General features: G+C 39.6%; 2 protein-coding genes across 9 annotated transcripts; one reads left to right on the plus strand and one right to left on the minus strand.

Moving 5' to 3' along the window:
• Positions 1-112,627: 112,627 nt before the first annotated feature.
• On the minus strand, positions 112,628-376,606 carry LOC127411501 (estrogen-related receptor gamma). 8 transcript variants are annotated; one of them, XM_051647133.1, is made up of 8 exons: positions 376,479-376,606; positions 204,161-204,289; positions 187,539-187,954; positions 183,778-183,894; positions 154,245-154,355; positions 149,715-149,897; positions 122,031-122,300; positions 112,628-116,411 (listed from the first exon to the last, which is right to left on the minus strand). In XM_051647133.1, exons 2-8 carry the CDS (start codon positions 204,286-204,288, stop codon positions 116,167-116,169), a joined length of 1,470 nt encoding a protein of 489 aa, XP_051503093.1. In that variant the 5' UTR covers position 204,289; positions 376,479-376,606; the 3' UTR covers positions 112,628-116,166. The 8 variants fall into 8 exon arrangements, with proteins under 8 accessions (XP_051503093.1, XP_051503091.1, XP_051503090.1 ...); XM_051647131.1 differs by lacking the exon at positions 376,479-376,606 and adding an exon at positions 214,690-214,916 and having other exon boundaries at positions 149,715-149,876; XM_051647130.1 differs by lacking the exon at positions 376,479-376,606 and adding an exon at positions 214,690-214,915.
• Positions 376,607-507,121: 130,515 nt separating this feature from the next.
• Positions 507,122-558,233, plus strand: LOC127411503 (spermatogenesis-associated protein 17-like). The gene is made up of 10 exons (XM_051647138.1): positions 507,122-507,189; positions 507,451-507,540; positions 510,520-510,601; positions 511,563-511,613; positions 513,927-514,030; positions 519,570-519,693; positions 526,375-526,551; positions 531,818-531,966; positions 537,770-537,905; positions 556,751-558,233. Exons 1-10 carry the CDS (start codon positions 507,122-507,124, stop codon positions 556,829-556,831), a joined length of 1,062 nt encoding a protein of 353 aa, XP_051503098.1. The 3' UTR covers positions 556,832-558,233.
• Positions 558,234-576,716: the final 18,483 nt, after the last annotated feature.

Genomic DNA, 576,716 nt, shown 5'->3' on the forward strand with positions numbered 1-576,716 from the left:
CCTATTTTGCATTCTTCGTATTTGTCAGGAATCAGCAGGACCGAAACGCAGAGAGAGAAAAGGAATTTATTTAACCAAAAACAGAATCAAACATAAACAACCCCACAGGGGAAAAATAATCCAGGCAGACACCCTCTAAAACTGGGCTGGGGCAGAGGCACAGGAACAGGAATGACCAGAACCAACAGGACTGAAACAGGAACTAGGGAAAACCAAACCGACATACACACGAAACAAAATGAACTGGCACTGGACAGCACACACAAGGAGACTAAAATAGGGAGAGAAATCAAACAGGTTAACAGACAGGGCAAGTGTGACTAAAAACTAATAATAGGCAAACAAGGAGGCTAGCTATGGCGCAAGACTGAGAGACACGTGGCAACACAGAAACAAAACAAAGCCACATGCTTTCACAAGACACAGACACTCAAATGGCACGAGCGCATTTCGCAAAGACAATAAGGCAACATGCGCTCATGCCAACCTACGGATAAGATGAGAGACTGCACGGCAATGCTAACAAAGCAAAGCCATACATTCTCACACTAGACAAAGCCTGAGTGTACATTGCGAGGCAAACACCACGTGATGCACGCAACAGGTGACAAAATGAGATAGGACACCTGTGCGAGAGTTCAGACACAACTAAACCCGACACCTCAGACTGAACCTCAGCACAATATGAAGACCAGGCATGCCGAGCAAAGCGAGAGACAGACACAAATTATTGAGTGTATGCCGCCAAGATGACATAAGCGCAATGCATTCACACCAATAAAAGACAAGACATGGATATGAGTGTCCGGACCCCGACACCAAAACTGAAACTGAACCAGACCGGGAAGTCAGGATCCAGATACCATGTTCCAGACATGAAACAATACTGACCGAAGAGCATACGGCAGGGAAACCACAACCGAAGCCATGTACTCACACAAAGACAGAAGACAAAACAAAAGACAGACACAGAACAAGGATGTCATGATCCTGTCACACAAAAACCCAGACTGACAGAGTGATAGGACCGTGACAGTATTTAATACATTCATTATCCATTATAAATTGTACGAATAATAATTAAAGTAAAAATGTAAATCGAAAAATAAACATGCACTCCAGCTTGGAATCCACAAGTTTGTGCTAAACCTGATTATCCATGTTATCCCATTTTTGAGAATGTTCCAATATGCATCTTGTTTGCTTCAGTGGAAGAAAATATATTTGATCATATGGAGTGTTAAAGTGGTCAATATCACAAATCTGCCTATTTGATTACTGACCTATAAAGTGGTTACAGACTTTTGGACCCTACTGTATCACAAGTAGGAATATTATAGGGCACTCTAAAAAACATCATTTGTTAACATCATTAATACCTGTGGTATTATGTGTACAGTTGTCACACACCCCTCCACCCCAACGGAAGTGCTCTCCAGGCTGAGGATCCAGGCTGCTGTTGTTGGGCAGGAAGAGGCGTGGCCGTAGAACTGGCATGGGAGGCAGTTGTACGCCTGTACCTGATCTCCAGCTCTGAAGGGCTTGTCATTGAAGAGAGAAGAGCAGTGCTCACACTGCAGGACGAAGTGAGAGATCAGAGCACATCTACATACGTTTACATTTGATTCCCTATCTGTCACTCACTCGACGTTGTGTCGATGTAGTGACACTAGGGGTCACTCTTGGGAGCCCGAGACACCTCTGGTCTTTGATAAAAGACCAATGAAAATTGGCGAGTGGTATTTGCATGCCACTTCCCCGGACATACGGGTATAAAAGGAGCTGGTATGCAACCACTCATTCAGATTTTCTCTTCAGAGCTGAACGGTCATGCTCACTGAGCTGAATTCCCACGACTGTTCAATAACCTCTGCTGGATATGACAGCGTATTTCAGCAGCTTCTCCCTTCTCTGCACTGGTGCACTGCAGAGAATGCCCCTGGGCACTTCGGCAGAAATAAAAGAGTATATTTCTCTAAAAGAGCATCACACACAGAACGTCTTTTTAAAGACGCGTCTTTTTAAAGATGCCTTTCCTTTGTGTGTTATTCCTGGTTGCGCTCGTTATCTCTCGCCTTCTGACGGCCACGATCACTGTCTTTCGTGTCTGGGCACTGCTCACGCGGAGACAGCATTCATGGATGGGTCATGTACTCATTGCGAGAACATGTCCATGGCAACGATGCGGTCGCGGCTTACCTTTGTAAGAAAACAAGCCACCCAAGAGGCTCCCCACCTCAGTCCTTCTACCTACTGGTATGAGGCCAGCGCGGCTAGCACTGGGGGCGATTTGGGGACCCCAATGGGACCTCCTCCGCCGGGTATTCCCCCGCGGACCTCCCATTCCCCAGCACGCTTGTCTGCCCCGATCGGGCTTCCGGATGAGTCCGCCGGCTCATCTCAAGGCGAGTTCGACCTCTAATTCTGAGCCCGCAAAAGTGATGAGCTCTTGAGCGCAGCATTGGAGAGTGGGCTCATCCAGTCGGACGCAGAAGCCTCAGCTGGGCTCCTCCCTTCAGGTGCGGTCGCCCAGTCACAGGCTGACGTGGAGATGATGACATGCTTTCCCGGGCAGCCGCTCAAAGCCACACACTGCCCCCGTTCCTTTCTTCCTGGAAGTGCATGAAGAGCTGACAAGGTCGTGGGAGGCACTTTTTACAGCCCGGTCCTGATCTTTCAGCTTCCCCACCCACACTACCCTCGATGGTGGGGTGGCCAAGGGCTATTCGGCAATCCCCCCGGTGGATAAAGGTGCTCGCGGTGCACCTATGCCCGCAGAGCGCTGCCACCTGGCACGGGCACCCAAAGCTCCCATCCAAGGCCTGTAGGTTTATGTTGTCTCTGACGGGCAAGGCCTGTGGTGCCGCTGGACAAGCCACCTCTGCCCTGCACGCCACGGCTCTCCTGCATATCTGCCAAGGCCCTAAAGGAACTGCACAAGGGTAGTTCCGCCCCATGATTGATGCAGGAGCTGCGCTCAGCGACCAACATCTCTCTCCGGGTGACGAAGGTCACGGCGCGGACTCTCGGGTGGGTGATGTCCACCTTGGTGGTCCAGGAGCGCCACCTTTGGCTCAACCTGGTCAAGATGGGAGAGGCCGACAAGGCACAGTTCCTTGCTGACCCCATTTCCCAAGTTGGCCAGTCCGGCGACACCGAGGACTTTGCCCAGCAGTTCTCAGTGGTTAAGCAGTAGACGGAGGTTATCTGGCACATCCTGCCCCGGCGCGGCTCAAGACCCCGCACCCCGTCTGCTCGTCACCAAGGGCGTCCCCCTGCGGTGACTGCACTGGCTCTGCAGCAGCCCGCCCCTGTGGCCCGGCCCCTGTGTGGAGCCCACCGCAGGAAGCAGACGGCACCCGTCTCGTGGCCGCCAAGAACCCGCGAAAGGCTTCAAAGCGCCCCTGAGACGGGCGACCCAGGGATGACGAAACCCGCTGCTCTGGAGCTGGTAAGCAGACCATTCCATCCCCCAGTCGAGGGCCGGGAGGAGAATCTTTTGTTACCTTTGCATTTAATTGGCTGCAGTACCCAAGAGTTCAGCAAGAGCGGTTTCCTTGTTCCCTGGGTCACAGATCCGGTGTGCACGGCCGTCATCATGACCACCGTCCACCACTCTATTTGGCAGGTTTGGCGCTCCAGCGGCGGTCTCCCCACCCCTGAGCGCCAAGCTGTGGCACAAATCCACCCCCGATGTGACAGTCTCCATGGGTCATGAGGACAGGCCTCTTCCTCCCCTGTCCCAGGCTGTTCTGGGGGTGGTCACAAGGAGCCAGGTAAGTACTTCGATGTTCCTGAACTCAGCACGGCCACAATACGGTGTGGCACCTCAGGCTCCGCCCCACTGCGAGGTCCCACCCGCCGGTACATCTGACAAGATTGTCCCTCTGGCCGAGATGAAGAAGGGGTTTTACAGCCCCTACTTCATTGTACTGAAAAAAGGCGGTGGGTTGCGGCAAATCTTGGACCTGTGAGTACTGAACCGGGCTTTACACAGACTCCCGTCCTAGATGCTGACACAAAGATGCACTCTAGCGAGCGTCCGTCATCAAGATTGGTTCGCGGAGGTAGACCTGAAGGACGCGTACTGCCACGTCTCAATTCTACCTCGACACACTCCCTTCCTGCGGTTTGCATTCGAGGGTCGGGCATATCAGTACAAGGTCCTCCCTTCCGGTCTGTCCTTGTTCCCTCGTGTCTTCATGAAGGTCGCAGAGGCAGCCCTTGCCCCGCTAAGGGAAGTGGGTATTCGCATCCTCAACTATCCCGATGGTTGGCTAATCCCAGTTCGCTCTCGGGTTGTGTGGTGTGCACACAGGGACCTGGTACTCTCGCACCTCAGCCAACTAGGGCTTCGGGTCAACTGAGAAAAGAGCAAGCTCCTCCCGGTTCAGAGAATCTCTTTTCTCAGTTTGGAGTTGGACTCAGTCTCATTGACGGCGTGCCTCATGAATGAGTGCGCACAGTTGGTGCTGACCTGTTTGAAGGTGTTCAAACAGAAAACAGCGGTTCCACTGAAACTCTTTCAGAGGCTCCTGGGGCATATGGAATCCTCAGGGGTGGCCACCCCGCTTGGGATGATGCATATGAGACCGCTTCAGCACTGGCTTCAGACTCGAGTCCCGAGATGGGCATGGCGCTGCGGGACACATCGCGTGGTCATCACGCCGGTCTGTCACCGCCTCTTCAGCCCTTGGACCGACCTCACGTTTCTACGGGCAGGCGTTCCCCTAGAACAGGTCTCCAGGCGCGTCGTGGTCACGACAGATGCCTCCAAAATGGGCTGGGGTGCTGTTTGCAATGGGCACGCAGCCGCCGGCTTATGGACTGACCTGTGGCTGCGTTGGCACATCAGCTTCCTAGAGTTGCTGGCAATTCTGCTCGCCCTACGGAGGTTCTGGCTGTTGATCCAGGGCAAGCACGTGTTAGTTCGGACAGACAACACGGCAACGGTAGCATATGTCAACTGCCAAGGTGGTCTGCATTCTCGTTGTATGTCACAACTCGCCCGCCGTCTCCTCCTCTGGAGTCAGCAGCACCTGAAGTCATTGCGAGCCACTCACATCCTGGGCGACATCAACACTGCAGCGGACGCGCTGTCATGGCAGGTTACCCTCAGGGGAGAGTGGAGACTCCACCCTCAGGTGGTCCATCTGATCTGGAGTCAATTTGGACAGGCACAGGTAGATCTGTTCGCCTCCCAAGAATCCTCCCACTGCCCGATCTGGTATGCCCTGACCAAGGTACCTCTCTGCATAGACATGCTGGCACACAGCTGCCCCCCTGGCCTGCGCAAATATGTGTTTCCCCCAGTGAGCCTACTTGCACAGACTCTGTGCAAGGTCAGGGAGGATGAGGAGCAGGTCATCCTGGTAGCACCCTACTGGCCCACACAGATGTGATTCTCGGACCTCAAGCTCCTCGCGACAGCCCCCCGGCAAATTTCCCCTGAGGAAGGACCTTCTTTCTCAGGGACGGGGCACCATCTGGTACCCGTGACCAGACCTCTAGAATCTCCATGCCTGCGACGCAGAAAACTTAAACAGTCTATCACCCGTGGTGGTAGACACGATCACTCAGGCTAGGGCCCCCTCTACGAGGTGCCTGTATGCCTTTAAGTGGCGTCTGTTCGCTAAGTGGTGTTCTTCCCGACGGGAAGACCCCCAGAGATGCGCAGTCAGATCGGTGCTTTCCTTCTTGCAGGAGAGGTTGGAAGGGCGGCTGTCCCCTTCCACCTTGAAGGTATACGTTGCTGCTATAGCAGCACACCATGACACAGTGGACAGTAAGTCCTTAGGGAAGCACGACCTGATCATCAGGTTCTTGAGAGGTGCCAGGAGGCTGAACCCCTCCAGACCGTGCCTTGTTCCCTCATGGGACCTCTCTGTATTTCTTCAGGGTCTACAGAGAGCCCCCTTTGAGCCTTTGCAGTCATCTGAGCTTAAGGCACTCTCCTTGAAGACTGCCCACCTGACTGCACTCACTTCCATCAAGAGGTTAGGAGACCTGCAAGCGTTCTCTGTCAGCAAAACGTGCCTGGAGTTCAGTCCGGGCAACTCTCACGTGATCTTGAGATCCCAACCGGGCTATGTGCCAAGGTTCCCATGACCCCTTTTAGGGACCAGGTGGTGAACCTGCGAGCGCTGCACCAGGAGGAGGCAGACGCAGCCCTGTCGTTGCTGTGTCCGGTACATGCTTTACGCATCTATTTGGATCGCATGCAGAGCTTTAGGACCTCTGAGCAGCTCTTTGTCTGCTTTGGTGCACAGCAGAAAGGAAGCACTGTCTCCAAGCAGAGGATCACCCACTGGCTCATTGACGCCATAGCTATGGCATATCACGCCCAGGACATGCCACCCCTGGTAGGGCTACGAGCCCATTCTACTAGGGGTGTAGCGGCCTCCTGGGCCCTGGCCAGGGGTGCCTCTCTAACAGACATTTGCAGAGCAGTGGGCTGGGCAACAACCAACACCATTGCAAGGTTCTTCAACCTCCGGGTGAAACTGGTTTCGTCCCAGGTAGTGGCACGCAATTCAAGCGGATAAGCCCGGGATAGCCGGCCGGGTGTATCACTTGCACATAGTGCCTTTCACCTCCTCTGAGCTGATGACGTGCGCCATTAATTCCCAGTAGTGTTCACAAACTTTGTTCCCTGGTTGACTTCCTCCGAGCCCTGTGGCAGTCGAGTTTTCAGAGAGACTCACTGCCAGACCAATACATGTGCTAACTAAGAGTCCTGTTCTGGTGTAGGTGCTCCGCATGTAGCGGTTCCCTGTAAGGTAACCCCATGTGATGTATATCTTCTGCTAATTCGTTTCCCTCCATGTTTGTAGTAACTCCTCCCCTGTTGGGTAGGATCTAACATGAGACTTCTCCACATGATCAGCAAGACCATGTGACATTTTTTCCACTTAAATATCCCTCCCCTCTCTCTGGGCGAGGTGTGGTCTCCGCAGTGTCCTCCCCTTGGGAGGGACACACCCCGACTAGACCTATACCCAGTCGGATAATCCCCCTTTTTTTTTAGGGAGTGAAAAAAAGAAGGGGAAATGAGGCCATGACTGGGCTAGCCTGTTTCTATCTTTTGGGTAGTCGACTTGTCCCCAAAGGGCCGTTCGACACTCATAACTATGTTGGGGGAGGTTACGTGTTGGCCTGGTGCGCTGGCTACAAGGCACACAGTTGTCTGCCCGTCACACACCACCAGTTCACGTAACACAGTTCAGCCAGTTGCAGCGTTTTGTATAGGGACCCCTAGTGTCACTACATCGACACAACGTCGAGTGAGTGACAGATAGGAGGGAACGAGACGTTGTGTCCCTCCTGCCACAACGCTGAACTACCTGCTGAAATGGCCGGAACTTGTCTCGGCTCCTCAGCATAAAACCTGAATGAGTGGTTGCATACCAGCTCCTTTTATACCCGTATGTCCGGGGGAGTGGCATGCAAATACCACTCGCCAATTTTCATTGGCCTTTTATCAAAGACCAGAGGTGTCTCAGGCTCCCAAGAGTGACCCCTTAGTGTCACTACATCGACACAATGTCTCATTCTCTCCATCAGAGAACGGAGGTTACGCAAGTAACCATGACGTTTTTCAGTCATGAACAGTCATTACAAATTACAAAAAACAAGGGAGGCATCCAATGAAATGATTAAAAATATATTTTAAAAAGCAAAGGATTCTCCAGTGACTGCTCAAACTGTGGCAGAGTCTCCCTGTGTTGACAGGCCACTGTTTGGGCAGCCGTTGTGGGCCGTGAGCCCGGATGGAATTGCTAATTCAGCAGGCTGGATGCTAGAGGAGCCAAACAGAGACCACCCACCACTACAACCCTTTATGCCAGTCAGGGGTCTGACCAGACGTTCCGTGGACCTTCGGATAATAATTTATTTCGTTTTCGTCTTCAAAGCAGAATAACAAACCAACCGACTGTTTGCTTGTTTTTCATGAGCAAAATTGAGAAAAAGCTTTTTTTAAGAAATAAAAAAACAAGAATTCAGCTCGATTTCTTATTTTTTTCATTCAAGTGCATAAAATGAGCGTACGACTTGATTATTTGATTTGCACAGGTGGATGGATGTGACGCCTATTCATCTGCTCTTCCTCATTCCTTTTCTTCAGAATAAAAGCCTTTTTATACAGGACATGGCAAGTGCTAAATCACCACAAGTTTATCGCTTAGCCTACATTTAGTTTTTTGTTTTTGTTTTTTACAGTCAATGCAGTGCTCGTGTTGTGGTTTCATGTGCGCATGTTGCCATGGCTACAGTCGGAAAGGACTTGATTTTGCCCGACTTGTCTATATGGGGGAGTAAATTTGTGTCATTATTCTTGTTAAACAGAGCAGAATGAACCTTACATTTTTAATGTCTAAAAATTGTTTTCATTTATATTTAGGATACAACAACTAACCATAAATTGATTGAATAAAATGACACCCTTAACCATTATTTAGTTGTATGTATCTCTTTAAAATCTGGGCTATATTACCTGCATAAAGACAAGATTTTACCTTCACTATATGCGTTCAACCATTACACAATAAAATATTATATTTTATGGACAGTGAATGTGTTTAAAATTTAATGGGAATTAAGTGAAATAATTGTTGTACATAATTAAGGCTCTTCTAGCCACAGTTTGATTATGGTATTTAATATTATTGCCTAATTTGAATAGCCTTCCTTTTTAAGGCTTATACCCCATGTGAGTGCCTTGGATTTTTGGCTTGATGTACCAGCAACGTGATTCAATTTGGATGAACTAGGCTACACTTTTAACACACTTTGGTGTTATACATTTACCTTTTTGATACAAAAAAGTTTAAAACAGATGAACAAATACTCATATGATCAATAAATTAATTACAGGTATTCATGATTTGAGAGCGAGGGGCCATTTTCGGGTACAAAATTCAAATCTTATTTATTTATTTTTTTTTATTAACAAAGCAAAATGCAACTGCATGTCAGCCAAAGTAAATCAGGAACAGGGCGCATTTGGTTGCATTTTATTTCATGAATTCAATGGAATGGCGAGTGGGCCTCGGACAGGCGGTAAGTGAAGAACTGCACGTGACTCGTGCCCCAACAATGAATTTAACACTTGTCGAATAATTACTAGAAAGCAAAAGCTTTTAATACGAATGAATGAAAAAACAAAAACAAAGAATAAAATAGATAATATTACATGAACATTTAGGGCTGAGCCCTTACCCTAAAAAAATCCTAAAGGTCCTAATATTTTGTATCCTCACTCAAAACCATGACGATGACCTGCGAGGCTTATTCACATCCAATAAACATATATGTTTTCCCTTATGTTTCCCCTGCAATTATTGGCCTGTTTTAATTATCATTAATAATAATAATAACAACAACAGTAATGACCAGATAACAAAGTCTATTTAGTTCCAGTTAGGTCTGTGCACAGCATCCCAATTCATAATTGTGCTAATTTTCCTTTTGAGAAAAAGCACTGCCAGCCCATTCTGCGGTGACAAAAGAGTCCATGCATTCAATGGTTGTCGTATCCAGGTGTCCATTGCTTGATGAGACTGCAATAAACGTGCAGCAGTCAGAAGTTTTTCTAAGAAATATTAATGTTCTTCATTAAAATGATTAGAATCTATCAGCAAAAACAATTTGCAAACTTTAACTCTGTTGAACTCTTATTCTATGGATGGGTTAAGCAAGAATAGATGATGGTGCGTGTTGACCAATCAATGGAAATAGGGGTGTCAGGCCTGCCCACATGTGCAAAACAAATATTCAAGTTATAAACTTGGTTTATAAGTATGAATGAAAAATGTGTTTTCTTGTTTTTGGCTATTTTTTTATAAATTGAAAAACAAGCGGATACAATGTAAATTGTTGTGATGTGATAAAGAGAGATAATGGGAAATGTGATATATAAGCGGTTTGTTGGTTATGTTTGTTTTAAAGACAAAAATGAGAAAACAAATTATCCGAAGGTACACGGACCCCAGACACTACAGGGATTTAGATATTTATACCGAACATAGTGAAATATACAGTAGTTTTATATCACACAAATAGCTACAACTGCTTTGGCATACTAAAGGTCTCCCCTTTAATGTAATTCACCATGTCACAGTAGCCTATATAGAGTCTTAATCTGATTAGCTGGGAAGCTCGTTAGAATCATGATTGTTCATTCTTACTGGGTTAAACAATTTTTTTTCCAATAAGACTATAATCTGGTTGGGACAATCTCTCTAAAAACATGTAATGTAACACAAGTGTTTCAGGATCATATTAGTTGTACTGTATCATAACAATACTTTAGCGATTTCTACAAACACAAGACCTCAATGTAATCAATATTTTAGTCATTAGTTTACAAATCAAACATGTGTAGCAAAGCATAGAAAAAAATCAATATGTTTTGACAGTGTTGAAGCCATGGCCTAGCGGTTAGCATACATGCTCAAGACACATTGAGCCGTGGTGCTCATGAGGTAGATGCAGGTTTGAGTCCTGGTAAAATCCACCTTCTAATTTCAGGCTATTAATGAAGCTATTTGGCTATTAATAGAAGGCCAAAATATAATTAAAAAAAATATCTGTTGGTGATATCACTGAATGTCATATCAACTTATAAGCATAATAAGACTTTTATTGTATTGTTTTCTTTTGTTCTTCATTCTAATAATACAGGGTGACTTGCTATAGTAATTGCCATTAATGTGGTTTTTCCCTCTTTCAAGTTGCTTTGGTGTGAAAGTGTCTGCCAAGAACATAAATGTAGATGTAAATAAACTATAAGAACTAGCTCTAACCGGACAGTTTATTTAGTGGTCCTAAGCTGATCAATATGGCAAATTTAATTAAGTCGCAACAGAGTAAATCTAAATGCAGGATCTCTGTAGGAAAGAGAACATCTCCACAGTAAACCCAGGAATGTTGTGTTTTGTATTCACCTCCAGTCTGTGAGGTGGAGAAGAGCCGGGCTCTAGTGGGAGCCTGTCTGAAAGGCCTCTGTGAATGCAATGGCTAATTTCACACTCTCGCAGGAAAGGTCTGCGTGTGGCTGCACCAGGAGAGAGCCTACAGTTAACATTTACCCTGTTCGAAAACACAAGGTTTTAGCAATGCATGGCCAAAAATGTCCTTCTTCATTTGTATTCATTGTAGACAAGACCACAGAAATACAGACAGAAACAACCACAAATACAAACTGAGAAGCTGATATTAAATTAAAACTTTAAATCTATAGTGGATGGGGAAGTACAATATCCAGATTCTTAACTCTTATAAATTTGATCAAATAATTTGAAAAAGTATGTCTGATATTGAAAGTTATTTTTGGCTGAATTTTTTTACCACAGGTGACACACCAGGTTTCAGTGTGGACATGTTTAAATGATAGGGGGGATTTTCTGCAAATAATCACTTAAACATCTTTTCCGCACACAAAGCTATTGTATGGCTTCAGAAGACTTTCTAATACAGTGCACAAATTGTACTTTTATGGTGCATTTTTGTCTGTTTGTTTTCAAGCTCAGCTCCAGTTCCCATTCACTTCCATTGTATAGAAAAGAACGGCCAGGACATTGTGCAAAATATTTCCTTTGCTGCCAGTAACTCTCAGCGACACATACAGGTATACACTGTCTGATTCTAGTATAATAAGAGCCGAGTGGCTTCCAGCAATACAAGCAACAGCGACTACTGGCAACAAGAAGTGAGTGTGTCCAGTGAAAATTACAAAGATGAAAAGTTTAACTTCATGCAAATGAGGAGTAATATTCAGGAGCAACTACAAATGAGAGTGAAGACATTGGAGCTCAGTTCATCCATTTCCTGTAAGATGCTAGTCGAGTGCAGGCAAGACAAAGTTAGCACTTTTACTGTATTATTCGTCTGTAACCAAATACATACTGTTATGAACATCTAGGGTCAGGTCACAACATAAAATTGCTGTGAGACAGAAATAGAAATATACAAAATTAATTTTAAGAAATTAAGGAAATTCTGGGGTTAAGCTTCAGAAGCAGACCAGGCCAAAATAATAAGCAAAAACCCAAGTTCCCCTTCTTCTTACTAACCTGATCAAACAATAAGTAAAAGAAAAGACAATTAAACTACCCTAACTCCCTAAACAATAATGCATGGAAAATGGGAATCATTGAATGAGTTTGAATCATATATTGAGAGATTGTTAATCCTGTTAATTTTATTTTATATGATATTTTCAGTATACAGTATGTATAACATTCTCCTCTACAGCATATTAATTTTTAGCCATAAGAAAACTGATTCCTTATCTAATTAGAATTATATCCTATTTTTACAGGCAATCTATCTAATCTGTGATCAGATTTCCAAAAGCTTTGGCCAGCTGTGCAGTCCTCAAATAACATTAGAGCAACCAGAAGTAGGAATGTCCATTAGTAGCAGACAGTACAGGGGCTGGCGATCTCAAGTGACAAAGACACTGGCAGTGTGAACTGTCCTTTAGATTATAGATTCCTTTATAGATTTTCTTTCATTTATTACAATTTATATATTGTCTTGCAAATTAGAAAATGAAATTACAATTTTACAGGATTCTGTTATATGAGTTGATCCAAAGACTCAAACAATAAAGTTGCAGCAGAGGACCTTCTATTCTGGTAATTAGCTTCCGGCCTCTGTGGCCTAAGAGAGACACACATACACACTCCTGCATAAATACAGAGGACACAGAGAAGCACAGATTTGTTAATAGATATTATCTGAATGCCTGCTGAGCGCTGACTGCTGTGGAATGTGGCTGAGGCATTAATAGGAGGCATGGCAGTAAGCAGAGAAACACAGTCTCTGCCAACACAAAGGAATGTGAATGACGAAAATGAAAAAAGTAAATAAAATAAATCAGAATTCCAGAGCCACACATCATAGATGAAGTGTGACCTGTAACATTCCCTTTCCCACTGAGTGACAATCAGTTTAGTCAATGTGCACTGAAGAACAGAAACAAGACACCGGAGCGCTTTCACTTGCTCATGGCGTGATATTACGAGTGTAACGTAATCTTTCAATAACAATCGCTGGAGTGGAACAAACACTGGAGTAGAACTAACAATAAAGATGAACATCACAATCTAGTAATGCAATGTTACTCTTCAACATAACGTAACACTTCAAGAACTGACAAAGGAATTAACTAAACAGGAGGGTAAATATACAAACAATGACTGATGATGGAATGGAGAACAGGTGAGGAGGATTGGAAACAGATGGAAGTGATGAGGGCAGTGGATTCTGGGAGATGTAGTCCAGAGGAACACTTCAAAATAAGAGTCCTTGAAGAACATGAGGGAGACAGAGGCTGTGTCTCTTAAGGGACTTTGTTCCCTTCTCACTCAAAGCGCTGGCACTTGTTAAAGAGTGGCGTGCTGTCATAGCAACCATGTTATGTTACGTTTCCATTTGTCCTACGAAGGCTGTCTCATTTAAACAAGACTTGTTTAAAGGAGGACACTCAGTATACTGCAGCCTTCAAAGGACGCGTCCTACCTAGCATGCAGCCTTCCAAACGAGACACAGCCAGACTGTGACAATGAGGAAGTATACACTAGCAGGGGCCAGTTTGAGATCCGTATGCCTCGGTTAGTAAGCAAACACAGCGGATAGCTCCAGGGCAGGTGGCAATCCCTCCTCGAAGCCAGGTGTTTGGGTCTAGGGGCGTTTAGGGCAGTGAGACAACTCATATTTATCATATTTACACACACACACACACACACACACACACACACACACACACACTTTTCAGCATCTACGTGTTAGATGTGTCCTTTGTTTGTTTCAGTGAAAACAACAACAGTAGCAGCAGAAGAGAGAGTGTGCTGTGTCTGGACCTGAATAATGCATGACATCTGGTGAATAATTTAAATCACCAAACATCAGGTTTAAAAGTTTAATCCAGGGACTTGCTCCCAATGTTCAGAATTATAAGCAGCGATCTGGACAGTGCACCGACTGTTAATAGGAAGTATAGTGAGAGGAGAACAAGAAGTTGATAAAATGAAATATGATCAAATATTTGAAATTTTGAAATATGCGACAAATATTGGAAAGACTATGGGCTTATACATTTTTGCCAACAATACAGTAGTTCCTCAATTACAATTTTAACATGAAATGGTGTTCGGCAACTGATTTTACTTTTCAAAATGTTACATTTCCAGTTGAAATGAGAAAAATAAATGTTGTGTGGAACTTGAATGATTTGTGAAAAGTGGTGTCTACTGTATATGAGGTGGTTGGAATGAGAGGGCTAAAAAATTGAAAGGGGTTTGAAAAAAAAAACATGTTTTTGAAGTGAATGAAACAAACTGGTTTTGTGAACTGGATCAACTAACTCATTGCAGATCTTAAAGGAATAATTTGTCCAAGAATTTGATATCACTACTTCTCTCATAAACTTTAATTAAATTTAAACAACCAAAATGGTGCTTTTATCTTGACAGTCCCAGTCCACATTTAACTTCATCATATGCAAATTAGAGGCCAGGATGTTGTTCAAAAATGCACCTTTGTATTCCATGAAAGACAAAAAAAGAAAATTATACAGCTTTGCAACAACATAAGGATGAGTAAATAGTGACAGGATTTCCATTTTTGGGTGAAAACTTGCTATAAGAAGGGTTAATTTTGATTTCATGCTGACTTTAATCATCAAGGCATTTTTTTATACTGTAGTTCAACCTGAAATGAAAATTCTGTCATCCTTTACTCATGCTCATGTTGTTCCAAACTAGTAAGATTTTCTTTCTTCAGTGGAACATAAAAGGAGAAGTTAGGCTGAATGTTTGGGTCTGACAGCCTCACTAATCATTCACTTTCATTTTAAAGGGATAGTTCGCACAAAAATTAAAATTCTCTCATCATATATATACCCTCATGTCATCCCAGATGTGTTGACTTTCTTCTGCAGAACACAAATGAAGAATTTTTGAAGAATATCTCAGCTCTGTTGGCCATACAATTCAGGTGAATAGTGATCAGCTCTCAGAAAGTCCAAAATGACATAAACAAGGCATAAAAGTAATCCATGTGACTCTAGAGGTTAAATCCATGTCTTCAGAAGCGATATGATAGGTGTGGGTGATAAACAGATCAATATTTAAGTCCTTTTTCCCTATCAATCTCCACAACCATTAGGTGGCTGAATGTGAAAGTGAAAGTCACTTCCACTGTAGATTTACAGTTAAAAAAGCACTTAAATATTGTTCTATTTCTCACCCACACCTATCATATTGCTTAAAAAGATATGGATTTAACCACTGGAGCATTATGAGTTATTTTTATACTGCCTTTTGGGCCTTCAAAGTTCTGGTCACCATTCACTTGCATTGTGTGGACCAACAGAGCTGAAATATTATTATTTTTATTTTTTTTTGTGGGATGAACTGAGACCTTTCAGCAATTTTACTTTGATCTGTGTGTGTATGTGTGTGTGGTGTGTGAATTATGGCATACATGAAAGTGTGAGTATTGGAAGCTTGTGTCATCAGAGCTCTCCCTGAGATATAACTACCTATGCTGGACTCATCAGTAAGACACCCAGGGGCTGATGGGACAGGACGATTAGAGCATTGCTGACCACAAAACCACTTCCTTCTCTGCTTCCCCTTTCTTTTTTCTCTTTTTTTTTTTAGCTCTTTTCTTCAGGAAACTGGAGATGTTGGTGAATGATCTCTCTGTATCTTGTTTTTCCTTTCCCTTTTCCCTCCCTCTTTCTCTCATTACCCCCCACCCCCGGCATTCCATTAAGGCCTATTTTTGAGTGTGCTGTTCATTAAAGAGAACTCTTGCACGTCATTAAAAGGGAAGTAGTTAATTAAAAGGGGGGCTCCCCTGTGGGACTCACATTAGCTCCAAGTGTGTGGCTCTCTGGGAGGCAGGCGCAGCGGTACTGGCTCACGCTAGGGTCACAGCTGTCTGCATGGCAATGCCTATCACACCTAAGGGGACAAAGACACACAATTAGAACCCACAACCTTCTGGAGAATCTCTATTGCTTCTGCTATCACACATCTAATGGAACTGGTTCCCAAGGTAAAACAGGAATCTGGATTCACATAAGCAATAGAGTTTCACATACTGCTTGAATGCATAGGGAAGCAGGTATTTGGTGAGATCGATAAATTGGCTCAGGGAACAGGAAATGATCATAAGGGGACGTTCACACTGAACAAACTGTCTCACCTCCTTTTTGGTCTTGGGCAGGCTGCGATTGCTGCGGTTTTATCAATTTGAGGTCACACCTGCCTGTGACCCAAGTAGAACCCCAGAGACCGTACCTCCACCCGTCCAATTGCTCACTTCTTTGGGTTTTCTGTGAGCCCCGCTCATCGCAGCAACCTCAGAACCACCCTCAGATGCTGCATATGTCACTGCCAATCATTACTGTAAAAAATTATTTCATCCAAATAAGCAGCGGCATACGCAGCGTGTGGTCTGAGGACTCGGACCATAAGAAGCTGAAACGTAGCTGGGGCCCCAAATAAACCAAACGGAAGGGTCACAAATTGGCGTAATCCAAACGGTGTGGAGAAGTCGGCATTAAGGGGGATCTGCCAATACCCCTTTGTCAAATCCAGTGTCGGATAAAAGCGAGCGGAGCCCAACCAATTGAGCAGTACATCAATACAAGTTATTGGATAAGCATCAAATTTTGTTACCACATTGACCTTTAATAATTCAAATGGGGAAAACCCAGTGGAGGCTTGCGTTACCTCTTGTACTGCAAATAACAGGGGTTTGAGCCACCTATCCCAATTCCGAGCATCTTCGTGCATCACATTTCGACACTGGATTGACCTTTCAATAATCCACACAGAACCGGACAGAGCCACCGGTCTTAGGTACCAGAACCACCGGGCTGGCCCAATCACTGTAGGATTCTTCTATTATGCCCATATCGAGCATGGCCTGTAATTCTTCCCGTACTACTTGTTTCTTGTGTTCGGGTAAGCGGTAGGGACAACTACGTACCACTACCCCTGGGGTTGTCTCGATGTGGTGTTTTATGAGATTAATGTGGCTGGGGAGAGGCGAGAAACATCAGAGAAATTATTTTGCAACCTGGCAACCTCCGTACATTGTGATGGCGAGAGGTGGTCTCCGCAAGGGACCAGGGAGAACTGATTGGCTTTTACACTCACCTCCGGGCCGAGCTCTTCCCTCTCCAGAACTACTGTCACCAAGGATACGGGGACTGCCTCTCTCCATGGTTTTAGTAGGTTGAGTTGGTAAATTTGACAAGCCCCGCCCCTATCCGTACGCACTACCTCATTATCGATTTCTCCAACTCGCCGTGTGACCTCAAAGGGCCCTTGCCACATCGGGGGATTGTTGCACCGTTTCCGGGGAAACGGGATAGGTCGGAAAGAAGGAGGGGTGGGACGACAGGGAGAGAGAGAGGGGCTCGCCAGCCCCGGGTACACCGCTAAATGGTCCTCCGCAAACTGCACTGCTTCATCCAGCAATGCTGGTTGGTGGCACTGGACCCACTTCGGAGTTCCTTTCGGTAGTTTGGCAACGAATTGTTCCAGTACCACAAGATCGATGACATCCCCAACGTCACTGGGCTCCTCGGCAGAGCTGTTGAACAAAGGCAAACGGGCGGCCAACTTTGCTCAGCGTCAGGGTTCGGAACTGTCAGCAATGCTCTTTGGGACTGCGGCCGACCTGCTGCAGGATGGCTTTCTTCAGCTCAGGGTACCTCAGGAGGTTGTTGACCAGGAGTTGTTGGGCCGCGAGTTGGGCTTCCCTGGTCAGCAGCGGAAGGAGGTGGACTGCCCAATGCGCATGCGGCCATTCCAGAGCTTGGGCCGTGTGCTCGAAGAGCTCCAGAAAGGCCTCCGGCTCATCTTGCGCCCCCATCTTCACCAGAGTCACATGGGGGTTCACTGCTGCCGGGGTCGTGGCGTACCCCCGGGGTACTAAGCTCCGCAACACCCGTCGGTCTTCCTCTTGGCCTCGAAGGAGTGGCTCGAAGCGCTGTTGCTGCTCCACCTGCAGATCAATGAGGGCCTGGTGTTGCACCTGGTGGATGCTGGCGAGGGATCGAAACACTTCCTCCAGTGGCGAAGATGACTCCATAGCAGCGTACCTCCCTCCTTATCCCAGTTTTCAGGACCAGTGTAACAAAGGTTCGTGTTGGGCAGATAAAGGAGGAAGCGGGAACTGATTTCCACAGTTCATGTGAATCCGTTTTATTCACAAATAACCAACAATCGCTGTACAGCTTCGCTCAAAACACAAGATGGCTTTTTAGCATCACTCAAATAAACAGTCTGCTTTTCAGCTCCACACAGCACAAGGCTCTTTCTCTCTCTCAGGGGACAGACATGAAGACTCTAGTCTATCTGTCTCTCTTTCTCTCTCTGTGAACTGGCCATCTTTTTATCTCCCCGACTCTCACTGTGAACATAGAGATGGTAGTTAGTTACAATTCATCTCAGGTGGATGTCCATACCGCTTTCTCTCTCCCCAGAAGGGTGCTCGACCACGCCCTCACCGCCACACATACCCCCAAAGATATTTCACAATAAGACCAGGAACATGTATTAAGATATATATATATGGAGGTGGGGACGTGAAACGGGTCCCCGACACTCCACAGGCCGCCCCCGATCAAGCTGGGATGTACCAAATACTATTGGGGGGGGGGGTACATACCAAGCCTTGGTGGATTCAGGTTGTAACCAAACCTCTATTCATCAATGCTTGGATCAAAATGGGGCATTGGATTCACAGCTGTATATTTATATACTGTGTGTATATTCTAGATATATAAATTCTAGAATTTATATAGTTATCCTAAACAAATACCGAAATCCTAAACAATTTTTTTTTTTTTTTTTTGACCCAGTCTGTTCATAATTTGTTAGATTTCAGGCAAAAGCTTTCATTTTGATAAATAATACCTGTTGGAAATACATAGCAGGTTTCAACAAAGAAACAGGGTCAGAAGGATCAAAATCTAAGCCACTCTCTTTTTTTTCTCATTCTCTCAATCTTTCTGTTCGTGTTTCATTCCTTCATTCTCTCTGTGCATGGTTAATAGGACTTACGCATTCAACATTTATAAATGCCAGTGGAAATATCAACGGTGTGTTGTAATGTACAACAGCAGACCTGACAGGTCTCCATCAGACGGAACACGCACCTGCAGGTCACCGCTTTAATTATTCATTCTCAAGGGCCCTTATACTGCATTATCATCCACCCGTCTTTACACAGCTCCCTCTAAAAGAAGCACCCTTCACCTCCGTTACTCAAACAATCAGCATAACAAGCAAACAAGAGAGTAGAAAAGAAAGAGGGCTGTCATTACTGCTGGAGGTTTTTACTGTATGAGCATTAAATAGACACTAATGCTCCCAGACACAGCTTGACACCCTGACAGAATACCTCAAAGGCAGAATGTACCCACATTTTAGTCCCCAAACGCACATACATCCTCTCGCAGCCTCTCACGGGTTTGAACTGTCACTCTCCCTGGGGGGGGGGGGGGGGGGGGGTCCACTACTGTTTACTCTCCGCTTTTGTTCCACTAGCGAAGCTGTTGCGGTGCCTTAGAAGAGCACAGAAAGCAAAAGAGGATAGAAAGACGAGCCATATGGGGAAAAAAAGAAAGCGGAAAGGAGGGGAGGGTGGGGGACACCTCTGAATGTTAGAGGATGATGAGATTTCACAGTCTCTAAATCTCGATTTCATCTGTGCCAGTTTAACTAGCTCTTAATTAAAGCTGCCTTTTCTATCTCTCGTTCAGACAGACTCGCAGAGCGAGAGCGAGCCATGTTACAGCTGCCTGCATAATAACATAATTACCATAGTCGCAAGAACAGTGGCTGTTTAATGACTGAAAGTATACATGGATATAACACCATGTCTCGACTTCTGAAGAGACAAAAGAACAGATTCAACATCCTTGAGAGACGCACAAGAACATTTGAGACTGATTAGCAACTGTACTTCCCTGAAACCTTTGAGAAAGAGAATTCAAGTTCTTGTTACATTTCACTGCCAGGACTGTAAAAATCATTTTCTTAAGTATTTATGTCTTATTTTCCAGTAGAAAAATCTAAACATCCTTAAAACAAAATACATTCAATCGAGAAGCAAAACTGCATACGACAATAAGACTTGTTTTCAGAGACTATATCTTGAATAAAGTTTATTTTACTTACAACATTGGCAAATTGATTTTTTCCTTGTTTAAAGCATAATTCTAACCAAATTTAGAGACTGGTTTATGCTTAAAACAAGAAAAAAATTATTTGCCAATTAGGTAAGAAAAATAGAGTTAAAGATACATTTTCTGGAGAAATAAATATTTAATCTTACGCAATTTTGCTTCTCATGTAAATTAACTTTGTTTTAAGGATGATTTACAGGAATATAACTGACAATACTGATTAAGATATTTATTTATTTTTTTTAAAATTATGACCAAAACTGTGCTTAACATGGCATAACTTTATGTGGCTAATACAGACATGTAATACAGTAGATCACCCAGTAATGTCAAACCACCAAACATAATTTATCTGCTGTCTCATGTTGGTCTTGAACCTGAGAGTGCTTTGCCATACCAAAGTCTGAATTATCCTGCCATATCAGCCTGCTAATTTTCCCATCAAATACAGAAATCCAATCAAATTAAAGCAAAGTCTACAAATGTATGTCAAATTGTGTTACTGGGAGTGTTAATCAAGGGGCAAAGCAGGCAATTATGTCAGCTGACTATTGATTTTGGTTGACAGGTGATGAGGTGCCACTGGTCTCGAACCTGCCACTGATGGAGATTTCGTCCACAGCATAGTAGTGGTGGTGGAAAGGAACCACACCCTCTTGAGTGTGGTACTGGCAGTGCAGGTGGATTCTCACGTGTGTGGCTCTTACAAACTCCTGCAGGGCGGCGCTGTTGTAGAAGTCACTGTAGCCCAGACACAGGTTCGGCTGGGGGGTCAGCATGCTGAAGGTGATATTTCCACGGAGTAAGGCATATCACTGATGATATCACAGACAAAAGACAGCGTATAAAGACACAGAAAAAAAAAAAAAACTGTTTTTAAAGTGTATTAATCACTTTCACACAAATCACAAGTACAATGGTTGATTGTGACTTTATAAACACTTATTTTTTTGTTCTATTACTTACACACTGCTATGTTATTGTCACGTAAAGGGGTGTTTGAAGGAAGGACCCAAGTGTAGATGGCATCAATGAGATTTTATTTTAAATAAAAAACACACATAACATATACTCTCTCAAGGGAGAAAAGAACACCAACAAAACCAACTGAAATAAATACACAATGAACTGAACAGACAGGGATGAAATCCAACCAACGAATGAAGACAGTCCAGCAAAGGACAGCACACATGAGGAGCTAATAAAGGGAGAGAAATCAAACAGGTAAACGAGGGACAGATGAAACCAATAAATTAATAATGAGCAGAGAAGGAGGCGGGGTGTGAAGCAAGACTGAGAGACACGTGGCAATACAGAAACTAAATAAAGCCATGCGTTCTCACAGACACAACACCCAAATGACACAATAACACAGAGAAAAAGACAACATGCGCTAATGCCAAACGACAGACAAGACGGGACATTTGTCCGAGGGCTTAGCCACAGATAAACAGGCACCAAGACAGAAGCAGCCGAACCCCAGCACAACATGACAATGGATCGTGACCCGGATGTGCAGCAACAAACACAAACACAAAACAATTGACACCAGTGCATGCCACAAGGATGACATAAGAGCAATGCACTCATGCCAATAACCAACAAGACAAGAGAATGCATGACAACACCAAAAGAGCGAGCCACGCATTCTCACATAGACTAGACAAAACACTAAACAGGGGTGTCAAAGCTCAGCCACAAAGACAACCAAAAACACAACCAACTTAAGTGGCTGAACTCTGACATGTTATGATATTGAAACACTTTTACTCCAGTGCATCATTTGAGAAACAGTACATTTATACGCATGTATTACAGAACCACCTACATTTACACACTTATTCTAATGTGCTTAGCTTGTACAGCACCTCAACTCATTGTGTTAGACTTGGAACTAGGAAGACTGAGTTCAAGTTGGGCCAAGGATGCAAGCTGACACATGAGATAAAAGTGTTTTAGAAACAACACGAAATTATGTGGTTGCTTCAGAAAACGTGCTTTTCATTTTGCATTTCCTTTTAGAACACAGTTCAGAATCAGTTAGGTTTAGGTGATAGTTTAGGGCAAGGATGTCTGTTTTGTTTACATCTCATTTGCTTTTAGTACACTATTGATTAGGGTTACGTTGAAGTTTTTGGTTAGGGAGGTTGGTTTTGCTCGTTAACAACTCAACAACTCAACATTTAGTTTTGAAAACTTTTCTGATTACGACACCATTTCATTCGCTTTTGGCAACCCCCCCAATTTTGTTTAGCAAATATGTTGCCACGATAACATAATTTTCATGAGACCAGGCTGGAAAAAAAACTAAAATGCATGTACAAAAACGCAGTCATAATAGAAGTCTACAGGGCAACAGTTAGTGTATGTTTGCCACATGGACTTTGCATAACTGTCATTGTGCTTTGTTTTTGTTTATATATATATATATATATATATATATATATATATATATATATATATATATATATGTGTATTTATTTTTTACACACTGAATGCTGATTCCAAATTATTTTCTGTGGTAATTGAAAGCAAGCCACGGATATTGTTTATAGAGTTTACCTGGTATTTAATCCGGAACATTTCTTTAAATGAAAAAGTGTGTTCCCTTTAGTGTTACAAATCGAAACTGTGACATGCATTATTCGACCGAATAAAAAAAAAAATATATATATATATATATTCCTGTGTCTGACGCTTTGAGTGATTAAGACAAATAAATTGACATTTTGACACTGCAGGGTAACATTTTGTGAGGTTATAACTGCAACATGTCACAACCTACTGAAATGAACAAACATCAAAGGAATTGGAAAAGCAAAGATCTATTCTTTGCAACTCACAACTACAGATAGGAAATTTCACAATAGCAGGTATAAAAGCTTTAAAATCAAATTTGTTTAATTTTATGGGGTTTGAAAGGGTGATATCTCAGAAGACAGGAATAAATGGGGTGAATAAGGGAGTGATTCAGGTTTTTGTGGGGGATAGGACAGGCATAGCCCCTACTGCATTATTCACTCTCAAGAACGATACAGAGAGCACTTCTGCATGTTTCAGTCCTAACACTGGTAGACTTATCCAGGATAGAACTGTGTAAAGAAAGTCTGTGTTGTCTTCTGTCTCTGTCTATCTCTCTCTCTAAATGCACAACCTTATACCATTGGGTCTATGCTCTTGTTTTGTATACTGAAATATTCTGACAGGTCTTAAAACATCTGGCCAGTATGGTTTTGCTCGAAGTAGGACCAAACTTCACAGGATGTACTGTATAGCCTATATTTTAAGCATATTCGTGACCCAAGTTAAAATGTACTGTGGTGTGGCATAACCTATATATCTGCACTTTTAAAAAATGTGCTTTAATGGGATTCTGTGGATGACAAATGGCTCTAGGTAGAACTATTAGCACTTTTAAGAACCCTCTGTAAGCACATTTCTCAAAGAATCAGCTCCTACAGAAGGTCTGCAGTCTGAGCAACCAAATTTGAAACTCCATGGTACATTGGTTTGCACCCTGTGGCAGCGGGGGCGTGGTCAAGCATCTCTCCGGAGAGAGAGAAAGCGGTAAGGGCGCTTACACCTGAGCTAAATTATGTCTAACACCTGTCTCTAATTTCAGTGAGCACGGGGAGATCGGCATAAATAGAACCAGACCGCAGGTAGACGAGAGAGAGCCTGGGCACCAGAGACTCTATTGTGAAGCCAAGAGTTTATTATTGCGAAGCGGTGAGTTTATTTTTATGAAATAGCTTGTTTATTTTTAGAGTGAATTATTGAACACCGTGAAAGACCTGAAAGAGTGTATTTGCAGCAGTGAGGAGAATAAAACACTTACCTGAACCGGGAAATCTGCTTCTCGCCTCCTCCTTTCACTGAGAAGTGTTACACTGGTGCTGAAACCCGGGAAAAGGTTTGAAGATGGACGGAAGTTGCCCCGTAGAGTCCTACCAGTTGGCTGAGATCCTCCAAGTCCTCGTTGGCTTACATCGGAGCCACCAGCAATCCCTGCTTGAGCTCCGGCAAGATCAAGACCGCCGGTTTGTGGAGCTCATGCACGCTCAAGCAGAGGACCGACAGGTGATCCGGAGCCTCCTCCTCAGCCAGGAGGCATCCCCAGCCGCGACCCCGGACACCCACACGCCGTTACCCCCGCCTGCTTTACAGAAGATGGGGGCGGCGGACGACCCAGAGGCGTTCCTGGATCTCTTCGAACGCACTGCCGAGATCTGAGACTGGCCGCTCGGCCAGTTGGCAGCCCGACTCATCTCGCTACTGTCCGGGGAAGCCCAGCTCACAGCTCAACAACTGCCAGCGATGAGCCTCCTGGCCTACGGAGACTTAAAGAAAGCCATCCTGCAATGGGTTGGTCGGAGTCCGGAAGAAAGTCGTCAACTCTTCCGGAGCCTGAAGCTGGAGAGCTCCGACCGCCCGTTTGCCTTCGCCCAACGGCTCCGCGACGCCTGCCGAAGATGGTTGCTAGCAGGGGACTGCGGCGTCGACGGGATCATCGACCAGGTGGTACTGGAGCAATTAATACATCGACTGCCAAAGGGGACGGCGGAGTGGGTCCAGTGCCACCGCCCGGCGTCGCTGGAGGAAGCCATCCGGCTTGCGAAGGACCACATGGCGGTGATCCCAAGGGCGGAAGAGCCCTCCCACTCTCTCTATCTTCCCCCTGTCTCATTCCCCTCCCCTATCTCCTCTCGTTCTGCTCTCTCTCCAGGTCCCGTTCCTGCCCCACGCAGATGAGGAGGACTTCAGCCACTGAGACCAGTTCCCCGGGTGTGGGAGCCGACACCTTCCCCTATCCAGATGCCCCGCTGCTCTCCCCCTCGGGGCCAATGCAAGTGCGGGCGTAGCGCCTGGGCCAGCCTGCTGGAGGTGTGGGGACCCAGAACACTTCCGGGATCAGTGTCCTCTGATGGAGCTGGGGACGGTGGTGCAGGTCTCTGACCTCCTGCAGGCTGGCCCCGACCGGGCCGGAGCGTACCGGATACCGGTAAGTGTCAAGGGGGGTACTCACCAAGCGTTGGTGGACACCGGGTGTAATCAAACCACTATCCACCAATGCTTGGTTCAACCCGAGGCATTGGGCACAACTAAAACGGTGAGGGTGAAATGTGTGCATGGGGATATTCACAAGTATCCAGTGGTGACCCTGACGATTAAATTCTGGGGGAAAAAGTATAGAGTGCAGGCCGTGGTTAGTTCCCGCCTCACCCATCCGCTGATTTTGGGGACTGATTGGCCTGATTTTAGAGTTTTATTAAAGGGAATTTGCATGAATGGGTCCTGTATGAAGTTAGGGAGATGTGCAATGTGCGATGCTCTGGCAAGGGAGGCGGAGCCGGGGCCGTCCTCGACAGTTCCTCATCATAATGACGAAAGAGGGGGAGAGGCTGCAGCCCCTCCCCTTCTCAGGGAATTCCCTGAGGGGGATTTCCCTTTTGAGCAGTCACGAGACGAAACCCTCAAACACGCCTTCGACCAAGTGAGAGTCATCGATGGTCAACGACTCCAGCTGGACATCGCCCTTTCATACCCCTATTTTGTGATTATAACTGAGCGTTTGTATAGAGTGACACAGGAAGCTCAGACTAAAGAGGATACAACCCAACTTTTGATTCCACGGAGCCGTCGGGAAATGGTATTCCAGGCTGCTCATTATAATCCCATGGCGGGTCACTTAGGAGAAAGGAAAACACTGAACCGCCTAATAGCCCATTTCTATTGGACGGGCATTGGCGGCGATGTCCGCAGGTGGTGTGTGGCATGCCACGAATGCCAGCTGGTTAACCCACCGGCCACCCCAAAAGCACCATTGTGCTGTCTTCCTTTGATCGAGGTCCCCTTTGAGAGAATTGGAATGGACCTCGTCGGGCCATTAGAACGGTCAGCACGTGGACATCGCTTTGTATTGGTCCTAGTGGACTATGCAACGCGATATCCAGAAGCAGTGCCTCTTCGCAACATCTCAGCATGCAGTGTTGCGGAGGCACTCTTCAAAATAATCTCCCGGGTGGGGATTCCGAAAGAAATCCTCACCGATCAGGGCACAATGTTTATGTCAAGGACACTACGTGAGCTGTATGAGTTGTTGAGTATTAAATCGATTCGCACCAACGTATACCATCCTCAAACGGATGGCCTGGTGGAACGATTTAATAAAACCCTCAAAAACATGATTCGTAAGTTCGTGCACGACGATGCTAGAAACTGGGATAAAATGGCTCAACCCCCTGTTATTTGCAGCACGAGAGGTCCCGCAAGCCTCCACTGGCTTCTCCCCATTCGAGCTGCTGTATGTGCGATGCCCACGTGGTGTGCTTGATGTATTGTGAGAGGCCTGGGAGGAGGGACCTTCAAAAAGCAAAAATGAAATTCAATACGTTCTTGATCATAGAGCAAAACTCCACACTTTGGGCCAGCTAACACAGGAGAATTTGCCTCAAGCTCAAGAACGACAGTGCCGACTGTATGACAGGGGAACTCAGCTAAGGGAATTTGCACCGGGAGATAAAGTGCTTGTATTGCTTCCCACATCGAGCTCTAAATTACTCACCAAGTGGCAAGGACCCTTTGTTGTCACACGACAAGTGGGAGATCTCGATTATGAGGTTAAACGAACTGATAGAGGGGGCGCACGTCAAATATACCACCTCAATCTCCTGAAATTGTGGAGGGAGGCGGTTCCCGTGACATTGGCTACGGTAGTTCCCGAGAAGGTGGAGCTCGGACCGGAGATGAGTTCAAAACATAAACAGTTCACCCCGGTCACTTGCGGAGACCACCTCTCACCGAGTCAACTCGCGGAGGTTGCTAGGTTGCAACAGGAGTTTGCGGATGTGTTCTCCCCTCTACCGGGATGTACAAACCTCATCCATCACCACATCGAGACCGAGCTGGGGGTTGTGGTACGTAGCCGCCCCTATCGATTACCCGAACACAAGAAGAAAATCGTTCGGGAAGAATTGGATGCAATGCTCGATATGGGGGTAATAGAAGAATCCCACAGCGATTGGTCCAGCCCAGTTGTTCTAGTGCCTAAGAGCGACAGGTCTGTACGGTTCTGTGTGGATTATAGGAAAGTCAATGCGGTGTCTAAATTTGATGCGTATCCAATGCCTCGCGTTGATGAGTTGCTCGATCGGTTGGGCACTGCTCGATTTTATTTGACATTGAATTTGACGAAGGGTTATTGGCAGAGCCCCTTGACACCAATTTCCCGTGAAAAATTGCCTTCTCCACACCGTTTGGATTACACCAATTTGTGACATTCCGTTCGGTTTGTTTGGAGCCCCGGCTACGTTTCAGCGTCTCATGGACCAAATCCTCAGACCGCATTCAGCTTACGCTGCTGCCTATTTAGATGACATCATCATTTATAGCAATGATTGGCAGCGGCACATGCAACATCTGAGGGCAGTTCTGAGATCGCTGCGCCAAGCGGGACTCACAGCGAACCCAAAGAAGTGCGCAATTGGGCGGGTGGAGGTACCGTATCTGGGGTTCCACTTGGGCCACGGGCAGGTGCGTCCCCAAATTGACTAGACAGCGGCGATTGCGACTTGCCCGAGGCCCAAGACCAAAAAGGGGGTGAGACAGTTCCTGGGGCAGGCTGGCTATTATAGAAGTTTTGTGCCTAATTATTCGTACATCACCAGCCCACTGACTGCTCTCACTAAAAAGGGAGCTCCAGACCCGGTCCAGTGGACGGAGCAGTGTCAGTGGACGTTCACGCAAGTTAAAGCCGCACTTTGCTAGGGGCCGCTTTTACATTCACCTGACTTCTCTCTCCCTTTTGTTTTACAGACAGATGCTTCAGACAGGGGGCTGGGGGCCATACTCTCGCAGGTGGTGGAGGGGGAGGAGCGCCCGGTGCTGTACATTAGCCATAAGCTCTCGTTGAGGGAAACTAAGTACAGCACCGTGGAAAACTCTCCGATACTACCTGTTGGGGCAGGCCTTCACCCTCTGTTCCAATCATGCCCCGTTCCAGTGGCTCCACTGCATGAAAAAGACCAATGCCCGGATCACCCGTTGGTATCTGGCTCTTCAGCCGTTTAAGTTCAAGGTGGTCCACAGACCGGGAGCGCAGATGGCTGTCGCCGACTTCCTTTCCAGGAATGGGGGGGGAGTGGTAGGCAGGCCGGATGCTGCCCTGGCCTGAATCGGGCGGTGGGGATATTTGGCAGCGGGGGAGTGGTCAAGCATCTCTCCGGAGAGAAAGAAAGCGGTAAGGGCACTTACACCTGAGCTAAATTATGTCTAACACCTGTCTCTAATTTCAGTGAGCACGGGGAGATCGGCATAAATAGAGCCAGACCGCAAGTAGACGAGAGAGAGCCTGGGCACCAGAGACCCTATTGTGAAGCCAAGAGTTTATTATTGCGAAGCTGAGAGTTTACTTTTGTGAAATAGCTTGTTATTTTTAGAGTGAATTATTGAACACCGCGAAAGCCCTGAAAGAGTGTATTTGTGGCAGTGAGGAGAATAAAACACTTACCTGAACCAGGAAATCTGCTTCTCACCCCCTCCTTTCACTGAGAAGTGTTACACACCCTTATTTGGTGGCTCCAATACATCTGTTTTCAAGATTTTGCTGAATTTTTCCCCTGATTTGAAATGTTAAACTTACAAAACATTTTAGGCTGAAGAGGAATATGCTCTATAGCTTCCACAAATGCTTTAGAAATGGTTGTCTTCTATGTTTTATGTTTCTTGTAATCATTTTAATGTTCAGCACCTTGGTCTACTGTGTGGTTTAAAAGGGTTTTATAAATAAATGAGACTTGAGACTTTAAAAAATGATATACTCAGTGGTAAATGGGTGATTTTAACAAGATTATTTTTTCAACATTGTGGTAATGAGAATATCATAATGTCATCATGTTTCGCATTACGGCAATGAAAATTGGAGAGAAGGAGGGGGGAAACAATATGTGCATAAACATCATGAAAATAATTTGACTAGTTATGTATAAAGTACAGATACTTCGATACCAAGTCGGTACTAAAATAGAAATGTCATGATACCAGCATTTCTGCAGTAGTACCGAGCACCGACTCAGTTCGATACCCACATGCTGTCTGACTGACACATGACTGCTTCCAAAGCCTCACACACAAATTTGACAAATTTGGGGGGGAAAAGAATGCACACTTAATCAAATTAAAATCGAATTGTGATTATTAAACTGTGAAAGACTACAATCTTAGTATGCATGATTTATGTGCTTGAATATGTGAAACAGACCACTCATAACTCCAAACTCCACAGAACCATGCGCGCTGTGTGTTATGAGATGACAGAGCACTCATCCACTGTGAAGTGTGCAGAACATACAAACTATTGTAATGTTGGTGTCTAGGAGTGGAAGAGAGGAGGCACAGGAGTGGGATCTTTAAATCCTTTATAAATGCTAGAGTGGAACAAATGATAGAGCTAACTTCACTAAATAGCAAGGAAACACTTTATCATATACTCAACGCAACACTTCAAGGACTGACCAATGACTGAACAAAACTAGAGGGTATTTATACACAGAAAACTAATGAGGGAATGGAAGGCAGGTGATAATGACGATGAACAGATGGAAGTCATTAGGGCAGTGAATTCTTGGAAACGTAGTGCAGGGGAAAACTTCAAAATAAGAGTCCTTGAAGAAAATGAGGGAGACAGACTGTGACAACTATACTGTATATTTTTATAATTAAATCACAGCATTTGCATTTTAATGATCACACTGGGCCATGTAGTGAACTGTTTATCCCAAGGGCTTATCAAGGGCTTATCTGGACAGCTTCCGTCAAAATCACACATCAAAATAAAAGCTTGATTTAAAATAAAAGCTAGATGCTTGGAATTGAAAAATTTATGACAGAAATATATTACAACTCTTTAATAAAGTGTAATATTTACTGTAGTAATAATTATAAATAATAAGAATAATTTATAAGAATAACTAAGCAATATATCACAAGCAAGAGTCCTGTTGTACTGAATAAAAGTTTGTTCAAAAAATGCAATGATATGTTGAAAAGTTATTGTTCTATATTCATCATTTGTTAAAAGTTTTAGGAATTAATTTGATTAAACTATTTTTATGATGAAATTAGATAAAATTTTAAAATATGGAATTCTAAAACATAAAATAAAATGGGAAACAGGATTTGGGGAAAAAATTCCGTGAGGCCCTATTTAAAAACACTTAAGCAATGCACACTTCATAAAAATAAATAAATAAATAAATAAATAAATAAATAAATAAATAAAATAAAAAATGACACATGCTTTTTTATTTTTTTATTTTATTTTATTATTTTATTTATTTATTTATTTATTTTTATTTAGTATTAACATTAAAATGTTTTTTTTTAAATAGGCTAAGTGATTGTGTTCAATAACACATTTCCGTACTAGCATATTTTTGCTTTGGTATCGATATTGGTATCGAGCACCTGTTACAATTTATTTTTCTGTCAAAAATACATAAACTTACAATAACCCTCTCAGCCAAAACTTATTTTAAAAATCTAAAAAAAAAAAACTAAAAAAAAAACTGTGTTGTATACATGTGAAGCCAGGTCCTTGTGTGGTCCATAAGAATAAGTAGCTCTGCTGTCTTGATTTTGGCCACGGACAGCAGAGAAAAGATCTGAGCAGCCTGGACTGTAGCCAAGAGCAGCATATTCCTCCCCATTCTCCACTTAGATCCTCCAAAAGCTCCTAGAGTCCCACTAAACTACAATCCACTGCTTTTATCAAAGAAGGAACTTGTCTCAACTCACTTTGATGCAGCTTAGCTGGCAGGAATCATTTGTTGAAGGACTGTTATCAGAGTCAAAAGCCCCTGTGGATGGACTAACACACATCCAAGTGTCTATGTGTGTGTGTGTGTGTGTGTATATAGTACCTGAGCAACTGTAGACAGTTAACAGAGTCTGGACAATCCAAATGCCCGTTATCGTCCATCCTAAAGTAGCTGCAGTTTTTGGCCAGGAACTGCCAGTCTTTCCATTCCGAGCTCCCGATCGTCTTCTTTTGAATGTGAACCGCTTCAGGCTGAGCATTGAGGAATTGGAGAATCACGTAGAAAACCTGTAAAGGAAGCATGCAAAATTGACAGAGGAGGAAAATGTGCATGAAATACTAAACAGCAATGGATAATCTATTATCTGCACAGCAACAGTCAATGCTCCGGTGCCTCCTAAAGCACACTGGCGCTTTGAAGAACAGCTTGAAGCCCTGCTTTACTCTCCTCTCTCTCCCTCTGTGGCTTCATTTTGAGGGGTTTGTCGAGAAACTGGTCGCAGCTTTGACTAAGTGGACACTTCAAAGTCTGTGTGGTGGCATGTTTTATCTGCCATTGAGAGGAGAGACTGAGGCAGAGCTGGATAAATCCTCTGTTGCTTTACAGCTGGACTCTCTGTTCGGCTTGGCTTAGGCATATGGATGAATGGATGACACACACACACACACACACACACATATAAGACTTTAGGTCGGCTTTAGTGTATTCAAATGGAAAAGATGCTACTCAGTGTCTGGTTTCCAAAGTGAAAGCACCACACAAATAGAACACTTCAGGATGTTAACATTGGAGCTTACTTTAAACCTTATATAGGGGCTTTACTGTCAACAAATGTTTTACACATGCATGGCAATAAAAATAAAATGCCCATTAGTCAACTAATATTACCCTAAACTAATTGCTAACCCAGTGCTACATCCAGATCTACAAGAAATCGGCACACCAATTGTGTGGAAAAAGAATTATGTGGAAAGTATATGCTTTAATGTATCAAACAGAGGTTAGGGTCCTATCAAGTTTGCCATAACTTTTATTTAAACTTATAAGACTTAAAATGCAATTTGAATGAGGAAAATCGCATAAACATACAAGGAGCAGGGGATACAATACTTTAGTTTTTTTATATAAAAAAATAAAAATAAATAAAAATAAAAAAAAGTTTACTTAATTATCTTTTAACAGTAAAACCAATAAATTTAGCTTTAGGAAAAATGAAAAACTTCCCACACCCTAATATCGACTCCTGAATAGCAAGTAGCAAATTATGGTTCAAGCTGTGGCCTAAAATAAACGGTATTAAAAAAAGGGGGGATGGAGGGCCTTCAATATGTCCTGCCCCAACTTCCTGTTTCAGATATATGAACATGCAAAAGAAAACTATGTTTATCAAGTAATTTCATGGGGTCTTTAATGTTATTAAGCATATCTATCTCTGGTCTGGGAATTGTACAGTAGAGTGGTGGAAGTGTACCTGGTACTGTCCATTCTCTAGGTCTATGGTGATGGTAATACCTTTATCCAGCAACTCTAAACTATGTAAGACAGAGGAGATCCAGGTGGTTCCAATGTCATTGTCATTAATGTACTGCAGCAGGTGAGCATCCTGGTTCAGTCTGAGCACTTTGTTCTGGGTAGTGTCATTGGCTGCATTGGGGATGCAGTACCTCTTGCATGACCAAATCTTTCTTACTAAATCAACCTGCAAAAGTACTAGTACTGAACTCTCTATTTTAGAACAGTTGCTGAAACAACCTCTGCTGCTATGTTTGATGTTAATGCCCAGAGACATTATGGTTACCTGTTGGTTAATGTCTTTGGATAAAATCTAAAATCTTGCATCCTTCCAATGAATTGATTTGTCCCTGGGGAGAAAATGAAAAGAAAGTCAATGGCCGCTATTGAAGACAGTCTGTAGAATCCATAGCATCTTGTGGATTACCTTATCTGTGTCTTTATTTGAGTTAAAGAGACACTTGCTGCATGGTGGGATCTGTTATGCTTATTTACAGTCCTCTGTTAGTGGTAATCCCATCGGCAGAATGGGAGGCATAGATCCAAGCCTAAACGTGCAGGTCCATCTACATCACCAGATAAGACATAATCACTAATATAGAGAACCCTGATTGAGATGTCATGGATGTTTGCCCTGAAATCATTTCATCTATGGGTGCTGAGTCTGTTTTATAATCTAATAGTGATGGGACATCATTGCATTGTTTAAATAGTGTCTTTCATTCATAAAAACGCACATTATAGTTTATATGCATGCTAAAAAAACAAGAGAAAGGACAAAGAAAAATATATGCCTAATAATGTGTTTCATACAAACAACTATTCTGAACAATCAAACTTATATAATCACTGCTATAATATGCCTGTGTTGTCATTTTAGTATTTCTGTGAAAGGGTTTCCCAGACTTTCAGAAATATGCATTGGTCAAGCTCATGCACCTAACCTTTATTAATTAAAACATTTTTATTTTTTTATTTTTTTGGAAATTATAATAGTACCATACTAGCTTCTGTATTTTTATCTAACAGGATAGAATGTTTTAAAGTGAGACAAACCAACTAATATTACAAAACATCACAGAATCCATCAAATCCATTGATAATACATATACATGTTAAATATAATTTTTTTTTATTGGACTTCTGATGGGACTGGAATCTTTATCTCATGTGAGTGTACATAATTTCCAATATATTTCTAAAAAATTCTATTCATGTCTTTATGTGTAAAGCTTTTTTTATGAGCAAAAACTTTTTAAAGTGCACCTTTAAAGGGATATAAAAAATAAATAAATAAATAAATAAAAAACTGGATGAAAAGTGAAATTGATGACAAAAAAAATGAAATTTTTTTGTTTAGCATTTAAAACAATATTGCCAAGAAAACATGATTTATATATTATGAAATTTTTGACAGAGACATGAAAATTTACTGCATAACAGGTAGGACCCAATTGTTGGAGCGGAACATTGGGGCTTGTCCTTTAAATAAAATTGCCAATTGCCTTCAGTTTACACCACAACTATGAACATGATTTGCTACTTGCTATTTTCTAGTCAGAAGTAGGTGGTATTACTGTAAGTGCAGGGACATTCTAGAGAGCATTTGATCGGACAAAATTAGTGAGTGCAGCATGAGTCATCAATCAGTGTATTTGTCAGTTGTTTGGTCCAGAGAAAGATGTGAAAATGTGTATATCTATGTGAATTGTGTCAACATTTAGGACTACACTAACTATAGATGACCTCAAAGCTAATGAACATGAAAAAAAGCCCAAAACTGACATTTTTATTTCATGGAGCTGTTTTGTTAAGCAATGTGAAATGAGCACATATTACTTCATGTTAACAGCAGGGATTTATTCACATAACAAATTTATTTACATAATCAAACACATATTGAGATGTTTATTTTATGCTCTAGTATTTTATAATCTTGTAAGAACAACCTCCACTTTGTCCACATGAGTGCTGTGCGAATCAAACAAGGATTTCAGACCCTTGGGCTTTAGATGTTGAGTTTGAAATGTGTGCAAAATGGATAACACACTTGAACTATCATGTGAAGCTTTTCAGTGCATCTATGTTGCCTTCTGATTGACAGTAAATGAGGCATGCACTCTGTAAAGACTATAAAGAAAAGATTGCTTCCTTGCTCTTCTGTGTAGCAAACAAGCAAAAATAGCATAAATGTTAACCAATACTGTGCCCTATGAGTTTCTGTGTTATATTTTAGCAGAATAATTGTTGTTTTCTTAACTACAGGCATAGGGATGTTGAGCTAAGATTAGCATGACAGCAGGGTAAACTTAAGGAAACTTAGGCAAATGCATGGCATTTGTGAATGCATTCAAAATGTGTGTGTGCGTGTGTGTGTGTGTGTGTGTGTGTGTGTGTGAATGTACAGTATGTCTGTTCTTCCCTGGGGGCATTAAAGAAATCCCATTTTATCTAATTTATGAGAAGATTATTTGTAGCCATATGGTGACCTATATAAACTCCACTTAAGTTTAGTTGCTAGCTTAAGAATATTTCTATCATGGAAAAATTTAACACTTTTAAAATGTAGTGTGTCCATTTCCTCTAGCAATACAAGTAAGAGAATGCCATGTCATTCTGAGGAGAAATACAGCAAAGTTAGGTGATGAGAGCTGTAGCCTTTAAAAGACAGCCACATAAATCAGCAAATTCAATCAAATATATACAGTAAGTTCACCTAATAAAAACTGATTTGGGAGTACAGAAATCATTACTGTTTGAACTCCTGATCCACAGAGCACTCTCTGAGGTGATGTCATCAACCAGGCCTGCCAGGGTTTGTGTGTCAAGCGCTGTGCCACCTTCCTCTTGGCCATTCAGGAACAAGCTCACACTTGTGCTATGTATCTGTGGGTTAATCAAAAATATTGCAATGGATGAGATGCAAAATGCAAGGTTCCATCCATTGTTATTGATCCCCATTTAATCTTTTATCTCATTTCCAGTTAACCATTCAAGCACCATTTCATTACAATTTTATTGCTTTTCCTTAAATATATAGTACTTGTACAAAATAATATTATATTGCTAGATTTCACATATGAAATACTTTTCCATGACATTTCTATTTATTTGAGATTACTGGACAAGGAAATATTAATTCAGATCGATTTGACTGAATAATAAATCATTCAGAATGATTTGTGAACCTCTGATATTTGTGATTTTCTGATATTTCCAGGTTTTCTATGACCATGGTAACCCTGAATATAAAATAAACAAATATTTAATCAATATTTATGCTTCTATGGCCGATGATTGTGGGTACTTTTCTTAGATAATGCCCCTTCATCACATTCATATTTGCATGTTCCTTCACAGTTTCCTTTAAAAAAATAAAAAAAGATGCATGGACAAAGTCAAGAAAAAAATTCCATAAGGATGAAGGCAGTGGTGGACTGGAGGATCCTTAAGCTGCTCTCTTTCATGGCAGCTGATTGAAGACTTTAGAGAGGCTATTCTTGAAATCTCTAACCGGCCAATGACTTGCTGCTTGAGATCTGAAGCGACGTCACAGTGATGTAAATGAATCCTGAAGTGCTTCATCTCATTTACCAACCCCGCAGACTCTTGAAAGGGCTCCGGTGCTCCCATTGTTGCTTTCCCAGCATTTCTTTCCTCTCCTCCTTCCATTGTGGTTCCCATGTGGTAAACTGTTTTGTTTTGTCAAAATTATTACAGTGAATACACTAGAATATTTGGATATTTGTTGGTGTAGACACAATATTACTGCATGTTTTACAGTTTAAAGCAATTAGGGGCCATTCACAAGGAACAGTTTTTGTGTCCTTTGCACCACATCTTGCTGTTTTTTTCAGCATCTCATGCAAGAGCTCCCCATTTTTTAGATGTCATTGTGAAGTTAAAAAGAACTTAAACTTTTAAAAATGAGTCTTGAGACCTGCGTTCTGTTCTATTCATTGAGATAAAATACCTTTTATTTGTCAAACAATTAAATCACTGGATTAAAACCATTACTCTAAAATAAGTGATATTGATAAAAGATTTTGGTTATACCACCCAACTAGTTTATCCTAATTTTCAAACCCTAGTCTCAGGATGTGCTAGAATGCACTTACTGCAAGTAAGTTTGTGTATGTGTGTGTGTTTGTAGTGTGGGACTAGTTTGACCTGTCTGGAATGCTGTCGTATGAGATCAAACCAGAGTGGAGGTGGTTTCAGTCTGCAGCAGAATAATAACAAGCTGTTCTGTGGAGCTCTTAGTAATGTACTAATCAGCAGGTGCTGATATGTTAAAAGCTGCTCTCAGCTTTCAAAATGAAAAAGGGATCTGCACAGGGATTTACCAGAATGTGCAACAAATTTATTCAATTATTTATGCAACAATGACTATTTAGCAATGGTCCAGCCAGCAGTAGAGAGAAAACTACTCCTGAAACTTTGAGATATCAAACAATTATCTATTCCTGTAATATTTCAAATTTACATGAAATAGCCACAAAAACATCTCATTGTGCTGATTAAAAAAAATAAATAAAATGAAAATCATCTAAATATTTTTTGTCAGTGTAACAAGCTGCATTAGTGCAGAAAAAAAAAAAAAAAAAAACCTTATCATGTCAATTTGCCATGTCTTAGCCTTAAAAGGTCTAAAAACATTGAGCCAAAGGCGTAACTTAATCACTAGCTGATTTTAAGAAACAGAAATTCCATCTAGCTGCTAAAGGTCTATTGTCCATTGGTCTTGTCCAAGTGAATATTGAACATTTATTAGCTAGTCTTGAAACTTCTGTTATCTCTATCAACCCAAAAGCTTCTTTTAAGAACTTCATAAGATGTAAAATAAAATTTTCCTTGATCTTTCTAAATAAATGTTTAAAAGGCAAATAAGGTCTGAGCAGATCTTCTAATGTAGTCTTTTGAGGATTACGTCTTTCAGATGCCTAAAATAGCACATCTTAACAATTTTAGCTTGTTTCCCCAAAATGAATAGCAATTTAGAGGTGTGCCACCAGATGTGCAAAATAAAGGGTGGTGTCGATGCAAAAGAATTAAATCGCACCTGCAAAGTGATTTATCAAGCCAGAAAGTAATTTCAGATACGGAAACTGCGAGAGCAAATTCATATGAATGAAAGGCAGGTATTAATCTGATTCGTGCTGTGCATCATGTTGCCATCGTGCCAAAACAGAGACTTTGAGAACTGAGAATACATAGAACACCCATTGATGACAAATATTAATGTGAAATTAAATGATTTATCATGAAAAAATAAAATAAAATAAAATATTTGGTTATTTTAGAACTCGAAATCATAACTGATAACATACTGATGATCAAGCAACTCTTATAAGAAATATAACTCTTTCTAAGATAAACAAAAATTGCCTATACTAACAAATTATGCCCACATTATGTATTTCAATGTTTCAAATGTTGTTTTTAACTTGAACATTTTGTGAGATATTTTAAGCTGCAGTTCCTTCCAGTGCTCGAAGTGAGCCTGCCAGTACACGGTACGCTGAACAGGTGTGTGTTGCTCTGGCGAAACAAGGTTCTTTTCCATGCACCGTCCCATGTCTCACGGGAGTGCAGCTAACTTGACCATGGTCAAGAGAATTGCGGTTTGAAATTCTGATTTTGATGGCTTAGCATATACTGTACATTGTTTTCTTCTTTGTGAATTATGAATTGAGGTGATTTCGTCCTCCACTCCACCTCAGCTTGAGTGTCACACACATGTATTCTCAGGGCTCGACTTGAGGGAGGATGCCATCCCCTTTGTTGTAAGAAATTATACATCATGATGGCGCCGCGGATGGCCACCTCAGTGTGGAGCGCTTCTATTGTTTTGTTATTTTTGTTTGTTTGTCCTGTGTTTAGTAATCTTTTTTCAGTCAGTTTTACCAGAGACGAACTGCTGAACATTCGACAGCATACACCAGTCAATCTTTTCCCGGATTTTGAATATTCGGACATTTTGTCGGACATTTTAGTCGGAGGCGCGGTTGTGTTTTTTAAACACGTTATGAGACGCAGGCGAGGGAGACGAGCAGGCGCGCTGGTCAAACTCCGTCGGCGGGGCTTTCGAACAACGCTGCCGAGCATTCATCTAGCGAATATCTGCTCTCTCCCTAACAAAACGGACGAACTACATCTCCTCACCCGCACAAACAAGGACTTTTCAAACACTGCTGCCTTGTGCTTCACAGAAATCTGGCTGAGTGAAGACATTCCAGACAGTGCGTAACATCTGCCGGGCTTTCAGCTGTTCAGAGCTGATTGCATCGCGGAGTTAACGGGGAAAACGAGAGGTGGTGGAACATGCTTTTTACATCAATGAAAGTTGGTGTACAGATGTAACAACGTTAAAGAAGATGTGCTGTCCTAATTTGGAAGCGCTCTTTATTAACTGTAAGCCTTTCTACTCACCGTGGGAGTTTTCCTCGTTTACTCTGGTGAGTGTGTATATCATGCCAAATGCGTGTTTGAATGCCGCGCTGCAACAGCTGGCTGATCAAATCACAGACACAGAACAACAATATCCGGACTCAGTTATTATTATTCTTAGGGATTTTAACAAAGCAAACCTCACACATGAACTGCCCAAATACAAACAGCACATTACATGCCCAACCAGAGACAGAAATATACTGGATCATTGCTACACAACAATAAAGGATGCATATCGCTCTGTCCCTAGAGCAGCTTTGGGACTCTCTGATCACTGTCTGGTTCATCTTCTTCCAACCTACAGACAGAAATTAAAATCTGCTAAGCCTGTATTAAGGACTGTAAAGAGATGGACCAACGAAGCAGAGCTGGAACTACAAGCCTGCTTTGACTGCACTGAGATTGGAGTGTTTTTGAGGCTGCAGACACCAATCTGGACGAGCTCACAGATACTGTTACATCATATATCAGTTTTTGTGAGGATATGTGCATTCCTACTAGGACTTATTTAACATTTAACAATGACAAACCATGGTTTACAGTGGAACTCAGGCAACTTCGTCAGGCCAAAGAAGATGCTTACAGAGTTGGGGATAAAGTATTGTACAATCAGGCCAGGAACACACTGAAAAAGGGAACCAGAGTGGCTAAAATAAGATATTCTGAGAAGCTGAAAAACAAGTTTTCATCTAACGACCCTGCATCAGTGTGGAGTGGCATGAAACAACTTACGAATTACAGGACTCCTGCCCCCAACCCTGTGGTGGACCAACAACTGGCTGACGACCTGAATGTGTTCTACTGTAGATTTGAAAGGCCCAATCTCACACCCCACACCCACTCTGACCTTCACTTCACACAAACACCAACACCTCCTGCAACCCCCCTACTCCCCCCTCCTGATACTCAACCTGCACTTAAGATCTGTGAAGATGTTGTGAGCCGCATCTTTCGACAATAAAGGATAAGGAAATCACAGGGCCCAGATGGCGTTTCACCTGCATGTCTTAGATCCTGTGCTAACCAGCTGGCCCCCATCTTCACACAGATCTTCAATAGATCACTGGAGCAGTGTGAAGTCCCATGCTGCTTCAAACGTTCCACTATCATCCCCATCCCAAAGAAACCAAAAATCACAGGACTTAATGACTACAGACCTGTTGCCCTGACGTCTGTGGTCATGAAATCATTTGAGAGACTGGTGTTGACCCACCTGAAGAACATCACTGGACCCTTTCTAGATCCCCTTCAATTTGCTTATCGAGCAAACAGGTCTGTAGATGATGCAGTCAACGTGGGATTTCATCATATCCTGCAACATCTGGACAGACCAGGGACATATGCAAGGATCCTTTTTGTGGACTTCAGTTCAGCTTTCAACACCATCATCCCAGCTATACTCCAAAATAAATTACACCAACTCTCTGTTCCCATGTCTATCTGTCAGTGGATTACCAACTTTCTGACGGACAGGCAGCAGCTTGTGAGACAGGGGAAACTCACTTCAAGCACCTGTACAATCAGCACTGGTGCCCCCCAGGGATGTGTGCTCTCACCACTACTCTTCTCCCTCTACACCAATGACTGCATCGCCAAGGACCCTTCTGTCAAGCTCCTGAAGTTTGCAGATGACACCACTATCATCGGCCTCATCTGAGATGATGATGAGTCTGCATACAGAAGGGAGGTTAAACGGCTGGCTGTCTGGTGCAGTCAAAACAAACTGGAGCTCAACACGCTCAAAACGGTGGAGATGATTGTGGACTTTAGGAGGAACGCCCCAACACTGACCCCGCTCACCATTCTAAACAGCACTGTGGCAGCAGTGGAGTCATTCAGGTTCCCACATTGACTCCATTGTGAAAAAGGCCCAGCAGAGGTTGTACTTCCTTTGCCAGCTGAGGAAATTCAACCTGCCACAGGTGCTGATGATACAGTTCTACTCAGCAGTCATTGAGTCTGTCCTCTGCACTTCAGTAACTGTCTGGTTTGGTTCAGCTACGAAATCAGACATCAGAAGACTACAAAGGACAGTTTGGACTGCTGAGAGGATTACTGGTTGCCCCCTGCCCCCCTTCAAGAACTATACACTTCCAAAGTGAGGAAAAAGGCTGGAAAAATCACTCTGGACCCCACTCAACCTGCCCACTACCTTTTTGAACTGTAGCCTTCTGGCCGATGCTTCAGAGTTCTGAGCACCAGAACCGTCAGGCACAGGAACAGTTTTTTCCCTCAGGCTATCCATCTCATGAACAGTTAAATTGCCCCATTGAGAAATAACTATGTTCAATACACAGTTTAGTCTTTCTTATATTTATCCAACACATCCAACCTCTTCTGCCATTTAATTCCTCTGAAAAAAAGAAGAAAAAAAAAAATTTGCACTGTACATAACAGATTGTATTAGATTTGCACTACCCATGTGTATGTGTGTATGCAAGTATGTGTGTGTCTGTACGTATGTGTATAATTATTTTTTATTTTTTATTATTATCTATGTCTTGCTGCTGTTTTTGTATTGTTTTTGTATAGTTGTACACTGGAAGCTCCTGTCACCAAGACAAATTCCTTGTATGTGTAAGCATACTTGGCAATAAAGCTCATTCTGATTCTGATTCTGAAATACCACCAACCATCCTCCTTGTAAAACCACCATCCCCCCTTACCATCCCCTTTAGATCAACTGTGTATTACTTAGAACTAATCATGCAAGTAAAATATTTAATGTGCTACCTTAGATAAATTAAAGACTTTAAATCCCCCAATCAGATCTTTGACATGTTCACAGTTTGGGAATATTCTGCCAGTGTGACACTTAAGTTGTGCAATCTGGCAACCTTGAGAGAGCAAGTTCTCTCTACACTGCAAAATGGCGCCGGTTATGAAAACACCGGTGTGGCAGCTCTCTGCCTTCCCTAAGGAGGAAGCGGGAGCCGGGTGAACTATTGACGCAAGACTTTAATGACAGACAGTTTCACATAGTCACAACACGAAGAGTGCTTTCCAGCACATGATCCCTGGCACACACGTACACAGCTCCGTATGTCTCTCACACTGTTGACCTTCCTGGCCCAATGCAGAATGCACACATTAGATGGCTGCATGCATCTCTCTCTCTATCTCTCTCTCTCTCTCTCTCTCTCTCTCGAACTGGCGTCTCCGGCTCCTTTTTATCCCTCTCCCGGCTGATAGGGTAATTCGGCGCCAGGCGTCCAACCTTACAGCCCGGCCACGCCCTCCTCGTCACAACCGGCAAAAAAGGTACAGTATGTCGGAGTTTAGCGATGGGTTGACTTGTCCTTTCTAGTGTACAGAAAGGTAATGCAAGTTTTCAAAAATGGCCAAGAGAACAGTTCAAGGATATCTTTTGTCTTTCTTTAAAAAAAGAGATAACCAAAAGTAAGATATTGCTATGACAAGTGTACAGTTACAGTATGTACATGTTTTTAACTCAAACAATTTTCAGGGCTTTGCCCATAAAACACTTTTGTGTATAAGCTTCCTTCAAAGAAACAGCCCAAACTTCCATTAGTTTGGTTACTGGTGTAGAAAAATTGCATGTGTGACAGTGAGCGAACAATCTAGAGCAAACCGTTTTCATAATGTGGATTCTTTCACAAAAAGCATCATAAAATGCAATAACAGAGGGTAACAGGTTCATATTATGGCCATGCGTAAGGGTCAATGACATTTTTTTTTAATTTATTTTTTTTTGTCCAGATTCATCAAAGTAAAAATACATTAAAAAAATGCAATACACTCAAAACATTTAGCCTACTTAAATGCACCTCTTCTATGATGAGCACATTTTAAAGTTCTAAGTTTCAATTCATATTGATATTTTTTTTTTCTGGGGCTTAAAGTAAAAAAAAAAAAATTCTCATTAAAAGCTGAAATTCTTGAAAAAATAAATGTTGGCATGAATAGTGCAGAATAATCTTTTGTTGTTTTTTTTTTTTTGTTGTTGTTGTTGTTTTTTTTTTTTTTTTTTTTTTTTTTTTTAATAAGCAGTGAAACATTTGTTTTTTAAAATATGATTAATATTTAAAAATACTTTTGTCCACCAAATCAAAATCATGTTGTGTAACCAACAAGTAGGTTGCCATTTTGTGGTTTATGTTGACAAAAAAACACAAAACAGATAAAACATCTTGATATTTTTGACTCAAAAAATAATATATAAAAAAATTGATTAAAAAAAAAAAAAAAAATGCACCTTGAAAAATGTGTTTGAATTTTTGTCTAAAATTAATGATTAAGTTGTTTATACTCTTATGAATTCAAGGTGCATGGAAATTATTATATAATTAATGGTTACACCACATGACATTTTTAAAGTTTATTTTTTGTTGTAGAAAATGTTATATAGGTTTAAAAAAAGTTATAAACCAAATTGGACACAAAGATTACATTTCTAAGAACTTGACATAAGTGTTTTAAACTTGATTTTTAACACCTCAGACAACATTTGCCAATGACTCTAAAGCATTAGTGAAATGAGGAAAGTGTACATACAAGTGTTAAAATCACAGCAGCAAAAAAGCTTGCTTATGGGTCAGAGAGAGTGTGGAAAATGATAGTCAAATTAATCAAATCGTGACTGTTTTTAGTGCAAGAAACCTTGACTAACATTATCAGTGAACCTCAAGAAAAAAACTAAAATTTTTTGAAAAAAAAAAAAAAAAAAAGACATGATATGACTGCAAAATACATGAAAACCCTTTTCATGTGTAACAGACAAAAAATTGGCCTAAGATTTTGCTTTAAGACAACAACAGTGTGCAATCTTTCTAAAGACAAAACAGAAGGGGGCTTTTTATATTACAGATTTCATAATTCAAACCTAAAACAATGTTGTGATCTGTTGGCTTGGAACATAAAGCAGGGCGCAGATACAAGCTTAACCTGAAGCCAAGCCGTCTTCTGTAGCAATGAGTGACAAACCATTCCATGATAAAAACCCTTTCCATTTCAGCACTGGAGGAGCTGTCAGGGTCCCTAGAAATATTCTGGATGAGGGTATCAGCGTGAACAATCCTCCTCTTTTACTGCTGATACCTTCCCGAGCCCTGCTCTTGTATCTGAACACACAATCTCTCACTACCTCACAATACAAACTCACACATACATAACTACAAACACTCAAGATACATTATTTATGGCTTATAGCTTGGGTTCAGTGTGATTCTTATCATTTAAATTAAGCAAAATAAATAAATAAATAAATAAATAAATAAAAATCCTATTTGTAATTTGTTTCATTATCACGTTTCATAATGCACAGAGGGCCAGTGCGGTGATGTGACATATAACTCTCACAAGGGAAGTTGCAGCTTTGCTATTGACGAGTTAGAGGCAATGAAGCCTCTCTTCACTGTCCACCATTACAGTGGAAGAAAACTGATGAAAAGCCAATTGTCCCTTTATCACATTAGCGCAGCCACAAGAGAGAAACATTTGTTCTGCTCAAGTACACTAAAGATACAATTACCCATCTCACATATACATGTTTTATATCAGACTTCCTTCTCCTGTTGTGAGGGTGGCAACCATATATTAAGACTAGCATGACAGTTTATTTAAGAAAAGAAAATTGTCTCTGTGGCACTGGAGAAGTCAGAAATATATAAGGTGATGTGTCAGTGTTTTTAATAAAGGTAATAACTCTTGAGAGACTCTGCTTTACAAAAAAGCATATACAGAGATTTTTGTTTTCCTTTTTTTTTCTATTCGCTGTGTCTGAAAGGAACAGGATTTATGTTTACTAACTAGGTTTTCAATACAACCTGTTATTATTATAGTATCCACACAGTTATGAATATGTGTCAGTAAAGAGTGTGCATCGTCATAAATAAAAAGTGTCTTTTCGATGCCAAGGATGCTGTAAAAGCCAAACAGAAACCTTGCAGCAGATCCTTGGAATGCTGTCTTTTTTTAATTTTTATTTTTTTTATTAATTGGCTGTGTTTATTAGCATAAACCTTGTACTTATGAAAACCAATTGTCACACCACAGGATCATTTAAAATGAACTAGTGAATGCAAAAAAGGTGTGTAAAAATTGTGTAAAACTTAAAATAATTGGTGAAGAGTCACAGGGTCCTATTAATGTTTTTTTTTATTTATTTATTTATTTATTTATTTATTTTTTATTTTTTTATCAAATTCTGTGTTACCTGTTTATTTTTTCTAAATTCTCTGTTTTAGTTCAATTAAATTTTGTCATAAAAAATACAACTTTAATCATGAAGGGCTTCTATACAGATCCTCACATCACAATCCAAAACACAACATTGAATAAAAACTTTTATTTAGAACAGCACTCATGTGTATGGGATGCTTAAAACATGCTAATGGTATTGCTTAAATATACTGTAATTTAATTATTATTCCTATATTATTATTATTATTATTATTATTATTATTATTATTATCATTATTATTATAATTATAATTATAATAATTATTATTATTATTATTTATTACTAAATTGAATATTACATACAGTATTTCTGTTGCAAATTCTTCAGTTTTACACGTCTTGTTAAATTGAGTTTTTAAAACCGAATGAAGCAAATTTGTATGTTTTTTGATGACAGCTTCTCACCTAAGCAGAACTCTATACGACTTAATATGTATATTCAACTGCAAAAGGCTTCAATTTAATAATATAAATGTATGGTCTGCATGTGCTGAGCGCACGTGATGCTCAGTGTTTTTTTTTTTTATTTTTATTTTATTTATTAAATCTCAGCCTTTTGTGGTTTAATCATCAGGCTAGGACATATTATTTTAATTTGATTAGTTGTGCATGCTTACATTAATTTGATCCCAAATATGTCAAATTCCATGACATTCAGCATTTTATTAATTTAGTTTTTATGACTACGATGAGAACGATCTGCCCCTCCCTCTCATCATCGTCGTCCTGCCTCTGAGGGCCGTCCTTCAGCCAGGCTCACAACGGGAGTGGGCAGGAGAGAGGAGCAATCTAATAAGCCTCGTTTGGGCAGCAGATGATGAGACACTTGTGAATAAGGCCTCATTGCCACTGACATAAATACGTCGGGCGTGCCTCTCCTAGGGAAACCGGCTTCTATCTCCTTGTGTGCACACACTGGCATCCTCGTAGGTCCAGTAACGGCATGCGTCAACTGACCCGCACCCCGGACCCCCCGGCACAAATTAGAAGTGATGCCAGGGATAAGAGCGTGCATGGCGGCCGCCGGGCCACCCTTCCCCTCACACGCTTTGGCCCCAGGGAAGCCGAGCCACTCAGAGGAAGCCTCCCATTAGACTTGGACCTTACCCTGTTCATTGCCACATTTCCTTCACACAGCAAGCAGCCATATCACCCTGTAGCTCAAGACTGGTTGTCCACTGAAGCTAAGCAGGGTTGAGCCTGGTCAGTACCTGGATGGGAGACCTCCTGGGGAAAACTAAGGTTGCCTCCTGGGGAAAACCCTGTGGTCTGTGTGGGTCCTAATGCCCCAGTATAGTGATGGGGATGCTATACTGTAAAAAGGAACTGTTCTTTGGATTAGATGTTAAACTGTGGTCCTGACTCTCTGTGGTCATTAAAAATCCCAGGACACTTCTCATAAAGAGTAGTGGTGTGTCCTGGTCAAATTTCCCCCATTGGCCCTTATCAATCATGACCTCCTAATAATTCTCATCCATTAACTGGCTCTTTCACTCTACTCTCACCTCTCCACCAACAGCTGGTGAGTGTACTGGTGCACTATGGCTGCTGTTGCATCATCCAGGTGGATGCTGCACACTGGTGGTGGTTGAGGAAAGTCCCCTGATCACTGTGTGAAGTGCTTTGAGTGTAGTGTCAGAAGAAGTGCTATATAAATGTAACATTCATTCATTCACTGTGAGGGTGCCAGATCCCCATTCATTTGGGACATTATTTCCCCATAGACACTTTATTCATTATTTTATGTTCAAAAAGGGAAATAAAGTGTCCATGGGGAAATATTGTCAGAAATAAAGGGAGACCTGGCATCCTCGTGGTGAATGGGCCCACCCCGGCATAATCGATTTTGCGATTCCGTCCATGTCATTTACATTTTAATGTAAAATCTTGATGTTAGAAAAATGTTTTACATGGACCTACCTCTAAATAATTTACACAGCAAATCTAATTAATCATCTCAAACAACTGATTAAACAACAAAAAATAAATTATATGCATTACAGAACAGCGAGCACAATGCAACCCACTGAAACTACGACATGGAAACCGCTGTGTGTGTGAACCTATTGCATAATTGTGTTTACTTGAAGCTGTTTGTTTTTACAGTATCATTAATGGACTTCCTGTTGGAGCAATTATTGATGCTGCATTAAACATGATAAATGTAGCATATAGAAATATGTGGATTTATTCCGAAGCATTTTCTTTTTATGTCAAGATAATTATTTCACGTAGACTGTTACTTAAAAACATGACATTTACAAGGAATGCACAAGTGCAAATGCTCCTAATTGATCCGGTTGTCATAAAGGATATTAATCAAGCATGCCCTCAAATGTGTGAGGAGGGTGAATAGAACTCCTCTGTGAGAATGCAAAGAGTGATGCATAAAGGTGATGTTCCTGTTCTCTCCATTTTCTCTCTCACTTTTGAAAGCACATTGGAGAAACTATGAGAGACACAGCTTCATATCCATCCTTACTGTTAAAACATAAGGTGCTCAAGTTCTACGAAATGCTATGCCTCTGTTAGAAGTGATAATGAAAAGGTAAAGTGTAAAATAATCTACCAACACACCAATAAAAATGCATTTCAAGGTCAACATCACAATTACTATTGCTCTTTCTATTCCTCATCTGAACACTCCTAACCCTATTATACTTCAGTGTATAACTCATCATACACTATTGTGCTAAGGACTTGAATGATACCTCAGATCATGCGACTTGTTGAAGAAAGGAGTGCTATTACATTTCTAAACTATCAGACTTACTGTGCAGTTGTTGGCTGACTTATGATAAAACCAGCAAAACATTTCCCATATACTTACATTGAAAGAGGGTCAAGAGCCATATTTAAAGACTAAAATATCATAAAGACTGGGGAGCGGGGTCTTTTGACCAGTAAGCAACCACAGGAATCACACAGAACATACAATATGGTGACAAGTTTTGCACGAGCAAGAACCAAAACTATTTGTATTCTAAAATGCAGCATGCAGTATAGATCCATGATTATAAGCCCTCCAATATTAGTATGTGATGCTTGAGCAGTATGTTGATATAACCTTTACGGAATTGAAAATCATTCCAAGTAAGCAAGCACATACATCATACACTTGCAGGATTACATGTTCCGAACAACCATCAAAGTGAAATAACCAACCCCATATTTCATGCTGCTTCTCATTATTTATTACCACCAAAGATGAAATATATAATTGAGTCAATGTAGTGCATGTGGGACTTTTTCTGTTTGATGAATTGCCATTTATTTCAAAATGCTGGATATGTTTAACATACCAGCGCATTTTAGCGGCTGACTTATTTATGTAGTGCGCAGAGTGCTGTTCATATGACTTTGCCATACACTTTACAGATTGTGGATGCAGGGGCAACGTGCCACGCACTACCCATCCATCTCCTGACAGGTCTCAGATCCCAGATTGTACACTTCATTTTTTCCTCCACCAATCCCTCTTGCTCCTTTTATTAGCAATAAACACATGCTAACTAGGCAGAAGGGCAGAGGCAGCTAAACAGTGGAGACGTAATCAACTCCACCACATCTGCAAAGAGCCGCGACCCCACAGCTATGACAGATTACAGGACTTCTTTTTCGGTCACACAATGCATTTGATCTGTCTGATCAGCATGGGTGATTTCCGGGATGACTCTCGCTCCACAGCCGTACGCCCGTCTGTCATTGTTACTCACGGCTGGTCTGAGAGACGTAATATACAGTGAAATTTCTCATATCGACTTATGGCCATTACCAGTTTTGAAGGGAGCGTCCGCCACTCAGCATTGCCCCTTTTGATTTATTTCCATCCGCCGCTGATCTCCTTTGACTTTAATCTGAATAGAGACTCCTGAGAAAACTTGCCAAGGAAAGCCCATTTCTGGTTGGACGTTTAATTTCGTCTGACATTGATGTGCTGAAACACATATAAATGGCTCAACGGACCAGATTAAACAATGCTCTGCATGTCATTGTGGGGGTTTCTCAAAAGACCAGTGTATTTCCTCTAATACTTTATTTTAAACCATTATATCAACACAAGAGCGGTCCGGTAAAAGTCAGCTCTAGGAGCTTAAACCTGCAAAGACTTCACTAATTTCCTGTCAACACTTTGGCATGATTTATTCGCCACTGATGGCCTCCAGTGCCCATGGACAGTGAGCTGGGGAAAGGTGGAAGCTCTCCTTGCCTCCATCCACCTTGTTTCACCTTCACTCGCACTGCCAATCAGTCTCCATCACTCTGGATAGCATGAGAAGCTCTGAAAGGTCAGCTGACCCACTGCCAGCTCCCCTGCCAGAGCCAGAGGGCAGCCTGATCGCACTGCTGATGTCTCCTCTGCTAAAGATTTACACTGCACTTCTGCAAAGTTTATTCACAGCACACCTAGTTACACAAACCTTATAAGCATCCGTATTGCATTCTTGTTATTAAAATTTGTAACTCTAAATGTTTATTTTCTATTTAATAAATAGTTCACCCTAAAATGACGTTTCTGCAAAGACTTTCTAGCAAGTCAGTCCACTGGCGGACATTTTTGGAACACTCCTGGGAGGCTATTTACAGTCATGAAAAAGCAGTTCCTATGTACAGTACTAGAATGGGGGAACACTGAAATCAAAATGATCAAAGAACATATTTTAAATCAGCATTAAAATCTGACAACCCTGGTATCATAAATTGTGCTTCTTCACCTTGGATTACGCTAAAACCGCAATTTTCCCAACTTGTATAGCTAATGTGCATGCACATTCTCGAGTTGATTGACAGGCGATGTCTGTATCTAAAAGGTGATTGGCTCTTTTACCTGTAAGGCGGGACTTCCTTTCTACATCCATTGACCATTGGGCGCTTAGAGCTTCTTGGTTGGGTGTTCCAATTTCTCCCATTCATTTTAATAGAAGTGGCCCACCTCTGCTAAATAGACTCTGGATTCTGTCATTATTTACTCACCCTCATGTCGTTCCAAACCAATATGAGTATCTTTTTTCATAGAACACAAAGAGAAATGCAAAAGCACTATAAAAAAGTATCATAAAAGTGGTCCATTTGCGCTTGATATTCCAAGTCTTCTAAAGCCATGCAATAGCTTTGTAAAACTTTTTGCATTCTTTTTGAAGCTCAAAAGCATCAGTTACATTAGAATCCCCATTTATTGTAACTGCATGGAAAAGAACACCCTGTACAATTCTTCAAAATTTCTCCTTTTGTTTTCCATGGAAGAAAGAATCTAGTTTAGGATTATATGAGGGTGAGTAAATAATGACAGAATTTTTCGGTAACACTTTAGATTCCATTTGTTAACATTAGTAAACAACATTATTTAACCTGAACTAACAATACACATTACTTTTACAACATTGATTAATCTTCACAAATTTTTTGTTCATAATATCTAATGAAATAACTAATGTTAAAATTATTTTTTTGGGAGCATTATGCCATTACATACTATTGTTTGCAAATTAAGTGAGAGTTTTTTGGTGTTTTATTGTGAAGTTCAATGAAAAATCAACCTGATTCAATTCACAATTGCAGCTTACTACAACAAGGCACCTTTTGTTCTTTTTGTATTCAGGATTGTATTACTGAATGTACATCATATACTATGAGAGTGAGCTGCCTACAGGCCTTTATTTTACTGCATGACTTTTTTTTCTCACACAGATAGTTGATTCGAGGCAGCCAGCTACCCTTCGCCAACCCCACCACCCCACCCCAGTTTTCGTAGTCCTCTTGCTCAAGGGGCCCTGGGCCACGGGCTGGCTGGCCTACTTATCTTTGGGTGGGATGAAGTTCAGAACCTGAAGCTCAGGGTGATGAGGCATGTGCACATTTGGGTTAAGAGCTTGAGACTCTGCAGCTCTTTGCCAAAACAAATGTCCCCGGAGAATAAGTGTCTGCCACAGTGCAAGCCTGTGCAATCTAAATGGCACAGCCAAGGCCTAGACCCTTGTGGAAGCTCTAATTGTGCGTGAAAATGTTCATTAACTTGTGGGATTCTCCCAAAGTTTGAACAGCCAAAGACAACATATAAACAACTGCAAGAGCACTGTTTCAGAATGTTTCCCCTGGGAGCTGGGGGAAAATATGAATGTATGCCTAGATTTTAGATTAAACAAAGATCAAGGAATATCTGACTGGATGATAACATTTTAAGATTCTTCAGATTGTCTTTGCATTGCAAATAAAGAAAGGTTCAGTGACCTGAAAGTGACACTTACAAAAATTAACTGCAGTACAACTGCATTCTGATTGCAGTATTACTCCAACGTATGTGTGCAGTGTAGTACAATGATGTTGTACTGCACAATGACAAACTGTACTGCACTTACAATGCCTTTTAACTGCAGTACTGATATAGTGCACTGCAATATAATTGCAGGTCAATGTAGTACCACTACAGTTCAGTGAAATATATCTGCATTCCACTCTAGTTTATCTGCAATACATTGCAAAATAATAGCAGTTCAGTGTAGTACAATTTCAAATCAATGCAGTAGAGCTGTAGTTTGTGTAGTTCACCTGCAGTTCAGTGCAGTTTAAAAGCTGCACTGCAGTATAAATGGAGCTGCAATTGCAAATGCAATTTTCACATTGAACAAAACTGCAGTTCTAGTGTCTAAACTAGTGCTGTGGAAATTAATTCATGCGATAAATTTACAATGTTTGACGCATTAATATCTGGCATTCTATTCAGCTATGTGTGAGATCTAAACACTGTGTGACAAGGAGGAAGGTATGGCCAGGCCGTGATGATGCACAGCCGGTGCTGAATCAGCTGATCAGCGGGAGAGTTAGATAAAGGGGAGCCAGAAGCGCCAATTTGAGAGAGAGAGAGATGCACGCGGCCGCGTTGCATGTGTGTCTGTGTTTGTTTATGTTTGTTTTATGTTGAGTTTCTTATTAAACTTTATGTTTACTCTTGAGCCAGTTCCCGCTTCCTCCTTGCCAGTCCTTTAACTGTTATAGTGGTGCCGAAACCCGGAAGGGAGGAGGGATGCGCTGCAGCCGCGGCCATCTGCCTGGGGATGGAGGGGTCTCAGCCGGCCGCTGAGAGCCGGAGGAACCGCTGCCATCTGCCGAAGAAGGGGAGGAATGGTTGAGGACCGGGTGACAGCGCGTCCAGGAGCCGGTGAGCAAGTTCTTCTCTTTCTCCTCTTTCTGTGTGTCACCGCTCACCCTTTCCCTCTCCCCACACCTCCCCTCGTCTCTCCCCCAGGTTCACAGGAGGTGGGGTGGACCACTGGCTGACAGAATGGCCGGAAGGGCAGTGTCTCCCCTACAGAGATGGGGGGGAGTTAGTCAGACCGGTGGCACCACGGCCTGAATCGGGCAGGGGAGGAGTGTGACGAGGAGGGTGTGGCCGGGCCGTGATGGTGCACGGCCAGTGCTGAATCAGCTTATCAGCGGGAGAGAGAGATAAAGGGGAGCCAGAGATGCCCGTTCGAGAGAGACAGATTCACGTGGCCGCATTGCATGTGTGTCTGTGTTTGTGTTTGTTTTATGTTGTTTTAAGTTTGAGTTTTCACATTAAACTTACGTTTACTGTTCAGCCGGTTCCCGCCTCCTTGCCCGTCTGAATACTGTTACTCACTGGTTGCAATAGGTCAGAGCCTTTGCAATGTAACCGGGGGACCTTACACAGAGACGCACATACCACAAACAAACACACAGCAGCAATTCTGAGTTGGTGATCAAAGTGATGGAGAAAGGACCTCTTAACGGTAATTGTTTTTTTTTTTTTTTTTGTTAAAACCAGACGCAGCAAACTAAAGCCCATTTACACTACTCGTTGAAGTGAAGCAGCCAGCGTTTCCTCTGTGCCTTGTTGTGCTTTTATTTTACCGGACTATTCGGATAAAGTTATGTGGGCAGTATTAGCGCTAAAACCAAAGCAAAGCCCTATTCGGACTGTCATTGTTTCTAAGAGTGAAGTCTGTGAAACAAAACGCATGCCTTCAGATGACAATTAATTCACGGTGGAAGAGCGAGTTCAGTCATCCTACGAACCTGGAAATTTGCTTCTCACGTGGTCAGTCGCATGTAATATTTGTAATATTTGGAGTAGGGGGTGTACAGTTAAGTTGACTAGTCAACTAGTTAGTTCTGCCACTAGTCAACATGTTGGGTTTGTGCCTACTAGTCGAGGATCACACGAATTTAGGTGTGCTTGTTCCAAATGGTGACAGAAAGAGGAAAATTCCTCAGTCCACAAACTGCGTTCTGTGTATTTAATAAAATACATTTTCAAATATAGTCTATGCAAATATATTTGGCAATACGCTAAAGTGTAAATAGAGTGAACATGGTGCACTTTACTCATGCTTTCGTTTCTCACGCACTGAGATGAGAGCACATCATCAGTTGTGCGCACACTCTCTCTCTCTCTCTCACTCTCTCCAGCATGCAATCAAACACACACACAAGTGTGTGCAGAGAGAGAGAAAATCTGCACATATACCATGTATAGTAAAGAAAATGTGGAAAATTTTGGGAAAAGTTAGGTTAGCGCAACCTTTTTTGCTATTTTTCTTCTATGTAAGATGTCCCACTCAGTGTGGTGGAGCGGGGACATAACATTATTAATGTGAATATTTTCCAACATTTCTATACAAGCACTTTACCATACATCTTGACAAATAGTATCAATATTGCACTTGGCAGAAATCAAAAAGAGATGTGGATTTGGATGGAAATTACATTACCACACTGTAACAGGTTCGAGGAATGAGGACGCGGGAGACGGCGAATCCAACTCAAAGGTAAATTTCTTCTTCACACACAAAAACATGTTCGCTTGCTGCATAATGGTAAAGCTTCACACCTAAAGCTCAAATGCTATATATAATATTAATGGCAGCAGCCAACACACTCAAAGCTTCAACTGGGCTCATTCTGAGGTCTGGCCCCTTTTATTTCACCCGTCTCTCACTGCAAACAAAGAAACGGCAATTATCAGCAGTTCGTCTCAGGTGAAAACCCTTCCCGCTTCCTCTCACCCCAGATGAACGCCTGACCACGCCCGGCCTGCCCACACTTCTGGAGAGGAAGTCCACGACAGCCATCTGCGCCACCGGCCTGTGGACCACCTCCAATTTAAACGGCTGGAGTGCCAGATACCAACTGGTGATCTCATAGAGAGCTTCCGACTAATGTACAGCACCGGGTGCTCCTCCCCCTCAACCACTTGTGGAGTACCACACCCAGCCCCCTGTCCAATGCATCCGTCTGAACTACAAAAGGGAGAGAGAAGTCAAGGGAATGCAGAAGTGGCCAGCCACAAAGTGCAGCTTTTATCTGCATGAATGCTTGTTGGCATGGCTCCGTCCACTGGGATGGGTCTGGAGCTCCCCTTTTAGTGAAATCAGTCAGTGGGCTAGTGACATCCATATAATTAGGCACAAACCTTCAATAATAGCCGGCCAGCCCCAGGAACTGTGTCAACTCCTTTTTGGTCTTGGGGCTCGAGCAGGTCACAATCGCTGCAGTTTTGTCAATTTGGGGCCACACCTGCCTGTGACCCAAATGGAACCCCAGTTACAATACCTCCACCCATCCAATTGCGTACTTCTTCGGGTTTGCTGTGAGTCCCGCTCGTCACAGTGACCTCAGAACGGCCCCCAGATGCTGCATGTGCCGCTGCCAATCATTACTATAAATACTGATGTCATCCAAATAGGCAGCGGCATATGCAGCGTGCAGTCTGAGGACTCTGTCCATAAGATGCTGAAACATGGCCCCAAAAAACCGAACGGAAGGGTCACAAATTGGTGTAAACCAAACGGTGTGGAGAAGGCTGTTTTTTTTCATGGGACATCAGCGTTAAGGGGATCTGCCAACATCCCTTTGTTAAATCCAATGTTGAATAAAAGTGAGCCATGCCCAACCAATCGAACTGTTTGTCAATTGGATAAGAATCAGTTTTTGACAGCATGTTAATTTTCCTATAATCCACACAGAACCAGACCGAGCCATTGCTTTTAGGTACCAGAACCAACGGGCTGGCACAATCACTGTGGGACTCTTCTCTTACCCCCATAACGAGCATTGCCTTTAATTCTTCCCGTACTACCTGTTTCTTGTGTTCAGGTAAGCGGTAGGGACAACTACATACCACTACCCCTGGGGTTGTCTCGATGTGGTGTTTTATGAGATTAGTGCAGCCAGGTAGAGGCGAGAACACGTCAGATAAATAATTCTGCAGCCTGGCAACCTCCGTACATTGTGACGGCGAGAGGTGGTCTCCATAAGGGTGAACTGACCAGTCCGAGCTCCTCCCTCTCCAGAACTATCATCACCAAGGATACGGGGACCGCCTTTCTTCATGGTTTTATTGGGTTGAGGTGGTAAATCTGACGTGCCCTGCCCCTATCCGTATGCCCTACCTCATATTCGACTTTCCCAACTCACCATGTGACCTCAAATGGCCCTTGCCACTTTGTGAGTATTTTCAAGCTCGATGTGGGCAGCAATACAAGTACTTTATCTCCCTATGCAAACTCTCGTAGGCAAGCTCCCCTGTTATACAGCCGGGACTGACGCTCTTGCACCTGTAGCAAATTCTCTTGTGATAGACGCCTCAATGTGTGGAGATTTGCTCTCAGGTCAATTGAATTTCATTTTTGCTCTGTGAAGGTCCCTCCTCCCAATTTTCCTTCATGACGTCTAACACACCACAGAGCTTACTCCATATAACAATTCAAACAGGAAAACCCTGTGGAGGCTTGCAGGACCTCTCGCACTCACCACTTATCCCAGTTCCAAGCATCTTTGTGCACGAACTTATGAATCATATTTTTTAAGGTCTTATTAAATCGTTCAACCAAGCCGTCCGTTTGTGGATGGTACACGCTTCATCCATACAGCTCGCGTAGTGTATGTGACATAAAAGCCGTGCCCGATCAGTGAGGATTTTTTTCGGAATCCCCACTCTGAGATAATTTTGAAGAGTGCCTCCGCAACACTACATGCTGAGATGTTGCACAGCGTCACTGCTTCCGGATATCGTGTTGCATAATCCACCAAGACTAACGCAAAGCGATGCCCATGTGCTGTCCGTTCTAATGTCCCTACCGGGAATTCCCTAAGGGCGGAGGAGGATGACCGGGAAGCCGGTCTTGGGGGAATGTTCCCCCGTTTCCAGGAAAATGGAACAAGACGGAAGGAAGTGGGGGGAGGACAGGGGAGGAGACATTCAATGGGGGAAGGGCGTGGGGTGCGCCAGCCCCCGGATATGCTGCCAGATGGTCTTCCGCCAGCTGGATTGCTTCCTCCAGTGATGCCGCCAGTGGCACTGGACCCACTCGGCCATCCCCTTTGGCAACCTGGAGACGAACTGCTCCAGCACCACCAGGTTGATGACATCCTCGGCATTGCTGTCCTCCTTGGCCAGCACCCACCGCCGGCAGGCATCATGGAGCTGCAGGATGAAAGCAAACGGGCGGCCAACCTTGCTCAGCATTAAGGAACGGAAATGCTGGCTGTGTTCTTCTGAGCTGTGGCTGACCTGTTGCAAGATGGACTTCTTCAGCACCGATTAGTCCAGGAGGTTGGCGACCGGAAGCTGTTGTGCCACGATCTGGGCTTTCCTGGTCAGCAGCGGCAGAACATGGACCGCCCACTCTTCAGGCGGCCACTTCAGAGCTTCAGCTGTGTGCTCAAAGAGCTCAAGGTAGGCCTCCGGATCTTGAGGCCCCATCTTGGTGAGCAACACATGGGGGTGTGCTGCTGCCATGGACAGGGAGGCTGCCCCCTCCTGGGATACTAATCACCGCAGCACCCGCCGTTCCTCCTCCTGGGCCAGAAGGAGCACCTCAAAATGCTGTTGCTGCTCTATCTGAAGCTCCATGAGGGCCTGGTGTTGGCTCTGGTTGATGCTAGCAAGGGACCAGAAAACTTCCTCCAGTGGTGACAACTCCATGACAGAGTATCCTTCTTCCTCTACTCCTGGGTTTCGGCACCAGTGTAACTGGTTTGAAGAATGGGGAAGCGGGAGGTGGCGAATCCAACTCAAAGGTACATTTATTCTTCACACACAAAACAAGTTTGCTTGCTGCATAAAGGTAAAGCATCACACCTAACACTCAAACACTATATATAATGTGACTGGCAGTGGCCAACACACTCTAAGCTTCAGCTGGGCTCTCTCCCCCTCACTCAGAGGTCTGGCCCTTTTTATTTCCCCCGTCTTACACTGCGAACAAAGAAACAGCAATTATTAGCAATTCATCTAGGTGAAAATCCTTACCGCTTCCTCTCTCCCCAGATGAACGCTTGACCAAGGCCTTGCCTCCACACACATCCTTGGTGTTTGTCAAAAAACAGTAGGTAATTTGGCTGGGAATTTTCTCGCAGGTGGTGGGAGAAAAACACAGACATTTTGGGTTCGGACGGCAATAAAATCACTGACTAGCCCCGGTAAATGCTAGAATTACCTTATATCACCATGTAAAACAATTAGTGTCTGAATAGAGCTCAAGATGCAGAACCTTTTCATATGGAGTTCAAAACAGCGTGAATCATGTGAATGCGACTTCACAATTGCTGAAGCAAAGTGGACAGCCACAGCCTGTCAGACGATTCATATTGTGGAGGATGAGGGTTTAAGAGATTTAATGTACATTGCAATGAATATAGCAACACCTGCAGTGATAAACTTTATTGGACTTTAAAATAAATAACACAAACCAATGCGTTTCGGCACATAGGCCTTCATCAGGGTTACCTGATGTTACCTTAACCCTGATGAAGGCCTATGAGCCGAAACATGTTGGTTTGTGTTATTTATTTTAAGGTCCAATAAAATGTATCACTGCAAGTGTTGCTGGATTCCTCTACTCTATTCCTGTTGTTTCTATCCATGCACCTTGTGAGTGGGTAAAGTAGCACCAGATCTACTTCTACATTGCAATGAATACGCAACCTATGGGGACAAGTGCTTTAAGTTTGTGTACCTACCACTTAGACTCTGTAATTGTTTATGGAACTTGGTGCCTGTGGAGGTGTGGGCGTGGTCAAGCGCCTGTCTGGGGAGAGAGAGAGAGAGAGAGCGGTAACGACATCCACCTGAGATGAATTGTGACTAATTACCATCTCTATGTTCACAGTGAAAGTGGGGGAGATAAAAATATGGCCAGTTCACAGAGAGAGGGAGAGACAGACAGACCAGCGTCTTCGTGTCTGACCCCTGAGAGAGAGAGTCTTGTGTTGTGTGAAGCTGAAAAGTGGACTGTTTATTTGAGTGATGATGAAAAGCTGTCTTATGTTTTGAGTGAAGCTGTACAGTGATTGCTGGTTATTTGTGAATAAAACGGACTCACATGAACTGTGGAAACTGGTTCCTGCTTCCTTCTTTATCTGCCCAACCTGAACCTTTGTTACAGTGCCATTTTAGTGTAATTCTATCTTTATATTGTGAAAGGCTTTGTTTGGAAAAAAATTATAAAACATTGTTGCATATTGTTTTGTTTTTGTTCTTAAGTAGGAACGTCATGGTTACTTGTGTAACCTCCATTCCCTGATGGAGGGAACAAGATGTTGTGTCGATGTAGTGACACTAGGGGTCACTCTTGGGAGCCCGAGACACCTCTGATCTTTGATAAAAGGCCAATGAAAATTGCCGAGTGGTATTTGCATGCCACTGCCCCAGACATACAGGTATAAAAGGAGCTGGTATGCAACCACTCATTCAGGTTTTATGCTGAGGAGCCGATATAAGGTCCAGCCATTTCAGCGGGTAGTTCAGCGCTGTGGCAGGAGGGACACAACATCTCGTTCCCTCAGGGAACGGAGGTTACACAAGTAACCATGACGTTCCCTATCTGTCACTCACTCGACGTTGTGTCTATGTAGTGACACTAGGAGTCCCTATACAAAACGCCACAATTGGCTGAACTGTGTTATGTGAACTGGCAGTGTGTGGTGGGCAGAATACTGTGTGCCTCATAGCCAGCACACCAGGTCAACACGTAACCTCCCCCAACAGAGTTATGAGTGTCGAACGGCCCTTTGGGGACAAGTAGACTACCCAAGAGATAGAAACAGGCTTAACCCAGTCGTGGCCTCTTTTCCCCTTCTCTTTTTTCCACTCCCTAAAAAAGATGGGCGATTATCCGACTGGGACGCCAGGTCTAGTCGGGGGGTGTCCCTCCAAAGGGGAAGACACTACAGAGACCACACCTCGCCCAAAGAGAGGGGGGGGATATTTAAGTGGAAGAATACGTCACATGGTCTTTCCAACCATGTGGAGAGTCTTCAAGGTAGATCCTACCCAATGGGGGAGGAGTTACTATGAACATGGAGACTGGGGCAGAGGGGCTCTGCCCAAGGAAGACGCAGTTTGCCAACAGGGAAACGAATTAGCAGAAGATATACATCACATGGGGTTAGCCTTACAGGGAACCGCCACATGCGGAGCATCTACCCCAGAACAGGACTATTAGTTAGCATGTGTACTGGGCTGGCAGCGAGTCTCTCCGAAAACTCGACTGCCACAGGGCTCGGAGGAAGTCAACCAGGGAACAAAGCTTGTGAACACTACTGGGAATTAATGGTGCACATCTTCATCTCAAAAGGAGGTGGAAGGTGCTATGTGCAAGCAATACATCCGGCTGGCTATCCCGGGCTTATCCACTTGTATTGCGTGCCACTACCTGGGACGAAACCGGTTCCAACCGGAGGTTGTAGAACCTCGCAAAGGTGTTGGGTGTTGCCCAGCCTGCTGCATCGCAAATGTCTGTTAGAGAGGCACCCCTGGCCAGGGCCCAGGAAGCCGCAACACCCCTGGTAGAATGGGCTCATAGCCCTACCGGGGTCGGCATGTCCTGGGAGTGATATGCCATAGTTATGGCATCAATGAGCCAGTGGGCAATCCTCTGCTTGGAGACAGCGCTTCCTTTCCGCTGTGCACCAAAGCAGACAAAGAGCTGCTCAGAGATCCTAAAGCTCTGCGTGCGATCCAAATAGATGCGTAAAGCGCGAACCGGACACAGCAACGACAGGGCTGGGTCTGCCTCCTCCTGGGGCAGCGCTTGCAGGTTCACCACCTGGTCCCTAAAAGGGTGGTGGAAACCTTGGGCACATAGCCCGGTCGGGGTCTCAGGATCACATGAGAGTAACCTGGACCAAACTCCAGGCACGTTTCGCTGACAGAGAACGTTTGCAGGTCTCCTACCGTCTTGATGGAAGTGAGCGCAGTCAGGAGGGCAGTCTTCAAGGAGAGTGCCTTAAGCTCGGATGACTGCAAAAGCTCAAAGGGGGCTCTCTGTAGACCCTGAAGAACTACAGAGAGGTCCCATGAGGGAACGAGGCATGGTCTGGAGGGATTCAGCCTCCTGGTGCCTCTTAGGGACCTGATGATCAGGTTGTGCTTCCCTAAGGACTTACCGTCGACTGCGTCATGGTGTGCTGCTATGGCGGCAACGTACACCTTCAAGGTGGAAGGGGACAGCCGCCCTTCCAACCTCTCCTGCAGGAAGGAAAGCACTGATCCAACTGCGCATCTCTGGGGGTCTTCCCGTCGGGAAGAACACCACTTAGTGATCAGACGCCACTTAAAGGCATACAGGCACCTCGTAGAGGGGGCCCTAGCCTGAGTGATCGTGTCTACCACCGCATGTCTGGTCGCGGGTGCCAGAGGGTGCCCCATCCCTGAGAAAGAAGGTCCTTCCTCAGGGGAATTCACCAGGGTGAGGGGCTGTCGTGAGGAGCGTGAGGTCCGAGAACCATGTATAGGTGGGCCAGTAGGGTGCTACCAGGATGACCTGCTCCTCATCCTCCCTGACCTTGCACAGAGTCTGTGCAAGTAGGCTCACTGGGGGAAACACATATTTGCGTCGGCCAGGGGGCCAGCTGTGTGCCAGCGCATCTATGCCGAGGGGAGCCTCAGTGAGGGCGTACCAGAACGGGCAGTGGGAAGGATTCTTGGGAGGCGAACAGGTCTACCTGTGCCCGTCCGAATCGACTACAAATCAACTGGACCACCTGAGGGTGGAGTCTCCACTCTCCCCTGAGGGTCCCCTGCCATGACAGCGCGTCCGCTGTAGTGTTGAGGTTGCCCGGGATGTGAGTGGCTCGCAGCGACTTGAAGTGCTGCTGACTCCAGAGGAAGAGACGGCGGGCGAGTTGTGACATACAACAAGAGCGCAGACCGCCTTGGTGGTTGACATATGCTACCATTGCCGTGTTGTCTGTCCGAACTATCAAGTGCTTGCCCTGGATCAACGGCCGAAACCTCCGCAGGGCGAGCAGAATTGCCACCATCTCGAGGCAGTTGATATGCCAATGCAGTCGCGGGCCCATCCACAGGCCGGCGGCTGCGTGCCCATTGCAAACAGCACCCCAGCCTGTTTTGGAGACGTCTTTCGTGACCACGACGTGCCTGGAGACCAGTTCTAGAGGAAAACCTGCCCGTAGAAACGAAAGGTTGGTCCAAGGGCTGAAAAGATGGTGACAGACCGGCATGATGACCACGCGATGTGTCCCGTGGCACCATGCCCATCTCGGGACTAAAGTCTGGAGTCAGTGCTGAAGCGGTCTCATATGCATCAACCTGAGCGGAGTGGCTACCGCCGAGGATGCCATATGCCCCATGAGCCTCTGAAAAAGTTTCAGTGGAACCGCTGTTTTCTGTTTGAATGCCTTCAAACAGGCCAGCACTGACTGGATGCGCTCGTTCGTAAGGCGCACCGTCAAAGAAACTGAGTCCAGCTCCAAACCGAGAAAAAAGATGCTCTGAACCGGGAGGAGCTTGCTCTTTTCCCAGTTGACCCGAAGCCCTAGTCGGCTGAGGTGTGAGAGCACCAAGTCCCTGTGTGCGCACAACATGTCTCGAGAGTGAGCTAGGATTAGCCAGTCATCGAGATAGTTGAGAATGCGAATGCCCACCTCCCTTAACGGGGCAAGGGCAGCCTCTGCGACCTTCGTGAAGACATGAGGAGACAGGGACAGGCCGAAAGGGAGGACTTTGTACTGATACGCCTGACCCTCGAATGCAAACCACAGGAAGGTTCTGTGTCGAGGAAGGATCAAAACGTGGAAGTACGCGTCCTTCAGGTCTACCACCACGAACCAATCTTGATGCCGGACGCTTGCCAGAATGCGTTTTTGCATCAGCATCTTGAACGGGAGTCTGTGTAAGGCCCGGTTCAGTACTCGCAAGTCCAATATCGGCCACAACCCACTGCCTTTTTTCGGTACGATGAAGTAGGGGCTGTAAAACCCCTTCTTCATCTTGGCTGGAGGGACAGGTTCTATCGCACCCTTCCATAGGAGGATAGTGATCTCTGTGCGCAAGGTAGCAGCGTTTTCGTTCTTGACCAAGGTGAAGTGAATACCACTGAACCTGGGCAGGCACCTGGCAAACTGAATCGTGTAGCCGAGTCGGACGGTCCGGATCAGCCATCTTGACGGATTGGAAAGTGCAAGCCACGTGTCCAAGTTCCACGCAAGGGGGAACAAGGGGACAATGTCGTCGGACATACCGGCAGGCGGGGCGGAGCTCGAGGTGCCACACCATGTCGTGGCCATGCTGAGTCTAGGGACATCGAAGCACTTACTTGGCTCCTTGTGACCACCCCCAGAACAGCCTGGGATGGGGAGGAAGATGCCTGTTCTCATAAACCGTGGAGACTGCCACATCGGGGGCGGCTGTGTGCCACAGCTGGGCGCTCAAGGGCAGAAAGACCACTGCTGGAGCACCAATCCTGCAAGAAAAAACCCATGGACGGTAGTTGTGATGACAACCGTGCACACTGGGTATGTGACCCAGGGAGGAAGGAAACTGCTCTTTTGCTGAACTGTTGGGTACCGCAGCCACTTGGGCATGCAGCGTAATCAAAAAAAAGGCAACAAAAGATTTTCCACCCGTCTTCTTACCAGCTCCAGGTGAGTGGGTTCCTTCGTCCTTGGGTCGCCCGTCTCAGGGGCGCTTTGACGACCTCTGTGGGTTCTTTGGCGCCGACTGTGAGACGGGTGGCGTCTGCTTCCTGCGGATGGCTCCATGCCGGGGTCTGCAGTCACCCCAGGGGGACGCCTTGGCGACGAGCAGACAGGGTGTGGGATCTTGCCAGATCGCCTCCATCTGCTGCTTCACCGCTGAGAACTGCTGGGCAAAGTGCTCGATGGTGTCGCCGAATAGGCCAGCCTGGGAAATGGGGGCAGCAAGAAACCGTGTCTTGTCGGCCTCACCCATCTTGACCAGGTTGAGCCAAAGGTGGCTCTCCTGGACCACTAATGTGGCCATCGTCCGCCCAAGAGACCGCGCAGTGACCTTCGTCTCTCGGAGAGTGAGGTCGGTCACCGAGCGCAGTTCCTGGATCAAATCTGGGGCGGAACTACCCTCGTGCAGTTCTTTCAATGCCTTGGCTTGGTGGACCTGCAGGAGAGCCATGGCGTGCAGGGCAGAGGTGGCTTGTCCAGCAGCGCTGTAGGCTTTAGCCGTCAGGGACGACGTGAGCCTACTTGGCTTGGACGGGGGCTTAGGGTGTCCACGCCAGGTGGCGGTGCTCTGCGGGCATAGGTGTACCGCGAGCGCCTTATCCACTGGGGGAATCGCCGTATAGCCCCTGGCCGCCCCGCCAAGAGAACTGCGGAATCTTGGCCGGGCAGTAAAAGGTGCCTCCCACGATTTCGTCAGCTCCTCGTTCACTTCCGGGAAGAATGGCACTGGAGTGGGATGTGGCTGCTTTGAGCAGCGCCGCGAGCCCAGGAACCAATCATCAAGCCGCAAGGGTTCAGGGGAGAGTGGAGGGTTCCACTCTAACCCGATGCTTGCGGCCGCCCGGGTAAGCATGTCTGTCATTTTGGCATCAGCCTGTGACTGGGCAATCGTCCCCAAGGGGGGAAGCCCAGCTGAGGCTTCTGCATCCGACTGGACAAGCCCGCTCTCCGATGCTGTGCTCGAGCTCATCATCTTCACAGGTTCAGAACAAGAAGCCAGACTCGCCAAGAGACGAGCCAGCGAACTCATCCGGAAGCCCGACTGGGGCAGACGAACATACTGGGGAATGGGAAGTCCGTGGGGGGATACCCGGCGGAGGCGATCCCATTGGGGTCCCCAAATCACCCCCAGTGCTAGCCGCACTGGCCTCATACATGTAGGTAGAAGGACCGAGGTGAAAGCAAGCCGCGACCGCAACGTTGCCATGGTCATGTTCTCGCAGTGAGAACATGAACCATCCACAAACGCTGCCTCCATGTGGGTCGTGCCCAGACACAAAAGACAGCGATCATGACCATCCGAAGTTGAGAGATAACGAATGCAACCAGAAATAACACACAGTCAGAAAGGCATCTTTAAAAAGACGTGTCTTTAAAAAGACGTTCCGTGTGTGTCGCTCTTTTAGAGGAAAAAGCCGCTGAAATGTGCCGTCAGATCCAGCAGAGGTGAACGAACAGTAGAATTCAGCTCAATGAGCATGACCGTTCGGCTCCGAAGAGAAAATCTGAATGAGTGGTTGCATACCAGCTCCTTTTATACCCGAATGTCCAGGGGAGTGGCATGCAAATACCATTCGCCAATATTCATTGGCCTTTTATCAAAGACCAGAGGTGTCTCGGGCTCCCAAGATTGACCCCTAGTGTCACTACATCGACACAACGTCGAGTGAGTGACAGATAGGGAACTAAATGTATTTTGACAGAAGCATATGTCATATTTCAGCATTTTCAAAATCTAATATTCAAATCATGCGATTAATTGCGATTAAATATTTTATTTGACTGACAGCGCTTATGTCAATACATTTATACATTGCTAATTTTTCATGTTTATTAGGTTGGCTTCTTATATACTATTTAAACTTATTATTATTATTATTATTATTATTATTACTATTATTATTCCGAGACTACATTTCTGACTCTAACTTCTAGAGCTTTTAGGCTACATGCACCAAACTCGCCACAGACCTTCAGACTAATCCCAAATAGTGTGCTGTATCTTTTCAAACTGATCAGAATTATGGTATTCCAGTATCGGACTTCCCTTAAAACTCATCTCTTTTCACTAGGTATACAACCTAGCAACCATTTAACGCACCTTAGCAGCCATTAAGATGGAGCCGGTGTGTGTGCTGTCTGGTGCTCTCCATGTGTGTGTTTGTTTGGATATTTCTGTGTGTCTCTAATTGCTGGTCATTTCTGGTATACGATCGCCAGATGCTCCTGGATATTCAAACCACTTTATTGGATAATTATCAGGCGTATTTGGCAAACTTTATTAATAATCAGATGGAGAACTTTGAATTGGACTTTCCTGATGCAGGCTAGTTACTTATCTAGCCCTGCTTCCTATGCATGGAAGATGGACCATAGCAGCTCTTTTGCATGGTGCCTGCTGTATTTACCCTTCCATTGGCTTTGACATATTCTCCCCAAAATCCTGAAGCGTCCTCCCGAGATCCCTCTCCCCGGATAGGTCTCCACTTCTGTCGGGGTGGAGTAAATCCTGCAAACCTCCGCTCCCTGGATAAAGGCCCAGACTCCTCCAGCGTCATTTCTCCTCCGAAAATGGCTTTGTCAATGCATGATCCTTGGTCAACAAGACCTTTTTACTTAACGACGACTTCTCCACTCACAAGTTGGACTTCATGTTCATTACTGAAACCTGGATAAAGTGGGAGATTTAAGTCCTTTTGCTGATCTGGTTCCTGTAGACTGTAAATTTTTTAATGCCCCCCGACTTACTGGACCTGGGGGTGGGTTAGCGATCATTTTAAAAAACCCTTTTAAGACACTCTGCCAGGCTGTATCTTGTACTGTGTATTCTAGCTTTGAAGCTCAGCTATTACGGCTGGAGTGGAATGGACCGGTGATGCTAGTGGTGGTTTATCGACCTTCACGCTCAGTGAAAGATTTTATACATGAATTCACCAAATTCGTGGGAAATATTACTATAAAATGTGACCGCTTTTTACTGGTTGGTGACTTTAAAATCCATGTGTGCTGTCAGTCAAAACCATTAGTGAAGGAGTTCCTCAGCCTTATTGACACTTTTAATCTAGTCCAGTGGATAAAGGACCCCACACACATTCATGGTCATACTCTAGACTTGGCTCTTTCATATGGTTTGTCTATTGCTGATATAGAAGTCTCAGATACGTTGTTATCCGATCACCTGCCGATATTATTTTATATGTCTCTCCCTATACTCACTCAAAGAGCAACTCAAGATGAAGAACTGGTCCATTATTACTCTCCTCATTTCTGTGAGGACTTCAATCAGTGTTTTAATATGACCAGTACATCACTGTCCCTCAAATCTCCATTACCCAATCTGGATGCTGACCACCACCTCAGGTTGCTAAACTCTGCATGGTCGGATGTTTTAAATGCTACTGCACCACTTAAGCACTGTAAATCGAAATCCAGATCTGAACCATGGCTCAACTTTATTACTCGCTCTTCTAGACAAGCGTGCAGAAGAGCTGAGCAAAAATGGAAAAAAAGGACAAACTTCAGGTTTCTTACGAAATATTAAAAGACTGCTTATTGGCGTATCAGAGAACTGTAAAATCAGCAAAGGCTGCTTACTTTTCTAATTTAATTACAAATAATCACCATCGTACCAAGGTTTTGTTTTCTATTATAACTTCTGTTTTGAACCCCCCTGTTAATGTTATACCTAATCCTTCTGATGTGCTATGTGAAAGTTTCTTGAGATTTTTTGATGAAAAAATTACTAACTTAAGATCACAGTTAATGCCTTGTGCTGAGGATCAATTAAATTCAATGCAGCCACTAGCCTCATGGGATGCCTTTGACCGTATCATGATACACACAGTTATAGAAATAACTGCCAGTCTTAAACCCTCCTTTTGCCCCCATTATATAATTCTTCCTCGGTACTTCAAATAAATAGTAGACTCAGTAGGTCCTGGTCTGGTGTCATTTTTGAATAAATGTCTGTTTACAGGGTCCTCAAAATTGCAGCTGTCACTCCTTTGCTCAAGAAGCCTTCACTAGATGCATCTGTTTTAAATAATTTCCGACCAATCTCTGTCTTACCCTTTATCTCCAAAATAATGGAAAAGATTGTGCTTATGCAGCTTCAGGTATTTCTCAAGAACAACCAAATTTTTGAAACCTTTCAGTCTGGTTTCAAATCTTCACATTGCACAGAATCTGCTCTTCTTAGAGTTTTAAATGACATTTTTGTAGCTACAGATTCAGGTGATACTGTGATTTTAGTTCTTTTAGATCTGACTTCAGCGTTTGATACTGTTGATCATGCTTTACTGCTCTCCAGACTAGAATCGTGTGTGGGCTTAAAAGGGAATGTTCTTAAATGGTTTAAATCCTATTTAACTGATAGAACGTTCTCTGTCAAGCTGGGCACATTTACCTCTTCTAAGGCCCGCCTTACCTGTGGAGTGCCACAGGGCTCTATTCTTGCGCCAGCTCTTTTTTCTCTGTATATGCTCCCTCTGGGTTCCATTATCAGAAAGCATGGTATCTCCTACCACTTCTATGCTGATGACACTCAAATCTACTTACCAGTTAAACGAAATGATCACGTTGCAATACAATCTCTTCTAGCTTGCCTGGAGGAAATAAAAAGGTGGCTAGCCAAAAACTTTTTATTTTTGAATGAAGATAAGACAGAAGTGATTGTGTTTAGTCCTACAGAAAATTTTGATGTCAGTAATGCTGATTGCGGAAATCTCAATGTTTTCCTCTCGCCTCAGGTATGGAACCTGGGTGTCTAGTTTGATAGCCAGCTGAAACTTGATAAACATATTAGTGCTGTCATAGGTTCCAGTTTCTTTCAGCTACGTCTGATAGAAAGTTAAACCCTTTTTGTCGGAGAAAAAGTTAGAGATAGCAGTTCATGCTTTCATCACTTCTCGTCTGGACTACTGAAATACTGTAATATTGTGGAATTTCCAAATCTCTAATTGCTCGACTCTAATTAGTTCAAAATGCAGCAGCAAAATTTCTCAAAGGAGGTCGGAAGTATGATCATGTCACACCTATTTTAAGATCACTTCACTGGATGCTGGTTCAAGCTAGAATTGATTTTAAAATTCTCTTGTTTGTTTACAAATCGTTACACAACCAAGCTCCCAGTTACTTGTCAGAATTACTACATCCTTACAACCCACCTAGAAGTCTGAGATCCGGTGATCAGTATCTAAATCAAAATCAAAATCAAATCACTTTATTGTCACACAGCCATATACACAAGTGCAATGGTGTGTGAAATTATTGGGTGCAGTTCCGATCAACATAGCAGTCGTGACAGTGATGAGACAGTACCAATTTACAATAATATCAAATTAACACAGCACAATTTAAACATCTGATATACACATTATTACACTCAAATATATACAAATAATAACATACACTGTACAGTATACAATACGCACTATATAGATACACATTATTCAATAAAAAAAAAAAAAAAATATATAAAAAAGTATATATAGTAGTATCTATAGAATGTACAGTATTGTACTGTATTGACATTCAGGCTGTCGGTTGATAGTCAGTTGTTAAGAGAGAATATAATATAATAATTTTCTCCTCGATGTCCCACGCTTGAGACTAAAGTGTAGAGGAGGGAGAGCCTTTTCGGTTGTGGGTCCTGTTTTATGGAATAGTTTGCCTATCAGTATCAGATTGTCACCTTCATTATCTGTTTTTTAAATCTTCTCTTAAAACTCATCAATTTCTCTGGCTTTTAATAGTAGGTAATGTTCTGGTCTTGAATCGTTGTGTGTTTTTATAATCTTGTATTGTACGGCACTTTGGTCAGCCTTGATGCTGTTTTTAAATGTGCTATTTAAATAAAAGAACTTGAACTTGAACTTGAACTCATGTCACTTTGACTTCCATTTAAGGTAACTTACCCTAGCAACCATATAGCAAAACACATATCTCTGCACCACAACATCGATTTGTGAGATATCAACTTTGGCTAGTTTGACTCAGACCAGCAAGGAGCCTTTAAATATTATGCTGTAAAATACTTAGCCACACCCTAGCAACCATTTAGTGCACCCTTGCAACCAAAACCATTTGACTTCCATTAAAATGAGCTTAGATGGATATCTCCGGATCAGAATATCATAGAGACTTCATGTTTGGCTCGTAGGACTCAGGCCAGCAATCAGCCTTGTTAGTATCACCCTGGAAACTGCCTAGCAATCAAATGAGCTCACCCTAGCAACCAAGTTACAAAACATATATCTCTGCACCAGAACATCGTAGACACTTCTGGTTTCATTCATTGGACTCAGGGTAGCAAGGAGCCTTTTGAGTATCACACTGGTAACTGCCTAGCAACCATATGGGGTTACCTTAGCAACCAAGTAACAAATCACATATCTTTGCACCAGAACATCGTAGAGACATCTGGTTTCGTTCATTGGACTCAGGGTAGCAAGGAGCCTTTTGAATATAACCTTGGTAACTGCCTAGCAACCAGATAGGGTTAACCTAACAAACAAGTAACAAATCATATATCTCTGCACCAGAACATCGTAGAAACTTCCGGTTTCATTCATTTGACTTAGGGTAGCAAGAAGCCTTTTGAGTATCACTTTGGTAACTGCCTAGAAACCAGATGGTGTTACCCTAGCAACCAAGTAACAAATAACATATCTTTGCACCAGAACATTGTAGAGATATACAGTTTTGTTCATTTGACTAAGGGTAGCAAGGAGCCTTTTCAGTATCACCTTGGTAACTGCCTAGCAACCAGATGGGATTACCCTAGCAACCAAGTAACAAATCACATATCTCTGCACCAGAATATTGTAGAGACTTCGGTTCTGTTCATATTATTCAGAGTAGCAAGGAGCCTTTTGAGTATCACCCTGGTAACTGCCTAGCAACCAAATGAGCTCACCCTAGCATTCAAGTAGAAAAAAAAACATCTATCTATCTATCTATCTATCTGTCACTATGTCTGTCTGCCAACCTAAAGTTTGTCCACAAACTTTTAAATCTAGTTTTATACTTTTATATTTGCTAGTGAATGTTTAATTTAAAATATTGCGTTGCTGATGCTAAGTTGTCTAAATGATCATGAATGTCAATAAATTACTGATTGCTAATAACCTGTATTGTGTTTGCAGACATTGGTCTAGTTTTGAAGAATATAGGAAAATACAGCAAATTTATTATGTGTAATATTGCAGAGTGCAGTTCTAGAGAACGTCTCGGGTTACTTGACTGAAACTCTTGTTCCCTGAAAAAGTGGAACGAGATGCTGTGCTTGATTCAGCCCTTATGGGAGCGTCTTTTGGAATGACCAGCTGTGAATATGTGTGCAACACATCAATGAAATTGACTAGAACCTTTATAGCCTCTGTTGGTGACATCATAATGCGCCAGTACCAGAGGCTATAAATAGATGTGCCATAGGTGCATCGTCAGGTATATTTGTCTGAAGAGCAGTCCTGAGACATCCTCAGTGCGGCAATGAAGTGCAGCATCTTGTTCTGCTTTTTCAGGGAACAAGGGTTACAATCAAGTAACCCGAGACGTTCCCTATCAAAAGCTACACTTAATGCTGCACTTGATTCAGCACTTATGGGAATGAGAATACCCACACCGCCGCACTGTGTGTGTCTGGACCCCTTACAGTTGTGTAGTGTGTGCTCACAAGAACACGAAAGTCTCAGACATGAGCTTGTGATGTTGACTCAAGGACGAGAGCCCGGAGAGGCATGAACATCCAAACTATAAAATCTTATGAATGTGTGCGGAGAGGACCAGCCTGCCGTATTACAAACATGCTGCAGAGGGGCACCCCCCGCCAAAGCTTTAGAAGAAGCGACCCCCCTGGTAGAATGAGCCCTGATGCCTACTGGCGAAACTTGATCGCGTGCCTCATAGGCAAGGGCAATAGCATCCCTCACCCAATGTGACATTGTCTATTTTGTGGTGGCTGCCCCCCTGTTATGGCCCCCATGACAAACAAATAGTTGCCCTGACTTACGCCACCGGCTAGTACGGTGGAATAGGCCCGAAGAGCACGGACTGGACACAGTCTGTAAAGTTTCTCCTGATCCGGCGTTGTGAATGGCGGAGGACAGAAGGCCTCAAGAGTGACCGGCTGTACGGTCGAGAAAGGAACCTTAGGCAGGTAGTCAGGATGAGGATGCAATATCGCTTTCGCCATTCCTGGGGCAAATGCTAAGCAGGATGGCAAGACAGACAGAGCCTGTAAATCCCCAATTCTTTTTAAAGAAGTGATTGCCATAAGAAAAACCATCTTTAGAGTCAGGAGCTTGTCAGACACCGACTCTAGAGGTTCAAAGAGGGTCTCAACCAGTGCCTACTGATAATTTCTCCTGCAGGAAGTCCAGAACTGAAGCAATCTGACAGTTAACTGGATCTGCATTATGTGCAGTGCACCACCTTTCAAAGACACCCCATTTATTGGCATAACGTTTTCTAGTGGAAGGAGCCCTAGCACTCAGAATTGTCTCAGTAACTTCAGGTGAAAACCCAGTGTCCCTCAGTTGGTACCCTTCAAGGGCCAAACATGAAGGTTCCACAGCTCGGGACGGGGATGAAATATTGTCCCCTGCGCTTGAGACAGAAGGTCCCTCCTCTCTGGTATCGCCCAAGGCGAGCTGTCGAGGAGAGATATTATCTCCGAGAACCATACTCTGTTCGGCCAACATGGCGCTATCAGAAAGACGCAAGATCCTTGTTGACAAACTCTGGCTAGAACTCCCGGAAGCAGAGAAACTGGAGGAAATGCATACAGGTGCATTTTGGGCCATGTATGCGCCATCGCGTCCTGACCCAGGGGGGCTGGGTGACTCAGAGAGAAGTAGAGGGGACATTGTGCTGTCTGTTGGGAGGCGAAGAGGTCCACCTCTGCTTCGTAAAATCTTAACCAGATTTGTTTCATTACCTCGGGGTGGAGTTTCCATTCTCCCGTCGTTATTTTCTGTCTGGACAGTAGATCTGCTCCCACATTCAGGCATCCAGGGATATATACTTCTTTGAGTGACAGGAGCTTGCCCTGGGCCCAAAGAAAAATCTGCCGCACTAGTTTGTTTAGCTGGCGTGACCTCAGACCTCCTTGGTGATTTATGTAAGAGACTGCCGCTGTGTTGTCCACCCGCACCAGGACATGGCAGCCTCTCAGATGCTGGAGGAAGTACTTCAGGGCCAGAAATACAGCCATCAACTCGAGACAGTTGATGTGCCAATCGAGCTGATGACCCTCCCATTCCCCTTGAGCTGGATGACCACTTAAGACCGCTCCCCAGCCCGACAGGGAGGCATCTGTCGTTAGCAATCTGTGACGGCAAGAGACACCTAGAGTGGGACCCAAGGTGAGGAACCGGGGTCTGAGCCACATAGAGAGGGTATGTAGCCCGCGGCGTGTAACCCTTATCTGCCTTCGGGGGTTGGCCCTTGGATGAAATCCCCTGGCTTTGAGCCACAACTGAAACGGTCTCATATGCAAAAGGCCCATAGGGATCACAGAGGACGCAGATGCCATGAGACCTAACATTCGTTGATACTGAAGAACAGTATGATCTTGGCCTAGCCTGACTTTGTTCAGGGTATTCTGAATGGTCTCGATTATAGCGGGAGTCAGCTGTGCCCGCATCATGATCGAATTCCATACGATCCCTAAATATGTCGTTCTCTGAGCAGGAGAAAGAACGCTTTTCTTGTCGTTGAGTCTCAACCCCAGAGAAACTAGATGAGCTAAGATGACATTTCTGTGCTGTAATGCCAGTTCTTGCAATTGTGCTAGTATCAGCCAGTCATCTATGTAATTCAAAATGCGGATGCCCTGGAGTTGCAATGGAGCCAGTGCTGCATCCATGCACTTTGTTTATGTGTGAGGTGATAAGGCTAGGCCGAATGGAAGAACCCGATATTGGTAAGCTTCGCCCCTGAAAGCAAATCTCAGGAACTTCCTGTGTTGTGGCAGTATTTCTATGTGAAAGTATGCGTCCATGAGATCGATTGTGACTAACCAATCGCGATGTTGAATTTGTGACACGATCGTCTTGACAGTTAGCATCTTGAACTTGAGTGCCTAGACTGAGCGGTTCAAGCCTCGAAGATCTAAAACCGGACGCAATCCCCCATCCTTCTTGGGAACCAGGAAGTATCTGCTGTAGTAACCTGATTCTCTCTCTGAAAGGGGAACATGTTCTATGGCCCCTTTGACCAGAAGAGATTGCAGCTCTTGTGACAGTAAATGTGCTTGTTCCGTTTTCACGGTAGTGGGGACCACGCCGTTGAAACATGGAGGACGGTGAACGAATTTAATTCTGTAGCCCTTTTCTACTGTCTTTAGGGCCCACATAGAAATACCTGGCAGTAGCTTCCATGCTGCCAGGTTCTCTGAAATGGATACCAATTTTGATACTTCCCGTTGAGGGGATGTTGGATGTTCCATGTCCTGGGCGACAACAGGAAGCATCGGAACACTCAACATTTCACTGGAAACTGCTGCTCCCCGAAACACCAGAGGCGGTGGGGATGGAGAGGTTTCGTGGGGATGTCAGGAAGGAGCGGGTAGATGTTTTGCGTGCCCTGTCCTGAGGGGGGCTACCCCCACAATGCTGGGTGCAAGACCGTCAGGACTTTTTCTTTTTGGAAATAATGGTCCTGAGGTCTTGCTTTGGAGGCTGCTGAGGGCGATGAGCCAGTCCCCAATCTTTACAAGGGGGAGCGCGACTCGCCACACTTTGTTTTTGAGCCTCCCTTCTAGAAGGACCGGGGCGAGGCTGGGTGGCCGGCAGCCCCTCCCCCTGAGTGCGGCGAGGAAGGAATTGCACAAAGGCTTCCTCGTGTTTTTTCACCTCCTGAAACCTGGTGATGACTGTATTCACCGAATCGCCAAACAGGCTGGAGGGTGAGACCGGGGCATCAAGTAGGAATACTCTGTACTTATCCTTGATGCCCGTGAGGTTTAGCCACAGATACCTCTCCATGCTGACCAAAGCAGCCATTGAACGGCCGATAGCGCGAGCCATCTGCTTGGATGCATGGAGAGATAAATCTGTGGCTTGACGAAGCTCTGAGAATGCTTCCTTGTCGATTGTATCACACTCAGGTCCTTCAACAGATCAGCCTGGTATGCCTGTAACACCACCATGATGTGTAGCGCAGCACCAGCCTGACCTGCTGCTTGATAAGCTTTCCCCACAAGCGTTAAGTTGGTTCTACAAGGTTTTGTGGGGAGAGTTGGTCTTTTTAATGATGATGTCGAACCAGGCAAGAGATAGCCCACGAGCGTCTCTTCTACCTGTGGCATCATTGTATACCCCTGTGCCTTAGCACCCACGATAGTCAAATATGTCGACGTCGAAGGCACAAAGATACGGGAAGTATAAGGTTTCCCCCATGAACGAGTCAACTCGTCATGGAGATCTTCAAAGAAGGGGAGAGACTTATTTTGTGTTCCCTTCCCCTGGCCACCAGACAGAAATCTGTCTTCTAGTTTCAATCGTTTGGGGGTCTCTTCTTCGTGTGGCCAGTCTAGCTGTAATCTGGCCACCGCACGAGTAACCACCTCGAGTAATTCCTCAACTGCTTTGTCATCACGTGAGGAATGTTAAGAGGTAGGCAACTCAAAGTCCGCAGACCCAAGAGATTCATCGTCCCCCTCATGAACCGAAGAGGCGCCGGGGCGCACTTCGAGATCACGCAAGGGACAAACTGGATCTGGAGAGAGAGCGAGCGATAGGGACGGACCCGTCCCTCGCTCCTCAGCCAGATCCATACGTGGGCTCCACGATGGAATGGTGGGTACTGGCTCTTGGAAGTAAGCGAGACGAGCGCGCAGCGTCTTCACTGTGAACAGCTCACAATGCTCACACTCACTTCACTCCAACGCAAGAGCAGCGTGCTCTTCCCCCAAACAAACAAAACAAAACTAAACTGGTGTGTGTCCGATTCAGCCATAGGACGTAAGCATGGAAACACACACCGTTTGCTTTGTTGATCACTCATTTTTTCTTTCTTTTTGTATTTTCCACACTTGAATGACAGAGAAAGAGAAAGTTTTCTGCACATTGCCTGACAAATTTAACTCCTATCAGAAGGAAAATAGAGAGCTGAGAAGCTGAGAAGCACAAACACATCACAGAGTGGTCTGAAGACAAAAGACCTGACAATGCACCTGTGGCACATCTATTTATAGCCTCTGGTACTGGTGCATTATGATGTCACCAGCAGAGGCTATAAAGGTTCTAGTCAATTTCATTGACGTGTTGCACACATATTCACAGCTGGTCACTCCTAAAGACATTCCCATAAGCGCTGAATCAAGCGCAGCATTAAGTGTAGCTTTTGACAGGGAACAACAGTAGAACTACAGTACAAGTGTGGTAATTTGGATGCAGTATTCCTGCAGTTTTCAGTACTGCAGTAAAAGTGTGGTAATTTGGATGCAATATTCCTGCAGTTTTCAGTACTGTAGTAATACTGCGTCCAATTTACCACACTTGTACTTTTTGTAAGGGGAGAGCAGACATAATAATGTCTGTGACAAGGATACCACAAAATGGACAAGATGTACAGGTGATATTGTCCACTGATACTACCCAAGAACAGCATCAAAAAATTCCCAACCTTTACGCGAGAGAACAAGGGCTTTTAAACATTTATAAGAGTGAGTTTTGTCAAGCGCATGACATGTATTGATATGATAATTGTGATTTACGTTGAGGATCCTGGAGGGGCTGCTGTAATCACTCTTCCTCCTTGGCATTTACATTTTCAGCTTTCTCTCTTCGATGACTCTTTTCATGTGCCGAGACCAACCATGGCTCGTCAGCTACACTATGATACGGGAAACAGGTTTGAATTGACATGCAAAGAGACGAGAAGAATGTAGTTGTACCTTTCCTCCCTGCTGAGTCTTATGCCACTCGATACTTGCTTGATCTCAATTACAGCCCACATCCTCAGAGAGACAAATTATCCACAATAAGCAAAGCAACAAACAACTGATAGGAGCCTATTGTCGCTTCTCATTGTCATCTGAGCGGGTGGCATAAAAGGGATATCACTCTTCTTCTTCTCTGCAGCTCTCTCTTTCCTCTTAAAAGTAATGACTATGGACAAGCACCTATAGATCAACTCCTCTTTTCTTTTTCCCTGAAGTCTTTCTAAATGCTGTAATGTTGTATTCCGTTTGAGTGTTTCTTTTTTTTTTTTTTTTTCTGCTCTCTTTATCTTAAAGTTTTTTTCTGACTGGAGAGGCCTCATGAACAGACAGTGGGAAGACAGCTACCTGTCAGGGCATTTCATTATTTGGATTAAATCTTTGGATTACTTGATCTTGACAAAACTGTACCGTCAGACAGTAGAGAAGCTAAATTCAACAGATAATCCTAAACTGACCCTAAGGGAATGTGAGTGTAATGTGATATCATTATTGTAGAAAACAATATTCTCCTACCTTCAGTGTGATTAGTTTGGAGAGGGTTTCAGTGTTTTTATAACCATTAAAGGTGAAGTGTGTAATTCTTGTGCCACTAGTATCAATTGATTATTTTCAAACAGGTTTCCAAAACACTTCCTGTCTGCTATTGTTCAGACAAAGAGATAGCCTCTCCCCAAACTCAAGCCATTGGTTGAGCCAGTGTTGGTGTGTTGGGCTGCTCGGGAACAGAGCAATATTTTGAAAGCGACACAGAGCCACAATGTTTACACTTTTTGGGTAAATCAATCTACAAATGTCTTACTTACTTTTTTAAGCTTAAAAATTATTAGCAGCTGTATTTTAAAGGGAAGGTATTTATAGACTTCTTAGATATGGATGCCAAGCTCAGCAATTCAATAACCTTTTATTGCACAAATTATCATAATCCTCACAAAAATGTATAAGTCTTTATAATAGCCATGTTGCAATAACTTTTAGAATGTTAGAGAGACTCTAAATTAATCATCTTTAAGCTACATTGCAACAGCTATCAAAACAACAACAAATTCACCACCTTCAACAACACATTTGAACATAATTATGCATAAAGTTTTAGTTTTTTTTTTTTTTTTTGGTGATAGTTTTAAGCAAAATATGTTACAGTTATATATCCTTTACGTATTTGTTGAATATTTGTCAGTTATACGATTGAATGGCTTAAGTTGGTGTCAGTATTCTCCTTAGAAATACATCTGATCGGTGTCTGGTGCGCATGACACTAAACAGCCTAATTATACAGGGCTTCCTTAAAGGGATAGTCCAGCCAAAAATGAAAACCATTTACCCTCATGTTGTTCCAACCCCTTATTTGAGTTTCTTTTTTTTTTTTTTTTTTAACAGAACACAAATGGGGAATGTTAGCTTTAGTCACCATTGAAAGGTGCAATAAAAATAATTCTGCCTTTTGTGTATGGAAGAAAGTAAGTCATATGAGGTTGTAACAATGTGAGAGTGAGACAATTTTATAATTGACATGATTTTCATTTGTCGGTAAACTATTCCTTTAAGACCAACAAGTCGATTAAAGTGTTCAGGCAACCCACTGACTACTTGATTTTGAAAACATGTAGTTTTGCATATCCCTAGTTAAAAGGTTTTTCTGTCTTTTTAACACAGAAGTACAAAGGGCAGATGCATTAATATTTTTGCTGCAGATTGAAGGATTAGTTTCATGCCTGGAAAAGAAAACTTTGCATGAAACCATTGGTATCCAGATCTTTGCATCAGAACCCTTCACAAGTAGACCACCATGAAGAGTTAAAGGCTGAAAATAGGCTAATTTTGTCCCTGAAATACAGTGGCTGGACTGCATTTAAAGTCCTAATGGACACAGAGAATATATCTTATATAGCCCAAGTCGAGGCTGTCACAGGAAGGGAACATATTACCTCTGAATTTGTGGGAAGGATCTCATTATCATGATAATGTTTTCAGTCCCAGAAGTCAACCTGCTATTCATAATCTGAATGATTGCAATTTAAAGCCATAATAATCACTAATATTGTAAGGTAATACTCTCCTCTGACAGAGCACTCTGTTTCCTGATGATGGCCAAGTTTATCCTCTGCTCTTTCTCTTTTCATTTCCGACACAAGAGATACAGTCAGTCATTCCCAAAGCTTCACAATGCCAGAGAGCCAATACATATGGGGCTGTCCGGTACTTTGTCTACAAGGGCTCCAAAAGCTGAGAATGAAACATGACCCAATAGTTTTTTGTTTTTGTTTGTTTGTTTCACTGCTGCCGTAGTTACTGTGGTTTATTTTTGTAAGGCAGGATGCAGATAAAACTTTGAAAACGTAGCACAGGCAAAAGCAGCCGAATCTGGCAGGAATAAAGCAGGACTGTGACTGCGGGTCTGGTGTGTTTGTGTTGATATGTATTCAGAGCGGGGTGTGTGTGTGGGCCTGACCCACTCTCTTCCCCCTGCCTGTCCTCGCAGCTGCAGGAAAGCAGATGTTTACTACTGTAATTAACGCCTTCTATTCATGCATCTTGTCCAAAGTGGAAATCTGTTGTGACATGGGTTCAGCGAGAACCTGCTGCGGGTTCTCCCGACACAATATTAATATCAATATTTTCCAGCAGCTAATTATCTCAAATATGAATGGAGGGTGATTTAGTGTTGCCAGAACGCATTCAAAATGACACCTGACCAAGCTGGTTACATTACATGACTTCTTCTGCAGTCAGTAAAAAATAATTCATCACTGTTGGCACATCTGCAACATACAGTATACTCCAATATAAAATATGTTCGGATAATCTTGGTTGCAAGCCTCTATAGGCTTTAGGCCTCCAACAAAGCATTGTTTTAAACAAATTATGAAATTAAAAATGACCTCATTTACTTATGTGTACGATTCATCAGTGGTTGTTATTCTGAAAAACAGTTTTGTTTAGTGAAAATGTAATAACTTTTACATGTAGGAATTCGGCAGATGCTTTTATCTACAGCTACAGTGCATTCAAGCTACACATTTATATGTGTGTTCCCTTGATATCAATGACGCTAGCATTGCTAGCAATATGCTCTCACTTCTGTAAACATAGGAAATGAGGAAAGTAATGACTAATAACGAGTAAAATCATAGCTATCCAGTAGTGATCCAATCACATCACTCAATTTCCTGCTGAATATTCACTTAGACTCACATTACAGGAATGTTTTGCGAATGGTGTTTTTATATGACACATATAAATGACCATAAAACGCATAACAATAGAAACATGCTGCCTACCTGTATAACAATGTGTGTCCACTGACCTATGCTAATGTGACCAGCAGTCTCTATGCTTATGGATAGGTTTTGTCTGCTCTGAATGCCGTAGTGGAGCTGAACATCTTCCTCTGAGACAGTCACAAGCAGCACCAGTCTGCCCACAGTGCTCTTTTCCAGGAAAGTCCTATACAGAAATTAAATAAGCATTATTGTTTGGCTGAGATGCAACTCAGGTGCTATTAATGCTTAACACTGACACTGTGTCCACACTGAATAGACAACCTAAAAAGGTAAGCAAAACAGGCTCAAATTTACACAAGATATCAACATTTTGTGTTGCATTGTACATCATCTATATGAAGCTCCATATATTATTTAATATATGATGGTGAAAGACATTAGTAAACAATCAATACACCTTTAAAATATCAGCTATGAAAATCCAACAACCTTCTTTTACTGGGAAATTCCTTGCCATCTAAAATGAACATCACTCTGACATTTATGAATGTTGTATCAATATTTTCCATTTGCCTTTTCTTGTTACTCGAAAACCCCCTCATACACTGTCAAATGAAACACCATTACAGACATTTTACAGGAAACGGCAGCATTTACGAACATAGGCCACCACATCCAATAAATCATAAAGCATTTGTTCTCAGGTTGCGGCTGGCCCCGGAGTCAAAAACATCTCACCTACAGCCAAGCTTTGCTGCGTGCTCCACTTGCAATTAGGCCAGGCTTCTCCTGGGACAGTAACATTTTAGGATTCAATATGTCTAGTAAGGCAAGTGTTCCAAAAAACTAAGTCTGTGTGGTGTATATTTTTATGTCATATTATCAAGGGGCTCTTCTTAGGCATGTATTAAACACGGGCCAATTAATTCACTAAGAACAGAATAAACATGCACGCCTGTTGACTCTGCCTCTCACCACTTCAAGGAGAGAACACAAGGTCCCACACTGGATGAGCCACCTTGACCACGCAGACTTGCTTATTCATTTTTCAACACTACACACTGGTGGCTTTGTCTCTCTTTTCAGTCTCTGCACTTGATATAAAATGCTGAAACAGTTGTTCTTCTGCTGGAGCCTCTCTGACTCCATCCTTTCATCCCCATCACCCACTTTCAACTATATCATTTTCTGTGTGGTGGAAAAACAAAGTGGCCTTTGAGTTGATGCTTTTTTGCCAGAGCTCAGGAAACACTGTGGCAATTTCACTTCATTGATCTAACACTGGCCACAGCTGGTCTTGTCAGAGCAGAGCAAACAGGGCTCACAGCTTTTTCAACTTGGCAGGACTCACAAAATGTGTTCCATGTACCAACATGGTTTCAAAGTGGCAATAACACAGAAAATGTCTGAAAATGGTGTGAGGACAACCAAAAGCTGAGGGGGGATCAACTTCTTGTGTACTTGTAAAAATGTGTAGAAACATTAACAGTAATTCCAGTGAAAATTTTCAGTGAACATTAAGCCAGTTCAATTGGCACATTTATTTTCACATTGTATATGTACCTGGAATTTGGATTCTTTAGTGAATCTCTTTTGTGTTCACTTTATTGTGATTGGATATCACATTACTCAGTCGATTTTAATTATGAGTGCCGCTGTTGGAATTTCACATGGTTAATTTAATATTCTTGAAGCAGCATAATGCTTGCCAGCCCCAGTCAGCTGTGTGCTTTCTACACTGTGAAAGAGTACCCACCACACACACACACACACACAAATACACGCACTTACGCAACACGTTTCAAACTCGCTTCATTTCAAGTGGCCCGCCAGCTCATTTCTGAAACATAGGATGGCAGCGGATCGCAACGTTTCACTGAACAATCAGTTAGCACTTTCGTCGTGAATATAAATTAGCCTTCCCCTGTCATCTGTATGTTTTGGAACGCATTTTTCTCGCTTCAAAAACGGAATGAAACAGCGCTACATGGATCAATTATCAACACAGCTCAATAATGAATAAAGCAGCACAAGGGCAGAGCAGGTGCGGTAATACGTGGACTGGTCTCAGTCAAACAACAGACTATTTTAAATGTGCTGTGAACCAGTGAGATGCGCGGCGGGGATTGCGAAACCTGTTTGAATGTCGTACAGATTTGTCTGTTGCAAAATTCTTACAGTTGAAGTCTGAAGTTTATTTACACTTAGGTTGAAGTCATTAAAACTCATTTTTTAAACCACTCCACAGATTTAATATTAGCAAACAATAGTTTTGGCAAGTAATTTAGGACATTTACTTTTTGCATGACATGAGTAATTTTTCCAACAATTGTTTACAGACAGATTGTTTCACTCTTAATTGACTATATCACAATTACAGTGGGTCAGAAATGTACATACAGTACACTAAGTAACTGTGCCTTTAAGCAGCTTGGAAAATTCCAGAAAATGATGTCAAGCCTTTAGACAATTAGCCAATTAGCTTCTGAGGTGTACTAAATTGGAGGTGTACCTGTGGATGTATTTTAACGCCTACCTTCAAACTCAGTGCCTATTTGCTTGACATCATGGAAAAATCAAAAGAAATCAGCCAAGACCTCAGAAAAAAAATTGTGGACCTCCACAAGTCTGGTTCATCCTTGGGAGTGATTTCCAAACGCCTGAAGGTACCACGTTCATCTGTACAAACAATAGTACGCAAGTATAAACACCATGGGACCACACAGCCATCATCCCGCTCAGGAAGGAGACGCATTCTGTCACCTAGAGATGAATTTAGTTAGGTGCAAAAAGTACAAATCAATCCCAGAACAACAGCAAAGGACCTTGTGAAGATGCTGGAGGAAACAGGAAGACAATTATCTATATCCGTAGTAAAACGAGTCCAATATCGACATAACCTGAAAGGCTGCTCAGCAAGGAAGAAGCCACTGCTCCAAAACCGCCATAAAAAAAAGCCAGAATACAGTTTGCAAGTGCATATGGGGACATAGATCTTACTTTTTGGAGAAATTTCCTCTGGTCTGATGAAACAAAAATTGAACTTTTTGGCCATAATGACCATCATTAGGTTTGGAGGAAAAAGGGTGAGGCTTGCAAGCCAAAGAACACCATCCCAACCGTGAAGCATGGGGGTGGTAGCATCATGTTGTGGGGGTGCTTTGCTGCAGGAGGGACTGGTGCACTTCACAAAATAGATGGCATCATGAGGAAGGAAAATTATGTGGATATATTGAAGCAACAGCTCAAGACATCAGCCATGAAGTTAAAGCTTGGTCGCAAACTGGTCTTCCAAATGGACAATGACCCCAAGCATACCTCCAAAGTTGTGGCAAACTGGCTTAAGGACAACAAAGTATGGTACTGGAGTGGCCATCACAAAGCCCTGACTTCAATCTGATAGAAAATTTGTGGGCAGAACTGAAAAAGCTTGTGCGAGCAAAGAGGCCAACAAACCTGACTCAATTACACCAGTTCTGTCTGGAGGAATGGGCCAAAATTCCAGCAACTTATTGTGAGAAGCTTGTGGACGGCTACCCAAAATATTGTAACAATGTAAAGGCAATGCTAACAAATACTAACAAATTGTATGTAAACTTCTGACCCACTGGGAATGTGATGAAAGAAATAAAAGCTGAAATAAATCATACTCTCTACTATTATTCTGACATTTCAATTTCTTAAAATAAAGTAGTGATCCTAACTGACCTAAGACAGGGAATTTTTTCTACAATTAAATGTCAGGAATTGTGAAAAACTGAGTTTAAATGTATTTGGCTAAGATGTATGTAAACTTCTGACTTCAAATTATGTCTCGTGATGAAACTAGTTTAAAACAAACAGCCCCCACATTCTAAATGGCAGTGACAAAGAAAACAGGAGAAAACATAAATTAGAAGGCTTTTCAATTCTCAGATCACAATGGTTACAAAATTTTACTTTGGATTTACTGCAGTAACACTAACTGTACTGTTTTACCAATGGTAGTTGTGGCATAAAATCTTTCTAAATGTATTTAGACTGCTGTTTTTTCATTACAAAAATGCCGTAGTTCTTTATATAGAAACCATAGTTACTAACCATGGTAGTGAGGAGCTATGCATGGTTTTACCTATGGTTACCATGAACTATTACAAATATCATCATTAAAACTATGGATACTATGGAAGAACTAGGGTGCATTTTCATAATTATGGACCAAGCTATCAGTTTTCCATCTGTGTAAAATCTGTACCCTTTTAATGCTCTCTGAAAATGTACATTATTGTTTACCTTCAGAAATTCCAAGACATGACTGTAGTTTAATTAGTAGGAGCCTGATGAAATGAATCTGTAAAGAAGACCCAACTTATTCACACTGTCAGAATATTTCAATTTAGCCATATATAAATTAGGTGTTCATTTTTTCCACAGATGTTACTGTTGTTAATATCATAATTTTCATCTGCATCCCAACCTCAAAATCAATTCTGTACTGTCAAATGTGCATTTCAATGCACATAACATGTAATATTATTTGCATGGCCATCAAATCATTAAATTGACGTTGATTTATAAGCAGACCAGAATCAACTTGCAAGAATGTACACAAAAGCTTTATTTAACTAAATCATGAACACATAACTAATCTAAACAAACACATACACACAAATCACGCATACAGGGGAAATGGAAAAGTGAAAGTGAATGAAACTGGAACAGAACAGGGGAATGAAGCTATGAAAAGAGTCATTTAACCATCTGAAAGAACCATCAGTTTCTTACTTCAAAGCACCTTTGTTAACAAAGCTTATACTAAACCTCTGTTTTGTTAGTTAATTGTACGATACTTGCAGTGCCTTGGCTATTGAGAGAGAGAGCCTGGATGCAGTCTCAGGAGAAAGTCTTGATGGTTCCTTGAGTCGATGGTTTTGAAGTTGCAATCAATTTTTTCCACATTGAATGAAGAAATGATGATGAACTTGCGGTGTTAGTTTGACTTTTATGGTCGAGGAAGTTACAAATGGCTTGATGTGTTTGAGGCCTGCTGGCCCACGACCTCACAGTCGGACCGGGTGTTTCTGGTCCCACACGAACAGCAAGCAGGAGAAGGAGGGAGAAAGAGAGAGAGAGAAGAGAGAGGGAGGTCACTCCAACAGTGCCCTTTAACTCCCGAGGGAGGTCACTCCTCTCGAGTTTGGCTTGACCAATGAGAAAGGTGCAATTTTCCAGCGGGAAAAGTTCCTTTGTTTGGAAACTGACTCATTTGCATGATTGGAATAAGCTGGCAGTTTGTACCCCTTTATGCTCTGATTAATATAACAAGCATACAATGCATGCTATTAGGGGGTGCTATACTCCAATGTACAGGGTGTCACACAAGGATTAATTTGATAAGAAGCATGATACCAATAATTTTACATTATCTAGTGGTTCTGTCATAAAGCATGCATAAAACGGTATACAGTACAAAAGACACTATACGAGACAGTAATAATCATGCACACAATGTCCTGGGGATATGCATGTTCATTTATAGAACAGTTTGTCTATAAATTAATGAAGAAAAGTCTGTTTATGGGCTTTATGTGTCTTTCCTATGGGGGAATGGAGTGAGTTACTTTCCCCACATTCCTTTGCTTTTGCATGTGGCTACCTTCCCCCACCTGGAATGTCTCTGAGGTCCACTAGTTGCTGGACCAGAGTCAGGGAGGAGTAAAAGGCGATAATGATCAGTGGGAAAGCAGACGTCTCGGAGTCTGCTTGGGCCCACTTGGACCTTTGCTTGTTACGTCTGTTGGATTATTCATTAAATAATGAATAATTGTGTGTCTGATTGGTCCAGATGCTACATGCAACATAAAAAATGCTTTTTCTTCATGTGAGTGTTTCTGCTACAGGATTTTAAAATAATGGTTTCTGTTCAAATTATCTGCCTTTTTTCTCTATAGGCCATAAAAAAGTAAAATAGCATTTTATGCCCTTTTCGGCCAAAATTCCAGTGCATCCCTAGTAAATAAAATCACTGCATGAACCTGAATACATTAGGTTAACAAAACCAATTTTAACAGTTAGATCAGTTAGAAATAGCTCCTTAAGTAACATCTGCAGGTTACCACATTTTCCAGTGTACTACTACATACTCTACTACATACTGTGGCAATTAGTTAACAAACACAAAAAATGCAAACTCAGAGTGATCTAAGCCAATAACTTGTTACATTTCCAAGGATATCCGGACAGATCACTCACAGACATAGACTACAAGGGATTTTGTGTAATGAGATGACTATTGGAACCAAGCTATGCTAGCTTATTCCGTAAAGTTTTTTGTTTAGTTTTTTCAAAAAAAAAAACAAAAAAAAAAACAAACAAAAAAAGAAAAACATTTCCTGACACTGATGTGCCTAGGCTTACTATATGGCTCTACTATTAAGTAAAGGAGCTCATAGCACCATTTAAGTCCAATTAAGATGGTTGAGAAATGTGAGTAAAAATTCACAAAATAGCACCAGGTCCCTGATAATTCCCACCCCTAAGATCAACCACAGAGGAAAAGCTATTCAGAATTAAACTAATTCTGGCAAGGCAAGGGGCCAAGCTAATCCATATCTGGTTTAGATCATACAACAGTGGTCTAACAAGTCATTCTTTTCTTTGAAAAGAGCAGGTTTTGAACCTGATCTGGTTAATTAAGTAAGACATTCCCTCTCTAAGTGACAGAAACACTTGCACTGATCTCTGATCTTCTTAAAGTAAAGTTCTGGACATGTCTACTTACATTACAGTGTCTTGTTCGAGTTTCAGCCACACTGTTAGAGTAAATGAGCTCTCTGGACACAGGTTTAGAGTAGAGGGGTGGAACTGGCCTCTGCACCTGGGTGGTGCCCTTCCAGCAAATGCCCAGGTGGGTGGCGAGGAGATTGGTGTAATCTGGTGTAGAGGAGCTATAGGGACACTCTTTGATGCTGAACTTCTATGTACAAGCGAGAAGATCCTCATGTATCTGGCCGGCTCGGCAGAAAGCACTTCTATCAGGGATGCCACATGTGGCCCTTGTCGGTGTGGTGCTGACAGATTTATATGCCCCTATGTTCTCCAGCCTGGTGAAGTTGCCCTGAGGGGCAACCAGGCTGAGGGAGGCATAAAAGCCTAGGGTGTACAGTAATAACATAACACCTTTGTGCCCAAGGAGCCAATATGTCGTCGGTGGCGAGGGTGCCTCCTGATGTAGTGATCTGAAATAAGAAATGATGGTCATGCCGGCGGTGACATTTTTACAGTCTAGTGCCTTGGGTAAGGCAGAAAAGCTTAATGGCACAATGTCAAAGAGGAGGACAAAGCCTTCACATGATAGCTAGGATTTGGGCCCTCCACAAACCTGAAGAAAGCCAAAGGGAGAAAGAACAAAATCATATGTGAAAACATATTTATGAAAAATATTATACCTTGACACCCTCCCTGAGGCTGTTAGAATACCACTTGATGCAAGAAAAGCTTAACAATTATTTTGCAGGCATATCTGAATTGCACTGAGCATGGCCTTATGTCAACAACATCTACCCTGAATTCAAGTGGCATTGCAAAGATGAGAATTATAATAACCTTGGTAAAGTGATGTAATGCTATGGTGAAGACACAAAATATGTGCACAAGAACAGATACTATATAGGCTATACTAAAACAAATCAGGTAGGTTTACAGTTCCTTTTTAAAAATGCATAAATCCAGAGAAACATAGTCTACGAGACTGATGATTGAGCAAGCTCAGTCGTTTTCAACCTCATTCATGTTACAACCACAGCAGACAATTTGCCAACAAACATTCAACAGGTTGCTGGAGCCTCATCTTACTGACTCTGAAACAGGTATCTGTCAGAATGATGACAAAAAAAAAAAAAAAAAAAAAAAGAACAAGAAAAACCTGTGGGAAATTCTGTCCACTTCAAAGAACAAAAAAACACTGGCTGTTTGTGTTTTGAAGTGTCGCGCCTCAATTAATTTAAGAAATATGTCGCATTAAACTAATTTATTACAAACAAATACCACTGGGAAAAAAAAGGTAAAATAAACATCCAAATGTGAAACTAATAGGAAGAAAAGATACTATACAATATTATATTCTTGCCTTGGTGCATGGTGCATTCAAGGAGTGTGTGGCCACTCTGAGAAAAGCAGATTCTGAGAGTTTCCCATCTGCTTGCGGTTGACACAAAGAACTTGAGCGCGTTCACTCTAAAAAACAATTGACCAAACTGATAAGACATAAAACACACATCCACCTCGAAGTGGTAAGTGACAGAATAACAAGGAAAAACCTGTTGCCATCATTGATCAGAGCTGCTGGACACCTCATTGGTAGATTTGTGACTCGATTGAATAAGTGGATCTCTTGGCTCAGGAATGCCACTCCACGTCACTGCTAAGCAACCCAGCACAGAGTTGCACATTCAGGTGCTGAACTCCGGGAGAGAAATATACAAAAAACTAAAAGGTATTAAACAAAGTTGAAAACGTAAAGAAATGTTGACTAGTAACAGCTCCTAAAATGTAGGTGGCATTTAAATTATATAAACTCAGAATGGGTCCAAAAAAAATAAAAATAAAACATCCAGTGAGTGGCAGATCTGCGGACGGAAACACCATGTTGATGAGAGAGGTCAACAGAGAATGGCCAGACGGGTTTGAGCTGACAGAAAGTCTACGGTCACTCAGAGAACCACTCTGTACAATTGTAGTGAGCAGAATAGCATCTAAGAATGCATAACACATCAAACATTGAGGCGAATGTGCTACAACAGCAGAAGACAACGTTGGGTTCCACTTCTGTCAGCCAAGAACAGAAAGCTGAGGCTGCAGTGGGCACAGGCTTACCAAAACTGGACATTTAAAGAATTGAAAAACATAGCCTGGTCTGATGAATCTTGATTTCTGCTGAGGCACACAGATGGTAGGGTCAGAAATTGAATCCATGGGCCCAACCTGCCTTGTGTTAACAGTCCAGACTGTTGGTGGTGGTGTAATGGTGTGTGGAATGGAATGTTTTCTTGACAATTTACCCATCTTCTAATGGCTACTTCCAGCATGATAATGCACAATGTCACAAAGCAAAAGTTGTCTCGATCTGGTTTCATGAACATGACAATGAGTTAACTGTTCTTCAGTGGCCTTCTCAGTCACCGGATCTGAATCCAATAGAACACATTAGGGATTTGGTAGAACAGGAAATTTGCAGCATGAATGTGCAGCTGACAAACCTGCAGAAATTGCATGAAGCAATCATGTCAATATGGACCAGAATCTAAAAGGAATATATATATATATATATATATATATATATATATATATATATATATATATATATATATATATATATATATATACTGTATATATGTGGTTCAATGACCACAAAATCAAGGTTTTGCCATTGCCATCCCAGTCCCCTGGCCTGAACCCCATAGAAAATTTGTAGGGTGATCTGAAGAGGAGAGTCCACCAGCATGGACCTCTGAATTTGAAGGATCTGTAGAGATTCTGTATGGAGGAATTGTCTAAGATCCCTTGCCAAGTGTTCTCCAACCTCATTAGACATTATAAGAAGAGACTGTTGCAAAAAGTAATGAATAAAAGGGTTCCAATAATTATGGCCAATGCGTTTAGGAGAAAAATATTTATTTAATAATGAGATATTTCCCCTCTCTCAGTTGTTTTACTTCAATTAAAGGTTAGATTTTTTGTGAATTTTTTGAATGAAAGATCAAAAGGATAAACTATGTAGATTTTTTTTTTTTCACAGTCTTTTTTGCTCATATTTACCAAGGGAGCCAGTATTTTTGGCCAAAACTATATATACACTGGCTGCCAAAAGTTTGGAATAATGTACAGATTTTGCTGTTTCGGAAGGTAATTGGTCATTTAATTCACCAATGTGGCATTCAGCTAATAACAAAGTATAGTCAGGACATTACTGATGTAAAAAAAACAGCACCATCACTATTTGAATAAAGTCATTTTTGATCAAATCTAGACAGGCCCTATTTCCAGCAGCCATAACTCCAACACCTTATCCTTGACTAATCATGCTAAATTGCTAATTTGGTACTAGAAAATCACTTGCCATTATATCAAACACAGCAGAAAACGATTTGGTTCGTTAAATGAAGCTTAACATTGCCTTTGTTTTTGAGTTGCCACAGTATGCAATAGACTGGCATGTCGTAAGGTCAATATTAGGTCAAAAATGGCAAAAAAAGAAACAGCTTTCTCTAGAAACTTGTCAGTCAATCATTGTTTTGAGGAATGAAGGCTAGACAATGCTTGAAATTGCCCAAAAATTGAAGATTTCATACAAAGGTGTACACTACAGTCTTCAAAGACAAAGAACAACTGGCTCTAACAAGGACAGAAAGAGATGTGGAAGGCCAGATGTACAACTAAACGAGGATGAGAACATATCTAGTTTGAGAAATAGATGCCTCACATGTCCTCAGCTGACAGCTTCATTGAATTCTACACGCTCAACACCAGTTTCATGTACAACAGTAAGGAAAAGACTCGGGTGCAGGCCTTATTTGAAGAATTGCAAAGAAAATCACTTTTGAAACAGAAAAACAAAAAAGAAAGTTTAGAGTGGGCAAAGAAACACAGACATTGGATAACAGATAACTGGAAAAGAGTGTTATGGATCTTAATCCCATTGAGCTTTTGTGGGATCAGCTAGACTGTAAGGTGCGTGAGAAGTGCACGACAAGACAGCCACATCTATGGCAAGTGCTACAGGAAGCATGGGGTGAAATGTCACCTGAGTTTCTGGACAAACTGACAGCTGGAATGCCAAGGATCTGCAAAGCTGTCATTGCTGCACATGGAGGATTTTTTTGATGAGAACTCTTTGAAGTAGTTTAAGAAGTTCTGAAAAATATCAGTTTCAATATCACTTTTCAAAACCTATTAGGTCAACAGTATTTCTATGCAAGTATTAATTTACTACATTCAATGATGTGGCATTGAGGCTAGAAAACAGCCAGAGACGGATTAACCATCGGGTCGATTGGGCCATTGCCCAGGGGCCTCTAAACCCAAGGGCCCCGAACTTTTAATCAATTATTATTTATTTATTTATTTATGTATTTATTTATTTATTTATTTATGTTGAGATATCTATTATACTGTAAATCCACTTAAATGTCAGCCTTATGTGAAATACCTTTGTCCGGCTGAATGCGTGCTGGACAACAGCAGCGCGAGAACAGGCACTCAAGTGTGCGCTGCGTCTCACAGGTGTAGCGTGTTTATTTGAAGGACTGCAGAGAACAGCGCCTGATTTACAAAACACTCCCAAACACAAAGATTAGGTGCAGTTTACCCTGGTAGTGTACAAAGCTGATGGTTTAAATTTAAAATTCACATTGGATCATAATTTCTTTTTTTTCTAGCAAGACCTTTGATAGTAGGGCAAAAATCGTATTCTTGATAATCATTTTTGTATTGTTTTCCTGTAAAAATATCTAAAAATCCATCAATTTGATTATCTTGTTTTAGAAACAACACTGCATAAGATATTTAGGTTTTTCAGAGAATATATTTTTAACATGTGTATTTTGTCTTACTGTACTGGCAGAGTTTTTATAGTTAAAACAGTGAAAAAAAATCTACCAGTGCTGAAGAAGTAATCCAAACTATTTAGAATACTTTACTGACCTTGAGTAATCTAACTAAATACGTTACAAATTACATTTTACAGCATGTATTCTGTAATCTGTAGTGGAATACATTTCAAAAGTAACCCTCCCAACCCTGTTTGTAACACAACATAGTACGCCTATTCTTATCCGATGTAAAATGCGTAATAATGCCCGGGCAGATTCACTTTCCATGAGGCAGCAAACGCTACGGTTTATACATACATCTCTTCGGGATGCTTTGATTTTAAATGATTTAGCATTTAACTTGTGTAATTATTGTCTGCACATCAGAGCAAAAGGTGAAAATAAACAGTGGCTCACCGTTTATCAAGCGCTGAATTTTTGCCAGGTGAAAAACAATCTGGAATCATGTATAACAGTCAAATTAAGTCCTCTTTCCAACCTGAACTTCATCAGAATGTCGATTTGTGACACCAGTGCTGAAAACAACCCGATCTCATGAACATTCGTACATAATTTGCAAGTTGGCTATTTCGTATGGTCTCGCACGATGTTGTTCGCATAAACTCGTACGACTTCATCATATGCAAATTCCCGGATGTCTAATGCGGAAGTAAGAGCGAGTTCCGTGCATGAGCCGTTAAGGACATACTTATTAATATTATGCCCTTACCAAACCCCTTATCTAAACTTAAACAATCTTAACCAGAATGTTTAAAAATGATAGGAAGCTGTTATGTGTGACAGAAGCAAGTAATTTTTGTGTATTAGATGGAAACGATGTCCAGCGACGTCATTGACTGTAGTGAAAGTCATAGGAATTCAAACGAGTGCAGTCGCACTATATCATAAGAATTAGCCAAATTTAGAAAAGACGTATGAATCCTGACAATTTCGCCTTGAGAGTGTGTTGGCTGAAAAAGCTTAATGCAGCACAACAAATGATGAAACAGAACACAGGTGTCTCGAGATGCGTTTATAATTATTGGAGTTCTTTTTAAGTTAACGGTGTCTAAAAATGTGACGGTCCTGCACAATGAATTGTAAAACAGGTGTCTTGAGATGCATTTATAAATATTAAAGTTCTTTTAAACATGAAAAATTTGACAGTCCTGCGCTGTACGCTGAAAAATTTTGTGGCACAATGATCAAAGATGTAAGCCCAGTGCGTTTTCACATGGCCTCGAAAAACAATTGAAAAACAGTGCAGATGCATGTGTGAACAGCCCGTAACTCGCCCTGTAACCTACTTGGAAAACTGACCTGAACCTGGCCCAAAACCTGTAAGTTTGTCAGGTACCGTCGAACTCAGATCGGATTGAAGACCTTACATGTGCAGAATAACTGAATAGCGATTTTGGTATTTGAATACTGTGCACATCCCTATTAATGACGCATGATTTTGGAACGGTTCATAATTAAAAAGTAGGCTACAGTACATATAATTCCCCATAAGATATTGCTCCAAACTTTTCTTCTGTCAATTTGAAAAATCCAACCAAATCTGCAAAGCATCCTGTACCACATAAAAATGAACGCAGTCACGTCATGGGGGGCTTCTTAGTGCACCGGCCCATGGGACTCTCAGTTCTTAATCCGTCTTTGAAAACAGCAAACCATACAATAGAGTTCAGCATTCATAACATGTTAGCAAAAAGCTCCTTTTATTTGAAACTATTTATTTCCGATGGATAATATTTGAACAGCTGCAATTACAAAATTGTGAGCAAAGTCAGTTCAACCACTTTTTAATTAAGTGCTTCTAATGACCTTTAGCGGCTTGGCACACTTGCCCAACAATCAATAAACTCCATCAGCTTCCTACAGCTGTAGAAAGACTTTCTATTTAAACATGCCAAGGTCTGAGGAGCAAGAGCTCAGGTTTAGCTGATTTCTGCTGGTATTAGAACACATGCTGATCTTTTTCATATAAGGCCTGAAATCAATATTTTATGGGCTTAATGAATTTATGCTCACTATGAAAAGTGTTTTAAGATGCATAAACACACACACACACACACACACACACACACACACACACAAATGTTGGTGCAGCTATCATTATCTCCATAGACATAATGATTTATATACTGTACGAACTATAGATTCTATCCCCTAACCCTAACCCTACCCCTAAACCTAACCCTCACAAAATTTTTTTTTTTTTTTTACATTTTCCAAAAAAACATAATTTAGTATGTTTTTTAAGCGATTTTAATTATGGGGACACTAGAAATGTCCTCATAAACCACATTTATAGTGTAATACCCTTGTAATTACCAGTTTGTAACCTAAAAATAAGTCCTAGTAAACCACCTAATCCCCCCCCTACACACACACATACTGTACATAATGCCCAGTTATTTATTTAATCCCAAGAGAGTCAAATTAAGATCATGGCCAATGAAAGCATTTTCTAACATTGACTACTGTTTCATCATGTTTTCTCTTCCACTGGACTGAAGTAGACATCCGGTTTGGATTTTAATCATATTGATTTTTCTTAAGCCCTCTGTCTTGCAGCCTCTGCTGCACACACAAATGCAGAGAATGTTCAAATGAAGACTGGTATTAGAATTAGACATAGCATTATCTTAGCTTTTCACAGAGATAGCATGCAAATGAGGCTAACACTGCTATCCTCTGCATTCACTCAGGAGAGGAACCCTGGCAGTTTAACCCAGCCGTGCACCCACACTCGTCTGCTAATTAATAAAGCTCAACAACTTCAAACATTATATATTATACTGTTTCCATTAGAATTTCATATTTACCCCTTTCCTATGAAAAATCAGCACTGAACTATATAAAATTGACTCTTTGCCATATTGCCAAATCAAAAAGAAATGTCATAGTCTCCCTGGCTTTACTAAAAGGAATCCACTGGCAAAAAGCACCTTGTGACTGTTAAACTGGCACATGGTTTGTTTTCACAATAAAATATGGTACAAGTTAATGTTATAAATTGCAATTTCATATCTTGAGCTTTATGCTGCTGTTGTGCAGTTCTGTGGTACTTTCCCCCCAGGGTTCCATAGCGAAATCCCTGTCCTGCTGAGATACATATGACTATATCAGCCTCTTATGCCCAGTGCAAGAAGAAAAACCTGCAAAAGTCTGGCAAAGAGGAAAAGATAGAGCACCAGTTGTTTTTGTCAGCACATCTCAGCATTTTGCTTGATACATTTCTGTTTAATACAGTGTGGAGATGGGGGCATGGCCAAGCGACGTCTGTGGAGAGCGAGGCTGGGATAGGAAGAGCAGTAAGAATTGACACCTGTGGGAAATTATCTCTAACAGCTGTTTTGTGTTGCAGTGAGTGCTGGAGAGGGATAAAAGGGCAGTCCAGACCACCAGAGGAGAGAGAGAGAGAGAGTCGAGCATCAAGCTGTGTGTGTGTGTGTGTGTGGGCAGGTTTAAGTGGTTTACAAGGACTTTTTTTTAGGTTACAAACTAGTAATTATAAGGGTATTATGCTTTAAATGTGGTTTATGAGGACATTTCTAGTGTCCCCATAATTTAAATCACTTAAAAAACATACTAAACAATGTTTTATTGAAAATGTAAAAATGCAGAAAGTCTTAATGTTAAAGCTAAAGTATGTAATTTCTGCGCCACTAGCGCCACCAAACAGAATTGTAAAAATACAATTTGTTTTCAAAAAAGCTTTCTGAATATGCCCCTTCTGCTGTTGGTCAAACAAAGAGATAGTTCCTTGATGCTTGAGTAACATTGTTGGGGCGGGTCTCAGCGGGTCGTTCAGAACAAACAGAGCAATTTTCAAAGTGTCATAGAAAGACAGTGCTTACAGTTTTTGAGAAAATTAAACTTGTAGTTGTCTCTGCATATTAAGTAGTATTTTAACACAGAAAAAGTTACAGTAAATACTTAAACTTTAATGCTTTATTAACAGTTTAGCAAATTATAAATGATAAATCATACATTAATTCTAAATTAGGCCAAATTAGGTCAAATGCAGCATGACTGCTGTAGTGCTTGGATTCCCTATTGCTGTCAGATTGCTGTGGTGGTGGTGTAGTGGACTAAAGCACTGAACTGGTAAGTGGAAGGTTGTTGGTTCAATCCCCACAGCCACCACCATTGTGTCCTTGAGCAAGGCACTTAACTCCAGGTTGCTCCAGGGGGATTGTCCCTGTAATCAGGGCACTGTAAGTCGCTTTGGATAAAAGCGTCAGCCAAATGCATAAATGTAAATGTAAAAAGATGGACAGAGGGAGTGTGCCAGTGCATCATCTCTCAGATTGCTCCTCTCCTGTGTAGCGACATGGCTGCATATTGAGTTGTCAGATGTGACACTTCAGACATCCCATGCTGGCTCTGAGTAGGAACTGAAGATCACTTCGAAGTCAAGTTACAAGGGCCTCTGGAGTGTTCTGTTGCCACACACATACACACAGTCACTAAGCTCACTGCGCCTCCACGGGGTGAGATTTCAGCAGACACAAACACCAGCTCTGGGTGAAAACACAGACCGAATTAAAGGGAAATAAAGTCCAGAAGAGTAAATACAGAACAAATCAAGGATTCTACCCGAATACAATTCTGTCATCATAAATACAAAGAATGACCAAAAAAAGCATCACTTGTCCAATAACTGAAAACTGAAAAACAAAAGACTGCTGCCTGCAGTAGTTGGGATAGTTCACCCCAAAATGAAAATTATGAAATTTTTCCAAGCCCATATGACTTTATTTTTTTCCATGGAACACAAAGGAGGTGTTACACTGTAAACCCGAACAGTGTTATTTATTAAAAAAACAAAGTACTGGGGGCCTGGGTAGCTCAGCGAGTAAAGATGCTGACTACCACCCCTGGAGTCGCAAGTTCGAATCCAGGGCGTGCTGAGTGACTCCAGCCAGGTCTCCTAAGCAACAAAATTGGCCCGGTTGCTAGGGAGGGTAGAGTCACATGGGGTAACCTCCTCGTGGTCACTATAATATGGTTCTCACTCTCTGTGGGGTGTGTGGTGATTTGTGCGTACTCTTAAAAAAAAAAGTACTCTTTATTCAAAATGTGTTAAATAGTTCCACAAGCTTAAGTTTTAAAGTCTTCTTAACGTCTAACAAAGATTTAAGTTAGCAGAAATGTTATTTTTTATTTGTTTAAACTAAAATCAAGGTTTTGAGTTAAGCTAACTTTAGGTAACAGATTCAGAAATAATTATATTTTTCAATTTGTAACACACGCCCTCTAGTGGCGGTTTTCCTCTTTAGTGACATCATGACTGGATTCAAAAGGAAGTATTTCATGTTTATTCAGAACTTATGTTGTCATTTTGTTTTGTTTTCTAAATATGTTAAATTACACAAATTAATGTAATTAATGTTTCATAAATATCCCAAACAAGTACTTGTTGTTGGGAGACGATGTGAGTGGCTTGTTTTGGTGATTGAACTAATCATTGCATATACAGTTTACAGAGTTTAACTTAAGTTTAATGACGATATTTGATTGTAAATAGTACCGCAACAGTTATCTGAAGAGCATTTTTGTTGGTTCACAGGATGGTATTTTCATTAACTGATGCAGCGTGGGATTAAGTAGCTCTTTTGGTATCGACATTTTTGAGATAAAAGTTTTAATCAGTTGCTGTTGTGTATATGAACTGCTAACTTATGTTAGTTTTTTCAAATTTTCTTAAGAATATTGAGAGCTCAGAGCACTTGATAGGACACGTTTACCGACCAAGATTAAAAGTTGTAGATGTAGTTTTATTTTCACATGGTACAAGTTCCCGAGGTAAGTAACAAATATACATGTAACTGTATTTTACGATATAGAATAGCCATTGATATATATATATATATTTCTAATATGAGGAACATTGATTCCCCCCAATGTCTGACTGCCAAGCAAGTTTAAGAGATATAATGTCTGAAATGTCAGATGCCTTTATTTGAACTGTTGTGTTGATAAACAAGTTTGATAATTTGAAGGAATGGCTTGGTACTGTAAACTGTGTACAGCCTCATTTCCATCCACAGCACAGTTACTCACGTACTGTCATTTGCAACATAGTCATCATTATTCAAAAGTTAGTCCGATGCCATGTCTAGAAAAGGGATCATTCCCAATACATCTCTAGTGAAAGAGATCCTTGAGCGCTGGCCACCTTTTCGTTTGGAATCGCAGATATTGCCTACTTTTACATTATGTATGAAATTGCAGACTGTATATTCTCAATTTTGTCTTTTCAATCAATTGTGAATGAAATTAGTCTATCTTGTCTCTCCATTTTAGGTCTGTACTGAGTTTCAGGGCATTACAAAACAGAATCTTCCAAACACATTCTATGCAGAACTTGACCACCACAGTCTTCACCTGATGACTTTATATCGTCAGAAGGCATCAAAGACGGGAAAGACTTCTGATGCACTTGCTGAGATTCTCAGGATTCATGACTTGAAGGTATTATGATCTTAGTTGTTTATCATTGCTCCTTAGTTTAACAGGCCTTGCATTCATTTAATAAAGAATAATTTAAGCCTTTCCCATATTGAATGGTGAATGAGCTGAAAAGTTGTATTCACAGTTTAATGTTTCGGTGGGTGGGTTTAGAGAGAGAGAGAAAAAAAAAATCAGCATCTCACTGTTCTTGACATGGAACAGGCTTTGCCTGTGTTCTTTAATATCTCTTAAATGTGATGAAGCCCTTGTGCTAAAGGAATAGTTCATACAAAATGATAATTCTATCATCATTTACTCACCTTATATGCTGTCTCAAACTTGTATTCTTTCTTCTGCAGAACACAAAAGATTTTTGATGTGATACACTCAAAAAAAAAAAAAAAAAAAAAAAAGAATAATAAATAAATAAAAAACATTTGGCCTGTTTTTGATTTACGTATTTCAATTTCATTAAAAAACAAAAAATCGAATTGAGTAATCTTTGACAAATTAAAATGAATAAAACATCCATTTATTAAAGTTTTATTAATGAAATATTACACAGTTAAATTTGATGGAATTTTGTTATGAAATTGAAATGTGAAAATCTGAAAAATAAACTAAAATATTTTTGGGGTATGATATGAATATGATATGAACAAGCTCAGTACGATGATGCTGTGACACACCGCCCCAGACCATGACGGACCCTCCACCTCCAAATCGATCCCGCTCCAGAGTACAGGCCTCAGTGTAACGCTTATTCCTTCGACGATAAACGCGAGTCCGACCATCACCCCTGGTGAAACAAAACCGTGACTCGTCAGTGAAGAGTACTTCTTGCCAGTCCTGTCTGGTCCAGCGAAGGTGGGTTTGTGCCCATAGGCGACATTGTTGCCGGTGATGTCTGGTAAGGACCTGCCTTACAACAGGCCTACAAGCCCTCAGTCCAGCCTCTCTCAGCCTATTGCGGACAGTCTGAGCACTGATGGAGGGATTGTGCATTCCTGGTGTAACTCGGGTTGTTGTTGCCATCCTGTACCTGTCCCGCAGGTGTGATATTCGGATGTACCGATCCTGTGCAGGTGTTGTTTCACGTGGTCTGCCACTGCGAGGACGATCAGCTGTCCTTCCTGTCTCCCTGTAGCACTGTCTTAGGCGTCTCACAGTGTGGACATTGCAATTTATTGGCAACATCTGCAGTCCTCATGCCTCCATGCAGCATGCTAAAGCACATTCACGCAGATGAGTTGGGACCCTGGGCATCTTAAATTTGGTATTTTTCAGAGTCAGTAGAAAGGTCTCTTTAGTGTCCTAAGTTTTTATAACTGTGACCTTAATTGCCTACTGTCACTGTTAGTGTCTTAATGACTGTTCCACAGGTGCATGTTCATTAATTGTTTATGGTTCATTGAACAAGCATGGAAAACATAGTTTAAATCCTTTACAGTAAAGATCTGTAAAGTTATTTGGATTTTTACAAAATCATCTTTAAAATCAGTGTCCTGAACAAAGGGACACTGAGTTTATATATATATATATATACAGTGCATCCGGAAAGTATTCACAGCGCTTCACTTTTTCCACATTTTGTAATGTTACAGCCTTATTCCAAAATGGATTAAATTAATTATTTTCCTCAAAATTCTACAAACAATACCCCATAATGACAACGTGAAAGAAGTTTGTTTGAAATCTTTGCAAATTTATTAAAAATAAAAAACGAAAAAAAAGATCACATGTACATACAGTAAGTATTCACAGCCTTTGCTCAATACCTTGTTGAAGCACCTTTGGCACCAATTACAGCCTCAAGTCTTTTTGAGTATGATGCTACAAGCTTGGCACACCTATTTTTGGGCAGTTTCTCCCATTCTTCTTTGCAGGACCTCTCAAGCTCCATCAGGTTGGATGGGGAGCGTCGGTGCACAGCCATTTTCAGATCTCTCCAGAGATGTTCAATCGGGTTCAAGTCTGGGCTCTGTCTGGGCCACTCAAGGACATTCACAGAGTTGTCCCGGAGCCACTCCTTTGTTATCTTGGCTGTGTGGTTAGGGTCGTTGTCCTGTTGGAAGATGAACCTTCGCCCCATTCTGAGTCCAGAGCGCTCTGGAGCAGGTTTTCATCAAGGATGTCTCTGTACATTGCTGCATTCATCTTTCCCTCAATTCTGACCAGTCTCCCAGTTCCTGCCACTGAAAAACATCCCCACAGCATGATGCTGCCGCCACCATCCCTTCACTGTAGGGATGGTATTGGCCAGGTGATGAGCGGTGCCTGGTTTCCTCCAGACATGACGCTTGCCATTCAGGCCAAAGAGTTCAATCTTTGTTTCTTATGGTCTGAGAGTCCTTCAGGTGCCTTTTGGCAAACACCAGGCAGGCTGTCATGTGCCTTTTACTGAGGAGTGGCTTCCGTCTGGCCACTCTACCATACAGGCCTGATTGGTGGAGTGCTGCAGAGATGGTTGTTCTTCTGGAAGGTTCTCCTCTCTCCACAGAGAAATGCTGGAGCTCTGTCAGAGTGACCATCAGGTTCTTGGTCACCTCTATGACTAAGGCCCTTCTCCCCCGATCGCTCAGTTTGGCCAGGCGGCCAGCTCTAGGAAGAGTCCTGTTGGTTCCAAACTTCTTCCATTTACAGATGATGGAGGCCACTGTGTTCATTGGGACCTTCAATGCTGCAGAAATTTTTCTGTACCCTTCCCCAGATCTGTGCCTCGATACAATCCTGTCTCAGAGGTCTACAGACAATTCCTTGGACTTCATGGCTTGGTTTGTGCTCTGACATGCACTGTTAACTGTGGGACCATATATAGACAGGTGTGTGCCTTTCCAAATCATGTCCAATCAACTGAATTTACCACAGGTGGACTCCAATCAAGTTGTAGAAACATCTCAAGGATGATCAGTGGAAACAGGATGCACCTGAGCTCAATTTTGAGTGTCATGGCAAAGGCTGTGAATACTTATGTATATGTGATTTTCTTTCGTTTTTTATTTTTAATAAATTTGCAAAGATTTCAAACAAACTTCTTTCATGTTGTCATTATGGGGTATTGTTTGTAGAATTTTGAGGAAAATAATGAATTTAATCCATTTTGGAATAAGGCTGTAACATAATAAAATGTGGAAAAAGTGAAGGGCTGTGAATATTTTCCGGATGCACTGTGTATATATATATATATATATATATATATATATATATATATATATATATATATATATATATATATATATATATATATATATATATATATATATATATATATTTTTTTTTTTTTTTTTTTTTTTTTTTTTTTTTTTTTTTTGCCATTTACTCACACTCAAATCGTTCCAAGCCCATAAGACGTTTTTTGAAATGGGGATATTTTAAAGAATGTTGCAATCACTGATTTCCTTACAGTAATAGTTGATAGTGGTTCACTTTAATGCTCAAAGCACCCCAAAGTGTCAAAAGTACTCGATTTGTCTTGTGCATCATACACTAAGTCTCCTGAAGGCATGCACATTGTATCATGAACAGACCAAAATTCATTGTTCACTTTAAATTCAAATAATTGATAAACTCTGTGTACAGTGCCCAGTTCAATTGTGGTAACAGCTTTAATAACATCCAACCTTATTTGTTATTGCTTATCTTGTGGCCCAGTGCCATGATACCAGAACCAATGATGTTTGAAGTTGTTGACATGTCGCCATATTTAATTGTGTTGTGTAAACTTTGAGTTGATCTTTGATTTGAGAAAATTTATTTTATTTACCTCACAAAGTTGAAGTATAGCTTCTGGTTTCAGAAGACTTAAAATACTGCACGAGTAATATTGACTACTTTTACTCTAGTTTTATAATGTGTTTATTTTTAATTCCATTGTGAATCTTGACAGCTGTGAGTCACTTTTCACACATTATATGGTGAAAAGAAATAAAAATAATAAAAAAATAATTAGTTTTTCATGGAGAAATTAAGTCATTTTTGTCAGAAACAATGTGAGGGTGAGTAAATATTGATATGATTTTCATTTCTGTGTGAACTATTCCTTTTAGTGGGCATTATTTAATTTAAATCAGATTTTGCTCAATGGTATTTTGCCACTTTTTTCATTTCTGCATTTAAGGCTTAAGATTCAGAAGAGCCAGATGTTGGTGTTTCAGCTGATGCCCTGCTAGCAGCCATCAGAGAACTCACAGATCCTGCAATTCACTATAATCTGGTCAGAATTTCTGTTGTTCTCAAAAAATGAAGTCATTACCTACCTGCCCAGTCTTTCGGATGGATTTCTGAACTTTTGGACTGATCTGTGCATTGGATCCGAGTTACCCAAAAAAGATGACCAACCTTTTTCAATTTTACTTGTTATGTGTAATTTTAAAAAGAGACTGGAGTGTGAAACAGTTATTCCCCAGCTTCTTATGTAGCAGTTGTTGTATCCAATTAAGTGTAGTACACTTTTGAAATCTTAAATTAGAAGCTGCTAGAGTTTCTAAGACCAGTCATTTTCAGAGTTTAAAGAAATATTCTGGATTCAATACAAATTAAGCTCAGTTGACAGCATTTGTTGCATAACGTTGATTACCATAAAAAATTATTTCAGCTTAGTATAGTAATAAGAATTTTAATATATTTAAAGCCTTCGAAAATTGGACACATTGGCTTCCATTACAAATGCCTCATTGTACCTTAAATTTGTGCAGTTTTTAATAAAAATGAGGGTCAAGTAGAAATATATATATATATATATATATATATATATATATATATATATATATATATATATATATATATATATATATATAAAATTTATTTTTTGTGGTAATCAACATTATGCTATTAATGCTGTTGAGCATAACTTGTATTGAACCCAGAATATTCCTTTAAAGTAAAGTGTAAAAGACAGGTGGTTTTAAAAGGGTTAAAGTTAAAGGAGATGCAAAACCAGTGCAGCTGTATATAATTTATCCTGGTTAACTATACTGCTGCAAAGTTTGAGTTTTTCTGTTTATGACTTGTCTCTTGTCAGCATGCCTTCATGTTACTCTTTAGATATATGACTGAGTTGGTTGCTTGCTTGCCTGTCAAATGTCTAAAATGTTCATGTTGTGCCTCATGTTTTATCAATATTGTACTCCTTGTCTTTTTACATTACATTTTCTGGATATGTTTATTGTATGTAGTTGTCTTTTTTGTTGTAAAATTATTATGTTTAAGTTGCAAAATATAAATTTTTAAGTTAGGGAAACTAAACATTTAAAAAAAAAAACAAAAAAAACAAGGCAATCAGTAACATTACTACCACCTTTTAAGTTACAGAAAATTATATACTTTAAGTATTAAGATAAAATGACTAAATAATTAACTTAATACAAAGTATAGTTATGATTTAAAAACTTTGCAGTACTTTAAACTTTGAGTTGTAGTTAATTAAAATTAATAAATGTGTAAACACATATACTAAAAATAAATTAGAGGCAATCAGTTGCCTCAGATTTGTTGTGTTGGTAGAACTTCTCTGGGTTTACAGTGTAGGTGGAATGTTAGTGACTGACGGCCTCAGTCACCATTCACTTTCATTGCATCTTCTTTCCATACAATGTACAGTAAGTGAATGGTGACTGAGGGTAACATTTTGCCTATTTTTTCTCCTTTTGTATTCCATGGAAAAAATTATAATAATACGGAATTGGAGCAATATGAGGGCGAGTGAATGATGACAAAATGTTCATTTCTGGGTAAACGTTTTGTTTTTAATTAAATGTCAAATTACTTAGTAGGCCTACTATTGCTTTGAACCGGGGAGCGCTTGCTCTTTTCCCATTTGACCTGAAGCCCTAGCCGGCTGAGGTGCCTGAGCACGAGGTCCCTGTGTGTGCACAGCAACTCTTGAGAGTGAGCTAGAATCAGCCTGTCGTCGAGGTAGTTGAGTATGCGGACGCCCACTTCCCTTAACGGGGCAAGAGCTGCCTCTGCGACTTTCGTGAAGACGCAAGGGGACAGGCCGAATGGAGGACCTTGTAATGATACGCCCAGCTGTCGAAAGCAAACCGTAGGAAGGGTCTGTGTCGAGGTAGAACTGAGATGTGAAAGTACACGTCCTTCAGGTCTATCGCCGTGAAACAATCTTGATGCTGAGGGGACCCACGAAGCACTTACCTTGCTCCATGTACCCGGCGTCGGGGAGGTCGGCGATGGGGGAGGAGGGACTTTTCGACCATCCTCGTAGTCCGTCACAACCACCTGGCCATGGGTGTGAGTGTGGTGCGACCGGACGCGCGAAGGCGGGGGGCCCATGTTCGCGGCATCTAAGTTGCAGGTGCTCAGTGCCCGGTTGCTGTGACCCAGGGAGTGAGGAAACTGCTCTTTTATTGAGAATGTGGGTACTGCAGCCAGTTCATAAAAGAAAAGGAATCCAAGGATTTACCGGGGGATGGAGTGGTCTGGTTACCAGCTCCGGGTTTGCAGCAGACATCTCGCTCCCTGGATCGTCCGTCTCAGGGGCGCTTAGGAGCCTCCCGGGTCCTCGTGCCGGCCCGTGAGGCGGGGGGCGTCAGCTTCCTGCGGGGGGCTCTACGCTGGGGACAAGAACTGGGCTTTCACCGCCGCAGGGGGACACCCTCGGCGAGCAGACGGGATATGGGATCTTGAGCTGCACCGGGGCAAGATGTGTTGTATAGCCTTCGTCTGCTTCCTCACCACTGAGAACTGCTGGGCAAAGTCCTCGACGGTGTCGCCGAAGAGGCCGATCTGGGAGATGGGGGTGTTGAGAAAGTGAACCTTGTCTGCATCCCTCATCTCGACCAGAGTCAGCCACAGGTGGCATTCCTGGACCACGAGGGTGGACATCGCCAGCCCGAGTGCTCGCGCCATGACCTTCGTCGCCTGGAGGGTGAGGTCGGTCACCGAGAACAGCTCCTGCATCACATCAGGATCAGGACTACCCACGTGCAGTTCCTTTAGTGCCTTGGCCTTGTGTACTTGCAGGAGGGCCATGGCATGCAGGGCAGAGGCTTTGGCCGTCAGAGACGACATCGTCCTACAGACCTTGGAAGGGAGTGCAGGCAATCCCACCGCAACCACCTTATTAACCTGAGGGACCTCTGTATACCCATGGGCCGCCCCGCCATCGAGGGTAGTGAGAGCGGACGAGCTGGGAGGTCGGTTTCGGGCAGAAAAGGTGCCCTCCACGACCTCGTCATGCACTTCCGGGAAGAAAGAGACCGGGGGGGGGGCGTGGCTGTAAGCGGCACCCTGAACCCAGTAACCAATCATCTAGCCACAAGGGCTCAGGGGAGGGTGGAAGGTTCCATTCCAACTCGACACACGTGGCGGCCCGGGCAAGCATGGCGGTCATCTTGCCGTCAGCCTCAGACTGGGCGGGCCTACTCGAAGGTGGCAGCCCAGTCGAGTCCTCAGCATCTGACATCGCCAGTAACTCTCCGATGCAGCGATCGCGCACTCATCCCGCTCCGGAGCTCCGAAAGGGACACTAAGCTGGCCCTGGGGTGAGCTGGTCTCCTCTCGGAACTCACCGGGGGCAAACAAGCATGCTGGGGAATGGGAGGTCCACGGGGATTTACCCGGCGGAGCCACGCCCATTGAAGCCCTCAAATCGCCTCCAGCGCCAGCCAGGCTGGCATCGTACCCGGAGGTAGAAGGCACAGCACGGGGGATGGCTAGAGTGGCTTTCCCTCGGAAGAAGGAAAGCCGCGACTGCAACGTTGCCATGGTCATATTCTCGCAATGAGAACATGAACCATCCACGAACGCTGCCTCAGTGTGATTACGATCCAGACACGTGAGGTAGCGCCCGTGGCTGTCGGAAGCGGAGAGATAGCGACCGCATCCAGGAATCACACAAAGATGGAAAGGCATCTTGAAAAAGACGCATCTTTAAAAAGACATTCACGTCAATGTGTTTGCTCTAATAGAGATAATATACTCTTTGCAGGAATATAAGCTCTTTTAGCCCTGTCGAAGTGCCCAGGGGCATAATCTGAACAGATCTGTGGAGAAGGAGAGAAAAGCCACTGGAATGCGCCGTATATATCCAACAGCAAACGCTTCTTGGGAGGTGAATGGACCGGTAGTGGAAGACAGCTTGCTGACACACAACCGCTCGGCTCCGAAGAAAAAATCTAAATGAGTGGTTGCGAGCTAGCTCCTTTTATACCCGTATGTCCTGGGGAGCGGCATGCAAATTCTACTCACCAATTCTCATTGGCCTTTTCTCAAAGATCTGAGGTGTTTGGGGCTCCCAAGTGTCACTAGTGTCACTACATCGGCACAACATCGAGTGAGTGACAAAAGGGGAAATTACGTTACGCAACATACTTATACTGTAATGCCTGGCAATGTCTTATAACAAAAATAATACATTTTATTTTTTTCATGATTTGCTTCTACCTTATTAAAATATATAGGTTTTAAGGTATTATTTTAAGTCTAGTGTTGCATATTTGCAAATATGAGAAGCTAAATAAAACTAAATGTTTTCCTTTTGTCATACACTTTTTATCAGTTTACATATAGGTCATTCTGAATGTATGTAAAACATGGAGACTTCCAATGTGCATTATATGGATCTTAGTAGGGGTGGATACCATAATTAGTTTCACACAAAATAAGGCTGTGAGTGAGAGAAGTATACAGTAGAATGTTGAATGGGTTGTATTGTTGCATACCATGGGGTTAATCGTTAAGCTGACAAAACACTGAAATACATCTCCGCCCCCCGCCCCTCCCCCCCCCCAAGAAAAGACAAAAAAGCCTGGATTACATTGGTTGTGAAACTAGGTGTGACCTAAAATAAATAATGTTAAGCTGTACAGCAGAATAATACATCAGGACTGAATGCATTTTCCTCAGTCTCGTTTTCATTTGCGTCAAACTTAATATGGCATCTACTCTAACTAAGTTCCATATACTGTATTTGAATTATGTTTTTCTTCATCCAATGATACGCTTCTCCGAATGCTACAGCACGTGTAAATTGGTCAATACCACAATGCTCTTTTTTGTTACCAAATGTTTGAAGGAGGACCCAAACACAGGAGGCAAGTTGAAGGGCTTTTATTAAAAGAACAAACTACAAACCTCTCACGAGGGAGAGAAATCTAAAACAAAACAGGACTTACCGAAAGACTAGAGGCAGGCAAAAACGTGATAACTCAAAGGCAGGAGCTTTCACGAAGATCACAAAAAATCTGGCAGAGATATGAAGAAAGAGGACACAATATATAGGCAGGTGAAACTAATTAACAATGACTAAACAAGGGAGAGTGATAAGGGAACGAGGAGGTGAAGTCGGGAAAGCACATGGCAACACATAGCCATGTACTAACATACAAGACAAACTGACACGAGTGCACTCACAACACAAGACTGACAGAAGAGTGCATGGCAAAAGAACTGAACCAAACCCGAAGCCATGCGCTCACATAGACAAGACATGGAGCACAAGTGTCCTGATCCCAAACTGAGCTGAAGAGTCAGGACCCAGACACCATGCTCCAAACATGAAAACACAAACACAGAACATGGGTGTCAGGATCCTGTCACAGCAATAAACATGACTGACAAAGTGACAAGATCCTGACTGTACATTAAAAATGCAATTCACACAAAACAATTACTTGAATACAACTGTCCTAATAGTATATATAAACTCAGCAAAAAAAGAAACATCCTCTCACTTTCAACTGCTTTTATTTTCAGCAAACTTAACATGTGTAAATATTTGTATGAACATAAAAAGATTCAACAACTAAGACATAAACTGAACAAGTTTCACAGACATGTGACTAATAGAAATTGAATAATGTGTCCCTGAACAAAGGGGGGGGGGGGGGGGTGGGTCAAAATCAATTCTTATTTGTATAGCGCCTTTCACAACACACATCGTTTCAAAGCAGCAGTCAGTATCTGGTAACAGTCAGTATGGTAACAGTTGTGTAAAAGTAACAGTCAGTATCTGGTGTGGCCACCAGCTGCATTAAGTACTGCAGTGCATCTCCTCTTCATGGACTGCACCAGATTTGCCAGTTCTTGCTGCAAGATGTTACCCCACTCTTCCACCAAGGCACTTGCAAGTTCCTGGATATTTCTGGGGGGAATGGCCCTAGCCCTCACCCTCCGATCCAACAGGTCCCAGACGTGCTCAATGGGACTGAGATCCGGGCTCTTCGCTGGCCATGGCAGAACTCTGACATTCCTGTCTTGCAGGAAATCATGCACAGAACGTGCAGTATGGCTGGTGGCATTGTCATACTGGAGGGTTATGTCAGGATGAGGCTGCAGGAAGGGTACCACATGAGAGAGGAGGATGTCTTCCGTGTAACGCACAGCGTTGAGATTGCCTGCAATGACAACAAGCTCAGTCCGATGATGCTGTGACATATCACCCCAGACCATGACGGACCCTCCACCTCCAGGGTCCGTCAGTGATTCCGCTTCAGAGTACAGGCCCTATAACTCGTTCCTTCAATGAAAAACGCGAGATCGGCCATCATCCCTGGTGAGACAAAACTCATCAGTGAAGAGCACTTTTTGCCAGTCCTGTCTGGTCCAGCGAAGGTGGGTTTGTGCCCATAGGCGATGTTGTTGCCAGTGATGTCTGGTAAGGACCTGCCTTACAACAGGCCTACAAGCCCTCAGTCCTGCCTCTCTCAGCCTATTGCAGACAGTCTGAGCACTGATGAAGTGATTGTGCATTCCTGGTGTAACTTGGGCAGTTGTTGTTGCCATCCTGTACCTGTCCCGCAGGTGTGATATTCGGATGTACCGATCCTGTGCAGGTGTTGTTACACGTGGTCTGCCACTGCGAGGATGATCATCTGTCCTTCCTGTCTCCCTGTAGTGCTGTCTTATGTGTCTCACAGTACGGACATTGCAATTTATTGCCCTGGCCACATCTGCAGTCCTCATGCCTCCATGCAGCATGCCTAAGGTGCGTTCATGCAGATGAGCAGGGACCCTGGGCATCTTTCTTTTGGTGTTTTTCAGAGTCAGTAGAAAGGTCTCTTAAGTGTTGTAAGGTTTTACAACTGTGACCTTAATTGCCTACCGTCTGTAAGCTGTTAGTGTCTCAACGACTGTTCCATAAAGTGCATGTTCATTAATTGTTTATGGTTCATTGAACAGCATGGAAAACATTGTTTAAACCCTTTACAATAAAGATCTGTAAAGTTATTTGAATTTTTACAAAATTATCTTTAAAATACAGTGTCTGAAAAAAGGACATTTCTTTTTTTGCTGAGTTTATATATATATATATATATATATATATATATATATATATATATATATATATATATATATATATATATATATAGTCAATTGGTGTAACCAACCTGCAGGTAGCCATTTTGTTGTCATGTGACAAAAACAACAACAACAAAACACATTAAACAAAGAGGTCTCTTTTAGACCCTCATGACTGTGTGTTAAGTTTTTTTTTTTAAATATCAGATTTCTGGACTATATTTGATATATTGATTTTTATGAAAAGGTGCATTTTGTTCAAGTCAAATGGAGTAACCCCAAGAAAACATTTCATATTTCTGACTCAAAAATGCATAATATTTATATAAAAACTTTTTTTTACACCTTAATATATTTCAAACTTATTAAACTAAACTAATGATGAAGCTGTGTACACTTTTCAATGAGCAAGGCAAGTATTATAATACCTTTTAGTCTATGGTTACATTTATGAAACCAACATGGGCACAAAGATGACATTTCTACAAACCTGACGTGTTTTAAACTAGATTTTAAAAATATTTCACATTTTTATTATCTCGATCAAACTTTTACTCATTTGTCTACCTAAGTAATCCTGGTATTTTCACTTTACTGTTCTGCATGTGTGGTCATTTAATGTACTTACAAAATGACATTATCAAAAGTTTGGACTCTGATATTATCATTGGCTTAACCGTCCCTTGAACTTTCTCATAAGGCCCAGGACTCAGGAAAGCAGAGGGTAGGGAGGACAGCAGTAACCTTCTGCTTCCATAGGTAAACAAGGTCTCCAAAGGGTCAAGCCCAGAGTTGCCTTCTTTGCACATTGTCAAGAATCTGATCTACACACTTCCTTCTCTCCTTCTACACACACATATCGGGACCGGGTGATGTCTCTCGCAGAGACATAACTGGTGTCAGGGGAGCATGAGATGTGTGAAAGGCCATTACCACAGTGTAGTCCAGTCCAACATGTTTAATCATTTTCACAACTAAAGCATGCAATTTGTGCCTTTAAAGCCCTAAACAATGTTATGGGACACCTGAGGACCCATTCACACCAAACTCATTTTTGCTTTTCTTCACACTTTTTTTTAAAATTATTATTGTTTTTCTATGTAAACATGCACAAGATTGACCGTTGTCCTGCATCTTACTGTTTTTTTTTTTTTTTTTTTTTTTTTTTAGCATCTCATGCAGGAGTGCCCTGTATTTGAGATACCATATAAAGCTAAAAAGAACAGCAATTTTTAAAAAAGTGTCTCAAGCTTTTTGTAGCACAAGAGTGTGTTCCATTTGTGGAAGGTGCAAAATATACTCGATTCAGCTCTTCAAAAACCTGCAGGTGAGCAAAATTAAATGAGTTTGGTTTAAGGGAGAGCAATATAAGGCCCGATAGACTGCCATATGACTTGGCCACTTTTTTTATGTCAGTTCATACGGGTAACAGAAACCATTAAACAGATGTGAGAAGGATAGAGGTCATTTCAAACAGACTTATCAAGATCAGCAGTTTAACTAATATGTCTAGAATAGATCAATTAATTTAAAATTAACTTAAATTTGAACTAAAGCTTTATGGGGAACATCAAAATTCCCAGTTGGACTATAAGACAATTTCCTGCTCAGGTTCCAAATTGCACCGATGGGATGATCCATAAACTGACACAATGGAGAAATACAAATAGTCTGGCTTTTCCCCATATATAACTTTAGCTTTCTGGGCCTACTCTGAGGGTCCAACCACAGTGAAAACCCACTTATAGCAGCTCTCCATTGCAGTCATTTAACATGAGAGAGTGGAAAGAGTTAAAAGAGCCATTACAAATGCCATGGAGCACTTTTAGCGTCTCGCAAGGTTAATGATAACGGTACTTGGCAGCTGAAATGCTCAAGTAGCTTTTATTGTATCATAATAATGAATCAATGGCATAAAGATAAAATAAAATAAATGAACTCCGAAGAATGTATGTGCCGTAGCGCAAATAATAAAATAAAAAAAAGTGGGGGAAAAATCCTCCAGCAATGGGACCCTCTTTAAGTAACATCTTATGATGTCATCTTCTTGAAAAATATTTGCCTGCAGGTCACTGCTCTCTGTTTTAAAGCCTTAAACGCTTTTGCTACAGAACATTAAATGTCTCCCCACATTATATGGTACATATTAGCCCCAGATGATTTTACACACAATGCTATCTACATTTTTCTTTTTTTCAACCCTATATACAGGAAACAACCAAGAATAGCCAATGCTATTTTGTCTACTTTGATAGGTTGTCAAAAGGTTTTCTATTTGTTTATTCTAAGTGCATTCCCCTTGTTGGTATTTGTATCTTTTGCTTCTAATTTGGCCCTCTGTGTGTAATAGGAGAGACAGAGTGGATTTGGGCAGAGCATGAGGCAGTTCTGATGTTAGGAACATTCTCTTACATCAATGTGTCTGCTCTAAAGCATCAGGGCATAGTGGCTGATTACCCTCTGAGTGGACATACCTCAAACGCTGCATCAAGTTGTCAAGAACTTTCTCCTCATCCACCATTTTTCTTCTCCTTTCCGACACAATAATATTGCAACCGCAACAGAATGAAGAGTGGCTGCATGAAAATTGCATATGTTAGCATTAGTTTAAAGCATCAAGTATCATGAAAAAACAATTAATTCTGATTAATGTTAATTTTAAATACAATATTGTTCGTTGTAAGTTCATAATGCTTTAACTATGATAACATATACAACTTTTATTACAAAAATATTTTAATTTAGATGTTTACATTAATAACAAAGATTAATAAATGCTCTAAAAATATTGTTCATTGTTAGGGCATGTTAACTATTTTATTGTTAACGTATATACTGTAAATGAAATTCACTATTTGACTGTCTAATATTGGCCTTCTTTGTCATGATTAAATTTGGATTGAAATTACAGTTTTATCCAGATTTTAATAATGCGCCTAATAGAATCAAATACAATATTTTATCTACATCTAATAACATCACCAAGTGTTACAATCCAGTATGAAGAGCAATGTCTGGGTTTTATTTATGGACAAGAATGAGACCTAAGATAAACTTTAAAAATAAAGAAAAATTAATGTAAATAACACTTTACATTAATGTTCCCTTTGTTAAGGGTTTATAAAGGGGTTCATTAATGACTAATAGTTCATTTACAAATGCATTATAAATCACTGATGTGCGGTTATAACATGAATAAAAAGGTGACTGTCATGCAGTACTTACCAAATAGTAAGTAATTTGACCTCTTGTGTTATAAATACTTAATAACAATTAAGCATAAGTAACTTATTAAAATTCATACCTCAGTGTAAAGTGGACACATATGAAAAATGTATTAAGGACTTGCCAACACTGTATATCACTATAATAATCTATTTTTGCTGCATTGTGACATAAATCATAAATTAGTGCATTTTATTTTATTTTTTAATTATTTTAGGTAGAAATAAGTATATTTATTAAGCATTTATTTTATACTGAGAGCTTTCATTTGATATATGACATGTCTATCTATGTGCTATGTGAAGGACTTTATATTCATTTTAAAATTTCTACAACTCAAACTCTAGGTGGGGCCAGTTTGCGACACAAATTATTTCAGGCCTTATTTTGTAATTTTATATAACTAAATGCAAAAGTGATGGGGTTCTCTGAAAAGTTCAGATTCTAAGCATTCATAATACCACATATGCCTAACTTATGCATCCAGGGACACCAGTGTTTTAAGTGATAAAATGGCTTGCCGCCGTAGAGTTTAGGAGGTTTACTAAATATTTGACAGGTATTGTATGGACGTTTTTTATTTTTATTCATGTTGTTATAACTGACAAATCAAATGCTTGTTTTTAATAAACTAAATGAAACTAATCGGATTGATATCAAAAGTTTATCATAAATAAAGACTGAGTTGCATGCAGTCTATGCAACTATAGCAAAAGTGTAAAAATCACAAGGCATTAAGACTGAAAACAGGTTCTCACACATGAAAAAAACAGCCCGAGTCAAAACTGGAAGCATGTTTAATATTGCTCTACTTTATCCTGAAAGGCATAATTGGAGTTACACTTCTGAACTGATCGTAGTTACAGAATCATAGGTCTCTCTTTTTGCATTGAACAATATATACAATGTAAAATAAATACATTTACACAAATGGACATATTGTTTGGAGCACACTGTAATGATGCACATCACAAAAATATACAGTTAATAGTTTTACCGATGTGGAGCACATCTAAAAACTACAGACATGATTCTCACTACAGGTTGTTTCAGCAACTCCTGGGTTGAAATATATCATATTGATCATAGAAGCTTTTTCAAATGTTACTTATTATTTCCCCTTCCTTTATCTGGATCTCGTCCTTTCCCTCAGTGGTCTATGTTTGTATGTTCACCTGCCAGGAAGCCTAGATGCATTTGGCAGATGTGTCAATGCATGAATAAATACAAGCAACACCTATAACCTCTTTAACATCGAAAAATAACAGTTGTTTGTACACTTGATCATCCTTAATCCTATTATGCTATAGTTTGCAAAATAGTCCAATAGTTACAGCATTTTGATCTAATTAAATCACAATGCACAACAGCTGTGTGTTGTACCGTCATATTGCTTTAAATAAGAAAATATCTCTAAAAAAATTCGTAGTGTGTACCGTACGGCTAAATTACACTTTGATTTCTTAGCTGAATAGATGAGCAAGGTGTTGAAAGACATAGTAAAATTGTCTTTAAATGGTTTGACAGGTCTTCGTACCATTTTCTCCAAAATGACATGGTACATTTCATAAAAGTATTGTTTTGTTCATCATTTTGTGCACTAAAAGCATTGCCAACTTGATATAACTTGAAAACAAAAATGCCTTAAAATAGTGTTCGAATGTAGACCAGGACCACTTGCTATAATATTCTTGAAACCTTACAAAACTGAAAAGAAGTATAAAGCGCATCTGAAGTTGCAGAACAGAGACTAGTTTCGTATCACTTCATTTCCATAGTGATCAGTATTTAAGACAACACAAGATTAACATGAATGAAAACAAAATCACATAGAAGAAAACAGCACCTCTTCTGCCAGGAGTTGTTCATGGGAAAAATGTAAAGTGCCAACATCTTATTAAGAGCAAGATCGCCCCCAACCCCATGTTTTTGACCATCTGATGAGTTGCCATGAGAGATACGATCTAGAGACACATTACACTAACCTTTCCAAAGCACAATCTATTTAGTTTAGAATAGCTACAGCAATGCTAGATACAGTGTATTTATAGATCAAGATTGAGGAGAAGCGACTAAAACCCTCATCTCTGTTTTCCTTAAAAAAATTATCTGTTCTTTCATCTTTTTTCTTCTTCAATTTTATTAAGCACACAAAGCCAAAGTGATAGTTTTTAAAACTGATCTTACACCAAAACAAACAAAAAGCACTTCTTCCCTTTGCAACCTTAATGAGTCAAGATATATACCAATAGAGTTCAGGATGGAAGGCCTTCTGTACAGCATTTTGTTAAAGAAAAAGGAAAACAGAGAAAAGATCAGAAAAAAGGGTTGAAAAAGGTACTTTTTGGAAATATTCATAACCTATGATGTACAGTGTTAGTCTATAGTATCAGAGTTACACAGATGATCTCTTATACATGGTGTACCTCCGTTTAAATATCTGTTATTCACTTACAGTAAAAATCAGCATAGATTATATCAACCGTGATCAGTTGATCTAACAGGAACTATAAAGAGCCTTTTATTTGAGAACACATCGCACCTGTCTCTTCAGGATTCATACATCCAGTATTGTCTTGAATAAAAATAAAGCATACTGAACAGCGAGACCTGCGATCACCACGGGTAGTACACTACATTTTTGCATGTGAGAGAGGAAAGGGAAAAAAATGAAATGCTTCAGAAAAAACACAGCAGACATGAAACACCAAGAAGCTGAACTACATTTTTTTTTTTCATTCTTTTTTTTCTTCTTTGATCTGTTCCAATAAAATGTCTTAGGTTAGATTTATAATCTGTTAATTTACAATATACAATGCTTAAGAATATTCAGAAAATACCCCACACTAATACTGACATATTTCTGATGAAGGCTGTGGATTGCTTGCTTTGATACTTAGCCTCTCTGCTAAAAATGTCATTTTGAGGAAGATTACATCACATTATGATTTTTCTGGCACTATTCTTGAAAAAATTAGGACCATCATGAAACTAAACCTACGATGTCTCTCTGTCAACTCATGGAGACGTGTTCGCTAAGTGCTATTTTGCTTAACAAAGTTCAAATACTGTTTCAGTATGAAATAATGTCAATAGAATTTAGAGGCTGAAGTTAATATATATGCATATATAATTTGCTTGAGATAATGGTTATGGTCCTTCTGGCCATAGCATGTATGTAATCTATCATCTTATGAAAAGCACAGACAAAAAAGCGAAAGCTTCTGGAAATTCATTTTTTCCCAAGTTGAGTGTGGCACTAAGAAAAAAAAAAAGAAAAAATAATTGCATACATTTACATCTCCACTTTTAAAACATCTATTGCTTAAAGATAGCAGGTTTTCCTCTTCATGATTCATAATTGCGAAACATGGTGGTTGGTAGAAAAACATAACGATCAATTATTAACATTATATAAGGAAACATCGTGTTTGATGACCATACCATATATTTACAGCCTTCAGTACAGTACAAACACACTGAAATAAAACATAATAAAATAAAATCAATAAATAAATTAGTCTGTTTCTTGACCACTGCAGTTTGTCTTTGCTTCGTTTTGCATGAAGACTAAAGCTTAGGCTATTCCCTGAAAAGATAAAAATGAAACCATTAAAAGAGGCTAGAAGTGTTTGGAAGACTTGAAAGAAAACAACAAGGGAGTGTGAGACACATGAGCAATCCACATAGCTAAGTAATGGTGAGGAGCAGCTTTTTCAAAGACATAAAAATCTCAGTTTGGCTATCACGTGGTTAAACTACTCCGAGGACTTCTTATGTAATACTGCACATAGTCATTATGATGTGGCTCTTATGGCAATGAGGGACAATTCCTAGATTCCTTCAGCAACATGGGAGCTGGACAGTACAGTTTGGGGAAAGTTTAGCTTGCTGGTGTCCAATGGGTGGACCTTCTTCCTTTGGCAGGGCTGGTCTTTCTTGGCTCCAGAGAATTTTTCTTTTGAAAACCATGTCTCAATAGCACAAAAAATGTCAGCATCAGATTTTCCAGAAGAACGAATTGAAAGCTGGTTTAAAGTCCCACTGCTAAATAATAATAGCAGTCATTTTTTTGTTTTCATTTCACATTTTTCTCAATAATCACATTTTAAATCATTTTTATATTTATGTATCATTGTCAGTAATTAGAAGTACCATTATGGTTAGGTTTTTAGTTATTATTTGATAAAGTTTATAGACAAAGGTTTCACAAACAGTGGCAGAGAGTTAGTCAGTGTCTGCCCGGGTGAAGGGGCGGAATCAGTGACGTTCCCCTCCAGCTTTCTCAGTATAACGTGGGGTCAGCGAGGGGATGGAGTTAGACCTTGGCCTCCAGCAGCTCCAGAAACAGTTTGTGCATGGGCACTTTGCCGTCCTGTTTGATGCTGTAGAAGTGCTGCACCGCCTTGGTGGACGTTTGCCGGAGCAGGGGTAAGGTCATGAGCAGCTTGCCGGCCCGGCGCGGGTCCTCTGCATGCTGGCCCGCCTCGTAGTCCTGCAGGGCCTCGTGCAACACATCCTGGAGCTTCTGTACAGCTTCCACATCCTCTATATGCATGGAATCTGAAAAAAAAAAAAAAAATTGAAACAAAAAATAAATTATAACAATACATATTTGGAGCAAAATTATGAGTAACTTCAGAAATAACTTCCAAAAAAATAATTCATTCAAATGTCACGCTTTATTCCAGAGCCCCTTAAAAATTAAACACATTTAATGTGACATGAACATATTCACACTACACCAGTAGTGGTCCTAGTTAACTTATAAAAAGTATAAGGGGCCATTCAGATAAAAAAATTAACATGCAAGAAAGAAAAAGAAAAAGCTAGAAGTTAAAAAAAAAGCTAAATAATACATTAAAAATGCTACAAAAATCAATTCTTGTGTCAAAAAATGTCAACAAACTGAAGATAATGGAGGTGTCTTGAGACATGTTTATAAAAGTTGAAGTCATTTTAACTTGACATGGCATCTTAAAAAAAAACTCTTGTGCGAGATGCTTAAAAAAACAACGAGACCTTTAAAAATGACAATCTAGTTCATGTTTTTAATAAACAGCGCAGATGAACACAAAAATATGTTTGTTGTGAACGGCCCCTAAGACATGGTTTATATTAATAAACCAAGAAAAATTACTGATGAACTTGAGAGCCAGGAATTTCCATGCATTTTGGTTGCATGTAAAAGAGCAGCTTTGACATTTTGATAATAACTCTTGTGTTTTACAAGAAAAAATGTTGAGCGACATGAAGGTGGATAGATGATAACAGAATTCTGTTTCAAAGCAAATAATCTGTGGAAGCTGTGACTCTATTGGACTGACTAAATTTAGAGTGGCGTGAGCTCTGCTTTTTTTTTTTTTTAACCTACAGTACGTGTAACGGTAGCCAGCTGGTACATGATAGCTGTGCAAGCTGTGCCATGGCTTTTATAGCCTCCTTGCCAGTGCATCCGACACCCATGCCGAGGAGCGCCGGTTCGAATCTTGCTCAGGATGGGTCGAGTAGGACCGGTGACAAAATCATGCAATTTAATGGATTAAAGTTGCATAATCCACTTGGCTCAAAACATGTCAGGGGGTATGTGACCCCTCAGTTTGAAAAGGCATGATGAGTTCTGGATGGCATTTTTCTTTTTTTTGTTCTTTTCCACCCAACAGAAACCTTAGGAGAAAGTGCTGGCAAAAAAAGGGGATTAAAGGAATGTGATTTATCCTTTTTTTGCCAGTCCTAAGATTATTCTCCAGTGATTAAAGACACACTTGAGTGTTAAACGCAGAGGCTGTTTTTCGCTGCGTGTTTTTTCAAGCCTCTCTATGGGACTGATGAATGGCACGGGCAACAGAAACAGTGTTTGGAAGAGAGCTGATATGGCACTCGTCTGAGTGAGAGAAACAGAGGCTCTAGTCAGGCAACAATACCTCAGCCTGACTGGCATTGTCTGCCAGAAATGTCAAACAGGCTGCATTTGCATTTCCACTCGATCGTTAGTACAGCATTCACGCTCATTCAATGAAACAGTCATGCCTCTGAGAACGCAATTAGTCACGTACAGCTACTGTTTTTTTGCTAAATAGAGTAGGTCACCCATACATGAAAATTCAGTAATCATTTACTCACCCTCATGTTGTTCCAAACCTGGAACTTTCTTTCCTCCGTGGAACACACACACACACACAAAAAAAAAAACAGCCTCAGTCACCATTCACTGTCATTGCATCTTTTTTCCATTAAAGTGAATGGTTACTGAGGCTAACACTTCCTAACATCTCCTTTTGTGTTCCAGAGAAAAAAGAAAGTCATATGGATTTAAAACAACTTAATGATCAGTATATCATGACAAAATGTTCTTCTTTAGATGGTACAACAGCTGGCATAGTTTTATTTCATCATGATGCTAAAGAAAGTGCTTTGTCTGACTTGTTCTTTATAGACTGACTCCACCAAGGATAAAATGTCCAAATGCACACTGGCTTTTTTCAAAGATGTCACAATCAATGCATTGCCTCGAATCAATTGATACATACACGTTTACTGTTAACTGTACAGTCAAGTATTGATAAAAGCGAGACGCTGAGAGAGAATTCCTCTAGTGAGGTTCCTCTGTTAGTGGAAAGTCTGTCCTTTTTGGTTGGCCTGCAGGGTGATCATCCTGCCTGCTTCAGGCTACAGTTCAATATTCCAACCCTTCAGTGTCTAGAAGCCACTCTCCACCCATCTAGAATTCAGACAGCGAGGTATCGTCCATCAGTCACATGGGCTTTGGCCATTTGAAAAGTGACCTGTGATCCGACAGAAATCCCTGGCAGAAATAAATGCTTACCTACACCTTTCCACACAAGTGGTCGCACCGACGGCTCTATCAATCTTACTATCACTGCTGGAGGCAGCGAAAAACTTGGCATTCTCGGAAATGTATATTTAGTGTTTGTGCTTTACAAGTGAGGCATTTTCAATTAAAAAAAAATATTCAAAATACATCCTCAAAAGAAAATCTGAAGGAAAACACAATTCAAGGATTCAGTTTGTTTTGATTTCCCAGAATGACCTTTGAAATGTGACAGTAAATGGTTGTATTCAATCTACAGTGTACAGTATCATGGGTCACTGATACATTTATTATCCAGGGCTGCGTTTCCCAAAAGCATCACAAGCTTAAGTTGATCATAGAGACGATTGGCACCAAAGGTTTCTATGATCTACTTAGGCTTACGATGCTTTTGGGAAATGTAGCCCTGTTTGCTTTTTGATTTACTTTTTGTTTTGCTTGTTTGTGTGTCACATTTACTCACAATGTCCTTTAAAAGAGAGACATGCTCTTCATTAAGACCAATCCTTGTAAAGGTTTCAAATAAATAGGATATTTTCCTAACTTGGACAAAAATGTCTCTCTGACACAGACTGGTTAAGAAATACTGTGACCATTGAAAAACTGTAAAACATATGGCTCTCAGCAGAAATGCCCAGTACCTTTGGGCTGCAGGAAATGGTGAAGTGTATCATTTTTTAGCAGCTGCCCAAAGCACTCTTCTCTCTACGAAAAAAAGAAGTGACAAAATGGTGCATGATGTATGTCCCTCTTGAGAAAAGATTGGGGAGAGAAGCTGTAAAAAAATAAACTTGCTATAAACACCAAGAAGTCAGAGAAAGAGAGAAATATAGAGAAAAGGCAAAAGACAGCACTAAGTCTCGTTGTGATGGAAGGCTGCGTGTGCTTCAGTGAAAAAATGCATCTGAATACATCTACATATCGACCATCTCTACGTGAAAACCCCACCTTATTGCTCTCGGCAAATGTGTACATCAACAAACAGAGATGAACTGCTAATCAGCGAATCGATTAAAAACAAATTTGTCAAAAGAGTCACGTGCTCTTGCTCTCTCAGGGGTGCACTTTGGGCAGAAGGGCCCCCAGTGTCTGCAGGCCAGGCCAAACTAGCGAGCCGTCATCCGCAAGCAACCAAGAGCAATCTGCTTTTTCATTTTTCAGCATGGCCAGGCCCAGCCGGAGATTGATCATCACATATGGCCCCAGAAAACAAACTGTCAATACCTTGAGCACTGGAGAATTTGAACAAATAGCCGCCCTCCCATTCATGCTGCTCACTGTGTCCCATTTAACAGATTTTATTGACAGTTTCCTTCTTGTAATTAAAGGGAAAACTACTGGCCGGCAAACAAGATAAAGTTCAAAGATGGGGTCAACACAAAGGGAGCCAGAAGGCCATGGCGTGACTGTCGATGCTGGACAACATCAGAGCCTGTTATTGACATGCAGGTGCATAGTGATGGGCTCCTTGCTTAAGAGGCATCTGAGGAGAGACTTATGCTAATTTGGAGAGGGGCAGCAGCCGTCCTTTGAAGGATTTCAAAAAGGGCGGGAGGGATGGGAACACTGTGTATTTTGTGTGTTGTTGTGTGTGAATGAATAGAAAATGAGAAAACATGAGAGAAAGAGAAATTGAGCTCTGAATAATTTTACCTCTGAAGATATGTAATATTCCCATAGGAAGAAATGAAATCAAATGCAGAGTATTTTAATTCTTTTTATGCTGACACATTTTTAACAGTCCATCCTCTTAGAGAGATGACATATAAACAAACAGTGATTTAAATGTGGGGTTTCAGTGTCTCATGCAGGAGCACACTGTTTTTTAGATGCTTTGTAAAGTAAAAAGGTACTTAAAGGTACCTTTGAGGGATGACGTAAGCTCGTTGGTAAGGTCATGCGTCACGTGGAGGAGGAGTCAGGAAGCACATAATTGTTTACAAGAGAAACTTGTGCCGTTCACAAACCAAAACAGTCCAAAACTATTTAAAAACAATATAAAATAATTAATAAAAAAAAATCCAAATAATAATTAAAAAAAAAACTAAGTAAACAATGACATGCTTCCTGACTCCTCCTCCACGTGACGCGTGACTTTACCAATGAGCTTACGTCATCCCTCTCATGAGCGCGCGTCACAGAGATGTACGGAAGCGAACATTTGTAGTTAAAAAGTATACAAGTATTGTTTTGTTTCTAAAAATAATCAATCGGTTGGGTTCAGAAGACCTTTATATGTCGACTGGATTCGTGTGGATTATTTTGATGCACCCTAAATATGCATTTTGGACTGTCAAATAATGGAGGACATTCACTTGCATTGTTTAGAGGAGGAGGCCTGAAATGAAATCCTGAAAGTCTTAAATTCTCTTTTGATGAAGAAAGAAACTCAGATACATCTTGGATGGCCTGAGGGTGAGTAAATTATGAGCAAATTTTCATTTTTGGGTGAACTATTCCTTTAAATGTATATTCTAAGTTCAACACAAACTAAGCTCAATCAACAGCATTTGTGGCATAAAACTGATTACCACAAAATGCATTTTGACTTGCCCTACTTTTCTTTAAAAAAAGCAAAAATCTGGGTTACAGTGAGGCACTTACAATTGAAGTGAATGTTTTTGAAAGTTAAAATACTGAAGTATCACCACAAGATGTAAACAATATGCATGTATACATGATTTTAGTGTGATAAAATCACTTACTAACTTTTTCTGTCTAAAGTTATAGCCAACTTTACAACTTCTTTGCCATGACGATGTAATGTCAACAAACACAAAAATCCTAAAATGGCTGTAAAAATGACAATTTAAACAACTTTACAGCTCAAATAATACATGAATTTAAACAGAAGAATTAATGTTAGTGCTTTTTTTAAAAGATAAGTTTGACATTTCTGCCTTTAAACTCTCCAAAAATTGGCCACATTCACTTTCACTATAAGTGCCTCACTGTAACCTTGATATTTGCTTTTTTTAAAGAAAAGGAGGTACGAGTCGAAATTCTTTTTTGTGGTAATCAACATTATGCCACAAATGCTGTCGACTGAGCTTAACTTGTACTGAATCCGGAATATTGCTTTAAACTAATACAATACAGTGTCTCGAGACATCTGCATTCTGTTCAATTCTCTGCACCATGTCTAGTTTTTAAGCGCAAGAACAGGTTCCGTCTGAACGGCCCCTTATCTGCATGAGTACCACAGTTTATGTGTGCTATGCTGCAACACAGATCTGACATAATTATTTTGTTTAATAACCAGAAAGGGCCTTTGTTGGAATATCTTGTGTGAGTTAGCATGAAACAATAAATACATAAAACATCTTTGTGTCAGTTCCACAGTGTTTTACCTGAGTTAGCCAGGGCTATAGCTTTAAGTGTGACAAACTCCTCCTTCTCCAGTTTCATGCTCTTGTATTTCTTCACCAGCTGCAGAATGGCATTGTTCAGGTCCAGCAGGCCGGCTAGCTTGGACTGGTCCTCATCCATGATGTAGTCCTCAGCGTAGACCAACTTGTCCTCAAAAGACAGCGAGCGATAGACTACACGTAAGATCAAGATCTCCATCCAAGCACTCTGAAGAAGACTCATCTGGTCAGCCAGAGACAGTGTGGAAAAACCTGAGAAGAAATTGAGAGAAAGAGCTTTGTTTAACTCAAACCTGACAATGATGATTGTTCAACCCTCAAATAAACAGCTCTCTTTTCAGTTCATTTTCAGAAGTATCTGGTTTGTGTTAGTGGATAGCATTGACATTCTGGTGGAGTAGTTCAGCGGAAAACTCTAGTGGGAGCGAGCAGAGGCACCTAGCACGAGCCTTGGCTCTCATCTCCTGCCGCGCAGCAGGCCAGGAGGCATCCTGAGGGAGGGCACTCCTTATCTTCCCCAACATGCAGCATGGATCAATTTTTCCCCATCACACCAACTGAAAGACTAATTGCTTGCCTCAAACTCCTTCTCCTCTCGCCTTCCCCCACCCCACATGCTCACTTTTTGCCAATTTTTTCCATCCTTTTGCTGAAAGAGAAGGAAAGCATGAAGTTCATGTTCACTAGTGGCAATTGAACCTTTCTATTATGTGGTGCCTTTTTTTTTTTTTTTTTTTTTTTCTCTTTATTACACAAGGGATATTTCACCCAAAAAAATACAATTCTGTCATTACTTACCCTCATGTCGGTACGTTAAGTTGTATGCTGTTATTTTGTCGAGGAACAAAAAAGTAGAAGAGAAGGGCAAGATTATTAACTATTAATGAGTTAATTTGGGTCTGTTCCTAACATAAAGCTATCATGTAGCTTAAGAAGTCTTGGAAAATAGTGCATGAGTCATATTTAGTACTTTAATTATACATTTATGCTGTTTTATTTTTTACTTTTAGGAGCTTGAGAACCATGCTCATTATGATAACTGTATGGCAAGAACTACATGACAATTCTACAATAATTGTAACTTTTGTCTTCCACAAAAAAATCATAGAGTTTGGAATGACATGAAGGTGAGTAAATAATGACCAAACATTCCATTTTGGGCAAACTGTCGCTTCAACCTTTCTGTTTTGCAGAAAAAAAAATGAATAAATAAATAAATAATAAAAAATTTGAAAGACTGCCACCTATGTGTCTTTTTTATTGTTATTTATTTGACAGTTTATGCAGTAAATGCTTAATTTTGCATTAAAAAAAAAGCTGATATTTAGAATACTTACAAGTTGTATCTATTTGAAACAAATACAGACTCGTGGTTCTTATTCAATTTTTTTTTTTTTTATGTATAAATGAAAATAAAATCCTTTAAGGAGATTGCAGAACTGCTTCAGAGCCCTCCGTCAGCTCTAAAGGTGAGGGACAGGGACAACAGCACCTGTTGGCATTGGACGCTGATCTGACAGTGCCTCTACCTTTTCGTCTCATCTCACTCCTTCTGCTCTTCCAAGAACAGATGAGGCGTCTCTCTTTGTGACAGCAAGGGGGCTAATCTGGGTGGCAGGGGAACGCCAGGAAGGAGATGCTTTCCAACATCTGTTGTGTAGAGATGCCATCAGAGGAAATGTGCAATATATATATTTTTTTTCATTTCTTTGCTTTTTTGTTTTGTTTTTTGTTTTTTTAATCTTTCTGTAAGTTGATCACTAATGGCAAGGAGTTCATTAGATATAGGTTTGAGGCTATTGTTTATACCAAGCGCTAATTTATTATCCGAAACTGTTAACATCTCTGATCTCATTAGAGGCAGACGAGTGCTAGTGAGCAGTTGGTTCCTTTCCTGGCCTGCTGCTGCTAGTGTGCTGAATGCCAGTTGGCAGGGCCATCCTCTACTACTTAATAAAATCATCAAAAGGGATTAAGCCAAGAATTTCTTAAGGGGGTCTAACTCAAGACCGCCACATTTTTACAAAGAGAATGGCCTCAATGAAAGGTGGCATGGGCTAAAAATAAGATCCTACATTGTCTCTCCTTGGAGGTACTTGTAATCCTTGAATATTGCTGATAGTTTGGAAAAAATGCACCAGAATGCTCCCGATACAAGCAAATCAGATCATTTTAAATTTGATCGCATTATAATACTCATTCTAAAAATAATACTACACAATAGTTAGTCGTGGTCCTCTAATCTGATTGGACAAGTTGTGTCCCAGGAGTGCTGATGTTTAATATAACAGAACTGGGATGCTGTCAGTGTTCGTTTGGAACTTTTTTCATTAGCAGAGCAAAAATTAACCAAATAACTGGTCATGTTGTATCTAAAATTTAAGTTACTCAATATTAACTGCCAATTTTCAGTACAACAGCACTCTCGCTTGTGTGATATTGCTTAAATAAAACATAAGCATGATTCTGAAATGTTTATAACTAGATATGATTTTGTTTTGACTAATTGGTTGCATGTTTAAAAAGGATTATCGGTTATTATCACTTATTATCGGTCATTATCTGTCGAGTTTATCATTAAAGTAAGTTAAAAATATAGAAGAGTCAAAGTAATGATTGGAGGCTGAAGACTCAAATTGGATATTTTCTGTATTCATGACATTCTAGTCAGGCTGCCAGTCTTTGGTTGGAACTATTTTCATCAGTGGAGCAAAAATAGACAAAATAACTGGCCATATTGTATTAAAAAAAATGTAAGTTACTTAATATTAAATGCCAATATTCAGTACAACAGCACTCTTTCTTGTGAGATATTGCTTGCATTTTGACAATTTGGTTGCATATTTAAAGGATTATCGGCTATTACCCATCATTATAGTTTGAATTTGTTGGTAACATCTTACAGTAAGGTTCTTTTTGTTAACATTATTTAGTGCATTAGATATCATGAAATAACAATGAACAATATTTTATTTAAAAAAATATTTATCTTCGTTAATTTTAATTTATGAAAAATACAATTGTTCAATGTTAGTTCATGTTTATTCATAATACATAAACTATTGTTAGCATATACAACTTTTCATTTAATTTTTTTTATTTTTTATTAGTGTATGTTAAAATGAACCCAAGATCGATACATTCTGTAAAAGTCTTGTTCATTGTTAGTTCATGTTAACTAATGCAGTTAATGTTAACAGTTTATCATTGAGTAATTAAAATAAAAATAAGTCAAAGTAAAGATGGGGGACTGAATACTTGAATTGGATATCAAGACAGACAAGGAATTGGAGAGAGAGATATATATAGGCAAAGGGATAAAGAGAATGAGAGCATTAGAGACCAACAGAGAGACAAAATAAAGGCAGGGGCGGGTGGGGGAGAACAGGTCAGAGAGGGGGGCTTGTGGAGTGGAGCGACTGGAGTGGCAGATGGACTAAGCCCATCGCCTAGAGCTCCCCCTGTGCCACTCCCAGCCCTCCCTCCCAGCCACTGCTGTTAGTAAATAATTAGATTTACACATTCCCCAATCTCCACACATCTTTCCGCAGAATAATTAAAAGCCGGATGATTACTTTATTGAGTGGAAGGAAGAACTTTTTTCTGCCTCTTTATTGAGGTCCGTCAATGATTTTATCAGGGGCTCGTGCTTTTACTGTTGTCATGCCAGTGCAGGCATCCAATTTTTCTTATCTCCCTGATTAATACAAATGCTGTTTCAGGACGCATTAATTAACAGATACAAATCTACGTTCTCATGGCCAGATCGATAGAGAGAAGAAAAGAGCCATCAATGTGAATTTACTGCTGATGATGGAAAAGGTTCTCAATTGACATTTACGTGAGGACAAACTTAAAAGATGCATTTTTCCCGTCTTCTTTCCATCTGTTATTTCATTTAAAAAAAGAGCTTGGTGGCAACTGCGAGGATCCAAAGAGCCGATTTAAGGCCTGCCACTGTAATTTTAGCAGTGTTAAATGTGTACAGCCCATTTATCCCAAAGGACTTCCTGTAAAAAAGGGAATTTGATGACACAGTGGAGGCATGGCACTGGTCGAGCAATGACAGTTTGTATCCCCTATGTTTTTATGTGAAAATGTCACAAGTTTTTATTTTAAATTCATTTTGTATTTTGAATAGATTTAATTTTAATCAATATTTTTATTTCATTTTAATATTTGATTTGTTTTAGTTTAGTTTATATTAATTATCAGTATTAGTTTTAGTTTTCATCCTTTCTAACGCAGCACTACAAACTGTCCCATGTGCCTATGGCGACACACAGTTAATCTGGAAATTCAACTGGTTTTCTTTTTGACAGAGTACACAGAAAGTCAAAATTCAGGCTTGGATTTTTTTTTGCCATTAAGTGCACATTTATGTTTAGGATTTTTTCTTTTTTTCATTATTATTATTATTTGTTTCTTAATTTTAGTTAACAACAATTAATTGCCATAGCTAGTTTTTATCTTCATAATTGTTTTCAAAATTGCCAATATCCTTGTTTTATTAATGCATTTATCAGTTTCTTTATATAATTTTGTAAAGGAAGAAAAAAAAAATCCATGTAACTTTGGATAAAAGACTCTTTTATTTGGCAGACACAAAGCATACTGCCCCATCCACATGACACACAGGCATGCATTATCTGATCCACCGTTCAATCTCTAGTAACGTCATCTCAATTTAACTCTCTTAGCCCGAAGACTGGCTTCAGAGCTCTACTCTCTTTCTCTCTCTCTCACTACAGCACTAAAGGGCCTTTTGCCACTAGCACAATCTTTTCTTTTCTCTATCTCTCTCTTCTTCTCTCAGTAAACTGATGTACTATGTGGTAGAAGGGGAGGAAAGTCTAGGTATGTGGATCTGTGAAGGTTACACCAGTAGAAGGTATCTGATGGCTGAAGCCTTGTGAAACCTGCAGTTGCTTTTCAGAAGAAATAAGCATTGGAGCAGAGCATAGCACAGGCTGACAGAAAGAGACTGCAGTGCAGCCATGCGAAATTAACCCCTGCCGGGCAGGACTGCTCACCACCAGGCCTCACAGCAACCACCGACCGTCCGTCTGCCAAATCTTTTCTGACTGCACGTTTACACCACTGAGAGGGCCCACCAGCACACACACACACACACACACACACGTTGGTGCGGCTATCCTTATGAGGACCCTCCATAGACACAATGATTTTTATACTGTACGAACTATAGATTCTATCCCCTAACCCTACGCCTAACCCTCACAAAAAACTTTCTGCATTTTTACATTTTCCAAAAAACATAATTTAGATATGTTTTTTAAGCGATTTGAATTATGGGGACACTAGAAATGTCCTCATAAACCACATTTATAGCATAATACCCTTGTAATTACCAGTTTGTAACCTAAAAAAAAAAATTGTAAACTCCCCCTCGTAACCCCCCCCCCCCAAACATACACACACACACACACACAGTCAGTCAGTCAGTCCTATTCTCAGGGCAGACTTCACCTCAGTAACATTACTTAGCCGTCATCTGACAACACACACACACACACACACAAACACGCACACTACTCCGTCTCACTTTCTGCAACACCCTTGCTTATTTTCTCATAGTTGCAGGGTAAATGAGCACGCCTGAGCAATGAGAATCAATGCTATTCTGTGTACGGACCATGCTGGATGTTTATTTGATGGATTCCGACTCCTTCCTGAGCTCCTGCGTGAATCCACCCACTATTCGCTTTCACACGTTGTCATGATGATGATGACAAAGTGACTAATCTACTTGTAAAATAGTGCTGGGAAGACCAAAGTTGAGATATAGTAATACTGGTAATCCAAGTTGTCATATTGCCTTAAGAGAACAGCGTCTGATAATACATGTTGAATCAATAATTACTAAACAATGTATTAATAAAAATGTATTGATGTTAATGTATTAACATTAAATTCTTATTATTTCTTATTTATAAGATTGTTCTCTTATCTATTCCCAACTGTTACTCTGTGCATAAATGCTCAATGCACACATTTAAAGTGAAAATTCTGACTTTATTTACTCACTCTTATGTTGTTCCAAAACAGTATGCCTTTATTATTTATGGGGAACACAAAAGGAAAAAAAAAATACTGGAAGACATGGAAGATCCAGGTCTGTGCTTTTAATACAATGAGAGTCGATAGCCACTCATTTCAAAGCTTAAAAAGGACCCAAAAGTATCATAAAAATATTCGCAGTGACTCGTGCATCAAATTCCAAGTCTTCTGAAGGCAAAAGATAGGTTTTGGTGAGAAACAACATTAAATTGTAGTCATTTTTCAGTGAAAATCTTGATTCAGGAAAGCTATAAGAGAAGCTCGTTCACAGTAGCTTGTGTGTTCAAAACTTGCCTCGTTTAGTGCTAAAAACACATGAACAATGCAAGTCAAAAACACTTTTTGTGTTCCGTACAAAAAAGAAAGTCATATAGGTTTTGAATGACATGATGATGAGTAAATTATGACAGCATTTTTATTTTTGGGTGAACTATTCCTGTAAATCACAAAACATGACAAAACAAATAATTTGAAGCAACAATCTCCAAATAAGACATGAAAAGGATGTTTCTTTGAATATTTTTAGCTGATTAGTCATTACTCTAACACCGTCTACACTGGAAGAGTTTATTGCGGAGCGTCGCCACGCGGTGACAGTAAATGGGTGTCCCATTCAATTTTACGCTGCACGAGCTGGCGCTACTACTGCCAACAACATAAATAAATGGTTTAGAACGTTTGTGTTGACGCGTCCAGTGTAGGCAGTCTCAAGCCGTTGCGTCACGTTGCCTGGTGCAGGGTGTAAGCTTATAAATAAGCCTGTGGTGAGACTAATGATGCCAAAGGCCATGGGGTGACAGGAACAACAATCATGCCAATCGCTGTCTGTCCATTTACTGCCCTAGTGAGGCGCTATGATGCTCATCCCTCAACAGCTAAACTAACTCACTTCAAAGATCCTCTACCAAACAACCACCCAAATAAACGGCAAATATTAGCCAAAAGAAGTCTTGCACAAATCAAAAACAATATTAAAAGGCAAACGTGTGTGTAAACAGTGGGGTCTTTAGTTTCCCTTCCCCCTCGGTGAGGAGGGAGAGACACAGGGGATGTGATGACAGGAACCGCAAACACACAAACTGCTGCAGCGCTCCGCTTCGCTTTTATCAGCTCCACAAAATAACACCAGTCAGAGAGAGAGAAAGAGAGAGAAAGATAAAGAGAGAGAAAAATCACACATTTTAGGAGAAAACACATTAACACTGCAATAGCTATCTACATCCATTTAGCGGCTAAGCAAATATTCACCTGTCAGTGTGAGGCGTACTGCTGTACAGTGCTTACCGTGACCACACAAATGTGGCAACGGATGCTGCTGGCTTTTGCTCTCCCACTCAAAAGAGTTAAACAGAATTAAGTGCTTTTCCCAAGGACTTTTCTTTAGGAAAAAATTGAATAGAATTTTTTGTTTTGTTTCTCAGTTAGATTTTGAGGAATCACAAACACAAATATTTGTGATCCAAACAGAAGAATACTGCTGAGGAAAGTTGGAGCAATGGGGTCAAAGATTATCAATTGTACCATCAGACTATTTAAACCTTTTAAGACAACATGAAATCAAAATGTACACTATTTACTTTTTCTACAAAAATCGATTATCAAAATCATTATTTTCACATGCAAAGAACTTTGCGGCAAACTCTTCATTGTTGCCAAAGGTTTGCTGCAGTTTCACCACTATAATCGAAGAGCTGCAAACTTCAGGTGAGCATTTGCGGCACATCGCATGCTCATTTGCATATGAAAATAATGAGTGACAAATTTAGGGGTACATTTGTGGCAAGTTTGCCAGAACTTTAGATTTTTCTTGACACACATTCCTAGTCATATTGTGCATGATTCATACGTGCATGTTATTCCAAATAAGAAAATTGTCTCTTTAATCTTTCATCAAAATGTATTAACTTGCTCTATCTCTGAAATGACTTCCATTTTCGGCTGACATCACCAATACCTCTAATTTGTCAACCCCTCCCCTCAAATTGCCTAGCTCCATTCTGGTATGTTATACCCACATTTCACAATCCCATCAATTCCTGATGGATAAAATAAAGTCCCGCGCTACTTGGAAATACATTAGATTATGGAAATAAAATTGTTTTTGTAAACGCTATTTTATGCTGACCACTGTAAAGTATATCAAAAGTTTATGTCACCACCAGAAAAAAATAAATAAAAAAAATAATAATTTTTAACAACTCTAATATTAAAAAGATTGTTTCCCTTTCATGGTAATTATGGATGAAGGACATAACAAACAACATCTCTATTAAAGATAAAATAAGGCTTTGAATTCATACATTTACACATGTGCTCATCTTCAGAAGACATGACGACATTTCTGGTTAGGGAACATAGTGAGCAATGAGGTTTTCACGGTGCACTGTGGGAGTTTAGGGAGCGAATGTTTCATTGCACTGGAGCGATTTTGCGATTGAGACTCCCTGACCAGTGCCCTGACTACTGAACTAGAGAGCTGATTGAGACGCACCCTAAGACATGAATTTGCTGGTGTGAATGCTGAGCATTTGTTGTTTCCTTGAAGAATTTGCTCCACACATAAGCATGTAGATGCTGCAGAGTCAAGTTAGGACAGCTTCTTGATTCTAATGCACCTAATTAGCAATCGGCAGACTCTTAATTGCATACATTAAGGGCAATTGGTGGAGGAGATTAATTCTAAATATACCCAGGCAGCTGGTTAAGATAGCATGGATTACTGTTCGGAATGTTCTTTTCCACTTAATTGTGTATAAAAACGAGGCAGCAACAAGCACATGTGCACTGGTGGCGGGTGCGGAGAAGGCCAGCATCTCCCAGGACTGTAATAAAGCATCTATGGCAGAGGCTCTACAGATGGAGTGACATTAACTATAGTGCCAAAAAGCCATTTCCAACAATGAAATATCAATATTTACATTTTAATTACACCTTTTTCGGATCTCTCTCTGGGGTATCGTATGGTTGGCTCTTCACTCGTGAAGTGGTATGAATGTGGAGGTGACTGTCAAGGGTTTTGGGTGAAGCTGGTCAGAGCACAGGATGATATTAATCTCTGATGTCACTCTGACTTTAGTTGTCTTGAGATTGATGTGGATTTTAAAGGTGAAGTGTGTCATTTTTGAGCCACTTGCATCACCAATTGGAACTAAAAAATAATTAATGTTTTCAAACAGATTTCTTGAACCATACCCCTGTCTGCCATTGGTTGGGCAAACAGCCATCCCAAACTCAAGCCACTGGTTGTCTCTGCATTTTAAACTGGGATAAGCGAATGTATTTTAACAGAAAAAATAATACATTACACACTTCAAGTTTCTGTTGCTTTAAAAAAATTATTGATTGAGATTATTAATCTGGCAAAAGACAAAATAAACACATCTTTCAATGCTCTCTCAGTTGGCCTGATGCAAATGAACCCTGATTATGCCAATTTCCTGTCTATCGGGGGTTTGGTTTTGCTTCATCCTTGTACTTCCTGTTTTTTTGTGCCAATGTTTGTAATAATAACAACAGTTTTGTCCTTCCCTATTAGGCAGTATTAGTGTAGTATACACAGAGCTCTAGAGCTCTTCCCCACACCCCAGTGCCATGGGGCCAACAAGAATCGCCTAAATCCGCACTCCACAGCTCCTGCTGGCAGAGACCCCATATGTCACCACATGAACTGCTGTTCCATCAGGCATATGTACATGTTTTAAAAACCACATGAAATCACTTGACAAGTGCAGTTTTCTTTCATGTGTTGTCAATTTCCTATTGAAACAGGAAGTTGGGATGGAACATATATAAAGAGCTGTATTTTCTATTTTTTAATAACCTATAAACTTTGGGGGGCCTGGGTAGCTCAGCGAGTAAAGACGCTGACTACCACCCCTGGAGTCGCGAGTTCGAATCCAGGGCATGCTGAGTGACTCCAGCCAGGTCTTCTAAGCAACCAAATTGGCCCGGTTGCTAGGGAGGGTAGAGTCACATGGGGTATCCTCCTCATGGTCACTATAATGTGTGGTTCTCGCTCTCGGTGGGGCGCATGGTGAGTTGTGTGTGGATGCCACAGAGAATAGCGTGAAGCGCTACGTCTCTGCGGTAACGCGCTCAACAAGCCACGTGATAAAATGCGTGGATTGACGGTCTCGGACACAGAGGCAACTGAGATATGCCACCATGAGGACTTAGAGCACATTGGGAAGTGGGCATTCCAAATTGGGGAGAAAAAAAATAAAAAAATAACCTATAGCCTTTAGATTATATCACAACCATGAACCATGATTTGCTACTTGTTAATGCAAGGTATTAGAGAGCATTTTATTGAAAAAAAATAAATAATTGGATACGCCCATGATTGCAAGATCAGTGTCAGCGACATTTTTGGTCTGTTTTCCCAGAAGAAGAGGACTCTAAATTTTCCATTTGTATTTCTGATCAGTGGTGCCTGCAGCTGTACGGCTGTACGCACTGTGCGTACCATGAGTGCTCCGACTGACCTGAGAAATATTTACTCTCAGAATATTTCACCAGTCATGAAATGTGTCCCGTATTTGTGTTGGCTGTTTAAAAGAACTAGCAATGCCCAATTTGCGAATGGATAATTCTTCTGAGTCAGTTCTTTTCAGTGAATTGGCCAAACGGGCTTGCAAAACGGTCTGAATTGATTCGTGATTCAGTACAATTAGTTCTGAATTGAACGCTTTGGTGTTGTTTTTTGCAACAACAACAAAAAAAAACAAATCTCACGGGGGAACATGCAGGTTTGTACTTAATGAAAAAATAAACATGCCTACCGATCTTGTTTCACGCATGTGCTCTCACTCACAGACACGCACGAACGGACGAGTTAGGGGCCTTTCACACCTAATGTGTTTTTGTGCACGTCTGTTCTGTTTTCCCATTGTTTAAACACTTGCTAGACGTATGTCTTTGACATTTGCACCACGTCTCGCTTTTTCTTCAGTGTCTCGCGCAGGACCGGCACTGTTTAAACACCACGTCAAGTTAAAAAGAACTTCAGATTTTCAAAAATGCATGTTGAGACAACTGCGCTCTGTTTCATTCTTTGCGCTGCATCTAGATTTTTTTTAGCACAGTTGTTACAAAGATTCAACAATCTGAACAAGTTCAGGCTGCAAAGAGGGGACTGTTGCATTGTTTTATATTATTCCAGATTGTTCTGCACCAGTTGAAGTTTCAGTACATAAACAGTAAGGCAATGCTTTTATTCCCTTCTGCTCTAGTGTACTTGACACTGTGTATGCTTACTGTTTCAATACTGTTACGAATGTTGCCTATATGCTTTCATAAAATACAGCTATACTAGGAGAAGAAATTAGAAAATAAGCGATTTCAGGTCGGGTTTGGGCTTAAATTCTGACGGTATCGTTCGGGCCGGGTAGAGTCGGGAAATATAGTCTCGGGTTCAGGTCAGGCTCGGGTTTTATTTTAAGGCCCATGCAGACCTCTAGGCAGATTTCTGTGTGTACCCTCAGATTAAGTCCTGCAGGCGCCCATGTTTCTGATTAAAGATAATTTTGTCAACTTTTATGAGTGCACTAGGATATAGATCGCCTCAAATCTAACAGACATGGACCAAAAGCCACAAAAAATAAAACAAAATAAAATAAAATAAATAAATAAAATAAAATTGATTTAATTGGGCCTTTAAAGATGTGTTAGCAAAGATGCAAGAGGACAGGTCTTAAGTGTATCATCTGGAGCGTGAGAGAGTGTGTGTGTGTGTGTGTGTGTGTGTGTGTGTGTGTGTGTGTGTGTGTGTGTGTGTGTGTGTGTGTGTTTGCTTATGATTGGACAGTTTGGGAGGGCAACAGGGCAAATATTTATACGGATTCATTTGTTTTCCCATGCTGATCGATGAAGGCACTTATGAGGTTTTATTGACAAACCCTATCTCATCTGGATGTGAAGGGGGAAAAAAAACGCAAGAAAAAACTTTAACAATACATTCTTCTGCAAAACATGGATTTACTCAGAATGTCTGCAATGAATTTACCACAGCATACTATTTCTAAGCTTATCATTGGAGATTAAATAATAATAATAATAATTTTAAAAAAAACTTAGATCTTCCTGATAGAGGCCTGACTGCATGGATTAATTTCATATTCGGGGATTAGTGGCACTCTCAAACATGATCCAGCCAGATGAACAGAAATGAAGGAATGCCTCGCGTTCACATGCACAGGCAGCATCCAGCATTAATGGCACACACAGACCAACAGAAAGCCTTGCGCTTAAAGCGTACCTTAATGCTTCCGAGACAAGACATTACCCCATTCCACGGCAATGAGCACCTTTTAATTTCTGCAAAAGTCACGGCTGAAAATCTTAATTAATTGTTCCATACTGCTTCAGGGTCATTATGCAATGTAATAAAGGGCGTGTAATTATGAAATTTTACAGCCATTACTGAGGCAGATAGCTCGTATTTCATCATCAGGCGGGCGGATGGCTTTCCGGGCACACGGCTTCAAGTGATAGACTGCACACAGATCTATCAGGCCCAAACAATAAGCTGGCCGGGCTGGTGTAATAGCTACCCACAGATGAAGCAACAGATAAAGATAAACTGTAAATCCGTAGCACAAACCCAAATGCTTTTTAGCGACCAGCGTGAGTGAGCGTTAAAGGTTTTGATTACGCAACTGGAAATGAAGCAGTGAACTGTGGGTGAAGGAAGTAGTTGGGCTGTAGTAATTTGCTTGTCTGCGTAAATGTGCATGGTGAACAGTGAGGCAGTGAGGAAGGATGGCTAATTTCATTTGATTTCTATCAAGGGGGGAACTTTCCATTTAGTTCTATAGATTTTTTTTTTTTTTCTGAGCTAATGATACTTTCTGTCCTGCAACCCTAAACCAAACCCTAAACACAAACCTTTCTGCATTTTTATATTTTCATTCAGAAAATCACTATTGTTTCTTTGTTATGAACACTATTTTTTATTATTATTATTATTATTATTATTATTATTGGTTAAATTTATGGTAAAATCCTGGCAGCTTTGGTTGCTATAAATTCACCATAAAAATTCAGTGACCATGTTTCAGGCATTACGGAATGTCATTTTGGTGTATTTTACAGTTCACTACCGTTTATATTATTAAATGATATAAACTTAATACACCAACATTCTGGAACTTCAAAAGTCTGCTTTTCACCTTAAAATGTATAGTAAACTCGGTAGTAACAATAGAAGGCCACATGATGACTTAAAGTTAAATCAAGAGTGGCACTTCCAGGAAAAATGAAGAATACACATGTACAACAGAGACACATGTGCACATTGTTACCCACACAAACACAAAACACCATCAGGGTAACATGTGACACTATAATAATGCAATTAACATTATTAACTAAATTACTTAAAAAAATAACATAGAACACCCCAATGTCCAGTACATAACTGATTTCAAAAATAAGAAGAACCATAACTATTTCCACAAAATATAATGAAATGTGATTGGTCACGCAGGGACTTAGGAATGCCTTATTGTTGTTTTGACCCATAGTTTTAACAATAGTTTACTGCTAAATTAAGGTACATCGGGGCTAATGGCACCCCTTAAGGAAATTTTGCTTTTTGTCTGGTCACAAAATGTATCAAGGTCAAAAATATATATATTTATATTTTATTGAATATTAATGGAGCAACATAATTTGTGTGGACATAAATAATAACGGAAGGTTGTTTCTATTAAAATTCAGTAAAAAAATAAATAAATAAATAAAAAAAGGTGGTGAGGGAGACGTTTACCCCACACCTGGGCTCTCTCAATTGGGGTAAAAGGCCCCTAGGGGCTTTAAAGTGATATCGTGTAAATACTGGGCCAATAGTTATAGGGCACAATTTGTCAACTAATGCAAATAATTTTGAGGCAGCTTGATGCTTTTTTGAGTAACAGATTAAGATGCTTACTCAAAATAACCACTACAGAAAAGTCAACAATTTCCTGATAATTTCAAACACATTTGGCATTTTATTACATTTTAAGTATTCTATAAACAAACTAATGTCTATGATTGGATGAGTCAGTGAGAGCCCACTTTGAATATACTTCATATCAAATCTATTCCCCCCACTTAAGAAAAACAATGTGTTTAATAGGGGCCTTTAGCCCCTGTAACAGGGGGGCTTTTTACCCCAAATACTATCCTTACACTTCCTGGACAGTTATTGAAAAATATTTGATTTAATGACCTTAAACAAAACTCAAAATGATAAATAATTATTTTGTTCCAAATAAATTTGTTAATTTCAGGGATTTTCATTAGCCACAAAATTTGATCAAATTGCCTCAAAATCAACCTTTACACATCACATGCAAAGATCTCATGGATCAGGAAAAATGTTCCAGTGTATAGTGACAAACAGGTGTTTAGGAAAGTTCTGTGGTAGTTTTTTGTTGTTATTTAGTGTTTTGGGAGAAAATAAAATCAATGGAGCCTTTTATCCCTTGGAGCCTTTAGCCCCGTTGGACCCTACTTGTATTCTCTTGATAAACATAATATATATATATATATATATATATATATATATATATATATATATTTTTTTTTTGTACTATTAATTACAGAGTAAAATAATACTTTTTAAATCTAAAAAACAATGTTTTACTGTAAAATTACATGTATTGTCTTGTTAAATATAATATATTTTGTTACCGCATATGTAAACTGAATAACTTTTTTACTGTACCATTTCTACATTCTTAATACAGACTTTTTTCATGAGACCGTTGGCTGGTCCCCACAATTTCAGGTTTTACGGTCCTTGAAGGGACATTTGGTCCCCACAATATAGAAAAAAAACTGACCCACACACACACATACACAGACACACAGGAATTAAAATACAGTGAGGGACGCGCGGGAACCTACAAAACACCATGACGTATAGCTATTTCAGAACAGAGAGAATAATATAACAGAGTAATGCATGAAAGCATCGATCATGATAAACACAAGGACTTATTTGAGGAGTGCCACATTTTATGTGCAAAATATGCAGGGGAAAAGAATGAGGCGAAAAGGAATATGCTGATGCCAGATTTGTGAGATACAATGGCTTCTCGCCCTTAGAAGTACAGAAGAGTTTCTGTGTGGGGAAACTCTCTATACCTGAGGGACTGCTACAAAAGAGCCGTAGAGGGAAATTCAGAAGAGGAAAAAAAAAGAAAGAAAAAGAAGTGAGAACATTTTGGACACACTTTGGCTAACAGACATTTGAGTTCACATTCAAATATGAAAAATGTTACAGTAGATGTTAAGAATGTCCTTATGGGCATTACTATGAGTGAGTTAATAAATACTGTATTTGAAACTTTTTTGAACTTTTTACTTATTGGCTTTTGGCCTTTATTATAGGACAGTGAAGAACTGAACATGTAGGAGAAGTGCCCACATGACCCAGGCCAGTCTGTAAATGTGTGATTGATTTAAAATTCTGTTATCAACCAGTTCTCATAAAATTATTAAGCTTCATAAAATATCAAATTTATATTTCAATGTAAAGTATATATCTTCTAGCTATCTTCCATGGAACACAAAAGGAGATGTTAGGGAGAATGACAGTCTCAGTCACTACTGACTTTCATTGCATCTTTTTTCCATTCAATGAAAGTGAATGGTTACTGAGGCTTTCATATTCCCTAACATCTCCTTTTGTGTTCCACAAAAGAAAGTCAAATGGGTTTAGAATAAAATGATGGTGAGTAAATTATGAAAGAATTTTCATTTTTGGGTGAACTGTTTCTTTAAGCTTAATTGCGTCCAGGAATTGCTGCCTGTTTAACTCACTGCCTCATTCACTGCCTTCCTTGTGCACATGGCTGTACACACACAGAAACACACAAACCACAGCAAGGTTATAATTCCTCAGAACCAACAGACAGCTCAAATCAAATCCCATTTTCCAGCCTGCTTACCCTCTGATGGAGATGATGCCCACTGAATGGATATTTTGGGGTGGGGTTTCAGGGGCGGGCCGTTGCGAGCCTGTCTGTGAACTTTGCATGAACCTCTAGAAAAAAAAATCGTAATATGATGACAGGCCTGTTCTACCTCCCAGTAAATTTGCTGTTGGAGATGAGAGCAGAGGAAGGGGGGATTGAAATAGAGTTTGGTTTGTATAATTACGTCCATCTATCTTTATATTCAAGCAGCATATCACAAATTGAAAATACTAAAAATTGACTGTTCATTCTGATGGTTAATGATTGGCGGAGACACGGCAATGATTTATTGGTTACTTACTGATGTGACACATTTGCATCTTATTAGATGGAGATTACGAGGAGGCCCTTTCAGATTGCAGGACGCGGCCCTCCACAAACCGCCTGATGGATTGATTTGATTTGCAAATGCAATCAAACTAATAAGAGGGAAAAATGAGCAATAATGTCTTGTTTTTTCAACAGGCAATCACACAGGGCCGCCCCCCGCTGGCTGCGGGCAGACATAGGGCCTGATGGGTTGGTAAGAATACAGCACTGGTGAGAGGGCAGAAGGTTACTGTCACACCTAGTCAGCTCTCTTTCAGCCTTTATAAAGCAAATGTGTTCCTCATAAAGATAGACAGGTAAGGGGACAGATAAACACAGACACAATGCAGAGCTTTGTCATGTGAAAACAAATGTGTGTGTCTCATGCTGAAGTACAAAGCGTGATGCAAATGTGTCTTCTGTCAGTTGCATTTGCAACAAGCAGAGGCAGTTGTGTTTACATGTGTGGTGTAGGTTGAGCAATATGTATTGCATCAGAAGGACAGTCACTCCATACTCAGTGGTGCATAGTGCACTAAAAAAAACCAAAAAACAACAACAACAACAACAACAACAACAACAAAATACATCTATATTAATTTCAAGGAGGGAATCAATTTTTAAATATGGTGAGTAATGATCACATGAAGTCATCCATCATGTGATCTGAACACATAATCAAAGACGATTTTCCATAACATGGAAATCCCTCCTGAATTCTAACAATATAATAAGGCAAACAGAGTGAAATGATCTTAATATACTGTATATAGCTCAATCACACACATATGATGAAATAAAAAATCAGAGGGGAAATTTCTAGAGGAAAAGTGTAAAATTACTAAATCTAAAACTTAATTTTGTTACCTAAACAAAATCATAATCTAGTTTAGATGTTGTTACGCTACTCTATTCATATTTTTTAAGTTGCTTAGGCCAGAAAGCATCTGTCGTAGTACTAAATGCTAATGTAAGGTGTACTAACTATGCAGGACATTGCAGAAATTTAGAGGACTTTGCTTTACTTTTTTTAAGTTCAGATTGTTCAAACTGCTAGTTCAGTCCTAGCCCTATGCTATTAAAGCACCTTAGCAATGGCTTTATTGATACATTTTAACATGTAAAGCACTGTGAACTCATTCTAATGTGAATGGGTGACCCAGTGACATTTTCTGAACAGAACATGTCTGTGTAATTATGCATGTATGTATTTGAGAAAGTGTCTTTTATTCTTCAGGTAATTAATCTATTTAAGAGAGAGAGAGAGAGAGAGAGAGAGAGAGAGAGAGAGAGAGAGAGAGAGAGAGAGAGAGATGAAGAAGATGGAGTGAGAGATCAGAGTATAGAATGAGAAACAGGGTCTACATATTGACTCACACAAAAAGAACAAATCCTAGTGTAATCGGGTAAAAGTAGACTCAAGCTTGATTCAGACAGTTGAGTCAATAATGCAACAGACTCGAAAAAGCATTATGAAGGTGTAGAAAAACAGAACAAATACTAATCCTGGATACTGTGCTGTGATTATGTTCAGAGTGAACTATAAGCTGAATTGGCCTTCTCCCTAATAAAATCCTGCAAGAACAACCTTTACAAGGAAACTGCTAAAGCCGGCGCCACACTAGCCGATTTTTCCAGTGATGTTCAGGTCGAGCATCATTTGCAAAATCGCCGGCAAGTAGGTGAGAGATGGTGCACGCATTAGCGACTGCCAGGAGGAGGCTGTTAATCCTTTGAACATCAGGAGTCCCTGCTGAGTCAATTGCTTCAAAAAACTGAAAAAGCACATCAGGCTTGCTTTAAAAAGTGTTTTTCTGTTGCCGAGGTGGGCTCTTGTGTTCTCATCAAGTGACCAATGGGCTTACTGAAGAACTGACAAGATATGAAGCTGATCTGAACATTTTCATCTGCGATCGCACTCAGCTTGCATATCATTACAAACGCTGATTGTAATCCATAGTGATTCTGTCACCAAGAGTATTTTCCTGCGTTTTTCTCCTACACTAAATGTACTAATGAAATCAGAAAGTGGATGCACAACAGTCTGTTTTTATTTAACTTAATTTCTTTATTCACTGAAAGCCAGTGGCGGTTCTGGCGAGATCAGGTGTGGCGCCCCACTTAACTTCCCAACCCCTAACCCCCCCCCCCCAACCCCAAAAACACAACAAAATTATGGACTTTACGATATTAACAACTTTTTTTTACAGAGCAATTCTTCAACACAAAATATATAAAAGGGTTGGTTCACCCAAAAATGAAAATTCTATCATCATTTAATCACCCTCATGATGTCCCAGATGTGCATGACATTCTTTCTCCTGCTGAACTCAAATGAAAACATTTTTAGAAGAATATCTCAGCTTTGTAGGTCCATACACTTCAAGTAAATGTTGGTTAGAACTTTGAAGCTCCAAAAATCACATAAAGGCAGCATAGTAGTCGTCAATAAGACTCCAGTGGTTAAATCCATGACTTCAGAAGTGACATAAGAGGTGTGGGGGAGAAACAGATAAATATTTAAGTATTTTTTAGTATTATTTTTACTCTATATCTCCACTTTCACATGTTAAAGTCACATTTGATGCCTGTTTATTTTCACTTTCAGATCTGAAAGTTTAAGTGGGGATTTAGAGTAAAAAGTGATTATTGATCTATTTCTCACCCACACCTATCATATCACTTCTAAAGACAGATTTAATCACTGGAGTCTTATGGATAACTTTTATGCTGCCTTTATGTGTTTTTTGGAGCTTCAAGGTTCTGGCCAACATTCACTTGCATTGTATGGTCCTGCAGAGCTGAGATATTCTTCTAAAAATCTTCATTTGCATTCTGCAAAAGAAAAAAAGCCATGTTTCTGGAATGGCATGAGGGTGAGTAAATTATGAGAGAATTTTGATCTTTGGGTATAACTAGACAATGAATATAGAAATGAAGTATCTATCTATATATCTATCTATCTATCTATCTATATATATATATATATATATATATATATATATATATATATACACTATATTGCCAAAAGTATTCGCTCATCTGCCTTTAGACGCATATGAACTTAAGTGACATCCCATTCTTAATCCATAGGGTTTAATATGACGTCGGCCCACCCTTTGCAGCTATAACAGCTTCAACTCTTCTGGGAAGGCTTTCCACAAGGTTTAGGAGTGTGTTTATGGGAATTTTTGACCATTCTTCCAGAAGCGCATTTGTGAGGTCAGACACTGATGTTGGACGAGAAGGCCTGGCTCGCAGTCTTCACTCTAATTCATCCCAAAGGTGCTCTATCGGGTTGAGGTCAGGACTCTGTGCAGGCCAGTCAAGTTCTTCCACACCAAACTCGCTCATCCATGTCTTTATGGACCTTGCTTTGTGCACTGGTGCGCAATCATGTTGGAACAGGAAGGGGCCATCCCCAAACTGTTCCCACAAAGTTGGGAGCATGGAATTGTCCAAAATCTCTTGGTATGCTGAAGCATTCAGAGTTCCTTTCACTGGAACTAAGGGGCCAAGCCCAGCTCCTGAAAAACAACCCCACACCATAATCCCTCCTCCACCAAACTTCACAGTTGGCACAATGCAGTCAGACAAGTACCGTTCTCCTGGCAACCGCCAAACCCAGACTCGTCCATCAGATTGCCAGATGGAGAAGCGTGATTCGTCACTCCAGAGAACGCGTCTCCACTGCTCAAGAGTCCAGTGGCGGCGTGCTTTACACCACTGCATCCGACGCTTTGCATTGCACTTGGTGATGTATGGCTTGGATGCAGCTGCTCGGCCATGGAAACCCATTCCATGAAGCTCTCTACGCACTGTTCTTGAGCTAATCTGAAGGCCACATGAACTTTGGAGGTCTGTAGCGATTGACTCTGCAGAAAGTTGCCAACCTCTGCGCACTATGCGCCTCAGCATCCGCTGACCCCGCTCTGTCATTTTACGTGGCCTACCACTTTGTGGCTGAGTTGCTGTCATTCCCAATTGCTTCCACTTTGTTATAATACCACTGACAGTTGACTGTGGAATATTTAGTAGCGAGGAAATTTCACGACTGGACTTGTTGCACAGGTGGCATCCTATCACAGTATCATGCTGGAATTCACTGAGCTCCTGAGAGCGGCCCATTCTTTCACAAATGTTTGTAGAAGCAGTCTGCATGCCTAGGTGCTTCATTTTATACACCTGTGGCCATGGAAGTGATTGGAACACCTGAATTCAATTATTTGTATGGGTGAGCGAATACTTTTGGCAATATAGTGTATACATATATATATATATATATATATATATATATATATATATTCCGATCAGCCACAACATTAAAACCACCTGCCTAATATTGTGTAGGTCCCCCCTTGTGCCGCCAAAACAGCACCAACCTGAGATACTATTCTTCTCACCACAATTGTACAGAGCGGTTATCTGAGTTAACGTAGACTTTGTCAGTTCGAACCAGTCTGGCCATTCTCTGTTGACCTCTCTCATCAACAAGGCATTTCTGTCCACAGAACTGCCGCTCACTGGATGTTTTTTTGTTTTTGGAACCATTCTGAGTAAATTCTAGAGACTGCTCTGCATGAAAATCCCAGGAGATCAGCAGTTACAGAAAAACTCAAACCAGCCCATCTGGCACCAACAATCATGTCACGATCCAAATCACTGAGCTCACATTTTTTCCACATTCTGATGGTTGATGTGAACATTAACTGAAGCTCCTGACCCGTATCTGCATTATTTTATGCACTGCACTGCTGCCACACGATTGGCTGATTAGATAATCGCATGGATGATTGTTGGTGCCAGACGGGCTGGTTTGAGAATTTCTGTAACTGCTGATCTCCTGAGATTTTCACACACAGCAGTCTCTAGAATTTACTCTGTTGTTATTTCAGCAAGATCCACGTGACACCCTTGGCCAAAATCGAGTTGTTTGGTGTCTGCTAGTGTGGCGGCAGCATAAGTTTACCAACAACTAACAGCCAGCTTACCAAAACAGGCAACTAACAGGGAAAATAATAACGAGCCAAAAAAGGTTGATTTGCTCATCTTGGTCTAGCTGGTTATCTGGCAAAAAAAACTTTAATCAAAATACAAATCTTTCTCACACACATGACTGACACACATCTATGCTCTGTCTGTATAGCCTTTTTCTGTGAGTGTCAGACTTAATTTAGTGTGTCTCACTTTGCTGAATGTATCAGAAGTAAAACCCCTGCTAAAAGTGAAAATTTGATTTGCTAAAAGGAGCTTAGGGCATCTATTAATCAATATTTTCAGTGTGTCAGGCAGAGGGCGGTGACAGACAAGGCCACATTTAGAGATTGGTTGGAGTAGGGATATCTGGTGGGGGTTGGGGTGTCATGAATGGATTTTCTCCTCTCATCCGGGCGAGAGAAGAGGAGGAGGGTCCCAAAAACACATCTGGGAAAAGCACTGGCAGGCACGCCAGCATTACTGTGGAGGAATATGGGGCTTCACTCCAGTTTGCACATAATTATGTTTACATATGATTAGTTCTTCCTCCAGTGGGTTCATGGAGCTAATGAGACAAAACTAGCAGCACATTCAGTCAAAATAAGACTGGGGTGAGACAGAGGGAGGGAAAGAACTGACAGAAATAGAACAGAAATGCAGGGCAAAAGGTGGCATCAATTTCTCACAGAGTGCATTTTTTACGTGTAAAAAAACTGGGTATTTGAGTACTCGGAAGTGACAGCAATCCTGAAAAAATTATTATGTGATTTGAACATGTCAAAAAGGGGGGTCAATTTATATTTTGTGATAGGTTACGGCATAATTATTGAGAACTTTGTGGTTCGATTCATCAGCTATTTGCACCAACACTATAAAGGATGGTACATGAGGGTACATATACAGCGCTCAACACTCTGGAGAAGAATAGAGGGCACATTCTTCCTTTCAAAACAGGTAGACACAGTTCAACTGAATGGAGCAGAATGCATAGGTCTTGTGATGCGCTATTAAAATGTTTTTGTTGTTGTTTTTGTTGAGACATTGTTTTCGAAAGAACTATATTTAACATGACATGAGATCTTAAAAATATGATGCTATTTGCGTATGATGATGAAAAACTGCAAGATCTGATGCAATGGCAAAATACTTCCGTCTGATGAATATGTACATAAACTGGCAATTAAAAAATAGTCCAAAATACCTCCAAACCCCCCTTGAGTGCTCTGTTGAATCTGCTGATTGCTCAAGCAGACAAAATTCTATTTGAACCATTAAAGGAACATAACCCATGAGATCTGATGGCAGCATCACAGGTAAAAAGCACAAACTGTGTGTGAATTGTGCATTATTTCACTGTTTTACAATGGCAAGGGTGATCGTAAGACCTCTAACTCCAGTGTGCTTTTCCATTCTGAAGATTAGGGGCTGGGAGAGGGCTCATGGAAAAAGCTAACCTATGCTTTAGACAAATCCCTCGCTCTCGCCTCGCTCAGGTCCTGATTAAGACATCTCCTTGGCTGCCCAATGCCTGAGACTGAGCGAGAATAAAATAAATAAAACACACAATCTAAAAACACACAAGCAGTGTGCATAGCAACAGCCTTGGGGCAGCAGTGTGCATGCTTTGCCCTGAAAACTTTAATTGCTATTGTCCGTTTACAGAACGGGGCCACTAAGCCCACATACGCAGGTTTGCCAATAATGATGACACCTCAATCACGTCTGCAGATTGCATGGAGAAAGCATCTCCTGTTTTTGCCTTAATGAGGTTTCTGGGCAAATATGCTAATCCCATGCGCAGCTCAATGGCGTGCCTGTCCGGCGAGCACGTAATCGTCTTATTATTCTCAGAAAAACCTCACCGCAACATTTGAGTAGGAGTCTTGCTTCTATGACTAGGTTCCTCTCGCTCCTTCTCTTGAACCTATTACAAATGCATTGGCCCTGACAATTGAGGCAATGAGAGAGAGGGCAGGCTGAGGGAGAGAGGGACAGGAAGGTGTAGAGAGAGCAAGAGAGAGAAAAAATGGAGGTGGCGGGGGCAGAGAAGGCAGAAGAATGAAGTGGAGTGTGGCAGTACCTCGTATCTACATAAAAGAGATTAGAGGCGACAGGGTTCCATTTTACAGCTCAATCATATTGTTTTAGCACGCGCTTATCCACGTGACAGTGAAAATTGAAAGGGAAATAAAAAAAAGAGAGAAGTCCCTGAGATAGGACCAAGGAGGGGAGAAGCCTGAGCAATTTCAGGCAGTATAAAGGGCCTTTAATATTGAGGGTCGTGTCATGCTAAAAAGCCACCACTGGTCCACGCACCGGCCATTCTTGTAGCCCTTTCGACTGCCCACCATTGTGTACCGCTGTGTTACGATAAGGCATGTCACAACTGCACAACAGCACATTTTCATTTATGTTTATTTCTCTTGGCTAGTGTGAGGGGGCTCTAATTCTATTTGCAGATAAAAGTGGTTTTGAATGGGCTTTCTTTTCTACCTCTATTTCCACAAACATTTGCGCTTTCCTCCTCCTCCACAAACATTTGCGCCCCCCACCCGCGCATTGACACGCAGCTTAAATGCTAACATGAAATTACAGACTGAATGCTTTAATCTCACAAATGAGATTCCTCACCCTAATCCACATTCTGTTGTTTGAAGGTGATTCCACCTTTTTTCGCTCTCATATTTAGTTAATATCACATTTCCAAATCCAGCTGTCTCCTGAAACGTCTGGCTTAGAGGAAGCCGGTGAATGGGCAACGATGGGATTTGTTTGAACACCCTTTTCCGCCGTGTGTTTGTAAACCCCCAGAATGGCATATCAAATGTTTTCACGGCCTATATGAGCATGTAAATGATCAGAGGAGGGAGAAGGGGCAAAGCCTCTGCACATTAAAAAAGCAATCAGAAAGGAGCACCACTGGCGGAGGGAGCTGCCGTCGAGGCGTCTTTAACTCCATTCCGCAAAACACAGACTGCTTCATTATCCGCCAGCTCTCCGCAGCGGCAGCTCCAGTAATACTGAGTGATGTTTAAATTAGTTTACAATTTGCCTGCTCTTCGCCTAGGACAGATCATAAGCGAAGGCGCTCAGAAATGTCAGCGGCACTCCTAACCACCGTTACAAATTGTTGCCCGTACGCTGCACACCTAATGACTTCAAATTAGCTTCTGTGCGAGAGGCTGACAGTTTGTTACGTCTGTTAGCCACATAGCCGCCGTATCATGAGCCATAAATTGCCGTGGGTTCTCGGGGAGAATGGAGGCCTTCATCAGTTTGATTAATAAAAATTACCGTACCATAGAAACCACAGAGAAAACTAGTCTGAAAAGAAAGAAATGCCGAGATGCGCACACACACTCACACTCAGCTTGAAATGGAAGGGTTGTGGCTGAGTGGTTAGGGGAGGTTAAAAGGGGGCCGTTTACAGAGCTTGTCCATTGTGTGTGTGTGTTTTTGTCTGATTGTGTTCACTTAAGGTTAAGGGTGGTATTTTGCTGAAAAAAAAGATCATTTTGAGAGAAAAAAATTTGTGAGGGTGAAAAATACGGAGAAAGAGGAAGAAAGGAGTCTCGAGTATGGTGGCAACTCTGACCGACGGTCACAAATCCATTCTTTACACTGTATCTCGCTATAAGATCACTTTCCTTTGAAACCAAATTTTTCATCAGGATACAGTGGCAATCAGAGGAGAAGATGCGCAAGGAGGAAGAGATGAGAGCTGCAGGAATACCTGCTCTGGAGATGAGGGGGCTCCATCGTCTTCAAACACACACAGAATTGCCTGCCGAGGTCTAATCATACAATCATCTCTCTTCTGCTGAGCAATCGCTCCCAGTCTGATGCAGACACACAGAATGTCAACTCTAGCGCCAAACACACACTGCCGATTGAGAGACCCCTCTGTTTGCTTTCTGAACAGATGCAGTCTATGAAATGAACAAACACACGTGGACATTGTGCAGACTTGTAAAAAAAAAAAAGTTATGAATGTGCAAATGCATACACACAGAGCAGCAAATTCCTATTCACACTGAGACAAATGCATATACTGTGTTCCCAAGCCTAAAAAGGGAAGGACATAAAATTACGATAAGAAAAGCCATATGTTCCAATACTGTGGTATATGGTGTACTGTTCTTTATTTTATAATGTACTACTGTCATATACTAATGTCCTACATTAATATATATATATATATATATATATATATATATATATATATATATATATATATATATATATATATATACACACACACACACACACACACACACATACACACACCGTGGTAATGGTTTATTTTATTTATTTGCATTATTATAAATTATTATTAAAATAAAATTTATAAAAAATATAAATACAATTATTATTATTAATAAATAGTAGTAATAATAATAATAATAATAATAATATATATATATATCTTTTATACAAAAAGATATATTTGTCCCAATGTCAAAATAATTGTTTAGCAGTCTTTTTATTGCATATTTGTGACAATTTGTGCAGTTCATGCACTGGAATGTATATTCCTAACACATAAACTTTAACACAATTTTGTTACTCATATTGTCGTTTTGGTGGCTTGTTATTCCCATACTGATTTACTAATTTTACACTTAAGAAAGTTCTTAGAAGGCGTGTGAGTGGCAACACATTTTCTTTAGTGGATGGTTTGTATGTCTTGGATTTAAATTAAGTAATGCTTATGTAACACCAGCAAGGGTCAGAGTTTTAATTTGGATTTAAACCACAAGTAGTAACTTTTGGAGTAGTTGTATTTACTCACCAAAGTCATTTTTTACTTACATTTAGTGTTTGGCGAGTATAAACTTTGGACCCTTAATATACTGTACTGTTTATACCTTATTATTCAATAATAGACTATATTATATTATACTAAGCAACATACTCCACAATATAATACTATGCTATACTATACTACACTAAATTAAGCTATGTACTGTATATGCAACATTCCACATTTTCCAGCTGTGTGGCTTCCTGCACACAGGGAGAATCATGTTGAATTCACAGAGCAAGCCTGGGTCAGTATGGCTTGGAGCAGCAGAAATAACATCCCAATCTCCGCACATCTTGTGACTGGGAGGAGATTGGCACTCTGATTAGCTTTAAGCCCATTTCAAGGTTTGTGTGGCATTATAGCCTTAGCACAATCATATCTACAGTGCATGGGAAATAAACTAAAACAAAACTTTCTGTGCAGCAACATAGGTTTAACTATGTTTCGGTTTAAGAAGATTTCAAAGTGATATGTATGAATGCTAAGAATCTGGTTGTGGGGGTATGTTCACCATTTTCATTGCCAACTGCTCTCTGATTTGAGAGCTTTCTCTCTCTTTACCTCATTCTTTATCTCTCTCCACAGTCAGTCACCTATGGGAAGCTCTTTTCAAATATTGAGGGCTGAAGTGGGCCGCCACTCTGTGACCAGGGCCGTCTCAGATTAAATGCAAAAGAGGGGCTTTGTTAAACAGATTACTGGAAACTCCTCATTCTGTCTTGTGGAGATGGGCAATAAGCAGCAGTCTCAATCATGGTCAGTCATACCATTATCGTTAATGGCTAATGTCAGAAATCCTTTCAGCGAGGCCACAGTTGGTGGGCCAAGGCAGCAGGAGAAAATACTTGCCCTCCACTCCTGCAGATATCACTGTATAGTGTGAAAGGACTTAAGCTAAAACTAAACAAATTGATCCCTGTTTGCTGTCACAGAGAGGGAGGAAAAATGCTGAGCTAAGAAATGTGTCAGTGGTGGCCAGGGTGATGGCAAATGCCCTTGATTGACAAGGCGCATAGTGTTTTGCACTAGCTAAAAACAGCAATTACTCCAACAGATACAGTGGGGGTCCAGAAGTCTAAGATCAAATGTCATGATCAAAAAAGCTAATTTTTGAGACAAATGGTCAGATTTCCTTCCTGTAGTCTATGCCAGCTCAAGTGCATGTTGCCATTAAACCAACTAATATAAGTGCTAAGCAGTGCCGCCGATAAGGGGGGACAGCTGGACATTTTGTCCCAGGCCCGAGCTTGGGGGTGGGGGGTAAGAACTGATTTATTTAATCAAATTATTTAATTGTACTTCTGTGATCTTTTCATGTCTAAAATAATGTGTTCTTTAGATATTTCATATAAAATCCTGCTTTACTTACCTTTTTTCCCCAATTTTTTTTAAACCTATATACATATCTGATTCGCTATTTTTCATCCATTTTAGACTGCATGCGTCTAGAATGCCAGACCGCCGAATCCATAGTTCATTTTGAGAGTTTGTCTGTATGTATGTAAGTACTCTGTATATCTGTCCTACCTGGGATATGCTTGGCCCAGCCAATGTTGACCACCAGTTCCCTGTCAGCCAGGTCGCAGAGCGTGGTCAAGGCTTTGATGTCACTGTCGGGCACGGTGGGGTCAGGCATGGCATAGATCTTCTCAGGCTCCGCCACCAGCAAGTGAGACACAATCTTGTTATCTGCAAGGCAGCCAAAGGGGACTGTATTTGAACATCGAGGGGAGAACAAAGAGACAGATTGGGATTATACCAGCACGGTCATATAGTGTTTGGTTCAGTTGCAAAGCAAGCAATCAGATAACATTCAATATTGGCATAGTTATTTTCTTTGGGTGGACATAGTTACGTTTGGGTAACTGACAATGGTGTTTTTGGTATATGAATGCCTGGTTAAAAAAAAAAAAAAAAAAAAAACCTTGTTTGGTTTCTTGTGTCATAGCCCGGGAGAAAGTTTAATGCTGTACAGCACTGATTCTCAATAAGTTTTGCTGCAAGACTCAGATTTTACATTGGACATCAAGTTCCGATCCAACAAAGTACCAAAATTGTTTATCGTACTGAATTAAACAAAAATGTCATTAGTTAAACATTGTAATTAATTAATATTACAGTTTTTAAATATGTTTGTTATTTGACATGTTTGATATATTTGATGTTTGTTTTGTTTTTGTTTTGGCAAAAACTCCCCTGTTTAAAAGTTGGTTAAAAGTTAACAATCCTCTTTACTTGTATTTTGCTACACCAGCTACACATGATTATATATTATTTGCATTCTGCATTGTTTATTCCTCTTGTCTGTGACCCTACTAGAGCAGACCTGCAATTTGTTATGGGTTTCAACCCACCAAAGAAGAAGCACTGCTGTACAGAGCAAGATTCTGCATTTTAATCTAATTCTGGATTGCACTGTAAATTGTGGGTAGGAAGGTTAGTGTTTGGGTTATTTTGTCACTCTAATGAGAGGGTAGGTAATTAGAGACACTCTTACTGTTAAATGAAATTCATTTGCTGCTTAATCATCTATGTCAATGCAATATCATAGACAGGCAGAACCCAAATATACCAGTGGAATCTCTGTGTATGTATGTATGTTTGCAAGGCCCAAATGAATCACTTTGACCCCAAGGCATATGTGTTTGTGGTCTGAGGACACAAGAAACGATTACTAAATTAAAAAGCATTAACTTCTGAGAGGTGTGTATGTGTGTGTTGGAGGAGGGTAGGAAATGGATCAATCAGCCCAGCGCCTCTACTCCAGGGAGTGGGGGAGCCTCTAAGTGCTATCTCTAGGTAAATCTTATTTAATGTTTCCCTAATTAGAATCAATGCAACCCAATTTCCAAACCCCATGCCTTTGTTATGTGCAAATAATCAATCAGGTAGGCTGGGACCATGGCTACTCCTCTCTATTTGTGGAAATAGAAAGAAGAGAGAGAGAAAAGATAGAAAGAGCTTGCCGATAGACTGATAAAAGCCTCTGTTAATGGGACACTGCATTCAAACATCTAAGAAACCTTAAAAAATCTAAACATGAGTACATATTTCCATGCAACACTGGGTGCCTTGAATTACCAACTGATAAAATGACATCAGTGGTGTCTCTTAAAGGGATAGATCACCCAAAATGAAAATGTCATAATCCACTCAGCCTCATTTTTTCCAGTCAGTCACCATTTGCTTTTACTGCATCTTTTTTTTTTTTTTTTTCATACAATGAAAATAAATGGTGACTGAGGCTGTCATTCTGTTTAACATCACCTTTAGTGTTCCACGGAACAAAGAATGTCATATAGGTTTGAAACATCATGAGACAGAGTAAATGATGACAGATGACAAGGGTGTATATACTTTTAAAAAAGAGGCCTCAATCTATGAACCAAGATATCATTGTGCATATCCACTAAAACCATTGCTACTGTCTCCAGCACACTGACACTACCGGAGCAAAGTTACTAACCCAAGCAAGAGTACAATAGTGAGAAAAAAAACAATCTACGTATTGAAACTGGATGGTAACTGGACAGAAAGAATAAGCTTTCAAATATGTTGCTCTGGGTGGATGGAAATAAACCTGAACCTGAAGGGGGATCAGAAGGATTAGGCAGAAGGTTATTCAGAGCGGCGTATTCCTAAAATGATTTCTACCACTGTAATAATTAAGATTATTTCCACTGCTATCATACATAAAATCATATTGTATTCCAGGAGAATATGCTACCATTAAGTAAAAAGGCTTTAGGGACAAATCTGTTAAGCGCTGCCGTGCTGTCTGTTTGCAGAGCAGTCTGACAGCGCGGAAGCTCTGGTATTGTGGGTTTGATGTCTTTGCCAGATTGGATTTAATCCGGATTAGACCTCTCTCTCTCTCTCTCTAACACCCCGCCACCCTCCACACACCCACCCCCCTCCCCCCACCCCACACACACACAAACATCTTTGTCGATTGGCTCTGTCATATACTACATCTCTGTCTTTCTTGATTTGCGTTCAATTTCCTGGTGCAAGGCAAATAAGTAGCCAGGCCTATGTAAGGTGACATTGAAATAAAAGTGAAATATTTCTGTATTTCAACATTTGTCTTGATGATATAGTGGTGACACAGAATACAGGTTGCATTTAACATAAAATGGGTGAGTATTTCTAAGTGTGGTTGTGTGTGCATTGCAAACTGGAAAAGAACTAAAAAATATTTACTTGAATCAAAGAGAAAAATGATTTAATCACAATATGAATATGAGTTACAAAGACCCAAATTGTAAAAATATAAAAAAAAAAAAATACATATATATATATATATATAGTTGTGCTCAAAAGCTTGCATACCCTGGCAGAAATTGTAAAAGTTTGGCATTGATTTTGAAAATATGACTGATCCTGCAAAAAAACTGTCTTTTATTTAAGGATAGTGATCATATGAAGCCATTTATTATCACATAGTTGTTTGGCTCCTTTTAAAATCATAATGGTAACAGAAATCACCCAAATGGCCCTGATCAAAAGTTTATATACCCTTGAATGTTTGGCCTTGTTACAGACACACTAGGTGACACACACAGGTTTAAATGGCAATTAAAGGTTAATTTCCCACACCTGTGGCTTTTTAAATTGCAATTAGTGTCTGTGTATAAATAGTCAATGAGTTTGTTAGCTCTCACGTGGATGCACTGAGCAGGCTAGATACTGAGCCATGGGGAGCAGAAAAGAACTGTCAAAAGACCTGCGTAACAAGGTAATGGAAATGTATAAAGATGGAAAAGGATATAAAAAGATATCCAAAGCCTTGAAAATGCCAGTCAGTACTGTTCAATCACTTATTTAGAAGTGGAAAATTCAAGGATCTCTTGATACCAAGCCAAGGTCAGGTAGACCAAGAAAGATTTCAGCCACAACTGCCAGAAGAATTGTTCGGGATACAAAGAAAAACCCACAGGTAACCTCAGGCTGCTCTTGAAAAAGACGGAGTGGTTGTTTCAAGGAGCACAATATTGTTTACCCCTCTCCAATCATAGCGCTTATAGTTGTGACCATAAAGCTATATTTTGGTCTCGTCACTACAAATTACAGTGTGCCAGAAGCTGTGAGGCGTGTCAAGGTGTTGTTGGGCATATTGTAACCAGGCTTTTTTGTGTCATTGGCTTCTTTCTGGCGACTCGACCATGCAGCTCATTTTTGTTCAAGTATCGTCGTATTGTGCTCCTTGAAACAACCACACCATCTTTTTCCAGAGCAGCCTGCATTTCTCCTGAGGTTACCTGTGGGTTTTTCTTTGTATCCCGAACAATTCTTCTGGCAGTTGTGGCTGAAATCTTTCTTGGTCTACCTGACCTTGGCTTGGTATCAAGAGATACCCAAATTTTCCACTTCTTAATAAGTGATTGAACAGTACTGACTGGCATTTTCAAGGCTTTGGATATATTTTTATATCCTTTTCCATCTTTATAAAGTTCCATTACCTTGTTACGCAGGTCATTTGACAGTTCTTTTCTGCTCCCCATGGCTCAGTATCTAGCCTGCTCAGTGCATCCACGTGAGAGCTAACAAACTCATTGACTATTTATACACAGACACCAACTGCTATTTAAAAAGCCACAGGTGTGGGAAATTAACCTTTAATTGCCATTTAAACCTGTGTGTGTCACCTTGTGTGTCTGTAACAAGGCCAAACATTCAAGGGTATGTAAACTTTTGATCAGGGCCATTTGAGTGATTTCTGTTACCATTATGATTTAAAAAGGAGCCAAACAACTATGCGATAATAAATGGCTTCATATGATCACTATCCTTAAATAAAAGACAGTTTTTTTGCACAATCAGTCATATTTTCAAAATCAATGCCAAAATTTCATAATTTCTGGCAAGGTATGTAAAATTTTGAGCACAACTGTATATATATATAATAAGTTTATAATACTGTGTTTTGCTTATCAGGAAAACGTATCTTATTTTGAGGATGTTTAGAAATTTTTACTGGAAACCAAGACAAAGATACTCATTAAGAATGCCATTTTTGCAGTGTATAAAAAGAGTGTAGTTCAAATGTGGACATACATGGCTTTTTGGGTGGCAAAGCCAGCTGAGGGTTCAAGTAGGGGCTGTTCTCTGCATCTATCCGGCGTTTATACTTCTGTCTGCCTCCACGCACACGGTCCAGTCGAACCCCTGGTGGAAAAAGAGGAAACAAGGAAAAGAAAACATTTAATTTTCACATAAACAGAAGTCATAACTTTCACTTTAAAAGCACAGAGAGGTGAGTGGGCTGCCGTGAGACCTCAGCTCACCATAAATGGCATGGCAGCTGTCTGTGGCCATTTCAGGGATGTGGACAGGAGATGGCCAGTTGCTGACAGACAGGGGCACGCTCGCTCTCTCCATGTGACATCCGGACACACACCTGCCCATCTCCTGCTCATCACATGTGTGTGTGTGATTGCCCATGTGTATGAGTGAGTCTTCAGAGCTCACAGCAAAATAACAGGTAAACAGCAGAGAGCCATTTTCAGAGAGTCAACACACATCCTCAAAAGTGTTGGTGACAACAATTATAGGAGACGTTAACACTCAAGCCGCCATGTGTCTCAAGAGTGCATGGGCGCTCAAGTACTCATGTCAAGCATATCATTGTTTCTTTAAAGACAACATGAATCCCAGTTTACATCCAATTTTACATCTGAGTTTACTTCCACATTTCAAATTGAAAGGATATTCAAAAAGAAAAAAATGTGGTGTGGGAAATGTAATGAAAAAGACAAGCCGTTTCAGATGCAGAACAAGTTAATACATTTTGAGTAATGATTACGAAGACAAAAACATTTTTATTTGAGATAACATGCACCCATGAGTCATTCGCAATAAGACGAAGAACATGCATTTTTAAAGTAAATAAGGTCAATTTTGATTTCATGTTAACTTTTAAGGCCACCCCTCGCTCCCCGTGGTTCTTCTTAGATATTCAAAGCCTACGTCCATATTTTCAAAGCACAAAGAGAGCAAATAAAGTGTGATGGGTAATTCATTGAGGCACAGCAGTTGTGAAAACATTCTGAATCCATCCATCCATCCCAACCCCTGATTCTGATGAGTGCAGAGCCTTAAAGACCTGTCCCTGCTTTTAATTAATTGACATACAAAAGAGCCTTAATTTAATTATGCAAACCTCTCCAGGGGATGGGCGGTTTCCGTGGAAACCACTTAAAGGTGGCCCAGGACCCGTTTCATGTTGCATACGGGAGAGGAAGGGAATGGACATGAAGGCCCAGTGGGCCACCCCTCATTTTACAATTAAAACACTGAAATTCGCATTTATCTGAATGGTGCTAAATTTGCACCTCCGTTGGGCTTTCAGGGCCTGACATTCTCTGAATAATTTAACAATGAGAGGCACCTTTCTCATATTCAGGATCACTCACAGAGATTTTAAAGCACTTGGTTGAGGGTTTTACCCATTCTGCTTATATTGCAGCCCAACTGTTAGACTGCTACTAAGTAGCAGGGCTATAACCACCATAGACATTAAGGGGATAAAGTCTTTACAATATTCAGGTCAATGTTCAATCAATATTGGTTTTTCGATGCCCGATTGTAAAATTTTTACATCTGGTCCTGCAATCTTATTTGGTAACCACATATATGGTTATATCGGGGTCAGAAATTAACATTTATATTTAGGGGCAATATTTTTCTACTGGAACTGATTTTCAAAAATGTTTTTGACTTATGAATTAACTAAGCCTAGGATATAATTTTAAGAAATATATCAGATGTTTAAAAAAAAAAATGTTTTTGCCATTTTTGCCCCACACCCTGATTAATTCCTGACCCTGGGTTATGTCCTTGCTAAACGGGACCATAGCTGAATTAATATCTCTGCCTGTAGATATTGTGCTGTAATTGCCAAACACACAGGCTTATTTTGGAACCGAGTGATAATGGGTGTTAATTACAGTAACTTTGCCCTGGCTAGTTGTTGACTATGTGACATTGTACTGCAGGACAAAAGAAGATCGGTGACCCTTTTTGCTCACAGTTCCATGAAGGAACACACTCAAGTAGACAGGTCCCATAGGCTTCATTTTACACGAGAAGTGACAAAGGTCTTAAAAAGATGCCACATTGCTGGCATAGCCTGCTCGATGCCAGCACCCCAAATATGCAACAACACACAATGCTCACATGTTGACAGCCTCTTATCCTGCAGAAACCAGATCCTGCCACCCAGCCTCGGTGCCTGGACTGCAGGGTTTATTGGGCTAATTCACTGCTACACTGCTGCCACAGACATGCTTGTAATAGCATCACCTGCAGCCTTGCGCGGCATCTTATATCTCCTTCATGCTCTAAACCTGCATCTGCCATGCAGGTTAATGCAGGTCAGATATCTGGCTCTTTTATTGGACTAATCAGATTACTTTCACTGAATACAGAGCACGGAGTGCAGATAACACCATATTCCATTCCAAATTCAATTCAAATTTAAAAAGCATTCTCTAATCAATTCTAAATGCTGCATAACTCTGATGTACACGCATAAATGCAAAACGGACATGTCCAAGCTCCTCATCAAGGAACTAAACACCAAAGAGCTCAGGACACATCTTCATAGGCCTGCAATGTGCTAAAAATATCGCAAAAGAATTAATGCAGCACCAACCCTAAAAGATGCCCTCTATGCTGGGGATATTATTAGGAGAGCCTCTCTTCACGCTGCAGGAGGATTGATCAAGGATTTACACATTCCAAAACAAACAACATTGGAATAAGTTACCCTTTGTTACTGATTTGTAGCCAGCTTTGTGGGTTATCTTATATGGTTAAGATTTAGATGTGGCTACATAATGCCGACCCAGGGGGAATCACTACCCACCATAAACGGCGAGTGTGGCTTCACACCATCATACTGGGTCATAATAGAAATACATCTGACTGCTGATAGACCTTCTATCACCACATGACTGTAAAGCAAGCAGGCGCCTGGCTACACATGGTGCGCTGCTGGTTCAGGTTTCACACAGGCGCAGGTACAAAGAGCTGCCAATTGTTTCTTTCACAGTGTATCTATGGGCCTGTGCAGTCATGATGAATAACATTGCTTCATGTGATGCACACCACAAAAAACACTCTGATATTACAGTTTTAATATAAACCACATCCTTTATACCATCCTGTGTATGTGTGTTTCTCCATAATGTTCATGAGGAATTAGGACAAACTTGTTTCTGTACTTAATAATTAAAGAATAGGTTCCTTGAAAATTATGGATAGAAAATGTATTTGAATCTTTGAGACAGATGTGTACAGTAATTTGATTGATTTTCCTTTCCTCTTTTTTAACTTTATTTCTATAAAGTTGACAGCAATATTGCTATTGCACAAAGATAACAAATAATATGATTTGTGCAGCTTGAAATGTAACTTGTGATTAGTAACATGCATTAGCACTAAGTGGACACAAAATGCTTTTACAGCTCTTCATGCCATGACAAATGCATGAAATTTCATGCAAGCAGGGGGAAAAAAAGAAGAAAGATGTAAAGAGAAACACCAAAATACTTTTTGCACACTACTGTAAATCCCCAGTAGATTACAAGATTTTACTGTTTTAGTTAAGATGACAAATTGACTAGTTGCTTTGTGGTGGGATCTATCCCTTGTTTTAAATTATCCAAGCATCCTCTCCACTCCTTCCCTCCACATTTTTATTAGAACCCACAGATGACTGTAAACTTCTTACAAGGCTTGTTTTGAATTTCATAGGTGGCGTGGAATCCTACAAGGCGTCTGCAGAAATTTACAGGAAGTGTGAGGGAAACAATCAACCTAGTAGCAATGTGTGCCACTTTAAAAAAGACAAATTTATCAGACATGGCCAGAGATTTCTGATGTCAGGGAATGAATGGATGGAAAGATGGAGGATAAAAGTGTGAATGTTACATCAGTGTTATGTATTAGCATGTATAAAATAAGACTAAAACAAAAGTTGTTCAAAAACATATCAAATACCTACATACACAGCAAAATAAATAAAATCTTAACCAGTATTTTTGTCATGGTTTCTAGTAAAAATATCTAAATGTACTTTATATACTTAATCAATATCATTGTCTTCTTTGCCATTAAAATTACTAAACATCCTTTAAAAAAAAAAAAAAAAAAAAAAAAAAAGAGAATATATACAGTGCATCCGGAAAGTATTCACAGCGCTTCACTTTTTCCACATTTTGTTATGTTACAGCCTTATTCCAAAATGGATTAAATTCATTATTTTCCTCAAAATTCTACAAACAATACCCCATAATGACAGTGTGAAAGAAGTTTGTTTGAAATCTTTGCAAATGTATTAAAAATAAAAAACAAAAACAAAATCACATGTACTTAAGTATTCACAGCCTTTGCCATGACACACAAAATTGAGCTCAAGTGCATCCTGTTTCCTCTGATCATCCTTGAGATGTTTCTACAACTTGATTGGAGTCCACTTGTGGTAAATTCAGTTGATTGGACATGATTTGGAAAGGCACACACCTGTCTATATAAGGTCCCACAGTTAACAGTGCATGTCAGAGCACAAACCAAGCCATGAAGTCCAAGGAATTGACTGTAGACCTACGAGACAGGATTGTATTGAGGCACAGATCTGGGGAAGGGTACAGAAAAATTTCTGCAGCATTGAAGGTCCCAATGAGCACAGTGGCCTCCATCATCCGAAAATGGAAGAAGTTTGGAACCACCAGGACTCTTCCTAGATCTGGCCGCCCGGACAAACTGAGTGATCGGGGGAGAAAGGCCTTAGTCAGGGAGGTGACCAAGAACCCGATGGTCACTCTGACAGAGCTCCAGCATTTCTCTGTGGAGAGAGGAGAACCTTCCAGAAGAACAACCATCTCTGCAGCACTCCACCAATCAGGCCTGTATGGTAGAGTGGCCAGATGGAAGCCACTCCTTAGTAAAAGGCACATGACAGCCCGCCTGGAGTTTGCCAAAAGGCACCTGAAGAACTCTCAGACCATGAGAAACAAAGATTGAACTCTTTAGCCTGAATGGCAAGCGTCATGTCTGGAGGAAACCAGGCACCACTCATCACCTGGCCAATACCATCCCTACAGTGAAGCATGGTGGTGGCAGCATCATGCTGTGGGGATGTTTTTCAGCGGCAGGAACTGGGAGACTAGTCAGGATTGAGGGAAAGATGAATGCAGCAATGTACAGAGACATCCTTGATGAAAACCTGCTCCAGAGCGCTCTGGACCTCAGACTGGGGCGAAGGTTCATCTTCCAACAGGACAACGACCCCAAGCACACAGCCAAGATAACAAAGGAGAGGCTCCGGGACAACTCTATGAATGTCCTTGAGTGGCCCAGCCAGAGCCCAGACTTGAACCCGATTGAACATCTCTGGAGAGATCTGAAAATGGCTGTGCACCGACGCTCCCCATCCAACCTGATGGAGCTTGAGAGGTCCTGCAAAGAAGAATGGGAGAAACTGCCCAAAAATAGGTGTGCCAAGCTTGTAGCATCATACTCAAAAAGACTTGAGGCTGTAATTGGTGCCAAAGGTGCTTCAACAAAGTATTGAGCAAAGGCTGTGTATAATTATGTACGTGATTTTTTTTTTTTTTTTTGTTTATTTTTTTTTTTTTATAAATTTGCAAAGATTTCAAACAAACTCCTTTCACATTGTCATTATGGGGTATTGTTTGTAGAATTTTGAGGAAAATAATGAATTTAATCCATTTTGGAATAAGGCTGTAACATAACGGAATGTGGAAAAAGTGAAGCGCTGTGAATACTTTCCGGATGCACTGTATATTTGTAGTGTAGGCAGCTGCCTTCTGAGGTAACCTCACAGGTGAACGACTAGGAACATGCCAGACAGCAACTCCATGCACATGCTAGCATGTTACTAAGCTAATGTCACTATCCTTTAGTACACTTAAAAAAAATACATACAAAAATATTGAGTAAATTAATCCATTTTAATTACACTGAACTATTTTAAATCAATATGTTGAAGTATTTAATGAAATATATGTTTATCTACAAATAATATTTCTCTCAATTTTTTCACTGAACTCATCAAAGTGCTTTATGGAATTGCCTTTTCTTTTAAGGGTACATATGATGCTGCCTTAAAAGATGGCAAAAACAAGGTTTATTAGAAGGCAGCGTAATTAAGATGACTTTTGGAACAGCTTTCACATCTGTAGCACCAAAGGCTCAGTGCAATGTGCAAATCTATGATGCCTTAAAATTCTGTCTTCATAGGCAGCTCACTTGGTTTTGAAACAGAGCAAATGTCTCAAACTGACATCATTAAATTACACCTATTCTTGTCTAGTAGTTAACAGCATGCGTGCAGACAGTCTAAAGACGTAAGGAGACTCTGTTGTATTGGCAAAGGCTGATGGAGCATTGTAGAGTAAATATGGCAGCCAAAATTCCTGCAGCTGACACGTATAAACACTATGCCATGTCCACTCAACAAAGGATTAACTGTTCACAGGAATGCCAAATGTGTACTGTTAGTTCTGTCTCTTTTTACATGTTTCATGCATCAAAACAGTACAGCTAACTCTCTGCAGGATAAATATATATATATGAACAAACACTTAACCAGCTAACTGGCCAACTGTATTCCAGAATAGATCTTCCATCAACAGTATGTCTTGAAGAAAAATTAAACGCTGACCAAAGCCAAACATGAGGAGGAAAGAATGCTGTTTTGATTTATTTACTATAGCATCGCAATGTGGTATATATACATTCTGTTAATGATATGGCACCTTACATTAGGTTGATTTTTATCTATCTATCTATATATATATATACATTCTGTTAATGATATGGCACCTTACATTAGGTTGATTTTTATCTATCTATCTATCTATCTATCTATCTATCTATCTATCTATCTATCTATCTATCTATCTATCTATCTATCTATCTCTCATCACACAATTAACACTCATTAGGCACCAACAGAAATGAACATTTGATAATAGTACCAAAGTGTGCTAAGCTGCCAAACTCTATTACAGTTTTTCTCAATCGCTTTTGCTCATTTTTTGAAACAGGCTTAACATTCTCTAAACTGTAAATGCAATTGTCACAACTGTTTTATGGGACATCACAACTCATCCAAAACATTTAATTCATGCTTCAAAACCTAGTTATTGAGTCAGTTAATTGGCCAATGCCACCAAAATGAACAGTTTTTTTGTCATCATATGAGCCGTACTGGTCAAAATGTTTAGATGTTTTTTCACCATGGCAGTCAACCCTGGAAATGTTTGTTATATACAAATTTTTCTACTTTTTTGTTGACAATGACTGCTTACTGTACTACACAAGAATGTCAGTTTTGTCTAGCTGAATGCTATTGTGTATAACACTGAGCTTTGTAGATACCGATTTCAACAGTAGGGAAAAGTTTACTGGGAAAAGTCAATACTGTACAATACTGTAGTACACAGAAAAAGTATATGCACATTTGTATGTATACAGTAAATACATTTTTGTAGCAATGTGTGACATGTAAACAGAAAATTTACATTTGCATGTCCATTTTTACACATTTCCTACATGTAAAGTGATATATAGTGAACAGAAAATTGCCACAAGATGACATACATGCAAAAAAAAAAAAAAAAAAAAAAAACTGCAACAATGAAAAAACCTGCAGTGGTTCTGTAAAAAACAATAAATTGTACCTCCTCACAGTACATAACACTACAAGTTCCCATCTTCTTGGTGGACATCCTGTTGCTTTTGTTGGTCTGGCCAGAGATTTAGCAGACATCACAAACATTCCATGTCATAGATATTTATGGAATATACATGTATATCTGACAGATTTTGATAATTGAATGGATTATTTAGCATGTGATGGCTCACACAATGAAATAATGTTTAGAAGCTGTGAAAAGTATGACAATGTCACTAAGATTCAACTCATCAGTTTTAATTAGCAAGCCATGTGCATTTAGTTATTGTGCAAATTGTAGACAATTGTACTTTTGCCAAAACACGTGCAATTTGCTTAAATGAATATGAACTTCAAATCTGGTGTGAACAAGAAACTAATTGCTCAGAGATTTGAACTTACTGTTTTGAAAAAAATAGTTCTCATTCAAGAATTGAGCCAACGCGATTGAGAAAAACTGTAAATGTTCACCTTACGCCTTTCTTAAGTACACCTTCTAGAAGCAAGGCAATAAAAACATCACAATAAGAGTACTTTAACTCGACTTCATTCATTGTGTTCTTGCAGCAAAATCCAAAGATGCCCCATTCTGAGAAAAAGAGCAAAGCCCAATCACAATCACCAGAGTTTACACACAGGACGACAATGGGTCTCAGACAAATGAACATAGGCAAGCAACAGGACTGCTGGTTGCCAGATCCCGTGAGATCTACAGGAATGAATTATTAAATCTTCACTGAGGTGAAGGGGGGAGAGAAAGAGAGTGCGCAGGAAGAGAAAATAGGGGGTAAACACACACACTGTCAGCTGAATCTCCCTCCTAATCCAATGAGAATTTATTTCCTTTGCCGCTGTAAATATTGGTCACTAAGCTGTGGGACAAGTGCACTCTGTGGTGACATTCATGCATAAAATGTGAATTTCTATTTGATTTTCTGATTTTTAAGCCTGTTAACCCCCCCCCCCCCCCTCGAGTTTCTCCATAACATAATTACAGCGAGGAGCAAATATTGACAGCATTTGTCTTGCGCTTTTTCAAATAGAAAAACAAAAAAGCTCAGAATAACATTCTGTATTTTTGATTGGGGGGCTGCAAAATCTAAATATTGGAAGTGGCACTTTGAATTCTGGAATATCGTATGCGGATGCATTTCATTTTTGACTGTGTTGTGAAAGATTTTTTACTTTGACTTAGCCCTTGACAAGGATTTGCATCCAGTGAAAATGTGCTGACCACAGGCAAGTAAACAGACGTGACCATCTTGACAAACAAGCCAGCTTTAGTGGGTGTAGTTGTGTGGTCGGATAAGGGGTGTTAGCAGTTTGTTTCGATTAGATAGCAGACACGAATCAACAACACATTCTAGAAGACAAGAAAAAAAGACACCAACCATCCCAAAGACATAGCTGCAACATACATCAAACTGTCAGGAATCAAATGAAAGAAATTAATCAAATGAGTGCTTGTTTCCATACAAGCTGCTAAAGGCCTTGGCAAAGGGTCTGATTGCAGGTGAGAGAGGTTACATGAATAACAGACATGTGAATGACTGGAGCCCTTGAGCTGCTTTTAATAAATGCATCTCAATGCTTCCATCTTGTTTGACTAATGGACCAATAGCTTGAATAGCTAAATGACATTCTCATTAACATGCCAAAATGCATAGATTTTAAATACCAAACAGGTTAAACTACCTTTTGATGTTTATGGTCTTATTATTTATATTTTGAAAATATATGTTAAATTAATGCGGTCAAAATTTTGCTTTATTACTGACGATGCAGAATACTTTTTTTTCTGATTCTTTTTCAGTAATAAATTATGGGAAGTGATCTTTCATCATTATCTTAGTAATCAATTCGTATGTTAACAAAAATGTAAATCTGCAATTACAATCCAGCTTTAATTTCAATATTGCTAGGAAAACAATATTTTCAATATAACTACAGGACACAAGGTTGTATCTATTATTGTGTTTGCATAATGCACATAATAATGTACTAAATCATATACATAAAATATACATCTAGTATATAAAGTGAGATTGGAAATATAGAGATGTTTGAATAGAATCCCATGAACAGCTTACTAATGTGTATAGTATATCGCTCTAGTTCTCATTTAGGCTGAAAGTCTCTCCTATCGTACCTGACTGAGACCCTCCTCCATCACCGCCCACCCCTCCACACACACCTCTCACTTAATAAAAAGCTATCCGAACAAGCTCATTTATTTTCCAGAAAATTAACTCACTTTCAGTCCTGATTAATGATTTTAATCTAAATGAATCAAATTAAAAATTGAAAATTATATTTCCAAAGCCCACAAAAAGAGGGGAAAAGACAAGGAGAAAAGACCATTCCTACTTAACAAATGAGCCTTCAAATATTAAAAGAGTAGCTGGAGTGGGTGATCCTAATGAAATGTGTCCGGTGCTTGGCTGCCTTTCCCTGCACATCTGTTTTGGAGCTGGAAAAAATAGAGATGCATAGAGAAAATAGAGAGATAGAGAGGGTGCCCTGCTCATTGTCTGCTTAAAACCCAGGGAGAATTACCAAGCTATCTACTTTCTTTAATTATTTTGTCATGCCCTTTCCATTCTCAATACTTCTTTAAATGAGAAAAAGAGAGAGGAGAGAGATAGCTCTGAGAACAGGTCTATTGGAAACAAACTGCAGGTGAGGCAGAATAAACTCGCAACAGTCATGTGACTGCAGTGGGCTGAAGCTTGTGAGTGGGCATTGACTGATGTGGACAAACTTCGTACAATATTTCAGCCCAAAAAATTTAGTCGTGGCTGGCTGCGTCTCTTTCAGGGCTTTGTTGCGAACCTGCCAAATGCTCGGCTGACTTAATAGACAAAGTGATGAACGGCGATCATTTTTGGGCAGGAGAATATTGCTGACTGTCAATATTGGAATCACCTCTGATTGGATCACCATCGAATTTCCCACTTTAAACGATTGCACGCATGTTGGAGAGAGAGGAATCGGTGTCTGGGACAAATTGACATGTCTGTGCTTGCTTTGTAATAGGAAAAAAAAACTTGAAGAAAAAAAAGAATATAGACAGAGCAATCCAAGAGTAGAGCGGTGGTGTCACCTGTGTAAAGCTGTTATTGGTTATCGAATCATGGCTTTTCAGTGCAGAGCAACATTTTATTACACCCCATCTTTCATCCAGGATCCACAGTATAGAGGACATTGAAATTTTAGGGGGGTTGTGAGCGCTGATGGAATGTCATCCAAATGATTGAAATGTTGAAATTCATAATTGGAAACACACTGCTATCTTATGGCCCTCTTCCTTCACTGACACACACACACACACACACACACACACACACACACACACACACACACACACACACACACTCAGAGCTGTGCCTGGCTCCAGTAGGAGAGCAAAGGCATGTGTGCGGCTGGGCATGGCAGTGGTTTTTATGGTAATTGAGGCAGTTATATGAGGTGGATGTGGACAGCGCCTTTCTTCTGCCGAGACTTAAAGAGAAATAAGCGTGTGTTATCTTCCTGCCGGCAGAGCCGCCCTATTGTTGATTCAATAATACAAGACGGCTCTTATCAGGGCTCGGGGTGACTGATTGGCAGGCCGATATGTTTAGACAATGTGCCGTGTTCAAACTGAATTTACCCAGGCCTCCAGTCCACCCAGGAGCAAGCAGAGCAGAGCGAATTAACACCACACAATGGTCTAAGACTCTTTCAACATCTCTACATGTCCCCCATGGCCCATGTCTTTTTACAAACTGAGATAGAAAAAAACCCCACAATGGCTACAGCCCTTTAGGATGATCACACTAATGGTTATATAATAATAATGATAATAATAATAATAATAAATATTATAGCTGCTATTAAATAAGAAAAATAAAATAAAATAGTAAATCATAACTATTATTTATATAAAAATAAAAAAATACATGAATATGTTTTTTTTTTAATTATTATGAATCCTACTACTACTAATAATAATAATGAATAATAATAATAATAATATGTTTAATAATCATAATTAATTAATCATTATGGCCATTAGCCTTCAGCTCAAGTTAAGCATTGGTCTAACAAAGTTAAGGTCATGGGTTCAGTTCCGATGAAACACACATACTGATTCAAATGCATATATTGCATGAATTGTGAGTCAGCTTGGGATACAAGTATCTGCCAAATGCATAAATGTAAATGTATTTTATGCATTAGCAGATGGTTGCACATTGAGGCAATTGTATTGCTGCAGAATTGAGGAGCATAATTCTGTTTACAACTGAGGGCGCTGTTTAATCCTTACAGACATCCAGTGGTGGGCAAAAGCAGAGGCAGAATGAGGTGTTACAAACACATGGGTGTGTAGGGTTGAGATATTGGCCAGGGGATGTGTCAGCCAGCATTGTGGTATCAAAAGGAGGCAATTCGCGCCTTCATCTGGCCTGATGGTGGAGTAAATGAGAACAGATCAGCGCTGCGGTCTGTGGGCAGGTGGCTGTCGGCCGTCGGCCGTCTCCCAGCCATTAAGTTGCTGGCAAGATAGAGGGCCTTCCTTTCCTGTAGCCACACTTACAGATCAAACAGTGACAAATGAGATGTAACTGCACTTGTAAAGCAGGGCTGCAATATGTCAAAGTACAATATGATTTGTGATCTGATGTGGCAACCACGTTCTCTATTCCTGACATCTCAACACAGCTTGCTAGAGTCCACCTACGAAATCTCGGACAGATTCTACCTCTCTTGCTCTCAATATTTCACTTTCTTTTAAACCTTTTAGGGATGCGTCGTTTTTTTGGCCGAAAATGATAAATTATAATTATATATATATATATATATATATATATATATATATATACACACACACACGCTACCAGTCAAAATTTTGAAAACACTTGACTGAAATGTTTCTCATGATCTTAAAAATCTTTTGATCTGAAGGTGTATGCTTAAATGTTTGAAATTAGTTTTGTAGACAAAAATATAATTGTGCAAACATATTAATGTTTTCATTATAAAACTAAAATGTAATTATTTTTTATTTTTTTTTCAATTGAGGACTTGGACCGAATAATTAAGAAAAGCAGCCAATAAGTGCCCAGCATAGATGGGAACTCGTTCAATACTGTTTAAAAAGCATCCCAGGGTGATACCTCAAGAAGTTGGTTGAGAAAATGTCAAGAGTACATGTCTGCAAATTCTAGGCAAAGGGTGACTACTTTGAAGATGCTAAAATATAACACAGTTTTTATTTATTTTGGATTTTGTTTAGTCACAACATAATTCCCATAGTTCCATTTATGATATGACTTTATTATTCTAAAATGTGGAAAAAATTAGTAAAGAATGAGTAAGTGTTTCAAAACTTTTGACCAGTAATGTATATATATATATATATATATATATATATATATATATATATATATATATATATATATATATATATATATAGTCAATAACTGTTATGATGGTGGATTTTTCAGTTTTAACAAAAGCATTCAAACTTAACCTGCAATTTAGAATTTTGCATTCTGCAAGTGTCATCATGCACCAAAACATAACATAAATACATAAAGAGTTATAACTGTTTGTTTAGAACTTTTGAAATCTTATCAGGTCAATAATAATAATAATAATAATAATAATAATAATAATAAGTAATATTGCTATATATAGAAAAAAAATATTGGCGGATATCAATAAGGTTACCAATATATTGTGCATTACTAATACATTCTATATGTTTTTAAAACATGTCACCAGTTACTGTATGTACTGTAAGACATGTCTGTCAATTACTGTAAATCATGTCTGTGTTTACAAGTCACCTGTAAACGCATTTATCTGTGTTACTGTGTGTTTTATGTGTGAGTATATACAGTATATGCAGTAGTAAAGTCAATCCTTAACTACCATTAAGGATTACCATTACTGTCTCTATGTTTCCTCAGCTATTTCCACATTTCAATTTTGAGTCAATTTCAAGTCTCACTCTCTCCTTTTCTGTGGAGTGAAAGTTCTGATTCTAACCCATATGTCAATGTGAACTACATGTTCAAGAGTTGTAATTTAGACAGTACAGGAGACTATATTGGCAACATGCTGTAAAAGGCTTGTTCCAAATCCTCAAAGACTTTCGGGCAAATTCAACTCAGTTCTAAAGGCAGTTTTTCACAGTAGCTGTCTTCACTGAACTTGTTTGTGTGAGGTAGGCTTGGTTATTACCTGAGGAAAATCAGTGCTGGGGGAAAAAAAAATACTTAGTGGGCTGTATGACTGCATTAACAAGGCCTCTCTCTGCCTGAACAATTCCTCGCCTCTAAATGATCTAATTAAAGTCTCATCAGTCGTGTGTCTCGGGCTGAGCCCTCCGCTGCTGCATTCAGACACTTTCACACGCAACGCTGTTTCCTGCTGTGCTAGCACTCCCCTCGGCCTCACTGATCGCATGGAGGGCTTCTGATAGATCATCATAATAGACAGTGGGTGTCTTGTGAGGGTGGGGGACATGTAGGTGGTTAGACATTGAGTAGAGTTATATGATGGGGGAAGTGGTTGGCAAAACTAACCCTTATGGGGTTGAACAGTAATAGAAATTAAAAGGTCTTTTAATCTGTAATGCTGAGTGACTTACTGCATTAACCACAAACCACTCAGGTGCACATTGCTAAGACATACAGTAGGATTCAAAAGGATCTGGGAATGAAAATCTAATTTAATCCTGGAAATAAAGAAAAAAGAAAATTAAACAACTACATTTTATGACTACATATTCTGCACTACTTACAGGTCGAAAATGAAATAAGAAAATAAGTGACATTGACGGTATTAACTTGTACAAAAGGTCAGATTTTTTATTTTTTTTTTCACACCCCACCATATACCAAAGAACTTTCCAGAAAGTGGGCTAAGACTAAAACTGACAATAAATAAATAGATAAATAAACAGATTTTTAAAAATGCATTTTCCCCTTTCAAAAATGTGTACACATTTATAAGCCTTTAACATGACCGGGACAGACAGATTTTTGTAGCAGGTCATAGTCTATCAGGAACTGTAAGATTGATATGGTATGTGTCACTGCTGTAAGGCAGAGGGGGTGATGGTGGCTCTCTCTCTCTGTCTGATGGGGAGAGATTGCATTAGTGCAAAGGTGGGGAAAGGGAGCCAGAGCACAGGGTGGTGCTGGGGGCTGGGCCACGCTGGTTAATATGGGGCAGTGGGGAAAACTGATGGTGTTGTAGGAAAGAGGGACAGGCTACAGAAGGCCTGCAGGTTACTTTAGGTTGGTCAATGGGAGATGAGTGGGTAATTACTGCTTCACTGTGTCCAGTGTGTTCATTCAACCTTTTAAATGACAGAACCAGCATCTGAGCCTTCTCCTTTTTTTGTGGTTGAACTACATATATTTCATGGATTGCCACTGGGCAAATATGGGCAAACTAAACTAAACTGTGTATGTTCACTGTATCAAACTTCTAAATATGAGTAAATATAAAAATTCAGCCAAAAAAATAAATAAAAAATAATAATAATAATTACAAAAAAAAAAAAAGAAAAAAAAAAAAGAAGAAATAGAACTGAAATATATGTATTACATTTTTGAGAACTGAATGACATGTTAAAAATTATAGTGTGGCATCCTTTATTTTACTGCCCAAAAATATCATAAAAATGTTCTATATGCCTTTGACTTCACCTGATCAGCACTTATTTATGATTAATTGCTAATTTGGTACTAGAAAATCACTTGCTATTATATCAAACACAGCTGAAAGCTATTTGTTTCATTAAATGAATCTTAACATTGTCTTTGTGTTTGTTTTTGAGTTGCCACAGTATGCAATAGACTGGCATGTCTTAAGGTCAATATTAGGTCACAATGGCAAAAAAGAAACAGCTTTCTCTAGAAACTCATCAGTCAGTCATTGTTTTGAAGAATGAAGGCTATGCAATGCTTGAAATTGCCAAAAAACTGAAGATTTCATACAAAGGTGTAGACTTCAGTCTTCAAAGACAAAGGACAACTGGCTCTAACAAGGACAGAAAGAGATGTGGAAGCCCAGATACAACTAAACAAGAGGATAAGTTCATCAGAGTCTCTAGTTTGAGAAATAGATGCCTCACATGTCCTCAGCTGACAGCTTCATTGAATTCTACCCACTCAACACCAGTTTCATGTACAACAGTAAAGAGAAGACTCAGGGGTGCAGGCCTTATGGGAAGAATTGCAAAGAAAAAGCCACTTTTGAAACAGAAAATCAAAAATAACAGGTTAGAGTGGGCAAAAAAACACAGACATTGGACAACAGATAATTGGAAAAGAGTGTTATGGATCTTAAACCCATTGAGCTTTTGTGGGATCAGCTAGACTGTAAGGTACGTGAGAAGTGCCCGACAAGATACATCAATGGCAAGTGCTACAGGAAGCGTGGGGTGAAATGTCATCTGAGTATCTGGACAAATTGACAGCTAGAATGCCAAGGATCTGCAAAGCTGTCATTGCTGCATGTGGAGGATTTTTTAAAGAGAACACTTTGAAGTAGTTTAAGAAGTTTTGAATTTGTTTTTCAAATTGTAATAGTATGTTATTAATGTCCTGACTATACATTGTGATCAGCTGAATGCCACTTTGGTGAATAAAAGTACCAATTTCTTTCCATAAGAGCATAATCTGTACATTATTTCAAACTTGTGGCTGCCAGTGTATATTAGAAAAAAAAAAAAAAAAGGAATGAAGAAATAGAACTGAGATATATGTATTATATTTTTGAGAACTGAATGACATGTCAAAAAATATTGTGTGGCATCCTCTATTTTACTGCCCAAAAATATCATAAAAATGTTCTATATGCCTTTGACTTCACCTGATCAGCACTTATTTAAAAAAAAAAAAATGCAATTTGCATTCTAATTAGCACAAAGCAATTTAAAGACAATTGTCTCATTCATGAAACACGAGCAGAACGAATTAGTTAAATCATTCGCAAAGCAGTTTTGATGTAAATTCTCAGAATCATGTACGTTTTCGTATTTTCAAAAAGTTCGTTGGTAAAAATGAAATTTACACCTGCTCCCGACCATGTGTAAATCGTGCGTAAGACATCCGAACGTGTTGTGCTCTTTCAGGCAAACTGTCATGACTAAATTTTGATAGAAGTCAAATTAGTAATAATACTAATAATAAGTAATGAAAAAAAATAACCAATAATTAAATGAGTGAAATTAACCTGAAAAAATAGAAAAAAAGAAAAGAAGACAATCTTTGTTTTCTTTTTAAACCATATTCTTACTTATTTAGAAACATTTCTTTACAGATTTAATTTATTTTTTCAAAGTATATTTTTTTCCAAAGTGTTAAGTCCATAAATAAACATCACGGGCAGCTGCGTACACAATACCACGGGAAACAAATTGAAAAAGCCTGCACATTTTCGTATAGCGTTAAAAATCTGTAATATCTTACAGCGTTTTGGTCAAAGATCTTCTTTAGGCATTCTGTTAATTTCTCTGAAGATTCTTCAAGTTGCAAGTAGCCTATATCACTGTTACCATCATGATATACCCGAGAAGTTTTACAAATGATGCTGGCGACGTGCTGCAAACTAAACCAGTAAAGGTTAATGATGGTGGACATCATCCTTTTGCCATGTACAGTAATGAACATTTAAAAAAAAAAATTATGTCAGTCCATTTTTATTGACTTCTTGAACTGTTTGTTTCAGAAAAGAGCATCATACGACAGCAAAAACATGTGACGGCAGTAAGTCCTCACTTTCTATGAGAAGCCATTGAGTTTGCTAATGAACATTTTATGATGTGAATGCACTTCATTAATAAAAACGATTTCATTACCGTTCTGCATAGGTGTTAACGGCATTTACTAGCGAGTCTGGTGCCTTCCTTATATGGCCCTTTCATGGGCGTGGACAGGGCCGGTCAACCCATTAGGCGACATAGCCGTGTGCCTAGGGTGGCATTGTTTCGGGGACGCGGCGGGCGCCAATCAACCAAGCCAATGTTAGCATGTGTCCAATCTGGGTCGAACAAAACGCGCCCTGTGCGTTCCCGATAACGTGTTGTGGTGCCCCCCCACGGAACATACAGACAGTGTACTAAATGCCTTTCTACCATACTACTCTTACTGTTTCTGTCATATCTGTGTTTGGCAAAAACAGTGAGAGAAGTATGGATAGTATGCCATTGTGAACACGGCCATAGAGTTGCGAGCACGGGGCTTATGAATCGGAGCGATGCCTGATGTACGCGTGAAATAATCTCTGTTTTGAGTCAGTTCTTATCAATGAATTTGTCCAAAGTGCAGGCTGAATCGTTTGAAACGCTTTGTCACGCAGTAAAACATGCTTTAGAAGACAGAAGACAAAAACAACGCTGAAAGAAGTGGATATTTACTTACAATTCATTGAATCAAAACCTGCAGCTGCATTAAATCGTAACGTGCAAGTGCAGTCTGTGAACTGCATGTAAAGACATTTTCTAAATAAAAGTGTCAAAACACCAACATTACATGAAAGCTCTTAAAAGTACCAAAAATGACAAAGCCAATACCATGTTTATTGGACATGTTCCTTTGAGTTGCCTACCATATAAATACCACAATATATTATAAAAAAAAATACCAAGGTTTTACCATATTGTACCATCACGGTACCATGATACTGCCACAGCAGACTTTTGAGAAAGCTAAGTTTAATAAACTTCATCTTGTGCTGTGTCCTAATATGAAAAGCCATCAGTATGTTTTTAGTCCATAGTTTCATTAATGCTACACAATATTCAGTATGTAGGCTGCTAAAGAAAATTTTCAAATGATGCTCCTAAAATAACCAGAAATTAATGCTTTGGTGCTGCTTTTGCAATAAAATAAAATAAATAAATAATAAATAAAAAACATAAAAATCTCCCGGGAGAGCTTGCCTCCAGACCCCCTTACAACATCATGGTGTACTTGTTGGGCCCCAGATTCCCCAGTAATAATGAAAGCCTACAAATGTCCCTGCTGTGAAACATACTGTACTGTGTGCACAGATCTTTAGGGCAGTGCACATTTGCTTTTTTTTTTTTTTCTTTCTTTCCTTTCTTTATTTTATTTATCCATACACAATTCACCACGTGCCCCACTAAGAGCGAACCACATTATAGCGACCACGAGGAGGTTACCCCATGTGACTCTACCCTCCCTAGGAACCGGGCCAATTTGGTTGCTTTGGAGACCTGGCTGGAGTCACTCAAAATGCCCTGGATTCAAACTCGTGACTCCAGAGTGGTAGTCAGCGTCTTTACTTGCTGAGCTACCCAGGCCCCCCACATTAAGTTTATTTCTATTTATGGTGATACCAATTTATGATGCCTACTTCAGAAGCCATAACGTGTTTCTTCCCAACATTGTTTTTATTTATTTATTTATTATATTAAAAAAAAATCTCGATTGTCTCCCCTTTTTCTCCCCAATTTGGCATGCCCAATTCCCAATGCGCTCTAAGTCCTCGTGGTGGCGTAGTGACTCGCCTCAATCCAGGTGGCAGAGGACGAATCTCAGTTGCCTCCGCGTCTGAGACCGTCAATCCGCGCATCTTATCACATGGTTTGTTGAGTGCGTTACCGCAGAGACATAGCGCGTGTGGAGGCTTCACGCTATTCTCCGCAGCATCCACCCACACAACTCACCACGCGCGAACCACATTATAGCGACCACGAGAATGTTACCCCATGTGACTCTACCCTCCCTAGCAACCGGGCCAATTTGGTTGCTTAGGAGACCTGGCTGGAGTCACTCAGCACGCCCTGGATTTGAACCCTAGGTGGTAGTCAGCATCTTTACTCGCTGAGCTACCCAGGCCCAACAACATTGTTTTTTATTAATGTTTTGCTAGATTCAGTTTATACCCATCTGTGATGTATTTAATTATAAATTAATTTGTACTTTTTTTGTGTAAAAATTAATACATCAATTTTTAGCACATGACTGGGGGGTAACTGGAGGGTCTCGCCTAGAGTGCCAAATGGGGTAGGACCGGCACTGGGCGTGGATTATGATAATTGTGAATGAACGTGCACATGCCCCCTCTTTACGAATGTTTGGAATTCACTAACACACGTTTTACAAACAAATCTGGGGAGTACGAAGCGTTTCTGAATCCGGCGGAAAGTTTTCGGGAAGGTTTTGATTTAATATTCAAATTACTCTGAATTTACTCATATACAGGTATTTATGGAAGTTTCATGAATGAGGCCCGATGAGCAAATTAAATGCCTTGCAATCCGCTCACATTCATTTTGCTGCACTGACTCATTGCAGGTGATTACGATATGAGAAACTGCAGTGCACTGAAAGTTTTTAACAGGTTTTGTGAAAATTCGCTTTTGGTGGCCTATATGACTACATGACTTTTGTAAGTGTGTGTGGGTTTAGCAAGAAATTTAGGGGCGATAAACAGGAACTGTAAGTGTGGTGAGGGTTTATGGCTGAGTGACGGGGGTATGACCCAATGAAATGCACTCCTCTAAAGAAACTTCATCTGTCGGTCATATCAGGGCTTTAACAGCTCTGTGCTGGACAGCTTGGGTAACAGAGAGAGGATAATACTTCCTGTTTGTAAGTGTGTTTGTATGTGTGTGTGTGCAGCAGAGAGTTGCGAAAGCAGTGCTTTTCCTTGTTCAAGCATGCATGTTGTGTACAGACCTTTACTACATTAAGATCATTATAATAGAAATTAACTTTTAGGAGTGCTGGTAGCAATAAGGTTAAGCATCTGATATAACTGAATTTACAAGCTGCTGGTTCGATCCTTTATAAACATTCTACTGTAATTCACTTTGTATGAAAAGCATCTGCTAAACGGCAAAAAACAACTACACAGAAAACAATGTTTACCAAAAATGGTAAGCAACATTAAAAAGTGTCTAACAACAACAGGCAGATCTGTGGGGATATCTCTGATAGATTAATACACAGCATCAAACTAAGCAGGTCATTTCTACACTATTTTTGGATGAGAAATTAGCAATGCATAGTGATGTGCCATGTGGTAACAAACCTCTGGATAGAAATACATTCATAATACCTTGTTTCAAAGACTGTGACCTATTTTACTGCAAATTACACAATTGCTTTTGTACAAGCGGACACTCATGCTACTGTAATTAGATGCAGCGTTGTGTTGTATGCTTATAAAGGAGATGCAGTAAAGATGTCATTATTTTGTTAAGGGTTCACATTAGAAGAATTGTGTTGATTGATGACAGTTATGAGTGCTGGGAGCTTAAAAATGAAAGACTTACGAATCTGTCAGTGTGTAAGTATTTGTTGAACTGAGGTGGACTGGTAAAGTCCATAGGCTCTGAGGGGTGCACTACCTTTTAATGTTGGAGGTTTTGGAGTTATAACATTGCACTCAGGATAGTGTATATGAGTGCAGACTCTGCTTACTGTACTGTAGGAATGCAAGACTTCCTCTGCTCCAGTGTGCCAGCTCCTGTGATTCATAGATTGCTATTATCTACCGTCTCAAAGCCAGTGATTCCACATTGCGCCAAATTTAGCCTCTTCAGTCCCCCTCAGGTTTCATGCCAGACCGGTCTGCTGCTCAAAACTTCCTCTTTCCTGCCTCTTATTTTTCCTCCTGCTCAATCACACCAGTCCACACAGATTGACAAAGTGTGATGATACCTGGAGTATCTACGTGTGTGTTAGGTGTTGGTTCCCAATAAGTGAAGATAATCAGGAGAGAGAGGCTGATGCTCTCTGCCTTGTGAGGAAAAGCGGCTGTGATCATGTTGTAGCGATGTTACTGGCCTGCTTCCTGACATAAAGAAATAAGGACATCCTCCATGCACCAGCTGTGTGGGCATCAGGCCCTGCCAAATTTCAGACCCTGCCCTGCAACCAAATCGGCCTGGCCTACTGGAAAGGCACAGTCTGTGGGCTCAGCATGCAAAAACAAATCTGCCATCTACAGGCAGCGGCACAGAACCAGACAAGCCATGAGGCCTAGTCTGACTGGTGCCTTTATGCTCAAATGAAGCCCAGTAAGGAAATTGATCACAAATTACCAAAACAAAGCAGCCAGAGAAAGCCAGTGCAGGCAAATCGTGGCCTGTGGCCACAGCCCACTGCACTGTTTTTAGTGCCGACTGAGCCACATCATTCAAAATAGCACGTTACTGATGCATTGTTTTGACAGCGGGGCAGCTGCTTGGGTGTGTTGCTTTGGTGTGGTTGCAAGAGCCCATAAAGAGCCATTAAATGTCAGCAGGTGCTCCGCACGGGCATCCCAGTGGAGGTGTTCTCTGGGATTGCTGGGGGCAGAAACCAAGTGCTTGAGATGAGGGACACACTAAATGCTGGAAGCTATCCAGACTCTATTTCAGGAGTGTCTGCCAGGTCCGTGGAAGTACACGTTCACAACGGCTCACATGAGTTTACTGCACTCCATAGGGAGCACTTCAGACTATCCCCTCTGATACTATGCAACACCACTATTAACCAAACTGACAGCACTGGAGTTCATATGGTGATATGGCCACAAGTATCCTAGTTTGCCAAGAGTGAAGAAAGGAAAATAATGTGTCTGTATACTGCATATATCGTATGTATACATCTGATTATGTGAATATCTGCCATCAGTGTGCCAAGCAGCTGCCTTCTGAAAAAAATCTACTAAAGTGCCAATAAATTCTCCCTGGTGCTTTGTATGGAGAACGAAACACCACAAACCTCCAGCTGTCCCTCTGCCCACAAGTGGTTGCAGCAGACTGGGAAATACTCAAGAGTGGAGGATGGGAGCAGTCCTCTGAAGTCAGCAGCATGTAAAATCTTCCCCGCCTGGCTCAGGTCCAAACACGCAGCACTCATTATGTCTCCGATTCAGCACAGGGACATCCACCAATCCTCTGCGGGTTGCTCAAATGCCTAAAGATGTCATTTAGTTGAGGATGGTGAGCACCAGTGAGTAGGGGTATGGAAGGATTGGCGGGGAGGGAAGAGAGGTGGCAAGGGAGAACCAAGGAAGAGCCAGGGAAGTATGGCAGAGGATTTGCGCTCATGTGCCTTCTGTTGCCACTGAAGAGGCGGTGGAGAAGGCAAAACGATGACCTTTCTGTCTGCATGAAAAAAACTAGAAACCTTTCAGCAATTAAGAGGAGTTAATGCCCTAATTATGTGTGTCGTTTTAGGCAGCGCCAGAGGGGATCTCCTAAATAGCAAAAGAGGGTCGGAGAGGGATGTGGATGGTGAGATGGGGAAGAGGGGAGGGTAACTAACCCAGCTGTTTCATTCCCAGACCCAACCTGGAGGGGTGGGCTATGGTCAGTTATTTAGGTTTTTAAGCTAGTGCAGTGGACAGGAAATTGTTGGGCATCTCCCAAATGACCACGCAGGGTTATTTCAGTTGAAACAACCTGATCGCGCACATGCTCTCTAGCCCTGAAGCATGCATTGAGTATGGGAGGAAGGTGAGCACTGTGATACACATCACTTGTGCTATCAAGCAGGGGCTGCCAGTCAGTTATGACACTATAATGAGCCTGTCATGATATTCAAATGGCTCCATTCTGAAGAGCTTGACTGTCTTCTGTGCACTCTTTGGTGCCACATTTCTCCTTCATGACGAGGATGCAAAACTCCTCTTCTTAGAGCTGTTCAACAATAATTTTTTTCAGTCTTGTTGGTTTTTTACACCACAATAATGAAGTTAGCCACATAAGGGGGTTCACTCTTGGTGTCTTGCAAGAAGATGGACAATGGATTGTTCTTTAATGAGGACATCAAACTGAAGGTGTGGAGCACAATCTCATGCTGTAAGAAAAACAAACCAGCTGTGAGAAAGAGTTGCCATGCTGACATTTAAAAGCACAGACAGAGGCGCTATCTAAGAATAAAGTAGGCCAAACTACACATAAAGAGAAAGAGAGAGAGAGACTGCATAATGATATCACCCCCCAGAGATCACTCTTTAAGACGGTGGCTCTCTATTTTGGGGAGGCAAGAGTGGGGGAACGTGGTGGGTGGAGAGTGGTCTCAGACGGGTTCTCTCCTCAGGCTCTAAATGAATGGCGGCGTTGCATAATCCAGCAAGCCTCGCCCGCTGACAGCACGATGATTTATGCCCCCCGTCAGAAGAGGAGAGGGGCGAGAGAGCGAGAGGCAGCCAAGGAAGAGATGGAGTGTGTGAGAATGAGTGAGAAGGAGGGAGAAAGAGAAAAGAAAAAGACAGATAAATGAGAGATATTAAAGGTAGAGGGAAGGAAAGTCAAAAACAGAAAAAAATGGGTAAAAGGAATGGTGTACAAAGGCTACTAAAACAGAGAGAGGAGGATGGAGGTGAGACAGATGCACTCAGTGGGACTCCTATCAAGCCAAGCAGTTCTCTATTAGCCATATTTTCCAGGAGACACTTGGGATGACTGAAGCCAGACATCTCATTACCAGTACAAAATGTCATCATTACCAGTACAAAATGTATGGTAATGAAACAAATAAAATAGTCCATTAGTACAGTAGCGTATCTGACAGTCTCACACCCAACTCACAGCATTGGTTAAGCCAAACTTGCTGTGTTGGCATACTCGGAATACTTGAAAAACAGAGCAACATTTTGATAGCACCACAGTGTTCACTTTTCTTGGAAAATCAAATCAAATGGGGAAAATCTTACTTATAGTTGTCTCAGCATAATTAAGATTGGATATTAAAAGATTGGATGTTTTAACATCAAAAACACTTTAGCTTTAAAACATTGAGATTACTTGTAACAGAGTAACTATGGGCTGTTCAGCTGATAAGCTAATTTTTGGCTGGGCGTGGTAGTAGCGCATCTGACCTCTGAGATTATTGGCCTTCGTGTGTTCTGTGTCAGCCAGGATAATAGTGAAATTGGCCAGCATGGCATATGTCACTGAAGGATTTGCTTTACAGAACCAGAGAGGGAACTTTAAGAGGGATTTGATGCAATGAGGCAGACTTTTGAGTTTTAAATTGCTCTCTTGCTCTGACTAAAAGCAGCACACACTCTATATGTATGAGTATGTATGTCAGTGTGTATGTGTGTGAGACAGAGAGAGAGAGACACTTTAGCCTACTCATATCTACAGGCAGGTCTGGCTATTTTGCTTCCATGGCTGCTCGTCTCCCCAGAGAGATGCAGTGGGGAGAGCCACTGCTGTCAGAACCTAAACTCTAGCCTCCGTTAGGACAGCCACTATCTATAACACAGCACAATAATTGGGCAAGCTCTAATTGACTTCTGTAGGAATTAGGTGTTACATATTTGTAAGGTGCACCCCATCACTGCCAACCAGCATCTGTAACACATTCTTTCACTCGCTTTCTCAATGTAGATAAAAGAAACTTAGGGTTGCAGAAACCTGGGGGTCATTTTGTATTTATAAACTACTTTTATTACTATTATCATATATGCTTATATTATAACATATAATATATACACACATTTACACCACCAAAGCATATGTAATGTTTTGATGACTGTATTGCAGCTGTCAAGAGTCATGGCCAAGCGGTTAGCTCATGTGTTCTGACCAAAGGTCTTCTACCCTACACAAGTCCAACAGAACCTGATGAACTTGTCAATACACTGAGTTATGGTGTTCAGGTAGGTGATTGTTTATAATAAAAGTGACAAAACATAAATAATAATAATAATAAGAAGAAGAAGTAGAAGAAGAAGAAGAAGAAGAAGAAGAAGAAGAAGAAAAGATAAATAACAAAATAAAAAAATGAAATGTATGCAAAATAAAATAAATAAATAAATAAATTATGTGAAAAGCATACAAGAGCTACAGTACATTCCCTCACTGTAGAGTCTTCAAATGTACATTGCAGGGTAAAAACAGAAGTATCACTCCAACAGAGAGAGAGAGAGAGAGAGAGAGAAAGTATGAGGTATATTAAATAGCTCTCTCTGTGGAAGGGGTCATCCATCTGTGTGTGTGTGTGTGTATGTGTGTGTGTGTGTGTGTGTGTGTGTGTGTGTGTGTGTGTGGACATAAGGCATGAGTGGATGAGAATCTAGCAGCCACACACGCATGTACACACCTTCGCCCTTAGCATGTGTAAACTGGTTTTAGCTTTAATGCAGAAAATCTCTGAATGTGTAGGTTTCAATGAGCCTATATAGAGATGTGTAACTCCTGAAAATAGACTAGCATACTGTACATAAGTGCTTTTCCTTTGAAAATGTAAGCAGGGTTGTGTGCACCTGAACGCATGCATCAGCTCACCTGTGAGTGTTATTCTGAGTGTGTGAACTGCATCTCTCTAAGTGTTGTTCAATAAGCACTCTCCAGTCCTGATGTACGGCTCTCGTTCCCCTCACGCTGCGTACCACTGGGTGCTTTAGCTCGAGCATGTTAGTGCTGATTCTCGGCAATGGTCTCAGGCCAGCGCTCTGTCAGGCTCCGTCCCTGTCTCTCTGACTGTCTGTGGATATAATTTTACAGTTGGGTGGCTGGAGGTAGCAGCGCAGCAGGCGGCTGGCCCCCAGGGTCAGACAGAGACGTAGCTGGAGGCAGCAATTTCCTTGCAGCTACAGTGTGTGCGTGCATCTGCAAGGTGAGCACCTGCACACAGCTCTTAGTATAATGGTTAGTGCACGTTATTACGCAGATGAGTGTTGAGAGGCTTTCCTTGTACATACGTATGAGTGTTGCATGTATGCGTGTGTGTTTGTGTGTACAGTGACGGTGGGGGTGGGGGGTGGAGGGGCAGGGGGATGGTTCACCTAAAAATGAAAGCCTACCATCATTTACTCACCCTCATGTTGCTCAACATTTCTTTTTTCCGTGGAACACAAACAAAGGTATTTTGAAGAACATACAGGTCTCTTTTTTAACAATTAGATTGAATGGCAACTGGTGCATTCAAGCTTTAAAAAGGATACAAAAGCACCATAAAAGTAAGAGATAAAAGTAGTCCATTATGACTCATGCACTATATTCCAAGACTTTTAAAGCCCTCTTTCAAAGCTTTAAGGGGAAAAGGGCTATTTGTGAGGAACAGACTGATATTTAAGCTGTTTTTCCCTGAAAATCTTGACATCAGCACTCACTCTCCTTGGCATGCTTATGAGAGAAGTATTGGTGTTTGATTAATGGAATCATTTGTTTGAATCTGATCTTTTAAATGAATCAGTTGATCAAGTTCACAGAATCGATCTAAATGAATCGGACCGATCCGGTTCTCAAGTTCAAATCACTGACTCAGACTACGTCCACACAAATCCGTTTTTGTTTGATTACTGCAAAATCAAACGCACTATGTTTACTTCTCTAATCTATGCTAAAATGACATTTCCCCCACCAAAAATGAATACTTCCGAAAACTATTACTGCATACTTTGGAAAATGATGATGTTAGGGAACATGGAATAAATGATCCAACCGCAACAGTTTTCAAAATTGAATTCATTGTAATTACATGGAAAAGAGTGAACATCATTTTCTTCAAAATTTCCTTTTGTGTTCCATGGAAGAAAGAAAGTAACATGTATGGACCAAATGAGGGTGAGTAAATGATTCAGAATTTTCATCTTTGGGTGACCTATACCTTTAAGTTTCAGGTAAGAGCTAAGCAGAGATAGGTGGACAGATATCATGTTGGGTGGTTCGGCTAGCCCTACGAGGTCTGGCTCTGTCAGTGGAGGGATTTCATCACTTTGGATCCATAATATACAGAACTGCATGTGTGTGTTGTGGATATGTGTGTGAATGATCCTTTCTTTGTCTGGATTACTTATCCCCTCCCCACCTCCATCTCTCCCAGTGGTGACACGGTTAATTTCAGACAGATCTTCCCCTTAAGCATCTATTGGCTATGGGTAACAATCCATCTCTCTCCCCCCAAAACCCTCCACCCACCTCCATACCAACCAGCGCCTCTGCATGGACACTGACACGTTGGCTTAGGCCATACCTTACCAAAGCTAGCCAGCTACAATTAATGTCAGCTGACAACTAGCACGCACACACACATATATATGACAGATCTGGATATAATCCGATCACAGACGAGTGAGTTTTGTGGTATCAAACTGTAAAAACAACAAACCTGAAAAAATGTGCTGCCGCAATATTCAAATGTAGCTTCTAAAGTGACATAAAACCAACAAACACAAATAAACAATGTTAGCATAACACTTTACCCGCAGAAAACCATGAGGGACTTCTGTTGTACAATGAATGAAATTCAAATATTTGAAATGAATAGCCATGAGGTTGAAATGTGTTTGTATGTGTTTTGTGTGTGTGTGTGTGTGTGTGTGTGTGTGTGTGTGTGTGTGTGTGTGTGTGTGTGTGTGTGTGTGTCAAGCGAACATATTTTGGAAAAATAAGAAAATGTATGCATCAATTTTCCAAATGACCCTTATTCATATGTAGAAGCGGACCTCTGTATTAAATTCAAGCACTTTACAACAAATGGTTGTGCCATTGGGTGCCATTTTGATATATGTGTGTATGGGTGGCTAGCAGCAAGAACAAAAGGCTGCTATTTGTCTGGGTGCTCATGGGAGAAGATGCCATATCAAACATGCAACTACATCCCTCAGACCTTTCTGAAAACAGGCCGCTACTTATCAATTACCTACTTGTCAGCAACACCGACCGTGTAAGCAGGCAACAATAGCGTTGAATGAGATTGCTCTGTGTGTGTTTTGCGTTTGAGAAAAAGATAAAAAAAAGACAAATTTCATATGTAAAGCCATACCACATCCCTGCTGAAAAATTACAGCTAAAACCAAACAAGCTGGTCTCCCAGGCTGGTCTGTTTGCTGGTTTTAGAGGGATTGTGGCTGGAAGACCAGTTGAAGACCATCTTGTCCAGGCTGGGAGACCAGCTAGACCTGCTTAAACCAGCTAAGACCGCCAAACCGGTTTAAGCTGTTTTTTTAAGTAGGGATGGACAAAAAACATGCAAGCGTGTATATAAGAATGCACACCCTCACAATGAACAAACACACACCCGACGCAAACAAATGTGGACCTGTGGGGCATTTGTGCCTGCTGTTGCTCCCCAGCTGTGTTGTTTTGGTATAATGTGAGCTGACCACTCAGGTCCGCAGAAGGTAGGCTGGCTGCAGGCTTTGTGTGTGTGCATCTGGTCTTGTGTCTTTGTGGATAAAGTGCAGTCTACCTGATCATGACTTTTAGGGGGAGGGCATTTGTGTCCATAAACACACACACAGACCAACTGTAGGTTTGCCCGTGGCTCTACATTGAGCCTATGAGGGCTGTCACTGTTACAAGCACACCTGCATTTCTCTTAGAGGTCCTGTACTATGAGTGACAGAAGCAGAGCCTACCTCTCATTCTCTCTCTCATCTCCCCTTGCCTGACTCTCACCCACTTATGAAGGCAATTCTTTCAGAGGCAGACAAAACACTTCCTGTCTGGCCATGTGTGTGTGCTGCTGAAGATATCAGAGAGGACTTTTTTTCATTTGTGAAGGTTAAAAGCTAGTTTAAGCAGCTCCTCTGTAAACTTTTACCATCAAAGCTGAGGAAAGCCCTGAGAGCCAGAGCACTGTTTTTCCACAGGAGAGCGGCGGTTAGAAAATAAATTCTTGTCCATTTGGCAGACCTCTGAGAACATGCCTCATAGGCTAACTCTCAAAAAACAGTCTTGTTAGTTAGAACTGGGCCTGGAGGCCGAGACAAAAGATGCTGTTTAGCTGACCGTGAGTAGCCCTCGGGGCAAGAGGCCAACTGGCCCTTCAGTTTCAATCTTGACTTCATTCTACTTTTTCTAATTCTTCTTTTTCTTACAAACCTGCTCATTTCCTGTGAGTTGTGAATGGAGTGGGAAAAAAATTCAAGATTATTTCTTTGTGACTGTAAATCTCTCACCTTCTCGCATCATGCCGACGGTCAGACACTTCATGAAGCGGCAGGCTTGGCAGGACTTCCTTCTGCGTTTGGTGATCTCACATTCATTGGTGGCGGGGCAGCTGTACTCGATGTTTCCTGTGGCGAGGCATGTAGAGAGAAGGAACAGAGAGTGTTTAATGACTGAAAACCAAAACATTACTTTTTATCAGAATGTAAACATAATATTGTAGACACAAGAAATTAAGATAACAATGTGTTAGATACTAGCATTATGGATACTAGTCACATTAAAATAACACTATTATTGTAATCAGATACCGAAGTTATTATTTAAAGTATAAGTGTGATTCAATAATAATAAAATAATTAGGAGGAAAAAAGTTAACTTTAAATGTAAAAAAAAAATTATAATGATAGACAAATATATCACTAATGGCAAATAATAATTTTCTTTTTTTTTTTCCAAAAGTTAGAAATGGAATACATTTTTAGTCAAGTTAAGATCAAATCTCTGGAAATCCAAATATTGAGCACATACTCAAGCTCAAATTTTCAAAGCAGAGATTGAAATACTACAATCACATCCCATCATATCTGCATATGTGTGTGTGACTGAGAGTGCAAGAGGTGAAGCAGGAAACTGCCACTGGCTTTTCTCAGAGGTCATGTGTCATTGAGCTGTGAGAAGCTGGAGATGAAGATGGGCAGGCCAGACTTTACCAAGCCTTAACAAAGACCTGCAGGTCACAATTCACCTCTGAGTGAACTCCCAATCTCCCGGTGTCCACTGACACAGCCTGTTGCCTGCCGATCGGCCACACAAACACACATATAGACATATGAGTCTGTTATTGCGAGAAGAAAACCTGTGATACATTGTGTTCATTGAGCATTATCAAACAGATAGTTCAGGTCCTGGATGCTAATTGGTTGATAAAGTGTTCCAGCCAAATTAAAATACACAATATAGTAACAGGTCTGATGTGAAACACCTGTTCACCTCTGTAGCTACTGTGTATGTCACTGCACTGCACCCATAGAGAACACATTATTGTATTACTTACATGTCAGTCACTATATCTTCTAGCGGAAGGATGGCACTTAATGAATTACAATTTCAATGTCGTCTGTATTGGCTGTATTTAAGTAATATTCCCGGTTCAATACAAGTTAAGCTCAATTGACAGCATTTGTGGCATAATGTTGATTACCACAAAAATTTATTTTGAATCGTCCCTCCTTTTCTTAAAAAAAAAAAAAGAAAGAAAGAAAGAAAAAAGAGGCAAAATCGAGGTTACAGTGAGGTACTTACAATGGAAGAGAAGGGGGCAAATTTATGGAGGGTTTAAAAGGCAGAAATTTGAAGCTTATAAATGTAATAAAAAACTTACATTCATTCTTCTTTTAAAACTTGTGCATTATTTCAGCTGTAAAGCTGTTTAAATTGTCATTTTTACTGTTTAACTTTTTAATTGTAAAATTGGCTATAACTTTACTGAGAAAAGGTTAGTAAGTGATTTTTTTCACACTAAAAATATTTTAAAAAGCATATTGTTTAAGTCTTGTGGCTATACTTTTGAAGTAGTGAATTAGTGAGTATTTTAACATTCAGAAATTAGCCCCCAATCACTTCCATTGTAAGTGCCTCACTGTAACCCAGATTTTATTATTATTATTTTTTAAAGAAAAGGAGGGGAAAGTCTAAATAAATGTTTGTGGTAATCAGCATTATGCCACATATGCTGTCGATTGAGCTTAACTTGTGTTGAACCCGGACTATTACTTTAAGACAATGATTTACTAGTCATTTTTTAATAGTAAATTTGAAGCTTGGAAGGGATTATGGTAGAGCAAAATCTGTCAATCTACAATAAGGTTCTATTTGTTAATATAAGCAGATGCAATAAATATCATGGACTAACAATTAACAATATTTTTCTACAGCATTTATTAATCTTGGTTAATGTTAATTTATTAAAATACAATTGTTCATTGGTAGTTCATAATATATTAACTAATGTTAATGTAAACAAAATGTAAAAGTGTTTTATTATATGTAGACATTAAAATGAACCAAGATTAATAAGTGCTAAAAAATTATTGTTCATTGTTAGTTCATGTTAGTTCATGCACACACTTCTCGGGCTGAAACAGACTCTCAAACACGCGCACTCATGCAATGAACATAGGGCCCGTCTGGGACCTCCACACTGATGAAATATTTCAGAGTTAATCAGACTTTGTAAACACTGATTTGTATTGACTTCACTTCTGTGAACTGATGTTTCCTCATTAAAAAGCAGATTAGCAGCACGAGCAGGGGGGCTAAATGCTCAAGACTGCTAATTCAACAGGAAACAGTATTTAAAGTATGCATGTTCATTAAACTGAGCTTCAATATTCATTAGTCAGGTAATCTCCACAAGCCCTTAGGGTCTTCGGATTGAGAGGACTCTGTGTGTGTGGAATGGGGATGTGTGAGAAGATGCTAGGTGATTCTCATGAGGCCTGAGGGGGTTGAGTGGTCTCAACCAGCTGGGAATGTTTAGAGGGGGGAAAAAATCCTTGCTAATCTAATATAGGTGCTTTCTTCCCAGTATTTGAATGCCAATGGCTTGAGCGCTGTGTCCAGGTTGTCAACACAGTGGAAAGTAGACTATGTATGTGTGTTCGCTGACAGGATAGAGTGATGTGATTTGAGTTAGGTGGCAGTCGATTAGTGCAATGTCCATTGTCTATCACTCAAGCGCCCGCCGAGAGGTTTCAAACAAGATATAAAATGTCCCAGGTGCCATCTTGCGCTGCCTGTCTTCATACTAATGCTAGACTTCCATCATTCATCAGTCCCAGTCAAATGCCAGTGGAGCTCATTACCAGAGCATGGCTACTACATGACCTTGGGCTGACCTCATGCTATGGGTTTTCTTGTGTTTATGCAGTAGGGAATGAGTGTTTTGGGCTGGGGCTGGCATTCTGTGGTTATATTCTTTGTTGGCTGTCTCCTATATTTTGCTACTGCCTGGCTATGAGTGGCTCAATTGGGAGGTGATAGATGCAGGTTGTCAGGTGGCATTGGAGGAGTGCCATCAGAATGCCAGATGCTAGTGATTTGAGTGGCCACTGCACCCGTGCCACTGCCAGTCCCAGCACCCCCAGCCGGGCAACGTCCTGACAACCCTGCACTCTTCTTCTTCCCTCAGTAACCAGCCAGCCTGGAAGCCAATTATCATCCAGCTGGATGCAATGTTTTCAGAAATTACCAAGAGTTTTATTGGCTAATGGGATGAAACATACCAATATGTCAAACTTCGAACATTTAGAGGCCTTGGATTGTGTTCACGCCCAGCGTAATGTCTGATCCATTTGTTTGTACTGTATTCTTAGAACTTCATTGCCACTTCTAGAAACAAGTGGATAAGTTATATCCTCTTTCTGTTATGGTATATACAATTATTGCTAATCTTCCTAGATTTCCATTGGAAATAAATTATAAAGCCGATTAATTTGAAAATCTACAGTAATAAGACAGGAAGGAAATGTATATTTGTTTGCAGCAAACATCATAGACTAATAAGCCAGAGTATTAGCACCCTTGGGCTTTACTCATCAACTGGACAGAAAGCTGCTTAGGCGGTGTAAAGCCAGTGGATGTTGGATGTATGGAATTGCATTGCGCTGATTCTAGGTATTGCACTTTGCACTAAGTCCCTCTGACCCCTTGGCCTAGCACCTGACATGCAACTGAACCTTGAACCTTGTGAGGGAGGGTAAAAGCCAACCTTGAATGGTCCTCTTGAAAAAGGCCTTGCAGGCCTCACAGGAGGCAACGCCGTAGTGGTAGCCGGAGGCGATGTCCCCACACACCAGACACAGGCGCTTGGGCATGGAGTTGAGCATGTACTCGCATTTGATCTGTGAGTCCTCCGTGATGGTGCTGGAGCAGTCCTCGTAGCGTTTGGCTACGGCACCATTGGGGCCCAGAGCGCCGGTAGGGCCGTACAGAGTGGGCGAGTCCAGACCGTTCTGATGGCCGTTCATTGTGGAGCTGTAGCTACCACTGGCGTCTGAAGAGCCGCCGGGGCTGTGGTGGTTTACGCTGTCCGTCAGTGAGGCAGGGCTGGAAGGTTCCGTCTTGATGTAGGAGGGGCAACTCGACTCAATGTGGCGGTCCTTGTTGGACATTCTGCAGAGCAGCCTGCAAGGACAAATGACATGTTTCGTGAGAATCAACCATCGTAACAATCACAAATGAACATGACAAAAATAAATTACATTCTTGAAGCGAACCAAGAAAATTCTTTCCTGATGTAATCGAGATCACTGCTAAAAAAAAAGACAAGCATTACTGGCATATGTAGCATATATTCTGTTTTGGATGATAGTCCCAAGCATGGGATGCTGGTGTGCCTAAACAGGGTTTTTGGTCCACCAGCACTCCACACTGCACTCCGGCCCATAAGAATAGCCCTCCCTTCTGCACTTGGATCCACCCCAGCCTTAGCCTGTGAGAATAGAAGTTTCAGCGGCTAAAAAAAGCCCCTGATTGTGAATTCAGAATTCCAGTTTTTTAGCATGTTAATGACTTCTCTGAGAGGAAACATAAGAGGAAAGGCATATGAGAGCCAGTGTGCCTCGGTCCCCTGGGTCTCACTAAAGTGTCTGAGTGGTTGTATATCTACACGGCTGTAAGTGCGAGAGCTAACACTGCTACTCTAGTGTAGTGGGCAGCCAATTGAACTTGCAGAGAAATGTGGCACAACCAAATCAGTTGTAATAGTTACAGATTTTGTCATAATGTTTTCAGACATTTTGATTTATTTAAAAAAATGTATTTATTTATTTTATTTTTTTTAGGAAATCATAAGAACTCTGCTACTAAGTAAGACTATTGAGATTCACTATTATTCAACAGGGAAAATTGTCATTATGTTCAAGAACGTACCCAAACAATTAAGACTGGGGGGAACAAATACAAAAGTTTAAGATCGGACAGTGGAAAAGACATATTGATCAGACAATTTTCCGAATACTGGGGATATTTCACCCTTAATGTTCATAGGATAATTATGTTGGATATCAAGAATTAACCAAACCTCCAGAAATCAAAAATGTCCTGAAATTATTTATTGTAGAGTACACTATCAAACCTTTTCATTTCTCTGCAGCACCAAGAAAGTGCTTTAGGCTCTTTCGTGAGATTGTGAATAAAGAGGTGGGACCTGGTGATCAAATGCACCATGACAGACGAGCGTCTGCAGGGTGGAAGAGAGAGGGACAGTGCGGAGAGCCCAGCTCCATCACTCACTTTCCAGTCAATATCAACTTGTTCTACATGACTCTAATCAGTACGGAGGCGCAAAGCAGTTCCATCATCCTCGCCCATGGGCAGTCACCATACACACACACACACACACACACTTGCACGCATCGACGGACAGGAAACAAAAAATCAGCTAGACAGACTCAAGCATCCATTATCAATCCAGTAACAAACAGACACCCACACAGTAAAGAGCAGAGACTATCAAAAGGCGGAACAAAAGAGCAGGCCGACCACCCCACCCCACATCGCTCAATACCGCCAACCCATTTAGTTCAACCCCTTCCAGCATCCCTACCCCCACACATTCACATACGGCCCTGGGAGAGAGGCCCATTAATGAGTGCTGTAATTAATAGATATCTCTTCTCTGTCTTTCAGGAGGCTTCAAGGCCTGCAAGAGTGGATTAACCGTTTCCCCTGTCAACAATCCAGAAGATCCTGAGCAGGGTCCTGCAGGGTATAGTGGGGGTGGAGGGCGGGACTTCACTTGAGCTGTGTCAATTAGTTGTGCTCGAATATCTACATGTAGCAAATTGTGATTGTTCAGGGACTGTTTGTTTCTCTAAAATCCTCAAAGGGTTTGGGGGGTTGTGATTTCGGTAACCCTCCACGTACACCCACACAGACACTGTGAGTGTAAGCTCAAATGCACTCTCTATTTATTCTTCACTACATTAGTGTTAAGGTGTGTTAAAAGTGGGATGATTGCAGAAGAATAAAGTCATACTAGAGTGACAATCACTGAGGATTTATTCAGACAACACATAAGGACCATTTTAAAATGGAGATAAAGGAGGCCAAATAAAATAGGCAGTCTGGAGGACCACAAAAAGGTATTTTTAATTAAGGAAGCCCGCTTCAAAATGAGGACTTTAAAATCCAGTCAGCTTGTAAAAGATGACTTCTTCTGAGGCCCATAAAGTAAGAGAGATAGTAAATGAGAGAGAAAAGGAGAGATTTTTCAAAAGAAGCCAGTCCAACTAATCATTCAAAAGAGGTTTTAGGCAACTACAGAAAATATATGAAAAGAATGCAATGTTTTAACCTTAAGATTTCACAACATCTCTGAGAAATTAAACAAGGTTGACATAGTTAATGAAATAGTTAATTATTTTAGTACTATAAACCAATTTTAAATAAACTGAATTATTGGACACGGAAGAAAAGAAAAAAGAATGTGTTTTGAGGATTTAATAATTAAATCTTGGTAAATTGCATGTAAAAAAAAAAAAAAAAAAATCACATTTAAAAAAAACATAATTGCTACAAATACAGAGGTAGTAATGGAACCCTATGAACAGGGCCAGAGTGGCTAATCCGAAAGATCAGGAGAATTCCTGCTGGCCGGTCAAAAATTGGCCCGGTTAGGTCTGCATGTTGACTGACACACTTTCATCATGTGTCGCATAACAGTTGCCAACAGTCCGTAACATCCGATATTTAAGGGATCAGAATTGTGTTCCATATTATAGTGGACACAGTCTGTATTTTATCATCTCACACCCAAACAAAAGAGAGAGTAGCCTGTGAGAGACGAAACTGATGTTGCTAAAGCTGATGTTGTGCCGCTTCACTTGACAGTGTTTGAAGGATCACGGAAGATCCATCGAGAGCAGATGGGCTACTAATAGCTGAATGGATGAACGTGCTTCAGGTACAAGATCATCACAAGTTTAATACTGACTGTAGTCTCACAATCTCAATCAGTTAATCTCTGAAATGCTCTTCCCTAGCAGTGCAGAATGATAATAATAAAATTATTTTTTTGTCACAAAATAACAGAATACTTAAAGTAAATGAATACAGATGCAACAGCATGACATGGTACAAAAATATGGGACTTTACAGCTCTCAAAAGATTAAACTCAATGAAACAAACTGCACAGAGTGCCTTCAATATTGTATCATGCAATAAATCCCTCTTAAAGAGACAATAACCATTCTGCCTTTGTCCTGAACATTTACATTCCAAGTAAAAGAAAAGTACAAATGTGTTATTTTTAGTCTTTTATTTCACTCTTATTGTTGTAAAATGGAAATTTTTTGAATGGCATGTAAAAATTTAAAAACAATCACTCAACCTTCATTGTTTCATTGAATCTGTTGCTATTTTAATTATCTAAAATACAAAACACTGACAATTTAAAGTGTGAGCCTGTACATCTTGAAGTTACAGTTCTACAGTGTTATTATTTACCCAGATAGTCTTTAAAATAAACTTAGTTTACCCCAAAACGAAATTTCTGTATGACTTTCTTTCTTCTGCTGAACACAAACTAAGATTTTTAGAAGAATTTCTAAGTTATGTTGGTCCTTTCAATGCAAGTGAATGGTGATCAGAAATCAGAAGGTCCAAAAATCACATAAAGACAGCATAAAAGTAATCCATACAACTCCAGTGGTTTAATCTATGTCTTCAGAAGTGATATGATAGGTTTGGGTGAGAAACAGATCAATATTTATGTCCTTTTTTACTATAAATTCTCCTCCCTGCCCAGTAGGGGGCGATATGCATGAAATATGTAAATCATCGAAAACAGAAGAAGAACTCTTAAGAGAGAAGAGTACTTGTGAAAGTGGATATTTATAGTAAAAACAATTACTTAATTATTGATCTGTTTCTCACCGCTTCTCATATACTTGAATTGAATGGTCCAACAGAGCTGATATATTTTTCTAAAAAAAAAGTCATACACTTCTGGGATGGCATGAGGATGATGAAATTATGTGTCAACTATCCCTTTAACATTCACTTATTTTTACAACACATACAATGAAGTCTTATGTCAGGAAGTGAAAATCTTAGCGAATGCCATATGTGGTATTATGACATATTGCATATATTGCATATTTTTGCTGTGATCTTGTTTTATTGTTATCATCTTCACCGCCAACCCCCACCCCCCTTTTGGGTATGGGCTGCTTGGACATGACATCCCAGGCTGAATATGAATCCCACTCCGGCCCTGCCTATGAATATGTATCTTGGTGTAAAAGCTCAGGCCAAAATGTGCTGAGTCAAAGCACCTGTTTCCTTGTATTGCATTGAGAGGCAATCGATTATGAAAAAGCTCCTATTACACTTCTACAGATGCATCACTCAATCACACACGTACGCACGCACGCGCGTGCACACACACACACACACACACACACACACACACACACACACACACACACTCACAGACAGGTGTCCTGAGGCTCTAAAAAGGTATTCTAGAACATTCCGGTAATGTCACGGATGCATACAGTCTATTTATAAACAATTTAAAGCTAGTTAAAATCGGCGAAAACACAAGCATCAAAGACTGTTTACACTCAAAACATATTTTCTCATCCTATTTAGGGTAACAGATGAACTAGCTTTTTGTTTGGCAGCTGAGAGACCCACCTCCTACGCTGCATAACAGAGAGAGTGCAAAGTCAAAAAGGTGGGTAACAAAAGAGGAAGGGGCCAGCATTGTAAGGGCCCCAACGCTCTCAAGTCTCTCAACAGGAGACACCCTGCTCTATAACTTTGACTGAAAGTTATTAGCATTCTCTTTCTCTCCCTCTCTTTCTATTGCTCTTTGAAATTCTATGACTCTATTAATCCAAACCTGCAATATTCACAACTATCTATAAATTCAATTGTCAGATGGAGGATTTTAATTCTAGGCGGCACTTGAATCCAAAATTAGAGGCAGCAATATTCACATTAGGTCTAAGAGAAATGGAATTGTAAAGGCTATATTTTAGAAGAAAAGAAAGCCCTTTCCGACAGAGAGGAGACTATTTGAGAGGTAATGATTTTATCTGTTTTCAACATTGCCTGGCGCCGAGCTTCAATCCTGTAGTGTGCCATTAACAAAAGGATTTCTTATTCAGAAAAGCAGTGGAATTTAGTTTAAGCTTATGAATGGAAATAATAATCGTTGAGTGGAAGGGTATAAAAAAAGAGAAAAGAGACAAGATAAAAAAATACAGCAGAAGACATAATCGGTTGTTCTTTATTGTTACAGACATTACTGTTATTCTACATTATAAATAGTTCTTGAGTTCGTACGTTTCTCATAAATTATAGCAAAGGCTTTTATCTTATTAGGGTTCCAGTTTAAGTGTGTGATGTCTTCGAAACAAAGTAACAGGAAATTTAATAGCTTTTTAAACTGGAAAATATCTAGATGATGTCTCAAACGTCCATTGTAAACATATTAGCCTCTTTGGTGTCACTGCGGATCAGCAATATAAAGGAGATTTGCAAATCAGATTGTGTAATAAAATCTTAATTTAAATTCACACCAACTAAAAACAGGTCAAAACTGCCAAATTTGTCAATTAGAAATACATAAACTCTAATCATATATGAGAATCATTTTGTTTTAGAAATGGGAAAAAGCTCAAAGAAAAGTCACCAATAATTCCCAAGAGAGTAATACGAAACATCTCAAATGTGCAGTGTATTTGTGATCTTATCCAAACATCAGATCTTTAATCCTTCTATCTGCTCACTTTTTGATGAAAGTTAAAATTCAGTGTGGTTCTCGGACCAAAGAGATTATTGTTTTTGTTTTGTTTTCATCTGGCAGTCTACTCTCTCTTATTTCATACGCTGAGGGAAGATGTCACAAATCAGCAGGAAACAATTTTGGAAAACACAGCCACTTGGCAATGACAAGGTGTCATTTGGCTGTTTGATCCAGTGCTCTGACAACTATAGAGGCAAACATATAATCATTGCATTAAGGTGCAGTCACTGAGAGTTTTCATGCTCTCTCTCTCTCTCTCTTTACCGGGAGGAGAAAGTCTGTCTGATCACGGATAGCTGGAGGCTGCACAGTTAGCTAAGTGCTGGAATGGAGTCGCCTATGGGTGCTACTGGCTGTTTAGAGTTAGTGGCTGTTTAGATATGGATGTAAAGTGGTGGATATGTGGGATATCTTTATTTTATCATATATTTTTATTAAAATGCAGTGGCCCCAAAAAGTAATTAGACACATTAGCCACACTAATGAATACAGATGTATGAATTGTGTTGCACAGATAGTAAAATATCACACTCAAGTGGCATCTGTGAACAAAATATGTTACCTTTTCTCCAAACTAATTTCACTTTTCTTAGCCATTTTTGCAATTAATTTTAACCAACTGGTCTCAAGGTAATTTTTAGTCGATATTAGGTATGGGAAATTTAATGCATTAATTTCTGCAATTAATATTTTTTAACGCGTAAAAAAAAAACAAACAACGCAATTAACGCAGTATCCATTTCTTTTTTTACTTCTTAAACTTCACCTGATAGGAGAAAGGTGTCCCTAGTTGTTCCCAAGCACCCAGGCACTTTTGTACAATGGCCGCAATTTCACCAATGATTTTCCCCACTTTCTGTGGCTAACACTGGCATACATACATTTTCAGGAGGTACCCGCTTGACTCAGCTGCACATCCTAGCACAGAAACTGATTGTGTGGAGCAGTGCACACTTATTCATTGCACGCGACGCATGTCCCACTCATTATAAACACGGGAGCGGATTTATTGTATGGAGAGTGAAGACTTCACCTGCAAGCGGGTGAAAAATACATGCAAGCTGCTGTATCATCAACCAAAAAAGCTCACTTACTTTCATCTGAACCACTTTCAAAAGCAAAACCGCCCGGGTGAGACCCACTGACCCACCGTGTGTGTAATAGAGACTGAAGGACCAGGCCATTCAGCAAGCTACAATCAAGTATAGCCTACTTGTAGAGAGACTGAACGGCAGCCAGAGAAGATAATAGTTTTGAGATTTCAGCATTCAATATGTTTAATATATGTATGTATAGTGTCTAATAATGCATTGGCAATGAACATTTTTGTACAAGTTTCTCTTGCCAAAATGTTTTATATGAATTGAATCTGCCCATTTGATCCTATTACTAAAAAAGTCCACTGTAAAATGACAGATTTTGCCCAAATTGTAGTTACAACATGTTTATGGCATCTATACATATACTTGTATACCTTATATACCTTGTATATTTTCACATATACCTGCAAAAATGTATCTAAGTAACACATAAAAAAAAAAAAAAAAAAATGTTACATATATATATATATATATATATATATATATATATATATATATATATATATATATATATATATATATATATATATATATATTGATATTTAAATAATTAAAAAATATATGACTGAGTTTGTTTTAGACAAAGTATAAAGTACAAATATTTGTGATATATGATTTATGATATATTTTTAATGTTTGTTGTCATGTATCATGTACCATAATTTAATCACGATTAATCACAATTAATCACAGAAAAATGTGTGATTAATTAGTTTCACAGCCCTAGTGGACATTTGTCAATTCCGATCAAGTTCACACTATCAGAGTAACTATGGACATGTTCCACTAACATCTGACTACAAAGTGTCCAAACATGTGTGGTCTTCATTTTGTAGAGTATATCTCTTTTTTTTTTTTTTTTTTCACCATTTTAAACAAACAGTAACTAACTTTTGTGTAATGTTTTGCTTGAAAATTGTGCTTATGCAATCTTTCATCAAAATAAATGCCACTTGGTTTGATATTTTGTTATAAAATGCAAATACATTAATAAATGCATAAGTGTGGCTTAAATGTCCAAATGCTTTTTGGGGCCACTGCAAATAATTTAGTTATGGAAAAAAATTAATAATAGGAAAAGTTTCCAAATAAAGGATTTGGCTTTGAATGACATTTATAAGTACTGTTAAAGATATATGCATTCATACTGCACCTATAGCATATGCATACTTTTTTTTATTTTTAAAGGGGGTTAAAAGCGCATTAGATTAAAAAAATGCTGTAGGATTTTCATTTATGTTATAAAACAGGAATATAACTGGTCTTCTGTGTTTCTGCTGAGGGGATACTGATTACACTTGTTCCAGCATGAGAAATACAGACATGCGAAACAGGTTGCCTTTTCCGGCTGTATGGGCAGATCAATTGTTATAACATTACTGGGTTGGAAAGTAGTAATTCACTTCATTGTCGATGGACGCCTGCAAAATAACACCTCTGATTACATGCAATCAATGTGAAAATGGCAAAAACACATTTGAACAATGGAGCGAGCTGCTGTAAAAATGCCAGCGGCAGGCCAGTGGAGATGAGGAGCTAACGCTCGGCTGTGTAATAAATACCACAGAAGGACCAGCAGCCCTTAGCAAAGCACAAAATATATAATTCTGAAAGCAGAGAGATAAGAATGTACAGTATAGTTCTGTACATTTGCATATAGAAAATTTTTGGTTTAAAATAATCCTTTAACACTCTGTGAAAATATGTATTGGGGAAAAAAAGATGATTTAAAGCTTAAAAGAACATGCTTGGTTGTCTTTTCTCTTTATAATTTCATTAAAAAAAAAAAAAAAAAAAAAAAAATAAAAATAAATATGTGCTGTTCTCTCTAGTTCACATCAGCGTACACTGACAACAATACAGGGTTGAGATGACCAAATCTGATAAGAGTCATGTTTGTGTGTGTGTGTGTGTGTGCATGTTTCACAGTCCCTGGCACACTTGTAGATGAAAATCTTGATGATTTAGGTCATTTTCCTGTGCAGGCAGATAAGTGTTCTGCTTTATCAGGTAAGATGGCCCTCTCAACACTACACACAACACACATATACAGTATACATGTACATACTCTCACATGCATATATATATATATATATATACACCGATCAGCCATAACATTAAAACCACCTACCTAATATTGTGTAGGTCCCCCTCGTGCCGCCAAAACAGCGCCAACCCGCATCTCAGAATAGCATTCTGAGATACTATTCTTCTCACCACAATTGTACAGAGCAGTTATCTGAGCACCAACAATCATGCCAAGCTCCAAATTACTGAGATCACATTTTTCCCCATTCTGATGGTTGATGTGAACATTAACTGAGGCTCCTGAACCATTCTGCATGATTTTATGCACTGTAGCCACATGATTGGCTCATTAGATAATCGCATGGATGAGTGTTGGTGCCAGACAGGCTGGTTTGAGTATTTCTGTAACTGCTGATCTCCTTGGATTTTCACACACAGCAGTCTCTAGAATTTACTCCGAATGGTGCCAAAAACAAAAAAACATCCAGTGAGTGTCAGTTCTGTGGACAGAAATGCCTGACTGAAGAGCCAGACTGTTTTGAACTGACAAAGTCTAAGGTAACTCAGAAAACTGCTCTGTACAACTGTGGTGAGAACAATAGCATCTCAGAATGCTATTCTGAGATGCGGGTTGGTGCTGTTTTGGCAGCACGAGGAGGACCTACACAATATTAGGCAATATTATATACATTGGTGGCCAAACGTTTGGAATATTGTACCAACTTTGCTGTTTTGGAAGGAAATTGATACTTTAATTCACCAAAGTGGCATTCAACTGATCACAAAGTATAGTCAGGACATTACTGATGTAAAGAAACAGCACCATCACTATTTGAAAAAAGTCATTTTTTATAAAATCTAGTAATTTTTTTGGCCGCCAATATATATATACACTACCGGTCAAAAGTTTTGAAACACTTACTCATTCTTTATTATATATATATATATATATATATATATATATATATATATATATATATATATATATATACATTTTAGAATGATATTAAAATCATCAAAACTATGGAAAAACATAAATGGATCTATGGGAATTATGTTGTGACTAAACAAAATCCAAAATAAATCAAAACTGTTATATTTTAGCATCTTCAAAGTAGTCACCCTTTGCCTAGATTTTGCAGACATGTACTCTTGACATTTTCTCAAACAACTTCTTGAGGTATCACCCTGGGATGCTTTTTAAACAGTATTGAAGGAGTTCCCATCTATGCTGGGCACTTATTGGCTGCTTTTCTTTATTATTTGGTCCAAGTCATCAATTTCAAATTTTTTTTATAAAATGTGAGTTTTATAATGAAATAAATTAGCACAATTATATTTTTGTCTACAAAACTAATTTCAAACATTTAAGCATACACCTTAAGATCAAAAGATTTTTAAGATCATGAGAAACATTTCAGTCAAGTGTTTCAAAACTTTTGACCAGTAGTGTGTGTGTGTGTGTGTGTGTGTGTGTGTGTATATATATATATATATATATATATATATATATATATATATTTATTTATTTATTTATTTATATACACAGTATGAAGGTCGCTAATTTAAATATGCAAAAACTGTCACAATGTTCTACTTACAGTCAGTACAGCAATAAAAGAGGTCAAACCAGGAGTGTAAAGTTTGATGTGATTATTATTTTGAAAGCATGTCACATTGCTTTGTGTTATCGCAGGTAGGAGCGAGTGACTTCTTCTTTGGCAGTGACAGGGCGCTAAAGAACAGGGCCGAGCAAATAAGCTTTGGCATTTTTCAATAAGCAATATGTCTAAAATCACTGCATTACTGCTGTCTGAGTGCAGCAACCATCTATTCAACTGCAACAGGACACGAGGGCAGATAAGAGAGGATGAGCCGCAGTCTCAATGAAATGAAATTGCACATAAATATAATAAAAAATAACAGGAGTAAAAAATGGAGATTAAAACACATTCTATTAAACAGATGGTTAAAGAGGATTTTATTCCAGGAAATATGACAAGCGCGTAAAAGAGGTGCAGAGGACGGAAGAGAGGGAGGGAGAGAAATGGTGGTTGTTTTTTGGTGAGTGAACTGGTGAAAGCCATGTCTTTAACCAGATTAGATTCTTGAAATTGGCTGTCAAGGCGGGATTGTCCTGAGTTATAGCTGTCTATCACCCCCGCTCGCATAGAGACACGCCGAGCTGCTGTCGCCTTCCCCTGCCGAAAAGCATCTTAAAATTTCAACACCACCATCTGTTACAAAATCTAATTCACATTCCGCCCATAATCGGGTTTACTTCTGTAATACCCATTCTGCCACTCTCCCTCTGCACAGGCCCCAACCCCGACTGATACAGCGACCATTTCTGCCTCTCTCTCTCTCATTTGCTTTCATTAGGGTGGAAGAGGAGGTGTAAAGAGTCCAACCATTTTTCAGCATTTTTTATTTTATTTTTTTAACATGGTGGTAATTATTGCTCTTCCTTCACTGTTTCTCTCCAATATACTGTATATAAGTTTCTAAAAAAATAAAAATAAAAAACAAAATCTATATTCTATATAAAATATTTCTTGTTGCTAATATGGGAATTAATGCTTAATATTTTTTAATAAATATTAAATATAATATTATATAATAAAGGACTGTTTTTTTAATGATATTTATTGGTATTGTTAAAAATATATGCACTTATGCATACCTATAGCATATGCCCACTTGTTTTACTTTTAAAAAGGAATTAAAATCACATTAGACCTAAATAATGCTGTAGAATTCAATTTATATATTATAAAGCAGGAATCTGTACATTTTTTTATACTATTAATAATTTTTATAAAAATAATACTTTTTTATTAACATTTTAAAGGTGCAGTATATAAAAATTTTCATGTAATATTCGCAATTGTTTTGCCAATGTGTGAACGCAACTTAAAAAATGAGCCCTTCCCAGACTTCCTAGGTTGCCTATTAAAGCCTGTAGACTGATTTTCATATGAAGGGAGCGGGTCGGTTTTGCCGGGAAATTCCAAAGGATGTGATGTTTATGCGCACGCCAGAGAGCCTTCTACTGAATCCCATCTTGCTAAGCGGGAATGTGATCGTGGTCGAGCGAAAACTAGAGTGAACATCAGCAGGGCATTTGATTCCTGGAAGGACCTTCGTTCGGTTTTGGGGATCAAAACCGACCCTGAATTGGTGTTCTTCTTATTGGACAGGTAAGCTTACATAACTGCAAAGCATATGAAATATAGTGCCATAAGGATTGATCTGTTCAATTTTAGCTAACTTGATCTTGCCTGCTAACATTGACAAATTACAAGCTACCTTGCTTCGTAACTTCGTAACGATCTTCTCTTTATCTAAAAGTCAGGTATACAGGATAAATTTAAGCAAGTATGCTGGTTTCTTGACCGTAGTACAACATATGACATACAAAACATACAATAGTGCAACTGCAGTGCAACAGTAAACGGTCTGGTATAGTTCAGTAGTATGTAGCTGTATGTGTGTATCAGTATGCTATGTTAGCTGCTAAATAGTTTTAGTTTAGTCTCAAAGTAGTAAAACTATCATAACTGTGTAATTTTAATTATGCTACCTCATCTGTCAGCATGATGCCGGTGGATGACGTTCAGTCTCTTTGTACGTTACATCATTGTTTTGGCCGATTCTCGCTCGCTCGCGTCCCTATGGAGTGTGTGCACGAGCACGAGCACGAGCAACAGGTAGCTGGCTGCAGTTCACTTAAAGGCCACAGGTGACATTAATAACAAGGGTTTCTGAATCTTACATACTGCACCTTTAATTAAATATTATATAAGTATCAATATGTACTTATTTAATTATAATAAATTGCATTATAGTTATATAATGCATACAGTTAATTTTAATTATTATAATTGAATATAAAATACATGTGCTTTATTAGTATTTTATTTATTAATTTATTTTTAAACATTCAAATATGTGTCAAATATATTATTGCTTTTCAAAAATCTAATCTAAACAAAAATCAATCAAAATCGAAATGCTGATGATAAATTTTTTCCACTTATTACGAACTAGAATGAACTTCGATTTCGAAATGAAAAATCAACTATTTCTAAAACTTTACATCCATTAAAAATTCCAACTAAGGCGCAATGACGTTCCAATAAAATCGAGGGCCAGCTGTTTCCAACAGATGGCCCCTGCCCATCACATTTGGCCCCAAGACTCCTGAAAGATTTAAGTTTTAATATTACAATAAAAAACATCTCCGTCTAATAATCTTCCCAGTTATAATGCACAATTAAATTCCAACCCCCCCCCCCCCCCCCACACACACACACACACACACACACACACACATCCAAAAGCCCTTAATTTCCCATCTGCGTTTAAAGCAATCTAGTTTATTACACAACCTGCAAAATTTACAGTAACAAGCCGTTCCCTTGACAAATTAATCATTTTCCGAGTATTTGATCATATAAATAAAACTGTGCCTCTGAAGGCATAGGAGCTAAATCAGTTGATTCCGTTTATCTGGGAAATTGCTTGCATGTGGTTAACAGCTCTCCAGCAGATGGAGAGGTTTTTCCCCCGACCCCAAGACCAGGCTTCTGTCTCGCTCACTCTGCTTTGAGATGGGAGTTATCAGTGGAAAATGTGCGCGTATGTGTGTGAGAAGGTGTTAAAGGTGCATGTTTGCTTTTTTCAGTAAAGGGATTTATTTGTGTGAGCAGAGTTCTAAGAGTGCAAAAGGTTCTCCTGGTTACCAAAGATCTGATGCCCTTATTCAAAAGCTTGCTTATCAGTATATAAGCATGCTGATATGTTTGAGTTAGGGGCAAAAATTAACCAGGGCTCTGGGCACAAATGCAATGAGCTTGAATCCACTCCTGTCAAATACAATGAAGTATTTGACAGGAGTGGATGGCCCTCATATAAGTTTAAAAAAATGCCCCAGAAAATACATTTCAGGGGACAAATATTGGCACTTACAACATAAAAAAGCATTGTGTGTTTAATTGTGACTCGATGCTGACACAACTGATTAAATTATAAACAGTATGTGTGCTTATGTCATATGTGTCAATGTATGTATGCATGCAGGACAGCACCGGTTTGATGACCAGAGTCATCCCTGTATGAATGCATGAACGTGTGCGCTTGCAGGCGTGCATGTGTGTGTATCTATGCGTGACTGACCTCAAATCTTCCGACACAGCTGCTAGAGAAACATCCTGCTCTGCTCGGGTCTCTGTGAATATGTGTTTGACATGTCTGTCCCTGGCTCTGATGTGAGCTTGTGTGAGGATATTGTGTTTAGCTTTGCATGCAGCAACATTTAATGCACGTATTACGCTTTTAGAAAATCATTAAAATAATTTCAATAGCAACATAAAATCAATAGCAATAATTGCAATATGATGATATTGGTTCCTGATGCCTGTCTTCGGAGAAAAAAAGGGCTGCTAAAGACTGCAGGGTACCCACACTTTTTAACCAATCAGTCGTTTGTGATTATAAGGTTTCAGAATTATTATTATTTTTTTATTTTTTTTACACAGACAGATTCATTAATAAATCAATCAGGCCAATATGTGACCAATTTTTGGAAAGAAACAATTCAAAAGGATGAATCGGAATGGTTTGTGAGCAACTTTTATACTACACAAGAAAAAAATCTATATTCATTAAAGAAATTTCCATGACTTTTCCAGGCCTGGAAAACAATTTTATAACCCTATATTTCCAGATTTTCCATGACCATGGGAACCCTGAGACTCCCAGAATTTATGCATTTGACACACTTCTATGCCTCACCAACAGAGAAAATCAGATCTAATAAATATTTACACACCCAAAGGACTTCAAACTGTGCAACGACCAATATGGATGTTCAGGGTAAGAGCCATGTTCTCCAGCTCCCAGCATGCTTTGTTTCAGGCCCATGGCATGACACTACAGTTCCTAGCAGTCTCTGTACATCAAGAGCTGCAAGCTATACCAGTAACGTGATCCTGATTGGCTTACAGCAGAAAAGACTTCTTGCACGCCAATGGAGCCTAATTGGTTTGACCCAGACTAACCTGTCCCAAATCCAATCGGTGTAATACTTTTGAGGCCCCCCGTCAAAGCAGAGTCACCCTCTTTAAAAGGTTTTGCTTAAATCTCTATAATATCCTGTTGAGATATCAGTGTGTGTCATTGCGTGTCTATGAAGGTGGTAGCTGGATACACAAAGCAAAGCTCTTGAAATGCTGTTCAACAAGAGGAAGTTGAGCGGATATCTTAACTGTCCAAGATGAGATACGTCTATTTTCACTTTTTTTATATAATGCCTCTATGTATTATTACTACAGATATTGTATTACTCCTTAAAAGCACCTTTAAAACACAAGGTACACCTACAACTATGTGCATACTCACTAGACTCTAGATTACATTTAGAGATAATTAACTATCTTGGAATTTTGAAGTCACAACTTTTACATATTTACATTTGCTTTCACATATTCCAAACAGGGGCCAATTCTGTACAAGTGTTACTGAAAATTTATTTATACATCAAAAGAATATTAAAAAAGTACTAGTGAAGACAATTTTCACACTGACCCTTCCATAACCTCTAAAGTAATAACCATAAATGACCTGAAATTACTACAGTCAAACAAAGACATTTTACAGACGATGGACTGAGTGAGAGAGAGAGAGAGAGAGAGAGAGAGAGAGAGAGAGCGAGAGAAGGGAAGAGAGAGGGCCTGGTGAGGACTCTTAACTGGTCACATCTGGCTGTATTTTATACGCAAATCAGCCCCCACTAAATCTAGATAAAACTCACTGACTCGTGATCGGAGCAATGATCTTCATACGTCTAAATTTATATGCTAATCGGAATCCTTGAAGCATTTAACACATTCCTCTGCATCTGGAGGGGGCGAGTACCATCAACCTCTGCAACCTATACCCATAAACTCTTCATAAACTTTTCCTATCTTATCTATATCTCATTCAGACCTCTCTCTTTCTCTATCTATCTATCTATCTATCTATGTTGCCCTCTTACCTACGTACACAAAGACAAACATTAAAAAATAAAAACAAGGGCACCAATACAAAAGGCACAGATGTATATATGACTACACAACACACATACAGTTGAGAGATGAATATGGCCTGGTGGCATTGTATTAGACTTAGATACAGCTATAGACCAAGGGAAAACCCTCAGATTCAGGTACACAGAGAATAATGGCTACAACATGCGACAGACACACACTGCACAAACAGGTGATGTCAAAAGACTAACACACCGATTCGATGGAGCAAGCATGAATACACAATAGCGTGGGCAGGCAATAGACAAACAAACATAAAAAAGAATGCTAAACAAAACCAAAAACCAAAAATAAAAAAAAATCATCAGAACTGATTTTGGATTTGATGACACTTTTTGGTCCTTTTCTTACCTTTGGTTATATAGAGCATGTGCATCACGCATGTGACTGGCCTCGATGTCGTATTGCTGTTGTGTTCTCCAAGAGCCGCATTTGGCGTACTTATCTTCACTATTAACTTGGGCCTTTGATAAATTCATTCTACAACAAAGAGGAGAGCAAGAACAGGAATAAAAAACGATGGTCAGAGAGATGGACTGAGGAATTCTGGTAAAGAACCATTGAGCCATTAGCTGCTGACAGAGAGTGATGCAGCCAGGCACACCGAGAAAATATTCCTTCTTTCCCCTAACTAGCATTCTTTAATTCATTGGTTTAACAGTGCTCTTCTTTTAAGGATAGGTAGTGGTTAAATCTGGGCTCTTTTATAACAAAAACCTGTCTTGACACTTTTAATGCGTAGACTTCTAACGGCTAGTTTTATTAAGTCTGAGATGTCGCCAGATTAATGGGAAAACGGCGAGATCAACACACGCCTGTTGCTCCTACACATCAGGGCGGGAGAGCCCGTGACTTTACAGGACCCACAGAATCAGAGGGGTAAGGCCAGGGTGAGAAATGATCAAATAAAAACAAATGTGCGGGAAACAGTTTGACGTCACACCTGCACAGACAAAGGCAGTGTGGAGTTTATTTGCTAAATGTCTGGCATTTATTATTTCAGAAGTGACTCAAGGGCAGAAAGAGTCCCTTTTAATAGAAATATATATATATATATATATATATATATATATATATATATATATATATATATATATATATATATATATATATATCTCTTGGTTTTACAAACTCTTTTTTCTCACATTCTCCCACAGATACCTCTAAAACATATGACATCTCAGAAGAAACAACACTGTCTCATGACAACTCGTAACAATTTGTACGAAATGGTGAAATCGTAAGATACAAATTGTAAGATACAATGGAGACCAACCAATCAACAAACAGAATTTCAAATGTATACACTACAGAACAGGCATCAAATGTCTGCTAGTTTTCTATCCAACATTTTATTTTAAGAACGGAACATTTGTGACCAAATGGTCACTCATTCTATATTTATTTATGAAATACAAACGACAATGTTTGACAATAATCTGTAATACGCTTCTCTCGTCTCATTTCAAACTCCAATGTTTTCTTATTTCTGTGGTACACAAAAGTTACTCTCCAATTAAAATCATGGTTCGGTTTAGAGTTTGGATAAAGGGTTAGGTTTAGGTTTAGGTAAGGGGTTAAACTTTGGACAAAATGTATTAACACTGATCGTTGGTTCATTTATTTTTCTCTATGGGAGTAAAAGTATATATAAATAAAATAATTTAAATTAAAAAAATTTATGAGCAAACTCATATAACATCTTACGATTATGCCATCTCATACTAATTATTACGACTTGTCCTGAGACCGGGCTTGAAGAAAACAAATGTAAGACTTGCTCACATGTTTTTTGTAAAGTGTCTGTTTCAGACTTACTGTATGTAAATCAAATGGTAATACCCCTCAGCTTTGTGTTGGTACAGCAAAATTTTTACACAAACTTATGCAAATTAATTGAGGGCACAAAAGTACCCTTAGAAAAACACCTGCTTGCTGCAACATTCGTTTAAGGTTTCGGGGCTAAAACAACAACCTCTCTATCGAAGATGATCATATCCGTTGGCTTTGAAGACTTGAGGGAATAGATTTCATACAAAAAAAGGTAAAGCACAGGAGAAAGCAAAGCCCGCTTATGGAGGAAGTGAAGTGGTACGAGCCACAGGCAGTGTGGGTGAGTATGTGAGTCTGCCACTGTCTCTAATTAACAGAGCAGGCTCCCTAATTCTCCTTCTCCGTTCCAACTCAGCAAACACGTTCAATGTCATTAGAGCCGCACAACCCCCAACTGTCCCCACACTCGGACTGATGAAACTAATCGCTCAACTAATGCTGTGCTTCGGCGGTTGTCTGAGAGAACACAGCCATGAAGATCTGTCTGTCTTCCTGCCTTTCTCTTTCTCTGCCTCTCTTGTTCCTTCTCCTCTTTCTGTAAATCTAACTACCTCACTTCTATCCGTTTGCCTTTAAGATTTTTAAGCATCTCTTGTTTTATTTCAACTTTGTTTTCTCTCTTTTTTTTTTTTTTTTTTTTAAAGGTCCTACATAATGTTTGTTCTGTTTGATGTCAAGTATTCAAGTTTTCCCTTAAAATGCTAATATTTTTGTCTTAGTATTTTTTCAAAATTGGGACCAACTAACTAAATTCCATGCATTTAGAGTACAAGATGTACACAATATAATGGCTACACTATCACAGCAATGTGCACAAACATAAGGCAGCAATTAATTATTTTAGAAAACATTAGTGTGCCACATATCATTGTCAGCAATTCTATTAATTGTCGAATTATTTTGCTGCAATCATTGCTAATTTTCGAGTTAATTCAGACTGAAAAACTCGAGAGCTGCACTCCAGAGTGTGTGTTTACCTCACAAACAGTGGGCAGAACTGTGTGTGCATTGTGTGCGTGTATGTGTGTGTGTGTGTGTGTGTGTGTGTGTGTGTGTGTGTGTGTGTGTGTGTGTGTGTGTGTGCTGAGGCTGGAGAGCCAGTCAGGGCTTAGTGGAAAAATGCAACACACACACACACACACGCACGCGTAATGTGTTGTTTTTAGTTCTGGGCGAGTGAGCAGAGGAATCGATAAGCTCCAGCATCACACACACCACACGGCCTGATACACTCCTGTCCCTCTCAACTCTCTTAAACGTGATTTTACAGACAAACACACTACTGCACTTCCAATGCCAGCATCATTAAATATCATTATCTAGTGGGACAGTTTTCAAAGCAGTGTGCAGTATTTACATAATTATTATTTATTTATTTATTTATTTTCATAAGATTTGCAGGCAGGTCATGCTGAATATAAAAGGAAACATAACAAAGATATAAATTACATCAAAAGCCAATGAACTCCTGACCTTCGTGACAAAATATTTACATTTGAAAATACTAAAAGATAGCATGTAGAACAGAACATTAACAATACTGTATAAATATATATAAGTACATAGACATGCATTTTAAGTACATCAAATCTCTTAAGAAGATAAATAATTTTAAATGTTTAAATCAAAGTGGAAAAAACACAACACAAATATGCAAAAAAAAAAAAAAAAAAAAAAAAAAAGCTCATGCACTCATTCATATAAAAACATGCACACATTTGTCTGAATCATACATTGGATGCTTCCAGATAAAAGAAACAGATCTAGTTAATCTAAAATGCATAAGTGGAGTTGATATGTCAGAAGAGCATTTGTGACAGACCTATGTAAATAACATGGTAAGCCTGGCCTCTGAGTTTGTACAGTAAAATAATGTATTCAAATACAGGGAAATTAATTAGGGCAAGATTGCTGGATTGTTGAGCACATAGGATATATATTCTGTATGTATATTATATATATATATATATATATATATATATATATATATATATATATATATATATATATATATATATATATATATATCCTGCGTGCTCAACTTTGTAATTTAATTCTTCTACATTTTTACATCAAATTTCGTTAATAATTTACTCACTTAAATAACTGTATAAAAAAATGTAGAGTCAGTAGAAATTTAGTAAGAAAAATAAAGTCTAATAATCTATTATTTTGATCATTAGTTAGTTAGCTAGTTTGTTCATTTCTTTATGAAAACAATCAGAAACATATGGTCAAAAATATTACTATTATTAAACAAACACTGAATTGCAAGATATTTGATTAAAATTAAAGTTAAAAAAATATTTAAAAATGGAGAGAAAATATATTTTTGTAATAAAACAGTAATAAAAATGTAGTTATAATGTTATAATAATGCATCTGCAATGTAATTATTATTATAAGTATTATTAAAAACCAGTCGGAACTACAGATAATCTTCAGAATTAAAAGCTTGGTCAAACTGAAAAAACAAAACAAAAAAATGAACAATGAAGTGTCACTTCAGATCAGTGGTAGAAACAGAGAGTTTTAGAGGAGAGAATGAATCTATAGGGATCTACCTGAGCCCATTTCACGCTACTGTCAAAACACCTAAGTACTGCATCCATGCGGACAAGGATTAACAAGCAGGACAATGAGCTGATTAAGCCAAGTGTGTGTGTCACTGTGTTGCGGCCACGCTCTGCGGCTCACTCATGTGTTGCTATTCCATCTGTGAATAGTGGGGGCCTGATTGATTAGACAGGTGCCATTCTTTCTTATGCAGGAAGGGCCACATGCCTACATCTCTTTGTCTCTCTCTCTCTCTCTCTCTCTCTCTCTCTCTCTTACTCTCTTCTGACAGCTCACCCAGGCTGGTTACTCATACCCTGCTAATTTAGGTACAGGACAGCACTGAACTCAGCTTACACACATGCACGACATGCAAGCAGATGACACAACCACCAAAACCACACACACACATACACAACTGCGGAAAAGCACATGAACACAAAACAATTACTCTTGTTTTGCTATTAAATGGAAACCTTACGATAAAATAATGGAACCAACACCGGTGGCAGCTTTAGTTCATGTCATCAAGCTTCCTTGTTATTGTATGCAGCAACACATGATTTAACCTTTAGGGTTTGAGGGCTGAAGATCAGGACAGTTGGAATTAAATATGGGCCTTGCACGCAGGGGCAGTACAGGCAGTGTGGCGGGTCATGCGGCAGATGGACTGTCAGCTTTAATATGACAGAGCGTGTGTGAATGTTACAGTCTGAAAGCATGCGGCTCTCTACGGGAATGCAGCCATTCGGCGACGCAACAGGGGCTGGAGGTGGTGAGGAGGAGACGAGAATGGAACTATAAAGCGCAAATATACTGGCCTGATGCATAAACACACACACACACACACACACACAGTCACACAAAGGAGCACACACTTTCAGATCTTCTGATGTCCCACCAAATACGCCACCTCTCTGCTACAACGCAGATGTGCTTTGATAACCATCCATGTGATGCAAATGTGCACCTATTACCCAGGCTGAGTTCAAATCGTGCCATAGGCTCTATCCAGGTACATCCGTGCTCTGTCTGGAAAAATTACCGCACATAAGCAGATTTGTTCAAAAGCCTCCCATCAGGCTGGCTTTGATAATCTACAGCAGGACGGAAATAACATTATTTTGAATTAACTGTAAGTCAATAAATTTCGCATTCTAGATGAAAAAGGAAACAATAGCTTCAGTCTACCTAAGAATTTCTTAAATTCTAAAGTCATGTTAAGCAAACAGAAGATAATATAAATTAAATATAATCTAATATAAATTAAAGCTCTAACAAAAATTACTTGATTTAGCAGCATTCTAATGGACCACATCATTGTGGTTTACATGAGTAGAGAAACTGGAGAAAAAAAAAAAAAACGGACCCAAGGGTCTATATAGATATGAATGTATTTGTGACCCTAGAGTGGTTCAATGGTGCTTTACAAATGAGTCTGCGATATAAACACAAACAATAACAATAATGAGTTAAAATATGTCAACATCCAAATTATTATCTGCAAATTACATTTCCTAAATATCCTGAATGAATTCATGCCCTAAATTAAATCCATGTAATACACAATATATATATATATATATATATATATATATATATATATATATATATATATATATCTTTTGAATCATTTATAAATTAGAGGGATGCAGCAAAACAATTAATGAAAATTCAAAACGTGCAAAGTGTTGAAGTTTGGAGATTCAAAAGAACATTTAAGTCCAGAAGAGCATTCAGAAATCTTCTACTCTACAGATGACTGCAGGAGTTCGGCATTACATGGTAAGCATCATACTGATCATATCACACACACACATGATGTATGACAGGAGAAAGCTAGAAGAAATATTTCACTGTCCCCCTTCACCCAGCCTGCCGATTCATTTCCCTTTCTCTGCAACAAGACCACCACAATTTCACAATTTCAATGAAGACCAAGGAAGCTAAAAAAGATTTAAAAATCAGTCCACATCCACACCACTAGAGCTCTATTCTTTCTGGAGAAACTTTAAATCATTTAGAAATCAGGGGGGCAGCAAAGATTCTGTAATATCCTGTACATTCACCTAAATATTTTTTTTTTATTCAACATCAATATTTCTGGTTAAAATCTATAAGAATGTATAAGGTAAAGTGTATATCTTAAGTCCTATAACCGATCAGATCACCCTTTTCCCTTAACTAGTTAATTTTAAATGGTCCTGCGGTGTGAAAAGTAAATTTTCTTAAGTAAAAATAGTCCATAGTCTCTCAATAAATACAGTATGAGGTCATACAAGCATGCATAATACATTTAAAAGAATTAGAATGTTGTTTAAAATAGATGGAGCATGTCACACACACACGCACGTACGCATGCACGCACGCACACGTACGCACGCACACGCACTCATTAGCAAATACTGAAAACACGCACAGTCTCACTTACGCATATATGCATATGTACATTTTAGCGCATTTATGTTTGTTTGCACATGTTCACTGCAGTCCTAAAATCTGTTACACCAGCTTATGTTGTAATTATTAGTTACTTCAATTTAATTAGTCATAAATGACAATCTCTCCAAAAATAACACTCATTCTTTATCAGCTGCTTTTTCACAGTAATCCAACCTCTGCTGAGAATTAATAAAATGCAAAAACAGGAAGAGAAAATGGAATGAGAAAAGCCATATCCACATGTATAGAGACAAACGGTAAGTCTGCTGGGAGCCAGAGGAAAATGCAGTGGCTAAAAGCACTATTTTTACACCCTTATCTAGCCCTCAAGGACCCGCCTGCTTCTGGAGTGACCACACTCCCAACTGACCTGCTGTAACTGTATCCTACAAGCTCTCAGCCCCGTGCCTGCTCTGCCTCTCTACGGCATGCAGCAGGCCAGAACGCCTGCAAAATATAGGGGAAACGAGGTAGGTCGAGAGCTGAGGAGGTGAATTGAATTCCCACTCAGTCTTTGAAATACTCTGTTAGCTGCACGTGGTGATGTGTCGGGGGCTAATTGCTAATGGTGGTAGGTTGTCTTTTGATGTATGTGCAGTCTCAGCTGGTGTGGGCCCTCTTAAAACCCTTATTCAACTTCTCGTAAAAATTGCCGCACTGCCTTCAGAAAAATAAAAATAAATATCCTGATGGATTGGTGCATAAATCACACAAATTGAGAATTGCATCATCAGGCACAGCCCCTTTGCTTACAGTTGTGTTTGTGTTTTCATGTGCACAGCATCTGCATGTGACCGTGACAGTTTCACATGTGTGTGTCCATCCAACGGGCCACTTATTGCACTTTTCAACAAAAGGGTAAAAATATTACTTCCCTTTTTCCTTAACCCCCCCCCCCCCCCCAGCTCTATTCTCCTGAATGACAGGCTACTGGAGGGGCCCATGAGTGGGGGCTCTCTCTTTTAACTGGAGTTAATTACCCTTGGAATGCCTCAGACCTCTTCAAATAAGGGGAAGTGGCAAAGCTCTGTCTCCAATAAGCAGGACAGCATAAAGACAAAGAGTGTCCAGACAGTAATCGACAAGGGGCCACGGAGAAAGACATGTAGGACGAGCAATGACACCTTTCACACAGGGGAATGAGACAGAGACAAATCAAAGCTGAATGGCAACAAAGGACTACACACACACACACACATACACACACACACACACACACACACACAGCACACATGGCAGAATAAATAAATCTGTGCTGTGCATATTGACATCATTTGACAGATGAATTAAGTAAATGATTTTATAAGGAGATTAAATGGAATTTAATTTACACAATCTCTCTTTATTCCTGCTCATCCCAGCCTCTGGGGTTTCACTCGCACCTCAAACGAAAGCGAGTGAATGAGTGGGAAGAAAACGCAAATTTAAGTTTTCTTCAAGGGCCACAGGGGGGTTTCTGTGTTTTAAAATCATCCGCAAAGAGACAAAAGGTTGTACATGCATGAGTGAGCAGACACCTCTGTACCATTCTACACACAACGCTTCAGCCTATTGCAGTGCCCAGCTGTGATTTTACACAGGACTCCTGTGCTTCCACTGGACATTCACTCTCCATTGCCTTTAAAAAGCTGACTGCAACTTCTGGTTAATTAAAAATGTCAGGCATTAAGCTTCTTTTATTTTTTATTTTATATTCTTCCTTTAATTTCTGCTTCATAATATTTTATTATACATGCATTCTAGAAATTTTACTAAAGCATTTAAGTAAGAAATCAAAATGCAAATGTTTTTTTTTTTTTTTTTTTTTTTTAAAGCATGCCTTTTTGTCAACATTATTTTATGACAATCTTTTGGAAATCTTTAAAGGTGAGTTTGTCCTCATTCATTTGTTTACCAAAATTTAAAATACAACAAACAATATTGTTTCAAGAAGTACAGCTCATATATGAAAGCACTGTGATTTTAAATCTATATTAAAAGGTATAAACAAATGTAAAATTAATTTAAAAATTCTACTCTTGTCTTTGTTTTTGAAAGAACTGTTTAATAATTATACATTTCACAATTAATACATATTTAGACATATTACAAAAATAAATAAACAATGAACTAAAATCATATCCAACAATTAATAAAAATAAAAAAAAAATCAAAAAATTACACTACCAAATCTATGAAGCTTCCATCATTAATAAAAAGCACTAAAAACACATTCAAGAACACTCCACAATAACTCCAACCATGGATGTAAATGTTAAAATGAGCATGCAGATGTGAATGTACGTGCAGACGGTGAGAGTCTGTAATTATGATAATAGCTAAAGCAGCACTTGTTGTTATTGCCATCATTAATATACTAATTAGAATCTCAGTAGTCAATTTGTGTTAAAATAAAGATTAAACAGCGAGCGAGCATCAAATGGGTAAAAGCCTGTAAAGAAGGGACGCTCTTATCTCCGAATTCCCTTTCATGAGTCTAAATAATCCAGTCAATCTAATGATCCTGTTCAGGGTGTGCTGTCAACACATCCACGGCACTGCTGTCTCCTCAATCCATCCAGCGCTATGCTCCACATATAATATTTAAATCACAAACTATCACATGCAAATTCATTTGACTGTTCTCATTCTCTTTCGCAACTACTAAAAAAAAAAAAAAAAGAAAGAAAAAAAATGTTTTTTATGTGTGTTTATAATTTGTTTGCAGAAGCTTATAGACACAGAAGTTGTGGGATTTTGCAGGACAGAGGCTGATGGTTAAGGACACCGAGCTGGTTACCTGTTTGTGATCTTTCTAACTTCTCTCTCTCTCTTTATTAAACAAAAAAAAAAACAAACAAAAAAAAAAACAACAACAATCGTCCCTACACTTTTTTTGTTTTTTAGAGTGGTGGATACTCAGTTTTCCTCTTACATTCATATCAGTATTCCTATGGTGCACAGGGCAGAGGTAAATAGTTTTAGTTGTTTCTTTAATCAAACCTGTAATAACATACAATACACTTGTTCTGCAGCACAATGTTTACATTATTAGATTGTCAAATTTACAAAGCAGAAATAGACACATCACACTGCATACAAATACAATAAGTATTAACAGTACTTTAAATGAATTACCACACAAGAAATGTCAAAATATTTTGCATAAAATATAAAAATTTTATGTGATCAACAAATTATATGATTCTAAGAAGTCTTTTGAGTATATGTGCAATTTTGATTGCATTTTTTTATTTACACTATTCTATATATACACGACACACAAAGTAAATATAATATGTTACATTTAAAACAAGCGAAAGTCTGTATAAAACTGTCAGTTCAATGTCTTCAGCCTGCTTTGATGTCTAAATCAGTGAATTAGGGTTCACTCAGTGCTGACAGAAGTGAGCGGGACGGAGATAAATATTAAGCCAAGGAACAATTCTCTGTCAGGCTCTGGATGTCCACTCACCCAGCATTTGTGCCTCACACACTCAATCCCTCTCTCTCTCTCTCTCTCTCTTTCTCTCCGAGCCAGCACACCGTCTTTAATACATTTACTGTGCCACATGCTGTGCAACCGGTCTGTGATTCAAGCTCTCCTGCCACCTAAGAACGTTTTCTCTTCTCTATCCCTCTCTCCTTCTCCCTGTCATCCTCCCCTCCTCCCTCGGCACTCTCTCTTTCATGTCCCTTTCAGCCGGACACTCTCCTAATGATTAATACAAAACACTCTGTACTGTCAAGCGTCTTGTTTGTACACAGATTGCTATAATTCTGTCAGTGACTAAGCCTTCAGCTAGGAAAGCACCTACCGTACCAGCACAACAAACACACACATGCACAGCTCCCGATAGCTAAAACAACCTTGACATGCAAGTATCCAGCTCCATAATTAAGAACTACATAGGGACCACATGCACATATAAACACAAAAACACATAAACATACTACCAGCACAGGAACTAATAACAAAAATAGACTAGCTGGACACACACACAAACGCGCGCACACACACACTAAGAACTAAGGGCAGAAGTAGAAAAAGAGATAGAAAATGTACCTACTGTTGTTCAGAGTGTAGGGAGAAACACTCGGGGAGTGAAAGTTCTACCGAATCCATGTGCACTCTGCGATCATCATTTGCCCAAACCTCTTATATAAATTTAATTTCTCTCTCTCTCTCTCTCTCTCTCTCTCTCTCTCTCTCTCTCTCTCTCTCTCTCTTCTCTCTCTAACTCTGTACCTCCTCCTGTCTCTCCTTGCTGTGACTGAGCAGTGCAATTAACAGGACCGTTCTCCCAGTGACAGCCTATAGGCACAGCCAGTTGGGACCAAAAGCTCTTGCACTCTTCTAATCAAGGACTTAAAGCCACGATTGCTGCTCATTAATATGAAGCAGGGCTCTGCATATGCAGTCCCCCTGGCCCTTGCAGACGCCAGATTGGTGGCTTCCCAGCCAATTGGAGTGAGACAGGGCAGTGTCTGCACCCACTGAGAGACGGAGCAGGGAGAGAGGGGAGGGGAGAGACAAAGAGCAAGTGAGAGAGAGAGAGAGAGAGAGAGAGAGAGAGAAGGAAGGAGAGAGGGAGGGGGAGTGGTGTAATGTGAGTGAAAGTGGGGGTGAGAGAGGGTTTAAAGAACAGACCGCGTCTCTCCCTCAGCAATGCTTATCAGCTTGCACTGTCAAGTGCGCAGATAAAACTGCTCACTTTGTTGATACTACACAATGTGAATGAAGCTGTGTGCCGTTGACTTTGCGTTTGATTGTGCGCTCATTTCCACCTGCCACCTGCACAGGCAACATGGGCTGTTGCAGACTAACATGCAAAATAAAGGCAGTATAAAAAGTCAGAATTGAAAGGATTGTTTGTGTTTATGTGATGTTAATTGACTTAAATGTATGCTTGTGCATACACTAGGTATACAAAGAGGGAAACTTACACCTAACAAATAGTTTTATTCAAGTCAAAAATATTATTTAACATCACTAAATCAACCTGAATACATTAGGTTACACCAACAAAACCAATTTAAGGGTTAGATCAGCGAGAAATTGTTCCTTAAGGTAACAATTGCAGGTATACACACAATTTACAGTGTAGTTCTAGGAGGCAGATGTTGTTGTAAGCAAATGGTGCAGTTATTGTGGAAATGCAGATGATTTCTAAAATGTAAGAGACCACAAAAAGCAACACAAAGCTAAAACTGCTCCATATAGAAGGTGCAATCCAGCACAACATCAAAACATCAGCCCATCACAGCAAGTGTAAAAGTGAGGGAGTGTCCACAGTGGACACATGCACGCTACTGTGAAAACATCGCTGACAGATCCAGCGAGAAAAGGCTTCAAAAAGATCAAAGGCACCCCTTTGTTCAAGAATGATTGAGGCACATTTGTGGGGCATCCAGACCCGCTCTGTCTATCCTAGTGTGCACAGTTCGCAAGCATGTGTGTATGTTTACACGCGTGCCACCGGCGCAACTGCATTTCCAGCAGCAGCAGGGAAGATATTGCTGGCATCTCAGCACACCGCAATTCCCCACTGATAAGAAAATTCAGGAGCTGCACCGGCCCACAAACCATTGTGCCTGCCCCACCACGCCGCCACTGAAATTGTATCTGACTGTCTTTCATATTCCAAACTTGCCTGAATTTTTGAGGCTGTTGTCTCTTTAAAATGCCTTCTTTGTGTCTGGCAGCCTGCAAAACGAAACGAAACGCATTCCTAACACCTAACACGTTGAGTTTCTAAACAACCTCAGAAAACATGTTTCTTTGTTTTTTATTTATATTAAGAAGTGTTTATATTTGCATTTTCAACTAATTATAGTAGCAAAGTAGTAAAACTGAACTTCAAAGGAATTATAAATGAATATATCCAAAACTACATTGTTTTATTACTTAAAACAAAAACAAAAAACAAAAAAAAAAAACACTTAAGAAAACATCTGTTTGATATAACATCATTAGTAAAACATAGATATATTTTAATGTTTGTTTTTATAAACACCTAATAGCATCTTCTAACAATATCACAGCAGACTGGTAAAATTGTAAAACTGAACTGCAAACGAATTATAAATAAATATATGTAAAACGTCTGTATTGTCATCATCGTCGTGTCACTTAAAACTATATTTCATATATCCAATATATTTTAATAGAACGATAAGGATCTCTATTTGCAGGTACAGGCAGCAGGTACATTATGTAGAGTAAGATATATCGGATGAGAGATACACATCAACAATAAACAGGGCTCAGATTAATGCAATGCACACATTACTGAAAGATAATATCTTTCAGGAAAATAAGATCTAAGTCCAAAGTGCACAAAGAAAGAGTGAAATCCAGCCTTTTCTCTTTGAATAACAGAGGTGCAGAAAAATAAAGAAAATACATTTGAATGATCAAAATCCAATCACTTTGTTTCTGGAGAAATGATCGGCGTTAAAGGCTGCTAAAAGATTGTTTTTATTTCATAGGAGTATGTTGCCATTGCTGAAGGATGCACCAGGACTGACAAAAGAGTTTTGAAATAACACATTACTGTTTTTCTACTGACCTAAGATGATTTCAGAAGTTACATTTCCTTAATTTATTCATCTGTCTGCTTTTAAACAATGCACACTCTCTGCAAACTTTGCATCACAAAAACAAGGCACATGATTAAAAAATACTAAAGAAGCATATTCAAAGCAGCACATGGAAAAGATCGGCAGCTGACTGCCATATGAAACTGCATTTTAATTGCGGAAAAGAAGAGGAAGAGGCGAACGGGGAAAGCCATGCTGTTTGAATGCAGATAGGAGGGATACCTGTGTTCACGCAATTCCCTTGAGATCAACAAACATTCCTCATAAACCCCTCCCGCAGGTCGCATTTCCATATTTGTGTGGACTGAAGCCCCCAAACACTAAGACCCAAGAGCTCTTCAGAACATTAAAGGTATAGTTCAGCCAAAAAAAAATTATGTTGTTCTAAACCCATATGTTTATCTTTCTTTGTTGGAACACGAGAAGAAATGTTCATTAATGTTTAATTTTTTTTTTTGTCTTTTTTTTTTTTCTCTAATATGATGAAAGTAAAGGGTGACTGTCTATCAGTCCCTGCCATTCTGCTTTTGTGTTTCATGCTTTGTGCTTCATGAAAAGTAATAAAGGTTTGGAACACATGAGGGTAAGTAAATATTATTTTTTTATATAAATAAAAATTTAAAGGGGGGGGGGGGGGCTATAAATTTAATCTTAAATAGTTTAAGAATATCAAGTCTGTAATAATATATGTTTTTTGTTTTTTTTTCAAACCATAACAGCATTGCAAGTGTAGCACTGTGTAGCACTCCTGGCAGTGTAAAGTCATTCAGAAAAACAGCACAGAGGCAGAATCGAGCCTGGCTCCTCTACTACATGCTGTCATTAACAGCCTTTAATCCATGCTGCCCTGCTGAATACATTTGAACTTAAATATGCACGACTAGTATGCGCTGATTGCAATGGCTGTCAATACATGCCAATAGCTGCCCATCTTTTTCGTTACCAGTTTTTGCACAGTGTTTCTCCTCTATTGTTCTAAGGGTGCACGTTTGACAACGAGCGCCATCTCACTTCTAAACCGAATTCCGTTTTCCCACAAGAGACCGAAAAGCATGAATTTCATGATTGAAAGATGAGCTATGAGATGTTAAAACAAAACACATTTGAAATTAGCAATAATGAATATGCTAAGTCTCAAAATGGGTTTGAAAAGATTCCTTTTTTGTTTTTTGCCTGTAAGTGTTTTAGTGTGCATTTATGCAGGTGTGAGGGTCCATAAGATCATGTGTGTGAATGTGTGTGTTTTATTTGTGTGTGTGAAATGTTAAAGACAGGGATGACCCTTTTGGTCATTGGCTGTTGACATGTGGCTAAGAATTATCAGGGCTAGCTCGGCGGAGCATCAATCACGCCAGTCAATAGGGGAGGGCAAGTTCACTTAGGTCACATGTCAGCCGGCCAGCCGCCGAGCATACAGTCAATGCACCCACTGCTGGAGTTGTTTAAAATCAACTTGTCAAAAATTGGGCTCCAATAAATTCAAGAGGCTGGATGCTTATTTGTAGCCACTCGGAGCATGGAGCGGCTGACTGTGAAAGCTCACAGGCTGAGGGGAAAGCTAGCTTGCTTACAAAGAAAACAAAAAAAGCAAAAGCAGGATATACCTGATTCTGTACAGGTTTATGCTGTGATATAGTAAAAGTATTTGAACACTTAAGGCACACTTAAAAACATAAGAATGCCACTGGATTAGAAAGCAAAATATTACACACACACACACACACACACACAAAATCCAGTCAAATATACTGTGGCCCCACTATATATTTTAAACAAAGAGAGCAAAAGCAAAATTTTTAAGCAAAACTTTTCTCAAAAAATAGTTTATATATATATATATATATATATATATATATATATATATATATATATATATATATATATATATATATATATATATATAAACTAAATGCTAAAGTCTAGTTGTCAAAATGGAAGATGTCCATATTTGTCCATAAAACTGCACCTGTGGTAACTCTGCTAGTACAACTGTGTGAAATTGAGGGGACCTGTCTTCATACAGTACATCCACCAAAAATCACCTTGGGAAAAGTTGATTAAAAGCAATTGAAAAAATATCTAAGAAAAGTGAAGATAGTTCTGTGGTCTTGCATCAGTTGACACCTCTTGGTATGATATTTTAAGTGTGGCTTAAGTGAACTAATACTTCATAGGAAATAAAATAATTACAATAAAAACATTAAGAGAATATACTGTAGTCATATAATAATTTTATCAAAACTGACTTGAATAATAATAATAAAAAACAAGACACAAGCAAATACATAAATTCACAACACTGATCTCTTAGATGTGACAAACACACACACACACACGCACACACACACACACTGGTGCGGCTATCCTTATGACTCTCCATAGACAATGATTTTTATACTGTACGAACTATAGATTCTATCCCCTAACCCTACCCCTACACCTAACCCTCACAAAAAATTTCTGCATTTTAACATTTTTCAAGAAAACATCATTTAGTATGTTTAAGCGATTTAAATTATGGGGACACTATAAATGTCCTCATAAACCACATTTATAGCATAATACCCTTGTAATAACCAGTTTATAACCTAAAAAAATGTCCTCGTAAACCACCCAAACCCGCCCGTCTGCACGCATGCACACACACACAACTACACTTATAATACAGTACATATACATTTAGACATTCCTATACATGTGCTGCTATTTAATAAAGCTTAAAAAACAAACACAACACAATGAACAAATAATTCTTCTATTATATATTTCTGCTTCCTCAAACCTTAAAATACATTGTAAAACAGAGTAGATTGAAATAGTGTTTGTGTACCCATCATTAGAGAGTGCTGAAGTACACTTGTACTTCTTGACGGGACACAAAGGCAGGTCGGCAGCTGTGTGAGAGGACAGCCCTCATGTCTGCAGTTCAACAGTGGTCAACAGAGGGAGCTACTGGCTGTGTGGTGGTCAGTGTGTGTGTGTGCGTGCGTGCGTGCGTGCGGTCTGGCCCAGCGGCTGAGGAGATGAGTGGAGAGCTCGTCTACATGTGTGTTTGTCCTCTGTTGTTTTACCCTAATGCTGTCACTGACTGGATATTTTTAGGCCTGTCATTGTAGTCTTAGCTGCCTTGTCACACATGAAGTACATGAAGAAATATTTTAGGACGCAAACACAAGGGAAAATATGGATTTGGATAAATCTATAGAAATAGTATGGAATATTAAACTAGATTATATTAGAGTTGAAAAACGAAAGAAAAAAAAAATCAATCAATCTCATCACTCCAAGCTTGCTTTTCTTTTAATACAAGTTTCAATGTGCGATTGGGTTGTACCGAATAATTTAAGGGCGCAAATAGGCTACGTACAGTACCACTTTCAAAACACTTGGGTAGGTGAGTAAAACTGCTCTATGAAACCGCTGTAATGAAAGGGAAAGCACCACAAGGTTACTAAGGTAGCGAATAAGTGAATAGCTAAGTAATCTAATAGTCTATCAGCAGGTACAATTGTCACATGAAGGAAAGTGCCAATTTAAAATCCCCCCTGCCTGGCAGGATGATAACAGGTTAGCAGGGGCACCAGGGACAGCGGTGAGCCTGGTGTGCAGCATTTGCTAACCTCTCTTTGATACGACCACTGCTGTTATAAATATGTATGTAATGATACAGCAATGGTAGTAGTCAACTCAATTCATACTCAAGTATTCAATTTGTTTCCTGTGCACTGTGTGATTAACTTTGCACGTATGCTTTGGGAAGAATGATTCATGTTAACACAGTCACTGGTATCTTAAGTTAATTTAAACAGTAGGGACAATAAATACTGTAAAAATATCTTATCTGTAGACCTCGCAGTGTAAATGCAGCCTACCAACAAACCTGACACTGTGTATTTGTATTTATTGTATTACTTCATATATACATACTGATATATATATATATATATATATATATATATATATATATATATATATATATATATATATATATATATATATACACACACACACACACACACACAGTCAAAAGTTTTGAAACATGACTGAAATGTTTCTCATGATCTTAAACATCTTATGATCTGAAGGAGTATGCGTAAATGTTTGAAATTAGTTTTGTAGACAAAAATATAATTGTGCCACCATATTATTTAATTTCATTATAGTACTAAAATTGTATAATTGTTTTTTTTTTTTTAAATTGATGACTTGGACTAAATAATAAAGGAAAGCAGCCAATAAATGCCCAACATAGATGGGAACTCCTTCAATACTGTTTAAAAAGCATCCCAGGGTGATACCTTCTCTGGTTGAGAAAATGTCAAGAGTACATGTCTGCAAATTCTAGGCAAAGGGTGACTACTTTGAAGATGCTAAAACATAACAGTTTTGATTTATTTTGGATTTTGTTTAGTCACAACATAATTCCCATAGTTCCATTTATGTTTTTCCATAGTTTTGATGACTTTATTATTCTAAAATGTGAAAAATAAATAAATAAATAAATAAATAAATGTGTTTCAAAACTTTTGACTGGTAGAGTGTGTGTGTGTGTGTGTGTGTGTGTGTATATATATATATATATATATATATATATATACACACACATATACATACACACACACACACACACACAAGTTTACATACACTTAGGTTGAAATCATTAAAACTAATTTTTTAACCACTCCATATATTTCATATTAGCAAACTATAGATTTGGCAAGTCGTTTAGGATATCTACTTTAAGTAATTTTTCCAACAATTCTTAAGACAGATTGTTTCACTTTTAATTGACCATATCACAATTCCAGTCAGTCAGTAGTTTACATACACTAAGTTAACTGTGCCTTTAAGCAGCTTTGAAAATGTCAAGCCTTTAGGCAATTAGCTTCTGATAGGCTAATTGGAGTCAATTGGAGGTGTACTTGTGGATGTATTTTAAGGCCTACCTTCAAAATCAGTGCCTCTTTGCTTGCTATCACGGGAAAATCAAAAGAAATCAGCCAAGACCTCAGAAAACAAATGTGGACCTCCACAAGTCTGGTTCATCCTTGGAAGTAATTTCCAAACGCCTGAAGGTACCACATTCATCTGTACAAACAATAGTACGCAAGTATAAACACCATGGGACCCTGTAGCCATCATACCGCTCAGGAAGGAGATGCATTCTGTCTCCTAAAGATGAGCGTATTTTGGTGCGAAATGTGCAAAATGTGCAAATCAATCCCAGAACAACAGCAAAGGACCTTGCAAAGATGCTGGAGGAGACAGCTAGACAAGTATCTATATCCACAGTAAAATGAGTCCTACATCGACATAACCTGAAAGGCTGCTTAGCCAGGAAGACGCCACTGCTCCAAAACCACCATAACAAAGACAGACTATGGTTTGTAAGTGCACATGGGGACAAAGATCTTACTTTTTGGATAAATGTCCTCTGGTCTGATTAAACATATATTGAACCGTTTGGCCATAATGACCATCATTATGTTTGGAGGAAAAAGGGTGAGGCTTGCAAGCCAAAGAACACAATCCCAACCGTGAAGCATTGGGGTGGCAGCATCATGTTGTGTGGGTGTATTGCTGCAGGAGGGACTGGTGCACTTCACAAAATAGATGGCATCATGAGGATAGAAAATGATGTGGCTATATTGAAGCAAAATCTCAAGATATCAGCCAGGAAGTTAAAGCTCGGTCGCAAATGGGTCTTCCAAATGGACAATAACAAAGCATATCTCCAAAGTTGTGGCAAAATGGCTTAAGGATAACAAAGTCAAGGTATTGGAGTGGTCATCACAAAGCCCTGACCTCAATCCAGTAGAAAATCAGTGGGCAGAACTGAAAAAGCATGTGCGAGCAAGGATGCCTAAAAACCTGACTCAGTTACACCAGTTCTGTTTGGAGGAATGGGCCAAAATTCCAGCAGCTTATTGTGAGAAGCTTGTGGAAGGCTACACAAAATGTTTAACCCAAGTTAAACAATTTAAGGCAGTGCTACCAAATACTAACAGTGTATGTAAACTTCTGACCCACTGGGAATATGATGAAAGAAATAAAAGCTGAAATAAATAATTCTCTCTACATTCTTAAAATAATGATCCTAACTGACCTAAGACGGGGAATGTTTTCTACGATAAATATCAGGAATTGTGAAAAACGGAGTTTAAATATATTTGGCTAAAGTGTATGTAAACTTCTGACTTCAACTGTATATACACACATACATGTATATAAAATTTAAAATAAAAGGTAAAAAGCAAATGTGTATATATACAGTATATACTGTATATATTGTTATGACTGCTCCCTTTTAAATCTAGGGGTTAAGGACAGAGATAACAAAAGTGGAGAGAGAGAGAACCCAGTAAACTCCTCGTCTCAAGCACCAGCACTAGAAATACTCTTTCGACAAGGGTAAAACTGAAATTGTATTAACTGACACACAAAAAAGGAATGGAAACACAAATGGCTTCAGGAGGGAGCAAGGCCAAAATAAACAAAAAGATTCTAGTTTAACTTTTAGACCTGTAACCTCCCTGTAACACAAAACAAAAAAATTAAATGAACAACAATAAAACTTCCTCGTCTCCCTGGCTAGCCCAGATAAACAGGAGAAAAAGGGTTCCCTATCTGTCACTCACTCGAAGTTGTGTCGATGTAGTGACACTAGGGGTCACTCTTGGGAGCCCGAGACACCTCTGGTCTTTGATAAAAGGCCAATGAAAATTGGCGAGTGGTATTTGCATGCCACTCCCTCGGATATACGGGTATAAAAGGAGCTGGTATGCAACCACTCATTCAGATTTTCTCTTCGGAGCCAAACGGTCATGCTCACTGAGCTGAATTCCCATGACTGTTCATTCGCCTCTGCTGGATCTGACAGCGCATTTCAGCGGCTTCTCCCTCCTCTGCACTGGTACACTGCAGAGAATACTCCCTGGGTGCTTCGGCAGAAATAAGAGTATATTTCTCTAAAAGGTTATGTTTCTCTAAAAGAGCGGCACACACGGAATGTCTTTTTAAAGACGCTTCTTTTCAAAGATGCCTGTCCGATTGTGTGTTATTCCTGGTTGCACTTGTTATCTCTCGCCTTCTGACGGTCATGATCACTGTCTTTCGTATCTGGGCACTGCTAACATGGAGACAGCGTTCGTGGATGGTCATGTACTCATTGCGAGGACATGTCCACGGCAACGATGCGGTCGCGACTCGCCTTCGTAAGAAAGCAAGCCACCATGGATGCTCCCCACCTCGGTCCTTTTACCCATGGGTATGAGGCCAGCGCGGCTAACACTGGGGGTGATTTGGGGACCCCAATGGGACTGCCTCCTCTGGGTATCCCCCGTAGACCTCCCATTCCCCAGCACGCTTGTCTACCCCGATCGGGCTTCCAGATGAGTCCGCCGGCTCGTTTCATGGCGAGTTCGACCTCTTATTCGGAGCCCGCGAAAGTGATGAGCTCTCGAGCGCAGCATTGGAAAGCGGGCTCGTCCAGTCGGACGCGGAAGCCTCAGCTGGGCTCCTCCCTTTGGGGACGATTGCCCAGTCACAGGCTGACACGGAGATGATGACATGCTTTCCCAGGCAGCCGCGAGCGTCGGCTTGAGTGGAACCCTCCGCTCTTCCCTGAACCCTTGCGGCTCGATGATTGGTTCCTGGGCTCGTGGCGCCGCTCAAAGCCACGCCCCACCCCCGTTCCTTTCTTCCTGGAAGTGCATGAAGAGCTGAAAAGTTCGTGGAAGGCACTTTTTTACTGCCCGGTCCAGATCTTTTCAGTTTCCCCGCCCTCACTACTCTCGATGGTGGGGCAGCCAAGGGCTATTTGGTAATCCCCCGGTGGATAAAGGCGGTCGTGGTGCACCTATGCCTGCAGAGCGCCGCCACCTGGCGCAGGTGCCCAAAGCCCCCATTCAAGGCCTGTAGGTTTACGTTGTCTCTGACGGCCAAGGCCTACGTTGCCGCTGGACAAGCCGCCTCCACCCTGCATGCCATGGCTCTCCTGCAAGTCCGCCAAGGTGCTAAAGGAACTGCACGAGGGTAGTTCCACCCTGGGATTGATGCAGGAACTGCGCTCGGCGACCGACCTCACTCTCCGAGCGACGGAGGTCACAGCGCAGTCTCTCGGGCAGACGATGTCCACATTTGTGGTCCAGGAGCACCACCTTTGGCTCAACCTGGTCGAGATGGGTGAGGCCGACAGGACACGGTTCCTTGCTGCCCCCATCTCCCAGGCTGGCCTATTCAGCGACACCGTCAGGGACTTTGCCCAGCAGTTCTCGACTGTGGAGCAGTAGACGGAGGCTATCTGGCATATCCTGCCTCGGTGCAGCTCAAGATCCCGCACCCCGTCTGCTCGTCGCCAAGGGCGTCCCCCTGCGGTGACTGCACCGGCTCTGCCACAGCCCGCCCCTTCGGCCCGGCCCCGGCATGGAGCCCACCACAGGAAGCAGACGCCACCCGTCTCGTGGCCGCCAAGAACCCGTGAAAGGCTTCAAAGCGCCCTTGAGACGGGAGACCCAGGGACGACGAACCCCGCTGCTCTGGAGCTGGTAATCAGACCTCTCCATCCCCCGGTCCAAAGCCGGGAGGAGAATCTTTTTGTTACCTTTGCATTTAATTGTGCTGCATGCCCAAGTGGCTGCAGAACTCAAGAGTTCAGCAAGAGCGGTTTCCTTGTTCCCTGAGTCACGTGTCCGGTGTGCATGGCCGTCATCATGACCACCGTCCACCACTGTATTTGGCAGGTTTGGCACTCCAGCGGCGGTCTCCCACCCTTGAGCGCCAAGCTGTGGCACAAACCCGCCCCCGATGTGACAGTCTCCAAGGGTCACGAGGACAGGCCTCTTCCTCCCCATCCCAGGCTGCTCCGGGGGTGGTCACAAGGAGCCAGGTAAGTGCTTCGATGTCCCTAGACTCAGCATGGCCACGACATGGTGTGGCACCTCGAGCTACGCCCCGCCACGTGGCCCCACCTGCCAGTATGTCCGACAACGTTGTCCCTTTGGTACCCCTTGCACGGAACTTGTAACCGGGTTCAGCGGTATCCACTTCACCTTGGTGAAGGACAAAAACGCTACTACCTTGCACGTGGAGATCGCCACCCTCCTTTGGAAGGGCGTGATAGAACCTGTCCCTCCGGCTGAGATGAAGAAGGGGTTTTACAGCCTCTACTGAAAAAAGGTGGTGGGTTGCGGCCAATCATGGACCTGTGAGTACTGAACCGGGCTTTACACAGACTCCTGTTCAAGATGCTGACGCAAAAACGCATTCTGGCGAGCATCCGGCTCAAAATTGGTTTGCGGCGGTACACCTGAAGGACGCATACTTCCACGTCTCGATCCTTCCTCGACACCGACCCTTCCTGCGGTTTGCATTCGAGGGTCAGGCATATCAGTACAAGGTCCTCCCTTTCAGCCTGTCCCTGTCTCCTCGCATCTTCACGAAGGTCGCAGAGGCAGCCCTTGCCCCGCTAAGGGAGGTGGGCATTCGCATTCGCATTCTCAACTATCTCAATGACTGGCTAATCTTAGCTCACTCTCGGGACATGTTGTGCGCACACAAGGACTAGTCAGCCGACTAGGGCTTCGGGTCAACTGGGAAAAGAGCAAGCTCCTCCCGGTTCAGAGCATCTCTTTTCTCGGTTTGGAGTTGGACTCAGTCTCTTTGACAGCGCACCTCACGAATGAGCGTGCCCAGTCAGTGTTGGCCTATTTGAAGGCGTTCAAACAGAAAACAGTGGTTCCACTGAAACTTTTTCAGAGGCTCCTGGGGCATATGGCATCCTCAGCAGTGGCCACCCGGCTCAAGTTGATGCATATGAGACCGCTTCAGCACTGACTTCAGACTCAAGTCCTGAGATGGGCATGATGCTGCGCGACACATCACGTGGTCATCACACCGGTCTGTCACTGTCTTTTCAGCCCTTGGACTGACCTCTCGTTCCTACGGCAGGTGTTTCCCTAGAACTGGTCTCCAGGTGCGTCGTGGTCATGACGGATGCCTCCAAAATGGGGTGCGGTTTGCAACGGGCACGCCAGCTTGTGGACGGGCCCGCGACTGCATTGGCACATCAACTGCCTCGAGTTTTTGGCAATTCTGCTCGCCCTGCGGAGGTTTCGGCCGTTGATCCAGGGCAAGCGCGTGTTAGTTCAGACAGACAACACGGCAACAGTAGCATATGTCAACCGCCAAGGCGGTCTGCGCTCTCGTTGTATGTCACAACTTGCCCGCCATCTCCTCCTATGGAGTCAGCAGCACTTCAAGTTGCTGCAAGCCACTCACATACCAAGCAACCTCAACACTACAGCGGATGCGCTGTCAGGACAGATTACCCTCAGGGGAGAGTGGAGACTCCACCCTCAGGTGGTCCAGCTGATTTGGAGTCAATTCGGACAGGCGCAGGTGCACCTGTTCTCCTCCCAAGAATCCTCCCCACTGCCCGCTCTGGTACGCCCTGACTGAGGCCCCCCTCGGCATAAACGCGCTGGCACACAGCTGGCCCCCTCGCATGCGCAAATATGCGTTTCCCCAGTGAGCCTACTTGCACAGACCCTGTGCAAGGTCAGGGAGGATGAGGAGCAGGTCATCCTGGTAGCACCCTACTGGCCCACCCAGACGTGGTTCTTGGACCTCACACTCCTCACGACAGCCCCCCCCGGCGAATTCCCCCGAGGAAGGACCTTCTTTCTCAGGGACGGGGCACCATCTGGCACCCGCGACCAGACCTCTGGAATCTCCATGTCTGGCCCCTGGACGGGACGCGGAAACCTGCGGTGGTAGACATGATCACTCAGGCTAGGGCCCCCTCTACGAGGCGCCTGTATGCCTTTAAGTGGCGTCTGTTCGCTAAGTAGTGTTCTTCCCAAAGGGAAGACCCTAGAGATGCACTGTCGGATCAGTGCTTTCCCTCCTGCAGGAGAGCTTGGAAGGGAGGCTGTCCCCTTCCACCTTGAAGGTGTTCGTTGCCACCATAGCAGCACACCACGACGCAGTCAACGGTAAGTCCTTAGGGAAGCACGACATGATCATCAGGTTCCTAAGAGGCACCAAGAGGCTGAATCCCTCCAGACCGTGCCTTGTTCCCACATGGGACCTCTCTGTAGTTCTTCAGGGTCTACAGAGAGCCCCCTTTTGAGCCTTTGCAGTCAGCCGAGCTTAAGGCACTCTCCTTGAAGACCGCCCTCCTGACTGCACTCACTTCCATCAAGAGGGTAGGAGACCTGCAAGTGTTCTCTGTCAGCGAAATGTTCCTGGAGTTCGGTCCGGGCTACTCTCACGTGATCCTGAGACCCCGACCGGGCTATGTGCCCAAGGTTTCTACCACCCCTTTTAGGGACCAGGTCTGTCATTGCTGTGTCCAGTGCACGCTTTACGCATCTTAACTATGGCATATCATGCCCAGGACATGCCGCCCCCGGTAGGGCTATGAGCCCATTCTACCAGGGGTGTAGTGGCTTCCTGGGCCCTGGCCAGGGGTGCCTCTCTAACAGACATTTATAGAGCAGCAGGCTGGGCAACACCTAACGCCTTTGCAAGGTTCTACATCCTCCGGGTGGAACTGGTTTCATCCCAGGTAGTGGCATGCAATACAAGCGGATAAGCCCAGGATAGCTGGCCGGGTGTATCATTTGCACATAGCGCCTTCCACCTCCTTTTGAGCTGAAGACGTGCGCCATTAATTCCCAGTAGTGTTCACAAACTTTGTTCCCTGGTTGACTTCCTCCAAGCCCTGTGGCAGTCGAGTTTTCGGGGACACTCGCTGCCGGCCCAGTACACGTGCTAAGAGTCCTGTTCTGGGGTAGGTGCTCCGCATGTGGTGGTTCCCTGTAATGCTAACCCCATGCGATATATATCTTCCACTAATTTGTTTCCCTGTTGGCAAACTGCATCTTCCTTGGGTAGAGCCCCTCTGCCCCAGTCTCCATGTTTGTAGTAACTCCTCCACCGTTGGGTAGGATCTACCTTGAAGACTCTCCACATGGTCAGAAAGACCATGTGACATATTTTTCCACTTAAATATCCCCCCCTCTCTTTGGGCGAGGTGTGGTCTCCGCGGTGTCTTCCCCTTGGGAGGGACACCCCCCGACTAGACCTGGCGGCCCAGTCGGATAATCCCCCTTCTTTATTAGGGAGTGGAAAAAAAGAAGAGGAAAAGAGGCTACGACTGGGTTAGCCTGTCCCTATCTTTTGGGTAGTCGACTTGTCCCCAAAGGGCCGTTCGACACTCATAACTATGTTGGGGGAGGTTACATGTCGACCTGTTGTACTGGCTATGAGGCACACAGTGGTCTGCCCACCACACACTGCCAGTTCACATCACACAGTTCAGCCAGTTGTGGTGTTTCATTGGTTACTTGTGCAACCTTGTTACATGATGGAGGGAACGAGACGTTGTTTCCCTCCTGCCACAATGCTGAACTTCCCGCTGAAATGGCCGGACCTTGTCTTGGCTCCTCAGCATAAAACCTGAATGAGTGGTTGCATACCAGCTCTTTTTATACCCGTATGTCCGGGGGAGTGGCATGCAAATACAACTCGCCAATTTTCATTGGCCTTTTATCAAAGACCAGAGGTGTCTCAGGCTCCCAAGAGTTACCCTAGTGTCACTACATCGACACAACGTCTCGTTCCCTCCAACAGGAAACGGAGGTTACACAAGTAACCATGACGTTTCCCCAAACAAAAAAGGCAACCACCTCCTTACTGGTTTCCTCAATCACTTAAACTTTTACAACAAAAATTGTCTTACAAAGAGATTCGACAGTACACAGAATTTCCAACAATAGCAATTGGTCTACAACAAAATGTCTGGGGCAGGAGAAAAGGAATCCCTGTAGGGGAGACAAGTTCTCGGAGTCTCTCTTTCACCTCTCTCTGTCTGTGAGGCATCGCTGTCTTTTCTGCTGCCTACTCCTTGCAAGAGCCAATCAGTGCGAGGTTATCAGACAGCAAAGTGGCAGCACGTGAACACAATAGACTGAGCAGCAGCGCAGCAGAAACAATGGAAAGAGAAACAATATGTAACAAACACAATTAGTCCACAGAGGCAACATGAAAACAAAGAAAAACAACAGTAATAATAATAATAATGCGTGTCAGGACGCAACACCCCTACCATTAATTTTACAACCCACGGAGTGTAAAACAGACTACTTAAGGCACTCCACAAGTAGTATAATCAAAGATAAGCACTGACACAAACCAACTTAACTCTCCATATCCACAGCCCTAGAGAGTGCATCTGCCCTTATGTTGTCTGCACCACATATGTGTTGAAGGTCGTGGTTGTACTCCTGGACAATAAGGGTCCAGCGCATCAAACGTTGGATGGAGTAAGACATGCAGGAGAGAAAGATTAAGGGGATATGGTCAGTGTAAACAACAATAGGGACAGGACTATTTCCCAAATAGGCCTCAAAGTGCTGAAGGGCTAACAGCAGAGTGAGGGTCTCTTTTTCGATCATGCTGTAGCGTTGTTGGCATTTTGAAAACCTACAGTACCTGAGAAGTAGGAGATCGGGTGGTCAATACCACAAGAATCTTCTTGCAGCAGAACTGCTTCAGTGCAAGTGGCACTGGCATATACATGCATATTAAAAGGTAGGTCAAAATTGGGTGCAGACAACACAGGTGCATGGCACAGAAGATCTTCCACAGCGTTGAATGAATTTCTGCACTCGGGGTTCCACTTAAAGATTTTGGTCATACACTACTGTCTAAAAGTTCTGACAGAATCCTCGGTAATACCCACGCATCCCCAAGAACCATCTTAGTTCACGTGTGTTACTTGGTGTGGGGAATTATGGTAGACACCTCAGCGTCAACAGTATTGACACAACCATGACCAATTTGTTTTCCCAGATAAGTTACTACAGCCTTACCAACATCACACTTGGCAAGATTTAGGGTTAGAGAGGCACTAGCCAAGTGACTAAACACTAGCTCAAAGGTCTTTACATGGTCTTCTCATGTATTTGAGTAGATGATCATATCATCCAAGTACGCATCACAATTCGGCACTTCTGCTAAAACGATCTGCATGAGGCGCTGGAATGTTGCAGGCGCATTTTGCATGCCAAAAGCCAGCACCGTATATTGCAGGAAATGCTCTGGGGTGAGGAATGCGGAGATCTCAGATGCACGTGGAGTAAGGGGCACTTGCCAATATCCCTCAAGTAGATCTAGCTTAGTGACATAGTTAACAGAGCCCACCCTATCGACACAAACCTCCATTCGGGGCAGAGGAAAGGAATCTGGTTTCGTTATGGAGTTGACCATACGACAGTCTGTCCAGATGTGATATGAACTATCAGCTTTAGGAACCAGCAGACAAGGAGAACTCCATGGACTCTGGCTATGTACAGCCAGACCATGTTGTAGCATGTACTCCACCTCAGTTCTCATCATGTCAAGTTTTCTAGGGTTTACTCTAAAGGGATGTTGCTTGATTGGAGAAGAGTTACCTATTTGACCAATTTGTCATGGTTCACAGTCATTCTGCAAGGCACATCAGAAAAAAGTGAGGGATATGCGTGTATCAACTGGATAATTTGTTCAACAAATGAGCAAGAAAACTCTGCAAATCACTCAGTATAGCGGTTTTCTAACTTCTTAGCAACTGCTTGGGCCTTTTTTCCAATTAACCTGTCCTCTTCCAGCATATCACCAGCAGAAGAGACAGCAACCGGTATAACAGGCACAGACACAGATGAGGAAGTGGACTTCTCGACGCACACAAACCTCTTCAACATGTTTATGTAACACAATGGTTTTACGCCTGCGCTCAGTGGTGTGAATGACATAGTCAGTGCCATTGAGTTTTTCCTTGACCTTATATGGGCCCAAAAATGAGGACAAGAACATCGTCACCAGATTGAAAACTATGATGACACTTTATCGTAGTGGGATTTCATCCTCAACTAAACAAAGGCCAAATGCTCCCAAGCAAGGTCACGGGCCTTATTAAGCTGCTCATGAGACAAGCTGACAGAGTCAAGGATAAAGACAGGGGAAGAGTTTTTAGCTAGCAACTGCTCGCTTAATTTTAGAGGCCCATGAATAGTGTGGCCAAAAACGAGATCAGCAGGACTGAAGCCAAGAGACTCCTGCTCTGCTTCTTGAATTGCAAACATGAGAAACGGAAGACCTTCAGCCCAATCTTTTCCACTCGCAAAGCAGTAGGCACACAGCATCGATTTAAGGGTTTGGTGGAATCTTTCAAGTATGTCCTATGACACTGGCTGGTACGTGCTTGACAGCTGATGCTTAACACCTAACTCAGCTAGAGTTTACGTGAATGCCTTTGATGTAAAATTTGCCCCTTGATCAATTTGCACCACACACGGCAAACCAAAGGTAGCGCAGAATTTTACCAATTCTTTGATCATCACTTTAACTTTGATCGAGCGCAATGGTATCGCTTCTGGATAATCCGTCGACATGCACATGATTGACAAGATATTTTCGTGTCCTGACTTGTATTTGGGTAACAGACCTACACAATCCACAAGTAGGCACTCAAAAGGTTCTCTCATGACCGGAATCGGGTGGAGAGGGGCAACTGGCACTTTCTGGTTTGGCTTCCCCCATAAGTTGGCATACAGTGCACAACCTACAAAAGTTAGTCACAGTGGATTTTAGTCTGGGCCAAAAAAAGTACCGGGAGATGCGCTGCATGTGTGTGTGTGTGTGTGTTTATATTTAATACTTGCTCTCTGTAACTGGATGGCAGGATAATTTGGTAAACTTCCTGCAAATCTGCAAGAGATTCAGGCCTCCACCTACGCATGAGCATGGCATTTTCCCAAAAGTAGGCTACCTTAGCATTAGGCACTTGGCTAAGCTCTACTGCAGCGTCAACACATCTTGCCAACGAGGGGTCAAATTTTTGTGTGGCGGCCAATTGTTGCTTACCGACTTTTAAAATAATTTCATCATCAACCACACCTTCACGGTAAGAGCTAACCTCTGGTTTAGACACTTTACATTCCAGAGGATCATCCTGTGGCACCAAGAACGATTCAGAGAGGTCAACCACATCTCTGAATTTAGCCGCTTGAGCGCACATCACTACGCACGAAGGAAAAGCTGCAGGGAACTGAAATGCAAGGTCAGGTTGCTCACTAACACTAGGGTTATGAAGTACAATTAATCGTGGAAAAACTGTTATCAACAGGTAACGGAGTGCACACAAATCTTTACAGTACCGGGTACGAGGTCTGTCTTCAAATGCACAATGTGCAGAGGAACATTTATACACTGCATCCCAATTCCACGTATAAGGATATCGGTACTGGAATAAGTTTCAGCGGAGAGGGGCAGCAGCTCCTCCAAAATAAACGACTGAGCTGACCCAGTCTCTCAAAATTGTGATGGTCTATACTCTTGAGTCAGCTGAGAGAAACATTGAGCCAGTCAGAAGAAAAGGCTAAGACGAAACATCCGCGTTGCTTACATCTTGTGCAGTGCGAATGAGTGCAACACCTTTAGATTTAGAAGTGGAGGTGTTTTGCTTCCACACCTTACAGTCAGAGATTAAGTGACTGGAAAAGAGACCGTAAAAGCAAGCTCGCCTATCACTTGAGGAAGTCTTACAGCACGAATTCACCTGAGCCTCTCCTCTGGTGTTGCGTGAGAAAATGCGGGTCACCTCCTTAACAGGGCCTTCACTAGTCAGGTGTCATATTACGACATGTAGCGGGAAACATATTCCAGTGCATCAACACAAACTCATCACCCAACACAGCGGCGTCAGAAAAGGAAATTAACTTTTTGCTTGTTCAAATGTACAACAACGTTTTCAGGCACACAACTTTTTGAAGTCCTCCAGCAAGAGCAGTTCTTGAAGCTGTTCAAGAGTCGTGACCTTGCTGGAGAGACACCATTTATCAAAAAGTGCCCTTTTCTCCCTCGCAAACTCCACATAAATCTGTTTGGTTGTTTTCAAATGTGACCAGAATTTTTGCCGATATGCCTCGTATGCTCTCAAAACAGCGGATTTCACTACATTGTAATCGTGAGCTTGATCTGTTGGTAAGGCAGAACAAATTTCTTGCACTTTACCCGAGAGGCTGCACTGTAAAAACAGCACCCACAAATCTTCCGGCCACCGCAACTTCATGGCGACACGTTCAAAGTCAACAAAATTCCAGTTGACTTCCCTAAATGGTGGTACGAGCTTAAGGTACTTGCCAACATCAAAGTCTGTGCCCGTGTTGACATCATTAGAACTGCAAGGCATATATAGATGTAGTTGCTTAACTTTTTAGTCGCTGGTCTCGGAACCTCAATGTTCAAAGTCTGCTATCAAAAATTGTTCTGCTTTTTTTTTTACAACAGTCAAAAACATCTATGGTGGGAGAAAGAGTGAATGAGATTAAATCAAACTCCATCTTTCTCTACTACAGCTTCGTTCCTCACCAAAAAAAAAAAAAAAAAAAAAAAACAGGGAGAAAAATTACTCCACACATTGATACAAGCAACAGAATGCTTGCAGTTTATACAAGTAAAAATAAAAAAATAAAAAATATATAATTAATTGTAACGAGCAGACGAGCTTCCGATTGTTACATAACAGTAACGAATAAGCCCTCAATTGTTACATAAAAATTAAGGACGAGTCCCTCAATTGTTACGATCTGCTCCTTTTAAGTTTTAGGGTTAAGGACAGAGGTAAAAAAAAAAGCAGAGAGAGAACCCAGGAAACTCATCTCCAGCACTAGAAATACTCTTTCAACAAGGGTAAAACTGAAATTGGATTTATTGACACACAAAAAATGAATGGAAGCACAAATGGCTTCACGAGGGATCAAGGCCAAAATAATAAACAAAAAGATTCTAGTCTAACTTTTAGACATGTAACTTCCCTGTAACACAAAACAAAGAATTAAATAAAACTTCCCCATCTCCCTAGATAGCCCAGATAAACAGGAGAAAAAGGGTTTCCCAAACAAAAATGGTTCCCACCTCCTTACTGGTTTCCTCAATCACTTATAACTCCTACAACAGAAAGATTATCTTACAAAAAGAGATTCAACAGTACACTGAATTTCCAACAATTGCAATTGGACTACAACAAAATGTCTGGGGCAGGAGAAACAGAATCCCTGAGGGGGAGACAATTTCTCTGAGTCTCTCTTTCATCTCTCTCTGTCTGTGATGCATCAGCTGGCTTTTATGCTGGCCTTCTCCTTGCAAGAGCCAATCGGTGTAAGTGAGGTTATCAGGCAGCAAATTAGCAGCAGGTGAACACAATCAGCACCTGACTGAGCAGAGCAGTAGTGCAGCAGAAACAATGGAAACAAACAGAAACAACCATAACAGAAACAAATTGCCATATATATATATATATATATATTAAATGTAAATATAAAAGCAATGTTTTATTTCATGTGCTACAACTTTACTATTTGATAATATTTATTTTGACATTTCACTCTTTCAATAAAAGGGAGTATGTTCCAGAGCATATCAGTTTTTGCTGTAGGACCGAAATTTGTAATAAGAATGTTGAAATTTCACAGATATTTCTATAGAGTACTGACATTTTGCTATTGAGACAACCCTATTGGGGACACTTATTTCTAAAAACAAAACCAAATACCACTTTGTCACGCACACATGGACATCCAGAACACCCAGAATAAATTACCTCTGATATGCAATACATGCATTAAAGTACCTTTTAGGTACAGGCATTTGCAGATCACCAATGATCGAGACCCATCTAATCCTTATCTAAGTTTGCAATTAAGACTTCACGGCTCCGAGAGCTGCGGCACAACTACTTATCAACACATGACGGGGCTATAATAAATACACCTTGAGCAGATATAGAGACAGACCTGCGTATAAAGCCGTTGTCATCATACCTGCAAACGTTGTTTTTTCCTATAACATCATGAGATAAGCTTGAGCAAACATGAGCACAAAATACTGCTGTCTCAGAGGGATGTGAATATGCACCTGTTTAGACCACATTGTGTTCCTGCCTCTGACTACACTGAGATAAATCCTCTTTCAAGTGGCTTTTAGTTTGTGTGTTAGCTTTAAGGGTCATCTATCCGCTTGTATATTCCTAAACATAAAAAAAAAAAAAAAATGCAGATATACACAACATTAAAATTTGCAGAAAAATATTGATGACTCATGTTTCACTACACAGACTTGTCCCTCCACCTAATGCCACGTTTACAACAGACTAGTAAGTAGTCAGTGATGTTTCATGTGACAACTGAAGCCTATTTGCTATTGTAAATGGAGGAGTTCTTCAATATATGCTGCCAAAACTTTATGTTTCAATAGGATATGTGTCAACACAGGTAAGACACGACCAAACTCAAGTGGTCTTTAACAATCTTGAATTGAAAAATCAAAACGTTTAGTTACACTTTATATGTTTTTAACATTACAATTTAAAGTTAGGCCTAAATAAAAAATAAAATAAAAATAAAATAAAAAATACTGATGGTGGGAGGAACATAAAATATTCCTATTGAAAATGTCCCTCCTCTGCCTGGCTGTGGCCATACCCTCTCAGGCCCTGCCCTGAATGGAGAGCTGCCATCATGATTACATGGCCTATTTAACCACACCACTCTCATTTTGTACTGCTCATGTCAGATATCCTCTCACCAAAGTTGTTTAGCACCACACTGCAGGCTGGGCATTTTATTGTTACTTGCCATGCAGTGTTCATATTCTGAAGAATGCAATGCAAAGAATGAATAAACTATGATTTTTACCCCTGCTAATAACATGTGTGTGATGAGGAGGAGAGCAGGAGATCGAGATAAAGGGGAGCCGGAGGTGCCAGTTCGAGAGAGACACATGCGGCCGCACTGCATGTGTGTGTGTTTGTTTATGTTTGTTTTATGTTAAGTTTTACATTAAAAGTTACCTTGACTGTTCAGCCGGTTACAGTGTGAGTAGAAAAAAATTATTCTGTCATAAATGTCTTTCTGGCCATGTAACTGTAGCAATATTTAGTAAAGAAATTATTTAGCTGTATATTTGCAGCAAACATCACCAATTGTTGCAATTCTCATAACATCACATCATTGTCACCTGTCTTAAAAATGTTGAAACCAAAATTGAATTCCTACCTAATATTTTCATTTTGGTAGCTTAACACCAAAAATGTTTCACCGCATGGAATTCTGGAGTTACAACAATAAAGGAAATAATATTTTGCCACACAAGAGTATCAGTAGTTAAAGCTATTTTTGACAATTGCAACTCTTAGAAAAGCTATCTGCCAGCTGGAAGCTTTTTACTTGCCAAAGCCGCCATGCTCTCTCTATTTTGCTTCCAAATTGATTCATTTTGAACATCATTTATCAGGTTCCCACACTTTTTGACCAAATTTCCATGACTTGTCCATGAACTTTCCAGTGGTTTGTGATTACTGGATAAGGATTTTTTTTTTTTTTTTTTTTTTTTAAATCATTTGGAATCAGACTAAGTAACTTAAGTATTAACTATTCGTAACTGAATGAATCATTTAGACTGATTTGTGAACTGGTTTAACCAATTCATTGACAAGAACTGACTCAAAAGAACAATTCGCTCACAAATCCAACATTACTGTTGGTTGCAAGCAAGTTTTACTTCAAACAAGAGAAATATCTAGCTGATGAAATAATTCAGAGCAAAGCATAACTAGAAAACTGCATTTGCACTTTGAATATTTTAAAATTCCAATTTAAAATTTCCCTTATATTTTCAGGTTTCCCATAACCGTGTGAACCCCATCTATGAACTACTTATTGTCGTAGCATTGCCCACAAAAGCAACTCTTTATAAAGCAAATGTTCCGATCAAACACGCTACATAACTATCACGTCAAGCATGTGACTCCCCAACTTTCCATCCCTGCCTCCTACTGTCAGTCCAGGCTCAGCTCAAGTCAGTGGCCCCCTCGCTCTTGTGGCCCCTCAGAGCCCGTGCAGAGCCTGCGCTTCTACCCGCAGCTGTTCCTCAAAGCTTGCGGCTTTAGAGATGATCTACCGCTCCGTTAGCATGCGGATCTGCCCTTTGGAGGAGAGGCAGCCTCAGTTGCTGGCCTTTGTGCGGCGGCGTGTAAGGCGTCCTTCTCCATTAGGAGTAGGTCACTAAGATTCACACAGAGCGACGGAAAGTAGAGACAGGTGTGGATACACTAACCAGGGATTAACAGATAATTATGCACAAGGTCAATGCCATAAAACATGTTTACATTTACAGCATATTGCAGTTGTTGTGCTGGAAGTTTAAGACTGGATTTAGAATTCACAGTGTACACAAGACAGCTGCAATCTTGTGTTTGAGATGTGCTGACAAATATAATTTTGATAAAAAAAAGTAATTCATTGTCTCTGTCTAAACCAAAAAATTATGACATCTCACTCCTAATGGGATTTTACAACCTGATCTAATTAACATTATGTGACTGTAGCAACATAGTTACAAAACAAAATTATGTGCTTCGTTACATGATTTGCTGTAGTTTCACCAAAAAAATGGGCATCAAAAGCGAGTGAAATTGTGTTGTAATCAGACAAGATTTTTAAGGTTAATATTAGATGGAGGTTTTAATGAGAAAAACTTACCTCCCTTACCTAAAACTTTAACCTAAACCTAACCAATAATGTACTAAAAGCAAATGAGAAGTGAACAAAACAGACATCTTACCCTTAACCAACACCTAAACCTAACCAATAGTGTTGTAAATGCAAACGAGAGGAAAACAAAACAGACATTCTTACCCTAAACCAACACCTAACCTAACCGATAGTTTTGTAAAAGGAAATGCAACATGAAAAGCACGTTTTATGAAGCAACCACATCATTAAGTGTCACTTCTATAACTCTTTCATCTCACATGTCAGTTTGCACCCTTGGCTGGGCATAAACTGGGTCTTTCCGATCTAAATTCAAACACTCTATCAGACGAGCTTCTAATCATGTTGGAATAAGTGTGTTAATGTAGGTGGGTCTGTAATACATTAAAATGTGTCGTTTTTCAAATGATGCGATACAGTAAAATTGTTCGATATCATAACATAGCAGGGGGTGAGTAAAAGTGTGAAAAATAAGTGTTTATAAATCCATAATCTGCCGTTGATTAAAACACAGTTTTTGTAGCGCCTCTAGAGTTCAATTCATCAGGAAACTGCGACGAAACGTAAAAAGCAGAACATAAAGTCAGTTTGCAAAACTTAGTTATAGTAACATTAATTCTCTCAGATTAGATTGCAATTTTAGCTTGGAAAAAAATACACTGACCAGCTAATCAGCAAGGGTTTTAAAGCAAGAAAAATTAATAACGAAAAAACATAAAATATGGGATTTTTAATAAGCAACAGACACATTACACAAGACAACTTGCTTTAATTTTTAGCGCTAAACAGTGGAAGTTCTCACACAAACTCGCTAGCCAATGTGAACAAGTTTATCTCATTGCGCTCATGAATGTGCAACAGGCCATTTTCACTGAAAAATTGGTTAAATTTAAGGTTGTTTCACACCAAAGCCAATTGTAAGTCTTCAGAAGACTTGGCATATGATGCAGGAGTCACATGGACTACTTTCATAATACTTTTGTGCCCTTTTTAAGCTTTAAAGTCTGTCCTTTTCAACTGCCATTGTATTGAAAAGACAGACCGGAATATTCATTAAAACCTCTCCTTTTGTGTTACACATAAGACAGAAACTCATACATGATTGACACAGCATGAGGGTGAGTGAATAATGACAGAATTGTCATTTTTGGGTGAACTTTTTCTTTAGAATATTTCTTTCAGATATTAAACATAACCAGTTACTCTCTGCTTATCTCTCAATAGCAAAGTAGATGACTCCTCCCTGAGTCCCTGCTGATTCAGATGAGCTTCACTATTTTCACAGCCTCCACTTTATAAGCCTGCCAGCTGCCATTCATTGTTCGCATACTTCCGTGTTTTCACCCCCCATCCCACCCCATCTCCACCAGTTTAGGCCCTGTCCTGGGCCGGGACAAGCTCTGCTTCCCTGCCGTCCTCACCTCCGGCAGGATCTGACGGTTCAAGCAGCATCGGAACACTGAACCGTAGGATGGGGCTTAAGCCAAATGATACAAGTATCTTTTTGTTCGTATTATTCTAATAATCTCGAGTCTTTCTGATAGAATTAATATTCATGAGAAAACAGCAATATATGTTTTACCAGACAGAATGCTTTGATTATTGTATATTTCGAGGATATGCCACAACTTAGGGTACAATGGGGCTAAAGGCTCCATGGGGTAAAAGGCTCAATCGATTTTATTTTCTCCCAAAACACTAAATAGCAACAAAAAAATACCACAGGACATTCCTAAACACCTGTTTGTCACTATACACTGGGAAATTTTCCTGATCCATGAGATCTTTGCATGTGATGTGTAAAGGTTGATTTTGAGGCAATTTGATATCGTTTTTATTTTTAAAAAATTTAATGTTGCAAATTTATGTGGCTACTGACAATCCCTGAAATTAACACATTTCTTTCGAGACAAAATACTTATTTTTCATTTTCAGTTCTAAGGTCATTAATCAAGTGTTTTTCAATAACTGTCCAGTAAGTGTAAGGATAGTATTTGGGGTAAAAAGCCCTCCTGTTACAGGGGCTTAAGGCCCCCATTAAACACATTGTTTTTCTTTAGTGGGGGGAATAGATTTGTTATGAAAAATGTTTAAAGTGGGCTCACATTGACTAATTCATTCATAATAGAGATTAGTTTGTTTATAGAATAATTGAGATGTAATTAAATACCAAATATATTTGAAATTAACAGGAAATGGTTGACTTTTTCTGAGTAGTTATTTTGAGTAAGCATCTTAATTTGTTACTCAAAAAAGCATCTTGCTGCCACAACATGACAAATTTAAACCCCCTTAGGTGCCTTTTACCCCAAGTGAGGGTTTACCCCAACACCTTTTTTTTAATACTGAATTGTAATCGAAACAACCTTCCATTATTGTTTTTGAACTTGATACATTTTGTGACCAGAAAAAAGCAAAATTTCCTTAAAGGGTGCCTTTAGCCCCGTTGTACCCTATGCTTTGGTTATTGTATGTTTTAAAATAAATTTCTTATCACAGAGTTTAAAATAGAGATGTGCATATAGTCGACATTTGATGAACCGCTCGACACGCCGCTATGCCATTACCAAAATCACTATTTGGTTATTCTACAAGTGCAATAGATGTTAAACCCGAACTTGATAAATTCTGACAATCCGTCGGGTTTTCCGGACGGGTTTTGGTCAGTTTTTCAGGTATAGGATGAGTTAGGGGCTGTTCAAACATGCTATTGTGTGAGTCTGCACTGTTTTTCTATATACTGTTTACAAACACTGAATGGATATCTTTGACTGTTGCACTGAATCTCATTGTTTTTCTTTCAGCATCTTGCGCAGGATCGCCACATTTTTAGACAAAAAAGTGCAGTTAAAAGTAACTTTAATCTTTACAAATGCATCTCGAAATACTTGTGTTGTTTCAATAATTGTGCTGCACTGAGAAACATCCATAGTTTAAAAATGGTGTGTGTAATTTCTGTGCCGCTATCATCACCAGACAGAATAAAAGTTTTTCAAATAGGTTTCCCAAACACTCCCACTGTCTGCCGTTGTTTGGTAAACATGTAACCCCACCCCCCCCCAAAAAAAAAAAACATTCTGAACAGATAACAATCAAACCTGAAAGACAATTATCACAATTACATTTCCAAGCAAAATCACTTAAGATATTGAAAATGATGGAAACACACACACACGCACTCTCTCTCTCTCTCTCTCTCTCTCATAAAAGTCCCTCCTGTATGCAAGTAGTAATTGACTTCTCAGAGAGAGCTAGTGTGCAGATTCAATCCAGACTATAGCCACATCTTCATATTGCTTCACCAGAACCAGGCTGCATGGAAGATAATTCTTAATGAAGGCCCCTAACCCCCTGCGGGAGCCCAATCTCTTCTCATGCACACTCTCGCTCTTCCTAGTCTCACTACGTGTTACCATACCAGGGCCCTGTTTTAACACCAACCTGCACTAAACACTCGGACAAAAGAGTTTGGGTTAGCGTTTGTGTGTGTGTCCTTGCTCTTGAGCACTGGGACCCCCCACAAACTGATCCACCAGGTCTTTTGTGGGATTCTATGGCGCACGCACGCACTTTGTCAAAAACACAGATAGATATATAAATAAATCAAACACCTGGAGAGCAAGGCAGCACAAATCTTGAAAACAGAGAGATGATTGAGGCTAGACAAAGGGTAGGAAAGAACCGCATGAGGGATTGCGTGGGACTGTATTTGTTACGTTTTTTTTTTTTTTTTTTTTTTTTTTCAAAGCGTTGCTCATTTTAATAAAGGAGATCCCCCAGTCTCTCTAAATACCACATATAAAAGAAATCATTTATTGTCTAAAAAGACTATTAATGTGAAGAGCCACACATGTCTCTTTCTCTCTCTTCAGTCCTTGGAGAAAATATTATTGAGCCTGCTGCACCACAATAGCATGGAAGGAAAATATATTGTACGATGGAATCAGAGATGTGCTGTTTCTTTCCTAAGATATTTATGATTTCATTTGAGAGGCCTAGACAGATGTCACAATAAAAAGTATTATATTAAACATTATATTACGTTATATATATGTAGATAGATTTTAAGAGCAGATTCCCTTATGATTTGCTCCACTGATTAGGTCCAAAACATATTTACGTGATTCTACGCACACAAGCTAAAATTGTATGCCTGGTTGCATTCTGACACAGGTTCAAAATGAATTCTATAAAGCACAAAACATACTTTACACAAGTGTGTAAACACCAACACTTTTAGCTACGCATGCTTGATCTTACATGTTGTTGCATTCCGAAATAAGTCTGAATGCAATTCAGAAAGAACAAAACATTCTATGCAAGTACAAAAACGCAAACACTTTCAGCTACGCACGACTGATTTTACACATTGTAGCATTCCGAAAATGGCCAGAATAAAATTCCTAAAGCACAAAACATACTATACACAAGTATGTGAATGCAAACACTAATAGCTAAACATGCTTGATTTTCAAAAGTTGTTGCATTTTGAAATAGGTCTGAATGCAATTCATAAAGCACAAAACATACTCATCAAGTATGTGAATGCAAACACTTTTTAGCTATGCATTTTACAAGTTGTTGCATTCCGAAATGGGTCAGAATACAATTGATAAAGCATGAAACATACTCAAGTACGTAAACCCAAATACTTCTAGCTATGCATGCTTTTATTCACACAATTTTGCATTCTGAAATAGGTAAGGATGCAATTTAATGCAAAAGGACTATAAGGACCAAAACATATTCGACGAAAGTACGTGAATGTAAACATACAGTAGTTGCATTCCAAAATGTGTCAGAACACAATTCATTATCCAACACATGTATATGTTGCATCCTTAGCATTGCTTCAAAGGCAGCTATAGTGTACATTAGTGTAAACTATCTATTTCTATAGCCAGTTTTCTCTTTCAGGACAACTACTGTCATGGCAAGCAGCCGATAATGTTGCAGAGCAAGTTAATAAATGTAAATGAAAATGTCAGCTGGGAACTAACTAGCTACCTAAATAAAAACACAGAGACAATGGCAGAGACATTTGAGGATAACTCTATCGCCCCCTTGAGTACGGAGTACTGAAGTAAGTTACTGCCACAGTAACACAAAACCTTTAAGAAAGCACAAAATGATTGTGATGCTTACAATGCGTTGACCAAGCATTTGTGTTTGCCTACTTGGGAAAACTATGTTTCTGTCCAAGAGTACAAATAGCAGCTGAAGAGCCCTCTTCTTTTCACAATACACACAAGCCTGGCCTCTCTGAATTGTGTTGTGTGTATGTTTGTGTGTATGTGTGTCTAAGAGGGTCCACCCATCACCCCTTTGGTGCAGGATATGGAGTGTGACGGCTCGTTAAAGAAAAACAAAGGCCCTCACCTTCCTTTATCACTAATATGCACCTGGAGAGCTGCTGTGCTTTATGATAAACTCACACAGCCAAACACACTCACACAAACACAAGCATGTTTACACACCTACCCACAATACACCAGGAGCACTGGCTTGTTCCAGGGGCCACTGTAAACAACTAAAGTCAATCTGTTTGCTGGTTTACTGCCACAGCTCAACTCCTCTTCGCACAAACAGTTTTTTGCCAGTGACTTATGGTGGAATACAATTTTTCCTTGATGTTCTGTACATTTTTCTCCTTAGACAAGAACTTCAAGATGGATTAGAGCCTCAAAGCATTGGGGAAACCTATATGATCCATTTGAAATCAAACAAAAATGAAGAAGTTTCAGCCAATAAAATTCAGAGCCAATTGCAGCGTGTCAATGGTTCCTGGCAATAAACCTGTGTGATTTACGGCTATTTCCACCAACATTCTGGATGAGTGAATGTCAAACGGAGTCATGCTTGCAGTGGGGTACCTGTATTGTCACAAAACATGTGTGTTTCAGTGTTATTATGGTTAACAAAACAGAACAAACCTATTCCCCAACCTAAATTAGAAATGTGAAGTAATTATACAGCCGGCCCTCCTACGGGTTATTCATAGGAGTCGACAGTTGTAAGAGAGCTTTCTTTATATAAATAGGTTACTTCAGAGGGTGACTTTAATTATGTTGGTTTCAAACAGAACATGAGTGCAGTATTCCAGCGGGATTAACCGTCTCTAGCTCTTTGTTAACTGAACACAAATGTATGCCAGCGAGGAGCATCTGCACAAGATCGCCCCTAAATTTATTCAGCCAGCGCACACCTCCGCCGGTGAATAATTCCACTAATAACAAAGATTGCAAGAAACAAAAGGGGGAAAAGAAAATCTACATTCAAGAGAAAAAAAGAAAGTGTGCATAGTTTTCAAGGACGACTTAAAAAACAAAAAACAAGTGTAATCTGTTTTGCATGGGAGATAGTTATTCTTGCAGGTTGTTCTGTTTCGAGTGTGTGTGTGTGTGTGTGTGTGTGTGTGCTTGCATGCACATCTCTCACAGTCCTATGCACTTTGTTCCACCTGTTTTCAAAGAGTTGGTAGTCTTTTACTTGGTTGTAAAGGTCCTACTTTTAACCCTTATGTACTGCTGGGGTCAATTTTGACACCTTTTGAACTTTGTTGCTTTAAAAAACATGGTTTACTTCAACTCAGTGGCATGAAATTTGGTGACTTTTCCTGCATTTGCTATCTATACACACACACAAATTGGGCAGGAATCTGGTGGTGTGACAAAAATACTCACACTCTTACTGTTCGGGGTCAAATTTGACCCCACATTGGAAACGAATGGGGGAGACGATAAAACAGAGCATTTTTTATTTTTTTATTTGTCAAATAAAATCAATAAATCTGCCACAATGCAGAATACACACACATAAATGAAGGGGTGATACTATAACACATCCACAATGCAGAGCGCACATGCTCTCTCTCTCTCTCTCTCTCACACACACACACACAAACACAGTCACACACAGGAATGAATAGGTGACACTATAACAGAGAGCATTTTTTATAGAATTTGTCAAATAAAATCAGCCACAATGCAGAACACATTCAGAAATGAAGTTGTGAGACCACAACACATCCACAATGGAGAACACACACACGTTTTCACAACCTTCTGCCATGTGTGTGTGGATTCATAAACAAGACTATTGTTTATGATGATATTTAGTATCATTCTTATACTACTATTTACCCATTATTAGTTAATAATTTATTTGTTGCTGCTTGTTATTGCTATTCAGTTCACTGAATTTTCATGTTTAAAAAATGCCAAGTTTGCCATTGCAAAAAGTATTGTTTGTACACAAATCAAATTATCACTGTTCACTCCTGTTCATTTCTGTTTATTGCTGTTGGTTTTGTTGATTTTTTTATTTTTTATTTTTTTTATTAATAGAGTTATTGAGTTGAATTTGGATGTTTGAAATAAATGATAGGTAACAAAAATCTTACTCTAAGTCTTCTCTTTGTAACAAAATGGTCAGTAATCATAATGTGGCATCATTGCAAAAATGTACACTTCAAAACACCAAACAAATATATAAATAAATAAATAAAAAACAGTGATTTTTGAATGTCCAAATATTATATCCAAATGCATGACTTGTGAAAAGATCTAAAAACGAGTGGACCTCTGCAGCCATCTACTGGTTATATTTGTAATTTTAATAATAATAATAATAATAATAATAATAATAAGTTTTCCAGAAGATGGCAGCAATCTGCCCCTAAAGCATGACAAATATTTTATTTTTTCTCCATGAATGAAATTGAGTGATGTAGAGCTTCACTGAAGTGAATGTAACATACAAATGTTCTTATTTTACATGAAAATTAATGGTGTAGTTGAGTAATTTTCAGGCAAATCAAGTCAAAAATACCATAAATCCTCCAAAAACTGCAAAACTTCATATTTAATAAATTAATAAAGTGAGTGATATTGCATTTGTTTGGGAAAAAAAATACATGAGCAGGGTACAAAATTACACATTATTGTCTGGGGTCAAATTTGACCCCAAACGGAATGAGAATGCACGCGAAACGAACAGAACACAAGGTTAAGCCAGTCTAAATGCTTTAAAGGGATAGTTCACCCAAAAAAAAAAAAAAAAAAAAAAAAAAATATATATATATATATATATATATATATATATATATATATATATATATATATTTTATAAACTTTTCTAAATGATTTTCTATAATTGTCCACAAACCATAAAAGGAGATGTTAGGCAGAATGTTCACATCGGCTCTTCTCCATAAAATGAAAGTAAATGGTGACCAGTGGCAAGTTAACCCTAACCCTCAAGCTCCAAAAGACAAAATATCACCATAAAAAAGTAGTCTATATGCCTTGTGTGCTATATTTCAAGCCTTTTAAAATTAAATACTAGCTTTGTGTGAGGAACAGTCTGTAATGAAAGTCATTATTCACTGAAAAGCTTCCCTTGTGGTAGCTCTCAAATTTAAGTTAAATATTCAATATGTTCAAATTTGGCAGGTGGGTGATCGGTTACACGAGATATGAAAAACAATGACATTTGGCATCATTGACGTAATACCTGGTGTAACGCGTCTTGATGTGCCATATTTGAATATTGTGAACATTCCTGAGACTTGTGAGATCTGAAGGAGAAGATTATAAGTGAATAATGGCTTAAATTCATAATGCTTACTTTTCCTCACACAAAGCAATCATATGGCTTCAGAAGACTTCGAACATAGTACTCATGTACTATTTTGATGCTTTACATTTTTATTTATTTTTTGGTGGGGGGGGCTTGATAGATCCTGGTCACCATTCACTTTCATTGTAATGGTAGGGTCACCATACTAAACTTTTTTTGTGTTCCACAGAAGAAAGAAAACACAGGTTTGGAACAAAATGAGGGTGATTAAATGATGAATGAATTTTCAGTTTTAGAAGAAATATTATTTAAAGACATGCTTCTCTGGACTGATGACTGATCTAGCAGGATGAAAGATACAAGGCAACTAATATACTGTGCTGATCAGATACCACCCTTTGGTTATACATATCCTTCCACTGCATATCTACAGTACTGCAAATACCTCTGTTTACAAAATACTCATATATATATATATATATATATATATATATATATATATATATATATACATACACACACACACACACACACAATAAGACTGATCTGAAAGTCTGATTAGTAGTAACCAGTTTATAAGAGGCAAAGAGCAGCAAAAACATGCACATTTCTCAAGCAGCTATATCACAATAGTGAGGCAGAGCTTCAGCCCTGCTCTAATGTTTCACAATCATACACAAACAATATCTGTCTGTTTGACTGCAGCATAATTTATAGCCACACCATTGATTGCTTTTGCTGGACATGATGGCTGTAAATTGCAGGCTGTTTGGTAAATGTGGGCAGTTAGAAGTGTACAAGTAATTATTTCACGGCTGCTGATTGAAACATAATTCCAATATGGCCTTCTGAAAATGACAGCATTCCCAAAGTCCTCCGTTTTAATTTGGAGGTGATACTAATTAGGGCTGGGCATTATAAGACTTTTTATGTGATCTCTCCAACGGAGCCCCAAATAATTAAAATGTCAACGGAAATAAATATGCATAAACAGCTCATAATTTCAGAAATATTGTCCCATGTCGTTCATGGCTTCTGGGAAAAGAAGCACTCTCTTGTTATTTATGTTTTTTCAGAGAAGTTTATGAAGCATTTCAGAGTTAACAATCCAAAACAATTAAAATAAACTGAACGGCTAACCACGAACTGCGAACCTCGTAGTTGTGACCTGAAAGTCACTCATTTCTAAACTGGTATAGAAATTGACCTTTTAATATGAAAAGAGTGTACTGCAGTGGCAAATTCTCAGGGCCAGCAAAGCCTTCTCTGCTGGCCTAACATGCCAAATAAATAAATATTTAATATTTCTCAATCACCTTTTTACCTATGTATTTTTAATCGCTTTCCACTCTTAATTAATCTACAAACAAATAGAGAAAAACGAAAAGTTTATCCAGTCAGAATTTATTCCTTGATGCTTACAAGCAAAGTGTGACAGCTGTTTCACAAATCGCATGCCCAAAGCCGAGCTCATTAGCCGAAGCAGCGCGAATTTGAGCTCCACCCCCTCAGGCCTTCAGAATTTCCACAGAATCCCTCAAAAGTGCAAATGAATGAGCAACTAAAGACAGATTGTCAGATTCATCAGCCAGTCAGATTGATTTATTTGTTCTTTGTGGGTGTGATCTTTAGGATATGTCCTGGTTGAGGCCTTCTAGCTGGCCTTGAGTGACGCAATATTTAAGTGATGTACGTAATTTGAAAGCGAAGAGCACGAGATCATCATCACTTCCACCATTGAGAAAGAGATCCTTATGGATTTAAAAACACGAGATGTTCTGCATGACTGTGTGATTGCTTAATTTATTAAACAGGAAAGGAGGACTGATTTTCACTTAAAGTGAATTGGTAAGTGCTTTTTGCATTGTTATAGTAACATCAGGAGTTTTCTAAGTGTAAATTAGGCTGCTGGAGCATTCAGTGCCGGATCAAGTTTTGAAAAGTAGTGCTGCATTCCATTCAACTCGAAAAGTCGGATTTTACAACTTCCTACTAGGAAAAGTGCAATGGAATGCATCTTTAATTCAGAATTACAACTTGTAGGCTCGTGCAGAAATTCTCAACTCGCCAAGATGCAGGAGCATGATGTCACACAAACATGTCCACACTCAGGGAGATATACAAAGTAAGTGATGAACATTCACTTTATTAAGTAATATCGATAAATGAGTTCGTTTCCACATTACATGATATTAAAGCTTGTTTAACAAATGCCTGCAGAAACAGGTGTATAAAACATAAAAATCTCTTTTGATAATCATACACCTGAAGCACCAGTGCTAGCGCTGCAGCATTGTTTATCAGTTGGGTTGCTAAGAGACATCTCTAATGAGAGTCAAACACCTGCTAAGCTTATGGGAGCATTGCAGTTCTGAATATTGGGGAATGGGATGGATTTATGGTTGGAGATATCAAGTAGGAATATCCCACATCCAACTTGAATAGAACGCAGCATAACCGTGTACCCTGACGAAACGATATTTATTGCAAGCAACATTTAATTATTAGCAAATATTATTAGATATACACTACCGGTCAAAAGTTTTGAAACACTCATTCTTTATTATATATATATATATATATATATATATATATATATATATATATATATATATATATATATATATATTTTTTTTTTTTTTTTTTTTTTTTTTTTTCACATTTTAGAATAATAGTAAAGTCATCAAAACTATGGAATAACATAAATGGATCTATGGGAATTATGTTGTGACTAAACAAAATCCAAAATAAATCAAAACTGTGTTATATTTTAGCATCTTCAAAGTAGTCACCATTTGCCTAGAATTTGCAGACATGTACTCTTGACATTTTCTCAACCAACTCCTTGAGGTATCACCCTGGGATGCTTTTTAAACAGTATTGAAGGAGTTCCCATTCACTTATTGGCTGCTTTTCTTTATTATTTAGTCCAAGTCATCAATTTCAAAAACGTTTTATTTGTATTTTATTTATTAATTTTTTAAATTAAATTTTAGTTTTATAATGAAATAAATCAATATGATGGCACAAATATATTTTTGTCTTCAAAACTAATTTTAAACATTTAAGCATACTCCTTCAGATCAAAAGATTTTTAAGATCATGAGAAACATTTCAGTCAAGTGTTTCAAAACTTTGGCTGGTAGTGTATTTTTCCAGGTACTATAGACCTCCTTGGTAGATTCATATGAAAAATTATGATTTTTGAATGTTTGTTCAGGAGACATTCGTTTCACAAAACAGTCATGCTGCAGTTAAAATTAGGCTTGCTTGAGCATTAAGTTTCGTTTCAAGTTCTGGCTTTCGTGCGTGGACGTGTTTTTAAAATGTCAGTTGGCATTACTAGTTGACTCCCACGTAATGTATGATAGGCATACAGCGTCTTATTCATTGTGAAACTGTGTTTTCTTAATGGCATGAATCACACTGAAGGCCTAGACTTAAAATGCATGGCCCGTGGCTGGTGTACTGTACATACAATAGAAACTTCAAGCAATAAGTCACAAGAGGCCATGTGTTACATTGATTTTACCATGGGTAAGATGTGTTCTTAAGCACAACAAAATGCTTATTTTATAAAACAGCAGTAACATCAATATAATAAAATATACCAATGCTCAACAACATGTTTAAAAAGTTATCAAAGATAATACTCAGAATAATAAGTGTATCAGCCTAACTCAAGGCTGTTTTGCAACTTGCAACATTAAATTAGAATGTGTAGTCACAGTTGTGTTTATGGTCATTTTAAAACTGCTTTTAACTCAGCTCATCCAATCAATTTCCAATCAGAACTATCCGTTTTATAAACAGAAATAATCAAATGTGGGTAATGGATAAAAATGTATCTACCTAGGATTTTTACATGCCCTAAATTACTTTTAAAACTTAAAAAACTTAAAAAAGAGGATGTACAAGAAACTTCACAGCTACACTAAAGGAACACATGGGACAGCTTAATCAAGGCCAGTCACAGAAGCTGTTGATGAATGATTTCAATTAAAAGGCTGTGTGCTCATACGCCATAAATACGCTATTGTAATCAGAGCTTGTACAAAAGATAGACACATCTTTAATCTCAGACAATTCCACCCTGAGACATGGGAGTACAGACATCATACACAATGCTCATGCTGATATGAAGCCTAAGTTGTATACCACTGAGAAAAACACAAACAACAACCATACTGCATTGTCATAACTGCTCTGTATTAAAGAGTCTTTTTGTTATGAAAGGTGTTTGTGGGTGGCTTGGGCTTCAAACACTGGACCTTTCAAAGGCCTTTGGGGTTCCGTGTTATTTGGTCCATGTAAACCACATTTTGTACTACAAGCAATGCAGGCTGACATACTGGTGCTCAGGTCAACCCTGCACACAGATATAAATGATTGCAATAAAATATTAATGGGATATGCAAAGCAGCCTTGAAAATCACCATCAGTTTAGCTGAGGATGTGAGGCAGGTCTGAGAACTACAGTATAAATGGCAAGGGTGATGTTGTGCCAAACAGATCTAACTAATCCCTAAACGACTGGTTTCAGTCTTTCCTGTTCTTACAGACATTATGAAATGGCATTCAAACTTATTTAACTACTATAATCCAACATATTTCCTTGTACGCCACTGTTGCCACAAAATGTAACAGGAAATAATGTAAGGTTGGCCATGATTTTATCTGTTGGTATTTTATTGGATCTTGCTAAGTGAGCTGCGATATTACTTGTTGGTACGTTTTCCCTGTCTGTGAAGCCTTGATTATATCAGCAGAATAAAAAAGTTGTTTCAGAGGTATAACAGGATAAAGTTATAACATTGGTGAAAGATTATGAAAACAACATTTTTTCTTTAGAATACAGATCAATTGTGCACAACTATTTTGATTTCATGTTGGATAGATCCTGATTTAAGGGACTGATTATGTTTGTTTAGTTAGTATATAAAATTTGGGATGAAATAATCCATCAATGCAAAGTTGATTCGTGTAGGAAAGCCAAGCAACTCCTCAAGTGGGCATTAAATATTCACACAAAACGTGTATATATGTCGAACACAACCTGTTAAAACACAATGCAACCTGGCCTGTAAAAAGACAGAGATCAGTTCTAACCTTGTTAACTAATGTCCAGTATGTATATGGTTACCAAACCTGCCACTTTCATCTCTTTTTCAAGGGTTAGAAAGACAGAGATAGAGACATCATGAATACATAAGAGGACAAACTATACATTTCTAATCATATAGGAAGAAGTTTTTCTAAACTTGCTTGTCCATTATAACATCTATCAGCTTCAGGACGAAAGGTGTCATTTGTTCAATGCTAAAATACTTTCTCCTATTCCATTTTAATGTAAAAGGACAACTTAGAAAAATACATTTATAATTGACTTTCCAAAAGAGTGTAAACTCTGTAGTGTTTTTAAAACATTGCTTGTTGGAACAGTCTGACATGTCAACTTCTGGCTCAACAAATGGCACAAATTTGAGGTGGGAGTGCTTGCTTGTCTGAACAATGGAAAAGGAGGACAGGATGGAAAGGGTTGCAGGAGTGTTTGGGAAACTGTGTTGGAAACAATCATTATTATTGCAATTCCATTTTGTGCCACTAGTGACAAAAATAAATCACACACTGCACCTGTAACCAGACTGATCTCACAATGAAATTGGAAACAGTAGGCTGACTTTTCTTTAGCTGAAATTGTTCCTTGCTTCCCGAAATGTGAAACTATTCCCCCAGTGGCTAAAGTGGTAACTGCTGTTGGAAATAAGGGCAAGTGTGAGCTTTATTTTCTGGGTGAAATGTAATCGGAGGGGGGGCAAAAGTGAGTTGTGAAGCAAGATGTTTTCAGCTGTACAGGCAGTAATACAGTGAATAGGAATGGATATTTTATAAACGGTATCCCCCAAATCTAAACCTAACTATGAGTGGAGTAAAAATGTAATGTGAAAGGGAAAAATGCAGCCTCCCTATCACACTGGTCACTGATTATCCAAACACAATTTCTTCCTGGTTTCAATGCAGGATTTGAACCTGGATCTCCCACGCTGCTGAAGCGACACGATTCTGGACGCGCCACAGGGAAAGGTAAACACAAGAGCTGATGCAAAAATGTCTGATATGAGGTGCCATTTGTCGGTGAGTCTGCATAATGTGGCCGATCCTAGGGTACCGTAACTCTCGGAAACAACATGCCGACTTCCCGTGCAATCATGTCGCTGTAACACCAAACAAATTTGCTAGTCTCACTGAGACTCAAATTTGCCATACAGTGTATCACACATTGAGATCCAATTATCATTATGGACATCAATTTAAATGTGCAAATTCAGCATATATCCATGACATATACATCAAATGGATACAAACTCTCTCTATTCTAAGTTGTACGGTTATATTTCTCTGATTTAGGCTCAATCTTTTTAGTTCTGGGTGAAAGTCTATGCATATATAGGCACAGGGCCCAACGCCACTTTCATCTCCAGGCACAGGACTGGAGACGGGTATATCTGCTGTTGCCAGGAGCAGCATTTGGTTCACTAAGAGAGCCCGGTGCCTCCTGCTTTGTCTCCATTTCAGATAAAGCCACTCAGCTAGATTTCCCCTCAGAGATATGGGCAGCCACAACTTGGCTTTCAGAGGAGTAATGCATCAGCCAACAATAAGCAGCTACAGACACAACCAAATAACAGACGTCATGTTTTGACACATTGAGAAAATCGTCTGAGAGTAAGACACTTTAAAATTCAGGTTAAACATTATGGTGTGAAAAGTGTGTATACTATATATACAAATCCCTTCAGTTAATTAATTGCCCAGATGATCTTTAATGCCAAGATGCCCATAATGTCTAAATGAGAGACAGACACAGATAAAGAAAAGACAGACAGACATATAATAATACATACTGTATGATTTTTGAAATTGAAGAGGCAAAGTCTTTAAATTACTTTTATTCTTTTTTCTTTTTCTTTTTTTGGTTTCTATCAGTGGCGATTTCTCAGGGCCAGCAAAGCCTTCTCTGCTGGCCTTACATGCCAAATAAATACATATTTTTCATCCTTTCATTCTCAATCACCTTTTTGCCAATGTATTTTTAATCACTTTCCACTCTTAATTAATCTACAAACAAATAGAGAAAAACGAAAAGTTTACCCAGTCAGAATTTATTCCTTGATGCTTACAAGCAAAGTGTGACAGCTGTTTCACAAATCGCATGCCCAAAGCCGAGCTCGTTAGCCGAAGCAGCACGTGAGTTTGAGCTCCACCCCCTCAGGCCTTCAGAATTTCCAAAGAATCCTTCAACAGTGCAAATGAATGAGCAACTAAAGTCAGATTGTCAGATTTATCAGCCAATCAGATTGATTTATTTGTTCTTGGTGGGTGTGATCTTTAGGATATGTCCCAGTTGAGGCCTTCTAGCTGGCCTTGAGTGACGCAATCACGCTTTAAGTGATGTACGTAATTCAAGAGTGAAAAGCGCAAGATCTTGCTGACGAGTCAGCTGTCATCACTGCTTGTATTGCCGTTGAGAAAGAGATCCTTATGAAAGAGATCCTCTCGTGTAAAAACACGAGATGTTCTGCATGACCGTGTGATTGCTTAATTTATTAAACAGGAAAGGAGGGCTGATTTTCACTTAAAGTGAATTGGTAAGTGCTTTTTGCATTGTTATAGCAACATCAGGAGTTTTTTAAGTGTAAATTAGGCTGCTTGAGCATTCAGGGTCGGATCAAGTTTTAAAAAGTAGTGCTGCATTCCATTCAAATCGGAAAGTCGGATTTTGCAACTTCCTACTAGGAAAAGTGCAATGGAATGCATCTTTAAGTCAGAATTACAACTTGTAGGCTCGTGCAGAAATTCTCAACTCCTATTTCGCCGAGATGCAGGGGCATGATGTCACACAAACATGTCCACACTCAGGGAGATATACAAAGTGATAAACATTCACTTTATTAAGTAATATCGATAAATGAGTTCGTTTCCACATTACATGATATTAAAGCTTGTTTAACAAACGCCTGCAGAAACAGGTGTATAAAACATTAAAATCTCTTTTGATAATCGTACACCTATAGCACCAATGCTAGCGCTGCAGCATTGTTTATCAGTTGGGTTGCTAGGAGACATCTCTAATGAGAGTCAAACCCCTGCTAAGTTAACGGGAGCATAGAAACAGTTCCGAATATCGGGGAATGGAATGCATTTAAGGTCAGAGATAACAAGTAGGAATATCCCTCATCCAACTTGAATGGAACGCAGCATAACCGCGTACCCTGACGAAAATAAATTTATTGCAAGCAACATTTAAATCGCAAATATTATTAGATCGATTTTTCCAGGTATTATAGACCTCCTTGGTAGATTCATATGAAAAATTATGATTCTTGAATGTTTGTTCAGGAGACATTCGTTTCACAAAACAGTCATGCTGCAGTTAAAATTAGGCTTGCTTGAGCATTAAGTATTGTTTCAAGTTCTGGCTTTCGTGTATGGACGTGTTTTTAGAATGTCAATTGGTATTACTAGTTAGCTGCGACATAATGTATGATGCCCAAAGGCATAGGGTGTCTTATTCATTGTGAAACTGTGTTTTCTTAATGGCATGAATCACACTGAAGGCCTAGACTTTAAATGCACGGCCCACCACTGGTTTCTATATAATGTTAACACACATGGCTTTCACTATTTTTATAATATTTTGAATATTTGTTTTGTTTTATTTTTATACAGTTGATTATCTTGTCATCCAAATGTTTTGGAGAGGCACTGCCTCCCTTGTCTCCTCTGAGAAAATGATATACAGCCACTGTTGCCTGATTCTATGTAGGGCAGCTAAGAAATGCTCCCTGTGATACTGAGTGTAAAATGATACCTAAGTGTTCAGAGTGAGCGCTTTTTCCCTCTTACCGCTAACATGATGTGTTAAGCACGGTAGTGTGAGGAGAGATAAAGCACTTCCTTGTTCATTTTCATGCGTTGCCTTAAGTAGATCTCTGGGGAAGCAATCGGCCTCAGAGGCGGCAGCAGGTATGAGATTCACACCGCTCCAAATGTGCCTCAGTTCTTTACATCTCACACAGCATGCTTATTCCCACCAAAAGACAAATACATAGCACTGGAAACACATAAGGATCAAGAATATTTCCTATCATCACCATTGACAGCTGTAGCCTAAAGTTTTGAAACACATTTAGAAAAAGGGATAAAGTGAATTATTTATTTATTTTCAAATATTTGCTGCAAATTCTTTATTATTAGTCCCATATTTTAGCCTATGTCTTAACATTGCTGTCTTAATAATGCATTACAAAATTACTTGTACATGTCCTACCTTCTACAACAAGTATGTATGGTAATTATGACTATGTTGCACAATTCTCTGAATTGCAGTAAGTACAGCCATTGCTGGTATAAGCTATAAGATAATTGTGAAATTGCTACATTCTGCTTTGATAGTATGCATTTTCCAAGCAGATATTTCATCACTGAAAGGGCACAGTTAGTCATCCAGCACATTAGTCCTTAGGGTGCCGCTCTATCAAAATTATGCAGAAACTCTACGCTAATATGTCCATGTTTACATTGTAGACAAACTGTGACAGGTTTTCATTGTGACAGTATCTGAGATGCTAAAGTAATTATGTCAAAAAAGAGCCAAATTGCTCCAACCAATCAACCCTTCTGCCAACAGAACACAGCCATTGCATTAAAACAAAAGGACCTAACAAAAACTAAGCACTGAGTCACATCAAACTCTTACTAGCCCTCATTTAACTCTCTCTTTTTAATTGTCCAGTTTTACTCATGTTTTTGGTTTAAATATATTTTATGCTAAAGTGAACAGTAAAGAGGGATTTTAAGACACTCATAAGACGTTTTTCCACCATCCGGCTGAATAGTTCTAGTTGTGGAACCACGCTGTTTTGTACCAATCTGGACTCCGCATGTTTTGTTTTTTTTAATGCTGTGAAATCAGGATTAGAATGGACTGACCAATAGTGAGTCGGAGTATCACTAAAGGCGTTTCGCCAGCGCAGTTAGCTAATCATGCTGAGAACCGGGAACAGTTTGTAATAATACCATACTAAAGTGTGCTCAAGTGGAAATACTACTGGAACCGTTACTTACCATATCTAGAACCATTCAGTCCTATGTTGGAAAATCATCCTATATTAGTTTTTACATCACTAGCTTTACCAAACGAAATTGCACAAATGACTGTTTTCAAACAATTCCCCCATCTGCCATTGGTCAATAGATAGCCCCACCCCAAACTCACACTATTGGTTGCCATTTAGGCATTTAGGCTGCCATTTACTCAAACAAACAGAACAATGTTTTGAAAGTGTCACAAAGTCCATGTTAACGCATTTCTGGGAAATCAACCTACAATTTAAAACTTTTAAAAAATACCTTTATGTGGGAGGAGACATTAGGCTATTCAGGCTAAACGTTAGCAAATCAGCAAATGTATTGAAAACAGTCACAACCAGTAACCCTTCTCACACAATATGTAATCATGAGGAAAATCAATAATGTGTCCAAAAGTATAATTGTGACTCCTAAACTACTTCAATTGCAATATGCTGCTGGCAGAACCTGCAGCACAGCAAAAATCCTCACAATTCTTCTAACATAAACTTCCTGAATATCTTTTTTCTTTTCTTTTTTGTGAGGGAAATGTGTATAATTTGAAGGTGGGGAGACATTTGAGAGAATTGTGACGCACATCAATGAATATACAGTGCTTTCATGATAAGATGGACCATCCTTCAGTGGAATCATGATATTCTGTGGCTCCTCGCATCTTTAGACTTATATCAGCTGCATCCCCACATCCCAGGCTAAATACGCCATTAGCGCTGATCAGTGGGTAAGATAATCCAGGTTATAAATATGAAGCTAGGTGAGAGTGCCTTTGGGCTAATGCTATATGAACAAGACATGGCCTATATTTTTGTCCTAGGCATAGACATGGTTTATGGGACATAGCCCACATTGTGAAATCCAATCAAAGGCACAGTCACAGAACCCTGCCTTCATAAGAGCTCAAAACCACACTGACTTACAACCGCAGTGCTACAAGTACGACTCCAGCAGCGCAAGGGGGAGAGAAAGAAAAATGACACCATATGTATGAAAAAATTGCATTTTAAAAGACTACCCATACAGTGCAACAAAGACTAACACTCTGCAATTAGTCTAATTAATGTAAAACAATGGGCCACATGGCCATTTATCAAATTGATTGTTCTCCCCATCGAAGGGGGAGTGCAGTAGGCCTGGCCTTGTAAAGGGCGACTAATTTCGGGAGATGATTGGAGTTGTCACGTTGCTGCAGGCCAATTACCTTCTGACTTTGGTCATGGATGGCAGACGAGATAATTAGCATGCGTTTAAGAGGCACACTTACCACCCATATTCTAATTAGCTGCATGTTGCCATAGTATGGAAAGCGAGGGTGGACATTTCTAGAACTTTAGAGATTTGGTAAGGAAATTGAGGGACAACAGTCCATCCCCTCTGATCATAATGTCTCAAGCAGCTTAAGGGAGCCACTTTTCTCAGAGTCCTATAAACTGTCTCCCTCTCATCTTTAGCCACCGCAAATCCATCATTAATCCTTTCAATTAATTTATTTTAGCGGACTTCTCCCAAGCTTTAGCCCCCAGATTTAACATACTATAGAAACTACAGCCACTACAGAAAGAGGTGAAGCGTTCCTCCACTAGTGTAGCTGCCACCATCACCTTTAAGGCAACGGGGTGGCATTTTCCGAAATTATTGTGTGTGTCCTGTGGGATGTGAAGAACTCTGTTTCTTGTGCGTATGACCCTTGAGAGGGGATTCGCCTGCTGCCTTTATCAACATTCTCTTAATGGCCATTTTACACTTTTAATTAATTCCATTTGACACCATTGAGACTCCTCATGTATATGCTAATTGCAGTAGGAGGAAAGGGGATGAGGAGGGGTAGTTCAGTTTTGGGTACAGCACTACTAATCGTCTCAGGTCTCAAAGAACTCAAAGCTTAGATATACTGTATAGATAGTGGAGTAAACTATGGATATCTAGTTACTGTTACCATTGCTTCATGCTGTACCATCTTATCCTGACTTTAACCTCCTGAGACCCCCCACGTGACTGCTGTGTGCATTTTCCTTTTCCCTTTTTAATTTGTAACTAGTAGCATCTAATAAACAAGCTAAAATAATTCTACCGCAAATAGTTTTCCTAAAAATTGATGTCCACACATGTGGACAGTGGGACCAAGTTGTGAAATATTAAGTAATACCAAGCTATTCATCAAATAGTTTATTTTGTGTCCAGGAGTGTTGATTATTCATGTTTTAGGGACGTTATAGACATTAAAGCTGATTTTCTATAAAGCTGAATAAATAATTCTGTTTATTCTGCAATTTTTAAGACTCTACACTTTTGACTCAAACAGGTTTTAATATGAAAACTTAAGCTGGTTTCTTACCAGATGTAGTTTTGTTGCCGTTTCTCCGAAAGACAAACTCAGCTTTTATGACAGCCTAGAGTCTCCTGAACTGAGATCAGTTGGTTTAAAAAATTAAATGAAGCACAGCCTATAGCAAAGTCAAAACGTTATGTCCACGCATGTGGACGCGTGGTCTTACGAGTTTAAGATATGTTCTTCATCAAGATAACATATGTTGTGTCCATCAAACTGACAGGGGGCATGTCATGATGAGAGGAAAGACCTTAGGGCTACTTTAAACACCTTTTACTTTGTATGTAAACACTGTTTATAAAATAGGGTATACTATAATAGAATAGTGGCAGAATAGTTAGAGTAGTGGCAGATCAAACTGGGTTTTTCAATGGTTAGATCCATTTACATTTTTTTTTAAATCAAAAATGTCTGTGTGAAAATTCTTTCTTTCTTTATTTTATTACATTTGTAATCTTGTTTTTCTTTACCAAACTGATTTAATGTAACTCACTTTTCATTGTATTTATTTCAATTATTATGCTTACATACTAAGTCAAATGAATAACTTGTAAAATATTTAGAGTGTTGCGGCGCTTCCGTTGCGGTTAATCTGTCGCGCCGACAATTAATAGGTGTCCCGTTCCATTTTTGTGAATTATCTCTTGAATGTGTACTGTACATGCTGTGCTCTTCTATATAACATATTTGGTGACAGCTCTTCATTCAGTGGTGCTGTAATACAGCAGTTAAAAAACGACAGGCTGACTTGTCTCGTCAGAAGTGAGATTTAAAAAGGGAAAGACAGAGAGACACAGAGATGGAGGAGATGGCGAGAGGAGGGTGACAGGAGAGGCAGGAATCGGTGCACTTGGAGGAGCTGTCTAACAAGGTGCTGAGCACAGAAACCCAAGGGAGTCTCTGCTCTTTTACCCCTCAAGATTAGACGCCGGCAGTCAAGCAGGACATGGGAACAATGCAAAGGGGCACTGTGGAGATGGAGGTCCCCGAAAACAAGTCAGTCCACATGTCACTCTCTCTCTCTCAGTGCTGCACATCTCTCACATCTAAACATCTCCTTATGTCAGAACAAATTGCTCAAGCTTCAAATCTTTCTTACTCTGTGGATCCTGAAAAATCAAAAGAGAATTAATAAATGGCAGGGGGATACAGGGAGCATCACAAGGGATAGAGAGACAAATGAAGACATAGAATGACAAACTGGAAGACCAGGAAAGTGAGGATCGCAGACCATAGAAAGAGAGAAATTAAGACTGGAAAAACAGAAAAATATATATATATATATATATATATATATATATATATATATATATATATATATATATATATATATATATATATATATATATCATTATAACCCTTAATTTAAACATTATGTTGAAAAAAAGAGTGACTGTTAACAAACAAAAATTCTGGCCAGCAATAAAAATGCATTATATTATATCAATAATGCAAATTATTGGCAGTACTTGCCAAGGCCTGCTGCCTGACAGAAGAATACAACTAAAAAAATTAAAAAAAAATCCCATAGAGTCTTTAAGAGACCTGGGCAATATGTAGGGGCCAGATTATCATTTAGGGTAGATTCTTCTAAATTGGGCCTGTAAGCAACCATAAAACAACCATCAAGAACGCCCTAGCAACCACCCAGAACACCCTTGCAACCATAGAACAATGGCCTAAAAATCCCTCAGAACACCTCTGTTACCACGAAGCAATGTTCTGGCAGCTATCTAGCAATGCCTTAGCAACCACCCAGAACACTCTTGCAACCACAGAGAAATGGGCTGAAAACCACTCAGAACACCTTAGTCACTATGTAGCAATGTCCTGGCAACTCCTTAGCAATGGTAAAAAAATTTAAAAAAAACTCAGAATGCCTTAGAAACCACATAACAACGTCCTGGCAACTCCCCACAACACCTGAGCATCACATCACACAGTATCAACAACCACTCACAATTTTTTTTTTAATTGTTTTTTTTTTTTAATAAAATGTACACAAAAAATCTTCCCTGTCATGCCACTGTTATTAGCCACTTGGTTAATGATATTTCCATTCCTAATGCTTGACTCAAAAGCCTCAAAATGGTTCTAAACATTTCAAATACCTTCCCACTGACACCAGTTGATGAAATCCAGATGGCTACTTGTGCCTGACCACTCAGCCATCACTGGCATTTGCACCATTGGACACACTGCACAAGATCAAGCTGCCACTGCCACAAAAAAAAAAAAAAATAAATAAATAAATATAAACTTCCCTTGTGGTCACCTATATGCTACTCAAGACAATAGTAACACATTGGTTTTGCTAAGAAATCTTTGCCCTTTAGTGACAGAAGCTTGTGTAAGCTGACTGTTCTCCTTTTGAGAGTGCTGGTTTGATAGAGAGGTGGGACTTTATCTCTGTCTTACTCTTTCTGTCTGACCTTACTCTCCCTGTGATCGCTCTTTCCTTCAAAGCCATTAGGGTCCAATTTCGCTCACCTTATATAGGAAGATGCTGCCCTTGAAGAATACATGGAGTCCTTAAGCCAATGTACTCACCAACTAGAGTGCTTTAAAAGGATGTAGAGGAGATGTCTGCAGAAACACACACAAATGCACACACTCACAACAACGGATTTGCATTCACTCAGGCCTCATTTATAATCCCAGACATCTTTGATGAAGCCAACAATGTGGCTTCATCTAGTACTAGATATTAGAATACTTTTTCTTTTTCTAGTGTATATGGACTGTGCATGTCAGTCCGAATTTTAATGTTTTAATGCAGACCATATGATTACTTAGTAAGCAACTAGAAAATATCTTCATTCAACATTCATTTGACATTTCATATTCGAAAGCAAATTTTCTTAAAGGCATAGTTCACCCAAAAATGAAAATTCTGTCATCATTTATTCACTCCACATGACTTTCTTTCTTCCGTTCAACACAAAAGGAGATGTTGGGCAAATTATTATAATTTTTTTTTTTTTTCAGAAATCGTGTCAAGTTAAAAAGGACTTTAAGTTTCAAAAACACATGTCGAGACACCTGTGTTCTGTTTGATTTGTTGCACTGCATCTAACTTCTTTTAGCATAGGTGTCACAAAGATTCAATTTTGTGAAGAAGTTTAGGCTGCAAAGGACATCATGTGATTGTTACATTGTTACACATGATTCCAGATTGTTTTGCACCAAGCAAAGTTTCACCGCTTGATAAAGGGTAAACCAAAGTTTTCCCTTCTGTTCTAATGTGCTAAGGGGCCGTCATGCCTTGTTAAAACATTTTATGTTTACTGTTACAATACTGTTACGAATGTTACCTATGATGCTTATATAAAATACAGCCTATTGCAACAATACTTACTTGGAGAATAATTATAAAGAGAGTGAGCGATTTCGGGTTGGGTTCGTGCTTAGCATCTGGCGATACTGATCAGGTTGAGTAGGGTTTGGTCATACGCTCTCGTATACTGGTCAGGTTCGGGTAATTTATTTATGTTGCCTAACATCTCATTTTGTGTTCCAAGTTGGTTACTGATCAACAGACGTACTAAAAACACAAGGTAAAACTAATAAACCACCTTAACCATTTTGCTAATTAGCTGCTAAAGTGGTCAGTATGTTAAGAAAGTTTTTTTTTTTTTGCTGGTTTCTGGATTGTGCAGTAGTGTGTTTTGTAATGAAGCTTGCAAGAAGCTTGTGGTAAATAAGCTCTCGCATTATGCCCTTTTGCTCTCCGACCTTTTGGCAGACAAATCTGCCCTTGTAAATGCTAGTTGGCTACACACAATACTCTAAAGCTCTCTGAATGGGAGACACTCAGTGTGCTTCAGCAATGTGTGCATATGCATCCTGGGCCCCAGGGATCATTCTAGGCTTTTCTGTAAGGGGTAAGAGACCTCCCTAATCATCTCAGAGATTACAAGACAAAGACTGAGGCAGATCTCTCTGCACAGATGCACCGGCAACATGGATTTAATGCAATGGCTAATGCCGAACATAGGAAAACTAGCTCATCGGCATTCATTACACGAAACCAGATCCGTGCATCTGGAAAACCGGGTGTAAATTGGCTCCGGGACTGAGGGTGGAAGGCGAACGTTGTGCCGTACCCGTAATCCATGGCTCAAGTGGCACACCCACACATCTCCCAGAGACTACATGGGCCACAGAAACTGATCTCTCTGCCACATCAATATATTTCAACTCAAGCACTGAGGAGCAATGGGGAGATCAGCAGAATGGGGCGAAATAATATAATATTCATCCCTCTAATCCATATTCAATTCTTCTGTCTCCTTTTCCCGTCTCTCATTTCCCCCTCTCTCCTCGGCCATGCATACAAGGTTTGGCTGCATATCTCATTTAAATGAGTCTTCTGTCATTCCTTTCCTCCAACACCTACATTAAACACACACATACTCTTTCTGCCCCGTTGCTCAACCCTAACATGGTGAGGGCTTCCTTCTACTTTTAGAGAGATGGAAAGACTGTGCAGATCAAAATCAAGCAATAAAGAGACAGACATTTAAGAAATGCAAAACGTTGTCCCAAAACAAGACTTCAGATGAGGTAAAGAGGGAAAAGTAAACACAAGTTGTCTTCATGGGAAACAATTCCGAGGAAGGGTGAAGTGTGCTCAGCTGTGCACTTAATAAGACTTGGAGCAAAAGAGGGTATCTTAGAGCTACTCAGAGCTCTGAAATAAAGGATACCAATACAGTTCTGAGGTTCTTTATGCTACATTGGTTAGGACTCTAAAGCAAGACTTTGTGGGGATGTGAAATTAAAGGGATAACTCACCCAAAAATTAATATTCTATCATCATTTACTGACCCCTTATGACTTTCTTCAGTCTTGGGACTGGTCTTGTAATTTGGCCCTTCTCCATGTCCATGCTCACACTATGAGTAAGACAGCAACTAATCAACATGTCCCCCCACCACTGCTACTTTCTCATTGTCAGTAGGTAACCATCCCTCTCCCCCCACTCCTGGTCTCCATCTATCTATCCAACTAACTATTCCTCTATCATCCTCAGATTACAGGACAAATGAACAGAGCCATTACTGCTGTGCGCTAACAGGCCCTTCAAGTGCGTGGTGACAAATATGGATACATTTCAGGACCACTGAAGCCACGGCGGAATAATTTTGCAGATTTCATCAAGAGTTCTAATTATGTTCCTGTCAAGTCTAGAACGCAGCAATCCATAACTGGGGAAAGCACTCATAGACGATGCCTTGCAGAAAAAGATGGGAAGCCTTTTGTGCATCAGCATGCACAACACCTCCTAACAAGAGAAGATGGAGGAAAAGAGGAGGAGGTTGAGTGAGTGACTGGATGAGTGAGGGGCCACTTTGTGGCCGCATTAAAGGGATTTATCTATTAATTTTTATTTTATTTTTTTTCTCAAATTTTTTCAGAACCAAAGGATTTGTTTTTGGCATTGCAATTCCTTAGGTTCTTTGAGGAGTGTCGAGGAACTAGAAACGAGGACTAACGATGAGGAGATGACAACAGGAGGAAGGATATGTCAGGTCGACGGAGCTTGAGCTATTACTGAGGCAGTCACAGTCCGCTTTTGACAGAATAGAGAGCCACACTGAAAAAACTGAGAAAAGTACTGAAGAGACCAAAGGAAATACAAAAGATTGTGGCAAATATTAATAAAAATGGAGAAAGGGAAGGAAAAGGTAGAGAAAAAAAGGATGGGAGGGCATTAAGGAGAGAGGGAGGGCACAGGACTGTTCCAGGGTAGGGTTGCACCAGCTGTGCGTAAGTTCGAACGTAAGTTAGGACGTAAAGTTCACACTAAGGGCTTAGTAACTACTAGTTAGTTTGTAACTAAGTCAGTGCTTAATTTGGTTGGACCACCTGGTCTTAAGGCAAGACTTAACTAGTAGGTCGTAAACTCTCCATAAAGCGTAGTCGCATATTATGACGTTTACCTGTATTTATCCAATAAGCAGCCTTCAAATTTATACACAGAATTGTTAAAAAGCCATGAACTTCAATTTGATCTTGTTACGGTTGATGTTCCACCCTTGTTTGCTCACGTAACTGTCAGCTGTAATAAATTATATCCCCATTAATATATGATACGTAATAAAAGTAGATTTGATAAATAGTATATTTGCCCTATGAAAATAATATTATAGGAACTGTATCTAAAATAAATGAGGGGTGATAAATAAATACTAATACAACAGGCTGGAAAAACAGACATTTATTCATTTTAATATCCTATATATATTTTGAATGTGTTGAAACTTGACACCAGGTGACACCCTGAAAACTGCACCGTTAGATCGGTTTCATGCTGAAGAGCCGCTTAAAAGTATGTTTTTCTCTCTCTCTCACTTAAATCTCAACATCATAATGTATGTCGAAATGTTTGATGCCTGTCATGCAAAACATGAGCTCATTGATGTCATAAAATATCAGTCTGCTTTTTTATTCCATCCATTACGCCTGGTCGGAGGCTTCCGTAAATATTTAGTTTATACGTAGGGTTACATTCTACCTAAGTTTAATGGTGCAACGCTCAAATATTTCGTAGTGCGTAAATTGTGACTTAGTGCCCATTTACGCAACAACTAGGCTATGTTTGAACTTACGTACAGCTGGTGCAACCGGCCCCAGGTGTCCAGTTACCCAACTTCACCCTAATGAGATCTACGTTGATTAATGGTGTCAATTCGGTGAAAAAGAATAAAGAGGCATTGTTGCGTGTTTGATACAGGCAATGATAGTTATTGTACATAGACTCAACTTACTAGCTTTCTTGATAAACAACTTTTGTGAAACATCAGTTTTGGCCATGCAAAACACAAAAATGTAGTCTCAGAATTCGAAATAAGGAAGACAGGTACACTGTTGAGCATTACAGAGCCAAATGATGAACTGTTTTAAACTACCAAAATATTTTATAAAGTTAATGGGAATTATTAGGGGTTCTGGGCTGTAATCAACTGCCTAGAAGCCACCCAAACACCTAAGCAACCACACAGCAATGCCCTGGCAACCATCGACAACTTCCTATCTTTGTGGCGGTGAGTTTTGCATGTGCACTCACCATTCACATTTTTTTCAGAATGTGAAAAAAAATATATAGTTATTAGTGTGTGTGTGTGTGTGTGTGTGTGTGTGTGTATGTGAGAGGCAGAGAGAATAGTGTGCATGTTGGCATCCAGTCCTCTAGTCCACAGTGGAGGTTAAATCCCATTTATTTCTGTGCTGATGACATTTCCTGTATCAGGGGACCCCATTAGAGGAAAGGGGCAGAAAAGTCTGTGTAACCCCTCCACTTCGGCCCCAAAAGGAGGAGAGGGGTTAAATCCACCTCAGAATGGATGAGCCTCAATTGAAGAAGGGTCTCGGTGCCCTGCAATAAATCTGAGAGAACCTTTATGAGCATGAAGGGGAGGCTCAACAAAGAGCCAGAGGCACTGACATTTGCCTGTTTAGCTGCCTTTCTGCCCTACTAGTAACTTCCATTACCTCAGTGTCTTCTTGTCCACATGCTTGCTCAATGTTAGCTTTGTGTGACTGTAACATATCATGTAGAACAGGAATTTCCTAACTTTATTTCTTTTATCTATTTTATTTTAAGTATAGTGTTTATTTATGTAGACATTTGCCAATGATCATTATGTAAAACTCCCTCAACAGTCCACTTGTGCCATGTGTGGAACCTAAGCTAAAATGGGTTATTCAGAAATCGTGACATCACAATTATGGGCAAATTAACGTCTGGTCGCCCCCATATTTATGCATCAATTTAGTATTCAACTATTTGGTTAAGGCTTTGTTACCCATTTCACATGCAAAGATACTACCCAATCATAACAGAAGTGATTTGCATATGACATCTTAAAGGTACAGTGGCAATAAAACAGACAGATGAATTTAAAGGGCCAGAGAGATGGTAATTTAAATACCTTTCAGTTCAGTTCAGTTCAGTCCCTTAGTCTAGTAGACCATTGGGGCACCACACAAAACCAAACAACCAGCTTCCTCCATTCCTCTCGATTCTCTGTCTTTCTCAGGGAGTCACTCAATGTCAAGCCTGTCCACTCTCGGATGTTGTCTTCCCACCTCTTTCTCTGACAGCCTCTCTTTCTTTTCCCTTGAACGGTGCCCTGCAGGATTGTTTTGGAAAGTCCTGATGATATAGAGACACGCCCGTACCACTGCAGTTTGCGTTTTTTCACAGTGGTCAGGAGGTCCTCATGAGGCCCAATGGCTTGTCTGATCCTTTGCTGTACCTCTTCATTTGTGACATGATCTTTGTATGAGACGCCAAGGATCTTTCGGAAGCATCTCATCTCTGTGGCCTTAATCTTTTCTCTAAGTCAGCTGTTATGGTCCATGATTCACAGGCATAGAGGAATATGGAGATCACTAGTGAGTGCATCAGTCTAATCTTTGAGCTGAGTGCAATGTTCTTGTCACTCCAGATGGGCTTCAGTTTTGTCAGCGCTGCTGTTATCTTCGATAACCTGGAGAGTACTTCAGGATTCGATCCTTCATCTGTTACAATTGCCCCCAAATACTTAAAGCTGTGGACTATTTCCAGCTTCGTACCATTGACCCTGATGTCAGAACTGAATCCCTTGGTGTTGTTGGTCATCAACTTGGCCTTCTCTGCACTGATCTCCATGCCGTAGGCTGTAGAGGTTTTGTCGAGGCTCTCTACTAAGCTTGCAAGCTCTTGTTCTTTTCCTGCTAGTCCATCAATGTTGTTGGCAAAATGTAAGTTGGTGATTGATCTGCATCCAATGCTGACTGTCCCTTCATGATTTTCCAGTGCATCAGCCATGATTCTTTCCAGAAAGATGTTTGGGCCACTTCTCTTCTCAATATACACAACATCACTGGGACCCATCATTCAGGCACATGGTTTCTCTTACCACTGCTACGCTGATGACATGCAACTCTACTTGTCTTTCCAGCCCAATGACACCTCAGTGACTGCTCAAATTTCTGCCTGCCTGGCAGACATCTCAGCCTGGATGAAGGAGCACCACCTGCAACTCAACCCAGCCAAGACTGAACTCCTTGTCTTTCCAGCCAACCCTGCTTTTGAACACATCACCATGCAGCTGGGTGCAGCTACAGTAACGCCTTCCAAATCAGTCAGAAATCTAGGGGTAACCATTGACAACAGACTAAATTTCACAGACCACATCTCAAAGATCATGTAGATTTACACTCTACAATATCAGAAAGATAAGACCCTTCCTCTCTGAACATGCCACACAACTGCTTGTCCAGTCACTTGTCATAACTAGACTGGACTACTGTAACACTCTCATTGCAGGCCTCCCTGCATGTGCAATTAGACCCCTGCAAATTATCCAGAATGCAGCAGCACGTCTGGTCTTTAATGAACCAAAGAGAGCGCATGTTACACCACTCCTTGTCTCTCTCCACTGGCCGCCGGTTGATGCACGTATCAAATTCAAGGCTCTGATGCTGGCATACAGATCAGTCACTGGGTCTGCTCCAGCATACCTAAAATAATTTATGCAGAGCTACGTGCCCACTAGAAGCCTGCGGTCGGCTAGGGAAAATTGCCTTGTTGTACCAACACAAAGAGGCACCAAAACACTTTCCTGGACTTTCAGCTTCATCATAACATGTTGGTGGAATGACCTTCCCAACTTCATCCGTGAAGCTGACTCACTCTCTGTCTTCAAAAAATGACTAAAAACACATCTTTTCCATGAGCACTTAACCAGTCATTAAAAAAAAAAAAAAAACAATTCCTGTTGCACTTTATTCTGTTTTGAATACTATTCTGATGCTAGTGAAACTTTTCAATATGGCACTTTTCATACCACTGTCTACTTAAGATGATTCGCTTATGTTTTCCTCTTTTGTAAGTCGTTTTGGATAAAAGCGTCTGCCAAATGAATAAATGTAAATGTAACGTTGAGTGTGGGAGAGAGCAGACAGACTTGTCTGACTCCAATTCTTGTTCTGAACCAGTCCCCAATGCTGCCGTTGAAGTATACTGCACTGGTGGCCTTGTCATAGAGGTGCTCTATTGCTGTGGTGAGGTTAGCATTGATGTTGTACAGTATCATGGTCACCCACAAGGCTGCATGCCATACCTTGTCAAATGCCTTCTTGAAGTCCACAAAGACATGGTAGAGATCTTGCTGGTGTTGGAGGTACTTGCATAATATCCTGAGGTTGAAGATCTGCTCTGTTGTGCTGCGCCCTGCTCTGAAACCTGCCTGCTCTTCAGCAATGATCTTTTCAGCCTGAGGCTGTAGTCTGTTCAGCAGTATCCTCAACATGACTTTGCTTGGATGGCTTATAAAGCTGATTGTACGGTAGTTTTCACACTGTTGTAAGTTGCCTTTCTTAGGGAGGGTGATGATCAGTGATTGGGTCCACAGTATTGGCCATTCTTCTGTTTGCCAGATCTTGTTACAGATGTTAGTGAGGGCACTAATCGTGACTTCTCCCCCTGCTTGGATCAGTTCTGCTGGGATGTTGTCCACTCCTGCTGACTTACCATTCTTCAGCGATCTCACTGCTGCTTCTACTTCTTCACGTAGGATAGGGTGGTTGTCGTTGTTAGTTGCTGGAGGGACGTTTAATACATCTGGATCTATTTTGGCTCGGTGGTTGTAGAGCTCTGCACAGTACTCTGTCCATCTTTTCAGAATGTCTTGTTCTTCTGTGAGGCAGTTTCCGGATTTGTCCTGTATGGAAGTAACTCGCCCTTGTTTTGTGCTTGTTAGATCTTTGACCAGTTGGTATGCTTTCTTGCTGTTGTTTCTTTTCAAGTTTCCCTCAATGTCTTTGCACTGTTCTTCTATCCAGTTCTCCTTTGCTTTTTTCATACTTTTCTTCTGGTTGAATGCCTTATACTGCTTTGCCCCTTCTGTATCATTCTTCTTCTTCTTCAGCTCCCTCCTCTTATCACACATGTCCAGGACACCAGCTGTGACCCAGGGTCTTCTTGACTGGGTGATGTCTGCCAAGGATCTTGCTGGCTGTTTCGGTCACTGCTGTGTTGAAGGTGGTGATCAACGTGTCCATGTCTGTATCGTCAGCATCAAGGATGGTGAGCGGTGCAAATTTCCCACCAATCATTGCTTGGAAGGCCTCTGCAATTTCTGGATCCTTCAGTTTCTCGAGGCCAAATCATGGTCGCTTCCAATGTCTGCTCCTGTAAAACTTAGAATCTTGGTGATGTTAACGCTCGACTGTAGGTGCCTCTTCACCATGATGTAGTCAATCTGATTGTGCTAGTATCTGTTTGGGCTGTGCCATGTCCAACTTCTGGATACTTTGTGTTGGCCGAAGGTGTTTGCAAGCATAAGGTCATTGTAGCTAGCGAATTCCAGGAGCCTCAGGCCTCTCTCATTTGTCTGTGCATTGCAGTATCACCCACATATTCCTTTCCAGTTCTTACAAGCGTCCTCTCCTATCTTGGCATTCCAATCGCATTGCACAACCAGAATGTCTTTCCTCTGTGTTTTATCCATAACTACTTGTAGTTGGTCATAGAAGTCTTCCACATCTGTGTCATCATAATCTGATGTTGGGGCGTATGCCTGTATGATGGTGATGTTAAAAGGGGTTGCCTGGAGTCGGATGGTGATGAGCCGGCTGGAGACTGGCTGACACCCTATAACAGTACTTATGCTGTCCTTGTGAACAAAGAACTCAGTTCATGTTTGTCCTCTCTGCCACTGAAGTACAGTTTGTGACCTTCCAAAGTAGTTGTTTCTCCAATGTTCTTCCATCTTACCTCACAGAGTCCTAGGATGTTCCAGTGGTATTTGTTCATTTTGTCTGTGAGTTCCTCTAGTTTGCCTGCTGCTCTTAGTGTTCTAACATTCCAGGTGCCAATGGTGATGTTGTTCCTAGCACGAATCGTTCTGCTCTCTGCACCAGTAGCATACTTTCCACCTCCGCCCTGAAGCACGACGGAAGGGCGACGACCGATCTGGTATGGATTTTGTACTGGTTTTCATATCATGTAGCATGTCTAGGGCATCTGATGCCTGGCAGAGCCCAACACTCTCCAGGCCTGACCACAGCCGAATTCCTCCAACTCGGTGGCTCGCCTTGGTCACGAACACGTAGCCATTGAGCTGTTTTGCAGTCCTTCTGCCCTGGCCGTTGACTTTATCTCGGAAGTTCTTCCGCCCAGTGATGCCGTTACCATCACACTATTTACCCACAGCTGGAAGACTCATGGGGGCGGGAGCATCTACTGTCCCGTGCAAGTCTCTATGACTTGCCCACTGCCCACTGAATACCTTTAAATATTATTCTTTTTTTTTTTTATTAATATATTTTTTTTATTAATTAATAAAATATTAATTAAAAGCTAAAGTATAACTGTTTTGGTGCAGGTGGACTTTTAAGAAAATATTTAAACTAAAAAGCTAGATAAGTGTAAAGAATTACCACGTTAAAGGAATAGTCGACCCAAAAATTAAAATTCTGCTCACCCTTATGTCGTTCCAAACTTTCTTGGCTTTCTTTTTTTTTTAACATAAAACAAAACTGTGAACAAGCTTCTTTCATATCACTGATGAACGTGCAACAGACATTAAGAAGACTTGGAACATGATGCACGAGATGCTGGACTACTTTTATAATACTTTTTGGGTCCTTTTTAAAGCATTACTGTGAGGCACTACCCACTGTCATTGTATTAAAAAACTGTTATGTTCATTAAAACATCTTTTTTGTGTTCTGCATAAAAAAGAAAATCAAACAGGGTTTGGAAAGATATGAGGGCGTAAACTGACAATTGACCTGTTAAGGTGAACTGTTTCTTTAAATAAAACTAAAACACACATGTTATATATATATATATATATTTATTTATTTATTTTATTTTTTTTTGCATCATGCTGACAAGCACTTTCAATGTCTTAGTTTAACCTCCATGACATGCAAAAGTCTTTCTTCTCCCCCAAACAGTGCATTGTGTTGGGCAGAGAGCAGTAGCTTGTTTTGATATTCTAAATTGAACCACATACAGAATTTATGGTTCCAACATTTCTTGAGACAATTCTGAGATTTAATAAAGGGAGGTAAATATGCTTTGTCTCTATATTTTCTCTCTCAATGTCCTCATAAACACAAACACACACACACACACACACACACACATTTCATCACAAAAAGACACACAGTTCAAACTGGTTGCACTGATTGAATTGGATCATTTATCAGAGCACAAATATTGTATGCAGGTTGATGATGACAGAAGCAATCGCAGACTGCACTCTGTGAGTTCAGCTGTTTTGCTGCGGGTTTCATTGGCTAGTGCGCGGCCCTTTTCCGGCAGAATAAACCTCTTCGTGTTTGGTTAACGTAAGAAATGGGATTTAATTTGAAAAGGAGCTGTAACAAGGTCAGTCAAACAGAAACAGCAAGTCCATGTGCGTAAGTACAGGTTGAAAACATCAGGTGTTACTCATCAACTCACATGGCCTTTTCACACTTGAAATTCTAATAGGGATAGATCAAAATTATGAAAATCATGTCAACATTTATGCACCCTCATGTTGTTCCAAACCTGTATGATTTTCATTCTTCCGTGGAACACAAGGAGATGTTAGTTCTGGTATTAATTTGGTACTCTAGAGCAGGGTTTCATAACCAAGGCTTAAAAGCATTGCTAACCCTCTTTCAAAATTGAATGGCCTTGTGAAACATTACTTAACCCTGGGTTAAAAGTAGCCATAAGCCAGGGTTTTAAAAGACTACAACCCAGTGCTTAGCAAAAAGTAAACTACAGTGTTTGCACGATGTGTGCAGGATTGTCATCATTCTCTCTCTTTCCTATTCAGCAGAAGGACCCCTCTGTCTCCTTTTTCCCTTCCTTTATTTTGCTCCCACCTTCTTCTCTCCTCTCGGCTCAGTCAAGCAAAACTAAGCCAGTGTAGAGGCACAATGAGGCCATTTACAGTAATCATTTCTTTTCACACTTGCTGATGCTCTTAAAAGGTGCATGGGATCAGGCATCCTTGCTGAAAAGACCAGTATACTGATAGTTGTCACCAGTAATATGCTGTGTTTTAGTTACTGCAACCGATTTATGATTCCCTCACAAATCTCTACACTTTAGCAATTTCCATGAGCTGTAAGATTTGATTAATATTCATGACTTCTACACGCCTGGAAATCACAATTTTAAAATTACCAGATATTTTCAGGTTTTCCATGACTGTGGGAACACTGTATCTTAAAAGAATATTTTACCCAAAAATCAAAATTCTCTTATAATTAACTCACCCTCATGCAATCCCAGATATGTATGACTTTCTTCTGCAGAACACAAACAATGATTTTTAGAAGAAAAATGTGTTATATTTTGGTCTATTCTCATCCAAAACCGATTAGATCGCTTCAGAAGACATGGATTTAACCACTGAGTCATTTTGATTACTTTTATGCTGCCTTTGTGTGCTTTTTGGAGCTTCAAAGTTATTATCATCATTCAATTGTGGGGACTAACAGAGCTGAGATATTCTTCTAAAAATCTCCATTTGTGTTCTTCAGAAGAAAGAAAGGCATACACATTTTCATCTCTAGATTAACTACTGTATTCCTTTAACCAGCATGACTTCCTTGGTCAACCAGCTTTAACAGCCAAGTTTTGATGGTGAACAAAATGGCTATGCAGGTTATACCATCTAGACCAGAACCAAACTAGTATAAACCAGCTCAGACCAGCAACCACAAGAAAGACTGCTGATCAACCTACTTTAACAGGCACATTTGGATGGTGAACAACATGGCTATGCTGGTTTTACCAGCTAGACCAGCATGGAAATTGATGTTGGTCACAACTGGTCTTTTCAGCAGAGATACTGTAAATGGCACAATTCAATGTATCTGAAGCATGTGTGCTAGCCACTAGGCCATGGTTCAAACAAATTGTGCATACTATGATATAACAAAGCCATAAAAAAAAACAAAAAAAAAAACACTATTATTAGTCAGTAATGTACAGTACGTACAAAACCTTTAAGGTAAAGTACCCAACCCCCCAGTCTGAAAAATCATCATCGCCCCAAATGATCCAATTCCCACTCATCTCTCTGTGAGTGAACAGTCACTCAAATATACACCCTGGGGATACCATATATAAATATACATAAGAAATTAATAAAGCACCTGGGATTTGCTTTGATACAGTGGCTAAAGCCCTGTCTAAGACCATGATGAGAAGAACCACTTAGGCACATTGAGGTCAGCACAGGGAACAAGTGCAGAGCCTCACTCAGGTTAGCGGACTCAAAGTCAGGCTTATATAATCTGAGCTCTAAAACTCTGATCACACTCTGATGATCCAATTAAAGGGAGGAGACTATGCAATCAGGTTGGCCGCAGGCTAGCTAACAGATGCAGAGGCGCTAACATCAATTTCTTAAGTGCTTCTAAAGGATTATGAATGCCAGGCTCTGCCTTAGGGTGGAAGCATCTAACCCGTTCCTCCACGCCACATTACTGTAATTGGGTAGTGAAATTATAACAGGAGGGGCCTTAAAGGAAGGTTTCTGCTGAGGGTGGATTGGCTGTGGTTTTGACGTTTAACTGTAGTTACACTGTCAGACAGTGACAACATCAGCTCCATATTATAACAACACCAAACTAGGAAGTGCATTGGCTTCTAACTCAAAAATCGGTCTCATGGGTTTTTTAAAATAGAAACTGAATTCACCTTCCTGATCTAATGGTGAAGTGTGTAAATTCTGCAACACTAGCATCTCCAAAGAAAGAGCAAATATTTTGACTGATTTCAAACAGATTTCCTGAACACTCTTCTCATCTTTCAATGGTCGGTCAAACAAAAGAGTCCCACCCCAAACTCATGCCATTGGTTGAGCCATAGTAGCACCATTGAGCCACATAGTATACAATATAGAGGAAATCACCCACTGAATGGCATAGTTACAGTTGTCTCTGCATATTAAACTGGGATATGACAGTATTTTTACACTGAAGAAATAACACACTTCACCTTTAAATTTTCCTTGCATCATCTTGTCAGAGTGCTGTACTGCCCTCAGCAAAAATTCCTCACTAAACCTGTTTGTGCACGTCATGTACACAAACATTTGCTGTTTTATATTCACAGTGAATTGTAAGATGTCAGCTGGTGAGGCATACAAAATAAATAAAAAATGCTGTGTAATATGCACAAAATGCATATTCATAGGAAGTATTTGCATACACTCTGCAAGATAATACAATACAAAAAAAATCATATACCAATTTCTTAATAATACAACTGCTTGTTCAGGATATTACAGTGATTGCTCTACTGGTGCCATTACATTTAATTCAAATGCTACAATAGCTCTCAAACAGAGCATAATTATAAAATTGTCAATTTGACATATTCTTCCAAAAAAGCCAATAAAGCTTATCTAAACAATGATATTGCCACTTCAGATGTAGTCAATTTGTGCAGCCAAAGCAGAGGCACAGGAGAGCCTGTTCTTCACTGTGTGTGTTATTCCTCTATTGCCCTAATCTCACTCTAATCTGCTGAACTGATAAAGGCCAGACACCTGACTGCAGCAAGAGTGTGTTAAAGGGCATGCAAACATTCACACACTACAAAAAATCTTGTTTGAATAGTACAAAAGGCAGAAAACCCCTCGCCCTATCCACATGTATTTAAATTAATATACTGATTAGGAAATGGCTAATAGGTGAGACACCACACCTGGGCTGCAAGCACTTCCTTTATCGTCTGTGCTAATACCAGTAGCATTTATTTTAATAGCATATTATCTTCAATAAAGCATTAGGAACAAAATAATATTTATACATTGTCAAAATGGATTTCCAGGGCATTTAGCTTTAATTATCGGCAGACCTCTATCGCACAAAGGGCCGATAACAAAGCTGTTTCTTTGCCACATTGTTGTGGAGTGGCAATTAGAATGGAGAGCCTCAGGCCACTCTTACTGTGACAGAGTGAGTGTGTGTGTGCACACGTGTGTCTAGGATGGCAGATTTGATCAGGCTTACCCATGACCAGTAGAGCTGTTTTATATTTGAGGTCCCGTTGCCTTGAGCACAGCGTTTGTTAGGACCATATCTGATGCTGGGCTTTGAATTAGGCTGACGGTAGATATGATGAGAAGCAGAAAAGGATGGAGTGCTAGCTGAGGACATTTAAAAAAGCATACAGTGTTATACTGACTGAATGGAAACTATTTTCCAGCTTTATCCACTGTACTATTGCAATGTTCTATGCATTTATATATTCAGAACAAAAAATGGTTCAGAAAATGTCATATTGCTTTGGAAGCAAAGCAATCAAATGACTGTGGTCTCCGGATACTTTCCATTATAAGGCATCTGGCAAAATATTTCCACTAATTTCAAACATGGTACGTTCCCTTTGAGCGCAATATATTTAACATGTATTATAATGCACAATTATACTGAGGTAGGGGCAAAGATTAACACTTGGCACGTGGCAAAGCAGACAGGTTGGCTTGTGTGGAGATGGGGGCGTGGCCGAACAACGTCTGTGGAGAGCGAGGCCAGGAGAGGAAGAGCGGATTGACACCTGTGGGATATTATCTCTAACAGCTGTTTTGTGTTACAGTGAGAGCTGGAGAGGGATAAAAGGGCAGACCAGACCGCTGGAGGAGAGACAGAGAGAGACGCACGCAGCAGTGTTTTGAGTGTGCTTTTGATATGCTGAAAAGCTGAAAAGCAAATATTTTTGTGTGAGACTGAAAAGGGTTAAAAATAAAGAAACTAATGTGAACAGTTTACCCGGCCCCCACGTCCTCCTTCATCAGAATAACAAGGGATCTTTCATAGCCTGTACGCTTTGCAAAATAATGCATGGTTGAAATCATGACATACCTTTATGTACAGTAAATAAAAAACTCATACTGTATAACTGTATTATTTTATTAGGGCCCAAGCACTGAAAGTGCGGAGTGTGCAGTGGGGGCTCTGTAGCGCCCCCTTGAAAATGGGCATGTATGGGGCCTCTGTACCACCCCCATTTTCACCTACAGTCACCAAAATTGGTACATATATAGATCTCATCAAGCCAGACAACTTTCGCGCTGACAGTCATAAGTTCCGCCCAACAGGAAGTCGGCCATTTTGGATTGTTTGAAAAATGCATGCTCTGGAAATTCTCCTCCTAGGGGATTCATGTTACAGGTACCAAATGTGGGTGACATCATGCCAAGACACTGACGATGCTAAATTGCAAACAGATTTTTGATATATCGAACGGTGTTGCCATGGCGACGCGATAAATTAATGTAAAAAAATGGAAAACATGAAGTGCCTTATATCTTCTGTGTGCATTGTGTAATTTTGATGAAAATTCAGCTGTATGTTTGGTAATGAGGGCTGATCACATTTATGTGGCTATTATGGGTCACGGTCATAGCGCAACCAACTGGCAGCAGGAAGTATGTCACTTTTAACAGACTTTGAAATAGCCCTTTTGTGTTTACATGAATTGCTTCAAAATTCTTTAGACACTGCTGATGTAAATTTGTAAAGGGATATTTGATATCTTAAATACTGTTGCTATGGCAATGCATTAATTGTTATTATTCCTTTCTTCCTATATTTGGGTGCTTTTGAGGCAATTGGCAAGCTTAAAATTTCATGAAATTATGCACACACATCAGAGTCTTCGGCCATTAGGGCTGGGCAAAAGTTGCAGCGGGGATCTGTAGCACCCCCTTGAAAATGGGTGTGAAAGACGGCCTCTGTACCACCCCCATTTTTACCTACAATCACCAAAATTGGTACATATATAGTTCTCATCAAGAAGGACAACTTTCATAATTATAGTCATTAGGTCCGCCCAACAGGAAGTCTGCCATTTTGGATTTCTGAAAATCGCAGGCTCTGAACTTTTAAATACTCCTCCAAGGGGATTCATGTGACTGGCACCAAATTTGTGCAATATCATGACAAGACATTGTAGATGTTAAATTACAAACGGATGGTTGATATTTTGAATAGTGTCACCATGGCACAGCAATAAATGTATGGCTAAAATGTGAAACAGGAAGTTCCTTATATCTTCTATGTGCACTGTATGATTTTGTTGAAAATTCAGCTTTGTTTGGTAATGGGGGCTGATCACATTTATTCAGCTATTATGGGTCACGGTCATAGCGCCACCAACTGGCATCAGGAAGTATAGCACTTTTAATAGACTTTGAAAATGTAAGACGGCCTCTGTAGCACCCTCATTTTCACCTACAATCACCAAAATTGGTACATATACAGTCCGGAAAGTATTCACAGCGCTTCACTTTTTCCACATTTTGTTATGTTACAGCCTTATTCCAAAATGGATTAAATTCATTATTTTCCTCAAAATTCTACAAACAATACCCCATAATGACAATGTGAAAGAAGTTTGATTGAAATCTTTGCAAATGTATTAAAAAACAAAATGAAAAAAAAAATCACATGTACATAAGTATTCACAGCCTTTGCCATGACACTCAAAATTGAGCTCAGGTGCATCTTGTTTCCACTGATCATCCTTGAGATGTTTCTACAACTTGATTGGAGTCCACCTGTGGTAAATTCAGTTGATTGTACATGATTTGGAAAGGCACACACCTGTCTATATAAGGTCCCACAGTTAACAGTGCATGTCAGAGTACAAACCAAGCCATGAAGTCCAAAGAATTGTCTGTAGACCTCCGAGACAGGATTGTATTGAGGCACAGATCAGGGGAAGGGTACAGAAACATTTCTGCAGCATTGAAGGTCCAAATGAGCACAGTGGCCTCCATCATTCGTAAATGGAAGAAGTTTGGAACCACCAGGACTCTTCCTAGAGCTGGCCGCCTGGCCAAACTAAGCGATTGGGGGAGAAGGGCCTTAGTCAGGGAGGTGACCAAGAACCCGATGGTCACTCTGACAGAGCTCCAGCATTTCTCTGTGGAGAGAGGAGAACCTTCCAGAAGAACAACCATCTCTGCAGCACTCCACCAATCAGGCCTGTATGGTAGAGTGGTCAGACGGAAGCCACTCCTCTGTAAAAGGCACATGTCAGCCTGCCTGGAGTTTGCCAAAAGGCACCTGAAGGACTCTCAGACCATGACAAACAAAGATTGAACTCTTTGGCATCATGTCAAGCATCATGTCTGGAGGAAACTAGGTACTGCTCATCACCTGGCCAATGCCATCCCTACAGTGAAGCATGGTGGTGGCAGCATCATGCTGTGGGGATGTTTTTCAGCGGCAGGAACTGGGAGACTAGTCAGGATTGAGGGAAAGATGAATGCAGCAATGTACAGAGACATCCTTGATGAAAACCTGCTCCAGAGCACTCTGGACCTCAGACTGGGGTGAAGGTTCATCTTCCAACAGGACAACGACCCCAAGCACATAGCCAAGATAACAAAGGAGTGGCTCCGGGACAACTCTGTGAATGACCTTGAGTGGCCCAGCCAGAGCCCAGACTTGAACCCGATTGAACATCTCTGGAGAGATCTGAAAATGGCTGTGCACCGACGCTCCTCATTCAACCTGATGGAGCTTGAGAGGTCCTGCAAAGAAGAATGGGAGAAACTGCCCAAAAATAGGTGTGCCAAGCTTGTAGCATCATACTCAAAAAGACTTGAGGCTGTAATTGGTGCCAAAGGTGCTTCAACAAAGTATTGAGCAAAGGCTGTGAATACTTATGTACATGTGATTTTTTTTTTCCGTTTTTTATTTTTAATAAATTTGAAAAGATTTCAAACAAACTTCTTTCACGTTGTCATTATGGGGTATTGTTTGAAGAATTTTGAGGAAAATAATGAATTTAATCAATTTTGGAAGAAGGCTGTAAAATAACAAAATGTGGAAAAAGTGAAGCGCTGTGAAAACTTTCCGGATGCACTGTATATTTCTCATCAAGCCAGACAACTTTCATAATTATAGTCATTAGGTCTGCCCAACAGGAAGCTGGGCATTTTGGATTTTTTGAATATTGTAGTCTCTGAACTTTTAAATAATCCTCCTAGGTGATTCATGAGACTGTCACCACATTCAGACAACATTATGCCAAGACACTGAAGATGCTAAATTGTGATCAGATTTTTAAGGCAATACAAGGCGTTGCCATGGCAAGGCATTAAATTAATGGTGGGAAATGGGAAACAGGAAGTGTCTCATATCTTCTGTGTGCAATGTGTCATTTAGATCAAAATTGAAATGTATGTTTAGCCTTGGGGGCTAATCACATGGATTTGACTATTTTGGGTCACGGTCATAGTGCCACCACCTGGCAGCAGGAAGTGTGGCTCTTACAACAGACTTTAAATAGTTCTCTTATATTTAGTCAAATTGCTTCAAAATTGTTTAGAACAATGTCAAATGCCAAATGCATGTGTCCACCTTGCATTGTTTTCCAAAAGCCACAGGGTGAAAATGGACCAGTTGCGCTTGGGCCCGTCATCGCTGCTTGCAACTATATTTTATTATTATTATTATTTTACATAAATGAATTAAATAAAAGATATTCAAACAGTCTACTAAAGATAAGTGCGTCTTTCAAGAAATGTATCTACGGAGCCAATGTAATCATTGTCATAACTTTTGGCTATAAAGCCACTGAAACAAAGCTATGAGGAACAAAATCACAAGGCTGACATTTTTTTAGTTTAGCTGCAAAAAATGTGGGGAAAACAGCTACATGTACTTTTTTTCTTCATTGGGACCTGTGTATATATATATATATATATACACACACACACACACACTACCGGTCAAAAGTTTAGGGTCACTTACTCATTCTTTATTATTATTATTTTTCACATTTAAGGATAATAGTAAAGTAACCAAAACTATGGAAGAACAGAAATGGAACTATAGGAATTGTGGTGTGACTAAAAAAAATTCAAAAATAAATCAAAACCATGTCATATTTTAGCATCTTCAAAGTGGCCACCCTTTGCAGAAACATACTCTTGACATTTTCTCAACCAACTTCTTGAGGTATCACCCTGGGATGCTTTTAAAACAGTACTGAAAGTGTTCCCATCTATGCTGGGCACTTATTAGCTGTTTTTCATTATTATTAAGTTATAAGACATCAATTTCAAAAACTTTTTATTTTTTATTTTTATAAAATTGTAGTTTTATAATGAAATAAATTAATATGTTGGCACAATTATATTTTTGTCTACAAAACTAATTTAAAACATTTAAGCATACGCCTTCAGATCAAAAGATTTTTAAGATCATGAGAAACATTTCAGTCAAGTGACCCCAAACTTTTGAATGGTTTTGTGTGTGTGTGTGTGTGTGTGTGTGTATATATATATATATATATATATATATATATATATATATATATATATATATATATATATATATATAGAATAGAATAGAATAGAAGCCTTTATTTTTGTCACACATTATGCATACATTTTTTGCATATATACAGTGAAATTTATTTGTTTTCACATATCTGGGGTCAGAGTGCAGGGTCAGCCATGATACGGCACCCCTGGAGCAGATAGGGTCAAGGGCCTTGCTCAAGGGCCCAACATATATATATATATATATATATATTTTTTTTTTTTTTTTAAGGAAATAATGCTGGTGAAAAATACTTCTGACTTGTATTTTCCTCAATTTAAAAAGTTAAGATTGGACACTGCATGGAGGAGAATTTATAACCCTGAAGATCTTATCTAATGGAGAGGAATTAAAATCTTTCAACGTGAGTATTCATGAGTATTCTTATGTAAATTGTGGTTCTAGCACAAGTACATTAGCTTACGTTTGCATGCAACACTGAAACATACAATACTGACATCATCTAAAATGTAATTATTTTACTTATGAACAACAGAGACACAGAAATATTTACGAAACCTTATTGAATTCATAGAGTATGCAGCACATCGTTGTTTGGACTACTTTTGTATTGCCTTTAAATTTATACCTGTTACATTGTTTTTATTTATAATATATATATATATAATTGAACCAAAATTACTTTCAATGTACATTTACCAGCCTGTTATGTTTTTTTATATTGTAGAAATGTGGTTGTGTTTAGGGGAAGGGGTAGGATTTAAGGATCTAAAATATCTGCAAAGTATTCAAAATGTTACTAGACAAATATATTTGTAATATAAATGATTCATAAAACACTTACATATCTGAAGCTGTAAATACGTAAAAAAAATAAATAAATAATAAAAAAAATGTAGATGCTGTCAATACGTCCATATTGTATGTTTCAGCTTCTATCCAAACATACAAAAATGTACGTTTAAATGTTCCGTATAAATAGTCACATCTTATAAGGAGATCAGGCATCATATTTACAGCACATGGACAATTATGTCATCATATGCACCACCAATAAACCAAACACAAACATTGAACTGTTTAGTGCTACCTTTGGAGTATATTTCTAAAATAACAAGGTTAAGATGTGCAAGGAGGCGGCGGGAACCGGACAAACCATCAAAATAATGCAAACATAAACACACACGGCAGCTGCGTCTGACTCTCTCTCTCCCGAACTGCCGCATCTGGCTCGGCTTTATCCCTCTCCTCGGCTGATTAGTCCGATTGGGGGCCGGCCGTGCACACTCACGGCCTGGCCCCGCCCTGCTCCTCGTCACACTCCTCCCTCCTTGGCCTTAGACCAGGGAATGTAAATGTACATCCTCTTTCTGAGGGGGGGGGCTTTCCCTGCATTTTGAGACCTGGGAGGGAGACAAGGGGAGGGAAAAGAGGAGAGAGAAAGGGCAAGGCGGAGCGACAGTGAGAGAGAGAGAGAGAGATAGAGAGATAAAAAAATTGCTCGCCGGTTCCCAGACACGTCGTCGCCTGGTCCTCGACCACTCCTCCACCCTCTGGCGGATGACAGCCGCTCCTCCCTGGGCAGACAGCAGCGAGTCCTCTGACCCCTGGCAGATGAAACGTCCCCCACATTCTGGTGGCTGGTAGCGAGCCCTTCCGCCCCTGGCAGCGGCTCCACCACTCCAGGCGGCCTGCAGCGAGCCCCTCATCCCCTCGCAGACGGCGGCTGCGGCTTCTCCTTTGGGCGGACGGCAGTGGCGAGGACTCCACGACAGCGCATCCCTCCTCCTTCCCGGGTTTTGGCACCAATGTAACAAGGTTAAAATGGGCAAGGAGGAGGCAGGAACCGGACGAACCATCAAAATAATGTTTAATGAAAACTTAAAAAGACACAAACATAAACACACATGGCAGCTGCGTGTGGCTCTCTCTCTCCCGAACTGCCGCATCCAGCTCGGCTGTATCCCTCTCCTCGGCTAATTAGCCTGACTGGGGGCCGTCTTTGCACACTCACGGCCCGGCCCCACCCTCCTCCTCATCACAAATACCTTTCAACATTACAATTTCTCCAAATAAATATGAACAGTTCCATAAGTTTAACAATCTACTATAGGACCACTGGCAATTCATTGCTGAGCTAGGCTCTGTCCTGACCAAAGGCCTAGGTGAGTTTTAAGTATCCATTATTTGTGTCTATGGTAATTTTAAAATGACTAAACCAAGATAAATCACTTTGGTGTAAATAAAAAAAATTTCTCTGCTCCAGCCTACAGGCTTAAAAGTGAAACTAAATGAACCTTTGAGAGTAGATTGTCACCATAAGAAATCCTTCTTTAAGACTTTTAAGTGCTGCAATCAATGACAAGGACTATATCGCCTTCACCTCATTTTTTTTTTTCTTTCCTCCTCTGATCAGGATTGGAAAAAAGCACCAAACCCCTTGAGACTTCAGCAGCTGTCAGCATTAACAGTTGCTATGAAGTAGTTTAGAGCTGAGCATTTGCCACTATCCCCAGACCCAGTTAAGAAGCCTTTTTAAAATCAGCACAAAAAAATAAATAAATAAAAAATAAATACAATAAAAATAAGCACACACAATGTTACACAGACACAAATTCATACAGTACATTAATCAAGCAGGGACATGCTCGCCCTCACTATAATTCATCAATTACCACGCTTTTTAAACAGATTCCACCTCTACAAAAGACGCCTTATTAGAACTCGGACTAGAAGCGTAGGGGATCGAGTAAGAGTCTATTAATGCAGACTTTGCCACAGCTATTGTCTATGAGTCCACAAACAAATTCAACCCTGCATTACAATTAACAAGCAGAGAGAGAATGGAGGGGGGCGGTGGTAATGGGCGACTAGGTGGTGAGGAAGAAATCCTTGTAACGACTTCCAGCTTGCTAATTTCACAAGCTAATAATAAAACAGGACATCGCTATGCACAGGCTGCCCTCCCTCTGCCTCGCTTGCTGAGTCTCACCAGAGAGCTGCTGCCATTGTTCACATGAAAGACAATTAGACCCAGGAATATCAAACCTAAAAATGACAATCTGCTAACCAGTCCTGGGTATTGAAGGCATTCTCCTCTCCATTTTCTGGACTGATAGACAACAATCCTCTAAAGGCCTCTTTTTAGAGGGAGGAAGAAAAGCAAAAGCTGGGAGGGGGGGGGGGAATCAGCACTTCTCACTGATTTATGCATCTCTATTCAGAATTTATTAAACTGACTGATACCAATTGAAGCTCTGCCACTCTTATAGCCCCAAGCCTAGAATTCCTGACACGTCTAAAGAAATACACCAATAATGGCAGGTACCTATTTCCATATAAAAAATAAAAAGGAAAGAAAGACAGTAGAAAGGAAGAGGGTTGGCATGACAGAAGGAGTGTGTTAATGTGTGTAAGGGGTGGAGCTGTGGGATGAGGATAGGAATTGGGTTGCGAGACTGCAACAAGTCCCCTGATCATCTGCCTCCTGTTCCAGTTTGATGGTAAGAGTTGGGTTACCAGAGCTCTCAGCACAAAACCCAAACCACACTGTTGGCTTTTTCCTCCCCTTCCTCTGGAGCATTAGTCATAATAGCTCTTCTACGTATGTCACCAAGGATGCCATAATATTGAACCACCAACTTCTGCAAAACAAAGGCCATTCTTAATAGATAACAAAGAGACTGATCAGGGAGCACAGAGTTCAAATCCAGCATCGTTCTAAAGAGGGGACAATGAGAGACCCTCATTTTAAGGATGCCAAAGGGCAATCTTGAGCAGTCAGAGTTAATGTTCAGCAGAGGAACCACACTGGGGCTGGTATAGGCTCACTGGAGGATCCAGGAATAGAGTCGATCGATAGATTTGACTGAAAGAATTCACATTCTCCAGGGTAAAGATCATTGTGTTTCTGAGTGGGGCTGAGATATGATCCCTGGTTGCCGTGAATGGGGATGGAAACTGGATGCCAACGCTGGGAGATGCTAGGGCTAAGCTAAGATGGTGAAGTAATGTGGCAAAGAATAGACACAGGGTGGGGAAAAAACATGCAATCGTGTGTCTGAAAATACACACACTTGCCAATTTAGCAATGGCATTAGCCATCTTGGTATGCACATTGCTTCTGAAATGGCCTCTGGATGAACTGACAATATATATATATATCAAACTGCAAATTTTCACACAACCAGAACTGCAACTGTATTTTTTATTTCGAGTATGTCATTAAACAGGCCTTGCTGGTTTAGCTGGAATGTTTTGATAGTGCCGCATAGCAGCCACAGTGTTCCACTTTTAGGTGATATCAGCCAACAAATAGTTTACTTATTGTTGACTGCATTTTTATTGGGTACAAGAACCAATACTTCCTTTTCCGTACTTTCCGACACAGATATCGAAACCTGTTTTTGTTTTTTTTCCTGAATTCCATTTAAACAGTTTATTGAAATGTTATCATCAAAATGGTGTCTAGATAAATGAATTCAATAAAACTTTAATGAAATGAAAATAGAACAATTCATTTTTAACATAATATTGTATAGGTTTTATTAAATTAATGGCTTTATACAGAACCTCACAGCACAATCCAAAATACAACATTGGAGTTATTTTTGTCAAATAAAGTGCTGCATAACAGAGCATCACAGATGTGAGATATTGCCTAAATATAATACAATTACAACTGATTTATTATTATTATCATTAGTAGTAGTAGCATTCTAGTGAATATTACATGACTATACAGTAATGGTATGTTTCTGTCTTACCTTTTTTCATTTAAATAGAGATTTTATTTTGGCGGAAGTTTTTATTTTGCGGAAGTGTCCGAGCCAAGCAGCCCTAAAAGGAGCAGCCGCCGTCGGCACAACACCACCTCAAAACACTCACAAGAACTTACATTTGAAGCGCACAGCACATGCAAACTATATATATACATATAATCTCATTAAAGAGACCCAAAAATGAAAATTCTCTCATCATTTACTCACCCTCATGCATTGCAGATGTGTGACTTTCTTTTTTCAGCAAAGCACATACAAAGATTTTTAGAAGAATATCTCAGCTCTGTAGGTCCATTCAATGCATGTAAATGGTGATCAGACCTTTGGCTTCTAAAAATCTTCATTTGTGTTGAAAGTCATACACATCTGGGAAAGCATGAGGGTGAGTAAATGATGAGAGAATGTTTTGGGTGAACTATCCCTTTTAATCTAAGCCTTTGCAGTTTAATAATTAAAATAGGACATAAAGTGATTTTAATTTGTGCTCAATGTTTACAGAATGACATTTGTATGTCAGAGGGTATCTGAGCATTTTTTACAAGCACAAGTACAAGTACATGAGCGATGTATTGGACCCAATTTCAATACCAGTTTCGGTAATATGACATCCCTACATTTTAATATTTTGAACTGGCAACTATTCCTTGTATAAAATAGACAGATAACCTAGTTCGACACATATGTAGATCTAACTTTTGTGACTACCCACAATGTTAAGACAGAACATTGAGGTGGGAAAAGCCAAAATTAAAAGCTTTTTTCACTGTTATCATTACATTCACGAGAATAACACAAACACCTGTGAGCCTGACCACCACTTGGTAACTAATTCTTTCACTTCCGGGGTTTACTCCTGCCGTTCGGCCTGCTTATTGGTTTTTGAGCATCCCGCTCAGATTCTGGATGGAAACCCATATTGATCAGGCCTAAAGTCGATGCCCATCAGGAGGAAACAGGCTAGGCCATTAGAGTACCAGTCAATGGCCAGGGCCTGTGAGGGGTAACTTTAGCACAGCCTCAGAGGCGCATTGACGAGAATCTAATCCCCCTCTAAGTGCCACTATGATACTGCCATGCACTTTCTCAAACGCTTCCCATAGCATCGCGTCAGGGATTTTTTTTTTTTTTTTTTTTTTTTGGCCAGGCACTGAGAACAGGCATGAAGAGAGTCAAATGAAGCCATCACAAAGCACTATAGGGCCTTCAGGTTGCTATCACCATTAATCACTAGCGCAGCGGCTAACTACATCATGTCATTCCATGTAAGTGTGATACAATCCTATAGCGGTGTATTACATATGTCGAGTGGCTTGAATCAATCGCAGTGAATGCAAAAGGAAGTGCTGCCGTTGTTTCTTTTGGGGCAGTTGGTCGTGGAGTACTGATTTTATTTTTTACACATGAAAAAAATGTAGTCAGTAAGGCTGCACATAACAGATAACAGTGTTCCCTGATGATGAAAACAACTTAAGCTGGTTTGCTGGTCTTAGCTGGTCTCCCAGTCTGGTACAGATGGTCTGGTTTTGTTGTTTAAGTGGTGTTTTAGGCACTTATCAGCTGGTCAGGCTAGGAAACCACCTGAACTAACAGCTAAACCAGCTGGACACCAGCTTGGCTAGGTCACCATTGGTCAGTCACCATTCACTTTTATTGTTTGTATAAAAAAAAAAAAAAAAAAAGATGCAATAAAAGTGAATGGTGACTGAAAGCATACTGCCAAACATCTCCTGTTTCATGTGAGAAAGTAAGTCATACGGGTTTCGAACATAACTGACAAAATATTCCTTTTTGGGTGAACTATCCCTTTAAGCAGAGCTGGTGGAACACAGAGTAGAGTCTCAGTGGTGGCGGGAAGCCTGCGGTGCGGCTGCTGGTCAACTGGTCTGACGCTGAGCTGAGCATGCTAATTAGTGCTGAGCTGAGGAATGAGCGTGCATTAGCTATGCAACTAATCAATGGGAAAAATCACTGAGCAAACTCCTATACAGCCATTTATTTTTAGTTCCTCATAACTTCCATTCTATGCTCTCATTAGCGACTTAGTTTTGGAAGAGTATTTATACAGAAAGGAGAAAAAAAAAAAAAAACTCCCTCAACAACATACTCTCCTGATTTGACAACAACAAAGCACATTAGTTTCCATTATCACGCAGGGAAATATATCGAGGCGGTTCCAGCACATATGAATCAATTAGATGGTATGATGATGCTTGCTTAAAAGGGCATGAACCTGCTGTACACTGATTCATTGACCTTTCCAGAGTGCAAATGCTCTCGTTTTGTGTTGATTTGATCATACAGATTTAATTAACAGTTCTAGAGCCCAATCAGCTTGTTCACTTCATATTCCAAATCTTACATTATCTCATTGTCTGTTAGGAAAAAGAGATGAAAGTGAGGATTGCTCAGTATAGTGGAGCTTCATATATATATATATATATATATATATATATATATATATATATATATATATATATATATTGTTTTGTTTTTTGCTTGCAGTGAAGTAAGGAAAATTTGTGACACCCTACCATGGTCAAATAAGTAGACATGAATTATTTGGTGTAATGGACTATAAAGTGACATTATTTGTAAAAAAAAAAAAAAAAGAAAAAAAAAATGTCTAAGCTAAATAAATATGTCAGGCCATTTTCATCGATTTTCTCAATGCAGCTATTTGATATCAGGTTTGCTCACTTACATCCACATATCGAAAAGGCAAGTTCCACCTCTGGTTTCTCATCCATTTTTTTTTATTTTTTATTTTTTTAACGAAATAAAGAGAACCATGTTCCATATTTTCCATTAAATGCCCCAATAAAATTAGAAGAAATCAATGATCAGTCAAAAACAGTTTTGGCCTTTTTTACAGCAAGTAAACAAATTTCTCTCTCACTCATTTTCTCTCTCTCACTCTCTCTCTCTCTTCCTCCCTTATCTGCTTCACTTTTGGGAATAGCAGAGATTAAGCAAAGTAAACTTGGCTTTACTTATCATATTGTGCTCAGGATGCCCTGTAAGGAATAGTGGATAAAATAATTTGAATGCAAATGCTGAACTTTGAGCCACGAACATTGTTTGGCTCTGTCTCTCACAGCACAAACAGGGCAACCCGTTTTTCAATCCAACTAGCACCATCGTTTAGCTCGGCCTGAAAAAGAGATCACATGCTGTCCTGTGGGCTTTTGTTTACAATGCAATTCTCCTATTGCTTCCCAATTTCACAGACTGCAGAAATGGAGCAGTGACTGTGGGAAACAGACGCAAGCCTATGGAGGCCAGAACCACGGCTAAATGCTGTAATACGCTATTAAATGTTTAATCTCAGCTGGGGCTGAGGAGTCGTTCTCTGTGGAAGATACAGTGAGAGATCAATGGCTTCCCACACAAACACATATACAGAAACTCTTACAGCAAGCAGCAGTGATGGATTTCAACTAAAGAAATGTGATTTTCACTCTGCAATAGACCAAGTGACAGTAAATTGACAGACACAGCCTTTGAAAGATTATGTACTGTTGAGGACAGCTGTATGCCTGAAGTCCATTTCAAGAAATATACAGGGTTTCCACATCATGCGACCAATGATTTTACATGGATTTTCCAGTTGTTTGATAATACTGGATAAGGATTGCACTAAAAGCAATTTGTGAAGTATTTTAGACTTGAGCATGACTACATTATTTATTTAAAATATAGAAATTTCAATGACCGTCTAACATTTTATCAATTTCCATGACTTTTCCAAGGCAGAAAATCAGAATTTAAAAATGTCAGGATATTCAGTATTTGCGAATATCTTATTTTTGGCCATTTTTGGAACTCTGAAGGGATATCCAGACAGAGTTTTCGAAGATTGTCAAGAAGGAAACATTTTTTTTTTTTTTTTCATAAATAACTATAACCCATATTACTTTCTTCATACAATTAAACACTAGAGGAGGTTTAAGGCTGAATGTTGGTGTCAGTCACCTTAACTTTCATTGCATTTTTTTTTTTTTTCTTCATACAATAAAAGTAAATGGTGGCTTAGTTTGAACAATCTGCCTAATATCTTCCATTTTGTAGATACAACTCATATAGACATAATAGCAACATATTTTTTAATGAACTAAGGAGCCATAGAGACACTGAGAAAACATTGTTGAACACTGTGGCCACCACAATATATCAATACAGAAACCTTGAAAACCTCTGCTCTTATGTAGAGGAGACAAAAGCATCTGTACAAGTAGCTGGGAGAGGCAAGAATGGAGGGAGGTGGAAGGTAAAGCCGCCCCCCCCTCCAGCACACAGGCCCCCTCATTGGTGATTAATCAACCGACACACAGCCTGATGCACATTAACCAGATAATTAATAATTTCTTAGGGGATGCCAGCTTGGCAAGTGTTTTATCAACCTGCTGAAGGAGGGAGGTGGGAGGAGGGGCCTACAGAACCCTGGGATCATCATTATCATCTGGCATGAATATTCATTAGGATTTGAACCCACAACCCACTAGTAATGAGTCTAGAGCCATCCGTGCTAATCCTCACTTATGGGCACTGCCGAAGCATCACCTGTGCAGAGATGTCAGAGAAAGGGGAAAGAGCATGTGACACACACACAGTCCCATATTACCTCTAATCAGCTTCATTGAGAGTTACTTTTCAGACAGTTTACAGTATATACTTAACTCATAATAGGGGAAACCAGGGCTATTTTTTTACACACAGGAAATCAGAAATATATAATTTTTTGTACATTTTTGCTGAAAATCCTATAACAGACAGTTTAATGACAGATTCCACTGTTACAACTGACCCTATTTAGTGTGACACCATGCTCTGCTGATGAGGCATGTTGTCACAGAAGGTCAACGTGTGTTCAAAAATAAATTTTTCAGGGTAAAAAGACTTAAAAAGGATAGGATATTTATTTATTTTTTTATTTTTTTGTTGCCATAATTAACTCATCCTCACGTTGTTCCAAACCCTTATTAAAAAATGTTTCTTCAATGGAATACAAAAATAGATGTAAAGCAGAATGTTCATTCTAAGTTACAATTCACTTTCATTGTATGGAGAAAAAAATGAAAAGAAAATGAAAGTTTAACATTTTCCCTAACATCCTCCTTAGATAAACGTACTTCATTTTGAGTGCACACAAAATTCCTCCAAAGCAAAATTACATTTGTGCTCATCCACTGAATCCTTGCACATTTGCTGCTAGATGTGTGGAATTTTTATGCAAACCTCACATGAAGTGAAACCTACACTGTAGAATTTCCCACAATGCACCCACTCAGCTCCAGCTGAAGTTGAAGTGTGAGACAAAACATGTGCCCTGTTCACCTCTATTCTGTCTGATGGTCATGTCTCAAGCCTCACACCCTCTCTGAAGCTACACCAAGTGGTCCATGTTATGCCATTCCCTTGGTACTGTAGTCTGACGCTAACTCGCCTGCTAAACGCCAAGCGACCGTTCCTACTATAACATAATTTTGCTTGAAAAAGTCAAATTTGAACTTTCTTTGTGAGTTTCATTTACAGTGGTGTAATCTGATTAGCTTTGGAGTTTAATTCCTAAACCTAGTTTTAGCACACACACACACACACACACACACAGAGAGAGAGAGAGAGAGAGAGAGAGAGAGAGAGAGAGCTTTAAACAAGGGAATAACCTCTGTGGAGCTGATTTTCATGTGAATATATTCTAAGCAATCCACAGGAGTGGAGCAGGCAGCCCCAGACACATTTGGGTACCTGTTTCCCTCACAGCCATCCTTAGAAGAAAACATCAAAAGGCTTTCAGGAAAATTGAGAGTGACAGCTCCTTCATTTGTATTCTCCATGACATTACAGATCTAAACTGTAGTCTTAAGGCTGTTTTAACTGTTTGTCAGGGGAGGCCCATTGTTCTTTGCCTCTTAGATCTCGGCTTCTAAGGGCGCCCGACTTTCTGCATACTTGCCGTTAACTTTGATGGATCGTTTTGCTTCATGTTGCGGTGCAAACACGAGCAGGGCCCGTTGTGAAAAAAATTCAAAATCCTGGAAAACAGATATAAGATTGCATTCCCACTAAACTGATGCATTTTTAGAGTGATGTGGAGAAAAATTTGCAGTAGTTAGAACTAAACCTTGCAGTATGTAAACATTGCAATGAATAAACAAAAATACTACCATAATGTAGTAGAATGTATAAGGAAATATACTGCAGTTATCTCCCAGAGGAAAATATTATTGCTCAGAGGTTGCTCTTTTGAAGCTTGGGAGACTTAATGCAGTTCTCAGTTACTATCAACTCACATGTTGACATACAGACAGAGTAGCTATAAAATGAATGTGGAAAGTATAGTTCTGATAATTTGTTCTTGGAAGAATTTGATTGAAATTTCTGACAAAATCTATGTCAAAATCTCTGACTTTTGATTTCAGTTCTGAAGTAGGAAACCTAAGCAAAAGTCTCAGTTTGTTCTCCATTTAATCAAATTAATCATTTAATTCTTGCTGTCTACTGTAGGACAAACTGTTGATACTAGGGGTGGGTGATAGACCAAAATCTTACATCACGTTATCACTAATTTTATTTCACGATAACGATATTTATCAAGATATGGTTACATTTTTTTTTTAAATCATAAAAAATGTGTTAATATATTAAATAAACATATTGTAATGCCTATTTTTGAAAAATCCAGTCACTGAATTAATTACTTAATAAATGAAAACTACTTCCTCTTGTATAATTTTCTCTTTATTTGGAACTTGTCAAACATAGAGTAAAAAAAATAAAAAAATAAAATAAAAATAAATAAAATGGTGGTAATCAAAAAGTGGTAATCAACCTTACAACAAGGCTAATTTGCACATTTCAATCTGACGTTGTTGAGTAGTATTTTTATTATAAAACTTGTGTTACATGTTACGTGAATAGAATGAGGTGCACATTTCTTACCATGCGGTGGTGATTTTGCATAACCGCAATACAGACGATAATCCAAAATGTATACCGGCTGCCAAATTTCTACCGGTTTATCGTGTCTACTGGTATATTGCCCACCCCTATATAATACATAAACCAACCTAATTTTGTGACAAAAACAACTTTTCTTATACATGCACCAGAGCGCTAGGGGTGGGCCCAGTGGGGTTAAGCCCCGAATGTTTTAGGAAAAGCCCTGAATGTTTTATAAGCATGTACTAGTCACTGAGTTTTCATGTACACAGTAAAATAAAATCCTTTAGAACTGCAATTCTGCTCTTTGAACATCAAATGGTGTCTCATTTTATGTTAATATGTTAATTCACTCCTGACAAGAAGTGTCCACTCAGACAAGAAGTACTGACCGGCATGTAAACTGATCAATCATTGATAAGAACTTACATACGATCCAGCCAATGAGATTGGAAGTTTTGGATATAATTACTTAGACTGGTTTAGATGGATGGTTGGTAAGTGTGCACTTGTCTTGGTGAGGAGATTTAGTGCAATACTGAAATGGACATTTCAAAATTCTAAAAAGTCTAAAAGCTATATTTTTTACAATTACAGTCAGCATTTCAAAGGGATAGTTCACCCAAAAATTACAATTCTGGAATCATTTTCTTAACAACATGTTGTTTCAAACCTGTATTATTTTTATTTATTTTTTTCTCTTTCATAGAACACAAAGGGAGATGTCAGGAAGAATGTTACCCTCAGTCACCCTTCACTTTCATTGCATCTTTTTCTATACGATGAAAATAAAAGGTGATTGAGGCTGTCATTCTCCCTAAAATCATCTTTTGTGCTCCACAGAAAAAACATGATAGTGAGTAAATGATGGCAGAGTTTTCATTTTTGGGTACTATCCCTTTAAATTCTGAGGATTATAGTGACCACATCAAAGCAAGCAGCAATAAAGGCCAATGGTCAGTAAACTGGCCAGCATGTTTTACAAGCTTTGGCAAACACGGCTCAGTTATTAATTGCCAAAATCATTCGATCGGATTTACAGTAAACCAAAAAAAAAAACAACAAAACAAATGCTCTGAAACAGCCAGAAATGGCAAACATTTCTAATTACCTCACAATAATAAGATCCTCTGGCTATCGCAATCTCTAAAACATGACAGAGGAGAGCAGGCTCTTCCTGCATGCTGCTCAGCTAACAGGGTTATGGCTGCTCTGCTTATGAACACGGATCCTTTGAAGTCCAACCCGACATTATATAGGGTGTCACTGTTTATTACAGATAACTAATGCTCTAAGTCTTTATTTGCTGCTATTTATTGGCATTTTATTGAGGGGGGTCACTAGAGAGACGCTGGTCGGCTTGTCTGCCCGGTTCTTTAATCACCGTCAGTAGGTAAAATCGTCTGTGACAACTAATCCAAAAAGCAGATTATATTCATTTTGGCTACAGTGGCTAGTAATTCGTTAAAATCAACAAAGCCTTTTCATTAGCCCCCTGCTGTTGTCCTCAAAACAGACATTCTGCTGCTCCCAAAAGCACAGAGCAACACACACACACAAACATGCACACACACAGTCATTCACAAACATGCCTTACATAGACAAGAGGATGAAATATGCAAAAAGGAGGAGATATAGAGAGAAAAAAAGAGAAACGGGTGAAAAAAGAGAGAGATATATAATTTGTGAGGATAAAACAGCACAAAGGTGTCTATACTAATGGAGACAGACCTGATGAACAAAAAACAACAACTTAAACCAGCCTAAGTTTGTCTAGCTGGTCTACCAGCCTGGCCAAGATGGTGTTTAGCTGGTTTGGTTGGCCAGCTGGTCTCCCAGCCTTACCAGCTGACAAGTGATAAACCACTTAAAACCCAGCAAACAGATCAGCCTGACCAGGATGGGAGGTCAGCTAAGACCAGCAAACCACCTTAGGCTTGTTTACTAATATATATATATATATATATATATATATATATATATATATATATATATATATATATAGGCAGGGTTGGGAGTGTTACTTTTGAAATGTATTCCACTACAGATTACAGAATACATGCTGTAAAAATGTAATTTATAACATATTCCTTTAGATTACTCAAGGTCAGTAACGTATTCTAAATACTTTGGATTACTTCTTTTGCACTGGCAGATTTTTTCATTACAGTAAGACAAAATATTAAATGTTAAAAATACATTCTCTGAAAAACCTAAATATCTTATGCAGTGTTGTTTCTAAAACAAGATAAATCAAATTGATCTTGTTTGAAGGAATTTTTGATATTTTTAAAGGAAAACAATACAAAAATTATTATCAAGAATATGATTTTTGCCCTAATATCAAAGGTCTTACTAGAAAAAAAGAAATTATGATCTAACATGAATTTTCTTGATAAAAATATATGATCGTGCTTGGTAACATGTGCATGTAATATGGCTAGAAATAGCATTTTAGCTTAGGATAAAGCTGACAATTTACACAAGGTTTATTTCTATTTCTTCTGCTCCAAACTTACTTCAAACTTACTTCTCTGTCTGCTCATATGAATGTAACACTTCATAAGAAAGTGTTTCACCGCTGTTCAAATGCACTTTGGATCGCATCATTTATATGTATAAATGTTTTCCATCTGAAAGAACCAAATATTAAATGAAACAAATGACAATAAAATGCAAAGTAAACAATTCTTACTTTTCCCTTCATTAGCGCTGTGACTATTTTCTCCACATCATTTAATTGAGGTGGACACAAACAGCAGTGGGTTTGGGCTTAAAGAGCAGTTCATGTCAGGATTTGAGGGTTTCAGGAGATGATTAACGCTAGCATGCAATGTCTGGACCTTATGTCATTCTGTAAGACAGTGACGACATCTGCTCCACTTCTTAACTAAAAAAAACTTAAAGTGTACTGACTTTAACCTCCCAAATCTGATCCATTGAGTTTTTACAGTGAAACTGAACTCACCTCCCTGAAATAATTCCATTCACTGGGTTAGTTAAAATAAAAGACTGAACATAACACATACAAAACTTCTAAAACTAAACACACTTTGAGCTGTTTTGAACACTCCCTTAACCAACAGGTCTGAATGTCATAACAGCTAAAACATTGTGTGTATAAAAATTAGAAGAAAAACAAAACAAAAACAACAAAAACTAATGTAAAATTATGTTAGGAGAACATTTGACTGGAAAAGATTAATGTAGTTCAGGATGCGTACTATTTTTGTTCTCTTTTGTCTTCAGAAAAATACGTTTTAAGAGTACACTAGCATTTACTCTAGATAGCCTCGAAGCTAACAGAAATGAGTCACAAAACTCCAAGTTTGATTTCATGAGGTCTTTTAAGTTGCTTATCAGACAAAAAATCACTAACCATAATCCCTTAGTCCAGCATTTACAAAATCATGCCTGTCTGAGCTATTTCTTCTTATTTGTGTTTTGATTACTGTATGTCCTCCATCTCTACCATCTCCTTATTGCCATAAAAAAGCCATGAATGCTGGACATGACAGCTGAAAACGTGAGTGTGTGTGGGAGCAGGCGGAGGCCCCAGGGCTTTGGGGGTAGAATGGGGCGAGCAGGGGAGCTGCTGAGGCGTGATCAAACAGGGCCACCGAGTTAATTCCCCACCATGACTACAGCAGAGACAAAGTGTGTGTGTGTGCGTGTGTGTGTGTGTGTGTGTGTGGTGAAGCAAATCATACACTCATACAGTGCCGAAGCACACACACACACACACACACACACACACACACGCAGAAAATCAAGTGCAAGTGGCAGACACAAACTATAGTGTTAGTGTCAAAGACTCTGTCACGCTCTCTCCAAATCAAATCCAAAGGACTGGCTGTGCAGTTTGTCAATCAATATATATATATATATATATATTTTTCAGATGCCCTTAAACAGAGTTCAGAGCTGCGTTTGGTGCAGCTATGTGCTGGGTACGTAGTCACATTTCAAGCCTAACAAAAAGTATGTTCAAATCCATTAGAATTAATGTCATAAAACAGGCAGAATACAGTTTTTTTTAGGCAGAAATGCAAAGCCTTATATAGACCTTAAAATAAATGCTTAAACAGTACTCAGGCTAAGATGCAACCACCAGCCATCAGCCCAATTGTAATCAGTTAAGCGTTCTGATTGGCAAACTCCAACTAATCCTCCCAAGAGGAAAGAAATTTCAGTGATAACCCAGTCACACCACTGAAGCCAAAACTTAAAAAAAAAAAAAAAGAAAAAAGAAAATTCAGTCATATTTTACTCATGTCGATCCAAATTCACCAATGAAGAACCAGTGAAATCCAATCGTATTAGGTCATTGACGTTAAACTCTTCACGAAGCATCTTCACATGCCAAGTCTGAACATGCCTATGCACAAATGAGATTTGATAGCTACTGCTGAGGAACATCTAGCCTTCTGCCAGCAACTTTTGTATGGCTTCATGAGACTTGGAATACAGCATAAGTCATATGGACTACTTTTATTAACATAATCTTATGACATCTCTTATTAATACGTACGAGACGGCAAAATCTTAAGATATCGTTCGACTTGGCTCATACAAAAAGGTACAACTTATATTTATGGAGACCAACTAATCAACAAACAGCATTTAATGTCGATACAATAAAGAAATCAAATTATCGCTAGCCTCCAATCCAACACTTCTTTTTATTTTAAGAAAGGAAACAAATTTTGATGTAATACATATTTATACAGTACAAATGACAAATGTATGTTAATAACATGAAATACGATTCCCTTGCCCCATTACATACAAAGATATTTTCTTTTTTCCGTAGTCCCCAAAAGTTATTTTGCCATTAAAATCATGGTTAGGTTTAGAATTTGGTTAAGAAGTTAAACTTCGGAAAAATCAAAATAACATCATTCATTGCTTCATTTATTTTTTCTTTATGGGAGTAAAAGTCAGTTGTTTTTTGTAGGAGCCAACTCGTACAATTTTGTAATCCTTTTTTGAACTTCACAGCCCCAGCACACAAATATGCTTTTTTAATTGTAAAGCTCTGGGATTGACATTGTTTTGTGTTCTACATATGAGAGAAAGACATACAGGATTTAAATAAAATGAGGGTAAGTAAATAAGTAAATCAGAATTTATGAGTGAATTATTCCTGTAATTTTCACTGAAATGGATATTTATTAATGAAACAGGAAGTCGGGATGGGACACAATGAAGGGTTTGTCCCTTTTGCTACTTGCTAATGCTAGTCAGAGGCAGTGATATTTATAATTTAGGGTAAAGCACTGGCGTAGCCATGGATGGGCCTGGCTGGGCACCTGCCACCCATTGGAATTCAGGCTCACCCAATCATTGTCTTAGGAACCTTTTCCACCAACAGCTAAAAGCTTGCTGGCCTCGAACCATGAACCGCTAACATCAGAGGCTGTTGGACTGGATAATGTCAGCATCAAAGCTTTCAAAACAGTAGCTCAAAAGAAACAAACTAGATCACTCTCATCATAACAAAGCTATTTACACACTTCATGACGATCAGACTCGCGTTCAATTGACGCTCTCAAAACTCCTAAAACTTTAAACTCCATCCACATTTTTTTATATAAAATAATTTTAATTATGTGTGAATTGATTATTTTATTCGTTATAACTTAACTTCTGTTCGTTGCATCAAAAGCAGCTCGTAATGGCATAATGTAAATACTCAGTACTGCTAAGACTTCTAAACTCCAGCCACTTTTCCCCCCGTACAACTGAAATAAAATTATGTTGTTGGGCACTTCGTTCGGGAGCACGTTTGGTTATTAGCAATAATTATCAAAGATAATTATTAATGATTAAAATCAACATAAAAGTTTATTAATCCTTCAAATCAACAATCATCAAAGATAACTATCAATTGTCAAAATCAATAGAATATTATTATCAAAGACAACTATTAATTATTAAAACCAATAGAACATTGATTAGAATCAACATTATCTTATTAATCCTTCAAATCAACAATCAAAGATAATTATTAAAATCAATAGAACATTGATTAGAATCAACATTAGGTTATTAATCCTTCAAATCAACAATCATCATAACTATCAATTATCGAAATCAATAGAATATTAATTAGGATTAATATTGCCGGGGCATCACCCTGGAATCACGGACTAATAACCAGACAGTATAACAGTCTCAATATAGGATTGTTCTCTTAGGAAAATCGATGTCTGGAGAACATCGACATTCAAAAGGAAAACAATTAAGGCTTGAATCCCAACACTGACATCCCCTGCCAGCCCTTGGCACAGGTGCATGGTAACAAATAAGCCTATAATACACGAGGAGGGTAGGTGTGTGTGAATGGGTGTATGTGTGTGTGTGTAAGGAGAGAAGGAGGGCACAAAATAGCGGACGTGGCTCTCGTGGAGAGTACGTCACGCAAGGTTTATGGCCAGAGAACGTGGCCACGAATGTGGGCAGAGAGACTGGTTAATGCCGTCTGCCTGTTTAATGCATCTCCACTGGTACGATAAGGGACAAAGCTGGGCTCTATCACCAAGTTATTTGCTCGCCAAATGTGTGTGCGGGTATGTTTGTGAGGGGTTGTATGTGTGTGCAGTTAGTACAAGAGAGAGAGAACAGAGTGACGGCACCAAAGCCGTTTTTAGCGATCATGGGAGAGAAGGCAACTGTTAGTTTTATCACTCAGAGATATGGTGAATGGCTCGTAATCCGTCCACCGCGGTCATTGGTTCTTTAATGGATAAACTCAGTGTGCCGGCCTCACTCGTGATGGCGGAAATGCACAAACAGTCCAACGTGGTTGGACGACAACACAGCAAATCTCATTTGTGGTAACAGTGATACCTTGAGTATTATTAGCAGCAATGAGCGGACTCAGCGGTCCGTAAAATGTACAAACAATTGCCTTGATACACAACAATAACTATAATAATCTATCTCTGCTCAGACGTAAACCTCTTACTTGAGTCACGTGAGGACGTGGGTAGAATGTGTGTTTGTCCATCGTTTGACTCCGACCCAGTTCTTTGAAGCTCGGATGATGATGGGAGGCCATTTCCTCACTCTGTCGGCTGGCGGTATGGCAGCTGATTCTCGGCGGAGAAAACAGCGAAGTCGACTCAGTTGAAGAAGGAAAAGAAACCTTCTTTCTTCACTTCTGCAGGCAAAAGGGTGAGATGTGGATTGCTCGGCGGTCTCCTTCGTGTCCGTTAGCGTGAACTCGTCTGAACACAGAAAAATCTCAGCTTGTCCAGCGAGATGAAGTTTGTATGGCCAAAGTTCAGGTATGTACGTTACTTCCTTGGGCAACGAGGCTACTCCTGGGAGCAGCAGGGCTGCAACTAGACGTGGCGCATACTGTCGCTGAAAGCAAAGCTTAGAAGAATCTCTGAGGTTTTATACTCTCGATGACGTCATGGTTGAGGGACGCGTTCAGTCGTGCGTTTCATCCAATAGGAGTTGAGAGTTTGATCCTTCAGAATTTCACACCTAGGTGTAAAGTGAGTAAGGCTTGATGGGATCTGTAGTCTGTTTTGTACTCCCTTTGTTTGATTGTTTTGTTTGGCGCCGTTTGTGTTATCAGGCTTCTAGTGTTCCTACAGACTTTATGACTGTATGTAGACCTGCCTTTGTCTCCTATCTGAGTACATGAGGCCCAACAATGTTGTTTCTAAATTATGTGTAAATTTATTGCTATGAATTTTTGAAACAGTTACAGGTGTAGCTCCGAATATTTTTTTTTCAATTGGAACCTGATTCCTTTATTCTTGTTCTCTCTTACCTTGATATCGCATCAGTGTCATCTTTCCCCCACTTAAAAAAACAAAAAAGCCATTTTATTGACTGTAAACCACAGCAAAAACATAGCGACAATACCAACTTCCGTCTTTTTTCCCCCGTCATTTTCATCTGTCAAGACACGGCAGCAAATTGGACTAGGAAAAAAAATACCAAAAATGGTCCGTTCTACTGTTAAAAAGTTTATTCTGATTTTAAATGTTCACACGAATCCCCACATTAATATTAAATATCTGTTCTCAGCCACAAGGCTTTCTAATGTTTCATAAGTTACACATGTAGAATAAAATAAAAACATTCTGAATGCAAGGCCTACTCAAACACAAAGTGCCCCTGGCAAAACATTAAAAACATAAAAAATAAATAAATAAAAATTTTCCAGATCTCATGAAATCGATAATTTCTCCACCCACCCAAATGTTTCTGCCTACGCTACTGGTGTGAAGGGGGTGTTCTCACTCTAGAGAGCATTCTATTGGCCAAAAACCTGTGTGTGCAAGATGAATCATCATCATTTTTGGTCAGTTTTCCTGGAAGAGAAAGACTGTAATTTCTAAAGGTGAATATCTGCTAAAATTGTGTCAATTTTTAGAAGTAAATGAGCATATTGATGGCCTCAAAGCTAGCAGACATGGACTAGAAGCCACATAAATGTTCTTTTATTTTATTCAGTCTTTAAAGTGAAGCTGTAACAGTCAACCCAGTTTCCACTAGCTGAAGTGGATACTACCACCAGAAAGAAGGTCTAACCTTTAGGCAATCAGCAAGGTACTCAAACTGAAGACGTCAACCACCTACAGAAGACACCCACCTAACCATATAGCCAATCAACCAGATGGAGGAAGGGCTGGTTTGAGGTGAGAGGGGTACAGGAGGACGCTAATTGGAAGCTAGGGTCAGCGGGGTTGAGAGCCGGAGAGAGAGTGAGACAGCACAGGGGCTGACAGGTCTCTTTAAAAGCTAATCTGGTGGGACTGCAGGGTGGGCGTTTAGGATGACTGTGCATGCGTGCCCATTGGAAAGGCTAAAATGGACTCACACCCTGAGGGAGGAAATAAAATAAATAAAAACTTTGAGGAGAACAGAGGGAGAGCCACCTAAAACAGCCACACTGTCTGCCTCCCTCCTCCATTAAGATGCACCCGAGGCCCCTGTGGTAAAAATACTCCCACACCACAATACTTTTATGCAGCCAAAAACTGAAGACTCTTTTCCTCAGGTGTGCTAATATTGTGGCTGATCGGTTTATACAGTTTAATATATATATACACACACTCACACATACTACTATATATATATATATATATATATATATATATATATATATATATATATATATATATATACATATATATATATATATTTATATTATACACACTCATACATACACCGATAAGCCACACTATTAAAACCACCTGCCTAATATCGTGTAGGTCTCCCTTGTGCTGCCAAAACAGCTCTGATCCATCGAGCCATCGACTCCACAAGACCTCTGAAGGTGTCCTGTGGTATCTGGCACCAAGACGTTAGCAGCAGATCCTTTAATTCCTGTAAGTTGCGAGGTGGGGCCTCCATGGATAGGACTTGTTGGTCCGGCACATCCCACAGATGCTCAATCGGATTGAGATCTGGGGAATTGGGAGGCCAAGTCAACACCTTGAACTCTTTGTCATGTTCCTCAAACCATTCCTGAACAATTTTTGCAGTGTGGCAGGGCTCATTACCCTGCTAAAAGAGGCCACTGCCATCAGGGAATACCGTTGCCATGAAGGGGTGTGTGTGGTCTGCAACAATCTTTAGGTAGGTGGTACATGTCAAAGTAACATCCACATGAATGCCAGGACCCAAGGTTTCCCAGCAGAACACTGCCCAGAGCATCACACTGCATCCACCGGCCTGCCTTCTTCCCATAGTGCATCCTACTGCCATCTCTTCCCCAGGTAAATGATGCACACGCACCCGGCTGTCCACATGATCTAAAAGAAAACATGATTCATCAGACCAGGCCACCTTTTTCCATTGCTCCATGGTCCAGTTCTGACACTCATGTGCCCATTGTAGGCGCTTTCGGCAGTGGACAGGGGTCAGCATGGGCAATATAACCGGTCTGCGGCTACGCAGCCCCATACGCAGCAAGCTGCGATGCACCGTGTGTTCTGACCACATTATGTTTTTCAGCAATTTGATCCTTTTGTGGAATCAGACCAGACAGGCTAGCCTCTGCTCCCCACGTGCATCAATGAGCCTTGGGCCACTTTTGGTAGATACTAACCACTGCATACTGGGAACACCCCACAAGACCTGCCGTTTTGGAGACGCTCTGACCCAGTCATCTAGCAATTACAATTTGGCCCTTGTCAAAGTCGCTCAGATCCTTACGCATGCCCATTTTTCCTGCTTTCAACACATGAAATTCAAGAAATAACTGTTCACTTGCTGCCTAATATATCTCACCCCTTGACAGGTGCCATTGTAATGAGATAATTGATGTTATTCACTTCATCGGTATACACCAATGAGCCACAACATTAAAATCGCCTGCCTAATATTGTGTAGGTCCCCGTCGTGCCATCAAAACAGCACCAACCCACATCTCAGAATAGCATTCTGAGATTATATTCTTCTCTCCACAATTGTGCAGAGCAGTTATCTGAGTTACCGTTAACTGAGTTAACTGACTTTGTCAGTTCGAACCAGTATGGTCAGTCTCTGTTGTCCTCTCTCATCAACAAGGCATTTCCGTCCTCAGAACTGCTGCTCACTGGATGGTTTTTTTGGGGGTTTTTGACACCATTCAGCGTAAATTCTAGAGACTGTTGTGTGTGAAAATCCCAAGAGATCAGCAGTTACAGAAATACTGAAACCAACCCGTCTGGCACTAACAATCATCCATGCGATTGTCTAATCAGCCAACCGTGTGGCAGCATTGCAGTGCATAAAATCATGCAGATACAGTTAATGTTCACATCAACCATCAGAATGGGGGAAAAATTTGATTTCAGTGATTTGGACCATGGCATGATTGTTGGTGCCAGATGGGCTGGTTTGAGTATATCTGTAACTGGTCAACAGAGAATGGCCAGACTGGTTCAAACTGACAATGTCTACGGCAGAGGTGCCCAAACTTTTTCCTATGAAGACCAAAAATCAAACTTGATTGAGGGCAGTGGGCCAAAAGTAAATGCTGCATAAATCAAACTGTATTATTTTAAAATTAAATATTAATACAGCAAAATACACATAACTCTAAAATTAAAATCATCAAGTGTCCTATTCTTGCACAATGCACATAATTGATTTCAATATAATTTTTATGGATGCTGTGTCTCTTTCTCATTTGTGAGTCACATTGGATAAAATGTCTGTTAAACGACTAAATGTAAGTGTCTCTTAAAACATGGTTACTGTCATTTTAAGAACAGCGCATCTCCTCACATTAAACACACTGTAGTTCTGTGCAGTTTTGCGGAGTTCTGGAGAGATGCAGATACAATGGCATGACATAATACTATCAAGTAGGATATTGTTTTGGACGATCTTAAAGATATTTCTTATCATAGACCTAGGCTACACATTGTCCTAGATTTCACTCAGTATTACCATTTATTGGGACTGCCAAATGTAATAGGATTATTTAATTAAATAATGCTGTAAAATGTTTTTGCCTAGTTATTGCATTTGGCCAACTTGCTTTTATTTGACATGAATACTGTTTTCCTGTTGTGGTATCAAAAACTTGAATTGTACTTTTGCTTCTTTTCTTAAGAGATGGACCAGGCGATGGATTAAGGCTGAATTAATTACATTATGAAAGGAAATATAAGCTACGAAGCACATTTCTGCAAATTAAAAAACTGGAGAGGCCTATTAATTTTGTTGACTCAAAAATATGATTAAGAACCTGCCGAAATATGGCATTGTATCTTATGGTTATTAAAAAAACTTGAAGCTATCTGTTTTTAGGCAGATATCAAGTAAACGAGATATCCTCACGTTTGACAAACGAATTACAATATGATGCGCACAGATGTTATACACACCCCAAAACGGGTTTTAGTCAGAATAAGAAGATGAAATATGAAAAATTAGTTTACTGCATTACCTTATTTTTTCTAGCAGGGCCGAAAAGGGATTTTTGATAGTACTGGTCTGTTTACTTATAGTGCTTGTCTGTCGTAATGTTGTGCGGTGTTTGGAGTGAATGGAACCGTTGTTTATATTGAAATGCTCCCTCACCTGACTTTATCAATCCCGCTTCACGGGTGCACTTCAGTGGTTGCGCTCATGCGGATATGAAATGCTGCACAACGTATAGTACGCATTCAGGTATTTCATTTCGGATGATTGTATGCACTGTTCTAGGAGTCCACCTAATTACCTGTCATTTCATGACACTGCTTCAGTTCCCGCTTCGTTTTAATCCAGCTAGGTTCTGTCTGGCGGTATTGAATGCCCCCCTCTGACTTTGGAGCTGGCCAATCATATTGAAGATTTTGGGGTGGCACCTGGGATGGCCAATGGAGCGAACTTTCAGTCAGCACATATTTAAAGGTCATTGAAGTATGCATATACATTTTAAAAAATTAAATCACTTATACTCTCTACTTTTCAAATAAGCTATAGTTTTTGTAATGCAAAAATAAAACAAAAAATGTTAAAACAAAAAGATTAATTAAAAACGAAGAGCTGCATCAATGGCATTTTTTTTCTCTCCCTCTTGTGATCTACGGCAAGGCCTGTGGGCCCTAGTGTTGGGCACCTCTGGTCTACAGTAACTCAGATAACCGCTCTGTACAATTGTGGTGAGAAGAATATCATTCTTCTGCTATTCTGAGATGCGGGTTGGCACTGTTTTGGCGGCAGGAGGGGGACCTACACAATATTAGGCAGGTGGTTTTAATATTGTGGCTGATCGGTGTATATATATATATATATATATATATATATATATATATATATATATATATATATATATACACAGATTGGTTCAGCCTCCAAATCAGACAGAATGAAATTACAATGGACAGTCAGGACTGCTGAGAGGATTATTGGCACCCCCCTGCCCACCCTCCAAGACCTGTATATCTCCAGTGAGGAAATGCGCAGGTAGAATCACTCTGGACCCCACACACCCTGCCCACTCCCTCTTTGAACTGTTGCCCTCCGGCCATTGCTACAGAGAACTGAGCAACAGGACATCCAGGAACAGTTTTTACCTTCAGGCCATTTTCCACATGAACACTTAAACTGCCTTCAGGACTCCCCCATAGTGCAATAATGTAAATAAATATCTCATGGACATTTGAAACTTCACATATTTAATTCAATAACTGTACATACCCCTACCTTGCACATATATTACCACTTGCACATGTACATATGCTATTCTATGTTATATGTCTTGTTATTTGTATGTCTGTTTATACTCTTACCTTGTTTTATATTCTGTGTCTCACTGTAATGTTCTGTGTGCACTTGTTTCTCCTATGACCAAAAAAAAAATATTCCTTGTGTATGTGAGAACACTTGGCAATAAACCTCATTCTGATTCTGATTCTGATATATACAGGGTTTGGGAGTAACGGAATACATGTAATGGGATTTCGTATTTAAAATACAAAATATAAGTAACTGTATTCCACTATAGTTAATTTAAATCATTGGTAATTAGAATACAGTTACATTCAAATAGTATTTTGATTACTGAAGAGATTAATTTGCATTTTATTGTCACATATTTCATTTAATATTTAGTCCTATCAGATGGAAAACATATAAATGATGCGATTCAAAGTGCATTTGAACAGCGGTGAAACACTTTCTTATGATGTGTTACATTCATACGAGCAGACAGAGAAGTACGTTTGAAGTAAGTTTGGAGCAGAAGAAATATAAATAAACCTTGTGTAAGTTGTCAGCTTTATGCTAAGCTAAAATGCTATTTCTAGCCATTTTACATGCACGTTACCAGGCACAATCATATTTTTTTAATCAAGAAAATTCACGTTGGATCATAATTAATTTTTTTCTAGTAAGACCTTTGATATTAGGGAAAAAAATATCTAAAAATCCTTAAAACTAGATCAATTTGATTTATCTTGTTTTAGAAACAACACTGCATAAGATATTTAGGTTTTTCAGAGAATGTATTTTTAACATGTGTATTTTGTCTTACTGTACTGGCAGAGTTTTTATAGTCAAAACAAGTGAAAAAATCTACCAGTGCTGAAGAAGTAATCCAAAGTATTTAGAATACGTTACTGACCTTGAGTAATCTAACGAAATATGTTACAAATTACATTTTACAGCATGTATTCTGTAATCTGTAGTGGAATACATTTCTAAAGTAACCCTCCCAACCCTGGATATATACTCAGCAAAAAAAGTAACATCCCTTTTTCAGGACACTGTATTTTAAAGATCATTTTGTAAAAATCCAAATAACTTTACAGATCTTTATTGTAAAGTGTTTAAACAACGTTTTCCATGCTTGTTCAATGAACCATAAACAATTAATGAACAAGCACCTTATGGAACGGTCGTTAAGACACTAACAGCTTACAGACAGTAGGCAATTAAGGTCACAATTATAAAACCTTACGACACTTAAGAGACCTTTCTACTGACTCTGAAAAACAAAAATAAAGATGCCCAGGTCCCTGCTCATCAGCGTGAACGTGCTTTATGCATGCTGCATGGAGGCATGAGGACTACAGATGTGGCCAGGTCAATAAATTGCAATGTCCATACTGTGAGACACCTAAGACAGCACTACAGGGAGACAGGAAGGACAGCTGATCGTCCTTGCATTGGCAGACCACGTGTAACAACACCTGCACAGGATCGGTACATATGAATATCACACCTGCGGGACAGGTACAGGATGGCAACAACAACCGCCCGAGTTATACCAGGAACACACAATCCCTCCGTCAGTGCTCAGACTGTCCGCAATAGGCTGAGAGAGGCTGGACTGAGGGCTTGTAGGCCTGTTGTAATGCAGGTCCTTACCAGACATCACCAGCAACAACGTCGCCTATGGGCACAAACCCACCTTCGCTGGACCAGACAGGTCTGGCAAAAAGTGGTTTTGTCTCACCAGGGGTGATGATCGGACTCGCGTTTATCGTCAAAGGAATGAGTGTTACACCGAGACCTGTACTCTGGGTGAGATCGAGTTGGAGGTGGAGGGTCTGTCATGGTCTGGGACGGTGTGTCACAGCATCATCGGACTGAGCTTGTTGTCACTGCAGGCAATCTCAACGCTGTGTGTTACAGGGAAGACATCATCCTCCCTCATGTGGTACCCTTCCTGCAGGCTCATCCTGACATGACCCTCCAGCATGACAATGCCACCAGCCATACTACTCGTTCTGTGCGTGATTTCTTGCAAGACAGGAATGTCAGTGTTCTGCCATGGCCAGCGAAGAGCCCATTGAGCACGTCTGGGACCTGTTGGATCGGAGGGTGAGGGCTTGGGCCATTACCCCCAGAAATGTCCGGGAACTTGCAAGTGCCTTGGTGGAAGAGTGGGGTAACATCTTGCAGCAAGAACTGGCAAAGCTGGTGCAGTCCATGAGGAGGATATGCACTGCAGTACTTAATGCAGCTGGTAGCCACAACAGATACTGACTGTTACTTTTGATTTTGCCACCCCCTTTGTTCAGGGACACATTATTCCATTTCTGTTTGTCACATGTCTGTGAAACTTAGAATGAAATTGCACAATATGATTTGTCATGCACTTTAATAGTTATTTCAGAGCAGTTGTTTATGTTACTGTTTTTCTTAGCATAATCTGGCTAATTTGAACTGCTAATTTTGTATTTATTTTTTTAATTTTTTTTTTTTATACAGAGAGACAAAATAATAATAGTAGTTATACTATTCAGATTACCAATACAGTGTGTGAGCACCAACAATGGAATGGCATGAAATTTCTATGCCATTAAAGCTAAAACACACAAAAACAAAGAGCGTTTAGTAATTAAGTTTGCTTGATCTCAGGCATCCTCATCATTTACGCTTTCTTAGCATTTGAGCCTTTTTCCCAGCATTCTCTGAGCAGCTACTAGGGTCATGAGCTCAAACTATAGGCGAGGTGTAGCACATGCCCATCTCCTGTGGCGTGGTACAAATGCGTGTATGTGTGCGAGCGGCATAAAGACACACAGCACTTAACCCCTGAAGAGCCTGGGTGCACCTCTAACGTGGCGGAGAAAAGCACCATCACTTACACACGCAAATGACATCGGCAAGCACGTCTGCCTGCCTCAAAAACGGTGTCAAAACCCGAGCACAAGCCAACTCAGCCTTTAAACACATGCTCATATGCACACATACACACACATGCCCCGTCTCTCTCTTTGAGGCAGTCTTCATATTTAGTCAAGCCAGTGAATATTTTGAGATTTCGGCCATGTCTGGGAGAGAAGCAAGAGGCATCAATTATTTAGAGGAGGTAACTTGATGCTTCTTCTGTTGAGGCAAATCTGCAGGCTGCTCCCCTGAGACAATAAAAAATGAATTAGGGAGAATTTATTAGTGTGTGCCTGACTAAAACGCTGGGCCTCAATGCTACAGTCTACTGCCTACCTGCATCGCCTGATATCAGTCAACGCAAGCAACATCCTGTAGCCTAAGCATGAAAAACTATCGTTAGAATCAGAGGCTTTGGGTGTGCCTTAAAAAGTCTCATCAATAAAACAGGGCTTTTTTTGTATGTGCATTCTGTGCAGACTGTTTCATGGCATGTTTGTTCACACACCGACTGGGATTGTAGGAAGCACAGCTGTGCATTGATCCTAAAAACAATATTCCTCCTTAAAAGAGTTTATGCAGCATGGAGGAGAGAATCGGGGGGAAAAAAACCCCAACAAAAAACAGAAAAACAAATGAAAGCAGACTGGCAGTCTGGCGGCCTGTAAGACGACCCATTCAGCAGAGACATAGGGTGAGAAAAAGAGAGAAAGTGTTCTTTGATAGCTGTGATAGACAAACTATAGAGAAAAGCATATTTAAAAATAACCAAAAGGATTTAAGCTAAAAAGTGCATTATGAGGAATGTCGATGACACAAACTGCACTCTGTGGCACCGGTTTACCAAAATTTAGGTATGATTTAGAGTTTTAGTCACAGTTGTTAAGGGTTCAAAAAGTAATTGTGTTCTGGCTTGCTAACCACCTTTTTTAAGATATGTAATAGATCAAATAGAGCAAAGCACAGCGCTCCACGTAACGACCATGCATTATGTCTTATCTCATTTTCGTGATCGCGCTAATACTAAGTGCAATTTTCATGCCAGCACAAAGCGCAAGTGGCCGTTGGTGGGAGTGTTAGCACTATCTGTGGGTAAATGAGCCTAAACTGTGGGTGTATTGTATGTTAATGGAGTGCCACAAAGCACAATTTGCTAATTTCCTGAGAAATAGACGTTTAAATACCATCTCTGTTTTCAGCGCAACATCCAACTCAGTTCCTACATTTGCAGTTTGGAGAGTCCACCAGCAGGTGGTAATAAAGTTCATGTCCAAACTCTGAAAATATAGTGAAAAATCAAATTATTTCCCTGATGATCGGAGTTGTACAGCTGTCTTATGAAACAAAAATGTATGAGATTTGTGTTAAACTATTTACAGGTCAAGGCTTATTTTTCAAATTTTATTATCATGTTTATATTTAAAATTGTATTTATGATCTAATTTGTATTGGTATTTTTCCACCTGTTGTCATAGAGTGATTTTTAAGTCACTGCTGTAACGCTTGATGGAGGGATGAGATAAGAGGGGGTGGATCTAGATGCAGATTCTTTTAATAATAAACAAATGAAGATGATACAAGGAAGGTTATAACTCCGAAGGCAAAGTAACACACCACCTCAGCCTTGAAGGGCAACAAGAACTGACAAAGAACAACTGAAACTGAGGTGTACATATATACATGAAGACTAATGACTAAACTAGGGACAGCTGGAAACAATCAAGGAGGAAATCAGGAACATAGACATGACAAGGAAAATACGAATATTTCAAACTAAGAGTCCTAGATTATTTCAACATAAAAGTCTCTGGAACAGAAGGACGACACAAGGGGTTCATATTGTGACAACTGCAAAAGGTGCCGGTGGAATTGGTATATGAATTTTCATTGTTTTGATTATATTTTCATTTAATTTGAAGTGTCATTTTGAATTTAGAAATATTTTTGTTATAATATTTACATTTCAATAAATGAATTAAATTGTTCAAAATCAACATCAACCAGTAGAAGTACGTGCTGATACAATTACTGTTAATACTAACCATGATTTGTGTGTCAGTAGATGAAAATCATTAATAATACTTACATTCCCAATAATTTAATGGAGCGCACATCCAAATCCTGAAGAGAATACAATTTTCTAGGCATATAAAAGGAGCGTGCCCAGATTTTTTACTCTTCTTATTAATTGCATACAGTCCATTTACACTGCCCACTTCTTATGAATGTGCTGTCTTAGTTTATATCGCTGGTGCTTGAGGGAATATACTATATAACAGGACACAAACGGTGCAATAACTGTATAAAAACCTAAGAATTAGATTGCACTTGACCCAGCCCATTAGTGCATTGTGCACGAGATTTTGCCAAACCCACTTGTGCCTAGACTTATTGCATACTTGCACGAAAATACCAAAACTTCCTGGCCATGCCCATTAACTTTGTGCTTATGACTCATGGCATAGCGCTACGCTTAGCACTAGCACTCTTAAAATAGAGTCCTACGTATGTAATAGAGATGAGTATCATCTCTAGCCTCACAGAGTATAACAATAGATAAGCAACAACCTGCAAATTTATCTAGCCAGTCTATTATGAACTCAACTTTACTGAGTTGTGTACAGAGTTTCAGGGTATGTGTGAGCTGCTCTACCAGTGAAATGGTGAACAACCCTGATATACCAGCTTCTGTGGATTACTACAAGTACTGTGGTATCTAATAAATGACTAAAGAATGGAGAAATAAATTAAATGAAAGAAATAAATGATACTGCAAAGAATGGAAAAGAATGCAGGTGTCTCAAGACAAGCATTTAAAAGTTTAAGTTGTTTGAACTTGACATGGTATCTTAAAAATGTGTCATTCCTGTGATAGAAGTTGAAAAAACAGTGAGACATGGCACAGTGGTCAAAGACAACTGTCTAGTGCATGTTTACATATATATATATATATATATATATATATATATATATATATATATATATATATAAAAGAGCACAGACGGATGCAAAAATATGTAAAAACCCCTTTAAGAGTTGGCACTTGACAAGTCTCCAGTACCATGGACAAGTTAAGCTTGTTCTAGTAAAGCTAAGCTGGTAAGACTAGACAAGTTAATCTGGTTCAGATGGTGACCATATTAAAAGGCCAGTTAAAACCATTAAAAACAGTTTACATTTAAAACAAACTTAACTCTGTCATCAGAATATGGTTTGTTTTTGGCACGGGGTGACATCCTTGACTATACTGGCCATGCAACAAGTCCTACATGCAACAATTACCAGCTTGTGCCATTAACAGACCAGCATTGCCCATCTAATACCAGTTAAGACAGGGGTCCCCAATCTAAGGCCCTCTGAAATGTTTTTGCCAGCCCACGGAACCATGCCTGTCACACGTTTTGACTGGCCCAAACTGGACACCTGAGACTGCTTTGTTGGCTTTTCATTTCTGTAAGACTGACTATAGTGTGAGCCAATAGCATTCGAGTGCAGGCTGATTTCACCGGCTGAACGAATACGCACCTTCACTGAAGTTCGAGTTGGTCATTTGAGTCTGAACAAGATAAGATGTGTTGTTAATGAAGGAACTAAATTATACTGGTGTACCTGTTCACGAACGCAATGCATGAATCAGTTATCGTTAACAAGGATCTGATGAACAACTAAAGGAGTGGAGGAGGCAAGTCGTTTGTTCAATAAGGCAATCTCGTTCAACAAGAAAATGGTTCGGATGAATTATGAATACAATGAAGTGATAAACAACTTATTACAATGGCATACGGACTTTACTAAAACTCATAAATATTTTTTAGGCTAGTATTGTCTTGTATAATTTGATAAAAGTCATGCTCAGCAGTTCACAGTATGAAAGAAATGCTTTGTTGACATTTGTGGGGAAACGCTTATGATGCTTAAACACTCTGCAGTGCTGAAGTCTCTTAGTGGAATTTTTGAGAGGCAAATTATATATATTTTTTCCAATCGTGAATAACTCTTGCTTTTTCCTCGTTCAAAGCGCAAAAGACGGTCATTTGGTGCCATCTACAGGCACAAAAGCGTAATTTGCAGAAATGGTCAATGGTGAGTCTTTTTGGTGAACAGATTAAAAAGATTCCACACTAAGATTAATCAAAATCATCACCACTTCTGGATAGAATACTTATTACAAGTTATTTTAGCCAATGGATCGATCCACTGATGTAAGATGAATAGGCTAAAATGTAACATTTAATTCAGATTTTAAGTTTTTTCTTGTTAGCATACAATAGAAAAATGTAATGAAAGTTCTGTTGAAATGACTGAACCCCCCATGTCTTGACATACACAAGTCAGTGAACAGAAATAGCATGTAAACAATGACAAAGTAGGCCTACCTTAAAGCAAGGTGTTAAAGAAATACATACAATAAAGTTACCAATATTAAAATCATGTTCTGTGAATGGATGGCATCAGAGGAAGACTTCACTATTTTGTTCTCTGTTGATTCGCTTTATTTCCAGATATTCCAGAGTTGTTGCTGTGTTTCTTTCCTTCACTGTTTATTGCGACCTGCAGCTTAATTGCACTGCAATAGAGCGGTTTCCCTCTTACGTAAAACTCTGGGATTTTCCCAATGTACGAGAGCATCTACGCGGACGCAAGGGACAGTCGATATTTTACATTGGTGTGTATAAATGGGTATACTTTATATTGTATGAGATTGTCCCTCTGTACTCCCAGAAATGTTGAATTATTTGTGCTGTGCTGACTTGTTATTGGGCTCCATCCTATGACATTTGTTACTCATGCACAAATTGTTGTTGCTTTTCCATGCACGTGCACTCTTCAAAAACCCATCCGAATGGTGCTTATACATTTACATGGCCACATTAAGTCACGTTTTTCCAAGAGAACTCTAGCTGTGTTAAACTACTTTGTCTTAATCCCTCAAACAGTGTAAGGAAATCAGCATTCTTGTTTACACAGCGTTTCAGAACACCACTTTCTGCTAAAACCCTGGAATAAACCATTTTCTGAAGTGCATGTAAACGTTTTCAATCTTAGCATTTAGGCTAAACTGGTTCAAACAGGTTTTTTTTTTTTTTTTCAACTGCATAAACTATAGAGGATAAAAAGATTCTTAGCCATATGATCTTGTGAATGAGTGAAAACAATACCAAAACTCAAAAGTGAACACAAACAAATCCTCAAATAAACAACTGCACTACTGAAATCATCAAAATAGAACACAAATACATACTGAAGCAAACAACTGCATTTCCAGAATCAAAACTGAAGGCAAACAAATGCTAAAGCGAACAACCACAATACTGAAATCTTTCCAATCCCATCACCATGAAGCCGCACAACAGAGCAGTAATCTGCCCTTGATGCATGCTAAAACATGCAGTGTTAGATAAGACTCGCCAAACGAGAGAAGACTTTTTCGCTCATCTACAAGTGAAACTCGTCCCATTCTGGTGATAAATGAATCAATATATAAATAAATAAGATGGATATTAAAAATGGCTGCTTGCTGACCCTCTGCCTAGCAATCGTATTCCAACTGCTGTAATCTAGAATGGGAAACTGGAGACATGACTGGGATTGCAGCAGATATGCATATTTAACAGGGCCCGGCTTGATAAATAACCCACTTAGAAAACCTCTGACAGGCCGACTGAGACATTAGCAATGACCAGAGGAGACATGGTGAACGGGGACAGCACTCTCGTATGTGTTTATGCATGTGTGTGTCTTTGGCAAGGGGGGGTTCCCCTTTTAGCGCTGTGACAAGGAGGGCAAAGCATTCAATGCACGTACCAATTACTCTTCCATCTCACCCTCGCTAAAGGCAAGGCAATGCAATCTTCACATTATAATCAAAACCATATGACAAAGCCAGGGCCATTAGAGAACAATTTCAAGTATTTCGCAGCAAGACAGTGATTTTGCAATTGCACTTACATATGCTGAGCGCTTACCTCTGCGTGAATGCACCTGCTAGACGGCTCAAGCTTTTCTTCCCTAGCAAGCGAACAACTGAGCAAGAACACACACAAAAAAGAGAAAGGGAGAGAGGGCTGTGACAAAGAAAACAACTTAACAGCCTAGGATAGAGGTGTAATTTGAGTTTATCTGTGTGGACAGATAATGACAGTTTGAACTCGATTTAGAGGTGCCGAGGCTCAAAACCTGTACTTTAGACTTCTTCAAACACAGTTCCCTTCACACCTCTCCTGTTGACAGCAGGCAAGAGAGAACCAAACATGAATGTCTAATGTTTACAGATTACATCTGCCCAGTGGTGTGTGTAGTGATTTTGACCAGGTCCTCTCTAAAAAAGGAGGAATTTTGTGACAGATTGTTGTTAAGTGGCTGTATTTTGCCCAAGTGTGTTCCACAAGCAATCTGAATACTTTTATTTCTACCAAAACCTAAAATGAGGATTATGATGTACAGACAAAACTACCAGGTTAAACAAAATCCCATTTTATTCCAATAGGGCCAGACTCCAAATATCTAATTTGCACCATACTTTTAGCTCAATTTTCTCTTTTATTGATGATGCTAGTCAATTTTGCTCAATGTCTTGTTTTGAGAAGGTCCTGCAGTATTTCAGCTCTTACTATTATGAAAACAAGTGCAGTGTTTCTCAACTGGTATAGTGACCAATGAATGGGTTGCAGCTTGCATAAGTTAAGAACCTTTCACATTAACTTTGCACTGAGAAATTCCACAGGAAAAATACAGTCATCTGAATAGGAATCCGTGCAATCCGAAAATTCGCAGCCACACCTTCTTTGCCTGTGGAATATCGTCATTCAAAAGTAAACCAAGCCTTTAGAACAGCAAAATAAATAATTATATCAACATGTAAAAAGGAGATAATGCTTCCCATATACAGGTGCATCTCAATAAATTAGAATGTCATGGAAAAGTTCATTTATTTCAGTAATTTAACTCAAATTGTGAAACTCGTGTATTAAATAAATTCAATGCACACAGACTGAAGTAGTTTAAGTCTTTGGTTCTTTTAATTGTGATGATTTTGCTCACATTTAACAAAAACCCACCAATTCACTATCTCAAAAAATTTGAATATGGTGACATGCCAATCAGCTAATCAACTCAAAACACCTGCAAAGGTTTCTGAGCCTTCAAAATGGTCTCTCAGTTTGGTTCACTAGGCTACACAATCATGGGGAAGACTGCTGATCTGACAGTTGTCCAGAAGACAATCATTGACACCCTTCACAAGGAGGGTAAGCCACAAACATTCATTGCCAAAGAAGCTGGCTGTGCGCAGAGTGCTGTATCCAAGCATGTTAACAGAAAGTTGAGTGGAAGGAAAAAGTGTGGAAGAAAAAGATGCACAACCAACCGAGAGAACCGCAGCCTTATGAGGATTGTCAAGCAAAATCGATTCAAGAATTTGGGTGAACTTCACAAGGAATGGACTGAGGCTGGGGTCAAGGCATCAACCACACACAGACATGTCAAGGAATTTGGCTACATTTGTCGTATTCCTCTTGTTAAGCCACTCCTGAACCACAGACAACATCAGAGGTGTCTTACCTGGGCTAAGGAGAAGAAAAACTGGACTGTTGCCCAGTGGTCCAAAGTCCTCTTTTCAGATGAGAGCAAGTTTTGTATTTCATTTGGAAACCAAGGTCCTAGAGTCTGGAGGAAGGGTGGAGAAGCTCATAGCCCAAGTTGCTTGAAGTCCAGTGTTAAGTTTCCAGAGCCTGTGATGATTTGGGGTGCAGTGTCATCTGCTGGTGTTGGTCCATTGTGTTTTTTGAAAACCAAAGTCACTGCACCCATTTACCAAGAAATTTTGGAGCACTTCATGCTTCCTTCTGCTGACCAGCTTTTTAAAGATGCTGATTTGATTTTCCAGCAGGATTTGGCACCTGCCCACACTGCCAAAAGCACCAAAAGTTGGTTAAATGACCATGGTGTTGGTGTGCTTGACTGGCCAGCAAACTCACCAGACCTGAACCCCATAGAGAATCTATGGGGTATTGTCAAGAGGAAAATGAGAAACAAGAGACCAAAAAAATGCAGATGAGCTGAAGGCCACTGTCTAAGAAACCTGGGCTTCCATACCACCTCAGCAGTGCCACAAACTGATCACCTCCATGCCACGCCGAATTGAGGCAGTAATTAAAGCAAAAGGAGCCCCTACCAAGTATTTTCCAGAAGGCCAACAATTCACTAAAAATGTTTTTTTTATTGGTCTTATGATGTATTCTAATTTTTTGAGATAGTGAATTGGTGGGTTTTTGTTAAATGTGAGCCAAAATCATCACAATTAAAAGAACCAAAGACTTAAACTACTTCAGTCTGTGTGCATTGAATTTATTTAATACATGAGTTTCACAATTTGAGTTGAATTACTGAAATAAATGAACTTTTCCACGACATTCTAATTTATTGAGATGCACCTGTATATATATTTTCAAAGGCAATGTGTTCAGTATTTTAGCAATAATTCCTCTGTCACTTGGTAGAAGCTAGCCAAATTAGTCAGATGCCAAAATAGAAAAATTTCATGACATGCCCTCATCTTCCAAAACTGTAATATTCATACATTTAAATGTTTCATCTTAAGGAAATTGTTGTTTACTTGTGTACGATAAATTATTTTGGGTCACCACTTAATCAGTTATGCTCATGTATTCCATCTACAACCATTCGTGCCACATGAACTGCTTTTGTACACTTGTATATTATGAATGGCAGTGGTCTATTTGTTTCCCTTTATTATCACACTCCATCTTTCCTCGACTTGTCTTGGTTTCGGTGTTCTGAGTCATTTTTTCACTTCAATGAGCTAGCTCATGACATTGTTTTATAAAACACATGTCAGATCTCTCCTCCGGTGGCCTTCACCATCTCTGCAATTGGGCTTCCTCTGTTAGAGATTTCAACAAGAAATACTGACCACTGCCCACAACACTTACCATTAAAATAAGAGCAAAGGGAACCCCGTAATGCCTGTGTCCCTTAAGTGCAGCTCTCCACAAAGAGAGAGAGAGAAAGGTGTGATGTGTGACCTCACTCTCTGATCCAGAGAGGATTCAGTTTCTTTTTCTCAATCAGTCAGGGGTTGCATCACAATAAGAGGTACTTTAACTGTGGTACAGCAGCAGCAACCGGTCTCTGTGCTTCACTTCTACAGCGAGCTCTCAGCTCATAGCACTTGATAGGTTACACAATGTACTCACTTTACAGACACATCATTTGCACCCTGATGGGACTGAGGGTGGGGTCTTTTTGGCCACCTTGTCACCTCTTTAGCAAGAAGCCATGACTTCAGATTAACAGCTGCTGTTTTTTTCTTTCAGAGGGAACCGTCTATGCCAAAAGAGGCCTCTCAGACCTTTAGCTCAATGTTGTTGATTATCAGGGTGTAACAAGTTCTTAAGATGGGCAAGGAGGAGTCGGGAACCAGCTGAACAGTCAATGTTAAACTTTAATAACAAACTGAACACAAACATAACATAAACTGCAAAACAAACAAAGCTGCATGCGTGTCTCTCTTGAACTAGCGTCTCTGCCCCCCCACCCCCATCTCTCTCCCGCTGATTAGTCAACTCAGCGCCAGGCGTGCGTCATCACGGCCCGGCCACGCCCCCCTCCTCATCACACAGGACTAATAACTTCTTTAAAGCACATAAGCTCTGATCCAAAACCTAGTGAGCTGCCTTCCTAGAAAACATTTTAAAAGATTTTGATATTAACAAAAGCACTAAAGAGAGGCCAAAGGAATAGTTCACCCAAAAATGAAAATCTTGTCATAATTTACTAATTAAGTTCCAAACATATACTGTATGGCTTACTTTCTAACACAGAACACAAAAGTAGATGTTTTAATTAATATTGCGGGCCGTTTTCTTTTCTTTTTTCTTTTTTTTTTTTTTTCAATACAATGGCAATGGATAGTGCTTTACTTTAAAGCTTAAAAAGAACCGCAATGGACTTCAAGATTTTCACTAAAAAATGACTGAAATTTTGGGTTATTTCTCACCAAAACCATATCATATGCCTTAAGAAGACTTTTAATATGATGCATGAGTTGCATAGACTACTTTTATGAAAATGTGAGGCTCTTTTAAGCTTTAAGTGAGGCACTGTCCATTGCAACTGTATTGAAAAGACAGCCGAATGAGTAGAGAATGACGCTCTTGTTCTCTACTATGAAAGAATGGACATTTATTTGCCCTCTGAAGTGGAGGATCCATGAAATTTTTGTTGAAATCGTATCAAAGATGTGCAATAAATAAATAAATAAATAAATAAAGATAACCAAGGAGAACTACAAGGGCAATTTTGGGCCAGTTGAGTGAAATCTTTGGGGAGGGGCCAAGGAAAGTCATCAGAACTGACCATTTTTTACCTTAGTGAAAGGCACCCTGGGATATTTTAATAACTACAAAGTATCTGGAGTCAGCACAGGGCTCCACAGAGAGACAGCAATCTCAACAAACACAGTGCCTTTGTAGATTCCTGATGCCTGTCCTCTTTGAAAAAATTAAATCGTATGTTTAAAGTGTTAACAAACTCCTCAGGCTAAGGTTAAAAATCTAATTGTTTGGACAGTTATGTAAGCATCACTTGAATAACAATAGCTATATTCCTGTGCAGGCTCTTATTCTACTTTCCTTCCACATTATTGTGTAACTTTGCATTTTGTTAGCCTAAGTTTAGAAACAGGTCCAAAATGCTGACTCTGGCTTATGCAAGAAAAGCACCTTATCTGGGAGCGCTCTGACATGAGGGTGCTATCTAGAATAGGAATCTTACAGCTTGAACAGTCGAGGAAAAAAAAATTCACGAACAAGACCATCTCTATTGTAAGACATACATATTCAGACTGATAAGCACATATTCTGGGCTGGGAAACAGTTGGAAAACAGGAGTGCAAGTGGATGAGATGAAAATGACTTTAAAATGTCCAGCAACATCTTTTTTTAAAAGGATCAATGAAATAATGTTTGTGAGTGAACAAATATATTTTGTAAAAGGCTACCAATGTCAAAATGTTTAGATGTTCAAGGGCTTTCATGAACCCTACTTTTCTCAAATCAGTCAACATGACACAATGCTTTCTAACAGTGGATACTAGATGTATAGGGCCTCCAACAAACCAATACCACTGAGATCTCCAATCCCTTTCCTTCCCTTTATTTTTCCTCTCTCTCTCTTCACAGAGCTCCAAAACTGACCCTCCTGACCTCTGAATTAATCCCAAAGTAATTGAACTTACTCAAATTCCCACAGGCATGCGGCCACTGTGTGAAAGCACTTGATGTTTCTTTGTGGAGAGGCTTAATTGGGTTTTCATGACTCCATCAGAAATTGAAACCTTTTTCTTCTTTGTCTTTATTTTCTCTATCTACATGTGGACAGGTTTCTTGCCCCCCATTTGCATTCAGAGTAAAGAACAAGGTCTAAAACAGGAGATGAAGTAGCAACAAAAAATGTAGAGAGGTTTATTGGGGAATTTCACTTATAATCAACTGAGAACAAGAGACTGGAAAGAAACACTGAGCTGAGTTTCAAAACACTGAGTTTTTTTGTGATCACCATTTTGCACCTCTACATCAGGGTTACTGTGATTTTGCCAAGTAGAACATCTCACTGGATCTTCTGTTGAAAAAAAAAAATAGCTTAAAAAAAGCATCTTATATGAAGTGATTCACAAAAGGTAGATTTTATTTGCACCCTGGTTTAAATAATGGTATATGCTATTTATGCCCCAATGCAAATAGTGGCAGATATTATTTGCACCCCAACCCTGGTGCAAATAATGGTAGATACTAACTGCACCCTGGTGCAATTAGTGTCAGATACTATTTGCACCCATATTTAATTTCTAACATACAGTATAAGGGCATCACTGCAGTGTGTTTATAGAGTTTATTTAGACTCCCACAGACACACTGCATTAACCCCTACCCCTAAGCCTAAGCCTAACCCTAACCTTACCTTAGAAAAAAATAACCATGGTTTTACTACAGTAACCAGTTTCACCATGGTATTTTGTTGTAAATTTACAGTAACCTCAAAATTAACCATGGTTACTTTTAGGGATGTCCCGATACCGATACTGGTATCGGGTCCGATCTTGCTCATGTACTGGTACTCGTACTTGTAAAAATGTTCTGATACAAAAAACAATATGTCTTTACATAAACATTCAGCCCTCAAATTAAAATCACGTTATGTCCTAGTGAGATTAAAAGGTGCAAAAAAAAAAAAAAAAAAATGCTAATGCTGCGATTTAATGAAATAAATATATATTTGCTTGTAATTCAAATGTGAGCGGTGTGAATATGTGGAGACAGTTTTGTGCCGACGCCAGCAGCTTATACATTTGAAATCTTGTCCTTGGATCATACATGGAAAACACCATCATGAGCATCGCACGCTCTGTTGGTAGGAAATGACAGTAAACAGCATAGATATACATACACTGGCGGCCAAAATTTTGGAATAATGTCCAAAGTACACGGAGTCCACGGAGGTCCCTCAGGTGGATCAGGCAGTTGCAATGCACCTGTGCCCGCAAAACGCCGCCACCTGGTGAGATCGTCCGGCACTCCCCTCCAGAGCCTGTAGGACTACGTCGTCTCTGGCGGCCAAAGCCTAGAGTGCCACTGGACAGGCCGCCTCTGCCCTGCATGCCATAGCCCTCCTGCAGGTACACCAGGCCAAAGCCCTAAAAGAACTGCACGTGGGTAGTCCTGATCCCGATGTGCTGCAGGAGCTGCGTTCGGTGACCAACCTCGCCCTCCAGACGACGAAGGTCACGGCACAAGCTCTCGGGCAGGCGATGTCCACCTTGGTGGTCCAGGATTGCCCACCTGTGGCAGAATCCGGTCGATATGAGGGACACAGACAAAGCACGCTTTCTCAATGTGCCCATCTCCCAGATTGGACTTTTCGGCGACACCGTTGAGGACTTCGCCCAGCAGTTCTCGGTGGTGAAGAAGCAGACGAAGGCCATCCAGCACATCTTGCCCCGGCGCGGCTCAAGATTCCGCAACCCGTCTGCTCGCCGAGTGCGTCCCCCTGCGGCAGCGAAAGCCCAGGCGGCTCCGCCTCAGCCCGAGACTAGCTCTCGGCCCCAGCGTAGAGCCCCCCGCAGGAAGCTGATGCCCCCCGTCTCTCGGGCCGGCACGAGGACCCGGAAGGCTCCTAAGTGCCCCTGAGACGGACGGCCCAGGACCATCCGACTTGGCTGCATGATTCAGTTCACCAGGCGCCTGCCCCGGTTCAGCGGCGTCCACTTCAATTTAGTGCAGGGCGAGAACGCTGCCACCCTGCGTGCGGAGATCGCGACCCTTCTACGCAAGGGCGCGATAGAGCCTGTCCCTCCAGCCAAGATGGGGAAATGGTTCTACAGCCCTTACTTCATCGTACCAAAGAAAGGCGGTGGGTTGCGGCCAATCTTGGACCTGCGAGTTCTGAACTGGGCCTTACACAAACTCCCGTTCAAGATGCTAACGCAGAAACACATTCTGGCGTGCATCTGGCATCAAGATTGGTTCACGGCGGTAGACCTGAAGGACGCATACTTTCACGTCTCGGTTCTACCTCGACACAGACCCTTCCTACGGTTTGCTTTCGACGGCCAGGTGTATCAGTACAAGGTCCTGCCCTTCGGCCTGTCCCTGTCCCCTCACGTCTTCACGAAAGTCGCAGAGGCAGCTCTTTCCCCGTTAAGGGAAGTGGGCATCAGCATACTCAACTACCTCGAAGACTGGCTGATTCTAGCACACTCTCAGCCGTCTAGTGCTTTGGGTCAACTGGGCAAAGAGCAAGTTCTCCCCGGTTCAGAGCATCTCTTTTCTCGGCATGGAGTTAGACTCAGTCTCAATGATAGCGTGCCTCACAAGCGAGCACGTGCAGTCGGTGCTGAACTGCCTGAAGTCATTCAGGCGGAGGACAGCAGTTCCACTGAAACACTTTCAGAGGCTCCTGGGGCATATGGCTTCCTCAGCGGCAGTCATGCCCCTCGGGTTGATGCATATGAGACCGCTTCAGCACTGGCTTCAGACTCGAGTCCCGAGATCGGCATGGCGCCGTGGCACACTTCACGTAGCTATCATGCCACTCTGCCGCCACTTATTCAGCCCTTGGACAGACCTTTCGTTTCTATGGGCAGGATTTCCCCTACAGCAAGTGTCCAGACGTGTCTTCTCTGGAGTCAGCAGCGGCTGAGGTCACTACGGGCCACTCATATCCCGGGCAGCCTCAACACCACAGCGGATGCGCTGTCACGGCAGGCAATGCTCAGCGGAGAGTGGAGAATCCACCCCCAAGTGGTCCAGCTGATTTGGAGTCGATCCGGCAAAGCACAGGTAGACCTGTTCACTTCCCGGGAATCCTCCCACTGCCCGCTCTGGTATTCCCTGATGGGAGCCCCCCTCGGGACAGACGTGCTGGCACACAGCTGGCCCTGGGGGCTGCGCAAATACGCATTCCCCCCAGTGATCCTTCTTGCACAGACCTTGTGAAAGGTCAGGGAGGACGAGGAACAAGTCACCCTCGTGGTTCGTGGACCTCACACTCCTTGCAACAGCACCTCCCTGGTGGATTCCCCTGAGGAAGGACCTTCTTTCTCAGGGACAGGGCACCCTCTGGCATCTGCTCCCAGACTTCTGGAATCTCCATGTCTGGCCCCTGGACGGGACGCGGAAGGTCTAAGCGGTCTTCCACCAGCAATTGTAGACACGATCACTCAAGCCAGAGCTCCCTCTATCAGGCAGCTTTATGGCCTAAAGTGGCGCTTATTCGCGAATTGGTGTTCTTCCCGAGCCGAAGACCCCCAGAGATGTGCAGTCGGGTCAGTGCTCTCATTTCTGCAGGAGAGGCTGGAGTGGCGGCTGTCCCCCACCACCTTGAAGGTTTATGTAGCCACTATAGCGGCTTACCACGACGCAGTCAACGGTAAGTCCCTTGGACAGCACGACTTGATCATCCGGTTCCTCTAAGGTGCCTGGAGGCTTAATCCTCCCAGGCCATGCCTCTTCCCCTCATGGGATCTCACCGTGGTCCTCCTGGGCCTTCGGAGAGCCCCATTTGAGCCGCTAGAATCAGTCGAGCTGAAAGCCCTCTCTTTAAATACGGCCCTCCTGATTGCGCTCACCTCCATCAAGAGGGTGGGGGACCTGCAAGCGTTCTCTGTCAGCAACACTTGCCTGCAGTTCGGTCCGGCAGATTCTCAAGTGATCCTGAGACCGCGACCGGGCTATGTGCCCAAGGTTCCCACGACCCCCTTCAGGGATCAGGTGGTGAACCTGCAAGTGCTGCCCCGGGAGGAGGCAGACCGAGCCCTGTCATTTCTGTGTCCGGTGCATGCTTTGCGCACCTACTTGGATCACACGCAGAGCTTCAGACACTCTGAGCAGCTCTTTGTCTGCTTTGGTGGACAGCAGAAAGGGAACACCATCTCCAAACAGAGGCTTGCCCACTGGATTGTGGACGCCATTGCATTGGCCTACCAGACCCAGGCCGTGCCCGCCCCCTTGCGGGTTCGAGCACACTCTACATGGAGTGTGGCATCCTCGTGGGAACTGGCCAATGGCACCTCTCTAACAGACATCTGCAGAGCAGCGGGCTGGGCAACACCGGATACTTTCGCGAGATTTTACAATCTCCAGGTTGAGCCGGTTTCGTCCTGTGTTCTTTCAGGTATGAACAGGTAGAGTTCGGTAATACGGAACAGCTGGCCGGGTGTATTGCTTGCGTATAGCGCCTTTCCCCTCCCCTGAGGTGAAAACGTGTGCTTTTACCCCCAGTCGACTTCACAAAGTCGTGGACCCTGGAGTTCCTTCCTCCTTAGCGCTATGGTTCGCGAACTCGGCGGAGGAGATCGCAGCCAGCCCCACTACAGGGTCTAATATGCCCTGTACTGGGATAGGTGCTCCACAGGTGCCAATTACTCCGGTAACCCCTGTGATGTATATTCCGCAGTACGGTCTCCCTGTCGGCGGACCCGCGTCTCCGTTGGGCAGAGCTCTCTCTGCCCCCAGTCGCTGTGTTTGTAGAGTCCCCCCCCCTTTTCGTGGTGGGACCTACCACCACGCCTCTTCCATGTGTGGCTGCTGTGCCCATGTGTCGTATTGCCACATGTTGACCTCCCCTTTTGGGCAGGATGTGGTCTCCGCAGGGTCTTTTCCCCCTGAAAGAATAGGAAAGGAAAAGAACACCTTCCCCGATGCGTATGATAGCGTTAGATGGCCCCAGCTGAATCTAATACTCTGTGGAGAGAAAATATATAGAGAAAAGGCCATGGCTGGTGCAGCCTGCTCCCATGCTAGTTATGTCGCTTCCCCCCCTCAGGGATATGGGGAACTACATGATAACTTTTGGGGCACTGGGGGAGGTTAGGTGCAGTCTGATGCACCTGCTATTACGCATGCAGCAGCTTGCTTGCACCTGCATCGGCAGTTCACGTAACACGGTTCAGCTGTTGTGGCATTTTTCCATAGGGACCCCTAGTGTCACTACATCGACACAACGTCGAGTGAGTGACAGAAGGGGAACGTCTCGATTACTGTCGTAACCTCCGTTCCCTGATGGAGGGAACGAGACATTGTGTCCCTCTTGCCACAACGCTGTACTAGCTGCTGAAATGGCCGGGACCATGTCTCGGCTACTCAGCACAAAACCTGAATGGATCCTGCATTCCAGCTCCCTTTTGTACCCGTATGTCCGGGGGAGTGGCATGCAAATTCCACTCGCCAATTCTCATTGGCCTTTTCTCAAAGATCTGAGATGATCGGGGCTCTCAAGAGTGACCCCTAGTGTCACTACATTGACACCGTCTCGTTCCCGCCATCAGGGAACGGAGGTTACGACAGTAACCGAGACGTTATAATTTGTTGTTTTTTTTTTTTTCAAATTGTAATTGTAAATTTTTCATGTTATTAATGTCCTGACTATACATTGTGATCAGTTGAATGCCACTTTGATGAATAAAAGTACAAATTTATTTCCATAAGAGCAAAATCTGTACATTATTCCAAACTTTTGGCCGCTAGTGTACGTAGATGCCCCATTCGGCTGGTTCGGATACGTCAACCGTGGTGTCATCTTGGAACGGTCAACAAGGAGGTCAGTTTAAATACATGTGAATGGAGAAGAAGCCTCAAACCGCTGCATAAGCTGCTTTTGTGTGGAAACAGTTCATCAAGTAATAAAATTACACACTTTGTGCTAATTTTTAGTATGTTTGCCATGATATATTCATTTGAAGAGGACTTAATTTGCAGTTTGCAATAAAAAATAAAATAAAAAAATGTTTTAGAAGTGAAGTCAGGAATTTTTATATTATCAGAAATATTGCTCAATGTTTATGGAAAATCAGATCTTCTGAAAGTTGGCTGGAAAAGACTCCAGACTGTTACAGACCGTATCTGTCAATTTACTCTCATGTGTTCACGGATGGCTCTTGACTGTTCCAATATCCGTATCACGGCCCATAGGAACAGCTGCTAATGAGGTATCTACATATACTGTAGATATCTATGGTAAACAGAGTGCAAATTCACATTGTAGCATGAGGCACATACATTTAATAATCACTTTGAGTCACGCAGTGAACGGCTTTTCCAGAGTGGGAAGCTGCTGTCATAGAGTTAAAGCTCCTTGGTCAAAACAAAACAGAAACACTTCAAAATAAAAGCTCAATGAAAATAAAAGCTACATTTATAGGGAAAAAAAGAATGACAGAAATATATCACAAATGTGAAGTTATGTAATATTCACTGTAATACTACTGCTACTACTACTACTACTAATAATAAATCAGTAGTGATTGTATTATACTTAAGCAGTATCTAACACCTGTGATGCTCTGTTATGCAGCACTTTATTTGACAAAATATAACTCCAATGTTGTATTTTGGATTGTGCTGTGAATATAAGCACTTCGTTTGATAAAAAATAATACAATATTATGTTGAAAATTAATAGTTATATTTTATTTGATTAAAGTTTTAATGAGTTAATTTATTTAAACACCATTTAGATGCTAAAACTGAAATAAACTGTTGATATAGAGTTCAGAAAAAAAAAAAAAAATCGGACTCAGTATCAGTGAGTACAAAAAAATGAAGTATTGGTACTCATACTCGTTCTCAAAAAAATGGTATCGGACATCTCTAGTTACTTTATTAACAACATATTACTGTAGTAACACCATGGTTAATTGCATTAAAATGATGGTTTGTGACAAAAAACAGGTTTACTACAATATTACTACAGTAATACAGTGATGCAATCTACACACAAGTGATGCCGAGCCGCGGGAATGAGTGTGATCGACAGACCCCGTCTCCGGAAAAAATCCTTCTCTGCACTCCCAGACATTCACCGTGACCAAATCACTGTGATGAAATCAACATTTATATTCATTTTTATATATTATTTTAAGTAGTATTAAAGGAAATACAGTGTATTATTTCTGATTAATAATAATTTCTACATATACTTTTTTTTACATTAAAAGTTGTAAATGTTACATTAGTTAATGGATCATGAACTAGGTCAGTTTGAATTTCATGAATCTCTGCACCAATTTTGATTCCACAGCAAAACTAATATGTTAATGAGCACACTATATTCTAGAAGTTAAATATAAATATATATATATATATATATATATATATATATATATATATAATAATTCCATGATTCCTTGCAACCCCTTTGATCCTCTTAATCTTCATCTTGCACAAATACACACAAAATAACACTCGTATTTTTTCTTATTTTTTATTTTAACATTTACTCTTTGCAAGGTACACCTTTTTTCATTAAAAAATATATGAATATATGAATAAAATGAACAAGGAAAAATTCTGTAAACCTCAAGTGAAAGCAAAAGTTTTTTTTTTTTTTTTTTTTTTTTTTAGTGCAGAGCCACAATTCTCCAGAGACTTAAACTGAAATAATACTGTAAATTACTATTCACATTAGGGGCGAAATTCAAGTCCAGTTGTGCTTTCAAAAATTAAATTCACTGTTTTTCCCACTTGATGTCAAACTGACCCGGCTCTTTTCGCAAACCTCAAAACACATCTTATTAAAGATCTTATTGTCAAACGCTCCATCTGAACTTTCTCTAGTGTTGGCCGCCTTAATTATTGGTCTGTGTACACATGCAGCTAACGGACATCTTTCGACATTGCACCATGTCACAATGTACTGTATTCAGTGTCTTACGCCATGAACACAGCATTAAAGGCAAACTGTGTTAAAAATAAGTTAACTTTAAACATGCAGCACATGAGTCTATGTCAGATTTAAAACAATGTACCAATCCATTGAATCTGGGGGTTGGATAAACATATTTACAAATGGACAAGTGCACTGAGTATTTATATTAGTTTATATTAGTAATTAGTAACCAACAAGGATGTTAATCCAGAATCACGTCATACTTTGCAAAATCATGGCCAACTCTATAGCTGATACCCATCAAAGACGAGCAGACTGGCTTAACCCTTGTGTGTACAAATTTGCACTGGCAAATCAGCAGGTGTAATGACAGACAGTACTCCTCATGAACTCTATATGTGCCATCAAGTCCAAGATGCAACCATGTGTTCTGGAGTGAACTCCGTCTCTGTGTCAATGAAGGTCCATCCGTGAGTCAGACAGCCACCAGGTAGAGAGCGTGAATACGTACTGATCACAGATTGAGCCCTTACCTCATTCCTGAGTTCAACTACTACAAGAAAAACGAAAAAACCTGGTTCCAGATCAGTGGTACAAAGCAACACCCAGTCCCAATGGGGAGCTCATTTCACACACCAGACGGCCTCTCAACAGGTGAAGCCTGCACTCTCCGTGCCTAATTTACAAGTGTGCAGCAGGGCTTAAAGTGGTGCGCCTTCTCAAAAGAAGAAAACTTTGTTCATTAACCCAGCATATGCAAAAATTCAAAGAGTTATGTAGTGTGCTGCCGTGAACTCTTGAGTAAGAATTTCCCCAGGCTTAATGCTCTCTCAACTGAGCACCCACCAAATTACATTGTCTTCCCTAATTTTGCAATTAGTATTCATAATTTTCATGTTGCCTATGTTTAAGAAATCACTAAGTCACAGCACAAAAAAATCATGTTATTTTTTGTACTGTGCCCTGTAGAGATAAATGGGGGCCACAGAAGCTGTTAAAGAAAATGTGTGCACCATTTAACTGCACAAGGATACTGAATTTGAGAAGACACTTAAACTTGCAGGCACATGATAACATTACTAAACTTACTTGTCCATTAGGGCTAAGCGATATATCGAAAATTCACAATATATATGCTGTTGATTTTTTGTTGATTTTGCTGGTGATAAAAAAATCAAGCAAAATTATGAATAACAATGTTTTTATGCAATATATGTGTTATTAGTAGGACTGGGTAAAAATATAGAATTTTTCAGATGCATCGCAATTTTAATTTGAACGATACCAGTATTGATTCTTAAATCCCAAGATCGATCTTTTTCTAAATGCGCAACTCTGTACAATGCGAGTAAATCATTCACGTATAAGAACAAATTTTGCACAGTGCGACCAAAAAATTCTGTGATTAGCCACTGATTGGTAAATGTTCAGAATTCACTAACCAGTGATTTAGTAGTATATTGGATAAGAAGTTCTGCATCCTTTCACTGCATAAAGTTTGATTTGACTTTTTGTTTTTTACAACAAAACAAACAAAACAACAAAACCTAAACATTTAATTCTAATCACAAATAGCATGTAATAATAATAATAATAATAATAATAATAATAGTAATAATAATAATAATAATTTAATACATGAGAAAACGAGCCAAATATCGTCATGACATCGTCAAAGGCATTAGCTAAAGGCGATCACTCTGACCATCATCGATCCTCGAGATCATCATCTGTCGGCACAACCCTAATGTGCATTTCTCTCTATAAATTAACAAAATGTTCAGACAGTCTCCTTGCTGGTTTTTCTGACACATTCAGAATCATTACCGCTTTTGCCGGTATCGCAGCGGCTCGCTTCGTGCGTGTGCTTGTCAAATTTATATTTTAAAGGCTCATTATTACGGTTTAGTATTTCTCTGTAATGTGGAACAGTGTTAGCAATGTTACTTATAACATTCTTTCTCAGCCCTGGAACTCAAACCATTTTCTGATGCCCCCCCAAACCTATAGGTCCCCTATATAATTAATAGTATTAGCTGGGAGAGAATTTCTTTCACATGTAAGCAAAATGGACATTATAACTGAAATATACCAATATGAATCAATATCCAATCGAATCGAAATAAGAATCGAATGAAATAAAAAATGGAAATCTGTATTCCTGGTCTTGTGAATCTCAAATATGAAAGCGTTAAGATGTTTTAAAATTTTTTCTAAAAAAATTCTAAATTCCCCTGCAGTGCCCCCCTGGAGTGAGTTATTTTTGCATGTGACACTGCATAGCCAGTAGAGGGGGTCAGAGTGTAGACAAGTATTTTTTATTTTTTATTTCTTGTCATAAAAAAATACTGTATACAATATAGTAAAAATGTGAACAAATGGGTTATGTTTGTTGTACTGTTTTTATTTTATTTCGTATTTATAGCTGTAAAAAACAAATGAACATATAATGTCAGCAGTCCGGTTAGCCTATGCACTTAAACATCTCAGACATTGTGTGAGTGTGAGTCTCTCTGTGTGTGTGTGTGTGTGTGTGTGTGTGTGTGTGTGTGTGTGTGTGTGTGTGTGTGTGTGTGTGTGTGTGTGTGTCAAGCGCTAATGTAAACAGACTTGGCTGCATGCCTCAGATAATCACGCTCAATCAGCATGTTTTCACTGTGAGTATATGAGTTTAAACTGTTATTGTGGTGCTTTTGTGATAGTTTGGCAGAAAACAAATGTTTTATATGCCTGAAGAGACTGTTTGAGTTGCTGTTTGTGCAAATGAAAACCACATCTGCACCTAATCAGCAGACATGGCTGCGTGCATGGGAAGATCGTGTTTAGATACAGTATGATGGCTGTGCATATACAAGATGTGAACTGTTATCATGGTACTTTGGTGACAATTTGGCTGTTTGTTACATAAAATAAACATATTATGTGCTTGAAAAGACTCTTTGAGTAGCTGTTTGTTTGACGAATGACAACCGCATGTAAACAAATGGCAGCACGCATCAGAGGAAGATCACATTGAAAGTCCTCAGATCGGCCCTGCTGGGGCTCCTTGTGGGCCTTGGTGGAGCGCTGAGAAGACGATCAACCTTGACTATCTAGAGGAAGTAAAAGTCGTAACAAGGTTTCTGTAGGTGAACCTGCAGAAGGATCATTAATGAAGGCTCCGGTGGCGAGAGGACCAGCATCTGAAAAGGCTGAAGCCGAGGCAGGGGTGGTGGCGTCCCCCTGCCCGAGGTGAACCGCGGTTCGTCCTCCGTTACGTGAGGTCACCCGTACCCACGGTTCGTCTCCTCCGCGTGCCCGGCCACCGGCGCATGCCGCCTCCAGCGGGTAACCGCCTGGTCGACCTTTCGATGATTCAGCGAAATCCTCCACCGCTGGTTTTTCCACAAGTCACTAAGCACATTTGAAGTTCGTTTGAACAAACAAAATAAACACTGGTAGTAAAATAAACAGTGGAGTATTCAACTCCACTGATGAATCACTAGTGACACGCTAGCATGCTATCACTCAGTTCAGCATGAAAATACAGAGGAAATGGGTCTTGTCTCTCACGATGCCAATCACATTAAAACAAACTTTACAAACTTTAAATCAATGTAACAAAACTCTTGAGTATGCCACGGGTCTAAACGTAACTTTTTTTAAGCTTCTATCTAAACGACGTGGTCATCGTACTCCTCTTCAGCTTAGCTCTCACACAGCCTCTCTGCTGTCTGCTCTCTCACACCCAGCGTGAATCTCAATGTGCGTTCTTTTGTGTTCTTACATTCTCGTGGACTCGTTCTACGTCATCATCCACTGCCGAAATTCGATTCCAATCCTCAAGAACGCATGTACCGAGAATGCAGGAAATTACCCGGATGTGTTCTTGAAATCGAGGATGCATGGGATGGTGACTGGTGGGCAAGTACTCGGTACTACGGTGGCAAACGAAGGACATTTATCGTTTTGTTTATCCTCAAGAGTTTCCTGCTGTAAGCTTACGAATGTCTGACAGCTCGCTAAAGTCGTTATACTCCGTCAACATTAGTTTTTTTGGGGAGGGGCATCATTTTAATACAGTAATAAACATGGAGAGAACGAGCGTTTACAGACTTTATTCTATTAACGTGTCACTAGTCCTGCAAAACCTCACTGGTGTGATGATATTAATGCTGTCACTGGTGTGATAATGCCAGTAGCTCTCTCACTGGATTCAAATGTTCTGTGATGGTTAATTGCGCAACAGGAAGATTGCAGCACATCTCAAAGCTCGCAACAGATGTGTTCTATGTCCTCCTGTCCTTCCAAGTTCGTTCTTCCAAGGATGCTTGGAAAGACCGGTCTTAATAAGGACACAAGTCCGTTTTCCACGTTCTTTGAATTGAGATTCACCCCCTCTCTCTGATGTCAGCTCTCGCTTCAAAGCCTAACACCACACACAAAATGGCGGCACCCAAACCAGAGCGGTGACAAAACAAAAGTCCTTACAAAATAAAATGTATAACCCCTTATAATATGTTAATTACTACCTAAAATGCAATTATTAGAATGGTAAATGCTTTTTAATTATGTTTATTGGTGCATTTAAATAAAAATTATTAAAATATCATTCTTCATTGCATTCACTTGGCTATAATGGCTGTTTGGTTGGAAATATCGCCAAAAGGGTGAATATATATATATATATATATATATATATATATACCGTTGTTTGTGCTACACCGCCCAGCTCATGCATGCAAGGAATTACAGTTTTTACTTTTTTTGTGTAAAAGACATCCATTCTAAATAAATCCACATATGAATGGATGGGTTTGAGCAGATTGGATGGGTTTGAGCTTTCAGGTTATTCAAAAAGAATGGAAGTCATAGAGAATGTTTGACAGAGAAGCAGACAAACAGTGTGGCCTGGTTCCCCATGTTCATCTGAGTGTCATGGTGAGGTGTGAATGGGATGCTCCCCTGTCTGTGCTGCTCTGCTGCTGCAGGCGGCTCTCAGCGGCCCCATCTGTCCACCCAGTTCAGCACTGAATCAGGGACACAGCCAGACACGCTGCCATGGGCCTCCACGTGACCCACCAGACATACAAAAACAGTGTCCCTGGTGAACCAAACTATCACAGAACCATTCAAGAATATTTTGAAATACAGTATTTCAGCAATGCACACAAAGTGATTATGATCACTTTATTATGGAAGGTAAAGGGTTAGTTTATCTAAAAATGAAAATACTATCATTGTTTGCTCCAGGGAAGTTTTTAAAGAATATCCAAGCAGATTTTTAAGACTTTGAATAAAATATGGAAAATAGCAGCTTGGAGATCCTAACTCCTTTTGTGTTCCATGGAAGAAAGAAAGGCAGGTTTAAAGGACATGAGGGTAAGTAAACAATGAAAGAATTTTCATTTTTGGGTGAACCACCTATCACTTTAAAATTTTAGATGAATAATGGTGAGACAACTTTTATCCTCATTTTGTTTTTCCAAGAACCGTATCACCTAGATTACAGTTTACATCACTCAATCAACGGAGGGCCAGCGTTGGGCAAGCTACTCAAAAAATTTAGCTAGCTAAGCTACCAACTACTCAACAGAAAAATGTGTTAAGCTAAGCTAAAAGCTACTGTGGCATGGGGGGCGTGGTCATGTGTCGGTCTGCGGGAGAGGGAGAGCGGTAAAGCTCGTCACCTGGCTCATAATTATTTCTAACACCTGTCTCTCATTATAGTGATAGCGGAGGAAGGCTTAAAAGGACACCGAAGCATCAGAGAGGGTGTTCGTCAAGCACGACAGCCCGTATCCAGAGAGAGAGAGAGATTATGTTTATTTTTAGAGTGTTTTCATTTATTTATGTTTTCTCTATTATCGACGGTTACCGTCGATTGTGTGGTTCCAAATAAAAGGACTGACCTTGAACCTGCTTCGTTGTCTCCTGACTCCTCCATTGCCCCAAACTAAGAACTTGTTACAGTGGTGCCGAGAACCCGGCTTTGGAGGAGAGCGCTGTTATGGAGTCCTCACTGCTGGGCGAAGTCTTCAAGACCCTCAACAGCATCCAGCAGTCACAACACCATGCCCTCATGGAGGTACGCCGGGAGCAGGAACAATGTTTTCAAGTCCTGCTCCAGGCACAAGCGGAGAACCGGCAGGTGCTCCGGAGCTTGATCGCCAGGGAGGGGGCTGGCACTGCGACCTCCTTGGAGCCCGTCCCACCGGTGGCCCTCACAACAATGGGGCCAAACGACGATCCGGAGGCCTTCCTCGACCTCTTTGAAAAAACCACGGAGGTTTGGAGGTGGCCTTCCGATCAGTGGGCAGCTGTCTGTTGCCCCTGCTCTCCGGGGAGGCGCAGCTGGCGGCACAACAACTCCCTGCCGCCAGCCTCCTGGACTACAGTCACCTGAAAAAGCCATCCAGCAACGGGTCGGTCGGACCCCAGAGCAGAGTCAGCAGCTCTTCTGCTCGTTGAGCTTCGGGAAGGACGGGCGCCCGTTCGCTTTTGCGCAGCAGCTCCGTGACGCCTATCGGAAATGGCTGCTGTTGGGGGGAACCCGCGGCATCAGGGAAGTGGTCGATCTGGTGGTACTGGAGCAGATCATCTCCCAACTTTCCCGAGGCATGTCCGAGTGGGTCCAGTGCCACCGCCTGGCATCGTTGGAGGGAGCCGTCCAGTTGGCAGAGGACTACATGGCGGTGTTCCCAGGAGGTGGCAAAGCTGGCTCTTCTCTCTCTCCTCGCTCTTCTCTCTCTCAACCCCCTGTGCCTCATGTTCCCTCCCCTCCCCCCGTTCTCCTCACTATCGCCCAGTTCCGGCTCCATAGTGGTGGGGAGGCCCACCCAGACCCTGCCCCCGATCCAGAGGACCCTTCCCCTTGTCTGTCTCTCCTACCCCCCCTGTCTCCCTCCGCTATCCCTTCCAGGTTGGCGAGACCGCCCCCACGAGTGTGGAAGGAAGACCTGGGCCAGTCTGCTGGAGCTGCGGGGAAACTGGACACAGCCAGGAGCGGTGTCCAGTAATGGAGGTGGGGACACTGGTCCAGATCCCCGACACTCCACAGGCTGCCCCCAATTGGGCAGGGGCGTATCGGATACTGGTAAGAGTAAAAGGGGATACACATCAAGCTTTGGTGGATACAGGTTGTTCTCAAACCTCGATCCACCAATGCTTGTTGCAAGGAGGGGCATTGGATAAAAATAAACTGGTGAGGGTGAGATGTGTGCATGGTGGCATTCACAAGTATCCGGTGGTTACCATTGAGATACGATTCAGGGGAAAAAGGCATAGAGTTGAGGCTGCGGTTAATCCCCGCCTCACGCATCAACTAATTCTGGGAACCAATTGGTCCGGCTTTAAAAATCTATTGAGGGTAATGTGTGTGGATGTGTCCTGCAAAATAGTGGGGCAGGGTGTGACGTGCGACACAATGACTGGTGAGGCAGTGCCTGGGCCGTCAACATCAGCTCAGCGTCGGGATGATGCAGATGGGGGAATTCCCATTCTCAGGGGCTTCCCTGAGGGGGATTTCCCTCCGGAGCAGTCGCGTGATGAGTCCCTTAAGCACGCCTTTGACCAAGTGAAAGTAATTGATGGTCAACAGCTCCAGCCTGGTGTTGTGCTCACATACCCGTACTTTTCTATTATCAAAGAACGGTTGTATCGAGTGACGCAGGACACTCAAACCAAAGAGTATACAACTCAGCTGTTGGTACCAAAAAGCCATCGGGAAACACTTTTCCAGGTGGCTCACCATAATCCAATGGCTGGCCACTTAGGTCACGAAAAGACGTTGAACCGTATAATGGCTCATTTCATTTGGCTGGGCATTCATGGGGACGTTACTAAGTGGTGTGCGACGTGCCGTGAATGTCAGTTGGTAAATCCATCGGCCACCCCTAAAGCGCCATTGCACCCACTGCCACTGATCGAGATCCCCTTCGAGAGAATTGGCATGGATCTCATCGGGCCAATAGAACAGACTGCATGCAGCCATCGCTTTGTATTAGTTCTGGTGAACTATGCAACGCGATATCCGGAAGCAGTGCCTCTAAGCAACATCTCACCACGTAGTGTTGCGGAGGCACTCTTCAAAATTATTTCCCAAGTGGGGATTCCAAAGGAAATCCTCACTGACCAAGGTACAACATTCATGTCACATACACTTCGTGAACTGTATGAATTATTAGGTATTAAGTCAATTCGCACCAGCGTTTATCACCCGCAAACCGATGGGTTGGTCGAACGATTTAACAAGACCTTAAAAAATATGATTCGTAAGTTCGTACATGAAGATGCTAAAAACTGGGTTAAGTGGCTCGAACCCCTGCTGTTTGCAGTACAAGAGGTCCCACAAGCCTCCACCGGGTTTTCCCCGTTTGAGCTACTGTATGGGCGCCGGCCACGTGGCGTGCTTGACGTCATACGGGAAGCTTGAGAGGAAGGACCTTCGAATAGCAAAAACCAAATTCAATACATTCTTGATCTTAGAGCAAAGCTCCACACTTTGGGGCGGGTAATACAGGAGAATTTGCTCCAAGCCCAAGAACGGCAACGCCGACTGTACGACAGGGGCACTCGACTATGGGAATTCGCACAAGGAGATAAGGTGCTTGTATTGCTGCCCACCTCAAGCTCCAAATTACTCGCCAAGTGGCAAGGACCCTTTGAGGTCACACGACGAGTCAGAGATCTTGATTATGAGGTTAGGCGAACGGATAGGGGAGGGGCACGTCAAATCTACCACCTCAACCTCCTCAAACCATGGAGGGAGGTGGTACCTGTAGCCTTGGTGACGGTAGTTCCAGAGAGGGCAGAGCTCGGGCCGGAGGTATTTCCCAAATCAAGTTCATTCACCCCGGTCCCTTGCGGAGACCACATCTCACTGTCATAGCTTACAGAGGTTGCCAGGTTGCAAGCGGTATTCGCGGATGTGTTTTCACCCCTACCCGGTCGCACAAACCTCATAGAACACCATAACGAGACCACCCCGGGGGTGGTGGTTTGAGGCCGCCCCTATCGTCTTCCTGAACACAAGAAAAAGATTGATCATGAACAATTTGAGGCAATGCTCGTAATGGGCATAATACAAGAGTCGCACAGCGATTGGGCCAGCCCGGTAGCTCTGGTACCAAAGAGCGATGGCTCGGTCCGCTTCTGTGTCGACTACCGGAAAGTGAACGCGGTGTCCAAATTTGATGCTTATCCAATGGCGCGAATTGATGAGTTACTCGATCGGTTGGGCGCGGCTCAATTTTACTTGACGCTGGACTTAACAAAGGGTTATTGGCAGATCCCTTTAATGCCAATGTCCCAAGAAAAGACGGCTTTTTCCACACCGTTCGGATTACACCAATTTGTGACTCTTCTATTCGGTTTGTTCAGAGCCCCAGCCATGTTTCAGCGCCTTATGGACAAGATCCTCAGACCGTACATATGCCGCCGCATATCTGGATGACATCATCATTTACAGTAATGATTGGCAGCAGCATATGCAACATCTGAGGGCTGTCCTGAGAACGCTGAGACAGGCGGGACTCACGGCCAACCCGAAGAAGTGTACAATTGGGCGGGTGGAAGTTAGGTATCTGGAGTTCCACTTAGGTCACGGGCAGGTGCGTCCACAGGTTGATAAAACCACAGCGATCGCAGCCTGTCCAGCACCCAAGACCAAAAAGGGGGTAAGGCAGTTTTTGGGGCTGGCTGGCTACTACCGAAGGTTTGTGCCTAGTTATTCTGATGTCACCAGCCCGCTGACTGACCTTATTAAAAAGGGGGCTCCCGATCCGGTCCAGTGGACAGAGTCATGCCAAAAGGCCTTCCTTAAGGTAAAATCCGCACTGTGTGGGGGGCCGCTTTTACATGCACCTTACTTCTCTCTCCCCTTTATTTTGCAGACTGATGCATCTGACAGGGGGCTGGGCGCAGTGCTCTCGCAGGGGGTGGGGGGGGTTGAGGAACGGCCAGTGCTGTTTCTTAGTCACGAGCTCTCCTTCAGGTAGACAAAATATAGTACCATCGAGAAGGAGTGTCTTGCGATTAAGTGGGCTGTTCTGACCCTCCGCTACTACCTGCTGGGGTGGGCCTTTGCCCTCTGTTCTCAACACGCTCCTCTGCAGTGGCTCCACCGCATGAAGGATACTAACACGCGGATCACCCGTTGGTATCTGGCTCTCCAGCCCTTTAAGTTCAAGGTGATCCACAGACTGGGGGCGCAGATGGTTGTGGCTGACTTTCTCTCCTGGGATGGGGGGGAGAAGGCAGGTGGGATGTTGCCCCAGCCTGAGTCAGCGGTGGGGGCATGTGGCATGGGGGGTGTGGTCATGTGTCGGTCTGCGGGAGAGGGAGAGCGGTAAGGCTCGTCACCTGGCTCATAATTATTTCTAACACCTGTCTCTCATTATAGTGGTAGCGGTGGAAGGCTTAAAAGGACTCCGAAGCATCAGAGAGGGTGTTTGTCAAGCATGACAGCCCGTACCCAGAGAGAGAGAGATTGTGTTTATGTTTAGAGTGTTTTCATTTATTTACGTTTTCTCTATTATCGACGGTTACAGTCGATTGTGTGGGTCCAAATAAAAGGACTGGTGCAGCGATGCACGTGAGCTTTCTGAGTCATTCAGATTTGGGGCAGTGGTAGCTCAGCGGTTAAGGCTCTGGGTTACTGATCAGAAGGTTGGGAGTTCAAGCCCCAGCACCACCAAGATGCCACTGTTGGGCCCTTGAGCAAGGCCCTTGACCCTATCTGCTCCAGGGGTGCCGTATCATGGCTGACCCTGCACTCTGACCCCAGCCTAGCTGGGATATGTGAAAAAGAAGAATTTCACTGTATATGTGCAAATGTATAATGTGTGATAAATAAAGAAAATTATAAATTAGATTGAATCACAAACCAATTCGGACTGTTTCCTATCACATATGCCCAATTCATTGTAAAGAACCAACTCAAATGAGCAATTCATTTATGATTGGACATCTTTAGTTCTGATTCAAAACTGGCGAAAGTAAACACCAGATACAAGGCATGATGTACAAAGCTTTTGTCAATGCTACCCCACTACCTAGTCAAAAATATAGCTTCGCTACTGAAAAGCTACTTGATTTAAAAACTAGCGAAGCTACCACCTCGCTACTCAGAAATGTAGTTAAGCTAATAGCTCCGCTAATGTGGAGGGCACAAAATCTGATAGAGTTAAACTGTCTACATGAACTTCTATATGGTCTTTCTAGTTCCAGAGAAAATGTAATCAAAGGATACTAACAAAGACGGCAACTCTGCAGTAAATATACAATTATCTCCTATCCAACCGGTAGATCAGTATACATGATTTAAATGACTCAAAATTAGTCAAAACACAATGTGGGGCAGCATTTTGGCAACATGTTATAAGAAAATTCAAATGGAAATAAAAAGGACCTGGAAAAATGGATATAAAAACGAATACAAAATGAGTTTCACAATTTGTGTACGAAAACTGTGTGTCCTTATCAGCAAGAACTAAATTCACAGATTTTATGCTAAGCTTTTGCCATTTTCTTCACTATTAATGTTGAATGAAAGCCAACTGCTTACTTGAAACTTCAAACAGGGCAGCTACCCTAAAAGACCAAAACCATGCATTAGAATAAAATGTGTAATTTGCTCTCACTCTTTCCATCTCTCTCTCTCTCTCTCTCTCTCTGTCTCTCTCTCTCTCTGTTTTATTATGAAAGAGAGAACATTGAATATTCATGACTGCAACTCAACACACAGGTGACATGCTTGACTTCTGTTATTCGGCTAACCTAAACAAAAGTGTGTTTTCTTTTGGAGGAGATGGGTTGTATGTGTTTGCAAGCTCCCAAGAGACAGCTTTGCTTTTTGCTAAGAGTGTTAAACCAACATGCTAATGATTCGAGAAGAAGGAAAAACATGAAAAGGCGGCCGTTCCATCACTTTCCCCACAGACAGCTCCTCATTTTCCTTCAAACCCTACATTTAGCCACACATCTGCAATAACACAACCAATCAGATGAACTATAAGGATAGCAAATGGAGGAACCAAAAACATAATTAAAATATACCAAGACAAACTGTTAAATATTTTACTTTTCAACAACCAGATAGTGTCTGAAAGCTATTATAGGCAGGATTACGTTGCTGTGAGAAATACAGAAAGAGGGAAAAAATGATGGGGTCTAGTCTCTTGGGCTGCATTGGATGGAAAAGTGCACCTTACTGTATTTATTTGCAGGTGAAGAGGAGCCCAGCATTTACCAAAGGGCCAGTGGGCCAAGGGGCAGGTCAGAGGGGTTTGCAACCCTGGGAATGCTGCTGCAGACCAGGGTCAGGAACTAAGAAGATGAGGGGTGATTAATGCAGAGAGCACAGACCTGAGTGTGACCCCAAGAGTGGAACCCGGACCTTAAGACTGCCCCTACACAGAGCTATAGCTTTACTGCAGGTGTAGAGGAATACAGAGACTCAGATATACACTACCATCCCAACACAAATCTGAGCCTTACATTTCAAAGTTGATTCAACTTTTCCCCACCTACAGTATTATATGTTTATCAACACACACTTTTGTATGTGCCGACTTGTAGTCATTTCATAAATGAAGCATTTCTGGGGCATAAAAACAAAAGACAGAGTTCCCACCCTTTTTGGCAAATTAATTTCCATCACATTTTTAGGACATTTTTCAGGTGTTTGTAATTACTAGCTATTTGCTAATGAATAATTGAAACCGATTTGTGAACTGTTTCTACTAATTCATTGAAAAGAACTTCAAAGAATGATTCACTGACAAATTGGACAACATTATGGCTTGCAAGAAAGTTTTACTCTATACAAGAGCAATACAGTGTCTAGCTCATTAAATATTTTACAGCAGAGAAAAAAATGAAAAATATATGTTGACCATAGAAATTTCCATATTTTCGTGACTTTTGAGATTCTATTAATTTCCATGACTTTTCCAGGCCTTGAAAACACCATTTTAAAATATGCTGATATTTCAAAAGACTCAAAGGCTGAATCCCAACTCTCAACTTTTACTATGCACTAAAAGTATACACTTGACTTGCTACGGGAACATATATACTTTTAAGTGTACTGTATTGGGACCACATTGAAATGTGTTTTGATCCCACAAGCAACAAACCCCTTGTCACATCCAATCCTTGCTATACTTTTCTTTGTCTGAAAAGTCAATGTAGAAGTCAAAAACTCCTCCTGTTCTTTAGCATAACTGATTGTGAACCATTTTAATCCAAAAAGCTCCCAAGGATGCATACTAACAAGATCCACTCTAGGGGTGTACTCACACTAGGCGATCCGTACCGTGCCTGAGCACGTTTGACCCCCAAAGTCCAGTTCGTTTGACTAGTGTGGTCCCTCCGTACACTGAACCATGCCCAGGCCCGCTTGAAGAGGTGGGTTTGGGCACGGTTCAGTTGGACTCAGGCACGGTACGCATCTAGTGTGATTGCTAACTGTGGCCAAGCAAGGAACTCGAAACGTGATGTCAATGATGCGAAGGGATCACTTTGTTCTACGGCAGAAGTGCAGTGTTTACTGGAAATTTGGGCAGACAAGAGTATACAGGAACAACTGGATACAACAAACAAGAACTCCGAGATATTTGGTAAAATTTGTGACTATCTTCGTGCTTGTGGATCCCAAAGAACCATTAAGCAATGTCGTGACAAGCTGTAAAAACTGCAGGTTCAGTATCTGAAGGTATGGGATGCACTCATCTGGCAGCTCATCGGAGGAAAATGATAAATTCCAGTGCGATGCTGTCGACAAATAAGCCCCAAAGTAAGTAACATTACAATGATGGACTCCATTGTGCTGTGTGAGAGCACTTTTCTTCCTGTTTTCTTCAAAACAAAAAGTTGCATCGTAATGACTTAAGCATGCTCAGGCCCGGAACATTAAGTGCAATGTGAGTGCAGGCCAGCGGGGGAGTAGGGAGGGGAGACAATCATGCTTGGGCACGGTACAAGGCAACCGGGCCTAGTGTGAGTACAACCTAAATAGCAGTGGCAAATTCTTAGGGCCAGCAAAGCCTTCTCTGCTGGCCTATAATGCTTAATAAAAAATTACATTTTCATCCTGTCACTCTCATTCACCTTTATGCCTATTTATTTTCAACCACTTTCCACACCTAATAATCTACAAATGAATAGGGGGAAACAAAAAGTTTGTCCAATCAGAATTTTTTCCTCGACACTTACAAGCAAATTGTGACGGCTATATCACATCACATGCCGAAGTGGAGTATCTTGGCCGAAGCAGGCAGTGCGTGAGTCTGAGCTCCACCACCTTAAGCCTTCAGAATTTCCACTGAATCCCTCAACAATGCAAATGAATAGGCACCTAATGTCAGATTGTCAGATTCATCAGCCAATCAGATTGATTTATTTGTTCTTGGTGGGTGTGGTCTTTTAGATATGTCTCGGTGAAGGCCTTCTAGCTGGCCTCGAGTGACGTAGTCACACATTGAGTGATGGACGAAATTTGAAAGCGAAGAGCACGAGACGAGACCCAGCTGACAGTCGGCTGTCGTTATTGCCGCTATCACCACTGAGAAAGAGATCCTTATGGATTTAAAAACCCAAGATGTTCTGCATGATCGTGTGCTTGATTAATTTATTAAACAGGAAAGGAGGACTGATTTTCACTTCAAGTAAATTGGTAAGTGCTTTTTGCATTGTTATAGCAGCATTAGGAGTTGTCTAAGTGTAAATTAGGCTGCTTGAGCATTCAGTGTCTTTTCAAGTTTTGAAAAGTAATCGAGTACGCTAACGAAACAAAATTTATTGCAAGCGACATTTAAATTACATATATTATTAGATTGCTTTTTCCAGGTATTATAGAACTCCTTGGTGGATTCACATGAAAAATTAGAATTTTTGAATGTCAATTCAGGAGATGTATCCAACTCTCTAATAATGTAATTCACAAAACAATCATGCTGCAGTTAAAATTAGGCTGGCTTGAGCATTCAGCATCTTTTCAACTTTTGACTTTCGTGAATGGAGGTGCTTTTAAATGTCAATTGGTGATATTAGGTGGCTGTGATGTAATGTATGATGTCCATAGGGTGTCTTGTTAATTGTGAAATTGTGTTTTCTTAATGGCATGAATCATACTGAAGGCCTAAATGCATGGGTTGCCACTGCTAAATAGTGACTGTCAGGGCATACTATTTTTAACATTCTATGATTTGGGATGCAATAATCCTAATCTTGCAAATTACATATAAGGAATAATGTACAGTCAGCCAGTCATTGCCAAAAAATACACCAGGGTGATCAAGACACCGCTGCAAAAGGGCTTATTTTGCTATAATGACTGACAAAATTAACATTGCTCATTACACATATTTTATTTAATTTATAAATTATGTTATCTATTTAAATAAATAAATGACAGTAAGCATTGATTTGAGTTGCAATTATTTTGTTGTATGTGAGAATAAAGACACTGCGAAGTGATACGAGAAATATGAAAGTAGCACAGCTTTGTAGGAAATCGGTTGCCTGGGACAACTCTCAATTATACAGTTTAGTGGTTATTTTTCAAAAATATTTGACTGAAGACCGCTGCTATTGACCACTAAGAATAAAGTATTTCAGAGAGCTGCGTAATAAAGTACGATAGGATGCAAACTGAAATGCAGCCTCCATCTCCCTAATATCAGTATTTACTCATAATCTCTTTGCTTTACCTTGCATGCAAGTCAGAAATAAATATATTCTTCTCTGTTGGATGGCGAGTAAGAGTGCATACTGCAGTCCATCTCTCTCTCACACTTTCTCTTGTCTGATGAGACTTTGATGACACTTCCACCTTTCTGCTCAGTGAGGAAAAAAGATAGGTATGTCTACACTTCCTGGAGAGAGAGAGAGAGAGTGGGCCAGGGGAAGCTTGCTGACCCAGAGGAAAGATTTACGGCAGTAATCCTGTAGATACAGATGTCCCCCGGGCTCTCGGACCTTAGCCTTGTGAATAACGTCTGCTCTGTGGACATCTTCATTACTAAGTGCAATGCAGGTTAAAATCATGTTATACAGCAGCAAAACAACTTCTCTCTCACGAGAATGTAGTCACTACAGCAAAGAGCTTGTGGGTATGTTTGTGAAGAATCGGCTCTGAAAAGATATAGCAGGAATGAGATACACAAAGCCTTTGATAAAGTGTGACTTCGTACTCTATAAATACAGTATGTGGATGATACAAGCTCAGCTAGATTACTTAGCCAAATTAAAATATTTCAATTTAGGGCTTCCATTTGTGGATTTATGCCTCAAAGCTAGCATGTGTAACTTTGTCGATGTTAAAATACTTTCTTATATACCAGCTTAATATGCAGAGACAACTATAAGTAAGCCATTTGTAGGTTCATTTTCTGGAAAATGGGAAACACTGTGTCTCTGTAGCACTGTTTATTTTTGCTATTCTGTTCGGTGGCGCTATTGGAAAAGTTATTACACACTTGAGCTTTAAAATTTAATTTTTTATTACTTCAAGGAAAAGTTCACTCAAAAATTAAAACTTATTTTACTATGATCATTTACTCACCCCCATGACATTCCAAACCCAAATTTCTTCTGTGGAACACAAAAGGTAAATTCTGAATAGAATATCTTTTCATAATAAAAGTGAATGAGGACTAACCATCAAGCTATCATAAAAGTATCATAAAAGTGGTCCATATGACTTGAGCATTATATTTCAATTGTTTTAAAGCAATACGGGAGTGAATATGGCATTCTTTAAAAATACAACTTTTGTGTTCTACAGAAAAATGAAAGTCATATGGGTTTGGAATGACATGAGGGTGAGTAAATAATGACAGAAGTTTCATGTTTGTGAGAACTATTCCTTTTACTTGGGCCAAAGTTAATACATCCTTATAAAATAAATAAATAAATAAATAAATAAATAAATAAATAAATAAACACATATAGGTGTGTCTCATCTCTGTGGAGATGTCAGGCATCGTGCAAATGCCTGACAGATGAAATGAGCAATCTTACACTGATGTAGTCTCGTGGGTCCTCTTTACAAATTTCCACTGCACTTCAGTATTCATATCTTTTTTTTTTTAAGAATTTTAACAAGAAGGCATTAGCTAACACATAAAAAAATATCAGTAAATAATGTTACATTAATGAAACACTGGTGTTTTATGTCACCGTTGTTGTTATGTGCTTGCTTGGAGAGAACACATTTCTTATGCTGTTTATGTGTGTTTTGGAAGTAGGCTGAAGCACTAATTAATTTCCTCTGACAGATACAGAAACAAAGACAGCAAATACATTAAAGAGAACATAAATGGCAGGTATGCACAAATATGATTAAAATGCCATTCTTTCATTTTGGAGGAAATTTTTTTTTTAACATTTTTACAGTTTTCCATGGAATTTAGTATATTTTCACTGTAACAACTACATTCCAAAATTGCTATTTACTACAGCAAGAGACTCAAAAGTTTTCTTTCAAAACCTAGTGAACTGCCTACGTGAAAGCATTTTAAGGCAGCATAGGTGCACTCCTGATGTTAGGCTGTTCCAAAAGGTAGGCAACTTAATTAAACTGCCTCCTAAGATACCTTGTTTTGGCCTATTTTTCTTAGGAAGCATTGTATATATCCTTCCTTGTAACGGCAATTCATAAATGCATGGTGACAAGTTCATAAAGAATAAATCCAATATTTGGAAACAAAATTGTTTTTTAATAATGAATACACTTACTGTATGGTCCGTGTACTTTTGCGTCCATTCCTTTTGCTTTTTTTAACACAAAAATGAAAAACTAAAAATGTTTTTTTTTTTTTCTTTATTGGTTTTAACACTGATAAATAAAATAAGCAGATACAAACTAATTTCCTGTTGACCATTTCATTTTCTATTTAAAAAGGAATAAACGAGATTGGGAGTAAAGGCTCAATTTTTGTTTTCCTTCAGTGTTTAAAAAATTAATTTATGCCTTGAATATTTGACACGCACATGTGAGTGGCACTGAAACGCCCCTTTTATCTGATTGGTCAACTTTCCCGTCTTCTGTATCCTACTGCCTTCAGCTAGAATTAGAGTTGGGATCGCACTGCAAATTTGTCTCAATTTTCATTAAATATTGTCCTGAACCACCACTAACTGTAAACTATGCATGCCATATGTATTACAATCTTGCTGCTTGGCACATCATGGTGTTGTTGTGAGGTGCCTCTAATGGACGACACGTGAGAAGCCACATCACTTGGCCATATGCTGACTGGGAGTTGGTCTATAATATATTTTATTTTTATTTTTAATAACATTGTATGATTTTGTAGTGACTGTAGTGCTGCGTCCCATTGATAAATATAATTGAAAAAGTTGCGGCACTTTGTATAAAAGCCCCACGAGTTAATATGAGTTAACACAAGTTAATTTATTTTTGACATTTGATAATATATTTACTAAATATTCATCCAGGCTGAGGCATTTACGTCAGCAGCACACTCTATCAGCAATCTACGGCTTGCAGAAATTAACATTGCACTTATGGAGATAGGGTGAATAGATGTCCCAATAACAGGGACTGTCCTGATTTTACATGCCGTGTCCCATGTCCCGACGGACCAGTCGGGACGCCTTGTGTCCGAATCTTATCTATTAGAACATGTCCATGTTCATGATGCCTAAACATTACTTTAGCATTCACTTTTATCCAAAGCAACAGAACTATTTTTTTAATTACATTTATCAATGGGACACAAATACACAGGTACTACTAAATCATACAATGTTATTAAAAATAAAAAAATATATTATAGACCAACTCCAACTCTAAAATATATTATAGACCAACTCCTTGGTCAGCATATGGCCAAGTGATGTGGCTTGCAATATCTCACGCATCGTCCATTAGAGGCACCTCACAACAACACCATGATGTGACAAGCAGCAAGATTCTAATACATACGGCGTGCATAGTTAATAGTTAGTGGTGGTTCGGGTCGGGACAATATTTAATGAAAATTGAGACAAATTTGCAGAGCAATCCCAACTCTAATTCTGGCTGATAGGATTAAGGCATTACAGAAGACAGGGCGGTTTGACCAATCAGATAAAAGAGGCGTTTCAGTGCCGCTTACCTGTGCATATAAAATTTTCAAGCTGTAATTTAATTTTTTAAACAATGAAAGAAAATGAAAATTAAGCCATTTTCCCCTTTCTATTTATTAATTTTTAAATAGAAAATGAAATAGTCAACAGAAAATGAGTTTGTATCTGCTTGTTCTATTCATCAGTGTTAAAACCAATAACTTTGAAACCGCTTTTTTCGTTTTTCATTTTTGGGTTTAAAAAGAAAAAAAGAATGGATGCAAAAGTACACAGACCCTGTATAATTTATTAAATACTGAAAAATATAGCATTGCTAAAATAGATTATAAAATATTAAGAAACCGTTTTACCAAAAATTTGTGCTATGTACACTGGTGGCCAAAAGTTTTGAATAATGTACAGATTTTGCTCTAATGGAAAGAAATTGGTACTTTTATTCACCAAAGTGGCATTCAACTGATCACAATGTATAGTCAGGACATTAATAACATGAAAAATTACTATTACAATTTGAAAAAAATGTTCAGAACTTCTTAAAACTACTTCAAAGAGTTCTCATAAAAAAATCCTCCACGTGCAGCAATGACAGCTTTACAGATCCTTGGCATTCCAGCTGTCAGTTTGTCCAGATACTCAGGATACATTTCACCCCACGCTTCCTGTAGCACTTGCCATAGATGTGGCTGTCTTGTTGGGCACTTCTCAAACACCTTACAGTCTAGCTGATCCCACAAAAGCACAATGGGGTTAAGATCCATAACACTCTTTTCCAATTATCTGTTGTCCAATGTCTGTGTTTCTTTGCCCACTCAAACCTTTTATTTTTGTTTTTCTGTTTCAAAAGTGGCTTTTTCTTCGCAATTCTTCCCATAAGGCCTGCACCCCTGAGTCTTCTTTTTACTGTTGTACATGAAACTGGTGTTGAGCGGGTAGAGTTCAATGAAGCTGTCAGCTGAGGACATGCGAGGCGTCTATTTCTCAAACTAGGGACTCTGATGTACTTATCCTCTTGTTTAGTTGTACATCTGGCCTTCCACATCTCTTTCTGTCCTTGTTAGAGCCAGTTGTCTTTTGTCTTTGAGGACTGTAGTGTACACCTTTGTATGAAATCTTCAGTTTTTTGGCTATTTCAAGCATTGTATAGCCTTCATTCCTCAAAACAATGATTGACTGACGTGTTTCTAGAGAAAGCTGTTTCTTTTTTGCCATTTTTACCTAATATTGACCTTAAGTCAGTCTATTGCATACTGTGGCAACTAAAAACAAACACAAAGACAATGTTAAGCATCATTTAATGAACCAGATAGCTTTCAACTGTCTATATAATGGCAAGTAATTTTCTAGTACCAAATTAGCAATTTAGCATGATTACTCAAGGATAAGGTGTTGGAATGATGGCTGCTGGAAAAGGGGCCTGTCTAGATTTTATCAAAAATAACTTTTTTCAAATAGTGATGGTGCTGTTTTTTACATCAGTAATGTCCTGACTATACTTTGTGTTCAGCTGAATGCCACTTTGGTGAATTAAAGTACCAATTTCTTTCCATAAGACAAAATCTGTACATTATTCCAAACATTTGGCCGCCAGTGTATGTTTACTGTGTGCTTATTAGAGTATCTCTTCTTTTGTCTCGTGTTGCCTGTATTGAATCAGTCGTGAATCAAGTCGCTAGGCTTTGGAACGGAGCTTAAGTTTGACCCCTACATAAAGCCCTAATGATAATAAGGCCATTCATTCCCAAACCCTTGGAAAGTCCAAAATGGCATTGGGAAGACTGATTCCTTTTTGCTAATCGGATCACAAAATGATTCACTGATTCATTTGAGAAATATGCTCCCAGAAATAGTCACACAGGCCCGGTTCTGGGGGGGTACTTAAGGGTGCTAAATCCCCTCAAATAAACTTTAGAGCTTCCTCAGTTTGAATATGTATAGTAAGCCTGATAATACTGTATACTGGCAAAGCAGATTTCCTTGAATCCTGCCGAACACACACACACAAAATACCTACATCCCAGCCCTACTAATAAACGTGTATGATTTTGCAAATCTGTGTGTCCTAATTTGCACGTGCAGCATTCTTCTTTCATGCCTCCAATGTACACATGAGCATTTGGTTGGTTAAGACCTTCGCTTGTGCATAGAGAATTCATCGTGGAATTCACTGCCTGTCGCTTCAGACTTCTGCTCCAGGATAAACTGGCCAATAACTGCTGGTCTAGGGTCAGTTTCCCAACTCCAAATCCAAACCTTAACTATTAGTGAAACTATTAGTGAAAACTGGTTGTGGATAACATCTTCTGAAATTGCTTACTGCATTTATGAGCATAGAAAACATATATAAATAAACAATAAAAAAAATTTTTTTTTAAACTTTTCTTAAAAGAAAGTTGTTTTGATAGCATTAAACATGTTTAATTACATTACATCTCCACTTTACAAAAAGTACCCCCAGTATTTTCAGAAGCACCTTCAGCAATTTTGATCTGGAACAGGGCCTGATTGTATGTTTAATTTGTGTAGCACATTTTTTGTTAAATAATACTGTTTGTTATTGACAAGTTACTGTTGCATCAAATGTTGTTATTTATGCTTGTTACATGTCATCCACTACACAGTTTTACTTCCAGACAAAGTCGCCCCTTACAATCTAGTGATTTACAAACAAATCATTTGTATTCACATGCGAATTGATTCAACCAGATTATTAAAAATAACCAGTTCAAAAACATAATTTGTTGCGAATCAAGCTCTAATGACCTTAAGTCAGAACTCCTCCTGTCTGCTTCACCACCTATTACCCAGAACATCTGAGGAGGAGACAGTCACCAGCCTCATTGTGTAGGGAAATGACAAAGAGAAGGGAGCTAGAGAAAGCTGTATGTAAGCACTTCTGCTTTCCCTGCACTATTGCTGATGTGAGATATCAATGGGAATGCAAGAGACAGAGAGAAAGTGTGAGCGAAAGCTGGAGTGTCTCTCTTCAGGACCGTGGTGGCAGAAAATGACAGTGCTCCTCTGGGGCTCTTGGATAATCTTTGCCTTATGTATCATCATGTTCCATGCCAAGAGACATCTGCCAACCGACTCAACGTTTGCAAAACTTACAACGTGTGCAAAAATACCCAAATCGTCTGCATTAGAGCAGTGTACTATAAAAGGCAACATTCTCCCAAGAGATTCTTAGTACCAAATCCTGTCAATGGCAGACTATCACACAGAAACTACAGTAGAGCAATAAGAAGCTCTTCAGTCTTTCACATGGAATCAATAGAGTCATCAGAACTCAAAGATAAGCATCTTCACTGATCCACATTACTGGCACCCTCATGCTGACTGCTACATCATGGGAATTTAGAGATTATTTGCACATGTTGGTTACTTCTTTATCTGTCCAAGAATAAAATGGTAAACAATAGATGCAGGAGACCACAGGAAAATTTGATTGCTCCAACATGACCACACGGGAAGTCGGCATGTTGTTTCCGAGAGTTCCGGTACCCTAGGATCAACCACATTATGCCAACTCACCAACAATCAGAATCTCCTATCAGACATTTTTTCATCGGCTCCAGTGTGCTTACCTTCCCCTGAGGAGCTACCGGAAGTATGTTGCATTGTCAACAGTATGGGAGACCTGGGTTCAGATCCCCTGTTGAAACCAGGAATTTATCATGTTTGCATAATCAGTGACTAGTGCTATTCGAAGGAAGCCTTTTTTATTTATTTTTTTTTTCTAACATAACGTTTTTACTCCACCAATGGTTAGGATTATGGTCTGCACTTTGGGTTGGAGGCTACAGTTTATAAAATATGCATTCCTCCTCATTGTATTACAGCTTGTCCCACTGAAAACAACTCACAAACTTGCTTATGGCGCCCCTCTTTTTTTTAACACAAAGGGAGAAATTGTGAAAAAATATTGTGCTCAGTGATGTCATACAATGGCAGTTTATGGTGACTACCTATTCAGGCTTCAAAAGAATGCAAAAGTATAATTCAGAAGTTTAATAAATTATCCCATGAGACTCATAATTGTTCTGAAAGCATACGTTTCAATTAAGTTTGGTGTGAAACAAACCGAAATCTAATGTATTTTTTAAAACTGCACTACGTAACTTTGTGCTCTCTAGCGACATCTGTGGTTGAAACTTAAAATTGCAAGCAATTTGTGGAAGAATACATTACCTCAGTCATGTTTTGGAACTGCTCCTCTGGCGGATGAATCTCCCAATTTGAGCTTTTCTGGACATCGCCTATGTGTGATCATGACTGGAGCCGGAGTCATAACGTGCTATTTTCATGTGGATATTATGTTATACGATTAAACATTTGATATTAATAATATTAAAAATATTACTTGCTTTGATGAAGATAAACAACACTCCTATTTACATATTTGAATGAATTTTACACTTAAATCGCTTTTCTGACACTACACTCAAAGTACATTTAAATAGAGAACAGGGGACTCTCCTCAGCCACCACCAGTATATTTTAATATGATTATTCAAGTGTTTTATCTACTATTAATGTTTGAATTGTACTCCAATTTTCAATTTAAGAGGTTAAACTTGTATTATGGCTGATACGAGTTCAATAAAATACTTTATTATTTTTATACTATATTGTCTAGCATGTCTGTGCAATGCACACAATAACAACGTAAACTAAAAACATAAAACGAGGATTCAATAATGATGGGGATAAAATGTACTTTATTAAACATAAAAATAATATGCTTAAATATGCAATATAACAATTACAAGAAGTCAATTTCAGAAGTCATACATATTAAACATATCACAGTAACTGCACCAGACAATGTAGATACATCGCGACTGGTTAACACACAAGTAATGTTCGATTCATAAAAGCATGAAAAGAAATATATATGCTGTCCTGAACTGTGTGAGTGTTACTGAACTGAGCTGAACAGCATAGTTAGTTTCTCCAGCCGGAAAATGAGACAGCCGTTACTTCTATCCTGTGTGTGCGGACATGACGTAATGACACAAGGATGAACGTCATAAGCCAGCTATTTCGCGCCAAATCGAACCCGACAGCTCAAAATACAAATCATTTTTATAGGCTAACCTTAGTGAATCGGGGTAAGGTAAGGATATTGTTTTGAACACTGATTGTTTATGTACTCAATCAATAATGGCAATTTGTTCATTTTTAACCCAAAAAATCTTACATAGAACAGCTTTAAATGAAACTGTTGACTGACCGTTGCTCTCCTCTGCACATTCATGAGAGTTCACACAGCCCCTGCTCGTGAGATGGGGCGTTCAAGCGAAAACTTGTTTTGTTTATCTAAAAACAGGTCCGCCACAGCAGTAGTAACAACAGAACACAACATAGCTGCACACAAACAGAGAACAGAACTTACTGAACATGTCTGAAGAGTTCGTAGTTGAAGAATTGATGCATATCTATGCCAAGCCTTATTTGAGTACTCAGTCAAACTGAGAGAGATAGAGAAGACGGGGACGTATGTCACCTCTTCTCCATTCTGAAATGCTGTGTGTGCTGTCCTTTTCAGTATTTTGTTTATAATTCTGCATTCATGACGCTAATGCTAACGGCTAATGCTATCTGTGGCCAGATTCATATGACATGGTCTTGAAAAATGTTTCAAATGTTTTTTTAAGCTTGATTTAGCTCCACTGTGTTTCTATGACTCAAGAAGATCAGAGTCATATATTTTATATAAATATGTTATGGGAAAAAAACTTGCTGATCACTTTACTATAAATTGTAGCTTTTCTAACTATTTTTACTCATGACTTTTATTCATTCTAACTTTAGGACAACAAACTTTCATGTGTCTTCTTTCAAAAGAGACCACAGTTATGATTGTAATACAAAGGAGTGATGAACTCCAGCCCTTCAATTTTGAGTTTGTATTTTAGGATTGTGGTCTAAATACAGGTGGACAGGTTAACAGGTTGCATCTGTCTCAGCTATTTATCTTAAAGTGTGAAAACCACAAAGACAAGAGCAGGGAGCTAGACATGTTTGAGTTCATATTGAAATCTCCAACTTTTGATTGCAGAGTCTTTTTCTCAATATAAATATCTAAGAAGCAAGAGACTTAAGCAAAAGTTTCCATCTGCTCATCATTTTAATCTCACTGCTGTAGGAGAAACAATCAAGATAATAAAGAGAAGAGATCTCATTTGTGAATCTTCTTTTCTAAAATGTCTGAAGGAAACTATGCAAATGTACAAAGTTTTCTTATTCAACATTTCAACAATTCAGCATTCCATAAGAATGACATTTATAAATATATTTGTCCTAAGGTTGACAGGCTGCATGTATGAGTCTGCCCCAGTGCCCAGGTGGAGAAATCTCTATCCAGGTAAAGAGATATAGCAGTAAGGCCCTGATGAGGTGGAGATGAATTTACACACCCCTTACTCTGTCAGAGCTCTGTCTTTAACCTCAGAGAGAGAACAAGAGCAAGAGTGAGAGAGAGAGAAAGATAGACAGAGTGTGAAGGCAACAAAGCAATGAGAAGTCAAGAAGCAAGGGAAAAAGTGAGAGTCATACATATCAGTGAAACAACATGATTCATGAAAATGTCATGCTGACAGGGCTCAAACTGAGAGCCAACAGTTTGCACTCCCAAAATACTTCCTCTGACTAATGCCACTGCAGGATAGACACAGGCACACACACATAAATGCATATACTGTATATAAAGCAGGTGTACTTCCAACACACATTTGCTGTGTGGATTAGGAAACAGCGACCTTCAAACCTTTAAATAGTACTGACTCGTTCTGAGCCACATTGGACACCTCTCACATGAAAAGAACAGATAATAATAGTGACAGTAATCATTATAGAGTAATACATATTTTGACTGTCCACATCATTCTGACTGTGTAAAGAAAGCTGTTTGCAAGATAAATGTAATTAAAAAACTACAACGTATTCAATGATTATGTCACTGTTAGCAAGGTTTTCCTTCCGACTTTCTAATTTGTTTTCAAAATGCACAATGAAATAAAAGTTAAAAGGTTAATAAGCATTTGGTATCATGAACTAAGAGTAAACAATAATTTTCTGATCATTTATTATATTATTTATCTTGATTAAAGTTCATTTATAAACATACATTTGATCATTAGTTTGTGTTGCAGTTTATGACTTTTAATGCTAAAAATGTATGTGTAGAAAGTAACACCAAGATTAATAAAAGTATTGCTGTAAAATACTATAAATATATTGTTCATTGCAAGTTCAGATTAACTTTTGCAATAGCTAATGTTTTTAAAAAGGGATTTTTCCCCTTTTTTCACCCAATTTGGAATGCCCAATTCCCAATGCGCTTTTAAGTCCTCATGGTCGTTTAGTGATTCGCCTCAATCCAGGTGGCGGACGACGAATCCCAGCTGCCTCTACGTCTGAGACGTCAACCCGCGCATCTTATCACGTGGCTTGTTGAGCGCATTGCCACGGAGACCTAGCGCGTGTGGAGGCTTCACGCCATCCACCGCGGCATCCACGCTCAACTCACCACGCACCCCACCGAGAACGAACCACATTATAGCGACCACAAGAGGTTACCCCATGTGACTCTACCCTCCCTAGCAACCGGGCCAATTTGGTTGCTTAGGAGACCTGGCTGGAGTCACTCAGCACGCTGCAATAGCTAATGTTAACCTGAACAAACTTATTGTAAAGTATTCATTAAGCGCAATGTCAAATCAGTGTTGTTCATTAACACTGAAAAAGCTTGAGAGCATACAAGAATATTGCAATAAATTCTCACAACTGCCACTGGAGATTGCAGACAGAAAAGGTCAGAGGTGGCGCAAAGAACAAAGTTCAAATCGAAATGGTCTTTCTTCCAAAACTCTGTTGAACTGCAGTTAAACAGAAACAATTAGGCCTTAAGGTGGTACTTCATTCAGCAATATTTACATAGGTCTCAACAAACCCATATTGACCCTCAAGTGACTGTCAAACTGTTAGAAAATTATTGTTGCCCCAGAATGTGTGAAAATGCATTTATTTTTTCTTCATAAGTGAGATAAATGTAAAACTACATAAGAGGGTGAATAAACCAAGCTCATGTTTTTTTTTGTTTTTTTGTATCTACACCACCTGTTTCTCTGAGTACATCTGCACAGAATAAGACATAACCCAGTGTCTTAAAAAGTAGTTTGCATGGAGCTTTGCTGCGTTTGCACTGTAGAGCTGAAATATCATGGCCGCAGCTTGTTGTGCATTTGTGAGGCGAGTGATTCAGTTTGCTATAAATATGTCTGCCCTTTCCACTCGGCCAGCACGACGGATTAGCAGCTTTCTGTCTCCAACACCACATGCGTTCACAATAAAGTTTCATCCCTAGTTTTCCTCAGCATCTTTTCCCAATAATTTACCCTTGCTGGGAACTAAGGACTGTGCAATGGAGTGTTGTGTATGAGAAAGATGGATAAAGAGGTAGAGAGATAGCTTGTGAAGGAAAGAGAGAGTGGGAAAGAGAGAGATGCAGTTAAGGACAGCTGAAGTACACAGAGCTCCAGTATCACTCTGACTCACTCGTTTCCCTCTCCCTCTTTCTGCCTGATGGAAGGAGCAAGGGAGAGAGAGAGCACAACAAGTTGAGGTGCACCAAGAGGCTTTTTAATCTGTTACCGAATTAAAGTGTGCCAGATCACAGAACGGCTGATGCCACTCGGGAAGCTGTGGCGCTCGCGCTGCACTCCACTGTCTTATCTCTGGCACTAGGGCCACAGCAGCCTCTGTTTGGAGACTGCCACACATGGGATGTCTCTTTCAGTAGTGTTCTACTTCTGTTTCACTGAACTAAAACCACTGACTTGCCATATTTTGTAATTCAAGTTAAATAGAAGTGATAAAAGGTCTAAAATATTAGTTTAACTTAAACATACATGTATAGCACAGTATTATACTCCCACATGTTGTAGGTTTCTCACTGAGAGATGTTTTATCATATGAAAGATTACCATGGTAACCATAGTTTCCGTCAAAATACCATGGCTACTTCAGTTATTGTTAGTACAATGTAACTGTTAGTATTGTTTGGTAGAACATGTCTAAACTCATTTATAATCACATGATAGTAAGACACATGCCATATCAAGGGCCTATGAAAGCTGCTTTACTTTACATGGAGCTGGGCTGCCTCAGTGGGACCAACCATGTTGAAATCACATGACCACCCAAATCCTACTAATTGTATGTTGGTAACCCCCACTTATCGGACACTGACTGCAAATAGCACATCTCTACAATGACACGTAACCAAACACTTACTTTTTCCGTGATGCAGCATCCACACTGCGCTAAGTGTCAGCATAAGTGTTTAAGATGACTGCCATATTGGCCAGCACAACATAAACCAAAATTTACTTGTGCACATTTAATGATAATTGATCTTCATCAAACAGTAAAAGAAGCTTGCAAATTATGTCATGTTGATTAATTTCTTTCCTTTTCTTTTGTTCTTTCCTCTTTTTTATTTTTATTATTATACTAAATTGCTACAGTTTTATTGAAGTAACTACGAACTATAACTGTAAAAAGTATGGTGGTAATAGTTGTTTTGGTGGAACCTATGGTTAACATTTTTTACCATTTGTTGTAAGGGTTGTGCAGGATTTTAAAAGGCACTTTTAATCAATGGTAAACCTGTGAAGAAACCAGAGAAACTAGTTTTTACAGTTTGTTAGCATCCTCAAATCTTGTACTGTTTCCAAAAACAAACAGCATAACACTGAATTTTCCTGACAATTATGGATGCACCGATACTGATACTGGTATTGGAATCGGGTCCGATACCACGCTCATGTACTTGTACTCGTAAAAGTGCTCCTACACCAAAAACCGATACCATCTGACGTATGACTGTCATTACGTAAACATTCAGTGCACAGTCATGTCATGTCCTAGTGAGATTATTTAACAGTAAAAGCTGCGATTTAATGAGATAAATAGATTGTTTTCACATGCAGCATTTTAAATGTGAGTGCTTGTGAATGTGTGGAGCCGGTGTTGTGCAGGCATAGAGACAAAAACTGCTCATACCTTTAGAGATCCTTGGCTCATAAGTGGAAAACACTATTATGAGCATCACATGCTCAGTTTGTAGCAGATGACAGCAGGCAGAGCGCTAATTCACTTTTTAGCATGAGTCATATACAGACTACATATTTACAGTATTTATATATATAGTAGCCTTTTTGGTTTAATAATTACTGTGATTCACATAGCAACTTGCTTTTCCGGATTGGGAATCTGCCATCATTACATCAGAGCTCCTTGGTATAACAACACAGAAACACTTTAAAATAAAAGCTCTGCCAAAATAAAAGCTAAATTTAAATGAAAAAAGTATGACCGAAATAGAGCACTACTATATAGTTATATAATATTTACGGTTATACTACTACTACTACTACTACTACTAATAATAATAATAAATCAATAGTAACTGTATTATATTTAAGAAATATCTCATATGCTCTATTATGCAGCACTTTATTTGGCAAAAATATCTCCAATGTTGTATTTAGGATTGTGCTGTGAGGTTCTATATAAAATCAATTCATCTGACAAAAATAATACAATTTTGTTGAAAATTAATTGTTATACTTTCATTTAATTCAAGTTTTAATTAATATATATATAAAAAAAAACACAATTTTGATGATAAAATGTAAATAAACTGCTGATATTGAGTTCAGAAAAAAAAAAAAAACAGGTTTCGGACCTGGTATCGGTAAATACTAAAAAAAAGTGCAGGTACTCGTACTCGTCCTCAAAAAATTTTTATCGGAACATCCCTACTGACAATGTAACAGTGGGTAATGGCCGTAAACTGAAAATTAGCCATGTGTAGCCAAACCCTTGACATCACACACACAACTTCCTGAGACTTCCTGTCACAGCATCTCATCAATCTATATATGCATAGTGTAGTCATGGCCATCTCTTGGCAACAAATTCACCCCTTGCATATAGTTGTATTCATCTTTCAGTATGAATCATGCTGGGATGTTATGCTAACATGAAAGGGTCATCTGACCCAGGGCTGTTGTGAGCAAAAGAAATCAGGTCAGCTAGATGGTAACCACTCTGACAAGAGCCATATATGCTTTACAACATCAAAAACAATGAAAAAAAGAGAGAAAAAAGTAAATCTTTAAAGGTGAAGTGTGCAATTAATCTATTTTCAGATTAATATGCAGAGACAACTAAAACTAAGTCATTTGTATGTTGATTTCCCAATTACTGTAAACACTGACACTGTGGCACTATCAAAGCATTGCTATCAAAGCTTGTGTGAGCAGCCCGACTAGCCCAACATTACAACAGTGGCTTAACCAATCTTTCTTTAAGATTGGAAGTTGGAGTTTGGGACTATATTTTTTACCGACCAATGAAAGACGGTGGGGGGGGGGGGGGGGGTGTGGAAAGCCTGATTTAAAGGTGCACTCAGTATGTTTTTAGCTGGCTCTTACTCGTCCCATCAGTCCCAGTAGTACTTGTGGTTTTGGACTCTATACTGACACCCATCATCCTGGATCCTGGAAGTTTGTTTACTAAGTGCTGCCGCTTTACACCGAAGATGTTTGTTTATCTTCTGTTTTGTTAAATTTAGTCGGTGCTTTTCTCCATCTCATACTACACACATCCCTATGGACATTCTTGGATTTAATCCAAACAAATTTCCACGCATTGGTGTGTGCTAGACTGTGACAGGGCAGCCGCAACACACAAGCTCTCTGCCGGCTAATCACTGTCGTGTGCTCGTGCTTGGTGTTTGATGTCGCACCATTTATCCGTGAGCCACGCTGTGAGAGCTGCAGGTAGTAGCAGTTTGTATCATCAGTCCACTTTGGTTTGTACATTTTATTTTTCCAATTGCAATCATTCTGATTGGACTATATGGATGGATCACACTCCTCCTGATGAATACCATCACTCTGGACTGTCTTCTTGACTTGGGCTTGGTTGTTGTTTGTAGTAAATATACTGTGTTTGTTGTTTGATTGTTTGGCTTTCTTGTTTTATTAACATGTACTTTTATGTTTGAGCACTGTCTGAGGGTTCACACTTGTAGTTCGGTTCTCTTGGTCCAGACCAAAAAAGAAAATGATACATTTAGTCCTGGTTTGCTTAGCGTTCACACTGGCATTTTTAACACCGAACCTAAAGCTACAAAACAAAAGGCATCAGGAAAAAGTCACAACCTGATTGGAAAGATTTTATGACGTATATTTTGCGACGGAACTTGCCGAACATCCAAAACAATGCTGGCTGCTGGGCGAAATGCGCACGTTAAGATTTATATATGTATATATGGTGGTATTTTTACCAGCTGAGAACAAACAAAGAGTTAATAAAATGTGTAAAGGAGTCAAAACAGCGCCATGAATTCCTCCGTTGCACACACAAACTAAGATATGCTGCAAGGATGGCTGATGGCGGTTCAATGCCTGTACCAAGCTGTAATGGGCAACATAGCTCCTATGATGAGAAGAACCAGGTATGCTTGAGGTCAGTATTAGGCAAATTACTTCCTGTTTTTGGTCTGTTTAGACGTCTTTGGTCCATGTTGCGTTCATATATCAATCGAACCGCACCAGAGTTCGTTTGGAAGTGGACCGAGACCCACTATTCAGGCAGTCTCGGTCCACTTGTTTGGTGCGCACCAAGGTACGGATGGCAGCGTTCATACTTGTTCAAATGAACTGCACTAACAGAGCAATCGCACCAGAGTTTTTTTTAATCAAACCAAACATGCCAAATGTGAACACACCCTGAATGTGCTATTTAAAGTAAATATGTTATTACTATTGACATTATTAGTGGTAGTAACTCAAGTCAATTTCATGACACTGGTTGTCATGTGCTGTCAACATGGCAGCACCCATGAGTGAGCGACCAACTACATGTAAAATTTAACAGCTATAATTGGGTTACTGATATGTCTGGAGTCTTCATCTAAAGTGAGTGTACATAATTTTCAACATATTTAAAAAATAAAAATAAATACTATTAATGCCTTTATGTATAAAACTTTTTTCATTAGCAAAAACTTCCTGAGTGCACCTTTAAAACATGCTTGCAATTCTGTTTGGTAATGCTAGTGGAACAGAAACTACAAATTTAAACTTTAATTTACCATATTTCCAATAGCAGCTACTGCCATCCTTGTTAGAAAACCGAATTACCTTCTCTAGTTTGGGATGAGCTAATCTGCATCTTTGACGCAAGTAATTGAAACATTGACTTTCCATTGCAAAGCCTGAAGAGCATTGCAGGCATGTTGCAGCTTCCAAATGCGATAAGATGAGCGTATTAGTTATCATTGGATGTAAACATTAGTAACCTCAGAATGGACTGGAAAAAAGCATGACTCCCCCGCCCCAGCACCCTGTTTTTAGCCATCCCTCAATGCACTGCAAGTACATATTTATATGTAGATACACGTGATGCGGGTGCTCTGGTTTCAATGAAAATACTCAATCTGTGATGCGATCTAAGACTTGTGGCCAGGAAAGAATCAACAGCATGGAGCCGGCCACTGTCCTCAACTGTACATAGTGAGAGGGCCAAAGGAAAATATGACACAGCTCATCACAGCTGGGTCATTTAATGAATTAATGGAGGAATGTCTTTTCACTGTACCCGTAATTAAAAATAAGCCTTGAAGATGAAATCAGATGCTGTAGGATCAGGGTGAGAAGGCAGCTGTAATATTTTTAGGAGGGCAGATGATGAGAGAAGCTCCGGGCTGCCGGGTTACTAAGGGGTAGGTGGGGAGGAAAGCCAGATTCAAAAACCTCTTGAGGACATCTCGCAAGCAACTGATGGGCTCCTCAAGCCAGACTTCTTACAACCAGACTGGGTCAGGAGCGCAGTGCTGTGGTCCACTTCTCTGATGAGAAGGGAGGGGGTTGTTTAAGCCTCATACCATCCACTCCTCTTTAAAAGACGTGATCGCAAGTTGTGTTGTCATAGTCAAGCTGAATAGTCACTGTAGTCTCATTGTAGAAAAGCTGACCCACCTGTTTTATTTCGCACTGGAAATCCCTCAATGCATGCTAAGTGTGTTGCAACAACACGTGGGAAGTTTCCAAACCAAATGTGACCATCACTCACCAATGACAACAAAACATAAAGATGCATACCTCCGCCTGGAACACCTGTGAAATGGATCAGTTTCACCTCATCCCCTTCTAAAGCTCATATGAAGCCCCCTGGACTCTGACTAGCTTCATCATACAGATGGCAGACTGTCACTATGGGATTACATGGAAATAAAACACTGCGCTTTCAAATCTCTGGGGCACTCCCACAATGTTCACAAATACAGGAAGAGCAAAATTGTGATTCACTTCAATGCGTATAAAAAAACAAAACAAAGCAAAAAAACAGATGAAATGGCAAAAACAACCTGAACGAGCAGCGACAAGGTGCGTAGGTAGATAGGACAGGCAATGTGTAGGAAACAGGCTTCCAAGATTTGAGCTCATGGCTTCAAAGAACACGCAGTGCAGCACAGAAAGAACACAGCAGGACCAATCTGAGGCTAGAACAAAAACAGTTTCATAAGGAGAAATGAATTGGCACTGTAGGAGTGTAGCTCCTACAGTGCCAATTCATTTCTCCTTATGAAACTGTTTAAGTTGGAGGGCTTTTCTACTGGGAGGCTCTCAGCCAGCAGAGCCTGGTGCTATATTAATTTCATCCCTTTACCTTTTGCAACCCGGAGACCTCTGACCTGCCTTACCTGTATAAATAGAAAGAACTAATTTACTAGCGAGAAAGCGCTAAGGGGCAAACATGTCCTGGGTAATGAAGTGTTCAGCTTGTGCATGATTAACCAGCTGGTGGGGGTGGGGCAGGAACCACAGGCCATGAAATAAGGGGTAAAATTGATTAGCAATTTTCATTTACACAGCTAAACAAAAGCTGCTTTGCATATCAGCCTGGTTAGTTTATGCAGAGAATAGTGAGCGTGAAGCTAAGCTAATGCACCTAACTTTTTTAGGGTAACACTTCTGAGGAAAAACAAGAGCTATTTTAAAAGAGGTGGTCATGCAGGCGCACTGCACCAGGTGCACTGCTTTCTCTTAGTGGTCCAATACTAAATCTAGACCAGTGAACAACATGCCACAAATGTTAAAGACCCAATATTATTTGATCCTCTATATTGTTGCAATTGTGCACAGCAATTGTGTGCCACTATCTAAGTAGTCTCTTGCTAGCATTTTTTAAATCACAGAGATTTCTGGCGATTATACAAATATCTCTTTGAGTCTATGCAAAAAAAAAAAAAAATATTAAATGCTTGATTTAATACGTAACTGAATATAATATCTACACTGTAGCCTACTACAACATATGCATTCAGATGGATCAGCTTATCGTGTAAATGTCCACCATAACAAATTCATTTAGGATTAATACATGGAGAATTCAAAATTTTAAATTTAAAGGGATGTTATGGGTTAGATTAAGGACAATATTAACTTTACAGTACAAACAGCACATTTCTGTATGAAACAACTGATATGAAAGTGCTTTAACAAAATATGAGAGTCACATTTCTGCTTTTAAACCCTCCAGAACATCTTCCCTCATAGGCCGCCATTTAAAGTGCATTACTGTCAATGTGATTTTTAATTTTAAAACAGGGAAATTATTTTCTGTGGTAATCGACAGCATGCCACAGATGCTCTCAATAGAGCTAAACTTGTCCCAAAACATTCCTTTCAGAAGTTTAAGTATAAACAGTATTTGACAAGAACTGTAACTGCAAGTTAGTAACTACCAAGTAAAATTGAAGCACCACCAGAATTACACTCCCATGTAGCAGCTCAATTTCCCCCCTATTTTTCACAAGTGTGTGTGTTTGCCTGAGGCCCTGCCATCTCCTCATAGGGAATCCACTGCAACAACTTCATATTCAAGCATTCACTTTACCCCTTTTAACTCCCAAACAGACCTCAATTAATTATTCTCCAGCACTACATACAGTATAATGTATGATGGAATTGTTATTGTGTTATGTGTGCAAACGTGTGCAAACACACACACTTGTGAAAAATAGAGGGAAAATTGAGCTGCTGCATGCAAGTGTAATTCTGGTGGTGCTTTTACTTACTAAGTAGATACGAACTTGTATATTAAATAGCATTAAAAGAGTGTTTTCACAATTTGATTGACTAGACGTTTGAGTAAGACTAAATGTTCAATTAACATATTTTACAAATGAATGTAACAAATTACAATAGCAGTAGCCACAACATAAATATGTATTCAATATAAATGCATTAGTATTAATCAGTGCTTACTTATATAATCAAGCTTTAAAATGGGCATAGAAAAATAAAGTATGACAAACTTTGGCTATATTTGGTATTTATATATACCAAATCCTTGGCTTAATTTTACAAAGTAAATAAACCAAAATATTTATTTTGTAAGGCAAAGCCATCATGTCATAAGAGTACTATCTATGCTTAAAGGGATAGTTCACCCAAAAATTTATATAATTTATTTAGATAAATGATATCCCAGGTGTGTATGACTTTCTTTCTTCACCAGAACACATTTGAAGAAAATTTGAAAAATATCTTAGCTCAGTAGGTCCTTAAAATGCAAGTGAATGGCAATTTCCCTTTTGAAGCTCCAAAAATCACAGACAGTCAGCATAAACATAACCGATACAACTCCAGCAGTTAAAATAATATCTTCTAAAGTGATACGATCACTTTTGTTGTTGAAAAATATAAATATTTAAGTACTTTTAACTAGAAACCATCGCTTCCATTAGGTTTCACGAGAGGTTGGAGTCCAAGCAGTCTATCGTGTGACGGATTCACATTGCCATGATACAGACATAATCTTACGTTCTCCTCTCGGTTGAGACATCCAGGATAAGCCCACAAATGCACCATTGTAAGTAAAGAAACAGATAAATACAGATCTAAAACAAAACCATCCAAGTTACTGTACAGGGTTCTTCGTTCTAACTTGTAACTTCTGGCTGTGACACACATGCCTCAGTTCTCGGGTGTTTCAAATGCCTTAAATATTTCTCTTTTTCACACCAAAAGTGATTGTGTAGCTTTAGAAGACATTAATTTACCAGCAGGTGTCGTATGGATGACGTTTATGCTAACTGTATGAGCTTCAAAAGAGAAATTGCCATCCACTTACATTTTAAGGACCTACTGAGCTAAGATATTTTTATATTTTTCTTCATATTTGTTCTGGAGAAGAAAGAAAGTTATACACACCTGGGATATCATGAGTAAATAATGAGAGAATTTTCATTTTGGGGTGAACTATCCCTTTAATTTAATAAATAAGCCACTCTCTTATAAAAGAATAACCCTTTCAATAAATTATTTTTGAATGCACAATCTTTTACAAAAGTGTTATTTACACACACTTTCGTACGGTCTAGAATTGATTTTCTTCTTATTCAGCTTTTCCCTATAACTGCACTATATTATGCAGGAAAAACTAAAGTTGCCTGCAGTTGGCTCCCCACATGAAAAAGTAGGACCATACAGCACCTGACAGATAGTAAATGCAGCAGAAAAAAAAAAAAAAAAAAAAAAAAAAATCTTCTCTCTAATACACTGTACACAACTCCAAATTTAATTTTCTGCAAGATTACACACAATAATTACTAGCTTTATAAACCCCATAACTAATGGCTTCCAATTAGACAATATATATGTATCGATCTGTCGAGAATTTGAGAGTAGCTTTAACACAAAGCTCTTAGTCTTAAAGAAAACAGTGGAGTCATCCACCAATGGAAGAGAAGGATGGGGGGGGGGGGGGGGGGTTGGCGGGATAGAGGATGGAAAGGGGCTGACTGGACTGTTTTCTTTTTTTACAAGTAATGTCAAGAATGCAGATGCCAAAAGCAACAACACAATTAATTCATCTCATTTCATCGCTGTTTAGAATGCCCGAGAGTCTTTATGAATGCTGGGCCAGGAGTATTCCTGCACAGCCTTCAGATTTATGGCATCTATCTACAACATTGTTTAGCTTGCTTGTTAATTATTCAAAAGGTGAAGGATACTTCAGAGTGTGGGCTCCACTAATAAACCATAGAAGATTAATTTCCTTCAGGAAGCCACATTTCAAACTGTGCTCTCACAAGGCTGAAAGTTACAAACACCAACACATATTTGCTGCATAACAAACTCTAAGCTAAAAATGTCTTCCCTGATACTCTAGAGAAAAAAAATGTTCAGCCAAAAAAAAAAAAAAAAAAGTCATAATTACTCATCCTCATATCCTTGCAAACCCATGTGACTTACTTTCTTCTGTGGAACACAAAAAGACACATTTTGAAGAATTTACTGGTAATTTTTCACATGTGGGGTATAAAAGGAGCTGGCTCGCAACCACTCATTCAGGTTTTGTGCTGAGGAGCTGAGACAGGGTCCCGGCCATTTCAGCGGGTAGTACAGCGTTGTGGCAGGGGGGACACAACGTCTCGTTCCCTTGCACAGGGTCTGTGCAAGTAGGCTCACTGGGGGGAACGCATACTTGCGCAGACCCGGGGCCAGCTGTGAGCCAGCGCATCTGGGCCGAGGGGGGCCCCCATCGGAGAATACCAGAGGGGGCAGTGGGAGGTTTCTTGGGAGGCAAATAGGTCTACTTGTGCTTTGCCGAACCGACTCTAAATCAGCTGGACCACCTGGGGGTGGAGTCTCCACTCTCCCCTGAGTGTCACCTGCCGCGACAGCGCGTCCGCTGTGGCGTTGAGGTTGCCTGGGATGTGAGTGGCCCGCAGTGACCTCAGTCGCCACTGACTCCATAGGAGGAGATGGAGGGCGAGTTGCGACATGCGACGTGAGCGTAAGCTGCCTTGCTGCTTTATATACGCTACTGTCACTGTGTTGTCCGTCCGGAACAACACATGCTTTCCCCAGATCAACGGCAAAAGCCTCCGCAGGATGAGCACTACTGCCAGCAACTCAACTGCCAGTTGATATGCCAACACAGTCTCGGTCCTGTCCAGGAGCCAGCGGCTGTGTGCCCTTTGCACACGATGCCCCAGCCTTGCTTGGAGGCATCTGTCATAATGTCGACGCGCCTGGACACTTGCTGTAGGTGAACTCCTGCCCGTAGAAATGCAAGGTCTGTCCAAGGGCTGAACAAGTGGTGGCAGATCGGCGTGATGGCCACGCGATGTGTGCTACGGCGCCATGCCCATCTCGGTATTGGAGTCTGAAGCCAGTGCTGAAGCAATCTCATATGCATCAACCCTAGTGGCGTGACCGGCGCCGAAGATGACATATGCCCCAGGAGCCTCTGAAAGTGTTTCAGTGGAACCACTGTTCTCTGCTTGAACGAATTCAGGCAGTTCAGCACCAACCACGCGCACTCGCTCGTGAGGTGCGCTATCATCGAGACTGAGTCTAACTCCATGCTGAGAAAAGAGATGCTCTGAACCGGGGAGAGCTTGCTCTTTTCCCAGTTGAGCCGAAGCCCTAGCCGGCTGAGGTGCCTGAGCACGTGGTCCCTGTGTGTGCATAGCAACTCTCGAGAGTGAGCTAGAATCAGCCAGTTATTGAGGTAGTTGAGTATGTGGACACCCACTTCCCTTAACGGGGCAAGAGCTGCCTCTGCGACTTTTGTGAAGACACGAGGGGACAGGGACAGGCCGAAGTGGAGGATCTTGTACTGATATGCCCGGCCATCGAAAGCAAACCATAGGAAGGGTCTGTGTCGAGGTAGAACCGAGATGTGAAAGTACGTGTCCTTCAGGTCTACCGGCGCGAACCAATCTTGATGCCGGACACACGCCAAAATGTGCTTTGGCGTCAGTATCTTCAACGGGAGTCTGTGCAAGGCCCGGTTCAGAACTCGCAGGTCCAAGATTGGCCCTATCCCACCGCCTTTCTTCAGTATGATGAAGTAAGTGCTGTAAATCCCTTTCTTCAACTGGAGGGACAGGCTCTATTGCGCCCTTGTGCAGAAGGGTCGCGGTCTCCGCACGCAAGGTGGCAGCGTTCTCACCCCTCACCGAATTGAAGCGAACGCTGCTGAACCGGGGCGGGCGCCTGGCAAACTGAATCACGTAGCCGAGTCGGATGGTCCTGGCCAACCACCGCGACGGGTTGGAAAGCACTAGCCACGCGTCCAAGCTCCGGGTGAGGGGCACTAAGGGGACAATCACGTTTAACATACCTGTGGGTGGGGCCCTGCAGTGGGAGGGAGCAGGGGATGCCACGTCGAGGAGCCTCACTTCGTCTCAAACTCGTGGCTGCGCTGAGGGGACCCTCGAAGCACTTACCTTGCTCCATGTACCCGTCATCGGGGGGGTAGGCGACGGGGGAGGAGGGACTTTTTGACCGTCCTCGTAGTCCGTCACAACCACCTGGCCATGGGTTTGGTGCAACCGGACGCGCGAAGGCAGGGGGCCTGCGTTCACAGCGTCTAAGTCGCAGGTGCTCAGTGCCTGGTTGCTGTGATAACGGTGGTTGTAAACACTGGCTATGTGACCCAGGGAGTGAGGAAACTGTGAGCAGCGCCCCAAACCCAGGAACCAATCATCTAGCTGTGAGTGTTCAGGGGAGGGTGGAAGGTTCCACTCCAACCTGACACACGGAGCAGCCCGGGCAAGCATGGCAGTCATCTCGCCGTCAGCCTCAGACTGGGCGGGCCAACCCAAAGGTGGCAGCCCAGTCGAGTCCTCCGCATCTGACTTCGCCAGTACGCTCTCCAATGCGGCGATCGAGCACTCATCCCGCTCCAGAGCTCCGAAAGGGACACTAAGCTGGCCCTGGGGCAAGCTGGTCTCCTCTCGGAACTCGCCAGGGGCAAACAAGCGTGCTGGGGAATGGGAGGTCCGCGGGGATTTACCCAGTGCAGCCGCGCCCATTGAAGCCCCCAAATCGCTTCCAGCACCAGCCAGGCCGGCCTTGTACCCGGAGGTAAAAGGTGAGGCACAGGGGGCGGCTAGAGTGGCTTTCCCCCGGAAGAAGGAAAGCCACGACCGCAACGTTGCCATGGTCATATTCTCACAATGAGAACATGAACCATCCACGAACGCTGCCTTAGAGTGATCGCTGCCCAGACACGTGAGGCAGCAACTGTGGCTCTCAGAAGCAGAGAGATAATCACACAAATCCGCATCCAGGAATCACAAAAAGGCGGAAAGGCATCTTTATAAAGACGTGTCTTTAAAAAGACATTCAACGTCAATGTGTATGCTCTAATAGAGAAAATATACTCTTTAGTTGGAATATACACTCTTTTAGCGCTGTCGAAGCGCCCAGGGGCAAAATCTGCACTCGTCGTGCAGAAGGAGAGAAAGCTGCTGGAAATGCACCGTATATTCAACAGCATACGCTTCTTAAGAGGTGAATGGAACAGCAGTAGTGTTCAGCTCGCTGATAGTACAACCGCTTGGCTCCGAAGAATAAATCTGAATGAGTGGTTGCGAGCCAGCTCCTTTTATACCTGTATGTCCAGGGGAGTGGCATGCAAATTCCACTCGCCAATTCTCATTGGTGTTCGGGGCTCTCAAGAGTGACCCCTAGTGTCACTACATCGACACAACTTCGAGTGAGTGACAGAAGGGGAAGTATAATTAAAGTCATCCATATGGCAGATGCATTTTCTTCTGAAGCCATATGATAGCTTTGTGTGAAGAACAGACTGAAATTTAAGACGTCATTTCCTGAAAATCTTGACATCTGCACTATATATTCTCTTAAGTGGGATCTTTTCAATGAAAGTGTAAATAACAACTTCAAATTCAGTATGCTCCTCACACAAAGCTATTGTAAGGCTTCAAAAGACCTCGGAAGTCAGGATTGGAACAGTTTAAGAGTAAATGATGACAGTATTTCCATTATTGGGAGCAAATTTCTTTAAAAACATCCTTTAAAATCAAGATTAAATAAACTCAATATCTGCAATATGTCTGCACATCTTACACACAAAGTATTGTGTTTAAAAAAAATAATCTACTCTTGTAAAAGACATATTTAGAAAGGATTATCTGGGCCACAGCATTAATGATAGTTGGTGTGTGGTAACACACATTGCCTAATTCACAGATTAATCCTCAGGATTAACAATCTAAATAACTCATTTCAATATAATGAATTGACATATATGCATACCCGCATGTTATGTGGATAACCAACTTCACAGGATATCAAAAGACTTCAGTGTTCAGAAATTAATGCATAGGTTTTTCTCACAACTCCTAAGTCAAATCCACCTGAACTAAAGCGATACACTCTGTACCATACCCCAGAATACATTGGAAAGAGAGCAAGCTTGTAAACTTGACGAATACATTATGACAGTGGAATACTAATCAGCAGATCATCTTTGCTCTAAGTCTACAGGATTTTGAAGGCATTTTGCAGTGCAAAGCAAACCAGGGATTAGCAGTAAATAGATCTTTAACAGGAACAAAAAGACACTATATAAACTTCTACAGTATATAAAAACTGTAACAAGTTTAAGATGGGCAAGGAGGAGGCGGGAATCGGACGAAGCATCAAAGTAATATTTTAATGAAAACTTAAAAAGACACAAAACACAAACACACACACGGCAGCTGCGTGTGGCTCTCTCTCTCTCGAACTGCCGCATCCGTGCACACTCACGGCCCGGTCCCGCCCTCCTCCTCATCACAAAAATATAAGAAGAAATGTTCTAAAAAGGTCACTCTCCTTAATGCCAAACTGCAAATACTTGACCAGTACATCTGCACAGCACCAGTCTTAACTCATTAGTGCTCCTTTTGGGAATTCATAGCTAGGACCAATCGACAATAAAAGAGAGGAGGCAAATGAGGTCGTTTACAGATGTCGTTTAAGATCTGTACTTTTCTTTCAGAACATGTGGCTGAGCTGTGGCAAACATCACTGGTGTGTTTATTAATAGATGATCCACATTCAGAAAGCTTAGAGTATTAAGCAATTATGGAGTGATGCATACAAGCATGGTGTGAATTTATCCACAAATTATTATTATTATTATTAGTGGCAAGATAATGCCACTAAAAGCATGATGAAAAACATGGATTAATGTTAAAATGCAAATCGCAACGTGTCCCAAACAAATGAGGACAGGGAAGAACTTGTTCTTAAGGGGTGTTACACAACAATGTGATCACGAGATGTAGCTTACGAAAGTTAAAGTACACTGAAAGCAACCCCATACTGCCAAATAACTAAAAGGCGCCATCCCCCATTAGACATTTTTGCATCACTGCAATCGTGATTACCTTTTCTCTAGCACTACTGATAGTGCATCGCAAAAGCAACCTACAAGACACAGGTTTTCATCTACTGGAAACCAGGATGTAATTGCACTCACATAAAAAATGGTGAGCGTGATTCACAGGTTGCATTTTCACTCTAAAATTTTATTTTCACTCCACTAATGGTTAGGTTTAGGGTTGGGGTTTGGATTAGGGGGAAAGTTAATCAAATATGCATTCCTATTGACTGTATTACATAATTTACAACTAAAAATACTACTCGATTCTGGTCCCACTTTGCAGACATTACACCCAGAAACTGAAGCTTACGTGTGCCCATATGTTCAAGCAACACTTCCAGCTTTGGACAGTGGGGTGCAGGGATTTGAATTTCGGTAAGCATAATCCAGTTGCAACTGAACTGCAAAGTTCAGTTTGAGTTTAGTTGTCCAAAGTTGCCAAGCGATGTCGCAACTAGATGCATTAATACAGAATTCAACAAATGTGTGGCCAAGGACAAGGATATCTGCCCGCCAGCTGCCTCTCACTTTAATTGTGCCTCATCCAATAAAAATGTTGTGCTGAAACTATCTGTTTGTTCTGTTGTTTTGAGTCTTTTATTTTAAACATATGTTTTTGCACTGATGCTGGACTTATCATGAATTTGTTGATAACACTTTCCAATAAGGTTCCATTTGTTAAGAATTATCAATGCATTAGGTATCGTGAGCTAACAATGAACAAAATATTTTTACTTGCGATTAATCGTGATAAATCATGGTACATGATACATTACAACAAACATTAAAAATGTCATCATACACATATTTACTTTATACTTTGTCTCAAATAACTTGCAATAAATTGGTTTGTCATTTATTTTAATTATTTTAATATGTACATGTTAAAACTTCATTGGCAAGAGAAACTTAAGTGTACAATGCCAATGCATTATTAGACACTATGCAAACAGATATAAAACATATTGAATGTTGAAGATTAATTTGATGAAGTTTAATATCTCAAAACTATTATTTTCTCTGGCTGCCGTTCAGTCTCTACAAGTATACCTGTCAGCAGCTTGCAGCGTTTTTGCATGATGAGAAGAGATACGGCACGTGGTTAACTGCTTGTGGGTGAAATCTCCATTCTCCATACAGTAAATCCGCTCCTGTGTTTATTATGTCCGGGACTGCTCCGCCCATTGTACAGTGGTGCCTGGGTTTGTTTCTGGCAGGCAGCAGATGCCTTTAATTCTAACCATATACAGAATGGCACCTGTGGATGAGTAGCCAGCCAGAAACAACTCGAGACACCTTTCTCCCATCACGTGAAGTTTCAGGAAGTAAAAAAAATAAAATAAATAAAAATGGATACTGCATTAATTGTGTTAATTTTTTTTAGTGTTAAACAAAAACTATTAAATTGCAGAAATCAGCATGTTAAATTTCCCAGCATAATTTTATTTTATTAGGGCTGGATATTGATACAGATTTCCCGATTACCGATTCCGATTCACAAGCTCTCAATTTGATTCGATTCATATGGGTATATATCTGTTACAATGTCCATTTTGCTTACATATGAAAGAGATTCTCTCTTAGCTAATGCTCTTAATATAAAGGGACCTTCTGACCTTCTAGGTAACCCTTCTAGGCATAATTCGAAAACTGTAATTTTACAAAATTTATTTTATCATTAGTTTTCATTATATTGGCCACATTTTAGCTTTTGAAAAAAATTTAAATTCAGTGTATTCCATCAGTAAATGTCATGTTTTCCTACATGTTTATTGTTTACTTGCATAATTTGTAATATTTAAAAGTATTTACATTGATATGTAGAGCATGTGCTAAATCTGTCCTGTGTCTTTAAGACTACCAGCGTCTGCCAGGGAGTTCACATTAATGAGAGAGCATGTGCATGTTTATTTTGTTGTTTCATTTTGTGCATCCGTACTATGTGTACTTAGAATCAAATGTTTCTTTTTATTGTTTTTAATCAACAACTGACTGTAAAGAACAGAAGAAAATATTATAAGATACATTATTTAATGACATATGAATAGGATGGATCTCATCTTTGGACACATAGAACGAGTCGAACTAAACATTTACTCTCAAAACACAGTGAAAGGATCACAGCTGAACTTTTTTGCCACTATACTACTCAATCACTGGTGAGTGAAATTAAAAAAAAAAAAAAAATTACCAGCTAGTGGCTAATCACAGACATTTTTAGTTGAGTGATTTGTTGCATTATAGAGGGTTGCCACAAAGAGTAAAAGATTGATCTTGGGGTTTAAAAATAACAATTTCGACATCGTTCAATCGAAGATCGCGATGCATTGGAAATCAATATTTTTACCCAGTCCTAATTTTTACAGCATTTATTAATCTTAGTTAATGTTAGTTTATAAAAATTAAGTTGTTCATTGTCAGTTCAGGTTAGTTCACAATGCTTTAACTTTTGTAACACATACAAATTTGAATTTAAAAAATGCATTAGTAAATGCAGACATTAGCATTAATCAAGATTAATACAGTATTTCAAGTATTATTCATTGATAACTAAAGTAGTTAACTAATGTTAACAAATGGAACCTTACTGTAAAGTGTTACAAATTTGTTGGGAATAATCTTTTGGTTGCGTCCATCAAGTTCCAAATAATAATAAATAAATAAATAATAATAATCGAACGAGATGAAGTTTCATTCCATGTATTCAATGGATTATCCACTTCCACATGATTATTTAAATTATGGATGTACTGATATTAAAATTTTTGGCCAATACTGATTAAAAAAAAAAAAAAAAAAATGTATGGGCTGATTCATACATTATGACACTTTTTAAAACACAGTTTTACTTTGGAATTATGCTTATAAAATGTACAAAGAGGTATAAAAGCCTTTTTACTGTCCTAAAAATAAATGATTTCCATTGAATATGAATTGGTCCTGCTGAACACATGACAAGCAAAAATTTTAAAGAGAGCCACAATAAAAGATAAATAGAAGATATAAAGATAAAAAATAATTTTTTGATAACATGATGATTAATATGAAAAAAGATTATTTTGTAAGTCTAAAACAATTTTGCACTTCTGCTTTTGCAGTTCAAAACAGAACTCACATTTTACATGTACTGTATGTACTGTATATGACAGAAAATTACAAAATCATACTATGCATATGTTGGACAATGCCACGGAAATGTCAACCACATAACGGAAAAATAAAAAGTTTTAAACAAAGGAACAAAACCCCCTATAATATTCTGTAGATACAGCAAAATGGATAAAGCCGACTTGACCTTTGGAGGGCGCCGTTTGCGCACCTACTATTTCCGGCGAAATTCTGAAGTGCAGATCGACTTGGCACTTTACCATCCCATATTCCCTCGTGATCTGAGAAGATGTCACATTCAAAATGCTAGATTTAAAAGAATGGCAGTGAACCACGAATCAGATGGCTCTTTTCAACTGTAAGTGATATCCTGTGTATGGAGTACAGTATACAAAGAAAGTTGTTCTTTGTGCTTAAATGGTGCCTGTTTAACAGAATCAGAGTAGATTATTTTCACGGTTGTTGTTATTACATCATGTATTTGGGTCACAGGTCAATACTCATGTCCCCGGATGAAGTATGTCTGGAATCTTTTTTATCCTACTCGCATGCATATCTAGAGAATGTACTGTTTTACCGGCTAAGAACTCCATCCTTCATCCAGTACAGTACATAGTCTGACAGTACGCCATTTCAGATGCAGGGACTATTTTAAAATGTGGCCTTTTAAGGTTTAATAACCACGCAAAGGCCATTTTGCAATTTCAATCTTAATTCAATCAATCATGCAGCATTAATGGATATCAAACCGATGTTTTAGAAGTCAAAGTCTGCCGGTTTCAAAGCATTTTGGATAGTTTGGATGGCTGCAGCTGGACACTACTGCATTGTGTATCTTCAACATGTTCTTAGGAGTGCCATTCCTTCTACATATTGTGGCTATTATTATTTCTGGATTGTGCATTTGGATTCACAGGGTTTTTACAAAGTGCGTTACTAATTAATTATAAATAAACTGTTTTCATCTTATAACCAATTTTGGTTATAATTTGGTCAATAACTGGCTGATAAATATTGGCAGCTGATACATGGGTGCATCCCTAATTAAAGTGTAATCCATTGTTCCTTGAATGCCCAGCAAACATAACTATATTGTTATGTACACTATATTGGTATATCAGTATACACCGATATAAAATTACTCATTCCCTGATTTAAGATTTTGGTCATACCACCCATCCAACTAGCATGATCAGGTAAGTCTCTTTAGCTGGTGTCAAACATCCAGCACTGATAAGTACTGGCATGTGGGAATTACTGAGTGAGTGGCCTGGATTGGCTAGCAGAGCAGGTACAGAGCTACAGCTATTTCCCTCATGATCTACATAAACACAGTGGAATTGAAACAAGAGCTCATTTGCATGTTCTGTATTGTGTCTGCAAACTCAGTGCCATGTATCAACAATGTCCAGGAATAAACTCTACGCATAATCTTAAGCAAAACTCTCAACGTACTGTGTAGATAAATGAAATCATGGCCTACAAACAGGTAATGCCCATTTGAATGTAACATTGTGCCGTTTCTCCTAACACACCACAAAATAAAATAAAATTAAGTCACTATACACTAGAACATTGCAACAATATCTTTCAATTCACAGTAAGACAGAGATTACCAGGCTTTGTATCACAACAGACCACAAGATTCACAGGAACAAAGTTTGGCAGCCTTATTCAGAGACATAAGGCATTTTATGTTTCACCTAATCCCCTGTCAAAAGCATTAAGCATTTAAAGAACCACGCGTCACACATCCAGAACAACCATGGCCCAGTCCAGCCTGGTGGGCCAACACAGAGCAGCAGGTCTCCCATGCACCCCCCTGTCCCTCCCCGTCAGAGGTGTGCCTTACTTACACTGGATCCTGGCTTCCCTCAAAGAGTTCTCTGGTGCAGTTTTCAAGGACAAGGACGTCCGCCCGCCGGCTGCCTCTCGCTTTTCCTCCCCTTTCCCAGTGCAGCGACCACAAACACACAAAAAAGCCTGCTTGCTTTCCCTCAGCTAGCCTGAATCAGGGGCTGTGTGTTTCTCTCAAAACCATTAAGCAGGACCCTAGCTTGGCAAGTGAGGGTTGGAAAGAGGAGGGAGAAAAGAGAGAGAGAGGAGAGAGAGAGAGAGAGAGAGTGAGAGAGAGAGAGAGAGCGAGAGAGAGAGAGAGAGAAAAGAGGCTGCTGGGCAAGCTGACCGGCTCGTTCCCCCCGCTTGTGTACTAGTACACAGCGCCAGCTGATCTCCTATTGCAAGCCGGCAGAAAAGATCTGCTTTACTGAAAAGCAGAAGCATCACGTTTCAAGGAAGCAGGAGCCAGGATCTAACTGCCACCAGCCGGGAGCCTCTGGGATCTGTGGTCCCTGATGTATGCCTGTCTCATGTGAAAAACATTGACTGTTCAACCCCCAAAAAACAAGCTTCTATCAACAAACAAACAAACAGCTATTTCAAGAGGGTTCACATTTCTTGAAATACTCTCAAGCAATTCCTGCTAACTTCATAATCCAGGATTTGAGGTGAAATTGTATCTAAAATCTAAACAAACAAAACAATAAAAAAATAAATAAACAAAACACTGCTCACAGGACAGTATGACACATGACTATAGCTGAGCAATACCTGCATGTAATGCTACATAATGTGCAACAATGCATGCATGCACAATCTGAGGCATATTGGGAAAGAAAGCATTGCTCTATATGACCATGAGCTAGCTGTATCGAACCATTAAAATAGACAAATAAAGGAATAGTTCACCAAAACATTCGTCATGCCATTACAAAAGCATACAACTTTCTTTCTGTTGTGGAACACAAAATGAGATGTTAGGCAGAATGTTCACACTGCTCTTTTACATACAACAACAGCATACAGTGACCAAATCAAGCTCCAAATGTACAAAAAAGTGTCTTGTGTCTTGACGTGCCAAGTTTGAATATGTGCAAGTGTGAATGAGATTGGAGAGCTACGGCTTAATATCATGACATAAAATACTTAAAATTTTGACTTGGAATACAGTGCATGAGTCATTTGGACTACTATTTGAAAGATACAGTCAGGATCCAGCCACTTCTGTTGGTTTAGTTTATAGTTTTTGTGGCTGGATTCTGACATCCATGTTTTGTTCTGTTTTGTGTGAACACATGGCTTTTGATTAGTTTTCATAGCCATGCATTCTTGTGTCTTGTCTATAGTGTCAGGATCCTGTCACTTCATTTCTATAGTTTTGTGACTGGATCCTGAAACTCATATTGTGTTGTGTGTGTGTGATTATGTGGCTTTGTTTGGGTTTTTCATTGTCACATGCTCTTCTGTCTCGAGTGATAACCCCACCCTCTCGCTTGCCTTGCTATCAGTTCATTAGTTGCAACTGCCCTCCTCGTTACCCTCCTTGTTTTCTCCTCTATGCCATATTGTTTTGTAGTTTGCAAGTGTGTGTCTCGTGGATTCTAGTCTTGTTTCCCTGTCAGTTCCTGAACTACAGTTTGTCTAATCTTTGTTTATCTTTTAGTTAGTTTTTGCCCTGCTTTTTTGTTCCTCTCCCTCGTGAGAGTTTTTGTTTGTAATTTGTTTATTTTAAATAAACCTTCTTTTTGAAAATTACCTCTGCATTTGGGTCCTCCCTCAAAACTGGTGACAACAATCTGGCCAAAATTGGTCCCAGCAGAGCCAATGGGTATTTTTCTTCATCCAGCTCCAGTCCAAAAAGGAATCGGTCTCTCAAGGCACCGCCCAGCACAACAACGCTCTGGTCAGCTCCCAGAAAATTCGGGCTTTTGGTGTCTATGCTATGGAGCTGGCCAGTGAGCCCCACAGGTGGTGTTTTGATGAGACCCACCTTACACATCTTTTCCTTCGGGCTTAGAAAAACTGGTCAGCACTGAGGTACAGGGTGAGATTTTTTCTTTTTCTTTTTGGGACATGGTTGATCATGTCTGCCGACTCGCTGAGGTGGAGCTCCTGCTCAGTAGAAGGAACTCCTTATCTAATCAGGCCTCTCGCTCCATGCCCTGCCCTTCCCCTTACTCTTCTCAGGCTTATCACTGCCGTAGAAGGAAAAAGCTTGCGGCTGACCACCGGGAGGTGGAGGAGCTCGCGGCTGTCCGCCAGGAGGTGGAGGATCCCGCTGGTGACTGCCAGGAGGCGGAGGAGCCCGCTGCTGACAGCAAGGAGGTGGAGGAGCCCACTGCTCTTTCCATCCACAAGAGGAAGAGGGGTCTCTGCGTCGGGGTCTGCTGCAGCGCTCCTGGAGGGGTCTGAGTCAGCTGCAGCGCCCCTGGAGTGGTCCGAATCCGCTGGAGCTTGCAACGAGTATCCCGAGTCCACCAAGGCCGTTCCCCTGCATTGCCAGCTCTCCCAGCCACGGGTGCTGTTCCCCTGCCACTGCCAGTGCTCCCGGCCATGGAGGCCGTTCTCCTGCCAGCACTCCCAGCCATGGAGGCTGTTTCTCTGCCGCTGCTAGGGTTAATCATGGAGGCCGTTCCCCTGCCACTGCTAGAGTTTCCGGCCACAGGGGCCGTTCCCCTCCTGCTGCCAGTGCTCCCGGCCATGGAGGCCATTCCCTTGCTGCTACCAGTGCTCCCGGCCAAAGAGGCTGTTCCCCTGCTGCTGCCATTGCTTCCGACCACGGAGGCCGTTCCCCTGCCAGCGTTTACGGCCACGGATGCCGGTCCCTGCCAGCGTTTCTGGCCATGGAGGCCAGTCCCCTGCCGCTGACAGCGCTTCCAGCCACGGAGGCCGTTCCCCTGCCACTGCTAGCATTTCCCGCTATGCAGGCCATTCCCCTGCTGCTGTCAGCACTCCTGGCCATGGAGGCCATTGCCCAGTCTGACCCCTCACCAGTGGCTACCATTCAGTCAGATTCTCGTCCAGAGGCCGCCACCCAGCCTAACTCTTTGCCAGTGGCCATTCCCCAACCTGACCCCTGCCCAGCGGCTGCCTTCCTGTATTTCCAGTCCCCTGCGGCCGTCAACAAGCCTTACCAGTCCCCTGCGACCGCCACTGAGGATGCTAATCAGTCCCCTGACCTGTGACCGGTGGTTGCCACTGACCTCACCCTCTGCCTAGCAGCTACCACCCAGACTTATCCCTCACCAGCGGCCATCGCCCAGTCAGTCCAGTCCCTTGTGGCCGCCATCCAGACTGAGTTCTGTTCAGCCACTGCCACCCAGACTGACCCTTCCCAGCGGCTGCCACCTCGTTGGACCTCTGTCCAGCAACTGGTGCCCCACCTGTCCAGTTCCCTGCGCATGCTACTGACCTACCCTCAGCTGTCCAGTCTGACCCTGTCCTGTCCCCTGCAGTCACCCACTCTGACACTTGCCTAGTGACCCCCGCCCTGCCTGACCCTGCTCAGTGGCCACCGCTCCATGTGTCCAGTCCCCAGCGGCCGCCGATCAGCCTGTCCAATTCCCTGCAGTCACCAATGACTAGTTTGCCCAACTCCCTGTGGCCGCCAACGCCCAGCCAGTCCAGCCCTCTGGGACCCCTGCCCAGTACGTTCAGCCCTTCGGGTCTCCTGCTCGGTCTGACATGTCCTTCGCTGCTCAGCCTTTGCTCTGGTCTTCAGGTCATCAGCCCGTACTGCCCTGGACTTCCACTCCTTACCTGGCACTTCCTCCCTGGCTGCTGGACCCTGCTCTTTTCCTTAATCCTTCTCCCTGGTCCCTCCCACCAGTTCCACCTTGATCTGTCCTGTCTGTTCCGCCCCATCTGTTCTGGTTCCCTGGCCATCCACCCTGGTTCTCTGGCCATTGGCCTGACCTCATCCCAGAGAGAGAAAGCGGTAAGGGTACACACATAAGCATAATAATGTCTAACACCTGTTTCTGATTGCAGTAAGCACTGGGGAGACCAATATAAGGAGGGACCACACCAGAGACAAAGGAGAGAGAGCTAGACACCCTCAAGCAAAGATGGTGGTGTTTCATGTTATGCTGAAAAGGGAGTTTATGAGTTGGAAAATAAATATACCATTTGAGTTGAACATCCCTTTGTCCCACTTCCTCCTTCCATAAGACACAAACTTTGTTACAGGCATGTAACAATTTGACATTAGATTCTGACATTTTATTCAGCTCCATGTGATTTGTAACCACTGTTAGAGGGCAGGCCTTTGCGATGTGTTTAGTGAGGACATTACACTCAAATACACAACAGCGAGTCCATGCCAATGATCAAGTGCTGGAGAAAGAACCTCTATTAAAACTAATACTGAAGGGACATTGCGGGACTTCACTGAAGTCCTTCACGCATCTAATATAAGTCAGCATTTTACCACATACTGTAAACATGTCAATTCGTACAAGCCCACTGTGCAGCTAGTTTTTCTCCCTGTTGATGCTCCGCTCAAATTTCATATAATTTCAACTTTGGACTCGTTGCTGCCGAGCTTTTGAAGTGTCAGCTAATGTTCACCGGAGAGTTTGGATGAATTATCTTTATATTGGAAGTGCCAGCGCTAAAAGCAGAACAAGACGCGCTTTTCATATTGAGTTCAATGCAGCGCTGGATGCCCTAACACGAATCGTGCATTCCATATCTAAGGTAAAAAGACAGCCTGCCGACTGATTAATTTTAAATGAGGGTTTAATGCACATTGCAATGAATACTAGTTCTTTCAATCAGTCAACATCCCACTTAGACTTTGGGAAATGTTTAATGTTACTCAAATTGGAGCTATTTTAGTGAATTTAGTCTTTATACTGTGGAGTTTGGAAAATGTTAATAAAGCATTTTTGTTACATACTGTATTGTTTTGTTCTATTGTGTTGTTCTTTCCAAAGAACAAATAAAGTAATATACAGCATCACATTTTCCTACTTTTAAAATCTGAGATTAGTCGCGATTAACTGTGAAAAATTATGAGATTAATCACAATAAAAAAAAATAGTAATCTACTGACAGTCCTAGTAAAAACATTGATTACACAGTGTTATATAGTATATAACTGTAAGCTGTGTGTGGTCATCAAGGAACATAACTAGGCAAATTAATATAGAATGTGTTTTTTTGGAGCGTGATATAGCCACTTTATGTTTTCGCTGTCAGTGGTGGCTCTACAGAGGAGGCAAGGTAGGCTGAGCCACCTCAAAAATGTTTTCAAAATGAACGTAACAACAAAAGTGATCAAATTATCAGTTGTTTTATTCAATTTACCTACTAACGTGCATAACTCAGATGCCTTTAATGGAAAAAAAAAAAAAAAATATATATGTTGCCCAGGTGAGTTTTAATCACTGTATGATTCACCAGAGGAGGCTGTCAGTATAAAGCATCCTGTCAATAGTAAACTGACCAATCAAAATAGATATTCAGATGACACAATTGCATCTGCTTCCGTCAAAAATGTGGGCAAAAAATGAGGCAAAGTAAAATTTGCCTCCTTCCACGTTTATAACCAATCATTATCAGAGGTAATCATTTAAACCAGTCAGCATTTAGTATCACGTTAATGTGTTATTAAGCCTGCTTGTAGTTAATGGGACAGGTGAAGATAAACTTTGCCAAAATATTGATGAAATAAATGTTATTGGAGGATCTTAAACACGTAAAAGACTAAACGTCAGGATCATATATAAATTTGACTCAGTGAAGCTGTACATACTGTATTAGGTAAATACTGTGAATGGTAACACTTTACAATAAGGTTCCATTTGTTAACATTAGTTAACAACATTAGTTAACATGAACTAACAATGAACAATACTTATTACGAATGTATTAATATTAATGTTAATTTCAACATATACTAATACATTTTTAAAATCAAAAGTTGTATTAGTTAACATTAGTTAATGCACTTTGAACTAACTTGAAGTAACAATAAACAGTTGTATTTTTATTAACTTACATTAACAAAGATTAATAAATGCTGTAACTAATATATTGTTAATTGTTTATTCATGATAACTAATGCATTTACTAAAGTTAACAAATGGAAACTTACTGTGAAGTGTTACCCTGTGAATGTTACTGTACATGGAATGGAGTCCTCCATTCATTTATAAATGTCTGCATTTGTAGATCTGACGTATTGACACATGTTGGGATGGTAATCTGAAAGATTATAACACATACATATATCAAGACTATTTTAAGATATAAGGGAGAGGAGATTATCAGTGCATGGGAGCACAATTACCAGCAAAAACATATAGGCTAATAAGTCGTAATATTTAAATCCACTGCAATATTTTATTGGCTGGATCTTTCAATACTGATTAACATATTTGCCTCCCCGGAAAATCACATCATGGATCGCCACTGTTCATTGTATGGAAAAGAGCAGCACTTCAAAATAATTTGTGTTCCACAGAAGAAAGTCATATGGGTTTGGAACACATGAAGGTGAGTAAATTATTACAGTATTTTTTTATGTTTGGGGGAAATATTTATTTGAATAAAACACAGACTCTTGTTATTACAGTAAATGCTGAAAATCTGTAATTATAATTGCAACATACAATTACACAGATGTAGTGGTAGCCCACATTTTGAGGCTGTTTGTGAATTGGGATCAGACCCATTTTAAATAAACTCCCAACAAGGGCATATGAGGTATAAGAACAGCGCAACAGATTTATATTGGCTGAACCTGCAGCATGCTTTCAGCGTAGATGTCCTGGTGGGTGTCCCATCAAATACAATAACACATCCAGCGTGCTTTTCGCCTGGCACATGTGCTTGAGCAAATGTCGCTCTGAAATAGAATGGAGCAATTTCTCAAGCTTAAGGAAAGGATCGATCTCACGGAGCTCGATTTCAGTGTTACTAAACATTTCAAGGACAAGCGCTCCACTCGCAAAAAACAATGAGCATTATTTTCATCGACAGGAGGTTAAAGATACGATAACAGGGACAGTGTGATAATCTTCAAATCGAGTGGATCTCATAAATAGAGCCGATCTTATAACATGAGCACTTTGATGCTAACGTGTTCCTGGCTTAAGGGCTATTCAACCCGAAGCGTTGTGTGTCCGCCTGCTCTTTTTCCCCCGTTGTTTTTCCACGTAAACATGCGCTAGATGCACGTCTTTGGCCGTTGCACCGCGTCTTGCGAAAATAAATAAATAAATAAAATAGCGTCTCTTGCAGGAGTGCCACGAATTTTAGACGCCGTGCCAATTTCAGAACTTCAACTGTTAAAACGCGTATCGTGAAAGCCGTATTCTGCTCCATTCGTGGCGCAAGAACGTGTTCGATCTGAACGGCCCCTTATTTGAATATTCTACGTGACTTTATTTCAGAATCTCAAATGGCGCAATGAGGGCTAAATTGATCGTCTGAAAGTGTAACTTGCTTCTTTATGGTAGCCGTATGTCACTTAGATGTAGAAGTGAGTGATCAACAAGCTTCCAGAACATGCTCATAAAAATGTAGGCGTGTTGAAGATATAAAGCATCAGTTACCTTGTGTGTCAGTTGTGTGGCGGGTGTCCAGGTAAAACTGCTTCTTAAAGGCACAACGCCTGCTTTTTGAAAACTCGTCAATCAGCCTGGTGCAGTGATGGAGGAAATGTATCCTCTATGATACTGCAGAAATTATCCATATATGGAATGAGATTATTAAGCAAACTGTTATCAACTCCTACATGACAGCTGAATAAAATAAGACAAAAATAAACATTTCACAGTGTTTGGTGAGAGATGTGATTGATTCAAAAACTAAAAGTGGTTGTTCTGTATATATATAATAATAAAGTCTTAATTAACATTATAGTTAATTAACATATTGAGATATTATTATTATTAAGTAAATTGTAGCATTTGGTTACATTATGTTTTTTATTTCTTATACCTTCTTTATATAACATGGGATGGCCCTTGCACACTTTTGGCCTCTAGTGGGTGAGGCTTTTCAGACAGATAAACAGCAGAACAGGGCAGGAAAGTACAGTACAGCACCACGAGTGAGAGTGTTACCCACTCGGACAGTTTATTTTGAACAAGAGTGGCGAACGGTTACAAAATTTAACGTGGGAGTACAATACCGAACTGATGCTGATTGATAGAAGCGGACAGCCTGCCTGTTGATGGTGCGAGGAGGGGGGTGGGGGGGGATCTTCAGTGAAAAGTCAAAAGAAGATCGCAAAATGTAATTGTAACTATATCAGATATTATTAATAAAACACAGGAATTCGTTGCGTGGGCATCTTTTTTGCCCCCATATTTTGAATTTCAGGGATATTTTTGTCAATTTCGGTGGCATTTTTGCCCCGAGTCCCTGTTAATTTCCGACACAATTGGCATTGTATCTTTCTAAGGAATATAAAAAGTTTTAGACATATAGTAGCAAGTAAACAAGATATCCCCACATATATGTCAAACTACATTGTGTTAATGTTTGACACAATTAAAACATTGCCTACCTTAAAAACAAGTGAAGTTTGATAATTGGTTAAACGTGTTCAGACGGTTCCCTCGTACTTGAATGAACGGCTCCCTTCCAGAATAAAATGAAATGTGCGGAAAATCACAGTATTACAGTTCTTGTATAGTGACAGGGCAGAAAGTCATGGAGAAGCTAGAAAAGAGAGGACATCGGTGGCAGTTTATGCAAGCTGCTGCTGTGCTAATGATGCTGTGCGGGCTTCCGTCATGCGCATACAGCGCGTTTTAGTTTATAAACAGATTTAGTGCTTAGAACATTCTTCTTCCCAAAAATTCAGAAATATTATGTCTTTTTTGGTACTTTGTAATTGTGGTGAAAAATAACTGTAGCGAAGTTGAATACTTCATTTTTAATCAACTCAAGTAAAAGTAAAAGTACTATTATTTAGTTATATTTAAACAAGATGAAAAATGTGAAAAATGAACTCAAGTACTGTAACGAGAGTAGTTGTAATTCGTTACTTTCCACCTCTAGCCTGGTGCATACACTTCACAATTGTGTGCCTTAAACGGGACGTTTTCATTCCACAAATAGGGGCCTGGGGTCCTATAAAAATATGCCAGTCATTATTTCAGGCCATATTTCCAAATATGTGTTGTCTTGAAATGCAACTGAGGAGGAACTATCTCTGAAACACTTGGAACCCACAAAAGCCTTTATAGGCAAAAGTTTTAAAAGGTTATTTTTAAATACATATTAATGATTTTTAACTGTCTGTGGTCCAGTTCAAAGCATTCAAGTTTGGTGTTAATGTACTGAGTACTGTTATGACATGCTCAAGGTAAAAGTATAATTATAGAAAAATATGTAAGAATATGTTTTATTACTTTCAAGATTGAAAACGGGAGAAATAAAAAACTCTCACACATGTTTTTGTTATTCATTTTATTATGTGGACTTTTGTTCATATTTTTATACTGAGCTTTTCCAACCCCCTAAACTTTACTGTCACAGAAATCTTGAATTTTGAGATTTACATTAAGATACTATTTCGTGCACATTAAGCTTTAGTTATGTCATCATGTTTATATGTCCACAACTCTATTTTGTAGCTTTAGAGACTTCAATTAGCCTTTTTAATGCAATAGCAAAATTATTTCTCCTAATGAACTGAGGTGGTTACCTCCCTGTTCACCATATCACTTTATATAAAGCACTTAGCAGAAGCTCATTTTTTTAAAGTTTCTTTTATCAGTTTATTGATATAGTAATAATTAATATCGGTGAACTCATATTGCTATGAAAGTTTAAATATTTTACTTTACAGATAATTATAGGCCTACTACTCCACACAAGTTTATTTAGGTTTTTTTTTTAAACTGTTAATATTATTATGAAAGATACAGGTTATCCAGTACATAGCTTGGTAATTAACTTTAAAAGCAATTATTATGCATCAAACTCAGTTTTGTCATTGCAGTGGAATGTTTATTTACTTATTTATACATATATTGCATTTATTAAAATGTTCTCACCAAACCTATTTGCAATTATGTCTGGGAAACTGAATGACAAAGTGACACTTGAACAATAAGGAAGCAATGAAGCCATAAAAAAAAAAAAAAAACGGGAAGTGTAAAGAGTTAAAGGAGATGGTTCCTAATTAAAGAGAACAATCAATCAGCTTCAAGACACAAACAGAGGACTAACATGCAACCAAATCCCCAAAACCCGCTGACACAGAGGAAAAGTTTTATTTATCAGATCCAGTCTGCCCCTGTAACTTCCACTGCACAATTCAAAAGAGAACAAGATGCCAAAGGTCATATTCCAACCCCAGTTTCCAGTGCTCATTGAAACTCTAGGGAGACACTAATAATAAGCAAGAGACATAGTGTAACAATGTTTAATTTGCTATCATGTTGGTCGTGCTGTTATTTCAATACAATGCAATGGCAGAGGGAGGGGAGAGGCAGGCGACAGCAGACTGACGCCAGCATGAGAAGACGGATATAGCTTGGTGTATTGTTTTAGATTGTGAATGGGTCTGGAGGTGAGAGGAGCCTGAATGCTACTGACTGGCCTGGTCTGACCATCCCTCAAGTGTCCCCAAATGCAAGCCCCCCCCCCCCCATCCTACACCTCAGGATTAGTAGTCCTATTTTTGACCCCCTTCTACCTTGTCTCTGTTTAGATGCATCCATCAGTGTGGTCTTTGTTTATGTGGTAAGATATCGCTTGTGATATCTAATGCACTAGACTTGGTTATTTATGTCTCCACACTAATAATTTAGCTGGTAAAAATAAATTTATTTCTATGACCTAAACCATGAATCTTAATCTAATAATATGCAGCTGATTGAATTTATGATTTATTTATTACATATAAGACTAATTAGTTCCAGGCCATAAATTCTCTAAATCAGTCAAGTAGACTAGTCTTTAAAGCTAGACTAGAGCCTATGTCTCCAGAATATGTAATAGAAAATAACTTATGGCTAATATGTGATAATAAATATTACATTACAAATATACATAAGGTAAACCACACAACACTGATGCATTAAAATATTAACAGGCAGGTTTACTTAGTATGTTAATATCATCCACTATTGATTCCTTTTTTTTTTTTTTTTTTTTTTTTTTGAAGATAAAAAAGCAAAATAGAAATAAAAACATGTAAGGCTGGACTCTTTCTCTCTTTCTCTCTCTCACTCTCTCTAAAAGACCTAAAGTCTTAAAGTCTTAATCACTTGTTTATACTTCTTTATAACTGTATTCTCTACTTGTGATACTTGTTTAAGTATCAGTTCATATCTCACAAATTGTATTTGAAGGAAAGTTTGACATGATATAAAAACATCAAATGAGACTGTTCAGCTAGTCACATGCAAACGTTTATTAATGTCGTTGTTTAATTCATAATTTACTCTCTCTCTCTCTCTCTCTCTCTCTCTCTCTCTCTCTCTCTCTCTCTCTCTCTCTCTCTCTCTTCAGAATTCCAGCAACACTTCAGCACCCTGGATAGCTCCAAAAGAGCTAGAATACCACACAACTAATAGGCCGTGTAAGTGTTTGACAGATCAATAACACAAGGATAAAATATTCACTGTCGTTATCAGTGACAATTTGTTCCACAAAAATTGTTCATGTATTTCTATGGGTGATCCAATAGGCCTTATCTAACAGAGAGTCATATACTGTAAAAATTGGCTTGACAAACGTTTTTAAATGGTAATCCACACCTCTCGCTATTGTAGATTACAAGAAGGGCATTAGATGCATACAGTTAATGTTTTGATTTTACATGCAGCTGATTGGCTATACAACAGCAGAATACCTGTACAATCATAACGGTGCAGCTGTCGACCGAAAGAGGAAGAAACGCTATTAATCCCGTACATTTCCTTTTAAACAAATATTAAATAATTAACCCCTTGATTTAGAGACCTATTTTCTACAATACCGTTTTGCTATCCATTGTCTTTACTTGGTATGTCGAATATGAAAAATACTCCAAAAGATACAGATCCGTGTGCTAGCATTTTAAGCTTCACATTAGTGTTTCTCCAGATTAAAATCGCGGTTTAACTTTGTACACCCCTTTATTCTCAATATGTAATTCCTACCGCTTAAAGAGCCATAGGTGGAGCAGAGAGTCCGAACAGGCTTATGTACTTTGCTGTAAAATAAAGTCTCTTTGCTGCCACCTAATGTAGATCAGTCCCAGAGCTTCTCTTCTCTGCGAGGCTTATTAAGTGCTAGAAGCGTCTCATACGAGCACATGCAACAGGGATTTACAAAAAAAGAACAAAAAAACGCAGAATTGTGGAGATATGCTAATTTAATCTTTGTTGTCTATCAGTATAATTATACCATCAGCATTCTCGCCTGCACAAATACTACAACGGACTTTGATCCGCGGGGTCCCATCTCTTTTCATTTTAGTAATGGTTCACTTTAATGATAATTAAATTAAGATTAAAGGTACCTCAGAGATAATTCAGCAACGCCAATATAAATGTATTAACCTTTAAGAGCACGTGATGCTCTCGCTCCTTCGAATAATGTCATTTAAGCATTCCCCAAAACTATTTTTGTTTATCTTTATTATTATTATTATTATTATTATTATTATTATTATTATTAGTATTATTATTATTCAGCTCTTATAGGCTACATTGAAACTACACCCTGTCTACTTATTAACTGTGTTCTTTTAGGCCTATCTTTTCATATATTGATGAAGTACATGTTGACATATTTTCGTGCTGTTTCATATTTCCATGTTCATTTTAATGTGGTTTACGAGGACTTTTTTTTAGGTTACAAACTGGTAATTACAAGGGTATTATGCTATAAATGTGGCATTTCTAGTGTCCCCATAATTCAAATCGCTTAAAAAACATACTTAACAATGTTTTATTGAAAATGTAAAAATGCAGAAAGTTTTTTTGTGAGGGTTAGGTTTAGGGGTAGGGTTAGGGGACAGAATCTATAGTTCGTACAGTATAAAAATAATTTTGTCTATGGAGAGTCCTCATAATTATAGCTGCACCAACATGTGTGTGTGTGTGTGTGTGAGAGAGAGAGAGAGAGAGATCGAGAGAGAGAGAGATCGAGAGAGAGAGAGAGAGAGAGAGAGAGAGAGAGAGAGAGAGAGAGAGAGAGAGAGAGAGTTATGCTTCTGTGTGCGAGCGCCTTCGGCTCTGAGTTAAACTTTAAAAAAATTTGTTTTTATTACATCTTTTCCTGTGTGTGTTATTTCCATAATATTAAATGTAGGCCTACAATAATTTTATTTAGTATAGCCTAAGTGCTATATTTTAAACTTTAAAAAAAAAAAAAAAAAAAAAAAAACGTCAATAACGGTATAGCCTAGTTGAGCGGTAGTCCAAAAATCATGAGATTTCTAACTCGTGTTTTGTTTCCGGTCAGCTCAGTGTCAAATCCACGCACTTTCGAGGTGTGGAGAGCTGTGCGTCGACGCTCTCAATGCGCGCGATGAGGGGTGGCTGATTAACCTGACATTGAAATGCAAATACAATTACTTGAAGTTACACATAAAGATAAAAGTAACATATGACGCTTAGTATCATCACCATCCATAAACGTAATTATCTTGGTACTCACGTGGTCACTGGATGTCACTTCTGCAGGGGGATAATTGGGTGCTGCACGCAGTGCCTTTCCTCTCTTTCTAGTCTGCAGTCAGTGCAGTGTCGATCACTGCTCAGCTTCAAACGGCACGCCAGACTTTAGGATGACTTGGAGTTGTTGTGTACACTAGGCTATGAATAGGTAACTTTTTAGTTGAACATGGCTACCAAATGTGAAGTGTATGCGTAAAAACAGGATCTCCCTCTTTCAGCAAGAACTGCCCCGGAATCTGTACATTTCGACATATGATCGGATGAATTATTTTAGTATTAAAGTTCAACAGATTATCGACTGAATTCTCCAACTAATGAAAACACAGCATATAAAAACATTGTACATGTATGACATGAGTTGAAGAGACTGAGCGTGTGGCTGTATTTTTTTATTTTTTTTAACGGAACATCCAGTGTAACATAGACTGTCACTTTCCTTACATGAGTACTTCCGTTATGTTTACATGTTTATTTCTTTTTCTCTCGCACACTATATGGGCGGGAGGAAATATAAGACAAATACTTATAAAACGAATGGTTTAAAACGAATTACACATAACTCTACGTAGTATTAATCGACATATTATCCATGTAAAATAGGGCCTTGCACAAGTTATATGTAGGGTACATAAGTGTGTTCCAGATAGGGCAACGTAAACTTCATCTGTCTTTGAACTGTCAGTGACACACTTTAAACTATTTTAGACATAACCTGATGTTTCAGAACACTGTAGACATTTTTCAATTTAATTAACCCTTTAACCCAAATATTCTTTTTTTCCTCGTTGTATAAAACTTTTTAAAATGTAAATGTAAAATGTATTTTTAAATCTCACGACTAAAGTAACTTTAAATTAATGTTTAAAATGATTATTTGATTTCTACGGAAGACTTTTGTTTAGTGTAGGCCTACCATTTTAAACGACAATCATTTTGGTGTTATCAATAATAATAATAATAATAATAATAATAATAATAATCTTTAAGCATCAAGCTTAGTTGAGATGGTCAGCGTCCATACATCGAAAACCTGTCTACGTATAACTGTTATATTGCTCTTTGATATATTGTCGCAGTACAGGTTGACTGTTTCATATTCATATCTAATCTCATGGCCCATAAACTAATAACATAAAGACGACTCGAATTAATCCATTCAGTAACAAGAGACAGACAAAATGGAAGCGGATGTTTGCGTCATAATTTATTGAGTTCAACCCTTCACACCCACTCTTTTTAGTCTCTCTCTCTCTCTCTCTCTCTCTCTCTCTCTCTCTCTCTCTCTCTCTCTCTCTCTCTCTCTCTCTCTCTTTGTGTGTGTGTACGTGCCTGTTTGTTTCTTATCCATTTATGAAAGTTCTTGCTCGATATATGCCCATGATCGTTAAAGAGACCAAAGAACGCGAAAAAAAAAAAAAAAAAAAAAAAAAAAGTACAGTATGTGTTCTAGATTTTACCACAAAACGGTCAATACCTGTCATTAGGCTAATTAATGAACAGCCGTAAATTCTGTTTATGTTTTTATTTCTCGTTATCCTGCCAACGGACGTTTGTTGGATCTCTTCTATAGAGTAATAGCTACATATTTTTAAATTTATTTATTTATTTATTTATTTTTTATTTATCGCAATTACGAAATCATTATTTCAGTTTTTATAGGCATCCACTTGAATTAATTTTGACGCTGAACGGCTACAGCTGCTGTCCATGGTCCTGATCTTCGTGTACTTAAAAAGTTTCTCTCTCTCTCTCTCTCTCTCTCTCTCTCTGTCTGTCTCAAGCAATACACCAGTCAGTAGCAAGACTGCTTTTGTAATCAGCGCCAGTGAGAAGCTTTACATCATGAGAACAATTTACTTGCTCTGTCCTTGACCTTCAAATGTCATTGCCACCCACAATCTCTTACCATATAGGACACAGAAAATAGATGGGTATTTACAGAGTTTGCACACCGACCTGTTAATGCTGAACAAAAACATTCAGGATAATTACCATCTTTGTAAGGCAACTTCTAAATATTTAATTGTTTAAAATATTATATATAATTATTTCTTAAACTGTAGTTGAAACACTTCTACACCACTTTACAAAATAAATAAATAAATAAATAAAACTGGTAAAACAAACCTGTATGTCAAGTGAGCTTTATCACAGACAATCTCCTTACATAGAGGAATGCTAATCCTTTTTGAACATTTTGCAGAAGCAGAAAATTAAATGAAAAGGTGTTAGATATCTAGCTCATCGCTGCGTAATATAAGACACTGCTGAAGCTCACAGCTTGAAAATGGATCAGATTGCTCCTCATTTAGGCTTTAATTGATGTGTAACCCCAACCCTGAGGAAACCTGATAGGTTTCCTATTATTACGTAAAAGGAATGCCATTTGCCGGAACCAGGAATGCTTCCTGGTTTCTGTTTTATATGTCTGGATAAGAAGCAAAGTCGATCCCTTCAGCAAACTCCATTCAGTTTGCTGAAGCCAGAACTGTTTATACCCTAGCGAGGCACTCAACATTAATTATCTATCCAGAGCGTATATACTTAAATAAGTTTTGCTATTAGCAGAAGACACAGTGATTAATAGTCTGTCCTGCTATGAAAAATAAGTTTATACTGTGCACTCTCTATAAAGAGTCCATGTCACAGCTGATGAGTTTTAGAGACTTCTGTGCTTCTGAGTGCTTCTGAATCATTCATACATGTTTTGTTTAAGGTCAGTCTGGAGGGGAAGATCTCATTCCACATCAATACTCCCGACAATAAGACAATTTGTGAACATGAGCCCAGATGCCCAAGTCTTTCTCCTCTAGACTGTACCTCCTTCCAGTGCCAGATCTCTTCTTCCAGGTAATTGCACTACTCTGATGCTGTCAAGAAGGCAGCAACATGCCTCATCAGAGGAAATATTTGCATTTCATGGTGTGATCGTTTATGGCAACCGTCCTGGTGAACTTCCTCCTCTTCGTTAAATACGTCTCAAATGTGACACCTTCAGCCCTGTCTGCCCCTCCCTCACCGCCATTAACAAACCCACTGAGGTGTCAAGCAAGATAAGAAAAATTAAAGAGACTGCCCCCTTTTCACTTAATAACCCTTAAATCTCCACAAATGCACTCAGATACCTCACCACACCTCCAGCAATGTAGGGCGTGTAGTGTTCTCTATTTATTTACCATCCTACAACCAGCACACAAAGACTAATGGATAAAAAGTGACAAGCTATCAGAAGAATCTGAATGCATAATTGATTCAGGGCATAAATTAATATGATTATGCAGCGGCAAGGGGCATGTCTGCCAAGGAGTGGAGAAGCACAAGGGGGATGAAACATGGCTCCCATCTTCAGGGCTGATAGGCATCAGTATGTAACAAACATTGTCTTGTCCATTTCATGCTCTTTATACAGGACATGAAACTCTGATGAGAGTCTTCTACCTCATCTGAGATGCCATAACAAGGTGCTGGTAGAGCAAGTTCCTGCTGACCTGAGACTTATCCAAACAGCTTAAAGTGATAGTTCACCCAAAAGTGAAAATCCTGTGATCATTTACCTACCCTCATGTTGTTTAAACTAAATAAAAGTGAATGGTGACTAAGGCTGTAAGCTCTAACATTCTCCCTAACATCTTTGTTTTCTCTGTTTGCTGTTTTAGATGCAACCTGGCGTAGGACTCAAACAAAAATCCAAACAACATCTACCACTAGCTCAAATAAGAAATTGTTCCATACCTTAACAGGGTGGAATAATACATTTCCAATACACCTCCTTACCACAGCTCATGAGGGTAGTCCGAATCAATTCCACAGAGAAAAACAATCCCAAACATCTAGACCTGAATCTTGCCTTTTAAAGGTTTACCTCACTTTGAAGTATTATCTCTTGTTTGCCGTTTCATGTGTATGCAACATGAAGGCTTTTAAGTGAGAGCAAACAAATTAGATTTTGTAATTACTAGGGCACCAAGCTGTGACACAAATTATGATTCACAGCAACAGATGTGCTCCAAGTTGTTGCATACATATATTTGCATCTCAGACAGCAATATTTGTTAATATCAGTGCATCTCCTTGAAAATTTGTCTTTCTGTTGAATTTGCATTCCATTTTTAAAAGACATTAAAAAATGTGGAATTCACAAATTATTTTAATCAGGTTTATATTTTTAAATGCACATTTACATGCCACCTTGAAAGGGATTGCACTATACAAAGTGAAAATGTGCACTTTTAGGAGCTATTTCTACCTGACGTGAACTTTTAGAACTTAAGATGTTCCAACTTAAAGCACATTTTTATGGTTACCTGACAGAACATATTTTACACTATGGTCTGGGGATATTTATTAAACGTTATTTTCAAAAAGTGTGATTAAATGCAAATTACTCATTTTTACTTAAATCATTACATCTCATAAAACATTTATCTTTATGTTGAATTTGATTTTGCATATTTTATTATATAATATGTCTGACTTGAATAAAGCCAGTTAATTTAGACAGTCCTACTTAAAGCAAATTTTGTAGGTTACCTGACATATTTAAGTATGGATTGGGTAGTGTTTACAACCAATTCTATGCCTTAAAAATAAAAACAAACATGAAGAACATCCATGAACTCCAGTGACGTTTCAAGTATCTTATTTCAGCACCATGTCAGGCTACATCCATGTGGAGTTTATGTGCTCCATTTCAGACTAGAGCTTTGTTAAGTACATAGACCTTGTGAGACGGAAATGTAATGACAGCATTCTGTTCTTAGTATCATCAGGGAGGATCATCTGCTTTTCCAGAGGTGATGGCCAATGGTTTCTGAGTAGGCAAAGTGAAGAGAAGCACAGTGCTGACAGTGTCCCCAATGTGGCTTACGCACCATTATGACTGGTCATGCGATATCAGGAACCTGCTCAGGCACACCGTCCACTAAATTCAGCCCACAGATCTTCCTAATCTGGGATTGTCAATGTGGAGCCATTGCCAAGGTGGCTGTTTGTCCTCAAGATCAATTTGAGAAGAAAAAGCAAGAACCCAAATAAGGAACTCCATGTGCCAAAACTAGGCAGTTGCCAAAAAGCACAGATGCTGTGGGTGGCTTTTACTTTAATCAATGCTATTTATATGAGAGTGACATACATAAGAAAACAAGCAGAGTGTGCCTGTTAAGTAGCTGCTGTGATGTGTGCCAGTTCTGTGTCTGTCTAGCTCTCTCTCTCTTCCTCTCTTTCTCTCACATATCTTCATAAAAACATGTGTCTCTATAAGTGTGTTGTTTCTGTCTTGTTTAAAAAATTCTTAAGAGTATGAATGTATCATCACCATATGCTTCAGAGAAAAAACACAAAATACACACACATATGATTGATTTTAAATTAATACACAAAATATTCTGTGTATAATTACTGCAACATTAGCTACTATTTTATTTAAAGTCAAGATAGATCAAATCTAACCCTATTTGTATTCTTTATACATGTTACTGGTCTTATTGTGCACAATTCATATGTTATCACTTTATTCCAAAGAAAGAAAAAAACTGTGCTTGTGATCTTTCATTAAAAATGTAACAGCTTGCTATGTCTAAGCCTGATGTATACTATGGAAGAAGCCAGTTTTTTTCTCCTGGACTAACTAAAGCACCCTAGACGAAAAAAGCCGGCGTTTATACTATGTGCAACGTTGTTTTAAAATGAGTTCATTTAGGGTGATGTCACAGTGTTTAACGTACCATTCCAGCCACAAGTAAAGACAATAATGCAGGTTTTTCTCACCGTGGACTTTTAGCACTGTATCGCATTTTTGCTTAATTAAACTTGTCATGGCCCTTACACTTTTAAAAACTCCAATCTCTCTCTACTCATTTGTTGTGGCCACGCAGTCTTTGTAGAGTTTGTGTTTCAAATCACATAAAAAAAGTATACTTCTGCACAATCTCTGAGAGACGGGCTTCAAAGTTATCCATTTTAACGACAGTAACCTAGGTACCAACATCTCAGCTGGCACATGCGATTATAAATAAAATAAAAAAACTTCACGTCCAAACCACACCCATGATAAATTTTAACCATTCATCAACGCTCTTTGACCAGCCGAGTTCTCCTACATCAAGAGTTTCAGAGATGTGCGCGAACAGGATAAATATCACCAAATGGACACATTGGCAGAACATAAACGTCATTGAATTTGTAGGTGAACTAAACGAAGCCTGTTTGCCCAGTAAGTATAAATTAGCCTTAATGTGGCTTTCTTTTTTGGCTGATATCTCCGATCCCTTTTATTTTTCAACTCCTCCCTTCTAACAACCTGGTTCCATTTAGGTATGTAAAGCCCTCTTTGCCTGATCCAATCAATTCCCAAAGGATGAAATCAATTCCTGCCCAATTTTTCTGCATTGAATATCCTGTTTCACTCTGAAATACATCAAACTGATTAAGTAAAATGAGTTGTGAAGGCGGTTTCATGTTGACTTCAATGCTTTTTGTTTAATTTATATCTTTTTATTAACTTTTTATTTTTACTTAGTATTTGTCTGATTCAAATCAAAGCAGTGTGGTGAAGACTTAAACATTTTCAGTAAAAACCGTGTCACAGTGAACTCCAACCCAGTAATGAGAACAGAATTTGTGAGGAAGATGAAACAAGGACTGCTGTTCTCTACCTGTTATCATATCCCAGGAGTTGACATGGCAAACTGTGCAACAAGGTTTGAAATGTGACACCATCATCCAACCCCAGGAGTCCTGCGGGAGCCCCTAAGACAGACTTACTCAAGCTTCAGTGATGAAAATCAATAAACAATCTGAAGTTTGCAGAAAATATTTGTTTTTGGAGTTTAATAAATCTACAAGCTCAGTGTAACAGCTCGATCTGAAGATTTAAGCGTTCTCTCTCCATCTTTATATATATATATATATACACATACACTACCGTTCAAAAGTTTGGGGTCACTTGCCTGAAAAGTTTCTCATGATCTTAAAAACCTTTTGATCTGAAGGTGTATGCTTAAATATTTGAAATTAGTTTTGTAGACAAAAATACAATTGTGCCAACATATTAATATATTTAATTACAAAACAAACATTTTATTTAAAAAAAAAAAAAAAAATTTTTTTTGAAATGGATGACTTAGATCGAATAATTAAGAAAAGCAGCCACTAAGTGCCCAACATAGATGGGAACTCCTTCAATACTGTTTAAAAAGCATTCCAGGGTGATACCTCAAGAATTTGTTTGAGAAAATGCCAAGAGTATGTTTCTGCAAAATCCAGGCAAAGGGTGGCCACTATAAAATATAACATGGTTTTATTTATTTTGGATTTTTTTAGTTACAATATAATTCCCATATTTCCATTTCTATTATTCCATAGTTGTGATGACTTTACTATTATTCTAAAATGTGAAAAAAATAAAAATAAAATAAAGATTGAGTAAGTGACCCTAAACTTTTGAATGGTAGTGTATATAGAAAACTAAATTCCTGATATGTATATATCAGTGTGTATGTATATATATATATATATATACACATATACACACACACACACACACACTGATATAATTATCAGGAATTCAAAATAATGATCAAGCATTTCGGCAAGATGGACACAAGAAAGAGGACTTTTTCTTCATTTTTCTTTTTGTCACATACAAGGTGCAGAAAAATTCTAATATTTCATAAAAGAACCCAAAAGAAATAAAAAATGAGATCTCTTTAATATTTCTTCCATTCCTTCTAGACGGCAATGGTATTAAATGGAAATCAAATGGAGATTTTTGCTTAAGTCTCCTTTTTCATAGTTTTTTCTACTGAGAAATAAACCATAAAAAAAAAAAAAAAACAGTTCTCGTATGTCTTCACATTAATTTTATACATCAATAGTCTTATTATATGTCACTAGGCTATTTTTAATTCTCTTAAGGAATTTTAGGAGAAACATCTGAGACAAATGTTATACTTGAGAATGTGAGAACTATATGAGAACTCAGTTAAGTTCCTGAGCTATGACAGTGCAACCTCTGAACAATAAATGTTCCAATGGGTATTCTCAATGCACACAACTGGCAGTGCACATGTATTTCAGCCATTTACATTTTCATAGAAAGCAATTGAATTAGATCAAATATGACAGTGACCATTCACATGTGGCTGAAAATTGCAATATCATAGGAATGCTTCAAGCATGAATTTGGCATAAGAGAAGGTCAAGAGAAAAAAATACAAAAAAAATAAAATAAAAAATAAAATAAAATGGTGGTGCATAATTGGCGAGCAAGATTTACAGGATGACCAGAGCTTATAGCCAAGAGGAGCATCTCATCAATGATTTAGAATTTGTGGCTTGTAGTACAGAGGTCATGTTTCTACTTGTTCAAAAGTGCCCCAAAGTATTAGACTGAATGGTAACCAGAATGAGCATTATATTCTCCCTTTACATTGCATTACAAGAGCTCCAGGACTGACACACCTAGAGTACAGAGCTGAGATTCAATCATGCATTTCTATAGATTCTTGGAAGACCAGCTGGTCAACAACAAACTAAAACTGGTGGTCCACCAATGATGACGGGCACTAACTGGGATCTCTTCTGGAATTTAAAAAGCACAAGGGAGGGGACACACATTTGCAGTCCTCCCTGAGGGGTGTCATCTGTCTGAACCTCTTAGCTTTAAATACAAGGGGCTCCAACTGTCTGCCCACATTGGTCTCAGCTGTGGGGATGGAGAGAGGCCAGTGACCAGCCACCATCATGATGGATGTGCACTGACAGACCAAACTGCACTGCTGGTGCATACACGTCATCATACCTCTCTGTGACATCAGCTTACCCAGACTGCAGGCTGCTTCCTCACCGGCACTTCACAGTCCTGCCCTGAGAAAGCATACACACACACACACACACAAATATACACACATATGTGCTTAGATCTGTAAACTACATACTTGCATAAGGCCCATGACCTGCCCCATGCCCATAACACTAATGAACAGGAGTTCTCCAGTAGGTCTTACACAGGGCCACTGGTCATGTTCTGGGCCACAAAGTTTGTAAACTTAGCTTAGAGTCATAATTAATGTTGTTGGCCCATGTTTAGAGGGAGGATATGTACAATGTCTAAAATAAGACTGCTGGAAAGCTTAGGGAGAGAAATCTCACTCTTGACTCACAGGCAGTTTAGAAAATCCAAATGAGGCTAAGAAAGTTACAGAAGAACTTTAGGGGGAAAATGCCAGAGCTTAGCCAACATGAAACAAATCTATACAGTTTAAATGTAACATGAAATCCAAATGCACCTTATTTACAGTGCTTTCTGAATAAATGTGGTCTTCTTGTAAGTGATTCATCTGTGCAAATAATTGTTAAGATTTGTTTTTTCTTTAAAATAAAGAAACTTTCCCCAACTTTGAAATAATTTGTATGCTGCTGTGCTAGGCCATGCAAACAGGGAAACATAATATTAACCAATAACGTTATGGACTAACATGTTTCACTCAGAAAAAAAAAAAAAGTTGATAAAATGAATTCCTGACGTAATTTATTTCCTGATAATATATATATTCCTTTTCACTCAAAAAAACAACCAAAAAAAAAACAAAAAAAAGTTACAATACTGAAGTTATTTGTGTTGCATATGTCTTTGCTGTTGTCGTCAATATGACTTTTCATCTAAAGCACAGGTATCAGTTTACAACAGGGAGTTGTATAGGAAGATTGTGATGATTTCATCAATAAAACATGTCCTCTTCCTGATAATTCTATACTAAGTTATATTAATCAAAACATAAAGCTTTGTTGGGTGACCCGAGTTCAATGTCTCTCTAATTTCTTTATTAACCTAGTATGTGCTCCTTAGGAAAGTGCCTGGCAGAAAAATGTTGGGAAACAACTCCACCACCCCCGGCAACAGAGTTAACACAATGCAGATGAGATTAATTGCGAGGCTATCGAGCCACTGTTTCTCCATCCATTATCAAATAATGAGAAAAACCAGGTAAAGTGGATTTCGACAACTGCTAAATGCTAAAAGCAAATCCTGTTACATGCTGTGTTAATGAGTGGTTTCCTCTGAACAGAGGAAACACTTACTGCACTACAACTAAATAGCTCATGGATCCACCATTGATTAACAGCTCTGTAAAAACAATTTACCTCACTGTGACATACAGCCTCTTAGCGAATTTGCCCAAGAATGAAGACTCTGAACAAAGAACAAACAAACAATTAGCCCCATCACTGAACTTGTTAAAGCATAAAAAAACATTGTAAAGGGGAAAAAACAATGTCCAATGTCTTTCTTTTTTGTTAATTATTATTATTATTATTTTTTTATTTTTTTTACCTCATGTTTGAACATGTATCTTCATATGTCAGTAGAGCTGTTGGCAGTAGTTCTTCTGGAGGAGAGACTATTGATTTTGCATATTGGCTGCAGGCAAGTCCGTGAGGAACAAATTAAAGAGTCACAGGTGGGGAGTCAGTAATTGCTGGTGCGGTCATGCCTCTTCACCACTCCCACAGTCTGTATTTCAGAGAATGAGTGTTCAGTAAAACAGACTTCTGGACACAGGAATAGAGGGCTGAAGAGTTAATTCAGAGATATCCACATGATTCAGTAAAGTTTGAGAAACAGACTATTCATTGCTGCCAAATTGCATGTGTGTTTAACATTTAGTTTCTTTGTTGCTATGTGGGGAAATTGTCGTTTCAGTATCTTGCAATTCTGGAATAACAGGTGTGAAATTAAGAGATAAGGAGTGCAATGGGTTTGGAACCACCAAATAGGATAGAAATACATGGAAATTGTGAAAAATTAGCTTGTACAAATAGGGTATTTATCAGAAAAAAAATCTGGAAAATTGAAATGAGATTTTAGGGCTTATGTAGATAAAAAAATTTTTGTACAAATATATAGAGCAATAGCATAAATATTGGAAAAATAAAAATACGAAATGAAACCAAATGAAACAAAACTAAACTAAACACAACTACAATAAACTAACTGAAACCAAACAAAATTAAACTAACCATAATGAAACACAACTAAATGAAATCAAACTAAGCTAAACAAAACCAAATGACATGGGACAAAACTAAAAACTAAATGAAATTAAATTAAACTAAACTAAATTAAACCAACCTAAACTGCAACAAAACAAAACTGGAAGAAACAAAACAAACAAAAAACTAAACTAAATGGAATAAATCTGCATTAAACAAAGCCAAACAATGCCCCTGAAGGGGCGGGTTTACCCCTGTCTCTTCGGCCTATGATGAGTTGAATACATTCACTAGTAATTGTTATAATCAAAAGGTAATCAAACCGTTTTTAATCATGTGTATTTATTCTGGTTATGTTATAATTATGAATGTTACAGGTCGTTTGCGTATTTGACCTCTGAGGCATGCCTGAGGGTATATTTATGTCAGGAACGCAGTAACAGTGCTTACTCATTTAGCCTGGCTCCCAAAGAACAAATATACATGCATTCAATAGTTCGCAAGTTAATGTAATCCAGCATTGAGGATAGTGTAAACATGTTTGGCTCGCTGTACTGGGCGAAGGGCTCGAGACTAGACCCGAGCTCAAATACCCCCCAGGACTTAGATTAGTTATTAATGAAATAGATAGGTGGAGATGGGGAGGTGGAGGGATGCTGGATGCTGGAAGGCTTGATGCCATGTAGATGTGAGGAGCTGTTTATATACGCTTACTCTGGCAGTGTGATTGGTCAGATTAAATTAACTTGCTCCTCCCGAACCTTATTAATGAATCTCCATTTCGGTAGTTCGCAAGTTAATGTAACCCAGCATAGAAGATAGTGTAAACGTTTTTGGCTCACTGTCCTGGGCGAAAGGCTTGAGGCTCAAGACTTGACCCACACTCGAATACCCCACAAAAGAATCCAGGAACCGGGACAGCAAACCATTAGCTACAGAGCCTAGTAGTACAAAGTGATGTGTTTGGGAAGAGATGGAATTTTTTACGATGCCTATTATTTCCCCTAAAAAGAGACAAACCTGAAATGATGAAATGGGGGGTGGGGGATGGGCAGAGGTGCCAAAGATGATAGAACAAGCGGAGCCGCTAGCTGAGGCAGCCTCACGCTAGGGTGTGCTCGGGGATAGGAAAATGTGAGGTGCAGGATAGGTAGAAAATGAAGAATGAAAATAGCACTACCGGGTCAGTGGTGCTTACGGACGCATGGAAATGATCTCTTGCGGAAGCTGATACGTGCTGGAGGGATCGTTACACCTGAACACGGGGGTAACGATTCGACGGGATGGGACTGTGCAGCGAACGGGCAAACCTCATATGAAAGGGGCTCGGCAGCCGCTCGAGCAAGCAAGCCCAACCTGATATCGAATGGAGGCCCTCACAGCATTCGAACGGGGGTATCTTCCCGGTGCTTAGAATGGGAGAGCCCATGATACAAATAAACATGAATTAGCTCACACTGCATTTGGACAGGAGAACCCCCACTGCAATTTGAATGAGAGAGCCGCACCAATGGTCGGGCAGTGGGCCCTTATGTCAATTTGAAATGGGGGTGCTCCTGGACTGGCCAGGGGAGGCCCCCACAGCATCCAAACGGCAGGGCCGGACTAGTGAACTGAGAAGGATGCAGCAAGCTTGCCCCTGACCCCGATTATGAACATTTCTTAATTAGCTGATGAGGGCTTGTGCCTTTTTGATATGGATATGGTTGGTACAGATATAGCAGTGATATGTGACAGATGACAAGCAGCCTAGTAAACAGCTTTGGTGCTCGGGCAGGCCTTTGTGGTCTGCTGTAGTCGTGGTACCAATGTGGAAGGAATGGCTTGAGTACAGTTTTGCTGAGATGCTGTACTTGAGAAGGACAGATTGTAGGTGTTTTTGGAACCAGAATCGGGAAACTGCTTGATTTTTGTCATTGATGAAGAGCGGATCGAGAGGGTATTTAACTTGGGAGAGTTGGATGGAACTTGGCAGGTTGAAAATGTAAATTGAATGTCCTCTTTTGTTGATCTGATTCACATTAATGATTTACTCTGCTGCATTTCCTTATGCATACTGACATAAGGTTTGCATGGCGATTTGGACAGTTAAGCCCAGCCTACATTTGAATGGGCCCTGACGTGGTGACTCTCGCTGCATTCGAACAGGAATGCCCTAACTGCGATTTGAATGGGAGAGCCCGTGCTGTGTTGAACGGGAGGGCCATACTGGGTTTGTAAGGGAGAGCCGTACTGCGTTTGAATGGGAGAGCTGTACTGTGTTTGGACGGGAGAGCTGTACTGCATTTGAATGGGAGAGCCGTACTGTGTTTGAAAGGGAGAGCCGTACTACGTTTGAACGGGAGAGCCATACTTGCGTTTGAAAGGGAGAGCCGTACTGCATTTGGACAGGAGATCCGTACGGTGTTTGAACGGGAGAGCCGTACTGTGATTCGAACGGGAGAGCCCCTGGCCTGCCCATGGTGACTCTTGCTAAATTCGAACTGGAGAGCTCTTGCTGCTTTTCAAAACGGGAGAGCCCATGCTGCATTTGAACGGGAGAGTCATACTGCATTTGAACGGGAGAGCTGTACCGTGATTCGAACGGGAGAGCCCACGGCCTGCACGTGGTGACTCTCACTGCATTCGAATGGGAGAGCTCTTACTGTGATTCAAAAGGGAGAGCCCGTGCTGCATTTGAATGGGTGGGCCATGCTGTGATTCGAATGGGAGAGCCCACGGCCTGGACGTGGTGACTCTTGCTGCATTCAAATGGGAGAGCCCATGCTGCATTCAAATGAAGTGATTAAAGTTGCTTTAAATGAGAGCCCTCCTCTCTTTGCAATATGAACGGGCTGAATCCTTGAGCGCGGGACCGTATGCGTTCAATGGGAGAGCATACGATTTATGTGAGGATGGTTTATGCCTTATTTTAATGAGCTCGCTCAGAGCTGCAAGCTACTTTTATGCAGACATGTCCCGCATGGCATTCGACAATAGAACACTTGATTCTTGTGAAAGTGATATAAGCTGCATTTTACAAGAACTCCCTATGCGAAAGAACACGCAGAATCCTTGAGCGTGGGACCGCACAGCATTTTACAGGAAGAGCCAGTGTTTTTGTATGAAAAGTTTACGCTGCATAAAAACAAGAACTCAATCTGCGATATGAATGGGTTGAGTCCACGAGCACGGCATTTGATGTGAGGCCGTATAGTCGGCAATGTTCAAATGAAATTGATAGATACAGATGCAAGCTTATGGTGAACTGTTTAGGGAAGACCTAAAACAGCCCAGTTGTTGTCAATCATTAGGTAGGTAATGGTTCGTTTGGAATGAGTGGCATAATATGGGTTACAGAGCCATGGATGCTTGAAAGAAGTGCTGTGGTTGCGGCACGTGACCGGCATATTGCGCTGTTTTGCAGTGTAGTGGGAGTTTGTCACATGGCCCGGAAGATACCACAGTTTCGGCCCTTGGACAGCATATTTGTGCTGTTTGCAGGTCTGGAACATATGTGAAGCAATATCAGGACATGTGCTTGCATGTGCATGCGTACAATGTCATTTAAAGTTGTGGTTTGTCATGAAATGAGAAGGCACCTGAAACTAAGTACCAAGTTGAATATCATAGTCTGATATTTAAAGCGTTTGGTTTGGAGCATGTAGATTGTTTCCCAACATGATGCAAATAATTCCATTAACTCAATATGATTGGCACGGGGTGACTCGTCTTGTTTGACGAGAACATACAAAATCATTGGAGTTTGTGCCTGAGAACTGGATTTAATAGATACTATATGGTGCCATTTGCAGTAGTGTGGTGAATAGAGACGACTTATTTAGAAAGATAACCTGTAATAAATACTACAGGAAACTGAAATATTGTGAGTATGAAGTAAAATGCGAAAGCCAAATCATCCGGCGTCGATTCAACCTGTTACTTTAAACTTGGGTGGAGCGCATGATTATGACAGATTGTTGAACACTTTTAAAGTCATGCAGCAATTAGGTTCTATGGTCGAGCTTGTTAAGAGTTTGTAATCCAATGAAGAAGAAGAGAAGATTTGTCTGTAAAATTAAAATGATGAATTGATTTTACCTATGTGAACATTTGTCCTGGGCAGGAGGAGAGAAAGTCATGTTATAGTCTAGAGATGAGTAGAAGTTTGTAGAAGTGCTTGCTTCATGGTTATCGGGGCTGCGCAGCGAGGCAAGAATGAGAAAGGATTTGGGACTTGGTTCATATGTGGAGGCAGCCTCACGCAGGGAACGGTTCTGGAGTAGGGGATATTAGAATGGTAGAAAGGAGGGAGATAAAGTGAAGAGGGGAATGGGTCTGGAGCGGGGTTCTCCAGCGGAGGCAGCCTCACGTTGGAATCCACTCCAGTGGCCCATGGATAGAAAGGGACAGAGGGATGGATGTTAGCAGAAAGAATAGGTTGCATGAGTATAAGTTTGTAGAAGCACTTGCTTCATGGTTATCGGGGCTGTGCGGCAAGGCGAGCTCAAATGCTGCGAGGAGGCTAGGCACGTTTGCGGAATGATTCATGAACGAGTTGTGATGCGGCACGTGACCAGCCTCTTGTGGAGCCGAATTCGACTTGTGTCTGTTCAGACAGAAGCTGTATATATCTGTAGTGAGCTGTAGCATGGTTGGAGCAGATGCTGCTGCGGCAGCGATCTCGTGCTAAAAATGTCTGCGCTGATTTGGAAAGATGTTTGTAATTAGAATAGCGGTTGTTTGAAAGGAAGTTCACTTGTTGCATAAGTGCCCCTGTGTTCCTAATGGAATCACACTCCGAAGGGCACTTTGAAGAACAATCATGATAGTCATGTTGGAAGCTGACTTCAAACGGAATCACTGAATGGAACATGCCCTAAACAAGCTACACCACGAGGTAATCAGGCTGACAGGAATCACCTGTGCAGGAGAACCGGATTGAAATGCTTGGGAGCGTTGGAAAGATGGTTGAATTAAATAGTTAATCTTTTGTTTCCCTCTTGTTCAATTAAAGCTGTAATAGAGCTCAAGTGGCATGAAGCCAGAGGCAGGCTCACGTGACAGACCGCGACGGACAGCTCCAGGTGGAAAGTTTAGATAAGAGAATGTATGAACAGTCCTAGGGAACTGTTTCACATGTATACAGCGCCAAAGCGGTCGGCATGCGGAGGCAGGCTCACGTGACAGACCGCTCTGGGTGTAAAGTTTAGACAAGAGAACATGTAAACAGTCATAGGGAGCTGTTTGACATGTATACAGCGCTGAAGCAGCCAGTTTGCGGAAGCAGCTTCATGCTGTGATCTGTTTCGGTGAATAGAAATTAAAAAGAAACACTTAAAGAGGTAGCGGTCAATGCTGCAAAAAAAAAAAAAAACAGCTTCTGCGGCAGCTTCTGTTGAATAACAAGATTATTTAGAATGCTTTGCAGCGAAGTAGCATCCAACGATCCGAGTCTCTCGCCCGGGTCTGTTCGTAGGCAAATGGGCAGGGCCAAATGCTGGAAGGCTCGATGCCACGTAGAGGTGGGCAGCTGTTTATATATGCTTACTCTGGCAGTTTGATTGGTCAAATTAAATTAACTTGCTCTTCCCGAACCTTGTTAATGAAACTTATCTAACTTATCTGATGACCAACTGAGACTTAGTAGTTCCAAATAATCAGTGTTGGTCTCTAAATAACTTCTTTTGCATAGATCAACAGTTCACAATGCTTGGAAATTTTCCATAAATATCTATATATTTCACCTATCAAAAGCCTGTAAACCTGTAAAGATGATGTCAATTTATTTGCATATGCCTATAATTACTGTTGTTTCAATAATCCAAGTTAATTCGAGGTCAGATCGTCAACTCATTCTCTCTTTCTTTCTTTTGCCAATGGAAATGTGGAGAACTCTCTCTCTCAACGGACTGAAACTCAACTTTGACTCCTGGTCTTCATTCTTCATACTGGTCTCTTTACTGGGTATAGCTGAATTCCCCTACAAATCCACAGAGAACTGAAGATTGAAATCTTTTTAAGAACAATTTCAATCTTCAGTTCTATGGCTTGATCTTATGATTTATCAAATAAAGTATTTCCCAACACTTCAGGCTGGTAATTTCAGCAGCACTGGCATGCACCCTATGTGACCCTGGTCAAGCCTGGTCTATCGCCAGATTCTTATAAGCACTGCTGTGAATCTATACAATTTAAAAGAGGCCTATGATGTGTTTCCTGGATCTCACAAACATCAAAGTAAATGAATAGTAAATGTAAGCGTTTAACACTTTCTATCTAAAGATTATTATTGTTTAGATGTCGTACTTTAGCTCAAAGTATCAGTTACATCACTCCTTGTAACAGAGAGAGCTCTCATTAACATCAAAAACACTTTATCTTCAGCTGCCAGAATGTGACTCTAGACTGCTTGGCATGTTCCTCCCCTCCTTTTTCCCCTCGTCTCCCTGGACTCTATTTAGTAGTTTGCAAGTTAATGTAATCCTGCAGTGAGGATAGTGTAAACATAAGTGGCTTGCTGTCCCTGGCGGAGGGCTCGAGGCTGGAGACTTGACCTGAGCTCTCTATTGATGGAATAAATAGGAGGAGACGGGGAGGTGGTGGGATGTCGGAAACTCTCAGTGCTACGCAGAGGTAAGCAGCTGTTTATGTACTCTTACTCTGGCTGTGTGATTGGTTGGATTAGATGAACTTGCTCCTCCCGAACTTTGTTAATAAAACACCATTTCAGTAGTCGCAAGTTAATGTAATCCTGCAGTAAGGATAGCGTAAACTTAAGTGGCTTTCTGTCCCTGGTGGAGGGCTCGAGGCTCGAGACTTGACCTGAGCTCGAATGCCCCCCAAAATAAGCCAAGATATGGAACAGCAAGTCGCTGGCATCACAACCTCATGAGGTGTGGAAATGATGTGTTGGAAGGAATAAGAGGAACCGATTGATTTTAATGACAATATCTTCCCCCGCCAAAAGAATGGAACCTGAAATGATGTACTGGACGGGAAGGGGGGTGCTTGCATAGCATTGTGTGCCAGATGGGCAGAGGTGCCAAATAAGATAGAACAAATGAAGCCACTTGCATAGGAAGCCTCACGCTAGGGTCTGCTTGGGGGATAGGAAACCAATAGGTGCAGGATAGGGAGGAATTAGAGAGTGAAAGTAGGCTGAAACACTGAAAGACAGTGGCGGTTGCGGCTGCATAGAAATGAGCTCACACAGAGAGCTGTTGTAATTGCAACTGGAGGGCTTCACCACACCCGAGCAAGGGGGCCACCCCCCCCCAGACGAGCCCATCCTGCAATCGAACGGGGGACCTCACTGCATTTGAAATGGGAAGGACCTTACAGTGGTACAAATGGGAGAGCCCACGATACAAATAAACGTGAGTAAGGTCACACAGCATTCACAAGGGATCACGACCTAAACGAGCTGTGCGGCGAGGTACTGAGGCTGACAGGAATCACCTGTGCGAGAGAAGCAGATTGAAACACTGGGGAGTTTTGGAATGATGGTTGAACTAAATAGTTAATCTTTTTTTTCCCTCACATTCAAATTAAGCTGTAATAGAACTTGAGAGACATGAGCCGGAGCAGTGCTCATTCACGGAGGCAGGCTTACTTGATGAAACGCTCTGGGTGGAAATTTAGATAGGAGAACATATGAGTGGTCATAGAGAGCAGTTTCACATGTATACAGAGATGAAGCAGCCAGTTTGTGGAAGCAGCTTCACGCAGTTGGCCACTCCGGGTGGGAAATTTAGATAGGAGTACATATGAGCAGTTGTGGAGAGCTGTTTGACATGTATACAGAGACAAAGCAGCCAGTTTGCGGAAGCAGCTTCACGCAGTCAGCCGCTCCGTGTGGGAAATTTAGATAAGAGAACATATGAGCAGTCGTGGAGAGCTGTTTCACATGTGTACAGTGTCAACGCAGCCAGTTGCGGGAGCAGCTTCACGCAATGATCTGCTTTGGCGAATAGAGATTAGGAGGAAAGTAAAAGTAGCACTAAAAGTGGTAGCAGTCGATGCTGTGAAACGAATGAGCTGCTGTGGCAGCTTCTGTTGAGACGAGATGATTTAGACGGAAGAGCTGTTCTGAAGAAGGCGAATGCTTTACAGCGGAGTTGCAATCCGATGATCCAAGTCACTTGCATGGGTCTGTTCGTGGGCAATGTGCGGGGCCAAATGCCGGAAACTCTCAATGCTACGTAGAGGTAAGCAGCTGTTTATATACTCTTACTCTGGCAGTGTGATTGGTCGGATTAAATGAACTTCTCCTCCTGAACTTTGTTAATAAAACACCATTTAATACAGCATTTGTTGACAGATACAATTTTCAACATGCACAGGCAAACATGGCCACTATGTAATGACAGGCAGGGCTGGATAAGAGCTTTCCAAAAATCTATACCTGCCTCACCTCCATCTTGCAACTATTGACAGTTGTCACTCCGGATGCAATATCACAAACATTTACTGATTTCTATCTCTAGTTTCCATAGTTGGGCAAAATCCTGTTAACTTCTGACACGGTCATCTCCCAAACGCCTGTCCAGGCCTGTCCGATAGTTACTCATTGCCAATGCACTAACAAACTGTCTATGGGGAAAGGATGTGTATTTGAGAACAGAATAGATGAGAATAAGAAAGGACTGAAAAGGTTTGTAAAAAATATATATTTTCAGTTTGCCAAACTGATTGATAGGAACAGTAGAAAGCGGTAGTAACTGGTTATTAATGGTTATGGTTATGGTGTTATTAAGGGATTATATAAGGAGAAAAGAAATAACAAAATCAGGAAAACCCATAAGCTAGACTTTGGATAAAGCATCTGACAAATACATCAAATGTTTAAAAAAAAAAAAATCAAATATAAATTTTGGATGTGTATTTGAGAGCAGAATAAATGAGAATGAGAAAGGACTGAAAAGGTTTGTATAAAAAAATATTGTAATTTTTGCCAAATTGATTGAAAGGAATAGTAGAAAGAGAAATAACAAAATCAGGAAAACCCATAAGATAGACTTTGGATAAAGCATCTGACAAATACATCAAATGTTAAATCAATAAATCAATAAATCAATAAATAAAAAATCAAATATTAAGCACTAAAAAAAATACAAATACAAATAATAATCTAAAGTTAATTATGATAAAAATGCATGAAAAAAATGCAATTGCATTATTATTTTTTTCCTATAAGTGAGTACTCAATCTTGATTTTTCTGCACATTAAAAGCTGTATGAAGATCAAGCAGCATGACATGTTACCTCCCACTAACACATACAAACATTCACACACAGGCCTTGAGCAGCCTCCCTCATAGCCATACTGGAGTGAATGTAGTTGGGGCTGAAACAAAGCAGTTCCCCAAAAGCCTGACCTCTAATTAATACTCTTGGCAAAGTGGCCCTTCACAAGGCATTACAGTGATACATGTGTTTTCTGCAGAGCTCCTCCGGCCACCAGCGCAGAGGGCTCATCTCCTGCCCTCCCTGTGGAGCGACGGGGGGTAGGCGCAGGTCTGTGATCAGGCGCTGCCCACCTCCTGCTGTCACAGTCCGTCTCTGTCGGCACACATGGCAACAGAAATGTGGAATGACGGAGTGAAAAGGCAGACAGGCAGCCAGAGGAGAGAGAGGCAGTAACAAGCTGCTTGGTAGTGCCTAAAATGGGTTATAACACTCAGGGGTGTTTAAATTTACCTGCATAAGTCTCTGTGTAAGAATTCTATATTTTTTCCATAAGATTAAAAAAAATATATATACATTTATTTTTTACGTGGACTGTAATGTGATGAGGTTAAAACTTGTACAGGGTTTCGCTAAGAGATTCAATGTGGAAAAAATGTATTTCTCATGTATTAAAATTATTCTTTGCTCTCTTCCTATGAACAACAATTACAATGTTGCTCCAACATGTTCATATTTAATTGTTGCATTGTTTCACTCATAAATTTGCCTTCAAAAGAATCAGTGAAATTGATTTGAAAATCATAATTTAAACTAAATTTTTTACATTTGTAAAAAACTCTAAACAACTTTAAAATGGTACAGTCTATATCAGGGGTGGGCAACTATTTTGGTAAAGGGGCCATATCGGCTTTAAGTAGTGCATAGGGGGCCACATTGTATTCCTTCTGAGATACTATGTTCTGCATTGATTTGGTTTTTGTATCTTTTAAGCCCCGAAATAATGTATTAAATATTCTGAAGTGTATATGTGACTAATGGGACTATTCTGCAATTACCTAAAGTATTGTATTGCTCTACAAAGGTAGATACTTTTCTATCAGGCATTAAAAAACTGAATAAAGAGCTTATTATAAATTATTTATTTTACCATCTCCACTTCCCTGTTAATTTATTATTCAGTTTAACACTCTCTACATCAGGGGTCTGTTTTAACTATAAAAAAAAATAATAATAATAATACAAAAAATTATAGAACTTTTAATGTTTGTCGCAAAACAGGCGAGTATACTTATTTTATTCCGTTTACACGCTAAAAGGGTCATGATGCGGGTCTCGTCAATGGTTTGACTTTCCATTCAGCACACAACTGAATAAAACAGGCTGCATGACTATGATAACTGATTACTGCAAGAGTTAGATTAACATACAGGTGTGAGGGGACTTAAACATTTATAAATTGCACAAATAAAAAATACATTAATTTTCATCTCTTGCTTGCTTTTGCTTGCGTGTCGATGATTACCTCTCCGTCAATGATGATGAGATCTACTTTTATGTTTAATTTTATCACTGAGAAGGTTTACCTGCAAACTTAGTAGCACCAAACATCACAAGCAGCCTCAAGAATGGACACAAAGTGGCCGTATAACACTTTTCTTTGAGCAGAATATTGCACTAGAGATCGCTAAGTTTGTTCAAAGGGGAAAGCGAGACCTAGAAAGAGTGCACTCCCATGCATGGTTGCCAGATTGCACAAAATAATTAGAACATTAGGTGTAATATTTCCAATTTGTGCAAGTATAAATCTCAAATTGGGGTTGTTGCATCTCTTATCTGGCAACCCTGGTCCCAATGCAAGGTAACTGAAATATCCAATAAAAAAAACAAAAAACGCTTTTAGGATAAATGAGCTGCCATGTGGAGGGACGGATCCGGCTCGCGGGCCGTAAGTTGCCCAGGTCTGGTCTATATGGAAAGATCTGTATGTTTTGCTGTAACACTGACTGTGCAGAGCTAAGATTTAGGCCTCATCTCCACTAATACATTTATTAATACAGGTTTGAAAAAGCATTAATTTCAAAGTTTAAAGTTTATGCCTCTAATCCACACTACAATGTAATTTTCCTCCACCAAAAACAGAACATAACATCTACTAAGGAAAACGTTGATGTAGAAAAACTAAAGGTTTTCAAATTAAAACACAGAACAGTTAGCAAATACTTTTAGACTGTGCTAAAATTAATTTGCCTATTTACCAATAGATTGATTAATAATGTAGCACTGCTTACAATAAGTAACATTTTGTTTGGAAGATGAGAAAGAAAAAGAGAGAAAAAGAGAAAGGGGGACATCCATTTACTACACACACACACACACACACACACACACAAAGTAAACATAACATGACAAGAAACACAGGTACATAAACTTTCCTGTCAAAAATAACCACCCCACATCCCTGTCTTGACAAGCAGCAAGTGAATATCCCAGATATGAAGAGAGAGGGGTAAAAAAAAGAGCAAGTGCTTGTGGGCAGCGGCAGCTAGCTTCAGGGAGGTGTGACCAGCAGGCATGATAGGCAGATGCCAGGACACTTGAACCTGTCTGAAGCCATTGGTGGCACAGATTTCTAATTGCTCTTGATGGAGATTGTTTGCTCAGGCATGGGAAAATTTAGGGTTTCCTGCCCCTCTAGATCTTCTTTAACTTTAAGTGATGAGGGCTCCATTTGCAAGACTAAACATGTGTGTCTATTTGAGTATGAATGGTTGCACTCCGATTTTAAATGCTGAAAGGATGAATAGGTCCTATATTTTGTGTATTATTCTAAATGCATCACAGAGATTACAATAGATTAAAGGAAATGTGAGTGGTGCTTGCACATGCAAAACTCGCCACAAAAATGCTATGTTCTGGGAGGTTCCCAGGGTATTTCTATGTTGTTGCTATTATGTTCTGAGTGGTTGTTAACTCATTGCTATGGGGTTGCTAGGGTGTTATAGGTAGTTGCCTATTGGCCCAAATCAAAAGAGCCCATCCTCAAGTCATTATTATATTTTGATCTGTAGATATGTCACAGGTCCCTCTTTTAATGCAAAACTTAATGGATTTTTTAAGCTATCAACATACAGGTGCATCTCAATAAATTAGAATGTCGTGGAAAAGTTAATTTATTTCAGTAATTCAACTCAAATTGTGAAACTCGTGTATTAAATAAATTCAGTGCACACAGACTGAAGTAGTTTAAGTCTTTGGTTCTTTTAATTGTGATGATTTTGGCTCACATTTAACAAAAACCCACCAATTCACTATCTCAAAAAATTAGAATATGGTGACATGTCAATCAGCTAATCAACTCAAAACACCTGCAAAGGTTTCCTGAGCCTTCAAAATGGTCTCTCAGTTTGGTTCACTAGGCTACACAATCATGGGGAAGACTGCTGATCTGACAGTTGTCCAGAAGACAATCATTTACACCCTTCACAAGGAGGGTAAGCCACAAACATTCATTGCCAAAGAAGCTGGCTGTTCACAGAGTGCTGTATCCAAGCATGTTAACAGAAAGTTGAGTGGAAGGAAAAAGTGTGGAAGAAAAAGATGCACAACCAACCGAGAGAACCGCAGCCTTATGAGGATTGTCAAGCAAAATCGATTCAAGAATTTGGGTGAACTTCACAAGGAATGGACTGAGGCTGGGGTCAAGGCATCAAGAGCCACCACACATAGACGTGTCAAGGAATTTGGCTACAGTTGTCATATTCCTCTTGTTAAGCCACTCCTGAACCACAGACAATGTCAGAGGCATCTTACCTGGGCTAAGGAGAAGAAGAACTGGACCGTTGCCCAGTGGTCCAAAGTCCTCTTTTCAGATGAGAGCAAGTTTTGTATTTCATTTGGAAACCAAGGTCCTAGAGTCTGGAGGAAGGGTGGAGAAGCTCATAGCCCAAGTTGCTTGATGTCCAGTGTTAAGTTTCCACAGTCTGTGATGATTTGGGGTGCAATGTCATCTGCTGGTGTTGGTCCATTGTGTTTTTTGAAAACCAAAGTCACTGCACCCGTTTACCAAGAAATTTTGGAGCACTTCATGCTTCCTTCTGCTGAAAGATGCTGATTTCATTTTCCAGCAGGATTTGGCACCTGCCCACACTGCCAAATGCACCAAAAGTTGGTTAAATGACCATGGTGTTGGTGTGCCTGACTGGCCAGCAAACTCACCAGACCTGAACCCCATAGAGAATCTATGGGGTATTGTCAAGAGGAAAATGAGAAACAAGAGACCAAAAAATGCAGATGAGCTGAAGGCCACTGTCAAAGAAACCTAGGCTTCCATGCCACGCCGAATTGAGGCAGTAATTAAAGCAAAAGGAGCCCCTACCAAGTATTGAGTACATATACAGTAAATGAACATACTTTCCAGAAGGCCAACAATTCACTAAAAATGTTTTTTTATTGGTCTTATGATGTATTCTAATTTTTTGAGATAGTGAATTGGTGGGTTTTTGTTAAATGTGAGCCAAAATCATCACAATTAAAAGAACCAAAGACTTAAACTACTTCAGTCTGTGTGCATTGAATTTATTTAATACACGAGTTTCACAATTTGAATTGAATTACTGAAATAAATGAACTTTTCCACATCATTCTAATTTATTGAGATGCACCTGTAAGTCAGGCAAAAAATACATACAATCATAAAAAAAGTAATAATGCACCTCTCCCTCAATAAACCTCACAATCTGAGGTTCCACAAAAGCGGTGGGAAAAATTGCATGCCAAGGTTTAATACTTAGGGTAAGGGGTTTGTTCATATACCTAGCCCTTAGCAATATCATAAAATATTGAAACATAAATTATTATTATTTTATTTTCATGATTTTTGAGACATCGATACATAAACATTAGCCGACAATTAAATTAGTAGCCTAATTTGTATGCTTTTCAATTCACTGTCAGTTGGACGTTTAATGTATTGAGGCATAATATCTTTGAGAGACCACAAGTGGGTGATATAACATTTACTGTGCTTAATACAGAAGGACGTGTTGATGCAGTGCAGGTGGCAGTACAAAGTTGTGAATCTAGTCACCATACACACAAAAGTTATTAACTTTTTTTTTTACTTCAAGAATGAACAAAGGGACGTTGATGAGTTTGCAGGTTAGTGTATGAAACTGGTGTAATTAGTGCAATTAGAAATGGCGAAGATTATTAAGCAATTTCTCTGTATGTATCCTTCAACAGTTTTGATTCAAGCTGTCAAACCACAAAAATACTTGTAACTGAAAATACATAGTGTAGGCTATATGAAAGATACATATAAAAAACATATCATCCAATGATGGTTAGAGTCTATCTATGTCCTTTGATAATGATTTTGGTCAAATTTATTGGAAAATCATGTGAGTTGTGCTGTGTGGTGCTGTAAAAGTTTGTGCAACCTCCGGAGTCGTAGTTGGGCGCCACCGACAGACGCTGACAGACCTTCATAAAAAACAATTGCTCTCTATCTGTCACACATGCGACGTTGTGTCGATGTAGTGACACTAGCGGTCACTCTTGGGAGCCCCAAACACCTCTGATTTTGAAAAAAGGCCAATGGGAATTGGCGAGTGGAATTTGCATGCCACTCCCCTGGACATATGGGTATAAAAGGAGCTGGCTCGCAACCACTCATTCAGATTTTCTCTTCGGAGCCAGTGAGCTGAATTACTCTGCCGATCCATTCACCTCGAAAAGCTGTTGGATTTACGGCACATTACAGCGGCTTCTCCCCCTCTTGCACTGGTGAAGTGCAGAGAACGCCCCTGGGCGCTTCAGCAGCTAAAAGAGTATATTCTTCCTACTGAAAGAGTATATTTTCCCTTCTAAAAAAGTGGCATTAACGGAGAGTGTCTTTTTAAAGATGCCTCTCCGTTTGTGTGTATTTCCTGGTTGCGGTCATTACCTCTCCGCTTCCGATGGCCACGATCGCGGTCTTACATGCTTGGGCGCTGCCCACGCGGAGAAAGCGTTCGTGGACGGGTCATGTTCTCACTGTGAGAGCATGACCATGGCAACATTGCGGTCGCGGTTTTTCCTTTGTTAGAGGGAAAGACCACCCCAGTGGCTCCTCGCCTCGGTCCTTCTACCTACGGGTTTGAGGCCGCATCGGTTAGCACTGGGGGCGATTTGGGGACCACAATGGGAGCCACTCCACCGGGTAACTCCCCACGGACCTCCCATTCCCCAGTACACTCGTTTGCCCCACTGGGATGAGACTGCCGGCTCGTCTCAGGGCGAGTTGCAAGTGGATGAGCTCTCGATTGCAGCATCGGAGAGTGGGCTATCCAGTCTGATGCTGAGGACTCGACTGGGCTCCCACCTTCGGGTGCGGTCGCCCCAGTCGCAGCCTTACGCGCAGCTGGGAGCCATGCGGGCGGCTGTGTGTGTCGGGCTGGCGTGGAACCCTCCACCCCCCCCCCCGAACCCTAGCAGCCTGACGATTGGTTCTTGGGCCCGGAGCGCCACTCACAGCCGCGCCACGCCCCGGCCCCTTTCTTCCCGGAGGTGCATGAGGAGCCCACGAGGTCGTGGTGGGCACCTTTCACTGCCCGGACCCGGTCTCTGAGCTCCTCTGCTCTCACTACCCTCGCTCCCAGGGGGTACTCGGCGATTCCCCAGGTGGATAAGGCGGTTGTGGTGCACCTGTGCCCGCAAAACGCTGCCACCTGGTGGGGACGCCTGAGACCCCCATCCAGCACCTGTAGGGTTACGTCGTCTCTGGCGACTAAGGCCTGCGGTGCCGCTGGACAGGCCGCCTCCACCCTGCATGCCATGGCTCTCCCTGCAAGAGCACCAAGACGCTAAGAGAACTGCATGATGGTATTTCTGACCCAGGATTGACGCAGGAGCTGCACTTGGAGACCGACCTCGCTCTCCAGGCGACGAAGGTCATGGCGCGGACTCTCGGGCAGGCGATGTCCACCCTGGTGGTCCAGGAGTGCCACCTATGGCTGAACTTGGTCAAGATGTGGAAAGCTGACAAGGTACGGTTCCTTGATGCCCCCATCTCCCAGGTCAGCCTGTTTGGTGACACCGTCAAGGATTTCGCCCAGCAGTTCTCAACGGTAAAACAGCAGACGGCGGCTATTCAGCACATCCTGCATCGGCATGGTTCAAGACCTCGCACATCCTGGGCGACTTCAACACCGCAGCAGATGTGCTGTCATGACAGGTTACGCTCAGGGGAGAGTGGAGACTCCACCCCCAGGTGGTCCAGCTGATTTGGAGTTGATTCGGTCGAGCACAGGTAGACCTGTTTGCTTCCCGGGAATCCTCCCACTGTTTGCTTTGGCACACCCTGACCGAGGCATCCCTCGGTATGGACGCGCCAGCACACAGCTGGCCACCGGGACTACGCAAATATGACTCCCAGACCCTGTGCAAGGTCAGGGAGGATGAGGAGCAGGTCGTCCTAGTAGCACCCGACTGGCCCACCCAGACGAGGTTCTCGAACCTAACGCTCCTCGCGATAGCCCCTCCCCCCCCCGGCGAATTCCCCTGAGGAAGGACCTTCTTTCTCAGGAACGGGGCACCATCTGGCACCCGTGACCAGACCTCTGGAATCTCCACGTCTGGCCCTTGGATGGGACGCGGAAGACCTAAGTGGCCTACCACCCGTGGTGTAGACACGATCACTCAGGCTCCCTCTACGAGGCACCTGTATGCCTTGAAGTGGTGTCTGTTCGCTAAGTGGTGTTGTGGATCGGTGCTTTCCTTCCTGCAGGAGAGTCTGGAGGGGCAGCTGTCCCCCTCCACCTTGAAGGTGTATGTAGCCACCATTTCAGCACATCACGGTGCAGTAGATGGTAAGTATTTGGGGAAGCACGACTTGATCATCAGGTTCCTGAGAGGCGCTAGGAGGTTGAATCCCTCCAGACCGTGCCTCATCCCCTCGTGGGACGTCTCTGTAGTCCTTCGGGGTCTACGGGGAGCTCCTTTCAAGCCCCTGGAGTCAGTTGAGCTTAAGGCACTCTCTTTGAAGACTGCCCTCCTGACTGCACTCACTTCCATCAAGAGGGTAGGGGACCTGCAGGCATTCTCTGTCAGCGAAATGTGCCTGGAGTTCGGTCCGGGCTACTCTCACGTGATCCTGAGACTCCGACCGGGCTATGTGCCCTAGGTTCCCATGACCCCCGCATCTATTTGGATCGCACGCAGAGCTTTAGAAGCTCCAAGCAGCTCTTTGTCTGCTTTGGCGGGCAGCAGAAAGGGAGCGCTGTCTCCAAACAGAGGATCGCCCATTGGGTCATTGACGCCATCGTGATGGCATATCACGCTCAAGACGTTCCGCCCCCCGTGGGGCTATGAGCCCACTCTACTAGGAGTGTGGTGGCCTCCTGGGCCCTGACCAATGGCACCTCTTTGGCAGACATCTGCAGAGCAGTGGGCTGGGCAACACCCAACACCTTTGCGAGGTTCTACAGTCTCTGGGTTTAGCCGGTCTCGTCCTGTATACTGTCAGGTACGAGCAGGTGAGTTCCGGGAGAGCTGGCCGGGTGTGCCGCTTGCACATAGCGCCTTTCCCCTCCCCTGAGGTGAAGACTCCCAGTCGTGTTCACAAGTTGTGATCCCTGGATGACTTTCCTCCTTAGCCCTGTGGCAGGCGAGTTTGTAGAGAAACTCACTGCTGGCCCAGTACATATGCTAACTAAGCCCTGTATTGGGGTAGGTGCTGCACATGGGCTGGTTCCCCATAGGCGACCCCATGTGATATATCTACCGCTAAATCGTTTCTCTGTCGGTAAACTGCGTCTTCCTTTAGCAGAGGGTCCTCTGCCCCGGTCATCATGTTTGTAGAGTTCCTCCCATCTTGGGTAGGACCTACCATGGGACTTCTCCACATGACATACTTCCGACAAGACTCGGTAAGACCATGTGACGTATTTACACTTGAAATGGAAACTCGAGCACTGGCTTCAAGGCACACAGCGGTCTAACCCCTCTCCCACCGCCAGTCCATGTATCACAGTTCAGCTTATTGTGGCGTTTCGTATAGGGACCCCTAGTGTCACTACATCGACACAACGTTGAGTGAGTGACAGATTGGGAACGTCCTAGTTACTTTCGTAACCTCCATTCCCTGATGGAGGGAATGAGACATTGTGTCCCTCTTGCCACAATACTGAACTATCTGCTGAAATGGCCGGGACCTTGTCTCGGCTCCTCAGCACAAAACCTGAATGAGTGGTTGTGAGCCAGCTCCTTTTATACCCGTATGTCTGGGGGTAGTGGCATGCAAATTCCACTTGCCAAATCCCATTGGCCTTTTTCCAAAATCAGAGGTGTTTTGGGCTCCCAAGAGCGACCCCTAATTTCACTACTTCGACACAACGTCTCGTTCCCTCCATCAGGGAACGGAGGTTACGAAAGTAACCAGGACGTTTCTAATTGTAGAATGTGCATCATCTGCCAGATGCGTCCAGTGTGCAACCCCCTTTTAGTTACCCTGCCGATCACACTTTACCAAAGTTGTGTTGAGAAATACATATGAAGAAACAAAAACTATTGTGCAACAATTAACCCTATTTATATCTGAATAAATGGCAATATATCAATAATCATCAGGAAAATGTTCTGATTATCTGAATATATAACCTAAGTTTAAATATGCAAACCAAATGCCCAAGTCTTCACAATAATAATTGTTATGCTTGCCTTAGTCAAAGGGGAATGGGTTCATTAAACAAAAATGCTTTACTCTTCTCTTTATTTGACTCTGAGAGCGCTTGGACATCATCAAGGGAGATGGGCCACTTTCCGTTTACTTATTGATTGTTTCCTGGTGTTGCTCCTATGGAATCCAATCTGGGGAAGATTTTTCACTGGTGCAGTCCTGCGTCAAGAGCTTATTTCCTAAAATACGCTGGCTGAACTAAACTTAGTTCCCTCTCATATTATACTGTATCTCTCAAAGGCACATTATCAGTAAACAACCAAGCCTGCGGCAGGTTAGCTGAGCTATGATCTCCCACAGGTGAGATCCCTGCCGTGCTTGTCCAGAGTGATTTTTCTGGGGACAATAAGGGCAGAGGATATTATTGGGGGCTGGATAATACCATAAAGAGCAGTGATTGGCCAAGGTGGGGGCTAAGACAGAGCAGGGATGAGAAACAGACGAGCAAGGGGCTAAATTGGCACTGGAATGTCAGGATTAGGAAGTCAAGAAGATATTTTCCATAGTTGTGAATGATGTGCAGGGGCAGGGTGGTGAGGCTAGTCATGCACTTTGCAGCTTATTCTGACTAAGAATCACCCACTCAGACAGGAAGAGACAATTTGACTAACATGTCAAGCGACCAACCGTAGTTCATGTTGTTTTCCCCCAAATCAAAAACTGATTACACTGTAATAGACTGGCCAACAGTAAGGTGGCAAAATAAAATTGGTCATTCAAATTCTTGGCTCAACAGCCTCTGTAAATGGCTTTACAATTAGCAGAAATCAGGCAAAGACATTGTGATTTGAATTTGAATTTTCTATACCCACTTATCCTATGTAGGGTCACAGGGGATCCTATCTCAGTTACCTGTCGCTGAAGGCAGGAAAACACAATGAACAGGTGGCAAGTACATCACAGGGCTAACACATATACTGTAGACAGTCAAACACATTTACACTCTCACTCACATGGTCAATTTAGCATATCCAATTCATCTGGCTTGGAAACCAGAGCACCCAGGGGAAACACACGCCAACACAGGGAGAATATGCAAACTCCCAAAAATAAGCTTATTTAAAAAATCAAACAAAGCAAGAAATCTGCGTTTACATAATATTTGTAATAATCACGTTATTCTCTTTGACGTCAAACCTAGATTTCGCCTGTCCTCTATGGGCAGTAGGTCTTTCGGTGCTGTTGCTCCTAAGCTATAACAATTACTACTTCTTAATCATCGCAATATCACCTCTTCCCCTATTTTCAACTCTCAAGACCCATACACACATGAAGCGACTTTATCGCTTGATGTTGCATGTCTCTGTACTACGAAGTTGCTCCTGGGAGTTCCTACTTCTGTCGCTCTATCGTTATTGGTGGATTGCACATCCGGCCATATCTTTAAAAATTGTGATCACAGATAAGATATATTGTTGGTAAAACCAAGATATAATTCTAATTTCACAAGGAATTAGTTTTCATGTCACTAAAAAATTACATTCCCCTGTGGAGAGTGTTTGTTACATAAACTACAGCAGTGCTCAATGCATTTAATAATTAACCAGATTAGCGATCTATCAATGTACAAAATCTACGACTCAAACGACTCAGACTGCCAATAATTTCTAAAAAGTCATTCTAATTTGTCAAATAATCAGTTATCTTATCCCTAAAAATAAACATTCTGCAGGGGAGAGTGTTTTAATATGAACTGCAGCAGTGCTCATTGCATCAGATCATTAACAAGATGAACGAACTATCAATGTACAAATCAAACTCACTCAGATTGCCAACATTTTCCTTTCTACGCATATTTTTTTAAATTATATCCATGTATGTGGTTACAGACGAATCATAAAGAACAGTGAAATTGCTCCCAGAAACTTTCATTTCTCCTCTGACTTGCCTGCACTGAACTCCATTATCTCAAAAGAGAAAAGGATGACATGAGCTCCACTGACACAGCCTCACTCCTATTGGTTGTTGTGACTGAAAGTTGCTCCTCATTTGCATAAAGTTAAACTTTTCTCAGATTTTTTTGTGTCGCTCGCCACGCCCACATCTAGTCGCCAGAGGTTGCTGTCACTCTTGTTGCTGGAAGTCGCCAGCTCTCTTGAAAATGAATGGGATCGTGTCGCTTTGTCGCTGCGAGTACAGGGCTTCAGCTAAAAACATCTATTTTTCATACATCTCAGATGTTATATAAAGTTATATTTTGATTTTCTATCTCTGATGTGATGTTTTTTTTTTTTTTTTTTGTATTGTAGGCTACCTATTTGTATCAATGATATATGTTTATTGTAAAGCGACCTTGAGCTTGGGAAAGGTGCTAAATAAATACAACTTCTTCTTCGTCTTCACAACATGTGTGCATATTGGATAAGCCAGTAAAAATGCTGGTTAAAGTGTTTACATGCAGCGCAAAATCAGGGTAATTGGCATAAATCTACCTGTGTTGATCAGTTTATTCTTAAGACGTTTATGGCCTTACACCAATCAAGGAAAGCCGTTTAGTACGTTTACATGACCACACATGTTGTCGGCTTATTAAAGGAAGTCCATCCAGAAATGAAAATTCTCTCATTATTTACTAACTCTCATGCCATCCCAGATATGAATGACTTTCATATCGCTTCTGAAGACAAGGATTTAACCAATGGCGTCGTATGAATTACTATCATGCAGATTTTTTATTCTTCTTGAGCTTTAAAATTTTGAACTCAGTTGGCTTACCTTGTATCGACCAACAGAGCTGAGATTTTCTTCTAAAAATCTTTGATTGTGTTCAGCAGAATAAAGAAAGTCACATCTGGGATGGCATGAGGGTGAGTAAATGATGAGAGAATTTCCATTTCTTGGGTGAACTGTTCCTTTAAGCATAATTGGTGTAAGAACATGCATGTAAACGCACTGAGTGCTAAACATACACATCAGACGGTCAGACTGAGGCTGTCTCAGCAAGGTTGTAAGTACATATTCAGTACTAGAGGCAAGGAAGCATAATAATTTAAGGATCAACCACTGAAAAACCCATGTTGATCAACCACTAATCTGAATATTGTGGAGACAAGTCCCCCTCAATGTTTAAGAATTATTTCCAAGTATTCCCAATACAATAGATCATATTTAGCCATCTAGCGCCATCTTTGATTTTGAACATGAATGAAAACAAGGCTGTGATGGATAGACTTACCATCTCTTCAATGGCAAGCACGGAACAAAGCTGTATAAAGTTCCTGCATCTCATCTGATTTTCCACAACTCATTTTGTCTGGAATTTATTGTCTACTGGATGTTCTTGGAAAGATATTTTTTCACTGTTTTGTCAGTGAAACGATCAAAAAACATTTTACATTACAGTACAGCCCACTGACTGCCCATCCATCCTCACAGCCTTGTTGTCCTTCCTCCTAAAAATTAAAGATGCTGCTGCTGTGAATAAGGTCTATGGTTTTCTTCAACTTTATTCTTCTAGATCACACATCTCATAGCAAATGGCCCCAATCTAGCAATGGAGTATGAAAATCATTGTCTTTAACAGTATTTGTGTAACTAGTCATAGGGCACAAGAGCCATTTGTTATTAGTGAGGCCTCAGCCCCTCCCCACACCACTGTGTGTGAGTGTGTGAGAGTTCAGTGGTGACAACAGCAGTGTCTCAGCACTCAGTTGGCATCAGTATTCCTGACATGAACGTGGCTGAAACCCCAGCAAGCCCAGGCCTCCTAATTAGTGCCAATTGGTGTTGATGTCTCCGGGCTCTCCCCCTCTTCCCACTGCAGAATCACACACTCTATGTTCAGCCTGCAAGCTGCACTGCCCGGCCACACAACAGTGCCCCAGTCTCCTCAAATCTCATGTGAAAGACAGAGCTGGAGGAGCCAGAGAGCCCCTGCAGCCACACCGAGGCCACAGGAAGTACACGACAGCCAGGCCAGGGCCTATTTTTAATTCTGTGAAAGAGTGTGCTTGTGCCTGCCTCAGCTTCAGGTCAAGGTGAAATGTTGCCCTCTGCTCAGATCTTTAGGCCTAAGGGAGAGATTGTGAACTCACATATAGACCAAATGAAAGAAAAAGCAAAGCGATCCCTATGCAGATGAAAATGCTAATTGTTTTACAGTGCATTCTAAAATGACTTAATACACAAAGGCTTAAGAAATGCATTTATAAAACACCCCTCTATATACAAATTCCATTATTATTTTATGTGCAATACTTAAATACTCAAACTAAATATTTTTCATCTTTCTTTTCATCTTTTTAAATCTACTGTGGAATCCACAGTTATTATTGATGCTTACTAAGGCACATTTGTGCAATGGATATGTATGGTTCCTCAAATTGAGTAGAGGTGTATTTTTCTAAACCTTTTTGCCTGTTGAATGATACAATCCCAGAGACTTACAATGAAGAAGGGATTGGAGTCATATCATAGCGACCAGAAAATCATTGCAAGTAAGCAAACACCTAAAAACAAGCAATAACACCCTAGTAACCGCATAGCAGAGCACACACACACAAAAAAACAAATTCACCCTTTTTGACCAACACATTTCTATGACTTTTTCAGTTATTTTTAATTTAAAAATTATTTTTTATTCAAACCAATTGATTAATTAATTAATTATTCTGATTGATTTATAAACCATTTAGATGAAAACTTACTGAAAAGAACATTGTAACAGTATAAGGACGGGCAAGGAGAAGGTAGGAACCGGCTGAACAGTCAATGTAAAATTTAATGATATAAATTAACTTAAAACAACATAAAACACAAACAAACAGACACACATGCAGCGCGGCCTTGTCTCTCTCTCTCTCTCTCTCTTTCGAAGTGGACCCTCAGGCTCATCTTTATCCCCCTCCTGGATGATTAGCCCGATTCAGGGCTGGCCATGTGTCCGTGGGCCCTCCTCCTTGTCACAAACATACACAAAAGAATGATTTACTAACAAATCGAACACAACAATGGCTCGTGAGCAAGTTCTACTCTAGACAAGCTCAAACCAAGATATTTTAGAGCATAACTAGAAATATATATTCACACACACACACACACACACACACACACACACACACACACACACACACACACACAAAATATATCTCTTTTCAATAGCTTTTAAGATTTTGTCCATGACTTTCCCAGGCCTAGATAAAATAATACAAATAATAATAATAATTCCCTGATGTTGAAAGGTTTTCCATGAACTTGGGAACCCTGAACTTAGCAACCAAGTAGCAATGCCTTGGCAAACACTCACAAAACTATAGGGCAAAGACATGATACAGTGATTTTAGATGGATATTGCAATTGCAATGTTTTTCATTATTCACACATTTTATTTTAAAAAATGTGTTTCAGTGTAAAAAAAAAAAAAAAAAAAAACACACACACATTTCAGGAGGGAGTTTTTTTGTCATGTCCCTGAGGCATTTTTTATTTATTTATTTATTTTATTCACCTTCCCGATTTCTGCTCTGTTCTCTCACTGGTACCTTTTTTTCTGAGCACTGCATTCTGATTGGCAAGATGTCAGTGTGAAAAAGATGTGCACCAATCAGAATGGTGAATTACACTATTCTGTGTAAATGATAAATAAAGAAAACTGCAGTTTGCTGTGAATTACAAATAGCACATGCTCATTAAATGTGCAGCCCTACATAACACCTTTGCATTGTGGTGGCAACTTTTGCACAGAGCAATATCCCTCACATTTTCTTCAAAAAATACAAAAATCTTGTATTAGTCCATACTAATCCATAATAAGAGTGTAATGCACAAGTTCTATTATAAATAATGCAAATTACAGGAAAAGGCTATTGTGATGCCCACTGAAAACAGTGGGCAATGTGTAATGCTGTCTGGACAAGGACAAATAGCATAGGTTATTTCAACACAGGGCCACCCCCATAACTCAAGATCCCTAACACACACTCTGAGTTATAGCTTTGTCAAACTTGTCAGGGGGGAAATTACTGTTTTAAAGTCATGCATGCTGTAAGGTGTTTATTTATAAAACTTCCCTCAATTTAAATCAGTATTGTCCTGAATAAAAATGTATGTATAAATGACAAAGTGATTTATAGGGAATATTGAGGAATAATGTATAAATGTTGGCAGGTGAAAGAGAGGGTGTATGGAGGCCTTGTCCAGGAGCACTTGCATCAAGGCATGATGTAAATTTACAGCAACAAATCGCTAAAACAAACAGTAACTAATATGGCCCTGCAAAGTTAACAAGGCCAGCTATAATAGTAACAAACTGTCAATAAAAATGGCAGAATTTGTGGCGGTGTGCAACAAATAATATGCCTGTAAGAAATATTATATATATTTATAGTGTATATTAAGTGTTTCTTAATATTTTATGATACATAGGTAATAAAGTAAAAAATTACAGAAACCTCATTTCCACAAAAGTGGACACTGATTTTTACCGCCCTGCTAAATAAATTACAAAAAGCAGTTTGACTATATTTTAAGTTTGACATAATTTAAAACTCCCTAACTCTATTATAAATTAAAACAAAAAATACTTTGAAAATTACATATTGTCATATTTATCATTGGTTTATTGTCTTGTCATCTCGTTATCAGTTCTAGTTTGTCATTGGTTTAAGTTTATTGGTCTTGTTACCTTGTTTATAGTTCTGCCTGTTCATTGGTTGTCTTGTTGCCCTTGTCCATGTATTTATACCCTCATGTTTGCCATGGTCCTTTGTCAGGTATTGTGTTTATGTAACGTTGTTTGGATGTCAAGTCAAGTCAAGTCAAGTCCATGTTTATGTTTCTGTTCACAGTTTTTGGATTTCAAGTTTATGAATAAACTGCACTTGGGTTCTTCACATCACCATTGTCTTCGTCTGCCTGTCATTGCCAGCACTCATTACACATATTAAATATTACAAATCATATTTAAGTCTTTTACCTATATGTACATTAATCTGTTGACCACCGCCTTTGCCATATGACCAACTTAAAATAGAGAAACTTATGGTTTTCTCTCAGCATGATGCTTGGCTCTCTGGGTCTCCTGCACTAAATCACTGCTACGCTCCTTGTCTCCTGTCAGACACAATAATATAGCAGCGTGTAATTTGCAAGCTTAAATCCAGCACCACACAACACACTCCACACAACACACAAGGAGGTCAGGAGTAATTAAAGGAGTCATTTAGTTCAAGGAGGACAGGCTAGCCACAGTAGGACCATCTCTACTCTCAAGCTATTTCAGCCAGCATAAATATTCAATTTTTAAAAAGGACAGTGAACAGATCCAAACCTCACTGATTTATGTGCTGTAACACGCACAATCATAATCCTATAAAACTATGGGAAATTAAGTCCTACTGAGTGACTTTATGACAGACAGCACAAGGTCTGTCATGTCAGAGTGGTTACATATGTTTGTTCAAATCAATTGCCAACATGGTTGTATAATTGCTTAGTTCAGGGGTTTAAGAATTAGTTCAAACTTTCTGATGCCAAAGACCACCAAATATGATTATGATACCCTTGCAAGAGACCTCCTTCCAAAAATTTAAAAGACAGTGCTATACTGTATTTTTATGTACAAAGACCCATTTATACTGTGTGGGAAAAAAAGGAAAAGTTATATTATAAAGACAATATGTTGTTTACAAAATGATATAGCTGGATTATCATTGCACTAAAGTCAAAATAAATAATTAAAATATTATTTGGAACATATTTACATTTTATTGTATTATGCTTGCTGACCCCATATCAGTTTTACCACCCATTATAAGACACACATTTCAACTGAAATCAATTTGTAGTCCTTAGAAAACAGAATTCAATTGTAATAATGTAATTTATATATATATATATATATATATATATATATATATATATATATATATATATATATATATATATATATTTGTTTTTTTTTTTGTTTTTTTTTTTTTAACTTTATTTTTCTTTGAAATTTTCTGCTGACCTCCAAGCACCTTCTGGCCCCCTAGGGGTCCCTGGACCACAGTTTGAAAACCCCTGGCTTAGTTCATGACAAAGTTTTCACAGAATGGATGTGAAAGAATTATTGTATGTCCAATACAAATTTGATGCACAGTCTCAAGGACGGAGAAACGCAACTAAACATTTTTAAAAGTCACTCAGTTCTCAAAAAAATTTTTTTTATACCTGACAATATCACAATTAATCAATAGCAAGAATCAGCTATTTTATTTAATTATTTGTTTTTTGTTTTCAGTCTTTTTCAGTATGAATAATTAGACCTCTCAATTTCAACTGCTCACTGAAGTAAAAAAAAAACATGAAAGACTGGGAAATTGTCGGTTCTTGCACAACGTTATAGCCAGCACAGTTACTGTAGGCCTAATCCTTATTTTGTTACGTTTTGTTATCATCTTGTGCCAGAATACCTTTTTATCACCACAACTAAGGCCAGATCCACACTAATCCTTTTTCATTTAAAGACGCATTGATTTTGCTACATTCACACCTCTCGTCTACACTAGAAAATGCTTTCTTTTACCCCATACTTTGGAAAATAATAACGTTAGGAAATTGAAAACTGATTTTTCAAATAAAAAAACAGATTGGGGGTATTCACACTTGGTCACTTCATGCGATTTTACTGATCGGATTGCTATCCGATTGAATTGCACATTCCATTTACACTTGGCCAAATGAATATAAATCCAATCCTCTATTCCTGCGCTGTACATTATGCAAATAAAACGTACACTTTCATGATTATACTAACGCTGGGCAGCGAATTTAAAAGATGTGATTTATTATTTGATTCCAAATGACTTTAAACAGTGCGCGTGTGTATATGCATTTGTGTGCTGTGTATTTTTCCCCTCTGGGCTTGTCATGATTGAGCTGCGCTCGTTGTCAGTGTTTAGTTTCAGTTTCGTCAGCGAACTGCATTAAATAAATCAAGAAAAAAGTTGTCTCTCAAGCAGTGTACATCTGTTTCTTAATTTGTTATTTTGTCTTGCGCCACGCGAGCCCAATGCGAATACTCGGTAAAAGCTGTTATGTTTAGCGTTTTCCCTATGCTGAAGTACTGCTGTTTGGGTGGAGTAAAGTTTACATATTGTATGTAGCTTGAATAGCCAGATGCATTTATACTATAACTCTGGAGGTGGTTTGAGTGATCAGATTTATATCCATCTCAAATCCATCTTGGAGGGCATTTACACTTGGTCTTTTCATGATTGGATAGCAATCAGATCAGTAAAAATGCATTAAGTGACCAAGTGTAAATAAATACCCCCTTAATGTGGATATGGTGTAAGTCTTGAACACACTGTCGATCAACACAAGTTGCAACAAATCACATAAGCCACAAAAAGGAGTTTAAATCAGAGAGTAAAAACAACTGCAATCAAAAATACTGCAACTCCAAATATGTTTCACAAAAAAAAAAAAAAAAAACAGGGCAAATATGCAAATCAACTAATACTTTTTAAGAATTTAAAGCCTTTTGGAATTTTCACTTTATTTTACCACTTACATGCAGATAAGCAGTTACTATAGCACGCTGCATATTCGGCAGTGTGTTGGCCCAACATGCAAGAGTGCATTCACACACTGAGCAAACGCTGAAGGACAGTGTACAATCCTGATGCACTACATCATCAAATGTAGCATAAGTTTAGCCCGTGTACCGCAGTTCCTCTGTTCCTCTGTCCTACCCTCTTCCTGTGCGTTCATGAATGACCACACAGCATGATCCCACACCCCTGACTGTCGGCGTGGCTCATGTTTTGCCCCTTCCCGCGAGCTGTGTTGCAACATAAAACCACTACATTAATATAGCTTCTCCCACTGCAGCTTTACTGCTCATCTGAAACCTGCTAATCTTTAAATGTGCGCACTGTTAACATCTGCTGCTGCTTTACGAGTCCCAGAACAGCACACAAAAAGAAGAGAAATGCAGCATAGGAGCTGAATTTAATAGCGTTGTTAACAGTAATGGTGGGATCTGGTGACAAACACAGCAGAAAATGCAAGTGAGAATTGTGTGTGCTCTCATTTATATCCCACTGTACTCCATGCGACAAGCGTTCAGAATGATAACTACCACTCAACTGAGAGATGTTAACATCTTAAACACACAGCAGACATCACAAATTAGCTTGTTTCAATATTCAGAGAGCATTTAGAAGTGAGTGGGTGCTCTAAGCAATGCTGGGAAAGAACTTGGTTATTTTGTCTTTAATTTTGAAGTACATTACAGTAACATATTGAGTTGTTGTTTAAATCTACATAGATTCTTGCCAACTGCTACCCTAATTGTATATCATTAAAATGCCTTTTAGGCTAGTAAGGTCACTTGGCGGCAATATTTGTAATGCCCTCAGGTAGCTATTTTCAGTCATTCAAGTACAGCTCCTATCTACTTAAATCAGAAACACTGAAATCTCCAAAGCGGTTTACGAAATATGTGGGTGTGTTGAAACTTTGAGCTTGGATGATTTTCTTTATGATTGGTCAGTTCCGATGATGCATCCTTTTTCTGTAATGTCAATGGTCAAAAAGAGCATTTTATTTTATTTAGTTTAATTATGGCATTAACTACAGGCTATATATAATTTTAATGTAATGCCTATTAAACTTTCTCAGTGCCACCCGTTGTCACCCAGACCACTGCTTAAAAAATCATTTAAAAATGTACAATCACATGGCACATGCTATTTTTCTGAGCACTCACAGCGATGGACCGAATTGACGTTTATCATTACAGAAATAGTGCACTTTATGTTATTACTTTCCATAGTTTGCAGGGAAAGATGTCCATTCCTATAAGGTACTAATCTGTGGAATTAATTCATTTAAAAAAGCATCTGTGTATAATGTGGCCCAGTGAAGGATTCAGCTTTTCAGGCCAGCAAATGACCCCTTGAAAAATACACAATTGTTTCTCATAGGGCACAGTAATCATCTGACAGCATTCACCTCCTAGAGTTTGCAATGCCTCTAAAGGTGTTAAGCTCTTTTAACTGTAGGGTGGGACTACAGTCGCCATATTTAGACATACTGCTATTTATCCAATTAATATGTACACTAGTGGCCTGTCTCATCGTTATAATATCTCTGATTTCATTCACCACTTTATGTAGCTGGGTATTCTTGTGATTCGGTAATATTTCAGTCCCCCACACTTTTTAAAGTGGTGGTTCACTAAAATTAAATCTTAAAAGCTTTTTTACAAGATGTTTATATGTCTTTTATAATGAATTAAAAGAATCATTGCACTAAAATAATCTTTCTGTCTTACACCATGAATTGTCCCTGAGACATTTCACTGAATTTGTCGCAAGAAAATAATTAAAGGAATAGATCACCCAACAATGAAAATTCTTTCATTATGCCATTCCAGATGTTTATGACTGTCTTTCTTCAGCAGAACAAAAAATAAAGATTTTTAGAAGAAGACAGAGCTCTGTCAAATCCTTATAATGCAAGTAAATGGGTGCCAGCACTATGACGGTCCAAACATCACATTAAGGCAGCATAAAAGTAATCCACGCAACTCCAGTCAATCAATGAATGTCTTCTGAGGCGAATCGATACTTTTGTGTAAAAAATACATCGATAATTAAAACGTTATTAACTTTTAAAAAGTGCTTCCTGCCAGCAGTTGACGCATCATGTAGCTGTAGCGTGACGTAAGTGCGTCGGCGAGTTCATGCGAGAATTCAGAAGCGGCGCTTATTTACAACAGACGAACGAACGTCACGCTAGAATTCAGCAATTTCAAACAGCATCAGAGTCCTGGATGGAAGCGCCGATTTAAAGTTAAAAATATTTCAATTTTCGACTTGTTTCTTACATAAACCTATCGATTAGCTTCAGAAGACATTCACTGATCGAGTGCTGGCTCCCATGCACTTGCATTATAAGGACCTGACAAAGCTCTATCTTCTAAAAATCTTAATTTGTGTTCTGCAGAAGAAAGACAGTCGTATACATCTGGGATTGCATCAGGGTAAGGGAATAATGAGAGAATTTTCATTTTTGGGTGAACTATACCTTTAAAGGTTTAGTTCAATCAAAAATGAAAATTATGTCATCATTTACTCACCCTCATGCCATCAAATATGCATGTGACTTTCTTTCTTCTGCAGAACACAAAAGAAGATTTTTAGAAGAATATCTCAATGCATGAATGGTGGCAAGGCCTTTGAAGCTCCAAAAATCAGATCAAGGCAGCATAAACATTGTCCATTAAACTCCAGTGGTTAAATCAATGTCTTCTGAAGTGATCCAGTTGGTTTTGGGTGAGAAATTTACCTTTTTTGGCTGCAGTGGGTCTGGATCTGTCTGGATTTTTGAGCTCCTTGGTCGTGATCACGCTGTCACCATCACTTTAGTTCAGCCATGAAATGGCATTGACACTGGGGCTGGGCCATATGTAAAAATAATTTTATCGATAATCGCCTTAAAAAAATATCTCAAGATATGATTACATCGTAAACCCCCCTGCCGAGGGTCAGTTAATGTTTTTTCTTTATTGATTTTGCTTTAAAAATATAATTCATTTATTGAAACACGAAAAAACATAAACAAACAACATTTCTTAATTCAAATTGCACTTTAAAATAAATGAAAAAAGTAATAAAACAACAAAGTGATCAAAATTTTTTATTTAACCACCTCCAAACATTTACTGTCTCCAATGGCTCCATCTGTCATCACGCAAGTATCCGTCAACAACACCAGGTGGAAAATTACCAATAGCCAACAGATTAAGAACTAAAGACAATTATAATTGTAAAGACAATAATAATCATAATAAATAAGCCTAATAAATTCCCTTGTGTTCCCAAAATAATGCTGTCAAATGTGTGTTCTTATCGAATTTGTGTTTGTATTGCATTTTGGTAGTACAGTTAATGCTGCCAAAATTTTAGGTTCAAGGTGAACGTGTCTTGTATTACTTTATGATTTAATCACTTTTGTCTTTGTTTCTTTAATACAAAGATATACTGTATATTACTGAACCTGCAGAGTTGCATTCACAATGCATGCTAACCGCGTGGAAATAAAGCGAACTAAATTCACAGCACCTCCTGAGATGATCGGAGATAATTTGCAGCATTAACATAGAAAACATTATTCTTGCATCAGTTTTCAGACGAATGAAACAGAAAAAAAGAGCAAAAACACTTTACATGCGCTTGTTCCACGAGACAGGCTTGTGGTGCACGCTTCTGAACAAACAGCGAATCAGACACATGCATTGACAGCTTTTATTTTGTCTGTTCTTAAAAATATAATAATGTTTCTTCAAGCCCATGTCTTTGTGACTAACAGCATTTCTTGTCACGTGTTACTCCGAGATGTCTTACAGATCGCCCGCCTTTTGCTTATAGATGAGCAAAATTACCCGTGTTAGAAATACTTTTGGACGAGGAGCTTGCGGACTGGATTCAGACTCGTTGCATTTTGCAGGTGGCAGGTGCTAGTTTCACACCCTGGGCTACTGTTTAATATATTTGGCAACTTCCCTGATCCATAGATTTGCCATTTCCCGATATTGTCGATCATCATCTGTCAATGAGTGTCGCAATCGGCATCAGGATCTTTGTAAGACATCGTCGATATCCGATGACATCGTCCTATCGCCCAGCCCTAATTGACATTGTATTTAATGACATCAACTTTGAACAGTAAAGTGCCTGTTAGTCTTTTAGAAGCAAGGGCGTAGATTTGGCTTGAACATTGTGTGGGTTGCAGTGTGAAGCAATTACATGTTTCCATTAATCATGGTATAAATGTTTTGAGTGGTGTAGGGGGTTGTAAAACGTGTTACAAAATGAGTAATGTGGTAAGTGTAATAAATACGTAAATACATATATATTTAAAAGGCACACTCATACACTGTGAAATATTTTAACTTCAGAAAACACTGTAAATATGAAAGAATTTAACAAATACAAATCTTTAACAAATCTATGAAGGGTTTTTTTTTTTTTTTTTTTTGCATAGTAGTTTTGGGAATAGTAACACTTAAATTATTATTTTTATAATTATGAATTCTATTTTCAATAGGTTCCAACCTTGTAAATAATTTTGTATGAAATTTCAAACTGTGACAACAGCTTGTATCATTATTAAAAATTAAATTTCATGACATCATATAAATTGATAGAATGTGAAATTTGTACATTTGTACACAAGCTAAAATGTGATTAAAAGGATCTGTGATGAGGAGGAGGGCATGGCCGGGACGTGATGGAGTACGGCCAGCGCTGAATCAGCTGATCAGCGGGAGAGTAAGATAAGGGGCAGCTGGAGACGCCAGTTCGAGAGAGAGACGCACGCCGCCATGTTGCATGTGTGTCTGTGTCCTTATGTTTTATGTTGTTTTAATTTCATTTCAACCATTGAAGTTTATGTTTACTGTTCAGCCGGTTCCCTCCTCCTTGCCCGTCCTTTATACTGTTACAGGATCAAAAGTGAAATATGAAAATAAAATGTACAATCTCACATACTACTTTGCATGAAATCATATACAGTATATGAAACCATATATATATATATATTAGGGATTCACCAATATGGAATTTCTGGGCCGATATGATAACTCACAGCTCATTGTGGCCGATACCGATAACCGATATAATTATTATTATTTATTTATTTTCATCCTTCATCTTGGAACTGCTTGCTTATTCATCAGAAGCTTCTTATTTTAAAATAGGTGTCATTTAAAAGCTTGGAATTTGGACTGCTATTTAAGGTTTGATGAATGTAACATGACCCATAAATGTGCCTATATTACTTATGTATGATGATTTAAATAATAAATAATAATGCACTTGCATAAATTATGGTGCCCATTTAATAGGTGTTTATGGTAATCCTGGTGACTCGCTCACAGAGAGAGTATAATGAACTTCTAACAGCTGTAATTCAGGGTTTCCACACGTTTTCCAGTCATGGAAAAGTTATGGGAATTTAGAAAAATACCTAAATGTCCTGAAAAACAATTATTTGTCCTTGAAAATATTTGAATATAATAGAACTGTATGACTGTGATGCTAACAAGGTTTTTGTTACATTTACAAAAACATGATAATGATCGGGACTCGGAATAGGAGTCAAATACACAAATTTGTATTATTTTGTCACTGCTTTTTGTCATGAATGAATCCCTGTCACATACTTTCTCTGCTCATTTGCTGTCATCTCTGTTTTGCTCTGATGAAATAGTTTACATATTGATATAGTACAAAATATGATTTATTCATTCCAACGTTCCTGTTAACCACGAAAACATTATTATAATTATTATAAATTTTAGACAGCAATGACGGAGCACTGATCATTTTGTTAATGAATTCACACCTTGAGTTGTTTACATGGTGATTTGGACTTTACAACTCAGGATGTGAATTAAGTTTCAATAATTCAATGATCAGACTCTGCTTATACTGTGGTTACCACATGCAGTATTTGGAAATCATGGACTGAATCACAGAGTTAAGTCATATAAATGGCACTAGCTATAAAACGCAGAATATCATGAAATATGACATATTTGGATGAAAATTAATGTTTGAATGCACAATTAATCAAACTAAAATTATGATATAGCCAAGTGTGATAATTAAACTGCAAAAGACTGTGATTTAATTGTATAAATATATAATCTGCAAGTGATGCATGCTTCAAATTGAATGTATAGAGCCGGCCACTCATACACTGAAAACACCTCATCATGATAATCACGTGCTCTCTAGTGTGTATGAGATGACAGAGAACTGGACACTCTGAAGTGTGCTGCACATACAGACTATGTCTTTTTTTAATTATTAAATCACAGCTTTATGGGGATTAATAATAACACTGGGCCAGGAAGCAAACTGCTTATCTGGAGGTGAGAAACTACCGTCAAAAACACACTGAATCAGCAAAATAATAGCTTGATTTAAATTGATGCATGTATTTTTGCTTAAATAATATTTCACTAGTTGGGCATATAAAATGTCCTGGAAATGTCCTGGAAAAGAGTGGGAACCCTGAATAATGCATTAAACCAAAATGAGGCGATAAACTGCATGCAACGAATATTAAACAACAAAACACACAAAACAAACCCTAATCTCTGTATACATGGTGTATTATTAGTGCCGGCAGCCGGACTGCGAGTGCAGCAGTGGGTTGTGTGTGTTATGAATGTGCGTACTTGTGCTTATGCGTCTCATTCACAGATTCTTGCTACAGCGCTCATCTGTGACAGTTCCACTGTATAACTTACTACATGTGCCGTTTTAGGTTATGCTTGGACTTTTTTTAATCACAGTGCTGCGATGTAAGTAACAATGTGCATTCTGTTTATGTTTCATGAAGTAATAAGCGAAAACGATAGCCCCCTTGTAACATACATATATGTTTTTAGCGTTTCATATATTGCCTCATGAAACAAACAGAATATGGGAAATGCCATCGCTACTTACAGCAGATGACTAAAACCAGCCCCAAAACAACGTAACAAGGTGCAGAGATGTTGAAATAATCCTCAAAGGGCAACATAAACTTGGCTCTCACTCACACAGACACGCTGTGTATGCGCACGCGCACTGTCGCTTGAGACTACCCAAGTCTCTGCCTGAAGGAAAGACGCCACAGGCAGTCAGAGAATTTCAGCCGCAAGTAAATAAACCGTAACAAATTAGTGGCAAAAATATCGGCGAAAATTCCATTATCGGCGCTATAATAATATTTTCATTTTCCCGGTTATTGGCCAATAATTTATCGGCCGCCGATAAATCCCTAAGATATATATATAGTATATATGTTTATTATATATTACATATGATGATGCCCTCTTTTTTAGTTTTCAGTTGCATTATTCTGACATGTTTTCAAAAGTCTGGTGAGTAAAACAAAAATGTATGCAATTTAATTGCATAAAAATGAGAAAAATATCCTAAATGTTATATTTGGAGTCATTAAATTAGTATGAAGGACACATGAACATTAGGTAGATGTTTATTTTATAACCAGTATTGTGTAGAATAATTTTCAAATCACATCGATTATGTCTTGGGGTGATGGGGTTGAGATCAAAATGTGTCCAAATCAGAAAAAAAATGAAAATAATAAAAGGGCTGATGCCTGAGGTGGGAAAATATGTTATGTTGGAGGTTTATTATGTGCCTTATGTTATGCTATGTTGAGGTATTCAGACAATTAATTAGTCAAATGTAGTAAAAAAAAATAAAAATAAAATAATAATAAAACAAAATGTATAATAATAATAATGCCAAGCCGAAATATTACTGAATCCCAAGAATGACCCAGCTACATTGGGTTCAAATTATTCAGCCACTGAGACAATTGTAATGGTGAAGGAGAGATGACAATGAATGAATGGCTGGCTGTGGTTGTACACATGGGCATTCATACACACACACGCACACACAAATGAAGGGTGTGAACTGGGCGGAGGAAGATGGACGATGCGCTAAAGCACCAAGAACATCGTCCCCAAACTGAGCTACAAGGGTGGGCAAAAAATCTGGCAGCACATTAGTGGTCATGTCAGTGCCATCAAGGACACCTGGCACAGGCCGGACCAATGCCAGGAGGTAAAAGAGTGGTGACGTTGTGACTGATCGGAAGGGCGTGTTGGAAACAGCTGAGATCCAAAGACAAAGTCAAAACCACCCCATGACACAACAGAGCCGCCCCCACTCCTGTCTTTAGGGAAACTGAAACAAAGCAGTGATACAGTGACAGACAGATGGGAGTCTGGTAACCCACTCTGACATCTTATTACTGAGACAGTGGAAACTATTTATAATGGCATTAAAATACAACACAGCCATGTAGAGTACAGTATACAGTAAATCCATACTAAAGTCTGATACTCATACTGACCGGACTCTCTGTATCTCTATATTTACAGTATGATATCTTTGTATTGTAGGCTTCCATTGTACTTTGAGTGTATTACTGTAGATGTGTTCCCAGTTCGTTTTTTACATATTGAAGGATGAGCCTAAATTAGTGTATGCGATAATCAGCAACATGCCACACATGCAGTACTTAGACACACAGAGGAAATAGTTATTGCTCTTTCATATCTCAGGAGACATTATGGAGCTCTCAGTAATGTTCCATTTACTGTAAATACCAACTTTGTCTCAGATGTTTATTCTAAAATGCCTCAGAAGAAATAAATGCAGACACAAATGAAACCATTGTAGATATACAGTAAGAGTAGGGAGCTATACAATTAATGCAGATAGCATAGGCCAGATACAGTAATTTGGTTGCGGAAGAATTTGGTGAGACATTTCATTTTTTTATTATTCTGTATTCAAATTACTAAGAATATTCCTCTTATGGATGACTGAACATCAATTTCTACTGTCACTTTTACACACTATTTTAGAATGTTAACTTGCATACCAATAGTCTCTGTTATGAAGACTTACAGTGGATGAACTGCAAATACTTAGGATGGCTCTCTACAGAAAAACCTGCCAAAAGACTACCTGTCATTCCAATAATCAAAATATGTTTGCCATTTAAAACCAATCATGTAAAAGTAAACTAGTGAGTAACATCTTGGTTACTGATGTAACCTCTGTTCCCTGATGGAGGGATCGAGACGTTGTGTTGATGTAGTGACACTAGGGGTTCGATCTTGAGAGCCCCAATCACCTTTGCGTAAAATAGAAAAGGCCAATGAACATTGGCGAGTGGAATTTGCATGCCACTCTCAGCCCCGGACATAGGGGTATAAAAGGAGATGACGTGCATCACTCATTCAGATTTATGCTGAGGAGCCGATAGAGAGTCCCGGCCATGTCAGCGGCCGGTTCAGCGCCACGGCAGGAGGGACACAACATCTCGTTCCCTCCATCAGGGAACAGAGGTTACATCAGTAACCAAGACGTTCCCTGTCTGTCACTCACTTGACATTGTGTCGATGTAGTGACACTAGGGGTTCTTACAGGAAACGCTGCAGGCGCTGAACTTTGTCACGAGGTGCAGAAGAATGGACACGGGCAAGCTGCTGCGTGCCTTGCAGCGAGCGCTCAACCATGTCGTGACCTTCCAGCAAGTTAGGTAAGGCGTCTCCCTAGTCCCATTAAGGGGGGAGGAGGCACTTACCCAAGAGTGTCTTGAGACCTGCTGTAGGGGAACACCTGCCCTTAGAAATGCCAGGTCGAACCAAGGGCTGAAAGTCTGATGGCACTATGGCGTGATGGTCACACGCCAGGTGCTACGGCGCCATGCCCATCTTGGGACTCGAGTCTGTAGCCAGTGCTGAAGCGGTCTCATGTGCATCAACCCAAGGGGGAGAACCGCCACCGAGGATGCCATATGCCCCAGGAGCCTCTGAAATTGTTTCACTGGCGCCGCTGCCTTCTGTCTGAAGGTCTTAAGGCAGGTCAGCACTGACTGAGCATGTTTGGTAATAAGACATGCTTTGAGAGTGACCAACTCCATACCGAGAAAATGGATGCTCTGCAAAGGGGGAGCTTGCTCTTCTCCCAGTTGACCTGAAGCCCAAGTCAGTCGAGGTGCTGAAGCACACACAATAGATCTCGCGAGTGAGCTAGGATTAGCCAGTCATCGAGATAATTGAGAATGCGTACGCCCTGCTACCACAGTGGGGCCAGGGCAGCCTCTGTGACCTTGGTAAAGACACGAGGAGATGGACAGACCGAAGGGGAGGACCTTGTACTGGTATGCTCATCCCTCAAAGGCAAACCGAAGAAAGGGTCTGTGTCGAGGAAGGATCGATACGTGAAAGTACGCATCCTTCAGGTTGATGACCACGAACCAATCCTGATGTCGTACTGACGCCAGGATGCGCTTCTGCGTTAACATCCTGAATGGAAGCCTGTGTAAGGCCTTGTTCAGGGCACGTAGGTCCAAGATTGGGTGCGACCCTCCCCCTCTCTTGGGCATGATAAAATAAGGGTTGTAGAAGCCCTTGCACAACATGGCTACGGGGACGAACTCTATTGCTTCCTTCACCAGAAGGGTGGCAAATCGTCCTGATGAGCCACCGCGAGGGGCTGGAGAGCGCTAACCAGGCCTCAAGCCTCCGCGATAGTGGCACCAGGGGGACGACTGGACTTAGCATGCCCGGGCAGGGTGGTTCACGGCAAGGCAGAGCAGGCGCCCAACCTGGAAGACAGCCCGGGGGGACGTATTGATCCGCAAGCCCGCAACGGTGGCCGGTGACTGGGGCGGGCAAGCAGCCCAGAGACCAGCACACTTACCTGTTCGCCGGCTGTCCCATGACGGAGAACAAGGGAATGGGAGGTACTCACATTCGCCTGATTGACTGGAAGGACTTCCAGCGCCTGGCCGTTGTGAGTGCGATGGCCCAGGGAATGAGGAAACTGCTCTTTTATTTTCCATGTGGGTGCCGAGGCCCAGAGGGGTGCCCCGGGCCAGACCGGTCAGGAGTAGTTGCCTCATCCCTGGGCGGCCCATGTCAGGACCGCCTCGAAGCCCATCTAGGGTTCTTGGGGTCCAGCTGACGGGCAGGTGGAGCCGACTTTCTGCGGGAGGATCTTTTTCTCTGAGGCCGGTGTGCGGGCTCCGATGGTACAGGAGCCTGGGCCGGCACCGCAGGGGAACGGCTCTGACGAGAAACAGACGGGGTGCAGGACCTCGGTGGCAGGATGTGTTTAATCACCTCAGGCTGCTTCCTCACCGTCGAGAACTGATGGGAAAAATCCACGACAGTATCGCCAAAAAGCCTCCCTTGGAAGATGGGCGCATCAAGAAAGCGGACTTTCTTGGCATCACGCATCTCTGCAAGGTTGAGCCACAGGTGCCACTCTTGGACCACAAGAGTGGACATCGTCTGGCCCAGGGCATGCGCCGTGACCTTTGTCACACATAAGGCGAGGTCGGTTGCAGTGTGCAGTTCCTGCATCAGCCCTGGGTCGGTCCTACCCTCGTGCAGATCTTTCAACGCCTTGGCCTGGTGGACCTGCAGGATGGCCATGGTGTGCAGGGTGGAAGCGGCCTGACCTGCGGCCTTGTAAGCCTTCGTCATTAAAGAGGAAGAGAACTTACAGGCCTTGGAAGGAAGCCTTGGTCAGTCACGCCATGTGGCTGCACCCTGCGGGCATAAATGAACCGCTACGGCACACTCTACTTGGGGAAGCTCAACATATCCCTTAGCCACTCCGCCGTCGAGGGTAGTCAGAGTGGATGAGCCCGCTAAGCGTGTACGGGCAGTAAAAGGTGCCACGACCCAGCCGGCTGAGCATCAGCCCAGGATGGACCAGGTTGGGGAGCAGACGCGGTGGCTTCTTGCTTCATGAAGATGGAAGTGAGCCACGACCACAACGTTCTCATGGGCATGTTCTCGCAATGAGAACACAACCCTTCCACGAAAGCCGCCTCAGCCTGCTGGCACCCCAGACACTCGAGGCAGATTTCATGGGTATTTCAAAGGGAGAGATCAGATCCAGTGGCCACATCCAGTAGCGCAAACGCGTAAGGACAGATGCCAAGCGTTTACGTGAGCTCTTTTAGAGAAAATATACTCTTTTGTATATACTCTTTTAGCACACGCAGACTCAGGCTGCTGAAGCGCCCAGGGGAAGCACCACACTCGACCGTGCGAGGATGACGGCTGATATGCGGCGTAAAAAATCCAGCAGCGTAGCAATAGGTGAGAGGACGAACACACATGCATTCGGCTCCGATAAAAAATCTGAACGAGTGATTCCACTCGGCAATTTTCATTGGCTTTTTCTGTTTTAAGCAAAGGTGATTGGGGCTCTCAAGATCGAACCCCTAGTGTCACTACATTGACACAACGTCGAGTGAGTGACAGACAGGGAATCATAGACACACAAGATTCTGCAGCTAACAGACTAAAAAACTCAACACTGTGAAAACTGTAGCAGTGCTTCATGGACAGTACATACTAGGGCTGCAACAGTACACAAAATTCATGATTCAGTACGTATCATGGTTTATGTACTGTTTTGGTAGAGCAGGGAAAACAAAGAATCTTTCTTTAAATTATTTATTTTGAAAACAGCGGCTGATGGGCATTTATACATGACTGCACTATGCATATTTCTTCAACGAAATTACAATACAAAACTTAAGACATCTTATACAGTATGCACATTGTATAAAAACATAAATAATAATAAAAGTAAAAAAGCGCAATTATAATAATTGTAACAAAATTAAGACATTAGAAGTGCAGATTTCTGTGTCTTTTGCCTTTCAGCTGACCACTTGTAGTTATCACTCAATTTCAAAAAGAACATTTTTGTTTGTTTTTTTTTTGTTTTTTTCAGGAAAATTAGAATATCCAGATTATCAGAGGAGAGGGCGGATCTGTTTGCACTGACAATGTCCCCTGGCATTGAAATATTACTCCTATAGCCAGGGCTGCCGAAAAGTGGGGAAAAGTGGACCATTTCATCCTGTTCACTACTCATTGCTCAGTATTACTGTAGTTTACTGCAAAATCACAATGCTCCCAAACAACAGATTTTAAAGACAACAGTGGGTCTTCAATCTCTGGCTTATTCAAGTCCGACATATTTATAATTTGTTTAGATCCATCACAGTTGGGAAAAATCATGAGCTAGCTAGTATAAACTTCACATGCATTTATCTGATCTACAGTTTCTAGTGTGCCATCTGGCACTCTGTTCTGTTAAGTTTTGGTTCTGTGCGGTCCTGTGTTGCTCCGCAAACTTTTTTCATTTTAGCTCCACATGGTTTGTGTTGTTTGTTCTATGTTTTATGTAGTTCTACGTTCTAATATTGGTTTCACGCATGCTAAGATATGTAATCATTCGTTTGACTGGGTGCACCATACCGAAGGCCCTGTATCCGTTCGGTTTGGCGTGGATACATGTATGGTTGCAGCCCTAATACATACAGTACATTAGAATAAACAATATGATCCATGAGATGTAGAATTGGTAGGTAAAAAGTATAGTCTATAAATAAGTGGGTGTGCTGGGAGAGGCAGATGAATTGCTGTAAAGTGGTCATAAGGAGATACTGGGGGATAACACAGCTGTGTATTATATAGGGAGAGCTTGAGGCGGAAGTCTAGTGTTCAAGTGTGTATGTGTGTCACATCGGGGTCTGCGCTCACTCCACTCCTTCAACCTGTCCTACTTTCTTCCACTCCAAGGATGGAGGTCTGGCCTCTCACATATAGGTGTGTTTAGTTGTGTGTGTGAGACAGAGAGTGTGTGTGTGTGTGTGTGTGTGTGTGAGAGAGAGAGAGAGAGAGAATAAGGCAGTCTTTTGGAGAGCATTCTGGCCTGATTCCCCATGTAGTCCCAGTTGTCTCCACCATATGGTGGGACATAGAGCTCAGTGGTGATATGAGCATCTCAGCCTCTAGCCTGACACGTATATATCTCCTACATATGCATATGAAAACATATGAAATGTGAATACAGAGAACGAGACAATAGCTACACATATAAACTAGTGAGAATGAACACACCTGACTATACCATAACATACCATAGATTATAATTTTTTATATTAAGCTAATATAAATGGCTATAGACTAACCTTAAACCACACCCTAACCCTAGCAGATAAAAGAAAACATTTAAAAAACAGTATTTGCTTTATTGATGAACCAATCCTTCAACTCAGTGTGTCCCCAATTTAAGGTTTTGTCTCATTTAGCTCAGTTTTGGGTATAATTGTGTCCACAAACTCTAGCTAAGATGGTGCTTGTAAGTAAATTAGTAGAATGGGGTCAATGTCAGGGTACCAGAACATTCAGAAGCAACCTGAGTTCCCGTGTGGTCATGTTGCAGGTATAAAAACATCTATACAACAACAGAAGCTGTTTTAAAATCATAGTCCATTCACAGAGGCCACAGTCATCTAATTCACTTAGGTGTACTATACTAGACAAACTGGTGGGTCCCCAGGAATGTGTTGCTATAGACAATATACATGCTAAACCACACCATGGCTGTACTAATACTGATGAATTAATACAACACCCTTCAGCTCTTCGCCACTTCTCCAACATCATCCCAGATTGCCCAATCAAAGACTACTTGCACTCTCTCTGGAATGTACACCTCACAGTGGCCTTGAGGAATACCACATCCCCTAATACATCCATCCAAGTCATTCATGCTTTCATCCATCCCTTAACCCATCCATCAGCGCACATATGGGCCGTAGCAGACCTGCAGCAGGCCTCAGCCCTTCTGGGATGCACAGGAAGCTGGTGTGGACAGGGCTGATCTGGGGTGGGTGTCATATGTTTATGAGGCTGATGGTAGCAACAGCTGTGGCATTGAGAGGCTGGCGTCTAGGGCGCGGCTTCCAGCACGGCGGGGACACCTGCATCTGCCAAGGATTTTTCCCTGCTCGCTGCCACCGCCAGTCGCCATGATTAATGAAGAAATGTCAGCACTGTAATTTTTTTCTAATGTGCTCCAGAAGGGAAAAAAAAAGGAACCTTCTTGTCACTTGAGAGGTCCTGAATGTGTTTGTAAAGGAGTATGTGCTGGATGGGGCAAGGGGAAAAAAAGAGCTATACAATGTTTCTTCTAAGACAATTATAATCTTTTAAAAATATGTGGGGTAAGAGCTAGAAAGAGATTTCTTGAATCAGGCATCCAAGTAAAATCAATCCATCCATCCGCTCAGGTGGCCGAAGGGTCCGCCCAAGACATATAGTTTTTTCTCTGCAAGAATAAATATAAGAGGGTACATTGGAGCTCCTCGATAAAACAGTTAGACTCACTTTTGCATGCGTGCATGTGTGTGGCAGTATGAGGCGAATGTACGCTCCTTTTTTCAGCAATGTTCGACATAGACATAATACAATCAGCGGCCTCAAAATACAATGCAGATGTTGACTGCGAAACGCCGTCTTAATTACCATACAAACTGCTCTACTTGAGTGAGGCGTTTAAAACACCCTCATGAGGAAGTTAACTCAAGCAATTCCACAGATTACACCTAATGAACAATATTGCTCAGCTCCTATTTAGTGCTCATTAAAATGTAAAATGCTTTCATTCCCAACATCCCTGACATAAATATCACCCTCCATGGAGTGAGTCACAGTGGGCCAAATAACAAGCCTGAGAAGTGCTAGCTAGTTTATTATCTCAGTGTATTGGATGAATTATCACTGTTTGTCTAAAAAAAAAAAAAGAAAAAAAAAAGAAAGAAAGAAATATAGCGCTCAAAGCAGCCCACGGTACTCTACATCAGATGAGAAAATAAAAGCACAGAGGTGGGGTAGGATCCAAAATAGGTTTACTTAAAGATTTTCCAGCCCAACGGCAATCTATATACAACTAAAAGACAATCAATTGCTCCTCCTCACTGGGCTTAAGTTAAAGGATTATCAATCTACTAATTAAGTAAACAAGTCATCGGTGCTATAAATTATACATCATCAATATCTTGCTTCTACAAGTTTTTACCATTAATTAAGTTAATTAACTGTTTGAAACCACTGATTTTTTGAAGCTCGATTTTATTTCTTGTATGATTTAATGCTAGTAAAAAGAATTGATAATATGTAAAAATGAACTGACGTCAATGATTATCTCAATTGTTTATACATTCCATGTCCTCAGAATTGTAAAATTCGAAGAAATATATGGACTACTGTGAATGAGAAGCAGAAATCCTTGACACACAGCTGTCACAGGACTGCACGGCGGGGCTCTGTGATTACATTGCATCACCAACACAAATCCACACACACACACAAAGGAAATCTGTAGAGTTTATTGGCATTTGTGTAAGAGATATCCCACCCCATGCTGTGACTGCCAGGCCACTGCCATCTGCTCAGCTCAGCAAGCCTCACAGAGGAAGCTCAAGACTATGCCACCGTAGGTAATCCCACTACCCACAAATCCCAGCACCTCAGGGTTAGCCCCTACCAGCTTGCTGCACCTCAGCAGAGAGGTGACTGTGGCAAATTAAAACATGGGACTTTAGGATATATATATATATATATATATATATATATATATATATATATATATATATATATATATATATATATTAGAAGTCGACCGATAGTGGGTTTAGCCAATACCGTAGATTTTTTTAGTTTATTTTTTCCAATTGTCGATAGTTTAAAAACGCAACTATCAGCCCCAATAAATCTGTAAATCCGATATATCGGATGACCTCTAATATATATATAATATACAGTATATACATGCATATACTGTATATAAACAGTGTTCTTTTTGTTTGAGCATCCCGAGCAGCCTGACAACCAATGGTGTTTTCTGACCAATGGTATACAGGGAAAGTGTTCAGGAAACCCACTTGAAAACAAAAATTATTTCAGCATTTCCAAAATTACTCAAATCACTTTTAATTCAGAGGCTTTTAAAACATTTTACCTTTCTAAAATCATTGGCATGTCCAGCACTTTGGTGGACATGCCAGTGAGGAAATAATAAGATGAGGAAATCTGTCAGTAAGGATGACCAGTGAGTGAAATCCCATATTGGTTGTTTTCCGTGTGCTGTTTTTGATTTGTTTGTTTCACGGTGTTGAATCAATTGTCCTGTCAGGAGTGGTCAGACCATATTGCTGTGGATAAACACACGAGAGTGAGTACAAGGCCTGTACGCACACATACACACACACACACACTAAAACACAAACAAGTTGAAAGCAGAATGCTCTAAAAACACTTAGCTTCACACACTGGGCTCTGCTGCAGACAAGCTGTCAAAAGAATAATGATAATTTACAGACAGGAGAACAAAGCAAATAATCATTGTCTTAAATGGAGCATGAGAAGTGCGTATGGTTGAGAGTAGCCCCCTCTCTCTGTCTACACACTCCCTTACACAGAGACGCAACCTTGACATGCATACAATTAACACGTGAATACTTGCATGCTGAAGAGCACGAATTGCAGACCCGCACAGGGGTCGTACATTATAAAGCACCAAAAAGAAGCAAGTGCAAAACACTGATTACTCAAGTTTAAAAGTTTGGTGTGATTTAGCTTGTTAGTTAATTAAATAGATTAGCTAGAATACTGTACAATATTTGCAAAACAACAGTTAGAATGGAAAAAATAGTATGTGATTCAGCAAGGTATGGGCATCAGTCAGGGTCGATGCCATATTTAATTTGATGCAAATGAAAATGAGGTTGTGAGGGATAGAGGGACAGTCATTTCAATAAGCTGTCCTTTAGTGTACCTCAGTGTTAATTTTTAAGTCAACAAAATTGTAAACACATCTCTCCAAAAATTTCCAGTGAACAAACAACTCAAAACACAACCTGACCTAGAACATTTAGACAGTAAATCGCATTGAACGAACTGTACTTCATTGCATCACAGCCTTGTGTTTCTACCCTGACTAGGTTCCATTAATGCCACTTACAAAAAAGTGCTGTGGTGATGCCACAGGAAACTGATGGTATCAGTACTTTGATATATATGATTAACATGTTCATGTGCCATGGTACTTAGGAAATAATACCATGGTACCATGTCCAATAATAAATAAATAAATAAAATCATAGTAATACATGGGTACATTCTGTATTTTTGTCAGTGGCTGTTGAGAGATCCCCTTTGAAATCAATAAAAACTGAATAATCTAAAAATCGAATTCCACACAAATGTCCTGTGATTTCCACAAATGAAATAAACTTAAAGGGATAGTTCACCCAAAACTGTAAATTTTATCACCATTTTCTTACCCTCATGTTATTCCAAACCTGTATGACTTTTTTCCATGGAACACAAAAGATGTTAGGCAAAATGTCACTATTCAGTCACCATTTTTCATATATGGGGTGAATGGTGACTAATGCTAACATTATGCATAAGGGGCCGTTCACACCAAAGGTGCCGTAAAACAAATAAAACAGAACGCAGGTGTCTCGAGACATGTTTTGAAAAGTTGATGGTCTTTTTAATGTTTTGACACACAGTCTAAAAAAACACACAGCTCAAGCATGAGACACTGAAAAAACAACGAGACGTGGCGCACCGGTCAAAGACGTCCATCTTATTAGTAGACCTGCTGAGGTGAGGTGTAATGATAGGTGTTGTAGTAATTGCAGAGTCACTGCAAAGAAAGTGGAATAATCATATTTTAAATCTTGTTCAATGTCAAGCTTCATCTACTCCAGATAGCCTAGCACCCGCTAACAACACACCAGCTGATCTTATTAGCATGCCAGACAACGAGACTGAGTGAAAGTACATCTTTTCTTCATTACAATGACTCTAATTAATAATGTTAAAAGCTTAAATTAAAAAAATGGAAAAGGAAAATATCTACCTTTTTTACTCACTCAAGCTTACCCACAATGCCTGCATACAAGTAGTTTAATAGTTTAAACACTTTAAACTTTGAGCTAATAGTTCAAATTAATTTCCAGTGTTCCTGTTTGAATAGAGTGATCTGTGGGCCATATGCGAGCATGATGAGTATGAGTCTGCTAACAGGATTTGGGTCAGTGGAGAGGCGCTTTACAGAGGCTCTGTTCAGTTAGACTTTTGCTAATCTCACTAGGTCCTAAGATAGAAGCATTGTCTCTCTTATTATAACAGAATATGCTCACAGCAGATTCAGTGTAACAGGACCAATCACATTTAGCTACACTGAAAGGGCTCTCTTTCTGAGCCCAGTAGAACACATGAGGAGGGTGAAATTGTCTTTACAATAGCTAAGATGAAATTCATCGCAATGCCATCGGCACTTAATACTCATCTGCGACTTTTGGAACACAAGCTTTCTGGGAAATGATGAATCGGGCTGTTGTGCACTTCTAATAACCCCACTGAATGCAAATGAGAGTTGAAGGAGCTGTAAGACAAAAGACACATTAGCAAAGAACTCTATCCCAATCATACAAAGAGTTCTGTCTGGTAAAATTCACACATTTCAAATAAGATAAGTTCTCAAGTCTAGAATTCTCAAATACGCATTACAGTGACCTTCAAGCACCCTTCCACCAAGCTCCATATGGATCAGACTTCAATACCCAACAGAATGTCAGGTGAATGCAGTGTTTACACAGTCTTAAAAGGTGTTTAGCATATCCAAATCCTAAATAGTATAATTTCAGATACATTTTAATCTGTAGTGCTATTCAGAAGCGTCACGCCTATTCAAACTGATGGGGCACATACTAAAAGGATTTTAAATGCAACTTACAAAAAATACACTTGTATCTTTGAAAATTAAGTTGCATTATTATTTTAGTAAATACCTAAAAAAATAGTGATCCCTGATTGTCAAGTTTGATTACAATATTTTGTATTTTACACTATACAGAAATGTAACCACTAGATTATTACAACATATGATGCTTTCAAATCATGTCGCAATGATGAGTTAAGCGCACATAATTTGCACCAAGAGTGCATGAAGAGAGTCCAGACTGCCACTGGTGCCCCCTCAAAAAAATTTGTATGACGCCCCTGTTGTCATTACAAGTTTAGTGCAGCTCTAATGACAGCTAAATACATCCATGGTTTCATCATGACAGTATTTATGCATACAATGTAAGGTCTACATGACTCAGTGAGACATATAAGTATGTGACAGCTAACAACTGATGAGCTAAACATGTCTCAAGAGCACGTCTTTGTCCTTTGTATCGTTTCAAATCATGACAGTGCAATTTGAAGATATAACCTCAAGTTAATGCACTGCCCTCAGCGTTTGAGTTTTATCTATAACGTGTTACAGTGCATTCAAGCCCAAGACAAAATGGGACATCAATAAAAGCTTCTGCCAAGGGCATGAACTTATGTGCTGTCCAATCAATACACAGGGAGACTGTAAATACTATTAGAGACAGTTCGCTCTTTTAGTACAACTCATTATCTTGATATGCTTGTGAAATCTTTGTAAAATTAAGGCAATTATGTTCCAAGCCAAAAGGATCAGGGACATAAAAATGCTCTATCAACACATCTGAACACATTGAGCAGTGGGAGGTTTGTGTATTCTTGTTTAGAGTTATTTTTCAGCCAATAAGGATGACCCCTTGGATTCACATAATTAGACAGAGGGCAATAAATAAGCAAATTGTGATTTGCTTTTAAGATAATCATAATCTCTGGAATCCAATTCTGGATCGTATTTACTTCGTGGTTCCTCAAAACTAAAGTGAGTCTACCAGCCGGGAGTGTCATAAATGGGTATTTATCAGGATTAGAGGATTTTGAAGCTCATCTGAACTCTCTCTCTCTTACTCTCTCACTATGCTGCCCACCCCCTACTTTTCTTTTGGACGCCATGCAATTACCATGCCAGAGGACCAAAAGTGGCATGTTTGAATAACAGATAAAAATACATAAATTAGCTGGTAATGGCGATATTTCCTCAGCTTTAGAAAAACCCATTTATTCTCTCTCTCAACAAATCAAAGCACTGTCATTTCCTCACTCATCTCTGCAGCCAGAGGGGCCCACCACAATTTCTTTGCTGTAAGTGAATGGCGGAATGCAGATTAGACCCTGCGCTAACTAGTGGTCTCAGGTCTCACTGGTATGCACTTTCTACACATTCTCCATTTTTAAATTAGCCATAATGGGGGTAGGACCTCTGGAGCACTAAAAAGAGGGAACTGACACACCAGACAAACTGTGTATTTTTTTTACAGAAGAGGTGGCAATATTGCACATATGTCACTGCTGTGTAGACAATTACCAACGGCAGGGGAAAAAAAGAGACTGAGACACACACACACAGAGAGAGAGAGAGAGAGAGAGAGAGAGAGAGAGAGAGTGAGAGAGAGAGATAGTACATGATGTAAGGACCCAGAAGTTTGTGTATCTGTGGTGATTATTAACTAAGCTAAGCAGGACAGGTTAACTTTAGGACTTGGTGGCTTTGTCTCAGAGTATTGACTCCTGCTTCTTTAACTGTTCATTTATTTATCCAGTGGTGGATAAATAAATGAACAATTGCTGCTTAGACACAGAGAGAGAGAGAGAGAGAGAGAGAGAGAGAGAGAGAGAGAGAGAGAGATAGTACATGATGTAAGGACCCAGCAGTTTGTGTATCTGTGGTGATTATTAACTAAGCTAAGCAGGACAGGTTAACTGTAGGAGCTGGTGGCTTTGTCTCAGTGTATTGACTCCTGCTTCTTTAATTGTTCATTTATTTATCCAGTGGTGTTTGTGTTGGCACTGTAATTAAAGGCAATCATGCCGTTTACCCCATATCTTTACTAATGAATAATCATGTGGCTTACCCCATGTACCTTTGCTAATGAATAAATGAAGCACTAGGAGAATCAGGCTAACAGATAAAAATCTTCCTACTCTATATGCAGGGGTGCACATAACTGGTGTGCAGGTGCGCATGTGCGACGAAAATAGAAAATGTGCAGGGTAAATTTGTTTAGACTGCTACTTTGCGTACCATCAACATAATTGACAGGTGTTAATACACAGTTACCATCTTGAATCGAACAAATGAAAGACTGTGAGAGTTGTCCAAAAAATAACAGGCATTAAGTAACTTCTTTGCCATTCCGCCACCTCAAAAGAAACGTCAGACTGAGCCAGAGTGAAAGAAGAGAGTTTTCTCAGAGAAGTGGCTCCAAGAAGTGCCGTGGCTTGAATCCGGCGATGAGCGCAACCAGATGTGGTGTAAGATATGTCGTTCACATCCACATTTAGCAGTCATAACAATTGCTTTCTATGCTGGGACAAAAAATTACAGTCATCCGGCATTTGATAAGCACAAAAAGAGTAAGGAGCATACAAATGTAGTACATGCAATCGCTAACAGACATGCTAGTAAAGATGAAAATTTCAGTCGCCCGCTTGATAGATGGCAAAACAAGGTGAATGACGAACAGCGAAAAGCTCTGTGTAATGTTTTTCTACTGGCCTTCCATAAGGTTAAACACGCACATCCTATGTCTTTGTTTGCTGAGGATATTGCATTATTAAAAAGGCTAGGAGTGACTGTCGGAGGGGCATATCTTTCACATGAAGGCCGAACAGCAATAATGCAAAGCACTGCACTGACTATTAGTACCGAATTGAAGGAAAAGTTGAAATCAGCTGAATTCTGGGGTCTGTATTTTGACGGATCGGAAGACATAACAAAAACAGAGCAGGAAATTGTTTACATTGTGTCTGTTTCCACCAATGGAAAGTTCACTTCTGATTTCCATGGATTAATTTAATTGGGCGTTAAATGAACGGCACAGGACATAATGGACAGGCTGGCCAAACTATTCCATGACTCAGCGTTGGATGAATGGAGGACAAAGTTGGCCGCTGTTTGTACAGATGGGGCTGCTGTCAACATTGGTATGTACAGCGTTGTTCTACCAAATGTATGGAAAATGACTGCGATTGGGGATTCCCTTCTGCATATTCTGTGCACTGCACACACACTTGAGAACTGTGCAAATTTTTGTGGTAATTAAAATTATGCCACAAGCTTGTATTAACTTGTATTGAACCCAGAATATTCCTTTAAAGTTACATGATAGAATTCTAGGCTATCTGTCTACATCTGCGGTTAAAATTTAAAATTGGAATTCTTTAAGAGAAACAGTTGTGCTTCAGCACTGCTTTACTATGCAGAGGAATCTGATGGTATCAGGTATACCCTGGTTGCATGTGATCAGCATAACAGTGCGGATCTGACTAGCTACCCCAAGAGTCACTGAAAGTAAGAAGAAAACAAGAAGCATATTCGGAAGATATACATCTTGCATCTCTGCAAGTAAGTAGCTGAACCTTCTTTTCTTTGTTTACGGACATGATGCAAACATACAAGGACGAATGACGGAAGCCTGAAATTTCTCGCAAAATCGAACCTGACAACTCTAAATATAAATTATTGCTGTAGGCTTACCATAGTGAATTGTGGTGAGCAAAGCTGCATTTTTGAACACAGATTTTTATTTTATTTTTTTATGTACTGGCTCGATAATGGTATTTTGTTAATTTCTAATTAAAAATTATATGAAAATCTTCTGTAGTCTATCTTAGAGGGATAGTTCACCCAAAAATTAAACTTCTCTCATATTTACTCACCCTCATGATATCCCAGGTGTGTATGACTTTCTTTCTTCACCAGAACACATTTGAAGAAAAATAGAAATATATCATAGCTCAGTATGTCCTTAAAATGCAAGTGAATGGAGATTTCTCTTTTGAAGCTCCAAAAATCACAGACAGCCAGCATAGACGTCATCGATACGACTCCAGCGATACAGACGTAATCTCACGTTCTCCACTCGGTTGAGACATCCAGGATAAGCACACAAATGCACCATTGTGAGTAAAGAAACAGATAAATACAGATCAAAACCAAAACCAACTAAGCTACTGTACAGAGTTCCTCCTTCTCATTTGTAAATAGTGCTGCGCTTCTGGCTGTGACACATGTGCCTCCATTCTCGTGTGTTTCAAATGACAATGCAATTACGTCACACACGCGTACCACTGCAGAACAGAAGCATGATTTTGAGTTAAAAATAGTACTTAAATATTTATCTTTTTCACACCAAAAGCGATCGTGTCACTTTAGAAGACATTAATTTAACAGCTGGTGTCGTATGAATGACATTTATGCTGAATGTCTGTGATTTTTGGAGCTTCAAAAGAGAAATCTCCATTCACTTGCATTTTAAGGACCTACTGAGCTAAGATATTATGCTTCAAATGTGTTCTGGTGAAGAAAGAAAGTCATACACAGCTGTGATATCATGAGGATGAGTAAATAATGAGAGAATTTTCATTTTTGGGCGAACTATCCTTTTAATTTCACAACTTGAAAGTGTGAAAATCCTACAAATTTTTCAGAAAGATTTATTTGTCCAAAATATTCCAAAATGCAAAACCCCTTCCTTTTTAACTTCTCACTCAGATCAGCAGCTACTTAAGCATTATTTTTATTTTTATTTTTATTTTTATAAAATATAACTTAATTTTGATTTAAACTGACTTAAGCTATCAGGTTCTCATTATTACAAAATGTAAAAAATATATATCTGCATGACATTATACAGCATGCATACGCATACAAACTGACGTCTTATTTGATGTTAAGTCAAAGACTGTTTATGACCTCGCCAAGAGTGCTCATTATGGGTTATGGGCTTAGATGCTACTCCTTTATAATTAAAGCTTGGGTGCAAATAATTTGGCAGCTTTCCCATGCAAACAGCAGGCCAAAGTCAAAGCTTTCCTTTATTAACAAATACAGACTGTTTATGTGATGCCAATACTGATTAGCTGAATGCACAGAAATCTGTGTTAAGATGTAACACTGATGTGAAGTTCTTTTGAGTGTAAGCCCAGGGTGGGGTGAGAGATGAGGGAAATCTGCTATTCTATATGTCAGGTGTGTGGAGTCAATGAGGCCTGACTGTGTGGGGACCGGCAGGACTTTTCATGGTCCAGTTGTTAGTTGCATATCAGTTACAGCAAATCAGTAAAATAAATGAGTTGTTAAAAGTTCAAGTTACGCCAGAATGCTAAACCTCTATTGGCTAATTCTTACAGTTGTCCTTCTAACATCCTACGCACACATTATTGTTGCTGTAAGAACATTTTTAAATATCATATTGTCGCCATTGTCTGATGCCAGTGCTCTGTTAGCTTTTAATGTCATCATAATAGGTCACTGGATACCAGCAGAAAGTTGAGTCCAGTTTTAATGGAACTGTATTCTCTCATTACTGTTTGTATTTCACAGTTTGTATTTTATTTTGTTGAGTCCTCATAAACTCTCAAATCAATACTGATTTTTGCTCATCATATCATACCATTTTTATCTATGCACATGGCACACTGCAAAACAAATATGTGCAATTAAAGATGTGCTTGCACTTTCATCATTTATTCACCCTCACCTTGTTTCAAAACCATTTGACTTTCTTTCATGGCTCACAAAAGGAGATTTGAGGCAGAATGGAGACTGAGACTAACATTATGCCTTACATCTCCTTTTGTGTGCAGTGACAAAAAAAAAAAAAAAAAAAAACAATCATTCAGGATATATATATTTGGAACAATATGAGGGTGAGTAAATGATGACAATTGTTTAGCTCATTTCAATATCCCTTTAAAAGACTATAATAGTAATAATAATCTTAAATAAAGCACAACATTTACTTGCATCGATTGCAGTAACAACATTATAAAAGCAATTTTTAGATTTGGATTTGGATAGGCTACATTTTGAAATTGAATTGGGATACAAAAACTTAAATGGGGGAAGGGTAGTGAAAGCAATAAAACAGATAACATAAGTGGACATTGTAATGGTTTCAGCACAGCTAATTAAAGCCTGCTTTTCTTGATCATGCTCTGTGAATGACACTGTGATTAATAGCAGTAAATAATGGGAGATGAGGCCTTGAATCTCACCCGCACACCTGTGTTCTGGGTGCCATATTGCAAGACTGACTTTAGAAGCCTGACATCTGGTGCCTGGCTCCTCTTAATATTTAAAGTTGAGTCGCTAAAGCCAAGTCACCCTTTCAATTTCAGCCAGGTATGTGTGTGCGTGTTTAAAGAAGAATGTTATCGCTGGTATGTCTACAGTATTTCTGTATTGATCATTACAATGTACAAACAATGAAATAAATACTGTATGTTAATTTAGTTCACGGATTTATACATCAATTATACATAGGCACATATCTTTGTATCATGTATCAGGAGAGACTTTTTGTCTGGAACATAAAGGTAACTGCTATGATAGCTAGCAAAACAGGTTGGCAAAAAGAGGGGAGAGAGAACGGTTAGTCAAGGGATAATCTCAAATTAGAGCTAAAGCACTATAATTCCTTTAATTCATCTAATGGCTAGTGAGTATGGGCTGTGATCATGTTTTGAACTCAGATTAAGTTGTACAGGTTACCTAACAGCATCAATTATTTGGCTTGTGAGGAGTTTACATGTTCTCTTTTATGGCAAAGATTTGAGGCTTATAAGCATTTAACTACATACCAACTGGAACTGCAAAAATAATTATTGTTTTCAAGCAGGTTTCCTGAACACTCCCTGCATCTTCCACTGTTCCACTATTACAAACCTACAGATGGCTTACATGTAGTTGTCTCTGTGAAGTATTTTTAAAAATTACTTCACCTTTAAAATGTATTATTGTAAATAAAGAATTATATGAATATTGTATTAAATATGTATTATATTATTAAGCCAGAAATATGGTACATATGTGGAGATTTTAAAGGCATAAAATCAAACTATAACAAATGTCAAATTTGACATATTAAAGGTTTTGGAATAAACATAATCAACTGCAAAATGACCATCAAAATCAGGCAGTTATAATTTTGGCACAATGCCACTTAGAAACAGCTGATTATGCTGATGGTTTTGGGGGACCCCTGAACTTGTGATATGCTTGTATCAAAAGGTTAAGCTATGTAGTGCATTTGGTCTGCCAGAGGATCTTGACTTACTTCGTCCAACACTGCCCTAATGTGAGGGAGGCATGACAGAGGAATGACAGGTTAATCAGGATGAGAATGCAACAGATCATTTAGTTATTTGATTAAGTTTTATTGGGATGGAGGATTTGAGTCCTTTCAAGGTTGCACATATTTTAAAACTAAAGAATCATGGATAAACTAAAGAGAAAAAAATATATATTTTTGTGGGGTCAGGAGATTCATTTATATAATGGTTTTGTGTATATTATTGTATAATTGGTTAAGTAATGCATTAGAAAAACTTGAGAAACTGGATAGAAATGCTATTTTGCTCATACATAAACATACTCACAAAAATAAGTTTTCAGTAAATTGCACATTACCATACAGCAGTGATATGATCAAATCAATCATTTATAGACACTGGCACATCTTGTAGTGGGATGAACCATTAAATTATGCATTTCAGAACCTCCCATTGTTTACATAAAAAAGGGCACAAAACGTATCTGATATGTTAGTCAGTACGGATATTTAAAAAAGAAATAAACCAGCTTTTATACAGGGCTGTTTCCCATGTAGAAATTGTGCTGCGTTCCAGAACGTAATAAAGTGTAAAGAGTTCATATGTCCTTTGACTAAAAATGGTATATGATCAAGTCTTGTATCACTTGTACAACACACAATGTAATTTACATGTTGAGATGTCCTTACCAAAAGATATATATCAGTAAATCATTGAGCCAATTAAAACTAAGAAACAAAGAACATAAGTATACTATTACACGTCAAGATATAACTTCTCCGGTAGCAAGACACTTTAATGAGATGGGTCACAGCATTAAACAACTAGAATATAACGGTTTCGAGGAAGTTTGTGGGTATTGAGGTGGTAATTTAAATAATGATTTATTAAAACGTGAAGCATTTTGGATCTATAAACTCAAAGCATTAGCTCCTGGAAATCTAAATGAAGAATTAGATCAATCAATATTCCTAAAAAAAACAAAAAAAAAACATTAACTATTGAACTATTTGTGAGAATTGATTGTTGATTTATGATGGTGTATACCTAATGTTTTAATGATTGGTTAATTCTCACTTGATCAATTAAACTTCTTTTTGGATTGTGTAAAAACACAAAATCGAATTCTGTGATCTTTAAATCTATATATATTGTTGTATTTTGATTGTTGTGATGGTTTTATATACTTGAGTTTTGTATGATCATGAATCATGATGACTGTTTACTGGGTGATTAATCATGGGTCAATTGTTTGAATCATGCGATCTTTTAGGCACTAATTGTTTGTATTCTGTGACAAATCATTTTTCTGAACGTAAGGATATGTGATGATGTCATGGAAATGTTGTCGATATAAAAAGAGGATGGGTAGGTTGATTGTTTTACACACTGAGGAAGGCCTAAGTGCCAAGACATCTGTGTTTCCCCTAAAATTTAATAAAATGATAGAAGTGTATCATCTGTGTGTGGATCATCACCTCAGTATAATATATATATATATATATATATATATATATATATATATATATATATATATATATGAGAGAGTGCAGTGTAAAAATAACTTTGTTGGAATTCATAATGGTATGTTTTTTTTGGGGGGGTTTTTTGCCATAAGATCAGCCATAACTTTGTTTTTTCACATTTGCGATTTGTCCGAGTGGGTTAGAGTTGTTGCAATTTGTCAGAATCTTAAATGCTTTTCTTTTCCTTGGATTCCTTCAGGGCAAAACTTTTCTCTGACTTCCTGTTGTGTCTTTTCCTTTGTTTTGCAGGGCACTTCCTGCCTGCAGAGGAAGTTAATCAGCTCTTTAGCCTCTCAGCAGCCATCCTGTAACTGCCCCCGAGCTCAAGAAAGGGGTCAGGCCAACCAGTCAAGACCTCCTTTGATAAAGCTTTGTATTTTGGGGCGATTGGTGAAGATAACACAGCATGCTAGAACATTCCCTAGTGCTGGTAGGGGAAGAATGTCCTTGTCTGGTCAATCTCCGTGGGCAATCGCCAGAACTCATGGGCTCCAATTTGATCCTGATCTTAGGGCTCACTGTATGTCCTAAGCTAAGTGTGTACCATTTGTGCTAGGGTATAAAAATGTGCCTGTATCTCTGCCAACTGAGCAGCAATCAGAGATGGGCAAAAGTCACAGGGCCACCTACACACGTGTCTTCTTTCCTACACTGTATGCTACAATATCAATAGGCAAACAAAACCAGATTCTTCTGTATAAATTCAACAAGATTCTACAACTTTAAGTGCAGTGGAAAAACGTCAATATTTTCAGTTCTCAAACACATCAGACTGAAATATTCTATTTGCATTTTAACATTGGACAAAAATAAATATTTTACAAACTGGTTTAACTGTTTGCAAAGCAACTAAAATTCTCAGTGTGTTCTCATCACGTGAAGCCCTTCAGTTTAAAAACAGTTGTAAATTAATTCAATAAGCCATTAAAGGCAGTGATTTTACCATAGCAAGGGTATTCTTAGGCACAATGTGAAGCAGAGTAATATGATACAAGACTATCATTTTCAAAGAACAATTACATTTATTATCAGTTATCAGGATAAACCATTCTTTCAACAAGTAATATAGTAAGCCTTATTGTAGCCTATTTATGTTTACCAAGCAATGTAGCAAATTGCCACAATTATATAGCATGTGATCAATGGTGTGTGTTTACAAGCATTTTACAACAGTCTTAAATCTGATTTAAGAGTCAGAACTATCCATTTTAGAAGTGTGGATTTAAATTACAGGCCGACCGATAGTGGGTTTTGCCGATACTGATAACTAAGGTGGTAAAACAGATCCATAGCCGATTAATCGGCTGATAGTTTTTAAAATGTATAATTTGAATAAAAAAATTACTCTTAATGTACAATAGTGCTGAACTTTAGTATTACTTTCCATGGTGTTACTTTAATAAATGTATCCCACACTGGTACCTTCTTCAAAGCCTTTGCCATCTGAAATTAATAAAAAATATTAATTAAAATATTCCAGGTTTGTTGTTCAGCAGTAACATAACACACTACCTTACAAAGCCAAATATCAACTGTATGTTTCATCACTACTGACAATATTTATTATTTTATTTTATTGTCATTTTAAATCTATAAATGATGTACAAGAAAGGGAGAGAGAAAAAAGGAGAGAAAAAAATCACCTCAAGTCTTGTCCTTTTAAAGGTAATTTTAGAATGGCATTGTCTGTATTATACATCCATGTGTCCTCACATGAACACATTGTATTAAATAACAATCTGCCCTCTCATGAATATCAAATTTATTTCAGATGAATATATTTTAACATGATCTTAAGTTTGTTTTGTACATAAATCCATCATAAAATTAGGAAGTTTAGACAAAATGTAATTTTGTCAGAACAGAGAAAAAAACCTTAAATCGGAAAACTATAAAACTGTTCCTGTGCTCATGCATTGACACAATAAACCGTGCTCGCACTTTGTATTCTGAAGCAAATGAACGTCCGAGCAAAAACAAAAACTCAGGCAGCATATTCATAAAAGGTTGCCATTAATGATTGATTTATAAATGATAAGTAACTTGTAAATTCACTTAGAAAGAAAACCTCTTCAGAGCGCTCATGTTTATAATCTGACTGGAACAAATTGGACGCACCTCTGTCCCGGATATGCAACGGATATGCACAAATTCATAAGTTATTTTTTTATTCAAAACAGCATATTAAGTGGAACGGTAAGCAGTTTACATCCTTGACTTTGGAACATTGTTCTAAACATTCGAACAGCTAATATCCATTTGCCTGTCCTCTCCAACTTGTCTGCATTGCAATTCTCCAGTGCAGCGATTAGTTATAAACAAATTTATTATCAAGCCATCTTTGGTTGTCTTAAATGACTGATTTATTGAACAATGACAATAATAATAACATGCACTGCATACATACCTTGGCTCGATGTTTTAAACCTGCATTTGAAGCGTCCATCTCTATAAATAGCCTAGTCATGTTGCACAACAATCTCCACCTGGAGTCAGTAATTGTTTTTATTTAAACGGGTGCTGTTATACTGTAGAAACAAGGAGTTCAGACTGTAGAACACTCCAGCGCCAGCCATGGAGAAATGAAACCAAAAATAACTATAGTAAACTATCGGAGTTTATTTTTTTCCGTTAGCCAATAGTTAAAAAAAATGCAACTATCGGCCCAGATTAATCAGTAAATCCAATATATTGGTTGACCTCTAATTTAAATAAATAATTCCCAAAAGAACCTCTCAACTTTATAGCATTATACACGAGAAAAAAAAAAAATCTATTCTTGTATTTGCACAAAAGCATATTGTGAATTATATCTAGAACAACAAAACCACCTTTTGGTTCAAACTGAAGGGGCACTACTACATTTGTGCAGTCAGACTAATTATTCCATTCACATGAGCTAAAACATTTCATGACATGGATTTGCATATAATTTGTTCCTCAAACAAAGACTGGATTGGGTTTTTAGAAAGTGAGAACATTCTTTTCAAAATTCATAATAATACCCAGGATTTTGGGTGGATCAGGCAGGCGAATGTGGTGCTAGACCCGTTGTCAACAATAATACACTGTCTTTAGTTTAATGGTTTTGGTAAGGCGAAAAGCAACTGCGTATTTAACTAAAATAATACAGCATCACATCTAACTTCACTCTGTACTGATGCATAGTATACGCACTCAATTTAGCAATAGGATATAAGCATAGAATATCTTGAAGTTGAAATTCATTAACCCAACAATCGTCAGTCTAACTGCAGCTATCAATCCACCATAACTAAAGGTAAACTGAGTTTCAAACAACAATCCATTAGTTTAAAACACATGCACTGATTGTCCCCATGTTAAGACTGAGCATTCAGTATTAATATTTTTTATGAAAAGGGCCATGTTTATAAACAACAGCAACATTTATTTTAAATGGTAAAGACTGCTAATTCTGAGACTACCAGTAGTCTTGGTTACTGATGTAACCTCTGTTCCCTGATGGAGGGAACGAGACATTGTGTCAATGTAGTGACACTAGGGGTTCGCTCTTGAGAGCCCCAATCATCTTTGCTTTATTCAGAAAAGGCCAGTGAAAATTGGTGAGTGGAATTTGCATGCCACTCCCTGCCATATGACATATGGGTATAAAAGGAGATAGCATGCACCACACATTCAGAGTTGTGCTGAGGAGCCGAGAGAGGGTCCCGGCCATATCAGCGGTCTGTTCACAACATCTCTTTCCCTCCATCAGGGAACAGAGGTTACAACAGTAACCAAGACATGGGCAGGCTGCTGCATGCCTCGCAGCGAGCACTTGACCACATCGTGACCTTCCAGCGAGTTAGGTAAGGCGTCTCCTTGGTCCCGATAAGGGTGGGAGGAGGCACTTACCTGAGGAGGCTACAGGCGGTGTATTATTTGTATTAAGCAATTTCCTGCCGAGCACCTGCTAGAATAGCGCTGGGGAAGTGCTCTTCCCTCTCCAGGAGGGAGAGCACTACGGAGACCACATCCTACCGGAGGGAGGTTAACATGTGGAGAATACCTCACATGGACTTACCAATGGGGAAGTTCACATATGGAATGATGCCACTGGGGAGGACCCTATCTATGGAGAGGGTACACAGCAACAGTAGCCAAAGTAGAGCAGAGCTCTGACAAGGGGAAACACAGGGTTCACTTGAGGGGAAACCGAAGAGTGGACATGCATCATATGGGATTATTTAGGGGGAAACCCCACATATGGAGCACTGAGCCCAAGTTCACGGGCATACCATGAGTACTGGGCCTGACGGCGTTACTCCTTCGCCGAGTTCGCCTCCGAATAGTGCTTAAAGAATTAAAGAGGCGTCCAGTGTTCACCAGTTGCGGGGAACTGCTGTGGACAAGATATTATCAATTAGGCAAATTATCACCTTAAAAAAGGGGAAAGGTGCAATGCAAGCAATACACCCGACCGGCTGCCTGGCCTACCTGTTGTCACCCCGTAACACTTGGGTAAAATCCGGTTCTATGTGCAGGTTGTAGAACCTCGCAAAGGTATTGGGTGTAGCCCAACCCACTGCTCTGCATATGTCTGCTAGAGAGGCGCCCCTCGCCAGTGCCCAGGAAGACGCAACACCTCTAGTGGAGTGTGCCCGGACTCCCAAAGGGCAGGGCAGGTCTTGTGATTGGTAAGCCAGAGAAATGGCATCCACAATCCAATGGGACAACCTTTGTTTGGAGACAGCTTTCCCCTTCTGCTGCCCTCCAAAGCAGACAAAGAGCTGCTCCAAGCGTCTAAAGCTCTGTGTGTGGTCCAGATAGATGCGCAGGGTGTGAACTGGACACAGCAACGACAAGGCCGGGTCTTCCTCCTCTGAAGGGAACACTTGCAGGTTCACCACCTGATCCCGGAAGAGAGTGGTGGGAACTTTGAGCACATAACCGGGCCGGGATCTCAGGATCACATGAGAGTGTGCCGGCCCGGACTCCAGGCATTCGCTGGTGACAGAGAGTGCCTGCAGGTCCCCAACACTCTTGATAGAAGTGAGCGCCACCAGGAGGGCCGTCTTCAGAGACAAAGTGCTGAGCTCAGCCTGCTCCAGGGGCTCAAAGGGGACTCTCTGTAAGGAAGGTAGGACCACAGAGAGATCCCAAGTGGGAACCAGGCGCGGTCTAGGGGGATTCACATACACCTCCAGGGTAGAGGGAGACAGCTGTTTCTCCAGCCCCTCCTGAAGGACAACACAGACCCGACTGCACATCTCTGTGGATCTTCCCCGCTGGAAGAACACCAATTTGCGAAGAGACGCCACTTCAGAGCGTACAGCCGCCTCATGGAGGGGGCTCTGGTCTGAGTGATCATGTGTATCACCGCTGGCGGAAGGCCTGCTAGGTCCATATTCCGATGCTGCGACCAATAACTCATCCTCATTGTGAGCCCCATAAGAGATATTAAACCCGCCCTGAGGCGGATCGCCTGCCTTGCTCGTGAACTCTACCGGGCAGAACGAGTGTGCTGGGGGATGGGAGGTCCGTGGGGACTGAGCCAGCAGAAACATTCCCATATCCACATCCAGACTGCCCACGGTGCTCGCAGATGCAGCCGCCTGAGTCTCAACCCTATGACAGACCACGTCGGGAAGCAGCCACGGTGGCTCTCTGCTTCACAAAGAAGGAAGAGAGCTGCGACTGCAACGTTCTCATTGGCATGTTCTCACAATGAGAACATGACCCCTCCACAAAAGCTGCCTCGGCATACTGGCGACCCAAGCACTCGAGGCAGATTTCGTGGCCATCTAGTGGAGAGAGATAATGGCCACACCCAGTAGAACAAAGGCGAAAGGACATCTTTAAAAAGACGGCAATCGTTTGTGCGAGCTCTTTTAGAGAAAATATACTCTTTTAAAATATACTCTTTTAACACCTGTGGACTCACCGTGTGAGGGTGACTGCTGATATGCGCCGTAATTCCAGCAGCGATAGCAAGGTGACGGGACGAACACACACATGCACTCGGCTCCGAGGAACAAGTCTGAATGAGTGGTGCACGCCATCTTCTTTTATACCCATATGTCCGGGGCGGAGAGTGGCATGAAGATTCCACTCACCAATTTTTAATGGCCTTTTCTGAATAAAGCAAAGGTGATTGGGGCTCTCAAGAGCGAACCCCTAGTGTCACTACAACGATACATCGTTGAGTGAGTGACAGACAGGGAACAAACAAGTCAACCAAAACTCAAGCTCTCATCTCAAACACCGAGCTCAGATGAGAGGGTAGAACAGAGCAGCGATAGGATTTGAAAGACGTTACACTTGAGTGCCTACATGATTTGCATTTAGTGACTGAGACACATAAATGGCACTAGGCTGTACGTCAAATTGTTTGTGGTCAAGCAATGCAGCGTCTGTAATTAGGATGCTTTCTAATGCCTCAGGGTCAGACAAGAATTTGTGTGTTCACAAACAATTCAATACACCTTTAAGATTTTAAGCCCTAAAAAGATAGATAATTACTACACTGGTGAGAGGGGAGACAGTATAATTTGAAAGTATGTTGTATTTTATTGCATTGTAGCTAGGCAGGGAAAGAGGAGGGGTGAGGGACTCATCAATGAGTAATTTTTCTTTTCCTTTTTTTTACAACATTATAAATTTGACGGGGGAGAATATGGAAGGGAAAATGCTTTTAGTGTGTGATTTATACAAGTGTGATGGGAGAATCATAGATCACCACAGCAAGTTGACAGGCGCTGATGGGCCATATGAAGAGCGCTAATGCCGTCAGAACAAAATGTAACCAATCTTTGGACGCCGTCAACCATGCAATATGCCTAATAGAAACTCCAAAACTATCAGGCTGTCAGGGGCTTGCTGCGGTAAAGGGTCTGGCTCAGATGCTGAATGGGACACAAGTAGTATAAATTTACCTGTTGTGGCACCCTCAAATCACACATCACACACACACCACACACATCACATACACACACAGTCTTATACAGGCAATTACTTGACCTAACCACGATTATTTGATAACCGTGATTATTTTGCACTTCAAATTTCAATCACATTTCAATATCCAAATAAGGGAATTTTAAGAGAATATAGAAATGCCATGAAGGGCATTTTTGTGTCTCATTTTCCAGTGTCATTGCATTATGTGAGCACTTCAAATTTACTCTGACCATATCACTGACCCGCACAGGGGATGGCATTAAGGGCAGTCCCTGTAGAGAGTGTCAAGAGGAACCGCTTCTGCGATTTGTGCACAGTCTACGGTAAAACTCCCACAAAAATATAAGCAAGGATTTTGATAATAAACGCAAAGTGTTCATTTTATACCAATTAATACATATCTCAATATAATTTTTCTTTTTATTAAAGTGTCCAGCTCCACTCTGTCCATTTCGCTGATGCTCTCTTTCTCCTATTTTGCTTATACTATACTGTAGCTCAAATTCACTAGGCCTATATGAATCTACAGACATTGCACCATAACACACTAAACCACACCCCTGATCTTTGCGCGCGAACACACACACACAAACACACACTCACACAAGGTGAGGGCTTTAATCACTTCTGTGCGCTCTGACTCTAATGTCCTAATGGAGAGTCACAGTGCACCTCAATGTATTTATCATAAAACCCAGTGCTAGTGTGAAATCCTAAACAGTCTGTCCTCCCTCTCTCTCTCTCTTTCTCTCTCACCTATCCTCTCTCCTCCCATTCCTGCAGTCCCCTGGTGAAAACATGAAATTCTAGTTCCTTTAAGCAGAATATGCAGCCCTTCACATTGGGGAGTGAGCAGGGCACGAGTTCAGTTCCTCTGCATTCAGTGCACATAGGTGCAACTCACACAGTTAATTTTAAAGCAAGGAGAGGAAGGCAACCCTAGAGGTAAGGTGACAAACCTCAGCCTATACCTATTTTAGGGAGGGGAGAAGTCAGCTAAATAAATTCTGTTTAAAATTGCCTGTTTAGTGGAGAATGTACAAGCTGCTATGATTAAATAGGAGGTGTGATAATGGAGTGGATGGATGATGCTGTGTTTTTTTGTTTGTTTTGTTTTTTGACAGAACATGAAATTATGGGGACAGAGAGAGGGGGAATGGAATCAGGTTCAAACTCTCACATGAGCATCACAGCTCACAGGTTTCCCATGCCTTTTAACCTATGATTTTCCCATGACTTTTCCAGTCATTGATGATTACTAGAAAAAATTATTTTATAGATATCAGCACTCACAAAGAGTTTTTTTTTTTTTTTTTTTTGCTTAGCATATGTATAATAATGTATATTCATAGTAGAAATATCCAGGACAGTTTACATTACTTTCATGCCTGGAAATCACAATTTTTAAATTCCCTTATTTTCAGGTTTTCCATGATCGTGGGGACCCCTAAAAAGTATTTGGGCACTTAAGACACATGTGAAAATATAGATGCATGTCACTGCATTTGATAACAAAACATCAAACAAAGAGGCTTCTGCAAATAACTGATGAGAGTGTTTATCAGAACTAACTACAACAGGGGTCGCAACCAAGGGCACGTGTGCCAGGGTTAATCACTGGCACGTGATCAACAGCAAAAGAGAGTAGTTTGTATTTTAAGTCCCTTGCAACTGCATGTGGCATGCCAATCTACTGCTTGTTGTAATCCTCCGTCATAATCACACAGCATGTTTATTTATTTATAAATGGGAAGCTAAACACTATTAACGAAACTATGATGAAACTGTGCTAGTCAACAACAGACAAATGCAGCGCGTGCAAACCATTCACGCTTCACGAGCCACTGATAACACAAGAGCTTCACTTTTGGCGAGTCATGTAAGTTAACGCGTCCGCTTTGTGTCATTCGTATAGAGCAGATGGCAGACTATATTTTCTTGTTTTATTTGTCCATTTCTGGCAAACAAGATGTAAAAAAACCCCCACTGTTATCAGTGTTTGAGATGTTCAGCCTTAACCCACAATGACGGTGACTTACAAACTACATAAACACACAAAAACATGCATACTGGGGTTCAAAAGTCTTATTGAGTCTTACTGAGTCTTATTCAAAAGCTCACCCTTGTGCAGTCCTGCTCGAGTCACACTCGTGGTGTTCTTGGGTCAAAAATGACCCGAACACACATGTGTAATATTTTACTTTCTTTTTTTTCTTTTTTTTTTTTTATTATTGTATATATTGTTGGGGGGGGGGGGGCGGAGGACTTTATGGTATTTAGACCTTATTTAGCTCTAAATTACTAAATTACACCTTTCATTTTCATATAAAATAAGCACATTTTTTGTTATCTTCACTTCAATAAAAACCTTAATTTCAGTAAATTAAAAGTGTCAAAACATCACAATTTATCATGCATTTGGGGCTCTCTGGTGACCTCTGCTGGAATAATAATAATAATAATAATAATAATAATAATAAAACAATTACATGAATTAAGAACTATGTCCAGTAGATGGCTTCAGTTTTCCATGCATTGGCTGATCTCTATAACACAATATTGTAATTTCAAGATATACTTTTCACGTATGTGTGGTTGTGTTCTGCATTGTGTCTGATCTATTGATCTTTATTTGAAAAAAAAAATAAAATAAAATAAAAAAAACATTTTACGACCACTTAGACCGAATCAAGTCAAGATTGTTTTTGTGTGTGTGTTTAGACAGCTAGTGGAGGAAAAGTCACAAAGTCTTGTTCCACTCAGATAAAGGATATTATTTTTATTAAAGGAACAAAATCAAAATGGGTAAAAAATTACCCGAACACAGCTTGAGGGTTAAACCAGGAAATAAACTGAAAACGTAACTTTTATTCAAAATGTCTGATTTTCTTGCTTGCATAGAAGCTCAAAAGATGATTGTTGGAATATTCTGAAAACTTGACCTTGAATAACAGGATCTTCGGGTTTTGTTCATGCCAGCTTGAGTGCATGCTGTCATTAAAGCTGAAGGAGGAAATACCAAATTATAAAGAAAGTCTGGAATTTATGTTAATTGTTCAATTAAACTCTTCGCTCAAACTGTTAAGCTGATAATATAATTTGTAATGGAAATAGAACTATATTAAATTAGAATAGAAGAATAGAAAATAGAAGCATTTTCACAAGTGGACAAGAAGAAATGTCAGACAGTGATAAGGAAAATTAAAAATGGCACTTAAATGTCAAAAAGGTTGCCAATCCCTGAACTACATTTTGCAATTACTTTAAACCAACTGTCCCACAGTAATTTTAGTGGATATGGACATGGACAAGTTCAACAATGACCACTAGAAAGTGTCCAACTATGTATTTAATTTTTAGAAGTATGTCTATGTTTTGTGATTTAAAACCAAAGGAACCTATATTTCGTTAAATGTTTCGCTTGAAATATGTGCTTGTGCTATCAGTCTTTAAAATAAATTGCACTTTGTTATCTAATGCAAGGACATACATTTTCATGTGTGTTTCAATGAAAGTGAATATGGCCAAATTATAGAGGGTTTAAACACAGAAATGTGAAGCTTATTATTTTATAAAAGCACTTGCATTAATTCTTCTGTTAAAACTCGTGTATTATTTGAGCTGTAAAGTTGATTAAATTTACATTTTTACAGTCGTTTTAGGGTTTTTTGACGTTACACCGTCATGGTAACGAAGTTGTAAAATTGGCTATAATTTTCCACAGAAATTTTATCACACTAAAATCATGTTAACATGCATATTGTTTATGTCTTGCGGCTATACGTTTGAAAAAGTGAATGTTTTAACATAAAAAAAATTGGACCCCATTCACTTCCACTGTAAGTGCCTCACTGGAACCAAGATATTTGCTTTTTTTAAAGAAAAGGAGGGACGAGTCAAAATACATTTTTGTGGTAATCAATATTATGCCACAAATGCTGTCGATTGAGCTTAACTTGTATTGAACCCGGAACATTCCTTTAAGTGTCAAAATATATTTTGGGGCCACTGTGTCTACAGCATCTGTGCTAACCACTTGGCCACGGCTCTAACAATGATGTGGAATGATGATTCATGGTCACTGGAAGAACTGAGTTTATCAAAATCTGTATCCGGCGATAAGCAAGAAAGTAAACATATTTCCACACACACAAACACATCTGGCTCCTGGTAGCCTTTTCTCTCTGCATTTATTCCAGTTTGTTAACTTCATGCTGCAAGCTAGAAAATCTGTACAAGGGAGAGACACCTCACACATGAGATATCTTCTACTGAAAAAAAAAAAGAAATCCAAGGCAAGACTGCATAGCCCGAGAGCTTGGCGTCTGATGCAGTGGTGACAGCTATATGTGTCAACAGGGATCAAAAGTGAAGAGTAGACATCAGGTACTCTCTCTCTTTGTCTCTCTTTCTCTGTTTCTCTCTCTCTTGTCAGTCAGTGGATCAGCAGCAGTGGCTAGCATGTGGCCCTCGGCCTGCACCAGCCTGAAGGCGCCACCAGGCCACCCGAAATGGGCAGATGTGCCTATGGTTCCTGGCATTTGGCAAGTCTGCTCAGCATCAAGAAGTTGGGATAGGGCTGGACAGAGCATCAGATGTAACGCCAGTGCGAGGGGGCTCTGGCAGTGTCACAACATAAGGAGAGAACCCTCTCTCTCTTTCTCTCTCTCCCACTTTGCATGCCGGCCTGGTGCAATCACGCACCGCCTAAGCCAGCAGTACCCACTGTCACAAGCCATCACCACCCCACGGGGAAAACTGCAAGTGCACAACACAGAGGAAGGAGCGGAGATGGGGAGGATCTGGCTGTCGCACTAGCAAGCTAAGTGGCCGCAAAAGGCGCCGTCACTTGCGATATTACATACGTCTTCTTGAGGTGCTTTTTCCCCTGCCATTTTCAACATTGCCACGTTGGACACAGTAGTGCTTGCCAGGGCCAGATATAAAAACTTGCACAGGAAGAAAGAAAATAGAGCATTTAGAAGAAGAGAAAAAGGCTAAGAAGATAACCCGTGGCCAGATCAGCATGGGGGGAAATTGTTGAAGACATCTGCAAGATGTAAGTCTTGGCCCCAGCTTAAGAGGACAAATAGAAAATAAAACAAGCTAAACTGTGTTAAAGCGATCGTGTACATTTTTCACAATGCGCAACACAAACATTGCTGAAACACACAATTACACACGAAGAAAATGACACAATAATGGAGCGTGTGAAAAAGCTGTCATGTCACAGTGAGCAGTCTGTGTCAGGAGTATGACATGTCATGGTGTGACACTTGTCTAGTTCCATCGGTGTGGCTGGTGGGAGAGAGCAAGCCCTGCAGACACACTCAGACTAAGAGAGCAAAGTTTCTTTCTTTTGCCTGTTGTCTGAGCTCAAGTGCATTAATCTTCATTAGGCTGCAACTGGCACCACACTGAAAGCATCGAATCGCAATTGTGTTACTCAAACTCTTGTTGTGTGTAACACAACAAACGTCATGACGAATGATCCATTAGCTCGCAACAGCTGCCAGTCATCACCCTTAAAATTACAGCAATCTCAAGCACTACAAATACTGTATATATTTAGATATTATAGCCTGACAGCTATGGATTATTTGGATTGTTTACTGATTCTGAAATGGAAAGTAAAAACACTCTTGCCTACCTGCTAACAGCCTCTCATTCATGAACCACACTTAGAGCAAAAGTGCACAGAATTTACTGTACACAGTAAACAGCATTACAAGAACAGGCAAATACATATCATAGGCAATTAATTTTGAAATAGTGGTGGTTTGAAAACTGTAACCAATTTATTTATCTGATTTGTTTATCTTAATTCACAGGTTAGACTTAAAAACTTTTATTTTTAAGAAAAATGTGTTAATCTACTGTAACAGATTTAGTATTTTGTAAAACTCTGCTAAGTGAAATGTAGGTTGCTGAAAATCTTTTATCTTTCTTATTGTATGAAAATAAAAATTTCTGTGGCAGAGCAGATTGCACTCATAAAAATGCCATCAATGTTCGACTCCAAACAGATCTGTCACCAAATACATTTAAATAATATATGAAAATTCTTTATTAACAGATGATAAAGCAGTGATTGTAAAATGATATCAAGTTGCTCTTGAAGATAAATAACAGCTGACTAATTTGCTATGTTGGGCCACAGTGATAAAAGGCAGTGATTTGTATCCACTGATGAACATCAGGAAAGGCCTCAGAGTTGTAAATGAAACAATCACTCAGTGACCAGCACCTGTCTTACCTTCATATGAACATAAGTCATGGGGCTGGAGGAAGTTGGCAATTTACACAGATTTGAGACTAGCTGATTGCTTTTGTGCATTGTGGCAAACTCTGTTCTTGATAAGAACAAAATTTGAAATTGCACCTTTTTTTTTTTATAGACGCAGATGTTGTTTATGTGATTCATATGTATTTGTCTAGTGTTTCAATTGTTACATTTTACAAAACAAATTCAATCTTAAACACCAAAGGCTGTTTTGTAGAATAACTAAGATGAGGGAAATTTAGTCTGTATGCTGCAAGTGATCAACTTGAATTAAGCAGATGTTTTAAAATTGTTTTTAAAATGAGTCTGCTTGGTTGGAATGAATACATGAAATGAATGCTTTTTAATTGGTCACTGTATCTGATTTGAAGTATCTCTATTTGTACCCCAAAGCCAGTTATTTTCTGGACAAAGTGCAGCACATCAGAGTATTATCAGCATTTTGCCCCGGTGCTGCTTTCATTGAGGACAGAATACTTCATGATTGACAGTCACACAATACAGTTCAAACACTCGAGAGCCAGGACAGGATCAGCAAGGGTGACAAACTCTACACTGAAAAACAGAACAGACAATGATGCTGAAGAGCCCAGCAAAAAGATGAAGGGAGAGAGGGATGAGAAGCGAAAGAGCAGAAGAAAAGGAAATAGGTTTTACCTGCTGGCAGTTTTTAATGAGCACCACTTCTGATGGCAAACCATGCACACACGCCACTAAAACATGCTTAATTCATGTAGCAAATAGAGTTATCTGGAGGCAAGGATTTCAGCTGGGGGCTTTAAACCCATGCATGATTTATTAAACACATTGAAATGTATATCATTCTGTTAATATTATTATAAGTGTTATTCATTATAAGTATTATCCAAGTGTTATTTGATCTCATGTATAAAATTATTCAATATATCTGAAAATGGAGGCCTATTTCTAAATGTTGTTAAAAAGCTGTATCGCTTTTTTAATTTATGGTAAAGGTTTGTTGACATTATAAATGAAAGTTATTTTAAAATTTACATTTGCAATTTACAGTCTAGCATTTTATATTAAGAAGACCCTGGAATGGCTGCGAAAATGGGGGGGGGGGGGGGGGGGGTGGGCCATGATTCAGCACAGGTTAAAAAACCCTGATTTAAAGTAATATACAGCAAATATATATCCTAATATGCCATATAAATATTCAAAATCAAATAAAACAATTCTGTAATACATTAGCATCAATTTATTGACCAATCAATTCATATCATTATTTATCAAAACAAACATTATAAGAGAAATATTACATGCTGTCCACATTATTACATTACAGTATGTCAAGATTCCAGTTTCTTTTTCATCTCAAGTGCTTGGACATTTGAGGCATTTGCCCTAAGGCCTGATTCCTGAAGACAGACTCAGAGTAGAGGCTGACACATCAATACACTGCCACATGTTTGGGAAAAGTTTGTTGTTCACAGAGATGTGCACAACCTTTATCTGCAAGCTAACTTGTCTGGCCAGTGAGAATAAATAAAATATCTCCTATGCGTGTTTATCAATGATCAATGACTTCAATATCTCAAGTGTTTCTCCTAAACCACTATGAGATTAAATGGAGCTAATGGAGACTTTTGAAATGACTTGATCATTCCTTCTCTGATTTTTCTCAACAATGTCACTGTTCTCAGATTTGGCAAGATGACAGGATCTGAAAAGTCAGAGCTTTCAATAAGAACTCAAACATTTCTTCCAAGATGATATTGTCTGAGCTATACTATTCAAATTAATTGTACAGAGCTATACGTTTACTATAAAGAAAGAAAGAAAGAAAGAAAGAAAGAAAGAAAGGAAGGGAAATAAATTACCCATTCCAAGAGTACAGTCAATCTTCTATGATCCTACAAATTCTCAATTTGATCTCAAGTAATACTCTTCAAAATGAATAGTCAGTCAGCAAATTTTATCTCAAGTTTTCACACCATTTCATCTCTCCTCAGATTTCTTACTGTTTGCTCTGCCTTAACAGTATGGCAGAAACTGAGACAAAGCTGCCCAAAAATCATCTGTTTAATAGCATACAATTATCTTTTGCTGTATCTTCACCTTTATCTAATTTCACCATTATCTTCAAGGAAATCATGTTCTTAGAACTTACAAACCACATTATTGCTGACTCTTTTAACTAACTAATTCTATCTCCCTCTCAAAAAAGAGAATCTATTTTCAAGATGGATTTTTCATTCATTTTCTCTATTTATGGTGCATATCAAAGTGCCATAATGAAGATTCACAGCATTTTCTCTCTAGTACTAATACCTTATCAAAGTTGAATGTCTTTCTGGGAAATCAATTCCCTTTCATATCATGAAGTTCTTCTCTGGTGTGATTACATGCCTGCTGCGACTGCTTAGCAAAAGGCAGCAGGGGGAAAAAAAAAAGCATGGTAATCTATGCATTCAATGGGATACTGCTTCATAGTCTGGGAAATATCTGATATCAATATTTGCCATGATGATATTGATTGCCTTGGTGCAACACATTAAGCAAAAAAAAAAAGAAAAGAAAAGGAAAGTCTGAAATTAAAACACAGGCTCTGATTCAACCTAAAATCTACGTTTTTTAGACAGTGTCCACCTAGCTTATATCAAAATCTATGCAGAGGAGAGGAGACGAGAGGAGAGACGAGATATTAAAACAGGTGTACAGTTCTTGGATTTGAGTCTGTATTAATGGGTCGTTCACACAGGATGCATTGGGGGGGGGTTTAGATGCAGCACAATATAATGGAACAGAATGCCGGTGTCTCAAGACATATTTTCTATAAGGTGAACAACTTTTAACTTGATATGGCATCAACAAAGACATCAACCAAAGGCTCCCTGATACATGAGTGTACATAGACAAACAGTAATGAATGTTAATGATACTTAGCGATAATAATGAAACACTTTCAGGCTGTTCCCCCAACAGAGTCAAAACAAAAGAAAAAAAATCAAAGGGGTGACAAAAAAGGGGTGGAACAGAGAGAGAGGGAGAGAGAGGGGATAGAGGGAAAGAGACAGAAAGAGCAAGGGGAATAAATGGATAATAAAGGGAGAGTGCGGACGAAGAAGTGCATCTGACTGGAAGGAGGGTGGTGATGTATGCGGGGCTGTCAGCAGGGGGAAGATGCAGTGCGCTCTTCCTCAGGGAGGCTATCTCCCTCCCACCGGGTGCCGAGTGTACACACACCAGTAATGAAGTGCTCCACTGGCAGACAGCACAAACACGCACATGCACACAAACTCTTATCATCTTGGCCTCCCACAACCTCCTGCCAGGCCCAAATTACACACCGGCAACAAGACCGCATTCGTATTTAATCATACTTTAACCTAATTGCAGCAGAAACTGACTGTATAGTCATTTGTTATTGTTGTTATGTGCCATTCCACTCTTAGTGATTTAAATAACACAGTCAGACCCACAACTTATTGAAATCATTGGCAAGCACAGGGAGGAAACTTAAAGTGGAGATTAAGAGCCTGTGAGGTTTGCTCTCTGTGCACGTTCATGTGTGAGAACGAGAGAGAATTGGATTATGTATAATCCACAAGTGAGAGTGTGGAAAGGCAAATGATTCATGGAATAAGAATGAAAAAGAAATCAATGTAAATAGGTCTCTGAGGACTGCGGGTTATAAGGATTACTTCTGTGAATATACCAATCTATACAACAGGCCAATGAAAACTTGTCAGATGCAGTCTTTGGGATTGTGTGTGATTGTTTCTCACATTGCATAGTGTGTTCATTTGCCTGTGGCCAGCAGATTATTGAAGCATAGGCATGTAAGCATGTCCTCTGGATTGATTTGCATATTGTTTTCTGATAATATGTATACTTGCATTATATTAAGATATACACTACAGTGGGGCACAGGTCTGAGTCCACTAGTGAAAATGCCTCTATTTTGCACTTTATAATTTAAAGGAATGTTCCAGGTTCAATACAAGTTAAGGTCCATCGACAGTGTTTGTTCTAATGTTGATTACCTCAAAAAATAATTTAGATTCAATGGAAGTGAATGGGGCCGGTCCATAAACATTAAAATTCACGCTGACTCTTTCAAAAGTATAGCCACAGAATGTAAACATTTTACCTGTTAACATGATTTTAGTGTGATTAAATTGCTTACTAATCTTTTACAGACTGACCCCATTCACTTCTAGTAATCATTTCCATTTTTATTTATTTATTTTTTATTAACAAGGTTCAAAATTATTTGTTGTTGTAATAAACATTATTCAACAAATGCTTATAATTATGCTCCAATTGTTTTGTACCAGGTACATTAATTTAAAGAAAAAAAACATTACAAATCTTATTATCAGCATAACAATTTCAGTCAAATGCTTCTCAACGTCCTTGGTACGTTCCCAGTTTATTCAAGCATGGACTGCAAAGGTTGTTCAAAGTTGTTCAAAACCTGATGATCCATGTTGTCCCAGCATATTTTGAGAAAGTTCCAAAGGGTAACTTGTGTGCTTCAATGAAAGCATAGAAATATGTCTTGTAAAAAGGAGCGGTCAATGTCACAAATCTGATTAGTAACCAAAGTGATTACTGCAGAATCTTACATATTTCTTTTTCAATTTACAGCATCTTTATTTTGCTTCATTATCATTACCATTATTTTTATTTTATTTTATTTTAAATCCACGATTCCTTGGACACTAATTCAATCTAAGCTTATTTGCAAAATAGAAGCATTCTCTCTAGTGGACTCTTGCACCCCATAGTATGTTTTCCTTATGCTTGACAATCTATGACTCAGCGCAAATCTGTTGGCTTTAACGGACAGCTATATGTCTGTATAACCACTTTTACTCATGCTTGTGTACTGTATGTCCGAAAGTGTGTCTGTGGAGTGTATAGACTAGTGTTTATGTAACTGTGCATGTTCTAGCTAGCTACGTGTATGTGTTAGCCTGTGTGCGGACTCTAATCTGGCTGCTATCTCAGTGACAGGTTGAAAATGGGACTACAGCGTGCCACTGGAGCTCTGTAATCCATTCTCAACAGTGAGGCATGGAGGCAGAGAAGCCTGCGCCCATTGTCATGCTGAGTTACATGGACTCATGATCTTATTATCTGGCCCTGGACCCCACTGATTCATTCAGTTTACAGTATTCTCTGTTCACAGCCAACTTATTTCCTTTAGCCCGGCCTGCCGACAACCTCCTCTACGCCGTATTAATCTTATTTATGGACTTATCATAGCACAAATATCACAATACCACTCTGCACTGGGCTCTTTCCCTCACACTGCTAGAAAATAAACATGAGGTTGATGGAAGCTGAGGCTATTCTTGAAAATAAAATTGGTTGTTTACTACCTGTGGGTTTAAGAAAGTAGTCTTTTGAGAAGTGGGAGTAACAGAGTGGAAAAGATGAGTATGGGTGTGCTGGGTCAGGCTGTGATACAACCTACTCACTATAAACACACATAAAGAAATTGTAAAAGAAGTGTAAAAAATTTACACTGACCAAGTAAATAAATTCTGAGTGTGTGTGCTGATAGTGTGTTATTTGCAGGTATCACTGTAAATGAGGGGGAAACATTTATTAAAAGTGAATGAACTCATATTCATGGTGGGATAATGGCCAATCACATCATTGTGACATTACAGGTCATCCGCATGACACCAAGTGTCTGAACGTCCTCACTCTGCGAACCCGAGAGCCTGGGTTTATGATGCGTATGATTATTAGAATGTCATTACCATGTTACTGTATACAGAATTATGACAGCCTCAGGGACCGATTACAGGAAAAGATTCATTCTGGAGGCTGGAATTTCCTCAACCCTCTTCTTTGCACAGAGGAAGAGAGAGAAAGTGAGGCAAGGCGCATACTGAAAGAGTGATTAGGTTTATTTTATGCCTTCATCAGTGTGATATTTCCTTTACTTACTGCCAATTGAATAAAACTTGCAGAATGAGACAGTGCAATGCACAAAACCAGCACATACATCTTCATTTCTAAGGCTTTATTTCCTCTCTCTCTCTATTTATATCCCAACGGTTTCAAAGCTGTGGACTATATTGATTTGTCTTCCCTTTTCCCTGGTAAAGATATAATAGTGAATGAATGTGCATTAGGAGGGTGAGGGGAGGTGGTAGGATTAGGATGATTTCATTAGTCCTCCGTGGTGGTTTGGGTGGTGAATCCTGGACTTAAGCTGACATAAACACTTTCCTTTTTTAATTTCTCAGGCAGATCACGACACAGCACATGCTACTATAAGACAGGATGAGCCGCTGAGTTGCACAGGGAAATGAGACCATCACTGTACGTCTTACACCAGAACTGTTCTGATTTTATAAAGACTAAGTCTTTGAACACATTACAATCCACCCTTCCAAAAAAAATTGTAAATTAATTAATTCAAGTAAATATTGGTAGTTGTCTTATTACTGTCATAGAAGAAAACTAGATTAAAAGGGATAGTTCACTCAAAAATAAAAATTCTGACATCATCTATGTTGCTTCAGACCAGTGTGAGTTTTTTTTTTTTTTGTAAGTTTTTATTTTATTTTTATTTTTTTACATGAGACACAAAAGGTAATCTTAAACATTAAGTTAATAGGGACTCATTCACATTCATTGTTTCAGGAAATCCTTCATATTTTCCCTACCATGTTCCATGGTAAAGAAATGCAGGTTTGCAACAATATGGTGAATAATTCATTTCTGGGTGAAATAACAATTAACATAATTTCTCAACATTACAACAGCAATATACAAAAAAATTATACAATCCCACACATTGCAAGCTATTTTAAATCATTAAAAAAAAAATATTATATAATCATTACAGACTCATTAATTATTTTTAACATTCAGAGAACTATTTATCACGGCATAAATAGCCAAGAAAAAAAAAGCCATATGTGTGAGTGTTATGAATCTATAAGATGGCACTCTATAGGTGATTTTAGAGCCCTGTGATGTCAGTGTAACATGGTGAGCTTCAGCAAAATGATGCCTGTATTTACTGCCTTTTGGCTTTCCTCTGTTATCCACATGCCACGCACTCATCATCAGCCGATCAATTGTCCAGACTCCAGTTAATATTTTTTCATTGACAAATCATTAATCATCTTTTATAAGCAACTGACTGATGATTTTCTTCATCGGCCCAGAAAGCTCATTGCAACGCTGCGTTAAAACCCAAACAAAAGACTAGATGCATTTTTACATACTTAAGAGAATATAAAATATGAATACTTTAATTCTGAATATGTAATAAGAAGACTTACACTTTTATAAAGGCTTTAAGACTATCAGATAGCACAGCATCATGTAGACATTTTAATTTGTAAAGAGACAGTGAAATCTGTGATGCATTTTGCATTTGATAAAAGGCAGAAAGCACAATAGAATGCAAAACTGTTTTTCTTAGAGTGTAATTTTAAATACATGCATGCATAACTAAAGCAGTGTTCTTTAAAGGAAATGCTTTTTGTATAGCATGTTAATGACTCTATATGTGAAGTGAATGTGCACATCTGATTGTGGGAATGTGTGTGTGTGTACTGGTGAATGCAGTCAGACTGACTGTCAGCTGTATGATATGCTGTGAGTGGCCTCTACTGGCTAACTGAGGGCAACATGAGTCACAGTGGAGCAGCCCTGCAATCACACACACACACACACACACACACACACACACGTTGGTGTGGCTATCCTTATGAGGACTCTCCACAGACATAATGATTTTTATACTGTACGAACTATAGATTTTATCCCCTAACCCTACCCCTAAACCTAACCCTCACATTCTGCATTTTTCATTTTCAAAAAAACATTTAGTATATTTTTAAGCGATTTGAATTATGGGGACACTAGAAATGTCCTCATAAACCACATTTATAGCATAATATTCTTGTAATTACCAGTTTGTACACCCAAACATATACGCTCTCTCTCTCTCTCTCTCTCTCTCTCTCTCTGTTTAATATTTATGTTTTTTTTTTCGTTTTTTTTTTTTTCATTTTCTCTTTCTCATACACACATTTCATTGCAGCATAAGACTATTGTTGTAAGAGACTTCACTTAAACAAAGACTGTGCGACTATGAGGGGCATTAGGCTGGGGTGGGGGGCCTAATAAAACATCTAACATTCACCTCCAATGTTGCCCCTGGCCGTCACACACTATTAGGCTACACCCACACACAGTAGCACCTCCACATTTCAATGCATTCCAAACATATAGCAAAAAAAAATACCACAAAAACCCAGCACAACTTTTTGCACCCTATATTAGGAATTGCTAGTTCTGTACAAGTGCTGTTAATGATTGAAGTCATATAAAGTTAGTCTTCCATTAGACAACACATGAGATGTGGTCACGCAGTGATTTCATAGGAGCCAACCTTTTGAGCGGTGCATGAATATACATGATAGATATATTGATGTGAACAAATTGTGGTATAAACACAGAGTGGGTCCTCGGGGGAGCTTTTTGGCAGAAATAATCAATAGAACGGCACAGTAGGGAGATTTATCAGAGGCTCGCTTTTCACACTCTCCATTTTTGTGAGGCACTACAAAAATTTACCGTGTTCAGCATTTGAATGGGCACTGTGTTCATTCCCGCAGAGGACTTCAAAAAATCATAATCATCTCAATGTCAGAGTAAGACATCATTCCTCAATAACAAAAAAGGCAAACCGTCTCCAAATCCACCATGCAAATAATCATTTAGAATAGCTTTTATTTTTCCTTATTTTTTATTTTATTTTGTGGTTTTACAAGCATTTGTTCACTTTAATAAAAATAAAGCAAATATATAATCCTTAAAAAATAGGTATAATTTTAAGTTCTTTAATAGCAAATCTACTGTGGGCCAATATAATTTGCCTATAAATACCTATACAGTAGATACTTGATTATAAGATGCCTATATAAAAAGGAGTTTTGACAAAGGCAATCTATTTAAAAAAAAAAAAAGAAAAGAAAAAAACAGTTAATTTAGTTTTGTTGTAAAAAAGCAATGTTTTGTTTTTCATGTGAACAGAAGAAAAAAAGCTAAAACAAATGAAGTATTGCTTGCTCTAGTATCTCCTGGTTCTTATAATGTATATAGTATCTTGTATTACTCTGATGTTCCAGTGTTCAAATTAAATAAATTATACTACTTTTTTTGCATTTATTTTAATTTACTGTATTTTAACTAAATTAATTCAATCTTGTCATACACAATGGTTGTTTCAGAATCATTATTAAAAAATCCTTCTGATTCATTATAAACATTCATCAAAATGTCAGTGTAATGTTGCAAAAAAGAAGCAGAATTGTTTTAAACAGTCAAATAAATAAGCTCTTATTTGAGGTTTTTAAAATTAAGCAAAATATTAGCTGTTGGGTTGTCCAAAATACTATTTAAAATTTAAACTTGGCAGAAAAGAAGCAGAGCCAGTGCTGAGGTGACAATGTCATGACCTCATATGAACAGTCATGTGACAAAAACAGACAACCACGTCAGTGTGCGTCTGAGGACAGGGAATTTCCAGTTTCGTCTGAAAGCCATAGCTTTGATGCTGATGTTCATAAATTTAGAGAGGGTGAGTCAGAAACACACTGCTACGCTGTCTGTGAAGGTTACGGCTCCAACGCATCAGAGAGAGAGAGACATCAGTAACGCGTCTCATCCATTAACTAAACACAGCCAGACTGGCGGACAGCATCGCTGAATTACTCTCAAAGAATCCTGAGAAATTACACCGTGTGTCTGGTGCAATTGTGGACTGACAGATTAAATATTAAAGTTGTGTAGTAACTATATACTGTATATTTATTGTTAATTACTTTGTGGTATTGAATATCAATATCAAAATCGTATTTTGATGAATATAAATGTATTTTAATGAATCGTGTACACATATGACAACAATAATCATTTATAAATTATGATTTATATAAATTATATTTTATTTATTGAGGTTTTATCTTAAATAAAATAAAATAAAAACTATATCTAAATAGCAACTATTAATAATAATGTTAAATACATGCATTTTGAGTTCATTTCAGTGACACAAGAACTCTTTGCTGAATATCCATCATCAGTCAAGATACAGTCAGACCAATTAAGTTTAAATAATAAAACACAAAAAAACACACCGTTTTACAGCAGTGTGCTGGTAAAACTCTACATCTACAGTATTCAACATACACAGAACATGCAGTCCTAAAGATAGTAAGTGTCCAGTCAGACATTCATCACTCCTCTCTCATGCCATCTTCAGAGATCTTAGAGGCATCAGCCATGTAAATGCCGGAAAATTACCAGTCAACGCAATAGATCTAACTTGCGCTGGGTACTGCTTAATTAGCATTTCAGTATCTTAACTTAGTAGCAGGTGAAAAACATTCTGTACTTTGTGTATTTTACTGCCAGGAACCTTGCACTGTGAAAATATAACATTTTAAAAGTAGCAGCAAAATTAACTTGTTTCATTCAAGTCAAAAGTTTATTTTATATTACTAAATCAAACTGACTACATTAGGTCACTAATATGTTTATTTATTCGTGATTTAATAGCATGACAGCTTCCTCTGCTATTTTCATGATGAAAACAAGGTTAAAATGTAATATAAGATAGTAATTTAAAAACTTACATAAGGTTTTTTAAACCTTAAACCTTAACATTTTTTTTTTTTTTTTTTTAAAAACCACAAAACTGAATCTGGTCTTAGGTTGAAGTTTTGAAAAGAATTTTAACAATTTCAAATTAAAACTACCACAATCCAATAAAATATGCTTTAGATATACACATGCAGGAATGCCTGTACGGTATGTGAACATTTATGTGTCTTTCGTAAAGTACTTTTGCAAACAGCTTTAAAAAGGAGCTATAATAATAATGTTTTGACTAAATTAATCAGACTACACCAATGAAAGTCATTTTTAACAATTAAATAAGGAAAAAATAGCTCAGGTTAAGGTAACAACTGCACAGTTTCACTTTATACATGCAGACAAATTCTTAGAATTCAGCAGAAATAGAGGATCTCACTATGCTGTTGTACAATTCACTCATGATTTAGCGTGCTGACATTTGCCTTCGTGCTGATACATGAAATCATTATGAGCTACAGACAAAGACTAAAATGAACTGTGAAAGGCTAAAATGTTTAAAACAGTGAGAGAAAAAAACAGGAGAAAAATCTTCAAGTTCAAAATTGAGTCTAAATTTCTGTGTGGAAAAGGAAAAGAGAGGAAAAGAGAAGAAAAGAGGGAGGAAGGGAGTGAGAGATGGAGAGAGAGAGAGAGAGAGAGAGAGAGAGAGAGAGAGAGAGAGAGAGAGAGAGAGAGAGAGCAGCAACAATGCTGAGAACATAACATTCAAAGGGGAGTTTGGGGTCGGACAGTGATGAAAAGTCCATATGTTACAGTGCCACCATAAATTATGTGGAAACGTATGGTAAGGCCACCAAAGGGGCCTCCAAAAATAGGCCAGAGAACAGCCTTTGACTGGGTGGAAACAAATTGCCTAAATTTCACTTCATGATATCTGCAGCTCCTGACACCCCAGTTTATACAGCAATCAGAGTCCAGAGAGAGTCAGAGCAGGGCGGGGAATGAGAAGGGCCATGGTTAGGTCCTGCTTCATCACCCTCTCACCCTACACACCCATCTGCATCAGTCCAGCACCACTCAGGGAGCTAAAGATTTATCACCGCACACAATCCAAAGAGGAGAGGGGATTCTCAGGGTCTGGGTCCTGGACTCACAGGTCACTGATGAGCCATGCACATGAACAGTGCAGCAAGCTGCTTGATCTCTGAGAGGATTTATTACTCACAGGAAGTACTGACTCAAGATTAATTTGTGATCAGTTAGTGCTCATAATGTGAGAGACTGATTAAAAAGAAACACAGCAAATGGCAGGTTGATTTTGGCTGGTCACAAAAAAAAAATATATATATATATATATATATATTTTAAGAAACTTGTTTTAAAAAATTTAAACATTTTCAGAGTTGTGGAATAGTGGTTTGTGCACATGCTCTGACATGATTGTGTCACTCATGTAGGCTTGTTCTCAGTCTTCAACACAATATTTCCTGTCCTCTTTCTACAGTATAGCCTAAATAAAAGTAGCAAAAAAAGAGCCAAAAAGGCCCAAAAAAAAAACAAAACAAAAAAAAAAAAAATAGCAATTCATTTTAGTAAAGAGGTAAAAACTATCATCTGTGGTCATCATCATTGTGCACATAGCCTTGGAACCATTAGTGTACACGACCTGGTCCGGTCGCGCTGAGACTCAATGTCTGATACCTAACTGAGGAGACAGACAGCTGCAGTCAGACTGGTCTGAGAAGGGGGTAAGAAGGGGGAGGGGTGGGGGGGGATGGAATCCCATTTGCAGCATGCCAGATGGGACTGGCTGGATGCTCCACTGCAAACAACACATCTTTCTTTTGGGCCTGCATGTCCAGCTCACCTTAGTGTGGGGCCTGGCAGGTAATGATGGATCTTGAAAGCCTGGCGTAAGTGGGTGACACTGGCTGCCTTGTTATAGCTGCCAGTCTTCTCCCTGCTCCTGTCATTATTACACGCTGAAGATTTATTTGAGTTTGGAGTTGTGTGCTGGGTGCCAGCCATTTGCAATTCATCACTGGCCCTACAGAAGCAGCCGGATGTGGCCAGTAGTCGGGGCTGTAATTGCCAGCATCACCTGCCGACGGAAATGATGAGGGGTCAGAGGAAGGGTCAAGCCCCTGTCCCGGCCAGCCCCACTCACCGGGGGGCTGCTTGCTTCATACAGTGTGAGCTTCTGAACACACACACAGACACTAATACAAAAATAGACTCATTTAAAAAAAAATAAAGACATAAGCATTGCCCACACAATGTCAACACTAACAATTCAACCCAAAAAGATTCTTTTTTTTTAAGCTGTAAAAGAAGAGGGTTATATACTTTAAGTTATGTGATCAACAGCTTAATGTGAAAGTAACCTCTTCCGGAAATAATGACACTACTGCGACTTAAACATAAGGTGAGTACCTTTTGTGAGCTGGATAACTAGACCTGCACTGATTGTAAAGCAGCAATGAAGCGGTAACAGAAGCCATTTACAGTGAAAAGTAAATATGTGCAGTTGTTTGCATCTAATTCTGGACCTTGTATATTTCTACATGATTTGACGCTTAAAAATTTATTTTGTTGATGTAACTCAATAACATCAGTTTGATTCAGGCATATCTAAATTATATATTTGACTTGAATAAAGCCAGTAAATTTAGATGTTTGCATATGAAATATTTTTTTTAGGTTATATTATTTCAAAACAATGTTTACAGTATAACTTAATTTACAAATTAACTTTGCCATTTGCAATTCACAGTGTTGTCATATCTAACTCTGTATGGTTTTACCTTCCATTCTGCAAACTGATGACACCAGCGAAGTTACATTGCAGATGACACCTCTAGACATTCGTTACCTCTAGCCATTCGTAAATCTTGTAATATTTTTTTTCATATTTCTATCTCCCTCCCTTTGTAGCACCTAATGAGCATGCTTAATTGTATTTTATTTGTTTGTTTTATGTACTGTGTTTCTTTGGAACACGCAATGAAAAAAAAATAAGCAGAAATTAAGCAGCATCTTTTCATCTCGTCAGAGCAGATGCTGTCCTCGCAAATATATTTATTTACTCTATAAATCATCACAATTAAACATCATAAGTAGGGCATCATAATTAATTGGTCTAGTGAGATTTGGCTTTGATAGGCAGGCACCGGCAGTGGGAAAGTGAAGCGGCTTCACCCACATGGCTCCATCCATCTCCACACTGTGCCGCAGCTAAACACAATGACACAGAAAGCAGCCAGTGTGTAGAAATGGACCGTCTGTCATTACAAGCACCGAACCACTCTTAGGAACCATCATCTCTAAAACAGCGTAATTCATTTTGCCGCTTTTGGACTGAAATGTCTAGCTGCGACACATAGCTAAAACTGAAGGAAAGCATTGATTGCCATTTGGAAATTAGTGCATTCACAAAAGGGTATGACCCTTCTCAGAAGGTGATGTTTATCTACAGATGCTTAGGCATTATAATGTTTTTTGTTTTGTTTTTTTAAGAATTATTGTACAAGAACTATTTTGTGAAAATCTAATCTAATCTTTGGTCTTAAGACCAAAATGTAGCATGAAACAGCAATGCACACAGACAATTAATTAGAAGTGGGGGGAAATCAACAATATTTGAAAAAATATATATATTTGACCTCACAATACATCCTAATTTACATCCTAATGCCAACTTGTAGTTCTGTTTTTACATTAAGATTTTTTGGAGAACAATTAGATTTGTCATAAAATCTATAACTGCTGATTTAATTGTAAGGATCTCAGCCCGTAAAGCCTTGTATATTTCAAGGGTTTTCATGCTATGATAAAGGCACTGGAACAAAGGTTCGCGATTCCGTTTCCTTTTTTTTTTTTTTTGAGCCATACATATGCTCAATGTTATTTCAAATGGCTTTATGATGAAGTAAACCAGCAAACATAGTACTCATCTAAAGATGAATGAGAAACAAGTGAGTAAATCAGGCTGTAATATAAATCAGTTTTTAATAAAAACACACTTAACATAAAACAAAACCTCAATATTATTGTATTGTGGCCCAGATATGGATATTGACAGGTTCTTACTGATTCCCACCCCCACTGACAATGCTGTTTTTAAGGGAGCTTTTAACTGACATCACTTTTATAAAGTTCACACACGGACAGACAGATCACGGCTGTCCTTCAAATTCCTCTCTCTTGCCTTTCCCCCATGCTAATGAATTCTCTGTGCTCTGTCTCTGTGTCACACACACACACACACACACACACGCTCACTCCCACGTAAGCCCATACACCAGAATACTCTATGCTACTTTCAATCTCTGGCATCTCATTGTGCCCTTATCCCTTAGATGTCCTCTCCTTCTTTCCGTCCCCTCAATGTTTCTCTGATTAAATCCTATACCTCAACACCCACACACACGCACCTTCCACACACTCCTCCTTTTCTCTTTCTCCTAACGACACGCACAGTACATTGTTTCCCCATGCTTAGAAGTTGCGTTTAAAGCAATAAAGCTCCCGCACAGTAAAGAGAAGGTCACCAGGCCCAGATGCAAAACATAATGAGAGTACACAAGGTAAAGTCTTTTTTTTTTTTTCTAAGAGCAAAGGTGCTTTCGGAAATCCAAACTGAGGTGCGATCACAGAGGTCTTTTGAAAGGAGAAAGGAGAGGTCACCTTTATCTGGAAGAATGGATGACCTGTGATATCCATCTTTTGATCGGGGGAAAACAGGTGTGATTGTGTTGTGAATTATTTAAAAGACATTCCGAGAAGCGCCAGGAAGCGCTAATGCAAACAAGACAAGAGCTTTAGAAAAACTATTTTCTTTCCACTTTGATCTGTTTATATGGCATGTGCAAAACACCGTTCACAAGCACACATGGACTATGCATGAACAATGTCATCGCAAATGACAGGAAAGAACAGCTGTGAAACAACAAACTCAACAAACTTATTGTGTAAAAAAATGTGTTACATTGTACTTAGTACTAGCATGTTATTACTATGGATGGCTTGATTGATCTTATCAATAGTTTCGATACTGAACTGATGTTGTTCCGATTCTCAAAAAATGTTTTTATTCATTTTATATATATTGCTGAGGAAATAAAAGAAGAAGAAGAAAAAAACAGCATCTGGAGTTAATTCACACTAAATAATGGCAAATCTAAATGTGACTATTATAAAGGGTTGGTGTGACATTTTTTACAAGTAAATTAAAAGTTGCGAAAACATCAATAGTGTTCCGTAATTGTTGTTAATAAATTATAAACAAAAAACAGAAGTCAAATTTCCCATTTAGGCCTTAAAATGTAAAAAAAATACAAAAAACAAAACATGGTTTATAAATATAGTATAAAATATTTACCAAAATAGATGTCTATTGCTATTGTTTTCAGTGATATTAGCCTTGATAGTACTTGGTATCGGATTAAAAAGAAAATAAGTGGCATCACCCATCCCTAGAAATTAAGTCTGTACCCTAACCCTAAACCTATCCCTAATCCTAACTCTACTCATCCCCAAACATCATAGCAGCAAATTAAAAAATAAATTTTTATGCATGTACATTGTAGTTAAAGATACCTAATATGAAGTGGGACCGTAACGTTTAAAACTATCTTTCAGAAACTGCTGCATTTACCTTTAGACAAGAGTCAAAATTTGCAAACGTCCCTTTTAATGTAAGTGATGTCTACAGCCACAGAGAGGCTGAGAGATTTATTGGCTTAATTTGCTGACCTCTAGCTTGCGGATTTTGAGGGCAGCGCGAGTGCAAATCGGCAGCCGCCAGTGCAAGTTGGTCTGCGAAGAGTGCCGGAAGGGGGAGGGGGGGTTCAAGGTCAGCTCGTTTTAGCTGGGTCAAGTTAAGCCTACCTTCACTGCCTCCCGTATGCATTCAATTACACAGTCACCTGACACTAAATTAGCATGACTAATTTACCTTTTCACCCCGTTTGAGTATATGTACTTCCCCCTCTCTTCTTTCCTAAGCTGGCATTTAGAAGAAAGGTGAGAAAACTGATAGAGAGATACAAAGAGAGTGAGTGAGAGAGAGGCAAATGGACAGACTAACAGACAGAAGAAGGCAAAGATGCAGGAGGAGATTGCTTGGTCAGCAGAAGTTCCTCCTTTAGTCCACTGACTCAAGACCAATAATATTTTCAAAATGTCTGACTATATTAATTATTGAGGAATTTGAAAATGGCCTCAATCAGGTCCTTAAGTCCATACTCAATCCCATTAAGCTCCATCAGTGCAGAGCGCTGGAGGTACAGAGTGCCGTAATGAGTGGAACCTTCACGCCTGTAGGCTGACCTAATGAAGTGCTGCCTACTTAGAACAGCTCCACACCACCAGAGCACATGAAACAAAAGACAGGGAACCATAAAAGACAACTGTAAAAAGGGAAATTAATCCCAGTCTGTAGAGCCTGTTCTCATCACTGACCTTGTAATCGTACATGGTTGGGTTTGGCCTTGTGTTGAGGTGTCGGGCCCGCGCAGAAGTAGACATATCATAATATAAGCTGGCTGAAGGCTGGTGAACATGGAGGTCTGAGGTGCTACTTATGCAATATGCTTTTAGGGAAGAACCGAATTTTATTTTTTTCCAAGTATCAAAGATCATTGTGAAGTGTAGACCCTCTCTGCTTTAAGTTTACATTAAGAGTAAACATTTAGAAGGAAAAAAGCAAAAAATAAATCAAATAAAACAAGGACAACATTCTGAAAACAAATAAAGTGGCAACCTGACTACTACCTCTGGGCCAATTGTCCTGAGGGGGGGGGGGGAATCACAAATGAGATCTCTTTAATATTTCAACCGATTTTCCATGAGATTGTGAGATTGAATTGAGAACAAATAGAGACTTTTGCTTTAGTCTCCAGATGCACAGATTTCTCTCATGAGAGAAAGATATCAATAATCTCAAAAAAAAAATTCCACTTGAGTCGTCATTTTTATTTGTATAGCACTTTTCACAACAGACGTCGTTTCAAAGCAGCTGTACAGGAAATTATGCTATAACTGTGATGTCTTATTAATCATTGTGCTATATGATAAAAATGTGATAGTAGATTGTTTTTTAATAAGTAAATACTATTTGTTTTTATACTCCCAAGTGAGCAAACCAAAGGCGACTTTGGCAAGAAACAAAAAAACTCCATAAGATGTTGGATAATGGAGAAAAACAATCCTGGGAGATCCAAGGCTCACTTTAGGGGCCAGTACCCTTCGGGCTAAACAGCATGAATATAATGCCAATTATATTCAGATTATATATACAGTATATTCATTTCAGAAGTGATCTCAAAAATGTCAAAAACTATGCTCAGATGTACCAAGATACCTAAGAAAGTAATTTCATTGTGATTTCAACAAATATGAGGTGGCTCAGATATTTCTGACATTCTTCCAAAACCAAAAAATTCTATAGCTCTATACTTTGTGTATATTCTTATTTCTCATAAGGCATTTTAGGAGAAACATCAAAAAAAAAATTATACTTAAAAGAAACATACTGTAACTGAGAGCAAGAGCTGCACAATTTATCAAAATAAAATTTAAATCATGATATGACTTTGTGCATCTGCGCACAATGCTCAGTGCTTTTAGAGTGGTTCTGTGCATGATCCATGATTCCATCTCGTGCTCAGAGTTAAAAATAAAAGCTGAATAGAACTTCTTAGTTTAACTAGACCACATAGAAATGCCCTGTGCAAGTTATGTTTTTATTACAGAAATATATTACCATTGTATAACAATAATAATGATATTATTGTTAATCCATATTATATAACAAAATTATATTTAAATTGACATGGTTCCAAAATATAATTATGAACAGTGGGCTGACACCCTTCACAAAGTGGACAAAAACAGGTACACAGTGGACAGGTTCATATGTGAATATGAAGAAGACATTGTTGTTTCAGTGTGTTTATTTATTTATTTTTGACAGATGTGAAAAAAGTCTGAGAGTGGGTCTATTTAAGAGGACTAAAGAGAACCCCAATATTTTTGGCAGTAGAGCATGGTATGTTCAAAATAATCACAATATGACTTTCTGTCCAAATTGTGCAGCCCTTCTGAGAACTCAATTAAATCTTGTGAGTTTCAGTAAACCTCTGAGCAAAAAACAAAACATACAAAAAAAAAAACAGTTTTCATAATAGTTTTCATTATTGGAGTTTAACCATACTTTGGAATCCTTAGTCCATAGACTATATATATTATATATATATATATATATATATATATATATATATATATATATATATATATATATAAAAGAATATTGAAACCTCTATTCTAAAAAACAAAGACACCTAGAAGTGATTCCCCAGGGATTAAATATGTTCAACAGAGAACAAATAGGGCAATGGTAACTTTTTGGCATTTTGTTAAAACAGACTTATTCTGTTTCCCAGAGGAAATATTTTTCAGTACACAATGGGAACATCTCCAGCACCAAACAGATGGCCTAATGCCCTCACAAGGTAACTGCACTCTCATGAGTCTAGCCATGGTTTTGCTATATTGGGATGGTACAGCATACACCATCCTCCGAAACCTAGCCCCACACAAAGACACAATCAATTCTGTGTTCCCTCTGACTTCTCTCCTCCATTCTCTGTTTCAGTTGAAACTTAGTGTGTGAACACAAACCATCCACCATTGATCAGAAATTCAATTCAAAAGTCTATAAATAAAAATAAATGAACGGTAGTCACCCGGTCCCTTCCAGAAGGTGTCAGCTGTATGGAAATCAAATCTATATTCCTTCAACTGCCGACAGGAACGCATCCAATAATGATGCAGGCCAAATAATTCACATGCAAGAATTGAATGTTGCAGAATTAAATGAATTTTGTAATAATGGATGGAGCGTCTTAGCTTGAAAGCGCTGCACGCAATTTCTCATACATGACTAGTTTAAGAAGAAAGATGGAATGAGAAAGGAATAATAGAGAGAGCACGAGGGGGGAAAGATGGCTAAATCTAAATTAAGATGTTAGATGTGTAGTTTCCAATAGGACCTTGACATAACTGTTGACCTACTCATGACACGATCACAGTGGTGAGGATTTGGAATTCTATTAGTATTACCAATGGAAAAAAAAGTCAAGGAGTCATCAGGAAAGCAAATCTATAGCCTCACTCTACCAGACAATTACTGTTGTTAAAGTAGAATTAGATGGGTATTGACAATGAGAGGAGGAATAGGATTAGGCTGACAGGGCCACTGCAATGAGGTGAGAAAAAGAAAAAGAGAGAGACTGCTTCAGCTGAAGGATGTCATAAACGTCATTTTGCTGGTTCATGTTTTTAGTAAAGCAAGGCCCTTAATAGAATATAACACGTTTATACTTTTATTTGCTTTTTACACATTGATTACATATTGAACTTATTTGCAAGTTCAGCACACTTTCATTTTCAAAAATGGTTGGTTTTCAGATGAAATAGCCATTAGTTGCTGATACAATTTTTGTTAAAAGTGTTTTACAACTTGTGAAAACTAAACTCTGATCTAATAGAGAAACATAAAAAAGTTAGACAGACAGACAGAGAGAGAGAGAGAGAGAGAGAGAGAGAGAGAGAGAGAGAGAGAGAGAGAGAGAGACAGAGAGAGAGAGAGACTTTGCCCGTTCTGCAGATCTTTACTTCTTATTGGAAAACTAGCTGCAGTTAATATTGACACAGCAAGGTGTGAATCAATAGATTGAGAATGAGCAATACATTTTAATTTCAAACTGCTCAAACTTCAGCAGCAAATCCATGCAGTTAAGCTGTTGTGGGAGTGGGTGAGAGGGGCAAGGGAGGGGGTTGGATAAGATAGAAATTTACTGTAGATCAGATCCTGGATCAGCCTCCTCCAGCGTGACATTTCCTGTCAGCTGATATAGACTGGCTGAAGTGACTTTTTAACCTGCGGTTCAGCTTGGAGTCACAGAGGTCTGTTTAGTACGTTCCACTTGTGCTGGCTCAATGTGAGGTGTCCATTAAATGCAATGTATATTCAGAGCTGAAATCTAAGCATCTTAACTAAGATAACTTCAGAGAATGGGTAAACAACAAAAAGCTAATAAATAAAATACTTTTTTTTTTTTTTTTTTTCAGCATGCATACCTAGATAATTTTCAGATATAATTTAAAGGTATATTAAAAGGGCTATGACATGAGGAATCAAATTTGCCTTAAACTTTTGACATATAAAAGGTCACTGTACTATAAAAATATACTGTAAGTTTCAGAACTCAAAACTTCCTCACTGCAAAAAAAGCATTTGTTGAAACCAAGATGTCAAAACGACTCTTTTTCAAATATTTGTTAAAAAATATATGTGCAAAAAACTTTGCTATCATTATAAGTGAACCTCAAGGAACATATTAAAATGAAAAACAAAAAATGTCATGTCATGACCCCTTTAAAATAAGGGCAAATGTTCAGTTCATAATTTGCAATTAATTGCTAAGCAACAAGTTTGTTTTAATAAATGTATTTTATAAAACGCATAGTTTCAACTCTAAATTCTGATTGGATGTGTCCCATTTAAAGCCACTGTTAAATGACTACACCCACACCTTTGACGGCACATTTTATATGAATGCACAAAGTTGCTACACTGCTTGGCAACTAATTATCATTAAGTTGTTGCAGGAATAACATAATGGTTTAAAAAAGTTTAATTTTTACCGCGCTCAGTAGTCTAACACCGCTCGTCAATGTCATTTGAGATCAAATGACAATGCCAATCAAATCACTGAAGGTGGGACTCAAGTTTAAGACGCTAAACGGGAACCTCATGGATTATCCCAGCACCGCGTATCAGCAAGCAGTTAAGGTTAAGAGTGTTAGTATCATGTAAGATGTAAGTATCTAACTAAACATGCAATATTTGCCCACTATTTTATGATTGAAATGTTGTACCAACCGACATTAATTTCCAAGGGTGCAAACTATTCTCCATTTGGCAAAATTCGCCGTTTTGAATTTAAAATATGTCATGTACAGTACGTGATTTGTATGTCATTCATAATTGTGAATGCGAAAACATTAACGGAGCCGTTTTCAGAGAATCAGGCTTAACACAAAGAGCGAATGTGTGTATTTTGTAAAGGAATTGAATGAATGTGCTAATCTGGCAGGCTTTTGAAGCAGCTTTTTAGAAAATTCTCTTGAAATTGTATAAAAAAATTATCTATAAAAAACACAAAGTAGAGTGTTATCACCCAGATCAGAACTAGAACATGGTGACACAAGACCTGTAACTTGTGACTTACTGTATATTGTGCCTTTAGGTTTTGGCAAGGACAGTGTCATATTCTTAATGCAAATATTATAAGGTAATAATTTAAAATCAATTTAAGATTTTTTAAAATAATTTATTTATATCTTTAATTAATTCTGAATTTTGTACAGCATCACCTAAGAGTCTACTTTTAATAGAGACCATTTTATTTTGAGTATGTCCTTATCAGGTTTGTGCTAAAAAATGAGCCACCAGTTAATGGAGTAGTTCACCTAAAAATGGAAATGTACTTTTTCTCACTCATTTACTCACCCTTATGTTGTTCAAAACCCATATGCTGGGGTTTTTCTTGGAACATAAAAATAGATATTTTAGCTCTATTCCATAGAATAACAGTTTTTAGCGAGCAGGAGCTGTCCAGCTCCAAAAAGGACAAATATTATAAAGCACTATTAAAGGTTCAATATAAAGACATTATAACAGTAGTCCATATGACAAGGGCACCATATTCCAAGCACAACAGCTTAGTGTTGTATGGACTACTTTTATGATATTTTTATAATTATTATTATTATTTTTTTTTCTCTTTGAACCTTGAAGGCAGTGGTCACTATGAGGTGTTTTTGTATGGAAGAGTGCAGCGTTAGGATTCTTGAAGAAAAGATTGTACTGCGAGCAGAGGTGAAAAAGGTTTCCAAACTTCTCTTCTAATTAACAGATTCATCCAAATCTGAGAAGTGTCCTTAAAGTGGTAGTTCAGCCTTTGATCAATATTATATCATCATTTTCCCGCTCTCTTGTTCTAACCCCGTGAAACTTTCTGTATTCTGTGGAACCCAAAAGATGTTAGACAGAATGTTAGGGACTGACAGTTTCAGCCACCATTCCCTTTCAAAATATGGAGGGGGGAAAAAACAAACAGTGAAAGTAAATGATGATTAAGGCTAGCATTCTATTTAACATCTCCTTAAAGGAATAATTTTCCCAAAATTGAAAATTATCACATCATTTACTCACCCTAATGCCATCCCAGATGTGTTTTTTTCCTTCTGCTGAACACAACATTTTTAGAAGAACATCTCATCTCTGTTGGTCCATAGAATGTAAGAGAATGGTGAACAAAACTTTGAAGCTCAGAAAGCATTTAAAGGCAGCATTAAAGGAAATTAAATGGCGCTGGTTCAGTCTATGTCTTCAGAAGGGATCTGATAAGTGTGGGTGAGAAACAGATCAATATTTAAATCCTTTTATACTAATACATTTCCACTTTCATATTCTTCTTGTGTTTCTGGTGATTCAATTCTATGTGCATATCGCCACCTACTGGGCAGGGAGGAGAATTAATTGTAAAAAAGGACTTTATATATTATACGGTTATAGATATTTATCTGTTTCTCACCCTCACCTATCATTTCGCTTCTTAAAATCACTTGAGTCATATGAATTACTTTTATGTTGCCTCCATGTGATTTTTGGAGCTTCAAAGTTCTGGTCACCATTAATTTGCATTGTATGGACCAACAGAGCTGAGATATTTTTCTAAAAATCTTAATTTGTGTTCTGCAGAAGAAAGAAAGTCATACACATCTGGGATGGCATGAGGGTGAGAAAATGAGAGCATTTAATTATTATTATTATTATTATTATTTATTTTATTTATTTTTTTTATTTTTGTGAACTTTCCATTTAATTTGATGCATGGAAGAAAGAAGTCATGTGGGTTTGGAACAACATGGTGGTGAATGATGACAATTTCCATTATTAACAATAATATTAAAAATAGTTTTTATTATTATTATTATTATTATTTAAAAAATCATTCTGTAATGCATGTTAAATGTGTATCATGTACTGAGCAAACTTCCATTATGTTATATGTGAAAGTAGCTAGTTACTCACTACTTGAGTATTCTTTGTATTGGATACTCTTACTCGAGTCATTTTTAACATTATTACTTTTACTTCTACTTGAGTAATTTTTTTTTTTTTTAAAGTAACTATACTTTTACTTGAGCAAAGTTTTTGGCTACTCTACCCACCTCTGACTGGGAGGAAAAAACAATGAGGGACACCTTGAAGGCAGTAAATAATTTTGTGTATTTTATATTTGCTAGCCAGCTGACACAGTCATGTTATTTTACAGATACATCATTGATGAAAATAAATTATAATTATATTCGTCTTTTCTTTGAGACAGCACAAAAAAGAAAGAAAATATGACTGAAACAGGCAAATTGCTAGCAATGCAGACACAGTGTTAGTTTTACACTGTGTGACCTTTAAAAATACATGCATATTTTAAAACCAAAAATGATAGAATTTTGGGCCTTTATCGCATTTCAAGCCAGAAAATTGCATTCAGTGCATTTACTATATTAAAGGACCAAAGAGGACAATTATATTTGTGACCTCAACACCCATGGCCTCCCTCCCTCAAAATGGTTTGGTCCCGTGCAATGTTTAAGACGGCCTTGTTTATTAAACATTTATGTCATCATAATGTTGTTACTGCCATTTTATAAAACGAATAAGCCGCTCTGCTTCACGTTGTGTCAAAAAAACACTTGTTACCCATGGTAAAAATCACTGTAACACACACTTACTGCATTAATACGCACACCTCTACACATTCTGTATTAATGTGCCAAGCTGCTACAAAACATTCAAACAGTTTTAATATCACAATCTGGCTTGCTGTTAGGCTATCTGCTAAATGTAGCCTATTATAAATTATAAACTTTAACCATTGTATATGTATATATCAGAAGTGCTGACTTGTTATCAGTGGCTTCTTTCAGTCATTTAGCAAAAATGTTAAGATGGTAAATGTCTTGTTGAAGTCAGTGCCTTTAGCCACACCTCCCTGCCACTGAAGCTACCATTAAATGGCATTAAGTCTAAGAAATGTAAGGAACGGTCTTACGCTCACAGGGTGTACATGTACATGGGCTCGTGCAAAAACACACTCCAGAATGATCTATGTCTTCTCCTTGCTATCGATAACAGTTTAACTATATCACAGCTGACAGCTTGTGTTTCTTTATCAGCAGTTCTTCTCTCACGCTCCGCATGTAGGACATCACTGGCTCTGAGTTTCAAAATCAACCATTATAACATTAGATGCCTGAGAAGAGAGATGATGTTAATCTGTTAGTTGCCGCTATACCTGGATAAAAGGACATGCTTGTATTGTTGATAAAATACAGAAAAACATAGACTGAAATGTTCTGATTTTATGTATAGCTGTACCAATCTGCTGGCTTGGATAATGAAACGCAGCCATAATGTGTACTATTAACAAGCAAAAAGCGATATTTATGTTTCAGAGCAATTAAGACTTATATATTGCAATTTCTTTAAAGATTTTCTCCATTATATATATATATATATATATATATATATATATATGTGTGTGTGTGTGTGTAAGGAATAATTGATGACAGAATGTTGAATTATTGAAAAATAATGCACACCCGAGGTGGTAATGCGGTCACGACGCGCAGCGGAGTGTGCATTATTTTTCAATAATTCAACGGGATGGAGTCAGTTATTCTGCTTATACCATGGTTACCACACCTTAAGACATCGTTCAGGGTTTTATCTCAAGGCATTTTCTGGTTTTCGTCCCTAAAACACTCTTATGAGTGGAACTACTTTGAGCATCTTGCTCTGATACAGTCCGAGCCTTCGTTGCTCGGACTGTATCAGAGCAAGATGCTGAAAGTAGTAGTTCGAAAACGTCACTTTAGAACTAGCAATGGAGGATTGTGAGGCTTGCGCTGCTTTACTAGAGCACTTACTGGAGTAATAAGGTAGTGCGTTTGTGCGTGTGTGTGTGTGTGAACAAGGTTGTGTGTGTGTGTGTGTGTGTGTGTGTGTGTGCGAGCGAACGAGAGAGAGGGGAGGGTTAGCGTGGTGCTTTCCAATATAGCTATGTAGTAAAAAAAAACCTTTGTTTTAACTGGTTATTTTGTTGTGGTAGCCTGTAGGGCTCTTTGAAATAACTGAAATAATTTGGTGAAGTGATATGGAACCGTTATGCGGTCAAGACCTGGAACTACTTCATTGCCGTGCATTTACTTGAAAAATAATTGCACACCTTAGAACGTCCGTCAACCAATCAGAATCAAGCATTTAACAGACCCGTGGTGTGTATATATATATATATATATATATATATATATATATATATACATACATACATGTCGATCAGCCACAACATTAAAACGTCCTGCCTAATATCGTGTAGGTCCCCCTCGTGCCGCCAAAACAGCTCTGACCCAGTGAGGCATGGACTCCACAAGACCTCTGAAGGTGTCCTGTGGTATCTGGCACCAAGACGTTAGCAGCAGATCCTTTAAGTCCTGTAAGTTGTGAGGTGGAGCCTCCATGGATCGGACTTGTTGGTCCAGCACTTCAGCCAGTCTATATCAGCCATATATGCTCAATTATATGCCAAGTCAACATACTGAACTCTTTGTAATGCTCCTCAAACCATTCCTGTACAATTTTTGCAGTGTGGCAGGTCGCATTATCCTGCTGAAAGAGGCCACTGCCATCAGGGAATACCGTTGTCATAAAGGGGTGTACGTGGTTCGCAACAATCTTTAGGTAGTTGGTACGTGTCAAAGTAACATCCACATGAATTCCAGGGCCAAAGGTTTCCCAGCAGAACATTGCCCAGAGCATCACACTGCCTCCACCAGCCTGCCTTCTTTCCATGGTGCAACTTGCTGCCATCTTTTCCCAGGTAAACGATGCACACGCACCGGGCCGTCCACATGATCTAAAAGAAAACGTGATTCATCAGACCGATGGCCCAGTTCTGATGCTCACGTGCCCATTGTAGGCTCTTTCGGCAGTGGACAGGTGTCAGCATGGGCTCTCTGACCGGTCTGCAGATACGCAGCCCCATACGCAGCAAGCTACGATGCACTGTGTGTTCTGACACCTTTCTATCATGGCCAGCATTAAGTTTTTCAGAAATTTGTGCTACAGTAGCTCTTCTGTGGGATCGGACCAGATGGGCTAGCCTTCACTCCCCACATGCATCAATGAGCCTTGGGCTCCTATGACCCTGTCGCCGGTTCACCAGTTGTTCTTCCTTGGGCCACTTTTGGTAGGTACTTACCACTGCATTCCGGGAACACCCCACAAGACCTGTCGTTTTGGAGATGCTTTGACCCAGTCATCTAGCCATCACAATTTGGCCCTTGTCAAAGTTGCTCAGATCCTTACACTTCCCCATTTTTCCTGCTTCCAACACATGAAATTCAAGAACTGACTGCTCACTCCCTGCATAATATATCCCACCCCTTGACAGATGCCATTGTAATGAGATAATAAATGTTATTCACTTCACCTGTCAGTGTTTTTAATGTTGTGGCTGATCAGTATGTGTGTGTGTATATATATATATATATATATATATATATATATATATATATACATATATACATATACATATATATATATATATATATATATATATATATATATATATATATATATATATATATATATATATATATATATACACACAAACACACACTGATCAGCCACAACATTAAAAACACTGACAGGTGAAGTGAATAACATTTATTATCTATATATATATACATAAAGGTAGATCTAAATGAAAGGAAGACAGCCGGCTATGCAATTGAGTTGATGTTCAAGATATATTAGTAAGCTCTCATTTCATTAAAAGGCCTGTTTTCCACTTTCTGTAGTATGTTAAATCTGACCGATGTAGAGACAATGTTCAAGTCTTCTGAAAAAACATTCTGAACATTCTGTGATGTGTTTAAGTCAAGTGTGGTTGGTGGGACTGACAGCAGGGGCCTCCAGGCAGTCACACAAGGGTCTCTCTCTGGTTTAGCGTGGCTCTCTCTGGTTTAGCGGGGCCAGACAGAAGAACTATGCACTTAATCACACCCATAAGACTGGTCATTATTGCAGTCAGTCAGGGTGAATTACCAAACCAAAGTATGACAGACATGAGAACAGAATGATTGGCACTGTATGATGACAGCTCCTGTCAAAGGGAGAGGACAGCCCTATCACACATGCAACACCAAAGGAACAGTGGAGAATCCAGAAAAACTATGTAGAAAAAAGAGTGGCTAAGACTTTTATTAAAGGGATAGTTCACCCAAAAATGAAAATTATCTCATCATTTACTCACATTCATGCCATCCCATATCTATATGACAAAACACAAATTATGCTCTGTAGGACCATACAACGCAAGTGAATGGGTGCCAAAATTTTGACACTCCAAAACGCACATAAAGGCATCACAAAAGTAATCCAGATGATTCGTGTTTTAATCCATATTTTCAGAAGTGATATGATAGGTGTGGGTGAGAAACAGATCAATATTTAAGTCCTTTTTTGGCTTGAAATTCTTCTCCCTGCACAGTAGGGGGTGGTATGCAAGAATAATATGAATCACTAAAAACACAAGAAGAAGAATGTGAAAGCGATCTGTTTCTCACCCATACCTATCATATCGCTTCTGAAGATATTGATTTAACCACTGGAATCGTATGGATTACTTTTATGTAGCTTATGTGATTTATGGAGCCTCAAAATTATGCATTCACTTGCATTGTATGAACCAAAAGAGCTGAGAAACTAAAAAAATCTTCAGTTCAGCAGATAAAAGAAAGTCATACACATCTGGGATGGTATAAGCGTGAGTAAATTGAGAGAATTTTCATTTTTGGGTGAATTATTCCTTTAAGTTCTGCCATGCAATCTGTGAAGGTTAAATCACAAAAAGACCATTGAAGCTTGTTTATAACATTTATATATGTTTGTTCACTAAGTTTTTATTCCTTCTATTTACATATATGCACAATACAGCAATTGGTATTCACTTTATAAGCAAGTTTATAATTTAAGCTGCTTTGGTCTTTAAGATGCAAGATCTTAAAACTGTAGTAAACTACTTGAGTGTTGTTTTTAGGTAAAACAGGAACCAGTAATTAAAGTCTTTGGGGGGGGGGGATGGGGGGGGCATCTGCTTTCATCCCATATAATTAGCATAATTAATGAATGTTAATCAAATCAAACAAATTATTTTTTAACACCTAGAATAAATCACAAAGCCCTACGTCTCTAACTGACCCTGCCAGTGTAGAATGGGTAATTGATCAAGAGCAAATTGGACAATGTGCAGCAATGAGGCATATTGTATCCCCGTATTTGAAGCACACCCAAATCATTAATCTGAGAGCACTGATGGATTGAGGACTATCTCTTTGCTGTAAAATCTTGGCATGAGATGGCAACTACCAAAATATTAGCTGGATAATGAGTGGATAAACAGCATCTATGAGGTTTGCTTCATACTTAATTGCGCATCTGTGCAGTATATTCTTTACATCGCAGACCGTAATGAGCCAATCAACTCATAGCCTCAGGTAAGATGTGGCAATGTGAAAAGATGTAAATGATTTCGAAATATACTAAATGCAGTTATTAGGCCTGAAAAATAGTGTCTCTATCTCACCTTTGCAAAAAAGGAAAAAAAGAAAATCACATCCAGACAAGCGCGCAGACACACACAGGCCTATAAAAACGCTTTCAAACATGTCTGGAACGGTTTATGAAAAGACAAAAAGAGGGTGTCGGGGAATTCCGCCAGTATGCAGCGCTGGTATATTGTTGTCAGCTTCACTGTCGGATGGGTTAATCAAAAACTCAAGGGGAAAGGTGCTATCTTCACTGCACACTGCCATCTTTATCGATTCTATTTACAGCACCTCACCAGGATTGCTCTTCTTTAACTATTCAATTGGTCCAAAATAGATTTTTCCATTTTACGCAGGAGCGACAAGGAAAACATTAGACCAGAACAAACGTGATAGAAATGTATCACAAAGCAGATGAACAAACATTGTGGAAGATTTATGGCAGGGACGTTAATAAATTCAAGGAAGATTAATTGATTTTGGTTAGAGGTGTAAGCAACAATTTATTGGGTAGGAAAATGCATTATTTTCCAATTGTTATTAAGCTACAGTAAAACTGATTTGTGTCCTATTGCATTTTATGGATAAAAGGAGGAGGAACCTTCACATGATTTAGATTAAATGTATTAATCAAAATCGCCCAGTGTGAACAATATATCTACAACCTGAGACGATTTTTGACATTTAATTCTGTTGCAATGTTTTGGCTCTGCACCTCTAACTCAAAATTCAATGGCCGCCACAGCTGAGGGAACGCTCCGTTCTAATTTTATGAGGCTTAAAGTAGCTTTTAACCAGCCAAGCGGCAAATAACATAGGATTAGAAATATTTAGTGTTTTCCGACTCCTTAACAAGGGTAATCCTTTAGAAACAAGTGTGACCTTTGCAGCTTAATAACTTGGCAGTAGTTAACTCTTTAAATGATAGCTAGGTAATTTAAAGAATTATTTCAAAGTAATAATGATTGGAAAAGAGATCAAGAGAGATAGAGAGATAAGGGGGGGGGGGGGGGGGGAGAGAAAAGAGACTAAATGTAATGAAATATATCTTGTGTGTCACTGTCAATTAATTAGGATTTACTGACTGGAATGGTCATACATATATAAATAAAAAATATATATATTTCTCACAGAATTCCAGTCATGTAATAGGTCTGCAAAATGCACTACACTTATCAATCCAAATATTTTGCAATTAATAGGGCCGTTCAGAATTTAGGTGAAAGGGAAGCTAAATTTTAATAGGAGTCAAGTTTATATTCAATTGTCTAAATACACAAATATTCTTAACAGACCACTTTGCCTAAAACTGACCACAACAAACCACAGTTTTAAACCAGTCTACAATAATGATAAAATGCCCACTAAGGTCTACCCGAACAGAAATCCATTTTGTTCCAAAAGAACCTATGTCCAGCCACTGCGCTTCACTTACTCTGTTGATCTGAAAGTAAAAGCAGCGGTGTCAAATAGTGTTTTAAACCCAAAACTTGCTAAATTCCCATGTCATCAGGTCCATGAAAACTAGACTTTCAGTAGTAATAGCTCCGATAAAAGTGGACAAAGCCATCTAAATAAAGGCAAGTAAATAGGCAACAAATCCTTTGCTTGGCTCAGGTGGGCAGTGAAGCAAACAAAAAGGTAGAAATGGGATCGGGCCCTGGATGGAACACACTGAACCATGACTAAAATAGGCCAGAGTTCATAGGTCAAGGTCTTTACAAAAGCTGCCCACCCCCCTCCCTTCTGTCTTTCATCTATAAGATGGAGAGTTGTGTATACTCGGTTTACTTAGACTTAATCCAATTCTCAGCAATTACAAACAATTTCAAACTAAATTATGTGAAAGACAAACAATTATTGTGTATTTTTATTAGCTTTCCTTACTTTTTATATTCTAATGTTGATCTATACAGTACATTATAATCTATATTGTATTATAGATCAATCCAGTCAGACATTAGACTTTATGACAAAACCATTGAACACAACTTGAAACATTAGGATCATTAAGATGAAATGTGTTGGTAGAGAATTTTGTTCAGTCACATTCACTCTGATGATGTCAATGCACATTTGGTTGCAGGGCTGTCATACACACATGCAAATAAACACACACACACGCACGAGCATGTTTGCAACCTAAATGTGAACATACCATTGACTCTTGTTTTATATAAAGCTAATTATAATTTCTATAGACTAACTCTAACCCACTAACCCGAACACATTTTTAGAATAAAACGTTTACTGTTTTCACTAATGAGGATGTCCCCTAAAGGGAGGTTTTGTCAGATTAACTCACTTCTGGGGACAACATAGTGGAAAAGTTCTCTCACCTGAGTTAGTTGAGTGAGTCTTATGTTTTACATCAGGATTAAACTGCTTCTTCATGATGCTAGTCAGGAAGGCTGTCAACCTAATTACCTCAGACAGTCTTCTAGCCCTACAGAAATTGAAATATTAAAAGCCAAATTCATAAGCAAAGTCATGATCTTTGATTACTGATCACATACACAACAGTGCTTGAATATGTGCACTGTCATGTTTCTATCTGAAAGATGCCCCTGCAGGGACATTTTCTGTTTCAGTGAGTATAGGTAAACCACACACACACACACACACACACACACACACAAACACACACACAAAATAAATACATTTAAAAAAAAAAAGTGCATAAAAAGGGGATTTGCATGAGAATACAATTCATAAATACAAACACAGTGACAAGCAAATCCCAGAAGACGTGTAGTCATATTCACTTTCAAACTGCTGATATTAACAACAGTACTGTAAATATGGCACTGCCTCAGCAGCTGTAAAAATCAGAGTCTTGCATAATCTTGACAATACAGAGTGATTTAGAATTTTGCAAATGTGAATGTTCTTTTCCAGCAAAATGATTTAGAAGTCAAGACTGCAGAAGTGTAATATTGCCAAGAAGGAATTGATTGGGTTTTTCATGGCCTCTAGGTAATATTTAAGACAACAACACAACAGCCACAACAACACAAAAACAGTCAGACTAAATAGAGAGATAAAACATCACCGACAGATGAATGGCATAAAGATAAAACGAGGCAACTTTGTGCTTACAGTGGACATTCATAGCCAGAGAGAGATAACAGACAGGAACATGGCTTGATTTATTCTCTCTTCAGCTCTTTTGAAAATTGGATGGCATTCACCCCCCTTTCCATTAACTACAGTCCATATGATTTTTGGCAAATAAAACTATAGGGAAGCATCTGTGTGCCTGATACTGTGGCACAGAAACTTTAAACGCAAATGATACATTTTATTATTTGCCGCCATCAAATAGGCCTGTGCATCTGCTTCTTTGGCGCTGTATCCACAAACACAGCGCTTGTGTGAGATGGGAGAGACCTCCATCAAACATGAGCTAAGCCTTTCTTCAGGACATAAAAAAGAGCACTCCTCTGGCTGAAATTATTTCTGCCAAACAGAAAGGCAGAAGGTGAAGAGGGAAAAATAGGAAATGCAACACAAGGGGAGGATGGAAAATGGCATGAATTACCTGATGATGAATAATAAACAGAAGACGAACATAACTAGCTTGTATGATACTCTCGTCATGCATGCTGGTGTACGCTTCTAATGAAGGCATATAGAGTAGATCTGTAGTCATTGTTTAATCACTTTATGTATAAAAGATTCTTCATATTGTGAGGGGCCAATAAAACATTTAAGTTTGCCTTTCCAGTAGTCAGTCAAATCTGAGTCATTGAAGATTTAGAGGAGATAAGAGGAGAGGAGAAGCAAATATATGACTATGATCTAACATTGCCAAAAAAGGATTTGATTTGGGGGGTTTTCTATGGCCTCTCGGCAGCACTTATGACAACACCACAACAGCTGCAGACAAAAACAGTCAGAGAGAAGGAGAAAAGAGAGGAGAGCTATGATGAAACAGTATGCAGAAGTTTGCAGGTGATGTTTCTCTGCACACTAGCAATGGGGCCGGCAGCACTAAACGCCCTTCTGCATGGGGCAGAGGAGCACCAACTTCATCAAACCCCTTGCACGATCAGCCCCCTTCTTAATGGATTACTGCTGTCTCTGTGGAACCACGCTGCAAATAATGATAGAACACCTCCAGATTAAACCATCTTACACAAAACTCAATTCATTACCTTTTTCTCATGATAAAGGCCAGCTAATAAAAATATGATTTTCTTTTGCACCAGAACCGTCACACTTTTAGCCATTAATGGAAACAAAGGGAGTGGGGGAAGGTGATTTCATCCAAAAGCAGTAATGACAATCTTTTGCAACCATTGAAATTATGTAAATATATTCTTCCTTTTCAAAAGACTAAACTTGGCCATGTAATAGTGGTGCCTTCTATTTCGTAGTTTGTGCTAATGAACGTTTTTTTGTTATATGTTGAACATGGCATATTTAATAGCACTAATCAACAACATGTTTTTCACTTTTGTGTAACAGTGTGGAATGTTTTTAGGAGGTATTTGATGTATGCCGGTATTTCCATATAAACTATAAAAAAACACCCTTAAACCATGATGCATTTGGCCTGACAATAATTCAAAGTTGTTTGCATAATCAGCAAAGTGTAATTTAGAGAAGTAAACCCAGTTTGAAAATGCATTTGTGGTCTGAAGCAGGGTAAAAACTGGGTCACCTGGCTGCATGTAAACATGTGGGCTCTCAACAGCTCTCTCCAGGTGACGCCTCATCGCTGTGCTGTTAGAATGATGGCTTACACCTGTCTGGCTTGTCAAAACACTGTTTCGCAGGCAATTACCATGGTGGCCAACCCACCACTGGGTTCGGATGGATGGGCGACACAGCCAAAAGGTCACTCCACTGCCCATATTTCTAGCACTTTGCTCTGGCAAAGCAAACAGCAAATTGGCTGGCGTCTGTCACGCCCATTTTACACTAGATGCGTAGCAGTGCGTAAGCAGTGCAGAAGCGGTACATAGGCAGAGCGGAAGCAGCACGCGCTTGATTGTGCTTTCACATAAGACGCGTTTGCAGTGCGCAACTGAACCTGTGGCTTCTTTATACCACAAATACAACAATGGGTAAGTAATTCGCCATTAGTTTGTGTTCCCCTCCCCCACACACCATATAACATGCTGCGTAGTGTATTTTACATAAAAAAAAAACTTTAGATATACTGCTGATCGCATTTGTTATTTTTGCAACTCCTGTTAATAGTGTGTTTTGGTTTTCTTTGCTTTACCCAGTACTGAAAGTCATATTTTTTTTCTCCCCTTTTCTCCCCAATTTGGAATGCCCAATTCTCAATGCGCTCTAGGTCCTCATGGTGGTGTAGTGACTCGCCTCAATCCGGGTGGCGGAGGACGAATCTCAGTTGCCTCATCAATCCGCGCATCTTATCATGTGGCTTGTACCGTGGAGACCTAGCGCTTGTGAAGGCTCATGCTATTCTCCGGGGCATCCATGCACAACTCACCACGTGCCCCATCGAGAGTGAAAACCACATTTTAGCGACCAGGAGGAGGTTAACCCAACGTGACTCTACCCACCCTAGCAACCGGGCGTCTTTACTTGCTGAGCTACCCAGGCCCCCGAAACACAGTAGACTTTAATAATATGCATTTATGGTGAAACTGCTACATTTTCGTGTCAATCCATGTTCATTTTGACCACGAACAATGCGCTATCACTAATCAGCGCATGTAGCACAGCAAAAATAGACTAGGTGTGGAAACGATCGCTGCATTGCCGTGCTGCACCCGCGTGCGGTCTGAACACTCTAACCTGTTAACATAGGCACTGAAAAAATTACACACTGCATGCGCATCATGTGTAAAACGGCCATCACTGCTTATCTGTATTGCAGGGAACTTGCAGGATGCCTTGATTCTGCTTTTATCAAAACCAGACAGAATATCTGAAAATACAGAGAAGTGCTTTTTAAACGGAAATTCTCAGTTATCTCAAATGATCTATACAGAAACCACAGTTCCAACCCCCCCCCCCCCCTTCAAAAACAGTTCTCTTGTAGCAAGATGTTATGAAGCATGTTTTTTTGTTTGTTTTTTTTTCACATTGAAACTATGAATTTATAAAATCAAACATATGGCCTTACTTTAGTAACTTGCAAGTTTGTGTTGCTGAAATAGTTTCATCAGTAATTAGAAGCAATTGGTACACAGAAATAAGCAAGTACATACATACATAAATATCATAAAGCATACTAATATAAAATCCTCTTAATACGACCAAACGAGTTCTTGTTAACAGTATATCAAAACTATATCACAAAGATAAATAGTTTGTTTATTTTTTAGTATTTTTATGTTTTGTAAGATGTAAATAGTATATAATTTCATGTAATTTATAAATATTTGCATAAATTTGTGAGTTAATACAAACCTGGGGACAGTTCAAATTGAAGGTAAAAAAGAAAAGAGCACATTTCCATACTGACATCGCCTCAAGTTTATTCAAAGCCAATTTCCGCTCTTTCGCTGTAAATACTCTCGCGCTTCATCTGTTACAATGGAATCTTGGCCCTAGAATAAGCACGTGCACTATTCAGTCAAACTGTGACAGGCAAATGCGCTTCCCCGTGCTTGTATTTGTGGACTCTTCCGTTGTCATGGTCACGCATAAACTCCAGGAAACATGGCGAGACTTGAGAAACTTTTCAGTCACCTTGAAAATATCAAAGAGCAATATTTCCTAAAAAATAGGTAATCAAATAATGGAAATTATTCTGTTTTCTACATGTTAAACATGTATGTTTTTCTTTTGTTTTTCTATCTGTTGATCTGTGTGGGAAATAATGGGAATGTCAACAAGTGTCCTCCACGCTATTTCACGTATTCACGTTATACAGCAATACAATATTTGAAAAACAATGCAAACAGTAGACGTAAACCTAGATGATAACATCTCAAACATCGAGCAATTCAAATATTTATTTTATTTAATCAAAGCTCCCCATGTAACAGGATTGCTGAGGAAAACAGACAGAGGGAGAATGAGGCTGCAGTCAAAATTCAGAGACGGTTCAGAGGATGCCAGGTTAGAGCATACCTCAGGTAAGACAGAAGCTGTGTGTTCCCAAATGACGCACTATACACTATGCACTCAAAAACTCAACAGCTGTGTTGTGTATGGATTTTCAAAGTGTAATATCATCCCAATTGGAACACTTAAAGGTATAGTTCACCCAAAAATGAAAATGCTGTCATCATTTAGAAGGTAACCCTCTCGTGTCAACATTTTCGCGCATGAGTATACTTGTGATGCTTTCGCTGCTCGCCTTTCAGCTTATTAAAGACGAAGAGCGCTTAAAGAATCAAGTCGTGCTGAATTGAATATATTTGTGTGTGTAGCACTGTATCAAGTTATGTTCCTTTTGTTGTGTTGTTAAAGTTTTAGTTGCTGTTATGGTCTTTGTTACACGTTTCAAATAGCTTTTTTTTCTAGATGTAACCGGCTCCGAGAGGAATTCGAACCAGCGTCAATAGGCATGGGAGGCATGCGCCTTAACGAGGAGGTGGCTCCAGTTACATAGATCATGATATTATTATTATTATTATTATTATTATTATTATTATTATTATTATGAGTCCTGCAATGATGATCACACGTGCCATGCATAACAAAAAAATATATATATTTTGTCTTCTTGAAATCTTATATGCATATGTTTCTAGGGTATAGTGATGTTTTGACAGAAGTTCATGTTAAGGCACATGTAACTTAAAATTGGTTGGTTGGTACCTTCTCCATCGTGCGCAGGGTGGTTTGGGAACATTGCCAGTTCTTAAGCATGAGTTTCCATTTCGTACTTGTGTGTTAAAATAAGTGGCGATCTGGTGCTATAATGTGTTATTTTTAATGGTATGATGATGAGTGCTCGTGGCTGTTATTAGTGCCGTTGATTGACAGCTGTAATGTTCTCTCGTGCACACTGACACGCGCTCTACTCGCCCCTTTCTAGTCGAATCGCAAAGAAATATGCAAACACGTGTCCCCTCCCCACTCAAGATATAGGCTACATCCACAGGTGTGCGGATGCAATCTTGGTTTATTAAAATAAAAAGTTACAAAAAGGCAGATCTGAACTCACAACCTTTTTCATTGATGACAATAACACTACCACTAAACCAACCCGTCAGCTCTTAGCAGCAGAGCCGATTTATGTATTTTACCACAAGCTAACATTCTCCCACGACAGACAGTAGCAGATTTAGAGCTGGAAAGTTATCACATTAATTATGTTAAATATTTATGTGAGCTCTTGAATTTGTCATCAGGAATGACTATTTATCAAACCAGAAAATTTAAAATAATATTTTCTGTGCATAACCTAATTAATATTTGTGAGTTTCGCCACTTCGCTTCCCCGTAAGAGTGGCGAAGCATCAACAGAATGCGCATGCGCAAGGATCTTGACATGAGATGGTTACCTTCTAGACATGACCATTATTTACTCACCCTCATGCCATCCCATATGTGTATGACTTTCTTTCTTCTGCTAAACACAAACAAAGATTTTTAGGAAAATATCTCAGCTCTGATGGACCATTCAATGCAAGTGAATGGTGACCAGAACAATGAAGCTCCAAAAAGCACATAAAAGCAGCATAATGTCTTCAGAAGCAATATGATATGTGTGGGTGAGAAACAGATTAATATTTAAGTCCTTTTTTTACCATAAATATCCATTTTCACCAGCCCTCCTAAGCACACTCTAATCTCCTAAGAGTTCTTCTTTTGTTTTTGGTGATCACATTCTTCGTGCATATCACCAACTACTGGACAGGGAGGAGAATTTATTGTAAAAAAAAAAAAAAAAAAAGAGTTTGTCATGTTTGGGTGAACTATTCCTTTTAATTTTTTTTACTACATGGAAGCATTCGCTGTTTTCTGCTGACGGAAGTGACATTTCAAACGCATGCAATGTTTTGCCCCTAGCTTTAGCGCGTTAGCCTTCCTCAGTTCAACACTTGTATCTCAAATAACGTCCATATTCACACAGCATTGTGTGATGGTAAAGCATTAAACTTACATTTGAAAGTTGCTGTCTTCACTGTAGTTTTGCTAGTTGCTACATTCTCCATTATTTACAATTGTTTTGTCAGACCAGCAACGCAGCCAGTTAACTCTGCCCCTTACACTACATACGGCAAGCTACGATCACTGAGAGCATGAAGTGTCCAGCATTCCTAACTCTGTTTTGACAGTTAAAGAAATGCATTATCTGGTTACTCATAGTACACTAATTTTTGTTGCATTTTCAGTGTAAACGTACTACTCGCGCTACTTACGCTACTTACACTTCAGAAGGACGTAGAATAGTGCAGAAGTGTGCGGTTTGGGATGCACCTATAGTTTTTTGATCTAATTTTCATCTGTCAATATGTGTCCATTCAATATATTCAACAGGATGTGCCAGAGAGCTGTTTTCATACTAATTTAGGAAACTGTGAGGGATCCATTTTGTAAAGACAAATCTGTTAATGAGGACAGACATATAATTCCACCCAGATAATCAGTATAATCTACTGTATATGTGGCCGTCAAATCCTAAATCTTATGCATTTGCTTTTTGGATATTAGAATTAGCCCATGTACGGGGCGCTACGTGTAACCTCAACATATTTCTGTGCAGTGAGCAGACAAACTCCCAGACAGTAGGTTAATTTAGATTACTTTAGTTAATTGATCAATGTGTTAAGTGGCTAATTAGGCGCAATCGAGGCTTCTTGAGTGCAGCTCCAGGGTTGCCACCGTCCCTATATGCATTGATTTTTTTTTAGTTATAAATGGTCTTTTGGAAATTGATGGCTATGTTGAGTTCAGAGATGCCATAGACATGCATTTAGAGGGTGGTTAATGATGAATGCAAATGTACAGTTTTCTAAGAAAGACCAACCGCAGGGACACTCAGGAAAACGGGGTTTAGAGACGTTCAGTGAGAGGGTTTCTTTTGAATTTTGATTAAATCTTTTTGAATGTACAATACTATACTTGCAGCTTGTTAAATGTTGCTCTATATATGTTTTTAGGCATCTGCATAAGAATGCAACATTGATACAGAAAATATGGCGTGGATTCACTGCAAGGGAGCTGTTCAGACAAAGGGTAAATGTAAGATGTGGAGACATGTAATATTGATTATGTTATGATAACCCTCATTAACATTTAGCAGTTAACAAGCATGCCATGACTTACATACATCTGACGTAAGTTTGTAATTTGACAATTCGTATTGATTAACAATGGAATGCTTTTATCTCAATCCATGATTCCATTTAGCTGATGTTTAAAAGGGGCCAACAAATCATTGCTCTTTTCCTTATCTTCAGTATGTAATTTTTATTTTATTTTTTTTAGCTTAGGGAATCGCGGTAATAGATTTGACATTATACCTAATTGTTCAGACACATGTTGTTGTCTCTGTGACTGTGTGTTGCTGTATATTCCATCATTACCCACTGTACAGTAGACTACTTAATATTTTTTGTCTTTCTAAAATGCACATTGTTTTGGATTTTCTATAAGACTTGTAGGAGTTACTGTCTGTACACTAAGGGAAATTTTGCATGATAGGAAACATACTTGACTGAGATCTGAATTATACTCAGGAGTATTTTTTTATTTATTTTTATTTTTTTATGGATGATAAATCATAGCCTACAATGAGAACTTTTCTCTATTAGAAGAAAATAAAAATGTGTGTCTGGTTCCTTAATGTAGAGCAGTTTTTAAGTCATAGCATTGTGTCTTGCGAATACTCTCCACCATGGTTAGTTGGTCCATCATTAGCGGAATTCCATTGATTATCAAACTCTGCGAAGAGTATTTTACCTTCATAAATCTCCATTAGTTACCAGTGTGACTTCCATAGATTTTCCTAGCCATGTCTGTATTATGCATTAAGAACAGGCAATTCCCTTCAATACAAAGTGTGACTTGCCACTCCACCTTCTTATCTGCTGCTGTGTCTCTATGACTTTTATGTATTATGTATAAAGAGTATTTTATTCCTCACATGTTGGGAAAACATCAGAGGTCCTAGTAATGTAATGCTATCTCCCTCTCTTCACAGACAGCATATTTTATCATGAAGATGAATTTTTACAATAAGATGGCTGTCAAGGTAAATATGTCTCTTTTTATTTACCAAATGAAAAGTCAGTGGGTCACACATTTGATTTGTATGAATTTTGCAAAAAGATTTTACTGGTGCCTGATTAAAGTGAAAGTAGAGTCTAAAATCAAAGTATGCCTAAATATATTAAATCATTTTAACTGATAGAATTTCTTCTGGTTAAGAGTTTGTTGTACTTGATAGTAATTGAAACATAACAGACTTGTATTGGTCCTTTTTAACACTCAAACCAAAAATATAACATAGTGAATCACAAGAACAAGATTTGCTAAAGATACAATTTATATAGTGTTTATATACAGTACATATATAGTATTGACAGTACAAATACAATTCTTAGAAATCTGTTGTGTTTCCAATGAGGAGACACATTAGAAGGAAAACAATGTTCCTTATACATGAAAGAAAACATGCTCCGTGTATATACCAACACGTAAAATGAAGTAATTTATAAATAAATAGCCACAGATTTATCACAAAAATTTCTTTTCAACTATGCAAGACTCTGTCACAGTATTTTTTCATCCGTTATAAGGTCTGCTATTGTAAAACGGTAGCAATATCAGTTCAGCATGCTCTATTTCACAGCCTATAAATCAAACAGGTTTATATTTGAGTGATACATTGGCAGTTTTATAGAGCTATTGGTATTCATTGAAACTTTAGTTTTACAATTGTTTTTCCCTGAGGTGAAACTTTTAAAGAATTTTAAGTCTTACAGATTGTCAAAGCTTATTGAAGAATGTTTGGACATCACAAGAAATGTGAACTGAGGAAGTAATTTTTTATGTTTCATGTTAAATCTATAGGGCCCACCCAGTATTCTTTTCCCAGTTCTGTTATGTGAGTCTAATTTGAAACATGAAGCTTGACCTCTTCTCAGGGGTCACAGAATATGAGAGTAAAGGTCCTGTCATCACTTAGACACAAACGGAAGCTTTTCAACAGGACAGACAGCTTTATAGCCTTTGTAAAAGATAGAGTGTTATGTCCAGGAAGCACTGGTAATGTAAAAATCTGCTGTTTCAAGCACAGACTGGGTGTGTTGAATGGATGAAATGGACTGACAGTTGTCCTTTCCAGAAAGTTTGAAAAGCTTCATGGGAAAGGATACATGATGAATGATTGAGTGTGTTTTCTTATAAATATCACTATACAATAGTTACATAAATATACATCTGATTTCTACAACTGCTAACACTTTACAATAAGGTTCCATTCGTTAACATTAGTTAACAACATTAGTTAACATGAACTAACAATGAACAATAATTACTAAGCATTTATTAATCTTAGTTAATGTACCATGAACTAACTTGAACTAACAATGAACAATTGTATTTTTATTAACTAACATTAACAAAGATTAATAAATTGTGTAACAAGTATATTGTTAATTGTTAGTTTATGATACCTAAAGCGTTAACTAATGTTAACAAATGGAACCTTATTGTAAAGTGTTACCGAACAACTGTATATTTCAAGGTCTGCAAGACCAAATATTAATATTTGATTGATCTACTTTTTCATCATGTACTGTTACCAATTTTTAAGTTATTATAATGAACACTTCAACCATGATTATTTGTAGCTAATCAAATGCTCATATGAAAAGATGATGGCAGAAAGCAATGTGACTCCTAACTTGTAACTCTTTTCATCCATGAAGCTGAAAGCCACTGAGCCTTCTGCATGGCACCTCTTTTAGGTCTCTTGTTTATAAAGTGTTTATGCTCTTTAACAAAGTCCAATGTGTTAGCGTTTTAATAGAAATCAGTGTTTACAAGGGAGGCCCGATTTGTATTAGATCTAATTGAGCAATATGCATCATTGGTTTTACTAGTCAAAAGAGGTCAAAAAGAACTCCGAATCCAAGCCTGCAATTACTTTATTTAAAATTATCTATTGACCACTGATCAATGGCAATTCTTGTTTTGTTTTTGCCTTATTATTATTATTATTATTATTATTATTATTATTATTATTATTATGTATTAGCCTGAAGGACATCTATCCTATTTGTTTCGGGCCCTGAGTGGTGCTGTCACAGTGCCACTGGCTAGCGTTCTAATTCTTTATGTTGTGACAATGCCTTCGAGCTCTAAAGTGACAGTGAAGGAAACAACTTCTTTAATTCGCTCTGCCTTTGATTCGTCTTTTGAAAATTTGACTTCCAAATACTTTTTACAAAAAAAAAATATTTTTTTTTTTTACTCTTTAATGTACTGTAGGGTAGACAAAGCCTCCAATTTATGTTGAAAATAATGAAAGTCATCATAATCAAAATGCACTTTTTTGCAGATACAGCAGAGATGGCGGGGCTATTATGTTAGGAAGTATGTACACAATTATTATGCACGCAAGAGATATTTGGAGGGAGTGGCGAAGAAGAATGATCTAATCAGGTAAGAACAGATTATTAAAATGATAGTTAGACATTGAAGTAGTTATTATTGCATCATCATCATTTAACTCATATGCTGCAGGATGAAAGCAGATTACCTTTAATATAATTGAATTTAAATAATATATGACCTGCTTCAAGCAAACAAATTATTTCACATATCATTACATTAGATGGGTGTTTTTAAAGATGACCATTGTCTGAAATTCTTGCAAAGACAAAGGAATGTCATGGATTTAATAGCATGTTAAAGACAAATACATTAGCCGCATGCCATGCAAAAATTGCTTCTGGTTACTTGAAAATAAATAACTTTATGAAATTCAAAATCAGCCCCTGATTTGCAGATGGCCTCACATTTATCAAAAAGTCCTGCTTCAGGGCTGATGGAAGATGCCATCTTTTACTTTTGATAAAAACAAAGTCACATGTTTTAATGTGACCGATATATTTTGTGAAAACATATCTTAAGGGTCTAGCTAAAATTAAACGTAAATCTGTTAAGTGCTCCTTGGATCACTGACTCCCAACAACCCTACCCCCCTCCTTTCTCATCCCGGCTCCTGCCTCACTTTACATGGGAATGTTCTCATTTAATGGGGTTTCTAACCTATGAATCACACTTTAAATGCATTGCTCTGTAAAAACATTGATCCACCATGTGCTGCAGGTTGTTTCACATATGTTCAAAAGAGAAGTTTTGAAAGTGAGCCTGCCAGTCTCTAACATTATGGGCTCTATTTTCATGAGTGCACAGAGCACAGCGCTACATGCAACGACTGACGCAATGTCTCATCCAATTTTAGTATGCGCACTAATTCTAAGCACAATTTTCGTGCACATTCAAAGCACAAGTGGGAGTGTTTACGCGATCTGTGGGTGTATTGTGTGTTAATGAAGTGGCGCAAAGCGCAGTTTGCTATTTACTTGAGAAATAGGTCATTGACGTTTTAAAAGCAGGTCTGTTTTTGATAAATATTCCGTTGTAAAAAAGCATTATTCACAGTCAGCCATGATTCATTTATCCTAAAAGCAGAATTGTTTAATAATATGGGGTTATCGAGTTAAAATTATTAGTATTCAGTCATGTGATCTCAACATGGCGGCCTCCATGAGGCGACCCACTCCTTGTGAAGTAAAACAGCTTTTATTAGGCCACTGATATGACTGGAGTCTCTATCTCATGTGAGTTTAGATCATTTTAAACTGAATTGTCAAAATTACTATTCATTTCTTCAATAGAAGGTCTTCAATACCCATTGTTAGGCCTATATATTAACAATGTCCCTTTGTCTTTTGGTCTGTCCTTTCTCTCCACTCACTCTTTGTCTCGCGGTAGATGCTATCTGTTAGTGCATTAATTGTTTATGTAATGCTTCTGAGGTCATGATCAATCCATCAAAAATGTGAAGTGAAAGATCACTGCATTGATTCTGACAATCTGTTCCACGTTGGGCTCAGGATCACCCACTGACTGATTAGTCACCCCTCAAAGGTCTCTGTGCCAGGATTTTAATCCGTACAGCTCCCGTGCCTGAATAAATTATTAAAAATGTTCCTAATGGTTCCCATTTAGCACAAGCCGACTAGCCCGGCATGCCAATGATAGGAGGCCAGCGACTGCCTGCATTAGGGCAGCTCCTCTCTCTCATTCTCTCTCCCTGCCCCCCCCCCCCTCGCAAAAGGGATCTGTGTCGTTTCATTAGCTGTAGCCTGACAAGAAGGCCTGCCATGTTCCAGTGTCCATCTTCATTCAGTTGTCCTTCTCTGCATACCTTAATGAAGTCAAGACCCCAGTTCACCGCAGCAATTCCACCGCAAGAGTTTGTGCAATATAACAATTTATCACTTGTCAAGAAGACACATAAAGTTCCACCACTTAATAAGGGCTTCCTCTGGGCTTGAGTAATTAGAACTGAGCGGCTTGCATATTTACTAAATGTGGAGTGTCATTGCCACCATGGCCTATTGCCTGCATGAATTATTTCTCTATCTGTAATAAACAGCTGGGTAATTATTACTGCCATAATCAGATAAATTCCTCTCTGTAATGTTTGAGCATGGCAAATCTTTAACTCTTTGGAAGCGGGGTGGCGGGGCGGGGATTTATGGACTCCCATTGCTTAGGCTACTTTTTTCCCCATGCTTGTCCCTTTCAAGGACATCTGTGAAACTCACTTCTTAACTGCAGGCCTTATTTAATATTTTCCATTATAAACATTTCATAGTATTTAGGGCAAGTCTTTTATCAAAGCTAGACTCCGAAATACACAGGCCACAGTATGCATATGCTTAATCACACAAATTACTGCATTCATTACAGAGAAGTATACCAAATACCATTTTATGGGCAAATTGATTTTGATGTTTTCCATCTTAAAAGCATTTAAATTCTGCTAATTAATCATCCTTTGTCTCTTTTCAAATTCTTCATAAAAAATAGTTGGTTTCTTTTGCATTGTTTAAATGTAATAATTTGCAGATTTTATTTTATCTAAACTGTGCATTACATTAAGTTTATTAACAAGAATTTCAAAACAAATCCAAGTAGGCATTTAAAGAGATAGTTCATCCAAAAATTTAAATTCTATCATCATTTACTCACCATTATGTTGTTCCAAATCTGTATAACTTTCTTCCATAGAACATGAAAAGAGATGTTAGGCAGAATGGCAGCCTCGGTCACCATTCGCTTTCATTGTGAAAAAAAAAAAGATGCAATGAAAGTGAATAGTGACAAGCTACCAGTCCCTAATATTATGGGCTCTATTTTTGTAAGTGCAACGACCGTACACAATGTTTTATCCAAGTTTTGTGAGCACGCTATTTCTACGCACAATTATCGTGCCAGAGCAAAGTGTAAGTGGGCGTGGGTGGAAGTGTTTGAGCTATCTGTGGGTGTAAGCGCACAAACTGTGGGTTTATTATATGTTAATTAAATTTTCTATTTTCCTGAGAAATAGGTAATTGCAATAAGATGTTTCAAAAGCAGGTCTGTTTTCAGCGCAATGTTTACTCAGTCCCTACATTTGCAGTTTGGAGATTCCACCAGCAGGTGGTAGTAAAGGTCATATCCAAACTCTGAAAATCTAGAAGTAGAAGTGAAGTGCATGCAGATACAATCACTGTTAATACTAGCCATAATTTGTGTGTCAGTAGATGAAAATTATTAATAATACCTGCATTCTCTATAATTTAACGGAACGTACAACCAAAACTTGATGAGAATCACATTTTCTATGTTTATAGAAGGAGCGTGTCACTGTCATAGAAATATTTATATTCTTCTAATTAATTGCATACAGTCCATTTACACTACAAACTTCTTATGAATGTGCTGTCTTTGTTTATATCACTGGTGTTTGACAAGGAATGGGCTATATAATAGGGCACAGATGATGCAATAACCAGAGAAGAATCTCAGAATTAAATTGCACTTGATCCAGCCCATTAGCCCTTTGCGCGCAAAAATTCACCAAACCTGCTTTTGACTAGACTTAGTGCATGCTTGCACAAATTTACCAAAAATTCATGGCCATGCTCACTGACTTTCTGCTAATGACTTAAAACATTGCGCTTAGCGCTAGTGCTCTCAAAATAATTTTTGGGTGAACTAAAATCCTTTTTGACAAACACAGAAGATGTTACTGCCCAAACAAAAGAAGCAAAGTTGTTACTTTAACTTATCAGGTAGACTGAAGTCATTTGTAATCATCACAGATAATTTGCTCACATAAATTACTTTTATATTCAACAGTGCAGTATTTAAAATGATGCATAACTATTGATAGGTATGGGTTATTAGCATCTGGTGAGTTCTGCTGTAAATGGATCCAATTTAGTGGGCACTGGGTGCTTATTGCTGTGTGTTGTGTAAGGACACACAAAGGTCACTGGCCCATCAGCACTAATGAGGTTTATGTGTTACCCCAGCCTTTCCTTAGACACAGATCGAGATCCCTTCCACAGTTACAAATCTATTTGGCTTTTGTCCACTACAGTGCAATTTATAAGTGGGAGATATAGGTTACCAAAGGTCACAAAGACAGCAAGATGCCAAGTGAAAGAAACTGAGGCTGGGCAGAAAGGAGTTGAACTGGAACCTCGGATCACAATGGAAAACACACCCACAGACCAGGCTACTCTGTATATTTGATTTATTTTCTTGTTTAATTTTATGGAGAGGTATAATTTGCAACATAATTTGCCAATAATTCACCACAAGTGTTATTTTCAAAGGTCAGCACACAGAGCAAAATAACAATGTAAAAGTAAGTATTACTAAAGTATTTTGTGCATTTTCTGTTCATATTTAAATCTGGTGGACAAATGTTTTTTTTTTTTTTTTTTTTTTTTTTGTGTATTACTAAATAGAATCTTTCTGGAGAACTGTTAAGCAATAAAACATTTTGTGTCTTTCAACAATATTTCACAATTTAAAAATGTATTGTTCCAGTGCTGGATGCTGATTCAGACTAATCTCACAGTGAAATACAAAAAAGCCAAAAATACAGTGTCGGGAAATGCATATTTTATAAACTGTACCCAACTCAAAGCCCAAACCGAAACATCAGTAAAATGTAATGTTGGAGGGGAAAATGCAACTGTTTTTTTTTTTTTTTTTTTTTTTAAACAATTACTTCCTAGTTTCAACCCCGAAGTTGAACCTGGGTCTCCCACACTGTTGACGCAACATGCTTCCATTCACACCACAAGAGAACGTAAAGATGCTGGAGCCCATGCAAAAATGTCTGGTAGTCAGCATAATGTGGCTGATCCTAGGGTACAGGAAATCTCGGAAACAACATGCCGACTCACCGTGTGATCATGATGGCTGATTGGTCATTACAGCATTCCAGTCATGTTAAAATCCACTATATAAAAACAACTGTAATCACCATATTACTGTGCAGCGTCAAGAGTGGATCATTATTTTTGTTGCATAGCAATGTTCTGTTACGTCAGGGACTAAATGGGTAACACTTTTGCAAAAGGAGGGCATGTAATGAATTTGCTATATAGAATAACATTTTATTGAAAATTCATGTCCTTAATATTTTTTAAGTAGGAACAATTTTATGATAGCAGTAAGGCACTCAAGACACATGGCTTCCTTTTTCGTGACTATGTTTACCAAACAACATACCATCTTGTACCTTACTTAAAAAATATGAAATTATTATAACACAGACATGAATAGTTTTCACTTTCGTGCCAAGGTAATAGGTGGTAGAAACTTTAAACATAAAAGGACAATGCATGTATGCACACACTCTCAACAACACATGATATAGTCCCTTGTGTTTTATCATCTGTATAACCGAAATAATGTAGTCTGTCATGTATCAGTATGAAATAATCACAAGATTTCAGATTGTCATCATTTTGTCAGTAAATTCTTCTATTATGTTCTTTTGAACAGTCCACAAGAGTATTGAACATTGTCTGAACCAGGGAATGTCTTGGGACTGAGAAGAGAGTTTACAGATGTCTGAGTTGGAAAAACTGTGGGTTTATGTGTACTGTTTTCTGCTTCCCAGGAGAGATCTGGAGGAATTTGCAGAGCTCCAGAAAAGAGAGCGAGAACGGATCGCACTGGAGAAAGAGGAACAGGAGAAAAACATCCAGGCTCAAAGACTCCACTTCCTCCTGAGTACTAAACAGGTGAGCACTGAATCAATGGATCTCATTCATTAACCGTACTTATTTCAGAGTAATAAATAGGCAGCTACAAAAAGGTAAAGGAAATATTAAAAGTGGAGACAGGAAACAGGATGGGGAAAAGTGGGGGAATCGAACCCTGGTCCGTCCTTACGAAAAATACACATCTACACCATCTATACACACTACACCATTGAAGTGACACCTGGGGGTTGTGGTTTGTTTTTAATTTCTCTGTTTTCACCAGACTAGTTGATTAGTGCAAATAACCACACTGTGTGAGCAGGTGCTATTTACACCTAGTGCATATAGTCACTCCGTAACAAATAATATGTGCGTTATAGCTCAATCTTGGATAGGTTCTGCATTAAAATGTAGCTGTTGACATGTCGTCTAGGCCTATATCCAGGGGTGTAACTACAGGGAGGGCAGTGTGGGCAGCCGCCCTAGTGCCCGGGGTAAGAGGGGGCCCACGGTGGTTGACCAAAAGGAGACATAAAAATGACCACGGGCCAGACGGGCGGTGAAAAACGACTGATGTCCCCCCAAGGAGAGGGCCCGACAGGTTCTTCGCACTGGGACCTGAAAGATCCAAGTTACGGCCCTACCTATATTAGGGACGCTCCAAGTAAAGTCAATGTGCTGTCCACACTGAACATGTGTTTGTGCTAAATAATGCTAGATGCAGTGGCACGAATAGAGGAAGATAGAACTTGACACGGCATCTAAAAAACAGTGCTTCTGTGCAAACCACTGGCACAACGTTCAAAGACGTCCATCTAGCTCATGTTGACATAGGAAAACAATTGTAAAACAGTGTGGATGGACACAAAAACACATTCACTGTGAAAGGACCCTAAGAATAAGTTTGCACCAAGTGACAAATGGCTGTACAGGTGAGATTGAGAGGAATGCCCTTAAATGGAGATGGTTTGGGTGTGTATTATGCAAATTACCAACTATGGACATATGCAGACATTAGAACAAGGGAAAGAACAAATTAAGGTGACTACGAACCTGTTATGAATCCGGCAAAAAATTGTGATGTGAGCCTTTTTGCTGAACATAAGCATGAACACTTGTATATAATTATTAGTGAATGGAACCCAATGAGAGCACGTGTATATATCCTACTGTATGTGATTTTTTTTTTTTTAAGGTCAAAAAAAACAAAAGGAATTGTACAGTATATACGAAATTTGTACAGAGTTTGAAGCACCTTAAAGTGTTTATTTATACAGTAGGCCTTCCTGTCTCCTAGATGCTGCAATCATTCGCTGATATATATATATATATATATATATATATATATATATATATATATATATATATATATATACATATATTCTTCTCAGAAGTCCCTCTGGCTATAATGTGTCTTGATAATTATGATGAAGTGCTCTGGCCATTGTTGATTCAGCAGCAGTGCAGGGCGAGCCAATATTTCATTTTGTGGGCTCTCCTTCATGCTTTTATGATCGTCACAGCCTTCTGTCGTGCTCGTCCACTCCCTGCCACTATGCAGGGGATCCACAGGTCATTAGAAAGTATTAAAAGGTATTAAATCAATTTGGTTAAAAATAAGGCCATTTAAAAGTAAGTTTAAATTACAATACCTGAGGTATTATTATTATTTTTTTTTGAACATTTCCTTTCTTGTGTCATAAGGTTGACTGAAAACCTTACAAATGAAAACCTTTCACGCCTGCAGATAGCAGAGAATAGATTATAGAGTGACTGCGCGGTTTTCACATGTGCATTCAGTGTACATATGCTCTGGTCCCGTGAGTGCTGCTCCGGGGCTCGAGATATTCCCCATTCATTTTCTCCATTGTCATTTCAACATTAACAGACTGGATGATTACATGAGAGAAGACACATTTCAGTAAGTTGTACCAAATCTTTCAACATATCCTCAGAGGTTCATTCATGTTTTTTTCGTACTATAAGTTGGAGAGAAAGAGCGTTGTGCCCCACTCTGTTTGAATGTCCAGCTACCGCAATCTGTCACAGGCACCATTAAAGAGTGTAAATACAACATTTATTGTTTGAATTTCGAGAAAACAGTTGCATCATTTAAAAGCTTAATCTAAAATCATGTTTCTCCAAAAAATTACATCTGACTCAAATGATGGAGCGTGACACAATGGGCAAATTCCAAAAGGAAGTGAGCATCCCTATGCCCTACTCCCTCCGAAGGGCTGAGCCCTTGAAGTGGGAACTCTGGAGGGAGCAGGGCACACCCGTCTCCTGTATGGCTGTTTGGAACACCCTTGAAGAAGGGAGTAACGAAAGACATACGTCAATTCCACTTTATCTTTGCCTGAAACGTTACCATGATGATGCAGCTCAGCTGTTCTAACAACAAGAATCTCTTATTTATTGCTGTTAATTTGCTGTTGAAAATAAATATACTTTTTGTAATAGTTTTTTTCTTCTTCAAAACATTGCCTTTTGTGTCTTATTTAAAATTGCTTACTGTTGCTGTTTTAATAATAATAATAATAATAATAGGAATATATCTGTACATAAATGTATATAAAATACATGAATGAACATTTCCCGCCAAAAGTTATGTGGTGCACAAGAGGTTTTAATAATAAATAAATAATAATAAACCACAGGGTTTAGACTAGCCTACAGGAAAAAATGGATTCTATTTTTGGAGTATCTCTCTGTTTATGGCTGTCTATGTATGCTCATAGACGAATGTAAAATGCGGAGGAGGAGAAGTATCTGTTATAAAAGGGCTATAGCGCTTGCCCAAGTGTTTGAACATGTAATATATTCTGATCGACAACCTTGCTTTAAAATATATCCAGAGGACACGCCACCCAGGGTCAAGTGATCATAAACGGTAACATTACTTCCTCAAAGTAACCATCACATGTACCCTTCTCAACGGCCTTGTGGAAGGGCCCTCCGTGGAGGGCTTGAGTTGCTCACTTTCGTTTGAAACACTGCTTCGTTTGGTGTCCCCTTCCCACAGTGCCCTTCAAGGGCGCAAAAACGCCGTTTGGAATTTGTGCATTTGTAGCTGTAACCGGTGCTGTCCTGTGCTTTCACTCTGCATTGGTGTGTGTAGATAATGAGGTGAGATGCCAGTGACATCATTTTTCACAATAAAAGTCCCACATTGAAATAACTAATTTTGAAATTAACGTGAACATGAATTAGTGTAAAAAGTTAATAAAATATTTTACAACACAGATTATTTTAGGATATCAAACAATATGGTGAAAATAACTTTATATTCAAAATCTTTTTTATAAAAAAATACAAATAATTGAAGATGAGTATTAAAATCTGTTACATAGATAATGGTAAAACTGTACATATGTCACTGTACACTGTCTATATGCAATTTGGAGACAGCTATGTTTGTGATATCTGGAGAATATATCTGATATCTGGTGGAAGCACTTTCCACCACTGAGGAACAGAGAATATGAATGATCTGAAGAGCGACTTTGTGAAAAGTTGCAATGGAACCACCATGCGTCGCTCATTCTTAGATAGCAGTGAGCGAGAAGGAACATAGACCTGGAGGAGTGAATTAAAGTAAGAGGGTGCTGTTCCATCGGCCTGTCCTGAAGGCCAGAGTCAAAGCCAAGTTCTTATAAAAATCTAAAAATGTGACACAGTATCACAGAGAAGGAGATGACAGTGTTTAACCAGATTTAAAATTAGGAACAATGTAAACTGTTAAATAAACACTGCCCTTTCCGCCAAAATAAAGGCTCCAAGTCTGCCAAAATAAAACCACCATGTGAAGGTGAAGTAAATACTACAGAGATTATACTATTATATAAAAACAAAACAAATCTAATCCTCAAAATTATAATAATTAAATTTTATATTATAATAAAAAATGTGAAAGGAACCCACAATGATAATATTATTAATAATATAATAAAATAATATTAAAATGGGTTACAAAAAAGTGAGTGAAATTGTACAGTAATTTTTGCACACACTGTTAATTCACAAAAATGTTTTAATAAAAATACATGTTGGTAAATACTACTTTTTATTAGGCCAACTGAATTTCTGTATTGGTGCAAATAAATAAACAGCAACTGATTCATTGAAGTTATGTGGTGTTTCAGAACAGTGGTAAAGCACCTCATTCAGGTTGAACGAAGATATTTGCCGGCTTTTTCAAACAATGTTCCTTGATATAGCAAAAATGTTGCTCAGATAAAGCAAAAAGTTTCACGTGTTGCATGACAGCATATATTATTTGATTTGGTCTAGTTCAAGAAGCTTGTTGGTAGTGTCAATAATGCAGGGCCATTTATGCTCATGTTTTATGAGAGCCTCAATGAGTGCACTGAAAAACAAAAACAAATGGATGTTTATGTAAGTTTTTTTTAAATGAAATCCAGTTGAGGTACCTTGTGTATAGTAATGAACATAAGCATAAGTAATGAACTTTAATAACTACTGCATAAAATACACACAGTAGGCCTATCAAACCAGCCCTTTACTCTCGCATAGCAACGTGTCATTTTAATATGTGACTTCATGTTGCATCAAGTGGTGGGTAAGTATATGCATTAACCCCGATAGTGATTGAAGTAGTAAGCAAGTCTTAAATATTTTTGAAAAGGTCTTGCAAATGGAATAAAAAAGTATTAAATCGGATGAGCTGATACCTGCAGATACCCTGTAACGTGTCATACTCATGTTTCTACTCTGGTCACTGGACGCTTAGTGCCAGCCACACCACGAACAGGGCAAGAGGACATTACTGCCAGCTGCCTGCAGTCTGAGGGAGGAAATCAAGAAATAATATGCATCAGCTAATGGACAACAGATGGGAGGGACCACATGCTAGTTAAATATGCTTTAGAGGGAGATAGCAGAGAGAGAGTAGGAGGGGTTGCTGGGATTGACTAGTTTACCATCAGTCATTTTCGTGGTTACTGTGTAATTACTGTATAATTTTATTTTTGGGAATAATTATAAATAATAAATTATTATTTGAGCCATTATTTTTTTTCTGTCCCATTGATTAAAAATGCAGCTATTATATAGTATAAAAGATATCAAACATAGAATTTTCTAAACATTTCTAACTGCTTGAATGAACATGAATGGTGTACTCATTCATTTTCTCGTCAATAAAAAGTTGTACTCCTTTAGAAATTAATTGAAATTTTTAAACATATGTATAAAATAATGAGCACTTAATGAGATGACGATTCCAGTCATATCAGTAACCTTATAAAAGCTGTCTTGTTCTACATGGAGATAGTCCCCTCATGGGAGCTGTCATGTTAAGATCACATGACCAGCCAAATACAACTCGCTTAATCTCAGTAACCACCCTGTTACTGGATACTTTCACTCATTGATTAAATTAATAATGGCTGACTGTGCACAGTAATTGTTTAACAATGGCATTGGTTACTAAAAACTCTTGTGTTTGAATGATGCTGCATCCATGTCCTTAGGTGTCAGTGCCCAAGTCCTAGACAGCACAAACACAAAAATTACTGAGTGCACCTTTAACTGATGATTTAATTTTAAAGTGTTTTAAATAAAAGGTCCATGGGTTGTCTGAGAGTCTGAGCACGGGGTCTGTAAAGGTTAAAAACCCCTGATATAGCACGTATGACCACACACATTATTCAGCTCTGTAAGCGCATCCAAAAATGGTCAATCATTTAAACTGCAAACCTCAAACCCAGACGTAAGTGCTTGTCAGTGCAGAAAAGGTTTAACTCTCTTCTGAGTTTTCTCTCTCAACTCTCCACTCCCCCTCCCCGCATTTCTCATTCTCTCTCTCTCTCTCTCTCTCTCTCTCTCTCTCTCTGTGTGTGTGTCTACACTGGGCAACTTATGTTCCCACAGTCTGACCTTGTCTCAGTGAAATAGATGGGTCTCCCATGGTTCATCGTTAACCAGAGAAAATTCCGCTGGACAAAAGTGGCTGTGCTGACATAGATGTAGTTCCTCGGTACGAGGGTCAACATCATTGCTCTTTTCCTGTAAGTCCGAGGCAAGTTGGGAGTTTGTGGTGTACCCCCCACCATGTGACACACAAAGCTACACTATCCAACCCAATGGAGGAGCCTTACTGTGGTGTATTACCTGCAGAAGTTATTAGCATACAGTATATAATAACAGCATCTGATAATTAAGCACTTGTGAGGAAGCTCTGATTAGAGACTAATTATTCCAGCCATTTTTCCGCAGGCCAGACCAAGACTCACTGAAGTGCTACGTTAAGATCAGACAGCTCATAGTTAGCTAGCAGACATTTACGCCAGCAAACATAGCAGATGCCAGAGTGATGGATGTGTGTCCATTCAGGGGAGGTGACAAGTATAATTGTTTTGCTGTGGTCGACCGGATAAAGTAGGTTCCTGTTCCTGGAACCTAAATATGTTTTTGCAGTGGGTTTTGCATGAATACCTATGATGAGCAATGCATTGGAAGGCGTTTGCATTCAAAGCTCAGTCTCATGAGGGGGCAAGTCCATCACTAACAGAGAAGTTATTAAAGTGGGTGTGTGGAGAGCATGGAGAGGAACTGAAGATGTGTTTAAAGGCTTCTCAGCAAGGTTTAAGGGCAGTCGTTTAGAGTAACATGGACTTTCTCTTCATTATGCTAACAGAAGCATAACAAACGTTTTTGTTCATCTTGCTTATCCAAACTGTTTTGTGCTCATCTTAGTGTCCAGGGGTCTTCAACTCGCCCTTCAGGGCAGAACCAGATGAGATGGAGCTCAGACTGAGGAGAGTGAAACCGCGATCGGCTCCTAAAGAGAGGAAGACCCCTAAAATGACCCCTGATCTCTCCAACCTGATGCCAAACAGAGAACGTTTACCACCAATACACAAAAAGCCACAGGTTAGTCATAGCCCATGATCTTATAAAGAGAAAAAGACCCTTTGAAATTGCTTGAGGAGCACAGTTTTCAGTCTTGTGTTGACATATTTCCTATTGAAACAGGAAGTTTGGCAGGACATATCAAAGGACTAGTCACTTTTTTTCTTTATATACACTGGCGGCCAAACGTTTGGAATAATGAACAGATTTTGCTGTTTCGGACGGAAATCGGTACTTTAATTCACCAAAGTGGCATTCAACTGATCTGGAATTATAGTCAGGACATTACTGATGTAAAAAAACAGCACCATCACTATTTGAAAAAAGTCATTTTTGATCAAATCTAGACAGGCCCCATTTCCAGCAGCCATCACTCCAACACCTTATCCTTGAGTAATCATGCTAAATTGCTAATTTGGTACTAGAAAATCACTTGCCATTATATCAAACACAGTTGAAAGCTATTTGGTTCATTAATGAAGCTTAACATTGTCTTTGTGTTTGTTTTTGAGTTGCCACAGTATGAAATAGACTGGCATGTCTTAAGGTCAATATTAGGTCAAAAATGGCAAAAAAAAAAAAAGAAACAGCTTTCTCTAGAAACTTGGTCATTGAAGATCAAGGTCTTCAATGACAAAGGACAACTGGCTCTAACAAGGACAGAAAGAGATGTGGAAGGCCAGATGTACAACTAAACAAGAGGATAAGTACATCAGAGTCTCTAGTTTGACAAATAGATGCCTCACATGTCCTTAGCTGACAGCTTCATTGAATTCTACCTGCTCAACACCAGTTTCATGTACAACAGTAAAGAGAAGACTCAGGGGTGCAGGCCTTATGGGAAGAATTGCAAAGAAAAAGCAACTTTTGAAACAGAAAATCAAAAAGAAAAGGTTAGAGTGGGCAAAGAAACAGACATTAGACATCAGATAATTGGAAAAGAGTGTTATGGATCTTAACCCCATTGTGCATTTGTGTGATCAGCTAGACTGTAAGTTGTGGGAGAATTGCTCGACAAGACAGCCACATCTATGGCAAGTGCTACAGGAAGCATGGGGTGAAATGTCACCTGAGTATCTGGACAGACTGACAGCTAGAATGCCAAGGTTCTGCAAAGCTGTCATTGCTGCACGTGGAGGATTTTTTGATGAGAACTCTTTGAAGTAGTTTAAGAAGTTCTGAACATTTTCTTTTCAAATTGTAATAGTAATTTTTCATGTTATTAATGTCCTGACTATACATTGTGATCAGTTGAATGCCACTTTGGTGAATAAAAGTACCAATTTCTTTCCATAAGTGCAAAAATTTTAAAAATAGTACACAAAAAATTACTATTTATAGGTATGTGTTTGAGTAAAATAAACATTTTTGTTTTATTCTATAAAGTACTGACAACATTTCTCCCAAATTCCAAATAAAAATATTGTCATTTAGAGCATTTATTTGCAGAAAATGACAACTGGTTAAAATAACAAAAAAGATGCAGTGTTTTCAGACCTGGAATAATGCAAAGAGAAGAAGTTCATATTCATTTTTAAACAACACAGTGTTACTAATGTTTTAATTTAGGAAGAGATCAGAAATCAATATTTGGTGGAATAACCCTGATTTCCAATCACAGCTTTCATGCGTCTTGGCATGCTCTCTACCAGTCTTTCACATTGCTGTTGGGTGACTTTATGCCACTCCTGGTGCAAAAATTCAAGCATCTCGGATTTGTTTGATGGCTTGTGGCCATCCATCTTCCTCTTAATCACATTCCAGAGGTTTTCAATGGGGTTCAGGTCTGGAGATTGAACTGGCCATGACAGGGTCTTGATCCGGTGGTCCTCCATCCACACCTTGATTGATCTGGCTGTGTGGCATGGAGCACTGTCCTGCTGGAAAAACCAATCTTACGAGTTGGGGAACATTGTCAGAGCAGAATTTTTTGTTATTTTGACCAGTTGTCATTTTCTGCAAATAAATGCTCTAAATGACAATATATTTTTGGGGAGAATTTGGGAGAAATGTTTTCAGTACTTTATAGAATAAAACAAAATTGTTCATTTTACTCAAACACATACCTATTAATAGTAAATCCAAAGAAGCTGATCATTTTGCAGTGGTCTCTTAATTTTTTCCAGAGCTGTATATATATATATATATATATATATATATATATATATATATATATATATATATATATATATATATATATAGGTTTAAGGGGGCTTACTTACTTACCATTTACCTGGTGGAGAAGGCTGAGGGATTTTACGATTGTCTACTAATAATTATTATTTACTGTACGTGATAGCCAAATCCATGAAGTGTAACATGACCCATAAATATTTTTGGTCTGTTTTCTTGGAAGAAACAGACTGTAAATTTTAAAGAGCCCATATTATGCTAATTTACAGGTTCATTAATTTATTTTGAGGGTCTACTAGAATAGGTTTACATGCTTTAATGTTCAAAAAACACATTATTTTTCTTATACTGCACATTCCTGCTATATATATTATTAGCTGAATAGTAAACCCTTACCAAAACAATAACATTACATAGCAAGTTAGCCGAGCACTACCGTGGATTGCAGACATAATATGACAGTTTGTACAAATAAATCCATCTCCACACTTGATCAATATTCATGATAGTAAGAACGACAAACAATCTGCATAATTCTACACAATTGTAGGTAAAAGGGGGCCCGCAGCTGATTAGCAAAACTATTTCAACACAATAACATTAGCTAGCAGGTTAGCAGAGGCTTACAGCTGTGCACTGGGTGTACACCGTAGCAACAACACAAAACTCTGCATTTGAACTCTCGGTAGCAGATAAATCCACAAATAATCAAGCATACTTGCAGGTTGTGATCCTGAAGCACCTGATTGTCCCAACAAAGTGGGAACTTTACCATCTTTCAGGATTAACCATCTTGAAAATCCGGCATTGGTTGTGGTTGTACTGCTAAATAATTAAAATACATTTTAACCACTGACTCTTCAATTCTTCTGCCTTTGGAAGTCCAAACAAAGAGGTTTTGCTTTTGCAGTGAAGAAAACAGCATCTTCTCGACATGGCGACAACACTAACCCAACTCATCCTGGCGGGCAGGCCAAAGTAGCCCTTAGGCGGGCATTATGCAAATGTGTTACATAGTGACATAGTTACTTTACGGAAGAAATGGGTGGACTACAATCCAGCCGTTTCTTATAGCTCTTGAGCGATGTTGTCTGTGGGAGAGAATAACTCCCTTTTGTGTGGACTTTGTGCTTTGTAACTTTGCAGACCTTTTACATGCACAAAGGAAAGGTAAAATCCCAAAAAGCATAATCGGGCCTCTTTAATCATGTATATCAGAAAAAGGTTATTTTTGTCAATGTTTAGGAGTCTTTTAGCATATAGATAGTGTCAAAGCAACACACATGGACTACAAGCCACAAAAATGTCATTTTGTTATTTCATAGGGTCTATATACAGTATATTACATTTTACGTTATACTTATGAACCAAAGATAGTTAAAGTATATTTTGTTTAATGTTGTTATATAATAATATCTTTATCTTTGAGCAAACTTACACTCAAATTTTCATTTAGATGCATACAGTTCCAAGTATCTCACCACCCTGTACTGGGATATTTCATCAAGTCAGCACAGTGTTTGTTGACATCTCTTTAGACTCTACTAATGAAATGGCCCCAAAGAGATGAAGAAGTGCAGTGACAATTAACAAAAGAGATTCCAAGATAACTATGATTAAAGCCGGGATTTATTGCCACCATGAGAACTTTTTTTTTTTTTTTTAAACTTACCGTATAAATTAAATAATTTCATTAAACATTCTTCTCTTGTCGCCTGGATACTGCCAAAACATTTAGGCGGCCAGATAATCGGTTATAAGCACGCCTGTCAACCCAAGCCCCTTTATTCCTTGGATCCCATTAAGGCGCTCTCAGCAAGGGAATACCGCAACATGTAAAGGTGCCCTGATAAAGAGTATCTTTAAGTACTTCCAAGTCTAGCATGTCATCTTGTCCAGCTGTGAGAGCGATTTGATGATACGTATTTGCCATTTGTGTTATTTACGGTCCATGACTTTTATGGTAACTGGTTCTTAATGTTGGTTTCTATTAATGTAAAACATAAGTGAGCAGAAATGAGGCGTGAGTCATTTCTTTTTATTAGAGCCTGAGTTCTTCTCCCTGAGCTGGCTTTTCACTCCAGCTGGGCCCAGTTAGCAGGAATTCGTTTAAAAAAAAAACTGCCACATCTTTCACACAATGTGCAATAGATGAAGATGCATTATTTATCTACATTTTGCCCTAACAAAGATCCCAGAATAAGTACCCACCACCCTCAAGCCCCTCTCTTCCCCACCTTGCTCATGCCATCTCTCTGTCCCAATTATTTGTGGTCTGAGGTGGAGCCCCCTCCCTAAGCATCTCTCCCTATGTGATAAGCATCTGTGAGTGATAGACTGATTATGTGTATTGTTAGGGGAAGTAAGGGGATTGGTCAGTGCCAGGTGCTGATCTGGTCTTGATAGTATCAAGGACAGAGGGTATTGCAGCATGAATTAAAAGCTGCAATGTCTGAAGGTCACATTTAAACTAAGCGCACCAAAACAATAAGTTATGCATGTAGGAATAGTCTGAGCAAGTTGAATACTTATTTTTGTGTTAATTTATCGGTTACTTGTCTGTATTCACAATAATATATTCAAACTCTGTCTGAGATTACATCACATACAAAAAAAAAAAATACCAAAGTACTATATTAACATGTTTTATGGGACATGTCCCATTGTAATACCATGGTATTCTTTGAAGTACCCTGGAGTACAATGGGAATACCATAGTACTGTATATGAATATTGCAATGAATCAGTACAATGGTGGATATAGTAACAGTACCATGGTATTACCTTCTGATACTCATTGAACAATGGAACCACCATGGTACTTTTTGTATTGTATTAGTAAATATAAGCATTTGGAATCTCTAAATCAAAGTGATTCTAATACTTTTAGCCTCTTTCCCATACCAGTGCTGTGGGTGGAGTGAGTCCAATGGAATTTGTGAAGACACACTCATTGGAGTCACATTAACTCATTCCTCAATCTCATGTAGGGCCAACACATTATGGTCATTGTACCATCATCAGCACTGGTCAGCTGTGTTAATATCTTATATGAGAAGAGGGGGGCTGGCTGGGCATCCATAGGGGCCTCATCAATAACAAGGCGGGCGAGTTTGGGCAATAAAACATTTACCTTATCCCCTGTACCTGTCAGGGGCCCTTTCGCCCAGCTCTGGAGGTGCAGCAGCAGCGGCTTCGGCCCCTGGAGCCAAGCCTGCGCGTGGCTACATCCATCACTGCCCTGGAGGAGGCCAGAGAGGAGCTCAAACGGCAGGAGTGGAGGACTCGCGTCATCGACCAGACGTAAGTTGCGCACACACATATGTGCATTTTTGTTCACATCCATAGAAGCTGCACATGTAGTTTATTGATTTTAGGGAATTTGCATGGAAAATACAGTATACCGTAGCATTAATCAGTATGTGATAATGCAGTCTAAACCTACCACACAAAATCTGAAAGATAGATTAACATTATAGTATTAACAAGTGATAGATCGATATATCGGTCTAGCCATTTAATTGGATATTTGGCCATTTTGAGATTCTCAGCCATTGATTCTGCCTGCTTGGCCAATTAACAGTGCTAGTTTCCCCTTGTGTCAGTTCCAAACCGACAGCCTTGTCATTGTTTTTTTTATTTTATTTTATTTTTTTAAAGTTTAAAGTTCATATATTCATTTAATTTCAAAAACTTTGTTTTCATCTCATTTGCCATGTTTAAATATATTGGCATTTTGTCAACCATTGTGCTCTGTGTATATTGTCATCAGCCATTGAAAAACCCATATACTGTATTGCAGGGACATGCCATACATATAAGCAAGGTAAGCAGTGCTTACCTAACAGAAGGATGAAAAGAAAAATGACACTATGAAATATTTAAATATAGTTGTTTGTATAAACTAGTGTTTTCGTTCAAATTCGTCATCTTTCATCTCAGTTGAGCAGCACAGACAGTTATTCATTTATTCCCTTTGGCGCCACCCTCAGATATAAGCACTTTATGTTATGCTTTCTCTGATTTAAACATTGTTTACCGCCCTTTCATTCAACACTGTACGTTCATTTAAAGTCACACCCGCTGCTACAAATGGCCAAGGTAAGCATGCTTACCAAAATGAGTAAGCCAGTCAGAAGCTCCTTCCTTCTGTCACGGTATCTGATAGGCTAGATTTTGGTTTTGTGTCAACACGCTAAAGTTCAAGTAACTAATGCTTTATTAAGTGCTAAAATGGATATAGTGTAAACATCGATGACCTACGCTGATTTGGCAAAGTTCATTTCAATGAAAAATCGAGAAGTAGAAGCTATCGAAACTTCAACAAGTGGGCGATTTTTACATCAAAGTGACAGAGATGTTCACTTGCAAGGAGAGATGCATAGATTTTGTGTTCAAGTAAAGGTAAATTAATGTATTTATTAAAAATCTGTGTTATTGATTCTAGTTCATAGTTACTATAGGTCATTGTTTCTGGTTAGTCTGAGGCTATGAATTGGTGATCTGAGCATCATGTTCTTCTTGTGTTATGCTCTGTCTGTTTTATAATTATAACGTTAGGGCGCAGTGTCTGTTTAAAAAATATATATTAAGGACTGCCATGTTTACGTTACATGTGCCTTGTGCATTCAGGTTAAGTTTGTTGTCTTTAGTGGTCAGTTTAGTTAATTGCTGCTGTCCTTTCCAGTGGTTCTGAGCTGTGGGAAGTGTGATGTGAGAGGTCTATGATGTTGAAACTAGTAACTGGCAATCTTCTTTTTCTTTTTGTTGTATGTCAAAACAAGCTCTTCTGGCACTATGCTTCATTGTATGATTTAATGGGCATAAATATGCTAGGCTCAATATATGACAATTTTTTATTTCTGTGATATGAGCAATATTACTGTCCTGAATTTAAAACAATTTGGCCATGAAATTCACCACTGTGACAATTGTTTCCATTGACTGGTAGGTTCTAAGGCAACAATTTACGTCTGTAACATTTCCGCGACATTACACTCACCCGTATAAAGTTTTTTGGGCACAGCGTTTAATAATGTGTATTAAAAATATTTGATGCTTGCCCAGTCTCAAAGTCAGTGGCATGTGCTTTCTGTATTGGTTGACCACTATTAATTAATAAAGAATTATAAAACCTAGGATTGTTTAGGATAACACTGTGAATTGTTGAGTGTTTAGGCACTGGATACTCTATATATGACATTATGTAGATGCATATTAATCATACAACAAGAGAAGCCTCACACATTATTCTCTAAAAGTTTGGAACAGATGGTAAATTCTTAATGAGGTTAGTTGCTAAATAAGATAACGCCCAGTGCGGGCCAAAACTGCTGCCTTTTTGACTATTAAAAGCCCTTCATCCATGCAACCACACTGTTTCATCCTTGCAAGACATTATTCGCTCTCCTCCCTGGTATGTAATTATTGCAGCAGATTACCATAATTTTTTCACAATGTTACTTGAACAGTGCCATCTCTGTTTTTAAACCCTTCTATTTTATTTTAATTACAAGCTCAATGTGCTATGTTTATTAATCACATTAAAAAAAAATTTCCCCTTTTGCTCCAACTTTAAACAGTAAATTAGCTAACCCCATTAACACAGAATACCCCAAACAGTCTGTAATAGGAGAGGTGGTTACTGTGTAAATCGTATTATACATGTGGTGTCTGCAGGGCACGGCAAAGCATGATTAGAGTCTTTCTGATCCATGATCCCACTCTCTGTTCCTTCTAATTTCCTCTGGAATGTTTCAAAGAGCTGCCGAAATGTTGTTGCTCTTTTTTTTCCACTGACAGTTTAATTTCAGTCCTAGTGATGTCTTCTCAGCCTCCTATGCAGATGGATGCTAGGATACAGAATGTGGATTACCATGATTTAGAGAAGAAAAAAACATCTTGATAGTAGATGAAAACTAGAGTTGCTTATAGCTTGACTGGTAATGTAAGTATTTAGACTGTTTATTTCATTCAAAAATATTAATCTGTTTTTAGGGATGCAGCAATATAGATAAAAAAATTAAAAAATTCAGTACCTTTAGCTGATAATTTTTAGCATTATGTTATGGCTGATAACCAATATGATGGCCATTTACAAATTTATACTCCAATCTTGAATTGTACTTGCTTGAAGTGAAATCAGGCTTTAAAACATTATAACGTAAATAAGAAAGATGGATAACAGTTTTGTAACCTTCCATAGACAAATATACTGTTTGAATTGTAAAAAGTACATTAGACATTATCTTCTTTCAATATTCTTAATTTGAGAGATGCCAATAATAATTGGCTGATTAACACTAATATTGGCCTATACTGCTATGATCTCTGAAAAATTGTGCATCCCTACTTGCCAAGAGAATGTTTCATACAGTCATTGATTTTTTCTGTGTAACTATGAATATTAGCCTTTCTTTAAGTACAATATAATCTGATTTGCAATTTTAAAACCTTCTTGGCTTTTTAAAACCAATGTTAGGTACTTAGTGCAGATTTACAAGAGTGCAAAATAGGGATTGAATACACGTCTATACATATTGCTCTTTCTCTTTCTCTTTTTCTCAGTCTCCTCCTTTTCTGCTCCTTCCACCTACTTCCCGTTTTGGTGGCCTCCTAGGGTGTTGTCACTGGGCATTGGTCTGCTCTGTCAAAAGATCCCCTGCGAGAAGTCAAACTTTCCTTAATGGCTTTCAATGAATAAAAACTACCCTATTAAAATGCAATTCAATGGCAATGAAAGCAGTAAGTGAAACAGCCGGCAAGCAGCAGAAGCATTGTGTATTCTGGGACATTGGGGCCACATTAATTTTTGCTCTGTGATGTCCATCCCATGTGCACATTAGCATGGGTTGCACTGTAATCTGTCTTGTAGGGAGGCTGGTGTCTCTGGTGGATAAGGATGTCTGTGGGAGATTGGGCCATTATTTAAAGGGCCAGTGCAGTGTTTGATGTCAACCTCTTTTTTGCCTTGCACCATCAAAGCTTTTCCAAGCATTATTGCTTATGTGGCAGAATGTGCCCTGTAATAAATAATGGCCTTGTTTCAGGATGGTTCTTTAAGTAAATGACTAAGGAGAATGTTAAGAGCATTCTAGTTCTACATAAAAGTTTCAGTTTTGTATTAGTTGATGTAGCCAGATTTTATTAAGTTGCTTTGTATGATCTTTTTTAAACCAGTGCTTAAGAAAACATTGTTTCAAAAATATGAGGTGCATTTAGAATCCATAAGTTGTTTGTTTGTTTGTTTTTTAAGTAGAGTTTTTTGCAGGTAGTGTATCCAAAAGGAAAACAGATTTATTTTTCTAACCCCATTGGCAAACTTTTTTTCCCTTGTATTAAGTAAAAACCTCACAAAATTTTTTCATTTTCTTCTCAAGTGTGTCATTTTTTTTTTTTCTGAAGTAAACATGTCTTGTTTTAAAGAGTGCCACATTTTCAGGTTTTCATACACACACTTCAGGTTAAAAAGAACTTCAACCTTTAAAAAAAAAAACATCTTGAAAGACCCATGCTCTGTTTTATTCGTTGTGTCAACATTCTATTATATTCGTTGAGCGTTTTGCTTTTTTGTAGTGCAACAACACGTTCACTACATGAGTCTGAATGGCCCAAGTGTGTGCATAGTAAATACAGTCCATATGTGCACTGTATTTGTGTGGCACAGTGAAATTTTTCCTTGTCCAGGTGGAGCAATTATTGTTACATTTCCCTTATCTGCCTGTTTTTGATTTAATTAAATAGTACAGGGCTTCACTTGCACTTCTGAATTCATCATCATAAAAGAGTATGAACACACCAAGCATTGGAGAAAAAAAAAGAAGAAAAAAAAACTTTCTTTGCAGATTGTGTTCACAGAAAATGCCAAGGTTGTTTGTTGTTTGTTTGTTTTGTGACAAGCCAAGCCAATGCCCAGTGGACGTTTACCCAGCCTCGCACAGACACCTCTTGTACCACACTGGATAAATCTTCCTCCAGGCAAAGTGTCTTGGGTACAGTATACAAAATCAACCTCGCTGTAATTAACATCTGGCATTTTTCCTAAGTAACCACTATTTGCACTGAACGTGTGCCCAGCAAACACTCAGCATGTGCAGAAACAACCACAAGACATCACAACGATTAAGAAGCTATTTGGGTTTGGAAATGATCTGGACTAGAATGAAAAGTGCCTGCGAGGGAGAGATGAGGCAATGTGGTGATATATAAGTAACGTGCTGTGTTGTGAAAATAGCAAAAGCATTAGCAATGAGCAGGCACATTTGCCAGGAGCAGAGGCCAGTAATTTTCCTAGCCAACGATTACTGCTCAGTACAGCTAGAGTTCATGCTTTTTTAAACCTGGTCTCATAGAATCACGTTACTATACCTCATTTTTACTAAATAATTTTTTATGTGGCATCAAATTTACGTGGTTGCTTTAGTAATTGTGTTTTTTTAATCTCACATTTGCTTTTTATGACATAATCGGTTAGGTTTAGATTTAAGGTTTAGGGTAGGGAGGTAGGTTTTGTTGAACTCTATAGAACATTAGAATATTAATCTTAAAAACATCATCTGTTTGGGAGAACTTTTAACTTGCTTTTAGCACTACACAGTGAACTTTTCACCTTGAACTGCTGCGATAGGTTTAATGAACCATGTAATGTCATTTTTTCAATAAAGTTGCCACAGTCACATAATTTTCATGAGATCAGACTGGCTTTTTTAGTTTGTCTAAGTATATGAGCTTACTATGCATATCTTAAGTCCAAGTTGTGCAATTTCTGTGCCATTAGCATCACCAAGCGGAATTTCAAAAATAGTTATTGTTTCCGGAACACTACCACCCCCCCCAACCCACCTGATTAGTCAAAAAGATTGTCTTGCCTCAAACTCATGCCATCAGTTGAGCCAATGTTAATGTTTTAGACTGGTAGGATGCTTAAACAAACAGAGCAATGGTTTTGCAGTGCCTCAAAACCACAGTGTTTCTACTTTTTGGGGCAATTCATCCTACAAATGGCTTACTTATAGTTGTCTCTGCATATTAAGCTGGGATAGGAGTAAGTATTTTAACTTTGAAAAATAAATTATACACTTCAGCTTTAATTTCTATTTCTTCACAGTTTCCTTCCATTTTCAAATGCAAGCCAAAACAAGAGGTATGAGAGCCTGATTCACACCATCACTCCCTTCGAGCAGGTGGCATATGGGACCAAGCACTTCCGAGAGGAGCCCAAGGAGTGCTGCCAAGGGAAAAAGGTATATGTCTCACTAGCATGCACACATAGTGCTGCCAAAATGTATTCTGTGGGCTGGCATGATTCAGGAAAAGGGATAAGGTTGGTAATGGTGGTGGGAGGGGGATCAGCGTTCATTCCGAACCCCATCACCCCCCACAAAACAACCTCAAACTTGAGCATCTCAAATTTGTCAAATTTGACAGCAATTTAATAAATACCCACAAGTAAATGAGGAGAAAAGGTTTTCTCCCCCTTCAAAGTCCTCACATTAGGTAATTGACTGTCTCTGCTGAAGGCCATTCATGGTTGAGAGTTCTTTATTGGCGCTTACCAGCAGGCAGTACCCTCTGCATCCAGCGCAATTGCCCGGAAATACCTCCTCCGGAATGAAATAAATAAGAGAGCCCCTACTGCTGACACTGCTCATGTATGCTTGGTTGATACTGGATGTGGCGGCTCGGTTCCACACTGCGTTTTAATTGTTATCTGTATGGATTAAAATTTGTCATAATTTACACCTTCATGTAGTTCCAAACTCATTTGACTTTATTTATTTATTTATTTTATTTTTTTGTGGAACACAAAATGAGATGTTAGACAGAATGTTAGGGACTGGCAGCCTTAGTCAACATTCACTTTCATTGTATGGAAAAGTTCTAATTTAGATCAGATCTTCCCTGTCTAGATTGACCTTATCTATGCCATTTCTTAATACTTCTCAAGTTAAAAAGACATTGTCCATGGTGCTTCTCTCTGATTCTTTTGGAAAGTAGCCCAGTATGCCTTGATTTATACCATGATGGTCTGAGTCTGATGGTAATGAAGACTCAGCATAACGGGCGTGCCTATGATCAACATAATTGATGTGGCAGAGGACACCATATTAAGGATTATCACTGATCCATAGCTAAACAGGAGGCAACCCCTTAGCCTTAGGGGTGATTCCCTTCCCAGAGGAGATTTACCACAGGATCACACTGTCATACTCATATACAAAGATACACATATTTAGAAATATGGACTGATGAGAGTGTCATTTTACTATCCTTAAAAGAAAAGACCAGTAATTTGTTCTCTTGTATTTTCAGCAATTGATTAGCACAGAAGACGGATTTAACATAAAATAATCTGTTCAAATGATCAGTTTTAATTAATTAACAATTTCAAATGTTTCCTATTGTGTGACTGTCTTCATCATGAACTGTGAAATACACAAATGTATCACGAGTTCCCATTGGAAACTTGGATAGAAATACTATTTAAATATACTGGCATAATCTAAATGGGGTCTGTTTTCTAAAATTGCTGGTTATTAATTTAATATTGTCCTAAAATGTATTATGTAGAATATAATTATTGTGCATGCAGTTTCATGACCTCATATTAATTGAAAGATTATATTTGTATTTTTCTAAATTAATTTGCCACACTGCAGGACCAGAAGTAAACAAATAAAGGCAAAAGGATGATTATGGCATGGAAGTGGTGAAAAAGAAGTGCTGAACAGTTACAGCACTTAAACATACTTTCATTTTCCCATATATATAAATATATACATTTTAATGTTAAAATCCTGATGCTGAAAAAAAAAATGGGTTGTTATATAATATTCAAAATGAATATAATATGAGCATATTTAAAATAATTAAAACACTACTGAAATTCTGTTAAAATACATTCAATATTTACCAACCAGGAATAGAATACAAATAATGAAGCAAGAATCTTTCCATGAACATGATTTAAATTACTGGTTTTTGGTCGTGGTATTCTTGCTTTTGATCTGGTGGCATCTATACCCTCATTAACCCATAGCAAATCTGCCTTAATGTCAGTAATTAATGTAACTAGCACAGGCAGCATAAAAACAGCATTTCTGCTTTGAATGGATTATTCTTTCCCCCTCAACACAAGTTTGATGAGTTATCTGGAGGGACTTTCTCATTCTCTCCCCCATCTCATCATCAAGGAGCCCATCCATTCCTCTATCACTGGGGGGTGCTGGGTACGTTTTGCTTGTCTAATTATTTTGTTTGTTTATTTATTTATTTACCTACTTCTCTAAAGAGTTCAACTGCTCAGCTCTTTTTGATTAATCAGAATGCATTAGAGTTCTAAGAGAGTAATGTACTCCAAAAGATGCCCTCCACTTAACCTGTGTCACACAGAGACCCAGGCGCTAGAGGCACTGATGTTCCCATGAGAATTGGGTGTGTTAAGATGACGAAACTCTCAATGTGTTCAAATTTTATAGTAGATTTAAACAAACAGTTATTTTACAGTGGTGGATTTTGCATCTCCTTATAACATAACAATTTTTATCTTGTGTTGAGTACTTTAAAACTTTTCATTATGAACCACTGGGGGGAAAAAAATGCTTTAAGAAATATGCAGATTCATATGTAGATTTATGTAAGAAAATAAATCCTACATAAGCACAAAGAAAGAATAGGTACAATGTACCTAATGTATTTCCCAAAATTACATTAAACTATTAAATAATATATATTTCATAAGTAATATTAAATATAAGTAGTTACATGTATAATAGTACAGATAGACAGAGAGAGAGATAGATAGATAGACAGATAGATAGATAGATAGCAAAACAGAAACATCAAAGATAAAAACATGTTTACAATAAATATAACAATTTAAAACATTATACAGGCCCATCAATACCCTACTCCAACATATCTTGGTATTTCATTCATTCATAAAATGTAGCAAAACAATAAAAAGACCAAAAAAAATATTTTTTCAGTGCATAATAATGTAATTATAATCAACTATATCTTACATTTCCTTTCACACATAAAAGAATATTACACTGTTCATAGTTCGATATTTCCCTGAAACAAATAACATTAGGAAGAGGCCTGAAAAGGTGTTTTGCAATCAGTATGTTAGGTGATAAATACTTTTGTTTTGATCTTTCTAACTATTTTAACTTTAATTTCTCACAGAAAAAGCTTTGTCCCTTGATGACGATCCCGAGCTTCGAAACATAAATTGATTCTAAAGAGAAAATTAGATGGCACTTATTACACTGTCTAACTAGTAACCCAGTGTCATTTGTCTGTGGCTTGATAAATGTTCCACGTTTGCCTACCTTTGACGGATATCAATGAGAAACATGTCGCACATGGGCCAGTTTTTTTAATAAATCTCCAAAGCCCCTTACTTTTTTCCCTTGCATTGACTCACATGAAGATAATGATGGATATGGTAATTTTCAAGTGCATTTCTGATTAAATTATTCCCATTCTTTTTTGCCTTTCTTCTTTGTTCATTACTTCACCCCACCCCTCACAGGACCCACACCTTGAGATGTGTTATTTCCCAGATTAACATGTCTTAACCTAAAAGCAGTGCTTGGTGATTTATCTCAATTGTCGATATGAAAGGAAGTGATGCAGGAAGGATTGCAGAGGCTTTGGACATGCTTGGATACATAACTAATGACATACATACATAACTGTGCCTCTGATATTTGAATCTGGGTCGTTTTTAAAAGATTCTCTGAGATTTTCTTTTCCCCTTTTATCCAAAGTCCATTAAAAGCAAAACAAACTCCTCCAGAACTAATGAAGCAATAAGCCACAAGAGGGTGTGCGTTACATTTTATTTTACCATGTGTGCTTAAAACGTCCTTACCCATGATAAAATCACTGTAACGCACTTGAGTGGCATACAGTGGTAACACCAATACCAATGTTCAATGAAAAGTTGCATTTGTCAAAAAATAAGCAGAAAAAAACATTCTTCCGCCAAGTTGTTTAGTATCCTAACTGTAGAAGTTTGCATTTGCCAACCATTGTAGCCACTTAGCGCATTAATATAGAACAGGGGTCGGCAACCTATGGCATGCGGAAGGGTAATCACTGGCATGCCAGCAATGGCGAGAGAGGAGTAGACTATTTTATTTATATAAATTCCACACCTGCATTCCAGTCTACATCTTGATGTAATCCTTCCTCATGATCATGCAATATGTTTTCATAAGCTGAATGGGTGGCTATACAAAAAGTTCAAATGTGACAAGACTGCAGTATGCCCAACAGACTTGTGCAGCACATGCAAGCCATTCGCGTTAGGGATGGACAGATCGAGCCTCAAGTATCGATACTTCCGATACTGATGCTGTATCAAAAATATCGATCATCACAAAAATATTAATTCTAAAAAAAATCAAAAATGAAACTAGGGATATTATTATTTGGTTACCATGAATATGAACAATAATCACAAGCTTCAAAGTGAAATAAAAAGGATTAGGCTATATTAGCAAATACTTGTGCAGGATGGGAATTATTTCTTCTTCCGCTCATCTTAACATGCATGCTGAAAGACACAAGCAGACAAGCGCTTGCGCCATCACAAGTCTCGTTCAGAGGGATCAGTGCCTTGTAGAGGTAATGATAGAAAATCAGAGAAACAGCTTTTGACAGTAGTTTAGACTAGGGCATATGCCGTATGCCCACCTATCTTTCTTAGGATTTTGCATATGCCCACCTGAAATAAGTGATAGGTATGGCCGCCAGAACAACAAGTAGTCTTTTGACCCGGAACTTTTCTACTAACATGATGCCGCAGCACCGTTGAGTGAATTGTGTATATATATATAGATTCTCTCTAAACATGCATGGAGCTGCGGGAGGCGGGAGTGCAACTGATGGCAGTGGCAAGACAGACAGTCCGACTAAGCTGATCCACCAATCCGAACGTTAATTTCAGACATGATTGGGTATAGGCTGACCAATAATATTTTCCGTTTCAGTAACGGGCAGGACATTTCCAGCGTCTGATGCACAAGCATCCCTGGAGTAACCATAATTTGCGCTGTAAATTTATTTCCCTGGTAAACGTTAAAATAAATATATATATATATATATATATATAGTCAGGACATTAATAATGTGAAAAATTACTATTACAATTTGAAAAAAAATTTCAGAACCTCTTAAACTACTTAAAAGGGTTCTCATCAAAAAATCCTCCATGTGCAGCAATGACAGCTTTGCAGATCCTTGATATTCTAGCTGTCAGTTTGTCCAGATTCTCAGGTGACATTTCACCCCACACTTTCTGTAGCACTTGCCATAGATGTGGCTGTCTTGTCGGGCACTTCTCACGCACCTTACAGTCTAGCTGATCCCACAAAAGCTCAATGGGGTTAAGATCCATAACACTCTTTTCCAATTATCTGTTGTCCAATGTCTGTGTTTCTTTGCTCACTCTAACCTTTTCTTTTTGTTTTTATGTTTCAAAAGTGACTTTTTCTTTGCATTCTTCCAGCAGGATTTGGCACCTGCACCACACTGCCAAAAGTCATCTCTAAAGTTGGTTAAATGACCATGGTGCTGGTGTGCTTGACTGGCCAGTAGAACTCAACAGACGCTGAACCCTATAGAGGATCTGTGAGGTGTCATTGTCAAAGGAAAATGCGAAACTAGAGACCAAAAATGCTGATGTAGCTGAAGGCCACTGTCAAAGAAACTTGGGCTTCCATACCATCTCGGCCGTGCCACAAACTGATCACTTCCATGTCCATGCTGAATTAGAGCCAGTAAATAAAGTAAAAGAGCCTCTGTCAAGTATTGAAGTACATAAACAGTAAATGAACATACTTTCCAGTAAGGCCAACAATTCACTAAAAGTTTTTTTTATTGGTCTTATGATGTATTCTAATTTTTGAGATAGTGAATTGGTGGGTTTTTTTATGTGAGCAATTTCAAGCAATTAAAGAACTATAGCCTTCAATTACCTCAAGTCTATGTGCATTGAATTTATGAGTTTCTAGAGAAAGCTGTTTCTTATTTGCCATTTTTGACCTAATATTGACCTTAAGACTTGCCAGTCTATTGCATACTCTGGCAACTCAAAAACAAAGACAATGTTAAGCTTAATTTAATGAACCAAATATCTTTCAACTGTGTTTGATACAATGGCAAGCGATTTTCTAGTATCAAATTAGCAATTTAGCATGATTACTCAAGGATAAGATGTTGGAGTGATGGCTGCTGGAAATGGGGCCTGTCTAGATTTGATCAAAAATGACTTTTTTCAAATAGTGATGGTGCTGTTTTTTACATCAGTAATGTCCTGACTATACTTTGTGATCAGTTTGTGATAAGTCTCATTATTCCAAACTTTTGGCCGCCAGTGTATATATATATATATATATATATATATATATACACAGTGCATCCGGAAAGTATTCACAGCGCTTCACTTTTTCCAAATTTTGTTATGTTACAGCCTTATTCCAAAATTGATTAAATTCATTATTTTCCTCAAAATTCTACAAACAATATCCCATAATGACAACATGAAAGAAGTTTGTTTGAAATCTTTGCAAATTTATTAAAAATAAAAAACGAAAAAAAAAAATCACGTACACAAGTATTCACAGCCTTTGCCATGACACTCAAAATTGAGCTCAGGTGCATCCTGTTTCCACTGATCATCCTTGAGATGTTTCTACAACTTGATTGGAGACCACCTGTGGTAAATTCGGTTGATTGGACATGATTTGGAAAGGCACACACCTGTCTGTATATGGTCCCACAGTTAACAGTGCATGTCAGAGCACAAACCAAGCCATGAAGTCCAAGGAATTGTCTGTAGACCTCCGAGACAGGATTGTATCGAGGCACAGATCTGGGGAAGGGTACAGAAAAATGTCTGCAGCATTGAAGGTCCCAATGAGCACAGTGGCCTCCATCATCCGTAAATGGAAGAAGTTTGGAACCACCAAGACTCTTCCTAGAGCTGGCCGCCTGGCCAAACTGAGCGATCGGAGGAGAAGGGCCTTAGTCAGGGAGGTGACCAAGAACCCGATGGTCACTCTGACAGAGCTCCAGCGTTTCTCTGTGGAGAGAGGAGAACCTTCTAGAAGAACAACCATCTCTGCAGCACTCCACCAATCAGGCCTGTTTGGCAGAGTGGCCAGACGGAAGCCACTCCTCAGTAAAAGGCACATAACAGCCGCCTGGAGTTTGCCAAAAGGCACCTGAAGGACTCAGACCATGAGAAACAAAGATTGAACTCTTTGGCCTGAATGGCAAGCGTCATGTCTGGAGGAAACCAGGCACCGCTCATCACCTGGCTAATACCATCCCTTCAGTGAAGCATGGTGGTGGCAGCATCATGCTGTGGGGATGTTTTTCAGTGGCAGGAACTGGGAGACTAGTCAGGATCGAGGGAAAGATGAATGAAGCAATGTACAGAGACTTCCTTGATGAAAACCTGCTCCAGAGCACTCTGGACCTCAGACTGGTGCGAAGGTTCATCTTCCAACAGGACAACGACCCTAAGCACACAGCCAAGATAACAAAGGAGTGGCTACGGGACAACTCTGTGAATGTCCTTGAGTGGCCCAGCCAGAGCCCAGATTTGAACCCAATTGAACATCTATGGAGAGATCTGAAAATGGCAGTGCACCGACGCTCCCAATCCAACCTGATGGAGCTTGAGAGGTCCTGCAAAGAAGAATGGGAGAAACTGCCCAAAAATAGGTGTGCCAAGCTTGTAGCATCATACTCAAAAAGACTTGAGGCTGTAATTGGTGCCAAAGGTGCTTCAACAAAGTATTAAGCAAAGGCTGTGAATACTTACGTACATGTGATTTTTTTTTTTTTTTTTTTTTCTTTTAATAAATTTGCAAAGATTTCAAACAAACTTCTTTCACGTTATCATTATGGGGTATTGTTTGTAGAATTTTGAGGAAAATAATGAATTTAATCCATTTTGGAATAAGGCTGTAACATAACAAAATGTGGAAAAAGTGAAGCGCTGTGAATACTTTCCGGATGCACTGTATATATATATATATATATATATATATATATATATATATATATATATATATATATTAAATGTAACTTCTGCAATTAAACTTTGTGGAAATATTGCATGTTATTGTACCCCTACTAGTTTTTGCCTTTTACTGTTGTCGGTGATGCCTTTTTCTCATGATATCAAATCATTTCAGTTTATATTTCTAAGTAGGAAAACAATGCTATTTTTTATTTTTTGCCTTTTACTGCTGTTGGTGATGCATTTTCTCATGATATCAAATCATTTCAATTTATATTTCTAAGTAGGACAACAATTGAACTATACACAGAAAAGCACATAATAGTGCATAAATAAAACAAATATCCATTCATTTTTATGTAGACTATATATGGTAATATAAGATAATGTGTTAACGTGAACATTACTACACTCATATTAGCTACAATGCCTAACAGTTTATTGCGTATTATGAATTAGTTTATTAGTTAGAGTAAAAAAAGTATTAACAATTTTCATAGTAGCCTAATAAAAGGAACATTAATGACACCTATTAATTTAAATACATATTTAACATCAAGTTATCATACCATTGTTCTTAGTATTGTAGTCTGCTACACCATGCCAGCAAAAAACTTACCCTGATATACATTTTGTAAGTTTATGTGGGACTATAATTACAACAGTATTCTTTTTAAAATTATTTTTATGGAAAATATAAATAATTTCTTACACTTTTTACACATGTACTGAATATAAATGTAAATGAATTTTAGAGATCAGGTATATGTGTTTTTTTTTTTTTTTTTTTTTTTTTCATTTATGGGGGGTCTTTCATAAATTCACAGTATGACCACCTTTTCAGACACCACTACACCACTGCTTCTACAACATGCCCACTTTACATTCTGTGTTTAATTTGTTTCTTTTTGTTTTCAGAACAACACGTGATGTAATAAGGAAAACACCACTATTAATCCTTGATATTTCCAACCCAGCATATAGGTACACCCTCCTTAAACTATGGTCACAGTCATTGACCAGGAAAATAAAAAATGTCACGCCATGTCAAAAATGTTGCCAACCCCTGATATAGAATGTGCGGCCACAGATGTGGATTTACAGTGGTGTGAAAAAGTGTTTGCCCCCTTCCTGATTTCTTATTTTTTTGCATGTTTGTCACACTTAAATGTTTCAGATCATCAAACAAGTTTAAATATTAGTCAAAGATAACACAAGTAAACACAAAATGCAGTTTTTAAATGAAGGTTGTTATTATTAAGGGAAAACAAAATCCAAACCTACATGGCCCTGTGTGAAAAAGTGTTTGCCCCACCTGTTAAAACATAACTTAACTGTGGTTTATCACACCTGAGTTCAATTTCTCTAGCCACACCCAGGCCTGATTACTGCCACGCCTGTTCTCAATCAAGAAATCACTTAAATAGGACCTGCCTGACAAAGTGAAGTAGACCAAAAGATCTTCAAAAGCTAGACATTATGCCGAGATCCAAAGAAATTCAGGAACAAATGAGAAAGAAAGTAATTGAGATCTATCAGTCTGGAAAAGGTTATAAAGCCATTTCTAAAGCTTTGGGACTCCAGAGAACCACAGTGAGAGCCATTATCCACAAATGGCGAAAACATGGAACAGTGGTGAACCTTCCCAGGAGTGGCCGGCCGACCAAAATTACCCCAAGAGTGCAGCAACGACTCATCCAAGAGGTCAAAAAAGACCCCACAACAACATCCAAAGAACTGCAGGCCTCACTTGCCTCAGTTAAGGTCAGTGTTCATGACTCCACCATAAGAAAGAGACTGGGCAAAAATGGCCTGCATGGCAGAGTTCCAAGACGAAAACCACTGCTGAGCAAAAAGAACATTAAGGCTCGTCTCATTTTTACCAGAAAACATCTTGATGATCCCCAAGACTTTTGGGAAAATACTCTGTGGACTGACGAGACAAAAGTTGAACTTTTTGGAAGGTGTGTGTCCCATTACATCTGGCGTAAAAGTAACACCGCATTTCAGAAAAAGAACATCATACCAACAGTAAAATATGGTGGTGGTAGTGTGATGGTCTGGGGCTGTTTTGCTGCTTCAGGACCTGGAAGACTTGCTGTGATAAATGGAACCATGAATTCTGCTGTCTACCAAAAAATCCTGAGGAGAATGTCCGGCCATCTGTTCGTGACCTCAAGCTGAAGCGAACTTGGGTTCTGCAGCAGGACAATGATCCAAAACACACCAGCAAGTCCACCTCTGAATGGCTGAAGAAAAACAAAATGAAGACTTTGGAGTGGCCTAGTCAAAGTCCTGACCTGAATCCTACTGAGATGCTGTGGCATGACCTTAAAAAGGCAGTTCATGCTCAAAAACCCTCCAATGTGGCTGAATTACAACAATTCTGCAAAGATGAGTGGGCCAAAATTCCTCCACAGCGCTGTAAAAGACTCATTGCAAGTTATCGCAAACGCTTGATTGCAGTTGTTGCTGCTAAGGGTGGCCCAACCAGTTATTAGGTTTAGGGGGCAATCACTTTTTCACACAGGGCCATGTAGGTTTGGATTTTGTTTTCCCTTAATAATAACAACCTTCATTTAAAAACTGCATTTTGTGTTTACTTGTGTTATCTTTGACTAATATTTAAACTTGTTTGATGATCTGAAACATTTAAGTGTGACAGACATGCAAAAAAATAAGAAATCAGGAAGGGGGCAAACACTTTTTCACACCACTGTATATTAATTTTACAACGGCTTTGAATTCTGCTCGTCCAAACAGAATTTAGAGTCAGATTTATCCATTTTATAAGCAAATTGTTACTGTTGCTGCAGAAATATATTTCCAAGCTCTTACTGTTGCTCTAGCTCTTTTTTATCCTTTATTTAAATGGAATCATTGAAAAGTTGCATTACAGTGATTTGAGCTTTTTAAGATATGAAGTGGCGGTCCACAGCGGTGTGTTGTCAGCCCTGTTGAGGATCAGGAGTGATGCAGACAGACAGAGAGGCACGGATTTCTCGATTTTCCCTCTTCTCTGTAATTAGTGCAGTAGCTAATAGCCCCTTGACAAGAATGACCCTTCATCAGGCTGTTCGGTGGCCACAGAGTAGGAAGCCCTGTGTTTTGATGTTTGCATTATCACCACCAATGCTAACAAATTGAAGCACCAGGGCTAATTACAGTGGCTAATAAAGTGTAGGCAGTGGCATTGCCTTGGCGGACAAAGGCTGTCCATCACCTTGCATTAGACTTTCATCAGTCAGGTTTTTAAACTGATATATCTTAGCGCCAGAATACCACCACACAGCCTGGTCCTACAGTTATTTTCCCTCTCTTCTATTTTAATGTTGCTTCAGTAATTGCTTTTCCAAACCCACTCTTCTAGCCCCCCACCCCATCTCCCCAAATATTGCCTCTAAGCACAACTGGAGCAGAGTTTTTTCTTTTTAATTATTGTTGTAGCACATTCCGGTGGCAACTGGAATATTTTGCCTAAAATGATCCTTTGTTAGTGGCTCCTCTTGTTAATCATTGGTGGAATAATGCATCACGTTGATATGTGTGATATATGAGGTGTGTTTAAATGCGAATGATATTCATAATGAGCAATAAATAAGTAATATGAAAGTAGGACAACCTGCTTTGACTCCAGGATAGGAAATGGCATGTGAGTGTTTCTATTATGCGCACACACATACACACACATATGCTCATATCCCAGACTGTACTACATTAGTGACCAAGAGCCTCTGGGTGATTCACTATATCCATTTTATAGGGATATAAAATCCCTCGGCCCCTTCATTTGCCACGTAATAAACAATTCACCTGACATGCCTCTCACTTTTTTTGTTACATACGTATGTATCAATTAACTTTACACCTTCTATTATGTCAGCATTTCCTTTTTTATCGGCATTCATATAAATAGTAAATAAATATAAATTGTTGCAATTGATTTGAGATGGCCTTTGCCATTTAGAAGCATTAAGCATTAAGAAAGTTAATATTGTACCTTTGAGCAATTTCAGTCATGAATAAAAGTTAAGAAATATAATATGAAACATTATGTTTTGATAAATCAGATGTTGTTGTATAGTACAGTAGATGTGTATTTTTCCTGTTACTTATTTACTTGCTTTTTATACAATGCAATGAGCCTGAATTATGAATCTTTTTTCTAGTATTTGAGTTGAAATACAATTACTTCATATTAGGGATGCACCGATACCACTTTTTCTCTTCCGATCCGATTCCGATATTGGAAATCTCAGTATTGGCCGATACCAATCCCGATCCAATACCAGTGTTGTTGTTTTTTTTTTTTTTTTTTTTTTTTTTTTGTTGTTTTTTTTTTGCATAATCAGTTTAGAATATCTTTACATTATTGTATGGAACTAATTGTGTGTACTCTTTAATATGTAAAGAAACAAATGTATAGCTTATTAAGAAACTTTATTGTTAACTAATATACTGGATAATGTAGCAGCAAAATTAACAATAATTTCAGTATAAGTCACCAGTAGAATTTTTTTTGCAATTTTTTTTCAACCGTCAGCGCTCACTCTCCCCTGAGTTCTGATTACAAGCACCTGCACATCATTAGTGGCTAATCAAGGACTGCGTGTATATACCCTGCTTTCACACACACTCTTTGTCTGTTCTCATCGATAGTATCTCTGAGACTCCAGACCTTTCTACTAAGTCAAACATCCCTGTGTCTTCATTAGATGCCTGCAAGTATCATAAGACTGTTGTGAGTTATCTGTTCATCGTGTCTATAACCTGTCTGGATATTACTCACCTGCTGTTTGCCACTCTGCTCAACTGGATTTACTCACAATATTTACATCACTTTTTCAATCATCTGTTCAATAAACCCTGCTACTGAGTTTATATCTCTGCCTCCGTGAGTCTCTCCGTGACACCTTTAACTTTTAAACCCCTCACGCTTTATTTTGACATTCTGAACTCTCCAGGAAGTCCTGTATGTGTCTGTTTTTAGGCAAGTTCACAGTAGATTAATTCACTTCTTATTCAAATTCTGGTAAAAATGCACGTTCTAAATGCATATTATAAGTGAACCAAACTATTGAGCATCTACATCTGAGATGCTGTTCTTGAGCAGCGCTCAAATATTGCGCACCACGTGAAGGCTAAAAATAGCCGCGAGAGTGTAATCAGAGCAGCGGCATTCAATAACACGCTGGCGCTGGCGCTGCATATGCATATTATATATTTACTTAATAAACACAGCCTTTTGTGATTCACAGAGCTATCGCACGTCTTTAAGTTGCTTTGAATAAAATGCACGAGTCATATGAACTACTTTAATTGTGTTTTAATGGTTTTTTATGTCATTTTTTTTAGCTTGACAGTAACGAACATGACTAACACACGGTATCGGATTTAGATCGGGCTCGTCGAACCGATACCCGATCCGTATAAAAAAGTCAGTATCGGAGCCGATACCATTCCAGGTATCGAATCGGTGCATCCCTACTTTATATATACAGTATATAGATATACATATCACAATCTCAGTTTGAGATGCTGAATTTTTATGCTACTGAAATCCGCACCCTCTTTCAAACATGAAAACTTTTAGACTTTTGTTTAGAACAGAAAGAGTAAAAGGACAATGCAAACACGCATTCTATTGTAGGGCAAGTGAGAAAAGATCTATTAAACATACCACAACATCACAATAGTTCAACTCTCTCTACACATTCTCCTCTGTTTTCCTCTATGCATGTTTATTCAAATACAAGCTGGTTTTCCTCTGTCATTCTGACAATGAAAACAGACACTTTTGCATTTCATTTGTTCTATAGCTAGTGCAATTGCTTGAAAGTAATTGTGTTTTTGTATAGTTTGAATTGAAGATATTTCTCTCTTCACAGCATGATTAAATGAATGAAATCAGTATGCCTGTACGTTAGCTTCCAAGGACAGGGATTTGTGCTCACGTGCCAATTACATGAGACCCTTGCAGGTAATAACTTGTTGCAGTTCAGAAGAAATCTCATTTAGATGGCATGCACTAGGTCTCTTCAACAGAGGCAAAAGGATTACTTTTGCCATGCATAATTATGTGAAAACTACATCATTTTGGTTTTGTCAGTTAATCTTACCAAAATTGCCTGTGTATATCTCTGTTTGTATGTATGCTTACTGATTGAGATATACTGAGGTTGTGTCACCTGAAATAACTTGATTATATCATGTTTGTGATTTGCAGCTACTTAATTGTTCAATATACAGAATTGTGAACAGTGTGATGTCACAATTATAGCTTTCATAAATATTTTCGTAAAAATTAAATGCTTAAAAATTTTGGTACCTATTCACTTGCATTGTGAGGACCTACAGAGCTGAAATATTCTTCTGAAAATCTTGATTTGTATTCAGCAAAAGAAAGAAAGTCATACACATCTGGGATAGTATGAGGGTGAGTAAATGATGGGAGAATTTTCATTTTTGGGTGAATTATTTTTTGAATGTAGAATGTAGTAGTGCAATACTGCGTACCAAAACTGCTCTAGATAAAGTTGCGCTTACCGTTTAGTGCATGTTTACATAGGAAAACAGCACGTGTGGATCTGAAAACCCATTTGGTGTGAACAGCCCCTAACAAAGAATAACATTCTAAATGTTAACAAAGAAATTTACTTTTGAGCAGTCAAATGGAAGTGTAAAGTCTAGTTGCTTCCCTCAGTGTGAGTCAGGAGTAGCCATGTATGAAAGAGTCCTCTGCCATTTCCCAACTGGCCTGTGTAGAGCTGAGCAGTGGGAATTACGCCGTCAACTTCTCACTAGCTAAAATAATGTAAACTCATTTCGACTGAGGCCTGGCTAAGATGTCAGCATGTATGAATGCGAAAAGTGCATTGGACACATTAGGACTTGACAGGGGCCCTTCTTGAAATAAGTGAAATTAATGGAGCTCTTTTCATGTACGACAAGGCCGCGGCACCCCTTTCAGGCTGCTTACAGTCAGAGAAAAGTCAATACTTTTTTATTACTCCAGCCTGACCTACCTTCTGCACTACAAGTGCTAGCTGCACTAATTGGTTTCAGTTGTGGGGGAGCTTCATTCCAAGAACATTGGAGCAAATAAATCAATCTCATATTTTTTTATCTCTTGTCTGTTTTTATTGGGCAATGTTGTAGAGAGAGGCAACAAATGCTTGCTTAAAATATGGGTTCCACAGGCTAAAAAGTGTCTAAGTGCCCTGAGTGTTTATATGAAGTCAGCTGTTGTGCCACCTCTGTTACGTAGCTTTTAAATGAAGCACAATCTGAGGTGAAAGATAACAAAGAACATGGACTAAAGCTATTTTAGGAGAACTGGCTAAAGTGACAAATAGAAGATCAGTTAGTGGAGAGATTCATTTTGTAAACCCACAAAGACTGTGAGGGTACTTAGAGTCTAACTTAAGCAATTAAGGAAATTTGTTGTTACATGATAAAAGCAGGGATTTGAGTAGGTACTAGAATTCCGAAATACCTGATATTGGAATTTTGAATTTTTTGTTGTTGTAAATATTAAACAAAAATGTAATACTCAAATATTTTGTTATGTGAATCGAGTTTGTATAAAATCAAATCCGGAATCTTGTATTGACTTGATCTAGTATTGATTTGACTAGTAACTATAAAGTAATGATGTCATAGAAAGAGTGGAGAGATTATTGCTCAAGTACCAGTAGGCAAAATTATTTTGTATGTAATATTCATAAATACAGTATGATATGATTACTAAAAAAATATTTAATTTAGGAAGCTATATTAATATATTTGTTTAATGTTCTACAAATAACACATGCTCAGTGATGATCCCTGCCCATCAAGTGCAGCTACTGTATTACATGTTGAAAGTTGGTGATGTCTATGAAGTACCAACAAATAAAGTAACTATGTAAAAATTTCTCTCATGCCTTGTGCTTGTAATTAAGCAGGTAAATCGACTTGACCTGACCATACCATAACTCTTTGTTCTCTTTCTAAGCTCTCTTTGGCTTTCGAAATGTGTGTCAGTGCCTTCTGGCTGTGTTTAAACCGAATGTCATGCCATCTTACAGTACAAATCTGCCAAAAATCCCAGTGTAGCTGCATTGCACTCTACAGCTGTCCCTCTGAATCCAGACCTATATTTGTTCAGAATTAAGGTGTTGAGGTATACATGTTAAGGTACAATGAATATAGGCTGAAAATACACAGAAAATTCTGAATAAAAAAAAACAAAACACAAACTGAATAATTACTAGTTAGTAACTGTTCAAGTACTGATTGATTAATTTATTATATAGTTGTTTTGTCATACATTCTAACAATATTCTGATTGTTGGATCCATCAAAACTGAATAAAAAATAAGTTTTTTCTGAGATGCAGGAATAAAAGTTTTAAAAACCGCATACTCGATTAACTCAAAAGAAAATATATAATAATCTTATAAGACTGAATTTTGAATAATACACCTCAGCCTGTTGGATACTTTGCAGCATTTGGCCACACATACAGCAATTACACCATTTGACAACACGTGCCTTACCCTTCATGTTGTCCTTTATTAATTAGGATAAGCTCTAAATTATGTAACTCGCTTAATTGTAATAAAACAATATTTGAATTTAAAATACCCAATTTCAAAATTAAATTGTGTTTATATTTGGGTAATTTAAAACATCACAAGTGTTTTGGAATGTTTTTTTCTAAGAGTGTGTTAATATTAAACCAGCTGGTTAGTTCAGCTCTTGCACAGATATTTACTTTATACACAGACCAACATTTCTAACAATCATTAGTCATCTTATTATGCGTTGAGTCATGGGTTCAGGAATAGTTCACCCAAAAAAACATTCAATCACCCTCATGTTCTTCCAAACCTGTATGACTTTCTCTCTTCCGTGGGACACTGTTGGACAGATGTTAGGCAGAATGACAGCCTCAGTCACCATTTACTTTCATTGAATGGATAAAAAAAAAAAAGATGTGAGGAAAGAGAATGGTGATTAAGGGTAACATAGTGCCTAACATCTCCTTTTGTGCAAGACAGAGTATCATACAGGTTTGGAAGAATATGATGGAGTAAATAATGACAACATTTTCATTTTTGGGTGAAATAAGCCTTGTTGTGGTGACAGAAATAAAGGTATGTTTCAGTAATCTCATTTCTGAAGTTTATTTTTTATTTTTTTATTTTTTTTAAGTGATTGTTTTTAATGAATCTGTTTTCCACTTTCAAGACAATTTCGTGTCCTTTTGCATGTCTTATGCAGTTGTTGGAGTTAGAGCTGTTTACAAGGACAGCTGGCTGCAGCTTTTCCCCAGGCCAAGGCACACAAATGATTGTCATGGTGGCGTACGCTGACTGACAGAGGGATCACATGCATGCCTGCCAGAGGGAAACAGTCAGCGCCCCAGTCTATGACATTAGTTTGTCCTTGCTAAACTCCTCTTCCCATTCTTACTTTATGCCTGTTATTTCCATTTCAACATAGCAGTGCTCCTCACATGATCTTATATTAAGTCGTTCTGGAAACGAAGGTGCTGTGTTTTTGACCAGGTCAGCCTCTAGATGGGGTCACTGAGAGCCAGCTTGCTTTGAGAGGCGCTGCAAGACATGCACTGTAGTGGCTGCAGCAACTAGGCCACACGCAAAAGCTGAATCCAGTCCAACTAAAAATATCTGATGCAATTTTTTTTTTTTTTTTTTTGTGCAGTACTGCAAAAAAGAGGGCAGAATTTGTTGTGGCTCATTTATTCATCATTAACTGGCTGACTTGGAAAATGTTTTATAGCAGTGATGAAGAGCCAATTCGAGTCACAGTAGCTACTGTGAAGTTAGTGTGGTTGTCAGTGGAATGGAGAAGGTGGGGGGGTGTTGGGTTTGGGTTTTGGTGGTTTACGAGAACACATTTTTAAGTTATAAACTGGTAATTACAAGGGTATTATGCTATAAATGTGGTTTATACGGACATTTCTAGTTCACACCAAACATCTATGACTTGCAAAGTGGAGCATCAGAATGTCTTTTAAAAGTGTTCACAGAGTTTATTTGCCATATAATGAAAGTAAATAATGACTCCAGTCTGTCAAGCTCCAAAAATGACAAAAAAACAAACAAACTAAAAACTAAAACCACTACACCCGCCATATTTGATTTAAGCTCTTTATTAATGATTTGATTTGATTTGATTTGATTTGATTTGATTCGATTTGAGAGTGAATAATGAATTAAATGAGTTGAATCAGTAATTTTTTACTGTTTTTATTTTTTTTAATTATTTTTTTTTTTGTCCTTTCTGAGCTTGACAGACCAGAGTCACTTTTCACTCTCATTATATTTCAAATAAACCCTGCATGTGAAGACTTTTAAAAATTCACCTTTTGTGTTCCATGGGAGAAAGAAAGCCATACGAGTTTGGAGCAACAGAATTAATGACAGAATTAACATTTTTGGGTGAACTATTATTACAGTTTTGAATCACAATGCAGTAAACAAAGAATCGCAATATCATATATCATATCACAGCCCGGTTATTGATTTAATATCCATGCATATATTTCAGTAGCTCAGGTTTTCACAACAAGGACAGTTTTCACATGTTGTATTTTATGTTGATCTTTTGAATGTTTGATGTTTAAATGAGTAAATCTTTTGACATTTTTAGTGATGACTAAAATTTATGAATATGACATGACAGAATATTGACTACATTAAAGATTTTCATCAAGACACAGAATATGAACACAATTAACGCTGTTCCTCATTGATATACTTAGGGATACAATGCACAACGTTTAGTACATTCTGTTATTATAGAACACTACTACACTTTTATTATAGAATGTGTAAACGCATCACCAGCCAAGCCAAGTCTATGACAGAATGTACTACTTTTAAATCTGATATGAGTGTGCTTTTATTTGAATGTGTGTGTGTGTGAGGGAGCAAGATGGAAAAATTGAAATCATTTTTGCATCATCTCTGTTGACTGTTTAACCCATTTTTTTAAACTGCTGACATCCAATCAATGTGCTTATCATTTCAGCCCTTCAAGACGGTCTTCACCACCTGTCACGTCTTTGACAAGTTTGGACGACTCTACTCCAATGCTGGTAATATTGTATGAGATAGCTGAGTGGAAAACAGACAAAATCAGTAAATAAATGGAAATTTTATATCCAATTATGCAGCATTTATTTGTCTGGTTCGGAAAGTGCGAAGGTGAGGTGAGGCGAAGAAAACAGTTGATGTCGAATTCTGCGAGAGCTTAAAAACATCTTGTCCTCTTAACATAATTGCATGCTTTTTGTATTATGTACAATTGCTTTCTGCAGTCAATACTTGTGGTGCTGAAGAAATAATTCACTCAAAGAACTCAAGAGCAACAATTTTGATCCTGGAAAAGAGACTAATGAAATTCCTCCATTAGTTTACGCACTTCCAGATGTCACAAGTGGATTCTTACATCACTTCCATCAATCAACATATACAGGCCGAGCAGGCAGCCACCTCATCGCATTGCTCCCGGAATCAGGCCTTGTTTTGAAACATTTCCCATGCATTGTTGCCACCGAAAATAAATGTTGTTTAATTTCAGTGAGTGGGAAAAAGGTCAAGGCACCAATCCAGTCCTCTGCTACATAAGTTTCATTTCCACAAATAATTCTGAGTGTGTTGTTCTATTGTGTATTTGTGTGTGTGTGTGTGTGTGTGTGGACGGGCCTACAACTGTACACAGCTCGCTGGCCGGCACTGCCACCAGCATCCCTTTTGATGAATTTGAGGCACCGGCAGCAGTAATTTGAAGATGCAAGGGCTATCACTTTGATTGCTCCTGGTCTGTGGTAGTCCATCACTTCACAATAACTCACCCTGCTGCTGACACCTGCCTCCAAAAAAAAACGATGCTTTTCCATCAGGGCGATTAGAAAAAGCCCTAGTTCCCTGATCTGATTATTCCCTGTTTTTATGCTAAATTTGACCCCACACAAGAAAAACAGCATCACACTTATGGCTACTGGATGCTCAGGCATGCAGTGTTGTCCAGACTGACATGCTTAGGCATAGAAGAGAAGGATGGCCTTTCTGATGGTTCATGAAATATGATGATGTATTATTCAGTTTTACTCACATGGTAAAGTGATGATGTAGCACCTGGCTAAAAAAACAACATACCTGACCATGCCAATGGGGGGGGAGATGATTGTGTAATATTTGAAGGAGTTTCAAAAGCACGCTTCTCCATTTATAACAACATGACAATGCATACCATGCCATATGAATATAATGAAACTAAGTAGTAGATATTTTAACTAAAGATATTGTATCTATATTCTAACACCATAAATCAATATTTTTTGTTACATGTTTAACATTGCAGTGATATTTTTCACATTTTCATAAATTGCCCACCATAATTTTTCTCCAAACCCATATGAATTTCTTTCTTCTGTGGAACACAAAAGGAGATGTTAGGCAGAATGTCTTGCTTTCATTGTAAATTAAGTGAATGGTAATAAGGCAGTCATTCTCCTTAACTTCTCAACAACATAGATTGATGACAGAATTTTAATTTTTGAGTGAACTATTCCTTTAATATTTTTGAAAAAAGAGACCAAAATGCAAATTCAAAACATGCTTAGAATATAAGTCACATTTGTAAGGATCCTCCATAAGGGTTTTCGTGTAATAATGATACCTATTTTTTTTATTTGAAACTTACACTGGCGTTCTTATGCTCTACACTCCTTCTACGGCTCCGCAATGAAGTAATGCAAGTTCAGCACTTGTTGTGCAAAGCACTGTAGACCAATGAAGATAAATAAAAAAGGGAGTAAAATATCGCAAAAATTCATACTGAAAATTCAGTTTCAGTAACCTGACTTTTTCCTCTTAACTGCCATATTTATGACCGTTCATGGAATAAAGCAGTAGCAATGAATGGAAGAACAACCTAAAAATGACATCAAGAGTAGACATAGAGTATCTAATCGCCAGGTCCCTGCTGATTACCATCCCAACTAATTAGAAATTCCTTTATAGATAACAACGAAAGGTCCACAGACATGAAGAACTTCATAGAAACACCATCTCACAGATTGGAAAGCTCTGAGTGTGAGCTCACATAGAGTGCTTTTTGATGGGCTATCTAGACAGGTCTTGGCTTCGGCTCTGCAGTGGAGCTCAGCCAACATGCACCGAAGAGAATGAGGCACGTTGACGGTGGGACATCCTCTTAACAGAGTGAAGCCATATGCAGGAGAGGATACGGCACTGAGGAGGGGAAGAATGGAGAAGTGTGGTAAAACTTGCTAATGAGTAGAGACAGGAAAAAAAATGAAAAAGCCTTGTATTTTATATCCCTCTGTCACCAGGAAAACTTTTTCTTTGGCCAGAACACCAAGGCTTTATTAGATGAAAAATCATATTTTATAACACTTTTTTGGACACTGGTTTCTCAGTTTTATGTATTTCTACATGATAAGAATATAGAATTGCCAATTTTGCAATTCCTTTTGGTAGTGCCAGTGGCACAGAAAATTCATACTTTAACTGATGCTTTAACAGCAAAAATGCTTTAACTGAAAAAATAAATCCTGTTTGGAACTTATTATATTCATCATGACAGGTACATTAAGCCCTTTAGTTCATTGCAGCACCACTATTTAAGCTGTATAAAACTGGCTGAAGTTTTTTAAGATCATGAGCTATCATTCATTCTTTCTGGCTTTGAGAGGATAACTGTAAGGCTGGTGGGCCTCTGGGTTGTTCCAGGGTTTAGGGTCAGAGTCATCATTCAGGCCATCACTCACGGAGAAGATAGGGGGTCCAGGCATGGAGGGTGGGGGGTCCTCATCTTCTGATTCTCAGCCAATGTCTTGCATGTGCTGGGAAGGGGTTGTTGTGGGGGGGCGGGTGTCAGAGTGCTGACAGTGAAGTGATGGGCTGTCTTACTACACCGTTGAGCCACAGCAGGACATGTCAGAGTTGCAAGCTCACTGCCTGCACTGGCTCACCTCCTACCTGTCTGTCCACCCCGTCCAGTTTCTCAATTCACTTAAGCAGCTAGCAGCGCTCTTTCTATCTCCATCTCTTTCTCTCCCTCTCTGTCTTTTTCTTTGTAATTAGCCTGGAAATTATCCAGCATGCAAATGATATATGATAGAGTCAAGTATGAAACTCGAGTTCAGGTATTATACTGTAAGTTGCGTTTAGACATCACAAATACACAATGTGAAGGTGATTTCTGTGCCATTAGCATCACCAAGCGTAATTACAAAAAATGATAGTTTTTAAACAAGTTGCCTGCTGTGTGCATTTTCCATTTACCATTTTCATTTGTAACTAGTAGCACCTAATAAAAAATCATAATTCTAGAGCAAATAGTTTTCCTAAAAATGTACACTGGCGGCCAAAGTTTGGAATAATGTACAGATTTTGCTCGTATGGAAAGAAATTGGTATTTTAATTCACCAAAGTGGCATTCAGCTGATCACAATGTATAGTCAGGACATTAATAACATGAAAAATTACTATTACAATTTGACAAAAAAATGTCAGAACTTATTAAACTACTTCAAAGAGTTCTCATCAAAAAATCCTCCACGTGCAGCAATGACAGCTTTACAGATCCTTGACATTCTAGCTGTCAGTTTGTCCAGATACTCAGGTGACATTTCACCCCACGCTTCCTGTAGCACTTGCCATAGATGTGGCTGTCTTGTCGGGCACTTCTCATGCACCTTACAGTCTAGCTGATCCCACAAAAGCTCAATGGGGTTAAGATCCATAACACTCTTTTCCAGTTATCTGTTGTCCAATGTCTGTGTTTCTTTGCCCACTCTAATCTTTTCTTTTTGTTTTTCTGTTTCAAAAGTGGCTTTTTCTTTGCAATTCTTCCCATAAGGCCTGCACCCCTGAGTCTTCTCTTTACTGTTGTACATGAAACTGGTGTTGAGTGGGTAGAATTAATTGAAGTTGTCAGCTGAGGACATGTGAGGCGTCTATTTCTCAAACTAGACTCTGATGTACTTATCCTCTTGTTTAGTTATACATCTGGCCTTCCACATCTCTTTCTGGCCTTGTTAGAGCCAGTTGTCCTTTGTCTTTGAAGACTGTAGTGTACACCTTTGTATGAAATTCAATTCAATTTCAAGCATTTTATAGCCTTCATTCCTCAAAACAATGATTGACTGATGAGTTTCTAGAGAAAGCTGTTTCTTTTTTGCCATTTTTGACCTAATATTGACCTTAAGACTTGCCAGTCTATTGCATACTGTGGCAACTCAAAAACAAAGACAATGTTAAGCTTCATTTAATGATCCAAAATGCTTTCAGCAGTGTTTGATATAATGGCAAGTGATTTTCTAGAACCAAATTAGCAATTTAGCATGATTGCTCAAGGATAAGGTGTTGGAGTGATAGCTGCTGGAAATAGGGCCTGTCTAGATTTGATCAAAAATGATTTTTTTCAAATAGTGTTGGTGCTGTTTTTCACATCAGTAATGTCCTGACTATAATTCCAGATCAGTTGAATGCCACTTTGGTGAATTAAAGTACCAATTTCCTTCCGAAACAGAAACATCTGTTCATTTTTCCAAACTTTTGGCCGCCAGTGTATGTCCTCATATGGGGACAGTGGGGCTAGGTTGTGAAATTGCAAATAATACCAATCTATCTAAAGTTTTTTTTTTTTTTATTTTTTTTTTTTTTACAAATTGTTTATGTTTCCAGGAGTGTTGGTTATTCATGTTTTTAAGATGTTACAGACATTACAGCTGTTTTTCTGTAAAGCTGCTTTGGAACAATGTGTATTAGGGGAAATAAACTGTACAAATAAAAATTATTTGACTTGATTTGACTTTTATTATTTTTTATCATCAATGTTCTCTCTTTGCACTGTCAAATAAACAAATGATAGCCAGTGCTGAAGCATTTTACCAATCATAAATTAGCTAAATTAATTCTGATTTACAGTACTGGCCAGCATCATCCAATCACTGCCAACCATGTTAAAATAAAATGTAGCATTATAAATTCTGAATCTAAGTACTGATTACCATTGTCCCACATCTGCCAAACATGTTTAGTGGTCCAAACATCATCTGCAGCCTGAAACTGAACTTTTGGTCAGATGTTGTAGTAAACGTACTCTGCTGCATAGTAAAGCTATAGGATGCTCCCTTGCTCCCTATTTAGTGAATGACTTAACCTCCATAGTGCTGTCTGTATGCACTGGTCTCAGACCAGTTCTAAATGCACCTTATTTTCATCCTTACTCCATATAAGGCTTCTGAAAGCAAAAAAAAAAAAAAAAAAAAAAGAAAGAAAGAATTCTCAATGTGAAAATGCACAGTAAATATGGGATTTCTAAGGAAAAAATAGTGCTATAGTCCACATCAGTGGCCATTATGTTTAACAGCATGCCGTTTCACAATAAGTCACTCAGAGTGTTCTGAACTGAGATCAGTCAGTTTAAATTAAATTAAATTATGCACAATGTATAGCAAAGACAAAAGTCCGCGCATGAGGACGTGGGGTCACACAAGGTTAATTATATATGTTTTTTATTAAAAGCAGAATTGTGTAATATTGTGCCACCAAATTGAATTTCAAAAATAAACATTGTTTTCAAACATATTTCCTTAACTGTTCCCCTGTCTACCATTGATAGAACAAACAAATAACCCTGCCCCAAACTCACACCATTGGTTGAGTCAATGTTGCTATACGGAGCTGGGCAGGCCACTTAAACAAATGCCACATAAACACAGTATTATTATTATTATTTATTTATTTTTATTTTTTTAAGAAATCAACCTAAAAATGGTTTACTTATACTGTAGTTGTCTCTTCATATTAAGCTGGGAAAGGAGAACATATTTAAACATTGACAAAGTTACTTCAGATTCACTTTTTTTAAAATTCAGTTTGCTTAATGTGCTATGGTACCTTTGCATCAGATCTTCGAGAGTAAGTTTAAAAGTTTTATTGCAGATTGAAAGAATGACAGATTAACAAGTCTAATATACTCTCTGTTTTTCCCTTCAATGCACCCGGCATATATAAAAAATACTGATTGCATCCCTCAAAGGTTTAGACTAATTATCAGCAAATAGCAATAAATCACACATTTATGATTATGAGGAAATTTTGTCACCTTTAATTCACAGTAAAATGTTCCAAAATCTGTTGCCACCTACAGTAACACCGTCAGCTTTCATCCATCTTTCTGAAACCTGGAAAAAATGTTCAGCCTTTCATGCAAATGCATCTCATTTGAGACTAACGCAAGGCAATCTGCAAAATTAAAAGACAAATCTCCTCTATTGTCCCCTGAGCAGAGAATAAACCTTAAGTAGAGACTGAGTGCTTTGTAATCTGCGTTAATGTGCTTGTAGGCATGGAATTTGAATTGTACAGAACAAAGCAAGAGAGTCAAGATGAGAACCCTGCCAGATGCTGTGGCAGATGTGTGGCAAAGCTCACTTGGGTGATCCCATAATTACATTTCGCATGCAGATACGAGCAGGCATTTCATGCTGCTTCACCAAAATCCTCGGCCCCTCTGACTTCCCTCACTAATGCATAATATTGTGACAGTACTATCCTATTGATTTATATGTTTCAAAACATCAGCTGCAAGCAGCAACAGATGTTTTGATTTCTGCTGTGTTTTAACTTAAAAAAGATGTTTGGCTGGCTGAAAAGGAGCTTGAGATTGGCACTGAGCTTGATTTGTGTTAAAGTAAGGAAATGCTAAATATTAAATAAGTATTGTTATTCTTTGGGTTACCAATGTTTGAAGTCTGAGCTGTGATGCTTATGTGGGTGATTTCCTCGTCTTCTGCCAGTGTTAATCTCATTAATGAATTTATTGACAAAAATATTCATCTACTTTTTTACATTTTGTCAATGATAACAAAGTCGAGACAAAAAAGATGCATAATGATGATAATTAAATGAATTAACATACTATTAATAAAAATATAACAAGAAAAACATTCTGCAAGATATTAACAGTGCACAAAAACAGAAAGAAAAAAAAACTGTTTCTAAAAGAAGAAAACAATTGAAAGAACTGATTCATCTAATCCAATAATCCAGTATGTTGGGTATTTCCCCACTTCCCAGCATCTGTGTGAACAGAAAGAGCTGAACGCTGGTAAAATGATCCACTTTATAAATAATTACTTCACTCAAATGCATCCTATTTATAGGGTACATGAGATTAATCACTATATCCACAAAGTTATGTGCTAGTCAGAATGCGTAATTTGCATTATAAATAAACTGTTTCCGTAAACTTTGCAACTCGCAAAGCAATGTCCTTAACTGGCTAAAACACTGAAAATTATTAACAGCTTCTAAAACATGAAGAATTCAGAATACAGTAACTTCTAAAAAGTAGCTTATACTTCATTATATTCATAATATGCTATTGTTTCAGGAGTTTAGTTTTTTTTAAAAACCTATTTTGTTGTATCTTTTCTATGTTTGATACATGTTTAAATTAATAATTGTGTGCTGTAGGCTATACATTTTTCGAATTAATTATTTGTTTATAGTTTGGTCTGTTACAGTTTGATACACATTTTTGTCCTTTTGTGCATTATCATCAACTAAAATATGTTATTTTCATTGACTAAAATGATTGAATATGACATGACGAAATTTTGACTCAATTGAAAGCACATTTTCATCAAAAGACTAAATCTAAGACAAAAAAAAAAAAACCTGTGTAAAAATTAACATTGTCTACTGCCTATGATTTCCTGTCATCTCTTGACTATTCTTGTCAATGAAAATGCCCCAAAAGGCCAAAAAATTAGCACAAATTGTATTCTTGTACTTGTACAAAATTTCCCCTCTTTCATAGGCAGTGCGTGTGTAAGACTGGGGAAGGCTTAGCCTCCCCCTAGCCACGGGCATGATCTGTAGGCCAGAGATAGTAAACTGGTGGCCTGTGGGCGAAATAGGGGCCACCAATCATCTTTATCTGGCCCCCTGACTAATTTTTGATCTAATCGCTTGGCAGTCTGAAATACCAGAGCACCCTCTGTGCAAAACTCAGCGTTCATAGGCGCGAGCAACAGCATTCACCGGTGAGTTTAACAATGCTCACTGGCATGTGCAACAGCACTCAGCCGTCATCAGTTGTCTAGACCAGAGCTAGCATTTAATCTTTTTGGTCAATGGTTTAGTTACACTGCTCTGCTAAACATGGATAGCACCATTTAGGTGGGCATTTGACCACGTCGTTTTCAATCAAATGTTTTATGTAAATTGCTTAGTTGTGTGGAGTGCGGTCAAATCTACAGATGTTAAAAAGATCACAGCAGTTGTTAGTCAATCAAGTAATTTTTATTTGTATTGCGCTTTTCACAACACACATTGTTTCAAAGAAGCTTTACAGGAAATCATGCATTAACAAAAAAAACTAAAGTCTAACTAAATTATTGTGTAGTTTGATTAAATATGATTGTAAATTGTGTATAAAAAATAAATAATTAAATTATAATTGTATTTATAACCCCCGTGAGCAAACTGAAGGTGACTGTGGCAAGGAACACAAAACTCCATAAGATGTTGGTTAATGGAGAAAAATAACCTTGGGAGAAACCAGACTCACTGTGGGGGCCAGTTCCCCTCTGGCTAAACAACATGAATATAATGCCAGTATTAGTTATTTGTGTGCAGTGCAAGTCATGGTTTTAAATTTGTAAATTAAGTAAGCATTAAAGTCCAGTGTTTTAAAAAAAAAAGATATTTTTTTATTAACTTTAAGATTAATGACTAAAGTCTTTGAAGTCCATCCTGGATTAACTGCAGAAGTTCACATAGATGTATTGTCCTTTGTTAGTTGGCTGATGAAGGCTTTTATTGGCAATTAAATGATAGTCTATGTATTCCATTTCAAGAGTGTAGTCCATCAATAGACAAAGGTGATACAGGCAGAGATAAATGATGAGGTGCATCACAGTTCAACCTGCAGGTCATTTCGGTGAGGTTCAGTGGGGTCCATCCTAAGTCCAAGGTTCAGGCAGTGGCATATGAAGTATCTGATGTCTTACAGTTGAAGTTAGCATCAGTTCATCCTCTGAAGTAAAAAAGCTGACGTGATGTCTTGCTAGCACCGGCTGTAGTTAGTCGTCATCTCTCAGCGACACGTAGTAGTGGAGTCCGACACCAAGCAGGAATGGAGCTGGATCTGGCAGGCTCTGGTAACCTCGGGATATGGAAAAAAATAGAACAATATTAGCATAAATGCCATTCAATTTTATGCAGAGTTATAGATCATGATAGATTTTTCTGGTTCCGGCAGACCTAACTAAAGCAGCCTAATTGAGTTGATGAATAAATTAGTGTATGCCTGGCTAAATAGATGAGTCTTAATCTAGACTTGAACTGAGTGTATCTGCATCCCGAACACTGTTAGGGAGACTATTCCATAGTTTAGGAGCCAAATATGAAAAGGATCTACCTCCTTTTGTGGATTTTGATATTTTTGGAATTAGTAACAAGCCAGAATTTTGTGATCGTAATGAACGTGATGGAATATAGCGTGTCAGAAGGTCACTTAATACTGTGGAGCTAGACCATTCAAAGATTTGTAAGTAGTTAACTTATTAACCCATATTAAAATTAATATGAAATTTAACAGGTAGCCAATGTAACGACGATAAAATTGGGCTAATATGATCATATTTCTTGGTTGTAGTCAGCACTCTGGCAGCTGCATTTTGAACCAACTGAAGTTTATTTATTGAACTTGCTGGTCATCCTCCCAGTAATGCATTACAATAATCTGGTCTTGAGGTCATGAACGCATGAATACATTTTTCGCATCAGCAACACAGAGCATGTGTCGTAATTTAGCAATGTTTCTCAGGTGGAAGAATGCTGTTCTACAAACATTGGAAATTTGATTTTCAAAGGACAGATTGGTATCAAATATAACACCTAAGTTCTTTGCTGTAGATGATGACGTAACTGTACATTCAGCGAGAGTCAAATTATATTTTAGCGGCTTAATTTTGGAGGTTTTTGGTCAATAATTAGTGCCTCTGTTTTGTCGGAATTGAGTAGAAGGAAATTGCTTGCCATCCAATCTTTGATTTCATTAATACACTCTTCTAATTTGGAGAAATGTGAATTTTCGTTGGGTTTAGAAGAAATATAAAGTTGAGTATCATCGGCATAACAGCAGAAACTTATTCCATGATTCCTGATAATATCTCCCAGGGGAAGCATGTATAAAGAGAAAAGCAGAGGCCCTAAAACTTATTACAATCTGTTACAGAAATAGTGTCAGCTCATATTCAAATCTAAAAAAAAAAAGAAAGCTAAATCGATGATGAAAACAGACCTTTCAAAGAAAATGTGCTGAAAAGTTTGCTTTTATTCATTATTCTTGAAGTGTTAAATGGGTGTATCTCATATGTTCAGGGTCGGTAGTGTTCATAAAAAATGATAACGTGAAACAGAATCTGCAAATATCTGATAATACTTGGTTCTATATACAGCTGAGCCAGCCATCTCAATCAACTACACCATCACAAACACCATCAACTAAAATTGTTCTTATTTTGCCAATGTTTATCTGCACAAATATCTGGCTCCTGCACTGGTTATTGTGTGCAAATTCACAATATTTGCAGGACTATTTTTTCCTCACTGAATGGGAAGACACTGTATAATAAAGAAAAGGGAGGAATAAACATTTTCTCTTTTTTTCCCAAAACATAAAATTACATTTAAATGTATTCTTTAATAAAGATTACAGTTCCATATGACTATTGTTGCATTTTTGAAAAGTCTGATTCAAACTCAAAATAAGCCAGCACTGATATGACTTCATTGAAAATAAAATCATCATATACATCTTGTGAAGAAGACTCCCTCTCCACTAGATTTTTTCTTAACTTCAAAACCATTTTAAGTCATCACTTCATGACGAATTCATGTCGGTGCGGGACTGCTTTTTATTATGGTGTATAGAGGTTCAAGCGGTTCCGTTTCAATTTCATTTTTACTGTGACTTACTATCAGTGTTGGAAAGAGTACTGATTTTTTTTTACTTAAGTGCTACTGAAGAAAACATTCACTTGAGTACAAGTAGAAGTACTGAGAAATATTATGGCTCAAGTAAGAGTAAATAAGCAGTTTGCCGAAAAACTACTCGTATTTACTTTATGAAAATTATATTATATATAGTATATACGCTTCCATTTTTAGAACACAAAGACATTTTTGTTCTTGAAAGAAATTGATGCTTCATTTCACCAAGGATGCATTAAAGTGATAAAAAAAAAAATACTGCCAAAATCATTAATTGCAAATTATTATTACAGTTTGAAATAATTGTTTTAAGTAGTATTTATTCCATTTTTTCTTTACCCGTGATGGCAAACATATACTGTCACCTATTTCTTACAAAAGCATTCTAAAGTGCTACTTTGGTACTCAAGAAAATTGTCTTATTATTAGAATAATTGAAAATGGTTGCTCTACCATGCGGAAATCATTATACAGTGGGGGGTTTTACCCATTTGCTGTTGCTTTACACTTGCAAGTCAAATTTTGGTTTTAAAAATAGGTAAAAAGAAACATTTCTTCTGAAATTCTATTTTCTCCTAAAGTCTATTGTTTTAGAGAGATGAAGACTATTCCATGCATTACTGTTTTGAAAAAAGAATCTCTAACCAGGATAGAGAGGGAAGTGGACGGCCAGATGCACAACAAAAAGACAAGTAAATCACAAGTAAGTCTTTAGTTTGAGAAACAGACTCCTCACAGGTCCTAAACTAGCAGCTTCTAAATGCCAAAGACTGGCATTGCTGCAAGAGGATTCTTGGACAAACAGAAAATTTTAAGAATACAACATTTATTTAAATAGAAATAGCCATTTGTAAGATTCTAAATGTCTCTAAATCATCTCTAAACTACACAATGTGCATTGTGTCTGAAACACATTCCTATTTCAGGTTTATTCTCATTCATGTATGTCCAAGTATTTTGGCTATTAAGTTAAATGTACAAAACTAATATACTGCAATATCATAGAAGAGGAAATTTATCTTCTATAATACTGCAGCAATTATCCAGATATAAAATGAGATTATTAAGCAAACTGTTATCAACTCCTACATGCCAACTTAATAAAATAAGGCAAAAATAAACATTTCACACAGTGTTTAGTGAGAGATATGACTGATTCAGACACTATAAGTGGTTGTTCTGTATAGGTATTATTGTATTACAGTTAAAGTCTTAATTAGCATTATGGTTATTTAATATATTGAAATATTATTATTAAGTAAACTGTAGTATGTCACATTTAACAGACTTTGAAATAGCCCTCTTGTGTTTACATGAATTGCTTCAAAATTCTTTAGAATAATGTCGACACTGCTGATGTAAATTTGTAAAGGGATATTTGATATCTTACATACTGTTTCCATGGCAACACATTAATTGTTATTATTCCTTTTTTCCTATATTTGGGTGTTTTTGAGGCACTTGGCGTGCAGGGGGGGCTCTGTAGCGCCCCCTTGAAAATGGGCATGTAAGACGGCCTGTAGCACCCCCATTTTCACCTACAGTCACCAAAATTGGTACATATATAGTTCTCATCAAGCCAGACAACTTTCATAATAATAGTTATTAGCTCTGCCCAACAGGAAGTCGGCCATATTGGAATTTTTGGAATATTGCAGTCTCTGAACTTTTAAATACTCCTCCTAGGGGATTCATGAGACTGTCACCACATTTAGACAACGTTATCCCAAGACATTGAAGTTGCTAAATTGTGAACAGATTTTTGATACATCGAATGGTATTGCCATGGCGAGGCATTAAATTAATGGTGAAAAATGGAAACAGGAAGTGTCTCATATCCTCTGTGTGCAATGTGTGATTTAGATCAAAATTGAGATGTATGTTTAGTCTTTGGGGCTAATCGCATGGATGTGACTATTTTGGGTCAAGGTCATAGTGCCACCACCTGGCAACAGGAAGTGTGGCTCTTACAACATACTTTAAAATGGTCCTCTTATATTTATCAAAAATTGCTTCAAAATTGTTTAGAATAATGTAAAATGTATGATGTATGATAGTATGATAGTAAGGCATTTGTACACGGTCTGTATGTTTCATGGAGGGTGCCACATCACGTTAACGGAACGCACAGGGCACATTTTGGTCGACATGGCTTGACACATACTTATTGGCTAGGTAGATCGGCGCCCCCGAAGTGATAGTGGATTGACCAGCCCTGCCAGATTGCTGTCACTGCTCCGGTGAGTTCGCCGGTTTGTTTTGTTTTTGTCATTTTCTCTCCCTCATGTCTCGCAGGCGCAGCTGGTATGCATGATCGGCATTTCCATGGGAACATTGATGCAACACCTGTTCTCCTCTAATTCACTCCCTTCTTAAGCCCCACGTGTTCTCAATATCATTGCTAGATTATTGTTTGATGTTGAATACTAAACTCACTCTCTTTGTCTAGTTGGTCCTGTCTCGTGTATCTGTTGGTTGCCCGCACGTCGGATGTGTTGTTGCCTTCCAGTTTTGCTGTGTGTCAGCTGGTCTTCCACAGAGGATACCTTGTCTCTGCCCGCGTGTCGGGAGAAAGATTGACCATCTCAGCCGGCCATTGTTCTGCACCTCACTAAGCTTCAACGGAGGATTCTACAAATCTTTTCCTGACTTCCACAATTCACACACTCATCCTACGCACACACTCTTTTGGAGATCGCTTCCCGCTGCTGCAGCCGGTGCTGGGATCTTCGACATTCCACAGCCCAGTGACTGCTCTTATTTGTTGTTAATAAATCCTTTGAACGTTTCCTCTGCTCTTGGGTCTGTTTGTTCCCACTATTGCTCATTACAATTGCAAGAAATGTATTTTATATTTATTATTATTATTATTATTATTATATTATTATTATTTATAACCTCTAAGTGGGTGGTGATAGCCTTACCTTGCAGTTTGTTCAACCTCCATCTATGCCCTCTTCCACTGAAAAAATATGGAGATACAGGTTTACAACTACTGTACATGTGGGTAGTAAATGATGACAGAATTTCAGTTTAATTGTACTGTATAATACCTTTCAAGATGTTATCATCTTTTGTGGGTTAGCAAATACATTTTTGTCTGTGTAGGACACTTACAAAAAGCCCTTTTGTTTCCACTTGATCTACAGTCCAAACACACAGAAATCTCCACACACCAAAATCAGGATACAAATGGAAGCCAACAGCAAAGGCAATGATGAATACTGATCAGAAGAGGTATTGACAAGCATTTGTTCTGCCCGCTGCATCACAAAGAGACAGGTGTCTGTCTTAAACAGGCATATTGACAGGTTCGTACCACTGGCAATCGTCACCCTTCTGAGTGACAAGGCATTATTGATAGAAAGAATGTGCTGACATGCTTTTAAACAGAGATAGAAAAAGAAAAGACAGAAAAGTCTTTTGAAACCCAAATAATCACACTTAAAGCACCAGACTTGAGGAGCTGACCATAACAATAGTGTATTTACTTGAGGAACTGTGTGTCTACCTCCCTCTTTTGACCAGGCATGACAACCATGGATTACTAATGGTCAGGATACATCAGTTGGCTGAGGTGGTAGTCCTGACATTACAAGAAATTAAGATGTTGCTAATGGGCAATGGAGGAATGTGTCAGCTATGGCCCATGCTGAGCGACCCCAGGCCTTGACGGTGACCCCAGGTTCTGGCAGGGTGGACAGGTACAGCTCACCGTGAGGGCTGTGCCCCTGCCTGGCTCCACTGAGAGAATCAATCAGGAAAGCTGTCAGAGGCTAATCTGAGCAGACAGCCAGGCTATGAAGAGGCAGAGAGAGATGCTCCCATAGAGACTCCATGTGCTTCTACCAATACTACCATACCTTAAAGAATAGTTCACCCAAAAATGAAAATTTGCTGATAATTTACTCAGTCTTAGGCCATCCAAGATGTATCTGAGTTTCTTTCTTCATCAAAACAGAATTTAAGATATTTAGGATTTCATTTCAGGCCTCCTCCTTTAAACAATGCAAGTGAATGTACTCCAAAATGTGACTGTCCAAAATGCATATTTAGGGTGCATCAAAATAATCCACATGACTCCAGTCGACAAATAAAGTTCTTCTGAACCCAAACAACTGATTATTTTTTAGAAACAAAACAATACTTATATACTTTTTAACTAACAGCCTCCTCCATCTCCCTCAGTTCCTAATCAGTGTATTAGGGCTCAAATAGGTAGGGTTGGGCGAAAAACTCCATCTCCAGGGGTGTAAAGTAACAAATTACAAATACTCACGTTACTGTATTTAAGTAGTTTTTCCCAGGAATTGTACTTTTTAAGTAGTTTAAAAATTTTATATTTTACTTTTACTTGAGTACATTTTATGTGCTGTAACTACTTTTAATGCGCTATTTTCCCACCGTCTGTGTTCGCTACTTCCCTGTCCTGATTTTATTTTTATCCATCAACATGATTGGCTAGGGAGAGTCTCGTGACTCCCGTCAAATCAAATCACACTTAAAAAACTTGAATGGCAGCTGTAGATCAGGCACTAACGGTTATGGATGTGGAGTATACACATTTCAACACCTGAACATCTCGGCCGCACCTGAAAGGGCTTTTCACAGTGCAAAAGCACAATTGCATGATTGTGTCATGTGAGTTTAACTTGCTCAAGCCAGATATCAGCATTAATCCTGCCTCTAATTTTAAGAAACATATCAAGGTAAATTTCATATTTCTGCTTACTAGATTTTGTGTCTATAACATAGTCTGTAAATTAGCTATCTATCACTGAGATTATTGGGTTGATGTGAGAGATTAAGGCAATGTTATCAATAGGGCTGGGCAATAAAACAATCTTGAAGAAGAGATGGCCTCGATATCAATGACAAACTTTTGAGTAATTTTCTATACTTAGATTATGTTCTACATCTAGACCAGGGGTGTTCATAACATCAATCACGATAGCAAGACAACCACTGGTTGGTTGATCTAGATGAAATATAAAAAATTGACTTTTTATTTCCTGACGTCTGTAGCTGCGTGTTGTTTGATTGACAGGCGGGCCTTGAAGTGTGCACGTAACCGAACTGAGCACTGTCTAGTAGGCCTATGTCATAAAAAGACTATTAATCAAACAACAATAACAAGGAAACAAGAAAACCACTCACTACTTTTGGCTGAAGAACTTGAGTAGCTTTAAAAGTATTAATGTAATAGAATAAAACAGTGACATTTTTAATAATAATATTTTTTAATAATATTTTTAGTTTTTTTTAATAATACCAACCCCTGATGTAGAGAGTGTGTTAATTTGTATAATAAATTACCAGGAAAGTAGAGATTATTATACTTACCTGTATCAAGTTTTTTCTAATACCAGATAGAAAAGTATCAACCAGGCAGAACATTCCACCAGTCACAAATTTCAGAAAATTGTGCATCATGCATTAGAATGAGAACACAACTATTTCTGGGTTTAAAAGATACAAGAACTAAATCATTGTGGAACATTGTATCTTAAAAGGAGGACAATGTGGCCCCCCATGTGCTACTTAAAGAAATAGTTCACTCAAAAATGAAAATTCTCTAATCATTTACTCACCCTAATGCCATCCCAGATGTGTATGACAGCAGAACACAAATTAAGATTTTTAGAAGAATATTTCAGCTCTGCAGGTCCATACGATAAGAATGGATGCCAAAATTTTGACGCTTCAAAAAGCACATAAAAGTAGCATGAAAATAATCCATATGACTCCAGTGGTTAAATCCATGTCTTCAGAAGAGATATGATAGGTATGGGTGAGAAAAAGATCCATATTAAGTCTTCTCCCTGCCCAGTAGATGGCGATATGCATGAAGAATGTGAATCACCAAAAACAAAAGAAGAAGAAAGTGAAAATTAAAGTGGAGATTGACTGAGCAGCGAGGAGAATTTATAGTAAAAATTGACTTAAATATTGATCTGTTTCTCACCCAACCTATCATATCTCTTCTGAAGACATGGATTTAACCACTGGAGTCACATGGATTAGGCTACTTTTATGCTGACTTGTGTGATTCTTGGAGCTTCAAAATTTTGTCACCCATTCACTTGCATTGTATGGACCTACAGAGCTGAGATATTCTTCTTAAAATCTTAATTTGTGTTCTGCTGAAGAAAGTCATACACATCCGGGATGGCATAAGGGTGACTAAATGATGAGATCATTTTCATTTTTGTGTGAATTAGTTTGAAGGCCAATGTGGCCCCTGTACCAAACAAATGCTCTACCCCGTTTATTGTGACCCTGCTTTTTTTAATGTTTTTTTTTGTTGTTGTTGTTGTTGCATTCCTTGCATTGTTTTGAACATGTTTTTTGCACAACAGTAACTCTCTGTCGACATTAAGGGAAATTTAGACATTACACATAAACTGATTTTAATCTAATTGTTTCATACATTATGATATAAAATGGGGATCATTGTATTGAAAATAACTTTTTCATCTTTTAATTTCTGTAATCATGTTGCCCTTTCATTTTTTGCATCAGATTCATGTAGTGTTTACAGTATCATAGATAAGTGATGTATTTTAAAAGTTGTCAGTCACAAACACCTATAAAATACCTATTATTTTTTTATTCTTTCTGGCAAACAGCTATAAAAGGGAATGTAAATTACGGTATGTGTGCTACATTTTTAAATTGCAGCATAGAGTTTTTATTATAAAGGGGCATATTTTTCGCTACTCACTACTCATGAGTACTTTTAAATGAGCTACTCTTTTACTCGAGTAGTTTTTAGGACAGGTACTTTTACTCACACAAATTTTTTTAAGAAGTAACAGTACTTTTACTTGAGCATTATCTTTCAACCCCTGTCCATCTCCTCTTCTCTTCTAAAATTAAAATCCTCCTACATCGTGTTTGAAATAGTTTTGGACTGTTTTGGTTTGTGAACGGCGCTTGGTCTGTGGTCTGTGCAAGTTTCTCTTGTAAATAATGATGCTCTTCCTGCCTCCTCCTCCTCCACGCATGACCTTACCAACGAGCTTACGTCATCCCTCTCATGAGTGCACGTTACAGAGATGTACGGAAGCTCGCATTTGTAGTTAAAGTATATAAGTATTGTTTTGTTTCTAAAAATAATCAATCGTTTGGGTTCAGAAGAACTTTGTTTGTCGACTGGAGTCGTGTGGATTATTTTGATGCACCCTAAATATGCATTTTGGACCGTGAGTACATTCACTTGCATTGTTTAAAGGAGGAGGCCTGAAATGAAATCCTAAAAATCTTAAATTCTGTTTTGATGAAGAAAGAAACTCAGATACATCTTGGATGGCCTGAGGGTGAGTGAATTATCAGCAAATTTTCATTTTTGGGTGAACTATTCCTTTAACTGAGAAAGACTCAGCCTTTTCTTATACTGAATGTACCTGCGACACTTTGTCTGTATGACATTTGGATGTCATACTGAAAATGGTTCTAATGGTTTCAATTTATATTAGCTTTGCCGTGCTAGAGAAAAACAGTATAGCTAATTTGGTAGAGAGGGTAACCAGCTTAAATGACCAGTTAAAAGGTTTGTGTTGGGTACTTCTTATGCTGGTTTTAGTATGGCTATGCTGGCCAAGCTGGTTTACTTGCACCAATAACTAGCTTAAAATAGTAACAGACCAGCATTGCCCATAAAAAACATTTAATATCCTTTTGTAATTTAAAGGGTTAGTTCACCTATTGTTTAAAAGTTTCTCATCATTTACTCAACCTCATGCCAACCCAGATGCGTTTGACTTTATTTCTTCAGCATGCTCACACAAGAACTGACATGATACAGCTGGAAGGGCAGCCTGATTTGTTTACAAAAGAACGCTGTTCAGAAGCTTAATTGGTTTTGCTTTCATTTGAAAATGCCAGCGCGCTTACATCTCGCAAGAGGCAGTGTGAACTGATTCCCCTCTGTTTGTAGAGCAATGGGAAGTAACCAATTATAGTGAAAATTACTTAAATATTGATCTGTTTCTCACCCAAAGCGATCACATCACATTAGAAGACATTAATTTAACCACTGGAGTTGTATGGATTACTTTTACTACGATTGTTTTTTGGAGCTTCAAAGTGCTGATCACCAACCACTTGCATTGTATGGACCTACAGAGCTGAGATATTCTTCTAAAAATCTTTGTTAGTGTTCTGCTGAAGAAATAAAGTCATACACATCTGGGATGGCATGAGGGTGAGTAAATGATGAGAGAATTAAAAATTTTAGGTGAACTATCCCTTTAAGCCAGTCTAAAGTTGTGTAGGATGTTTAGATTCCCCTGTTGCATGACCTGCATGGATGCTGGCATGCTGCTATTTCCCTAACAGGCTACTTTAAGAAATAGTTCACACCAAAAGGAAAATTCTGTCATAAAGTACTCACCCTCATGCCATTCTAAATCCGAAGGACATTCTTTCTAATGCAGAATACGTACAAAAAGAGATGTTTTAAAGATTATCACGGTTTATCTATTCAAAACAATGGTTGTTGATAGCAACTTACTTTAAAGCTTAAAAATGGGCCCAAAAGTACCATAAAAGTAGTCCAAGTTGCTTGGATAACTTTTATGATTTCATTAAAGCATCTCCTTTTGTGTTTCACATAAGAAAGAAAGTCGAGCAGTTTGGAACAACATAAGATTAAGTACATTATGACAGAATTTTAATTTTTGTGTGAACTATTCCTTTAACTAGCTTAACTAGCAAGCCTTCCTCGATCAACCAGCTTCACAAGAAAGGCCACGCTGGTTTACCAGCATTTATTGTTGGTGAACAATGTGGCTATGCTGGTCTAGCTAAACCAGCACCAAACCAGCCTGGACCAGCATGTGCTTTTTTTTCAGCAGGTTCTGCTGTTTCAGAATTATGTTTTTAAAGGAATTTTACAGGTTCAATACCCTCCATCAGGGAACAGAGGTTACAAAAGTAACCATGACGTT

The sequence above is a fragment of the Myxocyprinus asiaticus genome, chromosome 20, assembly GCF_019703515.2.
Source record: "Myxocyprinus asiaticus isolate MX2 ecotype Aquarium Trade chromosome 20, UBuf_Myxa_2, whole genome shotgun sequence".
Lineage (NCBI taxonomy): Eukaryota > Metazoa > Chordata > Actinopteri > Cypriniformes > Catostomidae > Myxocyprinus > Myxocyprinus asiaticus.

Coding starts and splice junctions, on each gene's coding strand:
- LOC127411503 (XM_051647138.1), top strand. CDS start 507,122: ATGGCGAGACTTGAGAAACTTTTCAGTCACCTTGAAAATATCAAAGAG. Junction 507,190..507,450: donor CAATATTTCCTAAAAAATAG/GTAATCAAATAA, acceptor CCCATGTAACAG/GATTGCTGAGGAAAACAGAC. Junction 511,614..513,926: donor ACAATAAGATGGCTGTCAAG/GTAAATATGTCT, acceptor ACTTTTTTGCAG/ATACAGCAGAGATGGCGGGG.
- LOC127411501 (XM_051647130.1), bottom strand. CDS start 214,745: ATGGATTCGGTAGAACTTTCACTCCCCGAGTGTTTCTCCCTACACTCT. Junction 149,898..154,244: donor TTTGCCACCCAAAAAGCCAT/GTATGTCCACAT, acceptor GTTCAAATACAG/TCCCCTTTGGCTGCCTTGCA. Junction 122,301..149,714: donor CTGGGCCAAGCATATCCCAG/GTAGGACAGATA, acceptor ATTTCTTCTCAG/GTTTTTCCACACTGTCTCTG.